The sequence below is a fragment of the Oryzias latipes genome, chromosome 20 (assembly GCF_053564925.1).
Source record: "Oryzias latipes strain Hd-rR chromosome 20, Olatipes_Hd-rR_3.1".
In the NCBI taxonomy this organism is placed as follows: Eukaryota; Metazoa; Chordata; class Actinopteri; order Beloniformes; family Adrianichthyidae; genus Oryzias; species Oryzias latipes.
In genome coordinates this window covers 21,956,699-22,521,172 of record NC_136256.1, presented here as the reverse complement: position 1 = coordinate 22,521,172, position 564,474 = coordinate 21,956,699, and the positions used below count along the sequence as shown (strand labels likewise).

Below are 564,474 nucleotides of genomic sequence, written 5' to 3'. Positions count from 1 at the left end.
CTGTTTAAAATGTCCTCCATTTCATCAAAGTGATTATTGGGGGTACTTAGCAGCTTTCATATTAAAATGATTAAGGTCTCTTTGAAAAACTAAGAGCTGGTGCGGTTTTAGTCAGTGGGAGGCCAGGAATAAAAGGCTTTGGTGGTAAGAAAAGAATGAGGCTTAAAAACCTTGCAGAGCCAACTGCGTGGCACTTTCAGGTAGCTGCTGCTTCTACTTTTCTGAAAGGAGGGGCACATTTAAACATTTTTTTAATATTGTCCCTTTTTTGACTGAAAATGTCTAAAATACTGTTTTTTTTTTGGAAGAACTGGATTTTTGTTTCAACCTCCTTCACGAAAAGTTTTTATTTATTTATTTTGGTAATTCAATCTGTCAGATTTATTGTAATAATATTGTCAACATAAAACACCTAACCACACTGTTTTATAGTTTAATTATGCAGCAGATTCAAGGTGTTAGATTTGAAATAGCTTTTTTAAGATATGTTACATCTCAGATCCAAACCTAGTGAATTTCTTTATAAAACACTCTATTTCTCCATTATGATGATTGGCAAAAGCATCAATCTTCCAATTTGTGTTAGCTTGCAGCTGATTCTTAGTAAAAGTTCTGCGAAGATAAATCATTTTTCAGACAGCGTGTCTGCAGCAAGCCAGCAGACGACAGCTGCATGTTCGGCCCACCCCCTGAGACTTTTATGTACACTTACTGCTGCTCACATTTACATCCTGAAGAACCTGTACTGCGCTTCTGTGGCATTCCAGCCTAACAAGCCCATCCAAAAAAAAAGAAAAAAAAAGGCATCGCTGGATTCTGGTTCACGATTTGGACCTTTCATGACAAACTATGCACAAGAGAAAACCCAGCAGTCAGCCACTTTGTCAACCGTTCAGCTCCGCATGCAGTAAATGCAATAGAGGAGCAAATATTGATCCATTGATTAGCGTCTGAAAGTGACTTTGCTCAGTTGAATGCTAACGGTTGTGTACAGATGCTTGATGAAGCAAACAAGAAAAAGAAAAAAAATCCCACTTTCCAATTTCAGCAGGACAAGCTGTTGGTGTTGTAAATTCACAAGAAGGAAGGGGGAGGTCATGACCTTTGGCGGTCACCAATTGGACACCAGATTTAATTAAAACACCAAAATAAAAATGTGCCTCCTCTAGAAGGATCAGGAAATCCACAGGTGATCACATGGATAATTTAAGCAGTGTAATCTTAAAGTGAATTTATAGTAGACCCTCGTTATGTCAAGATTCACTGTTCACAGATTTTTTCAGTGAAATATTTGTTTTACTATGCTCTGCGTCCTGATTGGCTGTTGACCTCGCCAATAAATCTTTTCAGTACTAAGATGTTTCTTGTACAGAATGTGTTCAGTTTGCCACAATAAAAAAATCTTTGATAACCACAAATCTTGGTTTTCATTCTCCAATACTGAACTTAGTTTTCTACAAAGGTTTGAACTTTGAGGGTTTCGGCAAGAGAGAAAAGTGCATAAATGTTCATTCCTTTCTGAGAAAAGTCTAAGAAAATGAGAAGTGAGGGCTTCTACAGACTTTAAACATCTGTAGTTTGCTTGTAGAACGTAGCCCCATGATAAATGAGGGAACACTGTACATAAGATTATGAGAACCGAAGAGCTTTTATCCCATTTTTATTAAATGATAATACCTCTCCTCCACCTGGAGCAGATGATTAAATGGTATAAAAAATCAACTTTTTAAAAAATGTTCTTTTTAAAAGGGTTCTATTTTTCTTTCTCGTTGGGGGCCGTAGGTCCGTTTTGATTATCTTCATCACTGATACAGTATTGCCTTATCTTTGAAACTTAACTTGCTTTTTATTCAATTAAGGTTGTAATTTTCTTGGTAAAAGAATTGGATTAACATTTGACATAGTAAGTTAACTTTTACACATAATGTATTTCCAACAAATCATAATTTGTTTCTCCTCTCATCTTCTGACCACTGTGGAAAATGTGGGAGGCAGGAAACATTTCAACTAAATGAAGCTTGTTGCTCTACAAATGCCTCTTTTTTAAATCCGTTTTTTTTTTTTTTTTTTTTTTTTTGCAAAGGTCTTGTTTTTAATTTGGTTACAGACTTAACACATTATTGAATATTTGAACATGACATAACAAACACAAAGGACAAATTTGTAACATTTTACCTTTTTGAAAACATTAGTTGTTTTGCGTACATTCCCAGAACTTGGTTTGTTTTAAGAGATTGCAGCACGTATCCAGATAAAGTAAATCTAACTATACACCTATTAAAACACGTTAACAAACAGCTAAGTCAACAAAATAGAAATTTAATGCAAAATTGTGTTTTGGGAGTTTTTAAAATGTTCTAGCAACATTTACCATGATGATGGAGTTCAAAATTGCCTTTCTGAGTATTTCTTTATCCAAATTATTGTGAATCAGGAGCATATGGAAAATGGCATTTAATAAGATAAGCTAGCAGGAGTGCACATAAGCTCAGTTATGGGTGACAGGAAAGGGGGGTGGGGCTGGTCCACGCTAAGAGTCTTTAAAATACTGTTTTTATTTGTTGGGTTTAATCTCTTTCTGGTTTCAGTTTTCTGGTGTCCTTTGCAAAGTAAGTGTATTAAAAAAAAAAATGACTTTCTAAGATTTTTTTCTTCTAAATGAAGATCCTTTAGATTACAATTTCTCACCACTGTCCAATTTGTGAGCATATTCTCTGGTTTAGAATCACTCATTCCTAATTTTTTTTGTTTTAAAGGTGTGTTTTTTCCACTTAAAAAAACTCTGCTCTTGTCTTAAAGTAATCTTTTATCTCAAATCTGTTCCGCTCTTGTTCAGAATTGAAAATTCCCAACTAGATTTACTCACCTATAGGCATTGTTTTATACAAAGTGCTATCAACGGAGATTATGGGTATTTTTATTTTTTGTAGCTGCTGCTTAATGGACATTATATGTGCTGCAGCACACAGGAGGCTTGTAAAGTGACAACCCTTGAGCAGGACTCCTTGTCCAAATGGGGGTGGAGGGGGGGGGGGGGGGGTCAGGGAGTCCAACATTTACGGTACCTCCAGATCAGAGGAAGTGGGGCTGCAGATGCTTTACCTGCAGGGCTGATATATGCAGGTTTTGCAAAAGCTCTGGGAATCAGAGGACCGCATGTTACCCCCACTTCACACACACATATACTCTCCCGGGAAACAGTGAGACAATCAATCACTCCTGGCAACTAAGGCATCTCACCCTGGCTCTCCCTCTCTGGTTATGCGCTGTTGTCTGGTTTAGTTTCACAGCAGTGTCAATACTGGGAGAGGTGCTGTCCTCAAATGACACAATATGAAGGCAGATTCATAGCTGCTGATGATGATTTTTTCTCTCTCTTTTGTCATATTTTTTGCTCATTTTTTGGCAATATCTGAAAAATTACTTCAAACTTTCCAGCTGTTCATGTTTGTAAAACAGGCTATGATTTAACTCAATTCCAAATTCTGCTCTGTTACTCCTTTTATCATAATATGACCCCCGCTACTCAACTCCCAAGCCCCACCAATTAATCCAACCTTCAGAATTTCAAAACATTTCCGCATGCATTTCCAAATTTAAAGGGATCCATTACAATTTAGATGTTCACATCATTTTTTAGACATTCAGTCTGAAAAAAAAAAAGAAAGAATTAAAATGGGGGGAAAAAAGTCTCTTGACGTCTCATCTCTGTAGCTTTTCCACAGAGAGCATCAGCATTGTCTGGAGACGGTGCCGAGATCTTCTACCAAGGCTTATTAATTCACAACTCTCATCTCCCCGAGCTGGCTATCATTACAGCACTATATATAGAGTCGCGCAGGGAATAGTGAGGGATGCACACACGCATTAACATTAATGACTTTAGGCTCTGCTCATGAGAAGTGTGTGCTCAGACACACATGTAACTGCAAGGAGAGAAAAATCTGCACACGACCCGTGAAATAAAAATTCCTTTGTTTCTAAACAAAAGAGCGACTGGTTTTCTTCTGACTTCTGCCTCATTGTTATCACCATATCTCAAAATGCACCAAGATTTTGTGTTTTTAACCAAGAGTAGAGCTGAGGATCATTTACAGTTTAGTTGCTTCTTCTGAATTTTGCTAATAAGCGATCACAGAAACACCCACTGTGGCTGTGGAGACCACTAAAGGCAGGATTACACTGCCGGCCTCTCAGCAGGAACTCGATACTGGACTCAGCAGGTGTCTGGGCGGACCATTTCATTTTCCACACAATCAGGATCTGGATTCTGGATTGAAACACAGATCTGAACTCGTCGAACAGGAAAGCCTGCATGGGGGCTTCTTCTTCTTCCTCCCCTGCAGCACCCCCAGCTGCCCTTCCTCAGGCCCCATCCTGGGTGGCTCAGTAGTGGGATAGCAGATGGTGCTTATGAGATTGAGGGGGGTTGCACATATACTCGTGTCCCCCTGTGCGAGCCTTGGGGCTGATTGCAGCGCGAGGATCCAGCAGCAGCAGAATGTGACCTCACTCTGTCCTGCGCCGCCCTCAGGCCTGAGCCCCAGCAGCCGTGTGCAAACCAAAGACAACGCCAATGCCATTCTGCCCCCCTCCCCGCTGGAACACAAGGGGTGTAAGGATGGGTCGATTCCTTCCACCCACCCTTATCGAAGATCCATTTGGTGTCTTGTGCATGCGTGTCACTCACACGCTACATCAAGGTGCATGATTTATTAAAAGGGGCTTTTATAATTTGTCAGAGATGGATGGCATCAATGGGGGCTTCTTCCTTGCAGACTAATTCTGGACTTAAACAAATCTATCCTCGTGCCGTTAGGCAAGCAAGGAAGGGAGACGCAGGTCTGATCGGCCAGGGGGGGGCACACGGAGCCCAACTGTATCTCCTAGTGAAACCGCCAACAATGGAATTTATGGGCGACGACATGTTTAAATTATCCAGCCATTAATAATTGAATTGTTTTACGATTGTCGTCAATACATAAAACAAGCATATGGATCCTCTGGGATTAGCTGACTAATTTGCCTAGAAGCATTAAACAAATTTGAATAAGCAACCACTTAGATTATTTAGCAATGGGAATATGCAAATAAACACACAATTGCAAACATCTAATGAGGAGATAATGCACTGTTTAATCAAAATGAATGAAGGAGGTGGAAAATGCCAATGTACTAATATCACTTAGGCATGCAGGTTTTGATTTAATCTACATCATCCTGCAGTGAGCTGGTCCCACATTAGACAGTAGGTTATTACAGTGGGGAATGAGTGCTGTGAAATGGATGCAATGGGCTGAGCTTGTGTTTTCCTGGAGGCGCACTGCCTGCTCTCGTGTCAGTCTCGCTCACTGCCGGCAATGACCAAATCCGTCATGACATGTGGACAACAAAGAGCCACGAGAATGCCTGTCTTACAGCGCGCACGAGCGCACCACACTGCGTCTGGGCGCACTATATCTCTCCAGAACACAAGCCCACCCTCGTGCACGGGGAGCATTACATGTCACAGAGAACGGGGAAATCTTTAAGCACCAAATCCAAATGAAAAAAGCCTCCCGTCAAAATACTGCAGCTCTGCCCGACATCAAATGCAGCCGAGGCGTTGATGGTGTCGGAGCGGAACTAGTCGGCTAGTGCAGGAAATTTTTCAGATGCAGCTTTTTGCTGGAAAATTGTGAGTTCACTCATCAGTGGCTTTTTTTTTTCAGGCAATTTTTTAAAATTAGCCCGAGATTAGGGAGTGCACTGTGATTAAGCTCATTGGAAGTATTGAAGATCCGTCTGGGCATTGGCAAAAGCCACAGTTTAATTAATCTAGTAATGGATGAGAAAAATAAGCACACTTACGTACATATCAGCATTTTGCTTTACAGGAGGAAGTGGAGAAGATGGAGGGGGCTGAGGGGTGTGTAAAGGGTGGGGTAGCATTTTTTTAAAGGCAGACACAGAGAGTGAAATGGAGCATGTTGCCAACAGGGAAATTAGCACTGAGTGGAGTGTGGTGAATGCAGTATTTTGTTGTGATAGGAAAAAAAGACTTGTTTGTTTTTAGTGTCTTATCCCTCTTTTCCCTCTCCAAAAAGAGGTGTACACATTTTTTTATGTACACAGAAAGGCTAAGTGGCAGCTTGACTTGAAACTTGCACCAACAGAGTAAAATAATGGCTGTTTTCATAAAGATGACCTGACCTTCAGATACAATCTGTCATTTAACATCCTCTTCCCAGTCTGACAAATATCTGAGCTCACTCATTCAGTCATTTATTTTATGAAGCTTGACAAAATAGCTGCGTGTGCATAAGCAGGCACCACACAGGACTGCAACAAAAGCAACATTTGGTCCCACAGTCCCTAAACTAAGATGGTGCTTGTTAAATAATTGAGCCCTGGGAAAAAATAAAAAATAAAAAAAGAGGTTAGGAGAGACTGCAAGAGCCCTGACATTCATGCATGGTAGTTGGGAATCCACCAGCATGGAGCCTTCTCACCCAGGACTGCCCCAGGAGTGGACTTCATTTCCTAATTAGGCTTATGTCCCTTTAACATTTAATGATGACCAGCTGGATCTTCACTTGAATGGTTAATCTAAGTTGATACTGAAGGATTTCAAAAAGATTATCAGGATTATGAGACAAAAGAGTGTCCTTTCCTGTTTGCAACTCCCTCCGACATTTTTTCCCTGATACATGAATTCACCTGCACAGTCCCTACAGCACCACAGCTGTGGTACAAGGAGCACATATTACATGCATATTCTGCTGTTTCTTTGTTACGCCACGGAAGCTCAGACATCAGCGAAGAGCAGATGCATGCACTGCGTCATGCAGCCGGACGAATCTGTGCCAGCGCGCATGACACAGAGCCACCGACGGTATAATGGATGAGAGATTTTCGGAGAGGCTGTCCTAAAAAGCCTAATCACATATGGGGAGGTCAGTGGACCATCTGCTGACTGATTGTTATCTTGGACAGCTCTCACCATACCTGAAGATCAGCGCCCTGAACACACTTCCCATCTGCACTCATTTAAAAATAAATCCAGTAATTAAAAAATATATATATAAAAAAAGAAGAATTAGCGATGAAGTGCTGATTAGTACACTTGAGCGTAACCTCAAAAGAATTGATAAAAGTGCTGGCTGCACAAAAGCATTTTGTTCTGAGTTTACATGAAGTCTGTTTACCCCCTTCTGGCAAGCCCCTCTGGACCCTGAGCCCTTTTTGCTCCAACTTCACAGCTTGAAAAACAGATAATGTTGGAGTGGCCTACTTCTTCCCCCTTTGCCTTTCCCATGTGTGCAATAAGGAGTGATGGCATGTCTTCTTAAGGGAAATTAAATCTAAATGTGAGGAGGTCTTGAAGAGGAAGGGTCAGTGCAAGAGGGGAGAGGAGAACTGTAAAATCAGCTCATCCACTGCTGCTCTTTGGACCAAGAAAATCCACCTTAAATAGAATGAACTTACAAGCACCTGAATGCTGCTTGTCAATCTACTTAAAGTTAAAATAAATGTACATGTCCTATGGTTATTGGGTTAGGCTTTTCCACTAAAGAAGGAAATCCTCACTACATTTTCAGCTGTTTTGGCACAGTTCTCATGTGTAAAAAGTCTGTCATCATGACAGAAGAACATTCAACTTTTCTTTCAAATTGTCCAACTTGTGCTTTAAAACAAAAGTGTCTCAGCAAAATCTTCCATGAAAGCAGTTATGCAAAACTTTCCCAGCCTGCAATTACCAGGCGATCAGGACATTCAACAGGCTGCATGAATAAGTAATATATCTGAGATTCTACATATTAGTATTGTATAACGTTTCAGTTGCATAAAAAGGAGCGGTTACACATTTCTGCTAATGCCAGACAGTATTAATATACATAAATGAAATTAATTAATACTTCATCAATTTCTTAAGGATTCAATCTGTATTTCCAGCTACTAACTCGTATTTTCTAGCCCTACATTTGCAAATTTTTAGAAAAAAATTGAATTTTTGCAATGTTACCAAGGTGGAAGCCTTGAAGAAGCCCCCATGCAGCCAAGGCGGTAATTGGCTTAATAGCTGGTTTTGGACGGTTCTGATAGTCAAGTACTTCATGTGACCACAAGGATCGTCCGTCTTTCTATATAGGCTCTAACTGATGTAGACATTGGCTGTGTCCAAATTCGAGGGCTGCGTTCTTCCTGGGCTGCATTTGTAGAATGCTCACGTCTCAGCGCTGCGACAAGTGCTGTTTAAATTCAATGAAGCCTTCAAATGCGGCCAAGAAATATGGTCTTCTTTTTCCCGATTTGAAGGATTATTCTGGTATTCTTCTACGCTGTCCATATCCCAAGATGCATTGTGTCTGAACCAGGAGATTTTCTGACAACAATGGCGGACTGTGAAGCAGGACCCAGAGTTGGAAATAATTACACCTTTTTATATTTACACATCCAAGAGTAAAAGTTAGATCAAATAAGCCAGATGTCCCCTGTGACATATATAATGTCACAGGGGAAAATGGAGCGGGATGATTAGGTTAACAGAAGTTTACTTTTCCCACTTCAACATTGGCCACGAGTGGATACATGGGCAATTGAAGTGAGAGTTTTGAGTCAACCTAATGCACTGACTTGAGTTAAAAAAAGAAACTAACCCCTCATTGTTGTCATAAACAGGATATAAAGCAATTTCATCCATAAAAAAGTCTGAGGCCAGGCTGTAAATGAGTGTTTTTGGTGTAAAATCTGACTTCTATAACATTGGGAGTCAACAGGAAGTTTATCCTTTCTGCCACCAGCCTTAAGTGGTCTTTTGAGGAACTGCAGTTTATGGTAAACGTGGGTTTGCAGGTATTAGTGAATAGAAGATGGGTGCTTACTGTCGATCTATCCAAGGTTCACTTCAACTCTGACCTGATAATGTCTGATCACTTTCCTCTGAAGCATGTGCTCAAGATAGAACATTAATCAATAAAATCTGGCGAGGAATTAACAAGTAAAAGTAACAATCATGTGTTGCAGACTTGGGTAAGCTCATATGAAGGAAAGTAAGTCCAGCCTGAGCTACTTTATAGGTCACCTCAGCAAATGACGAGTGTTAAGACAATCAAATGGCTCTGGATAAGACAGCCTCTCTCTACACACAGGATTAGTTCTACTGACCCACACTGCCGAAGCTCGGGCCGCTTGCATTAGGAAGCAATAACAAGCCTGTTGTGTAAAAGGCACACATGATCGACTGTATAACCCACTTGTTTTTTTTTACCATGTCTATCTAAGCTCCCTCCAGAATGACCCTGAAGATTGTGAGCCTGATAAATAGATGCACGTCTCAACGACCGGATTTAGCAGCCACTCTTCTCCTGCTGGGACCATCTTAATTCAGGATGGGCATCTCAGTCAGCAGGTGAGTCCCGGCATAATCAGCCAACCGTATGTCCTCCCAACCCCTGGCTGATTAAACTTCCCTCTCCCTTTTTACTGATTGCTGCACAGGTTGATAAATCATTCACATGCTAATTTTATGGTAATGCAGCTTTCAAACTGCCCGAGCCAATAAAATCTTTCAAACATGTCAAACTGTCACAGCGGTCTAAAAAGCACCAGAAAAAGAGGTTTTATTACATCCTGAAAACATATACTTGTAATTTTCAGAAATCTGCTGTCCTCCCACATGGCCCATCTGTACAGCCAGGTTGGTAACAAGAGCTGCTCCTGTCTTTTTCTGGGTCACAGGAGCAACTCTACCTAACATGTCTGCAGCAACTGCCAGTTGGACACCAGATCTCGGTCAAATCACAGACGCATCACACAATCCAAACCTAATACCCATCCTACACACAGATACCCAGTATCAGAATTCCTCCCATATGATACACGCAATCCTCTATTGCTGCAGAATCAGGCACAGAATTTAGGTCACGCCTGTTTACCTTGTTATCATGTGAGTTCAATATAGAAACAAGTGAATAAAGAGCATTGATGCTTTAATGCAGCTAAAGCCGCAGCAAAAGCAGCCACCAAGTGGGAACAGTACGTCTTGTTTCAGCAGCTGATGAACATCTGTTCAGCATTAGCGGTTACAGCTTTGTGGTTGACGGTTCTATGGGTTCAGTGCCAAACTGGTAAAGCTGAGGTACAGCCAGAGTGGAGAGCAACGATAACAGTTTTAATAAAACTGAGATAAAAGATAAACATAAAAGATAAAAATTTTACAGGAAAGAACAAAAATCACTAGATGATACTTGGGATTTATTTTTTCTTTTAGATTTTGACCAATTCTTGAAGTTTGGATCTCCGGAATAGCCTTTCTTTACACCATTATTTATAAAGACTGTATTTTTGAACTGATTGAATTTAACAATTCAATTCATATCATAATTTGTAGTTGGCGATACAAATCATAGTCAATTTTGGTTCATTTTGAACAACCCAATTCATTGACCTAAAATCAATCCAGGACAGCTTTAGCCAACCAGTGTGACTCAGAGATGAAAACCTGGGTACTGAACAGGGCAGCTGAAGTTTCCCAGATTCCTTTTAAGATAATCAAGTGTAAATTAAACATGTGTACAAACAAACAAGTAAACAAAAATTATTTGTAAATCCATTCACATTTTAGCTTCATAAGATTCCACATAAAACTAGTACGGAACATTATTAGAACATTCTACGCATGGTCACGTCTTTGAAAATTTCAAAGTGTTTCCACACATTGGACTGATCATTTTTTGCTGTCATCACATGAGTGTTGGTCATTTTTATGTTACAGTAGAATAAACCCTACTGATCATGATAATTGATCTATGTCATTTTAAAATGTTTTTTAATGGTATAGATCGATTTGATTAGCAGCCTTCCTCAGACAGATCAATCAGGTTGAATTGTGGGAATATAAATCGATCAGTCAATCGATTTACCCCTATTAGCGATGTAAAGGATGCAGATATGTTGCAAAAGATCAGTAAAAAATTGTTTTTTGGCAAACTTTGTCAGTGTCTATTCCTGTTGTGTCTATACTATCCTTGCCTTTTTATGTATGTGTGATGCAAACAAAAGGACGTCCAATCACAAGTTTGCTTCTACCAAGTGGAAGCAATTACAAAAGGCTGAAGGGTTTGGGGTGGGCCCTAAACATATTATAACCCTTTTTTTTTTAAATAATGCTGGATAAATGAACATGACACATCTTTTTGACCTCAGAGAGCAAAGCAGTCTAAAAGAACCAAAATCGCAGGTTTTATTGTTTGTTTATTAGTTTTTGTTGCTTAAAATAAAAAGTGCCAGTAAGAAAAAGTCAAGAGTTTCTTTGTTTAAAGGCATTTTCATGCAAAGTTTAAAGGCCAAATGAATAATATATATCCAGATTGTATCCATTTAGGTTAAAGAACTGAACAGTGTCATACCGCAACAAAATTAGAGAAATCTTATGTTTGGATCTCATGTATGAGATGAGTATCGAATTATGTAAGAGGGAAATATACACACCCCCTGTATTAATAAATAGATGGACAGCAGGTGTGTGACATCATCTGGTGGTTTTCTTGGGCTTACTTGAAGCCAGTTTTGCAATTGTCACCATGACAACCGGAAATTGCGTGACAAGTTTTCTAAAATGGTGAAACGTGAGAAACCTGACAGTTGTTGGAACACACCTAGTATGACTGTCCCAGAGGATTTGATGGTCACATGTCAGTTAAACGCCACACCCCCATTGAGTGCCATTGAAATCCCATTTAAATTATTAATCGTATTAATCATACTTTTATGCCTAGAATCCTAACAGGACATGGAAAAGTGTGTGTCTTGTACAACTTTATCGTTGTTTTTACATTTTTACTAACCAGAATGTGCAGAAAAATGTTGAAAACTTAAACCTTAAACAAACACTTAGATAAACACTGTTTTTGGCTCTTTTTTTTTATTTCTCCTGAATTTACCCTTGTTTGAAAAACAAAAGAAACCTTTTCAGAAATGCTTTACATATTGAATAAATATGCAAAAGTTCTCATTAATCCTTTAGGTCTAGCTTCATTTTTCAGAACAGGTTAGGTCTTCTGAGTGCTTCACTCCAGCAAACACTTGCTAAATTTCGAAGTGAACCAGCTTCTTTCCACTTGAAACCCACATTGAACCTCAGGCTGCTTCACTAAGCCACTGATCCTTATTTCACAGCACCGGACCCAGGAGGGAGGACATTCCTGCGTGTGTGTGATTCACACATTCCTCAGGTTTTAGCAGAGGTCATGATGAGCATATTTCTGCACTGGTGTGGTACCTTTTTGTTTACATACCAGACATGCTCCAGGGAGGCAAAGCAACAAAAGGTCTAAACGAGATGTTTTGAGCCTCAAGCAAAATCAAAATCTGAACACAATGAGGCTCTGAAGATGGAAGTTAGTATCTGGAGTGGAGTAAAGCTCAACTTTAGAGATGGAACAAAACAGTTTCTGTTACAGGTTTTGAAAAATTCCCACTCCAACTTTTGTGGTAAGCTCAAATCTGCTGGACTCTTTCCCTGGAGCGTGACCCCTGACCTGCCGATCTGATCAGCTAATTAGGATATTCAAAGGAGCGTAAGCAGAAATCCGAATGCTGGGATCAGGACAAACTCACTGGGAAAATACCAGCTTCCACTTGAGTGGAAAAAGACAGAATAATCCCTTGTTACAAATTCATAAAGTAAGACATAGGAACGTCCCAATCATCTGAGGTGTCACAGTCTCAATTAAAACAGGAGCAGACGGTCAGCGTGGATTTATGAACCACAAGATTGCAGTACCTTTCACAAGCAGTGATCTTATGAATAATACATGTCGGCCATATATGATGAGCCCATCTACAAGCATCCATAAAGGTGTTTTATTTGCAAGGCAGGGGCTGGCCTGTTAGGGGCTCCTCTCCATAAAAATTGGGTCTTCACTTCTCCGGCCTCACTGAAGTAACAGCACTATTTGGATAATGGTGCACTAATATTGCACATCAGCTCAGGGAGGTGTGATTTACTGCAGCAGCGCTGGGAGAAATCTTATGCAATCAAAGCGTTGCCTCACCCCCCTGCAGTGTTATTTGAAAGGTGTTTATGAAATAAAAAAAGAAAAACACCTCATAGCTTCAAGTTTATTAAATTGAAAAACAGCATTACTCATACTCTCAACTTTTGTTGAGAGATTTGTTTTCATTTCTATGATTTTTTTTCCCAGTCAAATGTCACTCAAATTAGATTTATTTGAAAACTCCAAGGTGTGAGAGTGTTTTAAGGCAGATCATTTCTGTTGTTTTTGCCAAAACTTTAAAGATGTCTTTAATTTAAACTTTTACTTATTAAACCCAATAATCTCCATCTTCAAGAGTGATTTAAAACTGGACCACCTAAGGAAAAATTGATCTGACTTTAGAAAAAATAAAATACTTCAAAACTTCAAGCAGTACTTTCTTCCTGCTGTTTCATGACTACAAGTGACTGTCATTCATTTTATTGCTCTCCATTTCTATGAGGGCAATGAAATGTGAAACCAATAACTGGTGAACATTATTTTTTTTAATACTGATTATTACTATTTTTATTTTTATTTTTTTCTGCTTTTGTGTTTGTCATATTGAAGCTCCAAATATAGTTTTCCTTTGTAAATTTGCGCCTCTATATTATAAAAAAAAATGCAGCGAAAAAAACTTGTATTTACATTATGGAACAGTGAAACTGGGAATGTTGATTAGTCCCACTATTCTGGATTATACTGGTTTAAATGTACATTGTTTTTTTACAAATCAATTTGTTTCTCAATTTTTGATTTTAAAACCAATTTTGCTGATTTAGGAATTCTTTTTATTTATTTTTTTTTTACAAGGGGTTTCGAAAACTAAACTCAGATTTCTTTAATTTTAAATTTTAAGACGAGCACATTAAGTACTGAAAGCAAAAACATTTTCTGCTGCAGAAATGCAAAAAAAAAGGGCACGGCGACTTAATTTGAAAAAAAGGGGCGTATAAAAATGAGTTACATTATTTTTGTCCGTCCTGCAGAGCAGCATGCTTCAGAAAACTGTGCCGCATCAAAATTTGTTTGTACTTTACAGTTTTACAATATTCATCTGAAATTACAACTTGAGCTTTTACTCTGATCCATTCGGAAAACAGAAGAAAGTTTGAATAAATTTTACAGAGTTTACACACAGAAAGTTTAGCAAACTTTGTCAGACAACAGAAAAATTATGAAACCATCAGAAAATACTTTATAATGTTTGTTTTTATGCCTCTTAAACTGCATTACTATTGTCTATAAAATGTTTTTATTTGTGTATTTTCCAGCTTGAACTATAAATGTGGCCTTCACTTAAACAAAGCAGAAATGTATGATGCTGTTAGCTGATTTTTGTCCTCATCATCACATTTACTTATGGTTTTCTCATGAACATGGGCATGCAAGCCTTGACAGGATGAACAAACTCCTACAAACACACAAACTGTCACAGATCAATTGTATGTTTAAGATAAAAAGTCCCAAAGGCTGTGAATCAACAAAAATCGTAACCCCAGCTGCTGCAGACCAGCTTTTGACATTCATTAACCAGAAGACCCTGATTGGAGAAGATGTCGCGGACACATGCGTCGCTGCGTGTGTGAGCGTGGTGACGTCACGCCCAGCAGCAGCCTGATCGCACCGGTCCAACAGTGACCTTTGGGCTCCCACTGCCAAATAATCTGCTCCACCTGCTGCCTGCAGGCAGCGGAAACACGCACTCGCTTCTTCAAACAATGTTTTGCAACTCTGCTCTGAAAAGTTTCGCCTCCCCCTGTGTCATCTGTTTATTTAAACACCCAACAGAACAGTAGACAGAGGATAAGGCCATGCAGTTGGTTGCTATTCCTATGAAAACAAGTTTGAAAATGATCTTTGGAAAATTTGACTCAAACATGCAACACCCACTGGAAAAAAAAACATGCACGTCGATTGGTGGAATAACTGGTTAAAGGGAAAAGTTTTTCTTTTTGTTTTGTTTTTTATTTCCATTCAAGCAAATACAAAACCATAGAAACAGAGGAGATACAGGAACTTCAAAACTAAGAGGATGCATCCAAAGGTCTGTCAGTTATTACTAAAAGCAGCCTATAAAACAATAAAGACTGTAACACAGAGTTAGTATTTTTGGGAGATGCATGGATAGTAAATTCACATCAAGCTAAATTCTGGGATCAAATATCTGGAGGTGTTTTGACACTAAAATTACTTATCTTGTAAGATACTCAAAAATGTGGCTATTGAGTAACATTTAACTATTTTTATTTTTTAATAAAAATAATCTTGACATTTGGCTTGCTTCTCAAACCCAAATCCTATCATATAATCAACAGAGAAAAAATTGTATTTATGTTATAGTTTTTTAAAATCCCACTCCAATTATGCTTTGATCTAATTTAACCCTTGTGCTATCCTAGGCACTTTAACATTTGGAGTTGGGTCATGTAGACCCACTAGAAAGTGCGCTGAACCTTTTTTCTTCAATGATTTGTGATCTTCACTGGTGTCCATTGATTACATGAAATCTTTCCACCTTTATCCACCTTTGTCATGGTAAGGAGAACACATCAATGTAAGGGGGGGGGGGGGGGGGGTGTCATAGGATAGCACAAGGGTTAAAAGTGTTCCCAATGGTCTTATAATTATAATTATGCAATTTTTTAGCCAAAATAAAAAAGCTGTAAGTTTATCCAGAGCAGCAGGAGTTCATTAGAAGTTAACCTCGCCCCCTTCCCATCATTCATTTGTCTATGTGCTCTCCCTCTCGCTTACAGCCCCTCACAAACCCCAGCCTAACATTAGCGATGCAAGAAAAAATGGCAAACAATATCGGAGTCATCCAGCCGTACATTTTTAAGCCAGATACCAGCTCAGATGAGGAAAACAAAGACGTACTTTGATTTAGTCGTCTACAGGCGGATGCATCAGAATGGAGCGGAGCATGGAACTTGTGGCTTGTATGTCACACTTAAAAGCTTTCCCAAATGCATTTTTTGTCTGTTCCTGATTCTTGAATAAAAAAAACACTCAGAAATGCTATTTCAAGATTCTTTTTAATTATATGTGTCTTCTATCATGACAAAAATCCCACAAGAACATTATATTGTAGTGGGCCTTTAAAACAAAGTTGTATCAGTATTGCAGAGCAATACTCAAGCACACCAAGGACAAAAGCTGAGAGGTGGCCAGCACTTGCTGAGCCCACACCGCTATGGAGGAGGCGTCCGCTCAGCCTGACTCACAGCTTCGCCAGAAATCATCAAGTCATGAATCCGTCTGTGTTTGGGCGTACAGAGGCACATATGACTCATGGCAAAGAGAGGGAGGCTTGGAGAGATCCCAAAAGCAGCAGAGACTGAAGACAGCAGTCTTGGGTCATGCTTTGAATTAACTCCACAATCAAAGTGACGTGCAGCTGGTCAGCAACTAAGAAGTCTGTTTGGAAAAAGCCCTGGACTGAGTTTTGCTCTTTCTGTGTCTTTTTCTCAAACCACTGAGAGATCCTGCAGGTGGTCTGGTGTGATCCAGAACTTTTACCCCATCAGCCTGTTCGGTGTACTTTGCTCTTTGTTCTGCATGTGGACAGACATGGAGGGTCTCATGGTCAAACTGTGTCAAGGCTGCAATACTGCCAGAGTCCAAAACACTTGTGCAATCCAACCCCCTACAATATTTGTCCGTGCATACTCCATCGCCATGGTGACTGGCACAGCAGGCGATGTTGTGCAACTCAGATGCTACTGGGGTGGAGGGGGGGGGTGCTACTGTATGTGAGGGAAAAAGGGGCTGCAACAATCAGTCAGAAGCAGCTGAGCCTTTTGTGCCTTATTATAAGCTGAAGCCCTCCACCTTATGCTTCCACCTGGTGCCTTTGAGAAGGAAATTACCTTTTTATTTATCTGAGTCTTCTGTCATCAAGGCAAGGAGAGCATTTCTTTAGCTCAAAATTGGCTGTTTATTGAATTCAACTATGAGTTTTAATAATCTATTTAGAAAATGTATTGTGATGTTTTTCTTCAGGGAGTCTTTTTCCACGCTGTCATGGAAACCAGTATTGAGGGGGCACTTGGCAGGATGGTAGTTGGGGCGACACGCTGTTTGTTCTGCAGATGCAGCCCTCTGTTCCCAAGAAGTCCCTGAGGTACCGAGGAGTGAGTGAAGCTTCCCAAGAGACCAATCTGATTTGTTCTGTTAATAAGGAGAAAAATAGTAGAAGCCGCCTTATTTGGAACCATGCTAAAGTCTGCCACTGAGACTGATTTGGTTCGGAGTTGTTTCAGCCACATCAAAAAGTATTGACTTGCTGCCCCTTACTTTGAAAGATGAAAGCCCACTGTTGCTGGCAATGATATAAAAGGCAACAGCTCCTATAAATAGGTCACCCTGAGGCCAAACGGATGACTTGAGTACCTCAGTCTGCCACTGTGGCATGGCTTGTTTCTTCTTTTAACTTCCATTCATTTATATTAGAAAAGGCCTGTGTTGCTATTTGCTAACCTTATCCCACTACACACAACCTGGACCCTTAAGTTTGAAATGTTTTTAAAGAGTGGTGCAGTCATGACATAGAAGAAAACCTTTTCAAACAATTATTTTGAATCTGGTTTGTGTATACTAATATGGCATATTCTTGATTGTGATGACAAATAATGATAGTCCAGAAGCACCATTAAATCTTTGAACGTATGCACAATTCACCACACTAATTAGGCCGATAAAAATGAGGTTTTTCTGACAGCCTTCAGTCACACAGGCACACATTTCCTGTGGAGCATGACTCATGTGCTTTAGTGGAGAAAGACCCAGAACAGAGCACCTCTTCACCAATATTCAATTAGAGCTGTTGAGTCATAAGGTCTGAGCCTTCACATGCTAAAGCTCATGTATACGCCATTCATCTCATCCCACTCAACCTCTGTGCTGAGTAAACGCGTTGTATCTGAAAAAAAGTGAATTTCTGTGTCGTCACAGTTTAAATTGGTTTGTTTTTGGAACATAGTTTATATTTTTCTGTTCAAAAATAGAAGTATTTCATCACTTTGTAAACTATTACAGACAGTAGGCGTAACTTAAATATAAATTTAACCCTTTTACACCAGAACTTTTGCTCCAGTGTTTGCATTCTTTTGACTACCGTAACTCTTCAACCGTTGACGACACAATTAACAAAATTTACACGGATTCTGACGCAGAGAAAAGCCGCCCTGTGCTGAAATGCATCACTGCACAGCAGTGAAGTGCATATGCAAAGTTAATCAGTTGATTGATGTTGATCGCGTGAACAGTGGAAGTTACGGTACGCCAAAGAGTGTGTGTTATTAAGTATCGCAAAAGACTTCTTTGGTGTTAAGAGACATATACAGTGGGCCAAAAGAGTCTTTGGCAATTACTTAAGGTAAAAATGTGAGCGGTCTGTTATGTTCATCATAGATATATAACAACTGTTAAAGACAATTTAAAAAAATCTATGAAATAAAACTATTTACCTCCTTAAACAAGAATTCTGCCCACTTTAGATATTTTGCTTCTACTTTAAGATTTTCATCTGTCCTCCAATTGTTACCAGCAATAATGGCTCCTGTTTGAAGTGGTTATCTGTCTAAAAGACATCTGTCCACACCTTTAAACAGTCAGACTGCAACCTCTTCACCAAGATCAAAGAGCTGTCAAAGGACACCAGTGACCCTATTGTTTACCTGAACAGAACTGGGATGAACCAATCTAGGATAGGAATGCAGCTTGGTGAGAAGAAAACAAAATTGTTGGAGCAATTATTAGAAAATGAAAAAAAAGACAAAAGCCTAGAATTACATGATCAATACAGTTGAAGAAAGCGAGGTCACAGATGGCTCGGTGAACCCGTAGAGCAAACATGTTGATTCACAGTTTTTCAACGGGCATGCTGCAACCAATAGGTCGTAGCACACACTTATACAACACATTAGGGCAAGTGGGGATGAAGTAGCTGAGAAGCGTGTGTGTTGTACAGATTTTTCGTTTTTTTCCAAACCCCTTCCGAATCCTGCACAGTGTATAAGGGGCTGTTCAAGTAAGATTCAGAGAACCTTATACCCACTGTGGAGCATGGGGGTGGAAACATCATACTTTGTGGCATCTCTTCTGCAAAAGAGACAGGGTGACTTGAGGAAAGGATGAATAGGACCATTAATGGTTAGTGGTAGCATGGCTGTTGACTAATAATCAGTATTGGTGCTGACACGTAAAATAGTATAATGGTCAATCACTATTTAGACCCTGTTTAGGGGTTTTACTACTTAAAATGAATCGCATATTTATGTTCCCCAAGCAAAAATAAACAGTAAGGAAGATCTTAAAAAAGCCACCAAAACAAAGATAAAAGTTGAATCAGATAAAAGTTCCACAGCCTGCATCACTATCTCACCTCCAATGTTTGTGTGCTTTCATGTGTTTAGAAGACAACATGTACTGTCAGTGTGAAGTTTCGCAAAAGGCCACAATGAAATGGAACAGAACACATTGTCAACCTTTTAGGCTATTTCAAGTAGCAGAGCTGACATTTTGACCCAGTGTGGTATTTTTTTCAGAGTCTTGGGAATCTAAACACACAAAGAAAGAACTCCTGAGGTGGATTACATGCTTTGATTTGTTTAAGGTACTTTAGAAATTATCTTTGTTATAGTTTTAAAGAGTTCTTTATCAATGAGCTGTGAAAGCAGGAGTGTAAATTTGTTACTTCTGTTTTTTTTAAAACTTCCACATCAGGCAAGTTGATGAAGATTTTCATCATTAAGAAATCATTTGTAGAGCTTGATGAAAAATGAGTCGCTTATATCTAAAGAGATATAAGATAATAGCTATATATATATATATATATATATATATATATATATATATATATATATATATATATATATATATATATATATATATATATATATATACTGTATTTGCAGGGACCTTTCAAAACCTTTGAGATCACCTTACAAAAGCAAAGAGCAATAAAAGCAAATTAAAATACGATTAAAATACAAATACAAAAACCCTAGAACGATTGAGGAGGGGGGTAACTTGTTGAACAGTTGAAAAGATCAACAAAATTTAAGAGAAGATGCAAAGTTAATGTATTGTATAATCAAAAGATCGTTTTTCTAAAGAAACCTATTGGGCTTTTAAAACATTTGGCAGAATTTTAATTTTAATCAAGATGTTTTTTTCTTTTTCTTCTAAAGTTTAGTGGACTGATAAACTGTTTCCCAATCAACTGGTCAGGGGTTCAACCGCTGGCTTTATTGTGTTCTTGGGCAAGACGCTTCCATCCATCTAAAAACAGTTCTGGTAAAATAAGAGGTATTACATCACATATATATTTATCATCTCCCTTCCATGATGGAACAAGGATTAGCAGACTGGTACAGAATGAACACTGGGTGATCACCAAGTGTGCCTAAGTGCTATTCTCCGTAGGTTTGACATCAATGACATAACACCCTGACAGATGCATTAAATAGCTCAGCATGAATCCAGAATGTAATCAAAATGCAAACAAGGCTCTACAGAATAAATAAGGGTGGAAAATCCAAAAACAGATTTTAGCTTTAAAAGACTTTTTGGTTTTTGTGGACTACCATCCTGCAAAGAAAGATTAGCATTCTGTCTCTATGTGCATCTGAGGTTACTGACACACCGGGCATGTGATGCACATTCAAGAAGCGCATTTAGCTCCTACTGTTCACACTGGACAAGCAGGGAGGGCTTCTCCTTTTCCTACTGTTTACTAGTAATGACAGCCTCCTACAGTTGTAGGAGTCTTGGTACGAAATGTCAAAGCCGTGCTAATCATACAAATCTTGCTCCAGGCTTTTTCTTACACAGCTATATTCAGATATATAAAAGACTTGGTGTTGTATAATTCCAGCCAGGCACAAGCCACAATTATTAATTTCTTCTCCACAATCATTTTTTAAACAGTTGGCACTTGTGTATATTAAAAAGGTTGCCATCGCCACGTCACTACCATATCCGAGTCCTGATAGATCAAAGTTCAACATGGTTTAACTCACAACATACGTTCAATTCCTGCGCGTTTTGTACATAGAATCCGGAAAAAACTTAAACATGTAGGTAGGTATGCGTGAATGCAAGAGTTTTGAACATGGATGCCTGAAATGCGTGTTCACGTGCATTTATAAATATTTGAAGTGACTGCTGTAACGTGAGTTGCTGAGGGCACGGTGTAGGCAGCTTTTTCCGTTTTAGTTGACATTCCCATGAATCCTTTGGCTGTAAATACATTGTTACAGTAATATTCACTGTAACCCTGACCCCCTCTACCGTCTCCAGGTTTAGCCCCACCACATAGCCGGCCCCCTTGATCAGGCGATTCCGTTTTTTTATGTCCTTTCTGTTCGCACAGCCCCCCCCCCCAACACACCAGTGGTGCATAAAATAGGGCAGTGAAAAAAACAGACTGACAAAACACAACAAAAAAACAAACAGAACAGATGAACTGCTTGATTACCTGAGCAGACGGGCAGAGGAAGGGCGGCTATGTTTCCACAAATCATCCTCTTTCCAAAAAGCACAAACTAAAGCCTGGAAGAAATCGATCATGAGAGGTTTATTGCAGTGAAAGTCTGCAGACGAGTAATGTACAAGGTAAAAACAGTGTAGAGGAAGAGATTTTTTTGTTTTTTTTAAGAACAATGATTGTAAGTTAATGCAAATCTGAAATGGAAACCCCAAAACTACATTTTGATCTGGGTTTGCTTTCAGTTTTAGTTTTACTGAAAACATTCTGTCTTTATTTACTTCCTGGTTTATTTTTATTAAAATTCCACATTTCATACCTTGTTGAATTAGGTATTCCTATTTTCTGTCCTATTTAGAAGAGATGATATTGCTGCACTTCCATTTCCATTCTAACCTTAAGTTTGATTCGTTTTGGTGACATTTTAATAAATATGAACAGACTGATAGTGACTTCCATCTCTGACTTCACTGAAACATAATTGATACTAATTGATTGGCAGCAACAACTGCACAGTGGAATAGTGATTGGGACTCTAGTGTCATAGCGAGAATGCGCTGGATCAAATCCCGCCTGGGACCTTTCTGGGTGGAGTTATCTTGTTCTCCCTGTCCATACGTGGCTTTTCTCCGGGCACTCCAGCTCCCTCCCACATTCCAAAAAGATGCTTCATGGGTTAATTTGTGGTTCCTTGTTGTCCCTAGATGTGAATTTGAGTGTTTGTAGTTTTGTGGTCCTGCAACAGACCGGCAACCTGGGTGTACCCCGCCTTTACCTAACAATAGCTGGGATAGGCTCCAGCAGCCAGTTAACAATGAAACAATGAAACAATGAAATAATGTAGACATTCTGATAACAGTGACACAATAAACCTCTCAGTTATGCAAAAATTATATACTCAAGACTTTCAAAAACCAAAAAAGGCAAAGTACAGAATTGTGTCATCTGTGCCTAAATTTTACCTTTAAATTAAATTGTGTTTTTGGTGTTGGTTTCTTATGGATGAAACTGCATCATGTTACTATTGTGTCTTAAATTGAAAACAAAGTCGAATGCAATTTTCTATTTTTTAATGTGTTTAGAGAAAGAACTTTTAAATTTGAATTTTCAAAATAAAAATTCAAAAGTGCAAATAAATTTCCCCTCTTGAGAAACAATTGTCTAAGATTGGGAGCCCCTAAATGAGTCCTCCTGTTGCATCAAATGCAGTTCTGCTCTTTTTCTTCATCATTAGCTAATAACTAAAGGAAAGTGGTGACAAATAGTAGCTCATCTCTGAGGTCAACTTTGAGGAATGACTGGATTCATTCGATAACTAGAAATAAATTACAGTGACCTTATGTGAGCCCAAGAAGATCTATTGTTCAGAAAAAAACCCAAGAAATGCAAAGTCAAGAAATTGCTCTCCAATAGCTACCCTGCATTAAAAGATGACACCGAAGTCTTTGCTTTTTTGTAGGAGCCGGGCATCGCTCACATTATGGGAGTAAATGCTAAGACAATCATATTTCAGGCGGTGTGGAAAGTGCAAGTTTCAGCAGGACTTTCATTATGAGATGAGGCTTCTTTAGATTAACATCTGAGCACCGCTCGTCACAATCAAAGGGAGAAGAGAAATAAATCCCGCTGTTCGTCTGCCCAGCCCCACTTCACAAGACTTTGGCCGCCCGCCCCATGACTTCCCTGACTCCTGGTCGCCTGGCAACCAACACCGCCACCATGGTTTTCGTGCATCACTATGTCTGCAACGATACAACGGTTGCCACAGCGACCATATAACTGAGACACCTTAGCACGGCTAGCAATCTAAAAACCGGTTATTGACCCACGTGCAACAGGGCATGAAGGATCACTTCCATTGCTCTTAAAAACTGATCTGAACTCTCTGAAGCACGAGAGTCTGAGCCTGACTAACAAACAGATTGCATGTTGGCAGTAAAGTTGAGAGTGTTTGCCAGTGATTTCTTTAAAAGGGCTTGTCTGAGCAGCCGCAGAGCAGCTTTTACAGTAGATTCTCTCTAAATGGCAACAATCCAAAGATAATCCACCTCTGAAAAAGCAAATGATTAATGTCGGGGACATTAATCTACAGCAGACTGAAACTGCCAAACCCCAGGAACTGTAGTAATCTCAGCCACGTCATTGGCTCTGACAAATCCACCCCAAAGTGTTTTTTTTTCTTCGTTTTTTTTGGATTGGGTCAAAGTTAATTCCAGCTCCTTTCCAAGTGGTGTCCTTTATTCCATGACAGAACATAATCCATAGTTCTGTGAATTCTATAATCATTCATTTCACTGCAATTACCATTAAAGGGCCAAAAACAAAGAGTTGTTTATAATGTGAAAAACCTAAGTTCATAAAAAAAATGTACCTGACCACAGTTACAACCCAATTACTTTCAATCCCTGGTAAAGTCCCCATTAGTGAAGAAAGACATCAACTAAGAAAACTGCTGACCTAACACTTTTTTTTTGTCACACAATCTTAATCCTTTTTTAATTCTTTCAATAACGTTTCCGTTTAACGCTTCTCTAACTACCAGATATTAGATTATCAGGGTGATAATCTGGAGTTTGTCAGACAATTCTTTTGTGTGGAACATCTAAAAAAGAAGGATGCGTGAAGTAAATCCTTTTGTCAAAGCTGCTTTCTGACGGCCTAACTACTGCTGATAACAATCTGTTTAAGTGAGATTTTTTTTATTGAGTTCCCTGGAGGGAGTGAAATACTGATGGAGAACACTGTTATGCGATAATCTGTCTCGATCTCTTCCCTCGACGCAGATAATCTGTCTAGTTCAGTGTGCACTGTGACTGTTTGCCCGGGAGCCTCGGCGCTGTGGCCGGTGGTGGCACACTGGAGTAAGGCTGCAGGGGAGCAGATAAAGGACAGGGAGGCTTCAGCGCTCACCATGTCTCTCATTGCCAGGAGCAATTCTGTCTGGGACGCAAGCCCAGAATATGTGAACTCATAGATAACAATCGGAGAGCTCTGTTCTGCGCTCAGCTGCGCATAAGAGGGGTGTCTTTGCAGGTGACTGCAGCCGCTTTTTGCCCAAAACAGAGGATTAATCTGGTTTGGATTTCAATTGCAATTAATTCTGCAAGTGGGGAATCAAGATGAAGGCTGCCAAATCATGGCACAGTGGGAGCCAACGTCCTTCCAAGAACAGCTTCTTGGTTTTGCAAAATCAAACCATGAAAAAAAAAACGTCAGGCTGTATAAAATAGGATTTTCACAAAACATGCTCAAACCAGACCATGTTATCTATTTTTGCACGACTGCATTTGTGTTTACTTTATGTATAACTGAAACATCTGTATCACAAAGAGGTGATTTGGCAGATGAGTCTAACAGTTCTCAAACCCAGTTTGAATTAGAAATAAGCATTTAAAAGCCAGGTACCTGCAAAGTATTCATTTGGGAGCTTAAAAAATGCTAATGGCCTTTATCTTTCAATTCATCTAATAATTATTAATTAGAATATTAAATTGTTTAAACAGAAAAGAACAAAGCCATGAAAAATTGGAAAACATTTTGAGATTGCAATCAGAAAAATCATCTCAGAACCCAGATTTTTTTTTCTTAACATGTAGGTCAATTTGATGAACCAAAAAATGGAACTCCAAACTTTGAGAACAAAGGTGGAATTCTGATTCAATGTTATGTTTCTGAGATTAAAGCCCATAAAAACAAAGACAGGAATCATGGGGCCCAAAAAGCAGGAGAAAGAGCTTGATGGCAGCAATTTAAGCCTTATTTACCCAGCTACGTAAATAAAACTCACATAGGTTTTGGCTTTCATAGAAACTGAAATTAAGGTAATTTTGGAGCTAAAGTGGTTTGATGCATAGAGGAGTTAAAACTTCAATAAACTCAAAGTGTGACAAGACCATGAACGAGAGGGACAATAAAACTGTGACAAAATACTGCTGGAAATACCAGCCCTTTAAATACACTGACGATGATTAACATTAATTAAAACAGTAGATAATTTGCAAATGAAACACCGTGAAAAGGGGGAAACACCGAACCAAAATCAAGAAAACTGATCAAGAAAACTGGCCTCAAAGTTATAACAACAGAATTGTTAGATTAAAGATGTGTTGTCTTTAATAAAAGTATATTTATATTTTTAATATAATGGGTTAGAAACCAACCATAATGGGTGAGAGGGGAGGAGCGTTTATATATGTATATATATATATATATATATATATATATATATATATATATATATATATATATATATATATATATATATATATATATATATGTGTGTGTGTGTGTGTGTATAATTATTAATGACCTGAAAAAAGAAAGAATAGAAAGAAAAAAATATATATATATACATATATATATATATATATATATATATATATATATATATATATATATATATGTGTGTGTGTGTATAATTATTAATGACCTGAAAAAAGAAAGAATAGAAAGAAAAAGAATAAACTTTTGACTTCTTGAAACAACTTGACAGATCACTTAATCTCTACTTTGTCCTCCCTGTAAACCCAGACTTATGTAACGCTTCATAATTGTTTTCTGAAGACTTTTGCACGCAGCACAGAGCTTTGCTGCATCACAGTTATGGCTTGCTTCCACGCAGTCACTGTTGCTATGAATGTTTACATGAATTTGCGTCGCTCACACAGGGAGCGGTATGGGAGACAATGCTGTGATCTGAGCCATGATCTGGAACTGTGACGTCATGTGGGTGGCCGCTCTGAAGCATTTTTCCACTCCCTCCTTTGCCCTACAGCTGCACATCACACACTGACCTCTGGGGCATCCTCCATGAGGCCCGCAGGGGGAAGGGGCACCACCAGGACCCCCCATACTCAAAGTCAGGGGACAAAAGCAAAAAAGGCTGCAAAAGTCTGTGTTAACACGCTGGTCAGAGAACGCCAGGACACCGCTTGGTGTCAGTGCGGACATCTGCGACGATGCGACAGACAAAGAATAAAAAACTGGCAGAAACATGGATCTCATGTCTCACATGCTCCCCCATGTGAAAAAGAACCCAGCCAGAATGGGAGCTGCTTTATGTAAGTGTCTGCCAGCACTCTGTGGGCCTCACACGCCCCTGTTGTGGCCATCCTGCATGAGTGAACTGGACGGGGGCTGAACTGGACCGGGCCACAGGGCGTCTGGACTCTGAACCCCCTCTCCCTGTCCTTGTGTCTGAGCATTTGTTCGATTTGCTTGATTATCCATTTGCCGCCTGCCGCTCTGTTCATCTGTTTTTCTTTCCCATTCATGCCGCCGCTGCTGCTGCTCGCCCCCCCGGCTGTGAAGGCTCACAGCTGGAGCAGGGGGAAAGAGGCTGGAAGCAAGGAGGGGAGGGCTGAGGAAAGGTGGGAAAGGACAGATCATAGATCCTAACTCTTCTCCCCTGCAGAGATTAAAGATTAGAACAACAAAAACGAAAAATAAATGATCTAAATCGCACATAAAATCAAATCACGTATAGCACCAAGCATATTTATATAGTCCCACTCCCATCATCCTTTGTAAAAGCGTTCCTAGTGATCTTTTAGTTATGATTATGCAGTTTTTGGGCAAAAACAAAAAGCATGTCGTTTTCTATATAACATTATTTGTGCAGAGCGGGAGTAGATCATCAGAAATTCGCCTCTGAGTTGTGGGCGGGACTGTTGGCGGTTGAACAAAAATGGCGTGCAATATTGCAGCTAACCAGCCTTATAGTTTTGAGCCAGATTCCATCCCAGACAAGGCAAATGAAGACGTTAATGAATATTTATCTCTGAGTTGATGCATTGCAATAAACCGGAGCAAGGACTTGTCTACTGTAATTTGTACGTGACATCTAAAAGCTTTTTCTGACAGCAGTTTTTCGTTTTTCGTCTGCTCCAGATTCACTAGGATTTAAATAAAGAAATATTTATAAACACAAGTTTAATCTCAATTTTCTTAATATTTGTTCTCCATCGTGAAAAAATACTACAAAAACATGTTAAAAACACAGTTTTCATTGGATGGGGTATTTAAATAATGAACTTCTATCGCTAGGAAACACAAAACTTGACACAAAACATCCACCACATGTTCACACAAACATGCCACACACGTTCAGCTTGCTTCACCTCCTCTCCTCCCCCCTTTCTGCTCTCAGGGCAGCTGGCAAAACACAAAGGAGAGAAGTGTGCAACTGGTGCGATAAAGCTGGGAACATCTTGCTATTCAAGCGTCAGCATAATAATCTGGAGGCACGGTTAGGGAAAAAAAAATCCCCTAAACCACAAAAAAAAAAAAACAAGTGCTGAGTGTTTGACTCAGTTTCTCAGTCCAGCTGCGGGTTGTCTTTAACACGCAGGAAAACATGGACAACAGCGCTTTTCTGTTCTCCTGGTTGGGAATGCATATGGTCTGGCAGCGACATAGCCAGTCAGGCACTACAAAGAATGTGTGTTTTAGCATCAGATGGGCTGCCATGATACTATATGGAGGCCTGATAAATCAGAGTGCGCAAACATTACTCCCTTTGTCCTAAATTCCCAAAAGCTTACATTCTTCAGCAGCAACATGGCACAGTGGGGGAGACATAAAAAATCAGTTAAAGCGTTTTTTTTAAACTTTACAACTCAGCTAAATAGGAAAAAGAAAGGCCTTTATTAAAACCTTGACGTAAAACAAGTTTGAAAAATCAGGTTTAAATTAGTGTAAAGTTTGTGCTTGCAGTAATTTTTTTTTTTTTTTTTTTATGAAGAAATTGAGATATTCCTTCCCCAACAACCTCCCTTCTGCTTTCACAATCCCCTTGAGGAGGATGGTGCAAAGTCTGCCGCTGTCTGACTGTTCCCATGGCAACCACCAGGTGAGCAGACAGGCTTGGAGAGCGCGGCGGAGAGCATGTGACTCCCTCCACATGCTCAGGCAGCACACGCTCAGATAACAGGAGGTGAACTCCCTCCTTCATTCAAACTTACAAGTACACAGAGTAAGTCACAAGACGACGAGCAGACGACCAGTCTGCCGGTCTGTCTGCTTCCCGCTCTCCGTCTATCTCGCCGTGTGGTGCGACACATGCACACGCACGCTCAAGTGAATAACCACACTGGAAGGTGGAGGTCAGATGAAGAGGAGGAGGACGGCCTTAACAGGAGGGGGGCTGAGATGTGTCATAACTGCTGAACATCAAGAGGATGGGGTGAAGGAAGGAGTTTGGAGGAAGCTGCACGTCTTACTGGAAGAGGACGGTTAAAAGTGCATGAACTCATGAGACAACACAGTTTGGACAGAACTAAAAAGTACCATACAATACCAAGTTTATTAATAGAGCACTTAAAGGCCCACCGCTAATGGAAACTGCGTTTTTGACATGTTCTTGTAACTTTTTTTTTTTTATGTTGGAGGACATATATTAAAACGATTAGGCTCAAAATTGCATTTCTGAATATTTCTTTATTCAAATCATTGTGAATCAGGAACAAATGAAAAACTGCGATTTGCAAAAGCATGTAGTTGTGACATACAAACTACAATGGCAAGCTACCTGCTTCGCTCCACTGCAATCTATCCACAAATAGATTCCTGTACGTCTTAGTTTTCCTCGTCCGATCTGGCATCTGGCTCAAAACAGTACGGCCGGATAGCTCCAATACTGTTTTTCCATTTTGTTGCACGGGTAATGTTAAGTTGAAGGTGTGAGGGGCCAGCAGGATGGATGACAGGAAGTAAGGGTGGGTTTACTTTGTCTTTAAAGTCCCGCCCACAACCCAGAGGCAAATTTCTAATGAACTACTGTTACTTAGATACTATGTCCCATAAAACGACACGGGGTTTTGATTTAGGATAAAACTAATTACTGTATTTAAAAGACCACTGGAAAAGCTTTTGAAATACAACAAAAGGTGATTGGAGTGAGGCTTAACTCTCTTTGCAGACCCAAAGTGCTGCAAAAATAAAAAATAAAGAATATGAACGCAATACATAAAATCCACTATCATGTACATATAATGGTTTAAAAAATGATCTTATTACATGTTAATGTAATGCATGGTGGCAGAGTGGTTAGTGCTTTTGCCTCACAGCGAGAGGGATCTGCAGCTTCCTCCCACAGTCTAAAAACATGTTTCATAGGTTAATTGATGATTCTAAATCGCCTCTATGTATGTGTGTGAGTGTGTGGCCCTGTGACAGACTGGCAACCTGTTTGAGATGTACCCCGCCTCACCAAACAGTGGCTGGGTTGGCTTCAGCAGCCTCTGACCCTTAGAGGGATTCAATGGGATCGGTAGATGGTAGATGGACATCAATCATGTCAAAGGAGACACATTTCATGATTAAAAAATTATGTTAATTAAAAAAAATGTATCCTTTCTAGATGTAATGATGCCAATTGACATCATCAGAGGAAAATAAACAAGTCAACATCCCAATATTTACTTTTGTAAGATACAGATACAGACACAGGGCGTAGGGGATGGACAGCAAACACATCTGGAGCCACAGGAACATTTGATCATAAAAAATAAAAATAAAAACCCTGGTTGTTTTTTATTAAATTAATTTTGGTCATAATGGTTGAAATGATTGCAGCTATTTTTGCATAAATGCATGTTTTATTATGCATCACATGATGCAATAAAAATGAAAAAGGAATTTAAATAGATGCCAACACTCAGCCTCTTTTTCTTCTTCATCTAAAAATTGGTTAAAGCGACTTCCTGAACTGATTAATTAGAGGAAGAAAAAAACATAACACTCTGCTTCTACACATATTTTCTGGTAAAAAAAACACGGAACAAATGACATATATTTGTTTGGCTGAAGGGGGGATTTAGGGCCCCTACAACCTTTCATTGAATAAATCTCTCTGAGTCAGGTGTGAAAGCTCAACTTAACTCTGCCACCGACAACAAGGCACTTAGTTTGCAAGTGAACCCTGGTGGGACTGAGTAAGATTGTAAATGCTATATATATATATATATATATATATATATATATATATATATATATATATATATATATGGAATTTACATCACCAATTTAACAGCTTTCTTCTTTTTGTCATAGCATTTTTGCAACATTTATTTGCAAAAATTGCTAAAATGTTGTTACAATGTGGCTATTGTCATGCACAACCAAATTAAATTTTTCAAGAATATTTGTTCAGCCATGTGAAGATTTGTTTAATGTTGTTTCAAAGTTTTAGGTTTACATAGATTTAATGATTTGGTCATAAATAACAATCATAGTTTCATCATTAAATAAACCTTTCTGATATTATTTTTAAATATATTTTCATTCCATTTTTGTTTGAGTGGAACAATTTCTGTTCAGATGTTGCCAAGGTAGGCCAATCTAGTGAAACCTGCTGCTGGAACACAAGAGAAGCTTTTATTGTGAAAGCACTCAAGTCAGTTAAATTAAAACATCCATGAAAACGTCTTAATGATTCCAGCAGACTCTCAAAGCTGAAGGGAGAGATCACCTGTTCTCCACTGCTGTGATCCTTCAAGCCATGGCTCATAAAAATAGCGTAAACAGTAATTAAAGTCAATGTTGTGCCCTTACCTCCCCATGATTATGGTGATTTACCATAACTGGCATGTCAGAATGACTGAGCTGCAAGAGAAAAACTGATCATAAAGGAAAGAGACAGATCCATCAGAATCTCTGGCTTAAATGACAGGGTTGTATGAACACAAATTGCGTGTTTGTATAAGTGATCATGTTTACTATTGACACGTTTTATCACCTAGATACGGCCTGTGAGTGTGCTCTTGGCACGTGTTTTGTTCAGTGGTGAGCTTGGACAGAGCTTCAGCCGTTAATTCAAACTCCACAGTGCAACGTGTCATCAGGCTGTAAATCCACAAACAACAACAATAAATTAGACACGACAACTGGCAGCCTTGTGTCATAAACATGACGATGCTTTAGAATGGCAAGTATTTCCCAATTAGCCAAATCACATTGTTATGATGTGGCACAACAGAGCCTCCCTGATTAAAAGGCCAGGGGTGATGAATGAGGCAGGTATTCTCTGAGGAAGGAGGAAGATGCTCTCCTAAGCCTCAGATTGATCAGCTAGCAGGCAGCGTTCAACAAAGCACCCAAGCTACTTTTTCACCTTTTTTGTGCTGCAGTTCTCAGATGGACGCAGGAAGCCAGCAGGCAAAATGAAAGGAGGTTTACCACCAAGCTGGTTCTGTTACTTAATCTATTGTAAAAGTGTTCCCAGTGGTCTTTTAATTATAACTATGCCATTTTTTGCATAAATTCAAAAAAGTTGTGTCATTTTCTATGACATAGTTTCTGCAAAGCGGCAGTAGTTCACCAGAAATTTGCCTACGAGTTGTTGGTGGGAGTAAGCCTGCCCCCATTTCCCTTTGTTTACACTTTCTCCTGCTAGCTGCCCTCACGAGCCCAACCTAACATTAGCACTGCAACAGAAAGGGCGAGCAATATTGGAGCTGTCCAGTCGTACAGTTTGGAGCCAGATACCAGTTCAGACGAGGAAAACGAAGACGTACATGGATCTAGTCGTCTACAAATGGATGCATCCGAATGGAGAGAAGCAGGGAGCTTGTTGCCTGTCGATTGTAGCACCTACATCCTACAAAACACAACTTTCATCAGAGTGGGTCATGCAACAGACATCAACAGGAGCACCTAAAGATATTTCATCTCTGCCTTAACATGAACCTACAGTGTGGAAATCCACACTCAGGTTGTGCATCTGAAATGCACACAAGAATAACTCAGACACCTGCGTGAATATTACATGTGTTTTCACTTTAGCAGTCACATGTGGCTCTTTCATCTCCACAGCATCAACGCCCCCAAGTGCCACCAGCCTCATAAAAAGAAAAAACAAACTTTTCCCCGCCTCAGCTGACTTGCTCCATGCGGTCCCTTATTTTGCAGAGGTGGTTTCTGTGGAGCTGGACTCCAGAGCATGGAGTGATGGAGATGCTGTGGATTCCGCCTGCAGGGTCTATAAATAGCCTCTGTCAGATATTTTCACTCCTGTGCTGAGCACAGTGTAGCTCAGCAGTGTATTAATACCCACAGTGACCAGAGTAGTGCAGGAAGGAAAAGCATGTTGCAAAAAGGGAGGGACGTCCAGCCTAACTCAGCAGGAGTGCATCCTTCCTTCATTCCCCCCTGAAAGATTCAACTTCCAACAACGATGGTTCCTTTTTTTTTTTTTTATTAGCACCAATGAGGATGTAAGTTTTAGCCCTGAATGTAGTTTGCCGTAACAGACACGGCTACTTTTATGTAATCCACCCTGTGTCAGGAAGGGGGTAATAGTAAACAAGGGAGGGGGTCATAGACTCAAGGGGGATTTAGCACAAGATACTTTTGAAAATGGCTAACATCAGGAAACCCAAATGGAAAACAAAAAAAAGGGCTTTGGCAAAGCCCACCAAAGATGCAAAAAGTCCCAGGCAGAGAGCTACATCAGATATCAGTTTGACCACTATCTGCACACCACAACTTTGATCTCCATTTCAAGCTGCATCAAATGAACAGTTTGCGTAGCAATCATGTGCTTCCTCAGCCCTCACAAACACATGCACATATCCAGTGATTGCCTTGTGTAACCAGGCAGGCTTCGGCATGTGCCGTTGCAAAGCATCACATGTGCAACCTGAGGTCATGATACAATATTCATACAGAGATAGATTATGCCGCTCAACTTTCAAAAACCTGCATTTTTCATTGATTTAGTTGGCCTAGGAGACACATTTTATGGCATGATTGTGTGGGGTTTATGATAATTATTTTATGCATTAAGCATTTTACATCGATAGTTTTAGGTGATTCATCTTGTGTAGCAACAGTGGTTTCTGCTAAAGGATGCCATAAAAGAACAAAAGCATCCACCACAGTATCATTCATTGACAATACATGTAACCTCAGTGACATCAATAAAGTGATAGCTTACAAAATATCTCCCTCAAGTTTTTTGATCGCTGACTTCATCCAGATCTTTACCATCTGTGAGCTTTCTCTTTTAGCCCTTCTCCAATTTAAAAACATAGATAAAACCCACGCAGAAATCCAAAACTCTCAAACACGGAAGGTGTCACGGAGATCCAAAATGTCAATATTTTGCATGTTGTCCCCAAGATAAGCGGCGCAGATATGTGCTTATTTGACATTATTGCAGAGCAAAGTGTCAGCATCAGAGATAAGAGATAAGTGCTGGCCTCTGTTTGAGTTTGTTCTGTCTACGCAGGACATTCCAGGAGCTGCGTTGTGTGACGTCCCCCCCAGAAGATCATGTTACAAAAGGCAGCACTTCCCTAGCCCACAGTCAAACCGCACAGCTCTTTCCTGGTGCACCGAATTACTTGTAAACATTTACACAGTTACTTCATTAACGGGTATCTGATAAAAAAGAAAAGCATGTACATATTTATGAGCAATTGATTTCTGTGAAATTATATGGAAACAAAATGGAAACACCCTGTTTTCTTTTCCTGGCATTGACCGTTCTGACGTGATGTGTCATTTTTTTTCCGCCTCATATTAACCTTTTATGTACAAGAACCCTTCTCCCTCCCCCTGGGTAGGCCAGCCTCGCCTGGCGCCACTGTGGGGTCATCTGGTGTTCCACAGCTGAGGGGAATGCACAGAAACAACAATCCTTCATTTTTACTATGAAACCATGAATGAACGACACAATAGGCACTCAGCAAGACCGACTCGTTAAAAGCTATCAGGATTTATTGTTTCTGTTGTGTTACAGATGATCAAAACAAAGACAAAAAGCTTTCTTTAGCTTCCTGCAATGTGTTCTCGTGGCGGTTCAAGCTCCACTGGTAACTGTGGTGGTGCTGGTGTGTCTTGAGATAGCAGCCGAGAGCAGCCTGGTGCAGCGCTGCTGCCGCTGCTGCTGCTGCTGACAGCAGGGGAACAAAGGTGAAGCTGCGAGTACAAACTGTGCATGCAGACTGGAAACCTGATATTCCTGCTCTCGACTCACACTGATCCTACAGGGAGGGAGAGTGCGTGCTTGTGTGTGATATCGAAAGCAGTGAACATTAAGTCTCTAAAGACACAGTCTGCTCCGAATGGGTACAGTGAGTGAGCGCCTGCATGCGTGTGTGTGTGTGTACAGCACAACAATTAATCATCATGGACTAAAGGGTGTCGGTGCAGAGCTTCTTTTGGCTGCAGCTCTGACAGATATGAGCACCACATTAAAGACAAAATTTAGATGCAAACGATTAGCTTACAAAGATGTGCGTGAGATCATAAAGGGAGAGATAAACGCTTCCTTTTTGCAAGTGACTCATGCAGGAGCTGGATTTCAGCTCAGTGCAATGTCTTTTTGTGCTGCCACTGACCCAGCACTGTCATGTGAAGCTCAGGGCACCAAGCTCCAGTGCTCAGATATGCAGCCACCCCTCCGGGCAGGAGGCCAGCTTCACCCCTCGGAGTCGCCATCAAGCGACTGCCCTCCTAAGCACTACAGCTTAGAAGCTCTGCCTCCTCCGTGGTGGTCACGCGTGTGAGGCGCATACTCTCACTTGCACACAAACACATGTGCACGCTGCCCGTGTATGGCCATGCTTAGGTGGGCGGGGTTAGCTAAGACTGTCAGGGACGGGGAATGGGACGGATTAGCCGGTAGTCCCTCCCACTCAGCTGGACCAAAGCACGTTTTCTCTGGAGCCAAACACACAGCTCACACACCTGCAGAGGAGGGACACAGGGTAAACCCACAATGCACTAGTCATGCTCTCTGTCGGAGAGGGCGGGGGCCACTGTTGGGACAAATCATTGCCATGTGTCGGGGGAAGCTGACAACACGTTTCTGAACTTTCAAAATAACTAAATAAATAAAAACAATCCTGCATTATTCATAAATGAGTTGAAAAATGAAAACACAATTTCTATCAGAAAATGTCAGAAGGAAACCAGTGCATTCAAGCAAGACAACAATACTGATGTGCAAATCCTAACAACATAGTATTTAAATGAACATTTAGCAATCTAAGTTCTTCATCCTCATAGCCTGCTTGAAGATGTGAGGGATTTATCCGCTGTGGAGGTTTTTAAGAAAACATTCATGTCTTTAGCTCAGTTGCATGTCAGCATGTTTTATGGTATGTATGTTTTTTTTTTTTTATTAGAACTATTTTTACTACTGTTTTAACTATTTTTGTTAGCATTTTGAGGTGTCCTGTTACAAGAAAAATGCTTCATATATAAAGTTGATTTTGAATTTTGAAACAGAGTTAGCACTTTTATGCATGAAGTAAGATTTCTGATTTCAAATATTTGGCTTCCCTCCTGCTCTGGCTTTGATTTATCACTCAGGAATTAATATATTTGCAATTTCTCAAGCTCTTTACCTTTTCTTTTCTTTTTTAAGATTTTGCCGAGATTTAAACATCTCTAAAACGTATCAATCTTGATTTTCAAGATCATTGCTCTCATTGTTTTTTTCCTGGTTTTGCAAGATTCATCAAAACCCAGAGAGGCAGCAAATGTGCAAACTGTGACAAGTTTCAGAATCAGTTGAGACACAAAACATAACCAAGACTGAAACTAAACTGCCTTGGATACACAGATCAACCACAATATCCTTTAAAACTGTCACATAAACCTGCTTCAGACTGTTTCACTTGGGTGTTTACTGAAACTAGAAAGATTAAACAAAAAAAACAAAAAAAAAAATAGATTTAAAATGTGAATATTGTTGTCAAGAGAGGATTTCTTAACAATAAGACAAAAGGTCAAAATATTGTTCATGTGTTCACCATGTTAACGCCTTTTTTGAAGTCGGAAACAACAAAGCGCTTTTTCAACGATGAAGCTCACATTTCAGCCTCTGTGGAAACGCTGCGTTGATGAATTCTATTTAAAATTTTGAAATCTGTTGAGTCACTCTGGCGAAAACGTGTGCGACAGAAATGTGACAGACTGCGGGAAGTGAGGGAACTGCTGTCGCCCTAAATAATGCAGAAATAATGAAAGCACTGCTATTGAATGAAAAAAAGACAAAAAAGGAAATGATCAAAGCAAAACAAATGAAAATGTTCTTGCTTTTTGTTTTGTTTTTTAACATAACTGATCCTCCAAGTAAGTCTGGGATCTGAACTACAGATGGGGCTCTTTTAACTAATTGGGCGCCCTCCTGGCATCGATGTGAGCTGGCCAAGAAATGACTAATAAATAAATGAGAAATTCCTAGATGTGCCAAAGACGATTTGAGCAAATCAGCTAAGCTGTGTGGTTTCGCAGAGCAAAAGCCTGTTGTTAACAATATTTCATAACTATTGTGTTCAATTATTTACAGGGAAACACGTTTTGCTCCCACATTCATGAATGCCAAGCAAGTTTTGTGTTGTTTTTATCATTTTTTTGCTCCAAAAGCCTGAATGAGCAACAGCTACATTACCTCAATTGCATGTTGGGGAGTCTCACAGATATAACCAGCACTGTGAATCATGGGTGAACACACACCACTGCTGAGTCACATGCACACACACACACACAGTGCAAGAGGCAGTGTTTGTCATATCATCCACCTCAAAGAAGCTCATGACTTCTGAGGACGTGACTTACAAGTCTGTCACTCCCTCCCACAACCTGCCTCACATGTTCTCCAAATACCAGAATTATTGCCCTGCACATGCCGAAAAGCTCAAATCAGAACAGCTCTCTGAAGATTTTAAACCAGGGGTGGAGGTAATGGGGGACAACAAAAAGCCTTGCCCCCCCGCACATTGCATTGCACATATAAAAGTTGATCATCCGTAAATATACGTAAAAAGTGAAAAAAGTTATGGTCTTTACTTGAAATCTTCATAAATGTATCATGGATGAACCACGTTAAAACCGTGAAAGAAGTACGAATAAACCACGCAAAGAACACGTAAATCAACCTAAAAGCCAAATCTGGTCCAAAATTCGTGTGTCAGTAACATCATTTTAACGTGATATGGGCGCCGTTTGGTGGAACTTCCTTGAGAAGTCTGTAAGTGTAAACTACAGAAAATACGCATAAACTGCGTAATTCTCCACCGTCCCCAAAATTTTGAACGGCTCAAAACCAAATTCACCTAAAGACCCGTCGACGGAAACCCTCGGCTGACATCTGCGCACATCAACAAACACAAGAAACACGTATGGATTATGTATATCAGCATATATCACCAAAGACACAAATTTTATGCTTGAAAAATGTGCAAAATGAACGCAGCGGCTGTGTGACACGGCCTGAAGCATTCCAAAAATAACAAAAGCAATAGTTTGAAATGAAATAAAGAGAACAACAACAATAAAACTGTTAAAAGTTGCAGTTTTTGATCCTTTCATTTATAATGGCCTTCCACTCTGGTGTTTTGCCACCCTTCCATAGTCCCCCCACAATCATATAAAATGCTCTAGCTCTGCCCCGTTTTAAACTCTTTATGGATGTGAAGCTGATAATTCAAATTATTTTTTCACCATGACATAAACAAATATTTTTAGGAATCACTGGTCAAATTTCATTCAAATTTCCGCTCTTTCTTCTGGCAGATCCATGTAGTTTAGTAATCAAAGCACTTTTTTTATTCTATTATTTGGCTTGGAGTAGCAATGCTCTAATTCAACCCCATTGTGGTCTTGAAAATGAAAGTTGTCGATTGCAATGGTCTTTAGCGCCCCCTAGTGGTAATAAGCCTGTGCTATTCAGAAACAATGCAAGCTTTCCTCCTCCACAGTCATTTACTGAAAAGAATAATTGTCAAACAAAATCAGACAAAACTTTGGTGTCTTTTGCCGTTTTTTTTTCTGCAGTGGAGCCAAATGTGTGGATGTTTGATCCTTCATCAAGCCCCACTTCTCTCCTATGGATGGTTGGTGTTTTCAACACAGGCAAGGCCACTAAACTTCCCCTCAACAACTCAGCTCAGTACTGGGTCTTAGGGCGGCACATTGCGTATTCCCTTTCATCTCTGCAGTGCCTCCGAGACGGAGACAGGAGTTGGTTTAAAAGGATGAGGGTTGCAAGTCAGACGGAGGGGGTGTTGAATGTCTCATTTTTGCCCCTGGGGTGTGTGCTGCCGCTATTGCTCCTTCTTTGTTTGAACACTGATTAACAGAGAAAAAGACCAAAGGAAGGGAACGTTGTGTGCACAAAAGCAGGGAGGCTCCTTCCAGTGCTCCTTTGCTATTTGTGTTTAGTTGTTTAGTGTGGAAGCAGCTCCCTCCAAAACAGAAAAATTCACATTTTTCTGAAGTTTTTCTTTATGACAAATCTCCTGGGAATGTGGCCAATAAAAAAAAAACCTGCTGGTGAGTTTCACTGCCTCCACGTGGCAAAACAATTAAAAAGCGTCGTTAAACCCTAATTTTTTTTAGACTAATGAGCAAAATAGAATAATGAATAAAATAATACTTCTATGGATTACCATTGGTGTTACAAGAAAAAAACACCCTTGAAGACACGCTGGAATATCTGCAGAGCTAAACTTCTTCAAAAATAGTCTTATTTTTAGAAACCCTCAGAGAAATAGAAAGAAGAAGTGTGATGCAAAGGGAAGCTCCTTTAACCTTTCTTTCTGTTTCCCGTAATGTGTTCCAGATTGTTATTATAAGTGACAACAGCTCACTTTGTAGCCAAAAATACTATTTTGAGCACAAAAATTTCTAAAAGTGCTGATGCTGCTGCTATGCCTCACGGCCGCTGTTTTCCTATCTTAGCTGGCGAGTATAAATGTCATTTTTCAGATTAAACTTTGGCTCCTGAAAACTCTGAGAGCATAAAAATAACACATACAAGTGTCCTGGCAGTTAAGCCAGACTTCTTAACTAAAATTTGACTCTACATTTACGGTTAATTAGCGTTTGTCTTTTTAGAAAAGATCCAAAATAACTGAATCCAATCATTTTCGAAGGTTAGTCATTAACTAAAGAGGTTTCTAACAAAATTTTAAAAATCAGCATGTTTTTGTAGGCAATTTAGACACAGTTTAACGAAGATACTACAGTGCAAACTTTGAACATCTACACTAAAAATGAGCTTCTGTCAACCGTTTTATATGAAATTGTAAATCTGTAACTGGCATGCCTGTTAATCAGTATCAAGCTAAAACTGAGCGTGCAAAAACCCTCTCCAAGCACTGAAGTGGCATGCTATTGAACTCATTACACACTTTGACTGTGCTTTACTCTTTGCTCCAGTGTCTATATTGAACCAAAGTGCTACAGTGACCAGCCTGCACTCAGGATCAATGAATTTAATCTCATTTTGTCTTAATGGATGGTTATCTCCTGCACAAAGATTGAGTAATTACCTTTGAGGTTTGACCTCAAATCAAATGATTCTCTTTCAAACTGAACAACCACAAAACACAATAATCATTGCAGACATATTACAATCAAAAGTCTGGACTCTGCTGCATAGAAATCTTTTGATTTGTCCCCTTTTAGATCCATTAATAATGCAAGATGTCTTACGAACCAGAATGTAGGATTTATGGGCTCTCCTGTTGTTTGGCACCTATAAAAGCCTTTGAAACAATGGGCTGTAATGAGGAAGAAGAGGGACTTTGCTCACCCAGTGCGCAGACCTTGTGATGCTGCGGAAGTACCTTTGCTTATCACAGCAACCAGACACTGACCAGGTAACTTCTCTATGCAAAATCTGCTTTAATTCTAACAGAATCTCGCGCTATGCAGCCTAACAGCATGATATCATGTTTAGTTAGTGGTGTTTATAATGTAGATTGGCGAAAATTAAGATTACATTTTGCTAAAGGTTGTAAAATGAAAGAAAAAGACGCAGGAATCATACGAAACTGAACGCTGGCCAAATGTTTCTTTTGTCTGTTATCATGTTTGGTGATTGTTATTTCCTATAAACTCTTGTTTTGTTTTGTTTTTTTTTAACTTGTCCTGTCCAACAGCTAGGCAGACAGATGAGAGCTGAGGGCCTCTTGGGTTGGACATATTTTACTTTAACAAGAGGGGTTATTAATCTTCAGACAAACCAAAGGTATGTCTGAATAAACCCCTTTTGTAATTGAGGCCAAACTTTATTAATTTCAAACATGTCTGAAAATCTTTGGTGTTGGACCGGACGGAAAAGGAAAGAGGGGAAGAAGAAAGAGGGACGTTAGAGAGAGGGGGGGTAGGGGGTGATAATAGGAGGGGAAGGGGGATAAGACCATGAAGCAGCATAAAGCAACAAGTTTACTGGTTGTTAATCATTATGGTAAGGTTCAAATGTAAAAAAAAAACAAAAAAAAAAGGGCGGAGCCTGTCCACACACACACTCAAATGTTATAAACACACCTGTTAGTTGCAAAAATGTCCACCTGTCGACATGTACACAAAACAGATAGTGTTCACACGCATACTTATGCCTTAAAACCAACTAGTGTGAAATATTTCAGTCATTCAGTCTGTTGAGCTGACACCTGTGCTCAGGTGAGTGTTTATGTTCTTCTAAAATGGATGGTGGAACGTGAAAAGAAGGAGGGAGAGTGCCCAGCCATCCCCACCCCAAGACCCCCACCGCACCAGCAGCGGCAGCCGGATTCCCCCCAACACCACACGGGAACCGGCAGGGAACAACCGCCGCCCGGGCGACCAAGCCCGCCACCCAGGCCAGGGCCAGCAGGGCCGCCGCAAGGCCCCCAGAGCCAGAGAGCAGGGAGGCACGGAGGGAAAGAGGGCGCCGCCCCAGCCCAACCAGGAGAGCAGCCCCCCCGCCGCGCCGGGAGAACCCAACGCAGGGCCCCACCGGAGAAGGACGCCCACAGCCCCAGACGAGCACCCCACCACCACCCAGGAGTTCCGGGCATCCCCCCGCCCCAACCCCAGGTACGGGCCAGGACCCCCCAAGGGAGACCCACTCCGCACTCCAGGCAGCCATCCGCCCGGCCAACGGTTGGTCCAGGGAGGAGCGAGGCAGGGGCCCGCCGCCCCCGCCCAGGAGGGGGGAACCCCGGGGAAAAAAGAGGGCCCACAAGGGGTGTTGTAAATATGGCCCGACCAGGCTCGGCCACAGTTGGAAATTTGGCGGGGCCCAGCACTCAGGAGCAAGGACCAGAACCCACCCCCCAGGGACACGAACACCCCCGGCTCAGATGTAATGTGAACCCCCCCACCGCGCGGAGAGAGCACCGCCGGGCCCAGGAAGCCAGCACCCCGGGGACACAGCCGCCGTTGCAAAGGGGCCCGTACCCCCCACCAGGGAAGAGGCAGGGGACAGATGGTCCTAGGTCCCACCTTCCTTGCAAAATGTGTGTGCGTGTATGTGTGTTTGAGAGAGTGTGTGTGTGCATGTGTGTGTGTTTATGTTGGGATGTATATATTGAGGGGGGAGGGGTGTGTGTACTAAGGGGGGTGCGGTTAAAATTGGCGGGTAGGGCACTAAGGGGACGTCTCCTGATTACTCACACTCTTGTTTTATGCTGTAATCTCAGCATGGATTGGAAGAATGACCTGAGACGAACCCAATCTATGAGGAGCATCCCCTCCTCCAGTGATAAACCCACCAGGACTGACACAGGACTGCGGGACAAGCTGGCGTCTGTGTCTGAGCTGGTGGCCAGGTAGGTCAACCTGCGACACAAAAACAAAAATCCAACATTTATTCAGTGTGAGCAAATGTTTCACACAGGTATCAAACCTCAGTGAGGGCAAGTTCAGGAATCAAAGCAACTTCAAGACACAGCACCCCAGGAGCGACAAAGCCGAAAGTAAGAGAGGCGACCACACCTTCAAGGTGTTTATAGATGGGACCAAATCCCCTTCATTCATGCATGCACCGTCTTCCCATTTTGTTTTTATTTGTTTTTAGGGGATACCATCTCCACAACTAAGCAGAGAAACCAGCTTGGAGTTTCTGCTGAGGAGAAACGAGGAGAGAAAACCAAGTGGAGCCCAGCCCAGTTTGACCCGCAGTAAATCCGTGGGAAGCCTTCAAAACAGCAGCGGCTCCATTGAGGCCCTGAAGGCTGTGTTTGAACCCAAGGGAGCTGCAAAAACCAGAGCAAGGAGCAGTTTCCCTCCTGCAAGCGCCACGCCAAATGGCATGGCGGAGACGCCAGTGATGAATGGAGAGGCCGAGGACATGGTGAGCCCTACAGAGGGGAAGAAACTACTCACTGAAAACCACCTCAAATATGATGCAAAAGAACATCATGAGACCGAGAAGGTAAAAAAATATATATTTCATTAGCTCTGAAGTACATTTTGTCTATACACCTTTTGAGGAGAAATCTGAGGTTTAGCATGTTTTTAGACAGATATTTGTAGTTTTAAGAATGTTTCAAAGTTTTCACAAACCTATTAGTGGCATATTTTCACTTACATTCATTCAAATCCATGAGATACACATGTTTAAGGTTACTTGAACCACACTTGTGGTATAAGTTTTGACTAGATTTTAGACAAAGTCAAAACATTTTGCCGCTTTTTTGGGATCAGCCCCAGTCTGGGATGTTTCTGTCTGACCTCCACAGCTCAGTTATTTAGGTCAGAGCCACCTTATGCTTAAGGCCTAACATTCAAAAAAATGAGCTCAGCCTTTTTGATCAAAGTCAAAGAAAGCACATTACTTTTGCTCTTTAATTAACTCAGTTTATCTAATTTATTTAGTCCTTTGTAATTTTTATTTTTCATCTAAAAATGATCAATTTATAGTTTTCTTTGTGATCTAGCTAAGAGTCTTTTTCTTGTACAAATGTGGCTGTCTGTCTAAAATCAAAAGTTTGACAAAGCTCCCAAAAGATTGTATCATGAATTCCATTTCTACTGAAACACTGAGCCCCGAAATACAGCATCACATGGAAAGACAGTCGGCAGCTGTTTGTCATCTTTCTGCTCAGGTGGGGAGTCAGACCCAGGCAGAGAAGAGGAGGACCATAGGGGGGATTGATTTTGAAAAAATGGCAGTTTCTCAAGCTGGTGAGTTTGACACAACAGCAGATCAGTGGCATTCACCAAAGGCTGCTTTATAGTGAAGCTCCATCTCCAGCACAGAAAAGCTGGGAAATGAACTAAAGGAGCATGGGGTAGTTTTTTTTTTTTTTTTTCTGATGTTGAAAGTGCACATTTATATTGATTTAAAAGATAAATGTTTTAAATTTTGTTGAATAATCAACACTTCAGTGATAAAGTGATAAAATACAAAGTGAAAAAGGCACAGAGGGATTTCTCCCATTCCCAAATTTAGGTCACAATCCGGTTAGCAAAGCAAACAAATGCTGCACAGAAGGCCCAAAAGGAGGAAGTAATGCGTGTAAATATCCTCAAACATCAGTGTCTTTAACTATTCAGCACTGTATTCCTTAAAACCATGAAAAGAAGATGGATCCGCGCAGGTTCTGTTCCTCATGAATGAAAGCGGAAGACAGGACATAAGAGCTTGGTGACTGTGCACAGAGCTGTGATTGACTCAGCCTGGTGTGGGCACTGAAAGCCACTTCAGAGTGGGACAGAAATAGCAGCCATGCTACAATCCCTGCAAAAGAGGAGCAGGCGGGGGGGGGGTTAAAGGGTCAACTGTCTCTGGGGCACCGATGAGGCAGAAAGACGGAGTAGCCAAGACGCTCAGAGGGAACCAAACAAACTGAAAATTGGACTTATTTCACAAGAACGTGAGGATACTAGAAATGCAGGGGGTAAGAGATCGGGAATAATTCATCATCGGTGAGTAGAGATTTGCATTTTGAATGAGACTGTGTGTAAGAAACTGCATTTATTCATGAAAGCCTGCATACTCTCTGAAACCTACAGTGTTTTGTACAAAATGTAGTGTAAATGTTTAATTTACAATGACTGATAGTTTCTACAGACGTGTAAAAACGGAGAAATATTTCTTGAAAGTTTTAAAACATTTTTCTCTGATGGTGTCAGAATTAGATTCAGATGTGCCTTCTTCAAATTGCTGCATTTTTTTCTCATTTACAACAGTTTCATGGCTTTAATTATGCAAATAATTTTAAGATCCTCGTCTATTTACCTTGGCTGTTCTTTGCTTAGTCAACTGTAGCTGTAGGGACTTGTGTGCTCTTTAATTGTCAGTATGTGTCAGTGGACTCGGGTATCTTTCCTGCTGCTTCACAAGCACACATTTATAACTCAACCACATGACAACTGTTAAAAGCACCTCAGGACGTGCTATTACTAGAAATGCAAATTGATACCTTTGCACAAAAGGTTTAGTGACGAGGATCTAAGACTTTAACAAAAACGCTCTTTAAAGACTGATGGCTTTTTCACTAGATTTCAGTGTTTATTAAAACAATTCCTCAGCTTGTAAAGAGACTAACATAAGGAATATATATCATTAAAGGTGTTTTAAAATGTTGAAAGTGATGCAGTGCACATGCAGAAACAGTGAATTTGTGGCCTGAGATTGAAAGGATTGAAATATACAGTTTTATTTTACTAAACTCCAATTAACACACATAGAACTATCAGATTTAAAGTGTGTAGTTTATCGATTTGTTGTCTTTGCAGAGGAAAAGAGGAAACTATTTGCAGAGCAGAGAGATAACACCGTTATCCATACCAAGGACATCGTGTCAGTCTCAGTCAGAGCCATTTCTGCACTTTATATGTCTAAAGTGGCAACTCAGGACTCGGCACGCAAACTTTCCAAACTGGTAACCACGAAACCTACTCATTTTTATATTTTTTACTTTTTTCATTTTACAACGATTAATAATTTAAGTTAGGTTTTGGTTTTTACAGCTAAAAAGTGTGATTACAATTCTAAGAAATGTATATATATATATAAATATATATATATATATATTCCACTCAGTAAAATGTAAAATATATATATATAAATATTCAATATGAATTTAATTTAGCCACCTTAAAGTGCAGACCACACAACACTTTTTAGTAAACCTAATGCAATGATCCATAATTCGTCTTCAATGAGCCAAAAATGACTCACCATAAATCAAACTTAACAATGACAAGGAAAAATGCCATCTCATTTAGGATCATGCATCATGTAAATATTACAAAAATGATAAAGACGGGAAATGTATGAGATCTAATGGAGCGTCTTTCTGGTAATGAGTTTAATGTGGATTTAATTGGACGTGGTGATCAAAAAAGATATCCAGATAGGCTCACAGAAGTGCATCACAGGATTGAGCTATTCTAGTAGGACTTAATTGTATTTTTGTCAGATGTAACTGTAAGAAATTTGCAAAAGTGGGTTAAAAATTTGAATGAATCTCTAGATTTTCCACAGGCATTCAACATTTACAACAGCATTTCAAAACGGCATGCTGCTGTGCAATGCTGTGAAGCTAAAACCCCCTGTTTTTCATGCAGGAACAGCAGCAGACATTTTCCTCTGAAAAAAGAGCCAAACTAACCAAGGTAAGGCAGAATGCTCCTGGATTTTTGCATGAAGATGTTATTGTTGGAACTCTTCCATGCTATTTTGGTCTGCATTGTTACATCACGCCTAACAAAAACCAAAATAAGTGCAACAAAAGTGCTTTTGTAAAACAGGTATTAATTTGCATTTGTGGAATAAAATCTCCATAAAAGGCCTACATAACTAAAAGAGGTTGTAGTTGCTGCTCAGCTTCAGCTTCAGCTTCAGGAGTTCAGCTAACCCATTCACACCTGGATTGTGGAAGTCTTCAGGCATGTTTTGGCTCTTGTAAGTGTGTCCACTCTGGAGCATGGTTTTTATTGAACGGTCAGAAGAGAAGAAAACATTAAAAGCAATGCTTTGTTCTTCTAAGATGGAAGAAGACTCCCAAAAAAGCCAAGATGACTACCACCAAGCAGAGGCGGAGGACCTTACTGAAGCATCCTCTGAGCATTTACAGCACTCCCAACTTTCCAGGGAAATGTTGTACAAACAACGGCAGAAATGTGAGCTGAGAAGGCTCCTGAAGCACACTCACCCAGAGCTGAAGATGCTTGATAATATTGTGGATGAGGAGTTTGCTGAGGTTTTGAGCTCAGAGAAGGTGGCAGCTGGTGAAACTGGATATGAGGGAGAGGTCCTTTCAAGACGCCTGATATTTGAGAACCGTGCACTCAGTGACAAAGCATTTCCTTCCACCCCCAAGATCCAGATGGCTCAGGGAGGGGTGGAAAGATGTGATTTTAACAAAGCAATGGCCGTTTTAAAGGAACCAAAGGAGCTACAAATTGAGAGAGTAGAAGAGGCCCTGGAAGACGATAAATCATCTAATGCAAATCTAAGCCGAAAAACAGACAGTGAGGAAGAGCTGAAAAGGAAAGATGTTCAAGCCTCTAGAAGGATATTTGAGAATCAGTCCAAAAGTATATCTAGGTCAAACCAAGATCGGCCTCAGGGGAAAGTTTCTATGTTTAGAGACGAGGGAAGTATACTTGAGAAGCAAAACAAGCAGTCTGAACGCAAAGAGAGGGAACACAGCAGTGACAAAAGTAGCAGCAAAAACATAGAAGTACAGCTTCAGGTGTCGAGTAATGATGCAGTCTCTCAAAGAACAGGCCTCTCTAGTAGTGAAGTGGTGTGTAGTGGTGCAACACTCAGTGAGCAAGAGAGTATTTCTGATCCTGGAAACCACGGGAAGATGATAAAAACAAGTGCTGTTCTTTTTTCAAACAACCCATTCATCTCAGGAAACATTGAAAAGGAGAAATCCTTTGAGCGAGAACCAGAAAGTCTGAATCACGAGAGCGTAGCAGCAGACGACAGGCTGATCGTCAATGTCAAGAACAGAACCAATCTGTTTGAATCAATGCCGTTTGACAAGATCAGACACCAAAACAAGGAGGATGCTGAGACTCTGGTGGAGAACATTAAAGAAACTCTGAGTTTCCTTTACCATATAAAAGCCATACACTCATCTGGCGCCATTATTGAGGTGAACGAAACAATGAAGGCCAAAAGAGCTAAATTCCTATTATTAGATAGTGGACCTCAGATCAACTACAATGACGTGACGGAAGGTGGTGCCCAAAACCTCATCCTTCAACTGCTACCACGAACTAACCTGAAGCCTCAGATTACTTACCTAAAGGAGGATAGCGAGGGATGCATGCAGACCATGGCGGTGGATGTTCCTCACCATCAGCATCAGTTCTGTGCTAACAAAGACACAGAGTTCAAAACTGCCAACGTGGTTCAGCTTGTTGAGGACATCCTCAATCAAGACAACTCTCTGAGGAAAGGATTAATCATTCAGGAAAATGTAAGCAACTTTACAGAAGTTATTCTTTACTCCCTCTACAAATACTTTGACGAGCAAGATGTGAAGAGTTACAGCCCTCCACAAGCGGTAGGGTCAGACAAAGAGAGCATGGAAACCATTGATGCCCCCCAAGAAACATTTAGAGATGCTGAGTTAGACAGGTATGGAGTAAAGGGGAATGTAAAACTGTTCAAGGATTGCATCGAAAAGGGTGACTTTGAGTATTTGAAAACTCTTCAGGCTGAGTCTGCTGGTCAGCAAGAAGAATGTTCTGAAAACCAGAAGCTAGCAGGAGATGATAGAGATCAGACTGGACCAGGAGGAGAACAGGCTGTTGAAAGTAACACAGAATGGGTCCCAGTGGATATTAAGAGACTAAAAAGCATTTTTTCTAAAGACAAAACCAATATTCAGGACACTAATTTTCAATCTTCCTATGTTTCTAATTTATCATTTGCAAAAATTCAATCTTGTACAGAATCCAACACTGAAGACGATGGAAACCTTGCACAAGAGGAACCATGTCACTCAGTTGTGCCACAGTTTATAGAGCAGGTTGATGACAATGTCCATCCAGCTAAAGAGGTAGAGACCACTTACCAGGTTTCCACTCTCCAGGCTGCCATGTATGACCTCCAACAGGCCACACATGAAGCCAAATTGTTATATCAATCTCTGCAAGAAACACAAAAAATCCCATTTATCTCCAATAAAGCAGATGTGGAGCCTTTAGGCAGAGAAGCTAATTTACCTCGAGATGTAGGGCAAAAAGTGGAGTCGTGTACTGAAGCAGGCTCCCCTGAATGCTTACCAGCATCAAACATTATCACAGGACAAGATGAAATGACAGAGACAGGACACGAAGACAAAAAGTTGGAAAATGTGCAAATCTGTGAGGCTAGAAATGAAAAGGATCACGACAACGATGTGATCCTAAAACAAGATTTTCAAGCTGGCATGGCCTTAGCAAGCAGTTCACGGGTGTCACCTGCACTGGACGAGGAACAGGAAGGTGGTCTTCAGGGAAAAATGCAAGCAGCGTTGGAATCCTTGGAAAGGTCCAACATTAATGTCACGAGAGGAGATTTTAGGGCAGCCATGATTTACAGAAGCTCTTACAAACCTAGTCAAGGAAAACCGCAAAAACTGTCCAATCAAAAGCCAGAAAATGAAAAAGTAAGTAATGTGACTGATTCTAAATTAGCTCAACCACCACTAAGTCAAGAAGGGTTAGTAGACAACTCCCCACATGGCACTGAATACAAAATTAAAGGACAAACAAATGCTGCCTCAAGAAAATCTGAAAGATCCACTGGTCCAAAACCAACCATCCCGCCCAAACCTGAACACTTTAAGGTCAAGCAGGATCAGTCAATTGCCTTAAAGAAGCCTGAAGAAACCCAAACTAAAAATGTAAGAAGCAAAGAACCAATGTTTCAATCTCCTCAACCACCAGAGATGTTAGTTTTAGATCAAAATAAACAATGTAAACCAAATGAAAGATCAACGGAACATCAAAGCCATGAGGATAATAATAAATCTGTGGAGATGTTACTACAAACCAAAGGAGATCATGTTCAAAGTTCAGCTATCACTTTAGAAAGCAACCAAACAGATAATTCTAGTACAACTGGACAACCAGAGGTGAGTGCAGCAGTGGAAAGGCATGGTTCCAAGAATGCAACAGGAAGAGATAACAGGAATAAAACTGATAAAAACCAGGCAGATTTAAAGGAGTCAATTCAAGATTTAGGTGAGAAAAAGGACCTTTCCATGAGGACTGCTCCACCAAAACCCATAAGACTCAAAATATTACAGAATGAGGATAAAACAAGAAAACACAAAGTTAGCAATGCAGATGACAACTCAAAGCCAGTGCAAAGTTATGTGGACCCACCCTCTGACACTTGTAGACTGACAGAAATAAGGAAAGACAAGCAGGAGAAGGAGATGAAGCAAGAAGACAACATTGAAACTAGAGAAAAGACAGAAGAAATCCAAATGGAGGAGGACTGCCATGAAAGGCTCTCCATCCACATGGATAAGATCGTCAGAGAGAACATAACAGCTGCCATGGAAATTTGTGACAACTTGCAAAAGCAAGAGCAGCTGCAGAGCATCCTCAGCCGGGTTGAAGAAATAGAAAAGGACACAAGCGAGGTCGATGTCAAGATCCTGAGGAGAGCATTCGAGAATGTCCCTGACTGGGCTGTGAGGTCTGACAAAAGAACAGAAAAAAACAGAGACACCGAGAACAAAGGCAAAAAGTCGCCCATACCGCAGGAGAAAACTGACAGCACTTCCCCAATGGCACATGTTTATGGCGATCTTGAGCGAGCTAGTGCAGAAATCATTCATCTAAAAGAGCAGACGATTGCAAGACTTTTGGACATAGAAGACGCCATCAGGAAGGCACTTTACTCAGTGTCCACCCTAAAATCTGACTCAGACATTGCAAGTTTGTCGTATCTTTTAAAGGAATCTTTTGGGCAAAAAGCATCTCCTGCTGGTAATATCACTCAAATTACCATTCACCCAGGCAGCATGGAGCCACAGGGAGCACAAGAAAGTTGCATCACCAGAGAAATCCCAGCTGCCACAGAAACCGCCTCTGCATCCCAACAACCAAGTCTTCCATCTACACCTTCACACATCGCTATTCAGTCAGAAGCTACAAAGTCGGAGCCACAGAAAACCAGAATGTGCCCCACCTGTCAGCAGAATGCAAAAGAGGAGAAATTTCAAACAACAAAGACGCTAATGTGCAACAGCCCCACACAGGGCAAAAGAATGAACAGCATTCAAAGTGGGCAAAAACCTGAAATGCTAATCTCTGATCGAGAGGTCAGTGTGCTGGAAGTGCAAACTGATAGTGACGGGAATGGCATCACTGGAAGACCAAAAGAAAATCAGGAAAAAATGGATGGCTCAGGAAACCGCTGTTACTCCTCCAAAATTGTCATGGCTACTGAGCCAGAAACCATAAAAGCCACAAGTAAGGCAGTTTTCAGTCCATCCAAGCAAGAAGTTTCCACCTATCCTGAATTTCAGCTGCCAGTCAGCCAGATCACTACCTTTAAACCCAAGTAACAACTTCTATCTGCAGTGTTTTGCATATTTATACAGTACTCAAGTGTTTAATAAACTGGTGTTTTATTCATGTATTATTATTCATGTTATGTAACATCTCCCAGATTTATTGGCAGAATCTTACTTAATTGTATTCTTTAAATATGACTTAAATCTATTTATTTTAAAAATGATTTTATTGTTTCCAATGTCTTTGATTTGTGTGTTTTTGGAGTAAAAAAAAAGATCTCCCCCCCCCCATTTCATCTCATCTTATTCATTGTCTTGTTCTTTTCCTTATCAGTTCCAATTGGCCTCTCATGAGATGTGCTCTGCCTGTCAGAAACCCGTTTATCAGATGGAAAAAATCACTGCGGACAAATATATTTTCCACAAAACCTGCTTCTGCTGTAAAAAGTGCAAGAAAAAACTAAGGTGGGATAAAACTAGATTCAGGAAATCTTTACACAAATCAGTGAAATTCTGATTTTGCAAATGTGTATGATTTAGGGTTAATCATTTGTTAATTAAGGCCTTTATTATCTGTTTTTTGCAAAACAATATTGCAATCTATAAAAATGAATTACAACTTTTTCAAAAAAAATTGCTGGACACAATAATCACCAAATCTGAAATACATTTACAATTTACAATTTTTTTTAAACTATATGAATATAGTGATGACTTGATTTTTTTTTAAACAGCTCACATATTATGTTGTTCTACTCATATCCCCCAAACCATTTCATGGTTTGAATAGAGTGTGCTATTCTATGAAACACCTCAAATGATTTATGAAATAAATCTGTGTTTATAATCTTCTTTTAAGAGAAGGTCAGCAACTTTATTAAAATAAAATAAAAGATTTTATAGGATTTTATTACTTACACTTCAACACAGAAAGTAATATACAAGAGGAAAGGACTTTAAATTAAATAAAGAATAAAAACTTAGCTTTGACATATCATCCGTGGTTAAACTCAGTTTTGGTGATTTGAAATTATTAAGGTTAGATGTGTTTTTGTTAAGCTGTAAAAGTCTCTTCAAAAGCAACCAACCAGCTGTTAAGTGTAAACAGATATTTTCGAAATTGATTTTAAATCAAGAAAGTAGCAATTTTCAATATTAATGGCAAAGTTACCAAAAAGAGTTTTCAGACACATTTCATGTTTTTACAGATAAGAAATTCTGCTTCCTTCAACTACAAACTTACTTTTCACTTTCATTTACTTAAAGAATGGGAATCCTCCTATATAAATAGGAATATATTACGGAATCACGCAAACGTTTCTTTTAAGAACAAAGTTACCCTTTAACGATACCTTTCATTAAGCTAAAATGTTCCCTGCTGAGCTTGCAGGTTCACATTGTTAATAGACAGCTCACATATTTAAGATGGATCCTCTGATTTGCAACTTTAAGGAACAGAACGGTGTATTATTAGCATGTCCTCCTGGTATTTTCTTACAGACACCTTTGATTTTTACTCATAATATAATAAATGGATCAAAAAGAATGATCTAACATACATTTGCACTATCTCCAATCAATGTATTGATTTCAACAGAAGCTATTCTATCTGAGAAATGTGAAGCATCAAATCGACCTGAAAGTTGTGGTTCTTTCCAAATAAAGTGTTTCTGACATCCTCGTTTGTAGCATGTACAGTTTCGCTCCCTTAAATGGAGAATTCTACTGCATTTTTCACTACCAACAACTGTTCAAAGAAAAGGGGAATTACGATGAAGGCTTTGGACACACTCAGCACAAAACCCGCTGGACTTTGAGGAACGGAGCCATCGGAGTCCCGGATGAATCTGAGGCATAGAAACGTGAGTAAAGGCAATAATATTGTAACCTTTACCTTCACATTTGTGACTGCATGCTGAGTTTCATTGTTGTCCTCAGCAGATGAGGCGATTGGGATCAGGAAGACACTCGCATCGTCCTGTCCAATTTCTGCTTTTGTCTTTTCATAATTAATGCTCAACTATTTCATTACAGCTAAGTCCCAGGAACTTTTAAGAACTGTAAAGCTTACACATTTAATCTTCACATTTTGTGCGTTTAAACAAATAAGGTGTACTTCTGTTGGTTTCAATTTCATATGACTCCAACACCCAAAATATTTTTTTTAGGTTTATTTTAACCAGTATGAAAAAAATATGAATCTGAATATAAATGTTTTTTATTGGGAATTTTAGGAAATGTTTTTTTTTTTTGATGTTATATCTTAAATTCAATGAAAAATAAAAATGCATGCAAAGCTTTATTTGTCCCAAATCCAGGAAATCTGTGGAGGGATGAGGCAACACTGTGAAATTTGACTGAGGACTATAAGAAAATAAAATAAAAAGCAAGTTTGACCAAATAACGTTTTTCGTTTTTTTTGTCCAAATTGTATTAAAGTCGGTCAGAAGAAGAATTCTACATGTTTCACAGTTTTAAACTAACAAAGTTAAAGGAATGAGTTAAGTAAACAAGTTCCACTTCACTTCTTTTTTTTTTTTTACACAACTGTAATGATCTTTTGTGGAGACATCTTATGCTTCAGTCACAACTGCCTTTATGAATAGATACAGGCTGTCTGCGAGTGAAAAATGAGCAAACCTGTACAAAAAAGAGTCGTGGAGCCTGTAGAGAGAAAGTGTTCATTTTTTCTACAGGCATGCTGTGGACGACAGGTCGTAGTGAATGCCTAACAGTAAAGGTGAGACGTAGGTACAAATTATTCATTGTTTCAACCCCCGCAAACCCTTGCACAGAGAGTCGGTTAATGCTGTTCAAGTGCTAAGTGTGCACTCCTTGTGCGCAGGATGACTGTTAGAAATGAGGATATTAGACAATCAGAGCACAGTTTGCGTGGTCATCTCACAGGTGTCCCAAGGGCACTAACGGATCTCCTGTGCATTAAAGGGTTATGATAAGCAGCTACTACTTGCACCTTATGAACGACTACACTGTGGGGTAAGAACAGTGTACAACAGCATCCCCTGTACGTCATGAGTGCATGTAACTTCCATTGTCCTTACAAATACTTCCAGATAAAATTACCACGCAGATGACTAAGGCACGTTCCATTTTCCCTTATGGTGAGCGCACGAGCCAGAAAGGGAACCATAAAACACACCTGCTCTCCTCTTAGGATGCGGCTGCTCCTCTTCAATCCTAGAACAGCTACACACGTCACTTTCGCTGGGTGGTTTTTACCCGAAATAATACACCCAACAAAAAGTATTCATTTTTCATTCATCTTCTTGACCGTTTATTCCCTTTCGGGGTCACGGGGTTGCCGGAGCCTATCCCGGCCACTTGGGCGTAGGCAAGGGATACCCTGGACTGGTTGCGAGTCTGTCACAGGGTAGAATATCCTCAATCACACATCCATTCACTCTCACACTCACACCTATGGACAATTTAGAGTTGCCAATCAACCTATGTAGCATGTTTTTGGACAGCGGGAGGAAGCCGGAGATCCCGGAGAAAACCCACGCATGCACGGGGAGAACATGCAAACTCCACACAGAAAGGTCCCCCATTGATGTAGTTTTTCATGTCCCCCAGCCGGGACTTGAACTGGGGGCCTTCTTGCTGTGAGGCAAGAGCGCTAACCACTGCGCCACCGTGCAGCCCAATCCCCGATCAAAACATGAAAACACATGATAAAATAGAGTGGTTTTCTTTCCAACTGGGACATGTGTAACAAAATGAAAAAGAAAAACTTAGGAATTTCAAAAAAATCCTAAAAAATTATCAAAGGATACTGGAAACCTGGTCTTTGATCCACCCATTCCTGGGCCATGTGAGACTTCCTGGTGAAGCCACAGACTTCTTGACACCCGACATACTGAAATTCATGAAAAGGGTGACAACCATCCGGTGATAGTGCACTAGGGGTTAAGATCCTCGACGGGCCAGGACAACCCAAAAACCTGCAGCATGAGTTAACCCCCACATAATAGTGAATGTGACTAAGGCCTTACTTTTGGTTGCAAACTTGGACGACTACATCGATCTCCATAGCTCATTTACATGTTTTTTACAATACTTTTGTTTAACATATGAATTGTTTGTCTTTAGGTTACAAATAGAAAAGAATAAAATAAAACTTTGTTAAACCCACAAAAGGGAAATCACCTTGTCACGATAGCTCTAATAAAAACTGCAGATAGATAACAAACAATAACAGTAAAAACACACTTAAAAATTAATAACAACCTTGGTTATTCTCCAGTGTCTATGAGGAGTTGAAGAGCTGACAGAAAGATTTGTGAAAGCACTGCTTCCTGCAGCGAGGTGTTAAAGTCTCTGACTGACAGGCTCCTCAGTGCACCGTTGGTCTCATGCAGAGGATGATAATGAGGAGGATTGTCCATGATAGATTCCAGTTTCTGTAACATCCTCCTCTCACCCACCACAGCCACAGACTCTAGGGGACATCCCAGAACAGAGCCGCATCTTTGCAGCATTTTGCTGTTGCCAAGCGACAACATCTGATCATGTCAACGATGCACCCGTAGACCCAGAAAACGTGGAAATCTGTCCAACGCAGTAGCAGCCATGCCACTGTACTCATTACAAGATAAAAAAAAGTCTTTAAGTCTAAGTCGTTAGTCAAAAACCGGTTAATAATAAGAGAACAAAAGCAAATAGGCCAATATGGAGCTATGGTAACCGGCAGCCTAGTGCAGTGTTTTTCAACCAGTGTGCCGCGGCACACTAGTGTGCCGTGGGAGATGGTCAAGTGTGCCGTGGGAAATTGCCCTCATTAATCATTCACTGATCTAAAAACATTTCCCTTCTCCAGGATATCAGCTCTTTGTTCATCTAAACAGGCCCTGATAAAACACTGAGTAGTTAGGAATATGAAAGATCTTAAAATTACTTTTTCTTTGTGTTTATTTAATTCTATTAAAGAAATTTTGATAAGAATGACGCTACCGCGATTTCCCTGCAGCTATGACAGTTTGCGGAAAAGTCCCGTCCCTTTAACTGTCTCCACCAATCATTCTTGAAGGCTTAATCACATGTCATCAGTCTGACCAATCAGAAGTGCTTAAAGTCTTCACTTCCTTGTTCTTAATTCTGCTGATAAAGTCGCTCAGTTCTAACAAAAATGCCAGCTAAAGCTCTTCTTTAGCGGTGTAGCTTTCCACAGAGTCCGGTGTCAGACCGTGAAACAAGTGGACAATACAATGAAGCTCAGAGACGCGAGTCTTTCTGCAAGTTTTCGGCAGTTTTCACACTACATCTCCCATGATGCATTGGCTTAAAGGTGTCCCAGCGCAGTGTCCCAGCGCACAATGAGTTGTCCTTGCGAAACGCCTTGAAACCACAACAAACAAACAGTTTCTAAATTTTCTAATTTAACTTTCATTTCATCTCTTAGAAAAAACAGCCGCAACTTCCTGCTTTTCCGGCCACAATTATCACAAAAATGCACGTGAGATTGCGGGGGGGGGGGCTGTCGATCAATACAGACCATGAATCTCTGTTTTTTTTTTGGATGCTGGTGTGCCGCGGGATTTTTGTCAAGGTTAAAGTGTGCCGTGGCTCAAAAAAGGTTGAAAAACACTGGCCTAGTGGCACTGTTTGAGAAAAAAACAGACACCTTTTTTTGTTTTTTCTCAAAACAAAAAGCTTAATAACACTATTAAGCTTTAGCGTAATAGCTGCTGCTTAGAAAACTGCAAAAAAAAAGTATAATGGCTGATAGAGACAAAAAAAAAAAACTCTACCGAGGACGTAAAGATGTAAAGTTAAAGTTATTAAGAAATTATTGAGTTGGTAAAATGTTTGGTTCTTCTCTGACTAAAGTCTATCCAGACTGTCAGGCTCTCATTCATGTTTTCTTTCTGGCTTCAATTCTCTCAAATAAATATTTGTGTTGTAAAAAGGTTCTGCTAATCTAATTTAGCAGTTTGTTTTTTTAATTAAGAAGGAGCACTAACCTTTAGTGCATGATTGTACCTTGGTAGTCTGTTTACACTTTGACAAGTCATAAAAGCGCAGTGATTGCTTGTTTAAACATTAACTTAGTAGGATGAGAGTTAAATGCAGTGTCAGTGATCAAACTTCAGTTGAAATCAAATCTTCAACGTAGCTCCATGAAGAAAATCCGCTGCTCAACATGAGCAAATTTGAGCAGATCCTAAAGGAGATCGGAGCGTTTGGTTTGTTTCAGAAGCGTCTGGTGGCTGCACTATGCATCCCCAGCATATTTGTAGCGTTTGATATCATCTGCCAGGTGTTCACTGGCATGAACTTTCCTCACCGCTGTAACACCGACTGGATCTTGGAGCGTGGACCCAACCTGACAGATGAGAGACAAAAAAATCTTACAGTCCCTGTCAACAATGAGGGGAAATTTGAAAGGTGTACCATGTTCACACCTGTGAACCTGTCTCTAGAAATCATTGAGAAGTATGGACTTAACAGCACTACAAGCTGCACTCATGGAACAGATTTTGAGGCACCAGAAGGCAGCTCCAGTATTGTGACAGAGGTAAGAGTAACTTGTTTGCGTATCCGTTAACAAGGATAATGATATTAGTAAAGCTCACTTATTGAAACCTTTAAAACGCAGCCAGTTTTTTATTGTCACTTTTGAAATTATTAGAGATTATTTCTGTAATAGTGACCAGCATGGTTTTAACAGATCCCCAGAGAACTTACTTTTGCCTTTATAAAGTGTTAACCCACCAAAACTATCAAGACTGCACTTTCGTTCAACTTTTGTGAATAAATTATAAAGTAGTCATTAAGCTAAGAGATGCAAAAATAGTTGTTGTAATTGTTCTTTCATTTTCCATAGAAATACATTTTTCCTCGCATACTAGCAGACAAGCTAAATGGACAAAGAGCTCCCAAAAAGCTTTTTTAATGCCAGGCTTATAGATGATAACATGTGAAGAATTCTTTTGTTTTTTTTTCTACTGCTGTCAGTTTAATCTAGTGTGTGAAAGGAGCAGCTTTATTGAAGCTTCACAGTCCATCTACATGGCTGGTCTTCTAGTTGGGGCATTTATCCTGGGGCAGATGGCTGACAGGTACAAAAGCATCTTTTTGACACAGTAAAATAAGGTGCCTTTTAGAAATATGTTTAAGTAAAAATATATATTCTTTTTGTCACTGTGTAGGTTTGGCCGGCGCTTTGTGGTGCTGCTTTCCCTCCTTTTGCTGCTGGTGTTTGGTGTAGGCTGTGGTTTTGCACCCAATATTTATGTATACATCGTTCTCAAGTTTTTTTGTGGCGTTGCCATTTCTGGGATTGTGGTCAATGCTTTTGTCATAGGTGAGCACAAGAGTCACAACTCTACAGTTAGTAATAGATCTATCAGCAATGCTTTAACCATCACACCCTGTTTTAGGCCCAAGTCTTATACAGCTTCACACCAGCATACTTTTGAGTATTTTACAAACACTCACACTTGGAGTTAAATTTTTTCACTTCACCTACCTGAAACAAGATGTTTTGTGCTGAAATCATATTTCTGGTCGGTTGATTCCCCAGAGAATGATGTGCTGTCTTTTTTTTCATGGACTTGCTGTCTAAAGGTCGGATCCACTCTGCTAAGCAGGCACTAAAACAGAAACATCAAATTCAACTTTATTTATATAGCACTTTTCCTTGAAAACATAACACAAGGTGCTTTGCATTAAAACTAAACAAAATAAATAATATTAAAACAAGCAGGAATTTTAAAATAGAAGCCCCTCCCCAGACCTTTCACACCACTCTGTGAATAGCTGCATAGACAGCCAAATGCCACATCACAGAGGGAAGCGGCTATGCAGGTCTCCATCTGGAGCTGCAGCTGACCCAGAGGGAGAGGACCTAACTGAGGAAGCACCGGAAATTAAAATTAAAATATAAATGAGAATGAAAAAGTAAACATACTGATAAAAGCAATAAACAAATAAACAATCAAAACAATAAAATGAGGATTATTAAAATAAATTATAAGTACTGTAAATTCATAAAACAAGATAAAGTAGCTAAATAAATACAAATGAAAATAAACAAATATAATAAAAGTAGTAACAATGAGCTAAAAGCCAGGTTAAAAAGATGGGTCTTGAGCCTTTTCATAAATGCAGCTATGCTCTCTGCGGCTCTCAGGTCCTCTGGCAGACTATTCCATAAAGGAGGACGCTAATGCTGAAAAGATGCTTCTCCGTAGGTTTTGGTTTTTACAGTCAGAATGGGGAGAAGACCAGTGTCAGAGGATCTCAGGGTCTGCAAAACTTCATACTTAACCAAAAGATCGGATAATTAAAAAGGCGCAAGACTGTTAAGACATTTAAAAACTGTTAAAAGCATCTTAAAATCAATCCTGAAGTATATGTGGAGCCAATCCAGGGATTTTAAAATAGAAGATACTTTGTTAGTCTTTGGAAGACCAACAAGCAAAGCATTATAATAATCAATTTTACTGATGATAAAGGCATGCATTAGCGTCTCCATAATAGCAAGAGAGAGTTGTGGGCGGACGCTAGCCAGATTTCTAAGATGATCAAAAAAGTTTTAACCACATGTTTTATTTGACGGATAAACGTTAGCTTAGATTTGAAAATAATGCCCAGGTTTTTGAATGCTTATGAATGGCTTAATGAAAGTTTTTTTTTAGCTTCAGAATCTATTTTTCTCTCTTTGCTTCAGGACCGATATCTAAAATCTCAGTTTTTCCTGGTTGAGCTGCAGAAAATTATTTGCCATCCATGATTTCACAACTTAAACACAGTTAAAAAGTGCTTCTATTGGCCTTGCATCATCAGGAGAAATGGCTATGTACAGCTGGGTATCATCAGCATAGCTATGAAAGTTAATGTTGTGGCTTCGGATGACATTCCCCAGAGGAAGCATGTAAATGTTAAAAAACAACCTTATGGCACACCACATTTAATTTGGTGGACCTTAGAAAAGTGCGTCCAACCATACAGTTTCTCTCCTTGAGATAGGAACAGAACCATATGAGAACAGTCCCTGAAAGGCCAAGGTTTTTTTTGCCTGTTTACAAGGATCAGGTGATCGACAGTATCAAAAGCTGCACTTAGATCTAATAGAAGTAATACTGAAATCTGACCTGAATCCAAGGCACACCTAACATCATCAGAAACATATACGACAACTGCTGTAAAAAAATCATACCCCAAAATGCAATAATACCACTGCTGCATTCAGTCAATTATTAATATTGATAAATAAAGTAAAATATTTGACCTGGACGCCTGATCTTGTCTGATCTCTAACCAGAATGGGGCCTGGTTAGTCCTTGGGTGTGAGACTGCAGGTGCTGAATGTTACTGCAACCATGTAAAGACTTTAAAGTCCCACTCTGATTATCTTTTTTATCAATTTTTAAAGCGTTCCCAGTGGTCTTTTTGTCATAAATGTGCCATAATTGGGCAAAATCAAAAAACCTGTCGCTTTCTAGGACATAGTTTCTGCAGAATGGCAGCAGATCATTAGAAATCCACCTTTGAGTTGTGGGTGGGACTCTTAGCTTGGAATAACCCTGCCTTCATTTCCCATCATCCCTTTGTTTTCACCCCCTCACGCAAGCATACACCCCCATTCCAACACTACTAGTGTAACAAAAACGGAAAGCAATATTTTATTGATCCTGATGTCAGCTCAGACAAGGAAAACAAACACGTACATGAATCTATTTGTCTGCAAGTGGATGCATCAAATGGAGTAGAGCAGGAAGCCTATAGCTGATTGTAGATTTTTATGTAACAGCTACAAGCTTTTTCCAATAGCATGTTTTCGTCTGCTCCTGATTCACAACTATTTGAATGAAATACTCGAAAATGCAGTTTTAAGCTTAATTTTCTTAACATTTGTCCTCCATCATGAGAAAAAGACAACAAAAATAAAATTTTTATTGGAGTAGGTCTTTAAACAATGTTTTGTTGTTTTACTAGGTGGAGAATGGAGTGATTCATCAAAGTTTGCCCTCTGCACCATCATCTGCCATTCTTTTACTCCTGTTGGACTGATTATGTTATCGGGCCTTGCCTATTTGATTCACAACTGGAGAATCATGCAGATTGTGCTCTTCAGCCCTCTGGTCCTAGTCCTAGGAGTCTTCTATTGGTCAGCAGCCACTCCAATCACATAAAACATGTGTTTCTAAGATCCCAGCAACTTTCTAAATAATATGAAATGTGCCTCAGAGTTTTTGATTAGGGTTCTCTGTCAACCAGGGTTCTTCCAGAGTCAGCTCGCTGGCTCATCACTCAAGGAAAGAAGGAGGAGGCCATAAAAGCAGTGAGGAGAGCTGCCAAAGTGAACAAAAGGAAAGTACCTGAAGATCTGTTAGACAAAGTGAGCTGCATCCTACAAACTCTGGTTTCTGCCAAACTCAAAGACAATGAAACTCTTTTGATGTCTAAAAACACTTGACTTATTCAGCTGGAGGATGAAGTGACTGCCAAAAAAGGAGCCATGCTGGACATCTTCAGAATATCATACCTGAGGAAACGAGCCGTCATAATGAGCACCGTCTGGTAGGCTTGTTCCACGAACCACATTTCCTGCATCACTTCTTTGTTTTTTTTTTAAACATGTCCCCCAAAATTCAACAGGTTTGCAACTAGCCTCATGTACTATGGACTGAGCCTCAACGTAGGAAACTTTGGCTTGGATATTTACCTCACACAATTTATTTTCGGTCTGGTGGAATTTCCTGCACGCATAGGCATTTTGCCCCTTCTCCAGCGCTTTGGGAGAAAAATCTGTCAAGGGGGTGTGCTGCTCTTTGGAGGTTTAGCTTGTCTTGGGATTCTCCTTGTACCAAAAGGTATTTCTACTAATCTAAATTACTTTGTTAAATCCAAAACAAAATTCCCTTATTTTTGTCCATCAGATCTTCCTGTCGTGGCAACAGTCATTGCTGTCTTGGGGAAATTTGCCGCCACGGCCAGTTTCGCCACTGTCTATGTTTATACTGCAGAGTTGTACCCCACCATTTTAAGGTAACCCAAGACATTTATTTATTACCTATAATTTGATTTTTAATTGCTTTTTATGATCATTTCTGAGGTTGTAATTGTTTTTATTCTTAGGCAGAATGGCGTTGGTCTAAATTCTGTGTGTGCTCGCGTGGCGGGAATCCTCGCTCCACTCATCCGGCTGCTGGATGTCTACCATTTTACAATCCCCATGCTGATATACGGCACCATCCCTATTGTTGCCGGGGGTCTTTGCGCAATGTTACCTGAAACTTGCAATGCTGAACTGCAGGACCTTGCTGAAGTTAGGTGAGATTCTACATCATTTCACAACACTCACTTGACATTTTCCTAAATTAAGAAAGAAAAAAATAAATAAATGTTTTGCTTTTACAGAAAACCTAATGCTGAAACTGCAGAAAAAAGTGACAAAGAAAAGAGCACCAAAATGTGATTTGTTTTTTCAAAATAGCATTTTGTTACAATTTTTTTATATGTCTTTTTCTCCTGTAGTGATGTTTAAAAAAAGCCAATAAAACCATACCGGGTGTGTCATTTTTTTCCAGTTTTGTTGGGATTTTTTCTTTTAATTACTATTTATCTAATGTTTTTTCTTAGTTATAATGTAGTAAATATAGATCTGTCAGCAGAAAAAAATACATATCTGTCAATAGTTTGTAAATAGACATGTTCTGATCTTTTTTATCATGTAGATTGAGAATTCAGAAAGTGCATTATGGCTTCAGAAAACATTAAAATAGCAGTTCATCCATTTTGTATAGATGTAAATTCTCTGGAGCTTTGACCATGTCTACATGCAGAAGATCATATAATGAATTAAGTGTTTTTAATTTTTTTCCCCATTCTTGTCTGTTTTCATATACAAAACAAACACATGGACATTTTTTCCCTACAAGCAGAACAAAAACAGATGAGAATAGCAGAATCTGCAAACAGCATAAGAGCATGTTTGATAAAAATGTTCACATGGGCTGAACTTTACTAACAAGAGAAAAGCCCAAAAAAAGAAAAGTCCTAGAAAACATTAAATTGATCCAATAAATTATTTTTTGTTCAAGAAAACTTTGACTTTAATCTTGGAAATAAAGGAGCACTTAAATTTGTAGGCTGCACCCATTTCCCCACATAACACACTTTTCTTTTTTTTACATTTGACAACATGAACCAGTATTTAAAGTGAAGGTATGAAGGAGAAATGGGGTAGGAACTGATTGTGTGAAGTTTCTTTCATTAACCTACAGATATAATATAAGACTTTGCAGCATCTTGGAATGTATTGGTCATGTCAATATTAAATAAGTGGAGCTGAGCATGGAGCCTTGGGGAACACCACAGCAAACCGTTATAGGGTCAGGTAGACCTTCCACCACCATGTCTGAGTGTGTCTAGTTTTGCAGCCATCACACACAGTTAGTTAAAAGACCAACGCGAATCAATCTTTTCAATTAGGCTAAATGATTGACAGAATTACATTCATTGCTAATAATAAAGCTGCAGAATAGTCTTAATTTTAATAGCATTTATGGTCTGATTTATAACTGCCAGTATAGCAGAGCTGCAGATGTGACCTGATCTGACCTGAAGCCAGATTGTGTAGAATTAGAAAGTCGTAGGTCTCAAATTATTTTACTAGCTGCAAGTTTATCAACGTGGAATATGTTCTTTAGACTTTCAGACACATATTTTAAGAAATTTAAAGCCAAACAGAATGAAAAACAATTTAAGCAGTACTCCAAATGTGTCACCGTTTAAGATTATGGCTCTAGTTTGTCTAGAAATCCTGTTTTGAAATTTTAAGAAATTGTTTCTACTACATTTCCATCTTTCAGCTACTTTCCAGAACTGACAGACAAAATCTTTTCCTTTTTTTGTGGTATTTTTGGTGAATTTTTAAGTCTCATAACAGAAAAAAAATATGCATTTTCCTTCACTTCTATCATTATTTTGCTATTCTTTTTGTGTACGTTTCTGTGACTGTCCATAAAGACTATTTTACAAATAAAACTACAGTCTCATTCATAAAACTCTGGGTCTTTTTTGCCATTTAAATAAGCTGTTTTATGCCACACCACTAAGGAGAAAATGTGTGTACATGGATTCTTACTAAAACAGTTTTGGACTTGTTCATAGACATTTATTCACCTGATTGATTATCTCGAATGCATCCTCTTGGATTAGGTGAATCCTGGCACATTGACTGTTATTTACTCACCTTAACAGCAGTCTGAATATTTGAGCAGGACAAAGAAAAGTTTAAGGCTCTGTTGGGTTCACCTCCCTGCCAATCAAAAAAGTAAGTAAATATGCACAAAACTGAGTTAAATCAAAAGGACTGCTCACACAATGTTTTCACAATAAAAATCCTTGAAATCAGAATGTAAATACGGATAAAACCTTATTTTTTAACGTGGGAGCTTGGTCCAGATTCGGTTAAAGCCAGTCACAAGGTGGCGCAGGCCGTCCTCACCTTTGGAATTCAGGAACTGGACTTAGCCGACCATCATGCTCAGTCTTGGCCAAGGCTCAGTATCGGCCTGCCTGCATTCCTGTCAGAAATGCGACTCTCCACTCAAAAAATTATTCCAATTGCAAATGTTGTGGTGTTTTCATTGGCACTGGAACAACACAAAAAACACAAAGAATTCTAACAAAAATGGACAAGAGAAGAAGATTCCTCCAAAGTGCTCCTGTAATTTGTGATTAGACACACCTGTGGAAAATAACAGGTATGGGCCATAAGGAAATCACACTTGCAGCCAGTTTGCAGTGTGTTGTGTGTCACACTGAACACCGAGAAAATAAAAGTGTGAAAAAAGGTGTGACAAGTCCTTCTCCAGATATCTTAATGTTGCCATGTCCACTGTGCAAAACATCAGCAAGAGGTTTAAAGCCATGTAGGCACTGAAACCTCTCTATATCTGGAGGGGATTAATGGCAGGTATTACAATGAAGGATTGGTCAAATAGTGGTTTAAGATTAACTTCTACACAGAGTCAAGTTGATTTGCAGATACATTAGTGTTAACTTACAATAAATAAAAAGAGATGGTAAGAGCCTCAGGAGGACACTGCAGCTAACACAAAGGCAGAAAAAAGCTTATGTGACTAAACCACAATCCCTCTGGGAGAACACCTTGGTACCAGTCTGCACCAATTTGTGGCCTGGAGTTTAAAACTCCTGCCACAGACTTCCTGCAGTGAGATCTCATAGCTGAAAGTTGGGAAAAAAATTCCTTCAAATTTGAATGAACTGGAGCAGTTTGCAAACCAAGAGTGTTCTAAAAAAGTCTATGAGCGGTGAAAATAAACTAAATCTTGGTTACAGGAAGAAATGGGAGTTAATTCCACCCAGAAGTCAAATTGATACCCAATTCTAATTGGACAATTCAATTTGCAATTTGAAACTGCCTTTTACATTCGACAACTCAATGTTAATTTAAAATCCATTTTGAAATTTAGAATTTAACAAGGAAACAATATATTACAGCTCCGAAATCCCCTCACAGGTAAAACAATATCTTACTTTTATCAAAATAAAGTTTTATATAAAAGCAATTTCAAATTCTGATGGTTTTTGGGACAATAATACAAATGACATTGTAAATTACATTTTACAATTTATTATGCAATTCAGCCCTGCATTTTGCAAATGTGGAATTTGGTCATGAATTTAAAAAAAAACACACTATGAAAAAAAAAGTTAAAAAAGGCATTTTAGTTCCTTGTCTCTTTCATCTTTATCTTAAAATGTGTTCCATTTTAAGTATTCCATTGGGTTTTTGTGTCAAAATGTAGAATAAATTGCAAAAACAGAGCCCTCCATCTTAATTTTCATTGTTAATCCTTTCGGTACATCCTGTCAGGGGTTGCCGCATTGAATTGGCTTGAATTGATTTGCAGATGACATCGTGTTATAATATGACATCACATGACATCATATTATAATATGACATCACGTGACAGAAAAATATAATTTGACGTCATATGATGTCATATTGCATCATGTGATGTTTTTTACATGATTTCATATTGCATCATATGACATCACATGAGGTCATGTTGCATTATTACTCATGTACACCATGTCATTTTACATCAGTGGTGTAATATAAAAGTTCAATAAATATAACTGACTGGGAGATGAGTATCATCAAATTAGCAAGTGGAGACAGGAAATAGACGGAACTCGTGTGAAGTGTAAAATCTAAGACGTACGACTTTTTTTAGAAAGAGATTTACTAAAACCATAATGGCGCCTCCAGAAAATATAATCAACGAAAAAATAACTGCTTTTATAAACACACTTACGTTGAAAGAAACATCCGACTTCGCCCAATGTGTATTAACCGAGGATGTGGCAGAGCAACTGGCCCTCCTGCGGATAGATTTGAAGCCGATGCCCATGGAGGAATTTCTCAACAGAGTTTTACAGCAAATCTATGCGCGTCTAATGTTGACGACAGATACCAGCGAAAGCCGAGCACCTCAAGGGGAAGCAGCATGTTCCTCCGGGAAGGACCATGCGACTGACATGAGGGACGGCGCGGGGGCAGACTCCGCCCTCCCCCTGCAAGAGCGTGAGGAGCTCCAAAATCCCCTCACAGGTGAAATTTACCAGAGTTTTTACATCGATGCCACCACAGCTAAGCTACTCTACCTGAGAGACATCTTTCAAATACTTCTCAAATCTGAATCGTCTGCTGTTAACAAAGGAAAGAGAAAAAAGAAGAAACCTAAAGGAAAAGCAAACACGAAAGATGCATTAGGGATTAAAGGAAAAACATCAGGTAAAGGAACAAGCTGTAAGACACAGACTAAGGTGCCACCATGTAAAGAAAGAGCCTCTGTTACGCAGAAAAAGACAAAACAAGTAAAAACAAGGGTTCCTTCTGCGAAAACAGATCTGCCAAATCCAGAGAAGAAACCTGCCAAATTACAACCCAGGCTGAAAAAACCAGAACCTTCAGCTGCTAAACCTGAACGTGCAGCAAAAATGCATTTGGAGGCAGCAAAACCCAAACCAGCTGTCACGCAGAAAAAGACAAAATGTGTAAAAACAAAAGTGCTTTCTGAAAAAACACAAGTGCCAAGTGCAGAGAAGAAACCTGCCAAATTACAATCCAGGCCGAAAAAATCAAAACCTTCAGCTGTTAAACCTGAACATCCAGCAAAACTCAAACCAGCGGTCACGCAGAAAAAGACAAAATGTGTAAAAACACTAGTGCATTCTGCAAAAACACAAGTGCCAAATGCAGAGAAGAAACACCAACCTGCCAAATTACAACCCAGGCCAACAAAACCAGAACCCTCAGCTGCTAAACCTGAACATCCAGCAAAAATGCAACTGGAGGCAGCAAAACTCAAACCAACAACTGAAAAGTTGCCATCGTGTGCTAAAAAGAAGACTGGAGAGGCCAACAGACTTAGAGTTGGTCGTACAGAAATAGAGAAGCCTGCGGAAACACCAATCAATATGGCCGATTTGATACCAATCGATCTAAATAGAAAACCATGGATTCCGGCAATGAAATCAGGAATCGAAATAATCAAACCAGTGAAGGAAAAGGTAAAAATATCCGTTCCAAAAGTAAAACCGAGGACTAAAGCACTAACATCCAAGACAAAAGGAGCAAAACAGTTAGATGTTAAAAAGTCTAACTTGTGTGCTGAAGAGATGACAACTGAAGCTGAAACTGCAAAGTTAGACGCAGAAGGAAAAATGGAAGAAAAACGACTTCTGCCTGGAGAATTAACACCGATGATTGAAGAACAAAAGTCTCTGGATACAAAAATGACAGATGAGACTACAGACACACAGTTAGATGTTGAAAAGTCAAAACTGTCTGATGAATCCACACAACTCCAAGGAGAAGATGCACAAATCCAGGATGAAGAAATGCAAGTTGAGGATGAAGAACCACAGATTCAGAGCGAAGAAACTCAACTCAAGGTTGCAAAAACACAAGTTGAGGATGAAAAAACTAGTCTTGGTTCTGAAGAAACTCAACTTGAAGATGCTGAACGTCAACTCGGGGATGCTACTGTAAAACCAAAATGTGAAAAACAAAAATTTTGCATTCCCATCATAAGATCAGGAATTAAAAAAATCAAACGGGGGACAAAAAAGCTCAAATCGTTCGCTGCAACCCACGTGAAAAAGACAGGAAAACTGCATTTGTTGGGTGGAAAAAAGGAGACAAAGGTCATAGAAATAAAGCATGAGGCTACTGAAAGTGAGGTTCATGCAAAACCTAAATCTAAGACCCTAAAGTCCCAAATTCCCATCTTAAGATCAGGATTTAAGAAATTCAAACGGGGTTCAAAAAGGCTCAAGTCCTTCGCTGCAACCCAAATAAAAAAGACAGGAAAGCTACATTTGTTGGGTGGAAAAAAGGAGACAAAGGTCATTGAAATAAAGCAAGAAAAGGACAAAATTGAGCAGGAGGCGGAAGAACCAGAAGTATGCGCTGAAAGAGTAAATGCAGGTGATTCAGTCAAGCCACCTTCTCGAGGTCAGGTCATCACTAAAGCCTCTACAAGTTGTAAGCAGGAAGAATCCGGACAATCTTTAACTGTTGAGAGAAAAGAAGAAACTCCAATGGTTAGTAATGATCAAGAGGTTAGAACAGCCGTAGAAACGTCCGTTTTTGAAATGGTTTCACGTGTAGTTTCAAAGTCAAAGTCCGACTTAAGTAGGACAAACATCAACACGGCGCAACTCGTTGAAAAAATATGGAGCATAATCGAATGTGAAAACGTTAAGCTAGATAGTGAAGATATTTTGACAAATCTTCACAAGCTTGTTTATAAGGATCTGATCAAACAATGGAAGACGCCTGAATTTGTATTGGTAATTATGGAAATAAATCCCAACGGTGCCAATAACATAATTGCTGGACTCTTTAAAAAGCATCTGACCAGACCACGGAAGCCTAATGCTTTGAAAAGGTTCTTTAACTTTTTGTTTCGTCGCCCCTAAGGCGCTTCTTAATTTTGTCTTTAAAATAAATCTTATTTTCCTTATTTTAGTACATTTTCTAGTAGGATTTTCTTTATAATCTAAAAATTAGATATAAAAGTCTTTTGAACTCATTAGATTATTTGGGTGGTGGTGTTGCGGTGTGTTCATTTGGCTATCTGTCAACAACTTTAATATTTTTGTTATAAATGTTGGGCAAATGAGTGCAAAGGGTAAGCTGGGTAGAATGGATTTTAAATGTCCATCCCCATCATCTTTCTACTTCTGTCATCTTTCTTTCTTTAATTCTATTGTATTCTTATTTTCTTGTTTTCCTCAACCTTAGTTTTGTGAAATCTTAAGTTTAGGGTTTTCTCCAGGGGCTCTGGTTTTTCCTTCTTTATGAAAAAAAAATATAGTTTCTTTAAATGTCTAACAATAATTATGAAAACATTCTATGATGCTCAATTCTTGTTCGTTACAATTAAGATGGGTTTAATGTCTGCATGCACAACGGCTGCGGCACCTGGAGGGCTGTGATAGGCCCTTGTTATGTTATTTTTATGTTATGCGGTCGATCTACCAGTCCATTATGGATGAAGATAGAACTGAGCCAGAAAGCAAAGCTCTCAATTTACCATAGTACTCACCTATGGTCATGACCTCTGGGTCATGAGTGAAAAATGGGGTCCCAACTACAAGCGGCTGAAATGAGCTTCCTCTGTAGGGTTGCTTGGCGCTCCCTTAGAGATAGTAGGAGGAGCTCGGAATAGAGCCGCCGCACCTCCACATGGAGACGAGCCAATTGAGGCATCTGGACCGGATGCATCCTGGACGCCTCCCTAGGGAGGTGTTCCCGGCATGTCCAACTTGTTTGTTAGCTGGCCTGGGAATGTCTCGGGCCCCTCTCAGAATTGCTGGAGGAAGTGGCCAGGGGGAGGGAAGTCTGGGCATCTTTGCTTAGACTCCTGCCCCCGCGACCTGGTCCCAGATGAGTGGAAGAAAATGGATGGACGGATGGATAATTAATTGTCTGGAAGTGTTGTTTTAGTGTATCTTTGTCCGTTAGTGGGTTCTCTCCGGGTGCTCCGGCTTTCCCTAGGTTCTAAAAAAGACTATTTGAAAGTGAATTTGAGGTTAACAGGCGCTACCTGCCCCAGCCCTCGCCTCTCTTTCTATGAATCTGTCTAAGCTGCATGTGATGGCATGTGGCTAAAAGTGCTATCAGCATCATTAACTGTCTTAGAAAAACAAAAATTTTTGCTCAAAGGTGCAAACATTTTTCCAACTGTGAAAACAATATGGTCCTTGCAGTCAGTGACTCCCCAAAGTAATTGTTAGTGATTGGCGAGTGACTGATAAAGATCCCCTCCCTGAAACGCCACCTTATCGTGGTGGAGGGGTTTGCGTGCTCGAATGATCCCAGCAGCCAGTCGCCGGGCTGGAGGGTGGAGGAAGTGGCCAGGGGGAGGGAGGTCTGGGCATCTTTGCTTGGACTGCTGTCCCCACGACCTGGTTCCAGATGAGTGGAAGAAGATGGATGGATGGCTAGTAGTTGTGAGTGTCGTTTTTGTATACCTTTGTCCATTAGTGGGTTCTCTCCGGGTGCTCCGGCTTTCCCTAGATTCTAAAAAAGACTTTTTAAAAGTGAATTAGAGGTTTTAATAATAATTGAAAATAGATAATCAATATACAGATTGATTATTTAATAATACATTCATGATAATACATGATGATAATACATAATACATAATAATATAGTACATACATACATACATATAGACAGACAGACAGACAGACAGACAGACAGACAGACAGACAGACAGACAGACAGACAGACAGACAGACAGACAGACAGACAGACAGACAGACGCACGCACGCACGCACGCACGCACGCACGCACGCACACACACACACACACACACACACACACACACACACACACACACACACACATAAATAAATAAATAAATAAATAAATAGGAGACGGGCCAGACTAAGAGCGATTCAAACAAAAACCTTTCCATTACTAGATCCACTTACTCCCCCCAATAAGAGTTACTAGTGCCCCACCCTGGAGACAGACTAGTTATTTCTTGTCTGGTGTCTTTTAATTGCTCTGGGGCAGTGGAAAGTGGGGCAGTGGACAGCAAGTATGCTGTCCTGAAGGCCCCCCAAAGCAATGTAAAATGTAAAAGGAATAGAATTAATAAAAATTAAAACAGATAAATAACACATACATACACATCACACACACAAACACACTCATATAATAAATTAGTAAAAAGAGAACATAAAAAAATTCAAATATCAAATAAATTCCTAAATTTCAGACATCTTAATGTTGCCATGTCCACTGTGCAAAACATCAGCAAGAGGTTTAAAGCCATGTAGGCACTGAAACCTCTCTATATCTGGAGGGGATTAATGGCAGGTATTACAATGAATGATTGGTCAAATAGTGGTTTAAGATTAACTTCTACACAGAGTCAAGCTGATTTGCAGATACATTAGTGTTAGCTTACAATAAATAAAAAGAGATGGTAAGAGCCTCAGGAGGACACTGCAGATCTCATAGCTGAAAGTTGGGAGAAAATAATTCCTTCAAATTTGAATGAACTGGAGCAGCTGCAAACCAAGAGTGTTCTAAAAAAAATCTATGAGCTGTGCAAATAAACTAAATCTTGGTTATAGGAAGAAATGTGTCATGGTTTGAGTTCGTTTTGTCTCTGTTTTTGTTTTAGTTCTTGTTCTGTCTTGTTTGGTTCTGTTTCCTGTTTTATTTTGAAAGGGTTCCTGTCTTGTCATGTCTTGAGTTGTACTTCCTTTGGTCCCCATCTGCCCTGATGGTGTTCACCTGTGTCTTGTCTGCCCTGCCTGTATATAAGTCTTGTCTCTGCCTTCCTCTTGGGCTGGTCCATTAACTTCTGGTCATGTGTTTCACGTCCTCTGGTCTTAGCGTCCTTGTTCCATGTTTCTCATCACGTCACAGTAAGTTTTCGTTTTTGTTTGGTCATCCTGCTCTGCACCGCTTTTTGTTCGTTTAATAAACCCTCTAGTCCTGAACCCGTTGGCCTCCCGTCTCTGCGTCTGGGTCCTACCGGCTCTCAAGCCTCCCCCCTCGTGACAAAATGGGAGTTAATCCCTCCCAGAAGTCAAATTGATACCCAATTCTAATTGGACAATTCAATTTGCAATTTGAAACTGCATTTTACATTATACAACTCAATGTTGATTTGGAATTCAAAACTCCATTTTGAAATTTAGAATTTATCAAGGAAACAATATGTAACAGCTCCGAAATCCCCTCACAGGTGAAACAATATCTTACTTTTATCAAAATAAAGTGTTATGTAAAAGCAATTTTAAATTCTGATGGTTTTTGGGACAATAATAAAAATGACATTGTAATTTACATTTTACAATTTCATATGTAATTCAGCCCTGCATTTTGCAAATGTGGAATTTGGTCATGAATTTATAAAAAACACACTATGCAAATAAAAACTGTTTAAAAAAGACATTTTAGTTCCTTGTCTCTTTTATTTTTATCTTAAAATGTGTTCCATTTTAAGTATTCCATTGGGTTTTTGTGTCAAAATGTAGAAAAAATTGCAAAAACAGAGCCCTCCATCTTAATTTTCATTGTTAATCCTTTCGGTACATCCTGTCAGGGGTTGCCGCATTGAATTGGCTTGAATTGATTTGCGTGGGAGCACGTGATGCTGTAGTATCGCGAGAGCCGACGAGAGGAGTGTGGTGAGTTTACTTGGCGGCGCGTAAGTTGTGAACAAACATTTTTGATTTATTTAATTACACCGCCATATTTAAATAATCCAGAAAGTTTAAAAAATAAAAATCTGAAAAAGTTTGTCAAGCATTTGCCAGCCTGGATGACCTGGAGGACCTGGAGGATCTGGAGAATTACATCGACGAGTGTTTCAATACCTGCCTCATGAAGAAATCCAACACCGCCACTCCGTCCACCAAACGCAACCGTCCCGAAGACTCCCCGGGGGCTGCCTCCTCCCCAGGCAGCAACATGAGTGATATCCTGGATTCAATTGATAAAAGGCTCTCCAGCCTTGATTGCCGTTTAAATCTGCTGGAGATCCTCCATAAGGAATTCCAAGGTCTGCGAGAGTCTCTGGAGTTCAGCCAACAGCAGGTGCAGGAGCTCGCAGCGGAGAACCAGGCCCTCAGAGAGACCGTGAAGATCTTGGGCCACGACACCGCCCGTCTCTCTGAGGAAAACCGATCCATCAAGGAAACCCTCCTGGATCTTCAGGCGAGGAGCATGAGGGACAATCTAGTGTTCGCAGGGATTCCAGAAGAGGCAGGGGAAGTCCCGGAGAACATTGTTAAGTCCTTTATAGAGGTCCACCTGAAACTCCCCAAGGAAGAAGTCCAGAAGATCTCCTTCCACAGGGTTCACCGGCTCGGAGGAAAAAGGCCGGACAATCAGCGTCCCCGTCCTATTGTTGCTAAATTTGAACATTATAAACAAAAGATGCAGGTAAAAAGCAGAGGGCGCGAGCTGAAAGACACACATTATAGCGTGAATGATCAGTTTCCAGGCGAGATCCTCCGCCGTCGGAAAATCCTCTTCCCGCTGAGGAGGAAGCACCTGTCTGCTGGAGCACGCGCGGTGGTTGCTGTTGATAAACTTTTTGTGAATGGCAAGCTGTTCCGGGACCCAGAGGTAACACCCTGGCTGTGCTGAAGGCTTTCAGAGGCGCACTGACATCTGCGCTGCCCAGAAGAAACCCGCAAACTTATTTAACTAGGAAATAATCGGATCATCAATAATCCACACCTCTCAGGAAAAGTGTTTTTTCTTTCTCTCACATTCATGTTTCTGTTGTTGTTTCGTTGTTTTTGTTTTTTGTTCTTTCTCTTTCCCTCTCTCTTTTCTCTTGCCCCCCCCCCCCTTCCCATGTCCTCATATGTGAATCAGGTAAAGTCAACGCAACCATGGTGAGTATTTATTTATGCACGGAACGGGCGCGCGCGCATACTAGCGCGCATAAGAGCATGCACACGCGATCCCGCACACACACGTTGATAAACTGCAAAAACCTCACTTAGGCTCACACAGGACGCACGTAACATGCAGCTCATAGCCAAGACACGTTCACCCACAACGCATAGCGCTTGTCAGTGTAGCAGGTACGCACAGCGGGCACGCGCACACGGACGGGCACACGCACTATTTAGCCTTGCACTCTCCCGGTTAGAACAGCTATGAGCAGTCTTAACATCGTTAGCTGGAATGTGCGTGGACTTGGTTCTGGGCCAAAGAGATTGAAAGTGTTAAATCACCTGAATGATCTTAAAGCAGATATAGCTCTGCTGCAGGAGACCCATTTATCTTTATCAGCTGGTCAACTCCTGTGCTGTTCCCAGTATCCAGCTATGTATTCTGCCAGTTTCAACTCCAAACAAAGAGGGGTTGCAGTTTTGATTAATAAAAATGTTACATTTACTCATAAGGATACAGTTACTGACCCAGAAGGCAGATTTGTAATCATTAATATATCCATTCAGAATAAAGACTTTTGCATCGCCAGCATCTATGGCCCGAATGTTGACGACTCTTCCTTCTTTCACAGATTCTTCACCTCACTCTCAGTTCACTCTGACTCCACAATCATTATAGGAGGAGACGTCAACCTTGTTTTGGACCCTGAACTTGACAGACTCAGCACAGCAGCAAACCAGCGTACATGGCAGTCTGCAAGTATTCTAAAGCAGTACATGAATGATCTGGGTCTCTGCGACGCTTGGCGCTCATGTCATCCAAGCACTAAGGGGTTCACCTTTTTTTCTCCAGTTCACCATTCACAATCTCGTTTAGATTATTTATTAGTCAGTAACTCCCTTTTGAAAGAAATTAAAAGTTCCAACATTCATCCAATTATTATCAGTGACCATGCACCAGTTTCTGTTACTATTTCAAGGGAAGTACCCAGACCCTCGGGTTCAACCTGGAGGTTTAATACGTCTCTGTTAAAAGACCAGGAATTTATTGAATTCTTTAAAAAAGAGTGGGCAACCTTCTTAGAATTCAACGATACTTCTGAAATATCACCAAGTATTCTTTGGGAAGCAGCAAAAGCAGTCATGAGAGGGAAAATCATCTCTTATTCAACGCATAAAAAACGCAAGGAGAAAGCAGATTTATTAGAATTAGGAAATAAAATAAAAACTCTGGAGACTGCTTATGCTGCTTCTGCACAGGAACACATACTGGGCGACCTGAAAAATTTAAAACTGCAGTTAAATGACATCATCAATAAACAAACACAATTCCAGATACAAAGGCTTCGACTGGAAAGATATGAAAACTCAAATAAATCTGGCAAATTTCTAGCTAATCAGCTTAAAATTAATAAAGAAAAATCAACAATCACTTCGATTATGGACCAAACAGGGAATGTCACCCATGACCCGGTAAAAATTAATAATGCGTTTAAAGACTTTTATCAAAACTTATACACTCCACAGATCAATCCATCAGAACAAAGCATCAACTCATTTCTCAACAATATAAACCTGCCCAAGTTAAACGAAGATCAAATCACAAATTTAGACTCTCCGCTCTCGTTGTCTGAGCTTCATGAAGCTCTGTTACTTATGCCTAATGGTAAAGCACCAGGGCCTGACGGCTTTCCTGCAGAGTTTTATAAGGAATTCTGGGAACAACTGGCACCAACGTTTTATAAAACGGTAAAATTTATCAATGAAAGCCAATCTCTACCACCTAACATGAACTCTGCCAACATTATCCTTCTTCTAAAACCAGACAAAGACCCCACGAGTCCTTCAAGCTATCGCCCCATTTCTTTAATTAATGCAGATGTAAAAATTATCTGCAAAGCACTAGCACAGAGAATAGAAAAAGTCACTCCTCACATAATTGACTTTGATCAAACTGGATTCATCAAAGGCAGACACTCGGATGACAATGTCCGCAGACTCGTTAACATAATAGACTTTGCCACCATCAAAAACCAGGAAATGACTATACTATCACTGGATGCTGAAAAAGCCTTTGATAGAGTAAATTGGAAGTTCCTCATTGCTGCCCTCCATAAGTTTGGGTTTGGAGAATCATTCATCAATTGGATCAAAATATTATATCACAACCCCAATGCATCAGTTAGAACTAATAAACAGACTTCCAACAGGTTTTTTCTTGGAAGAGGAACTAGACAGGGTTGCCCACTCTCCCCCTCGCTTTTTGCAATATTTATCGAGCCTCTAGCTGCAGCAATAAGACAGAATGAGAGTATTAAAGGAATTAAAACCAAACACAGCCATCATAAAATTAGTCTCTATGCAGATGACATATTACTGTTTTTAAGTAATATACATTCTGTAAATGAAACGGCAACAATCATTAATGAATTCTCTTCTATATCAGACTATTCCATTAATTGGAATAAATCTGTTTTATTACCACTGAACAGTAATGCGGAGCAAGGACTCACAATACCAGTTAAATCAGGCAATATAAAATATCTAGGTATTTATTTTTCCCCCAAAATATCAGAACTGGTGCTGCTAAACTACACCCCATTACTGAAAAACATACAGGACGACCTAACACGCTGGACCAACCTGCCTTTGTCCCTTATGGGCAAGGTAGCCACGGTTAAAATGAAAATCTTACCCAAAGTTAATTATCTCTTCTCAATGATTCCCACACAACCGCCATTAAAATGGTTCAAAACATTAGACTCATCCATATCAAGCTTTCTATGGAACAATAAACCTGCAAGAATTAGTCTAAAAACTTTAAAATCTGCAAAAAGCTGTGGAGGATTAGAATTACCTAACTTCCACAATTATTTTCTTGCAAATAGATTACAATACATCTTAAAATGGTTAAAAAATAATCCAGAAACCAACTCATGGTTAGACTTGGAACAGGCGTTATGTGGAAAGATCAACCTGTCAGATCTTCCATTTATTAGTCAAATAGTTAAAAAACAGGATTGTTTCAAAAGTATTAATATAAATGCCACTTTAACAGCCTGGTGGGAATTTCTCAAAATATCAAAATCATCAATTCAACCGTGCAAAATGACACCCATCTGGAACAACCCAGACATCCTCATAAACAAAAAAATTATCCACTTCCCAGCTTGGCAAGCAGGGGGCATAAAACAACTAGAGCACATAATTATTGATAGAAGATTCATAACTCCCCAGGAACTTCAAGACAAACATGGAATATATAACTTCTTGGAATATCAGCAACTTAAATCAATTATTACTAAAAAGTTTAAATACAGAGACAACGATTTAAAGCTACCAGATGTAGTTACCACTCTGATCAATTTCTCAATGAATAAAACTCTCTCCAAAATATACAAACTTTTATGTAATTTAGATAACAATATTTCACTTCCGACAACAAAATGGGATGCGGATTTGAGCATCAGCACAGATGAAAGTTTTTGGTCAGAACTTTGTCTAAACACCTTTAAAATGACAAAAAATCCAAATCTGCAGCTAATCCATTTCAAAACTCTTCACAGAATTTACTACACTGGACAGAGGATGTTCAAGATGGGTCTCAGTAACTCAGACATTTGTCAGCACTGTGACAGTAATCTACCCGACAATTACATGCATGCACTATGGTTCTGCACGCCTGTCCAGGCTCTCTGGCAGCAGGTATGTGCCGATCTATCAGTCTGGCTTAAGGTTTCAATCACAGCTTCACCGTCACTTTGTGTGCTTGGTGACATGAGTGCCATCGATGTAGAAGGAGGATTAGGCTCTATCATTTTCATAACTCTTTGCATTGCTAAAAAAACTATTTTAATAAATTGGAAAAGCAAAAAAAATATAAATATAAGTCAACACAGAAATCTGCTGCTTGATCATATCAGCTTGGAAAAAATGTCAGCCCAAAGTTCAAGTAACTTTGAAAGAATTCGGTCTCTCTGGTCTCCCATAGCTAACTCCGTGACTTAGGGGGTGGGGGGGGCATGGTCGTCGCTGCTCCTTGCCCTTCTGCCGTGGGCCGGGGTGGGGGTCGGGGCCTCCGGTGCCTGGCCGGGGGTGGTGGGGGCTCCGTTGGTCGGGGGGTCGGGTCCGGCGCCTGGGTGGGGCGGCCTGGGGCGCTGCGTGGTCCTCTGGGCTTGGGTGTGGGGGTGCGTGGTGGGGGGGGGTGGGGTGGTGGTCTGGCTTGGCTTGGGGGGGTGGTCCCTTTGCCTGTGCTGGGGGGGGTTGGCGGGGGGCGCTGCTCGGGGGGGGGGGGCCCAGCGGCGCTGGATGGGCTTCCCGTCTACGCCTGGGGCTGGGATCGGCCCTTCCCTGGCTCTGGGGCGGGACGGGACAACCCTCTTGGGGCCCCCGGTCGCTCTGGGTGTCATCCGCTTCGGCTGCGGGGTCTGGGGGTGGGGTGGGGTGGGGGTCTTGTCGGCCCTGTCCTGTGGGGGGGCATTCTGGGGGAGGGGGGGGGCCACTATTGGTACGGGGCAGGGGGGGTTGACGGGTCGGGGTCTCCGCTGAGGCCATCGGCGGTTTCCCCGGCCGGTTGGCTGCCTCGGTCCCGTCGAGGCCTGACCAGAGCTCTTCTAGGGCCGGCGTTTGGGGGTGGGGGCCTGGGCTTGCTCCGGGGGGGGGCCGGCGCTTTCTGGCTCCCCTCTCTCTGTGTGGGGGTGGTGGTGCTGGGCCTGGGGTGTCTGCGCCTCCGGGGGTGGGGCCCCGGGGCTGGGTGGGCCTGGCCCCCTTGCTGGGGGGGGGGGGGGGGCGGGGGACGGCTGTTTGACCACCGGGGGACAGTCTATCATCTGTCCCCAACTTACCCCCTTCCTCATATAACCTCATAATAGGGTGAGAGGGTGGGGGGCTTAGCCTGCGATGAGCCTTGGGGGGGGGGGTTTACTAGGCAGTGACCCCCCTCCTGTGGTTGCCGTATGGAGTGGGCCCCCCCTCTTTCGGTTTTATTTGCACCTTAGACATGTAGGGCCCTTGGTAGGGGGGGTGCTTGGACATCACTGCCAGCAAGCAGCGGATGTCCTCCTAGCACCCTACCCGCCAATTTTAACCGCACCTTAGACATTTAGGGCCCCTTGGTGGGGAGGGTGAGGGGACGTCACTGTGAGTAATCAGGAGACGTCCCCTTAGTGCCCTACCCGCCAATTTTAACCGCACCCCCCTTAGTACACACACCCCTCCCCCCTCAATATATACATCCCAACATAAACACACACACATGCACACACACACTCTCTCAAACACACATACACGCACACACATTTTGCAAGGAAGGTGGGACCTAGGACCATCTGTCCCCTGCCTCTTCCCTGGTGGGGGGTACGGGCCCCTTTGCAACGGCGGCTGTGTCCCCGGGGTGCTGGCTTCCTGGGCCCGGCGGTGCTCTCTCCGCGCGGTGGGGGGGTTCACATTACATCTGAGCCGGGGGTGTTCGTGTCCCTGGGGGGTGGGTTCTGGTCCTTGCTCCTGAGTGCTGGGCCCCGCCAAATTTCCAACTGTGGCCGAGCCTGGTCGGGCCATATTTACAACACCCCTTGTGGGCCCTCTTTTTTCCCCGGGGTTCCCCCCTCCTGGGCGGGGGCGGCGGGCCCCTGCCTCGCTCCTCCCTGGACCAACCGTTGGCCGGGCGGATGGCTGCCTGGAGTGCGGAGTGGGTCTCCCTTGGGGGGTCCTGGCCCGTACCTGGGGTTGGGGCGGGGGGATGCCCGGAACTCCTGGGTGGTGGTGGGGTGCTCGTCTGGGGCTGTGGGCGTCCTTCTCCGGTGGGGCCCTGCGTTGGGTTCTCCCGGCGCGGCGGGGGGGCTGCTCTCCTGGTTGGGCTGGGGCGGCGCCCTCTTTCCCTCCGTGCCTCCCTGCTCTCTGGCTCTGGGGGCCTTGCGGCGGCCCTGCTGGCCCTGGCCTGGGTGGCGGGCTTGGTCGCCCGGGCGGCGGTTGTTCCCTGCCGGTTCCCGTGTGGTGTTGGGGGGAATCCGGCTGCCGCTGCTGGTGCGGTGGGGGTCTTGGGGTGGGGATGGCTGGGCACTCTCCCTCCTTCTTTTCACGTTCCACCATCCATTTTAGAAGAACATAAACACTCACCTGAGCACAGGTGTCAGCTCAACAGACTGAATGACTGAAATATTTCACACTAGTTGGTTTTAAGGCATAAGTATGCGTGTGAACACTATCTGTTTTGTGTACATGTCGACAGGTGGACATTTTTGCAACTAACAGGTGTGTTTATAACATTTGAGTGTGTGTGTGGACAGGCTCCGCCCTTTTTTTTTGTTTTTTTTTACATTTGAACCTTACCATAATGATTAACAACCAGTAAACTTGTTGCTTTATGCTGCTTCATGGTCTTATCCCCCTTCCCCTCCTATTATCACCCCCTACCCCCCCTCTCTCTAACGTCCCTCTTTCTTCTTCCCCTCTTTCCTTTTCCGTCCGGTCCAACACCAAAGATTTTCAGACATGTTTGAAATTAATAAAGTTTGGCCTCAATTACAAAAGGGGTTTATTCAGACATACCTTTGGTTTGTCTGAAGATTAATAACCCCTCTTGTTAAAGTAAAATATGTCCAACCCAAGAGGCCCTCAGCTCTCATCTGTCTGCCTAGCTGTTGGACAGGACAAGTTAAGAAGAAAAAAAAAAAAAAAAAAAAAAATGAATTGATTTGCAGATGACATCATGTTATAATATGACATCACATGACATCATATTATAATATGACATCACGTGACAGAAAAATATAATTTGACGTCATATGATGTCATATTGCATCATGTGATGTTTTTTACATGATTTCATATTGCATCATATGACATCACATGAGGTCATGTTGCATTATTACTCATGTACACCATGTCATTTTACATCAGTGGTGTAATATAAAAGTTCAATAAATATAACTGACTGGGAGATGAGTATCATCAAATTAGCAAGTGGAGACAGGAAATAGACGGAACTCGTGTGAAGTGTAAAATCTAAGACGTACGACTTTTTTTAGAAAGAGATTTACTAAAACCATAATGGCGCCTCCAGAAAATATAATCAACGAAAAAATAACTGCTTTTATAAACACACTTACGTTGAAAGAAACATCCGACTTCGCCCAATGTGTATTAACCGAGGATGTGGCAGAGCAACTGGCCCTCCTGCGGATAGATTTGAAGCCGATGCCCATGGAGGAATTTCTCAACAGAGTTTTACAGCAAATCTATGCGCGTCTAATGTTGACGACAGATACCAGCGAAAGCCGAGCACCTCAAGGGGAAGCAGCATGTTCCTACGGGAAGGACCATGCGACTGACATGAGGGACGGCGCGGGGGCAGACTCCGCCCTCCCCCTGCAAGAGCGTGAGGAGCTCCAAAATCCCCTCACAGGTGAAATTTACCAGAGTTTTTACATCGATGCCACCACAGCTAAGCTACTCTACCTGAGAGACATCTTTCAAATACTTCTCAAATCTGAATCGTCTGCTGTTAACAAAAGAAAGAGAAAAAAGAAGAAACCTAAAGGAAAAGCAAACACGAAAGATGCATTAGGGATTAAAGGAAAAACATCAGGTAAAGGAACAAGCTGTAAGACACAGACTAAGGTGCCACCATGTAAAGAAAGAGCCTCTGTTACGCAGAAAAAGACAAAACAAGTAAAAACAAGGGTTCCTTCTGCGAAAACAGATCTGCCAAATCCAGAGAAGAAACCTGCCAAATTACAACCCAGGCTGAAAAAACCAGAACCTTCAGCTGCTAAACCTGAACGTGCAGCAAAAATGCATTTGGAGGCAGCAAAACCCAAACCAGCTGTCACGCAGAAAAAGACAAAATGTGTAAAAACAAAAGTGCTTTCTGAAAAAACACAAGTGCCAAGTGCAGAGAAGAAACCTGCCAAATTACAATCCAGGCCGAAAAAATCAAAACCTTCAGCTGTTAAACCTGAACATCCAGCAAAACTCAAACCAGCGGTCACGCAGAAAAAGACAAAATGTGTAAAAACACTAGTGCATTCTGCAAAAACACAAGTGCCAAATGCAGAGAAGAAACACCAACCTGCCAAATTACAACCCAGGCCAACAAAACCAGAACCCTCAGCTGCTAAACCTGAACATCCAGCAAAACTCAAACCACTGGTCACGCAGAAAAAGACAAAATGTGTAAAAACAAAAGTGCTTTCTGAAAAAACACAAGTGCCAAGTGCAGAGAAGAAACCTGCCAAATTACAATTCAGGCCGAAAAAATCAAAACCTTCAGCTGTTAAACCTGAACATCCAGCAAAACTCAAACCAGCGGTCACGCAGAAAAAGACAAAATGTGTAAAAACACTAGTGCATTCTGCAAAAACACAAGTGCCAAATGCAGAGAAGAAACACCAACCTGCCAAATTACAACCCAGGCCAACAAAACCAGAACCCTCAGCTGCTAAACCTGAACATCCAGCAAAAATGCAACTGGAGGCAGCAAAACTCAAACCAACAACTGAAAAGTTGCCATCGTGTGCTAAAAAGAAGACTGGAGAGGCCAACAGACTTAGAGTTGGTCGTACAGAAATAGAGAAGCCTGCGGAAACACCAATCAATATGGCCGATTTGATACCAATCGATCTAAATAGAAAACCATGGATTCCGGCAATGAAATCAGGAATCGAAATAATCAAACCAGTGAAGGAAAAGGTAAAAATATCCGTTCCAAAAGTAAAACCGAGGACTAAAGCACTAACATCCAAGACAAAAGGAGCAAAACAGTTAGATGTTAAAAAGTCTAACTTGTGTGCTGAAGAGATGACAACTGAAGCTGAAACTGCAAAGTTAGACGCAGAAGGAAAAATGGAAGAAAAACGACTTCTGCCTGGAGAATTAACACCGATGATTGAAGAACAAAAGTCTCTGGATACAAAAATGACAGATGAGACTACAGACACACAGTTAGATGTTGAAAAGTCAAAACTGTCTGATGAATCCACACAACTCCAAGGAGAAGATGCACAAATCCAGGATGAAGAAATGCAAGTTGAGGATGAAGAACCACAGATTCAGAGCGAAGAAACTCAACTCAAGGTTGCAAAAACACAAGTTGAGGATGAAAAAACTAGTCTTGGTTCTGAAGAAACTCAACTTGAAGATGCTGAACGTCAACTCGGGGATGCTACTGTAAAACCAAAATGTGAAAAACAAAAATTTTGCATTCCCATCATAAGATCAGGAATTAAAAAAATCAAACGGGGGACAAAAAAGCTCAAATCGTTCGCTGCAACCCACGTGAAAAAGACAGGAAAACTGCATTTGTTGGGTGGAAAAAAGGAGACAAAGGTCATAGAAATAAAGCATGAGGCTACTGAAAGTGAGGTTCATGCAAAACCTAAATCTAAGACCCTAAAGTCCCAAATTCCCATCTTAAGATCAGGATTTAAGAAATTCAAACGGGGTTCAAAAAGGCTCAAGTCCTTCGCTGCAACCCAAATAAAAAAGACAGGAAAGCTACATTTGTTGGGTGGAAAAAAGGAGACAAAGGTCATTGAAATAAAGCAAGAAAAGGACAAAATTGAGCAGGAGGCGGAAGAACCAGAAGTATGCGCTGAAAGAGTAAATGCAGGTGATTCAGTCAAGCCACCTTCTCGAGGTCAGGTCATCACTAAAGCCTCTACAAGTTGTAAGCAGGAAGAATCCGGACAATCTTTAACTGTTGAGAGAAAAGAAGAAACTCCAATGGTTAGTAATGATCAAGAGGTTAGAACAGCCGTAGAAACGTCCGTTTTTGAAATGGTTTCACGTGTAGTTTCAAAGTCAAAGTCCGACTTAAGTAGGACAAACATCAACACGGCGCAACTCGTTGAAAAAATATGGAGCATAATCGAATGTGAAAACGTTAAGCTAGATAGTGAAGATATTTTGACAAATCTTCACAAGCTTGTTTATAAGGATCTGATCAAACAATGGAAGACGCCTGAATTTGTATTGGTAATTATGGAAATAAATCCCAACGGTGCCAATAACATAATTGCTGGACTCTTTAAAAAGCATCTGACCAGACCACGGAAGCCTAATGCTTTGAAAAGGTTCTTTAACTTTTTGTTTCGTCGCCCCTAAGGCGCTTCTTAATTTTGTCTTTAAAATAAATCTTATTTTCCTTATTTTAGTACATTTTCTAGTAGGATTTTCTTTATAATCTAAAAATTAGATATAAAAGTCTTTTGAACTCATTAGATTATTTGGGTGGTGGTGTTGCGGTGTGTTCATTTGGCTATCTGTCAACAACTTTAATATTTTTGTTATAAATGTTGGGCAAATGAGTGCAAAGGGTAAGCTGGGTAGAATGGATTTTAAATGTCCATCCCCATCATCTTTCTACTTCTGTCTTCTTTCTTTCTTTAATTCTATTGTATTCTTATTTTCTTGTTTTCCTCAACCTTAGTTTTGTGAAATCTTAAGTTTAGGGTTTTCTCCAGGGGCTCTGGTTTTTCCTTCTTTATGAAAAAAAAAAATAGTTTCTTTAAATGTCTAACAATAATTATGAAAACATTCTATGATGCTCAATTCTTGTTCGTTACAATTAAGATGGGTTTAATGTCTGCATGCACAACGGCTGCGGCACCTGGAGGGCTGTGATAGGCCCTTGTTATGTTATTTTTATGTTATGCGGTCGATCTACCAGTCCATTATGGATGAAGATAGAACTGAGCCAGAAAGCAAAGCTCTCAATTTACCATAGTACTCACCTATGGTCATGACCTCTGGGTCATGAGTGAAAAATGGGGTCCCAACTACAAGCGGCTGAAATGAGCTTCCTCTGTAGGGTTGCTTGGCGCTCCCTTAGAGATAGTAGGAGGAGCTCGGAATAGAGCCGCCGCACCTCCACATGGAGACGAGCCAATTGAGGCATCTGGACCGGATGCATCCTGGACGCCTCCCTAGGGAGGTGTTCCCGGCATGTCCAACTTGTTTGTTAGCTGGCCTGGGAATGTCTCGGGCCCCTCTCAGAATTGCTGGAGGAAGTGGCCAGGGGGAGGGAAGTCTGGGCATCTTTGCTTAGACTCCTGCCCCCGCGACCTGGTCCCAGATGAGTGGAAGAAAATGGATGGACGGATGGATAATTAATTGTCTGGAAGTGTTGTTTTAGTGTATCTTTGTCCGTTAGTGGGTTCTCTCCGGGTGCTCCGGCTTTCCCTAGGTTCTAAAAAAGACGATTTGAAAGTGAATTTGAGGTCAACAGCCGCTATCTGCCCCAGCCCTCGCCTCTCTTTCTATAAGGCTGTCTAAAGGCCCGTTCACACCGGGACGAATTTCGTCGGCGATTTTCGCCGACGTTTAACGCCTCGTGACTAAACAAAGGGCCCCAATGAGAGTGTGCACACCGACGCGAAAAAACGCCACGCGACAAAGCGTCAGAAAAAAAAAACGCCTCGGGTTCGTTTTTTTTTTTCGACGCGTTGCGTCGAAATCTACTCGACCAGTGAGAATGGCGCTTTTGCTCACGTGTCTGGAGCTTCTGAAGTTACAGTAAAACACAACTTGGGGGCGCTCAAACACAAAACTGCCTTGCTGAGCACACATACCAGCGAAGAAGATAGACGCCAAGTAGCGTCTACACAGCCGCGAAGCAATAATGACGGACATTCTAAAACATCCCCGAACCAAGCACCAGTTGGAGCTACTGGTGCTTGAAATATTCATGTTTTCTTTGTTTGATTCTGACAAGCGTGTAAATACTTGCTCTCTTCTTCTGAGTGAAAAGCGACTTTAAGAAGCGTAAAGTTGCGCAGCGCCACCTTGTGTACAGGAGTATTTCTGTTTTACATTAAGCGCCATCTAATGTCAGGGAATGAAATTGCATGTTCACTCCACTCATCGTCAGCGAAAATCGCCTGGGTGTGAACACAAAAAACGTGGCGAAAAACGCTGGCGAATAACGCCTGGCGAATATTCGTCCCGGTGTGTACGGGCCTTAAGCTGCATGTGATGGCATGTGGCTAAAAGTGCTATCAGCATCATTAACTGTCTTAGAAAAACAAAAATTTTCGCTCAAAGGTGCAAACATTTTTCCAACTGTGAAAACAATATGGTCCTTGCAGTCAGTGACTCCCCAAAGTAATTGTTAGTGATTGGCAAGTGACTGATAAAGATCCCCTCCCTGAAACGCCACCTTATCGTGGTGGAGGGTTTGCGTGCTGATGATCCCAGCAGCCAGTCGCCGGGCTGGAGGTGGAGGAAGTGGCCAGGGGGAGGGAGGTCTGGGCATCTTTGCTTGGACTGCTGTCCCCACAACCTGGTTCCAGATGAGTGGAAGAAGATGGATGGATGGCTAGTTAGTTGTGAGTGTCGTTTTTGTATACCTTTGTCCATTAGTGGGTTCTCTCCGGGTGCTCCGGCTTTCCCTAGATTCTAAAAAAGACTTTTTAAAAGTGAATTAGAGGTTAACAGGCGCCATGATTATAATAATAATTAAAAAATAGATAATCAATATACAGATTGATTACATAATAATACATTCATGATAATACATAATAATATAGTACGTACATACATACGTACATACATACGTACGTACATACATACGTACGTACATACATACGTACGTACATACATACGTACGTACGTACGTACATACATACGTACATACATACATACGTACATACATACGTACATACATACAAACGTACATACATACATACATACATACATACGTACATACATACGTACATACATACATACATACATACATACGTACATACATACGTACATACATACATACATACATAAAAAATACATACATAAAAAATACATACATACATACATACATACATACATACATACATACATACATAAAAAATACATACATAAAAAATACATACATACATACATACATACATAAAAAATACATACATACATACATACATAAAAAAAAATACATACATACATAAAAAAAAATACATACATACATATATAAAAAAATACATACATACATACATACATACATACACACACATACATACATACACACACACACACACACACACACACACACACACACACACACACACACACACACACACACACACACACACACACACACACACACACACACACACACACACACATACAGACATACAGACATACATACATACATACATACATAGCAGTTACCAAAATGTACAGATAATGAACCAAATTAAAGCCGGGCAGTCCTGTGGGTTTTCTAAGAGTACTTTGGTTTCCCCACAGTTATTGTTAGTGACTGATAAATATCCCCTCCCTGAATCGCCACCTTATCGTGGTGGAGGGGTTTGCGTGCCCGAATGATTCCAGGAGCCGGTAGCTGGGTGGTGTTCCACCTCAAACCGGTTCTGGGAGACGGGCCAGACTAAGAGCGATTCAAACAAAAACCTTTCCATTACTAGATCCACTTACTCCGCCCAATAAGAGTTACTAGTGCCCCACCCTGGAGACAGGCTAGTTACTTCTTGTCTGGTGTCTTTTAATTGCTCTGGGGCAGTGGAAAGTGGGGCAGTGGACAGCAAGTATGCTGTCCTGAAGGCCCCCCAAAGCAATGTAAAATGTAAAAGGAATAGAATTAATAAAAATTAAAACAGATAAATAACACAACACACACACAAACACACTCATATAATAAATTAGTAAAAAGAGAACATAAAAAAATCCAAATATCATATCAATTCCTAAATTTTAACTAAAAGCTAGATTTACAGGTAGGTCTTGAGCCTTCCTTTAAAAACACGAACAGTCTCTGAGGCCCTGAGGCTCTCTTGGAGGCTGTTCCATAGGCGAAGTCCAGAAAAGCTCAATAAGGCCTCGCCGTATGTTTTAGTTCTTACTTTTGGGAAAACCAGAAGGCCTGTATCAGAGGACCTCAGGGTCCGCGAGGGCTCATACTTTAAAATCATATTAGAAATCAATATAAAGGCCCAAGACCATAAAAACATTTATAAACCAATAAAATAAGGTTAAAATCAATTCTACATTGCACGGGGAGCCAATGCAGCCATTCTAAAATCGGTGTAATGTGTTCTCGCCCTCTGGTCCTCATCAACACGCGTGTGGCTGAATTCTGCAGCAGTTGAAGGTTCGATATCCTCCTGGGAAGACCAGAGAGGAGGACATTACAATAATCTGATCTGCTGGAAATAAAAGCATGCATTAGCACCTCTGTGCTGGCAAGAGAGAAATGGGCGACTCCGGCATCTTTAAGCTGATAAAATCCTGTTTTAACCCTTTTTCTCAGACTCAAAAATAATGCCCAGGTTTCTCACACACTGAGAAGTTTTACAATTTTTTAGTTTAGATAACCAATCTCTCTCGTGTCTTCAGAACCGATCACTAAAACCTGTTTTGTCCTGGTTTAGCTGTAAGAAGCTCTGCCATCCATAACTCACTGTCTAAAATGCATTTTATGAGTATGTTCTGTGGCAGTCATCTATAGAAGTGTGAATCTCAACCATGTCAGTGCTGGCAGGCCAAAACTCTCTTAATCTGCTTTTTTCCTCTCCTTGGTAGGAAACCTGGACTCTGTAACTTTGTGGACTCTTTTAGGAAGCCGTCAACTGTTTTTTTTTTTTTTTTTTTTATTAATGCGAAAACAAAAAAATGCAAACTTTTAGTCTCTTAAATCTGCACATAATCTCACTTTAAGTCACATCAGATGGATTTAAATAAGACTTCTTTCCCCACCCCCATAGTTTCCAGGGGTTAAAATATATTCCTTGAAGGTTTTGGACCATTTTACTACCGTAAAATAAAGATTTGGTTTCTTAAATGGTTCTGATATGTTCATCCTTTGTTCTGATTAAAAGTTAAAGAAACATTCTTTGAACTTCAAAACAGTAAAGAAAAGCTTGAAAAACAACAACAGGTGAGAAAATAACTATGTTACAGCCGTGACGACTTGTCGCTCGGACAAATGTGTTTTTGTGGTGTCGGTTACTAAATTTAGCTTCACCGTAAGCAAAAACAAAACCAACATCATTAGAATAATAGACGGAAAAGCCAGGAGTGAAACACAAGATCAATCTGTAGATCTTTATTCCAGTAAATCTTTACATGTGACAGGCAGACAATAAAGGTCTGAAACAAAACTTCAAAATAAACCAAATAAAAAGGTTGGGGTGTGTGTGTGTGGGGGGGGGGGGGGGGGGGGGGGGCTTCATTATCTGTTTAAGGCTTTTAACATCTTCATAATCAAAATACAACATTTCCCCTCCTAAACATTTCATCTGCAAGACAATTTTTTTTTTATTACATTTCATTTAATATGGCAACTGCAGAGTTATGACACTATCATTAAAACCAACCGAATATTAAAACCTTGCTGGGATCTGAGATCTTCACATTTCAGTGGAACAATAAATGAATCTCCTGCTGTGGTTTTGTTTCCAGCCAAACTGCAAGACACATTTACTTTCACAATAAAAGGCAGTCACATGTGCAACATCTGTGCTCTTAACTGCCCTTTTTTCCATCACAATTCAAAGCTAATCATTCATATGGTTTACAATCATGGCTGGGCTTTTGCTTAATGAAATAAAAAAATAAAAAAGGGCAGAACAGGTGTTTGAAGTTGTATAATAGCTCAAAGAAACCAGGAGAGGTTCGCTTAAACTGCAGGGAGGTGTTTCAGGACAGCTTTGGCACCACAGTAGAATTTTCTTTTTAAAGGCAAAAGGATAAAAAATGCGACACTTTTTAATTTGTGTGAGGCTGCGCCAGCGTCAGCTTGTGACCACAGCAGAGGGCTGAAACTCTAGGCCAAAAAAAAAAAAAAGAAACTTTGGCGACTTAATCAGACCAAAAAAGAAGCTTAATGTTTTATTTACACACTAGAAATCAGACCTTTTCATTCACAAAAACGAATTTGCACTCAAATCTTTTTCTCGTTAAGATTATGTGAAACTGTTTCCTCAAAGACGCAAAGTTTCAGCTGCTGCACAACATTTTACCTTAATTTTTAGTATTCAGGAGCCACTTTTGACCAAACAGAACCTTTCATCTGACAGAATTGCGTAAGCAACAGACATACCAATTAAATGTTTCAAAAAACACAAGGCTTCCTGTTTGTGATGTGTCTGCCCACTTTTGTAGTTTTTGCTAAGCTAAAATCCTGCCTTTTTAATGTGAAAATCTACCAAAATGATTCATTTTTACTTTTCTAACAATTTTTTTTTTAGATGTCACTGTTAATATTAATAGAAAGAAAATCCTAATTTTTAAGTTAAAATCGTAAAGATGGGGCATCCTGGCATTTTTCATTCTCACGGATCACATCCTGTAAAACGATTGTGACCTTTCAAAATAAAGTGAAATGTTTGGCAGCAGCACCCGCATGTGGACATGTGGACACTTCAGACAACAGATAACGGGGAATATTCCCACTTCGTGCATTTAGTAGTTCTGATGAACCTAAGGCATTGTTACATTTATTAGGATTCAAGGGCTTTAGTTCGGATTGTGCAAATGCATCACGTTAGAAAGAAAATATCAGAGTGAGGAAAGCCAGAATGATTAAATAGTTACGTGTAGATGCTTTCACTCTTCTACAAGTACACTGTAAACTTTTCCTGTGTGATTCTCACAACAAACGAAACATCTGCTGACCACCCGACTCCAACCAGGCGCTGTTCTGTACTGGTCTGGTTTTTCTTTGGCAGTAGTGGTTTCTTTACAGCCATGGAAAGGAAAGGAAATGCATGAAACAAATTTTGTCTTTTCTTTTTTTTTTTTTTTTTTTTTTATTTTCACATTTTTTTAGGCAAGTCACGGTTCCAAGTAGAGCAACAGTTTAACTAATGCTGAGCTGAGCAAAGCCCATCAGCTTGATGTCATCTGGAACCTCCTCAGTTCCGGAGGCCTGGAAGAAGAGAAGGAAGGGATTATTTGGATTCAGCTCAACATCTCCAAACTCCATTTCAGCTCATCTGTTTTCTCTTTTTGAATGTTACTTTAATAACTTGAAAAATATCAATTCAGAAAAGTTCTTTTGAAATTCCATCCAAATATTAATATGAAAGGATAATCCTGAAGATGTGTTTGACTCACCAGTTTGAAAGTGACACTTTTATTGCTTTGAGGCTCATCAACTATTTTCTGCAAATTTGCAGCAACTGAAACAAAAAAAATGTCTTTTAGTCCAAAAGAATAAAACATTTTTATCAATAAACTAGCAATAGACCTCATGTACGAGCCGGTTAACACAGACTTGAGTTCTTTTTCAGCATTCGTTTTGGTATCTCACTATGGGAACACGCCAGACTAAAGTGAAGATTTTTCCACTTTAGTCTGGCAGACAGAAGGTGACGTCTACCGGTACTCTAGAAGGACGTCACCTTCTCCTCCTTCAGTCCAATACCTTTTCTTGTTCCCAGAAACAACCCAAATGGCTGGTGGTTTGTCTGACAGTACGGGAGTCACTGCATCCCCCAGTGAGACACCGAAACAAATGTAAAAATAGAACTCTAGGTCAAGAGATGAACCCTGGTTCCTTGACACATGTGTGAACTATCTCACCAGACCACCCTCCTTCCCTAAAAGCAAAAAGAGGTGCTTTTACTCAGACTGAGGAGGAGGAGGCAACATCCGACTCTAACGCTGGATTTACATTGGTCCGTCTGCAATGCGTCTCCCTTGGGTTCCATGGGGAGTCTGTTAGTTTACTTAGTCTCTGTTGCGCCTCTGGTCCATCCCCCCTGTCGCCTCTCCCTCCTTGACTCAGGAGGAATAGTTTGTCCTTCCACAACTGTGTCACATAGTTCATCCAAAACTTTGGCAATCGGCCCAGCGCCCTTCGCCTTCCTATGTTTTGTGTCATAAATTATGTTGTGTTTTTCTACTTCCAAACCTAAACTTTTGTCGTCCAGTGGGAAGATGAACGATGGGGTTTTCTGCAGTGTTGCGTGCGTTTTCGCAAGGGCACATCTCCTTAAATATAAAACAACTTACATGATTTTTTAATTTTGAAAGTACAACAGCAGTTTTTATTTTGAAACCCGGACCTGTTTTTTGCCCAAAAATCATATCAACAAACTGGAAATTAAACTTATGTTAAACTTGCGTTGCGGCAGGACAGACGTCAGACGCAGAAATGACCGAGACGATGCAAACGGTCCGACTGATGAATGAACGTTATATTTTTTGGGTCAACGCAACAGAGTCGCACCAGTGTGATTTAGGGTTTAAACCAGAAGGAAGTCCCTCCCTCCTGTCTGCCAGTCAGGACTGGCGTGATGTGAGAAAAGCTTCTGCGAACAGCACACAGGACCTGTTCTAAACGGGAGATATCTTACTCATCCTTCAGAGACCCAGGGTGATTTTCTTAAATGAGACCCCATCACCTTGTGTGCATGTCAGCTGCAGCTTTAAAACCATCATCCCGTTTGTTAAAAACAAAAAGTGAAGCTAACGAGCATCATTTATCTATTTATGTAATATTTAGCTTGAAGCTGTTGATTGTAAGTTGAGATCTTATGGTAAATTCTCTTTCAGAAACATGATTTCTGACAGAGGTTTAGCTAATTTGCTTTCTAATATGAGTTATAAAAACTAGAAATGAAGCATTTGCACCACTGACCTATAACTACATCCCTCCCATCCACCAGACCTGCAGACACCAGCTCCTGTGAGACGCCATCTGCTGTGTCTGAAGGTCCACAATGAGACAACAACCATTAAAAAAACAGTTAAACTTATTCAGAGCAGCAAAAATTACAGAGTAGAATTGTTTTTTTTTTGTTGCTTCACTTACCTCTCCCTGGCATAAACTCAAAGCGGATGTCGTTTAGTTCTTTTTTTAAGTTTCTGAGCAAACAAGAGAAAGAATTCAAACAAAGTCCAACAGGTTCTGCTGTGGTATAAAATAATGGCGCCCACCTTAACCTCAGGACTAAACTGATGGGAGACTGAACATTGCCCGAGGACGAGGAAATCTGTTGAGCGACAGATTTGAATCAAATTATGAAACCAAAAAAAGAATTTGGTGTTTGGAAGGTTAAGGAGGCTGACCTGAGTGGGAGGAACGCAGAGCAAAGCCTCACCGGGGGGTTGAGTGTTGACAGGTGGGGGCTGAGGTAGTTCAGTCTGACCTGCATCCACCAACTGCAGTTGACTGGTGAAAGACTCTGGAGTCTGGAACATCTGGAAAACACACAAACTCTTTGACTCTCACCAACTAGATCTCAGTATATTTTTAAATATGAAAATATCTCTAAGACATAAGCTTCCCAAACTTTGGTTTAAAAAAACTCAGATATGGATTTAGCCCAAACGAGGAGAGTCTCTGACCTCTGAGTTCTCGGGTCCCTCCTTCACTCTTGGCGACTGTAGGTGACAGACGGACACATTTTCAGAGAGGGTCTCCACCCAGAAGACTTCCGCAAAACAAAAACAGAGCGCTTCCAAGCAAACGCGCAAACAGGAAAGCAAGGAATCACACAAAAGGGCCCACCTGTTTACTTCTGTTCGTGTGACCATCAGGGAAATATCAAATATTACCAGATTTGGTTTGACCCTTGTACAACGCACAACAGCTTCAATGCAGGTAAGATCATGGATTGGCCAAGTGTTTCATTTACCAAAAAATTACCTTTAAAACTGTGATTCCAAACCAAAAACACTGTAATAAACTCTAGTAGAGCTGTAAACAAGTGAGAAAAAGGAGAAGGAACATGAATCAATAGAGAATCAGGAGTAAGCCACATAGTTATGCAGTCAAACTGACCACTTGGAGGGAAAAAGAAGAAGAAATGATCTCCATGAAATGCAGGAAAAGACAGAAAAGAATCGCTGTGGGCAAACTGAGCTGAAAAACTATGATATGATTGGGTCAATCGATGAGTTTGTGGCTGTAGCTCCACACAATAAACAGGATAAACTCCTGCTTCATGTGTGTGATTCTGTTCTGCATGGTTCTTTATTTCAGGATAGTCGGATTTTGAAACATCCTGATAGACCCACTCCAATGATCTGTGGATCTGTAGTAAAAGCTTTTCAAGTGGTGTTTGAATTGTGATTATGCCGTTTTTAGCTAAAATTAAAAAAACTTTCTGGGACATCGTTTCTGCAGAATGGCAGTAGTTTATTAGAAATTTGCCCCTTTCCCCTCCCCGTGAATGCCTGGAGCGGGGAGCTTGTGGCCCGCCCAGCGTATTTTCTACCTAACAAACAAGCTCATTTTCAAAACGGCATTTATTTCCTCTGCTCCTGATTTACAATGATTTGTACGAAAAAATACTCAGAAAGGTAATTTTTGCTTATTTTACTTCATATATTCTTCAATTCAGTTTGCCAACATGCAGGCCGTTACAAAGAAAGAGAAGTGATTTCAAGTCCTTGATGGTCATTAGGTGTCATTTTTACAAAGCCGCTAAAGCAAACTGCTTTGTCCTCAGTGTGTATGATTAGGTCAGTACTTATGAAAGAAATGGAAATACAGATGGCTTCCAGGAATGGGATCTCCCACTTTCTCTGTGTTTTCCCTTTGCTATTTTTGTTTTGGTAATAATTAAATTCTTGAATTCTTTTTTTTCTTTTTTTTGAATTCTTTTTTTCCCCTAACTATAAATTAATTGATAATGTTTAACAGTTTCTTAGGCATAAATTTGTTAACCAAACTAAGCAAAATTAAATCAGAGCTAACAAAGTTACCCTTTTTGATTATTAAAAAAAAACAAAAAAAAAACGGACAGGCCACCATATAATTCAGTGCACCTTATGTATGAATTATCGTTTTGCTTGGCATTCTGTCAAATATGACTCTGATCAACTTTGATGCTTGGTGGAGTGATGCCAAACTTAAATGTTCCTTATTAAAATTATTATTATTTTTCTTATTTTTCTTCAGCCATAATAGAGGGGGTAAAGTGTGGCTCCAGAGGTTGCAGAAGCCTGACCTATAAACAATAAATCTTAACATTTATATAAATGTCTACCGGCCGTTTAATGCATTTCTAACTGCCTTTCTCTGCTCTCCCACATTCTGCGGTCCTCTGGGAGTCCTTCCTTGTTAGGGGAATGCCATCTGTATCATGGTGGCAAGTGAACAACCCTGGATGCAGGCAGCTCGAGTGGGTAGGAGAAGCGCACTTGTCGCCTGGGGGCACTAACAGGCTTCACCTGCTGCTCCTTGGCCGTCAGGACACACACACAAACACACAGAGATGAGACTGGTGGGAGAGACGCACAACAAACATGCTACCGCACAGACACGAGAACGACAACTTCAGCAGGAGAACAGGGAGGAAGACGCGTGGGGGTAATAACGATCCATAAGTGCAGGAGACGGGCAAACGGAGGGTCGGGTCTCACCCTCAAAGCTGCAACAGCTGCTCTGCCTTCTTCACTTTCTTCATCGAGCTCGTCATCACTCCACTCCCACTCGCCATCCTCCGTTTTATGGAGACGCCCGCTGGAACCTGGCACCCGGCGCACCTGACCGCCATAGGTGCAAACAGCTGAGTTCATGATCTTCAGCAACAGAGCACAAGATTGGATCCCTCCTTACCCTTTTTGACCTCTCCGTTATTGTGGGTGCCTTTTGCAGTAGTCTGTCATGTAAGAATTCATGGTTCTGTGGTGGGGAAAAAAGAAACCAGCGTCAAACCTGGATCTGCTCATTCTGAAATGTTCAAACCCTGGTGAGGGTCCTGTCATCAGATCAGGATAATAAACCAGGAACTAAACGAAGATTTTATTTTTGTTTTCTGTTGAGCCATGACTGCCTCGCTTGAAAAGACCTCATTTCACTCCAGTCAAGGTCATTGAGGGGCGCCATTCAGGTCTTTAGAAGAAGACCTCTTCCTCATCAAAAGTTCAAAGTGCTCACAACTCAGAGTCCCAAAGAAAATTCATCTTTACCTGAGCTTGAAGAAAAATATTCTCACAATGCGAGCAGGCTTTTCTTGTAACAACAGAAATAAAATAAATATGGATTTTTAAAAAAAACATGTTTGTTTCCCTAATTTCTGTAAAACTGTGATAACATCTGCCATCTGCTGTTCATTCAAAGCATTGCAGTTAGTGATCCAGACTTGCTGAGCCTGCTCTCTGGTTGCTATGGCGCTGGGCAGCCGGAGGCCGGCCACAGTCTGTTTATCCCTGCCTTTGTTAGTGTGGCAAAGAACAGTGCAAAGACACAAACACAAACACACATACGCAAACTGGATCACAGAAACCTCCCAGGAACTAAAATACTTAGTTTGATTCACAATAAATCTGTGGCGTTCTTTGATTAAATCAAAGTTTTTACAGCTGAAAGGGTAGAAATAACCAAAGGAAATTAAAGGGGGCAGATTTTTTTTCCTACCTTAGCTTTCTGGAAGAATTTATGCTTCAACAACTCCAATGACGTTGGCCTGAAAACGAACAGAATTGCACTTAAGTGAGAATCCAGAAAAAATGATGTTTTTCTGCTCATTTTAATTATTAAAATCTGCAAATAAAGGAAAGTAAAAACACTGTCTGACAGAAAAACGAACGAAGTCATAGTAAAGCATGGTTAACTCTTTGGAGAGTGAGAAATCTGTTTTTTCTGAAACTAGTTGTACCTTTTCTCTGGGTCTTTCTGTAGACACGAAGAGATCATCTTCCTGAAGGATTTGCCATATTTCTTTACCATTTCCTTGTCCGTGATGCCGGTCTCCAAAGTTGGTGGGTCGTTCTGCAGGGTCAGCATTAAGACCTAAAGGCACAACAGCACAGTGACTAAAAACCCAAATCTGGGCTTTTTTTGGTTCAACTTTGCCACAAAGTTTTCACCTTCATGGGTGGGTATTTGTGATAAGGTGCGGCGCCTGTGGCAAGCTCGATTGCGGTGATCCCAAAACTCCAGATATCTGCTTTGAAGTCGTAGCCCCTCACCTGCGGGGAGGGAAAAATGCTGCGTTGCCGCAAAAGCAGACAGGTTCAGCAGACCCAGCGTGAATCCTCCTGACCTGCTCCATGACCTCTGGGGCCATCCAGCACGGGGTTCCCACAAACGTCTTCCGCACTTTGTTTCTAGTCATGTCTCCACCAGCAGCTAGAAAGGCACTGACGCCGAAGTCTGAGGAGAAAAAAAACACGGAATGTACTTTTTGTATTTGTTGCATTTTCTTTTCTTTCTATATCAGAGTGGGACTTTGTTGTGTTTGTGGATCTTTGTGTGTCTGATTATTTTCAGGAGTGGTGCTGGAAAGGCTGTGGCATCCATTGGACCTAAGCTGATGGAGGCAGCCTTAAAAGCACCATGTGGCCCTCCAGCCTGAAGAAAGGGAGCTTCGCTGCAACCTGCCTCCACTGCAGCTGGGCGCTCTTCATCACCTGTTCTTTCATTTGTGTTGCACTTTGTAGTTTTGTGTTTAGGCCCACTCTGTGTTTTCTTTTGTTTGTAGTCATGTTTAAGTGAAGCTGTAGGGGTGAACTCCTGCTTATGTTAGCCTAGGGAGGTTAGTGTTTCGTCATTAATTTCCCTTTTCTTTCATTCACAGGTAAGATTGCAGATTTCAGTTAGGTGGGGTTTTGTTTGTTGTATTGGCCTTGGTTCATCCTGAAGCCTTTTTGCTTCCCCTTTTTAAGTTATTGTTGTTTTGGTATTTATTAATTTGTAAATAATTGTGTTAATTTTGTATGGAGACAAACTTTTGGTGTTTTAGTTATTAATTTAAAGGGGCAAAAACGTTAATGTTATGCTCCTCTAGGTACCCCTAGACATCAAATAGGGCAACACTTTGATAACATGTTTTATCTCCAGATTAATCCATCTTCCAGGTCAGTAGTGTTATATTTGAAAAAATTACCTGCTATCTGCACCGAACCATCGTCTCCAAGCAGAATGTTCCCGGCTTTAAGATCCCTGGAATGACAAAATGATTCCAAAACCTCAGTTTCTTGCAAAGCTTTCACGCGCCAGTTAAAACTGTGAATGGAAATAAAAAGCAGACTGCATTTTGTGCTTGTTTTTGAAAAATCGAGTTTTAATTAGCAGTTTCGTTTCCCTGTTAAACAGGAGATAATTACCAGTTGCCCCCAGCTCAGCCTCCGCTGGTGCTGATGAGAGCATTCAGCTGGGACAGACTGCCGGTCTGTCACAGAGTGCATGCAGCAATTTTACCAGCCAGACAGCGTTGTCATGGCAACAGACTTTTGGTGCCACAGATAAAGGGTCAAGCAATGGGCAAGGACATAAAAGGACGGTGGCAGAGGAGGTTTTCCCCGGTGCGCTACCGTTTGAAACAGAAATCCCTCCTTTAAAAGGGATGAAGCTGAAGCCTCAGAACATCCACAGACAGGTTTCCCTCTTGAACATCAACCAGGATGTTTGGCTGATTTTAAATAACATAAGAAAAGTCTTTAAATTTCCATCTATACGTACACATACACACAAAAATCAGTTAGTAGAAGAGCAGTTAATGATGCTGAACAGAGGAGGGCGCTAAAGGACAAAGCAGAGGGTTCTCACATCAGATAACTGGTTTTAAACTTTTTTTTTTAAATACATTAAATGGAATACTAAATAAAATTAAATGACTATAAATACATGCCAACTTTCAGAAATGTGAGGGAACAAGTGCTGCAGAGTAGGATGTGGTTCTTGACATTTGTTCCACTTTTCTCTTAAAATGTATTACTTTTATTCTGAGCTTCTAAAACATGTCAGAAATCTTCCATAGAAGCCCACGTGTGACATAAAATACAAAGACAAGCGTTTATAGACACAGGAAGAGGCGTTTTTTTCAGAGAAGAATTTCAGTAGATGACTACATAACCAGCAGATTCCATAGCAACGGGGAAAACTAGCGTTACACACTGAATCCCAGATGAATGAAGGCAGCATGTGGGATACATCAGGAGTATGATCTGACAGGAAAAGATGGGGAGTCCCTGTGCAGCAACGGTGCAACCTTGAGAAGTCCGACTGGAATGGTAACAAAAGACAGCATGTTGGCAGACTCCAAACCACATGCTTTTATTAATGAGCTCGGACAGAAACAGCTGTTTGGGACCTATATGCGGTGAAACTTAGTTGCGTACTAGAATCTATTTATAATCAGTTGCTACTATTGTGAGGACGCCATAATATTCCATTGCGAGGGGCTCTGGAAAAACCACACAGCTGTGTGACGGACAGATGAGCTTTTTGTTACATCAAATGGAAAGAGTTTTAAAAGAGATTTAAAAGCTTTTTCTACATTTAGTGTCTTTATTTTTGTTGTTTGTTTGACCAATATTTCCTTTTCTTTTAGTTTCCTCCAAGAACATACAATATATTTATTGACTCGGGCCAGGTGGTTCAAAATTCCCGACAAAAAGTTGCAGAAAGGTGAAGAAACTTTTAGTTTCTTGAAGAAAAGTTACCTCCAAAACACTGATGATGACAGAAAAATGCAGAGAAGCCAACAGCGCGGGTCACTTTTGCTTTTTAAATGGACTGTTTGTGGAAGAATCTGTAAAATAAATCTAGTTACATTTTGTTGCAACAAACAATATAATTATAAGCTTGTATTGTTAACATGTGAAGCCTTTTAGAACCATGTTTCTATGGAATAAAGTGTGGGTGCAGGTTTATTTAAAATAAATGTTAAAACTACATTATTTCTTTTGCATCCAAATCAGACACAAAGGGTCAGGCACGCTTTCATACAGCGGCAGAGCTGCCATGTTGGCCAGGCCAACCGGAGCAATGTGGGGTTCAGTGTCTCGCCAAGGACACTTGGACACCCCAGTGGTCAGGGGGAATTTTTCTACAAGAAGTCGACGACTTAACCTCGTGCCACAGTCACCACATAAAGGTTTTAAGTGTCACCCACACGATTGTTAAGAATAAAAGATAAAGCAACAAACATGGATAGTTTTTAAACAAGTCTTCAGGCAAGTTTTTCGGGACTTTATGAAGCCAGCCTCCAGTGGTCATTTGCGGAACTGCGACATTCAGTTCTAATAGGTTCGAAGAAAATCTTTGTTCAAAACCAAACAAATAAAATAATAGTTAAATAAAAAAAAACTATTAATGAACCCACACTGTGTTTGAGTTCCAACCTTTGGAGCCACAACATCTTGAAGTCTTCTGGGAAGAACGCGAGCTTATGGGAATGTTTGCCGATTCTTCCAGAAGCACATCTGTGAACTCACACACTCATGCTGGAGCAGAGGACCTGGCCTGCCCCCTTAGTGCTCGAAATGATCCTAAAAGCGCTCCGTCTGTATAAAACCAGGAGTCAGTTCCTCGACACCAAACCTGCTCGTCCATGTCTTTCCAATGTAAACCAGCTCTGAAACAATGGCTTGTAGCCTTAGGACTTCCACCATCTCCTCTAACTTCTCAGTATGACCTGCTCGCATGCATTTGTAGATGTCATCACCCCTGCAACAATCCAAATTTGCACTTTGAGAAGAAAGTGGAAAAAAATCTCTGGCAGATTTTCCTCAACACGAACAGGTGAGGCTGCATCCTTCAAGAGGAGTGACGAATGCTGTCCAAGTGCCCCCCCGCACTCCTTCAGACTATGGCGTCTGAGCATCACTGCAGCAGCATGTAATGTGCTGAGATGAGGTTGCACAGTGCAGCCCCTCATCAACATTCACAAAAAAAATAATAATAATAAAAGTGGAGGAGGTGGCACAATGCAACACAAATGTTCAAAGGCAAACCGAAGCGGATGGAAGGGACAAAAACAAATCAGCCCGAGTTGCTTTTCATTGTGAATTCACTGCCGGCACCAGAAAAGCGGGTCTTCAGACTGTTGAAGTTGGGAGACTCGTGGCAGCTCTGAGGCGTGACTTTCTGAGCTGCTGTGAAAGATGAAGTAGAACAGTTCGCCGTCTTGTGACAAGTGTCTCCCACTGACCCCTCAGATCCCACCAGAAGACTCTAATTGCTTTTCTGCCATCTTGTGTCGGATTAAATACCTCATATGACACCTTCACACTTTTTTCCCCTTCGGTGAGCCTCAACTCCAGCTCAAATTTACCAGTAAACAAGTGAGCTTCACTTTGTTAATCAGCTTTTGTTCCTTTTTATTCTCATATCTCCAACTCAGAGGAAGGGAATGGAGCCATCAGGTGGAGTAATGACTTATTGACGTTTTACTAATGGCTCCTTGCAGGCTGCATGGTGTTAAAGGCTGGTTTTAGTCCAAGAAAACATCTCTCTTTTCCTTGGATCAATAATGCAGCCACATTTTGCTGAAACCTGCATCCTGAGGCTCTCACTGTATCACACTCGCCGAGTTAACGCCTTGTGTTTATCTGCAGCTGGGCTTCCATTCGTTTTTATTAAACATCAATTTGAAATTCAGATTTGTAGTCGATAATGCATCCATCACTTTCTGAAGCTGCCATTAAAATCTGCCACTAATCTTGTCGACATCTCAGCCTGAAGCACGAGAATAAAAAAAAATAAAAAAAACATCATCAGGCTGAAGATGTCTGGTCCACTTGAAGTGGTTTCAGTTACATAAAAGTCTAAAATATGAGCATTTGTGGCAGAAGTGCGTCATTTCAATGACAGGGAAATGTCGCCTCATTTCTTTCCACTCTTGTGAAGTCCTGCCGAAGAAGACCACTTGCCGCAGCCTCACTGCTTAAATCCCCCGTAAATCTGAATGGTGCTGCTGACCTTTAGATGGAAAAGGAGGTGATCTGGAAAACAGTTCTTCAGGGCTGCCATCCGTGTTCTGCTAAACCACATGAGGGGCATCTACTGATATAACTGGGAAACAGAATGGTGCATTATGTCTAAAACCACAACATAAACCAACTCACATGCTCCCACAGGAAACCTACAGACATTTCTAGCAGCTCTCAAACAGTACAACGTTCATTCATCTTCTAATCCGTTTTTCCCTTTCGGGGTCACGGGGGAGCCTATCCCAGCCAGGCAGGAGAAGCCTTGGACTGTCGCCAGTGTGTCGCAGAGCCACAATCACACACCCATGCACCTATGGACAATTTAGAGTAACCAAATAACCTATGAAGCATAATTTTGGACGGTGGGAGGAAGCCGGAGAACAAGCAAACATTGATGTTCTGTTTCGGGTCCCCCAGCCAGGACTTGAAGCAAGGGCCTTCTTGCTGTGATGCAAAGGCCCTAACCACTGCGCCACCGTGCAGCGCTTCATTTAAACATGATATATGATAATGTGATCATTTGTATTTGTATTTGTATTTATTTATTTAAGGGACAATGCATACAACAAACAGTGTAGAATACTCTAAAGGTAATGAGACACTGTAAATATGCAGGATTGTAGCCTAGGCTAATTTCCATCCTCTGTCCCGTTCTGACCATGGCCAGCCACCTAGAGACTTAAAATAAAATGAGTAAAACAGAGTAAAAATGTACATATTAGAAAAATATGTACATTTTATGTAGAAAAATGACATAAAATTAACATAACTCGGATAACATTTAAATCACTTCATGTCTGAAGCTGTAACAGGCGTCTATCTGTGAAATTCTTCTTCATGGCAGCATTGAAAGTTGGTAAAAAAAACAAAATAAAACCAGGATATAACAAGGGAGCTGTTGTTGGAGTCAGCATGTTCAAAGAGGAAAGTAATTATGTAATTCTGTCTCCCCCAAAGATGGTCTGGTGGACTGTAGGCAGATGTTTGAAGAGCTGCTGGGTTTTGGCCAGTGTCTGGCAGGTGCCAGTGTGCAGCTTTTACATGCAAAACCACGTCGCGTCTAGAGTGTTTAGAGGCTTAAAGATTTCAAAATCAAACTGGTATCTCAAGTTAAATTCATTTGTGTGTTCTGCATCCACTTTTTACTGTCATTGTTCCAGTTGGGAGCGGCGGCGTGTAAACGAACGGGAACGGGAGGCGGCGTGCCGTCAGTGGGCCACACAGACAGAAACAAACACGGTCATGTAAACCCACACATCAGTTTGGGAACAAAAACAAATACAAGAGGTTTTATCATGTGGGAAACAAAATGGAGCGATGAGAAGCTACACCGAAACACAGAAATTGAAACATAAAGCTATTGCTATGAGGAGAGAATCATTGAGAAAAAGCAGAAAAAGTGGATTCTTGGGTGTGTTGAATGGAAGCCAACCTGTGAATCTGTCCGTTTTTGTGCAGGTACTCCAGACCGTCCAGTACGTCCTTCAACACGGTGGCGATGCTGGCTTCATCGAGGACGCCCGACTTGTGTTCCCCACGTGAGATGATGTGCTTGATCACATCCAGCATAGAACCTGGATGGCAAACACACAGATTACACCGATTACATTTAGAATCCATTACTTCAACTTTTCATCCTAGAAGTTAGGCATGAGACCATCAGCAGAAGAGACTAAAACATATCTACTAAAGGAGAAAAACACAAGGAAGCTCAGAAATACAAAGTCACCTAAAAATAGTCTGTATCATCACTTAAACCTAGTTTAAACCACTGATAACTGTACATGAAGCTGCATATTTTAGATATATGTGCAGAAATTCAGTTCAAAAAGATATGTAGCTTAGTTTCTAAGCTCAATTTTTTACAAGCATTTTTTTTCAACTGCAATTTCTACGGAAAATGATTAGGGCCATAGAGAAAGAAAAAAAAAGGTCATAGAAAATTCTCACTTTAAACCTCAGAATTCTGACTTTTTTCTCAGAATTCGGGGAGATTAAAGTCAGAATTCTGACTTTTCAACTTTTCTCTCAGAACTTTGACTTTAATCTCAGAATTTTGAGGGGGGGGGGAATCAGAATTCTGAGATTAAAGTCAGAATTCTGTGAAAAAAAGTCAGAATTTTCTATGCCCTTTTTTTTTTTTTTTTAATTTCTTTCTCCGTGGCCCTATTCCTTTTCTGTAAATTTCTCTGTAGATCAACATTTAGATGATATTTGCATTCAGAATACACTGTGGTTACTGGCAGTCTTCTGCTTTGAAAGTCCTGTGGAGCAGTGGTCCTCACCTTTGTAGACCAGACAAAACATTCTCACCGATTTAACCCCTTTTTAGGATACCAGTTTCCCCTAAATTTTGAGGGTGAGGTTAAGAAAAAAAGGCATTTATTTTTTCACTGCTACTTGGAACCTAGTGACCCACGGACTGCTTCAAAACCTAGGGGCTGGAGACCACTGTTGTAGTGTGACATTATCACTGTGATCCTCATCTTCACTCATTTAAGCATTCACTATAAGACTTTTCTTAGAAATGCTGCAGCAGAAAACCCGTGACCATGCAGAAGATTGCATTAAAAAGGGCGTGCTGGTTCTGGTAAACCGCCGCCATTGAACGGAGAGCCAGTGTGTTAAGTGACCTGACCTGTTCAGGGCCAAAAAGACGGGTCAACCCGCGTCCCAAAGCCTGACTGCATTTGCATACAGCAGTGTTCTGGCTGAAAAGTCACATGGCCGTCAGAAAAAACTTCCTTTGTGCAACCTTTACAAAGAAAAGAGCATGTCTATGAAAAAAAAAGGTTCTGTATTTGCAAGGCTGAAAATGGTGCAATACTGGTGAATGGGAACAAAGCAGAGAAGTAAAAAGGTCACTTCCCTTACATCTTCACAATCAGAACACTGCTATGCTGAAGGACTCAAACAAAAACTGGAAATAACCGCTGCAGTGTTTTACTGTCTGGCTACACTTTTTTTTATCATAATTTCAGAACCACGGCCTATTAAAGCGAAGAACGATGATGACTGCATTGTTGCAGGGATTGTGAACAGAGGCAGACAGAGAAAGAGAAGCTTGTGTGTAGCGTCCACCGACGGTAGAAAATGAGATCCTGCACCGAGGGGTGAAAAGAAAGAAAGAGCTGTCAGGGAGCCAATGAGTGAAGATGGAATAAGGCCTCTCGAGTGTGGATCTGATTGCGTGAAAGAGCAGGTCAAGAAATCAAAGCCTGAGTGTGAGAACTGCAGTGGAGCGAACGGACAGACGGCAGCATAAAGAGACAGCAGAGTAAAGTCCAGGAGGAATTGTGGCCTTAATGACTGTACAAATGTCAGGGAATGAAATGATGTGGAATAAAGCGGGTTACCAGAAAAAAGACAAGCCTCAACTGAAGAAAACTTTTTAAATAATGCATTGATTTGGATTTTGTCAATATCTAGAATCCAGTGATTTATAGAGCTTATGCAAGAGCTAAGTATTGAAGTCTCATTCCAATCACCAATCGTTTTCTAGGACAAAGTTTCTGCAGAGCAGCAGGAGTTCCTTTGGCCCGGAACTGTCGCCGCAGAGTAAGCCCGCCCTGATTCCCCATCATCCATCTGTTTACACTCTCTCCGGCTAGCTTACATCCCCTCACAACCCTAACCTAACAGTATGGGTGTAACAAAAAAGGCGAGCAATATTAGAGCTATGATTTGAATAAAGAAATAGTCAGAAATACAATTTTAAGATGATTTTTTTTAAGATATGTTTTCTTTCATGAGAAAAACAAAAAAAACAAAAATATAGTTTTCATCGGACTGGGTCTTTACTTCACACATGTGCAACTTTTTCTTTAAGACTAAAGTCTTAAAAGTGTTGGAAAAAGATGCATACTGATCTTAGCCTCATCATTCCCTCTCAAAATGACCATTTCCTCTCATTTCTTTGCTTTAGCAAACTGACACTGGCAGGTTGACTGCGTACAGTGCACCATAGTCCTTTGTTTTCATTTGAATGGCGCCGGAGCGGAGTATCTTATTCAAATCCCAGAGTGTTAAGTCAGTCTTGACAGCAGAGAACACCGCAGATTATCCAAACCGCTCAGAAGGAAGGCAGATCAATCCCCACCAAGTTAAAGGATGGATTCAGCAAGTGTCTTCACTTCTTCACATTTGGACATGATTGTGTGACAGTTTGAAAGCCAGAGGTTCAACACTTCATCCAGGAACATCCTCTGCTCTTCAAGGCAGAGCAGAGCTCGGAGATCAAGGGAGACACTGAGGAAAGCCAAAGGCGGGGGAGGAGGATAAGGAAGTGGATGAAGGACATGAGAGCTGTGTGCCAACTGTGCTAAAGGCCTGTGTGGAATGCCAATACGGTGGTGGAGGAAGCAGAGCGGGAGGCATGGGAGGGGCTGCAGCCAGGCTTTGAAGCTTTGCTGATCCTGTTCTTTTAAAAGTCATTCAACTTCTGTAATCTTCAACATGTAACGGCAAATAGGGTTTGGTTTGACAAACAAATATACTCAAACTTTGGGAATACAAACGTAGTAACTATTTAGTGAGTCAGAAGTCAAAACCACACCTTCTCGTGAGCGCCGTTGGCGTGGCATACGAGTCCAAACTTGACTTAGCCGTTTCGTGTCCTGTTTTTAACAATTGATCATTTAAGGCTCCGCATTGATTTTATCTCACACTAAAATTCTACTCTCATTTTTATCATTTTATCGTTGTGAATTTACTCTGGTGTCCATTGCAATAATGAAAAGTTTGTTTAATGGTTTGGTTTTAATCATTTTGTCAGTCTCCACCATTGACCGTATATGAGAACTGGACTGAGTGACCCCTCCCCCCTCGTGTTCTAAATAGGAAAGACCTGTTAGTTTCAAGTAGCCAAAATCCCATAAACTTCTATTGAAAAATAAAACGCTTCGCATTCTTGTTCTGCTTTTTTATTTTCTATAGTGCAAGTTATGTAAAGGTTAATGGCCAACGAAGTGTGGATTATCAGAAATTAACGCACGTAGAAGCCTGAGCCATCCGGCGCGAAGTGCCATTAACCCGCTTTTACCATGGTCACTTACAAAACAAATAAATATTCAATCTGTTTTTAGTCCTTTATTTTTGTTATTTTTTTGGTTTGGATCACTTTTTTCACAAAAAGCGGACTATTTGTTACATGGTGCGGCTGTTCCAAACTCCAATCTCGACTACAGCAGCAAAGGAAAACTATATCTATGCTGGTCGTCACAATGGGTTAAATAAGGCATCAGTTCAGAGAGACAGTTCACCTCTTACTGCTTGTTTTCTTCCAGAGGATGAAACTAAAGTTTGTTTTAAAGAAGCTAGCGCAGTGATACAGAACATTTAAGCGATGTGACCAGAACTTCTTTTTAGGCGTGCGTTACCACTGTGCGTTATCACTTTTTAATACACACCCAGCAGCCAATTAGAATCGAGAATTCACCCGGACCATGGTATAATCGAGGTATAAACTGACAGCCTCAATAAAAGTAGGTGGTCTGACGTCGAAAGGTTCACAGATTTTCCTGAGCCTGCTTTCAAGTGGTAGAGGTGTGGCCCTCCAACAAACTCCCTTCTGTCTGGCAAGAGTGGTTCCCATAGAAACAATGACTCAGACCGATTAGGATCAATCCCTGTTTATTGACGTCATCTGGCTCCAACATGGCAGCATCTGTATGGCTAAAAAAAATGGCAGCGGACTTCATTTTGTTGGTGCCAGAAGTAAACCATTTTCCCCACTCAATTGGTCCAGTTCTCGTATACAGGCAATGGTCTCCACTTCAAATGAAAGCCAATCAAATCTGCTTGAAAAGCATATGATGTAAATTATTTAACAGGCCTTGTAGGGCTTGTAGAAAATGTATCGTCTAATTGGAATGGCCACAAGTCACCACAAAGAATAACTTTAAAGTCTCGACATGAAGTTTGTGCCTTTATCCTAGAAATTCTGATTGATCTAAAAAAAAAAACAAGTAGAACAAAGACGTACACTTTAGTAAAAAAAAAAAAAAAAGCCTCAATTGTTCTTGAAAAACAAGAATACAGTTATTAAATTATGTAGTTATGCAACACCCAAACAATAAGGTTTGCCACTAAAATATGCTGGGGTAGTTGGTAATGACAGGTTTTGTTTTCTTCCCTGCTTAAAAAAAAACCCACCATGGCTTTGTTTGTTCAATTATGAGTTTCTCAAAAGAAAAAGAAAGACGGCAGAATGGGGGTCAGAGGGCGGGGCTTCTCCTGCGTCCTGAAGCCAGACAGCCAGGCAAAAGCTCTGCTTCCTCCAGCCTGGCCTGCTGCTCTGCCCTGTGGAGAGCCTGTCTGTAGCCTCAACCTCATTGGAGTCCGTTTCCACGGCAGACGCTGCTGTGGCCGTCACTTAATTGCTCCACATCATAAAACTCAATGGCCGCCGCGCAACGACGACGCAGGGAAGCAGGCGGGCGGCATTCGGGTACGGCCGCTCCTGCTGAGAGGATGGCCGTCTGCCCAAGCAGGGCTCAGCACGAATGGGGCCCCAAGAGCTCAACTGCAAGGGGACGGCCAGGGGGGGACCCCTTTGGATAGGACCTAAGTGAAGAAGACATGCCGCTTGGGCACCATCTATTACAGCGGGGAGTTGTTTACACAGAGGAGCGTGGAAGCAGTTTCTGTTCTTTTAAACTGGCATCAATGGGGGTCTGAGATGGGAAAAAAAATACCACAAAAATACTTTAACAATTTGTTTCTACAAGCAATAACCAATTAAAGCACTTGATGGAAAAATACAGTTTAATTCACAGCTGTAATGTACTAACTGAGCCAAAAACCCACAATCCTGTTTTGTTTCTGACGGTTTCACTTTGAGGAGGGCTTCCTCTTCATGTTCCTCCTCCTCCTCGTTAATTGCAGTGCTGCCAAACGGTTGCCATGTGGGCTGTTATTACCTCTGCTTTGTCATTAGCTATAGCACCGTGCACGCTTAAAGCCCAGAGAGAGCGGCAGCGGGGAACACAATGACAAAATCCCCTATAATAACCGCTCAGATCACATGCAGCAAACTGGCCAGCTCTTCCTGTTTAAGCTGGTTTATCATCAGAGGTCCTGGCAAAGACTTATAAACATTCATACTACGATAAAAAATAAAAAAGAAATAACCTTATGGTTCCCTTTACAGCTATTCGGGTAAGTTTAATTAAGAAATGATGAAAGTTATCCATTTGTGTGTCCATGCAATAAAAGATCTGACAGATCGTGAATACAGAAAAATCCCACTTACCGCCACTGAGCAGCTTCATAACCAGCCACAGCTCATCCTTTACAACGAAGGAGGTGTAATAAGTCACTATATTTGGGTGGTGGCACTGGCTCATGGCCTGGATCTCTTTCTGTTGAAGGAAAGCAAAGCAAAAAATAAAAAATAAAAAAAAGAGAAAAATTCAGTCATCTAACAAGTACAGTTACATTTTTATTAGGCCTGCACAATAAATCGCAAATTTATCGTTATCGTGATATCAAGCTGTCCAATACACATATTGCAAAAAGACAGCGAAAATTGGGATAACTGGTTACCTTAAATGTGGAAAACAATCTTAGGGCAGCCTGAAGTATTTAACGAATCAAATAAATGCATTTATGCATTTGACCGATCGAATGGAGCCCTTTTATATTAGATGCTCAAATCCTATGTAGACGAAGGTTATTTGGAGTATAATTTAAGTTATGTTGACTCTTATTTAAACTAAGCTGTTGCAATGAAATGGAAATTGTGCTTTTAGTTGTTTTGATATTTGTTCATGTATCACGTCATGAACAAATAGCAAAACAACTAAGTACACAATTTCATTGCAACAGTTCAAGTTAAATAAGAGTCAACATACTTAAACTCCAAATGACCCTCGTTTACATAGGAGGCAAGGATCTAACATTTCAGGGGTCCATCCGATTGGTCAAAAGCATGAATGGATTTCTTTGATCTGTTAAATACTTCAAGCTGCCAAAAGTTTGTTTCGGCAAATTTAAGGTTATCATTTCTCCCAATTTTCACCCACATTTGCGATTTGGATATTGCACACCTTGATATCACGATAACAATAAATTTGTGATGCATTGTGCAGGTCTAATAGAAACTCGGTAATGCAGGAGTGTTTGACGCAACAGTGGGAGTCCAATGTACAGCCAGGAAGAATCAAAAAACAGCCAAAGCTCTTCAGTGGGATCCTCTGCAAACATGTTTGCATCTTCCTTTTTGTGTGTGTGTTTTTTAATTTACTGCCAAGACCAAAGCCAAAACATAATGGATTGTTTTTGTTTATGGCTTATGAGGAAAAAGTCCCCCCGCACTTTCACCTTCCCACAAATTTCTGATTTTTTTTTTTCATTAGCAGAATCCTCCTATCCCCCAAAGGCAGTTTTTTTTTCTTCATGTGTGGGTGCAGCATGCTTTTTTCTAGCAACACATTCCAGTGAAAGGGTAAACCTCTCGACTTGAATCATTTTAGTTGATGCCTTTGAGTCAACTCTGTGCGTCATTCAAGGTTTGTTCATTAACACACAAACTCTGGGATGACTCAACTCCGTCAGGTTACTCCTAAATAGTTTTGATGACAGGATTTCATTAACTGAGTGAATATAGAGGGAACTACAAAGTATCTGTACCGTTGTCTGGAGGACTGTGACACTCATCAGTACAACAGCTGGCGTTTGCACCTTTTCCAGCAGAAAACCATCTAGTAACCCGGGTGTTGCAGTGACTTTTGAATCTGTCTTCTTTTTCTCATCAGCGTACATCGAACGCACCTCTGATCCAATCCAAACAAAGTCTTTGAACTCAGATTAATATTACTATTGTTAGATTAAATTACAGAGTTATAGCCATTAAAGAATAACCGGCCATTTGTCTACAAATCATTCTCAGGCTGTTTAAAGATCAATTCTGATGAAAATGGTATTCTTGGTATTTTAACATGCTTTCGAGGCATTTTTTTGATGATGGAGGAAACTTAAAATCTCATTTCTGTTTATTTCTTTTTTGAAATGGTTGTGAATCAGGAGCACAACAATTTGACAAAACGATTATTTGTTACGTAGTGAATACGCTGTGTGGGGCACGAGCTCCTTGCTCCGCAACAGAGAGGGGAAAGGGGGACGGGGTTGCTCTACGCCAATGGTCCCACCCATAACTCAGAGGCATACTTCGAATAAACTACTGCTGCTCTGCAGAATATATCCTTGAAAACTGCTATTTTGATTTGAAATAATCTTAGTTAAAATACCACTGGGAACGCTTTAAAAATAGCTCAAAAGATGATCGCAGTGGGTCTTCAACTGATTCTCATTTTTAAGGACTCAAAACTCAAGTACATGAGAAGTTCACTCTGTTTATGTAAAAACAAAACAATAACATATGACTGTTCTGCAGAAAAAGCAACAAAGGATAATTAAAGCAGAAATGGAAGATCAATTGAAATATTGCTGTGTCATCAGGAAAAGACAATTGAGCATTTCTGTTTTAAAAAAAGAAAAGAAATCTGCTATTCTGAATGACCTGCTGAAGCTTCCACCCTTTAACCCAGGGAAAAAGTGAAGATCAGTCGCTTCAGTAGTGTATTTTTTTATATATATTAGCCCAGATCTTTTCAGCATGTGTGATGTCAGAAGATTATGATTGTGAGCAAAAAGATGAATAACTATTGTAAAAGCTCAACAGAGCTGTGGGTCACACACTGGTGCCACCCATCCTTGGGGATGGCAGACACACAGAGCCCTCTGTAGAGGAAATGTTATGTCACTTTCGGTTACTCCGGCCTCACACGTTCAGAGCGACAGTTCAAGTCAAGTGTGCACACACATATTGGCAAAATACAAAGAACAAGCACAAAAAAAAGATGCTGACTTGCTGTTATAGTAACATTAATAGTATTCTTGCACAATATTTCATAAATAGTCACAAATACAGCCTATATGCACTTTCTTTGGTTTATTAAAGATTCACTCCAATGAAATTAGTGTTTTTTCGTGTTTAACATGTTCTTGAGGCATTTTTCTGATGATAGCAGACATGTATAAAAATAATTTAACCAAATATTGCATTTCTGAGTATTTCTTTATTCAAATTGTTGTGTTTTTGCAAAGCTCCCTGCTTTGAGTGGAAACAAATGGATGATGGGAAGTGGAGGCACTGGGAATACTTTCATATTGATCAAACGATTATCGTAGTAGGACTTGATCATAAAAATGTATTAATTTAAGCTGCTTTATTATTTAAATGTATATATTAAATGACAGTCAGAGGTCCACTAAACTGCATTTAGACTATAAACAAGTAATTTAAACATCTGATCTGGTCCAAAAACGTAATTAAAAAAAATGATTCAAGAGATTCATCGTAACGTCCAGAGACTCAAATGCCAGAAAAGCAATTAATTGTTGTATTTAAATTATTTTCAACTAATGCATCCTGTTCTTAAACCTCTCCTAAAAAGCAATCTGGCTTCAATTTAATGCTTCCTTAAAGTTGAAGTGGGCCCACAGCAGGCTGTGGAAATGTGGAGGGAAAAACCGCAGGCAGGAAATCCGATAGCGCTCTTTTTCATGTGACTGCCTCCTCCAAGAATCTGGGAGCAACATTCCCCTATTTCATCCAGCAGAATTCATGGAGCTGCTGAAGGAGCTCTTCTTGGTATAGCAAAGCCAATCAGTCTTTGGACGGCACTCATCACTTACAGACACTTGACGATATTTGATGCCCGTCTTACACAGACATCACTTGAGTTAAGCGATAAGAACATGCCGAGTTCATTTAAGCATCAATAGCTGGAGTGGTGAGGAGTTTCTGTATTAAATCTATCGATGTGCAGCTAAAATCCCAGTGATGTAAGGACTGTACTGACAGGATGAAGACAGTACAGTCAGTGTTCAGGAAGACATCCCATAGTGCTCTAATAGTTTCCTGGCGCCCTGGTGGAGGGCCAGTGGAGCCCTCCTTCAGAGAACAACTGGAATAGTGTTTCAATCGACAGGAATGATTGGATGAAGGCTCAGAGTAATGAAAAGCAGAGGTAGCTCTAATTTCCTCCACATGTGCAACACACTCGATAAGTCGTCTACTATAAACGGAGGGACGGGTTTTCGGCCAAATTGGCTCTGCTGTGTTTTGTGACTTACCAGGAGTTCGTCCATGCTGGTCTGGCATTTCTCTAAGTTGATCCGTTTGATGGCCACCTTCTCTTTTCGGGGAATACAGTAGGCCGCTTGAACCACAGCGGTGGCCCCACTTCCTGCAACAGAGAGCGACACCTCACCATGGTAATCCTCCATAGTACCCCCTTTCCCATGATGCTTTAATAGGTTTTCTGGGGTCCAGAACACTGGGTTCTCTTTAGGTCAGGCAAACATAACGTCTTATAAATGTTTCATCACTCAACCTGAAACCAAGCGGCCTTCCTGTGGCTTCTGGATTGAAGCTCATTTGAAATAATGCGGAACTGAAGCCTAGTGTAGTTCACTGAATAACCACTAGGGGCTTATGCTGCAATTCTTATTATTCCAATTAGGCCTGCACAAGAAATCCCAATATCAGCCTGTGTATGCATGCATACCATAAAGGATGGGATAAACTGTGAGAAATGGTAAATTTAAATATTTACACACATTCTAATGGCAGCTTGAAGCCTTTTAAGCATTTGACCAATCGGATAGACCCCTTTCATGTTAGATAACCGCCTCCCATACAGACGAACGTCATTTGGACTACATTTCAAGTTATGTCGACTTTTATTTGAATAAAACTTTTGCAATGAAATGGAAATAATGCTTTAGTTGTTTTTTGTTTTGGAATTTCTTCATATGTCGCGAGTCATATTGTCAGAAATCAGAAAGCCTTTATTGTCATTGTAACACAAGAAACTTGTGACAACGAAATTTCTGGTGCTCTCCAGCTGCTTAAACAATAAAATAGATAATCTTCTAAAGAACAATAAAATTGAGTTTAACTGAAAATATACATATGTACAAAGCTACATAACTATTCTAAATTGCATTATATTGCACTGGGAATTGTTAATATTGCACATTGGCTTCAGATATTGCACGAGTTACAGTTTTTGTGGGATTCACATTTATTTAGGAGGTTGACTGCTCTGGGAAAAAAACTGTTCTTTAGTCTATTTGTGCGAGCCTTGTGGGATCTGTACCGTCGGCCTGACGGTAGCAGTTGGAACAGGTGGTGGTTTGGATGGTGGGAGTCCTTGATGATTTGCCTGGCTCTGCTCGTGTAGCGAGAGCTAGCAATTTCCTCTAGGCTGGGCAGGGGGGAGCCGGTGATTTTCTGGGCCGTGTTGATCACCCTCTGCAGCGCCTTCCTGTCTGCGGCCGAGCATCCTGCATACCAGGCTGTGATGCAGTACGTGAGGATGCTCTCGATGGTGGCTCTGTAGAAGGTCACCAGCAGCTTCTTGTCCAGGTTGTTCCTCCTGAGTATTCTCAGAAAGTGGAGACGCTGCTGGGCCTTCCCTACTGCCGCAGTGGTGTTTGCAGTCCAGGAGAGGTCCTCTGTGATCAGCACACCTAGGTAGCGGATGGAGTGAACCCTGTCCACGCTGACCCCATTTATATAAAGTGGGGGCGGGTCCACTTTCCCCTTTCTGAAGTCCAGGATTATTTCTTTCGTTTTGGTGGTGTTCAGGTGGAGGTTGTTTCCTGAACACCACTTTTCCAGTCTGCTGACTTCATCCCTGTAGAGAGTCTCATCTTCCCCTGAGATGAGCCCGACCACAGCGGTGTCATCAGCAAATTTGATGATTGTGTTGCAGGGGTGGGTTGGCGTGCAGTCCGATGTGTAGAGCGTGAAGAGGAGAGGGCTCAGTACACATCCTTGTGGTGATCCTGTGCTGATTGTGGTCGTTCTGACAGAAAGTCTTTAATCCATGAGCAGATGGGGGAAGAAAGGCCCAGGTGAAGCAGTTTCTCTGTCAGGATGTCTGGGATGATGTTGTTAAAGGCTGAGCTGAAGTCCAGAAAGAGCAGCCTAACGTAGTTCCCTGGGTGGTCCAGGTGGCTCAGGGCAGAGTGAAGAGTGGTGGAAATAGCATCATCTGTTGAGCGATTTGGTTTGTAGGCAAACTGAAGCGGGTCGAGGGTGGGTGGGAGATTATCTTTGATGTGTTTTGCTATCAGTCTTTCAAAACACTTCATGATTACAGGCGTGAGGGCGACTGGCCTGTAGTCGTTGAGGCTGTCTGCTGCTGGCTTTTTGAGAACCGGAATTATGGTGGAGGTTTTGAGGCAGGCTGGGATACTGCACTGTTGTAGGGACTGATTAAAGATACTGGTGAAGACGTCCGCTAATTGGTCGGCGCATGCGCTGAGTACTTTGCCTGGTACTCCATCTGGTCCCGTTGCCTTCCTGGGGTTGGCTGATTTAAGCACCCGTCGTACTTCCTGCTCCTGGAGTACTAGGGTGCTGTTGATGTGGGGTGGTGATGATTGTGGCGTGTCTGCTGGGGGCCTCTGCGTGTCAAACCTGGCAAAGAAATGGTTTAGCTCCCTTGCCAAGGAGGCATCCGCTCCAGTGGACACTGTGTTGCTGCTCCTTTGATTTGTGATGTGTTTTATCCCCTGCCACATCTTCCTGGGGTTGTTGTCAGTGAAGTGCTCTTCAATCTCCTTTTTGTAGGCCATTTTGGCCTTCTTTATGCCTTTTTTTAGGGCAGATCTGGCTGCGCTGTATTGGAGCCAGTCACTGTCCCTTGACCTGAAGGCGGTGTCTCGTTTTTTAAGGAGAGATTTTACTTCGCTGGTCATCCATGGTTTCTGATTTGGGAAAGTTCTGATCCTTTTGTTCACAGTCACATTGCCTATGCAGTGGTTTATATAGGAAAGGACTGTGTCCGTGTGTTCTTGTAGATTTTGGCTGTAGAAAGTGTCCCAGAGTGTGTTTGAGAAGCAGTCTTGCAGTTGTGTGAGGGCAGCTTCGGGCCAGATCCTGATGGTCTTTGTTTCTGGCTTTGTTTTCCTTCTTAGGGGGGTGTAGGTGGGGGTGAGGGACAAGCAGAGGTGGTCTGAGCCTGCTATGTCATGGCGATATTGATCACCAATATCGTACACTGAGAGTTTTCCTCATATCGTGAAACAATGAGACGCAAAAACATTTTCACCTCTGCAGCTGAATTTTACATTACAGACATGTACATATCTGACCAAAAAGGAAACAATCGAGACAGCTACAATCTCTATTAAATGATTAAAAGTAAAGGGGAGTTGTTTTACTTTAAAAAGAGAGTGTGAAAAATTCATCAATTTAATGATATCCTTTATTATTAAACGATAACCGCCTATGTCTTGGAGAATTTGGAGAATTCCCTTTCAACTGAGTTTAAGGGAAGAAAAAAATAAAATAAAATAAAAAAAGAGTTGTGTTTTTCTCCTTTGTTTGCATTGATATGTGTTTATCACTAGACTTTCCTAATCCTGTCTGAAGAAGTAGCTCTAACAGCAAACAAAGCACAAACTCAGCAGCACATCATCACTAAAAGGTTGACTTTGTCAGTAAAAGACTGAAAATAAAAACAAACGGTCATCTAAGCTATGGTAGGCATGTGTGATGAGTTTGCAGATTGTTGAAGATGTGAATGACCAGAAGAGATTAGAACTTATAACAGCGTTAAAACATAAAATGACAAGCTAGTGGAAGCACCCAGCTGACGTCAGAGCGCCACACAGACTCGTAAAATCCTCTCCACTCCACGCGGTGTGAGGTCATTTCACGGCTCCCTCGCTGCTCGTACTCTCAGCGCAGAAGCCGATTCCCCAACAACCACTGTGGTCCTGATCCTGCGCCACGGTCTCGGCACAATCATGTGGAAACGGGCTGGAAGGCTGAGCGTTGCTCTGGTTGACCCTTCAGTCGGCGTTTCATAACATCTCCTTAACTGATAAAAGCATCAGCCGGACATGAACAAACTCTTCATTGTTTACATTGTTTCAACGGGTCTGGGAAGCAAAGACATTTAAAAAATGTTCTAAGAATAATATATGAGAAAAAAAGTACTCTCTTGTTTTATTAAAAAGTAAAATCATCCATTTTTTCCAGCCGTTTTCTCCAAGATTATTACTCCTTCAGGCAAAAAAAAACTATTCAAAATGCACACAAACATGGTTTCTTCTAATAATTGAATAATGTAGTAATTTCCTCTGACAAACAGTGAAGAGTAAATCTAACAAATGAATGCAAAGTATGTGAAACATATTTCCCAACATGAGTAACAGCTATGATCAGATTTCTTCCAGTGACATTGCGGTTGCTCAACTCCCCAGGGTTGTAATGATCCTCCCTCCTCTGTGGCAGAGGCCTGACAAGGAGGTTGTCGGTTCCCCTCCCGCTCTTCCTGCTATCCCAGACCCTTCAGTGAGCTCGATCCGGACCAGTCAGTCAGTCAGGACCAGATCCACCACAGCACAAAATTCTCCACATAAACAGTTTTAAAAGCGGCCAGCAGGGGGCTTAAGACGCAGGTTAAAGTCCCACTCTGTTTCCAGTGGTTTTTTAATTAAGATTACACCTTTTTTAGCCAAATCTAAAAACCTGTGTCGCTCTCTAGAACATAGTTTCAGCAGAGCAGAAGTAGCTCGTTGTGGGTGAGACGTTGGAGCACGGAGCTTGTGGCCAGCGTATTTTCTACGCCATAAAAAAGGTATTTTTTGTCCTCCTGACATTCAACGATTCGAAAAAAAGAAACACTCAGAACTGCAATTTTCAGCTTAATTTTCTATATAATTGACCTCCATCATCAGAAAAACAAAAACACCACAAGTTGATGTTTAAAACAGGATTTCCGTCAGAATGGGGTCTTTTTACGCATATCAGGGAACTACTGACCATCTGCCAGCAGGAACCTGGACTTATGACTGGAGTGATGCTTTGTAAAGTTTTTCAGTTCTGCACAACATAAGAAAAAGTCAATGTAACCCAAACCAAGGGTTTCAAATAATAAATGTACAAAAGACCTCGAAAGGGCAGCTTCAGTAAGCAGTTGGAATAAGAGTTAAAAAAAAAAGTTTTTTTCAAAAAAGCATTAAGAATAGGCAGAAAATTCACTAAGAAAAAGCTCCATGCAATGCCTAATCTGCCCATCTGCCCCTCACACAAATACATGCACTGCAGAGCTGTCAGCTAAAGCCTTGACAAACCTAAACTAAAGTTGCATTTAAAAGTAAGTACGTAAAATTGGTTTTTAATAAATGACTGCACCTATATCCATCAGACGAAATCAAAGTTTTATTTTAATATGTTGCATTTCTAGACAAACGACAAGATTTCACTTGTTTTGAAAGTGAATAAGAGAATTTCATTTCTTTAAGTGAGTTACTTCATTAGTCAAAATCGAATGAAGACGGTTCAGCTGAAAATATGGCGTGTTTACATGTCATGGCGAGGTTTCCTGTTTGACTTTTTTCTTCTCTCATGTCCAAAACTGTGTGTTATTTTGGAATAGCTGTTAAACAAACAGTCCAAAGAGGGTTTTTTTTTTTCATCTTTTGTTTAAAACTGGTGCCATAAATATCCAAATACATCCGAGATAAGGCTGGAAAATGTTCTAAAGCTTATGTGGAGAATTCCTCTACCTTCTACAATCTAAGTGGGCTATGAGCTCATTCTATTAAACAGGATCCTCATGTTCTTATTGTTTAGAATGAAGAATTTAAAATAACTTGTGAAAATAATTTGTTGCTGACTGTCTGAAACAACTCTGCAGAAGAAACATGGACAAAAACGGCCGTGATCTTTTGAAAAGGCATCTTGTGTTTTCTGTAAGCATGTTTCCTCCAAACAAATCTGTCTCTGAGCGTAACGTGGCGTGGAAATGAGCTCTGAAAGAATGTCGATTTCTCCTCTCAGCCTAAATGAACTCCAGTGAGGGCCTAATCCTTAGATTAACATGTTTGCTTTTTTTGGGAGTCGACAGTTGACACAAAGAAACTCAAAGAACACAAGAGGCTCTTCGAGTCCCTCTACATTTTTTGACTGATTCTATCTCTAGTTTGTGGCTATAAAGTTTGTCGTTTAGCTTAATAATAATAATTACTAGTGTTATGGTTGAATAAAATGTATGAAATTATCTATCTATTCATCTTAGGCTCTAAAAGCTCACTGTTCTGGATCATCTAATGGAATTTTAATTAATCTTGCATCAAATTTGTGTTCTTTTTATGCTAGAAGACATTATTTGATGCAGGCCTCACTCATGAGGCAAAAACAACAGCAGAGCGAACCTCGGTTAGCCCTTCCTGCCCTCACCAGGCTAGTTTGAGGTCTGACGTCTTGTATCTTTTACTACATTTCCTCTGCGCACTGTGCCAGCATTCCACACATTATCCAGATGAACAAAAAAAGAAATGTCAAACAACTAACAACCACACCTTCACTCACAGAAATCATGTGGCTTAACGATGAAACGTAGAGTTTCTCTTGGTGTCGTGGATTAGAAAACAGTGACCCGCACAGTTTCCAGGCCAGATTTACCAGCGATCCACCATCACTATTTCCCTGGTCTCTGCCCGGTGCAATCGCAGCGCGTCGGGGTGAAAACGACTGGGTGTGAGCCGTGAAATAACAACTCTTCCTTCCCTGGGGAAACTACCAAAACAAAAGCCTCAGAGGGCATGCTGGGAATGCAGAGGCATCCTCCACGCTCACATAAAGTCGAACAACATCTGCCTGCAATGAAACAGTTTATAGAGCGTTTAGCCAACAGTGTCGGAGTGTGGAAGAGAAGTGGCTTTTAAATAATTTTTGATAAAGTCTTGGAACTAAAGCAGAAATATTAACAGATTTTATGATCTTTTTTTTTTTTAATCAAATGATTTTGCTTTATTGGATCATATAAAAGGTCCACTACATGATTTTATTTTCCTGCCAGTGGAATTAAACCAACCATCAAGCGAACACCTTGGAGCAGGTTTCCTCATTTCTCTCCTGATTTTTTTCCTTTCCTCACGAGTATTTTAGAAATAAAAGGAAAAAAAACTATTAAGAATTAAAAAAAAACACCAAAGAAAAAAGGAAATCTATATACATTCTATAAGTATTAGGCCACACAGACAGGTAAAGTCCCTCCCACAGATGGTTGCGCTTACTTCCCATGTGAAGGACGTCTTTCTAAGTTTAGGAACGACCTTTTAATCAGTTCTGGTACATTTGTGGAGTCGACTAAGCTAAATGTGCAACTATTTCCCAAAACAAAGTTGATCAAGTCAATTTCCCTCTAAACCCTAGCAGGCGGCATGCGGTCCAGCTCAGTAAGAACCGTGGCGGTTTCAAACCTACATAGACACTTTGTACTGAATGTAGCAGCTCAGTGAAATGCGACAGAACTGGTTTCTGCACAAGAGGGGCTTTATCTCTGCATGCAAGCTAAATTGAAGGGTGTTATCTCGAGGGGGTGCCCCAGTCCAAATTTTTCCAAGAAACTAAATTGGAGGGGGTGGAGGGGGGGGTCTAAAGTAAGTAGGTTTTAGCACTGAACAAGCTCAGATATGAAGCCAGCTCCTTCCAGGAAAACAGGTTTGTCAAAGAAGAAGTGCTACACCCCAAAAAACTATTGATTCATGCAAACCAAAGTGTTAATGTTAAAACGATTTTACTCGCTTTACAGATAAATACGTCAGAAATTCTTTAAACTTCACAAGAGAACCTCTTCAGACTGGCCAACATGCCCTCATCCATGCTTTAAACACGCCTAATAAACTACAGGTTTTACAATGTCCTAATTATAAAAAAGCGCCCTGTACAAACTTCTCTTTTCCTTATCAGATCCACAATTTGTCAGAGAATTGTTCCAGCTTTCCGTGGGGGTTAGAAGCTTCATAACATCCAGTAATCCTCTCAAAAGAGCTCACACATAACTGGATTCATTCAGGCAGTAAATACCTCCAAATGCAACAACCAGCCGCAGGAAGTTCACTCTCCGGACCCTGCACTGGCATCAGAACCAGCTTGCTAAAAGCCTCTTGCAGCGGTGAAAAGTAAGCGCACCCCTTTTGCATTTCCATGATGAATTCTCATCTCCTGGTATTTGACAATCAGCCCTGAAAGTGTTTACATGTACCAAGGTGTTTACTACTATTTGATTAGGATCCCATGTATGTATTTACATTTGAATAACATTTAGAGGGGGAAATATACTATTTTTAATTGAAATTGATATTGCATACTCAGAGAAAAATAAGTACAATATTTTATATCGTTTACTTTAGCCAATATTTATGCCGCTTAGTCTATATAGTAAAATTGATTAAAATAGTGAATTTTGCAGGTTTTCTTGTGTAAATAGTCTAAAAACATTACTATTTAGCATATTTTTGTTTGAGCTATTCTTACGAACCAGGTTCTTACCAGAACATGTCTTCCCATTAAATAACATATTAAATTTATTAAAATAAGTCTTCTGACTGAAGCTGTGGCTCATACGATTACAATTGGGTTTTAGATCAGTATAAGAAACTATTTTCCCCCCAGTCTCTCGCCAGCAATTAGTCAGAGCCTGTAGCGTTTGAGCCCTAGCAAAACGCCGGTAGGTTGCTCTCTCACCGGAGCCTTTTTACCGTTACCGAGTCCAAACACAAACCGGTCGGACTAGTCAACTCGTCGCCTGCCTTTAACTTGACCCAGTTCGGTGGAAAGAACTGCTTCCTGTCCGCTTTTTAGCTTAGCTCGCGCTGGGAGGCAGCAGAAAGCAGGAAATTCACTAACTACCGGTTAAGCTAACAGGCTAATGATCACATACCAATCACCTCGTGTAGCTCATAATCATCTCTGTTGATGGACCAGGGTTGGGAGCTCGGGTCCTCCGACATGGTGGTTCAAGAGTCTACTGAGACCGTAGTGTCTCTCCGTTTTGGTTGTGAACCCAGACACGGTGCGAGAAAAAAAGAAGTTATCCAAACACAGCCAACAAAGGCGACACTTCCCTTTCTTAGCAGATCCTGCAGCACTCCTGTCATTCCCAAAGTTTGACACTAGCTTGGCAGCCCCGCCTACTGCATTCCTGCCGAGCAAATGTGGACCTTAACGGCGGACATATCGGGCGAAGTGCACCGCACGAGCGCCACAGACCTGCTGTGGTCGGTTGGGGAAATTCATTTCCGCTCGTGGACGGTGAACACTGCCCCCAAATCAATAGTTCTTTTTCTTTTTCTTTAAAGTAAAAAAAATCAACGCTCTTTGTACATTGAAGCTCAGGCTAAAGGTTAGCCCAAATATTTCACCACAGCTGCGTAAGCGTTTTACCCAGCAGCCAAATTTTTGCCTCATTCCTATACACCATTACATATTTTTTATTCATACTTCTTTACGAAACAATACACTAGCAAACAGCACATTTTATCATCACTGACAAAACCAAACTCGAGGACAATGATAGGTATATTTTTAAGGGGGCGTACTGCTCCGAAAGAACCCAGTCCTCTGATTGGATGAGTTTTACTTCCTTGGGGTTTAGTTTTATGAGTAAATAATGTTCTCCCTCTGCGAAAAAGAGACATCTGCTGGTGGTGGCGGGTACTACAGGAAAACACGACGGGACGTTTTTAGTTTGGAAAGTGGAAAAAAGATGCGTTCTAAAATGTTTTGACCAATCTAAAAACTTTATATGAATATATATATCCATACACTTAACAAGGAATTGAAATCTTTTATTTAAAAAAAAAAATCACATTTATAGCTTACAAAAGTATTTTCAAAAGATTGAAAAAAACAAAATTGGTCATGAACATGTCGAATTATCAGTCACAACGCCTTATCATCCTCTTGCCCCCCTTGTGCAGCTTGATTATAAAATATATAATTATTTCAAGTGAAAACAAATAGATATGTTTTGCTTCAATGTCAGCAAGATATGTAATACAAGATGCAGCTGAAGATGTAAGAGCTTGATATTTTACAACAAAAGCTATTGAAAGATCTATTTTTAAAAATAATAAGGCACTTTTAAACATGGTTGACAGTCTGGTCCACATTCATGGCAAGGATAAAGCTTTGGCGAGTCGTATCCAGAACCACGCCTGAGTGCAGGGCTTGGTGTAGTCGCATACAGTGAGGAACCGCAAGATGGTCGGAAATGGCTTTTTCATCGTCTTATAGATGACTGGAATGAGACGTTTATTCCGAGCCCCTATAATGGAACAGTGAAGAAGTTACATGTCAAAAGACGTTCTTAGAGTAGTTTACTATGATCAAAGTATTTTACCGGGAATGACCGTATTACCAGGGCAGAGGCTGAGGGCAAACTTGGTCTGAAAGTCACAGGCATCACTTTCCAGATATTCATCAGATATCACAACCACCATTCTCTTACACCTGCACACATGGACACATAAACATCAATTATTTGCTCAATTAGAAGGTAGAATGGCAACGTCAGCTGATATCCCACCTCTTCTCGATGAGTTCACTTGTGATGGTCCAAACGCAGGAACCTGGGAGGACATCTCTGTCAAACACACACAGCTTCAGCTTGTGATCCGTCTGCTCCAGCTCTCGGATCATCTCACAGACAAAGTGGAAGTCGTCTTGGCAGTAGCAGATGAAGGCGTCAAACATCTCAGGTGACCCTGAATTCAACACAAATGCACCAGTTTTATGAAAAAATAGATAAAAAATAAATAAATAAAAGAACAATCCAGGAGTCAAACATGAAATAAAACTGTTCATCACTGGAAACAGGACACCAGAGTGCTGTGCAGAGCAGTGACACAAAGATGTGTAGCAAAGATCTGATTAAAGTTTACGATTAACAGCCAAATAAAGAATTAATGCAATCCTTATTTAGAGTTAAAAATCCATACAGGTTAACTGTCTCAAGATAAAAAACAGAAACAATAAACTGCATTAAAAAAAAACTGAAAAAAGCTCTTTTTATATTTTCAGATTTAGCTAACATTTAAAAGGCCATGCAATATATTTCTCACCCTTCTGTTTAAATTAGCTTAGTTTGATCTGCTTAAATGCATCTGCAGTGACACAAAGTTGTAAAACTGCATGTACTCCAGCTCATTGTGCAGAGGAAAGTATTCTTCCTGTTTCCAGATTTGAACTTAATACACTTTTCAAACGTTTTTATTGAATGTGAAGCGTATTAAGAAAACTTTGCACGACGGAAAATATATTTAAAGCTGCAACAGAAAAATCCAGCATAGAAATCGTTCCTATTTGAGGAGTGTGGGACAATTCTTTAAAAAAAAAAACACTGAAAAAATGTGCAGGGAGAGTCATAAATGTGAATAAATAAATATAAATTTACAAAAAATCCTTACCATCTGGGTCATCTTCCACAGTGATGCCAAACCTTTCTGGGGTGCGAGGAACGCAGCTGTCAACCTCAGCCACCTGCAGCGGAGGCTCAGATTTTCTCTGCAAACTCTCCAAGTACTTCCTGACGTCCTCATCTGAGGAAAATAATAATAATAACAGTTAAAAGAGGCAGAGGAAAACCTGTTGGGAACATTTTATTAGATTGTAATTACAAGAGAAAATGTTCCAAGCGTGCATGTGATAAATGATCTTGTTCTTTTGGTGGTATAACTTGAGTGTAATATCTCAGGATTTACACAAAGCTGGCTTTAAAAGTAGCCAAATGGTCTGTTATAATCCTCATTCATTACCAATAAAGCCAATTAAATCAATCTTTATATAAAAATTGCAACTTTGACTTTTTAAGTCTATGAAATTATCTATGTTAAGAGTCTGTGTTCACAATGTAAGCCTCCCATGATGTACGTGGTTGCTATTTCGTTATTTTGCACAACCACAAACGAAAACAACAGCTAGAAATTCTGCATTTAGGTAAGATCTGCTGCGCAGGAAGTGAAGCCCAAATTATTTTAATGGCTGTAAATGTTGCACCTATTTGAGGGCGAAGATCCTCCACCACGTCCTTCCTCTCCACCTCCGTCAAGATGGACAGCAGCTTCCCCACAGAAGCATCTTTGCTCCGGGCCTGCCAGTCCTCCAGCACAGTTTTGGTCGGGTTCTTCGACGCCTCGTAGTTCTTGATTTCCAGGTAGGTGAAGCCCATCTCCTCGGCAACCGTCATCCAGTCGGCGGCCACCGTGTTTTTGGGGTTCAGATAAAGTCCCAGCTTTCTCCTCACGGTGACGTTCAGCGCCACCAGAGGGACCGTCCACAGATCCACGTCCGAAGAGCAACCGGCCATGTTTACGGGAAAGCTCCGGAACTAAGACGATCTGAAGAAAAACATCGCGACGGCTGGTGGAAGTTGCGAAAGTCCGGAGACATAAGACGGAAGTGACGTACGGGTCCGTCTGCACGTGGGAGGAAGTGACGTCTGTTCTACAAAATTTCTTTTACACGCTTTACATTTCACCAGTTCCTTAAAAAGCAAAACAACTATTTATCAGGTTCAAATGAATTATTGACTAGTTTAAAACTTTCTTAGAAAAAAAAGTTATGGGAAAACGTTTTATGGGAGCCTGATCAAAAAACAACAACTTTGTATTCAAGAACAAAAAAAGTTTATAAAAATAGAAACAAATCAGTAGTTTCAATTCCTCTTTATGCAGTGTACCATAAAACAATCTCAATTCCTTCTTCCCTCAGAGAATAAAATATATAAAAAAAAACAGTTTGGAGCATAAAACAGAAGTTACCAGATAACAAGATTTTATAACACACATCTTTGGAAAAAAACAACAACCTTGTAACCATCAAAAACAGAGCAAGAACAAACATTCAAATAGATCTCTTATGGAGAAAACATGTTGATAAAAAAATAACTTTGCTGCAAAAAAGAAATTAAAAAAGATCAGACCGACTTTCACTGACAATTCTGTATGTTCTGAAAAGCTGCAGAGTCTATGAAAGGTGAATCAGGAGGCACTTTTATTTATTTTTTCACAGCCAAGAAACACAGTTCCCAAAACGTCCAACAACTTCCCTATTAAATAAAAAGCCATACCATATATCTGTTTAAAACTCAGCTTAGCGTTTTCTTTTCACAGGTTTTTACTTTTAGAGAAATAGAAGTCGATGCCCCGGTCCCGGTGCTGTTTGGGGGTGTGAGAAGGCCCTTTCTTTCCTTTTTGTGACGGTCCTGGTCCACTCTAAGAAAAGAATGCAACACATTTGTCCATGCTATTAAAATTTTGTTTTTTACGTCCAGTTAACCAAAAAAAATGTTTAATGCTACTGAATGTTAAATAAATGCTCTAATCTAATCATCTAAACTGATTTATTTATCAGCATGAAAGAGTTCATGAAGTTGAAATATACCTTTTTTGACTGCTAGCTTTAGATGTAGCCTAATATTTGTGGAAAAAAAGTGTCAAGCATAATGTTGAATTATTGTTTAATATAAAACAGGGGGGAAAAAAATCCCCTCAATAAGTCAAAACTTGCATATCTTTTCAGATAAAAAATGCCTTTTTAAGTCAGTACTCTAAATACTCTAAAAACAAACAAATTTAGTAGCCTCTTTCAGTCACATCATTCACTTCCTTTTTCCTCAAACACCTACCGGTTTCTTGTTAAAGTGCCTGCCCCACTCTGGCGCTGTCACTATAGGGGTGGGGTAGGTCTCGCCAAGCGACACACGAGCACGTGACAGAGCGGCGGAGCTGAGGTTCCAGGGAGTGTGCACATCTCCTCCTCTGACAGCCGTCAGCTCTGGGATCCACTGGCGCACATAGTCCCCCTGCAGCACAAGTGCATGTCGCAATTCAGAGTTTTAATATTGTGCACATGATCCAATTCTAAAAAAACTGCCAAAGGGAAATATAACTAGCGTACATTGCTGTCATAGTCGAGAGCTTGTTTGATCATGTTGAACTTCCTGTTCTCTCTGGGGTCGTTTCCTATACCGGCACTGTAAAGCCAGTTCCCATAGTTGCTGCAGACGTCATGATCAATCTTTAAAGATAAAAACAAAAATTACAATGCTGTTTAATAAAACATTTGAGAAAAAATGTGTGTCTGTAGTTTATTTCAAACTTGGTCCACACTACATACCAGCAGATACTCGAACCACTCAGCCCCCATCCTCCAGTCCAGGCCCAGATCTTTGGTGAGGAAGCTTGCAACATTTTGTCTCCCCCTGTTGGACATGAAGCCCGTCATGGCCAACTCTCTCATGTTGGCGTCTACAAAAGGCACCCCTGTTCGTCCCTCTGTGAGGGCAAATGTCACAGGCACAAACCACATTTATGTCTATTTCACTTCCAGATAGAAAAATACATTATACCATAAAGCATTCCTGATACTTTCCAGGATTTTCAACTAATTTCTAATTCTTTACATTTCTAAAATAAGATTGGGATTGTGTTTGTAGTTGGCAGTGACTTAATACAGCAAAATAATTTATCTTGAGCACAAAAACAGTTTTTTACACGACAATAAGTCCTGAATAATATTTAAAATGTGTCAATACAAACCTTTCCATGCATCAAACAGCTTTGTGTCTCTTTTCCATGGCAACGATTTGTCTTGAAGCCCTAACCAGAAATTAAGCATAAACATCAGAATTTATTTTGACCTTAAAAGCAAATTATTAATTAACATTAATTAAAGAAAATGTACCTTTGATAAAAAACATTTTGTTTCCATACTTTACTCCTACAAACTTGAAGTAGTCCCTCCATAAAAGCTCAAAGATAACCCTGTGTAAGAAAATCACATGAAAATAATGGAACCGTGAACACAGTGTTCGCACTTTTTGACATTAAAATGGGTGTTTGTGAGTGATGGGACCCTTACCAGTAGGTGCTCTGATTTGCCGTCCGCTCCTGCTCATACTTTTTGATCTGATGGTAAATATATCTGGGAGAAATGCATCCCATTGCCAGCCTGCAGTACAACAACATCACATCATTAGTTATAGGAAATCTATGAATCATGACAAGCAAACATGTTGCTGTAACCTCCTTTTATGATTCTACTTATTTTAATAATTGAATGATTTTAATTATTTTCATGATTGTCTGTGTTGTTGCTGTTTAATCCTGATTCTTTCTGGTGTCTCCAGTAGCTCATTTTATGTCTCTTTCTCAAAAGGTCTCAAAAGTTAAAAATAAGATTTTTATCTTAATCTGTCTTGCCTGGATAAATAAAGGTTAAAAAAAAATGTCCAGACTCTTGAGAATAAAAAAGTGACTCTCACCAAGGTGAGAATTTGGTGGAATAATCAACCCCGATTAATCCATTACGAGTCTCTTTATATGTGGCAACTGCATCCTAAAATAGATGGAACAGAAATAGATTCAGGTTTTTTTTTTAATCCACAGCATCTAATTGTAATTTGTTCCGCGCTTACAGTATCCCAGAAGTAGTGTTTGAGTCTGGCCAGAGCTTGACTTTCTCCACCACTGCAGGGGAAAGCTGAGCGAGGATCAGTCTCAGGCTCTGAAGATTAAAGAGGGGAAACAGTTTAAACAGTAGGCTACTTCATACTCCCCTTATTTAAATCGATTAAAGACCCACTCCAAGTAAAAAGCTAAAAACAGATGAAGATCAACTTCATCTGTGCGTTCTCACTGCCAGCAGTTTATTAAGAACGTGGGATAAAATTTCAGGCGAAACTCTGCAAACATTAAGTATTCAACTCATTTGATCATTTACCAGTTTGCTCCAGATCCTCTGCTGTAGGGATAGCTCCACCTTCTAGCCCTGGGGGGAGAGAATTCAGCCTGTCTGGGGTCGGGAACACGGGTCTCACCCTGCTCTTGCTCTCCACGGCCTTTCTGAACTCGGTGTACACGTCAGGAAGTCTAGAAGAACGGCAGGAAATATTACACAGCACTTTTTCAAACTCGCCTTAACAGACACCATGTCTTCAGCTAAAATACTACTTCCTTCCCTAAAGTCTTGTTCTGTGGATGCAAGACAATTTCCTCTCACACCTGGCCATGTGCGGGAATGGCAGATCATCTCTGTGGAACAGTGTGGAGCCCCAGCAGGTGTGAACTTTCACTTCCATCTGAGCGCAGACTTCCTTCACCTTTTTCTCCACATTCAGCTCCTCTGAAGCCACCTGAAAGTGTCAAACGTTGATATAAAAGTGGAATAGATTTAACCAAAAGCCAGATTTATGGTTAAGAGGAAAAAAATAAAAGACTACCTCTTCATGGAAAGCTACACTGCTGACAGAGCCAAGTTGCTTGATCAGGTCAGCGACTACTTCTTCTGGCTTCCCACGTCTCACCACCAAATTGCTGTCACACACAAGTAAACACACCCTAGTCACAGTTCAAACCATGCCAGCCAAGCTGCATCCTGAATTTGAGCGGAAAGAGAGATGGGGACAATTTGTGCAGCAGCGGTGTTAATGTAAACACAACCTCTGTGAGTCCAGGTGCATCCTGATCCTGTTACATGTGTATTAAATCAATCCTGGAAAGCTAGGAGAAGTGATGAGGCAGAGCATGATTGGGAGTAAAAAATATTGTTTTTACTGGAAAAATAAAAGAACACTCTTCAAAATCAAAATAAAAAGTAGATGAGGGACAGGTAGCATGAACATTACAAGGCAGAGGGATTACCTGCCCTTGCTGAGGAGTGTGTTTCTGAGGTCTCTGACGCTGTCCAGTAAAAAGCGTAGACGAAAAGGCCCAGTCTTTGGAAAGTTGAAGTTGTAGGTTCCCACATAATGCCTGGGGTCGAAGCAATAAAGCGGGACTATGTGGTCTGCATTTTTCTGAGCCCAGAAGAAAAGCTGCACAAAAAAAGCACAAAGTCGAGTTGGTATTAAAGAGAGTGAGGCCGCAAATATGCAATATTTTTTAATTAGTTAGTTAGTTAGTTAGCAACACTGATCTCCTGTGGGACCCTTGACCTCGATTCCCCCAGTAGCCACGGGTAAATAATTATATGGGTCAAAATTAACCTTTCTGTTGGTCAGTCCTAACAATACAGGTCAGCTTTGAATATAAAACTAAAATGAACTTATCATTTGGAGCAAACCTTAACTTGTGGGGAATTTGAAGGTTTAAGAAACGTAAAAAACAGACAAACTTCTGCTAAGACTGTAAAGCAGCAGTGATGCAAAGAGTTGGAGACAGCATTTATCTCCTAAAATTATTTATGAATATGCGAAACATCCGAATTTGCACTTCGATTGTTGCTTTTTGTTTGCTTGATTCCATTTATTTTAGCCCATAAATAAGACATGTTCAAACCTTTGGTCAATACTTTCATAGTTTTCCATCTGTTATTATTGTTTTGCACTAAAACAAAATCATTTGGGTGACTATACTTCTACTTGAGTAATATTTAGAATTAAGGCTGGTAGTACTTGAGTAGGATGCTTTGCCCCAAAGATTCGCTTTGGGCCTTGAAGAAGCTAGAAAAGCGCTATATAAGTACACGCCATTTACCATTTACCATTGCCACTTCTATGCAGTGGTGTCTGTTTGCCATAAATTTATAAATGTTCTGTTGACATTGATTTTTTATACTTTTTTTAATTTAAACATTGCATCTGGGTTTAATATGTTGTTATACAAATAGACAAAAATGGACAACTTTTTCCTAATCGACCTGCATCTGGAAATCAATTTTCAAATAAATCTTGTCCAGTTGAATTTTGGTAAGATTTCCTTTGCTTACTCCAAAATAAGAAAACAAATGTTGTTCTTTCATGTTAAAATTATCTTTTACCTTTCATTTTTAGATCTAAACAAAAATTCATCAAAAATCTGAAAACTAGGTTTATAAGGGTTAACACACAAGTGTCCATTTTAAAGTAACCTTCAGACTTTGTGTTTTTTTTTGTAATAAATCAAAAATAATCAAACAAGTTATAAAGCAAAATTGAATGTGTAAATTAACTTATTTGATTACATTTCTTCTACCTATAATAGAAGAAGATGCTGCTTGAAAATAAGTCTCATGTTACCGGATGTTGTTTATTGCTGTTTCACAATAAAACCAAACAAAAAAGCTCGTTGGCTTTGAAAATGTGGTTTTTATTCTGAAAAAAGTCAACCGGAAGTATATTTATATGCGTTAAATGTGTTCAACTGAGTAATTCGATGTAAAAACGTTGTCGTATTATTTATTAGAAGAGAAAATGTCATATTTTAGACTCTTAAATGCCACCCAAACACGGTAGCAAAATCGAAACTAGCATGTAATTTTAAGCTACACTGGGTTTAGCATGAAACGTCATAACATTCAGTGATTCACGTTCTTACCTCGTTGTCGTGAAGGCGTAAGTCATTTCTTAGTAAACATATTACAATACGAGAGCTAGCCATAATGATTAACCCGCGCTGTAAACACAACAACAGTCTTCCACGGAGACAGAAGTGCCTCGTTCTCCCGGCGTCTGGCTGCACGAGCGTCACGTTTCCACGCACGTTACCAAACGCTGCTTTTGTAACTCCAGTTCGTAACAGCTGTGAGGTAGATTAAAAAAAGCAGGGTAAACATCTTAAGGAAACGTCTACTATTGATTCCTCATACATTTTAAATAAAGTGTCTTCCTAAAATAAATGCGTTTTTCTTCCCTTTCAATGCTTTATTTAAATTATAGAAAATTTCACTCCTCTGTCTCAGCACCACCAAGTTTGTGCCATCAAGTATAACGCATAGGTTTCTTTATTTTATTTTTTTAATGAAACACTATGTATCCTAAACACTTTGATTTAAGAGTTTTGAAAATTGGGGGCTAGTTTAAAAATGCTTTTTATTCCAAATAGTGATTTTGTCAGGTGTGGTGCAGAGCTGCTTTAGTTTTTTTATTATTAGAAATATATATATATATATATATATATATATATATATATATATATATATATATATATATATATATATATATATATATATATATTATGACAAAATATCCCTTTTTATCCATTAGCAACTCAAATAGGTTTTGGAATAAAAATTTCAACGCATCAAGAATATTCAGATTGCTTCAAAATGTAAATGAAGTTGCAAATAAATCAAAATCCAACTGATTCAGTTTTTTGACAGTGCTAAGTTCTCGCGGTAACGCAGTGCTAAGGCAAGGCTATGATAAAAATATGGTTGATCCACACTAATAAGTAAATGCCTTGAAATAAGTTTTCACTTTAAAATCCACAATGACAATTTTACTCAAAGAAAATGCTCAGAAACCATTAAAACTCCCCAACTATTCAAGTTATTTTTTTAATTATAAGGTGGCAAATTTAATGAATAACCTAAAATTGTACAAAAGTGAAATGTAACTGAGAGGAATTGAAGAAAAACAAAGGTAAGTTTAATTAAAACTAAAAAATAAGGTATAGTTCCTCCTTACTACTGGGTAGGCCTGCACAATATACCGCAAATTTATCGTTATCGCAATATCAAGTAGTGCAATATCCATATCGCAAAATAGGCAAAAATCGCAATAAATGGTTACCTTAAATGTGCTAAAACAATCCTATAGCAGCTTGAAGCATTTAATGGATCAAATAAATCCATTTATGCATTTGACCAATTCGATGGACCTTTTCCGATGTTGACCAATCAGATGAGCCCTTTTATGTTAGATTTTTGCCTCCTACGTCAACGAGGGTCATTTGGAGTATAATTTTTTAAACCGTTGCAATGAAATAGTAATGATGTTTTTGATTGTTTTGGTATTTGTTCATATACCGCAAATTATAACGTTATCGCAATATTGATCACTATTATCGCATATCGCAAGTTTTGCTCATATCGTGCAGCCCTACTACTGGGGTGTCAAAATTCTTTAAACCCAACCTCCTCTGCATAAAAGCAACTCTGTGGGACTAAACCCATATGAGCTTCAGCTCATCAATGTTGTACAGCTGAAAGTAGTGAGTTGCTTTCTAAATGACAAGAAAGAACTGATTAATGAAAAAGAGATAGACCATCCAAACACTCAATGATATAGGTTTCGTACATGGAAACGTAAAGAAATCCATTCATCCATCTATAGAACCTGGTGAAACCTATCCAATAGTAGCTGGTGCCAAACCAGCTACTGTTGTGCAAAGGTGAACAGGTTGCCAGCGTGAAATAAGAATAAATAATTAAGAATAAGAATAAATACTTTTAAATAAAAAGCTGGAAGCATCAAAACGATCTAAAACTTTATTTACAATAAACTGATCATTTTCACCAATATCTCTAGAGTTATTGAATAAAAACTTGAACAAAAACAGTCTTAGACCGTTGATTTATTAAGTTAAATGTACAAAAGATCAACAACTTGATACATTTCATGTTTCAAGGCTTTGTCATTACGACAAAATAAGCTCTGTCCCAATCGAAAGCCTCTTAGTCCTCTGCCAGCTCTCAAAGGGACAATTATACAGACTTCTCACAGTAATGTCTACTGTATAATGTAGTTATTTCAATTGTATATAATGTAAAAAGAATCTCATACAAAAGTGCAGAACATTATGTATTTACAAAATCTTTTTTCCATATAAAAACTTCAGCAAGTCCTGCGTGTGCTCAGTGCTGAACAGCTGCTGGCCAAAACCAGGAAGCTCTCCGCTTTGGCAGTCTATGTTTACAAGCAGATTTAGATAAGGCACTGACAAGGGCTAAAAAGATTTGATCGTTCCTTAAATGCTGCTGCGTTACAGCGAGCCACCACCCCGCCAACATCAATACATCGCCATAAGTTCCTTTCATCTCCACATCAAAGATTACAGCATTTAGTTCCGTCCTGATGATTTCAGAGGAGTTGGAAAGCGAAGCCTCGGCTCTGTTGGCGTAACACAGAGCAAAAAAGTGCTGCCAAGTCAGAGAGTGGGAAGAGAGTGGCGTGCTAAACCGAAGGCATCTTTGATTCACACTGAAGATAGGAGAAAAACAAAACAAAACATGATGCTTCCCTCAATTTGGTGCATCTGAATTGTGCAGAAAACAGTGTACAAAGCTGCCATAACACAGAAATCTTCAAGGCTCTGAGGTGACAAAATGACTAATACTGCACATTTTCTGAGTCTTCTGTCGGCAGTTTTCTTTGGCTACCTAAAAATTGGAACGAGACTCCTCACGAGTCGACATAATGAATGCTCAAACAGCAGTATTTGTATTGCTTCAGAGACATTGCACACATTTGCAAAAAAACAAAAAAAAAGTTTGGTTTCTTTACACTGGAAAACAATTATTTGTATAAAAATGCATCAATTAAAAAAATATCTCCTGGTCTGCTTTAGTTTGCGTGTGTAAAATGCTTCAAATGCATGATATCACAAGTGCAACACGGAAAATCCTTTAAACGGTGGTGAACACAGTGACAGTAGAAGCAGGGCAACCCTCTAAAATGTTTAGAAAAAAAGACATTCTGACTTACAAAGTCGTATTGTAAGGCGTTGATGAGCATAGGTTGCATTTGCTCAAAGGTGTCATAGAAATCTCATCTGCTTGGATGACTGTCCTATAAAAATACTTTTTTTTTTTAAATCTCAGTTCCACGTAGCTGCTCTAGGCTGTCTGATATACGGCTCGGCCAGATGTTAATGATGCGCAGCCACAGCGCCCTTTTCATCCATAGATGCTGCTCAGCCGCCACTTTTCCTCGTTTGAGGTCAGAAGTCTGGAGCTTGAGCACCTTCTCGTCAGTCCTCCCCCAAAATTTTGAGGGTTCTGGAAGTCAAAGTGTGCTCAACCTGGCCTCTCCAGGAAAGGCTGGAGATAGCTGGTGAGAGAGGCAGGGATCCTAACAAAGCAGACACTGGTTATCAGGCTGGGAGCTGGAGTGCTGCTTGATCCTGAAACCAGGCAACAAGAGTAGGGGGCCCTCAAGCGAGTTGGGTTGGTGAGTTTCAGAGGCACGGAGACCTTGGTTGCCTTGAAGGAAGGCAGCGAGGCGGCAGGACCTCCACGGACCTCAGAAGCTGCCTTGGACAAATGGATGATTGAGCAAAATGTCTGCAGTTGGCCTCCATTTCTCCTCCACAAACACTTGGCGAAGGAAGTCCCTGGACGCGTCGGACACGCCCTCCGGGAGCGTGGGCTTCGTAGGCTGAGTGGCAATCTTAAATATGGCCGCCATGGCCTCGTACTCCGCCCAGGGAGGTTTCTGAGTCAACATCTCGACCACGGTGCAGGCCACACTCCTGAAGAGGAGCAGCACAACAGTTAGGATCAGCTTGTGTACACACACACTTTTAAAATCAAATCGCATTACAATGCAACTAAACGGAAGGAGAATTATTGTATGCATCATTTCTTTAATCAGTTCATCTCAATCCGATCACATTTTGATCCGTTTTAAAAGTCTTCCCAATGATTTGAATACAGAAATTCTCAGAAATAAGATTTTAAGCTCAATTCTCTTTATATGTGTCGTCCATTAATAGAAAAATGCAACAAGTATGTGTAAAAAAAACACAATTTTATCAGAATCATTAAATAATTATTACTTCCACCATAACTGGAAAAACATTACTTAAATTGGAGCTCTCCTTACCATACATCCGCTTTCCGGCCATATCCTTCCCCATTGATGACCTCAGGACTCATCCAGTAGGGGGTGCCAGTGACAGACTTGATTCCTGTACCAGACATGCAGATGGTCTGGATGCGTTTGCTGGCTCCGAAGTCTCCAAGCTTCACGTTCCCGGAGGAGTCCCTCAGGATGTTAGCACCTGGTGGAGCCAAACACCATGATGTCAGAGTTATTCAGGAGTCTCCAGAGAGGCTGTCCGATCGTTTGAAGGAGCAGAGGGAGTTTGGAAGTTCAGTTTCTGTGACAGAAATTTGGGATAAAAGGTAAACTTTTCCTAGGCTTTGACAGGTTGGGTTAGGTTTGGAGAGGTGGAGTTATTTTTGAAAAAAAGAGGATTCCTTGAACCTGCAGTGCCAGCTGCCTATTTTACGTTTTCCTGATTCCAGGATAAAAAAAATCTTGGTTTTGCCTGAGACCAATCAGAAAATAATGAATACAAGTGGTTTTCCTTTTATAGTAGTTCTTTGACATGCCCTCATCTTGCTCGATTGGTGACTAATGCACACTCCACACCCACAAAGGTCTGAAAGAAATGATAGATGGAGTCAAATCTCTCCAGGCTGGGGTTCACTGTCAGCACATGTGTGCACATACAGCATGTACAAGCGCTAAAATAAATCGCTGGGTGCTAACGTGCACTTCAGAACCTCAGAGTCAAGGCTGCCAAGTTCAAACCGCATGAGCTGACATCTCTTTTTTTTCTTTTTCTTGCTAAAAGACAAGCCCTTGTGTGGAGGGGTGAGCTCACAGGGTATATTAAAACAGTGTTTTCAAAGTGGAAAATCTCACCCACCCACACTCACGGAGCCTGGCTGTGTCCCACGTGACCCACCATCAATCTCTCCCATTGGACGGCACATTTCCTTCTTTCTGGTTATGCCTTAAAGACCCACTCTGATTAAAAAAGTGTTTCTAACCAACAATACCACCCACACTTAAGAGGCTAATTTCTAATAAATTACCACCACTCTGCAGAAACTGTATCCTAGTGTTTTTTTAAAATTATAACTAAAAACGTCATAATCATAATAAAAAAAACAGCTAAGAATGCTTTGAAAATAAGTCAAGAGATGATCGGAGTGGATATTTATTGACACTGCAACTTCCAGAGCTGCTAGGGGGCAAAGTTAAAGCTTTTTTTATTTGCTGTTAAGGATTCTTTGCTCTTGCCAGTTCCAGAGAATCCCAATTCCTCTCCAAGGGCCGATAATTTTCCTCACTCTGAGCAGTCAAACGAAGGAAAAACTTGAGAAAATGTGCAATTTTTGTAGCACAGGTCTCATGCTTGGAGGCTATCTTTTATGTTTGGGTTTTATGGCTTTTAAATCCAATTAATAACCCAAGTCGACCTGTGCATTTCAGTTACCTTTGATGTCCCTGTGTACAATCATGTTGCTGTGCAGGTAGGAGACCCCCTGGAGGATCTGCCTGGTGTATCTTCTTGTCACCTTCTCTGTCAGAGCGCCATAAGCTTTCAACTGGTCCTTTATTGAGCCCTGGAGGATGAGCAACAGAAAGGAAAAAAAAAAGGGTATTAGGGAAAGAGTACCACGCTTAAATGGAGTTATTTTAGTGTCTGGAAAAGTCGCTTCCCAGCCAACGTTAAAACACAAAAACCATGAGTGTAAACAAACAACTTTGGGCCGAACTCTCAATCTGCAGCACTTCCTTTCGTTTCCCGCTTTCAGTTCCTGGAGAGGAAACCTCGGGAGCAACGACCTGGCCCAGTAACACCTGTGACGTACTTTAAGGGAAAACAAAACATCTCCCTCTACACTTGAAGAGACACCTTGGCAGTGCCCCCCTCCCACTGGGCCACTGTAGCGTTATCGGTCCTCGGCAGGAGGGCCGCCTTTTACCCAAACCTTGGCTCTGTCCCCCTCCGCCAACTCAGCAGAAGCAAACAATTCCAGTTTCCAGACATTGTGTGACTAAGACACTTGATGGTTTGAAAGCATCAAAAGGAAATATTGGAAACAGGCTCAAGGACGGAGTCCGCTGGCGACAGTCGCTCATTAAGCGGGTGAGAAAATGACCTCATAAAACGAGCTGTTCTGCACACAAGCCTGCTAACGTTTTCAAGAAAATGCTGAAGTCCAACAGCTAGAAGAACAAAAAACCTTGAAGGATCCAACGTTTTATGCATACGCACCCCAGGCATGAACTCCACAAAGATGGTGAGTTTCCTCTGATCCAGGTCCCGAAGACACCCGTAGTACTGAACAATCCTGTCGTGTCGCAGATTCTTCAGCAGCTGGATCTCACACTCCAAGGCGTTCACTTCCTACAAAGGAAATCTATGAATCAGAGATGCATTCGTACCAGATCGTAAGGGTTTCTTGATGCACACCTCTCACCTTGCTTGTCTCTTGACAGTCGGGGTCAAAGGGAACCTGCTTGGCGGCCAGCTCGCGGCCTGTGTCTGCGTCATAGCAGAGGTAGACCTCCCCGAACGCCCCTCGCCCCAGCAGCTTTCCCTGTCGCCAGTTGACTGGCGCCCGCGGTGCTGCAGAAAACGCAACGCCAGACGATGAAAACCCAACCAATAAATAACTGAGTTAACAAGCCCCGAAGACAGTCAGCAACACTGATACACCGATTTGAAGGGAGCACAAACGCTCCAGCAATAAACTACAATAAACTCCTGCAGTAAACCTCACAAGACAAGACGTCAAATCCACCGCAGTCGGAAAAATACCTCACCGCAGACCCTGTCAGATCACGGGGAAACCCCAAATATCAGTCAGACAGAGGGACTGTTATCCACTCACACAAAGTTGTCAAAACCTAGAAAGATCATCTCAGCAGCTCCTTCTTTCAGACCCAGACTTTGAGACTTTGTTTTGGATTTAGCAGCCTTCTTTGCGGTTGTGTTAGGCTGTTAAGTTTTGTGTGGGTGAGACGTCAGCCACAGACTGCTGAGCCAAGCTGACAACAGGAACGAGACAGATCTTTTTTAGGGGGGGGGGGGACGCTCGTACAGACCGAAGGAAGACAGACGCCATCAAGGAGTCTGAGACCCAAACTGATCAACATGGTGGGCGGGGCATTATGTTGCTTTAATTTCACCGCTTTACTGCACATCACTTCTACTTATATTTCTGACTTTTTATACACTTGGAAGTGTTCTGTGGAACATAACCTCACTTCAACAGTTGTGTGTTATTTTGGTGTGTAGACAGCAAAGAATCCACAACAATTATTCTCAGATTTGAATTTAAATCAACTAAACGATCAAAAATATCACACAATTTATGCATTTTAAACAATGTGTAGTACATGGACCTTAACACTATATAGTAGGCTATACTGTCATATATTTGATTAAAACGTCTTTTCATACTCAATCACCTAACTTGTACTATTTATTAATTTTTATACTTCCTGCTTCTCGGTCTGAACTCTGTTGGATAGTGGTAGTTGCTAGTCTTTAGGAAAATCATTGATGTCTTTGAACTTTCTTGGTGCCGCTGCACAAAACCCAGGCCTTTCACAGAAAATTACATTTCAGATAAAAAAACAAATCAAGACAGAACTTCACTCAAATCATTGAAGTTTTTGGTGATCAACTTATCATATTTCAGGGGGAAAACAATTGAATTTTACAGTTATTGATATGTGGTTAAATTATTGTTCAAAGCTTACATTTGGCTGTTCCTCGCTGGCAGCTTTTGTCAGCAGAGCGTCCCAGAGAGCGCAGCTCGGTGAACTGCAGCGTGCTTTCGCCGTTATAACTGCGAGTGCGACTGGAAGGAACCAGCTGAAAAAGGTTCTCCTGCGGCATGAAGCTCCGTGGAAGAGTCCTACGACCTGAAGACACGAATACACACAGACAGACATTTGATTCGCTTTGCTTTCACCGCACAATAGCTTCACAGGTGCTGCGCATAGAGCAGCTCAGATTGCAGGCAGGCAACAGCCTCTCACTACTCTGCCCTGTTTCCCTTCTGGCAGGAAGTAAAGCGCAGTGTTTTCATTCGAGTTCGAGTTCACTGCAGGGGAACATAAATCAATGCTAGCCAAGGTTAGCCTCTGAGTGAATAGTTAATAGCAGCTGCATGGAAGCCTGAACATCATGTACATAAAAAGCGCCAAAACTGGTGATGTAAAGTTCTGAACATTTCATAAAAATATGTTATCTGACAGGGGTGTGACGATTACTGCATCAACGCACGTTTTTTTTTAACGTTTTTTTTTTTTTTTTAAGTTCTGCATATGGTCCGTGATTGGAACTATAATTAACACATTAAACACATTCATCTTTGCTGATAATTTACTTTTTCTGCTAGTCCTGTGTTCAGACTTCAAGGGTTTCTGGGAGAAACCTGTTCTCCTTCACTCCCTGTGCAGCGCCTCTCACACCCTCTTGCGCTGCACGCGCTCCCTCTTCTTACACACACACGCCGGTTTCAGCAGCACATACAGATCCTCATTCTACAACAGAAGTTTCCGTCTCGCGTGGAAATACAACAAATTTACTGCGTTCTAATTATTCATTACCATTGTATTCATTTCCATTAGAAGCTGCAAGCGTTCTTGAGTGCGCAACACGACCGCCCGCCGGAAGATTTTGTGTTTTGTGTGTGTGTGGGGGGGGGGTGTATTACTGTTCTCCTTCACTCCGTAACACCAAACATGAACGCCACTACATGTTTTGTTTGGGAACTATTTTGTGTAGCGCAATGTTACGTGTCTGTATAAACAAAGGCGGAGCCTCCTGCCCCGCGTTCTTCATGGGTGTCAGGCTCCATGGCTACCGGAAAGGTGACAAAGTGTCTGCAGTCTCGTTTATTACTGGGCAATATATAATATTCTGAGAAGATGTCTGTTCCAGAGAGCACAGGTGAAGCCTCGCGTACAGCTACAGAGCGGTCCACTGCAGAAGAATCAACATGCACCACCAACACACTTGTGTGCGCTTCTTCCTCCTACACACGCAGCGCGCTGACACACATACGCATAGAGACATTCTACAACACCTATATAGTTAGTTCATTAGTTAGATAGGTAGTAGTTAGTTGGTACTGTTATTTTTTATTATACCATTGTCCGGGTGAATACTCGATTCTGATTGGCTGCTGGGTGTGCATTAAAACCTGATAACCGCACGGTGAAAAAAGAAGTTCCGGTCACCTAGCTTAACTGTTTTGTATCACTGCTCTGGCTTCTTTAAAACAACCTTTTGCTTCATCATCTGGATAAAAACCAGCGATAAGAGGTGAACTTTCTCCCTGAACTGATGCTTTATTCAACCCATCGGAAAGATTAGCATATATATATTGCCGAATCTTGACTGCAGCGGTGGCGCGACGCGACGCGGACTATTTGTTAGAAAAGCGATTCTGTCTTTCTTCCCAAACCCTGACAGTAAGAAGTGTTTTTTTTTAACCCACATTGTTCATCTTTTTGTTTCTCTTCATAGTTGCACAATTATGTGCTCAATATAGGGTGAATTACAATAAAAACTGTTGGATATGATCTGTTAGAAACTTATGTAAACTATTAATAACATGCAAACTAGATCTTTTGGCTTTATTGGAATGGTTTGGACTAAATTAATAATAATTTTGCTTGGTTTGATGTTTTAATATGTTCTTTGTGGCGACTTTAGTTGTTAACCGGCTTTTTGTAAACAATGTTTTCTCTTGTTATCATATGTGTGTGATAATATTCTGCTTTAGGAAGGCGGGGTTGCTTACGGTCTCCATAATCCTTGCTGCGATTGGGCAACTGGAACTGGCGTGGGAAAGTCCCTCCTTTCCCATGGCGACCTAAAAAAAAGGGAGTAATTAGGCAAAAATGTGGGTGTCAAGAAAGAAATGATTTAGCCTGAACAGTTATTCTGTCATGAATTGCACACACAACACACTTCTTAAAAACAGCTGTAATTGAGCACAGATGTTTCGATGCCTGATAATGATCAGAGGTTAAATCCATTGAATCTGGCTTTTCTCCTCTGCATGTCACACACGGAGGGGAGCAGCGGCAGTGAAATCGCGTGCAGGTCCCCCCAAACTGCATCAGCGACAGAAAGCCCGGCCTCCTCTGAGCGCAGTACAGCAGTAACTAAAGGCATGTGGCGAGTGCTGCTGACGCACAAGAGCGCCGACACTCAGAGCGCACGCACCGCACGGAGAAGGCCAGAGCCTCCTGCAATTGAAAGCAGCTGTTCTGTCAGAGGACTGCCGGCGCTCGCTGGTGTTTCTGCGGCCGTATCCCGGGGAGACGGCAGTTATTTTCTGTGTTTGGCAGCGCGGGATGGAGAGGAAAAATCTACTCACGGGGAATGATAAACAAACACTGTAGCTCTCGGCAGGAAAGGCCACACAGTTTTACATCTGAGGAGGGGAGCGCACGTGTGCATGCCCAAGTGAGTCTTTAAGCACTGCTGCTTTATATGAGCCTGTTAAACATACGCAGCATTCCCCCTTTTTTAATGCACACAAGAGGGATGCAGAACGGAAAGAAACGGGCTGATTGAGACACCTGCTCTTTTTATGAGTTCTTGTATGGTGTTCTGCAATTCGTCTCCATTTTACCCATTTTCTTAGAAAAAAAATTAATTTATATTTTCTAAAAATATGTGCAGATTTACGTAGAAATTAGAAAGTGTGGACAGCAAAACATCTAGCTTTCCAAAAACCTACAAATTGACAACCAAGACATAAACTACCATTACAGTATCCCATTTTCAAGAGTTTTTTTAAAAATTCACAGGCTTTCTACACCATTTTCTCTGTAGAAACTAAATGTGTAGGTTTAATTATGACGCTTTCAAGCATGGAAAAGGTTTTTGCACCTCTCTTTTTATCTTTTCTGTGTTGTTCCAGCAGAGAACTACCTTGGCAGCGAAGCAGGGTTTGTAAAGGAAGTGCAGTGAGTGCTGCAGATTAGACCCCTCCTACCTTTGTATTCATAGTTGAGATTCAGGTAATTATTGTCGCGGTTGTTCTGTGAAAAAGGAGGGCTGCAATGACAAAGAGAAAAAGAAGGGGGAGATATGTTAAATCACTTGGAATTTCAGTCAGGGATTCCTCTCATCTTCAAAAGGGAACTCGTCTCCCACTGGTTGCCTCTAAAAAACTGCCGAAAAAATGGCTTTGGCATTCACAGTCATTCTGTCAGTCAGCTTCTATATGCAACAACTGTTGCCTTAAATAAGAATGATAAGATGGAAAAGGCTTTCTCTGCAGCCACGAGGACTTGAAACATGTGGCGGTGCATGAAAGAACTGGCAGTGAAGCTAATGTCCCTGCATACGATTAAACGCGCGTGCGACCGCCCCCTCAAAGCCTCTCTGTCACCAGACTCGTCCCGCCGACCCAGCACGGAGTGACGTCTCTGCTGACCGCAGGGCAGCGTGGGGCCACGAGACCCTGGATAAGGGGCACACATGCCTGCTCGCAGGGAAAAGTTCCATGCATTCGTTTCCTGCCATTGTTCTGCAGCCCGGAGCCCTGATAAGCCTCGTGCAGGTAGAACGGTTTCCGTCCTGCTCTCTAACCCTCGCTCTGGCTTACAGCCTCCCCCCTCTTTGATTCAAATTGAGCCTTTTCTCTGCTCACTCCTCTCAGATTTTCCTCTTGTGCAGTGTGCACACATCTCCCACTCAGTCACTGTTTCGCCCGCTCTTATGATAACAGGAATCCAGGCGTCCAGATAAGAGTATGGTCACTATGGCAACAACAGAATGACCTGATTCCTTTTCCTCCCAGTGAGGCCAGGAGAAGGGTCAAACGCCTCTCCTCCTTACTAAGTTTTATGAAAACCTCTGCTCGGCTCAGTCATACAACGGAACCAACAGCATCAATCTGCACAGAGCCGAGCCACAAATCACTCACCTGTCCAGTGCCTGATCTATGGATTGACAGCTGCTCGACAGCGAGTTGCCAGCACTCCCGAATGGATCCAGCATCTGACACGCATAAAACAGAGAGAGAGACCGAGGGTCAAGGAGCCGGCAATCATTAGAATATCACAAGCTGCGGGAAACACCATCTCCATGACACTCACAGCCCTGCACCGGGGTAAAATTTGGAGTGTTATCATATAAGTTTAGCAGCTGTTTAGTTTTTTTTTTAGGACAAACTTTTAAAAACAAATACTAAAGTTCATTTACCGGCTGAAAAAACATATCCTGAAATATTAGAACAATTGAAGCAGGATTCTGAATAGTTAGCCAAATCTACATTCCACAATAAAAGAGAAAGACTTTTTTGAGTGAGCTGAAAAAGTCAATTTCATAAGTAGGAGCAAGGGCTGTAATGATTAATCGAGCTAATTGATTTATAGTCCTACGATTGATCTGTCTGAGACAAGTTGTTAATTATGAACTTTATGAAACTAAAATGGGAATTTGTGGTTGACGATGTGGTTTAACTATAAAGCGTAATCGTCAACCACAAATTATGATATGAATCCAATTGTTTTCGAAATGAATCGTTACAGCCCAACTAGGAGCCATATTTTTTTTAATCCATTTCATCAGGAGGCTTGACAAAAGTTATCTTAAATTGACTGAAAAAAAAAACTAAATGGAAATGTAAGATCTTCTTTTAATCACTCTACAGTACAGATCCTGAAGTCAAAGTATTGTCTTAATTGAATTCATTTGTAGTATTGTAGAATTTGAAGTGAAACTGACATGTTTTTTAGATGACATTAGCAGTTTTGTCTGAGTAGAAAGTTAAGGTGAAAGATCTTAAAATATGTCAAAAAATGACTAGACTCAGAATTCCTTTTTGTTTTTTGTTGATCGTGAGCTCTTACATTCTGGTCCGGGTTTTCTGGGATGAACTCCCCCTCGCTGTGAATGCTGGTGTAGGAGCCCTGCCGGGCGATCTGCTGCTGCTCTTCAGGGACGCTGCCCGGAGGAGGCGACGTGCGGCCGGTGTGCATGGAACCTGGGACAGAAACCGCAATGGAAAGATGAAAAGAAATGAGTCATTGGTGGGTACGAGTCCACTGCCACTTCTCACCTCAATTACTGTGACAAAACGCTTTGGCTGAGCTGAGGCAGCCAACGAGCGCTTGCCCTTGTCATGAGAAAAAAGGCTGAGCAAGAGGGAACCTCAGAAAAAGGGCAGAGAGGCCACCATGTATAAGAACTCCCAATAACAGCAAAAAGGTAAAGTTAAATCTTTATTTCCTTCACGGTTTAGTTTATTTCCCCCTTCAGTCATTTATGTGACCTGCCTTCTGCCATGCAAAACAACTTTCAAACTCCTAAATACCAAACAAGACGATAAAACGTCCCCAACTTCTCTGACCGTGATGGAAAGAAACAACAAAGTTTCTTGGAATTTCAGAGGTTCCTGCTCGTTTGTTGGTGTAGAGACTTGAGATGCGAACGTGTTTGATGCAGCAGAGGTGGCGAGCCGGCTCACCTGTCGAGTGTTTGCGGACCCTCTCCGAGCTCTTGAGCAAAGAGCCCTTCAAATCTCCTAATGACCGCGATGACTTCATCTCGCTCTGTTTGTCCCTGCTGTTCACCTGTAGATACTGCAATGAAAACATTCAAGAATGAGAACGGCGTTGTGTTGACTCAGCCCTGTTAGAGGAGAAAGTACTCTTGTTGATTTTAGCAGAACAGACTCAAGTAAAACAGGACTTTTGCCAACGTTACCAGGGTTACAGGCATCACTGGAACTCACATGATTGTTTTGCGGGGTTTTAAGCAGTATCCTGAGGAGCCCGTTGGTCACAGAACTGCTACCCGCCAGAACCGCCTGGTCCAGGTCCTCCTGCGTCTTTAAAGGTAATACCAACTAAAGAGGCAAGAACACCGAAACAAGATCTTTCAAAAGTCAATTAATAATCATGTTTAAATGCCTTAAAGGGGCGGTGAAGGTCATTTCTGGGATAAAAACAAAAAATTCTTTAGATTTTCCTCATGCTTTTATTGTTTCATCACAGCAATGCTTGTGAAACTGGCTAGGAAAACTGCAAAAGGCCACAACATTTCTTACTCTACAGTTTGCTTTTGTTTTAAAAGTGATGCTTGTTAAACAGGATTTTTCTTTTTTATAGTGGGCGGGAAAAACTGCAAAAAGGCCACACTGTAGAAGTTAACAGCAGGTCAATGCTTGGAATGTATCAGTGTTTATTAAATCAATAGTTAATTTTTAGCTCGGTTTTAAAAGCTTAAATGGAAATGCTGTTAAGACTCAGTACAATTAATCTTTTTTTTTTTTCTTTCTCCAAAGAATTTACATCTTTGTGCACCAAAAGGGTCAATAAATGTACTCAAAAATACAACTTTTCAAAAGTTTCAAAAATATTCCAGCTCAATTTATGCTTTTTAAGAAACCATTTTAATCCAAGATTGTTGTTTTTTTTAATTTCTTTTGCTATCAAAAATGTAAATATGGCTGGACGATAACTCAATGGTTGCATTTTGTCAGCGGTCTGGTAAATAAAAGGCACCAAAACCAGAAGGTTGGAAAAATACTTTATTTCTGCAATATTTAATACAATAGTTTTGGAAGAATCTCTAAATACATACCTCTTTTTCCAAAAAAAACATGTCCATCTGCTGGCCAAAGGCCTCAGTGACTTTCTGCAGCAGCTCCTTGATCTTCAACGGCCTCTGAAAAGGGATGATTCTAGAAAAAGTGAAGAAAGACCGGAGGGTGAGAGATCAAAGAACCATGTTTACTTTGTGGCCGTCGGCTGCTCTCTTAGTCACAGATATGAAAAGAGGCTTTGTTTTCCCCATCATACTGGTTTTCTCACATTTGCTTGGATTGCATAACCAGAATGTGATGCATTTCTCTGTTACTTTATGGCTTTGTTTCCGTGGCAACGAGAGGAAAAATACTCGGGTCAGCTGGGTCAAGGAGCAGTTAAGAGAGGAATAATCGAAAAGAAACTCATGGATGCAAATGGCGAGTTTTTATCTACTGTGGAGAAAGCTGCTCTGTGCACATTTGATCCGTCTGAGTCTGAGCTTATCGGTCGGGGCTTGAGGGACTATATGTGGACTTGTATGTTTGTAAAACTTTACATGCATGAGTGTGCTTCCCAATCGCTGTGTGCATCAGCCTCTGTTTCAACACTGGGCCTCTCCACTAAGCCAGCACAAAGGCAGATGGGAAACTTCCTGAGAGGAAAGAGGGGGGGGAAGAAAAATCTGGAGCGGCAGCAAAAGAGGCAGGATGTGTGTCTTTCCCTCCTCTTTTAAAGAATGACAAAGTGAGAGATACAGGGACATGGAGATATTTACAAATCGGCACAGAGAAAATAAAGGAGACAGCCTGAGAAAATAAAGGCAGAGATTCCCTCCAGTGTTTCCCTGCCTCTTCTCTTCGAATAAGCCCGCCCCACTTGCTGCTTTTGAAGAATCTGCTCTCTCATTATAGTATTCTGATAACCGATGGGGTTTGTTTTTATCCCATCGCTTCCTCATCAAGAGGCCGAAGCTGGGCCCATCTTAATGACTCTTCAATGCCCCCCCCCCCCCCCCCCCTCGTTTAAGGAGAGGATTCTGGGAAAAGAGACTTCTGCAGATCAGAGGCGAGCAGCGACGCGGCTAAATGCTCTTCGTCTCTGTTTAGATTCAGTGATCATGAGAGCGATAAAGAGCTGGAGGGATGTGGAGGAGGGGTAGGAAAAAAAAATAAGAGGATGCTGCTCCAACAGACATGACTTTCCTTCCTCTACATGTAAGCAAGCATGAGGACACAAACCCAGACAGAAAAAAAAAGCTTAGTCTCCTTCATTTTCCTGCTCAGCTTTGGACCAAAAAATGATATCCTGAAGAGGCAGTTTCCTTTTCTATCATGCAAAACATCTCTTTTTGGGAGATAAATGCTTTTGTGCGTGGTCCTCTGGGAGTAAACTAAAACTATGTGGCTTAAAAGAAGTTAAATGTTTCTAATTCTCAGCGTTGGAATGCACCTGCTGTGTGGAGAGGAAGTCATGTCTCCTCATTAGGAACAGAAGAAGCTCCAAAATTTTGTATAAGTCTCTGAATTGCACCAAAATACATTTTTCTATTTGATATCAGAACAAAAATCAAATTTTTTCCAATTAATTTTAATTAAATTTCCCATTTATAACTTTTCAGACTTAAGGTTCATTTTTCTGAAGATCTATTCATGAGTAGAAGAAACTGAAAAAAGTAGAAAACAGAACACATTTTCACATTTTTTAGATGTTGTATTAAATGCCCAGGTTCTTTGACGTGTAATTTAGCTCTGTGCATTCTTTCATGTTCCACAGGTTTCTTCTCCTGTTTTTCTTTAACCTAAAAACAAGGAAATACATCCTCATTATGCCAAATTCTCCTTTTAAACTTGGAACAGCTCTGAGTGAGAATATCTGACCGTTACTCCAGACCCGGTGAAGTGGCCTGCTAGGCGACATTTGCTGTGACAAATTCATATTATTGTAATAATTTGATTAAGTATTTTCTTTTTTTTGCACAACTCTCCAAGCTGTCCGTGCACACAGCTGCTTTCTCTGCCCTGACCTAAACCATCACTGCTCGCCAATGACTCAAGCGAGGCTTTACAGTTTGACTCTATTCCAAAGAGACAAGCCAATTATCCTGACTCGGGGATTCCCTATTTGTTCATAACTTGGAAGCACCTTAGATATACAGTAACAGAAAACCAATTATTATATTGGCTTGAAGGAAAACGAACAGGTACTTGTGCTAAGGTTTCAAGAATAAATGCAAATAATTAAAGTATAACTTTATTTAATTCTTAAATATCAACAAAGGTTTATTCTGCAACTTCAGGGTGCATTTTGTTAAATTTAAGGGATTATTCTGTTTCATATATAGTTTGTGCAATATTTAAATTCATTCAATCACAATCACATAAACTGTCCAACTGGAATTACTGCTTCTGCATTTTTTCATTTTTTATTTTTTTATCTTTTTGTCTTGTTATTTCAATCTATTTCCTTATTCAGTTATGTTTATTTATTCATACAGCTACCTTACACTTACCTTCTTTCATATTATTTATCCCTTTATTATTTATCCTTCTACCTTGCTAGTTTGCACGAGAGCACAAGTAACCGAAGTCAAATTCCCTGTACATGCGCTGTACTTGGCAAATAAAGTGATTCTGATTCTGATTCTGATTCAAACCAATTTTTTTTAAAGCTTTAATAAATGGATGTTAAAAGCACCTAAGTGCTGTTCAAATCTGTAACATCAGCTCCAAAGAATTTATTTTTTCAAAGTCGACACAAACCTCTTAGATAAAAACTGGCCTCACGCTGCTAATACAATGTGCTACTCATAGTTTACCCAGAGAGCCGAGCATAATCTGAGAATGTGAACCACAAAAGATAAGAATGAGTGTGAACTGATAGTAAAGAGACAAGAGAAAGAAAACTGTCAGATGGAAAAAAGTGGGAGCAGACAGAAACGCAGACAGGAACACGAAAAACGTGTCTCTTCCGCAGGAGAAGCAGCCAATTAGGAGCCTGAAAAGCTGGAGAGACTCCATGTGAAGCTGAAACTCGCCGTTTTCCTCCTTTTCCTCGCTCCTGTCCGCCTGTGGCTTTCTAATCACTCAGCCAATGCCTGCTCCTCTGCTCTATAGTTTGGCAAATGAAAGCAATTACTCGCAGGTTCTGGTTTCTTTTTAGCCCCAGTGTTTCTCCGCTGTAACAGACCACACTGCATTTCTCATTTTCCCCGCTGAGAGCTTGTTTGGAGTGGAAAATAAGAGCTTCTCCTCCTCTGCTCCCACATGATTCTTAGAAAATTAAATTCAATAAATAGTGTTTTATTTTCCAGATTGAAGCAAATCATATATTTATAAGTTGTTTTGCAAGAAAATGGAGGGGAGGCTGAACATTGCAGGCAAGGTTACACAAAACTGTTGTGTCCTTTGAAGCGATAGCACACCTGCTGCTCAATCTCAGGCTTTTTGTTGCATTTCAGATGAAAAAATTAACTTTTTGAAGACCAGAGAAGACTGCAGATCACTCGGAGAAAGATCAGGGCAGGTAAGGAAGTCATAAAGAAGCACAAAACCAAAAAGAAAAAGAGGAGACAAACTACAAACAAACAACATCTGAAGGCATGTGTCACCACTTTGCCTACAGTAAAGCGCTAAAATGATAGCAAACTAAAAATAGAAATGGCAGGGCAAGATTGGAAAATGTATTTGCTTAAACAAACAAATTTAACATACCCTAAACAGAAATGAATGGAAACAAGTAGAAGAGGAGAATACACAGTGGTGTTCAAACGCTTTTGCCCCCTTCATAATTTCTCCTTTCTTTACCTGATTAATTGACTTAATTGATTTACATTCATAGGACCCAACCAGATCCCATTAGAAAATTGTTTCAAAATGACAAACAGATTATATCAATACTGGAAAATTCGGAGTACCATCATTACAAACAACAAACATGATGTCAGTAAAAAAAATGTTCCGCTGATATGGAAAAACAACAGTTGGCTGAACTTAAGGAAACAATAAGAGAATGGATTTGCCATTAATTCTTGTTTACTTGTACACATATTTAATTTACACTTGACTATCTTGGAATGTAGGAAACCTCAGCTGCGCTGATCAGTGCCCAGGTATTTTTAGTCACACTGGTTGAATTTTTGGCTAAAGCTGTCCTGGATCGATTTTAGGTCAGTCAATCGGATCGTTCAAAATGAACCAAAAACGTAGGAATCATATCGCCAACCACAAATAATGATATGAATCGAATTGTTGTTGAAATGAATCGTTAAGACCCAAGATAAAAGTGTTTATTAGTCTTGGGAGAAAAATAATGGAGAATGGATGGAGAAAAACCATCTTTCCAAGATGGTGTAGCATGATCTCAAAAAGGCGGCTTCATGCTTTTAAAACATCAACAATTTTGCAAAGAAAGGGCCAAAATTCATAGCTAGCTATGACACATTTCTGCATGTAAAAAATAAGAAAAAAAACTTTCACACCACTGATTATTCTTCTCTCTAAATTCTCACTTAAAAGGACTTTGTTTTAGTACATCAACTATGCTTCTAAAGTAAGAATAAATGACCTTTTAGGGAACCCAAACACAAAACAATGACCCCCAGGAGCAGCATGAACAAAATGTTCCCTCCATTCTTAATTATGTTCTATTTACACTCTGTTTCTGCCTTTTTTTAAAAAAAAGCTCCTATAGCCACAACAAGTTTTTAAGTTTCTTAGAAGATTGTCTCCATGCTTTTCCTCTATCAACCCAGCATGCACAGACACATCTATTAGATATCTAAATCATGGCTATGTTGATGTTTACAGCTATAGATATGCATTATGCATCCTATAGACATCGATTCATAGAGTCATCGTATTTGAGCTCTCTATCAGACGACTTTCTTACAGCTAATTGCGTCCCATCATGCTTTGTGCGCTGTAAACAAGTCACCATTTTTCTCAAGGAGGGTTAAAGTTTATTAAACGGGGTTGATTAAATGTGATAAAGTACATCTAAAATATTAATGGTCGTATTGTGTGCTTTAGAGGCCATCTTTCAAACTTTTGATAAAAATGTTAATGTAGGTAAATGTTTTAGATTGTAGTCTAGTCAAAAAACATCCCAAGATACAAGTCAAGTAGGTGTGTGGGAGACCTCTATATGCAATTGTCTTTCAGAACACTATTGGTAGACCTCTAATAGAGTAAAAAATAAATAGAACTCTATTAGAATAACAAATACCGCAGGTCCTTCATCCCAGCTGCCATCAGGCTGTTCAACCTCAGCCTAAGCAAATAGTTTTTATAGTTTACTTTTAGTTTTTTTATTCCACTGTACAAAAAATGCAAATACAGATGACTCTATATTCCTGCACATCTCTTTCCCTGTTTATTATTTCAGAACACTGTTATTTTTGTAAATATTCTTTCTAAAATGTATATTTTGTTAATTACTGTCTGTACATACTTGTGCCAAACCCCAATTCTACTGTGACAAGGAAATGTCCCATTCGTGGCATTAATAAACAAATCTAATTAAAATCTAATTAAATAGAGTTGTCTGAAAACCAGAACATTAATTTACGATCTCTGTAGTCTCAGTTTTTCCTCCCCAGGAAACCCAACTTCCCATAATCCCACTAAAACCCACACTGGAAAAAGCCAGGATGTCCTTATTTAGGCAGGCCAGGTCTACTTCTAATTAGTCAAATAACATAATCCAAAAACAACTGTCCCTTAAAGAGGACGTGGATGATGGTTCTGAGGAGGGTATATGTCTATTAGCTATCAAATAGACATCTTGTGCCCAGTTGGGATTCTCTTTTTAAAGATGGCAGCGAGGTTACAGATGTAACGTGGAGAGAAAACAAAAAAAATAAAACAAATATATACAAAGAGTTAAAGAGCCACTCCAATGAAAATAGTGTTTTCAACATGTTCTTGTAGCACTTTTATTATGATGGAGGACATGTATAAATAAAATTAATACTAAACCTGTGTTTCTGAATATTTTTTTATTCAAATTGGGGTCAAATCATGAGCAGACGAAAAAATACAGATTAAAAAAGCTTGTACGGTAGTTGTTACGTACAAACAATAATCGGCGAGCCACTGGCTCCCTGCTCTGCTCCATTCTGACGCATCCAGTTGTAGACAACTAGATCCATGTACGTTTGTTTTCAGCATTATCATAACTTAAAGACCACTTGAAAAGCTTTTAAAATAGATCAAAAGACGATGGGAGAGGGACTGTAAAGCTACATTTGACCAATTTGTTCTCCAGCTCATTGCTTTTTTCAGTCCCCACTCCCCTTAAAGCAAGTCTAAAACTTAAGGCTTCAGCTCAATGCAAAAGCTGAATTTTCCCTCTCTTTATGCCACTCTGGCATGTAACTGATTTCCTACCAAAGACACAAAATCCCAGGGATGGCAAATCAAAACAAAGAAGATCCGAACGACACAGTTACGGCTTGGACACAGGAGTTGAAAAAACAACGCAGAGGTTCCAACGTACCGTTTTTCTCTCTCATGCTCCAGCTTGACTCTTAAATCCTGTTGAGAGAAACAAGAACAACAGAGGGGAGTTATGGAAATGGAAAGTTGAAATGATTCATGTTCAGGCCTGGGATTTGATGAGCTCAAGCATAAGCGACAGAAACCAATATAAAACTACTCATTTCATTTTGATGTTTCTTCATTTTGAAGCTCAAAAACAACTTTATCCTACAAATTCACTCCAGGGATGACATGACACAACTTATGTCTTCTGTTCTAAGTCATTACCGAAGCGAGCAGGAATCTAGAGGAGCCTGTAAGTCTGCATGAGGTCACTGTGATAAACTGTCATCATATCAGTGATAGAGATTGGATGAAAAGTGGGGGGTTCAAGCCCAGCTCACAGAGGAAGGAGGCCATCCGAGCGGAAACTCTCTCTGCTCCTCTGTGTTTGTTTATGCCTCATCATAAACACTGCTGCTTTAAGAGGATTTGCCAATTATCATTCCACGGACAGGGAACAACTTCTGAGAGCGAACGGAGATGACTGAGGGGAATAAACGATCGGAGAACTAATATCAAACAAGAAAGATACGCTTTTTAAAAAATTAGTCGCTTTTAAACCGATCAAAGTCGGCACCAATACTGGAGTGTGGTTTCCAAACACCCTCATTTGACGATTGTGTTAGGATGAAAACAGCCTCTGCTAGTATTAGGTAAACTGCAGTTAGAATAAGCTGCTTTGTGTCTCATCAGAAGCAAAACCTTTCCCTGACTTTGACAGCACGAGTCCAAGAGGATTTTTATAAAGGAGCTGAGATGATCTGTGCAAACTGCAAAGGACATTAACAGTAAAAGGAGGCCGCTGTGAAAGCCTAAAATGAAGTTATTAACAATGAGGGTGATCGTAAAACTTTGGCATTTTCCTAAATCTGTGGACACTTTTTGACCTGTTTCAATGGTGCAGTTCAATTAAACCGCGCGGTTTTGAAACATATTTTTACAGTGGATAAATGGTCCAAATCTGATTGTTTTGGCACATTTTTTGATTTTCGCAAAATTAACGACAACATTTGTTTTTTTAAAGATAATTGTTTTTATTCCTTATAGAACTGTGCGTGAGACGACCCAAGGTTTTCTACAGCAGACGTAAAAACATTTGAGGGTAAAAACTAAATATCTCAGACACGACTCACAAAACATGAGTGATGATGAGCGAGTGAAAAGCAATTGTGCATTCAAACATGCATGATAACATGACACACAACCAAACTAGATGGCATTGAGGAGTTTCTCACTCTGTGGTAACTGTTTCCAGAGCAAAAGGGTCTAAAAATTGTCAAAATAATTGCAGCGAAGACGCAAAAACTTGCAAGGTGAGCAGAGATTTAGTTCTTAAATGTCTAAGCCAAGGCCTAAAAAACATTTCTGGATTTCCAACCTCGTAGGACGCAAACATTGCGTTAGTTTTTTTTTTTCCCACCATCTCTGCAAAAACCTCCCTTATGTTTACATTTTGCATGAAAGCATTGCGCCTCACACTGAAGAAATATGAACGTTTTCTTGTGACTTTACATTTTTAGATTTGCCCAAACACCATGACCCACACAGTACGGTGAGGTGGAGTTAAGACACTGAAGAACACTGACTAAAACACAAATATATCACTGTCTTTGTTTGAGCTTGAACTCAGCTGAGGGTATACTATAACATTATTTGGGTGTAGGATCTGCAGTAAACTGTACTGTTTAACTAATATTTACATTTCAACCAGATTATTTCATAAAAAAAGAGGTCTAATTGTCAGAATTTGGCTGCACCCGCACAAAAAAAGTTTGTTGAAAGGCTTTAGAAAAGAAGATTATTGATATCATTTACCATCAGGCAAACTAATAGGTTAGCACAACCTATTAGTTAGCTTGAGTCTTAAGTCAAATCTGCAGAGAAACAAGGCAAACGTAGTGCATTCTCTATTTATCTTGTAGTTTCTCCAAATCACTGGTGAGAAATGGTTAACCCACTTAAACTGCAGCACAGATGACTCATTTGGAATTTTCCTGTTTGCCAGTCTGGACGTCTTATTATGGCAAATTACAAAGCAGACATGTCACACGAACTTAAAATGGATCCAGCATTCTTTGAGTTTACCAATGAGCCATTTCTGCAAATCAACACTTGAATCCTTTAAGAAGTATGTTTTAGTCACACATTGATTTCATTGACAGTTGGTGGAAAAGCAGTCTCAGGGTGGATCAAGCTGTTTGTACCTGCTTGTAGAGCAAACTCCTGATCTTGGGCTTGTGGCTGTTGTGCTGACTGTAGCAGCGGCCCAGAGCGGCCAGGTCCTTCATGATGGAGTTCAGCGCTTCCTCGTCATCTAAAAAAAAAAAAAAAAGATTGCACACATACTTGTTAAAAAGGGATTCCATTAAAATAAAATAAAAAATCTCAACCTGGGATTCATCTGTTTCCACAAAGACTTGAATTTCATCAGTTGGATGAATCACATTAGACAGTAGATTTGATGATGGTCCAATTGTATTTATTTTAATTATAAAAGTAAACAGTAATATTGAAAAGAATTATGGAAAAGATGTTTAACAGTGTGACAGTAAAACTGCTGAAAGTTTGCGTTCTGCATGCTAAATCTAAGGAACAGTTAGAGGAGGTGGAGGAGGTGCGTCTACTGCTTGGAGCTTGGTCATTAGGAATATCAATATTTAAGCTCACATTTCTGCAGAAAAACTTTAGGAATAAAGTTCAGAAGGGATAGCCTGCTTTTTTTTAAATAGAAATGTAAATAAAAGTGCCTGAAAGTGGCACTGACTTTTTAAATTTTTTTTTCAGATTGTCAGGTGTTCGTTTCAGGATTTCTTTAGTACACGGAGGAAGAGGAGATTCCAGAGCAGCATCCGTTTCCATTTTCACTCCTCTCCTGCCGCATTTGAACTCTCGCATGTAAAACAGCCAACGTGCATGACGCGCGTGTCCAAAATTATCATATCAAAAGGCCTTAATGGGCTCAATTATCTAAGTGCTTTGCTTACAATAAAAAGAAGAGGTCGTTGACCTCAGTCTGTGACGGGTTGATGGGAACATTTCCACGGACGTACTCTCAGAGTCCAGGCGAGGAGCGTGCAACACAAACAGCAGTCGCAGGAAAAACCGCATTCTTTAAATCAAACTTGATCCGTCTGAGTGAAAGACCACTGGGAATGTCTGGTTTGCTGCTGGAATGACCAGCAATGCACGGAAGAGAAAAAGGCTGTGTGAAGCCATTTGATCTTCTTCCTTCTGTTAGCTGGCAGCAGACCGGGTCACCGGGTTCTTCTCTGGGTGGCAGGGTACCCCATTTACAGGCACAAGTTTGCAGATGTGTCCTCATAACTGACATTCACAGGAAGTAAATGATGCTTTGAGACAGTCCAATAACAGTCTGATCCTCCTATTTCCAATATTTTCCAGTTTGCTTTACAAAGTAAAAAAAAAAAAAAACAAGGTTGCTCTAAAGTAGTCCGTTTCTGTTTCTACAGCCCCGGGGGAATGAAGAGGCTTTAAGGAATAACACCCCGACATGTGCAATAAATTGCAAACAGCAATGACTAATTCATGGTGCAAATCTTTCCTGTTGATTCTAAATGCTGGACATGCTGCAGAGACATTCCAGAGTCTCACTTACTTGGACCGCCTGCTTGTTTAAAGTGAGTCTAAGTTCATCTCGTTTAACACAGAAGATTCATGAGGGACACGCCGCACTGAGAAGTTGTTACCTACATCCCTGCCATGCGGTTTTTCCAGACAGACGCCCCTCTTTTCACACGTTTGTGGGAGGTCCTGAGAGTGAGAGGTGAGAATAGAGCCCGCTTCCTGTGGATTCTCCCCACTAATATTAATGTTAACAGTAAGACTAATACCATAGACTAATATTTTCTAAAAATTCAGATCATTAGATGGTTGAACTTCAATCTAAAGCCAAAAATAAAGAGATATTTACACAAGTAAACCAGTCACATCTGACCAGGTAAATATACCAACTAATCAGCTTTTTTTTTTACTTCCACTAACAATGCACCACCAAAATTACTTGTTCAACCTTTGCTAAACTCTTTGATTCTGCCTCTTTAAGAAGATATGAAATAAAGTATTGAAAAACACAAAGGGAACGTCAAAGAGATGGATGAGTTAAGCAAATGGCTTACTTTTGGCTCCAACGAAATGAAGTGAATTCAGTTGTCTTTTTTTTGTTGCTGTTGCGATATAGACGTTGCCATGATGGAGCCAGATGACATCAGTGGCCAGTGATTAGTAAGTAACACAATTATTTAAAATAAACTGACTTTTTCGTTTTGATATACCCAAATTGAATGTTAAAGTATGAAAATGTAAGTATTGAGTTTTTTTGATGAAAGCCTCCCATATAAATCATTCCAGAAAATTTGAGCCAAATTGACATCATGAAACAGATGCTTCTGGTTTCAATATCTTTTGTACATATTGTGCATAAATTACCCTGTATATCAAATCTCACATATAAAAATTCCTTACACGGATAAATTTGATGTTTTGGTTTCTTGGAGCCAGCAGGTCCTGCTTGGAATGCAAGGGGGAGGAGTCACTCAGTTCAGTTCTCATATATAGTCAATGGTTTGTACTGAACCCCCTTAAAGTCTGTTTTTTTTTTTTGGCTTCTTAACCATCATTTCTGCCTTAAATCAGTTTGAACCCTACAGTTACTGGAACATGCTAAATTGGGACAATCCAGGGGTGAGGATTATATTAGATTAAGGTTTTTCTCAAATTCAGTGATGTAAGAAAATAACGATAGTAAAGTTTATGATCTAGCTGAAACTGTTACCCAGTTTAATAATGTTTACAAACTTGTACCTGGACAGTCAAAAGCAGACTAATCCAATCAGTCATTGTTTAACATAATCCTTCTCAGCATTTATCAACACTCTAGTTTTCTGTAATTTACTTTTTTTTAACCCCCTGCATTTATTCCCAGCTATGAATCACTTGTGTTTTTGCTTTCGTGTAGATGCTAAATTTTTGGAGCCAAAGTGGTTTGATGCATGTTTGCATCAATAGGCACCAAGGGGTCAAAAGACGTGTCCAAGACAACTGCAAACTGAAACTTCATGTCTTTGCAAGAACATGAAAGTGGGATCACATATAAATTACATGGTCAGTTAGGTGAGAAAGAAACAAACCACTCTTTGCGTTTGTAAATTGTTTACATTCCGCAAACGTGACTGTATCGTCTTCTATTAAATTTCATTTGCCAACCTAATTCAAGAAAATATGTTTAAATTGGAAGAATACAGTTTATAACCCAATTTTCAAACATTTGACAGCCAACAGACATCATGATGCGACAGTTAAAACCGGACAACTATGACGCACATTTTTGCCCATTTTGAATACAAATCCAACAGTTCCTCCCAGACGAGTGTTCCTAAAACACGGTTGTCCTCTACGTCAGGCGTTTACCTTGACATGAAGCACATGAGCCGATCCATGAGCAGAATTCTGATTTGGATGAGCTAGATGCTCTGTCATCCTGCCTTCACTCACAAAGATACTAAACCACGTAAAGTGATAAGAAAAGTCCCAGCTGCATGTCTTCAAACACAATTATATCTAAAAACTGCAGAATTATTATCAAATTTTGGAACCATCACTACAATTATGTGACATCACTAGAAAAATGCATCACTTTGATCTTTACTGGTATTTTATTTTATATTTATTTTTTAATTATGACAATAATGTATTTGGTCAATCTGCATATTTACATAAGAGTGGAAGTCAAACCCCTTTGCTGTTGTTTTTTTTCTAAAACTACTTATTGAGTAGAGAAAACAGGAGACTGTTGCTATGAATGTTTTTATTTAACTTCAACTATGACTTTTGTGTGTTTTTTTGTGTTGTGTTACAGTTTGTTTAACATGTGGTGGGACTAAGGCAATAATGTGCGATTCAATAGAAAAATACGATCATCCAAATGGGTTTAATGCTAATCTAACGATTATGTCGTGGATGCTTTTTTTATTTTAAACTTAAACTTTGGAATAGAAATTATTTAAATTTAAGGGAGTTTGTATTGTGGAGCTGCTGAAATAATAATAATAATAAAAAATTGGAGTTTCTACCTACAAATTTCAATTAAATAAAAAAATATTAAATTTTTTAAGACATTATTTTTGTAATAATGAACCACATCATTATTGATGTAACTTAAAGGTGGAACTTTTATATTTAAAAGTTTGAATTTAGAAAAGAAATTGACCCAAAAAGCTGCTTCTTTTCCTGACAAAGACAGTTAAAAAAATTTGTGTTAGATGTTTTAGTTTTGCACTTTCAAATGAACTTGAACACATCCAGCCTTGGTAAACTGAGGAGCTGTTTTTAAATCACAAACATCACGTCACTGAAAGGTGGCATCATGTTACGTCTTTGCTGCGCAGCTTTTTCATCAAATAGTTGTCATGTTTCCATTTATGAATTTTTATACAAGTTGGGCCACTTCCTTATTTTTTTTTTTTACATGCAAAACGACACAGTGTGTTTTGTGTGAAAGTTACACACTGTGAAGTGACACTGGGTTGAGTTTTAATACTTGTTGTCAGCAGAGGTGGATGTGTAACTGTCCTTAGAAGGGAGTCTTTATAAAAGTAAAAATAAAAAACAAGAAGAAAAAAAGAAGGAAGGAAGTGAATCACTGTCACCATTCTGAACGCAGAGCCGGAGAAACCACTTTATTTCTGCAAATCGAGAAACGTAAAGGATTTTTGATTCGTTTAAGATCCAGACTCTCTTTTTCCAACAATGACATTGTGGTTAGATCATAAAATACAAGTGGACATTGATTCTTTTAAACATATTTTTAAAGGAAGGGTGCAACTACTTATGGTCTTCCTTCATTTCATAAACCTGCATCAACCTAAATATTTTTATTTTTTGTCTGTGACTCATTTCTGGTATAAAAAGCAAATGAAATCATAATTGTATCCAAACGGGACATCCCCAAAGTTCAACAGCTAAGAAATGTCTTAATTGGAACTAGAAAAAATCTATTTATTCCGCATCAAAACCCCCAAACGTCCTTGATGATCGTCACCTTGTGTGTTTCCTGTCTAGAGGATGTGTTTCAGCCACGCTACGAGCTCAGAACACTCACATTCAAGGATACAAAACAAACAGAAGCTCCACATCAAGTGGCTGCACTGTAGTCTATGGCAGACGGAGGTGTGTGTGGGGGGGGGGGGGGTTGCTGGTGAAAGGGGCAGTGTGGGAATCGCGTGGTGCTGCACAGAGCAGGTCTCCAAAATAAGATATTACATCACTTAAGGTCTGTGCTGCCCAGCTGAGGCTTCGCCACCCACGCGGTGGCGAACGGCCAGCGCTGGTGTGCCACCGCCAGACGCAACCGAGCAGAAGGACCTCTAAAAGATCAGGGTTTCCACATCTATAGGATCAACACTTTGTGTTATTGCAACAAGTTCTAAGACCTGTAACTAGTTTAGCCTTGTGGAGAATATGGAGAAATGTGACAGCAAAAAAAAAAGAAAGAAAAAAAAGGAGGGGGGGATTCCAGGAAGCTCACAGAAAAGCATGATTGCAAGTCGTTGCATCATGGGTCTGCTGCTTGCCCCCCCCTTTCTTGCTTTAAACTATTGCTCACTTTGTTGGCCGGTAGTTGAGAGCAAAAGCCAGAGGATACATTGAACCATTCCAGGATAAATGACTTTGGCTGCAGCTTTCAAGCCTTTCGAGGCGAGTGAGAGCGAGCGAGCGAGGCAGGCTGAACGAAGACATTGAGGGGATTTCCTGACGCTGAGAGGGACACATCATGCCAAAGGCATCCAGCAGAAGGAGCAGCTAGAGCCAAACGTGCCGTTCAGCAGGAACGGGCCCCGGTCTGTGACACATGCAAACACAGCAGGCGACACAAACCCTAAATGCAGGCTCCTGCAAGGGCCGGTGTTTGCTGAAAGGGGGACACACCTCGTTCTGCTTGTAATGGAAGCATAATACTAAAACCATTCATGTGAATCTTTCACTGTGCCTGTGGTGAAATGCGAGGCAGATGTGAGCCGAGTTGTGCAATTAATGTTTGCATATGGGTTGTGCTCAAAGCCTCGTCAGTCAGTGTTTCCATTTAATATCTGAATGCTGGGACATTCCTTCTCCTGGCACTGAACTACACGACTCACATGGGAAAGTTTGCAGATTTATGGAAAAGCTGAACAGAATTGCTTTGGTTATATAAAAAAGAAAAGTGTCTTATAGCTTGTTTCTGTCACAAATTTTGCATAAGCTAACCTTAAGGTCCCATACTCATAAGCTATTTTCAAAGCAATCACAGTGGTTATTTTTAGCCACTTGGACATAGTTTCTGCAGAGCGCCAATAGTAAATCCGCCTCAGAGTTCTGGGTGGGACCGTTGGCACTAAGCAATCCTGCCCCCCTTTCCCTCTCTGTTACTGAAAGCTTTCTGTTTGCACACGCTACCTTACAGCCCCTCACACCCCCAACCAAACATTACAGGTGCAACAAAACGACAAGCAACATTTATTTATCTGCTCCACTCGAATAAATGAATACTTAGGAATACAATTTAAAGGTCCTATATCATGCAAAATCATTTTTTTATATTGTTAATTCCTAACAAAAAGAAGAAACACCATCTCTGACTATTCCTCTAAAAACCTGCGCTCTGAACACCATCCCCTACCAATACATGAAAACAAGCAGATCCTCAAGAGCTGATGTAGACCAGGGAGAACAGCCCCTTCCAGGAAGAGTCTGCACTGTCAGCAACACCGCCCCCTGGCTAACACACACACCCACTTTCTCCACGGAGCTGGCGGTAATCGGTTAAATGCTTTCCCTTTATATGCATACAATGTATATCCATTTTTGTTAAAGTTCAGGTGTTGTTTGTTTTTTCGGCCTCGTGCAGACATTCTGCCGAGGCCAACTCTGGGTTCAGAGATCCAGTCGTCTTACTTCTGGGTAGGAAAATAACTCATACTTAATTAAAAAAATTGTTTGTTTTTTATGTGTCAAAGCTAATATATTATCATACACATAGCTATTGTTAACAATAAAAGTCTTAAGAACAACATGGTATAGGGCCTTTAAAGCTTAATTTTCTGCATATATGTTCTCTACACAACGAGAAAAATACCACCTTAAAAACACCAAAAACATACTTTTCACCGGATCTTTAAAGCACTGGCTCATGCTTTGCCAGTTTTTCTTTTTAAATCAACACATTTTGGTCAGCAGAAGTTTTTCTACCTTGTGTGTTTCTGTGCTGTCCGGGTCCATTTTGGAGACCGTCATCTGCGGTTGGAATAAAGAGAAACAGAGTTCTGGATCAGCACTTTGTTCTATTTGCAAAGCATGTCAAAAGATCCGGATCTGAAACCTTCAGGTCCGTCCACATGTGCATGTAGTGTGGAGGAAAATATAATTTGACAGCTTGTGCATGGAGAACAAACTGTGTATGCGTCTGTGGCTTTTCTGACTGTTAAACTTGTTCACAGGAAATAACATGGAAAAAAAAAAGTTTTAAAGCGTCTAATTCATCATAACAAGGGAAATCTGATGCACGCTTGAAAAATATTTATTTTCACCAACAACACACCACATTTAACGTTTTGTTCTATGGTTTAGTGCAAGAGGAAGTGTGACATGTTTTGCTAAAGAGCACCCTGCTTTCTAATGCTACTCACCCATGTTTACTGTCATCATCAGGAAGTGGGCCTGCTGAACTCGAGCACAAAGCTCAACTTCTCTCTGAACAGCAAAGCTTCACCCTGAGAGCAAAGAAGAAGAAGAAAAAAAACAGGTTTTCAACATCCCAGATTGTGCCATTTTCCTTTAGCGAATACACAAAAACACGGAAAAACAGGACACAGGTGGCTGCGTTAACACAAAGCGCTTTATACACCCCCCCCCCATTTGTGTTGCAAGTTTAATTTTTTTTTTTCCGTAACTTGTTCTGTCTTGAGATTGACGTGTCCTTTCTCTGAAACATAAGCGACTGCTTGGAAAGCATTTTGAAGCCGGGAAAACATCGGTGAGGGAATTTCTCGCATTTGTTGACGGATAGACGCCACAAGTCTGCAGGATGGGAGTTTAAATTGTCTTTTTCACAAGAAAAGTTGTCTAAAGGTCTAACAAAAAGGATCAGAAAAGCCTCAAAACAAATTACTTACAACTATTAATTCATTTTAAACTATTCAATTGTTTTAAATAAAGCTAAAAAATTTTAAAGTACTGCTTATGGCAAATGTTAAGCTTCTCAAAATCCATGCCTGAGGTTGTCAAGTAGTTTGCATACTATAGGGAAGGGATTGCTGTACAGTAAATGCAAAAAGAAAAAGAAAGATCTCTTCATACTTCTAAAATGTCCTATTTGTTTGCTTCAATGACATAATTTCCCACCCAAATACTGGGGGAAAGATTTGTATTTGGGTAGAGTAATGAAAAAGTAAAGAAGAGGAACTGCAGAAACAGAGGCAGCACTGTGTTGCAATGCAGCCGCAACGACTCATTTTACTCCCAGCATTCTCCGCTTCAATTAAAGGCCCTTATATGTCTCTATGCGTGTCGATGAAACACCATACAAAGGTTTGATCTGAAGATATGAAGTCACAGATAAAAGGGGCAAAAATCGGACGGATTGAAAGCTGCAGTGGATCCTTTCGGCAATGCAACCACTGCGTGTCCTGCAGAAAAGCATTGGGGAGATTTCACAGATAATAAATTCAAATGTGTAACTTGCAGTACAAAGTTATTTAGTTGTTATAGATTGGTGGTCTTTCAATTATGTATTATGTTTTTAACCAAAACAAAAAGGTTTCTGGTTTATAAGAAATTCTCCGCCATTGGCATGGAGCAAGTCCACCCCCACTTCCTATCACCCATCTGTTTACACTCTCTCCAGCGTCTTTTCTATGTCACAACTATCTTTTTCAAACCTTTTTCATGACAATTTGAATAAATAAAAATCCAGAAATGCTATTTAAATCTCTATTTTCTTTATACATGTCCTTCATCAGGAGAAAAAGGCCACAAGAACACATTAAAAAAACACCAAACACCTGATCTTCACACTTTCAGCTGTGTTGTTGCTTTCATGAATTATTACTAAACAAGAGCGACACAGCTTCTGCAGTGACATCCATGTCAGCTCTGCAGCGAAAGGCTTCAGTTCTGCAGCTATGACAGTATTTCATGTTTCACTTTGCGGTGAAGAAAACCACGCGGAACCCTGATGAATTGCGTCGTCTCATTCAAAGTCAAAGCAGAGCAGAGACAAAGAGAAATGACACAAAGTAAAGCCTTATCTGCAAAAGATCTATTAAAGAGACAGAAGAAATGAGCAAAAAAAAAGCTAATATAATAATAAAAAAAACACCAACAATCTAGAAAATTAAAACATTTTACAACAAGAGCAACATTTTATAGATTAGAACAAAAAACTGAAAGTAAAACTTAATCTAAGAAGGAATCGAGATTTTCTTTAAAAATCATGACAAACTAAAAACTTTACTAAAAAAGCTAACTACATTACAAAAACACAACACACACAAACAACCACATTTTTAAAATACAAATATAAGTCGGTTTTGCCTCTGTGAAATGCTTTTTATCAAAATGAATCTTGCATTTTTGAAATGTATGTAAAAAAACAAACAAGTCATAACAAAAACAGAAAAGTAAATATATACCCCATTTAACTGTTAAGGACAGAAAGAAGCCATATTTCTTCTAGTTTCCAAAAAGTCCACATCAATATTTTCCCTGAACCTTTTATGGTTCAATCCGTTTCCAGACACTCAAACACTTCCTGTCTTTGGCTCAACCTGAAATCATTTCATGAAAGCAATAAAAGATGGCTGCTTATGCAATTTACAGCCTGAGGGGCAGAGTCGAAAGGTACCAAAGGAGCTGCAAACGCAAACATCCCACGCACGCCAATCCCAAGGGATGGTCATTTAGAGAGGGAAAAAAAGGCAAAAATAAATCAAAACGATTGAAAATCTGATGAAGGGCAGCATCCTCAGACTGAAGGGATCTGCAACACCGCAGCTCTGCCTCCATGATGCTGCTGACCACACATGAGGGACATGGCGAACTGCGACAAGACAGGTGGTTTCCAACGCCACGCTGTCCGGTCTGTTGCCGCACATGCGCGCACCAACAGGGGGGAGTCTGCAGCGTGCCAGAGAATCACCAGATGGCCCGTGTGGTTCAGCCGCGTGATACCAGCCTCCCTGATGGCCAGCCTGACTCTCCACGCACGTCTTGGCAGGAGGACAACATGGCAGCCCCGTTTGTTGAAGATCAAATGCTAAAGCGCCAGCCGCTCTTGTTGATCAGCAGCCACACGTTCTCAGTAGGAAGAGCGCTTTATAAAAAAAGAAAAAAAAAGGCCATAAACCTGACGCACGTCCAGAAGGGCTTCAAAAATTGTGGAGCACCTTTTTGTCTGCTGAATAAAAGAGTCAACCTAGCTAATGTTTAACCAGCAGAGCCATCTTCACCTGTCACATTGTGAATTACAGGGCAAAAGTTGATTGGAAAAAAACCCCATTTCTATGGGATAAGCTTTCAAAAGTACTGACAAAACAACACGTTTTTTTCTGGCTTAAAGAGAATTGCAGTTCTGTTTCTGCTCTGCAGCTGCCGGAGCAGCATGATCTCATTCCTGACGTCACTCGAGGACTCCCAGAGAAGTCATAGTTTCAGAGGTTAAATATGTTGTTGGGGTTCGTGGGGTTTAAACTGCCTGCACACAAAAAAACAGTCAAAACTGAAGACTCACAGAGGAGCGGCCCCACATGGAGCGTGGGCAATGGAAGATGAGGGGAGGATCAGATAAAGCTGCTTCCCTGTTTGCCTGATTTTCATCAAAGCCCAGGGTGAAATTGGTCCTGACAGACTTTTTGTCCGGCTGCATTAGCAGGAGAACCTGCTTATTATCTATTAGAAAAATGGCTCAAACTGCACGAGTGGCTTCAGCCAGTGACGGAAGAGGTTTGGCATTTTGAAACATTATTTTCGCTCAGTTTTTTGTTAAGTAAAAGGTTGAAAAAAAGGAGACTATCCTCAATTCTTTACAGGATATTTAAATAATATAAAATATCCTGAAATCCATTAACTTTATGACAGTTTTTTTTACTTTTATAGACTTAATCTGATGAGTTTTCACTCAAAACAAAGACGTAGCTAATGTAGGTCATCGTTACAGGAAGTGGCAAAAGGTCTGAAATATAACGTTTTCTTTGAAGAGTCTGCTGAGTTCAGGCAGATACTATGCTGAACTCAACCAAAAAAAAAAACTAGGGAAAACTAATTGTTCTCGTGTCATTCTGATGTAAATGAAGATGGACTGAACTAAATGGGAGGAAGTACTGCAATAAGAGGACATGATGTAAGCATCATGAAATAGAAAAACAAAGCATCAATTAAAGTAATCAAGAAAAAGTAAAAAGAAAAAAAAGCCAAAATTTCAATTGTATATTGATATTTCTAGACTAGAGGACATAATGGATTGGCAATACTGCTCCAAATATGTATGTATGTATATACAGATAAAAACTAGATGAAAGATGAAACTTTTTTACTTTTTGCTAAAAAGTGTTGATTTCCTTGAGATCAATACTAGTGCCGCATCTTTAGGAAGAAGGTCAGCTGATATTTGATTCTCATTTTCAGTCAACATTCTTTTGTCCCTCTATTAAACATGGTTGTTCATGCCATTTGAGTTCTTTAAAGTATTAGCGTAACTAACTTTCATTAAGCCCAGAAGGATAGATCATTCTTCTGCAAGAACTGAGCTCTACTTAAAGATGCTCCTTCCTCCTGAAGAACCAATTACGTCCAGAGTTTAGAAATGAAATGTGCCAAAAGGGAAATCAGCCAATCTTACATTAAGATAACCATAAAGAAGCACATAGAAGTGATTAAAGATACTGAAGTCTTGAAAGACCCACTCCTAAAATGGTGTTACTAATGGGTTCTTGTGTTGTTTTCTGATGATGAAGGACATATATAAAGAAAATTAAGCTTAAAATTGTATTTCTGAGTATCCCTTCGGTCAAATGGTTGTGAAAATGGAGCAGACAAACAAAATGTGCCATTTAAAAAGTACTTTTTTGTGAGGTGAAAAATAGTCTGGTTGAGTCAAGCTCCAATCTCTTGTCAATAGGGAAGGAAGGAGGGGCGGGGCTCTGCAGAACTCTGAAAGGCCACTCTGCAGAAACTATGTCCTAGAAAACAACACAGTTTTTTAACATTTTGGCTGAAAACAGCATAATTAATTAAAAGACCACTTGGAACGCTCTTACAATAGATCAAGAGATGATTGGGATGTGGGACTTTAAGGTAACAAAATGTAAACATCTAAAGAAGAAATGTTTTCTGTTGGTCGGCGTTAAGTCAACCTTGGTGTCATAAGATAAGGTAGCCCGTCTGTGTCGCACCTCAGACAGGAATTAGAGGCCAAAGAGTGAGCCGTGGCTATTTAGGTGACTTAGTCTTTTTAAAAAGGTCATTGTTGGTGGGGTGTCCTGTCCGCTGAACGTTTGCCAAGTGTGTGCTGTGACCGCTCCATGTGAGTCAGAGGAGTTATGCGGACGGATTCCGGGAAGCAGGACAATGTGACAGGTCCTATTGCTCACAGACCAGCCTGCAGAACACGTTGGTTCTATGGAAGCAGAACCACCAGTGGACCGTGGTGGAACACAGGACAGGCATTTCTCATGTAGAACGACGACAACAGAGGTCATCAGCCTGTCATCAGGCAGGTTCTGGAGATGATGGCAACTTTTTTAGAAGACAAATTTGGCCAACGAAGTTTGAATTGTTCATTTTATAGCATGAACAATAAACCTAAGTTGTTCTAAAATGGGCTGCACGATGTGAGGAAAACACGCAATGTGCGATATTAGCGATCAATATTTGCAATGATGATCTAACTTGCGAGACATGAACAAATAGCAAAACAACCAAATCCATTATTTCCATTTCACTGCAACAGTTTAATTTAAACGTCAACATAACTTAAATTAAACTCCAAATGACCCTCGTTTACATAGGAGGCAAGCATCTGACATAAAAGAGATCCTAAATAAAAAAAATAAAAGACCTCCATCCGATTGGTCAACAACGCGTCCGTCCGATTGGTCAAATGCATAAATGGATTTGTTTGATTCTTTAAAGACTTCAAGCTGTTTTACCACATTTAAGGTAACGATGTATTGCAATTTTCACATTTTTGCGATATGGGTATTGCACAGCTTGATATTTCGATAACGATACATTTGCGATTTATTATGCAGGCTTGTCCTGCAGGGCTTTAACGTTTTGTTTCATAGATCTGTTTTGTAAGTCTTGATGAAAAACACATGCCATCTTAGATGACTCCACCCTTACATTGACGTGTTCTCCCTACCATGACAAAGGTGGATAAAAGTAGAAAGATTTCATGTAATCCATGGACACCAGTGAAGATCACAAATCATTGAAGAAAAAAGGTTCAGCGCACTGTCTAGTGGGTCTAGATGACCCAACCCCAATGTTAGAGTGCCTAGGATAGCACAAGGGTTAAACGTGTCCTTGTAGCATTTTTTTCCCCATGATGGAGGACATACATCATTTTACAACTACATTACTGAGTATTCCTTATGGAAATCAGACTTTGATGACAAAATACCATTTTAAAAAAAGCCTGTAGTTTTTACCCGAAGTCTACAACAGACAGGGCACAAGCCTTTCGCTCCACTACATTCTGATGCATCTACTTGCAGACAAATAGATCCAGTTATGCACAGTTCATAGTGAAACAAGTGAACGATGTAAAAAGAAAAGACGCACAGAGGTACGTGACGTATTCAGAGGACATCACATCTGCAATAAATACTTTTGCTACAAAAAATTGGAAAAGTCAACACAATAGAAAGTCGTCACCTGACCTGTTCCTTAAGTGAGCCACAGAATAATTTACCCTCAGCAAATAATGTCTGACGTCACCCATTTTTTAGGTAAAAAAAAGTGTAAAGTTGGACGTGTATGTAGATCTATACAGTTTTTAATAATGTGCATTACTATACAGATGTTTAAGCTCTAACCAAATTTTTAAAAATCATATGTAAACAAAACACCTCCACATTGTCTTGGGGGGAAAAACCTTTTAGAAACCAGGCTGTATTTATTTTTAGTATAAAATTGTCTGAAACCTTCCTCTAGTGGTCTGTTAAGGTAACTGCAACTGTTACTTCCTGATGTGTGTCATATTTTGGTAAGAAATGCGTGGCTTTAAAAGCTAACCAGAAAGGAGAAATCTCATCTCTTACTGGTTTGAAATGTGGCTTCTAGACTAGAGCAATTGCTTAACGAAGCGTGTTCTTTTTTAACTTTTAGCTGCTCTGGTATCACAAACATCAGCCGTGTTGGAGGAGATCCGGTTTCACCCGAGCTCCTAAAAGTTGGCATTAAGAGAGTCTCGTGAATTATTCAGGATTCAACCAACATGTTTTGAAAACAATGATGTTCCAGAGCAGAAAATAAAGGAGTCGATGGATCTGGATGGATATACATATTTCTTTTTTTTAGTGTTAGCTCGAACAAATTCACCCATCTGAGACCATCAAAAATGCAACATCAGATACAAATAATCACGTTGAAAAGGATTATATGAATATATTTGTAGTAATAAGTCTCGTTAGTTGCTATTTTTAATCAAAATATTTTATAATAGCTATTGTTATGAAGTGATTAGTCGTTCCAAGTGTGTTTTATTAGCCAAAGGCAGCTGAAACGCAGTCAATGTACTTCAATGGGCTCTACAGAACCACTGTGGTTTTCCAGAGTCTGAAGCTTTTAAAGTAAAGACTCTGGATGAGTGATTGAAGCTTCATTTAGATTCCGTTGCAAAATGAAATCCTGTAGATATGGATGAAAATCTGCCCGGTGACAGATCCCACACGCCTGCCTGCATGTTTTGCTTCCGGCCGTCCTTGCAGCTCCCAGCGCCGCTGATGGCATTGTCCTTTGGGTCAGACAGAGCATGCAGACAAAGCTCAATCGGGACAACTTCCTCTGGGTTTCTGGAGCGGTCAGGGGCTGGACCTTGCTGCACATTCAAAGATAAAGGAAGGTGACCCAGACAGACTTCAGGGAGCCCCTCAGCCCTTTCATTCTTGTTGTGTGTTTTTTAAATGCATTTATTGTGTTAACAGGACATGAACAATGCTAAGTATCTAAAGAACCATTAAAGGTTCAAACAAGGATTTTTACCAAACTAACAAATCCTCTCATTAATAGATGCTGCAGGACAACCAGACACACATTAAGGAACAAGAACCAGAAACTATTAAAGAGCCACTACAATGAAAAAGAAGTTTCTAACATGTTCTTGTAACCTTTTTCTTACAATGAAAGACATATTTAAAGAAAATGAACATTAAAACTGCGTTTCTGAATATTTCTTTTTAATAACATTGTGAATCAGAAGCAGATGAGAAAAATGCAGTTGGAAAAGCTCAATTTCATAATTTTCATGCATCCAATTGCAGTCAAATAGAACCATGTGCATCTTTTTTTTTCCTAATTCAAGTTTTTATCTGTCTCAAAACTTTACGGCTGGATAGCTGCAATATTGCTCGCCATCATTGCTGCACCGTTAATGTTAGACTGGGGTTGTGAAGGGGCTGTAAACTAGTGGGAGAGAGTGTGTAGACAAAGGGATGATGGGAAATGAGCGCAGGCTTACTCCCTGCTAAAAGTCCCGCCCACAACTCCGAGGCAAATTTCTAATGAACTCCTGCGTCTCTGCAGAAACTATGTCCTAAAAGACGACACAGTTTTTTCATGATTTTGGCTAAAACCACATAATACTAATTAAAAAAGCAGTAAAAAAACTATTCTAAAATAGATGACTGGAGTGGGACATTTTAAGGAACCAGAAGCAGGTGATTCAAACGGGTTTATTAGAAATGTGGCTAGGCTCCGCCCATTTCTCTCTCTTTAGCTAATATGGGGACGCTCTTATGATCAGTCAAATTGATTATTGTAACGCCCTGCTTGCTGGTCTTCAAACAAATAAAATCAAGAACCTTCAGATCAGGAGATTCACATCACCCCGATTTTAAGACCCCATGCATTGCTTCCCGTCTGCTTCAGGATTGAGTTTTGGATTCTCTTTTGTCGTTAATGTAAAATATGAAGCCTCGCAGACCCTGAGACCCTCCGGCACTGGTTTACTAACTATTCCAACTGTGAAAACTTACAGAGAGGCATCTTTGTGGAACAGTCTGCCAGACGATCAGGGAGCTTTAAAGAAAAAAAGGCTCAAGACTCATCTTTTTAACCTTGCTTTTATCTAATTTTAGTATTTTTATTCTGTCTTTATCTGTTTTGCCATGTCTTCTGATTTTTATTAGGCCTGCACAATAAATCGCAAATGTATCGTTATCGCGATATCAAGATGTGCAATATGCATATCGCAAAAGACAGCGAAAATTGCAATAAATGGTTACATTAAATGTGCTAAAACAATCTTATGGCAGCTTGATGTATTTAACGTATCAAATAAATCCATTTATGCATTTGACCAATCAGACGGAAGCCTTCACGTTGTTGACCAATCGGATGGAGGTCTCTTATGTTAGATGATCGCCTCCTATGTAGAAGAAGGTTAACTCTTATTTAAATTCATCTGTAGCAGTGAAATGGAAATGATGTTTTGCTATTTTTTCATGTATCGCAACTTATATCGCCATCGAAATAGTGATCACTGACATCGCAAATTGTGAGTTTCCCTCATATTGTGCAGCCCTAATTATTAATAATTCATTTTAATCTTCTCTCTCTGCTGTTCAGTTGCAGCGGCTGTAGCTGGAGACCGTCATCGCCGCCTGGCTGCGGTGTCGCCGGGGTCCCGCCTATGATGCTGCACCTGGCTGACTATACAGCTGCCCCCCATGAGGAGGTGGTCCCGACTATTAGCTTTTCCACCAACCAACATTTTCCGAGCTCAGCCTATTTCCCCAATGTTTATCTTCTCCACCAGTGAAGGGGGTGTGTGGCTCTACTTTGACACTTTTGTGCTTAGCTTTATAATGTTTGTTTTAGAGCACAGCACTTTGTTACATTACAGTATAAAGAACGACTGTTTTGAAATAACTTACATAAAAATATCATCTCAGGACTTCTTTTGGACGTTCTCTTAGAAATCTAAGGCTACAGTCGCCCAATTTAAAACTCATAAAACACTATTTAGAAAGCTATTAAGCAATTAGTTGGACTATAAATAACCATAAAACCACTTATATTATAGCACAGCATAGATTAACACAAACTTTTCTGCTTTCTTTGAATCTATAGATTAAAAAAAAGAACTGTAAGAATTATAGAAAGTTTGCTTTCTTTTCCCCCCCTTACTATGATAAAAACCAAACAGACATGATCCTCATTCCTGTTATCAGCTCAGTCTTTGTTCGGCCCAGGAACACTTTCCACTCGACTCTGTGGGAGTTTCTGAGCCTGAAAGCTCAACACGCTCATGCACCAGCTGACTCCTCTATGTTCCCACATTCACTTCTTCAAATGATCATGTGTGGAACACATCTGTGGACACGTCCTTCACATGTTTCAGCGCCTCGTGACACGAAAAGACCTAAACAATCAGGGTGGTGACATTTCAAATCACTTTGCATGGTCAGTTCTACAGATCTCTTCTGGGTTTTATTATGAAAAGCATGTGAAAAAACACATCACTTGATTGATTTCTCAGAGAGGATTCCCAGCATATTTTTTCACCTCTTGACTGAAGCAGAACAGAAATGTTGATTTCTGGCTTGTCCACTTTCTACTTCACCATGGAAACAGTTGCAGTAAAATCTGGAAGCTGTCCAAGTAAGTTTCCAGCCTCAAGAAGGCCTGGGCAACAACAAGGCTGCTGTCAAAACACACTTTTCTGACTAATTAAATAAAGGAGGAAATGAAGTCAAATGTGAGTGACATCATCAATAATCTGACTGCAGGGCAGAGGAGAGCCTTACCTTGGTGTCTCACTGAGTCCATATTCCTCCAAGATCTGACAAGTTCAGGTGGATTGTGGCTTTAATTTACAGCAGATGAGCGGTGGAAAAATCTCAGAACAACATGCAGAGCAAATCCTTCCAAAAAAGAGTGAGTTGCAATCCGGAAACTGCGCTCAGGAAACATGAAGACGCTGGACTTTGGCGGAGGGAGGGTCCCTGCTGTTAAAGCTGCATATTCCGCGGCTGGAGGTCGAGAAAAAAACAAAAACAAAATCAAGGCGATGAGGAGCGGAGGAAAGTTTGTCCAGCCCACGCTGCGCTCCGTCTCAACACACTGAGGAACCGAGGAGGTGAGTTGTCCTCGGAGCTGCGCCTCTGACGTCACAGGCAACGTGAGCTTCAGGAAGTGATGACGCGAAACCTAGGCAGCGAGGGTCGAACTGCGGGAAATGCTGCCCTCTTGTGGACATATAAGGAACATACAGGTGACAAAACGGGGGGTTTTGTGACAAATTGTAAATCTTATTGGAATTATACACTTAAACATCAACAAGTCAATATTTCTTTAAGAGTTTGCATGTATTTTAATACTTCTTTGGATTTTTTTTGTTTCGTATTATTTATTTATTTCATTGTCTTGGTTATGACTTTTGGCAATCTTGTAGCGTACAAGAAACACTTTTCTATATTGATTAAAAGACTAAATGTTTTGTAATTGTATTTTTTAGAGAAATGTCTATTTATTTATTCACTTAATAAAACCTTTCAGAAGCTTTTTTTAGCCATTTTGAATTGAACTTTATTGGTTTTACAGAGAAGAAAGTCACCCATCATGGCAGTTTAAAAGAAAACAACAATGCAAACTCACAGAACACCAAATAGTCACAAAAAACTGTAAATAAACAAATAGATAAATAAAAGACTATTTTTTGATGACCTGGTCATACAGATGAGTTGTAAAGTCTGATGGCGGTGGGAATAAAATGCAGGGGAAAGATTCCTAACTAAATAAATAGGATAAATAAATGATGCCTCATGTATCTTATATATTTTTAAACATAACAGGATTGATAATACAGATGATAAAATTAGATATATTTTTTTAATTGTGTTTTTTCACCCTTTCAGAATAAAAAAACAAACATTTTAGAAAATAATAGAATAAAACTTGATTGATCCCAGAAAGTGAAAATTACCAAGGAATTGGACCTTTTTCCCCCCCCAAAAAATTTTGTTTTACACTTTCTGTGACAAACCCCAAATGTCAGTCTGAATTTTACACAACCAGCACTGACAGGTATTCCAAGAGCACTTGAGTAAATATTTATTTTTGATATTTATTTATCTTTATCAAGAATTTTTTAAATACTATTTTTTTCTTTTGTTTGAGCATACAATTCAAAAACAAATTAAAACGAATAACCCTATAAATATCATCAACCACACATGAACTAGAGTCTTGGTGTTTGGGGTCGCGGGGTTGCTGGAGCTAACCCAGCTGCTGTTGGGCAAAGGCAGGGTACAGCCTGAACAGCCAGTCTCATAAACATATAATTTGATGTTTGTCTGCTCATTTCAATGAACACCAATGTTTTTTGTTTCACAAGGATAAGGTCAGAATTCAGGATCAAGGTCGCTCCATATTTAGTTTTAATAAGCGACCACAGTTCCAACTGATTTATCTCAAATGTTTGAGATAAAATCAAAGATTTAAGGTGGTATTTTTTGCCCCTTATTTTTCTGCAGTAACTAGTGGGAAACCACTGTAGGTAAAACACTGAAAACATGATGGTATTGCCACTTCTTGTGCATTATTCTGTTCTGTTTCTATGTTGGCTGACCTCAATGACAACTGTCATTGTTTTAAAATTAAAAAACATTTTTTTTGGTATTCATTCTAAGAAGCTGCAACCTCCACTTCCTGACTCTCTTACAAATGACGACGTGACCAGTGAAGCGCTCAAAAACAAGTCCCTTTAAGTCCGATTACAGACACTGTCAGTGTTGATCTCCCAGGCTCTAAACACGTCAGCAGGTCATTCCTGCTGGGTGGCTTTCTTGTGGGTTTGCCTCGTCAAGAGTGAGAGTATCGGCTTGCAGGTGATGTTTACGCAACAGGTAATGTAGTCTCGATGATGCAAGCTCAAATGTGATGAAAGGTGACAGTCACTGGGGCTCATATTTGTTACGTTGACACAGATAAAAATGTTTTCACTGATTTTAACAACAAAAAAGCAGCCTAATCCTGAAGACGGAGATGTCCAGAAGCAGCTTTTTACCCCTTCACGAGTGTCCCAGCATTTCCATGCAGAGCTGTTTTGGTCAGAAATGCCTTTTTCTGTGTGAGACTGAGTGCAGTGAATAGCAATTGGATATTTGCATCTCTCTGAGGACTCTCTCAGTATTGCTTGCAGATGTCTGCACTGCTAAACTGTGCTGAGGATGAGAGCTTTGAGGTCTCTGGAGAAAAAGTCCAATCTCTTCTCCAGCTGATGTTTTGTTTTTACTTCATAAAGTCGATAGATTATCTAACACGTACCTGCAGAAATGTAAGATTTATTATTATTATTATGATCTAAGGTATTTAGGTGTTGGAGCAGCTTTTTTCTCTATATTACTGCACAAGTTATGAATATAAATACACGAGGACATACTGTTCCCTTCCTTATGTTTTAAAAAATATTGTTGACTTAAAAATCAATAAAGCTACAGCAAAAACATTCTCTTTTAAGGTCAAAAGCCTTTCTGGTACATTATTCCTAATGGAGAAACCCAGCTTAAGGCTTTTTTTTTTCTTCTTATCCAGCCTTTGTGTCTGTTTTCATTTTGCTTATTTTACTGCAGCAGACTTTGTAAAAATGTCACAGCAGCACAGTGTGTTTATCAAAGACTCGTGTGGTAAAACTGTTCAATGATAAACAGAGAATTACGCGAAGAAGGAAACCTTTTATCTGGAGGTCTAGTGAGTTTAAGCAGAATCCGGCCTGTCAAAAAAACATCCTTTATTTATTCTGCAATAAAATCAGAGGACTATTGAGGATTTAAAGATTTAAAAACCTCAGCATTAGACTGTTTTGACACCAGACAAGTTATTAAATGCACAATAGTGTTTGTGTACATCATAATCTGACTCTTGATGCTTTTATCTGTTTTGATTTATGAGTCAGCAGTCTGCAGTAAGGGATCATTGCCTGATGTTGTTGCTCTGTGTTTCTTTCTTTATTTTTTTAATTCAATCAGATAAGTAACTCTACTCTGCTTGTAGTCTTGGCTTTACTCTCTTTTAGAGCTTTTAAAATATTAGGCTATTTTGTGCCCAATGATCGTTTTAAACTGACCATAAAATCAACTTTCAGAATTTTTTCATCAAAAATATTGTTCAAATCTTTATTAGACAAGCAAAAGTCGACATTGTTTCCAATTGTATTCAGCTTTTAAAAGCTGTTTTCAAAAGTTGCTGTCCATTGAAGCACATTGTGCGCACATTTAAAAAACGTATTTTCTTTTATAAACATTGCTCATTTTATGCCTTTTAGTCAAAAATCCACAATGATATTATAATCTTTCACTTTTTACATTTTAACTTTGCATCTTTACAAGACATCTTTATTGTTTTAGAACCTTGTTCGTTTGATTTTACCTCTACTATTAACTTTATTGAATGATTGGTCACTTTAGCAGTGATCAGTTTCAGACGTCAGCTTTCAACAAATGGCTATTTGCAAAAAGAAAAGAATATTTTTAAAAGAACATTTTTTTTTTTACTCTCAAAATTCTCCAAGAAGATTGCTTTAAGATAAGATTAGTTGTCAGACAGTAAAGAAATCTGTCAACTTTCAGCAAATTTTTAAACTCAATTTAAAACCTTAAAGATTTTGTTTGAAAAGTTTGAAGAATTCTGTGTTTTGGACCCACATTCCCATCTTCACTGAATTCTGAGGCAAATTTCTTTAACATACTGTTTTATTTATCAAATCCTTATATTAGTTTGACTCACAAACAAACTTCTATCTGCTGTAAGTCTGAAACATTTCAAAAAGGTTTTAGATTCCCAAACTAAATGCTAACAGGAGATAACTCTGACACACATCTCGACATCTCGTCAAACGTTCCCGTTCCTTGGAGCTCCAGAGTGAGAGGAGTTTTGACCAGAGGCGCCTGAATCAGCACCACAGCCCTGAACTCCCTGTCCTCACTGAAACACACGACATTCCCGCCCGTGAGTCTGACGTCCTTACTGTTATCTTTCTATTTTGGTTTGTTTACCTGGGAGTGAAGCTGATCTGAAGATGCTGTTTGACGCTGCAGGTCCCATGGGGCTCCTTCGGCCGGAGCAGCCCAAAGTTTGGTGTAACTTTAAAAACGTGAGATTCCCGACTATCTGCCTGTAGAAACAGGAACAGACTCACTTCAGGATCACTGCACAAACTGAGTCTTAAACAAACTAGAAGGAGCTGAATTTCCAGAAGAAAATGCAAGGGTAAAAATTGGCAAAAACAAAAAAATAAAATAAAGAAATGATCAAAGTTGACCATTAATAAAGTGAAAACAGCACAATAACAAAAAAGATGTTTTTGTGAAAAATGCTGGGTCTCGAACCAGCGAGCTTCTGCTACAAGGATTCTCCATGTATTTCAATGGAGGCAAAACTCCTGGAAAGGTTCAAGGATTTGAAGGACCAAAAGTCATAGCTGAAAGGAATGAGCTGAATGAACTGAACATTTGAATAGTTGAATGGTTAAAATAGCGGAAAAATTGTAGTAGGAGTTAAGCGGCAAAAAATGGCAGAAAATACTTTAAAAAAGAAAGAAAGAGAATTAGAAAAACAATGGAATAAAGACAAGAAAAATAGTCTTATTCTCTGTCTTGCAAGAAAAATAATCTCATCAGGAAAGATTTTCAAAAGCAAAATTGTCTTAGTTTGAGAAAATGTGTAACAGTGACTAAAATTTCTTTCTTGTTTTTTCTTACCCCATTGGCCTTTTTTCTTGCCTACTGTTATTTAAAAGAAAATTAGCCAGGATTTTTGACTTATTTCTAAGGGATCTGTTTTTGTAGTGAAGGTGAGAAATATAAATTTAGTAAATAACCAAAAGAAAGCCTTCTCTGATGGTTATGTGTCAACGGATGAGTGGTTACTTGCAGTTGATTTCCAGTAGGTGTGGGATCCTCTGCAAGAAAGAGTTATTTCTCTGCTTTTTGTTTGCCCAACGTAACAAACTCCAAAGCTGAGACGGTCAGTGGAGAGGCTCAGCGTGGACAGGAGTAAATGAGCACAGAGAGGCACAATCTGCAGAGAAAGAAGATCCATTTGCTCACAGAGAAACACAAATCAGAGTAAATTGCCTTGATGTCTCTAACCTGCAGAGAGTTGTTGCTATAGTGAATCAGGAGGTTTTGCTCAAACTTCAATTTCTTCAGACCCTTTTCAGTGTTGACCAGTGTCACCCCTGGTGGGACTTTCTCTTCTGTCTGGTCTGCTGTGTCCACAAGATGCATGGTAGGGTGAAAAGCCACTTTCACCTGTAGCGTTCGTGAGGAGAGGCGTGATTTTTGCACCTAAATCATCTAAATTTGCCTCCCTCACATCTTTTCACCTGCATGGTGTCCCTTGGCTGAAGCACCAGAGCCTGTCTGCTCCCTGCAGAAGGGCGGCTGGAGGTGCTGAACACTTTCTGCTTAGCCTTTAACACTGAAAATGGAGGCTGAGTCTCCATTCTGAAGTGCAAAGCCACCTCTGAAGTATTCCTCAGCTGAAATGTCTGTGAAACGTCAAATTCGCAAACCACCAGCTAGGGGAACGAAACAACAAACGCCCCGCTGATTTCTCCAAATGTTATGCACAATTTGAAACAGTTATTCATGCACCGGTGATAACTGCCGTCAACCCACCTCCTTGTGTGAATCCACTTTCAGTAAATCACCAGCAGAGGCCTTAAACTCCAGCGCCTCGCCCACCTCCTCCATTTGCACTAACAGCCTGCATCAGCAGGAATCCAGGGGAAGAAAAGCGGCTCAATCAGACCACCTCTGTGCCCGCTCGCCTAACCTCAGCTCATTTTAATTTAGGAAACATAAATTGAGTTGGATGCACGGTGGGTCTGGGAGACATAAATAGTATGAATGTAATTGCTTACGCTGCAGGCTTCACGGCTGCTTGTAGATCCACTCTGACAGGCTGTAATTCCAAACCCTGTGCCCTTCTGACTTTACCTGGAACACACGCAGCCATCTGTAAAACACACAGTATCCCAAAATCATTTAACTTAATTTTTTTCTTTTCTGGGTCCAAATATTAAAGAATGTGCACCTCAAAGTCGAGGCTCATGAAACCCAGAGCGAGGCCCGAACATCTGCTCTCGGAAACACACTCAGACGGAGTCAAGGGCGTGAAAGAAACGTGGATGGTCGCTCCACTCTTCGCTGGAATCACCTTGATATTTAAACAGAAATGAAAACTGTTCGTAACCAGAGGAACAGTGTTCAAACTTTAAAATGAGTATGGCTAAAATCTCTAACTATTTGTTGTGGATTGATGCAGAAGGGATAATCGGAGAGTTTCCCCACGTGAGGCCGGATGTGGACGGAGACAAGTTTTTTCTTTGCATGAGATGTTAAAGCACAACCTTCCTCTCCTTCTGCATCTCCTTGGTCCTCCTCTCCCTGAAACTAATAGAGTTTGGTTTGAGGAAGGGTTGGCATAAAACGTGCAGGTTCCTCCCTGAATGCACCTGTGCAGCAGTGCTGCAGGAAGTTCCATCAGATCCAAGTGTGGGGGTCTTCTCCCCCCGTATCTCAGAAAGCCTCCTCATCTTTTCACTGCCGTCAGCATCTTTGGGAGGAAACGGCTCTCCAAATGCCAGCACCACATCCAGCAGTTTGCTGTCGTCCTTCTCGATGTTGTAGGTCTCCCAGTCCATGCGGATGTCTGTCGTACAGAAAACAGCAGCTCCTCTGAACTTTCTTTAATTCAGAAAGATGCCAAACAGCAGAAATGTTCAAGTCAAACAAACAGCTTCCAGTTAAAAGACTCGCCAAATGTGGAGGGGTTGTTAATGCGTAGAGGATGAGAAACGGTGTCACCTCCGGGTATGCAGGTGCCAAAACTAACAACACAAGCAGGATAATCTAGTTAAAGTACACAACATTATAACTAACATGTAAAAAAGAGACATGCTGAGTGCAACAGACCGTATGATTGGCCCCTGGAACTGGTTATCTGTTCTTGGACCAGTCATCTGGAAGTAGAGCGGGCAGCCTCTGACAGCCATCCGCAGTGGAATAATCACTGCTTCCAGATCGCCAACCTTCCGTGGGAAAGCAAACGCCATTTCCATTTATTCCATGAAATAATGAATAATAAAACATAATCCTGGAGAAGCTCTCAGATCACATTAAAAACACACTTTGCATATGAGGTTGTCGCTGTATTCCCCCCACATGTCGGTGACGGCGGTCACAGCCACAGTTTGCGTTTCAAATGGCCCCAGCAGCCCCGAGTCTGGAACCACACGGAACGCTGCGCCTCTCCCATCAGCAAGGAGCTGACTGACAAACTCTGATGAGAAAAACAATCAAAACAAGTCAAACCACAGATGCTTTCTGCTTTTTTGAACAAATACAAAGATTTGAAGCTCACCTTCCTGCGTTTTAGCTTCTAACTTCTCTGCTTTTATAGTTTGGAGCTTGGTCCTGACTTTTGGGCATCTGTGAGTAAGATACAACCATGTCTGTTTGTGACGGTAAAGGTATTCTGTGACTGACAGCACCCTTACCCTTGTTCTGGTTCTGGTTTTAAAACCTTGCAGGTGAAGTATTCAACCTCTATGGCAAAAGGAGCTGCGATTGCAGTTTGATTGGTGATCAGCAGCTGTCTGGTGACAGGGTTCTTCAAAATGACATCATCTCCAAAGTCAAGCTCCACTGGTGAAGTGCAACGACCATTCAGCGGGAAACTGCAAAGTATGGAAAACACAAGGACTGAATATTTTATCGCCTGGCTTGCGCTCTGCGCGGTTTTCAAATGCAAAACCGGGTTTGTTACCCGTCACTGGGCAGCGAATAGGACACACTGAGTTTCTTGGGTTTAGAAGCAGCAATTCCAAGAATCAGAGGCAAGTTCATACCCTCCACCTCACAGAGCGCAGCCACTTCAGTTAGCTCCAGCTAAGAACATAAAAACACTAAGTCAATAAAACATGTTCTCTGAGAGCAAAAAGAAACCAGCATTTTAGCAACATTGTGTACTTGATTGAACACACACCTGTGCTCAAAGTCCAATCATCTTTTGATCAACTCTAAAAGCATTCCCAGTGGTAATTATGGTTATGCCGCTCTGTCGTTTCTTCAGAGCGGCAGTAGTTCAGTAGAAATTCGCCTCTGCGTTGTCCTCCCTTCTTACCCTCCCTGTTGCTGAGAGCTCTCTGTTTTCACACGTTCTCCCGCTAGCTTACAGTCCCTCACACCCCCAACCTAACATTACCGGTACAACAAAAATGATGAGCAATATCAGAGCTATCCAGCTGCACGGTTTTGAGCCAGATGTCCGCTCAGATAAAGAAAACAAAGACGTCTACAAGTGGATGCATCAGAATGGAGCAGAGCACGGAGCTTCTGGCTCGCCCAGTGTGGTTCATACGTCATAACTTCACTCTTTTTCGAACAGCAATCATTTCTATTCAGAAATAGAAATTTGTGCTTAATTGTCTTAAGATGTGTCCCCTATCATGCCACAAGAAAATGTTCCGCTTTCCAGGTCTTCAAAGTGGGACTTACATCAGCGTGAGAGGTGAACTCTACTGTCACCTCCAGGCTTTCATTTGGTCCAAGGACACCGGAAGAAGGAAAAAAACTGGCGCTACAAAATGAGCACTGTTTACCATGGAGCTGACTCTGCAGGGGGAAAAACACACACACAGGGATGCATGAGTCATCCCCCTAACAATATGAACAGATAAGATGCAGATTAGAGTCTTTCTGCTGGATGTGTTGTCACCGCTCAGTGAGTTCTTTGAAGCAGAGGAGCATACCACCCAGCTGAACTTTGCTGGCAGCGCAGTCTGGTTGAAAAGCGTTACAGAGGCGGATTTTGGAACTCCAAGGTAAATTTCAGTAAAGGCGAGCTTGCAGTTAAGGAGACACACTTGAGGAGACTGCACATCTGCTTGAATCCAAACGTGGCTGTTAGGACATACAAGTTTGTGATGGGGAGCAGAATTTCTTTATTTAGCTGCTATTGACTTAACAGAAGAAAGTTTTGTAAGGATTTTGCTGCATGATTTTACTCACCATCCGCGTCCGTTCTCAACTTCTAGCTCCAGTTCTGCTTTAAACTGCTGGCAGAACTGTGGCGTGAAGATCACCTCTACACTGCAGGAACCCAGCGGTGGCAGCATTCCACTGCATGGCTTCACTGAGATCTAGGTTTAGACACAGATTACTAACAGAAATGAAAAAAGAAAAAGAAAACCTGCTTGTATCTGTCATGGGTTCCTTCTCTGAGTCCAAACCTGTGTGACTTGGCTCTCCTCCAGCTCAGCCTTCTCCATCAGTGTCCAGAAAGCTTCGAGCTGGGTGGTGTTTGTGAGTTCCAGGCTCCTGTGAGTCTGTTCTCCAAGCCTCACAAGCCCAAAGTCCACACTGGGAACACTCAGAGTCACCATGGGACCCTATTTAAGAATACATGTGTGAGAATATCAAAGGGACAAAGCACTGTTAGAAATGTATCACCAGTTAGCTCTTACTTTAAAAGAGACTTCTATTGGTAGAGTGATGGGTTGAAGGTGGTGCTCTATGTTGCAAATTAAGTTTGTCTTCAGCTTCTCCGGTTTCCTTCCAGACAAAATGAGGTCAAAATCAAAGCATTCGTTCTCCTCTGGACAAAAAAAAATGAAAGAAATAAGTTTAAATAAAAAAAAATAGATGAAAAGAGGAGGGAAATCCACTTTTTCATGTGAATAAATATTAAAGAGCAATGCACCTATTCTTCCAGTAGGGGGCTCTACAACCATCGTGTGGTAACTGCTCTTCAGCTTCTCCCATTGAAATAATATGAAGGTTTTACTATGATTCCACATCTGGAATATAAACAGAATTTTAAAGTAAGTAAAACTATTTATTCATATTTATTTTAGCCAAAAGGAAAAAAAAAAGTGTAACCTTAAACTGCCTGTGAGTGGTGGTGCAAACAAAAATCTCTCCTGGGATTATAATGGCATAGGGCTCCAGAAGGATCTGAAAGGGCTCTGTTGACCCCTTGACCTCTATTTCCATGGCAATGACAGTCTCCACGGGCTGAAAGATGCTGATGATCATGCAGGCACACCATGTCAGAAAATCTTTTGTGATTCATTCTTCTTTGCATGCAATGCCCTCTGGTTTTAGTCCTACTGACACACACAGATACAGAGAATCGTACTTGCTGTCTCTGGGTTCTGATGGGGGATCAGGAGCATCTCTCAGGACCAAGCGGCAGACACTATGGTAATCCTTTAGCTAAAAGCACATAAACAGTTTGACTGAAAAAAAGAGGATAGATCCTATTTTCTTCTCATTCATTCTTCCCTTGCCTCTTTTGGACAGAAGGTTAGCAAGAACTCTTGATCCTGATATGGAGGAAGTAGACCTGCCACAGGGCTGATCCGAAACGCATCATCTGTGGCTGGGTGAAAATGGATCTGAGAGGGTTCGGGGACTTCTCCTGGGGGTAGGGGATACAGATTGGGCTGCCTGATTTGCCACTGAAAAGGCAGGTCCAAGTGGCTTCAAAAGGAGAAAAAAGAACCAGGTTTGTGAAGAGGATTAAAAAAAAAAAGGAAGGAAGGATTTCTCTCTGTTTACTTCTGTAAAAGCAAAACTCACAGGAGTTTTATTTTGGAAAACTTTTTCTTTTTTTTTTTTTGCAGAAACAAGGTTTGCATTATAGTGATTTTATAAAATAAAAAAAAGGAAGTGTTGTCAACCTTCCAGCTGTATGCAAGTTAGTTTAACTGTCATTAAACCAAGCTACCTACTTCATTGTGTGTCTAGAGTTCCAGATGATTCCTTTAAAGATAGATAGATAGATAGATAGATAGATAGATAGATAGATAGATAGATAGATAGATAGATAGATAGATAGATAGATAGATAGATAGATAGATAGATAGATAGATAGATAGATAGATAGATAGATAGATAGATAGATAGATAGATAGATAGATAGATAGATAGATAGATAGATAGATAGATAGATAGATAGATAGATAGATAGATAGATAGATAGATAGATAGATAGATAGATAGATAGATAGATAGATAGATAGATAGATAGATAGATAGATAGATAGAAAGCTCAACGAAATAGAATTGTGGTGGTGTTTAAAACGAAACGTGTGAGGCTCACACATTGTTCCGGATGACGAGCCTTTTATGTTGCACAGAATGAGGGTTGCACACGTCAAATCTGACATAATGCTCTGCAGTGACGTCGTGAATTTCCCCAGCTTCAGGAGTTTCCTTCTCTTCTGATACGAGCTGCAGGGCAACCAGCTGGCCTTCACCTGGGAAACCCAATGCACGTCATTCCAATTTAAGGGAGATTCAAATGGAATTGGGACTTGATGGAATATCTTTTGGTGTCCAAATTTTACCTTCGATTGAAAAGTCTTTAACCTGACAGTTGTCGCAGACAAATGTGTAAGTCTGTCGGCTCTTCTGTGCAGTAGTTGGAGAGAAAACCACCTACAAACATGCAAAATATTCACTCAATAGAGCTAAATTGTAGTTCAAAACATATTTTTAGATAAGGTCTGAACACTTTGACTACTTCTTTACGACTTTGATTCTTTGTAAGAATAAAAAGTCTTATAGATTGACAAACTTACCTCTATAACAGTGGTGTCTCCGGGCTCCAGCTGAAACAGAGAGGGTCCCACTGCAAAGGGAGGCTGCTCAGAGAAGTACGTCCTTGACAGAGACTAACCACACAAAACCAAAGATTACATTTCAAAACTCAGAGTTTTCAAACAGATACAATTATTTTTGTTGATACCATTTGTTTTACCGCTTTTGGTTTTAAAAGGCAGCAAAGAGATGTTTTACCCTTAGGTTGGAGAAAGGCCACTGGCTTTTGGGAATGATGCAAAAAGTCCCGGAGCTCTGTCCAACATTTTGGCACAAGAACTCAACGTACTTCAGTCCTCCAACCAGACAATAACCACAGTCCAGAACCTTCGGCACTACGGAGGATTTTACAGAACCACAACTAATGAATCAATTGTAAAACCATTCAATTCCTCACATTGACAAAGCTGTTAAAGACCCCCTCTGATGAAAATTGAGCTTTTGGTGGCATTTTTCTGATGATGCAGGAAGTATGAAGAAAAGCTCATGGGAAATCAGCACAGTCTTACTCCCCTTCGAACACTCAGAGGCAAATTTCTAATGAACTATGGCTGCTCTGCAGAAAATGACTAGAAAATTACTGAGTTTTTTTTTTAATCTTACGGCTAAAAACTGCACAATAATAATTTAAAGATGACTGCGGACCCTTTTACAATAGATCAATAGATGACCGGGGCGGGACTTTAAGAGCAGCCATACTTACAGGTGAGTATAGGAGGAGGTCGTTGAGCTTCAATCGGCACAAGGAGCACCTGTTCAGCTTGGGTCTCGACCACTAGAAAATCCTTGTAGTCTTCAAGGGAGTCTGGAATGAAGCGCAGCGAGTATTTGCAGCTCATCCCGGGGGCAATGGTGCCCTCTTCACTGGGAAATCTCCCTGTTAAAACACATTTCATCTCTTATGAGTGTGGTTTACAATGCAGGTATTTGCTGCTGGTGAAAAGAGCACAGCTTCTTCTGTCGTCGTGTCACAGACTTTAGTCACTCTTTTAGTTTTCCACACCACACTGCATGCAGTGATGATGCTCAACGCCACGCAAGGTGAAAGAGCTCACCCAATCCAATGGAGAAGTGAGGGGAGTTGGGAGGCAAAACTCTGATGTGACGGCTTGAAGAAGTGACATTTCTTAGCTCCAGTGTGGTCTGTAACAAAAGAAGGAGCGTCACTGTGTCTATTCATGTGCAACAATTTTTCTATGCTTTATAAAGCTGGAATTGCTTGGAAGAAATCACAGAAACTAACCTCATAGATATGCCCCACTTTGTAGCCAGTAAAAGTCACCACTGATGGCTTTGCAATAAATATGGGAGGAGGATCACCTGACAAGCTGTCCCCGGTTTGTAATGGAAAAAAAAGCATGATAAGTCTTGCATAGCTAAAATAACAAGGCCTTTATTTAAAAAAAAAAAACCCGTTTGGTGCCTGTTTTACATTCCAGTGTTTCCTTGTCAGCTTTTTTAAGCATGGAGAGATGCAGAAACACAGCACCGTTTGTATACAATGAGTCACAGTCTGCTAATCAATGGATGAAAAAAAAAAATCATGGAAAAGTTGCAGTGAGTATCAAAGGGAATCCTGTTACTCATCTACTGGACTCAACCCATGGAAAGTTGTTTCCACTGAGGTAAAGGGCTTGCCCCCTTTCATGTAAAGTATATCCCAAACTGATGACCTACTGCATCAGCACCGGATAAATATTTACCATACAGTAAAAATGGAAGTCTTTACACACACGTCACTATAGTACCTTTGCTCTTCAGCGGTTTTACTCTGATGCTTTGTTTTTGATGGGCCCCTGCGCTGAATGAGAGACACGCCACCCTGCTCTGCTGTCGGTGAGAGGAAACGGGGATTGCGCAGGAAGTTTTGGCGATCCTTCAGCTTCTGAATTTCTCTCATCCCTTCTACTTGATCTGTTGCGCTCAGCTCATCCTTCCACTTTGGTCTTGGTTTGGTTTGGGCGACATTCTAAAACACAGGTTTTAATATAATTTTTGGCCTTATGACACGAAAGTACCAAAATCTTAATGTCATCATCATTCGGCATCCTGAGCTCCCAGCACCAATCAAGTCCAAGATATTTAGAAAGAATATTTGAAACAAAAGAAACCTCCTAAATCACAGCATAATTTGGAAATTTGTAAAAAAAAAAATCATTATTTAAATAGAAAATGTAAGTAGTACAGTACACAGGCTATGAAATAGATATAGGAAAAAAGTAAAATAAGGGGGGAAAAAACATTTTTAATAACTGTTCTGACTACATTTACATTTTCATTTGTTGACATAATGATATTCAATTTATTTTTTTTATAAAAAACTCTGTCTTTAGCTTTTTTTTATTTCTTCCTGTTGCTTAACTTGTACAATTGGATTTAATATAATAATAAAAAATGTTTTTAAACACTTCTATGCGTTGGCATATCATAAAAACAGAAAATGAGATTATTGTAGAGCTAAAAGCAGTTCTCTTTGAATTTTTTGTTACCTTCTTGAGGTCATTTTTCCCTCTTTGGCCATCTGAGTTGGAGTCCAAGGTCAGGCTGTGATCTAAAACACTCATTGCTAGCTTTGTCTTTTCTTTAGTGGGTGTAAAACCATAACCTCGAGGCTCTTTTTTCATAGACATGGTGTCCGAATTGGTAAGCTTAGCCACATTGTATTTATCTGAGAAGAAAAGAAATGGAACAAAGAAATGTTCAATCAATGAAACTCTGGTTTAATGAAATTAAGTCCTTAAAAGGGTCAAGTACCTGCAGCTCTGGCGGGTGGCTCTTGTGTTGGTAAGTAGTCTTGAGGAGAAATTAAGTCATTTGCTTTAAGAAGATTTTCATCCACACACCATGGAAAGGCAGACTTGACTGGAAATCACGCATAAGTATCAATTAAATAAAATGTTGAACTTCCTCTCATTTCCAGTAAAAAGCCTTTTTGTCTAAATCAGGGGTCTGCAACCTTTAATACAGTATAGGAGCCATTTGTAACAGTTTTTTAATTGACCAAAAACCCAGCAAAAGCTGCAAAATTCCACTTTACAATTTAGACAAATACACTTTATGTTTTTTTGGCCATTAAAGTATTAATTTACAACATCTGGCCTTTAAATATTTTTTTTAAAAAAAGGTAGTATTTTCTTATAATATAACAACTACAACTACTTTTGAGTTTTTATAGAAGCACATTCAAGTTTTTTTCAAAATAAAATACATACTATGTTAAATAAAATAAGGTTATGAGATAAGAATATGTGCATAAAGGTTAATCTAATAGTTAACCACTCTGAATAAACTTGTTTTTACTTGTCCTGTCCAACAGCTGGGCAAACAGATGACAGCTGAAGGCCTCTTGTGTTGGACATATTTTTACTTTAACAACAGGGGTTATGAATTTTCTGACAAACCAGAGGTATGTCTGAATAAACCCCTTTTGTAATCAAGGCCAAACTTTATTCTGAGTAACCCTTTTGCCATCATTTTGCTCGATTATCTGACATGACAAAAGTCTAAACAGAGATGACAAAACTTTATTAGGTAAAGCAATGTGACCATTACTACATAACAATTCTTTTTATTCATGACACTTTTCATCAAAGCTAAAGAGCCACAAGAGAGGAATAAAGGAGCCACAAATGGCTCCAGAGCCTAAGGTTGCAGCCCCATGTTCCATATTGATCAAACAATAATTTAGAATTAAATGGCAAAAATAAAAATAAATAAAACCTATGAAAAGGTCCTGGTACTCTGAAATGTCTCCAAGATTCTCTGTCATCCTCTCAAAGGCATGCTTTTCCTTGGCTGCAGCCTGAGCTCTGGCCTGGATCAAATGACTCTTCAGTTTTTCTGTTTCCTTCATGCTCTGGTTATATTCAAAGAAGGCCTGGGTTTGTGAACACAAACAGTGTGTGACTGAATCATCATAATAGGTTTAGTCCAAGCAGATGTGAACAATCAAGGGTCTAGGTCTCCAAACCTGCTGAAGCTCTTCAACATATCTGCAGTGAAAGCCGTCTCTTCCATTTTTTGTCTTGACCAGATTAGACAAAAGGTTCTCCCCGATAATTTCATTTGAATAAATGTCCGGAAAAACACTTTTTAAAACATGGAAATTGGAAATGTCCTGAAAGTCAAAAACAGTTTCTAAATTATAGCTTTAAATGATAGTTTGAAATGGTTGAAACGTGATATTTATCATGGTTGATTTTACCTGAGTTTTTCCAGAAGCAGGTCTGTGGGCACTCGTGGAAGGATCAACATACATCCTCCTCTTTTATTTTTTAGCTTAACAAAGAAACAAGAAGAAAATTCGTCGATTCAAGCTAGCTTACCTGTAAGTAAAACAAAAAGTGGTTAGATCAAATGTGCATTTAAACCCAAAGTCTGCGGAAAAAGTCAAAATAGAACCTTCAAAATGAATAAGTTTGTCACCAAGTTGTGTCAGAGACAGTTGACGTGTTGTCGTGCTGTTGCCTAGCAACGGGGATCACTTCCTACACAACCGGAAATCGGTTTCATTCGGGTAAATTGTTTCAAAATTGAAGACACGAAAATAAACATCGGAAATATTTTATGCCAAAAACAAGTATTCAAGAAATAAATAAATATGTTGAGCTCCCATTTGTTGTGATTATAATACAAACTATTTTGAATAATTATTTTTTAAACTCCTACTTAAAATCATACCTTAGTTATTTCTATAAATATCTTTATATTTTAGGTTAATAATACTGAAATGGGATTCGATATCTTAAATAGGATTTCAAAAATATTATTTATCAATATAACTATCAAGTTTCTGAACTTACATAATACTGAAATAAAATGTCTGTTAGAAACATGATCTTTTTTTTCGTATGTTTTTGTTTTGTTTTTGTCTTGTAGCATTTTTAAAACTGGTTTCACTGAAATTTCAATAGGAATTATGATTGTTTTTGATTTTTATTAATTATTTTCATTATATTCATTTCATTTGAAAAAGTATTATTTTGAAATGTGTTGTTTAGTCTTACTTGCAAGTCTCACTAGTTTTACTGTGTATTTTGTCATTGTCTTATGGTTTATACTTAATATTGCAATTAAAAGAAAATCTCCTACAAACCTGAACTATTTGTATTAATTGAAGACTTGTTACCGCTGACTAAACCTGTTCAACTTCCTATTTAAGACATAGCACAGTAACAAGAATTTATGGCTAAATAGCTAAAATAGTAAAATATTGTGTCTCACACTAAATATTTACTATGAACACACTTTGAATAGCACTGTGAGCTGCGGTCCAGCAAGTCCAGAGCACACAGCATGCCCCACAGACTTTGCATGGCAAACAGGTGAGGTCACGTTTTTGCATATTTTCATACTCTTCACTAATTTTCCTTTCTAACTTTTAAAAATGAAAATTAGTGAAGGGTATGAAATCATTTTTCCGCATTTACAACTGTGAACATTTATGGTGCATTATGGTAATATGAGCATCTTACCTTTGTTTTTTGTTGTAATCAGTTACAATAAAGTTATTAAAACTTTCAAAATCACTAATAAAAGGACTTTGATCAGCAACCATGACAGCTGTAAACACATCCATCTATTCAATTTGAATCGAGTAAATCCATTCCAGGGCCGCACAGACACACACACAGACACACGTTCACACCAAATGGCAAGTTAGAGTACCTGTCAGCAGATTTTAGAAGTGTAGGATGTGTGCCTGGGGAAAGCCCATTCCTGTAAGGGGGAAAACAGGGAATCCCTACATGGAAAGAATTACAACGGTTGTAGTGTCATCACGATGCGAGACAACAGTGCTTACTAGTACACCGCCTCCGTGCAGGCCCCTGTATAAACCATTTTCTAAAGAACAATTTCACCCCAAAAAAAACATTTTAATTTGATTTTAATTTTTGGATTGTTCTTATTTCCTGGTAAGATTCATGTAAAAAAAATTGTTTTTTTCTGCTTGTTTGTATATTAAAACAATTTTCTGGAAAGAAAACGTCCGACGTTTCCAGTAGTTCTATGCAAAATGATTTTCAAAGCATGTGGTATTTTTTACTTTCATCGAAAAGGTGCCCTTAAGACAAATGTACAGTACAAAATTCTACAGGTGTACCAAAGTACCAAGAAATTCAAAGTAACAATTTTCTTTGCTGCTTTACTCAAGTAACGTTTAGGGAAATAAGTCCTTGTTAAGGTGTAGGAGTTCACAGAAAGAAAGGTATTAATAACACAAACAAGACAAGAGCTGTCAAAACTTCCACAGGTTCCATAAACATTCACTGACTGTGTTTTTATTAAATGCTTTATATAAAAAACGATTGCTTCATTGAGCCATTTTGTTTTATTAAATCAATCCACATTCATTTGTAAAACCTGTTTTCACCACAACTGTTCCTGTTCAAACGTTGTTCTAAAAAGTTCCACCCTTTTTCAACTTAATGGTCCAAATTCCTCAGTTAATGTCTGAGAACAACCACAGACATGTTTCTGTGCTTTTCTTTATTACTTTATTTTGCTTATTTTGCAAAATATGGTGGAAAATTCACATACAAAAACAACATTTTATTCAGCGCATGTGAACATCTCCATCAACAAATCATGTTGCTGTGCTTTCTACAAAAACACCAAGTGTTGCAAGTCTGGATCAGACTGCAGCCACGCCCCAAAGGAATATGCTCTTTTCTGTCACTACGTTTGTACCAAAACTCTTGAAGCAACATGTGAATAAAAAGCCTAAATGCAAAACTGAATTGAACTTTGTTCCAGGATAAGATCATCTTCCCCTGTGTTGGTGAAAATTATTTTGAGAGGTGTAGCCTCCATCCGCAGGAGTACTTGACAAACCAGATTTCAGTGGGTGTGGACTCCAAGCACATATAAGCCTCGATCAGGGCTGGCTGGTGTGAGTGCTAAATTGAGAATAATCGGTTCTTTGGTGCTGACAGAAGTAGGAAAAAAAGGACCAAACTTTGCATCAGGATTTCAATGATCAGAGTTTTCCCCTCGACTTAGATCAGAATGGAATTAAACGGCACAAATCTGAGAAACGGTAAGTGATTGGCACAGATTTACAGACTCGTTGCTTTTAAGAAGCATTGCTCGGCCGTGGATTTGTTCTTTTCCCGTATGTGTTTCTATTTGATATAAGATAATAAACATCATGATAAAAAAAACTTGAAATAACTACACTATATGTAGATTAAAACAGAAGAGTCTGGAGTTATGCATTTGGAATTGCATAAGGTATTCTACAAGCAGCATGACAGGTTTAGCTTATGAGTCAACTTCAAAACAAATCAGAGGAAGCTAAGTGTTTAAAGGAGTAGAGAAGGGCCACTGAGATGAAGTCTCACCTTTAGAAAAACACAAAAGGTTGCATGAATGTAAAAAAAAAGAACACAATAAAAGCAATGCATCTCATGAGAGGAAATATTAGTCATCTTTAGATACATTTCTTGTAAAAATTTCAGAAAATGTTTTGATGTTTTGCTTTATAATGTGAGCCACAACAAGGCAAGTCAGCGTAAAAAACAACACTAACAACCAAAAATAACTAAATTACCAACTCATCCATCTGTTATTATTTTCTTTGTATAAAATCCGGTGGAAGTTTTGAACAAAAAGCTGTTCAGTTTTAGTTAGGTAAGATTAAAAAAATAGAATATTACAAACAATATGAAGGATAGAAACATCTCTGAAGGATCTGTGTGTTAAAACTCTAAAATGAGTTGATTTCTCTTGTGAATAGTGGTGTCACTTTAAGGAAATGATGGTGCTTTTTCATGCATGTAGAGATAAAATCACTAGGCTGTGTCACTTCCAATGCTCATTCATTACCGTTTTGTAATATTCCTCAAAGCTTGTAAAAATGTGTAGTACTATTACAAGAAAAAAAAACAACAACAGGCGAATACAATAAAACAGAACTGCATTTTCTGAAGAACATTATAGAAAATAGAACAGAAGAAGTGAAAATAAAGAAATTACAGCTTACATTCTTTTGACATTCATGATAACTTCTACAACTTCTAAGGGGAGTGGGAGGAAGTTTACACATGTCAAGTCTTACAGCCCACCAGATGGTAGACTATAGATAGTCCTACATGTTGTATTCCAATTAACTTTTAGGTTTTTGTTATTTTATTTTTGACACCCACCCACCTAGATTTACAAGTTACACTGTTACCCTATTTTTTTGTCAAAATAAGAGCTTATTCGGATTCATGTTTAAACTGTTTTATGCTTAAAATTTCTCTACAATGTGTTCGACCTTAAGTTAACTGACTCATTGATTTTAAGTGACTCTTTGAATTTAAATTTAATCTGGTAACAAGTTTTCTAACTTTATCTACAAACAGCTGATATACAATCCACCAAATCACTAAAATCAACACTGGATGACTTTTTGGTTTACGGTTTTTGAACAATTCTTATTTGGAGTATGGATATGTGTTGCAGATCAGCAGAATTGTTTATCTTGAAACAATTTTAAGAAACAATGCAGTGATTCTGGATGGGCCTGTGACTTTAGCCTCATTCTAAATCATGACTGATAAAACCTAAATTCCTGGATTTTAACCACAAACGAAAATCCTCTTCATTCATAAACGTCACATTACAGGTGGGAAAACAAGCCCTCCAAATGAAAAATAAAATAATGTTTTTCACTTAGTTTTCAACAGAACTGATCAAGAATGGTAAAGAAAACTGCAAATAAGCAGGTGAAAAATGATTTTTTTTTTTTAATTAAACTTAGTACCAAAAAGTAAAACCAAAGAAAAACAAATAAAATAAAAATTAGGGGGATGTTGAGGTATTGATCGTAAAAAATTAGAATCAGCATAAAAAGCTTAGTGTTAAAGACACCCGCTGGATGATCACGAATAATTAACAGCATCAGGTTTTCAAGGTTTCTGTTCTGACTTTTTGAACCACCACATGATGGCGCTGTTTGACAGTTTGTAAGATTATTTTTTTTAACAGTTGCTTTTTGTTGTCGTTTTCTTAAGACAAACATAGAGGCTGAAAGAGTGCACAAAAGAGGAAACAGCACTCTGATTCAGAAACATATGGATTTGCTTTCGAGTGAAACGCTCTTAAACCACAGACTGCCGCTGTTTCCAGGAGTCTACCTGTGCAAACACACATTAGATCAAGTTACAGGTTAGACTAAGTCTCCGCAAAGACCCATCCTCCTCGGTGCCTCAGGTCTTTTCACCAATACCTGGAATATTATTTGATGAAAGAGACGGCATTTCATGTGTTTGGACCCGCCCCGCGTGGGGAAAACTGTCCGTCTTTCCAACAAAACTCCGATCATCAGGGAGGGTTGATGATCGAGGAAAATAATGTCTTGTTTTAAATGGTCTCCAAAAAGGACGGCGTCCGAGGAGATCGTTTATCAGGAGAACAAGAAGAGGGTGGCGCAGGAGAGTGGAAAGCGTCTCGGTGAGTCCGAGTCCGAGGGTCCGGTTACGCGGCGCAAGCGGCGGTGCGTAAATCATGAAAAGCAGTGAATTAGACGAGCACGACGACGTGATTTAAAAACCAGCTTTTGTTACCAAAACCTTACACTTGTCGCTTCAGCGCTGTTTGAAGTAATAATATGTTTGGATTGTGCGCAATTACAACGTCTGGATGGATCACAAAGTCCCACACTGCCGTGTGGGGGCGACGCGCTAAAACAGATAAATAGCATTTTATTTTTTTTGTATTGTGAGATACTTTCCCGGAAGTATCAGCCACCCAGCTGTTGGAACTCAGATGTTCTGGGGTCCATGCGTTTATAAAATCGCGCATCTGTAATGCGTAGCGTCCCCAAAAACACTCATGAGAAGATGAGCCCATAAATTCCAGCGCGCGGCTAAGATTCCAGCTGTGCCACCAGCTGTAAACGTTCAACAAAACATTCCCAGATTTTTTTTCTTTTTACTTTTGTGTTAAGGGACAAACATTAAAAAAAAATCTAAAAGCTGTGTTACTAATGTCATAGTATCACATTTTGCTCAATTTAAACTAAAGTATCCATCTCCATCTCAGCCTTTAGTATTTGGCACCGTTTGGAGTAAGAGTGAACCTTCAAGCAACAAAACATTCCCAGTCAGCTGTAAACGACAATAAAACAAAGCGGAGGAGATTGGAATAACAGCAGCTCAGATAGAAAGGTGTAACCAGCGTGAAGGGAGTGGAGGCTGAGGCCAAGGTGCGCAGAGGTCAAGTAACTTTCTATGGACCTCCAGCCTTAATGTTAACTCGAGAACAGAGTGGAAAGCTTCATGGAGGGCATTTCTGCGTTAGAGCATTCAAGTCAAACATACCAGTGTTGGATGCAGTGGTGGAAAACACCCACATCTGGAAATCAAATGCTCTGACTGATGTCTGCGTGCATTTCAGCAGGTGTGGAGTTTGGTGGAGCAGATGATGTGGGGTTGTTTTTTATAAGCGTTGGGTCCTCGTGGTTCCAGTGAAAGGAACTCCAAAAGATTTTGACAGTTCCCTGATCCCAACTTTGTGAGAGGAGTTCAGTTGCTTCCAGTTTCAACATGACTCCACAGATTGGTGAAAAAGAATTTGGCTGGCTTTCAAACAGACCCAGTTTTAACCTGATAAAACACGTTATGCACAAATTAAGAGTAAAAACTAAGCCAAAATGACATTGCATTAAACCCCATTAGTTTCATATAGGACATCATAAACATTAATATGCACGTGAAGGCAGATGAGCAAATTGACACATTCGCACACACGAGAGACAAACCTTCTAATCTCTAGTAAAAGTTTAAAAATCGGCAAGCAATGTGTCCTGTTGTAATGTAGAAAAAAAGAAAAATTTCTGACAACCTTGTGTTCTTTCACATTTAGTCCAGATGACAGAACAGATTTTAACATGCTTCACCTGTTTGCAGGTAACAGCTTTGTTCATATTGAAAGCGACACAAACTGGCATTACAGGGAGCCATCTCTAGCTTTTACAAAAGAAAATGTTTAATTGAATTCAAGTATTTATTTATTTTTACCTAAATTGGGGTTTGAGCTCATAAAACTCACCAAAACAGGATATCAGAAAAAGAAAATAGTGTGGAGAAAACACCATTTACTTTTTTAGTTTTCTCAAAACGCTAAAGACTGAGATTATGATCACATCAAAGCAATCATGATAAAGTATTTTTTTTTAAAAAGATAGGACTATCTTCAATACTTCAATAGTGTGGGCAGGGGTCCAGGTGAGGAAGATAAAATCTGCATCTCCGTCCAGGTCATCAGCAGAAGGAATCATGAAGTCCTCTAGAACATTCTGCTGGACTGTTGCAGGAATTCTAGATTGAAGAAAGCAGAGTTTAGCAACACCAGTGCTGGACACTGCTGGCCAAATCATGACTGACTGTGGGCTTTTTAGCTTGGGTTCTGCTCCTCACCATCCTCCTTAATAATTCCATGGCTGATCCATACCATGGAGGGGATCAATGATGGTCTTCTGGGTAGTTGTCAAGTCTGAAGTCTTCCTCATATTAAACTGAACTGAGACAATTTAACCAAACTAAACCAAGTTATTGACATCTGGGGGATATATCCAGGTGCTTTGAGTTTAGTAGATGATGAGCTGGTCAAACTCAGTTTAAAGCATTCATGTCCTGCAAAAATTTGGCAGATTTTTTTCACAGTATTCTAATGTATTAAAATCCTGTTTTGTGGATTTTATGATCTGGAACCACAGTTTATGTAAAATAAACAAATACAATAAACAAATAAACCGTGGACCCTAAATCAATATTTGATAAAAGTAAACTCTTTTGAATGGAAACATGGTAATGAATATTCAAATTTTTTGGATAGGGTGTAATTATATTCCTATTCATGCTGTGCATTAAATTGTATTAGTAGCTGTAGCATTTTTTGTGGAACTTTTACTATTTCTAATGCAACCTAAACATCTTCTGGAGTTTGGATTTTTTCATTTTTTTAGTCAGTTTTCAAATGTTCTGTCTGACACCTATTTTGTAAGTATTAAACTGTCTTATGAAACGGCTTATCAGAACATAGATTAAAGAATTCAGGGCCACAAAGAATTCTAGAATTCTGTCTTGTCTAACAGGAATTTATAATTTACAGCAAAAGCTGATATTTCAGCCCACCTTTGTTGTCATACAAAGAAAATCTCTTTTAGTCAGTTTGAATAGGGTAGAAAAGAAATGCTTGCGAATCATAAAGGAAGTCTGTCAGCTTGTGGTTCAATCTTTGGAAAAAATGTTTGCAATGTGATGCTCCAGCCTACTGGCTTCAAATTCTCACAATAGTTTTAGTCATTTTACACGCCCTCAGCCAGATGCTTGATATAAAAAAATATGTTTTTACTTCTGAGTGACGGAAGAAACATAGAAAAGCTAAAAGGTGTCTCACAAAGTATCATATTTTTGACACTGTCTGGATTAAGAAAATGTTGATGGTTTCTTTTAGTCCCAGTAAGTTTGAAATTGAGGCTGTTAACCTTTGCAAATGTCCTTTTTTGTCACTTCAGGTTTGGATGGAGATCCAGATCTGCAGTTCCTGCTGGTTGGCGGAGAGCTGATCAAGGTCCGATCGAACTCTTGGCAGAAGAACCGTTTCTACAAGCTGCAGGAAGACTGCAGGACCTTGTGGCATGAATCTAGCAAAGTGCACAAGAAAAAGCAGACCTGTGAGTATAATTTCCTCACAGTGTTTTGCCTCCATGTTTAGGTTTGGGTCCACATAAAAAGGAGAACTCGAGAACATGTGATTTGTGAAGTGGGGGCGGGAGGAAACGGGTCCCACAGACACTGTGGTGTGGCAGGAAAACTCGGCTGGTTATCCCTGCTGTGTTTATCCACGTTTGAGATTATTCTCCTTTGATTTGTGCCTCAGTAAACTGGTGTCAGGGGTCTCTGGAACCTCAGATTATTGGGCCTTATCAGCTTCCACTGCCGATAAACCTCCGCTCTGGGCCTCAGTTCAAAACACAAACAAGCTGTTAGTGTTCACGTAAAAAATGGCTCAAGTTCTGAGGAATTTTGCTTGTGACAGCAAGCAACAATGACTAGTCATGCTGTGGTTAAGGGAGGGGAGCGGAGCAAATCCCTGTTTGTTACCAGAGTTTTTGTCTTCTTTAAGTTTCACTTTACATTATGACTAAATTTGAATGAAAAACAAAACACTTTTTCCTTTTTCTTTTTAGATGATCACATTCTTACTCAGTTGTTCTTCACCCTCAATGGGATAATAAACGTTAGATTAAATTGTTAATCTACCCACAAATATTGTAAATGTAGATTTATGTAGTCACACTTGTCTTGTTTTGGCTTGTCTGTTGAGGCAAGCCAGACTGCAAACAACACAATTTTCCGTGTTTGTTCCACCAAAACAGAAAGACACAAACTGTGTTGGACTTCACAATATTTCTTCTAATATTTCAAACATTTCTGGAGGTGTGGGAGGGCCGATTGTGGTCTCCAGAGTGACTCAAAAGCTGGTCCAGTTTCACAGCCTCCTGTTTTTGTAGGAGCTGATGTGCACGTAAACCTGATACTTTCAAGGAATTCTGTCAGCTGATGCAAGGATACAAAGGCGTGTTTCCCTACGCCGCACCCTTCAGAGCTTTTGTTGTCTGCCATACAGGTTAAGCCCGACCCAATTTCTGTGAATCAGGCGCTGCTTTTATTTAGCCTCATAAGACAGACTGAGCAAAAGAAGCCAGGCAAGGATGACGTTTGGCCTCAGAGTTGATCCTGTGTTTTTTTGTTGTTTTTTTTGCAAGAGGGCTCACTTTCCATTTAGTGTGAACACATCATGCGTGGTTGTGTATGCCCTTCTGTACATTAAGCTGCCTAACAAAAGAGCTGGCCCCCAATGGTAGCGCTCAAAAGGACTGCATATGCAGAGGCTTTTAGATGTGTTTGTAAGGGCGATAACATACTTTTTGACCCATCAGCAGCGGCACCAAAGAGTTGCAGCACACTGTAGGAAATCAGCGAAGAAAATGACTCAGGAATTTGTTGTTAGGAATGATACAAACCGCTGTGGGGCGTAACAGACCAGCCCTCTATGACCTGCATAACCTCAGCAATGTTTTGGAAAAGTTGCAAAATCTGCTCTGTAATAAACAGCTTCCTGCAGTTTAACCACTGAACAGTCAGAGAAGGATCATAAACGTCTTTCAAATACTTTAAAAGGACCTTTACACCATTTTTAATTTACTTTTGATGGTCTACCCTTAATGATGATGATTTTCCTTTTAAATACACATTTCCTGCATTTTATCACTTGTCTCTTTAAGCCACAATGTTTGTCTTAGAGGATCCTTAAACTATGATAACTATTTCCTTTGTGGATTTGGATGATTGTGCATTACTGATCTTTTGTTTCTTCTCTGTTCTCTGTGTGATGAATTCTTATTTCCATTCGCCAACACAATTTTTGAATCTGCATCATTTATGTCAAGAGAAGAAAAAAATCTTATAGTATTTATATTCCCAAAGCAAAGGGCAAAAAGTTGAGGATAGATGGAAGGTAGCAGTCACTCTTATTTTGAAAAGCCATGGATTTCCTTTGTCAAAGAGTATCAGAACAAATGTAGATAAATTACATTTTTTTTTCGACATAAAAAAAGACAAAAAAGCGCTTTAAAAGCCTGAACCAGAATTTCTATCCCAAAACATATTTATTAATTTGTTTGTTTATTTTTAGTTTATTTGAGAGACACCAAGTAGAGAAGCATTAATCAAAGAAAAGGTGCTATGTGCTAGACAATTATCTCAGAGCTAATTCCCATCCGCAGTCACCAAGACGTACAAATACGAGAATTAACAAGTAGCATAAAACAATGCAATGCAATTACATAAAAGGTTAAATGATTTCACAGTAAAAAACAAACGTCTTTTATTTTGAAAAGTTTTGCAACAGATCCCCATTCAGATGGACAGATAGATCTCTATCTGTCAATGTCATTCATAAATACAATAATTTACAGTGCTAAGATTTAATACTAATACTAAAAAGTTCAAATAAGAAGTGCATCAGTCATTAAAAACAAGAACAAACAATTAATAAGAGTGTTAAAATAGTTAAAACCAAAAGAAAGAGTCATAAACATACAAAAAATACATCAAATGAACATAATACAACAAATTTTAAAAATCCTGTTTTTAGCATTCAGTACAATTTTCTGCCACTTTTTCATTGTATAGATGTTTTCTCCTATGAATTTCAGATATCTCTTTTTCATTTCTAAGACAGAATAAAACACAAAACCAGTTTGACAACCTGAGCAGAACTTAAACGCATTTAAAGTAAAAACTCCAACGGCTTCAAAACAATGTTTGGTGTCTTTTGGCTGAAAGCTCCAAAGCAAAAGCCGCCATGCCAACAAAAACAATAGCCTTCCTGTTGATAAGATGTCGAAAGAGCTTCTCTTGTAACCACTGTGATAAAAGTTGACTTCCCCACTACAGTAACGTGTTTGAGGAAAGATTGTGTCTCCTGGGAAACTTTGACAGCTCAGCTCCAATTGGTTGCAAAAAAAAGCCCAAACAGAAAAGCAAAATAAACTACTGAAAAATTTGAAAAATTGGGTTAAAATGCTATTTTTATTCCATTGGAAGCAAACAGGTTGTTTTTCGTCTCCAAACAGACTCCATTGACGACATCGACTCAATACGTAAAGGCCGTCAGTCTGAGGGGCTCAAGAAGCACACCAATCCCAACGATGAGGAGAAGTGCTTCTCCATCATCTTCAAGGGCAGCAAGAAGAACCTGGACTTGATGGCTTCTTCTGCAGAGGAGGCCGACAGATGGATCAACAGTCTGGAGAAGATCATCAGCACCATGCACAACCTGGACTACCAACAGAAGAGTGAACAGTATCCTTGTTTAAAGAAAAGCTTTGTTTGTGCTCTGTTGCAAAAGTCAAACCCTTACATCTTACTGTCAGCTGGATTATTAGCTGCATGAAAAAAGTGGACAAGAACAACGACAACATGATGAGCTTGAAGGAAGTGAAGGACTTTATGAGACAAATCAATGTTGAGGTTGACGACGACTACGCAGCAGACCTCTTTAAAGTGAGTTTTTCTGGAACAGTTCAGTAGCGAAAACGCCTGTCAAATAAATCAAGTGGCCCTTGTTGCAGACTTGTGTTTGATTCATGTTGTGCAGAAATGTGACACGTCGAATTCGGGGACCCTGGAAGGCTCGGAGATCAAAGAATTCTACAACTTGTTGACACAACGGGAAGAAATCAATGTGATTTATGAGAAATGTGCTCAAACGGAGGGCCTGATGAGTGCCAGAGACCTACTGAACTTCCTGCTGAACGAGCAAAGGGAGCAGGTGACCATCGAGCACGCTCAGAAGCTGATTGAGAATTATGAGGTGGACGCAGCCGGTAAGACTAAGGAGAAGGAATCATCTGAGAAGGTGTTTGACTTCTGTTCAGCTTTGATTTTATGTGTTTTTGCTCCTCTTTGTCCTCACAGCGAAACAGAGGAAATGCATGACCAAAGATGGCTTCTTGATGTACCTCCAGCAGGAGGAGTCGTCCATCTTTAACCCAGCTCACAAAAAGGTCTACCAGGACATGAGCCAGCCCCTCAACCATTACTTCATCTCGTCTTCTCACAACACCTACCTGATGGAGGACCAGCTCAAAGGGCCCAGCAGCACAGAGGCCTACATAAAGTAATGGAGATTTTAACCAAAAAAATCTCTTTTCATTTGTTTTTTGTTTCTTTTTTCACCAAGAATACTTGGATACTGGAAACATTTGTGTATGTAAATAGTCACTAAGCAATTAGTGCTAAAATAAAGACTAAAATACTTCTTTATCGCCCAATCATGACAATGCAATTGGTAAAGAAGTTTGAATCCTTGCTTAGGGGCACTGCAGCAGAGTGAGTTGCAGTGTTACTTTCTACCCTCAAATCTCAGTCTTTCTTATCTGATGTCAACATAACAAATCAAATGCCTCCTTGAAATATCTTCCAACTAGCAACCCAAGACAACCAGAGTCTCAGTTCTTAGCTCCTGAGTTATTGGGAGACAGGAACATCATCTACTTCTTTAAATGTTGTGAAGTGTGTTTGGTGTCGTGTTAAAATCCACTCTCTAATATTGGATTTTTAGGAGCTCCCATTGGGATTTTTGCTCCTGTTTGGGATCTGTTTGCTCACACGTTTTTAAACAACTTTGGACAGAGGGAGAGAATGAAAAGAACTGGTTGTTTGACACAGTTTGCTTACATTTTGTTGGAACTTCTGTTTGGTTTATTTTCTTGTTATTGGACATCTGGGAGGGCAGCGATCGTGGACAAAAACTGACAGAGGTTTTTTTTTTTCCTTCTGGCAGAGCGCTTATGAAGAGCTGCCGCTGCGTGGAGCTCGACTGCTGGGATGGATCCGACGGGGAACCTGTTATCTATCATGGCCACACGCTCACATCCAAAGTGCTCTTCAAAGACGTCATCAGAGCCATTAAGGATTTCGCCTTCAAAGTGCGTAAAACATGATTGATAAAAAAAATTGTTGTTTAGAGTTGATAAGCTCTAAATTTGTGATTTTTGGCTATTAGTAGTCATGAACTATTTGCTGCTTTTCCCAGAAATCCCAGTATCCAGTGATTTTATCCCTGGAGAACCACTGCACCTTGGAACAACAGAAGACCATGACGCGTCACTTGACTTCCATCCTGGGGGACGCTCTGCTCACTAAGCCTCTGGGCGACACCATGCCCACTAACTTCCCCTCACCTGAGGTGGGTTATCCTTTCTGCAATCTGACTGAAGCATGAAAAGATTTTATGTCGCCCTATTGATAGAAATAGAAACCTATTGTGAAAATCTACCAGCATCCTCACAGCATGCCTAACGTTTTTGAAGTAAATTGTCAAAAGGTTTACTTTCCAGTGCCCATGACAGGGAAGTAGGAGAAGGATCCATTGAAGTAAAACCCAGTAACGTTTTTTTTTAATGTAAATATTATTTGTAAAACAAAGAGTTCTTTTTGCAAGGAATGCAAAAAAAAAACTGAATTTTCTGCCACAACATAGTTGATGTTTTAAGGAGTCACACACATCTCTTCCTCTCTTGAAATTCATTTAAAGTAATTAACCGTGTTCTTTGAAGTTGATGCTGTAAAGTTTTTATTGTAAAGTAGTAAAACAAAAACTGCGTTGTCTGCCTTTATAAAACTGGGTGGAGAGGTGAAGGCATGCTTTTTATACACAAAAAACAGCCAACGGATTTGACTTAAAAGAAGTCCTTCATTTAAGCAACCTCGGAAATGTCAGCAAAAACATACCACTCCTCGTCACTCCTCACACCACCCTTGGCTGACTTCATCACTCAGGTTTCTCTTAAAGCTGCAGTGACTCGAATAACTGTTCAGAAAAAAACCTCAGGCTTTTCTGCACGTTGGAAAACAACATGCCAACATGATCATCTTGTCAAAATATTGTTAATTCTTACAAAATTGGTACAGTTAAAAAGACCAGAAATTACAGTGCATTATCTCACATTTATCCTTTAATCTCTTAAAGACCCCCTCAAATGATACTTTCATCTATTTTTAAAGTGTTACCAGTGGTCTTTTAATTATAATTATGCTGTTTTTAGCCAAAAGAAAAAAAAAAAAAGAAAAGTGTCATTGTTTCTACGTCACAAATGATCTATTTTGTCGAGTGACATTTTTTCATCTGCTCCTGCTTCACAATGATTTGAACAAGGAAATACGTCCTCCAATATCTTAAAGATGTTTTTATTCACCTTAAAGGACATCCAAAGGATGTCTTGCACATTGGAGTTGAAACCCTCTAGCTATTAACTCTAAAATACTTTGTTATCCAATGCAAACACTACTGGTATATGATGCATTTATGCATGTTGTTGTGCTGTCCTAATATGTCACAGTCGTGTTTGTGCAGTCATGTGAAGCATGTTTCGCATTCTTCCATGCAGGAACTCAAGGGGAAGTTTATTATTAAAGGGAAACGACTGAACAAACTGGATGCATTCTTCTCCAAAAGCAACACCATAGTGGAAGAGACTGTGTCTGAGGAGGATGAGGCAGCAGAATCCAAGGAGAATGGTCAGAAAGCAAAATCAAAGGTGTGGCAAAGCTTTTGTAATCGTGCAAGATTTTCTTTGTAATTTATTTGATTTTCTGAGTTCTTATGTTTGCCTGACTTCTCCTTTAAGAAAACAAACATGAAACTTGCCAAAGAGCTCTCTGACATCGTCATCTACTGCAAGAGTGTCCACTTTAACAGCTTTGAAGATGCCAGAGACAAGCAGGCCTTCTATGAAATGTCATCCTTCAAAGAGACTAAAGCCCTGCAGCTGGCTGAGACCTCACGTAAGCAGTGCACCTGAACCGCTGTCAGTTCTACCCAAAAACTATGCAGATGAAGAGATGCTCTGATGTTTTCCCACAGCCTCAGCCTTCATCCATCACAACATGGATAAACTGAGTAGGATCTATCCTGCTGGCTCCAGGACGGACTCCTCCAACTACAACCCGGTTCCCTTGTGGAATGTGGGTTGCCAGATTGGTACGCCCTCCTACACTTTAATTATATACATCATCCGAGGAAAGTATGGAGAAACTCACACTTCTGTCTGCCTTGGTTTTCAGTGGCGCTGAATTTCCAGACTCCTAGCAAGGAGATGCACATAAACCAGGGCAGGTTCCTGCCGAATGGGTTTTGCGGCTACATTTTGAAACCTGAATTCCTGAGGAGCCCGTCGTCTCAGTTCAATCCCAACAACAAGACCTGGCCAAATAAGAAGATCTTCCATGTCATGGTGAGGAAAAAAATATGCCCCACAATGGTGTTTGAGTGAATAAATCATCACAGTAAATAGTTAAACTACAGGAAATCCAGACATGGCTAAGGGAATTACATCTTGTTTTGGCCTCAAGTTAAAACAGATTTTGAACACTTCTACTAGATATAGTTGAGACAATCCTATTTCTTTTTCTGAGTTTCCCTGTTGAACCATCAAAACCAAACACAATCCTCGCGCAAGCTCATTTCACCTCTAAGCCACCCTTATTTAAAATGGTCATTTTGTTGTCAACAGTTTGTTCTTTTAGAAAATCTTTTACATTTTAACAATCATTAAAAAAATATGTTTGTGGATGTAGATTGAGCACAATAAGGTCACAAAATTACATGTTGATTTTAGATTAGTTTCAAGTTTTCAGTTTATTGGCAAAACAATTGTTTGCTCAAAGAGAATTTTTAAGATTTTAAAAATAAGTCAGAGCACAAAATGTTATTTTTTATCCTTTTTTTTGTCTAACATAAACCATTTAATATTGTCCTGTCATACATTTTATTTGAAACATCCATTCAAATGTTATATGCTATATTTTGGCCGTCATCAAAAATGTTTATTCTATCTACTATGAGTTTGTTTACTGTTTCTAAATGTCTTGGAGTGTCATACTTGTCCCTTATGTTGGTCAAAAGCCTTTCAGCAGACAAATTAAAAATGTTTGTGTGCATATTTGTGTTTTTGCTTGCAGGTGATTTCAGCTCAGCAGCTACCCAAAATCAATAAGGATAAAGCCAAGTCCATCGTTGACCCTCTGGTGAGAATTGAGATAAGCGGAGTCCCAGCAGATAACGCCAGCAAGGAAACGAAGTATATTACAAACAACGGTCAGTGAATTGATGCACAGGGGGACGTGTCTTTGTAAAGACACACATAAAATGACACGCCCAACCCATCTCTGCAGGCTTCAACCCTATGTGGAACGAGAGGTTCCAGTTTACCATCAATGTTCCAGAGCTGGCCATGGTGCGGTTTGTGGTGGAGGACTATGACACAGCATCCTATAATGATCTGGTCGGACATTACTGTTTGCCCCTCACAAGCATTCAGACTGGTAAGAAAAATTGGAATAAAAATAAGCAGATGTAAAAAAAACAGAACAAAAGAAGCCTTCTGAACATCAGCCATGTCAGCAGTAACCTGTTTTTTTGCTGACTGGGCTTGAACCTTCTTCCTATTTTCCAGGATATCGCCATGTCCCTCTGCTCACCAAGAGAAGTGACGTCATCTCCTCAGCTGGACTGTTTGTGCATCTCATGCTGATTGATGCGTAATTGTGTCATCGATGGAAGATCTGTTTTTAAGATCCTCATTTTTGCAAACGATTATTAATCGATGCTGTCATCTTTTGAAGCGAGCTAACCTTTAGTGGTCAAACAACAGTTTTTTCTTAGTAAATGCCCAGTCTAAGAGCTTCTGCTACATTAAAGTCCTACTCCGATCATGTTTGATCTCTTGTTACAGCATTCCCACTGGTCTTTGATTATGATTACAATATTTTAGGGTATTATAATATTATAGGATATAGTTTTCGTGGAATTCATCAGAAATTCGCCTGTGCTCACCTCCCATTATCCCATTGTTTGCACTCTCCCGCTAGCTTATGGGCCCTCAAACCCTCAACCTAACATTACACCTCTGGAATTCCCTCCCTCCTGATCTCCGTAACACAGATTCTCTTCCAACTTTCAGATCAAAACTCATCTGTTTATTTCTGCCTTCCCATCCTGATTCACTTTTGATTTTTGTCTTTTATATTTATTGTGCTTTAATGTCTATTTTTAATCTTTGTATTGTAAAGTGTCCTTGGGTTTCATGAAAGGCGCTTTAAATAAAATGGATTATTATTATTATTATTATTATTATTACAGGTGCAAGAAACGGCCTGCAATATTGGAGCTTTGCATCAGAATGGGGCTTTACAGTTTGCCATTTTTTTCGTCAAAATTTTGAATGAATACTCAAAAAATAATTTTAAGTTTAATTTTCTTTATACAATTCCTCCATTATCAGAAAAATCCCATCAGAACATGTTAAAAACAGCAAAAGCATAATTTTCATTGGAGTGGGTCTTTAAAATTGTTTTTAGTTTTAGCTCATTACCTGGGAGAACATTGATAACTAATGAGCGATAAAAGACAAAGATATCCTAGTTGTGTTTTTTGTAGTGTATTTAATATTTTCGGACCCTTTGATTTTAAATGTACTGTAAACCTTTCTCTAAAAAGAAAAGTGTTATGTTAGTTTTTTATTGAACAAGCCTTGATTGAAATTTTCTCTGCATAATGCCATATCTATGTCGCCCTCAGGAGACACTAGTAAATATTTGTCTCAAGGGAAAATGTGTCAAACGTTGAGGGGGTTGAGCATTTTTGTTTGTGCTGTTTTAAATGTATTATCTAAAGCTTTTTAACAGACTACAATTATTCATTGTTTCTTGTTGACATGGGGAACAAATATTAGAGCCAAGTTAAAGGAAAATCCTTCTGTTTATTCACCATCGTCGGCTGTTTGACCACACCTTACATCTTTGTATTGACAACTCGCAGCTGCATTTGCACTGGTTCTTGAATAAAGAATATCTTCAAATTGTCGTCTTTATTCATTGTATAAGAGTCATTGGATAACGAACAAGCAGATATTGAGCATGAAAACATTGGCAAACATTGGTAAACACAAAGAAAGATGATACATTAATGCTGTTTTGCCTTAAAAACAGCTATTTCTAGAAAAATCTTATGAATAATCTAATTTGTCTGCAAAAATGAATCACTGTACCCTCTTTCATAACAAAAAATGTCATAGTAAATAAAACATTCTGCTTAGGCACTCCTTTATTCTCAGTAATGTGGGCTATTCTTGTGCTTCAAAGATGATTCTCAGAATAGGTCTCAGACAGGTTTGGCGACTCTTCTGTGTAGCGAATCAGTGAAAATCTTCTCAGAAAAGCCCTGCTTTTTTCTTCAAGTCATTCTGACGCCACTTTGGAAGGCGCTGGAAGTCTGCGCGGTTGGTGCCAAGCAGGCTCTCAAAGTCCATGTCAGAGAGGTATTCCTGCAGAGAGCAGAGGGGGGACAGTTAGGCTGACCTCTGCTGTGCACAGAGCGTCACTGCATAAGACAAGAGCCCACTGTTTTCTAGTCACATGCAAACTGTGGCAGAAGTTTCCAAATTACAGTTTGATCATTTTACTTAATAGGTCAAGTCCTCTACTATTATATAAAAGGCAAAAATCTTCTAAATGACTCCAATCAGAACCTTTTTCTATATGTAATCTCAGTTTTACTGCCTCAATGTCGTGACCACATCTACTTTTGTAGCTTCATGTTTCCTAAGGCTTTTTGCATTTGAGCCAGAAAAAAAAAAGACACAAAGAGAGACTCATAAATATTTCCAAATGTTTGGTGTTGTTGATTTGGTGTGGAGATAAAATAAGAACATACATTTGTAAATATCGCAAATCTTGTTAGTGAATTTTTATCTCCAAAGTGTGAAGACGGTGACATGACAAATATTGGTCCGGAGATTTAAAAAGAATGAGAAAAAAAACACGGGCATATTTATATAATCTACCTAAAGATGGTTTTGAACGTGCTATTTACATAATTTGTAATGCCTTTTGCTTTAATTTGAATCCTCTTAGCACCCAAATCATGAATTTTACAAATTCTAACAAACTAGACAAAGAGCTGGAGTATAAAATCAGGATAAACGAGACTGTTTGACTCATTCCATTTACTTAAGCTTGATTTATCCAATCATAAATCATCAACAAAACATTTTTTTTTTTTTTATCGAATAAGGTCTCTTTTGTTTTGGTGTGCGATTAAAAAAAAGGTCTTCAATTCTAGTTTTTCAACTTTTGGTCTGTTTTAATTCTCTTATTTTCTTAATTCTAAGCCTACTTCTAATTGTTTTGTTTGTATGGATGCATCAAAGAATGAAGTCAAGTTGCAATAAAATCAATTTGCATGTACATAGAAATAGTAAATATTTGTAAAGTAAATATTTGCATAAGCTGTAGTTATTCAAAAATCAATGAACTAGAGAGAGGAAAGCATTGTAAAATGGAGCAATTACAGCGTGTTTCTACAAAAAGCCCAAAATGAGCTTAACTAATGGAAATGGCAGAGAAACAGAAATGCTTCAATTACTAATTTTCATTAATTAAGACAATTTTTAAATTATGTGAGTTCTGTTGTGATGCACTGGATCTACCAAAATCCTCATTTAGCACTATTTTTTATGTTTCTTTAGCAGAAATCTAAAAATTCCCACATTTATCCTTTATCCATCCATGATGTGCGTCTGTTAACCATAAAGAGTGAATACCCACCTCCCGCTGGCTGGGGTCCACACCTTCTGGAAGCTCACTGGCTTCCTTGTTGACGAGAAGCTTAGGGTCCAAGTACTTCCCGCTTTCAACAGATGTGAAAAACGGAGGGATTTTGGCTTTTGGGATGGTTGGGGATTTGGGGGAAATATCAAACCCGTGGGTCCTGTAGGGTGGAGGTGAACTAATGGGTCCACCTGGAGCCCGGTAGCCATCCCCTCCTATCCCAGCGTTGCTCAGGTCCTATATATATGAAAGATCCATACTCACTTGGTTAGATAAACTCTTTTACCCCTTCAACAATGTTAGTACTTTGGATGGGTTAACTAGTGACTTACTGCAGTGATATGTGCCATATAATCTACTTGATCACTCATCTTGTTTTTCATCCCCTCATAGGCGTTTTCTCCCTGTTAAAAGGATCAGGTGAAGTGGATTGAGAATTACTTTGCACGCAAATAGTTAATAAAATCAGGGTAAAGTGACTCTGTATTTCCTCAAATGAAAATCTTTCACCAGGGTGAATTAGAAAGATCAGCTTTTAAACTCACTTTCCACTTCAGGGGGTCCCATGCATCGAACCAGCCAGTGAAGGTAGGGGGCTCGTTTCCCTGCTTGATGGAAATAATGGGCGTATCCGGGTCCCGGCCTGCCGGGTGAGACCTCAGGTACTCCTGTGCGCTCTTCCATGCATCTGTTGTTTCAGACTTGTTGGCGTGTTTTCCAATCCACAAGAAGAGCTGAACACAATCAGAAGTAAAGAAAGAGATCAGCTCCGTACAGGAGATTTTTCACCCGTTTGCTTGCAGCAACAGAAACAAAAGACTCTCACCTCCTCCCAGGTGTCCAGCAGCATCACATCATCTTCATCCAGGTCGCTTTGGGCAAAGTCGTATACCTCCGTCATCCTAAAGCGACCGGTTTGATTGGAGCACTCAAACAGTCTAGGACTGTGAATCAGTTCCTCCTTTTGCAGCCTGCAGGGGAAGAAACCTTCACTTACACCACAGCAACACCAATAATCTGCTGTTGTTTAACCCAAATCAGTTTTTATGTTGTGCAGAGCAACACAAAAACTTTGACTCTTCTGATAATTTGGCTTTATTTGTGTGTGTCTTGGAATGGCTTGAAATCGATGGTTCAATTAGATTTTTAACTCAACGTGATTCAGTCAAATATCCATTTATGTCAGATTTTCCCTCTAAAACAAAAAAATGATTTGACATTATTGGTAATTTTACTAGCCAGAGGTGGAAATTTGTTAATTAGAATGATGAATTCTTACATTTTAAAACTAACAGAAAAACAGTTTTCTGCAGACAAATACAAGCAATGCTTTAGAAAAATTATTAATGGATTTGATAAAACATTTTCTGTTTTCTATTATTAAAGTCCTGCCCATTTATTTACAAATCACCTCAGATATTTGACTCAAAGACCCACTCTGATCATCAAAAGTATTCCCAGTTTTCTTTCAATTATTATTACATAATTTCTTTTCAAAATTAAAAAGCCTGTGACATTTCAGTTTCTGCAGAGCGGTAGGAGTTCATTGGAAATTTGCCCCTGAATTGCAGGACTGTTGGCGAAGGGCAACCCCGCCCCTCTTTCCCCCTCCGGAGTGGAGCAGGGAGCTTGTGGTCCTCAAATAGACTCCTATGAACAACATTCTTTGTTCTGCTCTTGATTCACAATGATTTCAAGAAATACTCAGAATTTTTGTCCTTCAACATCAGAAAAATGAAAGTTAAAAACACCACAAACATGATTTTTATCAGAGTGGGTCTTTAAAAGTTGCTGTTTGACTTTACCGTTTGTCGCTCGCATAAGAGCTCTTTCCACCCAACGCAACCCAGAAGTTAGCTGGCTCCTGGCCCTCCATCACCACTTGCTTGTCCTGCCTGAAAAGCACATCACTCGTTGTTTTCGCCATCACCCTCTCATCGCCGCTGCAGCCCTGGAAGAAAGCGCCCATGAAAAAAAAGTTAGATAGTGAACATTTCTTGCATTTTAAATTGTTTTTTTGTCAGGTTTGTGTAGTCTGACTGCTGCGTACACACCTTTCCGTACCACAAGTAGCAAACTCGGTCAGTCTTCAGAAGAAACACATCGTTGCTGTTCAGAGACGAAGCCCTCGCCGGAACTTCAGTGGCTTTGGTGTTCATCTCATTGGTTCCTCTGACCTGGAAGAGCCTGGTGCTGCTTTCAGGGTTTGCTGCACCAGCCCGACCTGTTCCTCCCTGCAAACAAGCAAATACAGCAGAAACATACAAAAACCCACTTTTAATAATCCATTTAAAAGGTAAATTTTCTACAGTTTGTATCTAAAAACACCAATTATACCCTGAGGATTTGATAACCTTAGTTTATGTCAGTAGGTGAGCACATGTAATCAATTTTTCATGGATTCAGAAAAAAATAACTCCTCTGTACCTCAAAGATGATGAATTTGCCTTTGAAAATAGCCAGGAAGTGGCGTGGCTCCTTCCCCATGACCACTCTGACCTGGACAGGAGCTCCATTGTACTTGGAATCTACAGTCACAGCCTGGTAGGCGCACGCTGCGATCTCATCCTGAGTAGCATGACGTCCCTGAAGAAAAGACGACAAAAAACTAAAGTAAATTGGGTTTTCTTGATCTTTTTTTTCTAGCAAAATTGTAAAACAAAAAAAATTATGAGCACACTTGCCTGCCACATGTACAGTATATATTGCTTCTGGTTGGATCTCAAGTATGTGTACAGCACCAGGTAGCAGTCACCTCCATAGAACTGTCCGTGCGTTTTTGGGTCCACCTCTACCAGCTCCAAATTTTCAATGCGCCACACCTTCAAATCATGTTTTTTTCAGTCATATGCAGAAATAATGTTAATCAATCTTCATTTAAACTAAGGGTGTAACGATTCATTTAAACAACGATTCGATACATATTTGTGGCTGACGATACGATTCATAGTCGTTCATTTTTAACGCTCCAATTCACTGACCTAAAATCCAGGACATCTTTAGCCAAAACTTCAACCAGTGTGACTCAGAGAAACCTGGGTGCTGAACAGTAAAGGGGAAGTTTTCCAGCCTATCTTGCCACAGACAGATCGATCTGGATGGATCGTAGGAATTTAAATTGATTTATTGATTAAGTCAATGAATCGTCACACCCCTAATTTAAACCACTGACACTGATGTTGTGAGGTTTTATTTTTTCATTTTTTGTATTTTTTTGGTTTTGTGTACCGTCACGTCACCAGAAGCGTCATCCACCATGCGTTGCTGAGCTGCCAGTTCAGGGTGAGCATGAAGCTCCATCACATCAAATTTGACCTGATCGACCTTAGCTGTATAAGGAGACAAGAAAAAGAAGTTAAAACACAAAGATTAGTTTAAACATTTTAAAAAATAAATCAACAATAAAATATTTCTGAATTTCTGGCTTGAGTGACAATTTTTTAAAATTGCACCTATTTTTCCAACTGTATGTGTGTTTCCGAGACCCTTGGTTTGTCCTTTTTCTGTCCAGGATTTGAACAAATGCTTGAACATAGCAGACTCTCCTCCCTCACTCATCACCTCCACTCCTGTGCTGGGTGGATAGTTTTTAGCTTTAATGTAGCCCTGGAAGGGGAAAAGAGGGTGATGAAACAGACCTGAAACCATCTTTTTTGACCTTCACAAAGTTAAAGCCATAAAGAATAAAAGAGAGATTTGGATTCAGATCATTACACTCACCAAAGCTCTGTTCATGGCTTCTTGTCGCTCTACCTTTGAGGCCCGTTTGCCCTTCCAGACCATCACACTGGACCCTTTATGGTCCACAATGAAACAGTCCTGAAATCCAGTAAAACAGACACAGTGAACAATGAACAATGTTTTCTTGAAACTGTGCAAGGACTAAAGCTAGTTACCGAGGAGAGCAGCAGGTCTTGAGTCAGAGGCTGTGTGGCCACCTCTTGAACCACCAGATTCCCACCGTTTTCAAAAACGCTGTGAAGTGAGAAGAGGAAACACAGAATTTGGTCTTGTCTTGTGTTTTTTCCAGCTCTGAGGGAACCGTTAGTGTTCTCCTTACTGGTAGAGTCTGACACTGTTAGTTTGCATCTGGTCGTGCTTCTCATCAGGAATGGCGTCCCTCAGCTTGTTGGGCTTTTCTCCGAGCACCGTCGTCATGATCTTCATCAGCTCTGGTGATTCCCGCTCATTTGATCCCTCCACCACCCCAATCTGAGCACGGCCTCCTCGCTCCCTGTCCCGGATGTCCTGAGCCAACAAAACTGCCTGAAAAAGAAGAAGAACAACAGATCCAAGATTTACATGTAATCCAGATTATCTCTCTCTGGCACTTCAAATGGAAACTGGATGAAAGCTTTTAAAACCCAATATTAACTGCTATATAAAAAACACCCTAAAGTAGTTTGCTTGTAAATCTTATTCAAATACACAGATATTAACTCATCAATGCAGCACTTTGTTTTTACACTTATGTCTTAAACACACAGATATTGTTAGCATATTAGCTTTTTCTATTTTAAAAACTTGGTGGTAAAATGAAATTTTAGAATTATAAGAGCAGTCTGTTATTTTATTCTAATTCAACAGCACAAACATTTGATTTGCTGTTGGTTGATCCCAAACATAAAAATATGAAGAAAAATATATATATATATCAATCTATAAACTGTCATTTCCATTTTAAAGCTGTTAAGTGGACTTTTTCTTTGCAGTCCCTACATTTTTAAACACACTAATTCTCTTCAAAAGTTAATTATTTAGTTATGATCAGTTTTTTTGTTTAATGAGCCAAAAAGTTAAACTAATTTGACCTAAAACTAAAAACAAAAACTGTTTCATATTTTAAAAAATGTGTATTTTAGAACTTCCAAAGCCTTTTTATTTTCCTTTAAACATTTTTTGTGTTTTTTATTAATAGTTATAGACTACAGATAAAGATGAGCTTTAAAAAGTACTTGCAACAAACATCTGTTTTCTGGTTTTCTCATTAGTGAATTTGACCTGTATACTGACATACATTTAGTACTTTAACAGACATGAATCTCTTTTCAAGAATACGCAATTGTTTCCTTTAAAAAAAAAAATCAAGAATGCGGGCCTTGCATGGATGTCAGACTGTTGTATTTTACTGACAGGATATTTTAAAGTCGGGGAGTACCTTAAGTTTTTCTGTCCTGTTGCTCTGGGGTCCATTCCACTGCACTATCAGTTTTCCCGTGTCCAGGAGAAAAATGTCTCCATTGTTGAAGCTGTTCCATGACACTTCCACCTGCAGAAAATCGAACAAACTCAGCATGAAGCGTTCCCTTCTTTGCATGGGTTTGAAAAAATGCCATGAGGCATTTAATAATTAAATATGCATGCAGTTAACACCTGCTGTGACAGCTATGGCAACAAACGCGCCCTAATTTGTTGACGAGTGCCTCGGCAGTGTGACTGTGTGAAGCCTGTGATAGCAGCAGGGAGGCTCTGAGGGAGGAAGTGCGATGCAGCAAATATTTTCTACTCTGCAAACCTCTTTTGCTGTGACGTGTTTCTTCCCCTTCACGTGCATCAGGCGCAGGATATTGTAGGAGTTTGTGTCAACGTGGGTAAAACCTGAAGACACCCCCCCTGTCTTGTAACTGTGGAGGGAAGATAGTACATTACCAAAGGTTAATGGCAATAAAACACTAAGGCAATGGATTTTAGGAGTGTCTTATGCAATCACATTCTAATCAAGTATGCAGGTTAGCAAAATCTTTAAAAAAAATAGTAGTTTTTCTATCAGTATAATTTCAGACAAAAGACATTCTCTTGGGAAGATTTTAACATCAGTTAGTGGGTGTTTAACTCACATTATGCCACTTTTAAAATAGCTCCTGAACTGTGGGGACTCATAGCCTTGAACCTCCCTGTACTGCACCGGACTCCCGCCCAGGTACTCATCCAGCTGGGTGACGTAAATGGCGGCAGCACCCTGCTCATCCTGGGAGGAGGAGTTTCCGATCCAGTAGTGGACATCAATGGACTGGGCTGCTCCTTTATTCTCCCGAATCTGATGTCAGTCACGATTAGCAGCATTAAAATCTGAACCGAACCTGTCGAGTCCCAATGTACAGACTGTTTTGTACCTACGTTCAGAACTATGTAACAGTCTCCCTCGAAGAAGTTACCAAAAGCCTTGGTTGGAACAGAAACCATTTTCATGTTCTGCAAAGAAAACATGACAGTAAACTCTAAAGCTGTTGCTGCCAAATAGTAGTTTATTTAGAGTAGAAATGATGGGTTAACCAAGGATTTTGACTCAGATGACTCACATTGATGGTCCATATCTGCAGGCCGGCTTTTCGACTGATGTTCCTGAATGTGTCTGGAAAGTCATCCTTCATCATTTTGTTGGCCTAAAAATGAGTAATGGATCGTATTAATGTTAACATAAAGCTTTACAGATTAAAGCAGAGATCTGAAAAAACATGATTCCCAAATACAATGTATTTTCCTTTTACTGTAACGTATATTTAACTTTAATCTTTTCAAAGTATTATGCGTGAAACGTTCAAGGATCTTTCAAAATAAAATGAATTGTTCTTTATTTTTTTCAACTTAGTGTCATTGTTAGATTACCTTTAATACAGCACAGCGAGACATAAAAGGAGCTTGGAAATGAAAATATTTACAACCAGTCATATCTATCACAACAGATGTCATAAAAATCTATCGCAGGAAACCGATTTCAAATTAAAACCCAATCATTTTCAAGTTCTCATAAAATTTTACTTGAATTTGAACACATTTAAAGAACAATAAACAAAATCTTTTGACTACACATAAACGTATATAACGTTTTCGAGTGATTTGTTAATGTAATAGAAACGTTATTATTAATTATGACTACACAATGGGAAATACCACATTGTTAATTAATTTTTTTAACGTCAAATGGGGATAATGACCCTATTTTCCAAATGTTTGAATGTAGTCTATCATAGATATTATATGAATTCAACACAGTTGTACATATATCACGGTTCCAAAGTTATTTGGTTTGTATTTTGATGTTGCGCACTAAAATATTTGGAGTTCTTGTTAGTTTTGTTGAAGTATCCTCTATATTTAGTTTTAGAAAATGTTATGAGTTTTTCAAAACTCTGACTTTGTTATCAGAATTGTAACATTAATGTCAGAGTGTTGAGAAAAATGGGTCAAAATCTACATATATGTACATATATATACACGCACATATGAATTTTACACGCTTTTACTGCTTTTTATTACTTTAACAACTACAATAAAAGAAATTGAAAAAATGTAAGCATGAATTCATTCAAGAAAAATGTGGTTTGAAAAAGATTTAAAAATATTTACTAAATAAGAAAATTGTGTGAGGTCATTCATCCTAAGACAATCCCAGCCCAATTAAAAATGCATATCTTTGGCAGTACACATGGACCTTTTGAAATGATTGCACATCTGATTGTGAAACAGTTTTGCAATCAGTGTTTGTTAATCCCTGTAGGGCTCATAATTCAGAAACAACAGCTCTGATAACCAAACAGAGACTCAACAGTTCACGCAAACACAGTGCATTCACTCAGGCGTGATTTCAAAGCTGTATGCAACACTGATGCAAATACTGTTGACCATTATTTGGATCAACTGTGGTGATTCTCAGAAGAAAAAGTCCTGCTCCTGATTTACAATCCCTGGTTATTGATCATTGCAGGCTATGATTAGTGGAGTTAGATAGGTGATGCCCTCAGGAAATGTAATTACAGTCGTGTTGATAACAGATCTGATAAAAAAAAAAAAAAAGACTCGCCTTTGGCTGAGACGGGTTTGGAAAATGTGGATTTGGATTCTCATTTGCAAGACAAAAGAATGAAGGGCCAAGACTGAGTCATCGTGGAAAAAATAAGCCATATCTTTTATGTAATATGATACTGGACTGGAGACCACACCGATATTTGTCTTGTTGGTTTAGGACAGCAGATCTATGAGGACACTGTAGGTGTGGCTGACAGAAAATCTAACACATTTCATAAAAAATAGTTTATGGTTTAATTTGATACACTTTCTTTGCTGCCGATTTTAGCAAACATAATTTTAGGTCTATCATTGATGTAATTTTTAGTTAAAACTGTTGTAATACAGTAAATATCTAACATCTAAGACATTTTTTTCACATTTTATTTGACATCTTTTTCCTGTTTTTGTTGTTTTGTGTGTGTAACCAACTGCTTCTGAAGCTGTTGAAATGGCCTTCTGTCACTACTCCGTGCAGCAGTCTGCCATCTGATCCTAAATGAAATCACAGAAAACTTGAACAGATAATTGGTGAAGCGGCAAAAGTGCAGAGCGCCGCAGTAGCCATTACAAAGACAGGTACAACTGGTTCCCTGCCAATTAAGCTGCAGTGTCCTTTCATTCATACACAATGACCTTTTTCCCTCTCACGCACGGCTTGCATGCTGATGTTTAGTTTATTCATGCCATATGAAATGAAGCTAGTTGTCTCACTCCACAACACCACATTTTATTTGAAAATGTAAAAAAAATATTCTCATAAAAGGCATTTTAAGGGGTTTATTTCCCCCACATAGCAACAGCTATGTACAATAAATGTTATTTTTTATTTTTATTTTTTATGTTAACAAGATAAAAGATTGAGTCTTACCTTATGTTTTGCGCGATGTCACAAAAACTGTGAGGGCAGATTTCTGAAATTACTTCTGAGAACTGAAAGTGCACCTTAGGCCTCTCCGACTTTGAGTAAAAGGGATTGTGTGAGGCAGAGAGAGTATGCTGAGTGTATTTGTCTCCACACCCAGGTAGGAACACACCTGCAATTTCCTGTATTTATATATTTACGCCTGCCTCCCATACACAGATTTCATGAGAAAATTTTCGAGAGCTGACCTCTCTTTAGGGAATCTACTTCACCTGCATTAACTTTAACTTTAAACCTTAACTCAAATTTTATTTTTTAATGAGTGAATACTCTCAGGAGAATTAAAGTTGTGCAGAAAAATCCTAATTAGGCTTCAGCCATTGATATTTTTAGGCTGAGACACAAACGGATGACATTTTTAAAGGTTTAGAGGGTTTCTACGGTAATGTCTGCCTGCTAGATGTAAATAAATATAAGCACGTCATGGCTAAAGTTACTTAATCTTTAACAAAACAGTAAGAAGTCTTTGCAGAAAGCTTAAACTAATCCTCCACCAAACATCATGAAAAAGAGTACAGAAAAGACCTGCTGGTGTTTAGAAGTTTAAGAACAATTCCTTATTCTTCTGCTGTCCTTTTAGTGCCTGACTCATGGTTGCAGCTCAATGTTGATGTTTTCAGATGAAGGACGTAGCGATTAAATCTGTCATTGTTTCTGTGGTTTGAGTTAGATCACTTTGTGAAAAAAAACCCGCAGCACTAGTTTTTCTGTTGTCCTGCAGCTTCAAATCCATGACTGAAAATGTTCTTACCTTCGACCAAGGTCCTTCGTTTTTCCATTCATTCTTGTACTCCATTGTGATAACAGTAAACAAAACAGCAACCTACAGCTTCCACATATCTTAAAACAAGAAAAAAAGGGAGAAAACTTCTTTCTGCTTGATCAGAAGTCTCTATAATGTCTGATCCAGCGCTCAAGTCGAAGCGAACGCAATGACAGAGCTTTAAGTCCACGTCAATGTACTACATGAAGCTCCTTTTTGTTACACATTAACCAGTTTAGAGTCATAAAATTAATGCCTCTGCAGGTCACTTGACTGCCAACAACAGAGCTCAGCAAAAAGCTCTTTTAGCGTTTGGTTCAGGATTAGGACTTTGTATAATGAATAATAACGTTGTTCTGCTGCTTTCCTGCTTTCTGAATTCAATGAAAATTGGTCAAAAAAAGAGCAGTAAGTATAATGGGAGAAAGTCACAGTAAATCCATGGGGAGCTGAGGCCTAACATGACATTGTCCAAATGGAAATAATCTCTGTTGGACACCTTCATCTGATATGAGCTGTGTGGCTCTGCTGGGTAATTGAGTCCCATAAATGGGTTGTTCAGAAGTTTCCTTCCTTAACTTTGGTTCAGGTGAGAGTTCAAAACCAGATACAGCGATGATTACAGCCATATCAGTACGCCCACTTGTTGTAAATGCTCCAGAGAATGATACGACGCTCAAACCAGGCATTTTATTATGAGTTATGGGATCTAAAGGACTGACCTGCTGTTGTGACATCAACAATGATCCTATCGGATCTTATTTTATGCTTTAAAAGGCAGTACTGCAAAACCAGGACACTTAAAAAGTGCATAAAGTATGGAGCACCTCAGTGGGAGGCCTTATCTAACATTTGCATGTTCACACACAGCTCATAAAATAAATATCTTCCTCGATTTTTTTTTTTATCAGTAGTTAACCGAGGTGTACTTATGAAAATATTTATGGATGCTCAGTCTGCATTCATGACCCAAACTTTAGTTCTGAGTGGCTTTTTTTGAATTTATTTGACATCCTAAAGTGCGCATATGCATTGAAGTGAATCATTTCTAGATGGAGTATACAGACATAAATCTGTATCTGGGCATGCCCCAAGCAACTGTTTACAAATATTGGCATTTAATGTTTCTAACTGATCAGAAATAAGACTAAAAGGTAGTGAAACATAAGCAATATATCACCTATTTTGGTCCTTTATCTTTTATATGCTAAAAACGGATAAAATTGGGGGGGTAATTCTCGCTAAAATATAAAAAATTTTATGTGTACACCTTGCAGGCTCTAGCCATTTTCATATTTGCACCAAATCTTAAATCAGAGAGTGGCGTTTTGTGAAATGTATCAACTATGACAGCATGCCGACAGTGTGCAAACTTGCAGCTTTAATAATGTCATACAGTACAATTTGAACAGCATTCTTTACATTACACCCAACACCCATTTTCCCAATAAATATAGCCTGATATAATCTAACCTAATGCTTTTCATATTGATTCTCTAACTTGACAGTCATTACTAATCTTCTTTCTTTGTTAAAAAATAAAGTTCATGTCTCGTATTTTCTGAGGATCCTTCATATACTCTATAGGTTTAGACAGAAATCACACTGAACTGCTAACATCTTTAGCAATATTAATTCTTTTACTGCAAATCCCAAAATATTCAAGTCTAATGTGTTCCTAGGATTTTCTTTTGTATATATTCCGACTTAACTTCAAATGTTTACATTTTAGGAGTTTAGAGTAAATACACTGCATAAAAATCTGCACCCATTGACCCAACACCAAACAAAATCGACACAGCAATGAAGGCACTTCATTCCGTAGGAGAAGGTAACTCACAGTTGCTTGAACAAAAACATCAGACCGGAAACAGCAGCCTGTACGGCACTGTTGAACACCAAACAATAAAAGTCATTCATTTATGAGAAACAGCTTTGTTTTGTTTCCTCCATCTTGTTTTTGGTAACTAAAATATTACTTGATAGAATATTAAAACTGCTTCTCTTTGATAGAAAAACTAATTTATGTGTGTTTTATTTTTAGAAACATTTAGTATTTACATACAGTAATATAATCTTTCTTCAGTAGGAGTCCTGTACAAAGAAATCCAAAGATCCAGCCAGGTCAGTGTTTAGTCTTCCTGCTGACCAGGTCGTCGGTCTGAAACCAGGGGACGAGGCCGGACTGCGGGGCCCAGAGGGGAGGGACCTGCTGGAGGTGCCATCTGCTACCTGTTCCTCAAGCTCTGCAAGGGGCAATAAACGTCCTCCTCTTTACTAAGACCCTCGAACAGAGGGATCAGGTCCAGCAGCTCTGTGTCTGTCATGTCATCAAACCAGGACTGCACTGGGACCTGTGAAGGTCAGAGAGCCACAAAAAAAAAAAAAAAAAAAAAAGATAACATTTACATTTGATGTTTGCATAGGAGATGAAAGAAAAACCAGCTGTCAAAGAATTTTATTAATCTCCATAAAAATTGAGACATACTGTAAATATTTAATGAGATATTAATGTTTAAAAAAGGGTTAGATGTGGATAATTCTACTAAAAACATAGTTTTTTTGGGCTGCAAAGCACCATTGTGACTTTGAGCGGATGTAAGTAATTTCCCATCATCACTTTGTTCACATTCTCTCCTGCTGGCTTACAGCCTCTCACAACCCAATCCTAACACTACCGGTGCAGCAAAAATGGCCGCATAATCTGAGTTATCCAGCTATACAGAGGATCTAGTTGTTCATCAGAATGGATGTATAACAACAAGCTTTTTTAAACCTCATTTTTCCTCTGTTCCTGATCAAAAACACAATTTTAAGCTTAATTTTCTCTATATTCTGTATGTCCTCCTTCGTAAGTATAATGCTCCAGGAACATGTTGAAAGCACCAAAACCAAAATATCTTTAAATGCATTTTAAATTAAATAAAATCACGAGTCATTCTTTCTCATTAACGCTCAAGTAAAAGTCTTAAAAAGGCTCTTATAATCATCAATGAACAAAGATTTTAAAAAAAATGCAGGAAATGGAGGCAAAAGAATGACTTACTGCATTCTCGGGGTGAAAAATGTAGGAGGCAGGTGAGTTGTCCACTATGATGACTTTACTCAGCTTACGGCCCAGCCGGCTGAGGTCCTTCACGTAGTTCCCTCTGTGGAAAACACAAGATTCCCTGAAGAGTCGAGCACGGAACACCCCCCACTGGTCGAGAAGGTCTGCCACCGGATCGGCATACTGAACAAATAATTAAAGAATAAAATAAATCAGAACCAAACGATGGTTTTGCAAAGCAACGTATGCAGGAAAGTGACCTTGGCTAAACTGGCTGTGAAGAGGACACACTCAAATAACTCCCCCATCTTCTGGAGAAATTCGTCCACATGAGGCCTCTTCAGCACGTACACCTGAAAACAACACAAAGATTTGTTTAATGATTTCTGCCGGACACAGAATGATGACAGATTCATCGAATTGCAATTGGGATTTCAGTATCTGCTCCAGAAAACATTTTTTGTTGCAGGAAAGGACACGCCTGTCTGCTGATGTCCAACTCTGCCTCAAACAGTAGGAATCTGTGATTGATTTTAGAAGAGATGTAGAATTGTAGATGTAAAAGTCATTTTTAAATATGTTTAGTGTCCACTTACATATTTAAGGCTGAGTGATAAATTCGATGGGCGCAAATGAGAAAATACATGAAGAGAATGGGGCTTAAATTCTCTTCAAAGGCGGCAGTGGCTCAGGCGGTTCAGCAGGTTGTCCAATGATCAAAGGGTCAGCGGTTCGATCCCCGCTCCCCCAGCCAACTGTCGTTGTGTCCTTGGGCAAGACACTTCACCCTCCTTGCCTCCAGTGTGGCTCCACTGGCGTGTGCATGTGCATGAATGATCCCGGTGATGGTCAGAGGGGCCGTAGGTGCGAACTGGCAGCCACGCCTCTGTCAGTCTGCCCCAGGGCAGCTACATCAGTAGCTTCCCATCACCAAGTATGAATGAGGAGTGAATGAATAATGGACACACTGTAAGCACTTTGAGTGTCTGGAAAAGTGCAGATAAATCTAATCTATTATTATTATTGAAAAAAAAAAAAAAAACTTACCATGAATGTTTTTTTGTGACTTCTACAATTTATTTCATGACTTTGTTCTTAGTACGTAAGGGTAAAAGAGTGGTTTTGAAATTCAGAGGCAAACATCTTAAAACACTTGGATAAGGAAATGCGTAGGAACTCTGATGACAACATTTATATACCAATACTTGTAACATACAATTGAATTAGACATCGTTTGTCGTTTGACAATAAAAACTACAACACAACAAATTAGGAGCACATCTCATGATTTTGCAAGAGTATTATGTTCATTTCCGGTCGAGAGAATTAAACATGATTTAAATATTTAGCTGCTTATTTAATTAGATTCTGGTCCATTTGTGTCATTTTTCATAGCAGCTTTGGGTCAACATATGACGCAAATATAATAGTAAATGCACTTGATCTGAGAAGGCCCAGATCAGGGAAACTATGTAAATCTATTTAAAGAAATAACACAATACGTGTGGGATCAAACAAGTTTGCTTCTTCCCACTCCCCTTCAAGCAACAAATCAAACTCTATTTGGCTTTATTTAATAATCATATTCAATCTAATGAGACATGTGTGTAAGCATTACTGCAGAAATAGATGGCATCAACTTTGTTCATTTTTCTTTATTTTCTGATCTATGTATTACTCAATCTGAAATGGTTTTGATATATCTGTGTTTTTTTGTAGTTCTCAAAATCAAATCCTTAATAATATTAGATATAAATATTTCATTCACAACTATGTTCAAGTAAAAAATACATAGTACAATATTTTTTTGATGATAAACACACACACAAAAAAAAACGGTAACCTGATGAACTATAGTAAGACCCGGACTCTGTGATTTCTTTTAAAATTCAACTGAAAACTTTATTTTGCAAAGCATTTTAACTGATTTTGCAAAGCATTTTAACTGAATCCGTTTTAATTTGGGCTTGGGATGATTGTTTTACATTGTACATGTTTTTTGTCTTTTATGTTTTTAGATATATACAGTACAGACTAGGCCTGCACAATATACTGCAAATTTATCGTTATCGCAAGATCAAGCTGTGCAATATGCATATCGCAAAACGCAGCAAAATATGCAATAAATGGTTACCTTAAATGTGCTAAAACAATCTTATGGCAGCTTAAATTATTTAACGAATCAAATAAATCCCTTTATGCATTTGACCAATCGGATAGAGCCTTTAACGTTGTTGAACAATCAGATGGAGCCCTTTTATGTTAGATGTTCCCTCCTATGTCAACGAGGGTCATTTGGAGTACAATTCTTAAACTGTTGCAATAAAATGGGAGTGATGTTTTTGGTTGTTTCGCTATTTGTTTATATACCGCAAATGATATCGTTATCGCAATATTAATCCCTCATATCGCATATCGCAAGTTTTCCTCATACCGTGCAGCCCTAGTACAGACTAAATGTTTGGACACACCTTCTCATTCTCGTTCATTTGAATGAGAAGATTCTATATAAATAAAATGTACTTATCTGTAAATTGTTTATAGGAAATTCAGCCAAGATAGAACTTAACTAAAAAGTTCTCATTCAAACGCACAATAAACAAATATTTTCGGACTCCTAGCAGGCCAAGATTTAGCCAGCCCCACAATGGGGTGCAGATAAAATATCAGGGTGCTTAGAGTTTTGCGGTGTAATATCCCTCTAAGCATCCCTCTCATCATATAAGCACATCTTTTTGATATGTCTTCGAACTTTTGTGTTCAATGCTCTTCCTGACACTAACCTCTGCATTTACCCGCTTGGGACAAGCACAAGCAGGACAGTGCTTTTTTTCTTGTAGAGGCTGCATTTATATTTTGTTTCTTTTTATGTATATCCGAATCTATCTATTTATTTTTTGTTTGTTTTTGTGTAATTTTAGTTGATTGTGGATTTTTGCTGGCTATCACACTTGAGGGTAGCAGTCACTGCATATATCCGGCTCCCAAAATGAATCCAAACTTTCTTGTGAGAAAACCCTTTCTTAGCGTCAGGTCGTAGATCACTAAACACATCATTTTACATGATTTATTTCACGTCTGCTGCCGTTCATCTTCCTCGGTAGGTCTCTGTGGGTCAGGAACTGGTTCCAAGTGCAAGTAATCAAGTATAGGCCAAATCAGATGCAGAAAGCCTATCCTGGATTACTTGAACCTGGTTCCAGCAACAACGCAGCATCTTTTTCATCAGTCAGGACAAAACTAGAGGCTTCCATTGTAAACAAACAAACACTGCTCATCTTCTGAGTGTGCAAATGAGTCTCGCATTAATCCTCTATATCCAGCTCACACTCTCTGAAACACTTTTTTTTCTCAAGGGATATTCATTTCTTCTGCACAGCTTCTTCAATATGCTTGGGAGCATCTGTGGTGACACACACACAAGCCATTTATCTTTATGGGCAGCAAGGACACAGAGGATAAAAGACAAACCACTCAGTCTTCTAATCCCTCCTTGACATGTAATAGCTGTGAGGTAACACAGAATTATAGAAACTGAGGCTACGAAAATCGAGTCAAGAACTCTCATGGGGTATCCAACATAAATTAAAACATTATGATATTGAAGAGTGCTTGTAGCAGCCCTCCATGTTCATTTACCTGATGAACAGTGCCATCAATTTCCACTGGAACGATAAAATCTGCATTGCTGATGGGCTGCAAAAAAAAGCAAGGAACAGTTAAAAGTGGAGTCTTTTTTGCTGCTCAAAACGGCAATCTGCAAGGAAATGACACAACCACACACCCACGATTCATCCCCAAAAAAAGGAAAGAAAAAGTATAACAGTCCTGCAAAGTGCCCCAGGCTAAGGATGAAGGCTCACAGTATCGTCTCCCTCTGCTCAAGCACTCTCAGTGTTAAATAAAACCCAGACGAGGGGCTCGGGGGAGAAACCTGGAAGCTGAGGAGAATGACACACTAGGAGGCCGACAGGAGGAGGCGGCCTTTTTTTCTGTGCAACTTGTGTCAGTTTGGAAAACAAGAAAGAGGAGAGGAGAAGTTGTGAGAGGAAGAGGAAGCGAGATGCTGGAGACGAGGATGAAAGGATTAGGTGGGAGGCACAGCGCTGTCATTTTGTAGTGCAACAAAGAGATTCCATTGAAGAGCCCACCTGTTTGGATTTGTTACTTTATAAGAAAATAAAAAGCAAATGTTTAGTAGAAAGCATTTGTCAGGATGTAATGAGATTAAGTCTGTCTTCTTTCAACGTTTTACTATCATCTTCTTAAAAACTTGATGTTTGAATAAAGTAAATGTCATCAAGCTTGGCCAAAAAGTCAAAATTATGTTATTTTTTAAACTGCACTGGTGATTTTGTTGAGTTTTTATACTTTTTTTTTTCTCAAGCATCTTCCTCTTACGTAACATATAAATTGTTTAAATGTCAAGGCTTCATCGTTTTAATCCCAAACCCCAAAAAACCCCAGAGACCTAGTGTAACCTCTAACTAAACCAGGGATTATTGATTTTACAGGGGTGTTTAAATATTATTAAAGATAAAATCAAATAAATAAAAAATCAGCAGGAATTGGATTGAACAAAACTGAAAAAAAATTAGAACTTGAAAAAATTTGAAAAATAGTGACTGATTACCTAGAAATAACACTTATTAAAATTGGAGCATTTAGAAACATAAAATTTATTACAATCTTATTACCGACACGCAATTTTTTAATTTGTCAAAATTATTTTATTATTACAGAGAAAATATTTCTGGCAGACTCCATTTAAGGCCCTTCTGTCCTTATTTGACATCATAATTCTTCTTAGTAGGATCCCACTGTGTGCTCTTGCTCTCATCTGCACCATAGAGAACAGAAATCTTTATTCAGAAGGTCAAGTTCAATCCCATCCAGCAGAGGGGGTGTTTGCTGTATTACAGTTTTTCTCCATTGGTTTGGCTCATTCCTTAAAACAGAAATTACATTCTCAAAACAACATGGACAAACCTCCAAACCACTTGGCAATTGTTCACAACAGAATGGCATTTCTCATTAATTTCATCAAATTGCAAATGTCTTAGTACATGTCTCAAATGATTAAGTACAGGTAGCCTTCATTTAGCACAATTTCCAAGTGAATAGATCTAAACTGATTGTTGATTCTCAGTCTAATGGTTGTTCGCTCCAAAATGAGTCAGCATCATTTCATTGTGTAAGTTATCACATGCACAATAGTCTGTTCAATTGTCAAAATTAGTCAAGAACATAATACCATGAATGCGATATATTAATCCCTTGGTACATTTGATTAATGTATTACAGCAATTCACAGGTGAAACTAGAACTTGACTAACGAAGGAGGAGTTTCACACATCTCAGATGACCAATCAAACAGTATGTTTAGTTACCTGACAGGTGCTGTTCATGACTGTGAATGCTGCCAAAAATGTATGTAAAAAGCTTGACCATGGAGGACCAGTACAATGTCTGAACATGTGAGGCACCTGGCCAGGTAAATGAACAAGGGCAACTGTCTGCTCGAGGAGGAGGAGGAGGATGAGGAGAAGGAAGAAGAGGAAGAGGAAGAGGAAGAGGAGGAGGAGGAGGAAGAGGAAGAGTACTTGTTGTCCATCATTACAACCGTTTTACAATTAAGCAGTGATTCCCAAACATTTGGCTTCAGTACCCACTTTACCTGATTTGTGTATCCAGGTAATACAGGTATAAAAGTATTTGATTTATCTGACTTCAACATTTCGCCTAAAAACTGCAGCTTACTGTATGATGCAATTATCATTGTAATCCTTATTTTGAAGAACACAACATACAATATGAAAAAAGGTGAACTAGCTGCAATTAGTGCCTCTCATGTAATTCTATCTAATACTGTGGGTTTTACCATAACATTTCATTAGTCATTGAGGATTTTCCCCCCTCTCCTTTCTGTCAAATACCCCCTGTAGTACCTCTGCATAGGAGTACATGTACCCCAGGTTTGGAACTGGCCAGTAGTATATTGAACTTGCAGAGAACATAGAACATTCCTATGTAATTGTTTGTAACTGTAGTATTTGACTCTTCTATATGACTTATTTGATGTTTTCTTTTTTTACGCCATTGTGGAGAATAATGGCATTGGAAGGAAATGAGACCCCTCACATCCTCGTGTTTGTGGATGAAGCTGGCTTCAACCTGGCCAAGGGCCGAAGACGTGGCCGTAACATTATTGGTCCCTGAAAATGAGAGGTCTTTTAGGGCCTCATCTACCAATATATGTTATTATATGGGACAATGTGAATTTCCACCGTGGCCTCCTCATCAGGGCCTGGTTCACTACTCATCCAAGGATGGTCATAGTGTTCATACCCCCTTACTCTCCTTTCCTCAATCCTATTGAGGAGTTTTTCTCCGCTTGGAGGTCAGATCAGAAGCCCCTGCTCCATGCAATGGATGCTGCTTGTGAGGATAGTACAGGAGATCAGTGTAGGGCAGTGCTTCTCAAATAGTGGGGCGCGCCCCCAGGGGGGGGCACGAAGCGATGCCAGGGGGGGCGCGCGGTGGTGGCGGTTTTAGGCACAGGTTTGTCCGGTGCGCAAATTTAACGTGGGGGCAGCGGTGACAGCGGCTCAGTGCTTGGAAAATAATCTGGTCCACTATTCGGTTCCTATTGTCTGTTCTGTCTGTCCGCGGCTGCGCGAGTGAGAACGAAAGGGGAGGGGTGGTGTGGGCCCTGTCTGCCAGGGGAATCGGGGCACGCGGACCACTGCTACCGCTGCCTGTTGCCCAAGATCACCGCTGCCCTTAGATTCCTAAGCTCATGCTAACAATGTCATTCTTTATGAACTATTGTAGACATTTTGATGACGTGTCTTTATTTTCCATCCATGTTTTCTTTGTCTGCCTGTGGTTTAGTTGGTGTCAGACAGACATAAAGACAGCATGTAATGCAGGAAAACAGCTGCACTTTTATGAGATCAGAAATAAACAATCCGTCATTTAGAAAAAAAAAAATCAGCACGTTTTTACCTATTTCTTCAGACTAAAAACGTTAAATATATTGGTGCTGCTGTGTTAATGTTTCAGATCAATTTAGATTTAATATTATTTATTGATTGAATTATTTTTTTCAGCATCAAATGGTTCAGTTGGTCAAAATGTTTCTAGTTTAAATAAGGAATGACAGATTTTTTTTATTTCAGGTACTTTCAGCTTCTTTTCTGTTTTAGACTAGAACAGGGTTTCTGTGGCTAAATAAAGTTAATATTTGTTGAAAGTGGATTTATTTTGCTTTTTTCTTTTGTTAGTGTTAAAAGATACAATTTTAGGTATACAAATTTTATAGATACTGACCTGATGTATTGTCACCGCGCGAGTGTGTCTGTGTGTGTGTGTGGGGGGGGGGGGGGGGTTAGGGGGGGCGCGAAACATTTTCTTTTCCTAGGGGGGGCCTGGCAAAAAATAATTGAGAAGCACTGGTGTAGGGGATGGTTGCGACATGCACGCTGTTTTTTCCCTTGTTGCATCGCAAGGGAGAAAATACGCTGTGATGTGGACAAGAATCTGTGGCCAGAAAAAAAGCAGAGTGTGGATGGCCAGCAGGGTGAGGACGATGGCCAGGAGAGGGAGGGTGAGGACAGCAACCAGTGAAGAACTGTTGTGAAACTCAAGCATTATTTACAGCACTGTAGGCTGCAGATCATTTTCATTTTTTTGTGCTCATATTATAAAGTATATTATGCTTTGAGCATAATATAAGTTCTTTTTACTCTGATGTATGAAAGTTACTTTATGTGTGTGAATGACAATGGTTACAATTTCCTTGGCAGTATGAGTGCAATGTGTGCTGTTACATAAACCTAAGAGGCTACTCTTACCCTAAAATTATTTTTCTTTTTTTCAGTTTTATACAAAATTGTATTCTGTTAGCTATACAAAAACAGTACAGTTAACATTGTCAATAAAGGACTGAGCTAAAACTGAAAGGTGGACATGAGGGATATTTCAACGGTCCTCTGCTATAGTGACAAAACATCTAATCATTTTGACTTGCAGTGCTTACTCAATGCCAAAGGGAGAAAGTATTTTGGGGGCACTGACTGTTTAAATGAGAAGGAAACTTAGTTTTGACACAAGTGAATTGTTTTGGGAGAGATATGAGCTTTTGCAGGTGAACCATGGTGTTGTGCCGAACCATCCACATTATTTTGGCAAAAGCACCAAGAGTGTTGAGAACGTCCGGTCTGCTTCAAGAAATGAGCCAAAGCAATTGAGACGGATCTTTGCTGTTTTGGTGATACTGACTCTTTACATGGAAAAGGAATTTAGTTTTGAAGCATGAGTGAACAGTTTTGGGAGATATATTAGATTTTCCAAGTGAGCTATAGTGTTGTGCTGAACAGTTAAACTGTTTTGTCAAATGATCTTAGAAATTTCAGAATGTAATTTCTGCGTCAAGAAGTGAGCTAAACCAATGGAGAAAAACTGTAATTAGGTGCAGTGCAGCAGTAAATCTCCTTGTTATTGTTGTTTTTTTAAAATAATAGTTCCATCTAAGCTATGCATACTCTTTGACTGATTTAAACTATTTTAAAGGGCTAGAATGTGTCCTTAGAGAGTAGAAAATTAGGATTGAAGTTGTTTCAAACCATAAACAGCCTGTAAGGCATTAGACAAGAGGAATAACTCGTTTCTGTTGCTAAATGCTGTTTTCAATGTAAACAGGAAATGTAAATGTCTTAGCTTGGAGTAAATTTCGAGAAGGTCAAGTTTATTCCCCAAAATTCTTGGCCAAGAAGACAATATGAGCTGCTTTCCATGCACATTTCACTAAGCTTATTGTTTCCTTTATTCAAAACTTTTGTCCTCCGCTTCATTAAAAGGCTCTGGTCAGCACACGTGTGAAATGTGTGGTATCAAGACAGACAACCAACATTTGAGGGAATAAAACTCTGACAATGACGTTAAGAGGAGAAACAAATAAGAAAAAAACTCTTTTTTAAATATAAATATTTTATAGCATTAAGGTTTAATTATTTATAACTACTTTTGGGGCTTTTTAAATGTAATTTTTACGTCTGTTTAAAGCAAGAAAGGTGTGCAATTTAGGTTTTCTAAGCAGAGTCATTTAAAACTTAAAAATTGCCTGGTTAAATCATAGAAGTAAGCTGTTAAAAGAGGAAAGTCTGGGATTTATTTATAGTTTAAGTAGGAATAAGCTAAAACGCCAGAAGCAGACCCAACAACATTAGAAGAAATATCTAAGAAAACATTTTTAAGCACACTTTTGCAGCTTTGTGGTGATGTTTTCTGAGATGCAACACTTGCAGCATCTGTGATGCAACAATCTGTTAAGCATTCACTTAAAGAAGCACTTCAGAAGATATTTTTCAATGCAATCAAACAAAGTGAAACTTAGGTAAGACACAGAAAATATGTTCTTAATCAAGGAGAACGTGATGTTTGCATCATCCAATCCCCTCAAGGCAAACTAGCAAACTACATAAACCTTTTTAGCAAAACATCAGTTTTACAAATTGCAGTGTTGAGAGCAATTCCCGAAATACTGAAAAAATTGTTTTTCCTCATTATTTGTGAGCAAATTTCTGTTTTGTTCCTTTTTCATGAAAAGAAATGGCGTTTTTAAAGCACAGAATACAGTTATTTCAGGTACTTTGTCATATCAGACACATAACACATTTAATTCCAGGGCAGCTTATAGGAATTATCTACTCATCCGTAACATGCAGGATAAAGCACAGCGTATGGGATGTGTTACGTAACGTTTCTTTTTTAGGCTATGCCCATCTGTGCTTCATCTGCGTCCTCTTTCTGTTGTTTATGCTTCCTTTATAGTCCAGTTCCTGCGTTTTGGAAAATAACATGCTTTTATTATGCTTTACCAATTTCATTTTTGTGCTGGAAATCAACAGGAAATCCTGCCAGGGCTTAATAAAACGAATGAAAATGCTGCATATGAGTTGCTTTATTTTGCTGCGTCTTTCTCTCCCAACAGATTTTCATTAATTGCGTTGAATAAAATCATTCTGCTCTCTATGCTAATCTCTAAAAGGAGAGGATTTTGAAGGAATGAGTGCTTGGCGTGCTCTGGCTTCATCAAAAGAGAGAGAGAGAAAAAAACACGCTGCTGGGAATGTTTTGACTTGTTTTGACAGAGGAGGAAAAAAATTCTTAGACTATTTGAGCAGATTCTGAGAAATTCAGCCCACAGCATTTCATGGAAACTGTAAACTGTACCAGACACACCCCAAATGTGACCATGTTACTTGATCAAGACTGACATTCAAACAAAAAAAGTCTGTGCATTTTCATGCAGCTAGAAATGAGATCAAATACTTTGATGTGGAAAAAGGATAAATATGGTTTGCATGAAAATGCACTAAAAATAATCATTATTAAATTCCATTTATTAGAATTTGAAGTATTTTCAGTCTGCAGGAGACTGGAAAATGCGTTTTAACCCTTTATAGTCTGGTGCCTTGTTGGGCTTTTATTTAATTTTACTTATTTTACAATTTCCTCTAATAATTTGTCTTTAAAACAGTTTTTTGTGGTAGTGCTTGATATCCATCCATCAGGTCCTTTATTTTTACAGATATTTTCATTACATTACACAATAATTTCACAACGAAGCTGAATCTGTCCAACACAATCAATATTTAAGAGTAAATTTTGAAATTTTTTTAAACTGTAAAAAAAAAAAAAAAAAAAACAATTCACAAAAATTCAGATCGAGCAGTTTGTATGTTTTATATCATGGATCAAATGAGGACAGACGTAAAAAAAATGTATAAATGCTAAAAAAAAAAAAAAAGATAAGGTAAAAAATGTATTAAAAACCAAGCAGGTGAAGCTCCACTAAATCATAACTCTTATTACTTTTTTCAACCCAAAATTTCAAAGCTATAAACCTTTTTGAAAATTTAAATTAAAACTATATTATTGGAGGGTGGATCTGTGTCAATGCGACAGCCAATGTGATTGGCAAATGGACCAGACTGCTGAGGCTTGAATAGTTTTTCTACAAAGATGCATCACACATCAGCTTAATATCAGTGTGGTTTTAGGCAGAGCACAAGTGGGTCACTAGGAGCGCCAGGGGTGTCAGCAGGGAGAAGGAGAGTATTTATCATGATGGCCAATGAAATTCCTTCTGCTCATCAGCTGTTGCCTTTTATACAGTGTATACAAGGTAAATAAATAATAATAAATCAATGGACTAAAAAATGTATAAACATCTGAATATCATATTTAGGAATACAAAAGAACAGGGATAGGACTTAAATTGATCCCACAACAGGGAAATTGATTAGTTACTAAAAATCAAACTGATAATGCATTTAGGGTTTTTTTAAATGTAATATCAAGGATTTATCACTCTAGGTTGCATTTAGTCATCTTACAATTTGGTGGGAATTACTACAATCTTGATGCAACTGAAATCAGATAACTTCAATCACAGTAAACCGTAAACATCACTTTCCGGTGTTGTCAATTCACGACTCAACCATTAAAGAATAGAATATCAGAAAACTGGGACAAAAATAAAACACTAGAAGTTTAGGTGGAGTTTGAAAAAGACTGATAACATTTTATTTTTCTTCAATTTTGTATCTCACGCTTTTGTCTGAAGATTATCTAAAAAAAAAATTGTTTTTAGGATATTTTTTGTCATGTTTAAAAACTTAGTTTTCTGTAAAATTTGTACAGAATTTTACAGAAAACAAAAAAATCATTACTGATTGAAACTAAAGTTTGTTTTATAAAATCTACGTCTAAACAGCTTTAAAAGACTAATTCATTAATTTTTAAAGTAAAACAGAAGACACATGGATAGGTGAATTACCGTACCTTAAAGGAACTGTGTACGAGGGTTTCATCCAAGTCGATCACCACGCAGTTCTTGTCATAGTCTGCTATACTAACCTCTGGCAGCAGGAACTTGTCTGGAGGCTGCAGAAAAAAAAACATTTACAATGTAGATGCAGTCGCTGCTGTAACATTTATTCCAACTCTGTCATCCTGAGGGGGTTGTGTTAGCGGTTAGTGGACACAAAGGCCTTATAATGAGCTAATAAAGAATAATTGTCCTTTTTAAGTGATGTAATGTCATATTAAAGCTTAAAAAAACTGAAAGGCGGAGGTGCAGGGAAAGAATCTGGCTTTTAACTCAAATATGATGTGTTGAGTATATAAATTCCTGAAGCAGTCCAATGTTTTGTTTAAGATCCATTTTTTATTTGTTAGATCCATGTCTGCTGATGATGTTTTCCGGATTATCTCATGTTGGTGAAGTTCAGGGTTTAGGGAAAGGAAAAAAATGCTCATGTTGATTGGCAAGCAGGATACGGGTTTCAAACAGGCACTGAGCAGATGGTCTGGCCATAGGGGGCACTCACACTTCATTCACATCAACATGTTAACACACACACACACACACACACACATATGTACAAAGGTGAACACAAGGACTCTGTCAATCAACCTGCACGCCTTCGAGAGCTGCTTCCAAGTGTGCCATGCATTTCCTGCATGTCTCTGCATGTTTTCCCCGGCCTGACTGTGTTTACCAGAAATGCAGGAGTGAGGATGCTACGGATCATGCAGGTTAGGCATATAGAGTGCTCACTTTTTGCAGCCATTTTAGTTAAAAAAATACTTTTCAGAAAACTCTGAAATCAGATATACAGTGTATGAAGAATCCTCCTCCTTACAGCGCAAAAGTGAAAATAAAACATGCTGTCAAGCCTCTGACATGAGAGTCTCCACATAACACCATGAAACCGTATTATAAATACAAAAAAAATTAAATAAAAAATAATAAATCCCACAGAGGAAACCAGACATCTAAAAAATTGACATTAAAAATAAAGTTTTAATAACTTACAATAAAACACTTTTCAACATCCATACAAAATAAAATGATTCAAATGTACAATTACAAAGTTGCTTACTTTTCTGTTACTAACACTAAACCAGCCAAACATTTCAAGAATCTACTGAAATTAAAATGTTTTTGTGTTTATTTTGTTTATTTTCATTTTGTGCCTAAACAATCACTATAATTCACGTGGTTTTTATTTTTGATGGCAATTAAGCATTTTTACAAACACATACAAATATATGGTTCATTATATATGACTATTACTCAGTTTTTCTTATTATTATGACTCCTTGTTTTGAAATATGGAAAAGGCAAAGTAAAAAAAGGTAACCAAAAAACAGATTGAATCGATATAAAAAGTGTTTCAAATAATTTTGATAAATTTAGAGGAATATCATCACAAAATGAACAGAAATCACTAATAATCCTGACTGAAATTTGATTCAAAATGTAGTAGTTTTCAGGCTGTATCTTTGTGCACCGTTTTCTAGGAGATTTTTTTTTCCCTGTATGTGTGATACCATTTGAAGCAAAATTATAAAAATTTCAATAATTATTGATTGCAAAAGTTTTCATCAAATATTTGAACATTTTAATGAATATTTCTAGTAAAAGAAATTGTCTTATGAGCATTTTTAAAATCAATTTCTTTCTTGTGATGCTTTAATAACTGGTTAAAAAAGACAATTTTTTTCCTTTTAAAAGAGAAAAAATAATAATAATTTGAGTCATTAATAAAATGTGTTTTTACACAGTTCTTTGACTGAACTGTGACATTTTAAGACAGTTTTACAGAGACGACTGAATCAATGCAAGTCTCTCCACTTGGCTCAGGTCCCTCTGCAAACACAGGGAGCAGGCCTCGGAGCCGGACTCGTTTCCTGACACTGCAGGGAAGTGTCTGCTGGGCGGTGTGGTTCGAAACTTGGCCGCCGTGTGGCATGCTGCGAGTGTGAATATTTTAAATTACAGAAAACCACAGGAACCACACCAAATCCAAAATAGCTTCTTTTTTTTAAGTTTCGGCACAAATACCGCAGGGATCACATAAATCCTTCGTACTGGTCACCACCCCATGATGGGTGAACTGGTGTTACAAACTAAGTGCAGTTAATTGACCACCAATTATAAAATGCAATTCAATTAGTCTCAGTACAGACAAAATAATGACTTAATTAAGGACTCTAGGGCAAAGACTGCAGAAGAAAAGGTCTAAAAATGAGAAAACAAAAAAAACCCAAACAAATAATCTGATGATAAATGGATTAGCATAATCAGCTGCATCAGTAGAGAAAGAGGCACAAAGCAAAGCAATGTGATTAAAAACAAAAAATCCTCTTCAAGACAAATAACCACATGCAGCTAGAATGATGAAGCACAGCAAGAGGAGGAGGAGGCAAAGACCAGCAGAAGGAGGCTGTACATACGCAGGTTATAGGGATGGTCTGGATGTGATCACACTGAAGAAAACAGAGACAGAAAGAGAAGCAATAAAAAACGAACAACACTGTAGTCAACAAATCTACAGGAAAAGATGAAGAAAAGGTGCATGCACTGTTTTCCCCCACTGTGGGATAAAGTGAACCAAACTCGGTGAAAAACAAACAGAGCTGCCATGGTAACAAATACGGCTGGCCACAAATCCAGCAACATTACACGGCGGGGCGGGACTGCGGGCGCAGTCCCATCTCAAAAATCAACCTCGCACTATAACAAGGCTTTTGAAGGCAAGGTTCCCCGGGTTCACTGTAAAAAAAAAAAAAGTTGGTAGCTGATTTATTAGGGAAAGGTCTGCAGCAAGTCAGCACCGACCACATGTGTGGTGTAGTTTAAGGGCCATAAATTCCTCTCCTGAATGAGAGACATTTACAGGTAAACAGGAGTAGAGATGTGAAATAATTCTGCTCCATTTTTAGCCGGGTAGAGGTTGAGTATGTCTCCAGAGGAGCGCTGGGGTTTCGGGCTTTCTCAACCGCCAGAGACTTTTTTTCGCATTTCACTAACTTCATTGGTTAACATGTGTATGAGAAGAGGGGGAGGCGTGGGTGCCAGGCAATCCATCATACCAGACAAACACAGGGCCCACTTTATGGAGATTACAGTAGCCGCAGTTGGAATGCATGTTTGTGTCCTTGCATGTGTTGTCGTGGCGAGATTGGTGCACTTTTTTTTCCCCCCCAGAAGGAGCTAGAACACCCTGGGAGCTGCAGAGTGTGTCGTGTTGTGCACGTCTGTGCGCATGGGTAGATATCGAAGAATGTAGAATGGGAAGCAAGCCCATATTTTCAAGCAGCGGATGGTAAACAACCTCTGGGTTCAATGGGTTTGAGGCAGCTGGAAAAAGTTGAGGCTTCAGCGAAGCAGCACAGCGCCTCAGCTCGCTGCAGGAGAAGGCAAATTGAAAAAACAAAACAAAAAAAACTCTGCACCAAAACCAAACATTTCTCCTGGAGTTCTTAACTACCGCTTATAAAATATCCCCTAATATGTGCACGTTGTGTTATACTGGACTGAAAACCAACAGTGAGTTTTACCTTGGGAGGGCTGCCATTCTCTTCTGGCGGTGGGGGCAAAGAAAGTGTCTTGTTGTTGGTGGATGGTGGCTCCACATGGCAGTCATTGTAGTTGCGGAAGCAGCAGAAGAAAGGGCTGAAAATGCTTCGACTCCGGTGCTTCTTTAAGCTGCTGTTGGACTGCGAGACTGAAAGAAAGAAAACAGAAAGAATTGATTAAAGTGTGTGTGCCACATAGTTCCTTTTTAATTAAATTGATTGATTTTTTTTTGTTTTCAAACACGAAATAAAAAAACAAGATGAACGGAATGTGATAAACTGCTTGAAAAGGAGTGGGTAGTAGAATTGTTTCATTTCTTCTGGATTAAAAAAAAAGGCAGAGCTGAGAATCAACCCTCTTTTCAAAAATTGAAAAAAACAACACGTTTTTACCAAAACTGGGGGGGGGGGGGGGGGGGCTAATGTAAAGCATACTCATCTATGTGCTAAATTAAAAAGTTAAAGTAAAATCTATTCCAAGACACTGGTTAATTTGTGGCTAGCTTTGGGGTAATCACCATTTACTTCCTGGGTAAGTTAATTCACACTTAAATGAAGCTCAAATTTATCAGATTTCGATTTGCATAGTGAAAATGATTAACTTTCCATTTCTGCTAACTTGTTTAAACAGTAAAACTGTCCTCAAAAGTAGTTTATTAGACAACTAGGATATTTAATTGTAAATACACATAAAATAAAGTTGCTTTTCTAATAAACACTCGTTTTTGAGGCAGGAGTACAAAGACTTCTGATGCTTAGGGTTGCAGAAAGACTGTATTTTCTATGCATCATCACATCGTTGTGACAAGAGCAGATGAGATTTATGTTGTGTCATGCAGTGAGGCATCATGTCATGAGAAACAGAGAACATCAGTCTGCCCTCTACAACATGGCATAATGAATAGACATAAAAAAAGGAGGAGAGGTTAATATATGCTAAATATAACTACATCAGGTGCCTTTGGACCAAACCTTAAAAGGACTATTAAGGGATTAGTAAAACCGAAAATACAGTACTTATTCTTTGTTTGCATTTTCTTTCATATAAAAAAATGCATTCTTTTAACTGGATATTATAATTAGGTTGAAATAATCAAAGATCATAAACAGTTGGTATAAAAGTATTTGTCTATTTAAAAGAAAATTAATGAAATGGAGGAGCAGTGCGTGAAAGACCACAGAGCTAATACGGAGGTTGTCTTACTGAAACTGCTTGTACACCTTTACTCTTAAGCTACATTCACACTGCCCTCAGTCCACTTCCAGTGAAAAATCGATGTAAACGCGCGTAAATGTGCGTTTCATTCACCATTTTTGGGCTGTGCACGTTCAAAATGTGCGTTTATGAATGAGCATTGAAAGCTAAACCAGATTAAAATTTGACCAATCAGGGACTTGGGGTTGGTAGTGACGTATGGATGGCGCCCCTTTCAATTTACTGAAGTACCAACCATTTGAAAATTGATCACAAAGAATAAATTAACTATTGCGGTTTGAGCCTGGCCGAAATTATGACACCAAGTCTTTCATTTATGTATCAGAATAGAGTTGTGAATGAAAACGCCTGGAGTGAGATTCACGAGATTTGCACCTCTTCAACATTTCGCACCAAGCCTCTGCCAACTGTAGGTGGCAGACATGTTCTAGTAAACAGTAGAAAAAGCCCGCTTGTCCAGTGTGAACACCATCGTCTAAATGTGCATGCAAGAACCTCCGTTTAGCGTGCCCTTACAAACGTCCCCTGCCCAGTGTGTCCGTACCTTTACGTCACTCCTTACAAATGGACAGCACTTAAAAAAAATCTGTATTTCTGACCTCACAAGCCTTAATTAGCCTTTAACATGATGGTGGGATTTGAAAAAAGACTATTTCTTCTCAGCAAACAGCAAGAGAGAGAGAGAGAAAGGTGTTTTTATCTTGATTAATTTTCTCCAACGTTTTTATCAGACCAAAGGAAAGACTCAACTGATAAAAGAGTCAACACTTTAGACCTTGTTCAGACAGCTGAGCATGAATTGACTGCAAACCAGGATGAACTGCAAAAATAATGATACAGTGAAAATCTTCAGGATGGATGTTATGTGTAAAACAACGCAATCCAGATAGATTAAAAGATGTTGAAAATGGTGCTACTCACCTTTTTCTGCATTTAAATTCAACTTTTATTTTACAAACCAAGGCTTGGATGCAGAGCTTTGGTAATGACCTGACACTGTCAAACTATAAATCACCAGCCGAAATAGGGTAATCAACACAAACAGAAACAGCTGAGCAATAGAAATGTTGCACTAGCTGAGCAGTGACAGAAATATGACAAAAGAAAATTCAACCCAAAAGGCTCCAGTCCTCACATCTTCTGTCTTGGTTTTCCACTAGTCGCTTTATATGATCAGCATTTCGGTTCTTTTCCCTCCTTGCAATTTCAAATTTATTCTGAAATATGTTAGTCTGTTTTATCGTCTTGTTTCATGTGCAGTTCTTTGCTGCCTTTCAGTATTTCACACCTGCATTCTTTTTCCCTTGAATGATGAATCTGTTTTCCTGCCCATTACCTGTTGATGTTCAGTTGTTGAATTCCTGCATTTTCAAACATTTCCAGCTTGATAATTAAGGATTTATGGAACACAAATCTAGGTATTGTTACTCATTAAAGTGATTTCAACCCCTGCCCCTCTTTTGTTTTTGCATCTTTTGGACGTTTTGATGTTTTCTGTTGAGGTTTCCAGTCTGTTTCTTCTTCGTTATTTTTAGAGCAAATGTTAAAAAATGTTGTACTCACACCACAGATTGCCCTCTAATGCTATAAAAAAAACTTTCTCTGATGTAGAAGCAATAAAAGATGTTGGAAAACAGCCCCATATGATCCACAACAATCCTACATTTAAAGCAGTTGTCAGAGTAAAGAAAAGGGATCTTCCTTCAGAAGTTGTAAGGACAAAATAACAGGTCCCGCACAGAAGAATTGTTAAAATAGATCGGTAAACATATTGCCTGCCAAAATGAGTTAAGCAGCAAATGAGCCTATGAAAGAAAACATACACATGTAGATTCCTCATTACATCATCCCTCCTTAACTTTCTCCAGAGGCTGTGGCCTACTTTCCCTCCGACAGCGCAGAAACAGACTGTCTGTACGCCTTTATATATTCACCTACTGAATTATTCAAATGAGTTATTTTTGTTGGTGAAGACGATATGATAAATTAGAAATAAAGACAACTATGTGAAACAAAAGTCCTGCTAAATTTTTTTTTTTTTCATTCACAGGCCGACTCCAGCTGGCGTTAACATATTTTGGGGAACTGTTGCTGTCATCCTAACACAGAGCTGTGTGTCACAGGCAGCACAGTCTGCCACAGCCTTTACAGGCTGCCTTGAGAGATTTAGACTGATGCCAGTAATGATCCTCAGGTTACTCATCTAACCGACTGCAGGCATTTCATCTTCTTTGTTCTCGTTCTGCAAAGTCCAAACTCCCATCCGTCATTATCGGTGTTCCAGAGCAGCTTCTCCGAGAAAAAAAAACTATGTTATGCAAGATACTTCCAAGCTGAAACACAATACATACTTGAAACTGTAAAAGTAATCCCCAACCCTACAATATACCTGTTCAGAATTTTAATGTCACAGGAGTCATTTAGGTTACTTTGATCAGAACATGCACAGAAGCAAATCCAATAGTAATTTAAAATAACAAAAGGATTGCGGACGTATCCATTACTGTGACTTTAACCTCTTAAGACCTGAGCTATTTGAGCTAACTAGTACATATAAATGCAGGTCTCAATATAGCAGAATTAACTACTATGGTAATATTACCCAAAATGTGATCTCCACGCAAGTGGACACCAGGTCTTAAGAGATTAAATAAGTAAATAAAAACTAGAGAAATGCATGGAGATTTACTCCATGAATTATTGTAACAGATATTAAAACTCACCCTAGGTGTCTTTAACAGCATTAGGAACCAAACTAAATCAGCTGCTTCATTTTACATAAGAGTGTTAGCGGCCATCTATTGGTCATCTAGGAAACTGACTTTGCTCCAGCTGAATTCATTTTAAACTTGACTTAATCAGGAAATTAGGTGTGTCCTTTATCTGAGACAGGAAAAAATTACCCGAAAGTCCCACTCTGGTGATCTTCTGAGCTATTGTAAAAGCATTTCCAGTGGTCTTTTAGTCGTTGCCTAAAGTTTTGAGAATAACATAAATGTTGGAAATTGGAGAAGTTACTGTTTAAGTGTTTATTATGACAGAGTTTTAAGGCCACCAAAAAAAAAAAAAAAAACTAAAATTACGAGATTTTATCTCGTAAATTTACGAGATAAAAACTCGTAAATTTATGAGTTTTTATCTCCTAAATCTACGAGAAAAAAAGTTGTAGATTAAGGAGAAAACACCGAAGTTATCCGTTTATCGGAGCCTAGCTTGAAGATGAGATATGTGGAGCCTTTTGTGAAGCTTTATTTCCGGATTATAGGTTTAAAACAAAGAGATTCTGAACCTTTTGGCGACTCAAACTCAGATTATTTTCCGTGTAGCAGTCTTTCCGGGGTTCAGTGTCAGTAAAGCGGAGTTTCATCTGTAAAATAAGGAACTCAGAGACACGTTTGGGTGTAGAGGACCATGGCAGCCTTTATTTTCCTTTTCATTCACATAACCTGAAGTTCATTTGTCTCATTATATCATGAACCTGTCATACCAACACCAATGCGGAAGTAAACAGTGTTCACGCCCCCTCCTGCAGATGAAATGTGCCGTTTCAGCATAAAACAATAAAGAGGAATGAAAATAGTCTTTTTTATTAGCCTTAGAACGTTGAAAATGCCAAAAAAGTGCTCCTCCTTCTCAGACGGAAGCATCACACAGACGTAGAGATCTTGTTTTAGGTGGAGGAAGAAAGGATTCAAGCGGACAGCTGCAGGGATACCGACGATGGCTTCATCGGGCTGCAGAGATCCTGCAAACCAACCATCAATAAATAAAACTTTAATGACTCGTAAATCAAACAAATGAGCTTCCAGACATTTGGAACGTTATCAATAAACAGCTCACCTGTTCAACTAAGTTTAGTTGGTCTGCTCTGTGGCTGCACGGCTTTCACCTGCTGCTCTGCATGCTCACTTCAACTTTAATCTCGTAAATTTACGAGTTTTTTTTCTCCTAAATTTACGAGTTTTTATCTCCTAAATTTACGAGATAAAATCTCGTATTTTTACTTTTTTTTTTTTTTTTTGGTGGACCCTAAAACTCCGTCGTAGTTTATAATAGCAATTTGCATATATTAAAATTTGTGTCATTCTCAAAACTTTGGCCATGACTACAATTATGCAGTTTTTTAGCCAAAATCAAATAACCTATGTCATTTTCTAGGACATAGTTTCTGGAGACCAGCAGTAGTTCATTAGAAATTCACTTCGGAGTTGTGCGATTGACCGTTACAAGGGAGCAACCCCACCACCACTTCCCATCATCCATTTATTTACAATCTACTGCTAGTTGACAGCCCCTCATCGCCCACCCTAACATTACCGATGCAACAAAAATAGCAACCAACATCTAAGCTGTCCAGCCATACAGTTTTGAGCCAAGTGCCAGCTTGGATGAGTAAAATGAATACGCACATTGATCTATTTGTCTACAAGTGGATGGATCGAAATGCAGCAGAGCAGAGAGCGTGTTACCCGTCCAGTGGATTTTCCGTGTCACAAATAGGAACTTCTTCAAACGATTTTTTTGCATCTGCTCCTATTTCACAACTATTTGAATGAAGAAATACTCTGAAATGCTATTTTAAACCTAATTTTCTGTCCTGTCCTCCATCATCAGAAAAATGTTAAAAACACCAAAAACACAATTTTTATCGGAGTGGGTTTCTAAATAGTGCTTCTCTGTGATGAGTTTGATTCATTACTGAAAGAGGAACTCCTCTAGGTCAATTGAAAGGGATTGGAATCAAAATGTTCTCAAAATAATATTGTCCAACTTGTCTTGTGACGTCAGCTCCCAAATGTTCTAAATGTCAGCCTTCGCTCCATTTCCAGACGTTTTTACCGCCCCGGTCTGCTGCCCGCATGAAGCAGGTGGAAGTGCGTGAGACAGCGAGGAAGGGGAAGAGAGGTGAAGATGAGGGCGTAGAATGGGTGGGGAGAGTCAGTGTGGTGAGACAGCCTATACTTGGGTCTGATTCCTACTCCACCCCCTCCTACACCACCACCCAACACAAACAAGGCTTTCCTTTCTCGGTTTGACACAAACAACATAGCTGAGGGGTGACGGCTGCAGGAGCATGTTCATATAAAAAAGCACACACGTGTGGTTTAATGATCAACTGGTGAAGCAATTAGGCAAGATTTCTGCAATTAACAGACTGCATCATTATTTTACACTTCATTTTTTTTAATAATGTTAACATAAGTTATTGTCATTAAAAAAATATTGGTTGAAAGAAAGTTGATTCTATTTTGAGGGCTTGCTGCTAACATATTTAACACGGTGACATCAGTGTAACAGAAAAAAAATCAGAAATGGATTCTGTGGTCCACTTGGTTTTTGGTAAAATACACACATTTTAATTTTTGAAGAAAAAATGGGTCTGGGTTCTTATGGGTTAAAACATGAAATGGGCTTTTTCCGAAAATTCTCCAAGCAGGAGTTTATGAGGAAACTGCAGCAGTTTCATCTGATACAGGAGCAGTGTGGCTGCTGAGCACTGACCAAAGAGCCAGCCAGTCAATCAAAGGCAGCCCAGCCTGAGATTCGTGTCACATGTTCAGGCACAAGAGCTAACAAGGCCGGAAGAGGGAGAGTACGGAGGAAATTCTCAGCATTCCTGACAGGAAGAGATAATCACCATCTGACCCACAGCTTGGAATAACGCCTGGTTCTAAGACTGAATATGATCTACAGATTAGATTAAGACTAAGAGGTGGCCTCCTTTACGGTTTTTCATTTTTGCTTGTCAGCTGCTCCCCTTAGGGGTCGCTCCATCTAACCTTATCCTCGCTCATGCCAACCGCCTTAATGTCCTCCTTCACCACAACCATGGTCTTCCTCCTTTCTAGTAACTTATCCCTTAACTGTGCATCTAATCTAAAGTAACTAAAAAAACACAAGTTGGCAAAAGACAGCGAATTTAGAATGTCACTAGTTTAGGCTTAATCTGAGAATTTTATAACTCGAGAACTGAGGTTTAATCTAGATTGTTTCGTTTCTCTCATTTTTTTCTCTCGTTAAAATCCAATGTTGAAGATTCGGATGTCCCACCTTCCAAAGCATCAAAGACATCAGAAAGAAACTTTTTCTGATGTCTTTATTTTTAAAGACTAGACCAATAAAGAGAATAAATAAATAAATTGGACCACAACATTAGAAAGCACAGCACTCATGTATCAGTTTATTATTGCTTTAGCTACAAAAAGAATTTTTAAACTACACCAGCTATAAAAATATACCTGCGCAAAAAATAACTTTTTGCAGAATCATCACAAGAAACCTGGCTAAAGTTAATTAAGTAAATAAAGTATTTTTATTGGTATTTAAACTTTCATTCATGACACAAATGCGGTGAAACACTACAGTGGTCCTTAGTTGACCAGTCAGGCAAGTAAAGTGTACAGTTCCTGGGGGGGGGGCATTAAGGAAAATGTGAGAACAGTCAATGCCAATGTGGATCCTTAATAATTTAGATGGAAAACAGTCTGGTTTTAAATGAGGCTGCCAGGTGCTTTACAGAAAGATAAAACAAGTCAGAGAGATTTCTGTGCTTTGCAGCTTTGTAACTGAGTCAAAATGAGAGGAAACCTTCATTTAGTGACCATCTCATATGAAGGAAGTAAAGACTAGCATAAGAAAAATAATAACCTTCAGAAACCCTGCTGTCCCCTCAGGCAGTGGGCACAATTTCACAGAATTTTTAGTCGCCTCCTTTTTCTCAGAATTCATGATTGAGGTGCTTGTGTTAAAAGTGAAGCCAGCTGTCTCGGGCATATGTAACTCCACGAGAGATAAAATTCCTCTTTGCCAGTAGCTGAAATGAAGAACAGACTTTTTCTGTCACACACACGCCTGCAGACTACAATCCCATGTCAACATTCAGAGGCGAAATGGGCACCTGGAGATGCTTGTGTTGCTGGATAACACTAACAGAAACAGACAGCGGCATGGGGGAACCCCTCTCTAAACCGTGTCAGCAGAAAGATCTGGAGGAAGGAATCCCAGGAGAACAAAACTGTCTCCAGACAGGATGGGAAGACAAATAATTATTTTTTTTCCGCAATATTTAAAGCATCCGATGAATATAAAAATAAATTTTTAAAATACATTCTTGGTTGTGAAATCCCCCAAAAATCATTTAGTTTAACCTACATACATTTGCTTGTTTTAACCATCAAATATTACTAAATACGCAGTTCATTTATATCTGGGGAAAATCACAGCAAGATTACTGTTAGTGCACATCTTCGTCATGCAGGAGTGGCTCCAGAAAGCATCTGCCCCACATCTGCACAAAAACAAACACACAGTCCAAACAGCTGAGTCGGATGCTGTCAAATGAGCTGAGACTGACAGCTGCTGGTGTCCCTCTGTGTGAGTTTGCTGTCATCGCACCCATGGTGGGCTGAATGTGACAAGGTAAAAATAGGGCCAAAAGTGACAAAAACTAAACCTCCATCTCTTCTGATATTACAGTCAGTTTGGTTTAAACGCCTCCTCATGCACAGGCTAACCCTCAGCTGCTCCTCTGGCTTTACTTCCCTCCTCATCTGGCAGGATTTGCAAACACGCATCCAACATAACCTTATGTAAGTGCCATTACTCAACAGCCCATTAAAATAATATGGTTTGCAGCGATTTGAATATAAACGGTTTGGTTGGGACTTGGGCCACACAACGTACAAATTCTCCCAGCTGCTGCTGTGAACCGACACCCAGATGTGGGCGCGCCCACTCTGCCTTCCTGTGTTAGCACCACAGCAGAGTCGGAGCCGCGATGGCGGAGCGGGGTGGCTTGAAGGCCCCCTCCAACAAAGGATGAGGGCTGTTTTCTCTCCAGCAAACTGCAAAATGAAGGAGACATCCCACTGAGATCTCAGGGAGGAATAATGAGAGAGATGTGACGGCTCTGAGAGTTGTGCAACTTGCTTCATTGCAGCTCATTTTGTTGGAGGCTGCAACTTAATATTTAAACATGATAAGTGCATGTTCTTTATAATGTAGAAATAATTTGAGACAAAAAGGGTGTCGGGGTTGTAATAGTTGCTTACTTTGAGGGTTTTAGGTGAGAAGTCAGATCATTTCTTTAACTGATAACCCTTATATTTTATAAATCCAATGTGACGTGTCTGTATTATATGCACAACTGCAAAAACGATTATGGTTATGAGTAATTACGCCATTAATAAGATGGCATCAAATTTGTTAAGTTTATCTAATCATTGTATTACTTTATATCTAAACCGATGTATAGGTGTTTTGTCATTTTTTTATAGTCTTGTTCAATTATGTGTAATGCTCGATACCAATCAAATCCAGTCAAATCAAAAATTTGAAAAAAAGCTCAAAATTCACAACATACAAATGCATTTTTAAAAGCAATTTCAAGAATTCTTAAAAGAAGACAATAATAAAATAATTTATTCCTTTTTCCATTAAATACTTTTTTTTTCTTTTTTTATAGGTGAGGATTAGCTGAGTTTAATGGACGGAAATAACTTTTTCAATGACAAAACAAGACGAAAAGTGTTTTTGTTTATTTTATATCACCGAACAGCATTAAAAATTGAAATAATCAATATATAAAAGCACTGCGCGATTCTTTTTTGTCAATACTGCAACTTTATAGGTTGATTTTTGATTCATTGTCATGCTCATCACTTAAGGAGCATGACAATGAGCTCTCCATCAAATAGAATAATCTATAATTAAGACACTTCTGAATCAATTAATAAACTAGCATTATGTCTAATCTCAGTGAAATAAGGTGGCTTTTCTTGCAGACAGTTGGAATGAAAGGCTGTTTTTTATAAATGAGAGAAAAACAACAAATAGGTCATCTATTTGTGTTTGTTGGTGTGAGGGCGTGTGCGTGCCGCTTCAGTTTCCGATGCCTCCGCTCTCTTAGAGGCATTCATCTCTTCACTTACACAAACAGTGTGTCCTACTTAAAGCCCCTGGAGGTTTAAGGAAAACACACCTTTACCTCTGGACCATGAGAAGACTTGTTGTCTCTCACAGCCCCCCAGGTGTGTATTTCCTCATTCCCCACTCACCCGTTTAAATATGTATAAAGCTGCTCATGCCCTTCAGACGGTTTACAGGAGCCCTGAATAAATCAGTTGGCGGCAATAGAAAACCTCTTTGAACAAAACATGATTTCAGTCAATTGCTGATGATAAACACAAAAAGAAGTCCTCTTCTAAAAGGGAAGGATGCACCCTAGCCCACAACTGAAATGTTTTTATTCTCTCCTAACACACATGGTTTCCTCTACACTCCTGCTTTCTTTCGACCTTCGCTTCTCTCCGAAGGCATTGATCTGTTTTGGATACGTTCATATGGATGAATAAATCCTGAACTTCAGGACTTCAGAAACAGCAGAAGTCGGGCTGGCGCCGCTGAGCAGAGGGACTGTGACGCAACTCCGCAACAATTCAGGACATAAAAAACTCACCAGAGGAATACAAGTGCCATTTGAGGAAGTCCATAGCTTTTTATAAACTTATAACATGTGCATTTTGTTAGGAGTTGAAATGAAATTCATGTGCGGTGGGCTCTCCTAAGCCCATGCAAGACATTCAGGAACTGCACTTGGTCCCAAAAGAAGCCGATACGGCACAAGAGCGCCGTTTCAAATCCACATTCAAACATAAAACCTCCTCTCAGTCGTGTCAAAAGTGCCATCCAGAGCAGACAGATGTAAAAGGCTCCCAACGTTTGCTCTACAAAGAAGAACAGGGTGAACTCTACACACAGATAGGGAAGATGCTATGATATTTGAGCCTGAAATCAAACAAATCGTGTGACATTTTGGACATTCAAATCCTAAAAATAAAAAAATATTAAATGCAGATTACCGTCGGTGTAGCCAGAAATAGGAAAAATAAGTCCAGCCTGAAAAATCCTTTTAAGCCTTTTTAAGGCCTATTTACAATTCTTTCCATCTGCTTTCTACCATTATATAATGTTTTTCCAAATTCATGTTTTAATTCTGAATGCAAATAGATGGTATTATTTTACAATGCCTTTTAGAACTATGCCAAAATAAAAATGAACTAACTAAACAACAAATAAATAAATTTGCTCTTTGTTTTCCAGAGCAGAATAAAACCCAGATTAGCCTCTCCAAGTGACTTTATTTCTCCAGCAAATTAGCTGTTTTATGTTAGTTTTGTAAAATGACACTTTAAAATTTCGAACCAATATTTTTTTTTAAATGTGGCTTATAAAGATTTTAGCACAAACCCTGCCTGTTTGCTATTTTTCCTAAAAAAACCAAACAAACAAATTATTTTATTTTGAAGTACAAAAAAATACTTCCTTTTTTTAAACTGAAGCTTTAAACAAAATGTGCATAAAACTCATGCAACGACGTAATAAAATGTTTTAATTTGTGCTGTACCTGCTGTGGAAACGTTAGATTTGACAGACAGCGGGGTTAATCAAAGAGTAACCTGCATTGTTTTATAATAAAAAAGCTGCCATGCCTCATTTGTATGTTTTTATTGGTTTAGACATTATCAAAGCCTTAAGTCATATAAGAAAAGGCTCCATTAGTGGGATTTCTTTACATTCTTATCTTTGGGAAAACACATTTGTTGTATTTGTAGTGTCTATGTTGTAGTGAAAACACATTTTAGCCACACTGGCACAACAGCAGGAGCATCCTCCTCCCCTCCACTCCACTGATTTCTCAGTAAAGGCTTTAAATTGTTTACAGTCATCAATTGCAGGAGTGGGAAACTGTCTGCTCACACGATCGTTCACCCACTGCCTTACAGAGGATTCCTTTTATTGGAATTTTATGACCAAAGCCGCACTGGAGAATATATAAAAGTGAAGACAGCTTCACAATTATTTGTTGAAGTTGGATGTTTACTGTGAGCAGATGTGAAAGTCTGACATAAATCCCCCTAATGTCGTTTTTGTCCCTCTAATTGACTGGTAAAAAAAATGTGGTTTCTGTCAGTCATCAAAAATTAAAAGGTGTTTTTTAATATTTTTCATCAGAATCTAATTCACTCAAAAGAAAAATGAACAAGAGACGATTAGAATGTAATGTTTTCATGTAAAATGTCGGGCTATTTGAAGAGAATTTACATTTATGCTACATTTAGTGGCTGGAATTTGAGTAATGAGTATGAGGTTATCTAAGAGGAACGTAAAGAATGGATGTTTAGAGTCAACCTGGGGCTCACTGTGTTTTTACACAGTTAAACAAAGTTAGAGCCTGGACCACACAAGGGTCAAAAGGGTCAGAGGGGAGAGCTTTGGTCTAAAACAGACTCTTCATGGAATGTTAACAGCTGAAGAAGATGAACGGCAGACATAAAATGACCACACATGGACATGTAAACGGAAAACAACAGAGACAACATGAAAAAATTCAGAAATCAAAATGAAATGATAAAAAATGAAACTAATATGGAAACTGCAATAGTATTATGGGACATTACTGATCGGATGATGACTTTTGAAGAAGAGGAAAAGCAGAGGCATGTTTTGCCAGAACTGTGGTAAAAACGTGATTGAGCTTTGCAGTGGCTAAAGCGAGAAACTTAAAGAAATAAAAATGAAAAAGTAAACAAAGGTCATCATCCGATTAGTGAAGTCCATATAACTTGACTTTATTGGTTTCTTATTTTGTGTCATTGTTTTTTTAATTACGTTTTGGTTTCTGGAATTTTTTTTTCTTCTAAAATGTAATGCTGCTTTTTGATGTGATTTGTTGAGTTGACTTGCACCTTAGGGCCACCGTAGAAATGAGACATAAAAAGACAAAAATTGGTAGACACGGACAGAAAGGGATGACAAAAGTAAAAAATAGAAAAATATATAGAGGTAAAAACTAAAAAGCAAAAGTAAACAAAATTAGTACTTTTTCTTTGATGTAGCTGCAAATATGAATGTACTTTTTCATAGTTAGCCATCTTAAAAAAGACAACTATACAAAATTTAGTAAACAAAAACATAAGAAAAAACTCCTTTAAACCCCCAGAGTCATCAAAAGTCCAAGCAGCATGTTTTTGCACAACTTTAGGTCTAATCAAGCACATTTTCTTGGCTTGTCGCAGTCCATTTAGCAGGACCTACTGCAGGAACCATACAAGGCGTTTTATTTTGAAAATCAAGCATTTTCTCTTTGTCTTTTTGACTTCTTTTCCTCTCGATTTAATGACTGGAAAGCTATATTATTGCAGCACCAAAAGGTCTCTGAACCATCGCTGAATACATCTTACATCTCAGCTTATTGATGTCACCTATTCAGATGAAATCTCTTGGGCTGTCCAATAAAAAAACACATGCCAAAGCTTCCACGTGCCTTTTATAGCCGTGCAAACACAACATCCCTGAATCGATACAAAAACTGAGATTAGCACCGAGTGTTCTGCATCATCCACTCGCTGAGTGAGGGCCCAAACTCACATAAGATGCAAACAAGCACATCAGTCATGGGGCTTAGCTTTTGAAAAACATTTAACTTTCTCCAGTAAGCTCCGGGAATGACATCGACTAACGAAATGAAGATGTGTTGGAAAACATCTAACACCTCCCCGGAGGTGCAGATAATCAGCTTTTCTGAGCGGCTCTGGCTGAAACGGGCTAATAAATCTGTAATAAGGACTCCAGTTTTTCTATCTTCTCACACGTAGTCAAAAATACTGCACTAAATGTTGACTTGTAAACACACAGCAGTCCAGTGTAATTCCCACGGGAAGGCGAATGCTTCGAACTGAGCCAAAGCTATCCAACATTTGAGCTAAGTCCCAACAGCAGAGAGCAGCGCGTTAGGCCAGGATCTGAAGGACAGCCAGAGCTCACAGTGCTTCCCCTCACTTGCCTTTCTGCAGGTGTGGTCCTCACATCATAAACACTTCACTAATGTGTGGCAGCAAGTTCCAGGGCTAACCTCAAATGCAAAGTGTGCATGAAATAACAGGCATTTCCAGATTAATACATAATTACAGCTTTGGTGTTTTTATTTCTTGTTCCTTTTGGGAATTTGGAGAAATTTTCAAACCACAAAAACTTGGACAGACTGACATGGAAACACACCAATTACTGAGTGCAAATCCCAGTGTTTTCCACTGCTGTCTTTCTTAAATAACAGCCTTCCTTTTTATTCACATGTGACAGCACATAAGGAGCGTTGAGCCCCAGTGGGTTTGTAAAGGGTGAAGGTTAATGGGCTCTGTAACGCTCGACGATTTGGTCTCTAAAGTGTTATAGGTTTGAGTTACAACTGTGGTGAGGACAGGCTCAGAATCCCACTGTTTACTCTGGCTCAGAAGAAAAAAACACACACACTAGCAATGATGAAAGTGGACGTGTGTAATGTTGTTTTCCACCTATATTTTTCAAGCATCTAAAAGTAAAGTCAACAACAGAGCACAGGCCATTTTTGATGCTCTTCTTAAACAGAACGATTAAACATCGACTCCAAAGAAAATTGTGTTTATATTGTTTTTAAAATGTCCTTGTAGCATTCTTCTCATGATGGAGGACCTTTTTCAAGAAAATTATGATTAAAACTACATTTTCTGAGTGTTTCTTTTTAAATTGTGGTGCATTAAGAGCAGACAAAAAAGAGCCATTTGAAAAAACTTGTAGTCGTTACATAAAAAACTACAGTCAGCGGGCCACAAGTTCCCTGTTCTGCTCTATTCCGATGCCTCCACTTGCAGACAAATAGATCCATCTACATCTTTGTTTAACTCATCTAGCTCCACACTGTACGGCTGGATAGCTCTAATATTGCTCGCTAATTTTGTCGCACCGGTAATGTTGGGTTGGGGTTGTGAGGGGCTGTAAGTTCTTGGGAGAGAGTGCAAACAAAGGGATGATGGGAAATGAAGATAGAGTTACTTTGCGTCAGTGGTTCCACCCACAACTCAGAGGAAAATTTCGGATTAACTGTTGCTATGATTCAAAGATGATTGGAATGGGCGGGACCACCCCCCTTACCCATCACCCATAACTGAGCAATCTGTTTACTAACATTTACTAATTGTTGATTTTTTTCTGTCTGCTCCCGATTCACAACAATTTGAATAAATAAAAACTCAGAATTGCAAATTTATGCTAAATTTTATTTATATATGTTCTCTCGCATCAGAAAAATGCCACAAGAACGTAAAAAACAAACAATAAAAATATGATTTTCATCGGAGAGTATCTTTAAAGCCAATTCCGAACGATCTTCCTCTAAGATTACTTCATTGCCTTTAAATTTGAGGCCATGTCTGTCATCCCTGACGCTGTGAGACTGATCCAGTCTGATGAAGGAGAAGGGTGCATTTATTGTGAAACCGTATTAGCAAAGCTTGTGTGATTTACAAAGCGAAGCAGCGGCTGGCCGACCTACAACTTCCCTCTGCTGTTGTCAGTCCAGTAATTACATCTCATTGCATCAGACCAGAAAAAAAGAAGCTGCTGCCAAATGCAAAGAGTAATTTGGCTTTTGACTTAAGGAGCTCCTTTGAAATGTCATTCCTTAAGCAAGTGTAACATTTCTGTTTTTACGGGGGGAAAAAATCTGCTTTAGGAAACATAAAACAAATGACAGCTCAAGTGTCTGTCCGCTTTGTGCTTTATGCAATCACAAACACACAACTCTGCACGGCTTCTTCAGTTGCCCCAGTCTGATGGCCGAAACCACCTCTTCGTGAATGCAGCCACAGCATTATTTAGCATATAAAAATTGATTTCTACCTGACCGACGACCGTCTGAAGAAACGTGGCTCTAATGAGCTTCTCTGCTTGGACAGAAACGGATGGGAGTCTAAAAATAACCTCCCTTCTCCCTGAACTATTCAACATGTGAATGTGTGAACGCTCGAGTGCGTGTGAGTGCGTGCACATTTGAGGCTACACGGTACAAGCAGGTCACGTAGTAACTCTGCAGGCCAGCTGCTTTGTGGAGTGAAGGGCAGTCGGTTCATTCAGAAAGATCCTCAAAACGATGTGTGCTTGTGTCGAGCAGACATCTGAGGAGCTGTGTCATCTCTGATTGGAGGCCGACCCTGGGCTTTAGCCTGCCAGATTAATTGTCAGATACCACATGCCATCTGGGATTTACTGTTTCAAGACAAGCAGGCGGGAAGGTGTGGGAATTCTGAGTAGGAGATTAAAATGTGGTCAAAGAAAAGACATGTTTCTTCAAACTACCTTGAATGCTCTGCAGCTATAGAGCCAATGGATGCTTGTTTTTCACCAGGACCCAAGGCAATGCATTAAGCAGATCAATCATGGTTTAAAGCATAAAAACCTGTTGTTTTTTTTAATAAGTAGTCAAATTGTCAAAAGGCAGCACACTCCAATAAAAGGGGCCGAATATGCGGTTGTGCAAAAAATGTTTTTTTATTAATATGGGATCTTAAAAAATAACATCTGGAAGGTCTGTTTTTTGTTGTTGTCTTTCCTTTTCTTTTTCAGCCTTTCACATCTCAATTTTCCACAAAAAAAGGGCTTTGAATGAGAAGTTGATGGAAATTCCTGTCTCTAGGTAAATCTCACAGAACAGCAGAGCGAAAGATGTGTTTTCCCTGCAGCTTTTCTAATCTGTGAAGCAGCTGTGGAGCAGCTGTTTTCATGCCCTTTTATTTGTTTTGTTTTTTACAGTTTAAGGCACAAATCCCACTACAAGATATCCACTTGATGCTCAGATATTTCTGCAAAATCTGTGGATTGTTTGCAGTTCGAAAACAAAAATCTGCTGACTATCAGGAGATTCCCATCAACCCAAATGTGCTGATTCCACATGTGAGGAGGACGTGTGGTGGCATGTGTTGGTGATCATGTTGTACAATCAGGCCTCCCCTCCCCGTGAGATCAAAACGCTGCTCACACTGCACAGCTGAGACCTACAACCATATGATGCAGATCTGTTCACATTCAGAATAAATGAAGTTTTTGCTCGGCTTTTGCCTGAAAGATGCGGCTGATCTGAATGGAGTTCTGCTTCAGCTGAACAATGGAGATTTCACGTCGACACTGTTTTGCTGGAGCCCGTGTCCTCTGTGCACAGAGGGGCTGCACGTTCCACAAACATACATGCATTCCCGCATGCAAACATGAGAAATGCGCACGGTGTTGCATGCTGTGCACCTTACCTTTATCCGGACAAGAAGAAATGCTCTCCTCCTCTTTCGGATTTGCAACCTGTGTTATTATGGACGTGTTGTCCATGGAAACGAGATGTTGTGCACTTTCGGCGACACCGTTTTATTCCTTACATTACCGACCGCGCTGCAGTCCCCCGGCTGTGCGCAGGCTGCTGCTGGAGGCTCCGCTTCCACCATTAAAATCCCCTTTTCCTTCGAGGCGATGAGTCTCAGAACCCAGAGAGAAACGTCAGAGAGACGGGGCTCCGCGGAGGCAGCGCACAAGTGACAGTCCAGGATGCAAACCGAGCGTAGGTCCTGCGCTGAAGCCAGTGCGTCTGCTGTGGCTGCAGGCGGCGGCGCAGCCCCCGCCTTCTGCTGCTGCTGCTGCTGATGCGCGCGCGCTCCGGATTCCCTCCACACACGCCGCGTGATTCGGTTACAGTGTTTACCCAGAGATGGCGACCATCCTCCTGCCACAGGCATGCGGGCACACTGCAACAACTTGCCTTCAAACATCGCTATTATGCTTATCAGGCCATGCTGAAAAACGGCCGCTTTAGTCCGCCCACCGATGCTCGGCGCTGGCCTTTTCACAAATCCCCCTGAAAACACTCCCGCTTCCAGGCTCAGGACATAATGACGGCTTTGGATGGACGGGGGCATTTTGACTCTCCATTCTTTAAATTGTAAATGCATTAAAATTATTAGTATTTCTTTTGATTTAAAGGTCCAACCGTGTCATGTAAAATATTTTTTTTCAAGGAAATTATATTAATCTTATTGTGAAATGATAATTTATCATCACCTTTCTGTCGGAAATAGAACGAAAAAACACATTTTTGTATGAAATGCATCTTGGGTGTGATGAGAGTTTTTGGATGTCATATCTGTCCAAGCCCCAACTATGCTGTCATCAAATAACTTCATCTATCTATCTATCTATCTATCTATCTATCTATCTATCTATCTATCTATCTATCTATCTATCTATCTATCTATCTATCTATCTATCTATCTATCTATCTATCTATCTATCTATCTATCTATCTATCTATCTATCTATCTATCTATCTATCTATCTATCTATCTATCTATCTATCTATCTTTTTACCCAATTTTCATGCAAAATAAAAAAAAATGTTTTTTTTGTTTAAAATGTACAAACAGGTCATGTCAAGTCAATTCAGCATTGTAGATGAAAAAATTCATTTTATCTTTTACTGTAACTTATTGGTAAAATGTAATATAGTTTAAACACAACACCAGCTTGTGCATAATTTGAAGTAAACTGTGGTGACAACATTTATTTTTTTCTCCCGTGTTATTAAAATTCTTCACAGGAAGGTCTCCTTCAGATTGCAAAATCTGAAATTTGCGTGTTTCCTCTCATGTCGTGTCCATCAGAGATTTTTACCCTGCACATGCATTCAAAACAAACACAGTTAGAATGACCATGAGGGTTGAGTATAAAGTGTTTTTCTGGTCAACTGCCAGCAGTGAGGTGGTGAGCATCCCTGCCTCCTTTAGATTAGCTGTATTTGTTTTTGGAGCATGGCTCTCCTAAACGACCCCACACGAGAGACAAGGACTGATGGCCCACTGTTGTGAGGGAAAGAGCAGGCTGTCATTCACTGATGTGCACCATAATCAGTATGTAATCTCTTTGCTGACATGATGCTCTCAGTGTGGGTCAGCGCACAACTTCTCATGCTTAAAGCAACGCATGTGTACAACTGACACCACTACACAGGTCTCCCGGCAACTTTGCACAATCGCAGTCTTGTCTCCAGTTACTGTGTTTGTTCAGGTGGATGCTTGAAATCTGATGAGCGAATCACCACATTGTGGTATCAAATGAAACAAAGACAGAAAAAAGGATAAACAGAAGCGAAATAAAGATTCAATAAATGATGATGAATGATGATGATGAAATAAATGATTCAATTGAGTCAGCTTGAAACAAATAAGCATTTTTTAAATTATAATTAGACTATGATGTTAAAATTACACAATTATGTATTGTATTTGCCTTGCTGCCTGTCATGACTTCTACAACGTTGAAAAAATCACTTTTGCTTAATATTGTGAATTTAAAAATTATCTTTTTTACAGGAATTTTATAACATGTCTGCCTGCTTTGTGATTGTCTGCTTAAAGTGGGATTCACTGACAGTAAAAAAAGAACAGGTGAAAGAAATTGCAGTGAACAATGGACCTGCAAAGACCAGCAGCAACACACACAGCACTGTTAGTAGTAAATCTAATACTTAGCTCAATTGCCCAATAATAAATGAATATACAGTACTCCTAAAAATACTGTAAACACTGAACGAGCACTTTGAGGTCATTGCTTGTTTCTAGAGCCCCCTAACGGCTTAAAATGTCTATTGCAAATTCAAAAATAACCTAGAAAAACAATTACAAGAATTACATTTGCAACAGATTTTAACACTTTATGATAATACTCTAAAAAATCAAAATATTCATTTTAGAAATACAGTTTTAAAAAAAAGCAGTTTAAAAAACTAAGTAGATTAAACATTAGTGTCATTTCCAATAAATTTGTGTTGCGCATAATTGTCCTCATCTGCGTTTCAGCAGACAAAAATACCTCTCTGCCTCTTTCTGACTTTTTTCTACATTGGAGGATCTGTGAGCGACACAACCCCTGAGCTGCACACTCCTATGATGAATAATTAAAGTGAATATGGTCTTGATATTAACTTTGATGGAACACGGATGATCTTTCACACTGAGCTGCAGTTTGACTGCAGGCTCCCTGAATGTTTAATGAATGTGGGTGTGCTTCAGAAAGGAGTTGGATTCACATTCATTTCAGCAGGAGGATAATGAGGACCTGTGTTAGACATAATGCTGCACTAGCATTACATTTTCTCTAATTAATTGTGTTTTAATTTTCCAAGCTTCTTGATATCTCAATATTTAGAGGAGTTATCTTGAACTATATTTGACACTAACAAAAAATATATATTAACTGAAATAAAAAAAATACAATATTGAATAGACATCACTGTTGGTCTACAGAAAATCATTAACTTACAGTAATCATGACTATTGTCAGTGTTCTCTAAGTGGCCTTTAAAACTGAACATCATTCAATTTATTAACTTATTCACTTAATTTTTACATGTTAAATTTTATTGAAATGTTCTTAAATTGTGATTTTAAAAAATAGGCAAAAAAGTCTGAAGTACCTTTCAGAAACTTCACATTGAGGGCTTCACAGACCCCTGTTTGAGAATCCCAGATGTAGGTTAGAGGATTTTCAAGCCATGGTGAGATCCACGGAGAACATTATTTTATTTTATTTTATTTTATTTTATTTTATTTTATTTTATTTTATTTTATTTTATTTTATTTTATTTTATTTTATTTTATTTTATTTTATTTTATTTTATTTTATTTTATTTTATAGACGAATCTGCGGATGCGTTGGATGCGGTGCCCTGAGCCATTGGTTTGTAACGAAAGTGCTTTTCTGGAGCGGAAATGAGGTTTACTTCTTTCGGTGGATTTCATCATTCTCCTGAGCTTCATGCTTCTCCGCAGCGCAGCATCAGCACTGCTGAGGACCACCGCTGTGATTCCCACTTTCTGCCCGGTGTCTACGGTCAGCTCGGTTCGGCATTTGCCCAGTTTCCCGCCCAGAACCAGGCCGTTTTCAAGGTCGGTCTGCTTGCACAAAAAGAAGAAGCTGAGCGCTTGGCTGGAGGTGAAAGGACAAACCATGATGGACGGAAACATAGAAGAGATTCTCGCTCCTTTGAGGCTTGCAGTCAAGGAACAGGTGAACGGACTCTTGTAGTTCATTTAGAAAAAAATTAAATGGCACAATAAATGATTAAATCAACGTTTTGAGGTGCTGTATTTGTCATATTTACGGTAATATTTTGGCTAACCCCACTAAATGAAGGAGAACCGCTCCTTGCTAGCTGTTAGCCTACTGTCATTTCTGTGTGCTCGTTGCCACGTTTCAGAGCGCCGCTTTACTTCTTGGACACAATGTGTGATTACATTTTCGGCCACATTGATGCTGCTTTCTGCTTTTCAAGCAAAGAAGAGTACAAATCTAAAGCAGATCGCTAGCTTTCATTCAAAGCCAGACTGCAAGCTAATGTGTCTCAGTGTGAAAGTCTAAAACAACCGCTTTGGTTTAGGGGGACCTGGTGCGTCAGCTGAAACAGAACGGAGCTCCAGACGTGGATGTTACTAGAGCCGTGGCTGAGTTGAAGGCCAGAAAGAAGGCCCTGGAGACGAAGGTGAGGCATTCAGAAAAACTTTAATTGAATTTGTTGCTCAAATGTCCTGATAAGCTGCAGTTCCCAGCCAGAAGCTCTGATCTTTCTAACTAAGGTCATGGGGTGACACCTAAACCACTTGAATGTAAATTAAACGATGGTTTACATATGTAGTTTATGCATCTTTTGCAGGAACTGTCATTGCAACCCAAAGATGACATTGTAGACAGATCCAAGATGGAAGATACCCTCAAGAGGCGTTTCTTCTACGATCAGGCCTTCGCGATCTATGGAGGTAATATCTCAGCCAGTATTTAAAGATTTTAATTAGTTCTGCACTAGTCCATGTTGCTGTCTTTAAGCTTTCTATTACCGTGCAGTTCTGCTCCTCAGGTGTGAGTGGCCTCTATGACTTCGGTCCTGTGGGCTGTGCCCTGAAGAATAACATCTTGCAGGCCTGGAGGCAGCACTTCATTCAGGAGGAGCAAATTCTGGAAATTGACTGCACCATGCTGACGCCTGAACCCGTCCTCAAGTACGTGCACGTGGTTGTGGGACGATCACATTGACTTTAATGATCTATTAGCTCGAATATTAACACTTGGTTGTTCTTTAACCTCCTTTTGTTTGTTTTGTTTTTTATATAGAATATTGTCATTTCGTTTCATTATTTAATATTTTAGCTATTCACTAAACAGTTGGTATTAGCCAATAAATGTCTTATAAACATTGTTAAATTTACATTTGTTTTGCATTTCCTTCATGTTTTTATCAGACAAGGTGCCTGGTGGTTCCTAGAGTCAGCGTCACAGTGCTGAACTGTAGGTTTTATTGACAGGCGCATATGGACTTCTGCAATGTTATGCATGGAAGCTGCCACTATAGCAGCTCTCCATAGCCCGGTTGCAGATACAAAAAGAGCATTTTTGTCTTTTTTTCTTTTACTCAACGTACCTGGATCTTAATTTGCTTAATTTGGCTCCTGCAGGACCTCAGGGCATGTGGAAAAATTTGCAGACTACATGGTTAAAGACGTAAAGAATGGCGAATGCTTCAGAGCTGACCATCTCCTTAAAGGTACGAAGAATTATTGCTGCAGTCCAGGAACAGTGAGGGTGTTTGCAGACTCTCAGTCTGCATTGATTTACATTGGAGACTGCAGGGTTGGTTTGTAACCTTACTGTGAGGCGCTGCTACTGCTGGTTTGTGGGAGTTTCATTGTCATTTGCATTTATTTATGGTTATTCATTCTTTATGTCTTCATGTTACCTTCTGATATCCAAGGTTGGTTACTCTGTCTCTTCTGAGACAGACGGCTTGGCAGCTCTGGAGAAAAAGAAAAAGAAAAACAGAAATTCAATGAACATAACATTTCATCATTTTGATTATGTTTTGTCTTCCAGCTTTTCTCCAAAAGTTGATGTCAGATAAAAAGTGCTCAGCGGATAAGAAAGCAGAGATGGAGAGCGTCATTGTTCAGGTCAGTTTGAAAAGATCCATGCGCTCTGTCGGCGTTCACATTATGAGGCTAATTTCAATCAATCTTTTCCAGTTGGACAATTACTCCCAACAAGAACTTGCTGACCTCTTTGTAAAATACAACGTCAAGTCACCCACCACAGGAAATGACCTCACAGCTCCCATCTCCTTTAACCTGATGTTTCAGACGTCCATTGGTCCAGGGGGGAATATGCCAGGGTATGAGGAGAGAAACCTGTAGGAATGTTTCTGTGTTGTTCTCAGACCAGTGATCGATTTTCTTTTTTAAAAATTTGGATTTGTAGCTATTTGAGGCCTGAAACTGCTCAGGGAATATTCCTCAACTTCAAGCGTCTCCTGGAGTTCAACCAGGGAAAACTGCCGTTTGCTGCTGCTCAAATAGGAAACTCTTTCAGGAATGAAATCTCACCTCGTGCCGGACTCATTCGTGTTCGGTGAGCCGCCTTAAGGCCCAGTTGTCGTCATGTGTCTTTGCTTGAAACTGAAACTAAAGTGTAAATGCAACTCATCCTGCAGAGAGTTCACCATGGCTGAGATCGAGCACTTTGTTGACCCCAGTGAAAAGGTCCATCCGAAGTTCTCTAATGTAGCTGACCTGGAAATCACCTTGTACTCCTCCAAAGCTCAGACTAGTGGTCAGTCTGCACAGATGATGAGGCTGGGGGATGCGGTGGAGCAGGTAAGGGACATCTAGTGGATCGATGAAGTGCAGAATGTTTCTGTTGCGTTTGAATAGAAACTGGATTTTCCTGTCTGATTCAGGGAGTGATCAATAATTCAGTCTTGGGATATTTTATTGGGAGGATCTACCTCTACCTGACTAAAGTCGGCGTTGCCAAAGACAAGTTGCGTTTCAGACAGCACATGGACAATGAGATGGCTCACTACGCCTGCGACTGCTGGGACGCTGAAACCAAAACCTCATATGTAAGTCTGGTTCCTCTCTGCTTCTGGGTTTGTGTTCATAATGATCCTCAAAGGGATGTTTGTCGCCCACAGGGCTGGATTGAAATCGTGGGCTGTGCTGACCGCTCATGTTATGATTTGAAGTGTCACGCGCGAGCCACAAAGGTCCCTCTGGTTGCTGAGAAGCTTCTTAAAGAACCCATATCCTTGAGCTAAAGCAGCAAATAACAAAGCAAAACCAAAATCTGGTTTCATTTTGTGGCTTTAGTTGCTCCTTAACGCTTCTACACAAAACTGTAAATGTTGTTCAGTTTGAGCCTAACAAAGGAGCCATCGGGAAGATGTACAAGAAGGACGCCAAGCTGGTTATGGAGTATCTCGCTGTGTGTGACGAATGCTTCATCACTGAGCAGGAGCAGCTGCTGAATGAAACCGGGTAAATCTCTGTCTGTTCAGCTTTTCATAGAACTCTTTATTCTGGTAGATTATTGAAATGATTTTAATAAAATGCATTTATAGATGACTAATGTGAATCATTGTAAAATAAAGCAGTGATCCCAAACCCCTTGGGCGGTGGACCTGCACAAGTCCATTAGACAGTTGGTACCGGACTGAAGAGAGAAGAAAATACATGACCTACATTTTTTTAGCTTTATTTATAATCTGATTCTGAATGAAGTTTTATTTTGGAAAACAGATGGGTTTTCTTCACCACATCCGTCTCATTCTTAAAGCATGTAAAGTCGCTCTCGTGTCAACAATTCATCTGCTATCGACCGTTAAATTGTTCCCCCAAGCTAGCAAAGTTGACAAAAACAAACGTATATGGTGAGTCTCTTCTCGCAGACAAGAGCCAGTTAGAAAACAGAGAAAGGCAAAAACCAGGAATCTTTACTTCACATATGGATGTCTTATGACAGTTGTTCCCACACACCACAATAAACATGCATAATATTCAGCAACCAGCTGTCTAACTTTAGGAGTATTCTACTAATAAAGTTTCTTCATGTTCATTATTATATTTAGAAAATACCAGTTTTGGGAAACTTATTTTCTTTTTGTATTTGTCTGTCGCTTCTAAAAGAGGTTGGTGTCTGTTTTTTGTTTTTTTTTTGTTTCCACACAGTTATAGGTTAATGGAAAATCTATATCACATTTTAATTGGTTTCTATACAAAATCTAGTTTACAAATACCGGTAGATGCAGATATTTTACAACAAAATGAAGACAAACTTTAATCTCAAAAGTTGAGGGGAAACTGGGAGCTTAAGAAAAAAGAGACTCTAACTTCAGCCTCGTACAGAGCGGTCCGTAAAAAAATCTTGGTGTATTTTAGCTGTTATTTGTTCCTAAATTTAAACCATTTTTGACGCAGAGAGTTCAACATTGAGACGGAAGGAAAGACGTTCAAACTCACAAAGGACATGGTGAGCGTGAGGCGGCAGCAGAAGACTCTGCATGGTGAGGAAGACTCCACAGAAAGCGTAGAGTCCACAATGCTTCTGCCACTTTTTTTTTTAACCGCCGTGCTGCATTTCTGTTTTTGTGCAGTGGAGGAAGTTGTTCCCAACGTCATCGAGCCGTCCTTCGGCATCGGCAGGATCATGTACACCATCTTTGAGCATACATTCCACATCAGAGAAGGAGATGAGCAGAGAACGGTAAGTTTAGACGTTGTGACTAAATGTAACATCAAAGGTTGATTGCTATTGTCGGGTTTCCATTTTCTCTGTTGCAGTACTTTAGCTTTCCTGCTACTGTAGCTCCGTACAAATGTTCGGTTCTACCTCTCAGCCCAAATCCGGAATTTATGCCCTTTGTGAGGGAATTATGTAAGTTTCCACAACTAAAGTCCCCTTTTTTTTATCTTTAGTGCTTTTGCAGTGATCCTGTTTTATTTTTTTTAAATCTATAGCCGAGGCAATGACCAAAAATGGGGTGTCCCATAAGGTGGATGACTCATCTGGCTCCATTGGAAGGCGCTACGCCAGGACAGATGAGATTGGCGTGGCTTTTGGTATCACCATCGACTTTGACACCGTGAACAAGACCCCCCACACGGCCACTCTGAGGGACCGGGATTCGATGAGGCAAATACGAGCTGAGGTACCGTTAAGATTTAGCTTCATGAAACACACAAGACTGCATTGATACTAATTATCTTAAGCCTTTTTGTTGTTCAATTGAACCCCCCACCTTATCAACACTTCCATCTTCTTCCTCAGGTCAGCGAGCTTCCTGTAATAGTTCGAGATTTGGCCAGCGGCACGATGACCTGGGCAGAAGTGGAGAGCAAGTTTCCCATCTTTGAGGGGCAAGAGACCAGCAAGAAGGAGGCATCTGAAGAGTAGAGTTCACTTTGTGCGAACATCCACAGACTCGATGCCTCATGTCAACACAGAGCACTGCAGCCGTGTTGTGATCAGCTGTGTTTTACGTCACAACGTCGCATATTCATCTAATCTGAGAAACGAGGCGAAGCTTAGACTTCTGTCGTCGGCACTGCATCCACTCTGTTGTAAAAGGGACAAAATCAAATCAGGTTGATGAGAACTTCCACTTGTTCCAGTTTTAAAGTGAAATGAAGCTTCAATAAAAGCAGTTGGTGCTTAGTGGACGTGTCTCTGGTTTGTGTTTGGACCCTTCTGACTGAAACCGTTAAATACTCTCTGTGACGATCACAAACACGGAAACTGCATTCAAACTGTGGGATTCAAATAAAAGTATTTCTAAAGTTTTAACACTTAATGTTGATCTAATGAAACCATTGGCTCCGTTTTCCACACCATTTAAATGACAAGACCAAAAATTTTCCAACTAAGAGGTCTTCAGGATACCTTTGAAGGATCAGTCAATAGTAAATACCTGATTAAACGGACTTATATTGTAGGGGTGGCGATGAAACGAAGGTGTTTCAGTTCAAGTTTGCTGCCATGCAGCTGTATCGTCTCAAGTTCTGTGAAAGGAAGAAATGATATAAAACATTTTTTAAACTCAATTTGACTTCAGATTTTTCTCTGTAAATATGTTTTAAAAAACAATGAGACAACAAATATTCCCCAAAAGTAATGGAATTTTTTTTTTTTTATTTAGGCTAAAAATCACATTCAATGACAGAAGAAAAAATACTGAAAGCACAAAGAAAAGGGAAATACAAAACAGTAAGAAAAGCCCCCAGACAGCAGCTGAAATGAGTTAGTAATGTCCAAGTTAAATCATTCTCAGTTCATCCTGATGATTTTCTAAAGACATTTTACTCTAAATGTTTAATTTATGAAAATCAGGAAAACTTTTTGAAAATTCCTGAGTTAAGTCGAATTAAAATATCTTATTAAGGAACCACATGCCCCAAATTTCCTTAAGAGAGAGTCAACATTTATTGCAGTTTTTCTCCATTGGTTTGGCTAATTTCTTAAAACAGAAATTACATTCTCAAAACAACATGGACAAACCTCAAAACCACTCTGCAATTGTTCACAACAGAATGGCATTTCTCATTAATTTCATCAAATTTCAAATGTCTTAGTACATCTTTGCAAATGATTAAGTACAGGTAGCCTTCATTGAGCACAATTTCAAGTGAATAGATCTAAACTGATTGTTGATTCTCAGTCTAATGGTTGTTCGCTTTCATTTAAATTTGTGCAAGTGTTTATACCGACATTTGATTAATCTTTATCTTTATGTACTCAGCCCCTTTAAGAGCATTGAATAAACCTTTACTGCATTGTTGGATAAATATGATCAATTGCTGGACAATCAAATCAATAGACGGCTTGTATCATGTGGCCCACAGTCTATTATACTCCTGTGGCCGCCCTCCTGTTCCGGCCCCTCTGTGTTACTGGTCAAAGTATAAATACATCAAGTCACCTTTACCCAGCAGCAGCTCCCTCTCAGGGAGTCAGAGGGTCCCGTGGAATCACAGCACATGAACATTTACATTTAAAAAAGGAAAACAATTTTTTTTTTTTACTCTTGATTTTTAGCCTTCTTTTTAAGCAAACTAAAACTATTCCATAAATAACTTTTTCTGGCTCTCCGTTGCTGCTGTCAAGGTCAGTATCACAACAGGTGGTGGGGACGAACCGAATGACATGGCTGTGGCATTTAAACAACTGTGTACTGAGAAAACAAGCAGATATTTGATTTGCTATTTATTTTATCTAACATGACGACGGAAAACGTTTAAAACTTTTCAAATTCTTTGCAACAAAAGAGTCTTTTATGTTTTTACCTTAAGTGTTTGAGCAAATACTTACTGATAAATTGGTTGTTTGATTAAAAAAAAAAACATTGAGCAGCTTTGATATCATTGATTCTCTGCATGGTATTGAGCCTGTCAGTAAAGCTCACCTGTCCTTGATGAATGACAGCCTGTGATGATTTTACATGTAAAAGTAATGTGTTTTTGTGATTTTGGTGCAGCAAATGAACTAGATGTTAAAATTCGATACAACAAAAGGTAGCAGTAAATTTGTCGACAGCTTTACCTGCAACAGAACAGGTCAGTCTTAAACAATCAAAATCCAAAAGTTTTTTTTTTTCTTTTGTCAAAGATTGAATTTCTTTCTCACTTCTTAAAAGACATTGTGTTTTTGTGCTTCACAAGGGTTTCTTAAAGTCATTATTGTTTATTTGCTTCAGAAATGGCTGATAAACTTCTAAATTATACTGATTTATCTCCGATTTACTTTAAACATGGAATCTCTGCTCTAAACAGGCTCAAAAATTAACATTTTTTAAACAAACTGCTTGATTTTTAGCTTCAGTTATGTTCAGCTTTGCAGGGATAAAGGAGTATCAAATTTAAATTTGTTTTTTTTGTAGACCGGTCATGTTTGGGGTTTTAAATCTCCTGAAGGTCTTTTTGAAATAATGATATTAAGCTTTTATTCTATTGAATGTATAGCGAAGGGCCAAAGAAAATCACCCTCTAACTCAAACCTAGATAAAGAAAGACTGACAAGTTGGAGAGTCTATTTCAGTTAGGTTATTACAAGGAAGTGGAAGAGATGGCTCTCATTGTTGCTGCTTTATTTTTAGGCTCACAGCTGCTTGCACAGGACTGTATTAGTTGGAATCAGATCCTTGAAGTAAAACATCTTAAAACTTACCTTTTTCATTGTGCATTCAGTACATGACATTTAAACTGCTGTTTTAACTGTTGACTTATTTGTGTTATTGAGTTAATGTTGTGTTTTCATGGTTTTATTTATCTTATGTACTGTGAGGTGACCTTGACTGTCAAGAAAGGCGGCAAAATAATAAAATGTGTTATTATTATTATTAAAACATGGCACTAACGGAGAGAATGAATACTGTAAGGTGTTCTTTGCAAGAGGGGACTCTGCTGTGTCTTTTAGTGTCCCTTCTTTTTAGAAAAGAGTTTGACTTGAGCAATAATGAAATGAAACCGTTTGTGATCAGCAACTGCCTCTGCGCTTTGGTTTCCTGCCTGCATCACCATGGGAATCAAAGCGGCTCTTCCCAAGTACGAGATCTACAGCTACTATGTCGTGCCGTGCCTCGCCATGTTCTGGGCCGCCAGCTGGATCTTTGAAGTGTCCAATTGTGAGTCCCATGAAACGCATCTGTAGGTAACATTAGAAATAACGCCCAAAAGGATTACTATTACATATCTATGGCTTAAACTTTGTTTGGCATAACTTTAAAACTTGAATCTCTTAAGTGTAGTCCTGGTTTTTTTGTAACTTAGGGACCAAAAATATTTTCTCCAACATCTAATGCACAGAATGCATCACATTGTGAGGGAAGTTAAAGGTGTTAGACCACACAGAGGAGATCAAGAGTCAGTTTTTAGAGCTCAAGAAGAGAAAATGCCATTCAAAGAGCAGCACGAGAATATTTGCCTAAACAGTTGATGTCGGCACCATAAGTAATGTTAACATTTCTGTTTGTTCCATTTTAAGCCAACACAAACAGGAAGGCATTCAAAGCCAGTGTCAAACCAAGTTATTTTGGAAGGAAAATGGTGAGAAATCATTAAAACATGCGGCTGTTTCACCAAAATGTCGGTTATAGTTATTGTGTTTCTCTTCTGTTTCAAAGGATACGTCTGATTTTGAGTGGATGATGTGGTTTTCCACCTTCAGAGCTCACATCCTGTTTGCTCTCTCTGGTCATGTGCTATTTGGAAAGATCTGCTCCATGCTGGCTCCGCAGGTGCTCCGCTCAATGATCTTCATCATAATTAGGCATTTAACCCAAAAAGTATTTGAGAATTAATTGTTCTTCAATGACTATTATTCATTGGTTTGTTTTAGATGACAGTGCAAAGTATTACAGATGAGTATAATTATGTGTACTTTAAAAATGGCCACATTTCTTATAGACCCTCTCGTTTTTTGTGGCATTTTTGTCATGATGGACATGTATATAGAAAATGAAACTTAAAATGTCATCTCTGAGTATTTCTTTATTCAAATCAATGTGAAACAGGAGCAGATGAAAAAATGAAGCTTAAATAAAAAATATAAAAAATGAGCGTTTTGTGATGTAAAAAATACGCAGCACCTTGTTCTGAGGTCTCAGCATCGAGGAGGGGAAGGGAGCAGGGTTGTTCTGCACCAAAAACCCCGCCCACAATTTGCTAACTCAAAGGCAAATTTCTAACGAACTACTGCTGCTCTATGGAAACTGACAAAAAAAGAATGACACTAAAAACGGCATAATCATAAATAAAAGACCACTGGGAAGGCATTTACAACAGACCAAAAGATGATTGGAGGGATCTTTAAATGAACAGCACTTGTTTCCTTTCTACAGTACAGGTCGTTGGTGTACATGGTTTATGGTCTCCTAGCTGTGTGGACCAGCATGGGCTGGACCTACGTCACCCTCATCTTGTCCCACTGCATCCTGCTGTACAGCATTTCCTTGGTGAAGATCCGCTGGCTCTGCTTTGTCACTGGTCTTTGCACGCTTGCGACGTTCAAGTGTGAACCCTTTTTGTCCTGGGAGGTAAAAGCTCTTCAGAAAAAGTATAGAAGCCCTTGAAATTCTAATAGAACAAATGGCATTTCTCCTTTCTGAAGCTCGTTTCTCCCTCATGCAGGCTGGTTTTGTGAAGGGGGACTTTGAACTTCGCCACATTCTCTTTTATGGAGGCTGTGGGTTTACAATCATGCGATGCATGAGCTTTGCTCTGGAAAACTGTGAAAAAACAGATGGGAATTACAACATCCTTGAGCTACTCAAGTACAACTTCTACCTCCCTTTCTTCTATTTTGGGCCTATCATGACCTTTGACAAATTTTATATTCAAGTAAGTTTTTAGATTATTTAATTACAGTAACACTTATTGTTTGATGAAAATCTAATTTTCTTTTAATCAAATGAAGGAAGAAAAAATTTGTACACAGTTTACTTGAAGTTTTGTTTTTAAATAATTTAAAGCAATCTGATTGGTCTGAATTCCTTGTGTTGTCTCTAGCAATTTATTTTTGTTTGTAGGATAAGCAAGCCCCTAAAGATGTGTCATCTCATTTTCAAGGGGGTCCTCAACATACAACAAAACAAGCAAATACCGACAGATACAGTTGAGCAAATTTTCCACATATCAAAACCATAATAAAGAATATAAAATATACAAGACAACGAACACACGCACACACACACACACACACACACACATACACACAGACATTCATTACACCTCTTAGCAGTTAGTTTAAAGGGAAGGGAATAAAAAGGCAGGAAAGATTCAAATTCAATCAAAACAGCTACACGAGTGTTGAAAATGTTCTAAATAGGCATTTTTAAATGCCAAGAATGAGGTTAAAGGGTGAATGGATCGAGGACGATTGTTTCAGTCATTTTGCAATAAAATGAATACTTTCCAATTTCTTTTTTGACTCTTGGAACAACAAAAAAGATTTGATCTGCATGGCGTTAAATAAGAAGACTGAAAAAGAATTAGATATTGTTTAGATATTCTGCAATGTCATGATCTGCTTCTTCAGGAAAAAAATTACCGTAGGTTAAAAAAATGTTTGAAATGCAATACAGTAACTGCTACATGTGGAGCTTTTGTTGCTCAAAACCAGCCCATATTACTGAACATCCACCGCTGTGCTTGACAGTAATGTGGGTTTTTCATGTTTTTCAGTTTGTTTTTTCCAATGGGACTTTGTATTTTGATAAAGACCCATAGAAAGGCCTCAAAACACACAAACCTTTCAGGTTTGGCCCAACTATAAGGGTAACAATAAACATAAATTTCATTCCAACTTTATGGTATTTCATTAACTCTACAGGGAGGCATATAAATGACATTCCTTTGCATTGACTTTAATTACTGCAAATAAAGAAAAAGAATAATATTTTTTTAGTACTTTGAAGCTACCGTAAGTATAAAAAAACAAAAGACAGAAAAAACTTTGACTAGGTAATTAATTGATACCTCTTTAGGTCAACAGGCCGGGCCTGACAAGAAAAGATGGGGAATTATGGAACATCAGTCTACATGGACTCATTCACCTGGGTGTCGTCATTGTAGTGGACGTCCTCTTCCACTTCATGTACATCCTGACCATACCTACTGACATGAAACTGCTCAAGCACCTCTCTGACTGGGCTCTAAGTATGTGCTAAATAAGGATTTCCCAAAACAATATTTTATTGTGTGCACACACCAACTACTCCAAAAGGTTTCCTAAAAATAATTCCCAGTAAGCCTCATCCATTTTCCCTGTACTGTTTCCAGTTGGCCTGACTTATTTCAACCTGGTGTACGACTGGGTCAAAGCAGCTGTGATGTTTGGAGTCATCAACACAGTGGCCAGACTGGATCACCTGGACCCACCAAAACCACCAAAGTGCATCACCATGCTCTATATGTTTGCTGAAACGTGAGTCCATTTTTTTTCCATGAGAAAGATTCTAATCCATCAATAATATTTCATAAAAATGCTTCTGTTCATGTATTTTCAGACATTTTGACAGAGGAATTCATGAATGGCTTTGCAAGTGAGTGTATTAAAAACATGTTTAGGCCACAATGATGGTGGTAAGTACTAAAGATCGTATACTTTCTTTGCACACAGGTATGTTTATGATTATTTAGGAGGAAAGCATGATAATGTGCTGGAAGAGCTGGTGGCTACACTTTGCACCTATGGCATCACCATTCTGTGGCTGGGTCCCTGCGAGGTGGTGCTCTTCTGGGCTTTCTTCAACTGTTTTGGGCTTAACTTTGAGCTGTGGACTGCCAAATTCTTCTCCATGGAGCCTTTTATCTCCTTTGAGGTGCATTAGCAAAGCATGGCTTTTTAAATCTACGAGGAACGTGAATGCATAAATTGCGTTGTCAACGTTTTGTTTACAGATGGCAATGTCTGAAGCAACGTCCCGCCGTATCAGAGCCATCTTCAACACGTTTAACTTCTGGTGCATCGTGCTGTACAACATTGTGGCCTTGAACGGTTTGGACTTTTCCAAGTTGGTTGCCAAACGTCTGCTTCTTAAAGGTGATCTTGAGAATTTCCAAATTTTGTTTTTCCTTCCTTACCAGTTTGTTTATTCTTTTGCACTGTTTTTTTTCCTTCCAGGTTTTCCCATAACTACAACCCTTGTCATGTTTGTGACCTACTGTCTAATTCAAGTAATCAAGGAGCGAGAGAGAAAACAAGCCCTAATCGATGACCCGGACCCACTTCCTCCTGCACCCCCTCTGAATGCTGCTGCAAGTCCTCCTGCCTCTGCAACAACAGCCTCTGCTGCTCAACCAGTGGCTGATCCCAGCAAAGAAAAAGCAGAGTAGAGAGCCAATGTGACTCGTTTAAAAAAAGAAAAGTACACCACAGTGCACTATTGGATGCTAGTAACCTTTTTTAACATGGATTTTATTATAGAAACAAAACTCGTAAATGAAGGAAACACTATTTGTAGTCAAATTCCAGTTAGTAACCTTTAAAAAATGTATTCCACTATACCTGATGTCATTTGGAGTATATTAACAACTATAAAAGTTAAAACTCAGTAAGTAAATAACAATTTCTCAAAAGCATTTATTTGTGCTTGGGGTATGGCAGATGTTTTATTTAGGCTTTGTGGAGTTATTATCTCCACATAACTCCACAAACCTTAAATAAAATTAAAAGTGAACTGAAAGGGTGTCTGCTATTCTTTTGGTTTTGCACAATAAATAAAGCTTTTAAAGACATTTTAAGGTATACATTTTCTCCCTTTTTGTTTTAATGAATTCGTATGTCAGGATGAACTATGTGGTGCAAAAACATTTCATTTTAACTGATAATCATAGAACAGATCCATCCAAGTCACAGACCTAAAAGTAGACGACTACAAATGGGCTCCGGTGCTGGTGTCTCAGTGTAGCAAATTAATTTCAACTCTGTTCTGGTTCTCTTCTTTCCAAATCAACCGGACAAAAGTCATTTCTGCTATAACTGATATTTTGTCTATGCTGTCATGGCCTGGAATGAAAATTTCCTCCTTCGGCATCGAAAAACTTAATTTTTTTTACCTTAATAGTTTGAGTAATTTGACTATTATTTTTTAGCTGTGTTTCAAGTAACCTGATAACAAAACGTGTCATATGATAACAGTCAGTGAAATCTTATTACATTTCAAGTTACTCTGTGTGATCGTTTCTCAGTTATTGTATTTTAATTGCATTTTAAATAACTGGATTATAATTTACAAATTCTAATTAACGATTAAAAAAAATCTTAGTACAGTTCAAGTAATCCAATCTCTGTTCTTCTAATATCTATATAGTTTAAGTATGGAGGCCCTGAAGTGCAAATAACACTAGCAAATTCTTCTTTTTTTTGCGGTTTTTGTAAAACAAGACTAGAATTTTTTTTTTAAAACAAGTAATTTCCAGGGATTAAAAAAAATTACAAAATGAGACAAAAGAAGAAACTAGAAAAGGTAAGTACTATAGGCTATTGATGATTGGAAGCAGAATTTGTCCTTTATTTCAACCAAAGGTTATTTGGTATGAAGGGATTCTGGATACACTCCGTACTAATCATAATTCAGATTATCTGATAACAGCTCAAGTAATCTAATTTTTGTTCTCAAAAATGTGCTCCAGAAAACAACTCCATGTGTCAGACATTCTCTCACTCTTTAGGATCCTCTTAAACAGCCCAGTCAGTTACTCTACTGCCACCTATTCTAAACACTTCTATACTTCCACGTGTATTCAGTCAGGACCAACTGCCTTCATCTTCATTAATGTTGATTTTTGTAACTACCAGCTCCACTACAGCCACCTCTTGTTTCCCTCCTTATGATCCTAGTCCTTGCCACCTCCATCTTTGTTTGTGCTGCATCTCAAATGTACTTCTTCTTCTGTTATCTTATTGTTCCACTTTTTATTACGGTAGTTATTTTTAATTTCTTACACACTCCTGAACTTCTCCATTGCACCACACACCCCAGTCTCTCTGGTCCCTTTAACTGTAGCTGTCCAGTCATCTAAAAGAACCTTCAAAAGCCTATTTTTACTACCTAAATCCCCACAGCACCCATCTTTTTGAAATCCCTCAAGTTAGCCCTCTGCTTTGCCCTTATCCATTTCATCTTCCTTGTGTCTTATGCTTAGGATGGTGTCCCAAGCATTGGACTTGGGACACCCAAGATGCTATACCCTACCACACCCTGCCACTCTGGAGTCACTGATCTCTTTAAGGTTATCAGAATGAAATCAACTTGTGTGCTTCTCCCTCCTATGTATTGCCTGATGCTTCTCCCTTTTCTGAGAAAATGTCTTCACCATCATTCTTCACACCTTCATGCTATGTTGTCACAGAAGCACCCTGTGGTTCAACATCACCGGAGGCAGTTATTGTTAATCCAGGCCATGACAGATCAGATAAATTCCCTTTATTGTTTCCATTTGTAATTTGGCCTTAGTTTTACAGTCAAAACCATTCACATTTTACCCGGACCTGGGGTGGGCACATGGAAGCACTAAATTGTTCCTCCTAGTGGCTGTTTTAAATTAATAACCATAAAAGGTTGATGTAAACGAAATGCGTAAAGATGACCATGTGGCCAAACTTAATCTGTGACAGGAGCCTCTAAAATCTTTTGCAAAGCCTCGTCTGACTCATGCTGAACATTTTTCCAGTGAAGTGAGCAGTCAGCTGTCTGAGTGACGGGGCTGGAGGATTGTCCTGGGGTTGGAGGTGGAATAGACAACCAGAGATTGAGGGGATATTGCGTTTCATGTAGCAGAATGAAGCCCATAGCTCTCCAACAAGCACACACTCTAAAAATAACCTTCCTGCTGTAGCTCATTTGAAGGGTCCGGACAGCTGAGGAAGTGGGCTGTCCTGATATTCAGCTCCCCACACTGACTGTGCATCTAACTTTACTCTCCAGGCCAGAAAGAGACTACTGTTCTGTGAGGACGATTCACCTCTGTTAGGTCTGCAGCCCCATAAAGACTCTTAAACTTCTTCGGAGAGGAACAATGGCGCTGCCTGTGAATCCTATGGATGAGCCCAGGTTGTACCAACAGACTCTGCTGCAGGACGGTTTGTTTGACTTGTTGGAGAATGATAAGTTGGTGGACTGCGTGCTGAAGATCAAAGACAAGGAGTTCCCCTGCCACCGCCTGGTACTCTGTGCTTGCAGCTCATACTTCCGTTCCATCTTCCTGTCGGACTTGGAAGAGAGTAAAAAGAGAGAAATTGTCCTGGAGGATGTAGAGCCTGGTGTCATGGGACTGATTCTGAAGTACCTCTACACCTCCAAAATCAACGTGACGGAGCAGAATGTCCAGGACATCTTTGCGGTTGCCAACATATATCAGATTCCCTCGATTTTCACTGTATGTGTGTCATTTTTACAAAAGCGCCTGAGCCTCAGCAACTGTCTGGCTGTCTTCAGACTTGGTTTAATGTTAGACTGCCCCAGGTTGGCTGTCTCTGCACGAAACTACGCCTGTGAGCGCTTTCAGCTCATCTCCAGAGATGAGGACTTTCTCCAGCTGTTCTCCAGTGAGCTGGCAGCTATTTTAACAAACGACAATCTGAACGTTGAGACGGAGGAGGCGGTGTTTGAGGCTTTGATGAATTGGGTGTCTAAGGACATTGAAAACAGAGAGAAAGAGCTTCCAGGTTTGCTGGACTGCGTCCGTCTGCGTCTCGTCACGGACGATTATCTGAAGGAAAAAGTGGAGAAACACAAGCTGATCTCAGCCAACCCAGAGCTGCGGCAGAAAATCCAACTGGTCAAAGATGCTCGCGCTGGAATCATGCCAGAGGTTAAGAAGGGAAAGACCAAGGAGGAGGCAAGTGGAGCAGAAAACGATGGAGAGAGTAAAGAAACAGAGGAAGGTCTTCTACCAGGGATTTTGAATGACAACCTACGGTTTGGGATGTTCAGCAGATACCTGATCCTGATGGTGAATGACACAGGAGCCATGGGCTATGATCCCTTAGGAAATGACTGCTATGTGGCGTCACTCTCCAAACAGATTCCTAAGAACCACGCCAGTCTGGTTACCAAGGAAAACCAGATCTTTGTGATTGGAGGATTGTTCTTTGATGAAGAGAACAAGGACAGTCCTGTGTGCTCCTACTTCCTGCAGGTACAGTACTTTTTCTTGTTTTAACCCTTTTGCTATCCTATGACCCCACCCTTACATTGACGTGTTCTCCCTACCAAAACAAAGGTGGATAACTCCCAATGTTAAAGTGCCTAGGATAGCACAAGGGTTACAAAGAGAAGCTGGAGCGAACCACAACCGTTGTATTAGCCCACGGTTTACTACAGGCGGTGTCAACATAACCCACTCATGAATGTTTGACTCCTGTGACCTCAGTATGACCCGCTGAGCACTGACTGGCTCGGGATGCCCCCCCTCCCATCGTCGCGCTACCTGTTTGGAATGACGGAGGCCAACGGCTCCATCTATGTGTTGGGAGGACGAGAGCTCCAGGAGCAGGAGCGAACGCTGGACTCGGTTCTGGTCTATGACAGACAGTGAGTAAAGCTCAGACTTTAATTATCCAGTCACTATAATTCAATTTGGGATTAAATAGTTAAATCATGCAATCTTACTGGTTTGATCCACCTCTGCTTATTTTTAATATCTTCCATATGGGATGGAAGAGATTATAGCAGTTTAACTCTCCTGTCATGCTTCTCTCTAAGGGTTTGATGTTTGTTTCTATTTGAATTACAGTAACTGAACAATTTTTATTTTACATTTTGATTACGGTAAATAAGCAAGCAGAAAAAGTTTCAAAGTGGAAAAATACTTTTAAGGTTTATTTTATTATTATTAGTAAATTTCAAAACTGATCCATTTTTTTTAAATTACATGAGGAACTGACTTATGCTATTTGTTGATTTTCTTTTGTTTAAGAATTAAAAATACTTAACAAATTCAAATTTGATGTAATTCTAATGTTATAATTTTTACTTTTGACCGTAAACTCCGGCTGGGGGACCTGAAACACAGCACCAAGGGGGGACCTTTCTGTGTCTGCATGCGTGGGTTTTCTCCAGGGACTCCGGCTTCCTCCCACCATCCAAAAACATGCTTCATAAGTTATTTGGTTACTCTAAATTGTCCCTAGGTGTGAATGCCAGTGTGTGTGTGATTGTGGCCCTGCGTCAGACTGGCAACTTGTCCAAGATGTCCCCTACCTTCGCCCACGAGTGGCGGGGATAGGCTCCGGCCGCCCTGTGACGCCAAAATGGACAAAAACGGGTTTAGAAGATGAATGAATCAAAAATAAGAGTTGGGGTGCGTGGGGACTTCTCCTCCAAACTTGTTCATCATTCTATAAAACAACTGATAGAATCAGAATGAAAACAAGTCTCTTATAAAATCTGTTGTTAAGTGGGTTTGTCTGATGATTGACAGCAAAATCAAAAAGTCTTTCGTGAAGGAATTGAGAGATGTTTATTTGTGCTGAAGAGTGCTTCTGGTGGCTTATCTTAAATTTAAGGCTCAGGTCAATCGACCTCTGGAGGATCGCAGGTTCGGTTCCTGTCTTGCCTGACCATGTGTTGAAGTATTCTTGGGCAATACACCGTACCCCACATTGCTGCTGGTGGTTGAGGTGGCGACAGTGTAAGGCAGTGGAGCCTTTAAACCTACATACACCATTTACCACTTACCAAGGGGTTCTTTGTGATCATTTTCTACTAATTATGTGTTGAGTTACACTTTTTGATAGTATGGGATCTTTTGCACCAGATGAAAACACATTCGTTTTAAAATAAGCAATCAAATCAAATCAAAATTATAAGCAGCTGAACACTTCCTTCAACCTATTGACTAAAAAGAAGTGTAGAAAAACGTTTGGTTAGATCCCAGCTGCTTTTTGTACATTAAAGGTTAAAGCGCCCCTCTTATTTGGAGTATTCAATGCTTTCATTTACTATTAATTTAGGCGAAAGGAGTCAAAAACTCTTTCTCAACATTTTTTAATCAGTCTTGAGGTTTTGTCCATGTGCTTGTTTTTGCAGCAAAACCACAATGTGTTGATTTAAAAAATACAAAAATCAAATGGCTTATGTTAGTTTCTCATTCACAGATCCTTTATATGGGGGGAATCTGAATCTATTCCTTACCCAGTTTATGGTCACGCAACAGTGTCGCACAATGACATTGTGTATGTGATTGGAGGAAAGGGAGAAGGCAAGTAAGTGTAAAAGACCACACACGATGTTTTTTTTCTTCAACATAACTTTATTTAATTTTTTTAATTAAAAGTAATATAGAGTTACAGCAAAGATGACATAATGGTGTTTTTACTTTTGTTTAAAAGGAGCTGCATGAAAAAGATGCTTGCATATGACACCAGGAGGTTTGAATGGAAGGAGCTTGCTTCCATGAAGAATGCTCGCTCCTTATTTGGAGCCACGATCCACAATGACAAAATATATGTGGCGGCGGGAGTGACTGATGACGGGCTGACAGACTCTGTGGAGGTGTACGACATCGCAGCTAACAAGTATGTCCATCTGAATGAAAATGTAACCAGGAGTTTGCAGATATTAAAGCAGGCGTGAACTTTTCAGGATATGTTAAAAACGGTCTTGATCCTACCCGCCCAACACCAAAAAAAAAAATTAAATAAAATTTTTTTTTCCTGCTGCCCGTTGTAAATACAAAATGTTTTTAATGATTTGTGCTTTAGCATTTGGTTGAGGAGGCAGGCAAAGGGTTAAATAAAGTTCTATTGTAAAAGCATTGCAAATTATTTGGGTACTTTTGCTAATCTTTAATTTTTAATTTGTAAAAACAAAGTTTTAGCAATTCTTCCTTGATCATTCTTTTTGCAATCTTAATATTTATAAATTAAGCTTAAAAATAGCATATTGCATTTCTGGGCTTTTAGGTTCAAAAGTTATTTTGTGTTTTTTAGACAAAATCTCAGCTGAGCAGCTCGGAAGCCTTATCATTGGCGGGCTCCTGTACATGTATTCCAGTCAAAACACATCAAGCTGCACATTCATCTGTGTTTACCGGCTGCAGGTGGTCAGACTCTGTGGCGTTTCCTCAAGAGCGAAGCTCACTGAATCTGGTGTCCTTGGCCGGTTCCCTTTACGCAATAGGAGGCTTTGCCATGATTCCTTTGGAGGACAGCGACGACTTTGCTCCCAAAGAGATGAACGACATTTGGAGGTGTGTCACTTTAAACTGCATTATATGTAGTTATCCTTTTAATAAATAGTTTGTGTTGCCAATATTTTGGTCTTTTATGTAAATTATTTTTATCATATCATTTTATTTAGTCACAAGTCTAATCTGAAGATTGAAATCAGCACAAGAAATTATACATATATATTTTTTTAACTATAAATTATATTTGAAAAGACAATTAATATTACCTAACCTTTTAAACTGAATGCATGTTAACTTCCTCAGATTTTATGAGTCAGAGGAGAAATGGACGGGGGTCCTCAGAGAGATCCAGTATGCCTCTGGGGCCACCGTTTTGGGGGTCCGATTGAACACCCTGCGTCTCACCAAGATGTGAACATCAGCCATACTAACAGAACATCAGCACCTCATCCTTCCATTCAGGATGGAAGATAATCAAGATTCTGGATGAACTACCACTTTATGTCTATTTTATTTGTCGCTTTGCTGGATGGTGAGCTCAGTTACCTTTGTATATGTTTTATTGCAACGATTAGACTCAGATTATGCATTTCAACCGCTATTATACTAACATTTTTATACAAAACGCTTTGAGTAACTACAGTAACTATTTGAGTCACTTGTGGTAAAATGAAAATGCGAGATGTTTCCAGCAGGGGGCAGCAAAATTATTTTATCTGCATTATGTTTGTGCCCTGGAAGAATCCCAAAAAATAAAATAAAATAAAAAGCAAACGGGAAAAAAAAAAACACACAGTCGTGTCTGGAATAGTTTATCTTTACAGTTTAATATTGACATTATCTTGTTATGCCTAACTGGGTTACAGGCGGTAAACACCAGTCATTAGTACAATTAAGGACAGAGATACAGTCTGTCGTTAGCACCTACAGTCTTTGCTTCCATTTTTTTCTACAGTTCCACAACTACTGCACATGGGTTTGTACATCGGAGGACATACTGTAGCGTTTACATTGTATCAGCAGATAACAGTACACATGGCATCGATAACATAGAGAAAATGAACAGCTATGGGCTCTGTGAAGGGAATTTGAATGACTTATAACTGCTGTCAAGTGAACCCAAACTTTTACTGGCAAAACTATCAACATTTCCTTAAAATTTTTCCAAATAAAGTTACCAAATCTGCCAAAAACTCAATTTTTATGTCAGTTATTTAGTGTAAATCAAATTTATTTTTTAATGTGTTGTTTTTTCTAAGGACCCAAAACCTCTTTATTAACCTTAACAGATTTGTAAAGATGACTGAGGCAGAATGGAAGCTTCTGCAACGTCTTAAAGCAGCTAAAGGGAGGTTTGAGGAAAACACAAACAATGAGGACCACAGTGTGTTTAAATAATTCAAATGTGACAAAAAAAAACTACAATTTGATTATTAAAGGTTATTAAATCCCCTAATTATATTGTATTAGCCTGTGGGAACATTTGTAAAACAGTTTTATTATTTATTAGAATTTCCTATGTTTTGTTGGCCCATGTTTTAATATTTATTATATTATCAATATAAAAAGGTAGATTGTTGCTTAAAATCTGCAACAGAACAGGTTAAAACTATTTTTTGTTTAGAAGTGGATAAATTTTCTCAAACTGACCAAATTTACATTTATAAAGAAGACATTTCTTAAGCTGCTATGATAACAAGTGATTTATGTTATCCAGAATTTTTGAGGGTTTTCTAAGCAGAAATAAATATTTTAAAAACAGACAACAAAATGGACAAAAGAAAAACCTCTAAAATGTTTAAAAATAATTTGACCCTCTTTTTTTCTGTTTTCCTCCTTTTTTTCTTGCTGAGATTCTCAAATAAATGACAGGAAATTGAATTTCAATTTCAATTTAGTTAGAGGAAAAACAACAACAATAGAAACAATTGTAAAATTATAAATCAGAATAACCCAGCGGATTGGTTACAAAATTATTTTTTGGAATTCATTTGGAGACTGAAATATTAATCCCACATTATAAATTCTGGTAAATTGAAAACACCAAACATCTTTAAAGCTTTTCTAACAGCAATGAAACAAATTTAAGATAATTTTTCTGTGCCAAGCATCATATTTAAAATTGAGTTAAGGAAACTGTTACAAGGTTTGATAAATGCCTCTTCATTAGAGGGACAAACGCACAAAAAAGTCAAGATGGATTAAAGATTTACAAAGATGGAAAATTGTTAATAAATACTATTATTGCCCTTTATTGCAACATAAAAGCTAATTTACCAGAGAGTCACAGTCATTAAAAAGAAGATGATAATAACGCACAAGGACAAGTACAATTCATCAAACCTGACAGATTATGGGTTACAGCTCTAAAAAAAGAATTTGGTGAATCCAAAGAAAAGCTGACTCAGATGAGAGATCCAAGTTTCCCCTTTTATCTTAAACTGGACTTGCCTGACAAAAATAAAATATTTAATAAAATCCCTTCAAAAGCCATTTGTCCATATCCCCAAAATTCCTTTGCAGAATTTGGCAAAAACTTAAATGTCTATGTATGTTTTTTTGGAAGGTGCTGTCAAATTTAAATTTACAGTTTAAGACCACTCTGTCCTTCATTATATGCAAAGTCTAAAGACAAATAGAAATAACCCCCAGTTTTGTTGTTATTGGTTTTAACAAATTCTCTTGTAGCTATTGATTTTAACTGATAAGTTAAAATAATTATAGTTTATTTTATTTTATATTATTTCAAGTTTTAACCCTTGTGCTATCCTAGGCACTTTAACATTGGGAGTGGGGTCATATAGACCCCACTAGACAGTGCACTGAACCTTTTTTCTTCAATGGTTTTTGATCTTCACAGGTGTCCATGGATTACATGAAATCCTCTCCATCTTTATCCACCTTTGTCATGGTAGGAATACCAAGTCAATGGTCATCTTGACCCCATAGGAAAGCACAAGGGTTAAAAAGACATAAAAACTACAGTTTGGTGATTTTCTGATGAATTTCTTCCCTAAATCTGTATAATCTTCCATAAATCTCATTTTAAAATGTAATACTAACAGGTTTACTGAAAATAATCATTACCTCAGCCTTTCAAAAAACTCCTCTTGTATTAGTTGTAATTGGTAATTTATTAATTTTTCAACCCACAGTAACTCATTTTAGTTTCTTCTGGCTCATTTGATTTCTTTAACTTTAAGAATCTTTAAAAACATTGAACTAATTCTCCTTGTTCAGAGCAGATTTGAACAAATAACCAATACAACATTTTCCGCATTAATCTTTTTTTAAATATAATTCCTGTGTCTATATATTTAAAGTGCATTTAAAAACAAAATTGATGACAAATTTTCCCATAAATTGTGAAGGAAATGCTCCCGTCACTCTACTACCTTCAGTTTTTCCACCTTATTTAAACCTTATGGTCGCATTACCTGTGACAGACACATTCAAAGTACATACAATTTTGCAAAATTACCTTCCACCTCTCCTCTGTAGCTTTCAGCTACTGTCACAATTCATCACAAACATAACAAACACATTTGGATTCCTCCCTTTATAAGGCCAATACATAAAATAAAACCACAGTAGATCTATATCAGTTTAGTTTTTGGGATATTGCTTTTAAAAAAACAACAGAGAAATAAAACATTAAAACGGTCAATTTCCCCCTTAACTTTCCAAATCACTCCTTTACTGCAAAATTACATGTTAATGCAAACAATTATGCATAAACATACAGTGATATGAAAGTAACAACACTGAACATTAAAAGCTGAATTTGTGAGTTTATGAGGAGATATATATTATCTCTTAAAAAACTTTAATTTTGAAATTGAAAGAGTTAGTCTATTATCTGAGCACAATGCTTTGTTTGATTTTCTGAATAAAGGTTTTCACCTTTTCTGGTGAGTTTAAATGTTTACATTTTAGTCGGTTTTCTAATTCTTTAGTGTACTGGCATCTGAAAATAATTCTGGATTATATTATAATAACTTACTAATTATTTTAAATCTATCTGCACCAAACTTAAATTTAAAAGGCAGCCTCACACTGGGCCCTGAAGCAGCAAATAAAAAATAGAGTACCACAGTACCGTTAAACATTATCTTTTGTGACTCTTTACAGTTTAGCTTTTTAGGAAAAGCATTCAGCATCAGGAGTCACAGTAAGTCTTTAAAACAAAACAATATTTTTTTACATTTCCTAAAGCAAAAACAAACTTTCCAAAAGTACCAACAAAAAAAAAAAAGTGGGAAATTCAACTGCATTTGTGTAAATATGTAAAACAAAAAGAAACCCATAAGGAATGAACACATTGGAGGATTACACACAGGATAATGCTAGACTATAGAAATAAAGTGAGCAGGAGTGCGTTAATAGTGCTCTGAGACTGTTATTACACATCAAACTGATTCAAATGTCTGGGAAAAGTGAACTTTTATGCTGCTTTCTATTTAGTCTCACTGTAAAGTTTTAGAAGGATGCTATTAGCTTTACCTAAGTTTGCTGAGGGAATGGAAAATGGAGGACATAGCTCCCCAAACTCCAACCAGAGCCACCATTGATTTGTTTAACGTTCACCAAAAACAGACTATTGTGTAGAGTTTGTGATTTTACTGGTATCTGCAGCAGAATATGGAGCAACTTGGAAATTTCCGGAGTTACGTTACTGACTTTAAATGTAAAGAAAGTATTGCAGCATCCTAACCAGGAATGCTTTTAATAAAATGTTGAGGCTCTCTTATTGAACCGTAATTTAATAATTTTGAAGAGCTGAAACATAAAGGCCACTATAGATCTTGTGGGATCGATAAAGTTGTATTTTTATTGAATTCTATATGGTGCATATAAAACTCTAATTGGTGTAAACTAAATGTAAACTCTGCCCGTTAACATTTTCATGTAAAGATTTTCCCCAAAAATGTTAAAAATAATAACTTTGGAAACTTAATTGCATTAAAAAAAAGTGTTTGTGCTATTTTTCCTGCTTGTCCTGTTATGTTAAACACCGGACGTAATCAGTGAACTAAAAAATGGAAGCTACTTCAGATGCAAAAGCCCTGAAACGTGACTGAATTAAGTTGACTGCCTGGTATAACTGTTAAATATTTGAACATTTTTAACAAAGATTGCTGTGGACCTAATCAACATTGCTTTTTGTAATAGTTTTTTTGCTCACTGAATATTAATCTTTTCTGTGTTTCCACAAAAAAATGTACCATTTAGAAGTTTCTTTCAGCAATAAAAACACATTTGTAAAATCAAAATAATCGCAAAACTAGCAAAAATAAAGAGATGAAAGGCAAATGACTGAACTACAGGTTTGCTTTTAGCTATAATTTTAGGGTGAGCACCCTAATTATAGGATTTTATTTTGGACTTTTGATTAAAAACCAAATAAAAATGGAGCAGAGTTCCTTTTTTAAAGGGTTACAGAGACTTTAAGAGGGGAGTAGAGGTGAATCCGAATGTCCCCTGTGATTACAGGTAAATCCACCTGTGTTAATTCAGGAAATGCTCATGAGTGAAGGTGACTTTGGTTGATACCAGTCCAGCTGTTTCCAGTCGAGCCTCTCGTTTAATCATCTTTCAGGGACTTTGACTTCTCCTCTAAATGTCAAATTCTCCTTTTTGAAATATCTTCTGAAGAGTCTGTTATAAGGTTTAAGTCACTGAAGATCACAGTTTTCATTTAAAAAAAGCTTTAAAAAATCAACTTCCATTAAAAAAATATGACCAATTTTTTTTTACAAATGTTCTCAATCCATTAGTTTTTACTCATTAGTTGAAGACACAGATTTTGATTTCAAATCTTGCTTTAAAGACAGAAACATGGGCCAGATTAGCTTTATATATTCATTTGATAGGATTTATTTATTGGCTAAAATAGCAAAAGATGAGATGCAACAAAGTCATTCATCTCCTGTGTCATGAAAAGTTCCTTTTTGGACGCAGGGAGTTTCCCAACAAACACCTCAGGTCTCCCAAACTCTCTGAAGTACTCGGATATAAACATAAAGGGTCACAAATTACAGACGATCACGACCAGAAAAATGAAGACAGTTAGGAGTACATCTGAAACAGAACCGGAGTTAAATGTAGGGTGCGGGTTCAATTCTAAACACTTGTATTAGGATATCTAAATATAGCAGGTAAGCTAAAAGGGTTTGGTTATTGGTGATGCCATACAGGATTATGTTCAAAGACAGATCGGCGTTTGGTTATTGCAGCGTCAGAGACACTCCTGATCCGATCATGATTGATAAACAAGGAAGCTATGGCTGAATCAGAGCTGCTTCCCTACCCATACGGCTCCTCCCTATTGGCCTATTGCTCTAATTGTAGGGGCATTTAAAGCTGTAGTGGTGTCTGACACCAACTTAGGGCTGGCTATCCCTCCCCCAGTAGGGCGCTTGTGGCGCCAAAGATAAACGCATGTCTTCACGTGGGTGTGCTCTGAAGCACAGAGGTGTACATTTACATGTAACTTGTGACTTTTTAAAGTTATAAAACCAATGTTGTATATTTTCCAAGCGCTGGCAGCTCCGTGCTAACGTAGCTCATTAGTGACTATTGGTGACATCATCAAGCGGTATAAAAGAGTGAATTTAAAGACACTATTTTTTCCATAACTTTCCGCTTGGAGGGATAAATGTAGGGGCAGGGAGAAGCCGACGGGGGTAGGGAAGCAATTCAGAGTCAGCCGCCAAAACGATGCGAATTGTGTTGGAAAATCTCAAATGAAAACAGGATGATGACAAACTGCTGGACTCTGAGGTTACAGTATCTAATGTGAATAATAATAAGAATTTCCCTATAGAGTGAAAGTGTTTGTTTGCTTTGAGGCCTTCAGAGCAGCAGTTCTGAGTTCTCCATCTGTGCAAATCTCTTTCCCGCTGTGAGTCCCCCTAAAAGCTCACAGAAGAACAAGGAGACAAAAGTGCTTTCAACGCTACAGACTTATGTTAGTTGCTGGAGTTTATCCTACCTGATGAGAACAATGGAGGTGGCGGGGGTAAGTGTGAGGTTGGCGGTAAGCCTCTGATGGAGTGCAGCAGGGGGAAAGACATCTGGGTGCTGTGGAGGGGTTGTGGGCTTTGGCCGGCAGTGGTTGGGGTTGTTGCTGTCCCCAAATGACAGGAATTGTCCACGGCAGGGGAGGCCAGAGTCCGGTCCAGCCCAAGAGGGTCGTTGCAGTCGGTGACCATGGGGCTGCTGACATGGAAGCATTTCTCCCTGTGGGCCTTCAGCATGTTTGAGAAGCGGAAGCGCTGGCCGCACACCTCACAGGGATACGGCTTCTCTCCAGTGTGGGTGCGCCGGTGACGCTTCATGTTGGGCCGGCTCGTGAAGCTCTTCCCACAGATCTCACAGATGTACGGCTTCTCTCCTGAAAAAGGATGCTCGCTTAAAAACTCAAGTCTTTATGCAATTAAGAAACTTCTACAATAGTTTTGAATTGTCTAGTAATTAAACAAGTATTTCTTATCTGAAAACGAGTTGAATTTCTACGAGAAGAAGAAATAAAAATTCAAAAATAGTAGAATTGTGATGATTTTACTATTCTTAAATTTAGGCTGACTTTTTGCAGAACAACACAAAGATTAAAGTTTAATGTCTGTACAAAAAATCTAAATCCTAAAATAAAATGTATTACTATAAATTAAAGGCAAAATTCTGAATATTTAATAAATCATACTTTGATCTATTGTATAAGCATTCCCAGTGGTCTTTTCATTATAATTATGTCATTTTGAACCGAAATTTGTCGTTTTCTGAGAAATTTTAAGCTTTATTTTCTTTATATATGTCCTTAATTATCAAAAAATGCAACAAAAACATGTTAAAAAATACCAAGAACATAATTTTCTCTAGAGTGGGTCTTTAAAGAATCATGCAGAGTCCCCAAAAAGTGGAAATCTCAAGAAACATTTGGATTTAATCTAAAATTTTAATTAAAAAATTATAACTAGAGGAATATTAAATTCTAATCCACAAAATTCTAACCAAAATTTCAAGAGTAAATCTTTTTTTAAATATATATATTTTTCTTATATAAGGTTAAAGTCAGAATTTTAAAAGAAAAAAAACAAAAATTGGAATGGTTAATTTTATTGACCACTGCTTACTTATAGCAGCAGATTAGCTCTCCTGTTATGTTTTGGGTCAAATTGACCCATTTTAAGTTTTTTTTTTTTTTTTTGAAACTTTTCCTACTTGGTTTATTTAGTGTGATCAAAGTATAAAACAAAAATGGATCAGTTCCTTTATTTGTAATTCAGTTAGAAACAAACATCAGTGCCTTTCTTTAGAGATGTACATAACAGGAGGGAGAGCATGGAAATCGCCAGAAAGTGACTCACCAGTGTGTGTCTTCATGTGTTCATCGAAGTACTGCTTCATGTTGAAATCCTTTCCACACCACTGGCACATGAACTGCTTGTGTCCGATGTGGATGCTCATGTGGGAGCGCAGCTGGTATTTGTACTGGAAACGCTCGCTGCAGTTCTGAGAAGGCAAAGCAGGTTTCTTTCTACAGCACAAACACGGACTCATAAAAAGTGCCTAAAGTCATGAAAAAATAAAAGCACTCAAACTAAACATGAGCCTCCGCTCCTTTCCCCATCAACCCTTTGTTTCAACCCTCTCCCACTAGCTTACAGCCCCTTACAACTCCAACCTAACATTAGCAGTGCAACAAAAAAAGGTGAGCAATATCGAAGCTATCCAGCCAGACAGTTTTAAGCCAGTTGTCAGCTCAGATGAGGAAATTGAAGAAGTAGTTAATGGATTTTTTTTGTCTACAAGGGGCTTCATCAGAATAGAGCAGAGCAGAGAGCTTGTGGCCTGATGATTAACACAAGCCTTTTCAAAAGGCATTTTTAATGTTCTTTATACAAGTTCTTCGTCATGAGAAAAATGCTACAAAAACAGTGTCAGAATTGACAAAGCCTTTTGGATAAGAAGTGAAATGTCTTCAACTTTAAAAACTAAGTCCAGATGACAACCTTTGAACCTACTACTATGCTACAAAACACATTCTTTATTGGAGTGGGTCTTTAAAGGATACATTGTGAATCTTTATAAATCTATTTGCAGAGATACAGCCAAACAGGTTTTAAACCCTTTTATTTGCTCTCGTTTAAAGGTCCATGACTTGTGAAGGAAAGTAACGTGTACTGAAGATAAAACAGGAACCAAGAATTCCTCATTTTTCACATATAAGCTACATAAAAATGGCTAATTCAAAAAACGCTGTTCTGAGTCTGTTTAAATTGGCATTTGATCCGGATGTCTTGACCTTGACGCGAACGTTTCTGAAACTGTTCATGCGAGTGACATGCAGAGGAGCAGCAGCAGCGTGTGGAAGGAGCCCAAACCTCACACTTGAAGGGTTTCTCTCCAGAGTGCTGCAGTGAGTGAACCTTCAGGGACATGCTTCGCTTGAACGACTTCCCACACGTCTCACAGGTGAATGGCATGTCCTTCGTATGTGCTATACACACATGCACACACAAACAGACACACAGACATATACATATTAGTGCGGTGTAGTGATGTGGCTGTAAACAACTGCAGGTTCTTTTTAACGGCTGCCTGGGTTAAAAATATTTACACTGATTACACTGATTTGAATGAAGTCATGTCATTCCATCTCAACTAAAATATGAAGCAGATGTTGCATTTAATTTTTTGGTCTGACATACAGTACAGTTTGGACCTTCCCATTCATTTGAATGAGAAGGTGTGTCCAAACTTTTGGTCTGGACTGCATATTTTTTAGAGAAAAAACAAGCAAGTTCTATATGTCCTAAGCGTGATTCAACTATTTTTTTATACTGATTATTGGAATCAGGAAATCGGTCAAAACTAAAAAGATTTGGCTGCAAAGAGCACAATATTCACACTAAATGTGTTATAAATAATCTAGTATTCCAAAAGTGTTTTTGTTTACATTGTTTGTCTAATTTGTCAAAAGTAATTCCTGCTAAGTTGTTCAAAAAGCCCAACAGAACAGGCAACAAACAAATTTTGTCTATTGCAGAAAGAAAAATGCAGAGTTTCTGTCTACAAATAAAGAACATAAAAAGTTTTCATAGCAAAGACAAACAGGATATTGCATTATAATCTATGTTTCGTCAACAATTTAGAACCTCATTTTAAAGCAGTGCAAATGCTTTTATAAATACAAATACAGCTTAATCTCTGTGAGCAAATTTAACTAAAGTTTACTTAGCAAACCAACAAAATTGCATGTGATGTGATCAGTTCAATAAAACAGCTGTTATGAAATCAAATTATCAATTGGGTGTGCATCAGTGGTTATTATTATTAGTACGAATAATATTAGCATGCATGTTGGTTTGTAGAATTTTTCCTCCATGAATCCTCTTAAACACCCCTGAATGCTTTTTATATGCTGCTGAAAAGATTGTTGATCAATTCTCATCAGATTTCTTACTTTGTGGTATTTAGACACATTTATTGTTAAAGTGTTGTCATATTTTCTGTTTTTTTTACGTTTTTAGTGTCTAATTAGACACCTAATTGCTGTTGTTTTCTGTTTTTTGTCTATTTTATTTAAATGTAAGAGGTACCTCCTATATCATGGCCCTCATCTACTGCATGCATTCTACAACCACTATTTCCTGACATTTACGTTTTTTAATCAAGTTTTTATAAAGTTTATATTCGATTTTTTATTGTCTTAAACCTAAGTGTAAATCATGAAGATGTGCTTTTACTTTTATAAATGTTCAAACAATCATATGAAAATGCAGATCTTCACACTGTGCTGCTTTAATCTACTTCTTGCTGCGGTGGTTATTCTTCCAAAGGGAGTTCTTTGAAATTAAAATGCATGATCTGCAGAGAGGATATGCTAGTAAGAACTATATTTACCCTCTGAAACAATAAAAAAAAAAAAAAAATCAAAAGTGTATTTAAATATTTTCAAGTTAACTCCATGCAGAAAATATATTTGACAGCGCGCAGAGTGAGGAACAGAATGGTCATTTATATGTAAAAGATATATCTGTGGAGATTGTGAGATTTTCTTTTTTCCCCATGAGCCTCTAATCTTACCCCACAGTTTGTGGGAGGTGTGGTAAAGACTATGGAGGCCTGCATGCCCTCTATATAGCGGGACTCACACCCACACTCACACAAAGGAGAGAATGTCAACTTATGAATACCACAGCGGGAGGACTTTAGCTTCCATGGATACAGATATGATCACACTGTTAAATTTTCAAATTAAAAGCAGAACTGTGCTGTTGAATTAAAATATCAAAACTGTACTTTTTGCTTATCATTTACTTTGTTTAAAGTAATGAAAGGTTACAAAATAAGCACTAAAATGTGCATAAAATGTTAGTCTTGAGTAGACCTGATGAGATATAGAAACAGGATCGTGTTTTTAAAATTTAGCCATTGAATTTAAATGAAATCCAGGACTCCACCTAATATAGCTTCACCAAAATTCAATGTTTTTTTCATAGACTTCACACATAAAGGGGTTAAATTAAAATGTTGTGTAATATTGCTTAGCTTTTAAAGCGTGATACATTTTAGAAACAAAAAGAATCTTTTTTTTTTACTGCAAATGGAAAATGTATACATAGCAAATACAACTAGTTCATTTATAATAACAACATGACAATACAAATATTAAAGCTATATAATTGAGCTTTTAATTTGTAAAACTACAGATTTTTTCTAAAAACAAAACCAGTAAAAAAAAGAAAACACTGTTTAAAAATGCACTGGGTAACGGGATTGTTACAGGGCAAGTGAGTTTTCCCGTCACTCACCAACCATGTGCTTCCTGACATGAGCCATAGTGTAAAATTTCTTCTCACAGATCTCGCATGAGAACTTCTTTTCTGCATATCCGTGGACGATCTTGTTGTGCTCGTGCAACGACCACAGCTTCTTGAATGCCTTTCCACACGTGACACACTAGAAAGAAAAACATTCGCAGAAGAAAGACGGGTCATCGCAGTTGTTCAGAATTGAACTCTTCACTTTCACACACTTCATGTGTTCATGCAGTTTTCTGAGTGTGGCAAGAAAAAAGGCAATTAGATTCAGTAGATTAAAGCAGCAAATGATCTTCAAACACACAGCAGGGGGCTTGCAGCTCAGTAGAGGGGGGTATAAGAGAACATAGTGAGACAGATCGGAATTAATTGCTAATTAATTACTATTGACCGCCAGTTAACTGATTTAAACAGTTGTTGGAGATTGGGGTTATATTCTGAAATTTATTGGCGGAATGATACCTGGATGCTCTTCTCGCAGTCGGTCTGTTGGTGCAGCAGCAGCTCACTCTCTAAAAGAAAGCGCTTCCCGCAGTTGTTGCAGATCTGCATGCGGTTGTGGGTGACGTTCATGTGTTTTTCCAGGTACCAGCGATTATTGAAGATGCGAGGGCATTTCTTACATGGGAAGTGCTGCTTCTCCTCCAGCCTCACCTTCTGGCCAGGGCCCTCTGCCTCCAGCATCCTCCTCCCGCCATGCCGCTGGTTGGCCATCGAGGCCTCTGCGAGCGTCTGCCGCATAGCCGCAGTGGAGCCCGCCATACCTACTGCTCTGCTGCCTCGGCGAGGCCGATCAAGCATGGCTGGATGCTCCAAACCTGGAATGTTCAAAGTGTTCTCCTCCTCTTCTTCATCCTCCTCCTCCTCCTCGTCTTCCTCCTCACAGCTTTGCCTTGCTATGTCACCCTTCTTTAGATCCTCCTCGTCTTCTTCACCAACTTCACTCCCTCCTTCATTCTCCTCATCAGCCTCTGAGTCAGGCTTGCTGGCACGTCGATGGCGGAACATCCCCTCTGCAGCTGGGTTCGATTTGCCCTCTGACCCCTTTGACACATTAAGCGTTTGGTTGTTGAGGTTGACTTCCACGATGATCTGGTCTCTGTTGAAGGATGTGTGGCCATCAGCTGTCTTTGAATCGTCCCCGTTGCCCTCCACTTTACACAAAGTGACCACGCCCGAGCTGGCTCCGCCTCCTGCACACTCCTCTTCCTGGTAGTATTGCTTTATCTGAGGAGTTGTCTTGGCTGCATCCTCCACTCTGACTGTCAACGGCGTGCTGCCTTCTCTTTTGTACACTCTACCAACCTCTGATTCTTGTTTGATCTCCCTGTACAGCTGGCTGGGGGGCATCATCAGAGCAGTAGGGTCACTGCTGCCAACCTCTTCCTGACTGACCATATCTGTGCAAGGGGTTCTAAGCGAGTGGCTGCTGATGAGGTCCCGGCAGGAGGCTGCAATGTCAGTCATCTGGAGCAGGGTGGCGGCATTGAGCACATCGCGGACGGTGCAGCTGCTGACCAGAAGCTTGGAGGTGTAAATGAAGTTGAGGATCTGCTGCAGGCCCTGGGATGTCAGGGCGTCCAGAGACAGGTCCACGCGCTGCAGCTGTTTGCTTTGGGCAAAAAGAGAGTGGAAGAAAGGGCTGTAGGCTGCCAGAACGCCCTTGTGAGCCGGAAAGGTGCTGTGCTGGCGCACCAGAACAATGTCGACATCACACAGGTCAGGTTGGAAGAGGCGCTGCTCATTCAGCCTGTCCATCAAACAGGTAAAGTGCAGAGCTACATCCTCCACCAGAGAGAACTCAGCAGAGGGGAAATCTGTGGTCTTCTCCACTATGAGCTGCAAGAAAAAAACACACAAGAGTAGGTTGGAGCATGAAATTTCTCATGGAAATAAAAGTTACAAGCAACAACATTGTTAGAACTAACATTTTAAGTTATTTTGTTTGGTAAAAAAAAAAGGAATCTTACAAAGAAACGGTGAACAAGACGGTAAACAAAAAATATTTTAAAAATACTCTACAGTCAATTTAAAATGACCTTTTCTTGTTTTCGGCTGTTCCCTTTAGGGGACACAATCCTATCTTCCTCTCAAAGTATCCTAGTCATCTCAATCTGCTACCTAGCATTCATCTCCAAGACATCTAACATGAGCTTTTCCTTTCATAGATTAATTCCCGATCCTCTCCATCTTCATCACTCCCAAAAAGAACCTCAGCATCTTCCTCCAGCTCTGCCTCCTTTCTCATAGTCAACATGGTTACTTTCACCACAGTTTTCTACAACGTTCCTTTTATTCTTGTTGACACCCTTTAGTCACACATCACACCAGAAATCTTCCTCCACCCGTTCCAACCTGCTTGTAAACGCCTCTTCACCTCTTTCTCACACTCTGTGTTGTTCTAGACCATAGGCCTGCAACCTGAGCCACAAATATCTTTTATCCCTACCTTGTGGCTCTTTCCTTAAAAATCGAAAATACAAACAATTTGAATAAATATAAAGTCAGTTAAGGGAATATTCTAATCTATGCTGCACAACAGTGTTTTGTTGTTGCTCAGGGGCAAAATTCTTTGAGTATATATTTGCATTTACATGTGCAGATAAACAAGAAAAATCTGGATTGTACATCAATGTTGTCATGTTTATGTTCGATAGCAAAACAAGAAAAAGAATGAAACCGCTGCAAAGTCCTATTGATAAAAAAATTCAGTTTGATTGTCTTGCATTTTTCATCCATCTGCTGCAGCCAGAGGATCTCATTAGCACTTTATTTTGAAAGGAACTTGTATGTGCTGCTGTCAAAAGTAAAAGTACCGTATAAAAGTCATTATTTATGGAAAAATTTAACACTTTTATAATTCAATCAATGTAAATATTTAAAAGCTAGATGAATTGCTTGATGACCACAAAAACATAAATAGAGTTAATATTCTAAATGATGAAGTGGGAGGTAAGAAATTGCTTTTTTAGCATTGAAGGTTACAAACCCATGTTTTAGCCCCAAGTCTGTAACCCTTGTGCCATCCTAGGCACTTTAACGTTGGGAGTTGGGTCATCTAGACCCACTAGACAGTGCGCTGAACCTTTTTTCTTCAATGATTTGTGATCTTCACTGGTGTCCATGGATTACATGAAATCTTTCCACCTTTATCCACCTTTGTCATGGTAGGGAGAACACGTCAATGCAAGGGTGGGGTCATCTAAGATAGCACAAGGGCTAAAGTCCTCCACCTTCATTACCTCTACAATGGTGGAGTCATCTAAGATAGCACAAGGGTTAAAGTCCTCCACCTTCTTTACCTCTACTCTATATAACGTCAGTGTTCCACACAGATATTTTGTCTTGCTGCTGCTGACCTTCATTCTTCTCCTTTCAAAAGCAAACCTCCACCTGCTCTCTCTGCTCTCACTAGACCAGTGTCATCTGCAAACACCAGTTTAAAAAGCTCAAGTTTGTAATATGATTAAAAAATATCTATCAATTGGTTTAAACAATTGATTTTAATGATTCGGTGATTCAAGTAACCCTTGTGCTATCTTAGGCACTTTAACATTTGGAATTGGGTCATCTAGACCCACTAGTGAGCTGAACCTTTTTTCTTCAATGATTTGTGATCTTCACTGGTGTCCATGGATTACATGAAATCTTTCCACCTTTATCCACCTTTGTCATGGTAGGGAGAACACGTCAATGCAAGGGTGGGGTCATCTAAGATAGCACAAGGGTTAACCCTTGAACAAATCAAACACTGACTGTCTATACTTGCGTGACTTCTTTATCGTGTTCAGATACCACTGATTTGTGTTTTTTCAGTTAAAGAAGAAACATGGAGGCACATGTGATAAAATAACAAGAACGGTCTGCTCTCATACATTTCTATTTCTTACCTAAATATACTTTTTAATGTGGAATAACCCATCAAATAGAAAATTGTCCATAACTTGGCCCCAAACATGGTTATTAGTTTCAACAACTTTAGCTATGAGAGCCTTATTGCAGTTTATTTTCTTGTTTTTTTCCACTCTAACCCTTGTGCTATCTCAGATGACCCCACCCTTGCACTGACGTGTTCTCCCTACCATGACAAAGGTGGATAAAGGTGGAAAGATTTCATGTAATCCATGGACACCAGTGAAGATCACAAATCATTGAAGAAAAAAGGTTCAGACCACTGTCTAGTGGGTCTAGATGACCCAACTCCCAACGTTAAAGTGCCTAGGATAGCACAAGGGTTAAATTCAATAATTACTGTTGTGTTAAGAAAACAAACCTACCACCAACATTCTTCAGCTAACATAAAAGGGGTTTTTCTGTCACAACAATAAGCTTTATTAAATGGTCTTTTCCTACTAATTCCCTGCAAAATGTAAACCCAACATTTCTAAAGAACGCAGCTTTTCTCTAATTAAACTCTGACTGAAATAAATGAGGCTGTTGCAGTTCTCAAGAAACATTGTGGGATTCTTATAACTCTGAATGTCCCATTTGGGATTGTAATTCCAGCATAAACACACAAAAAGACACTTTGAACAAATATTTTAATGTTTAGTGAATCCCTATGTGCAGGTCAGAATTAACAATCAATCAATAAATGGATTGTAAATGACCAAAAAAGTGTTTTAAAGGAAGATAAAGGAGGAAACTTTGTCCTATTATTTATTTTATTTAGGTATTTTGGGTACAAATGTGAAAAAATAAGACTTTCAAGGATGCAGATGCTGCAGAAAATCAGACCTAAGGTGTTTAACTTTTGCTTTTAGACTTTTGATATGTCAATGTTACATATTAATGTTGAACTAAACTCTTACACATTGTTTTTGAAATTAAGCAGAACACTAAAGTCTGTGGATGATGCAGTATGTGATGCAAGCCAGGGTAAAAAACAAAAGGTGCAACAATCAGCGCTCTGTGCAAGGTCCTCAACTTCCCAAGGTGGGTTTATTTTAGCACAGGAAGGGCAGGGTTTCGATCCAGACGGGATGTGAGGCAGGAGAGAGCAGCAAACAAGGCACACGTACAGAACCACCAACAACACACACATATGACACAAACTCATGCACAACTCACAACGGTGTTTGGTCTCTGCAAGGTCTGAGTGGCCTGTGCATTGGTATTCAGTGCATTTTCCCTCCTATTAGCTGGCTCTCGCAGCACACCCACTCACTTCACCCTCCCCGAGGGACAGCAGAGGATGCACATCACAAAACACAAATTACACAAATGAAAGAAAATATCTATATTAATACTTATATCAATATTAAAAAGTTTCCCATTTATTTATAGGTTCTAAAATCTTTGAATATTTGTTTGGTACATTTTGGAGCTGTAAAGCTTTAACCTCCAATTTTTCCTTTTGTTTGCATATTTTCATCATAACAAGTGGGTGGACCTACAAAGAAACAAATGAAAGATTATGCAGATTTGTGTTTTGGCATTTTAGAGATAAAACACATTTTACTTTTAGGAGGAATGGATCTTTAGAGTTTAACTACTGGTTATTCTTAGAGTTAAAATATCCACATATTTAGGATTTTTCCATTTTGCCTCTGAAGAAAAATACCAGCACACTGTCGCTGTTCCAGCTGTATTTGCATTTGGGGCTAACCTTGAGAATCTGCTGTTTGAAGAATTCAATTACGTGTCAGATTTATTCATAGTTCTATAGAGCTAAATTGGACTCTGTGCGAGAGGAACAGAGATCAGGTAATCTCTCCCTATGTGAGGCTACAGACACTGCCCAAGGGCAAAACACGGCAATTCTAATCAGATCGAGTGTAAGATGTGAGCTGGAAGTTCTGCTCACACATCAGGGATGATCCGCTTTTTCTTCTGGGATTCACAAGGAACAAAAAAAAGCTCAAGTCAACAATGAAAGACAGCAAATAGGAGGCATCTACCTCTGAGAATGGGTTGGAAATCATTACTATATATTTAAATGTGAATTATTATCTCATTTAACAATCCGGTGATACAGGTTTGAAATAAATTAATACCAGCCATTGTGAAAAACAGCAACATGAAATAAAAACAAAGCTACTTTGGAAAATATTGATTCTGAAATACGAGCTTCTGAAAAAGACAGAATTATAATAATATTCAACAAGATTAAAATGAATATTTTAAAATGCTGTTTTAAAATAATGAACAGGTTTTTAAAGCAAAATTAAATATATTGAATAATATAATGGCTAATTTAAAATCTGTGTGCAGGTTTTTCACAATTTCATGATCTTTTTATATATTTATGAGAGATTTATTGGTTTATTGTGTATTTGCATGAGGTCATATTTATTTATTTAATTAAATATTTATTTATTTAATTATGAACAGTATAGGACTCCATAAATGAGGCGGTTGTAAGTTAGTATATAACGTAAAACTAAATCAAGTTATTTGTGAAAAAAAAAAAAACAAAAGCTTAAGCAAAGCAAACCAGCTGAATTTGAATGTTAATTTATCCATATTTGCTCATCTATCTTTATATCTTCAGAACCCACCGAATGACCCTTTGCCAAAAGGTTATGAAGGGCGCCTGGCTTGACGGACCCTTGATGACATGAGAATAGATGCAAAATTCAAATGTGGACATCATTTTACAGCTACAAAGGTTTGCTATAAAGAACAATAACTATATAGTAAATAATCATAGATGTCAGAATTTGCAACAAAGACCACAAGCTTTCCATGCCGTCATATTTTAACCGGACAAACAGGGAGAATACTTTGTGCTGACAGATGAACTTGACTCCTCAGATGTGTCACTACCTCCCTGATCTCTGCTTCATCTCCCCACCTCCCTCCATGACTCTGTAAATGCCAGGCAGAGAGCTTGTTTGCTGTCATTAGAGGAGCAGTGCCTCTGCCCAGCTTCTCATTTGGATGTCTTCATATACATTATTCATATGTTGGCCTGACCTGCGACAAACGCACCACGGGGAGGATTACTGATGCACCCAACCGGGGGCATCATTTAAACTGACATCAATCAAAGCTTTGCTCATCCTTAGAAAACAGATCATCCATCATCGGCCAAGGACAGCAATGAAACGGGACGGTTCTGTTGTGGAGGTCTTGATGGGTGTTTTCACAGTACAGCATTCAGGGTTGGAACATTTTAGGGCAATAAAAAAAAAAACCATCTCACTTTCTTGCAGAACATAAAAGGCTGATGCAGATAACAGTACAGTGTTGGATTGAAAACAAGAAAAATTAGATCACATGAGTAAATCATGGCTGACAGGACACCTCTAAAAAAATCATTTTTTTACATCTATATATAGTTATTTAGCAGTCACTTTTATCCAAAATGACTAACAATTGAGGAACAAAACAGGCAAAAAAAAAACAGGTCAGGGTCACACAGTGCAGTCAAACAAGACAGAAAGAGCTCTTTTATGTGTAATGGGCCCAGAAAGTTGTAAAATAATTCAATTTTTGTCTTTTTCTTGTAGTTTGCAGAAACCAGCAGATGTTGCTCATTTGCCGAGTGTAGTGTGAATGAAGGGGTTTAGACAGGGACCTGAGTGTTAACGTACAGAGGAGCTCTGGAGTTTGTTACTCTGTAGGTGGAAGACAGAGCTTTCAATCTGACAGCTAATGGAAGCCAGTGGAAAGAATTAAAGAGAGGAGTGACAAGTTCCTATTGGTTGGTTAAAACGAGGCATTTTGGATCGTCAGCAGAAACTTGTGTGTGCAGCCTGGGAGCCCTTATTACACATGGATTACAATAAACAATCTGCGAGAAAAACAAGTGTTTCCACATTAAGTTGAGTGGCATTAACCCTAAAATTAGGTCTGATCTTCTGAATGTTGCACAGAAAAACTGCTGACAATGAAAATGGCAGAAATGTTTTCTTTAAAGCTCAGATGGTCCTAAATTTAATTTTGTAGGGACGATTATTGAGCTCAAGTTGTGCTTAATGGAGGGAGTGTCAGGAAAGACTACAAGGAGAGGTTCAGCTGAAGATGTTTTTCTTCCATCCAAGTGGAGGTCTTAGACAGGGGTGGGCACTAAGGGCAATCCTGCTGGTTTTCCAGCATAGCCTTCTTACACCTGATCCATGTATATGCCATGAGTGCACCAAGGCTTTAATAAACCATATAAGGATATCCGGAAAACCTGCACACACTGGCCCTTGAGGCCTGGACTTGTGAGGGAGAGACACCAGCTGACACAATGATGTCAACCTGAGGAAAAGAAAGGAAGAGCTGACTGTCATCAGCATAGAAGTGGTAAGAGAACCCATGTGAGCAAATCATGCTGCACAGAGACTTGGTGTAGATAGAGAACAGAAGAGGGCCAAGACCAGAACCCTGAGGAACACCTGTGCAAATTGGTGAGATCTGTACCTCCCCCTGCTGGGATATTATACTTTTGTTCAGATCATTTTAGCATGTCGGTACAAGAGAAGTGCTAATGAACTACTCAATCAGATGTTTCCAGATCACAGTGCAGACATTATTTTTTATCCAAACTCTCCTGGAGATTTTTTAAATAAATGTCAGACCATCAAACATAATAAATTCACTTTTTGGTGAATTATGAAAAAAAATTATGGCCACAAATGATGCACAGCATTACAGCATCATCTGGCGCTGTCGAGGGATTACTCTGAATATCTTCCCTCTTGCTGCGGCACAAACTGTGTAAATGTGTCATTCTATTACAATATTACATAATCCACAATTTGGTGTTTATTCAAAATGTGGTGTGAATATAAACAGCGTCTGTGAGCTTTTGGGCCTGTCTAAATCACTCCCTTTGTGTAAACAAAACTTTATAAAAGAAACGTCTGAATATATACATACTTATACAACATTTTTTTTTTTGCCAACTAAGCTTTATGTAAACCTTTTGATTAAGAAAACATATTTTACTTAAAATGCTTCTAGAAGAAACAAAATAAGAATCATGAAAATTTTAATAATTATCTTTAAAATGTGTACAAAATATTTCATCCAGATGGTTTTGATTAAAAATGTGTTATTTACAGAAGTAAATTTGTATTTTAATTGACACAAACTGTCCTGATAATGAAAAACCTGATATTTTACCCACCACCCAAAACAACTACAGTCTAACTTTTAAAATCTCACTAAAGACTCATTAAAATAATTACAAACAACAAGCAACTCACTCCCAGCCAAATGTCAAACTGCCCACATCTCCCACATGGAACAACAGCAGATCCCAGAGGTTATGACAGCGAGGAGCTTGTGGCACCGCCCCCTTCTTCAGCCACCGGACTCGTTTGCATGTCACCGGGAGTGGAAAGCCGCGTCCAACCACGGAGCACTTCAACCAACAGTAAAGAGCAGACTCAGCAGGCCTCCTCACAGGGATGCGGCCCGCTGAGGCGCCGACACCGAGCTCCACATGACTGACACCCAGAGGGAGAAGAGTGGGCAGCGTGTCAGGCCTCATCTCACTCACTGGCAGAACCGCACCGAACCCTACATGCTCATCCATTTCCCTGAGTCATCATCAAAGAGTGGAGCGTGGTGGGCCTGATCAAACAGTTAAAGCTGCAAGTTTGGTCTCACAATCAAGAAGTCTCTGTCAAACGTATTCACTCATGTGCAGACACACCCAAAGCAAATGGGAAGGGGATGGAATTCCTGAAAGGCAGCTATTAAAAAGCATTGCGGTAAAAACATTGTGTCCTCTGCATTTTGTCCCCTCCTGCCCTAGCTGATAAACAGGTGGGGTCCAGGAGAGTCAGGGATGTAGATCTAATTCAAAATGGATGAAGGCTAATCTGACAAACTATTTCTCTGCATCCTGCAGGAGTTTTGCTTTTGTTTTCTGACTGTGGAAAAGCAGGCAGAAGCCCAGCCTCCTTCTGCTGCAAAAAGTGCTTCAATAACATCCATTTATAAAATAAAATGACAATGAAATGGAAAAAAGGGTCAAACAAGCCAAAAGTACATCAAACATATACAAACTACAACATTATCACAACGAGGACAAAAATGGAAAGACGTTTAGAAGCAAAGATCAATAAAAAACAAAAGAGACAACAAAAACAAAAGAATAGGGATGTAAAGAATATAGAATGGCATCAGAATCCAACTCTTTTAAAACAATGAAAAATCAGAGAAATAAAGGTATTAGAGAGAACAACAGAATCATCAAAAAAAAGGGCAGAAAAACAACACAAATGGGGTCAATGGGGTCAGATCGACTGGAATGAACATTTTATAGCAGAAATACAAAAACCCACAGAGGAGTTTAATGCACATCTGATCAGCTGTGTTTGTCAGATTTGTATGGTATTAAAACGCCATACATTCATAGCTTATGATATTAATGCAAAGGACCACTTTATCTATATAATGCATGAAAATAAATCACGCAAGAATTTTTTCAAAAAAAGGAAAATACTGAAAATGCCATGGCTAAATTGGATTTCCCTCTCAAGATTTATGAACAAATATGTTCTGAAAAAAATGGTTTTTAGAACAAAATTCCATAACACAATCAGAGAGCCAAAAAAATCCAGCTCTACTTGTGTTGTTTCAAAAAGAGACATGAGGTAAAATATGAACCAGAAAGACTTTAGCATAGTCATAATGAAATCCTAAATTGTCTTTAACAGTGGTTGTTCCACCAATTTAGCTAATCATTTCCTTCAGCCAATTAAATGTTTGACTTATTAAACCACATCATTCACCGCTGGCTGCAATTTCTAAAGACAATATTATCAGCCCAAGGGCTAATCCCAGACATCCCATCTCCCTTCTCCGCTGTGGGCTTTTCCCCGTCCTAATCTAGCAGTTGGGATTTGGCCCGTACGTGGTGGAGCTCTAAAAGCTCCCACTATTGGATTTAAATACATTTTCATCTATATGTTAATGCAACCACAGGTGACGAGCCAATCTACAACTGATATGCCTCTACCCGAGCATGAAATTGGGAAGCACAAACAAAAATAGGGATAAGAACTCAGCGTGAGGAACATCTCGGTCACATGGAGTGCATTAGAATTTGACAGCATGTGTTGGACTGAATCCGCTGAAGAGCCTTTTCAGCGGGGCTGTGTGTGTCATCCCAAGCTGAGGAGAACAGTGCATGTTGGTCAGAGGCATTGCTGGAAGAAGGCCGGCAGTCGTCTGGAGCCGGGATGACAAGCAGTTGGATAATCAAACGAGCCGCCTGGAGGTAGGGAGAGGTGGGGCTGAGGTTAGAGCGTCCGCCAGGAAGGTTGCGACTGGGCCAATGAGCTGGGAGAGGAAGTGCTGAGTCAGGAAGGCAGGCCAAGAGAGGGCCCCGCGGCGCTGGCATCTCCTCCTCAAACACACACAATGCTGCACACAACACCGCTCTGCTGGAGTCATCACACTCTGTTCCCTAGCTGGCACCATGTGTACCATACAGCAGACGGATGATGAGTATGCATTCATCAGTAAGCACCAGACACAATGCCAAATACCTGTGGCACAAAGAATTCCACAAAGACACACTTTTATCGACAGACAGCACAAAAGTAAATGCAGCAGCAGTCAGAGAAAGGGTGAAATGGGGATATCTCCCCCGCCCCTATTAGTGCGTGACACAAAGAGCCCAGAGACCAACGTTAAAGCGAGGAGCTCCTTATCAGCGGGATCTTTCTGCTGTGGCAGCGCCGTGTTTGTGTGGAGGGTGTTGATATGAGCGATGAGAAGGTCATAGAGGACAGAGAGGAAACACTGCTGGAGAAGGGAGGCATCGGCTTTCCGAGGGAAGGACAGATTACTGAAAGCTTAAAGTCAGAATTCATGCTAAAAGGTTGAAGATTTAAGATTAAAAGTGTCTTGAATGTGCTCGTGCCCATCAGGATAAAAACATCCCTGATTTCCAACGACAGGTTTCTTCCAGTTCAGATCTCTTGTCAGGAAAGGGCGAGGAGATCGTTAATTTTGACATTTGTTCATGCACTTCTGTTCTCCAAAGAGTCCTCAGCATCCCTCTGGTAAGAGCCGCCAAACTCCACCCAGAGCTGATGTCGCTCTGGATTGAAATCCCAGGCCAGAGTACCAGGATTGGAAAGCAAAAAGTCGAATCTGGCTTTTTTCTGGATACATTGAAACAAATCAGTCCAAATATAATCTTTTTATGTTTATTTCTACAATCAATTTTATTTACAAAAAAATCAAACGTAAACATTGGTATATTTTTTGCTCCAACTTAATTTACTGACCCCACAGTTGGTATTTCAACAAACAGCAGGGGAAATCAAGAAGGAGTGCAGCTCCCTTTGTTGGATTAATCTGAAAAGCAGATCATATCAAATATTGTGCGTTAATCTGTTCACATAACTGTATGCAAGTCAGATTATGGTGTACAGAAGAGGGAGGCTGTAACCATGACATCATTCAATGTGAACCATCTTCCTGGCTTTCACTCTTTAATCCTCGCCATCTCTCCACCTGACGTGACGATCCATTTATGTCTGCTGTAAAGATGACCATCAAGAAACTCCACTTTGTGATTTTCCTTTATTTTTGTTCAACTTTCATCTTCAATTATTAACATTTTGCATCAAATATTTGCTGAAAATCACACTTTTTCCTTTCAGCTGGGTCCCATCAACGAAAAAAAAAAAAAACTGCTACCAAGATCTTCACAGAAATGTCCCATAGTGCCCGTTCAGCCATGAAGCTGATGGATTCATGAACAGAAAGCCATTTTTGTCTCCTCACAGCCTCAGTGCACAGGGCTGCTTCACAGGAGGAGGGGGGGGGGGGGGGGGGGGTCACTATCAGTTTCTTTATTCTTGGCTGTGGTTTGTAAATAGAAAGACTTTTAATGTGAGACCAAATGATTTTCATGTATAATAGTTGTAAATCAAAACAGCAACAAGAGAATTTGTGAATGCCTGTAGTTTGGAGGCTATGCAAAAAAACACAGTAAATAATTTAGGATGCATTGTTCCACTTTAAGAGTCATGGGGTAAATAAATTAAGTTTATAAATAGAGGACATGTGTTTTAATCTAAAAACAAACTCTGCATTTCCCCTAATGCTTTATCTTTTATTGTGTTCATTTGCATGGAAAGGGTTTCTTTAGAATAAATACAGATCAGAAAATTAATTACTTATATATCAAGCTGCAAGAAATAATCCCAGACAAACCTTAACAAGACTGCATTGGCTGTGCATTAAAAATTATATATTGCACATTTTTTATGGACAAATTACAATGTCTTCTTTTAAAATCCCCCTCCAATCATCGTTTGATGTATTTTCAAATGATTATGCCATTTTTTTTTAGAAAAAATCCCCACTTCTGTGTTATTTTCTAGGACATAGTCTCTGCAGAGTTCATTAGAAATTTGACTCTGAGTTGTGGGCAGGACTGTTGGCACCTCTGCCCCCCTTCCCGTCACCCACCTGTTTTTACACAGTCTCCCACTAGCTCAAAGCCCTTCAAACCCCCAACCTTACTGGTGCAACAAAAATGGAGAGCAATATCGGAACTACAGCTGTGCAGTTTTGAGTCAGACGAGGAAAACGAAGAGGTACACGGATCTACTTGTCTGCAAAAGGATGCATCAGAATAGAGTGGAGAAGGGAGATTGCGGCCCGCCCATCATATTTTCTACATCCCAAAAAGATTTTTTTCCAATGGCATTTTTTCGTCTGCTTCTGATTCACAACAATCTGAATAAAGAAATATTCAGAAATGCAGTTTTAATCCTTAATTTCTTCATCTATGTCCTCCATTGTCCACAAAATGCTGCAGGAACATGCTAAAAACAGAATTTTCATCAGAGTGGGTTAAAAGAAAAATCTATGGCAAAATTAGCATTTTAAAACCTATAATGTCATCTATGGACAACAATTAATCCTGATGATGTCATAACTTGATACTAGAGATATTCTTATGCTTGTTAACAGAAATTGAAGAACTGTTTGTGCTTTAGGAGAAACATTCATTATCTTGAGGGATCTGAGTCTAGGGTTGTGGCAGAATTTATTCACAAAAACATGTAAGCAGTCCTGATTTCTAAATGTCTGACCATGAAAAGCTACAAAATCCCTTTAAAGCTGTAAAAAAAAAAAAAAAAAACTAAAAAAGGAGTATAGCAGGGTTGGAGAGAAAGTTCTTCTCATGTAACAGCAGAGGACAAACAATCTGACTTTGCTTCAAACGAGCTCAGCTGTTTGAAGCAACCAGAAGAAAAGAAACCTTACATAAGCCCAGACAGTTTGACCTTGCTGTCTGCAGGGACTTGTCCACCGCTCTTAATCTCAGGGCCATAAATTAGCAGCACCTCCAGTGCCCCCCCTGAGCTTCAGAGGAAAGCAGCCCCCCACACACTAGCAGACGCCTGAGATGCGTGCAGGCGTTTGGTTGCCGGGTCTAAAGAATGGCTGCACTTGTCAACCAGGATGAGGACGGATCCCCGCCACCAACCAAACAACCCAGAAACTCTGGAGCCTCAAAGTCAAGGGTGGTTAGTGCTGCCCTGAATGAGCAGTTACGTAAAAACTCCCAGCACCCTGAGAGGAAGAACAGAGCTGCTGGAACCGGACCGCGCTGACCAACATTTTAAGCATGTGTGTGACTTACAGCTTGAGGTGGAGATCTTTCCATTTTCATTTAAAAAATAAAATAAAAAACAGGTTAGATACAACATAATTCCATTGTATAGATAGCCCATCATTATTATGCTAATATGATTATGGTAACTTTTGGGTGATTTTGTTTTCCTCAGTAGCCTTCTCTACCTTAATTTTAAATTCTTTTTAGGTTTGTTTTATAATTTAGTTTTTTCAAAACTTCCCCTTAGTTTAAGTATCTCTTGTTGTTGGGCACCAATGTCCTTATTTTTGGCTTTTATTTAATTATTAGGAATTTTCTCTTTAATTTAAATTTCTAGATTTTGTTTTTATGCATCATGTCCCTTTACTTTAAAGACCCACTCCAATAAAATTACATTTTAACATTTTCTTGAAGCATTTTCCTCACGATGGAGGACATATAAAAGGAAAATTAAGTTTATAGTTGCATTTCTGAGTATTTCGTTATTCAAATCGTAAATTAGGAGCAGATGAAAAAGTGCTGTTGGAAAAAGCCTGCAGCAGTAACGTAGCTGCTACAGTCAGCGGGCCACAAGCTCCCTTCTCCGCTCCATTCTGATGCATCCACTTGCAGATAAATAGATCCATCTGGCTCAAAACTGTACGGCTGGATGGCTTCGATATGGCTCTCCATTTTTGTTTCACTGGAAATGTAAAGTTGGGGGCATGAGGGGCTGTAAGCTATAGCAGGAGTGCATGTAAAAAGATCGATGATGGGAAATGGGGGCGGGCTTACTCTGTGGCAACAGGCGGCAGACACTATGCCCTAGAAAACGACGCAGGTTTTTTAATTTTACCTAAAAACGGCATCATAATTAATAGACAAACTACGCTTTAGAAGATGGTTGGAGTGGGACTTTAATAGTTCTGCAAACATGTTTTTTGATGCCAGATGTTTTAGCTATCAATTCCTTAGAACTGAAATTATTATTATTTACATTTTTTTTTCTGAAAGGTAATTTCTGACTCTTCTGTGTCCCTAATTTTTTAATTAATATTCTCATTGAGCATGTTTTCCGCTCACCTGAAATCAACGGATGCTCTGCTTCCATGTCTCAGGTATTTCCAGGAAAAGCTACGGAAAGGTTTCTTTACATTTCAGTATAAAAAACAAAGATGAACCAAAACCTTACACAAATATAAACTCACTCTGCAAACTTTGCAAGTTAACACTCATGGATCTCCAATAAAAAACAACCACAAGGAGGAAAAGCACCAACCAAACCTCTCCTTCCACCCATTGAACACCACCATGGCCAACCCTGCTGACCTGACCCACATTTTAACCCAAGCCTCCAGATGTGAGTGCATGCTGGGATTACGCCACCACTGCATCCAGCTCCACATGCTTTCCTAATGAGGTATCCCAAAATGACCCCAGAGATTGAGCACTACTTTGCTCCTATCCAATAAAGAGTGGAACTTTTTTTTTTTTCATTTTGGAACCTGAGATGGACCACTTGACCCCCCCCCCCCCCCCCAACCTGAGTCTCTGATGGATGTCTGCTCCTGACACACTTGACCTGCACCTGCTGGCAGATAAAAGGTTCACTGTGACTCTTCCTGTCCACATCTGCAGCGGTCACGACCCGCTCCTGAAGCCCCAGCGCCCCGATATCAAGGAATTTAACTCCTTCTCTGCATCCACAGCTGCTGTGGCCCCCGCGTCCCCTTCTGGGGGCTTCAACCACTAAACTTGCGCCGCGTCGGCAAGTTCCAAACTTCACAGCGACCGACAAAAAAAACCGAGACGATGCACACGCGAGAGCAAAGCGCTGCCGGATCGGCAGGAGGCAGAAGTTTGATCGGCCTGCTAAGTAGCTCCAATTTGCAGGAGATCAAGAAGAATAAAGAAAAAATGCAGCGCTGCCCTGCAGCCTACCATTTTGATCCAGCGTCTCGATGCTCGAAGGAGTCCAAGAATAACTCCTTTCGATCCCGTTTCTCCCTCGCCATGAAAATGCTCGTGGGATTGTCACATTTCTCCAGTGGTTGCCTCCTCCTCAGACCTTTTTCCCCCCGTGCTGCTGTGGCGATCAGACAGACAAAAATGCAGGAGCAGCTTTTGCAGAAGGAATTGGTGATTGGAGCTCGGGGATCATATGGGCTTTTTTTGTCAGACGTTTTTAAAGGGACACGGTTCTGTTTGGAAGGTGGAGTTGTAAGGACAACAGCATGTCTTCGCCCTCTTTGGTGGAGGCTTTTTTTTTTTCAATTAGATTTTGCTTTCACGTGTCGGCGACAGGAACGAAAAAAGGCGCAAACGAACGCCGCGTGCGCTTGAGCGCGCGGTGCGCTCCTCCGGCAACACAGTGACGTCAGGCGGCGGGCAGACAGATGCGGGGTCACAGAGTTCATTCCCTACAACTTCATAAGTTTCACGCAGAAAAACACTATTGATTAATCACATAAATGATTTTTATAAATCACATTGTCTTTTAATTTTTAATGGTATTTTTTATTTAGTTAATTTATTTTGTTACGTTTAAATCACTATAGTTTTAATTTATAATTTAATCAAGATGTGTGAAATGAAATCATATTTTTAACATGTAGAATGCACAAATTTAAAATACGTTTTTGTATGACTTAATATAAAATACATTTTATACTATTAAAAAAGCTTGTTATCCATGAAAAAATAACTTCTGTGAACTTCCTATAGCCCACCTGAACCTTAACAAACTTAGATATAAGAACATATAAATAAATAAAAATATTATGAAGATTCATTGATTTTTGGCTCAGTAATTACAAAAGTCCCAAAACCTGTGATCTTAAATAAAATGGTCTTTGAAAATACTTGGGAAATAAAAAAAGATGTATGTTTTCCCAACTTTACATTTCCCAGATTTATTTTACTTGTTAAAAATTTTGTTAAACCTGTTTTGCATAAAAATAAAGAAAAGTAGGCTTTGTATTTTATATATACATTATTTCTCATAAGGTATTTTCTTTTTTCTTACTAAATATTAACAAACTCATAAATGCAGTTTATAACAAATGTGCTTTTATCGTGGAATTTTTATAAATTCTGTTGAAAAAATAAAAGGTATTTTTCCACCTGTCTGGTTAAGACGCCACCTACAGATAAAAAAAAGTAAGACATGATCTGCATGAATGCTTGTGACATGCAGGTCAGTTGAATGAAAAATGGCTAAGAAAGACTTGCAACTATTTTCTATTATTTGAACTACATTATGGGAAAGTCAAAAATTTTAAATGATTAAAATCTCAGATACTTTGTCAAACAAACCATTAACCTAACCGAATTCAAAAACTAGAACAGCAGCATAACATTTCATGGTTTTTATTAAAGGTAAACATTCATAATAATATGGTATAAAACCAGAGAGACGAAACTTTGTACAGTTTTAAACATTCATGGCTCATCGTAAACGTAAAGGAGAAACTGTTACGTAACGGTTTATTTTCATTCAGTTATGCTTTCTCTCAAAAACGAATAACTTCTACTTAAAAATTCATACATAACACAACACTCTTCAAGACACATCAAAGCTTACAGAGAAAGAAAGCCCATCATTGTAAAGTTAGCTTATAAAGAAAAACAATACAACACATTCCTTATTATGTTCCCCTCATTTTATGTACCAGTGGTCAGTATTAAAACAGGAGGGTGGGACAGAACTTTTTGTCTTGGAGTTTTAGTTGCTGATCTTTGAGTTTCAGCTGTTGTGTGGGCCCAATATGCAGACTTTGTGGTTTTGCTCCCTCTGAGCAGATGGCTGAGGGCAGCTCAGCTGTACCGACTGTGACTCCTGCGCCTGGAAGAGCTGCGACTGGATGAGTGATAAGATCTGCAAGAGAACAAGATGATTGTAAATATTTGATGCCTAATTCACAAAGAGGATTATGTCCAAGACATGATCTGGTAGGTCTGAATATTCAAATATTCAAAGCCTCAGCGCAGTTTTTTTCTGAAACTTCAATGTTGAACATCCAGTGAAATGCCAGCAGGAGGCGAGTTACAGACCCAGGCCAGTCCAGTTTCACTACAGAGCAGAGTTTTACCGGGATCGGCGCCCAGAGCTCCGGTAGCTGTCACTTCTTCTACGTCGCCTGCTCCCACTCCGACTGCGACTGGTGTAGCTGTCATAGGAATCTGACCTGAATTCATTTGAGGTGGCACGACAGTGGAGGCATTATTCTTTAGAAATATACAGAAAACTGGGATTTTTATACAATCAGTGTAACAGAAAGAATATTGGAGTAAAGAGAGCTGAAAATCAATTCAACAATAATTTTATATATGAAAATAGTACGATAACATATCTAAAATAAACAAAGTGAGCTTATTATCCCAATACAGGGATGGGATTTATGATAAAAAGCTTACCTGACAGGTGTGCACTCATAGTAATTACAATAATAAAACATTTGACTTAATTTGACTCGTGTTTGGTTTATTCCTAAATACTCTGATACAAAATGTGATTTTTTTTTCTTTAGACAATGTTTTTCAAAAACCAGAGCTTGACAAACCTGGGACTCCTGTGACGATGATAAGAGCGACTCCTGGAAAGACTTCTGCTGTAACTCCGGCTGACAGAGGATGGAAAAAGGTCAAAGATCAGAGGAGAAGAAAGATGGATAAAATTATTTCTTTAAATCTTAGAATAGGTGGTGCATTGCATGGTTATAAAATAGTTTGTTGCTTAAGCATGTTTTCATTCTTACAGTTACTAGGATTTCATTTATGTCATTAAAGTAAAGTGTTTCCAGTTACGGTTTCACTTTTTGGATCAGTGCCTCTGTACCTGTGACCCCGGTGACTCCTGTAACTCCGGTAAGTGCTGCTGCGGGAACGAGATCGTCCTCTTCGATGTCTCCTTCTGCTCCTGCTCCGGCTCCTTCAACAATAATTTAGGAGCTAAATCTCAGTATCTGACTCGTGCACCAAAACAAATTCTGCGTAACAAGAAAAGCTTTAAGGGTCTAATTTTTCCCCGAGCGTTCATTAACGACCCATTCAGATGAAAATGGTGTTTTCTGTGTTTTTAACATGTTCTTGTGACATTTCCTCACAATGGAAGACTGTGCAGTTGGAAAAAACTTATAAGTGTGACGTACAAGTTACTACGGCAAGCCGAGAGCTCTCTGCTCTGCTCTATTATGATGCGTCCACTTGTGGACAAATAGATCCACGTGCGCTTTGTTTTCCTCGTCTGAGCTGACATCTGCTTCAAAACTGTACGGCTGGATAACTCCAATATTGCTCGCCAATTTTATTGCACCGGTGATGTCAGGTTGGGGTATGAGGGGCTGTAAGCTAGCATGGAAACAGGGAGCTCTCAGTTAAAGGTGATGAGAAAGGGAGGCAGAGTTGCTCCACACCAACTCAGCTGTGAATTTCTAATTAAATCCTGTTGCTCTGCAGAGACTACATTCTAGAAAACGACAGGTTTTTTTAGTTTGGCTAAAAACGGCATAATCATAATTAAGGCCATTGGGAACACTTTCAAATAGCTCAAAAGATGACTGGAGTGGGACTTTAAAGCTTTACGAGCATTTTTATTTGAAGAATGCGTGTTCATCTCACCTAGAGGAGTAGCTTGAGCTGCGGGATCGACTCCTGGACCTGCTGTACGAGCGCGACCAGCCTCTGGAGCCGGAGCGCTGACTGGAAGCCGAGCGAGAATTTCTAGATTGGGACCTTGCCTTCTGCAGTGAGCGTGCCGTCTCCCTCGTCTTTCCCACAACTGGTGAACTTTCCTCGCTCGAGCTCTCCTGGTTCCTGGGTCGCTGGTTGAGCCGTGCCGTCTTCCGTACCTCGTCAAACAAAGAGCCCGGTCGAACCCGACTTTTGCTCTTAATCTCCATCTTCACTCCTTGTACGTTACGGTTCTGGCTTTCTTGATTGTGTTTCACGGTGACCGGCGTTGCGCTCACGTCCTGTAGAGCCGTCGAGACTTTTATTGGCCTCCATTTAAAATTGATTGAAGGTTTGGCTGCAGTAGCTCCACCCGGAGGGCTTTCATCTGTTGCCGTGGAAGAAGCAGTCGGCTGTTGGTTGCTCTGCACTGAAGAACCCTCGTTGCTCGTCACGTTAGAGGACTTTGAGGTGGCTCTCGGATTCGGTTCAGAGATAGCGGAATCATTTGAAGGCAGAGGTTCCAATATGTCGATGTTGTGCTCTGGAGTACAGATGTCCATATCGTCTAGAGTCTGTGGCTCTTTGGTGCCAGAACAATGAGAACTTGTGCTGTTTTTGTCAGACGGTTGATGATGAGGTTCCGGATTTTTGCTGTTTCTAGTAGTTTCTTTTGATCTCGGTTGACCCTTTTCAACTTCGTTGTTGGGATTTATTTTCAGACTGGTTAAATGTTGGTCATTTACATTCATGGGTTCACTAGAATCTTCCAGGGAAACGTTTGGAGGACTGCTTTTCTCCCTTTTGGATTCATCCTCTTCGTCCTCTTCTCCAAACTCCAGAGGTGGCTGCCAGTGAAAACTCTCTTTAAGCTTCAGTTTTTTCCTCTTTGAATTCTTCCCTTTGTCCTTGCTGTGATGGGAGGTCTTGCCGTCGCCTCTCCTCTTGTGTTTGTGCTTCCGTTTGGCTTTCTTTTTACTTTTGTGCTTCTCTGGAGCTGCACAGTTTCCACAACTTTCCTCTGACCGACCAGAAGAAGGAGCTGCAACCTTGTGGGTAAAAGTCTTTTTTGAAGCGTCGCAGTCAGACTCTGAACTCGCCTCCCCTTCCTCTTTTTCCGACACGGCTGATTTTCTTCCTGCTACATTCTCCGAATCGCTGTCTGAATTCCATCCCGCGAGAGCAGACTTCCCACGGGGAAGCAGGTCATCTTCTTTTTGCAGTTTTGTTCTACCAAAAGACTCACTCTGGCTGACTTTATCCCCATCACTATCCCATTCAGACCTACCAGCTGGCAGTGAGTGATTTGTCTCAAAATGCTGGGCATTTTCTGTCTCCTTTATTTTTTCCATAAAGTCCACATTGTCACGACTGTGCTCACTGCCTGTTCCTTTGTCAGACCCAGAGAGACCACCTCTACCCCCACTGAGGGAAACCACGTTTTTTATCCTGTTTACGGAGCTGCAGTACTTTTCCCATTCCTTGTCTAATGAATTTGCCTTTCTGCTGCTCGTTCTTGGAGAGTTTTCCAACTCGGATCCGTTGAAGGAGGACGACCTGCTTCTGTAACGACTGGAACTTCTGCTGCGAGATCGGTTGAGAGACCGGCTCCTGGACAACCTGCGTGTAGCTTTGTGTGCGCCGTGACCGTCGTTTGCTATAGATTTAGGAGTTCCTGAACTCTGAGCTTTTTCTGTAAGCCTGTCCATGGCTTGTCTGCCGGATGAAGTCATGTTAGAGGCTACTTTGGCTTTAATTTCTTGGATGTGGATGTACGACGGCTTCCAGGGTTTTTGACCTGGTTTCCAGCGTGAGGGAGGAGGGCTGTCGCTCAGTGGCATCACTGGCACACTTTCAGGTGTTGGAACTGTTGGCAGTCTGTTCCCAGCAGTGACTTTGACTTCTGGGATCTTTTCTGTCTCACGGCTTTTACCATCGGAATTGGGAGCCCTCGTTTTCCTTTTTTTGGATGAACTCCTCTTTTTAGACAGCGTCCTGGATCTGTGCCTGGACCTGGAATCTGACCTGGATTGAGAAATTGACCTGGATCTGGATCTAGACAAACATCTACTTCTTGACCTAGAGATGCTCCTGGACCGGGAATGAGATCTGGACCTTCCTCGAGATGTGGATCGACTTCGTGTGTAAGATCTAGAGTAGGACTGAGAAAAGGACCGTGTGGACCGCCGTCTTCTCTTTGGCAAATGATGCTGGCTTGACAGAGAGCGTGATAATGAATGTGACCTTCTGGAGCTTCTCTCTGAAGACACTGCCTTATCATTGTCTGACACGTAGGTTTTAGGGGGTTTGCTCTTGAAGCTTTTCTTCTTGGCATGCTTGCGTTTCTTGGCTTTTTTCTTATGTTTGGCCGCCTTCTTTTCTCTTTTCAGATGCTGATGCGGGCTGGACCTCTCGGAGCTGTGGTCTGTAGAGTGTTCCGCTGAGTGGGACCATGCCGAGTCACTTCTGTCATCCCATCTGCTCGAGGAATGGTCATTCAATCTGTTAATTCAAGAGACTAATGAAGCAAAGCAAAAACAGACATATAAGTCGAGGTTAGAAGTAAATGAGTCATACTTGTCTCCTTTGTTCCATCTTTCTACGCTTGGTCGTTGATAACATTTGGTTCTTTTCATCTCTTCTTTCCAGTGTGGCGGCGTTTCACTACTTCCATGCTCCTCCACGGATGCAGAGCGGGATTTGGACCTTGTAGGAGTGTGATACCTCTGAAAAAAAAAACAATAAAAAAAAAAGACAAAATTATAATTACTTTCAAACAACTAGGCAATAATGAAGAAAAGCAATAATCTTTACATCTGACGTTGCAACATGATTTCTGTGTCCACATTGTAAAGAAAAACCCGTTCTTCCTATAATAAATGTCAGAGTTCTTTAAGCTGAGTACATACAATAGTTCCTCTGCCTCTGATCGTCCTGCCAGACTTTGACACGGCTGGTTTCTGCTCAGCTGAAACTGTCGTTTCCTTTTTCTCAACACTGAAAATAAAGCAATGCAATTAGAAAATAAATCTCTTTTTAAAATGTTAAGTCCTTTTAGTGTCAATTCTTCATTTACGGGTTAGGATCCCTACAAAACTAACATTTCGGTTTTGACTTGTTGGGATGGCATGTCCCGTCGTAACAGGAAGCGGTTCTCTGGCACAGGTGGGATCTCTTCCGGCCGAACTACAGGTTTCTCCCTCTTTCCACCAGACTCCTTCTCTTCTTCAGGTTCTCCCGGGACGGTCTCCTGCTCCACAGGCCTGTGAAATGGGAAACCACGTAAAAAATGTGAGTGTTTTTACAAAAGCAACAAAAAAAATGATTATCCACAAGATAAACAGACCTTTTCTTTAAAATGTCCTTATTCAAGCTTTTTGCCTTTTTTGCCTCTCTTTTTTTCTTTTTAGGTGGTTTACTTTTTCCAGGCCTCCTGAGCTTTTGCCGTTTGCGCTTCTGTTCTGTTGGACTTTCAGACTCCTCTGACGAGAAGTTAGAGGAGCCGTTGTCTGAGTTGAGTGAGGAATGAGGAGATGTGGATCCTCTGGTCCTCATGTCTTCAAGTACTGTTAAAAATGACAGCAGATCACGTAGTTTACGTTTAAAATGACTTAATTTTCTATAATTTTACTTTAATATTTTTAGAAAACATCAAGACAGACGGGGCAGCTCAAAGGTTGGATTTTTCAAATAAAAGAAAAGCTCAAACACGACAAATTTAGATCAAATTGAATAATATATAAAAAACTCAAATTTCTGTCTGTAAGATTTCCTATGATCAATTCCCATAGAGAAGGACAGAAATACATATTTAAATAAATATTCTGCAAGTCTTGTGTTGAATTTCTAAAAAAACAAGAATGGCGTTAAATAATTAAATTTAAAGATTTTACATCATTATAACACAGTTTGGTTTCTTTTAAATCTCATTTTATAAATCTCTAAGTAAGTACAGAAAAAAAAGGACTTAATAGACACCAGTAAAGGAAAAAAGCAGGTTAGAGGTCCTGGGGCTCAGATGCAGAAATTGTGTAGGAGTGACGGGTCTGTCATCAAAAGGATCTATGAGCAAAACTACAGCTCCTGTGCAGATTTCACAAAGGTGTGAAATTTTAAATCAAAAGGAAATTATTCACTGAATGTGGCATGAAGTGGACACGGTAATTATACCGTCCACCATATAAGTGTGTTCTGCAGGAGGTTTAAGCAAACTTTCAAAATAAAAGCATCATCCTGCAGCATGAGCAGAACAAGAAATGTCATCAAACGAACCATCATTTGCAGATTTAGTTATCAGCTGTCCACAGTCCACCACTCTCACATCTGCGTACGGTCTGCTAGCTGAATCAGTCTTCAGTCCTTCAATCTTCTTTATGATTTCAAAGCCAGAGATGACGAGACCAAAGACAACGTGGACTCTGCACAAAAACAAAGACTTAGAAACTAAATGGCTTTGCTGAAACTTAAAATGCCAAATTTAAACTAGTCCTTCAGTACTTTGGGAATTTACTTCCTCAAAACTCCTTTTATTTTACTTCTGTAAGACCGTTGTGATGGTTTTATTCAACCAAACGTACCCATCAAGATGAGGCGCAGTCTTAGTTGTGCTGTTGGTGTAAAATCCAGCAATATGAGGGTGGGCGGTCAGCGAGTGGCAGGGGAGGGGGTCATGTAAGAGGAAAGACATTAGGAAAATGAAGAAAGAAAAAAAAAACATTCCTGACATGTGGGAAAAACTCAAAAAGGCACAGGAGATGTCTATGTCCATCCTATGATTTTACATATTTAACTTTAAATCATTTTTTTAATTATAAATATAAAATAACAGATCACAAAAGTTTTACGATTAAATTAGGAAATACCATGATGATTTTAATGCTTCCATTTTGCCCATAACCAGTGTTTTTTTTATATTAAAACTTTTAAAAAAGGGTCTACGCAGCCAAATAGCATAATACATTTAATTTAAGGCACCTTTTCTGACACTCATGGTCACACCACAAAAAGAACACAAGTCAACCCTTAATGAGAAGATTAGATACAAAAAAAGGACTTTTTTAAAAAAAATATCTAGTTCATAAAAAGTACAGTTGGGAGAGAAACACAGCCTTTGAGACACATTACCTTGGTAGAGCAGGATGTTAGAGTTTCTGAAAATTTTACACAGAAACGGCAAGAGAAAGAAGTAACACATCTTTAGGTAAAAAAGAATGAATCCAATGTTTCTCTGAGGAACTTTTGATAGTCACTTAATGAAAAAAAAGCATGTTCACAACAGGAAGGAATAAAAGCAAAAAAATACAAGAGCAAAAGTTAGAAATGAGCCGATTATAAAGATACTCACATAAAAAACTGTGAGCCGTTAGTGTCTTTCCCCCGATTGGCCATTGATAGCAGGAATGCTCTGTCATGTTTAAGAATGAAATTTTCATCTGTCAGGAACAGAAAACAAGGAATCTAAGCGTTAATAAACAAACATTTAAGGGAAAATATGTCACATCAGTGCATCAGCCTTTTTTAGTGTTCACCAACCTGTCCTTCCATTAAGTCAGCAGCTTTGATTGAGCCAATTATGACTAAACTCATGTTTTTAAGGCACTTAACCAGCTGTGTTGAAATGGAAACTAGTTAAGATCATTTTAAACATATTCCAAGGACTGAATTTTCTCACTTTTAGATTGGAAGAGACCATATTACATCTGATTTTTGTTCAATTCTGTGTCAAATATTGCAGGAAAACCCAGAATAGATTCTTGTGCTGAAACCATTTCACTAAATTCCAAACAAAATCAAACGTTTTCATTCACAAATGACGAACCTTTAGCCAATAAAGTTTTTTCTCTCCAAAATTGGCAGACACTGAACTCAAAAGGTCACAGAAAAACATGGCTGTTTTGTTAGTTTTATTGCACAAAAAGAGACAAACTGCAGTGTTTATCTCATAAAAAAACTCAAAACTCAAAATTCAAGTTCGGTTTAGATGACAAGTGGAACTTGTTTACAGATCAGGAGGCCAGACATTGTGCAAAAATAGAAAAAGCCATTAGAAAAGCCCAATTTTTCTTTTAAGCCTAGTAAACATACAGTGTCTCTGAAAACCTGTAATGGAGGTGATCTTTTTAAGGCTCCAGCTATAAATAACATTTTCCAGAGCGAGTCATTTCAGCTGCCAAGCGCTCTGCTAACACAGAGGCCGATTGTACGGGAAAGCATCTGAGACATTTGTGGACTTTTGGAAGCGTTTGCACTGTTTACTGACTGAGGAAGGCAGTGGGACTATGTTGTCATGGTGTTACTGGACTGTGTACATCTCTTACCTTTTCATTTTGCAAAAGACCACTCTATAAATAAGAGAATATGTTGAAAGTTTTAGGCAGGAAGATTGTAGTTTTCAGTAAAGAGAATGGCTACTTGCCATGCTGCTTTGATAAAGTTCACTACTAACAGCTCTATACAGTAAAAAAGGGAAGGTCAACTGAATTATATAGGAAGATTTCACTGGTGATCAATAAATATTACAACAATCTCATGCAAAACTATATTTAGTTTGAAAAATGAATTTAGAAAGTGATGACTGCTTATTTGTAAATGGAAATGTCTAATACCTTTAAAGTAGCCACCATATATGGACTCCCCTCCTCTCCCCGTTCCTGCACAGATTGATTATAAATAAACATAATTTTCCCTGAAAGACAGCAGCAATGTCTATAAACAGTTATAATTATTCCTTGAGGTATTTATTAAATGTTTCTATTTCTTTAACCACAATCTTTTTGCTAAAAAACAAAGGAAAAAAAGCTTTTTGCATTCTTTTTTAGAAGAAAAGGTTATGAATCCACACCAAGATCCCTGTTTTTTATATGTGCATCATACAATGTAATTTTATTTATTTGGTGAACATTACAGACCCTTTCTAAACAAATAATAATAATTTGCAGAATGTGTGACTGAAATACTTTTTATCCCACTAAATGCAAATCCACTTTTCCTTTTTTCATTTAATTCTGACACCAAAAACTCAGATTTTATATATGTATATATGCAGTCAAAGCAAACTTATATGCTGTTACCTTCTGTGAAGTCGCCTCCCTGAATCATAAAGTTTTTCACAACTCTGTGAAACGTGGATCCTTTGTAGCAAAGCTTTTTCCCTGTGACTTTCCCACTTCCCCTCTCTCCTGAAATTAAAATAAAATTAAGGAGACTCTCATCAAAATTAACATTCATCGCAGGGAAAATACTGCAGATAATTTCATTTCATTCATTAAATCAAGCAGCAATGTGGCAAAAGAAAAACAGGCAGATAGACTTAATATCTTCTTGTATATATACAGTTATCTGTAAGTAAGCAGATTATCACAGCTAGTAAATAAACGAAACCACTTGGACCACCTTAAAAAAACACTTCCTTTGCATTTCACTTTCTGATTTATCCCCTCAATGTCATTAGTGTAAGAAGAACTAAAGGACCGTCATAACTGATCCATGTTAAATAAAATTGTTTTTTTTCTTCATCAACAAACTATAAGATTACTGTTTAATTATACTTCACAAATATCCAAAAAACAAGTTTCTTCAGGCATGAACAAGTCATGGAAATGCATTGAATGGGTCATAATACTCAACTCACCAGTGCACAGACAGAGAAAGTTTTTACTCGTCTTGGGACAAATGTCAGAATAAAGTTGAAATACTATACGCCCCACTGCAGAGAACGAAAAAAGGTTAATAAACAATAACAAAAAAAATTGTTATTACTAAATTAATGTCGAAAGAAAAATACACAAAATATACACCACAATTTCAAAAGGAAAGCAAATATCAGAAAAATTCCTGAACGACAAAACAGGATAAATTTATGACTGAGATTTAAATTTTATATTCAATTTTGCCTTGTAGTGACTTTTTTTTTAAATATTGCAAATCATTGTAATCGTACAGAAAATTCATTTTACATATAAGAAAAGCACCCCAATTTTTTTTTTTTTTTTTTTTAATGGACAACTGACATTTCCTATCACATTTGAACACATCATTGAAACTGGGATAACTAGTCTAAAGGTCTAAATGTCTTAAAAACCAGGGGACTCAAACGTAGCCAGCACCTGGTGCAAAATTCGCCGCCTAAGTGAGGTAGTCGCTGGCTACTTTTTGATGACAAACCAAAGTTTCATTTAGTACACTACGGAAAATACTCTGTGGAAGCCTCCTACTCTGAAAACTATAAAGAATTTGATTACCTGGGTCCCGGTTGAGCTCCACATCAAAGTAACACTGAGGACGATCTTTCACCCTCATTTTTATAAACTTCAAAAGACCCTGAGGCGTAAGAAAAACAAAGAAAGTGCAACATCAGGCAAGAAGAAGTAATGCATGTCTTCTGTAGGAGTTTACAACTTCATTTGTCACAAGATATGGAAGCTTGAATTGTGAAGTTAGTGCAAAAAACAACAACAAAAAGACCAACATGGAAAAGAGAAAGAAATGTATGGATGATGCAAACAACTCACTATATTTATAACTCCATATCTTTAATGCCAATGTTCCAAGGCAACAACTGACAGACACATAAATGTCAGGGCTGTAATGTGTTACTGGAAAAATAAAGAATCCACGCAGTGTAATACGTATATAAATATGCGACATAACTTATTTTTCATTAACTTTTCAAACAAGAGAACACTTTAAACATGACTATTTTAAAGGACAACCTTTGAAAACACAACAACTGTTCACAATGTTTTTGAGTGACACATAGTGATGTAATGAGTGTTGCATAAATCAAAATAAATGGGGTTTTGCGGTACCTTGGGCTATGAATGAGCATGCATTAAACAAACGTGTAATTTGAATGAAATTTTGGGTTGAAAATGGTTCCGTGAAACCAAAACTTAAAACATTCACCAAATTTTCACACGAGGAATTGTCATGACGTGTGTGGACGTAATCATATGAAAGCAATATATAAACTTTCAGAACAACGCACCTTTTTATTTTTATTTAGTAGTATTACATTCAGACAAGTTACAAAAAATTATCGGCTTTTTGTAAACTGTTCACTTCACAACAACGGACATAATGTTGTGTATACTTACAAAATGGTTGGGCTTTTTTCAGCTAGGACTAGGAGCTAGCGTACCGTAATAGACAATTCTTTCCACAAAATTAAAGGAACGAATTGAGCTAAAAAAAAAAGAAATGTGTATCAAATACTATCAAACAATAGATATTGTAATAAAAAATGCGTTTAATAAATAGACAGGTGCGAAATTACTCACAGATTTTCGACGACTAGCTTGTGCTAACTTCCTTCTTGTTAGGAGAGAGCGAGAGACCTTGATCCTTTTTGTCCTTTCTGTGTTACCGTACAAGAGATTTGTTGTTGTTGAAGGCTGTGTCTGGTAGCAAAATTCAAATTAGCTCGCCAGACACATTTGAACTGGCGTTTTTTCTGCGTTTTATTTTAATCGATGTAGTCTCACCATATTAAACAACAATTGGGTTAATAACTCGCTAATATCAGTGTGCTTCTTCCTGTCGCTAATGCAGTGCTTTAGTATGACGCGGTGATCAGCTAACTAAAGTAGCTTTGAAGGTGCAGCAGCATGATGATCCCCCAAACAATGAGGTAAGGTGCTTTAACGTGTAACCTAAATAACGTAAAAAAATAAGGACAATGAGAGCAGATAATATTTAAAGCTTTAGAGCTGGCTTATACGATACCCACCCAATAGTGATGTGTGATCTAGTTTCCCATTTAAAATTATTTCTACATATTTTGCCTTCTGCATATGGTTGTCATTGTCAATGGATTTCATTTATAGACTTTTTTTTTTCCAATACTAAGTATATGTTTGAAAAAAAAAAACAATATGAGCACTACTTGGGTAGCATATATTTTTATTTAAATGTGCTACACATTATGTAAATGTGTACTTTTGGGTATTACTGTATTATGTTTAAATTTACAATCATATCTTCAACAAAACAAAGGGGCACAAGTTAGAATATAGTATCTTTTAAATTCACACCTCAGTTTTTGGGTCATGATTTGTTTCAGTTCAATATGTGATTTGTGTTGTAAGAAACCACAACAAAAAACAAAGAATTCACTCAAATCGTCTTTTTTTAAGTAATTATTATTTCCTAATAAGCAAGTAAAGATAAAGAAATATCCTTTAGTTAACTTATACTGAGCCAGATGTAATGTAATTGAAATTCGTCTTAAGCAATTCTTTTTTACACTTCTTGAATGTTTTATGTTTTTTTTTTTTTTTTAGTTTTCTAACTCTATGTCGCTTCACCAGGAACAACTGTAATCTCCGAGTACTAATAGCCTGAATTGACTGTGATTGTATTAGGGTGGGTTTATTCGTGATTCCCCATTTTTTCTTCTCTTTGCAGGCGGTTTGTTCTCAATGGAGCCAGAAGATCATGTCTCTGATTCTGTTTGCCTTTTTGGTGCGGGTCAGGGATGGACTTCCCCTGTCAGCCTCCACTGACTTTGAACACAATCGAGAGCTTCAGGAGAGAAAGCAGCAGCTCAGGACAATCAGCAAGTCTTTGGTGCACTTCCCTGACTGTGGCATTATTAAGGGCCACCAGCTCAACATATAGTAAGGACTAAGAAAGAAAGAAGAAAATATTAAATTGGTTTTCTGTCATTTCATTATAAAGTTTGTGTATACCTTTCTAATGCAGAAGGCAGAGATGGTAATATGAGTGCCAAGGTTTCATTGTCCCACTGTGTCAGGCTGTTTGTTTATGAAACCCTCTTTCTCCTCTCACCTGCTCAGTTTCGTCTCTTCAGAGGATGTATCGTACATGAGTGTGTGCCACTGCAGCCTGCCTGTTGTTAAAGCCTTCTGCTTCTTGGAAGATTTGCGCTGGGAGTTCACAGCGTGCATCAGTAGCAGTGACGTCGCCTTGGCTGCCAGGCCATATCCATTTTTGGAATTTGGTGAGGAGATGTACTTTGGAGTTAGATGGTTTTGTTTTTACAAGAAAAACCTACTGATTTTTTAATTTTTTTTTGGGGGGGGGCTAAATCTTGCTTCTGCTGAACAGACAGCACTATTCAAAAACTGAAGCAGCAGTACAACCGCAGTGGGGGTCCAGCTCTGGAGGTGACTTTTGCAGAAGTTGAGGAGAATCTAAGAATCCATCCTCCAAAAGAAATTAGCTTGGATGACGTGGAGTTTAATAACGGGTTAGCCAATGGACACACAGAGCACAGCACTGCATCAGGTAAGGTTGTTTAGAAACAAAAAATGTAGATTATTTCTGACTCAAACAGTCCAGAAAGAGATTTTATCTTTTTTTTAACTTTATTTTCATCTTCTTTTTCTTGGTTTATCAGGACATAATCAGAGGCTCAAACCGGTGTCGGCTCCAGGCATCCTCTCACTCGTTCTTAACATCTTATGTGCGTCTTTGAATGTGATCCGCGGAGCGCACCTCATAGAGAACACGTTCCAGGTAGTGTCAGTCCAAATAAAACTTCTCCTAATAGTTTATTAATCAAGGGGTTTGGGGAGTTATTACACAAAGGATAAAAGTATTACTTTCTAATTTACCATGGCACTGAAGTGAAATCACAGCAACGCATCGATAAACACAAAAATGTATTAAAGATCACATCGACTATTTAAAAAGAAAAACACATTTAAAAACAATAGCATTGCATTTTAGGAATTAAAACAAAATTCCCAAAGCCAAAAAATAAAAGTACTTTCCAGAAATCAAAATGAAATGTTAAAAAACAAAATGAAATTATAAAACTGAAAAGGTAGGTATTGTAGAACATCTCTGATTGGATGGTCACGTTAGAGTTTTGAAGAAGAGGGAAACTGTGGTAAAGAGTTGATTGAGCAATCATCGAAATTTTGCAGTGACTGTGGCCAGAAGCTTAAAGAAATGTTCTCTTTCTGAAGATGTATCCATCCAAAATATTTTCTGGCTGAAAGAGTAAACAAACGTCATCATCCAATCATTGATGTCCCATAGTACCTACATTTTCCAGTTCTTTTATTTTGTTTTATTTTTTAACATTTCATTTTGATTTCTGGAAGTTACTATTGCTTTTTGAAACTTTTTCTTTTGTTTCAATTTTGTTGGAATTGTATTTTATTCTTTTAAAGTTATGTTTTGGTTTTTGTAATTTTGATTTGATTTTTTTAAAAATGTTTTGCATTGAGTGATTTGCACTTCATAGAAATGATAGAATGATAATGATGATTTTTTTTTTTTATAACGATTTTTAGGATTCCAATAAAATAGCAATCAGATTTCCCCTAATAACACACAGCAATTTAAAGTCTATGTATTTATTTCACTTTTGGCAGGATGACAATGAAGGCATTTGGAATGTCGTGGCATTTTTGCTGGCATTTCTCTGCTGTGCTTTGCAGGTAAGAAGTTGGTGCTGGGTGTGAGCAGGACTTGCGTAGATCTCTGTCTGACACCTCTCTCCCCTCTTTTGATCGCCCCCGCAGTGCCACATCTACCTTTTTCACTCACCTCTGAAGAAGTTGAAGTCCTTTGCTCTGCTGAGTGTGATCATCCTATGCAACTTGTACCTGCTGGGCATGAGGAACATGTGGCAGCTCATCTTCCACGTTTCCGTGGCTTCCTTCTCCACTCTCCTCACTCTGACGCGCAAACTTCAAGACAGAACTGACGACTGTGGGGTGTGAGGACTTTGGAATATGGTTGTTAGGAAAATCAGGGAATTTAAAGGCTAATTCTACACACCAAAACAGTTTAAATCACATGGATTAAAATAAAAAAAGAGCAACAGTTGTACTTGTATTGTCACCACAGACATTTCTTGTTATTAAGTGTTTCCTCCCGTTTTCTTGTTAGAGGGATGACTATTTATTTCAGGATTATTATTTGGGTAAACTCAGCTCTGTAAATACAACAAAACTTTTTGACAAAGATGAAGGAGTTCGTCAAGCTTGCAGACCAAAGTTTTTCACTTCTGTTGGTGTCTTAATGGTACAATCTCACTTAGGGCTGCACGATATGAGGAAAACTTGCGATATGCGATATTAGAGATTAATATTGTGATAACGATATAATTTGCGATATATAAAAAAATAGAAAAATGCCAAAAACATCATTCCCATTTCATTGCAACAGTTTAAAATTACACTCCAAATGACCCTCATTGACATAGGTGACAAACATCTAACATAATAGGCCTCCATCTGATTGGTCAAAAATGGGAAGGCGTCCATCTGATTGGTCAAAGCATAAAGGGATTTATTTGATTTGTTAAATGCGTCAAGCTGCCATAAGATTGTTTTAACACATTTTGGGTTTACGATTTATTGCGATATTCGCAGTCTTTTGCGATATGCCTATTAGAGAGCTGGATATTGTGATAACGATAAATTTGCGGTATATTGTGCAGGCCTAATCTCACTTCACTTTCATGCTTTTCTCTCTAACAGATCTTTAATGTTGGCCGTCTATGCTCTTTTTTTACAATGCTAAAAAAAAAAAACACGTTGTGATTGTCCAAAAGTTATTTAAATGTTAGGAATAAGGACATTTTTATAGATAGTAGAGAATGACATGTGTAGTAGAAATGTGAGACAGGTGGAATGATTTTTTAGAACAAATGAAGGATGGTGGGAAATGCTGCTTCTCTTTTGTATTTTTCCAGATAAACTCCTGTTTATACAACCATAGAAATTTGGAAGGGATTTGTGAATGTGTGCACGAATGAAATTTAATCAATATTTTTCATTGACTCCGTTAATGTTTCAGTGATTATATGGCAAAGGCTTAGCTGCTCTATAAATTTAAAGCATTTTTATGTACTAAGGCCTCACCGACAAATGGAGATATAAATTCGTTTGTCTTTTGGCAATTTAAATAATATTTCTTAAGTCTTGATTTTAAATATAAACAGAGGAAAGAGGGAGATAAATGCACTGATTCATAGTTAAATATAATCTGCACTGATATTCGTTTTTTTATTTTTATTGGGGGGATTTGATCTGTGGTTTTTGCTCAATTCATCACGTGGGAAAGGTATACTTTATTTTTTTTCCTTTCTTTTTTGTTTGTTTTCCTTTAAGCTTTTAAACCTTGGGATCCTTATCTGTTTGCATACTGCTCTAAGCTGTAGTGCTGCTTCAGAAACATGAAAGTTTTTCTGTTTTAATAAAATTCTTATGTAATCTGTTTTTAATAAAGAACAAAGTTGTTCATTAAACACAAAATGTCCAAAATCTATTTTTTTTCTTCTGAACACTAGTAATGTCACTGGCTCCATAGAATCTATATTGTTTTCATGTATTATTCTTAATTCTAGTAAAACTCAAGTGGATTTTCTTTCCTTTTCCTTGGTTTTATTTATTTAATTTTTTTGGTTTTTGCCAATGCAATGGCTATTTCTGTATTTACTAGTACTTTGCTTAAGTTTCATGGCAGGGTTCTGATCCAAACATTTAAACACTTTCCTTATTTATTACTTTTAGTCTTAATTTATTTTTGATAAACAGTTTATTTATCAGCAATTTACTTTACCACATGTTAAATTAAGTTTTACAAAGACGTGGTTTGATTTTTAAAAACATGGAGGAGTTTGCATGTATTGTTTCCACTTTTACAGCAGATGGAGTCCTCTCACTTGTTCATTATTGGGAGATGGAAGGAGGGATCTCTGGGATTTCTCCATTTGCTGAGGAGCTTTTGCCAGAAGTGAACCAGTTCATCACCCAGGCTGAAGTCACAGAGGAAGTCAAACAGCTCCAGAGGTGGATGAGCTTCATTCTTACTACCTCAAGTCTCTGGAAGTTGTGGGGCTGTCTTGGTTGACACTCCTTTGCCACATTGTGTGGTGGTCGAGAATGGTAACTGAGGACAGAATGGTGGACCCTTTTTTCAAAAAGGGGGCAAGAGGTTGTCCTCCAACTTTAGCCTTCCTGGAAAAGTCTACTCCAAGAGAATTTGGCTGATATTTGAACCTCCGATTCAGGAGGACCAGAGCATTTATGTCCCGGTCAAGGAATCAACTCTAGACCTTACACCACGTGCTTGAGATTTCATGGAAGTCCAATATGCATGTGGTTTTTGAATTTGGACAAAGAGTTTCATTTTGTCGTCATAGTGTATAACAGTGTTGTGTGGGTGGTGCTCTGGAAATAGGGGGAAATCCAGAGCCCCCTAATAAAGCTTTTTTCGCAGGAATCTGGTTTGTATTGCAGGGAGAAAGTCAAACCTGTTCTCAGTAGTTAAATTTGGTAGGAATGCCCTTTGTCATGTGTTCTGTTCAAAAATTTTATGGACAGAATCTTTAAGCACACAAGGGCTAGAAAGAATTGGGATTGCAGATGATGTTATTCTGTTGGTTCAATCGAACTATAACCTTCAATATGCAATGATGTAGTTCACAGTTGAGTGTGTACTTCACCTCTAGAAAAAGTATCAACCCTGTGTCAGAGGCCATGGATTTCCCTCTCTGAGTGGGTGGAGAGCTCCAACTCCAAATGGAGGACTTGGAGTTTGTTCAGGTGTGGTTCAAGTGAGAGAAGGGTGGAGTGGGAGATTTACAGGGGGATCATGATTTACAGGTGAAAGCCAATAATTTACAGGTCATGACTGAAATGATCAAATCCCAGATACAAGCAGCTGAAATGTGGTTCCTATGCAGGGTGGCTTGGCTCTCCCTCACTGAGTTTTGGGGGTGGAGCTTGATCACCTAGGAAAAGCTCAAAGTAGAGTTGTTTCTCTCCTCAGCATCAACAGAGGCCAGTTGATGTTGTTCTGTCATCTGGGTGCTTCCTGGATGCCTCCTCGGGGAGGCGTTCTGGGTCTGCTCCTTTAGGGAGAGGTTGCAGTGAAAATTAGGATGCAATAGAAGGACAATGTCTTTTGGCTGGAAGCGCCTAGGGGTCCCCCCACCAGAAGTGATGAAAGTTTTAGTAGAGAAGAGGTCTGCTCAGACTGATGTTCACGTGAGCCGGGTTTATGTGAGCAGTAATAGATGAATGTGTGGTTTCTTGAAAAGAAGAGTTTTTTTTAAAATCTTATCTGATCATTCATGATCAGTGCAGTTATTAGGGGTGTGTATTTGCAAGAGTCTCATATACGAGACGTTTCAGGATACATCGCATATTAAGTACCACAAAATGTTTTTATATGGTACTGGCAACAACGTGGCACAGAGTTTCGGTTAGGTGTCCACCTCAGGCAAAAACTAGGTCGTACATGTCGTATGACAACAAAGACCTCGTGGAACACTGAACATTTAGAATTGAACACAAGCTGATTCTCACGAGCTGTTGTTGTTTTGGTCCGGTGTAGTGCTGCTCAAAGAGGCTCAGTGTGCTCTGCTGCCAACTAGAGGTTTAAGTGAAAAAAAAACCAAGAGTCAGACGCTACAGGACGCTCATAAATAATTCAATAAATATCGTCTTGACAGCATTTTATATCAATGTAAGTATCGCCAAATGAAATATCGCGATATATCAAATCGAATTTCCCTACACCCCTAGCGGTCATGCTAAATATATAAAGCGGGTAAAAGTGCAAAAGAATCCTGAGTAACCCTTGTGCTATCCTCGACACTTTAACATTAGGAGTGGGGTCATCTAGACCCACTAGACAGAGTGCTGAACCTTTTTTCTCCAATGATTTTTGATCTTCACTGGTGTCCATGGATTACGTGAAATCCTCTTCACCTTTATCCACCTTTGTCATGGTAGGGACAAAACGTCAATGTAAGGGTGGGGTCATAGTATAGTACAAGGGTTAAGATTTATCTCTGTGTTAAATGACTTAAGTAAACTATTGGCAAGAAGATGTCCAATTTAAACAAACCAGGAGGAGTCGTTCAGAAAAACATGAATAAAACAGCATTTTATATCTGTTCTTTTTTTCCTGCTGTGTAACCTGTGACATTCACTCTTTCCAATGATTTCACTGACATTTAAATAGGCTGTTTTATTCCAAGAATTCATTTGATAATATTGTTATTCTTGGATTGACTGTTGTAGGTAAAGCCATTCTAAGCTTCACAAATTGATGCTGCACACTTTTTTAATTCTCTTTGTTATCACTTGTTTGAAATGCCCAGTTTTGCTACTGTATTTATATTTTTGTTTGCTTCAAAGCCAGATAAGGAAAATCTGTGGTAGGAACTGTCTTTTTTTTCTGTTTGGACTGCTAGAACTTCAAATGAGAAAAAGGACAGAAAGACAGAATACTAGTTATTGTGGATTCAAAATGAGGATGCCTGATTCAATTAATGTTTATAAAGTGGACATTTATTGTTCTGTGGCCCTTTTTATTGTTGCAAATCTTTGTGGGAATCTAATCACAGTCTCCATCAAAGTCAAATTAGGCTCATAAAGGCTTACTAAAACCCCTTCCATCACTCCAACCACATCTAAATTAAACAATCAGCTTGTCATTAAAAGAGTTTGCTCTCTTTATTATAACTGACAGACTCTCTTACTATTGAAGGTCTTGGTCAAATGTTTCTTTTGCACATTTCTTAAGCTTTAACAAACAGAATTGCAGAACTTCCAGTTAGCCTTTTGTTTTCTAGACACATTTAATGTATTTGAGTCCAGCAGGACTAAACCTTCTGTCAGCGGTTACATCTGACAGAAGGTTCAGCTTGGATTAAATTAGCAAATTACCCATTTCCTGTTGGCTAATTGAGCTTATAAAACACCTTTATTTTATTAGAAGATTCAATCCCCCATATATAAATCAGCTGCAAAGGTGACATGACTGTCACACAGGCAGTCAGGAGCTGCGAAGTAAAGATCAAGATATAAAATGACAATTTATGCTTAAAAGAAAGCAAGGAGTGTGAGTATTTAAGTATTGTAACTATTTAAGTACAGTTAAGTAATTAAATAATACACGCTGCTGAACTTTACTTTTTCCAAACCAGTAATGAATTGCAGCTGAAAAAATGCCAGAGGACAATCACTCATTTGACATATGACTGCCAGCATGTCTGTCATGTGAACGGCGGCTGTTGTAGTGCCAACTGGAATGTTCCTTGAGCTTGAGGTACGTGTAGTCAAAGAAAAATAAATTACATTTTATGATTTATTTATTTTCTTTAGAATATAAAAAGTAAAACACTCCTCAATCTCTCACCTTTTCCTTTTCCCTCATGTGATCAGATCAAGGTTGTGTGGTTTCTTTCTGTGACATGTAAGATGAGCAACCAAAGCTGGGATTCTTCATTTAAAAGTTGTTTCAGTCACTGGTTAGAGTAGTGGTGGGCAAACCACGCCCACCACTACCAACAATCTATTTAATCTGGCCCGCCAAACTGGAAAAAAATATACTGATAATCCTTATCAATGTTTAATTTTCTGGTGTGTCTCCATAGATGGTGCACCACAAATAAATTGACCGTGTTTAAGTGCAGAAAGTTATTTTGCATTCATGTGATGTTAGAAGTGGTTTTTTTTTTTTTTGTACTTTTAATGTGTGTTTTCCAAGTTGGACAGTCATTTTTTCGATCATTTTAGCAAGACGTGAATGCAGCATTTCTCCAACCTTGCGTTTTTCCCTGATGGACATCAACCTATCGGTGCAATTGGCACCAAAATCAAAAACGAAAGCTACAATTTTTAAATTAAAACTTCCAAAATGTTCTGTTTTTAAATGTATACATTTATTTTCAATCATAATTAATGCATGTTTTCTTCCAGATTCCATGGTATTTCTTTCTCTGATCTACTTTCTGTCCCTTCTGTCAAACTTGAGTGAAAAAGTTTCCCCATCGCTGGTTTAGAGTATTTCTTGGTTTGGATAAAATGCCAGGATCTTAGGACAGATTTGCATCATTATTCTGTGAAAACTTGTGTGAAATCAATTATTACTGTAAAGGACAAAGACAACATTCCTACGTAATGCTATTTACTTCTTGTATTTTGTAGAAAATATTTTTTATCATGAAACACTTTTTGACTCTTCAGTGATAGATAACTTTTATCCTATCTTTTAATGAAAATCATTACAGGGTAGCTCATCTTGAGAATTTATTTATTGTTAGTGTTAGAGAAAATAGTTGGTATGTTTTCTTTAACATATGTTTGTAGTTTCATCAAAGCAACTTGTCAAACTTATGTTAGGAGGTTTAGAGCATACCAAAAGCCAAAATGCAAAATCTTGTATAGACGTTTTCAGATTTTGAGTTTTTACATTAAATGGTGAGAACAATGATTGCTCCAGACTTTGAGTAGTGAATCTGTAAGAAAATCCTGCCCTCTTTGATGATATAAAGGTCACAAGACAGAAACCTTCATATTGACTGTAACATCTGATACATTTTTCTTCCTAAAAAAAAAGGGATTTTTTTCCAGATCGGATGTTTTGTACTTTGGCCTGTTTTATCAGGTTTTATCAGCTGTGTTAAAGACAACCAAATTATTTTTCATTAACCTAAGTATAAAAAAAATGATTCATTTAAGGGCTCAAGTTGATGGCTGAGGTTGTCTTTCATTGCTGTGCTTGCATACATTTGCTGTTTATCTTTGTGATTTAATCAAAGTGAGTCACCCCGGCAATCTCTTTTTAATTTTTGTCTTTCATTTTCAGCCCAGCAGACAGCCTCCACTTAATCCTTCTCTTTTAATTTCAGCTGCATCATTCATCCGTCATATCGCTTGCCTTGAGTCTTGCAGGCTCTTTGAGAAGGTCCTAGGTAATTGTTCTCACCTTTATAGTCACTGCCATTGAAAAGAAGCTCGCTTCGCCTACAGTTTACCATTAGTCCTTGTCTACATTAGTTTTTTTCTTCATTGGAAAAAGTGAAATCTGTTGGACAGCTCCATCTAACATGAAAGCTACAAATTATAAAGCCACTGATCCCTAAATGAAACATAATGCATGCTTTCAGAAAAGCAGCATTCATCCCATTTCATGAAAGAATGTGAAATAAATATGTTTATTAATGTCAAAATTTCAACCAATGTTCAGTACTATTTGGCTTTCAGATGATGGTTTGCAATAATTTTGCTTTAATATTTCTGAGACTTCAGAATCCAAACTAAAATATATTTTTCATTATCATTTTTTTCGGGTTGTCTGAATCTACAAATCCAAAATCCAGTGCCCTATAAATTACCCAGCAGTCTCTGATTCAAACAGTGTGCGTCCATTCTCACTGGATTAGCGAATAAAGACCACAATGCATTGCGATTTGTCACTAAAAAACGATTATTTAAATGTATTTTTCTAAATCATTCAAGTTTTCATCATCAGAACACAGTGGATTCATAAAAATAATTAGTGCAAATAAACAGATGATTGTGGTTGTGCAATACAGAGGGTGTTGTATGAACTAAAATATGTATACAGATAAGAAGTTGTGTAAAAAAGTGCAGTGAATTATTTGTATGCAATGAGGATGTTGCACTCTAAGATAAATATTTTTGTATTGTGTAAACTGCACACAGAAAGGGTTGTATACAGAAATAGTTATAACACAGTAATGTGATTGGTCAGTGTGTGGAGTAAAGAAACAGCTGTGGGGAAAAAGCTGTTCCTACACCTGCTTGTCAAGGTCCAAAGGCTCCTGTAGCTCCTCCTAGATGGTAAGAGGGTAAAGAGTCTGTGGGTGGGGTATGGGGGGTCCTTTGTGTCTCCTGCAGAGACATCACTTCCTGTATATGTCCTCAATCCAAGGAAGTGGAACTCCACAAAGATGCAGTTTTCACTGCACTCTGCAGTGCTTCCTAAGCTGACAGTGCAGTTCCCATACCAGACAGTGATTCAGACAGTCATATGCTTTCAATGGTGCCTCTGTGGATGTTCACCAGGATGTCGCAGGAGAGATGGCTCTTCTTCGAAGCCTTCAGGAGTTTTTTTGTTTTGTGTAGACTGGAGCTGTTGGTGGTGCAGGAGAAGTCCCCTGATCCACCACTTAATGCCAAGTAATATGCTCCATGGGCTTTACATTGATGTTTGACTCGATAGCTTAGTAGAGAGGTGTGGTCCAGAAGCGCCCCTTTTTGAGCTAAACTTTAAAACTGACAGGTGCTAATTTAAAAAAAACCCTGTAAATTAAATTTTTCTGAATAAAAATTCTACATGAAAGATTTCATTCTTTAATTGGATGAACAGTAATAACAAGGCTGGACGTGAGAGTGTGTGTGTGGATTTGTGTGGCCCTGCGAAAGATTAGCAACCATACCCCGCCTTTACCCAAATCTGAGATGGGCTCCAGCAACCCCTTGACCCCAAAATGATTAATCAGGGTTTGGAAAATGGATAGATGGATGGATGGAATAAAGGTTCAGATTTTACACATTTTCAGGTCTGAATTTGATCCAGAAGCAGACGACTTAATCTGTGCGTGTTCCTCTGTTTTTCTACCATCAACCTTTAAATGCAAAGAAAATGCTGCTAACACTAAAGACAATCAGAGCTTGTGTGAAACTTTGTGTTTTTTTTTCGAAACTGCACCAATTTCTTTAGGAGTCACATTTCAGCTTGGTGCCGGTTTTATGCTCGTCAGTTAGAGAAGATGAGCCAAAACATGGATGCTGCCACCTGTGATAATAGAGGGAAATTTGTCCCGTCTCAACAATACCACTTGTCCTGGCTGTAAAAGGGCACAAAATTTGTATTTCTTTTTTAGGTGAACCTAGGCTTAAATTATTTGTTTTCGTTACTTTTTATTGTAAACTGCAGCTGAAATCACTGCTTTCAGCCAAAATGTTTTAATTGTCACTAAGAAGTTTGGGGTGTGAGGAGAAACACTGCTGATTTATTTTGATTTTATATTGTCTTGAAAGTTTTCACTTATGCTCATGCATAAAATAAAATAATGTTTTGATTCTTTACTTTGACAAAAAAAGGTAGATGCTACAAAATTAAAGCTCCTGGAAACAAAAAAAAACTGAATCTTGATTTTAATCAAGCTGAAATGTTTAGTCAAATTATAATCATGGAAAAATTATAATTTAAGGTTCAATTTGGAAGCAAAAGTCCCTATTAAACAAAAACATTAAACCATAACCAAATTCAAACAGAAAAAATCTGTTTTTTCTTCAATATTGAAATCAGTGCAAGCCAAGAGTAAACGATCCAATAAAAAAAGTTAAAAGTTTCTGTCTTTTCCACATAAATCAAGCTAAATTTGCTCAAATTGTTCCATTTATCACCCATCAGCTCATAAGAGTTGATCTGAATGCAGCAGCAACATTGAGTAAAATGTCCTCAGGTGTTTGTGTCATAGTGACGATGACAAGGCAGACCCAGATGCTGGAAACCCGGAAGTAAACTCAGGCTAGGAGATCAAGTGAAAGAGTTTAATGGATTCACAATCCCAGAGTTCCGGAAAACAGCGTGGACCTGAGGTGAGTATATGTGGCGTGGAAACCAGAGCTTCGCGCCAGAATGTCTTGGGACTTCGTGGCCTGAGCGGAGGAGACGTGGAGAGAACAGGATACCAGCTGCACCCGTGGTGAGGAGAACCTGAAGGAGCACAAAAGAGGTAAGTTCAAGGCTTAGACTTGAATAGGCGTAACTTAACCTTGAGCCAGACGTAAGCACCGGAGAGTGTATAACGGACTGGCGTCGAATGGTGGGATGGATCTCCTTAAGAAGGACAGCAGGTGATGAGATGATGAGAGGCAGCTGGTTCCAATGAGCAGAGTAGGGAGGGGGAAGGCAACCGACCGAGGCACCGTGACAGTTTGGAAAGAGTTGGCTATTTTCCTCAGTCACTCGCCTTTCCAAACTTTTACTTCTACAAATGAATATTTAACCTGTGTAATGCATATTAAAGCATGCTCAGAGGCAGGACACCTGCTCTGCTGTTCTAGGATTCATGGGAAATCTGAGAATAACTTCACGCATCTCCTGTCTTGCATGCTGATGGTTCTGTGGGAACAAATTTGACAGCAGTCACCTAAAAAGACTCAAGCAGTCTGTTTTTAAGATAAGATAAATTATCTAAAGCTTTTTACTTAATTGTTGTAGTTTATGCATCTGACAGGTTGTAATTTGCAGAATTAGACAAAATACGATCCTATAATTGCAATTTTAAATAATAGCAATTTAATAAGTTCATGCAAAAATGTTCCAGTCACAAAAAACAATTACAATTAAATAAATGTCTAAGAATAACTGTTGAATTCATACAAATTTCCAGTTACTCAGTTGACACAGCCGAGCATTGGACTTCATAGAAGCCGAATTTTGGTGTGTTAATCTTTGTGTGCCAGTGTCACCTCAGCAGCGGTAGTGTTTCCTCATAGTGTGAAGCACTGATGGAGGTTCACTGGGCACAAAAATAAAATGAACACCAATAAATCAATGGGACAACACAAGGATTAGCTGAGATGTCGGAGATTTTATTTAAACACCAAAGCAGACTCAGTGGGGAAGTCAGACCTGTCAAATACCACACAGAGTAACTGGGGGTGGAGGCAGAGCTGTTTCTTCATCTGTGCTGACCAGATCACGTGGAAAATAATGTCTCGTGCTCCCTGAACCTTCATGTCAGAAGCTGAGCCTGATGAATCCTGGCAGTCATCTTTGAAAATGCTTGTGCAATCAGGATAGAAGAAAAAAAACAACTCCCACTGATGTTAGAACCTGCTCATTCAGTATGTCCTGGAAGTCAGCTGACCGAATTTCCTGAGCACACAACCCTTCTGACCCACTGAGGTGCACCTCAGAATAAAGCTTTTCTCAAAGGCTCCCATTGGAAGTACCAGGAATAATGCATGAATGTAGAGAAAACTGCTTTATTACTTCTTTTTTTCCCAATATTTTGCATTATTTTGATCATTTTACCAACATAAAAGGGGAACGTTTGCATTAATTAAACTTTTGAGTAAATCTACCTTTTTTTAACTTATTTTGCACTTAACGTAGCATTAGAAAGTCAGAAATGGCTCTGCTGCAGTAAAAAATAAAACTATTAAAGAGGTGTGTTTGGAATTTTTTGTTTCTGAAGTCACCATGACCCTGAACGGCAAACAATGTAGGTGAGAAATGACAGACTAAGCAGATAAAATTCCTTTTGAGAGGGCTTCAGAGTGCTCTCAACACTCTTATCTGTTTGCGACAAATTCATTGTCTCTTTCTTTTTGACTTTTAAAAAACATCCATCATGTGAAAGTGTTTGGATGATGACAGTTGAGGCAATTTACAAACCATTTTACTTACCCATAAGGAGGAAATGACAGATGAAATGTGTTTAATCAAAAAGGAAAATTCATGTTTTGGTTGAAAACCAGAAAGGAGTCTTGATAGAAGCAAACATACAAAAAGGGAAAAGCTAAAAATGAAAAGTGAGGGAAAAAAATAGTAAGGGAAAAAAAAAGCTGCAGTGTTGATAGCTCAACAAGAAAATAGAATGCTCGCTTCCTTGTTTCCTTTTAAAACAATTTATTTACACAATACAAATGGAGCTATGTCAAAAATGGCTGAATAGATTCTCTGCCAATAAACGTGTTTTACAATCTACAGAATAAGCTGGAAAAACAAAACCAAATTCTGACACCAAAAAGTTGCTTGAGTAAAAAAATGGTGAATTCTGGCAATAAATAAATATGTACAGTACACCTGTATTGCACTCGTAATACACGTATTGTGAAACCATTACAAGACATTAACAAATCCTGAACACGATTCAGTACTGAATACTTACTTTAGATGTGTCACCATTGGTTTATTCATGGTTACGACCATAATTTGTTACACATTCAACTTTTTAGGAGGTATTTTTGCAGATTCTCTCAACTACAATAAGCATTGTTATTAATAAAAAATAAAAAAAAGAGCAACACGAAACATGAATAGCTGTTAGTTAAAAATTACACTTTTATTTTCTGATAACTGAAACAACTAGAGCTTCTTTTCCTTTTTCAACTCAGAAATAAAGGTGAATATTGCAACAAACTCTTCAAAGCCCCACTCCAATCGTCTTTTGATCTATTGTAAAACTGTTTACAGTGGTCTTTTAATTGTGATCACTCTGTTTTTAGGCAAAATCTAAAAAAAAACGTTGTTTTCTAGGACATAGTTTCTGCAGAGCGGCAGTACTTCAATAGAAATTCGCCTCTGCGTTGTGGGCAGGACTCATTTCCCATCATCCATTTGTTTGCTATCAGGTTACAGGTAGCTTACAGCAAGCTCACAGCACCTCACAACCTAACATTACTTGTGCAGCAAAAATGACGAGCAATATTGATGGTATCCAGCCGTACAGTTTTGAGCCAGATAACAGCTCAAATGAGGAGAATGAAGACATTATTGGATCTATTTTTCAGCGTGAAAGCAGGGAGCTTGTAGCCCGCCGATTATAGCACCTGGTTCAAGCTTTTTCACAACATTTTGAATAAAGAAATACTCAGAAACACAATTTTAAGCCTAATTTTCCTTGTAGAATATTCTTCATCAACACAAAAATGCCATAAGAACAAGTAAAAAAAAAAACAAAACGTGATTTTCATTGGAGTGGGGCTTTAAAGCTACCAAATAAAATCTACAATGGATGATGACAGCTAAAAACGCACTAAAGCTCTTTAACTCTAGTCTTTGTGTCAAAGCAGAGTCAGACCATTAAGAGTCTTTTATAGATCTTTTTAAAATCCGATTTTCTTTTCATGTAATTGTACAAAAAAAAGGGGCTTTCATATTTAAAAACCAACAAACGGCTGGATTTGGTTCCGATGGTCTAACTTCTATCATTAACAAACGGTTTCACATAAGGAGACTGTTTTTCTTTTTCTTTTTTACTTCACATCATGGTTATTTTTGGTTATGCTGAATTTATCTTTTCAGTGTTTAATTTATTTATGTATTTTATCATCAGAGGAGAGCTGAAGCTCCTGGATGTTTTCTCTTGAGTGAACGTGTGGGTGACTTTCAGGTCCACTCAAAGAGAGCTGTAAAGCACATTAGAAAGCCCCGATGTGACAGGGCCAGTCATCCTTGTCACCTTGCCTTGCCTTACAATCAGGCTCCTGCACTCTCGGCTGACTTGTCACTTTCCAAGTTCTCCATGAGAAAAGTGTAAACCTGACAAGTTGGTGGAGGTTTCAGGAATTATTATTCATAATGGAGGTTCAAGCTCGTTTCTGTCCGCTGTGCGTATTACTCCTCTGTATAATAAAGCAGAGTTACACTTGACAAACCACATAGACAAGCTTTAACACAATAATTTTGAATTTTAAATTCAACATGCTCCAATAACAAACAACATAGTGACAACATTACTGGTTTTACAGACATAATTGGCAAACACAGCACAAAAAGAATCATATAGGCAACACTTTTCTATACACTGTACAACTATCTCTACATTATTTTTTCCCCTTTTGAGTAAATGTAAACATTCAAGGACAAGGGTGAAGGCCTTTCCTCCCTAAACATGTCACAACAAATGAGGCACTCACCAGTGATAAGCACAGAGTTTTCACATTGCAAGAAATAATGAAAAACATTACCCCAATCACAGATTTTCCAAAAAAAGAGAGGGTTAGGCAGTGTTGATATAAGGAAGGCAAAGAGCAATCAGTCTCTTGAGAACGATACTGCAGAGCAGGGCAGTTGTGCTCCAAACCCGTCACTGTGAATCAGTTTCACTCTGGTTATCTGGTGTGAAGCCTCAACTCTTCAGCATTTATGCAAATTCTGCCTGTGCCAGCTTTTCTCTCTCTGACTTCCTTTTGCAGTCAGTAAAGCGGAGCATTGCACACTGCTTTGTTTCTGTTCATCCATGCAGTTTAAAGCAAAGTTTCATCTCTGCTCACTTCTCAAACACACCTGCACTCCTTGCCTGTTCTTGGCCACCGCTCTGTCACAACATCAATTATGTAATTTCCTGTTCAGAAACATCAGTGTTTTTTCCTTCAATGGTTCTGCGCTAATGCAAGCCTGGTTTGTTTGGAGCAGCAGAAACTCCTCTGCATGATTTTTAATCAGTTCATATTTACATCAAATCATGAGGCTGCTTGTGGAGTTCCCATTTGGAATGCTCACTTAAGCACACTGTTTGCTCTGAGTCGCAGCACTCTGGAAGGTAATAATCATTTGGAAAATGATCTGTAAGGATAACTCACTAATTCGCTCATTAACCTGCCCTGGATTGTGAAACAGAAGCTAATAAGGTGGGTGGCTGTGACTTCAATGAGTAGGATGTGTTTGTGGCAATTTATCTTTGTCACTTGATTAAATCTGCTCCGGAGCTCATTTGTTTCCCTTTTCACTGCAAACAAAAAGTGTGCAAATCATTCAAAGGCTTCACATGCGGTGTGTGATATGTTCAATGATTCATCTCAGCTTGTATGTGTTTATTTTTCAAGTCATACGCAAGACAGGTCATCTTGACAGGAGGATGAGCCGCGGTGCGTTTTGGGGCTGCACCTTGTCAGCATGGTGATTTGGGTGCTGAAGTTGTTGCTGCTGCCGATTGATGGATGCTGGTATTTGGTGTCTGAGCCCATGTACCTCTGCAAATGCCACCTCCGCCACTTCCTTTTGATCTCTCCTTGGACCTGTAGTGGATCGCAGCAACAGATTGTTATTTTTAAAGTGCCGAGGAAGTTTGTCATGAAAAACCAACATTTTGATATTAATTTTTTCAATTTTCAACTACTCACTGGGTACTTTATTAGGCACACCTGTCCAACTGCTGGTTATGAAATAGGAGGTTTGAAACAACCATTTCTAATCAGCCAATCACAAGGCAGAAACTCACTGCATTTAGGGACATAGACATGGTCAAGACGATCTGCTGCAATTCCAACTGAGCGTCAGAATGGGGAAGAAAGGTGGCCTTAAGGCAGATGGGCTATAGCAGCAGAAGACCACACTCCTGTCAGATAACAGCAGGAAACTGAGGCTACAATTTACACAGGCTCACCAAAATTGGACAATAGAAGATTGAAAAAATGTTGCCTTGTCTGATGAGTCTCCATTTCTGCTGCAACATTCGGATGGTGGGGTCAGAATTTGGCGTCAACAACATGAAAGCATGGATCCATCCTGCCTAGTATTAACCACGCTGGTGGCTATGGTGTCATGGTGTGGGGGATATTTTCCTGGCACACTTTGGGTTCTTTAGTCCCAACTGAGCGTGGTTCCAATGGCACAGCCTACCTGAGTATTATTGCTTACCATGTCCATCCCTATCTGACCACAGTGTACGAATCTTCCGGTGCCTACTTCCAGCAGGATGAGGCACCATGTCATAAAGCTGGAATCATCTCAGACTGGTTTCTTGAACATGACTATGTGTTCACTGGACTCAAATGACCTCCACAGTCACCAGATCTCAACCCAATACAGAACCTGGGGATGTGCTGGAACGGGAGATTGGCTTCATGGATGTACAGGTGACAAATATGCAGCAACTGTGTGATGCTGTCATGTCAATATGGATCAAACTCTCTGAGGAATGTTTCTAGTACCTTGTTGAATCTATGCAACCAAGGATTCAGTCCTGCTTGTTCCGGGTCCAGCCCGGTGTACCTAAAAAAGTGGCCAGTGAGTGTAGTGTATTGAAATAAATACTCCAACTTCTGGGTAAAACTTTGATTACAAGTCAAACAAAAGAAAATGACCAGGACAGATTTTTCTTATTTGGGAAGCTTTATTACATGACACCAGAGGATTTAAACACCAGCTAAGTTGTGGTTCAAATGTCATCAATTATCTTTGGTAATCATCTTTGGGTTCAAGGATGTATGGCAACCCTCTATGCAATATGGAGCTGCAGAATTTAATTTTTAGCAGAGCGCTTTTTTAAATGGGAGGTTAGTAAGGTTGTCGAAGATGTTGCCTTCAAAAGTGTCACCTAACATTCAAGACATCCATCTATTTGCATTACAATTTCTCAAACACGTATTTAATTCCACTGTTTTTGTCAGTGTATTTTGACAAAAGTTGAACAGCTTTATCATGTGTTTCTATAGATAAATACATCAGTGTCTCTTAGTAGAATAAAATAAAAACATTTAGTGAATAAAAAAATGAAGTAAAATTAGGTAGCAAACTTTTAACCATTATTTTCAATTTTAAAATATAAAAAAAAAATCAAGATTTTCATTATCATTGACATAATTAAGCAACCAGATATTTGTATATTTAGGTGGGAAAAAAATCTAAATCAGATTTTCGGGGTGACCGCATTCATTTCAGCAAAAGAATAGATTGTTCTTTGACAAGAGGTCAGGTGTTAACCAGTTTTGTCTCCTGATCTGTAACCTATTTAGGGGAGTATGTCACTGTCTCCGAGCGAAATCTTTCAATCCTAGAAGGGAATGACTTTCCCCGTGGTCAGATTGTATACAAAAATCCCCTGCCTGTGTGCAGAATAATGTTCGACTAAAGGTCAAGGCTTTCTGCATTCAGATACAAATCCTCTGTTGCCAAGGTTCTGCTCTACGATGGCATGAACACTTGCATTATTCAGGGAATGGAAAATATTGTTAAGAAATGCCGAAAGATACAGCAGAAACATCAACATTTTTGTATGTACATTTGAAACAGATCCTACAATTGCTTTAATTAAATTGTTTTTCCTCTAAATTTACACAAACAGGTTGGTAGATTAAATTAAGGTTGAATAAAAAAAAATGCTTAGTGGCCAAATTGTACCCTTAACATTATTACATTTGTGATTTTTCAAACTCTTCTTATTTATTTGATGCCTTCCTTTTATTTTTTTGAGCAATCATGAAGGGAAATGAGAACAAACGACCTTTTATTACAGAAATATTCGTCCTCAAAGCTGTAAAATATTCTACATATAATTCTAACCTGAAGCAAACTCATCCACAGCAATATAAATATTATGTTTCATTATATAAAAGGTCTTGAACGAGGTTTCTTTATCAAGAAGGATTTTGTCTTGAAGCTCATCATTTACCACTTAAACCTTATTGCTTATTTCTGCTTTGGTCAAACTTTCATTTCATTCTTTCTAATGTAACAATTCATCACTCCAGCGTCATTCTTTGAGCATCAACTCTGGGAAAATGTAATAACATCACACCACCGCCAGGTTTCAAGCTTAACAAGCCACAGCTGAAAATTGCAGCTGATTGAAATTCAGGAGGCATCCAGTCAAGCCTCTTGCCATCACATCACAGTGATTTAATCTGGCCCGGTTCTGAGAACATAACTAATCTGCCCACGGTGAGTCTCTGCAGACATTACAGTCCCAAAAAAAAGCGGCACTTTTTCCCAGTACATCCTCCCCGTCAGGCAGAAAGCTGGCAGGACTGCATGAATGCCTTTTAGCGGGCTCAGGTAACAGTGAAACCTCAACTGCAGGTGACCTTTCCATGGAAAGGGAACCCTTTAAAGAAAGTTTACATACCTCACCGTTGAGAAAACAGTAAAGGACTGCAACCACAAAGCCCTGAAGAGAAAAAAAAAGTTGGGTATTTGAATGCACGTAAAATGAAACACAATTTCATCTGAGTCCTTAATTAAAACATGGGTGTGCTGGGGAGTTCTTTTGGTTTCCGAGTAATGCATGCTCTACTGTTGCTCAATAAATGAAGTGATATAACACTGGGGGGTTAAACAGTAACAATGTCAATAAAGCGTTAGGAGACCCACAATAGACAAACCAAAGCATTTGCAGTTTCAGATCCAAAGGGAAGCAGAATTTACTTTCATACCGTGGCCCTGAAGTGCAAATCAAAGCAACAACAAACTCTAAGCAACAACAACATTAAAGGGCCTGTACTGTAACATGCAAAATCAATTTTGGAGCTTTTAAGTGTATTATAATGTTCATTACTCACAAAAAGAAACCCCAAAGTGGTATCTTGATCAACATGAAGGTAATATATTATTATAAACATGGATAATGTTTATTATAAAAGGCTTAAGAATAGCATGGTATGGACCCTTTAAAGATCGCCATACCAATTAAAGAAGCAAAACAAATAAAAAATATATTATAAATATATAATATATTATAAAATATATTACTTAATTATTTCATAATCAAGACACCATTCCTGAAACCAAAACACAACTACAATAAAAGGAAATGAAATGAAATAAAACATTTCGGAAACAAAATGTTCTTTTGTTTAATTTTTTTTATTTTGTTTTACTTTCATGAATTTTGTTTTGATTTTTTAAATGTAACGTTGTTTTTTATTAATTTTTTTGCTTTTTTTTAATTGTTATTGTGATCTTTGTTATGTTTTTGCATTTATTGATTTTTTGATTTGAACTTCAGGGCTACCATACATTCATCGCATTTCAATGGTAAATTGAAATACATTTTGAACTTTTTAAAATAGTTAAAAATAAAGAAAAATACGGGGGTGGGGGCTGTTTTACTCAAAAAGAGTTGGTTTCATACCTGAAAAGATCCCAGAATAAGGTCAAAGACTAGCCGAAGCTCGGTCTTCATTTGCTCTGGGATGAATGCAAACACTATAAAATTTATCCCAAACAGGGGGATCAAAAGCAGCGTTGATTTTGCCAATCTCCTAAAAGAACAAAGCAAAAGCAGAATCAAAACGTTCTTTGCTGGAAAAAAAAAAGCAATTTCCATCACTTTTCTGTCAAATAATGAAATGCATTCCTGAAGTACATTTCCTTTTGCATTTCATCTCAGCACACTAGAGAGAGGAGAGGAGGAAAAAACACACCATAAAAATTTTCAGTGGGAAAATAGCTCATGCATTTGGCTGCTGTATGAGATGCTCTACATCACAAAAAAAAGAAAAAAAATCGCTTAAACACACTGAGTGCTGCGTCGCTGTTAAAGCAGCTCCCAGAAGAGGCTACATTTGCAGTGCGTTTTCTGAATTCCAAAAGGTTTGGTAATCTTCTCCTCATCCTGACTGTTCAAAGGCACAATTAAATAAATAAATAAAATAAGAACAAAAATAAAACTCTTTGCAGCCATGCTCATATGGACCACACAAATCCATTCTGTATGAGTTTATTCAGCGTAATCTTTGTTTGGCTTTGCAAATCAGCCAATGTTTGCCGAATGTAAAACTGTCCTCTCAAAAAACAACAGAAAAATCTGCAGGCCTTTTCAGACATCCTCATAAATAACACCTTCTATTTACTCAGGATCAACACAAAATAAACAGAGTCGCACACACAAGTATTGGTTGGACTCGTTTCTTCCGATGTCTGGACAGTTGATCTTCTGGCGAAGTATCCGGATGATACAGATGAAGAGAATAAAGTTCACCTGGTGGGAGAGGAGAAATCTGATTTGTAAACACATGTAAAAGATTATAACCCCATCTCAAACAGAGTCAACATGTATTATGAGTTTTATAAATATGGGAGAAAGCTAGAATGGAGATCCAAAAGTGAGTTTCTTCTGATGGAATGGCCCTACAGGAAAAAAGCAATTCTGAACTCTTCATTTCAACTGAACAAGCCGGGTGTCACAGCCTCTGTGACACTTCTCGCAATTGGATAAGTATAGATAATGGGTTGATGGATCATTTGGACTGTACATCTGAAATTGCAGAACACAATTCTACGTGACACCTTGTTTGTGGACCGAAAAAGAGATAACTGAGAAAAAAATGGATTTGAAATTTTATTTTTCACAAACAGAAATGCAATTTCAGTTTATGAAGAATCAAAGAATACAGAGTTACTTATAGGAAGAACACAGATAGGACTTAAAGTCTTTTGATCTATTTTAAAAGAATTTCCAGTGCTCTTTTAATTATGATTATGCAATTTTAAGCCAAAACAAAAAAAATGTCATCAACTAGGACATAATTTGTGCAAAGTTGATCAGAAATTCACCTCTGAGTAGTGGGTGAGACTGTTGGTGTGGAGTAAGCCTGCCCCTTTCTTCTCATCTGTCTGTTTGACACGTTCTCCTGCTATATTACAGCCCCTCACACCCCCAATTTGGATAAAGAAATACTCACAAACGCAATTTTAAGCTTAATTTTCTGTCCTCCATGATGGGAAAAATGGCACAAGAACATGCTGAAAACCCCAAAACGTGATTTTCACTGGAGTGTGTCCTCTTGACTTTTAGCTTTCTGGACATGGGGTGAATGTCAAACCCTCAGCTGATTATTCTCGGATTTTGTCCTTTATGTTTTTTAAGTCACTTTTTGTTTATTTAGGTATTCCAATTGATTTTTTTCTCTAATTTTAGTTCCGTTCTTTGGTTTTTCATGTATTTCCAGTCTCCAGCCCTCAGGATCTCCATAATTCCTTGTTTCTATAAGACTAAAATTTGACACATCTTTGAGACAAAAAAAATGGGGGGGAAAAACAGAAAAAAATGCATTAATGACACCAAGAAAGATGCCATTGATTTGCTAAAAGGGATATTTCACACCCTACAGTTTATTTTTAACTCTGCTGCTTTTGAACCTGCCTTTGACTTAATTTTCACGCCTTTCATTTTATTTTTATACAAACACACAATCTTTCTGCCTGAGGAGGAGTTTCCGATTCCTCAACACTCAATCCTGACCTATCATCAAAGTAAAAGTCTAACTTCTCAAAGTGAACTGAGATCAAGTTGACTTTCTGTTCTGTCAGCTAAAAGTGCAGAATAGAACAAAATGATGGAAAGATCATTTAAGCTGCCACAGATGCGTTTCCTCTCATGACACTTAAAAAAATGGATGTGATATTTTAGGTTGCACAACGTCAGTGAGTAAACTCACCAAGATCGATGCCAAAATTGGAGTTTTTATGATCCACCAGGACATGTCAGTGGGCTCAATTATGTCCCAGCACCTGGTGAGACAGGAAATAATGCTTGATATGTGGAAGATGGGATAAATCTATACAAAGCTCCAGCTCCTTCCTGTGGTTTCTCCTACCCGACATCATAATAGTAAGCTTTAGCGATGCTCCAAGCTGTGATGAAAACTGAAGGGCCTCCTGAAGACAAAACACAGACATCCAGGCATGTATGCTTACAAAATATTACTAAAACTTGAGGTGCAAAAATATTTTGACCAGGAAAGTTTTATAACTTAAAGAATTAATCTCACCCCAGCCGATCAGAATGTAGGCGCCGAAGTACTTCCTCTCGGAGAAAAAGGAGACGGCCAGCAGAGCGTGAAGATAAAGACCCTCGACCAAAAGCCAGAAGAAGCTGGCCATAATGCAGTACTGGAAGAACATTATCACCGCTTTGCAGCCGAGCTGGCCAAAGCAGAAAGGAGTAAATGACACAAAGTCGTTATCGACATTAATCACTGCCCACTTTTCTCTCTACTTTTAGCTCTATGCAGTTATCTCACTTTTTAGATAAGATTAAACAGTTTTTTCAAATAAGTTCAGGTCAAACCAAACTGTTGACTTTATGTAAGACAAATTCCAAAGCTGTATTTCTTTAACCCCTTGACAACTATTGATACAAATGTGCATTGGGCTGTAAGACAGTGGTGATGTGCTGTATGGATGACAAAGGAGTTCAAGGTGGAGGTGGGATTGCAACAGGGATCAGCTCTGAGCGCCTTCTTGATTGATGATGGACAGGCTGACAGATGAGGTTAGACAGGAATTACCATGGACTATGATGTTTGCAGATGATATTGTGATTTGTAGCGAAAGCTGGGAACAGGTGGAAGAGAAGCTAGAGATTTGGAGGTTTGCCCTGGAAGGGCGAGGAATGAAGGGTAGCTGCAGTTTAGGGCTGCACGATATGAGGAAAACTTGCGATATGTGATATTGGTAATTAAAATTGCGATAACGATATAAATTGCGGTATATAGACAAATAGCAAAAAAAACAAAAACATCATTTCCATTTCACTGCAACAGTTTAAAAATTATACTCCAAATGACCCTTGTCGACGTAGGAGGCAAACTTCAAACATAAAAGGGCTCATCTGATTGATCAAAAACGTAAACGGGTCCTTCCGATTGGTTAAATGCATAAAGGGATTTATTTCATTTGTTCAATATTTCAAGCTGCCATGAGTTTATTTTAGCACATTTAAGGTAATCATTTATTGCGATTTTTGCCGTCTTTTGCGGTATGCATATTGCACAGCTTGATTTCGCGATAACGATAAATTTGCGGTATATTGTGCAGGCCTACTGCAGTTAGACTAAATATTTCAGTTTTACTGCAGCTACCCTTGTGAATGAGAGGGACCCAAGTGGAAGAGTGAGATTACAGGGAGAAGAGGTAAAGAAGGTGGAGGATTTGAAGTATCTTAGAAGATGAGTAGTAGTGAAGAAGTGAGTGCAGGCATCTTGGAATGGCTGGAGAAAAGTCTCAGGTGTGACGTCTGATAGAAGAGTTTCAGCTCAAATGAAAGGAAAGGAAAGGTTTAGAAAACTGTGGTGAAAGGAGCCATGTTATTTTGGCTTAGAGACAGGAAGCAGAGCTGGAGATAGCAGAGATGAAGATGCTGAGGTTCTTTTTGGGACTGACCAGGATGGATAGGAACAGGAATGAATACATGAGAGGGACAGCACATGTTAGAGGCTTTGGAGATGAAGTCAGAGAGGCCAGACGGAGATGGTTCCGACTAGTCCAGAGGAGAGACAGGGAATGTTTTGGTAGAAGGATGCTGAGTCTGGAGCTGCCAGGCAATAGGTCTAGAGGAATACCAAAGAGGAGGTTTATGGTTTTTTTTATGATTCTTTGTGTATGTTTTGTTTAGTGACAAACAGTAATAATACATATTTATTATTCTTCTGAATTGAATAGGTTTTTGTCTAATAATTAGTAATAAGTAAACTGTTACACAGTATTTGGATATTTTTAACCATGTATTACCTTTACTTAAATAATTAAATGACTACTTTTTATTTCTTGCTGAGAAATTTTGAATTAAACTCATTCGAGAAAAAATGCTTGTGTCTTTTTTAAAAAGTGAAAGGTTTGAATTTTAGATGTAATACATTCCTTTCGTCATCCAATACCTATATTTATGATAAGTAACAACATTAGTAGTAATACATTCTGTCTACATTTGTCTTTCTTGCAAAAGAGCCTGATATTGTTGTGTTTTAAGGACCAAAATGTGTAATTCTGTCTATTATCAGACAGAATATGAAGGCAGGAAGTTGATAATTGAGCCAGAGGAGCAACAGATAAGAGCTCCATCATTCACCTCCATTACAAAAGTGAAAAATCCCAAACTTGAATTTGTTCTGCTGAATTTTATATTAAGCAGAATATATGAATTTTATACCACTTTAAGTTTACAGTGTTCATAAAAAGTCCCCTGGCTCACACAGTGTGCTCTATGAATGCATATGAGTTGTATATGTGTAACATCACATACATTAAACATGTATTTGACACTTTTAAATAAATGCAAAAACAAAGAACAAAGCGACCAAACAAATGTAAAATCCAGAGTAGTGTGGAAACAGTGCGGAAAAATCGATCAGACACACGTTAGGGTGAAAGCAAACAAGCTTTCAAGAAGGAGGAATTCTGAGATTTGTGTCTTTCAGAGATTCAGCTGCGCTTACAGAGATTAGACCAGTTCCAAGGACAATTAAGTCAGCAGACACCTGAGAATGATGTACAAGTGCAAAATTATCATAACAAATCTGCATGTCAGAACCTATAGGAACAATTAATCATCACTGAAGATGTTTGAAGAAGGCATCAATCTTTAGTTCTGAATCTACCCTTTCTTAACATGGCTCTTTATATTCCCTTGATGCAACCTGAGATGGACAGCACCATATAATATATTAAATTTTTGTCATTATTCATGAGCCAAAAGCAAAAGTAGTGCGTAAAATTATCGAATCGTGATCCAATAACTTGGAAAGCCTTAGAGACATAACTGTAATATTTTTTTTTTTTTTTGCTTTAAATATAATCACATTGTTTTCATGAGTTTCTCTGTCACCTACAGAGAGATCTTTCTGCATAGCTGCATTCAGACTACTGCAGTGCAGTTAAGTGAAGTTTCAGGCTATGACTGGAGCATGGCGGTCCATTTCTCATTGTGCGCATGGGATTATTGTTGTTTTGCATGAACCAATTTAAGTTGTACATGATCAAAATAGGTCGAGTGACAAACAAAGAATTTTACTTTTGACTCAGATGCAGCAGTGAAGCATAAGGAAACAAATCAAGTTTATATCACCTAAAAGTATGCTTGATTATTAAAATATGAAGTGTTTTCTAGACAAATCTGGTTTTGCTGTCAAGAAATCATCATTAAACAAGAAATGCAAACAATGCTGTAAGTTCTCTGTTAGAGAGAATAGGTTTTATTTTCCTAAAAAAAATAATGTTTGGTGAGGCTTGTGGAGTCTAAAGTGTCCTGGTTTTCATTAGATTTTTTTCTGTTTGTAGTAAACCTTGCAGTAAACTTGCAGAGGCAGCCTCTTCATCCACTTGACAAGAATCTTTCAGTCTATGGCATGATGTACGCCGGCTCCTTTGGAAATTGACTTCCAACACTCCACAGATTGATGGGCAACAGCAATAGTAGTCCATTTCATTGCCGATGTCCTCAATCCTTTCAAATGTATTCACAGACTTAAACGTCTGAAGCCAGAAAAACTCACAAGTACGTCTGCAGTAATCGAGTAGTGTAGGGACTGCATTTGATTAGCATTTCTTTAAGGTTTGTTTTTTAGACACATTAATGTCTGCTTTTGTAATAATGGATCATGTTGTTAAATAAAAAAAGTGTTTTTGTAAAAATTCTGAAAACTGGGAATTTATTTTAAAGTCTCTTTAAAAACTAAAATGATTTCAAAAGAAATTCATGAAAGAGATGTTGAACGCAGACTAAAATACACCTGTGCATATTTTCATCTAGTTTTGCAGTCTCTACATCCTTTTCTGGTCAGAAATTAAATCATAATGTATGCATTTTAATGGATAAAAACAACAACAACATGTGGGACAAAGGCATCACAGCAGATCTATACAATAACCAAGCATTAACAGAACCGAGTGATGAGAAAAATGATGTCGTGATCATGGTAAATATTGCACCGCTAAATCTGTGTCTGTGAGTCTGGCTGCTTTTAGTTTTATTGACACACCAGAGATTACCCCAAGACTACACATTAAAGTCCAATGCCCACTGGATGAAGTCAAATCAAACAATTCACAGTTAACCTCAAAGGGATTAAAAAGAAACTAAATCCCATCACAGATTGAAAACTGAGAAAAAGCTGCATTTATCCTGATTTTAGTTTGTTGTGAGCCAATAACTTTAGATGCAGCTGGCGATGGGTATCAAGAAAATATAAGTGATTTTTAAATAATTAATTAATGCACACATCCTTTGTCCATTTTTTGTATTCTTAGAAAAAAGATAAACTAATTCCAGGATCACAATATAAGATAATAAATGCACATCCCTGAAGGTGGAGGCAGAAATAATTGAGTTAAAAATAGTTTTTGCTGTTTTTGGAAAAGCTGTAATCTTGCTCTGAGTTTATTAAGCTATGATTTCATTTTCTCACAAAGTAAACAGTTTATTCTCCAATGAGTTTTAATCAAACATGTTTATCCTGGGATTTCAGATCTTTTTCCAAGATCTGGCATCTTAAAGAATTCAGCCATTTCTTCCCTATAAGTTTACTTGCAATGACCAGATTTACAACAAATCCCATTTTTAAAACATCAAGATTTCAAAAAGAAATGTCAAGAAGATGAAAAAAATATATAAATCCATTCATAAAAACTCAAACGATGTGACCTGGTTTTGTGGTCATGTCATGTATCACACACATCAGGGAGGTTTTACTGTTATGTGATTTGAGGTAGTTGCACTGCAGAAAGGCGAGATTGAAAACACTGTGGACTGACAATTACACAACTAAATTCAGCCAGAAATCCTGTCTTTCAAACGGAACCCTGTTTGGATGCTATTTTAAAGGTTGTACAAAATAAAATGCAAAATAAAATGCAATGTAAGCGTGTGGTTTTCAGTATATTTCATTTTCTTGTCAAACAGGCTACCACCGATAAACAAGAGAAAACAAAATCTTCAAATGTAGCCAATAATTTGTCCAGTGTTTTATGTAAAAATGCAGTGTGCAGGAACAACTATATCTGTCACCAGAACCTTTGATTTATGGGTGTAATATTCTAACAAAGAAGCAAAAAACACTTGAAAAAAGTCATTTTTGTTGATTAATTACAAATCTGTTGGAAATATAAACCTTTAGTATCAGTTTATTCTACACTATTGATCCAAGTAATGTCTGTAAACTGCAATTTTTTAGTAATTGTGAGTAAAATGCTATAAAAATATAAATCATTTATTTTGTTTGGATCCTTAAATGTGGCTTTTAGTGGATTTAAAAGCCTTTTTTAACCAAAAAGAATAAACTTTACTATACAAACTAAACCTCTTGCAGACTTCATGTCACCCACTTGTGATTATGGATTTCAATTATTCACACACACCACAGTTTCCAACCATAGAAAAATTAAAGATTAGTGTCTTTGAAAGTAAACTCACTGAGCCAGATGAACAGTTATCCACCTCCCCGACCTCGTACAGAACAACGTCCTTGATGAACACGGCAATGGCCTTCAGGATAAATGACACAAACAAGTGGATGTGGATGTAGTTCCTGGTGCAGTGAAGCTTCCTGGAACAAACAGAAAGACGATTAATGAAATACACCAAACCAAATAAATGTAAGAATAGTTTGTTAATGAAAATCCTCGAGTTATTTGTGTAAAAGGACATCAAATCCTGTCCTGAATTAAATTTTAATCAAAAATCCTGTTTTTCTTCCACAGTACCTTAGACTACTTTAGAATTAACTTATTTTGTTTAACTTACCTTGACGAAATAAAAAGTAAGACAAGTTTCTAATTGGATAAGCATTTTTATTTTTTATTTTGTCATTTAATCCTTAAGATGGTTAAATCAAACAGGAAATGTTTCTTCATTTATTTATTGTTTTAGTGGCCCCAAAAACTTAAAAAGACTAGCACAAAGACTTTATGTCTTTTGTTTTTACACGTCTGCTACAATAAAATTCACAGTTTTTGACCAGCTGGAAATTTATGTTCCATGTTTATTTATCAGAGGTCATCAACAAAGACAAAACTTCAGGGATCCTTCAGCATCTCAGATTATTTATTGATGCATCACAGGTTGTCCTTTCCCGGTGGTCTTTTAATTATGATTATGCCGTTTTTTATGGAGTGCTATACTGTTCATAATTAAATAAATAAATAGTTTTTAGCCCATGAACAAATGAATAAATACAATTTTCAAAAAGCCTGTGTTGTTTTCTAGGACATACAGTAGTTTCTGCATAGCGGCAGTATTTCAGTGGATTTTTTTACTTTCCTTTTGTTTAACCCAAGCCCCTTCCAGATTTTTTTTGCACACACAAGTTTTAAGGTTTTTTTTAGGCATGAAGGATATTTAAATTATATAAAATACTATAATGTGAATTTAATGTCTTATCCCTTGTGCTATCTTAGATGACCCCACCCTTGCATTGACGTGTTCTCCCTACCATGACAAAGGTGGATAAAGGTAGAAAGACTTCATGTAATCCATGGACACCAGTGAAGATCACAAATCATTGAAGAAAAAATGTTCAGAGCACTGTCTAGTGGGGTCTAGATGACCCAACTCCAAATGGTAAAGTGCCTAGGATAGCACAAGGGTTACAGATGTGAGAGAAAAATAGCTATAACCTGGTTTTCAAGAGTTCTGGCTCATTACTGAACAGATGTGATTTCCCCAGTTCCGTGTTTCGCACTGATGACCTTCGCTAAGTTTGCATCAGCACTAGCCTGTCACAACTCTTTCTAGTGCCTGAAGTCTGTGGACTGTCTTGATTTAATTTATTTTACCTGTTTACTTAATGTCTCTGACTTTGTCCTACTTTTGCTTTTGGATCTCTGTTAAACAAACATATGAAACGGAAAATTCCCACAGGCTTTTCGTCCATATGGAAACATTGAGAAGTATCTGCACACTGGTGGGAACTGCGGCGCTAAAAGCAGAAACATGTTAAACTATGAGAAAACAAGTATTTTCTGGAGAAAAAAAAGGGAAATTGTGTATTCAACGGTATTCCATCCATATAAGCCTAAAGAGGAATTAGTGTGCATATTGAGGGAGTGCTTGCAGATGTATAATACGAGTCTATTTAACATAATGGCAGACACAGACATGGACAGGAATCACCTGTATTGAATTTTAAATGCAAAGCAGTAGTGAAATACATGTTAAAATAGTGATTCCATTCAAGCAGCTTAAAGTCCCAAAGCAAACGTCAATCTTTCTCTCCCCACAGCTTTGGATGTGTGCCATGAAAAAACCAAGAGGCAGTTCTGAGTGACACTGTTGCATTTGGAAACCATTTTTTATTCTTCATCCTGCCTGTCACATTTGAAATGAATTCTTCTTTTTTTGTGCACAGCTGTACTGACCCAAGATAAGTTAAATCCTACTGAAATGTGTTTGATGTTGATGTGTGACCCACAATTGTCTAATTTGCCAAGTTGCTAAGTTAAATCTTCCGGCAGAAATGATTGCCAAAGCTCCACAAGTTAAAGCTCTGCGTGGAATCCATAAGAAGAGAAAGGATTTCCCTCTTTTGGTTCTTTGATCATTTTCTCAAATAGCTGAATGAATGGATCATCTATGTGGAACTAAAAGTCTTTTCTGAGAAAGCAGATATTTATTAAAGTTAGTTCCACATTTTGCAGTAAAAAAAAAAAAACAAGACGTTCTGATTTTTTCCTTCTTAGCTGATGTGGATTACAGACAGTGTGATTTTCAACACGTTATGTGTTTTGCATTTAAAGGCAGAATGCAAGACTAAACTAAACCAAAAGAGTTCAAATGTTTTCTACGTGAAAACTAAAATAGAAGTTGCTGTAAACGTCTAAAGCTGCGTTCACACGTGTGATGTGCATTGTTGAACGCACGTTAGCACGTTTCAGAACACACATTTAGTCCATGGTGTTCACACACAACAAGGAGGGAAGGGTTTCTTACTATTTTTCTTTATCCTTTGATGCTGTTTACTAGTGCATGTCCACCACCTACAGTCCGAAATGTCAAAGCGATGCAAATCTCACAAATCTTGCTCCGGGTTTTTTTTAACAGCTCTATTACAATATATGAAGAACTTCTAAAAAAACTCTAATTATTAATTTCTCCTCTTTGACCAATTTTCGGCACATCGGCTGGCACCTTAGTGAATGTAAAGGGACGCCATTTATACAGTATGCCACTACCAGAGTCGAGTTCATAATGGGTCAAAGTTCAACCTGGTTTAAATTTCAAGGTGTGTTCTATGGCCAGGTGTTTTAAACGTAGAGCCTGAAAAAGGCTTGAAAATGAACATGGCGACACATGAACGCGAGAGTTTTGAAAGCAGAAGCCCGAAACGCACGTTAGCACAGACATTTGGTTGAAAGTGGCCGCTTAAATGAGCATTGCAGCGGTGTAAGCGTAGCGTGAGAGTCAAACAAAAACATAAAAAATAACATTTTTGAATTTCATCTGGGAGAACGGTCCAAAGCTCCTTAGTTAATTGATACATATGTCATTGTGTAAAAAATAAAACAAATTCCCATTAACTAAAGATTTTTGGTTTTACATACCTGAAGATACACAGGATCACAGTAGCTGTCGTGAGAGAGATGAGCGAAACGCTGTGACCAATGGTATAGCCCATTTTGACTTGCCAGAAAAATGTTCCCTAAAAGAAATATTGAGAAGAAAAACATCCCATTAAACAAAAAAAGGAACAACTTCAATTTGCACCATTTATAGGTGTGAATGTGAGAGTTCATGGGTGTGTGATTGTGACCCTGTGACAGACTGGCAACAGTCCAGGGTGTCCCCTGCCCTCGCCCGCAAGTGAAGATGAACAAATGAATGAACGAATGAAGGTTTAGATTAAACAGAATTCCAGGTACAGTATTCTAAAATGTGTTTGATCTTAACAAATCTTCAAGACTAACATGAAAAAAAACTCACAGCTGAGCACCAACAATCAATACAGCTATTTTCCTGAAGAAAAAAAAATAGATTCCTGTAGATAGACGCAAAATTGACAGAAAAGCAAATTGGGGGTCAATTTAAGGGGGGTTTCAATTTCAGTCATCACACATCTGTCTGACCTGACATTGTTTCAAAAAGCCATTTGAGTTTTGCACTTGGTTTAAGTACGATAAATCACTTTTCCTTTCGGGACACACTTAGAAAAAAACTGTTTCCATAGTATAAAAATGTTCATATTTAAAATTCTTTGATAGAATATAAACTGACTGTTTATACATATAGTCTGCTCAAACGAAAAACACTCTTTGCGACTTTGTCACATTAACCTTTATTTCTTGAGAAAATAAAAGCTACTTCACTGCCATGTAGTGATTGAGATGCTTAGATTTTTAAAACAGAACTAAAAATTATGCATTTTGGAATTTGCAAGTCTTTGAACATGGTGAACTCACGGGGTTAAATTTGGACACTTTTTTAATTGAAATATACTTTTTTCTGTTTAAAAAAAAGAAGTTATTTGTTATTTATTTGTTTCTGCTTCCCCAAATGAACATAAAAAAGCTAAGAATTGTTCTTGGGTTTTTCTCATATTAACACGCTCTCTTCAATGACAACCTCCAACAAAAGAAGGTCTTTTTCTAGGTGTAATCCTGTGACTTTCTGTGGGAGTCCAAAGATCTTTAGAAAAATCCCACTCGATGCTTTTCAGCTGCATTTATCCGATTATTCTCAGCCTGGGAAGACTGATGCTGACAAGTGAAACAACAATTGATCCCACCTCAAGAAACAAATCTTCTAAAACTTTTCCTGTTTCATTGCAAACACCTGCCACTGTTTGTTGCAGCCTAACAAAACTTATTTGGTTATTTTTCTACATTTATCTTTAAAGGACTGTCTTTCAGGTGTAATCTAAATAAGATTTTGTGAAAATAATAAAATGTTCTTTATACTGTGCCAAGATTTGACCAACCGCAGAACTCTCATTAACTAATAGGAGCTACTCTAGTGCATTTCCTGGTGGAATGCAATCTAACACTCATTCTGTGTATTGACTTGTTTTGAGAATGTTTTACCTTTAGCCCTCCGGTGTTAGTGCCATGGCACCGCCTACTTTGTGCTCAGGGAAAATTAAATTAAGAGCTTCGTCTCCCGTGGCATTACAGAGATATCAAGTATGCAGAGAGACGGACATCAAATTCCTTTTAGGGAGCCTCACCCACTCGGTCCCCCATGACTTCCTATGTGGCATACTAATGAGGACGCCTCTGCGACTCACACAGCAGCCCACCAAGAAAGCTTTTACTGTTGAGCAGCACTCATCCACTCCTCACCCTGCCCCACCTTCAAAGGCATAGACAAGATTAGCTCTCTCTGCGGTAAAACAAGTGGAACTTGCATCTGATGTATTCCCATCCCAACCCTGGAGGGCATTATAACTAACCATGTAAAATATTGAATGATAATGGAGGGAATTAAAAAACCAGCTCACTTTTTTAATGAAAGTCAAATGTGTTGTCCAGCAAACATCTGCCTGTTTTAACTAACTGGGCCCGGAAACAAGAGATCAAGCGGCCACTTCCATTGAAAAGTCTATATAAACACTTTTAAACACATTTTTCAGGCGTCACTGTTTAAAACCTGTGCGTTAATGTGTAGCTACGCACATTTTTAAGACCATATTCATGCTCTATATTTTAAAACGCCCGGCCATTGAATACAAATTGAAAGTTAAACCAGGTTGAACTTTGACCAATCAGGGACTGTGATTTGGTAGTGACGTATGGAGGGGGTTCCTTTTCATTCATTGAAGTGCCAACCGTTAGAAGATTGATCATGGAGGAGAAATCAATAATTGCAGTTTGTGCCTGGCCAGAATGATATGACACAAAGTCTTTGATAAATCGAGATAGAGCTGCGAAATAAAACACCTGGAGCAAAATTCACGAGATTTGCACTACTTTGACATTTCGCACCAAGCCTCTTCCAACTGTGAGTCCATACATTAGTATTGGACGGCAACAGTCCAGGGGGAATACCGAGTGCTAACTGCATGCTAAACCAGGTTTCCTGAGCGTGCATTCAGCTCGTGCTGTAACCAAGAGTAGATAGTTACAGAAAGATGCATTGGAGACCTTTATATGCAGAACACTAATAGAGTAGATATCTAAAAGAGTTACAAAATAGAGTTCTCTGAGATGTCCAGACATCTACAGTTGATGTACATTAGTTATCTAAAAGTCATCTTGTGCCTGGTGGGAAGACACTACCCAAATGGCTTGTTTACAATGTGCAAGGCATTACACCGACATACATAATTAGCTGTCTATTGGAGATCAAATCAGTGATGTTCAATAAAACTCTATGAAGATGTCTATCAGATGCATAATGTATATCAATCACTGTAAACATTAAAATAGCCATGACTTAGATAACTAATTGATGTGTCTGAAGGCCCCGGGGAAGACCCAGGACATGCTGGAGAGACTACGACTCTCGGCTGGCCTGGGATCGTCTCGGGGTCTCCCCAGAGGAGCTTGAGAAGAACGGCAGCCATGGCTTAAATCATATCTTTCTCAAACATGTTTTCAGTTGGCGTGGTGGTTAACTATTGACAGAGTTTAGTAATTTAAATTTTAGTTAGATGTGAGCAGAAGGAAGTCTCTAATTTCCTCAGACTTCCTCTAAAACAACCATATACATCATGTCATTCTTCCTACAACTCTTTATGGGGAATAATGGGAATGCAATGGCACTTGTGATTCTGTGAGTCCCAGTGTAATAGAGACATCAAAATTGCTCTTCCCACACCATAGGACAATATTCTAACGAGTCTAACAATTTATTTCTACTTGTTGGGCCACAAACATCTCCAGGACAGGCATCAGAACAAACCCTGAAGAGATGGTTGGATGGATGAGACAAGAAGATTCAGGGGATGAAGTCAATATTAAAAGGGTTCATGAGCTAAAACTGAAGACATGAAAGAATGCTATTAAATATTTAGTCATGACCAAACTTTAATGTTTATGTACAGTAAATTGCTGTGTTATTGCGTAAATAATTAACAAGTGTTAAAACCTGTATCTTCAAAGTAGTAAAACTACCCACACTCTCACAGGATGAGAACAAATAGGACCCCGATCTTGGAATCATGGAACCAACAATCAATACAGGCATTTTCCTGAAGTACACCCACCCACAGAGAAAAGCAAAGATGCTCTCAGTCAATTCTTCCTGCTCACTGACTCTGGACACGTTTCCCACTGCACCGTCGCATTCATCCACGTTTAGAGCAGCTCAGAAACGGTGGGCGTTCACTTACATCATCGCTGGTACTGTTAAGATTATAGCCGCAGTTCAAAGCAATGTCGACAGGATGCATCTCAGTCCAGCCATCTGCTGTGCAGGTTTTGGAGAGGTTCCCTGGTGGGGAAGCATAAAAAAACAGAGGTCAGAGTCACCCGAGCACTGAGTTTCTTTTCCTTTTTGTCAACTATTTTAAAATTGGTTGAATATGGGCTGTGTGAAATCCAATATGACGCAGACGCTTTTAGTTCCCTGCAAACAACAAAACACTGAATTCGAAAAGTGCTGAGTGACTTTCTGCCGCAGACGTCTGCCTCCATCGACTCATGCATTATCAGAGTCTGCAAAGGCACTCAGCTGATATGATATTGAAAAAAATGACAAAGAAGCAACAAGCTCCCGGTAAGAAAAGGCAGGCACATATTTTGAGGGGGTGCTAAAACAGTCACTGCTATTATTTTTAGATGTTCAGAAATCTAAAGGTGAAGGTGAACATTTAAAGTGTGCACTGCGTTGTATTTAAAGGCAGGTGCGGGTGCAGAAGTTTCCACATCTTCATACAGAAACCAAACCAAAAGAATAATGTGGTTAATTAGCTGTGAACTGCGAAATTCTTCTGTTTCATGCCATCAGTAATGAGCTAAATTAATACTGTTAGTGAAAACATATTTTGTGGTTTGAGGGAAGTCAGCGCAGACTCTTTTTGTTGAGGAGACTGAGGTCTTTGGGGGCCTAGGGACCACTTCTAAAGACATTTTATGACTCTGTGGTGGCATCAGCCATCTTTTATGGAGTGGTTTGCTGGTGCAGCAGCATCTCAGCGGCAGACAGAAGGAAACTCCAGCTCTGTTCCGGGGTTGCCGATTGACGCAGTGGTGGATGTGGGAGAAAAGTGGATGTACCCAATCTATTTTTGGGAGAAAAACACCCAACCCCTGTATGACACGGTGTTAGCACTAAGCAGCTCCTTCAGTGACAGACTGCTACATGCTAAGTGTGTGAAGGAACAACATCGTAGGTCGTTGTGAGACTTTACAATCAGAGCTGTTCCCAGTGAATCCAGTTATTACTACATCTAATCCTCATCCTATACTGTAGTCACTTTAAATACCTTTTTGTGCATTTTTTAAAATCTGTGCAATATGGCCCATGGTGCAATTGCCTAATAACCTATTATCTCTATATCTCAATACATACTTTATCCTGCTCTTTGTCTCGTAACCCTTGTGCCATCTTAGATGACCCCACCCTACCATGACAAAGATGGATAAAGGTGGAAAGATTTCATGTAATCCATGGACGCCAGTGAAGATCACAAATCATTGAAGAAAAAAGGTTCAGAGCACTGTCTGGTGGGTCTAGATGACCCAATTCCCAATGGTAAAGTGCCCAGGATAGCACAAGGGTTAACTGTATGGTTGCAAAATGGAAAGTTTGTCAAATAAAGTGTTATCTTATCTCATTGTGTCCTGTTTAATCACGAACCACATTTCTTTTATATATTTGACAACTAAAGCTATGAAATAAATATTGTTAGAATACTTTGTATTTAGTTTTTTTAATATGCTAGTGCTCAATTTGTTCCATTTTTAAGATCTATTTGGATTGTCCTCCCACTGTTATTGTTTCCCATTTAAATTCCAACAGTAGGTAACAAAATTATTAATATTTATCGTACAAAATCTGTGTCAAAATGTAATATTTACCTGTTATTTGGGTTTATTTTTTACCGTATTAAAAAACATAGGATCAAGATGATGTTAAAAAGTCAACAGTTTGTACAAAGCAATTTGTGGGATTCATTCATATCTAAGGTTGTTTCAGACTTTAGCAAATGTTCTCTGAAGCTGAGTGTTATTGACCGTTAGGGTGCTCTGTGGGTGTCGACATATCCAGTTACAAACAACTGTTTTCCAGTGCTGGCCGTGAGGTCAGGAGGAAAAAATGTGCAGCAGGAGGATGATGTTTTTAAAAAATGCTGCTCAGTCAGGAAGAGGTCAACATGTGACTGAGGATTCAGGTCGTCTGCTTCTCCTTCGGTGTCAGGTCGAAAGAATGCTTGCTTCCTCTTTCATGAATGAGCAGATTTCCATTAGCAAATTACCCTTTAACAGATGCACAAATAAACATCTCATTAAGCCAACACCTTTATCTCCTGGTAGCAAAGAAGTGCTCACAGCATATTTGAAGAGTCAAGAGTCTATTTGCAGTCAGGGAGAGATGCTGGGTTTCCTTTCTGCATATTTATTGCTTAGCAGCAGAATAACAAAAAAAAGAAAAAAAATCCAACCTCAGTTTCAGGCAATGATGAATTCCTGCACCTGGAATCTAAACCATTTTCTGACAAAACATCAACTAAAGAAAAGCTTCTTAAGGAGATATGCCTTTCTGATACAGCAGTTAAGCTCTGCATTAAACTAATATGCACCCAATAGTCAGCAAGAGGAGGAAGAAAAAACATTTTAAATGTTCTTAAAATACACTTTGTACATCAGTTGATTTTTCAGTTGAGAAATATTTTCTGCTGCTCAAAAAGAGTCTTGAAAATTAATTAAGTTTTTTGTGGATGTAGTTGCTGTTTTTCCTTGAGGGCTGAACACAGCATTAAACTTTTGTTAGGTCAAACATTATTATGACATCAGTCCTGCAAAAGATTTAGGAAATGTACAGATTAGGGACAAGATATCTAATCAGAAATGAATTATTTTCCCCTCACCCTCATGATTATTCTTGTCTTGGATTATTCATTATTCCATTAAAATCCCAACGTTGATAGTGCTGACATAATTGCAATTTCTGGATGAAAACTCTACAAAACTTGAGAGTTCGGGAGAATATGGGATGGTAGAATCCTGATTAGGTTAAAAAAAATAAAACAGAATTCTGCATCTTTAACAAAAAACGCACTATGATTATTCTGGAGAAATTCTTAGATAAACAATTACCAATTGAAGGAAGGGTAAACTATATGATACCTAAGTTTTAAACATCCTTGTTTCAAGACATGGCGGCTAACTTTAGAAACATGCAGATTAAAATCCGACAAATAATAAGTTAACTGTCTCTTTTTCAGCAATTTTAAAATACCAAACAAATAATTTACAAAAACCTGGAGAATATCCTTTAAAATGCAGTCAATAGCATTATTGATAAGTTTTAACTGAATTGGCAACTGTTGGATTACAAAGAATCCAAAAGCTATCTGACATATTTAGTGGTCTTTTTTTTATTGAATAAAAAAAACAAAAACAAAGAGTGAACAACTTCAAAATATGCAACAAGTTAGCAATGTGCTACTATTAGGATTTCATTGATTATCCAGATTGCTGAAGTTCATCAATGTCTTCACTCAGTCTACAATAATTTTGACGATTCTTTAAAGTAAGTCTCTTGTAAACTATTTATAACCCTGTGACTTTAGCAGCAACGATGCACAAGAATCTTTGTAAATGTATGCAAGACAACATAAGATGTTGACAGAACAGTGGATGGTAAATTAAGTCAGCAGTGGGATACAGACTTCCCAAGAGGCAGCAATAATCACGCTGAGCAGAAAGCTTCGACTTGCATGAGACAAACAAGTTCAGCAAATTCGTTTTGTCTGCTGCTGTGAAATGTCAACAAAAAACGCTTGAAAACATAATTTAATTAGATTTAGGGTAAAAAAAACAACAACCTCAAGATAAGTCGAAGAGGGGTGAAAGCTTAACTTTTATAAAAACGTTTCAATTAAATTTACATAAAAGAGGGGGAGGAGACTAAAATGACAAACTTTGAGTAAAATACAAACTATAGAATAAAAGAAAACGTCATTAACAATGGTTTAATAATTTCCGTACTTTCATAATCTGTATCTCCAACTGAAAATATGTTGAAATCCTGATTGTAAAAATGAAAAAAACTTTTTTATTTATTTATTTAATTTATTTTTCAAGAGTTCCCCTTCGATCTAAAACCGTTTTATTTTAGTGTCCAAAAATGAATTGGCAGAAGAGGGTCAAAAAACAGATCACATTCTCTATTTTTTAGGAGAATGTGTTTGTTTTTTTACCATATCTTGTAGCATTTACAAAGAAATATAAAATAATAAAATAATGATAGCTAAATTTGAACAAAAATCATTTCCCCTTACTTGCTTTCAATTTGCTTTATATCAAGAATGCATTTTTATCACAAGTGAAGGCTGTTAGAAAATACCAAGATATTATTTGGCATAATTTCTCTTGACATTATGGGAAAACAAGGAAATTGGCTTCCAAGTTGTTTGTCACAGACATTTGGGGGAATAAAAGAGTTCAGCATAAATTGTGTTTTTGTTGATAGGGGAGAAACAAGAAAACAACCCTTTTAAGAATAATAAAAATTGTAATTTAGAACTGGGAGGAAAATAGAACTGTCAAAGCTTCAAGTTTCATCAAAATGCTTTAAACACTGAACTACTGAAGTATTAAATATACGAAATTCTAAAAAAGAATAAATGAATGGCATGATCTTGCTAATTTAAACATAGACAAAAATTGTATTCATAAGGAGCAGAAACAGCAAGAAGATAAATAAAAAATAAAAATACTTACAATAAAAGGGCATCAAAAACAAATAAAACTTTATACAGAGAAAAGTATAGTGAGTTAAAGAATCTGTCCCAAAGACAGACATTTTAATGTTATCCTGAAAGCACAAAAAGCCTTTGAAGGGGCTTTTAACGGGGTGTAATTGAAGAGCCATAATCAGTTTCTCATGTCAGTTCTTAGAATCATGCAAGTTTCGTCCTTGAGGCTGAAAACTGGAGTTGTTAGAAAAAGCAAGCTTTTCAAGATAAATTAAAGCTAAGGCCAGCATTGCATTTTAAGAAGGATTTAAATTTCATTTAAAGTTTTACAGAGAGCCAAGAAAGCCTGCAACATTTTCAAAATGTCACTCTTAAGAGTCGATAATCCACTATAAATGGAGTTGAATAAGCTCAAGGGGAAATTGTCCAGCTAAAATGGCTCTTTATAGCTCCTGTCAGGATTAGATAAATACACGAGCGTCATTCTTTTAAAGGATTCAATTTGCTGATATTGCCTAAATGAAAGACATTCATTTTAACAGTCATATTGAAGGAGTAGTTTACCTTAATTTAACCAAGTCGTTCAATTTGTAAGAGTATAGGGTGAAAGATACACTTCTTTTCAAGGTAAGTTCAAAAGTTCACTGGGAGGAGTCAATGGCCACTGAAACCTACATATACTTTACATTAAGCAGACTGTGATGAATGTAGAAAACAGAAAAAATATATATCAAGACATTCAAAAGTAAACAAATTCCTTCACAGGTTCCATTTCAGGACCCTGTGGAACACCATAATTATAGAGACCTAATTTACACAAATTAACTAACATTTAAAGATATTAACTATTTTTTAAGCATTGCTAGTTTGAAATAGTTTTTGGATTGGCAACAAATCCAGAATGTAGGTATGTTAGGATCCCTGTCTGTCTATGGGGTTAGATAACTGTCACTAAAAAGCATATCCATAAATACAAAATTGTACAAAATTAATACTTTGCATACAACTCAATATAAAAAATATGTAGACAACATTTAGTTTTACGTATGGCATGCCTGTTTTGAAAACAATTTGTCTTTGTTTATGAATGTACATGAATTGCTTGTCTTGAACACAAAGTTTCCCCAGTTAACAAACTGTAAAAAATACGTCACAGGGTCACGGGCATACACATCGAGTCCCGAAACATATGCGCCATTTACACCTTTTAAATTGATGGCTGTTGGTCTTAGTGTGCCAAACTGTTAAAAACCAATAGATTTATAAATAAATGCCATTTAAACTTGATGTAACAACAAACTAGAAAGAATCTTCAGTAAGTCAGCTGAACACAAATGCATTAAAAAATGAAATCTACCCCACTTCAGTAGATGCTGTGGGGTTCCAGAGTAAATCAAAGTTGTTGAGGTCCCTCTGATATCAATGCCTCGAGTCAATGATACCAACAAAAAAAAAAAAGTTGCAGACTTATCTTTGGTTTGGCTTTTCGCCAGACTGGCGATTACACCTACAGGGCTGGTCAACCCTGTTCCTCAAGAGCCACATTCCCTTCTGCTGTTCCAGCTCTCCCTAGACTGCTCGATGTTGACTACCTAAATCAGATGTGTTCAGTCAATCAGGATGTGGAATCACTAAAGAATTCTAATCAGCAGCAAGCTGGCCAGGGAGAACTGGAAAACAGGCAGGGTTGTGGCTCTTCAGGACCACTAAAGTGGTCACTACTAGTAAAAAAAAAAAAAAACACTATGATTTCCTAGACTATCCTGCATTTATCAGGTGTGATTGTAATGCAAACTTAAATCAATTAAAGATGGGGATGAGAGGTGCTGTGAGCTAGAGAAAGAGCATGTAAACAAAAGAATGCATGGAAGCAGAGGCAGATTTCCTTTGCATCAACATTCCTGCCCTCAGCTCAGAGGTGAATTTCTAATAAACTACTGCCGCTCTGCAGAAACTATGTCCTAGAAAACGACAGTTTGTTATTTATTTTTTGGCAAAAACAGCACAATCAAAATTGAACTGGGAACATTTTTACAAAATTTTAAAAGTTGATCGGAGTGGAGCTTTAAATCTGAATAGAAGTAACAAACAAATGAAGTCCATGACAAGTTATGAGCTTTCTCTGTGCATTTATTTGTCAAAAGATTAATTCTTAGAGGCTTTTTCTCTATCTTCTCTCTATTTAACGTTCCAATCTAAGGCTTTCTAAAAGAGTTAATTGGAATTCTCTGCGTCCAGCATCTTCTGTGAAGTGGTTCTGATAATGTTCAAAGTGATGAAGTTATTATGAAATAGTAATCATAAAGGCTAAGTGTCTGAGATAAATACAAGAGCTCAAAGCTCAGTGGTGAAGATGTGAATCATCTGATCAACACATCACCTGAAGGTTTTGACAGGATCCCCTGCTTTCTGTTATCTCCCTTGATCATTACAAGACCTTGAACCTAAATTATCCAGAAGATCTAGTCTATTTTTTAAATAAGGCTCTTTTGGAGCAGCCTAAAAGTGTGCAAATTTTTATAGAACTTACTCAAATCTTAGCTTAATTGTCCTCCTCTGTCTTTGACATTTGGCTTGTCTTTTGCTCCTCTGTGCACTTCTTTTCCCCAGATTCGAAGCAGCGTTTACTGCTTGGAGTCTAGCATGTCGCTCTCCTTTTATCATCCCAAGGTTTCTGGTTAGCCCACGAAGCGATGTTCCTGATGAAAGTTGACAACCTCTGAGTACTACGAGATCCACGCTGCCACAGACATGCCGCACTCATCTATAATGATGAGCTGGCTGTGGGCAGCCACTACCGTCACCGTGTACCAGGCAGAGTGCTCGAAGCTGTCCTGTAATCCTTTAAAGCTGAAATTGCACAGTCTGTCCCAGCACTTGACTGCTTTTTTTGGTTTATTAATTCATTCATTTATTGATAGGCTGCTTTTTGCATGCCTTGTGAAAGAGTATTGTCTGAATAGCTGACTTGGTGGGTTGGCAATTACCTTAAATACATTCTATAAGTTTGTGCTCTATGCTAAATCCACATCTGAATGAAAAAAAGAAGAAAAAAACATATTTGATGACGTCTAGATAAATATCCATTTAAATTAGGAAATTACTGTTATGTACATTTTATTTCAACATTTTTTTCCAAGTGGCAAGTTTACATACATTTTTATGTTTTCAATTAAGTGTTTTCATTAGTTTTTCTAAATGGTAAAAACAGCAGATAAAGCAGAAACCAATTAGACGCTCATCGAACCCACAAACATGCAAAGTTTATCAGTCTTCTTCATGGCTCTCTACACATTCTCAGAGAAATCTGGCAATCTGTCTCGATGAAAGCAGGAATTGTCTGAGAATTTTAATTCTAGATGTCTCAAAACGCACTTGAATGCCCATTTCTACAGTCTGCTGTGTTTTATCTCAGACTGGAAAACATGTATGAAAAAACTATATAATTTATTTACCGGTAAATGAAAAATTAAAGGAAATTTAGATTTTTCTTTGACAAAATGCAGAATATAGTATAGTTTAAACAGATTTTAAACATAAACCTTGGCATTCTAGATATTTTAATGGAAAAAACAAATGATTTTCACAGGGGTTTCAATGTAAGGGTCTATAAACGTAAGGTTGCTTCAATATCCTTTGAAAAATGCGGTTTGCACTTTTCTGACAGAACTATACATATATAAAAGAGGCACCTTGGGATCTAAGAGTGCAATACAAGAAGCCCTAAATGTCTTTTCTAAGGACATCCATATGTTTTTCAGAAAGAGCGCACGCTGTGCATATCAAAGGGTGAAGGACTTACCCGCCTACAGTCCTGAACTTTAAAAAAAACACTTTTTCCTGCTGTAAACATTACGTTTTTCCTATAAAACAGCTGTCAAATATAAAAGCAGAGCCCCTTTTTGTGTATAAGAAAAAAAACCTCTGGTTTAGGATTTAGTTACTCCATTCTTTTTAGGTTATAACCTTTAAGTTACAGGTTGCACTTGTGGAGAAAAGCATATTGTTTGGGTTTATAGTGTATAAAAAGTGATTTACAATTTAATTTGCTTACTTTATTGTAATAATTGAGAATGAAAAATAATAATAAAATACTAGAGTTTGAAACTTATAGAGATGTGTTACCTTTGTCAATGAAAACCTTTATAGGTAAAAATCGGATCACAGTAAAAGGTTGAACTAAGTTGTTATCAAGGCTTTTCCCTAAGAAGGCTGATATGTCATCTATTTTGTTTTTCTTAGTGTTGCATAACAGTAAAAGCTCTGTCCTTTTGCCCACAGCATGCTGTCAATAGCTTGGTTGTCGCAAATCTTCCAGCCAGAGATCAAGGGCGATTCAAGAGACAGAATTATAATCAGAACATAGAAAAGTCACTGCGTTGAACTGATATCCCACACTTTTCAGAAAATGACTCCAAATGAGGAATGAAAGAGGCTTAAAGGACAGTGCGTGGATCATTTAAACAAATACGATGAATGTGATAATCCCACATTCAGTCTCAATTGCTAAAACAATATTGACACACTGCACAAATCTACAGTATTTGACTTCATAACTAAAAAGCTTAGAGTTCCTGTTCCAGGGTCATGCATGGTTAGAGGCACGGTCCCCTCTAAAATTGAAAAATAAATGAGAACAGGCAGGCGTGAAATGACAGGAGTGAAAGGTCTGCAGTTCGAAGGAACAGGTTGAATATTTAAAGATGAAACCACGCATGAGGTTTGTTCACAAACTGTAGGAGGAGCCAGTCAGTGGAAAAAGAGCAGCTTCATAACAATCTTTGTTCTACTCAATAGAAACTAATACAGTGAAAATGATTTGTGTGCAAGATTAGTTATGTGTACAAAGGTGTTCAAGATTTATTCTTGCATTAAAGGCCTGTTCACACCGGGACGAATTTCGCCGGCGATTTTCGCCGACGTTTAACGCCTCGTGACTAAACAAAGGGCACCAATGAGAGTGTGCACACCGACGCGAAAAAACGCCACGCGTTAAAGCGTCAAAAAAAAAAAACGCCTCGGGTTCGTTTTTTTTTTCGACGCGTCGCGTCGAAATCTACTCGACCAATGAGAATGGCGCTTTTGCTCACGTGTCTGGAGCTTCTGAAGTTACAGTAAAACACAACTTGGGGGCGCTCAAACACAAAACTGCCTTGCTGAGCACACATACCAGCGAAGAAGATAGACGCCAAGTAGCGTCTACACAGCCGCGAAGCAATAATGACGGACATTCTAAAACATCCCCGAACCAAGCACCAGTTGGAGCTACTGGAGCTTGAAATATTCATGTTTTCTTTGTTTGATTCTGACAAGCGTGTAAATACTTGATCTCTTCTTCTGAGTGAAAAGCGACTTTAAGAAGCGTAAAGTTGCGCAGCGCCACCTTGTGTACAGGAGTATTTCTGTTTTACATTAAGCGCCATCTAATGTCAGGGAATGAAATTGCATGTTCACTCCACTCATCGTCAGCGAAAATCGCCTGGGTGTGAACACAAAAAACGTGGCGAAAAACGCTGGCGAATAACGCCTGGCGAATATTCGTCCCGGTGTGTACGGGCCTTAGTCTGATAAACTGGTCAGATTACGATCAACTGTCAAATGTGTTCTGATATTGCCACCAAATATCCTTCATTAAGCCCCTAGAGAGGTGCTGTGGTCTCTGAAACCAATGTGTTTGCTCTAAATCATTTCAGATCTGTAAGCTGTGAGGTAAAGTTTCTATAAATCAGGCCAGTTTGTGGTTCAGTTCAGTTTGATTCTAAAGTGCTACTTGACAACTGAGATTGTCTTAGATAGTCTTTTGAATTGTGATTTGGGTCATTTTAAGGCCAAGTCAAGTCCCTGAACCTTTAACACTGGAGATGTCACAGGGGACATATAAATAACACACTCTCTTTGAGATGTCGAGACTCTTCAACCGTTTGTGCGTTCAACATAAATGAATGGATTCTGATGTGCAGAAAAATGACTTTTCATATCGGCTTTGCACCAATATGCAACACATTACTAAGTCAAAGTATTTCATAACGGCACAAAGCCACTTTTGACAGAATCAGCTGATTTACGTTGATTACTTAAACACAACTGTTAAGTGTTGAATATCAGCACACAGCTGCTTTCTTTTGGATTGGAATTTGTTTCAAGCAAAACAAAAAATACTATAAAAAACAAACAAAAGACATACACATCTATATATTCAGTATACCAAACTTAGGAAAATAAAAATACAAATAAAATTTAAAGAAGATACACATGGAAACGGTGCCATCATAATTACTCTGAATCATAAATAGACATATTTGTACTTGTAAATATAATACACGACACTTTGAATCCATTTAATGTGAAGTTTGTCAAAAAATGTTTAACTTATTGCTTGAAAAGGAGTGGGAGGAACAGAATTAAATAATCCCACACCTGCTATGCTTAATTTAATAAATGTACGTATTTTTTTCAAATATTTCTTAAAGTTCGTTTACTTCTATTTAAAGCCATTACATTATACCTTTTTTCACCACTTCAGAGGGTTGAAGAGTTATGGAAGTAAAAGAATGTAAACGCTGGAGCTGGCTCCTTTGTTGAAGGGCATAATTGGTTTCATGGTCCTCAAACATTTCCTGAACTATTTTATCTTTACAGCAGGGATCATCCTACTGGAAAAGGCCGCAGACACATTTATAAAACCAAAGTACAGTTCCCTATCCATTTGAGCCACAAAAGCTTTTCTATTCATCTTCAAAAGAGCCTTTTACAAAATAAAATCTAAAGATCACTGTTATGGTTAATGAATATTCACATAAAGTGTATACTAGATATCAGATGCAAATTTTAAAAATAGTTTCTTTCTATATTTGGTTAAAAAAAATGCTCTTTTATAGAGCATACTGTAAATTTCCTTCTTGTCAAATAAAAAGTTAAAAAATTAAAGTTGGAAATACTTTAGATCTATCATTTATTTTTAAAGCACATTTTCATTTTACTTTAGTAAAAAAAAATTCCTTATACAGTACCCTATAATTTTGATTCATCTGAGGCAGAAAGAAATGATTACAGACATGAACAAAGTGGTGAAATGTTTTCAGGGAGAGCATTGATCTGTGTGGCGATTAACTGCATTGAGAAAAGAATTCCATTTGAGTGACAGTTCAAATGATGTATTCCTAATGACAGTTATACAGCACCCACAGAGGTCAGACCCCCTTAAAATACATTAGTGCACTCTGAGCTCAATACTTTCTCATCTCTTTCTGCAAGAGCCCCTATAGTCCAAATATCTAAATGCCAAATCGTGGTTACTTTTAAAAACACAACCTAATGGCCTTTTTAAAAACACAGCTTGAGTGGTGGAACGAATAAATTGAGAGTTTTTAAGAAAGAGTATAAAAGTTATTTACAGAAAAGTTTAGAGCTCAATCTCCAATTTTCAGTTCGAATTAAAATTGGGCCTTAGTGTGAGTCTTTAAATTGTCTCCCTAGTTATTACTTTTGTTTTTTGTTCAGATCTTTTGTCTGTTCCTGCTTTGCAGTTTGTCATGATCAGACCACATTTAAATTCCAAAGTTCATGTCAGATTGTTGCTTATCACCACTTGTTTTTTCTCATATGTACATGAGAACTGGACTGAGTGACTCCTCCCCCTTGTGTTCCAAACAGGAAGTACCCTCTGGTCCTGGAAGCCGAACTCCCATAGACTCTTATAGAGAAATAAACTGGTATTACTTAGTCATTCTATTTGTCAGAATTGCCATTCTTGCTCTGTTACCTTTTATTAACATGTTCTTGATAATCCCTTTTTTTCATTATATATTTTCTGTAGTCCAAGTTATTCAAGTTATAAACTGACCAGTCAGATGCCTCAATAAAAGTATGTGGTTACATGCTGAATTGTTTGACAGAATCCCCAAAGCCTGCTGTCAAGTGGTTGGGGCGTGGCCTTCCAACAAGATCACTTCTTATTGGCAACAATGGTTGCCATGGAACCTATGAATTAAACCAATATGGATCAACCACTGCTGATGACTACCTGCTCCAACAGTTCTCATATTCAGTCAATGGTTATTAAGGGTAATTATTTACATGTTTTTGTTTTGATTGTAAGTTTTCCCTTTAGATAATGCTTCTTTGATTTACAGGTTTCATGTTTTTTTCAGCTGGCACAGCCAAAATGGAACTTTTTTTGTTCAATTCTTTAATGATCTCCCACAACACTGACTTTGTACGTGCCTTTTGCGCTAAAATGCCGGTCTGTCTTTGCTTTTTTTTCTCTTGATTTACAGATTAAAATTCAGAACTCTTCATTAAAGAATCCAATCATGAATGTAAAATGTTCTGAAATGACATGGATTCATCAACAACAAAAGAAGTCAGCAGCTTCATCTGTGTGACTCATGTGAGCATCTCTTCCATAGAGGATGCTGTCTGACTGTAGTCAGGGCTGTCAAACATTAATCTCAGGGGTTTTGATGCTTTATTGATAAGCCTGAACAGAGATTTCCTCTTTGAAACGTGTTTATCCAATCACCAGAATACACGCTAAATATTGCATTTGACTTTTGATGCCCAGCACAGAGGAGCAGTTCTGTGTTCTCTGGGTAACTTTAGTGAAAACGTTTGCAGTCATTTATCAAAGAGTTGCACTAATTTCCACCTGCTGCTTTGGGACAAAGTATCAAAAGTTTCCTAATCAACGATTATTGTTTGGGCTAATTAAAGTTATTGTGTTTGTAAATCTGGAGTAAAACTGCAAGAATGTTGCCACAAAACAAATTTTACTGAGTGTTTTGATGAGTGTTTTGATTGGAAAACATAAAAATCTCCATAGAGAAAATTGTTGAAATAAAACTGGAGTAGGGCCAAGCTGTCAAATTAATAAACCTTGAATAATAACTTTCTTTGTCTAGAATTGATTCAAAAATTGATTTGAAAAAATACAGTTTTCCCAAGATTTTTAAAGACTGAACAAAATTAAATTCTCCAACTTTACTTTTTCTGCCATGAAAAGATAAGAAGTGTTACCTCTCTGTTGGTCACTGAAATAGCTGAAGTAGGTGGGGCAGCTTATGGTAACCACCTCTCCGACTCTGGAGTAAGGCCAGCACGCCACAATGTCCCACATGCTTGGACAACCTGCGAGAAAAAAACACAACATAAACATGGAGAAAACAACACAACATAAAGTCCCCTCTATAATCCACTAATTTATTACTGTGCAGTTAAACCGTGACGTTTATGAGCACTCAGTTTTACAGGCTAATGAGCAGATTTTTGCATGAAACCAGACCAACAAATAAAATGTTTTGACTTTGTGTGAGGCTTTGTAATGTTTAAAGCTCAGTTTATCGTAATGCTTTGCGTTCAGTTGTCTATTCAAGCACATCAGGTTGTGTTTCCAATCTTTTTCAACCATTTATTGTGCATTGGGACACTTGAGTCCATGTTTCTTAGTGGTCCACTGACAAATCGTTGCTTGTATTCTGCCCTATTGTCATGTATTTAGGGATGGGTATCCTCAAGGTTTTAACGGTACTACTACTCTTATTGATACTGCTTATTGATCCGGTATTTTAACGATACTCTTATCGATACTTTTTGAGGACGATAAATAAATAAATAAATAACAAATTAAGAACATAAAGTGTTTTATTTCCTCATTATGCAACAACATTGTTTTTTAAACAAAACATTCTACTTTATACATTTTTCCAACTTGAAAAGTAAAATACACACTCAAAGAAATGAAACATTAGATTTAAATAAAACAGGTTGCAGGGTGGGGTTAACCGCGACTGCTGCTGCTTCATCACAGCGGTGATCAAAAATCCCACACCGTCACAGCTCTAGTTTATATCTTGTGGGACACAAATAAAATGCGACTTCTCCAGTACCGATAGCAGAACCGTTGAGGTCAGATCTTATGGATACTGCGGTCTTGAAGAATGTTTCCCCGGGGCTCGTTCAATACCGGGGCTCGGTAGGTACCCATCCCTACATGTAATGCTTCAGATTATCTTCTGTTCTTCACATTTTGGTTCACGTTTTACTGTTGTATTCGATAATTGCATTTCTGTCCTCCATCCTTAAACCTTTAGCATTTTTTAATATTTAAATATGTTTTTTTTTAAATAAATATTTATGTTTACTTGCTTGTCTAGTCTCTCAAAACAGGAAGGAAAAACTTTCCTTAAGTTTTAAAACACTTTCACAACTCCTAAAAAATGTTCTTTAAGAAACTTTGTTGTTAACATTTCCATCATTGTTGCTTTTTTTAAACTGAAAATCTTTGTGATCATTATTTTGGTTTTCTAAACAGCATACATTTTTACCCCTTGATGCATGTATTTATTTTCAGCCATTTCAAAAGAGAAAAAAAGCACTAATGTTTTTGATTTCAAGTAGGAGCTAATTTAAGGTAATTTTGAAGCCGAAGAGGTTTGGAGCATATTTGCATCAATAGGCATCAAGGGGTTTTAAGGAAATCCATTTTTTGTCATGTATTCATCCATTCATCCATCCATCCATCCATCCATCTATCCATTCATCCATCCATCTTCAGAACCTGCTGTATCCATTTTAGCGTCAATGGGGTTCCTGGGGCCTTTCATGCAATTAAAAAATAATAATAAATAATATTTTTTCTTCTTTAATTTTTTTTCAAACAGTTTATACCTGAATATCCTGAGTAGGTTTGATTAACATAAATATGTTAATATGTAAATATGTACATAAATATGTAACATAAACATGTACAGTATATGTAGATTTTTGCAGTATGTATGTGTTTATGTATGCACTTTTTATGTATATGTGAATTTTTTTTATGTCTTCTTTGATTTTTGTTTTGATTGCTTCAAACAAACCTATTCCAATTCCAAAAGAAGCTAAGATAGGCTAAATAATTTACTAAAACAAAAAGATTATTTTAAATTATCACAACTCTGATTTGAATCATTTCAATGAGAACAGTTTGTTTTAACCAACAGATAACAATATTTTTTTTGGTGTAACACTCACACTGAGGGTGTCTGAATACAACAACTTTTTTTTAGAACGAAACCTCCTGCAGAACAGCAGAGTAAAACTGCTGTGAGAATTTTTTGGTCAGAGATGACAGACACAAAAACATTTACGACTTGAATACCCTCTCTGCAGCCGTTTTAGTCTGCATAAGCCGTCACATCTCACATTTATCCTTTTCTTTCCTCATATGTTGTGTCTGTCGCACAAAACTCTACACGTGTGAATCTCAGGAAAGTGTGAAATGACAACAACAACAAAAAACCTGAACTATCACTACTGCAAACAGATTCCTGAAGGTCAGAAAGAGGAAATAACAGTTTTCAGACAGATTCTTCACGGCTTTTTAAACTCTGAGGTCATCTCAAGAGATTTCTTGTGACCTTTTGAACTCTAAGTTCGTTCCAAAAGTCTGTTCATTTTTAACCATAAAGGAAACCAAAATGAAATTACATTTTCAAGACTCTGTTAAAAGTTTGAAATAGACTGTTTCAGTCAGTTCTTGTTCTGGATGTGACCTCAGTGTAACTTCCGCTACATTCCTGCCGAGGAAGCAGATTAGAGAAGGAGAAGAAGGAGCTTTTTCTGCAGTGATAAGGAGAGCTGCGCCCACACCAGCCACACGGGTGTATGTCCATTTAATGTAATCTGCTGTTCAACCACTGTGAGCAAATGGTCTTCACATTTATGGATTTTGAAATTTATGAGTAATGTAATTCATAGGAATGAGAGAAGACCCAGAGGCAGTTGGGGAACAAAGTACGAATCATTATTAGAATCAATTTTAATCTCATTTTGTGCACTATTGAAGCCACAGATTAATTTTTTCAACCATTCTTATTGGGTGGAAGCGTATTATTAAAAAAAAAAGGTTTTATTAGAGGGGAGGACAAGCATTGACACATGACATTATCAAAAACTCATAGAAATAATTATTATCTCCCTACGCTGTGTAATTTCTAAGATTTGTTGGGTAGCTTTGAGTAAAAATGTCTCAATTTTTATTAGATTATTGATTAGCAGTGTCCATACAGGGATTTTTGATTAAATATGTTTATCAAGTAAGTCAAATTACAGTCTATTATATGGTGTGTATATTTGATCATCAAATCCACAAATTGTTTATTTTAAGATTGCATCATCTTGGTGTACATTAGCAGTTTTAATCTGTAATTGTTTTAGGTTTGGGCTTTTTATATATAATTTCTGACAGATATTTCTTGCAGTCTTGATTTATTGTGCTCATAAATTGACATTGTCATTAAACTTTAACTCAGATTTGATATTTTGAGTTGCTACATTCACCCTAAGTACTTTTAGTCTCAGGACAGTCTGTCTTTGTTTCCTTAATAATAGCTTTATACCTGCAAAGTCACTCACTCTACAATCTTACCTGAACCATTTGTTCACTCTTTCTGCTACCCATTTCCTCTGAATAGCTTCCTGCATACCCTACACAGCCAGAAAAAACGAAAATACGCTTTCAACAATGACCTGAAGTGATGTTCCCAGAAGTACTGTTCTCACAGCGCTCCTTCTCCAGCTCAATCTCGTTCATTACGTCACACATCTGCACCGATAACACCTGGGAAGAGAAGGGAAATGCACTTAAGTGTCAAAGATCTTTCTGAAACACTGCAAAATGTTGCTAAAAGTATGTGACTTATGTAAGTAAAGTGGTTGCATGACAAGTAATTGCTCACAAGAACCCTTTTTAATACGTTTTTTTTTCCTTAAAGACCCACTCCGATCGTATTTTAAAATATTGTGTAGGCTTTTCCAGTGGTCTTTTAATACAGATTTTGCTGCTGTCAGGCAAAATAAAAAAACTGTAATGTCTTTAAGGACATAGTTTCTGCAGACCGAGCAGGACTGCCTTCATTTCACAATATCCCTTTGGTTACAGCCCCTTACAACCAGTGCGATGTACAGTGTTGAGACAGATTCTAGCTCAGACTAGCAAAACAAAAACGTACATGGAGCTATTTGTCTATGCATTGGAATGGAGCGGAGCAGGAAGCTGGTGATATATGTACAGTGCAGTACAGACCAAAAGTTTGGAAACACCGTCACATTCATTTGAATGAGAAGGTGTGTCCAAACCTTTGGTCTGTACTGCACGTGTCAACCACAAGCTTTTTCAAACAGCATTATATCGCCTGCTCCTCATTCACCACAATTTGAATAAAGAAATACTTAGAATCTTAATTTTCTTTATATATGTCCTCCATCATGAGAAAAATACTAAAAGACAGTGTTAAAAACACCAAAATCACTATTTTCATTGAAATGGGTCTTAAAGAACACGCTGGGAAAAAAACAGAAAACACATTAAAATGTTCTTTATCTGTAACAAAAATGACAGGAATCCATTTAAAAAAAGGAAGAAGCTGCCATCATGCAAATGGATTGGGAGGTGGAAGGAGAGCCAGTGAGTAATCTGCTGCAATTGTTCATCTGTGTCAACAATGGCTGAAAAATGCAGGCTGACGGCCGCTGGCAGAGAGCCAGTGGGCCAATGAAAACATGTAAGGCAAACAGCAAAAGCTGGAGAAGGTCAGAGGAGATGAGCAGAAGAAGGAAACGGAGAAGTCAGCATGAGGCAGAGTGATTTCATGAACTCCCCAAGAGGATCTGCCCCCTGTTACCCATACCGCAATTCTTACAGCACTCGAAGCAGTAAAGGTCACGGTGAGTGGAAAGCACACAGGGTTGCGACATTTGTACAGCTCATGTTCTCTAATTGTTTTATATAGCAGTCTTTAAAGTCTTTGTCATGAACTCCAGTCAACGTGGAGCTGACACGGTTCACTTCTGAGGAGACAGAGCATGAGCTTCACCGTAATATATGTGAGGCAGAATAAAGACGGAAAATCTGCATTTAAACCTTATACACTCCATTAAACCTGCAGAAAGCATCAAACGTATTTGAAATGCAATGACATTTAAATGAGTATAGTCAAAGAAACATTTTTGTTTTACATTTTTGCTTAGGTAATTCACATAAGTCTTCAAATTTCATGGTATATTAGTATTCTAAAAAGACATCTTTTATTATTTTTCTAACTAGAAATACATTTTTTTAACAAATAGTGCAAAGTTAGGCATCTAGTTAGGCAAAGTTAGGCACAACATCCCTTATTTTTGAAAGGACTCACAAAGAAAATGTCCAAAAAGATCCAAAACATTAACTATTTGTGTAAAAATGACCATGTCTTTGGTTAAAAAAAATAATATTTGAAACAAAATGGCTTGCTATTTGTTTGCATAAAGTGGCAAGATCACTAAAAATGTAATTGGGATCTAATTTAGTAATCAGAATTGGTGGTTGTGCAGACAATTTCTATTCAAAAACAGATCAAGCACATCCTGTTTAAGTAACTCAAAGGCTCCAGCATGTATTCCATAACAATAAAATATTTGTCTTTGACTGGAAACCGGCTCAAAATCTGGCTGATTTCTATTAGTTATTATTAAGACAATCTTATCCATCTACTGAAAAATAATTTTGACCACTAGAATAAGAGGAAGTCTCTGTTTAAATTCTTTAAATCCATTTGACTGGTTAAGAATGCACAGAGCTGGAAACCTGGTGGTTTATGAGCAGCAGTGTAGCATGTACTTCTACTTCTTTGCACCTTTTCCCTCAGTTTAACTCACTGATGCACTCACATTCACCCTGCATGCTTGAGGTCATCCCGACTTTGCCACAACATTTTCCACAGCCGGATTTGCTTGGGGGCTGATCACAGCAGAAAATGCAGTGCAGCTGCAGAGAGGTGGAAGTTAAATCTGCAAAATACCTCCTTGAAGTGAGAGGTAAATCTTGGAGTCATCTCTTTTAAAACTCTCATTTTTTGATCAAATACAGCAATAACTGATCAGCAACACCTTTATAACATATTGTCCTTATTGAATTTCAATTGTTGAACTTTTATTTCAATATTTTAGCCAGACAAGTAAAACTCCAATCATCTTTTGATTTATTGTGAAAGTCTTCCCAGTGGTCTTTAAATTATGCTCATGTCATTTTTAGCCACAATCAAAAACCCTGTGTTGTTTTCTAGGACATTGTTTCTGCAGAGCATTAGGAGTTCATCAAAAATTCGCCTCTGAATTGTGGACGCAGAGTACGCCAGAGCTGTATAATTCGCCATTTTTGTTGCTCCGGTAATGTTAAGTTGGGGTTGTGAGTGGCTGTAAGCTAGTTGGACAGAGAATAAACAAAGGGATGATGAAAAATGAGAAAAATGTACAAATAACTTGCTAAATACACCAAAAATAGGATTATTTTTTTTGTATATGATTGGAATGGGTCTTTAAATAAATGGCTAACAGACCTATTACTTTCATTTTTGCTTTTTCAAAGCAACTAATGCTTTATTAATGAAAATAAAAACAGTGTATTGTGTTTTTGAGAATGAACAACATTCACTTACTAATTAAAAATGGCTGTCAGATAGTGATTAGATCTCAGAATTTAGAATACACAACTACATTTTACTAACTTTTCCCGCAAACCTTAAATTTTGTGAAAAACAAGAAATACTTGAAGCAAGTTTTTCATCTGGGTGGGAAAATAAATGTTGTTTGTTTCTAGTTTTAGGCTTCAGGCTGCAAGGATCAGGAGTTTTTCTTTGGAGTAGAGATTCATTACTTCACATAAGCTTGTATTTTTTTAAATAAAGCCAGAATCACAGAAAACAATCAGTTCTAAAAAATCCTGGAACTGAATAATAGAGATGGCCAAAACCCTGAATGTTTGAAGAATCAAGATAAGAGAGATTTTTGCCCAAGACAAAAACAACGGTCAGCTTCCCCATGCTGGAAAAATCCATAAATTGGACGATAAATCAAACTGTCAGCTCCAAACTATGCAGATGATGAGCATACTTCTGTGAATCCTCAGAGATTGAAACGTACAGAATCTGAGTGAGCAGAAAAATCTCATAAATACCTGTCAGCTCTGATATTTTGTTGGCAGCTCATCACAAAGGCTGACAGGATGCCGCGTCTGTTTTTTGTACTTGTTTTCATTTTAAAATCACTGCCAGCTCTGCTGAATTTGAACACAAGATAATGATCAAATAGAAATTGAAAGAAGGTTTTGAGGATCATAAAAAGAATGGCCCCAGCCTGTGGGTGGTCATGTGTTACATTCATCTTGATGGATGCATCAAGTATGCACCTCTGCATTCATGTTGTGATTTATCAACCAGTGAGCTATAGAGAAAACACGGCGAACAAAAACAAACCGAGGAAATGTGGGTTTCTTTAAAGCACTGATGAAATCTGGTGAGGTGTTCGGTAAGTGTGGATTTAATCACATGAAAGGTTGTACCTTGTATAACAATTGACGTCTTCTGGCTTTTAGTTAGACCCTACATTTTTTGTGCAACCAGTTGAGGAGATAAGGTGACACCCACAATCCCAACTCCATTTGTTCCTAGCCAGGCAGAGATAATCAATTGTTTTTCACAACTAAGCAGAGACAAAATGGCTGAGAGCAAAATTTCTTAGAGGTGTTAGCACCCAAAAAACATCCAAACTTCTGTTATGGCAGCTTTCATCTATTTGTTGGGAGAGATAAACATACAAATAGAAAACATGATTTAAGAGTTTTGCATTTAAAGACCCACTCCAATGGTGCTTTTAACATTTTATTTTTTTGTAATTTACTGATGATGGAGGACATAACGAAAAAAATTACGGTAAGCATAAAACAACATTTCTGGGTGTTTATTTTTTCAAATTGTTGTGAATCAGGAGCACACGCCAAAATCCAGTTCAAAAGAGAGTGTATTTGTGACATAAAAGATATGCTGCTCCTCTCCATTCTGATGCATCCACTTGTAAATATATAGATCAATGTACGTTTTCATTTTCTCTTCCAAACTGGTACCTGGCTCAAAACTGTACGACTTGATAGCTCCAATATTGCTCCCCATTTCTGTTGCATCGGTAATGTTAGGTTTGGGGTGTGAAGCTACAGACACACCGGGTATGAGACGCAAATTTAAGGATGTCCTAAACTGGGGTACTTTTATACACATTTAGCTGACAGTGTTCACACTAGACATGCAAGGAGGACCTTCGTCTTTTTCTTTTGCTATTGTTTATAGCGCATGTCCGCCACCTACAGTCGGGAGAGGCTTGGTGTGAAAAGCTGTATTGGTGCAAATCTCACAATGCATTATATGAAATACTTGGTGTCATATAATTCTGGCTGTGCACAAACCGCAATTATTAATTTCTCCTCCATTATCAATTTTCAAGAAGTTTTGTGAATCAAAACGAGGAAGCGTCCATAAGTCACTACCAAATCTGAGCCCTAATTGGTCAAAGTTTAAACTGGTTTGACTTGCAAAGCATGTTCAATGGCTGGCATTTTGAACACGGAACCCAAAAACAGTCATAGAAACTTGCGTACCTGCAGCTGAGTTTTAAATGTACATTTACATATGTTTACATAGATTTTTCATTGGATGAGCTCCTTATTGGCTAAACACAACTGATCCATGTAATCGCAGGGTTTCTAGAAAACCAGCAGGAGGCTGGCGAGGACTGGAGTTGACACCCCTGATGTAAACAGAGAGCTCTCTAATCCTTCTAATGAACTACTGGCACTCTGCTGAAACTACATCCTAGAAAACAGCAAAGGTTTTTTTGTTGTTTTTTATGGCTAAAAACAGCATCATCATAATTAGAAGACCATGGGAATGCTTCTAAGATATATTTAAAAAAAAAAGATCAGAGTGGGACTTAAAGGAAACACGACTGCTGCTAATTGTTGAATTTCAATTCAAACAATCCTATAATTTAAGTTTAGTAGTTTCACCAGTTGTTTGTTGACTGCAAAACCTCAGTGGAAAACAAAGATATCAGAGTTTGAAATGCAGCCTGACTGGCATTAACAGTTATGAAAATGCATGACATTTCTCCAATAAATGAGGAGAATTGATGTTCATATCAGTGAGAAGCATCCAGCTGAACCTTTTTTTTTTTAATCAATCCCAACCACATAAAAACTGAACATATGATGGAGAAAATCTGTCTTACAGAGAATTTACTCAACAGATAAATACTGAAGGATCGCCCCGATTAAGATTCATGGTGTGATGCTTCACTCTGCATGTTATGCATCAGACTGATGTCCAAACCGCCTTTATCGTCTGTTGCTCTGTGGATTCCCTTGTCTTCTGTATGAAAAGTTTGAATTTATCTGCACAAACCTTGCCGATTGTTTGTTTCAACGTGCATGCAGGTGCCCAGCAACAAAAAACATGAAAGGATGAGCTGATTCAGCATGAAGCAAAAACGTTACTGCATTAATTCTGGAAACTGTGAGTAAAATTGGTGTAAAGAATATGCTGATTTAGGGAAGTGAAGACAGCCAGGTCCGGCATGGTAATCTTTCAAATGAGACACCCTAAAGCTAAAACAGGAAGTAAAAATGTTTAGATTAAGATGAGCTTTATTTATTCAAAAAGTTCCTTCTGGTTTTTATGGTTTCATGTATAGAAAGGTTGCCACTGGATGCCCTTCCAGCCCTCCGGCTCTGCAGCTTCGAGGTAAATCAATACCAGTGACATCCAGCCACTATTTAAGCACTCATGGGGTTTTCTGGGCAGCCGTCAACACCACGTTTACCTCTCCATTATATTGATGAAACATGTCAGGGTGTGTTATTGCAAAGCATCCAGCCAGGCCTTTAGAAGGGAAAACCGTGTAAGAGCCACTACAGATACTGTATGTTAACAGAGGATGGTTCTGGTTTATCTAAAACACCATGGTGGCCCAGATATCTGAGAGCTGTCAGAGGTGAGGAAAGACTTCTTTCCTCCCTGTTCTGCCAGGAAAAAAGATCTGTGATGGACGAAGAGGAACCACACTGAGAGCTAAGTGACTGAAAGTAACACTATATAGATATATATATATTGAAGTGAGGAATGCAAAGAACAGCCAATGAACATAATTCACATTTTTATGTGCCTCAACTTGTAAAAAAAGAAACATTCATAGCAGGACAGCTCTTGTTTTAGGCACAACGGGGCTTTCCAGTATCCCAAGAACTGAAGTTTGTATAGAAAAAAAAACTGTAAAGCTTTAGTGAACATGTTGCTGTTACTCCAATTTTCCTGCACTGCCACACAAACACGCTAACATAAACAGAAAAACAAGCAATAACATTAAAAATATTTGAAGAAATATTGGAAATGAACTTATTTAGGGCACAACCTAAAATAGCAATGTAAAATTGCCAAAAATGGGTTACAATATTCCTAAAACATGTCAAAACAGAGAAAAAAGTGTGTTTATCTTTACCACAGATTCCAGCAGCAATATATTTATTGCATGTTTGATATGTTTGGTCTCTGCATTAAATTCATTGTGGAATAACTTAAACACTGGAAAAACAGTCAACCAGCAGAAACATTTTCAGTTGTAATGATTACGCATATATTGTGTACTTTTAAACAAAGTGGCTTTGATTTGAGCCGTCTGTTTGAACTTGTTTAACAAAATTACTAAGCATAATTTTATTGGAGTTGAAAGAATTCACTTCAGATGTGGTGACTCAACAGAGATGAGTTTGGCTATAATAGTCATTTTTTCTTTGAAGGACTTGTGAACAGACAAGACCCTTGAGTAAGTCAACAGCAAAAAAAAAAAAAAAAACTTTTTTCTTTTACTTGTACAAGGCTTGAATGAGTTTGCTCATGCATATGAATGAAAACAAGTACATGCAAGTATTACCTTTACGGAAATAAAACTGATGTGATTGCTTCACATTTTTTGTGGAAAAAAACACTCACTTTTGGCAGAGATCCGTACAAGACCAGCAGATAAAGTAGCTGTAAAGAATCCATCTTTTTGCCGTGTTAGTCTTCAGATTGACTTTAGATGACGCCAGGTTTTCTTATTGCAGAATACTCCTGGTAAATCCCCCTGCGGATGCGCTCAGATGTGTGGGTAAAACCCGGCTTCGTGCGCTCAGAAGCCGCTGCTGCCGCTCCATCGGACCGCGCTCCTGTCTGTGCGCGCGCTCCTCCAGCTGGAGAGCTGCGTCAGCTCCACTCCAGCCGCTCCTCGCTCATTCACAACTCCACAAGCCGTTTGTCTCAAACGACTGTTAACAAGCCTGTCAGCCTGGTGCTTGTAGGAGGGCGTGTCTCTCCGGGAAACACGCATGAGTTCTTGTTTAATTGCGTTTTGCGCGCACAATCCACCCACAGAATTAAAAGTGAGACTAAAAGGAATCTAGTTTTTGGAGCAGGCAACCTGATGAATTTGATTTGACAGGTGGAAGAAACTTGTTAGTCTGACCTTGAATATCTAGAAGAAAATTGCAGAAGCCAATAAGCCATTCAATGATGACCAGTGAATGATTCACTCCCACCAAAACATTTTTGATTATTGTGGGTTTCCCTTCTTGGCTATTACATTTAGGTGAAAGACAAACAAAAAAATAAAATTATCTTATATGAGTAGATACAGATAAAACGTAATAAACGTACGTATAAAACGAAAAATACAAAATGTTGTCAGTGTCAAACACACTGTTTGTGATGCAACTTGACACTTAAATAGCCATTTCTTCTTTTTTTTCTTAGACGTTTGTGCTGAATGTTTTTCTCTGGATATTTTTAATGTAACAAATTGTTTTTCTCTCGATCGTGTAGGTTTTGTAAATACTAATATTGTTAATACTTTTATATATATATATATATACGTCTCAAATCAAACTTTATTTTTCCCCTATACGCATTCTTGCCCTCATACGACTCCACTGTCTTTAAGATTTATTTCAATTAAGACAAAACACAGAGCTTGTTGATTTAAAAAAATACTGCAGGCTTTTGAAATCCATTTTTTAAAACATTAATAAGAAAACTTAAAGAAAGAGAATAAAGGCAAACCTGTGCGGAAATTCACAATATAGCAGGTTTTTCTTTATTTAAGTGGTAATATCTTGGCTTTGTTTACATTAAAAATAAAATGTAAATAAAGCTTCACACAAATGCTGGATATTATGAGGCATAATGTGCTCATTTGAAAAGATGATGGAAACTGTTGTCCTTGAAAAAAGTGGAGTTTAAAGTAACATTTGTTCTTTACAAGGAACTGCTTTGTTGCTGCGTACTGTGAATCAGCCGTAGCTCCAACACAAAACTCGTATTTGCACAGGAAATTTCAGTTAAAAAAAGAAAAAAAGGTCATCTGATTACTCAAAATAATAGTAAATCATTAAACAAGGTGTTTAGGTTTTAGTTTAGGTTTTATTAAAACAGTTTTTCTTGCATTTGCCCTTGTGTGGTGTTAGGCGTAATTATTAAACCATAAAAACAGAACATCAAAGTAGAAAAAACGATCTCCATTGGTGGCCAGTGAAATTAAACACGAGGTTGTTTACCACATGTGTCCTGCAGCGTTTTGACCCCCAATGGTGCATAAAGCAGATCTCAGTAAATACTGTCAGCCAATTCCAGATATTTACGAAGAAATAACAGTAAGAAGATAAAACAATCATAGTTAATATGAAACTAAGTGCTGAGTGATCAATAAGGTATTTTACATAGTTTTTCACTTAATTTATCAATCTTTAACAAAGAGGCAAAAACAACTGAGAGGAAAAGCTTGTAGATCCAGTACTTTGAGTTTTATTTTGTGAGACAACTGCTCAAAGAAAGACAGAAACAGGCAGAAACTGCAAGAACACATCAAAATGAAGGCTACAAATGTGCCTGTAGACTCATGCATCACCTTTCCTCCCCCCAGTCTGCTGCACTCTTCCTCTGAAGTCACACAAATGCACTTTTCCACCCACAACTGTCCATCTTCTTGCGTCGCAGGCAGACGTTCATGCCCCTGTCACAGCTGATTGACCACCACTCACCACTGACTGGACCCCACAGCTTCCTCTTCGGTCTCTGTGGGGGGTTCTTCAGCATGATCTTATAAACAAGCTGGACTCTAGTTTAAGAGAAATGAATCAACACAGGTGGGGGATGGACATAATCTTTCAAACTGCAAAATTCCAGGCTGGATCTAATCTGTTGAGCCTCTTTTTGCTCGAAACGTAACAAATGTGCAGCAACACTTTGAATTTAAGGTCTGTCGTGGTAAAAGTAGCAAACATATTTTAGTGAGATCATTACGAAGTTATGAGATAAGATTTACTGACTTGGTTACAGTGTTTTGGAGTCTATGTTCAAACTGCTGTTCATGCATTAGATATGAATGAGAGTAAAGTTATTGGACATGCTCTCTTGTTTACGTAACTTTGTTGAACTAAAATAAAATCTATATTTATGTTTCTGTCTGAAACAGAACATACTTCAAACATAAAAGTTTTTTATAATTTTAAAGTATAAACAGGGTTTTTTAAACTTTGGTCTTCAAAGCCCCCTAGAATGACGGATTTCCACATTTCTCTGATCAAACAATCCTAGCATTTCATGAGGAAAAGATAAACCTTTGAGTCTTCTGGGAATATATAAGTTCACTTCTTCCACCTTCCCTTCAAGGAATTATTCTAACTTTATTTGACAATTATTATATTTAATGGAAGTGTGTGTGTTTCATGTATAAGTGCAAATACGTCTAATTATAATTATAGGAGCCATTATAGTGACAAGAACATAATAATTTAAATGTATTTTTGATCAATTTATGAGTTCACATCTCAAATAAATTTGCTATACCTATGTATTTCTATTTTTTGAAATTTTTCCCTTGTTTTTTGAAATTGTTTGAAATAAACCAATTTGTCAATCACCCATGAAAACAGTTAGTCACACCAGTTGTGACAGCTTCACTCTCTGTGCCACACTTTCCATCTTTTGAAAGTCAGTTGGTCCAGATCAAGCTCTGTACCTTGCGTTTGGTCTGTACTCAGACTGTCTTCAACCAGACATTTCTGTTTTGAACCAAAGCTTGTAAACAAAACCATGTGACCAAAGATCTCCTCTTAATTCAGCCATGAATTAAGAGGGCGGGGTAAAGCAGCGAGAAAAGGAATAATGGAAGTATTTGCAATCTCTGCCTTTGCAATCCTTGTAGGAAAAGTTCAGTTAGTCAAACTTTATATTTCCCTGACCAATTTTGATTTTGTCTCACCGTAAGGTACGACTCTTTTTACTTGCTACTTTGGTACGACAGAGGCATGCTCCAAGGTGGTTAGTGGGGAGATGACAGCTAAGAAGGTACTCTGATAAGTGTTTGTGACATATAGATTGACAGGAAAACAGCGTGAGAAGCAATGTGCATCACGTTAAAAGTTGTTTTCATGAGCCTGCATTCATCCAACAACATTTCAATGAGTTGCTGTGTCTCATCGTTGCTTCACGTTTCTCTGCGGCTCATCGGTTGCTTCCGTTCTACTCTGGTTGCATCCCGTAATGCCCGGCTACGGGTGGCTGTTTTGGTCCGCTACAAGAACAGGCCTATTCAGACTGAGGAAACTCAGAGTGAACCGGAGTTCAGTTTAATTGGAGATGAATCGAGACCACCTTGAAAGATGAGCCTGAAAGTGGTTCAGAGGAAACCATCTCTGATTCATTTTAAGGTAACTTACTGTGTCCAGTCTGAATACCCCCTAAATTTATAAACACAAATTTGAAACATCTCCAAATGCAACGATGGTTTTGCTCTTAAAGCAGATCCACTTTCCATTAGTTTGAATTTGTAACAGCAGCCGCCACAATAACAAGTAAAAGTACGGCTGTCATTATGATCTCTTGCTGTTGTGTCCACACAATACGTTTCCATTAATCCTCCTACTGCCGGGAATGTGATCATCAATGCAGCAAGCGTTCTCTCTATTAAAAAAAGAACTTCACCCCTACCCCATCCCCCAAAAAAGGTGAAGGTGAGCTTGTGCATGCCTGTGTGTAAGAGCACCATTGTCAGCTTTCGATTCAAACACGTTTCATCCAGCTGAGCCTGGTCAAAGTGGACAAAGCACAAAAAAAAATACTGGGAGCTATTTCTACACCAGAAATATTTCACACCTGGACTCATTCCTTTTGTTATCTCTAAACTACTAAAAAAATAAAGAGCATGGCCTTGTTGATTCAGATAAAGTGTATTTATTTTCTAAACCTGAATTTAGAGCAAATTAGTTTGAACAAAGTAAAAGTTTAGAGGAAAAGTTTTTCAATTAGCTGCATGGAAGAGCTTCCAGATACCATCAAACATCACCTGAGTTCAGACTCAAAATATCTCAAACTAACTGCAACATTTTTCGTGCACTTAGCCTGATGTTTCCTAAGATTGTAGCACAGCACACAGAAAATACACTGAAGATACAAGAGATGTGTGAAACAAGGAAGTGCAGAGGACCACAATTTCACTTCTTTTCTGATTATTTGTTCTCTCAGCAGGGATTTTTCATCAACAACCCACCTTAAACAATTTAAACAATTACTTTCACACACTGTTTAGCCAAGAAGTCATAAATAATGACATGACTTAATGACTTAAAAATTAAAGTATTTACAGAGGCAAAAAAACACAATGAAGCTTCTTCTGACATATATTTCAGATTCAGTTTCCAAATATACTGTCTTCTGTAATGTGTCAGCATGCATTTACATCCTGCTTATGCTCCCTTGGTTTTCCTCGTTAAAGGTGTCAAACACGCTTTCACAGCGTCAATGTAGTTCAAAGCTGCTGGAAGAAGTGAAATGCAAAACAGGGGGAACAAGATAAAAGGGGCGCACCATGATGACAGCAATCATATTGACAGCCAACTTGATGTGCTCTCTGCTGAGGTGAAGCAGAGCAGCGTGGCAGCTGTTGTGTGCAGCCACTCAGCTGACATCTCTCTGTGACTGCACCTTCTCGTTCTTGTCTGTCCACAGGTGCGGTTCATACAGATGCAATTACTTTGTAATTTTTAACTTAACAGGAATGGGTTCTTTTTAATTTTCAGACTCGGCTTACCGGTTCTTTGAAAATAGTCGAATTTGTTAACATCTTTTTGGGTTGCAAGCATTGAAAGCCTCAAAAAGATCCCCCTAGAGCTTTTTCTCAGAGCCGCATTCAACACATTAAACACTCAATTGTCATGGTGCCTCTGTCAGCTTTCCTCCCCCTCCCCCCTCTGGGTGGCTCCTAATGATTCCCAGCTGTGTCCACTCACCTCAACACCGACCAGACCTACTTAAGGAGATCCAGAACCAGCATTCATTGCCAGTTCATTGCCCCTGATGGTGCATAACCTGGTCTCTCGTCTAGTTTAGGCCAAGTCTTCGAGTTCACGTCTACCTTTTGTATTGCCTCGCCTTCAGGACAGTCTGACCCCGAGTGGACACCTGAGTCACCGGATTACCTGAGCCACAGAACCTCTCGGAACACCAAGAACCTCCAGCCTCGCCTCGAACCATCACTGACCTCCAGCCTCGCCTCAAGCCATAACTACCTCAAGCTACTTCCAGCAACTTCACCTGCTGCTCTCCAGCCTCCAGCCACATCAAGATCTCAAGCCATATACAGTCTCACAAAATGCACAAGTTGTCTGAAAAATCAACCTAAACAGCTTTGTTAATAGTCTGTGTGCATTTGAGGTTATAAAGATTCCTATAAACTGAAACCTTTGTGGAAGTTGGGAAATATTCCTTTTTAACCAAAAGAGAACAGTGTTTTTTAGGAGACAATTGCCAATTTAATTCATTAGCGAAATAGTCCTTTTATAAAAAAGAAGTTTTGGGTGTAGACTCAGTGATCTTTCTTGCAAGGTCCGACCATTTCATGCGACACTACAGAATCATGTTGAACAGCTGAGAAGGACGTGTAAAATGCAGGTACTTGTGCATTAGCATCCCACAAACACCATTCCATCCATCTATTGATTCTCTAAACCCACTTAATCCCTTTTGGGGTCATGGAGTTGCTGGAGCCTATCACAGCTACTGTTGGGCAAAGGTGGGGTCACCCTTGCCACACACACACACACGCATATATAGGGTCAACTTCAAGTGACCAACTGACCCACAGCGAATATTTGGTGCTTTATGATGAGGGTGCCATCTTTTTCTACTCCTCTGTTCTGCGTTTGCTTGAAAACAAGCTCAGAGGTAATCCTTTTGTTTGACAGGTCAGTGTGACAAAACTCACAAGCACAAACAGCTGCAACTTGTGAAAACCTCTTACCCTAAAATAAAATAAAAGTGACATTACTGCAGCATCTGTTTAGGAGGATGAATACAAATTCCTTTCTAGCCCTTGAATGAGCTTTTAAGAAGTGCACTAAGCAGTCATAAAACCATTTTAATAAACCATGTACTGATGCCACAGAGTGCTGGGAGCGATGTGACTTGTAAAAGTCAGTGTCACTGTATCCTCCTCCACAGATACTCATCAGAGCCTCCGGTTATTCTGCACGTGCATCAATGTCAGGGAACCGCGGAGAAAAGCTGCATCCATCAGTGACAAAGAGCTGCTCTTCAGTCACTCCTTCCAAGAGAGAAATCAACCCACCAAAGTCTTTTGTCAATGCGAATATCACCTCTCAACTTCCTGAAATATTCCTTTCAGAGTTCTGTTATTACAGCCGTCAAGGACGTGTAATTTAGAGAACTTAACTGTGCGACAGAGAAAAATTCTGAAACTTTCACTTGTATATCTCAAAAAGAAACCTGAAATGGTTCCTTATAATTACTTTCAACCTCGTTTTAATGCTTGAGTTGTTAAACATAAATGAAAATGAGTGAACACAGAACAGTCCAGCAGTGATGCAGCGACAGGTCTGTGGATGCTAAAGTGTTAAACTGCCACAATTAGTGTCAGTTTATCCAACCATGTATCTGTCTGTTTCCCATCACTTCCTCTTTGGCAGCTGTAAACGTCATTCTCTGAGTTCTTTCTGAGCCATTTGGGACTCAGATTCCCCAGTATGTTTTGCTATGATTCATTGTGCTCACAAATCACAGCAAAACCTCAAGAAGTTTTCCAGAAGACGCTCGGACTGGAGCTACCCTGAAAAAAGGTGGTTTTAAAAATGTGACACATAACCTAATTTCAGCTCTTTTTTTTTACTCTTATTAAGAAAAACAGGAAAGGTAGAAAAAACAAGTTTAGATCCTAAAATCCTGTTTTAAATTTAAAGAAGAAAGCCAGCAGGGCTTTTCTACTGTACCGAGCAGAAACCCTGCACTTGATATCTCAATTTTTCAATTCCTTTGCCTTCCTTCTACATTTAATAATCTGCCAATTTATTATTCAGAGGCTGTTCAATGTGTCCTAAAGCCAGCAGAAGGCTCTGTAAATTTAGGGCTCACCAAGGACACTTGAAGAACTGCAGTGAAAAAGAATGAAATCCACCCATTTTTCCAGTGCAGCACTGATGAGTCATTTTGCTCAGAGCCTGTTCTCTGTCACAGCGATGACGGCTGAAAAAGATAACATTGCTTTGCACTGTTTCAAAAAAAAGAGAGTCTCCCTGTTCATGAAGGTGACTGTGAATCAGTTTGGAGGCTTTGGTATAAATCTACCAATCACATTAATGGGAAAATTTATTTTTCCTCCATTGTGTCTCATTATTTTTGAAAACATTTGTTACTAGCTTCACAATTCCCAGCTCAACTCTAAAATTAAATTACATTATTGAGGGGCAAAGTCAAGTAAATGATCGCTTCTTTTAGTTTTGTGTCACGATACAGAATCACCTTTTTAATTGAGCAGCTCAAAGCCCTTTATTTTGAAGTAACCTAGACTTGACCTAGACTCAAATTTAGATGATTCTGAACAAAAAATTCTGAAAGACAGATGGTCTAAAGCTTCACTCTGGAATAATTTAACCTTACTAAAAAGTCAACTTTGGAACATTTAAAACAGGAAAATGCACAGCTTTTTCCTAGTTTTTGCCAAGTAAACCCAAACCACTGTCCTTACACTACCATGCTGCAGGCAGTCATTGATGGGGCAGGTAAACAAACTCACAGGATTTGAATTAGAATTAAATCCATAGGATCTGTAATGTTTGTTTACCTGCCCCATCATCCAAATTAATGTTGGGTTAAAACAACCTCTAACAGTTATTATGGTATGTGTGTGTTCCTGTGTGTTTTCACTGTATTCTTAAATTTCTTTTTGTGACAATTCAGTGCTACTAAGTCTGGGACTACTTGATTTAAAGGCATCCCCAAGGCCAACTTAGTGGCCTTGTGGAAGAGTGTCCACCATGAGATTGGAAAGTCATGCGTTCAAATCCACAGTTAAGTCTAAGTCTCAAAAAATGGCTTCCTGCTTGGCATTCAGCATGAAGGGGCTGGATTAGGGTGTTACATGGTTCCTGAGTATGGCTGTATCTGCAGCTCCCTGTTCGCCCTGGGAATGGATCAAATGAGCAAAACAAATCCCGAAACTATGGTACCATTAAACTTGACTTTTAATGGTAAGGTAGTGTCATTTTTTATTTCTCCTCAATTGCAGTTCGTATAGAGCTGAGTTGTGACAGGAGAACTTGTTCTTCTGGCTCGTCATAAACACCAGAAGACAGTGCTAAGAGTTTGCATTTAGCCCCAATTTGCTAGAACCCAGAGTAAATGCCGATGTTTTCTTGGTTCTTATGATTTGATTTTGATTTTGTGCCCCTCCAGTCACAACCACACCAGGTTCAAGTTTCCAACTATCCACATCTGTCTTCATTTAACTCAGGGGTGTCAAACTCATTTTCACTGAGGGCCACATCAGCATAGTGGTTGTTCTCAAAGGGCCAGATATAACTTATACATGTAACTAAATGTAATGAAAAACTAAATGTAACTACTCCTATGTGTTAACTAACTCATTATGTATTTACTATAACGTTTTAAAGTGACAATTACAGTTGCATAGAAAACATGAGTTTTCTATGCAACTGTTTGCATACTGCACTTTTTGCAACTGTTTGCAACTGTTTCTATGCAACTGTATGCAACTGTTTTCATTGAGTTTGACACATGTAATTTAACTTGATCATTTTCTGTGTGTTTAGGTGTCTGTTGTTATGTCAGCTTCCGTCAGGGCCCCTGCTTCCTCACCTTTTTTTGTTTCTTCCTTCTTTCCCAGTTTGTTCACGTTTACTGGTAAGTTAATTTATTAAAATTTCCAAGCTCTGCCCACCAATCTCAGACTCCTGGATTCCTGACAAACGGAGGTGGTAGTCTAATGTAATAGAAAAAGGTCAAGTAGAAACATTAAAATGTAAATTTAGCTTGATATCTTCATTAAAAAATATGTTTTCTACTGGAATATGGTCCATCTTGAATCTTTTTTTAAGAGAGAATAATTCCTGACTTCCCAATACAAATCTAACACAAGCAAAACTTGTGTATTCTTTTTCTAACTGAATTGTCAGGGGCTCTAACATTTATTTAAGTAGGACATGTCGGCCACAATGTGACTCTTGGGTCCTGTTTCTTTGTGTAGCCTGGCCTTTGGTTGAACTTGCTTGGACAGCAACTCCTGAGAAGGTTGGAAATTGTGTCCCTCTTTTCAACTGATAAATAATCACTGTAAAATCAAAAACTACCTCTTGCAAAAAAAAAGAATGTTTGTTAGCAAAGAAAAGGTTTTTTTCTTCTTAAACATTTGTGATTTGGAGCACTAATTCAAGTCTTTCCATAAATTTACTGTTTTCTTTCTTTTACTCTTAACAGTGTTGAGACAATATGCCTTTGGCCTTGTCTGGTGTAATTACATCACTGCTGGGCGAAGTCGACCAGTCTGGAGAAACGAGCTCTTCTGACTGGAGGCGTGTTGAGCCCCCGCCACTGGTACAACCCAAAAGCTTGACTAGATTTACTCTGAGACCTTTTGTGGTTTCTGAACTGCAGATGAACTTTGTCTGCATTTGCCAATAGCTTTCATAAAATTAGTCACAGTTTTGAATCTGACAGTCAGCGATGTTCAGAAACAGCTGCTGGAGAATTGAAATTGCTGGTTTACAGAGGACTCAAAAATTGCTGCATATGCTTCACAACAACTGGTTCATATTAGGTTTATATATTGAGGTTTTCTTTTTACACTTTTTGACAAAAGAATCTAAAGTAAGCAGAAAAATCCATTCCATGTTTTTAAATCACAGGAATAGATGAAACACTTCCCATTTTTGGGTTACATCAGTAATCAGAGCTGTCAAACAAAAAAAGATACAGGAAAAATATTTATACATGGATTTATCCAACTTTGCTTGTATAATTTGTCATGAATTGATTTGAAAATTACTGAAAGTTAAAAAAAATAAGACTTTGGCAGGGAAGTAAAACACAAGAATTGCAGATTTTGCTGGGTAGCTCGGTTGGTAAGGTGAGAAGCTACCTTATGGGGATGGGTCAAATGAAGAGAAGAATTTCCCCATTGAGGGATAAATACAGTATCAGAAAAAAAATGAAAAAAGAATGGAAGGCCATTAAAAATGAAAAGATTAAAAAAATACATGTTTCTAACTGTTTTCATTACTGATTTTTTTTCATAAAAAATATTACTTTTGTCTGCGACATATTGATTTCCTGTCCAGGGTGTCCCCTGCCTTCGCCGGTAAGTGGCCGGGAAAGGCTCCGGCAGCCCGTGACCCCGTAAGGGACAAACCGGAAGAAGATGAAAGAATATTGCTTTTGTTATTTTTGCAGTGCTTAACCCTTGTGCTATCCTAGGCACTTTAACATTGGGAGTTGGGTCATCTAGACCCACTAGACAGTGCTCTGAACCTTTTTTCTTCAATGATTTGTGAACCTCACTGGTGTCCATGAATTACATGAAATCTTTCCACCTTTATCCACCTTTGTCATGGTAGGGAGAACACGTCAATGCAAGGGTGGGGTCATCTAAGATAGCACAAGGGTTACAAAGGCTGGTATTGAGGATGTCTTAATCTTTGTCAATAATCATGCTAATATTGACTGAAAAATTGGAGAAACAAGTGCTTTTTACTGGGGGGGCAAGTATCCCCCCCCCCCCCCCCCCCCCATTAGTAGTTCCGCTCCTGAACTACTTGTATATTACCAGCAATTTTTCACATGCTTTGGTTTTTCAACTGTTGAGAAAAAGTTTGTAAAGACTTTTTATGGTGGTGCGGCCTCATTTCTCCCACATGCTGGTCTTTTGTCTTCACAGAAAGACAAAATTGATCTGATAACATCTCAGATCAATGTGTGCCAGTGCTGGAGAGTAGACTCAAAACAAAGCAGGTTGCTGGAAGATTTTAACATCCTGCTTGACTTTGTCCAGACAAACATTGAGCTGCTCTCAAAGCTGTTCTTCCCAGCATGCACACAGTCTGCGTCCATTATCCTCAGGTAACTTTTCTAGTCATTTCACTAAGTGTAAAAGCTTTGAAAAACAATCAGCTGGATTCCCCTCAATACGTAAAATAAAGCAGGCATGATTTTGTTTGAGTATAAATACAGTGTGGGCCTTCCCTGCTGAGCATGAGTTTATTTACTGACGTTGCAGCTAAAATAAGCATGCAAGTGGCACTCTTGACCCATCACCATCAGCCATTTCACACACAGAAAGGCCTTCATCAAAAAGCTTCCACACACTCACCTCTGTGTGAGTTACCTGTCACTTCAATTGTTGTCACACAGTCAGATCTGCACTTACTGAGCTGAGAGCTCCCTGTTTCTGGATGGCTGTATTTTCTGGCATCTTCTCTTTTACAAGGTGTAAATGGTGATTCCATTCCATATTCAATTTTAGAGCTTCTTTAACCTGAAAGAGATTAGCATCAATATGTATTGATGTCACATAATTGTGATACATTAAATCATTAAATAGTAACCTGCTGGGATGTGAAAGTTCAAGTTAACAACTTTATCTTAATCACAGAAATGTTGGTGGTCTGAACCCAAAGCTCCACCTTTAAGTTAAAGACCCACTGTGATTTAAATCATATTTTTTGTGTTTTTAATATGTTCTTGTGGCGTTTTTCTGATAACGGAGGACATCATTTAAAACAATACAGCTTAAAATTGCATTTCTGTGGGGTTTTTTTTCTATTCAAATCGTTGTGAATCAGGAGCAGACGAAAAAAATGCTAGATCAACTTTAGGGTTACATAATACCCAAAACTCTTTAAAAATGGGGACCCAAGCCTCCCTGCCTGGCACTCAGTAAGCAGGGAGGCTTGGGTCCCCATTATATTACATTACAATCCATGTCAAAGAGACCAAATCTACCTTTTATACTGACAGTAATGTGGGTGTTTGTTTGAAAAGCCGTGGTTTTTGGAAACGTGTCATCTCTGTCTTTGTCTGAAGCCCTCCCACCATTCACACTTGTTTCCAGGCTTTGCTCCAGGTGTTTTCTAATAAAGTGATATCTTTTGGAAGTTTCCAAGGAAGGATTAGACTTTAAACTTTGTTCCAGCTGCCTTTGGATTGCCGAAGGCTGACTTAGGAGATGCAAGGAAGAGGAAAACAAGGGTTTTATTGTGTTTGTGGGCAGCTGCGAGCAGGGCTGGGATGAAGGCTTGGAGAAGTGGCCTTAACCCTTGTGCTATCTTAGGCACTTTAACATTGGGAGTTGGGTCATCTAGACCCACTAGACAGTGCTCTGAACCTTTTTTCTTCAATGATTTGTGAACCTCACTGGTGTCCATGAATTACATGAAACCTTTCCATCTTTATCCACCTTTGTCATGGGAGGGAGAACACATCAATGTAAGGCTGGGGTCATCTAAGATAGCACAAGGGTTAAGGACTGTATGAAGGCTTCATATCAAGTAGCAAAAGATTACTTGCTGGACAAATTTACTGTTGAGGCACAAAAAGAAAAACAGTAGGATTTCATTTCCTAAATGTGAAACAACAGTTTTGTTGTGAGTGTGAGCACTCATGACAACTGGGGTCCCTGCTTCTTCTGGAAGAAATTAAGAAAATCAGAAAGATGTCAAACCAGAATAGGGATGGAGGACAAACGGTGGCAAAGTCCTTTATAGAAAAGCAGTTTATTTGGATTTTTTAACACTCAAACCACATTTATTGTCCCCATTTAACATTTTGTAACCTATTTATTTCGAAAGTTATTAAAGTTGGTATTCTACAATTAAAAGAGATGTCAGAAACTTCCTTTGGGCAGAATGGGGAGAAACAAGTTCAGCATTTTTAGGTGACTCATTTTATTCTTTATACTATAGCAGATTTTAAAAAAAGAGAATAAAAAAAACGTCATTTAAAGACGTGTGGGCAGTTTTGAGTCCTTTTTAGCCACCACAGATAATCTTGTGTAATTCAGACGGACGTTTTTTCTCCCCGTAATTCAAAGATATATTAAATTCCCAATTGACAGTTCAATTTGTAATTTGATCATGCAATTTTAAGATTAAGGCTTTCAATCTGAAAATACCCTCTTTAATTTAGAATTCAACATCAAAAATTACGATTCAATCTAACATTGGAAATAAATGTTGAATAAAAGCTAAATTAATTGCATTTTAAATAGTTTTCTGTACCATAAATGAAATGAAACTGCACTTGGCCATTTATTTTTGATTTCATTTAATTTAATATAAAAAATGTGATTTCAATTGCTTGTTTGCTTTTAATTCAATTTAAAATAACCTAAATGTCTTGCATTTTAATTTGACGTGCTGTTTGATGTTTGTGATGCCCTTAAGCATTTTGACATAAAAGGATTGTGAATTGTCGTGTTGCATGCTGAATTCTTAACTGCAAAATCCATTTGAATTTGCTAAATTAAATGGTCAATTGAAAGTTAACTCACTTTAATTTATGGGTGAAAATAACCTCCACACGTTCATCTAAAAGGCCTTTGGAAACGTTAATTAACACAGATGTAAAGAGTTGCAAAAAATCCCCCTTTACTTTCCTTTCTTGAATGTTTTTTCCAAATGAAACACTTGAGGAAATACAAACAGATTAAACCAGTAACTAAGGACTTTTAAACTTTAATTGTCAAAAAGCAGAACTCCATGTCTGCTTTGTGATGCCTCACATGATTAATTGAATCTTAAAGTTTAGGTCAAGCGGCTCTGTCAGTCTCCTAGAATTAAAAGCAAAGATTAATGACTTTACTTTTCCAGACGCAGCTCAATGAGCCAGAGGACATTCAAGAGGAACCATCAGGGAGAAAGGACAATTCTGCTCACTTACTGTGTTAGACCCAAGACAAACAGCCAAGAACATAAGCGTGCACTCTTTGGTGGAGTTGTCAAAGATCTTTTATTTTTTTCCAAAAATAAATCACTACCTGAAAAGCAGGAGAATAACAGACTAGAGGGGAAATTGCCAGACGACACAATAAAGACAAGAGCGTACCCATATATATTGATGATGTGGTACAGTGAGTGGCCGGTGTGTTGTTTTCCTTTAAACGCTCTTCTCCTGCACCATTATCAAACACTGAAAGGGGTTTCTGCTGTGTGATCTGGAGCTTTGGCAAATGCATGTTTATAAAAAATTCATCGCTCTTGAGTCATAATGTGCAAGGTACCTCTGAGGGTTGACTCACAGCCAGATGCAGATGAATTTACTCCTGCGATGACGGATGGATTTCCGAGATAACTGGCTGCTTTTCAACACCCTCGTATCTGGCTCCAAATGCCACATTTGCAAGGTGAAAGAGTGAAGATTCTCAAAGCTTTTACTCTAATTGGTAGCTGCATGAGGACGGCAAAGAGTGAGCGGACACTCCCACCCTAACAGCCCCTGATGATTCCTCCAACGCAGCATCCCATCACAGGGCGCCAGCTGTCCAAGTTTGATTGTAGCCAAAAATAAACCTTGATCGTGTCCATCGTCTCCTCTGTTTCCTGCTGTGAACATCCTGTCTAAGGAACACATGTGAGGTCAGGGGCTGGAGATCTAAAAGTCACAAACCAAATATACATATCAGGTTAAAGTTTTCTGTGCGGAAAAGGTTAAATACCAGAGTTTTTTGTCTCCTTTCCGAGCTGACTTCATAGATTTTAACGATTAATGCCAGGTACTACTTTTGCCGTCTTCAAAGACTGACATTTACACCCCAACCCTCGTCCCAAATGTCAGCCTAAGAGACTTTTAGTTGCACATCAGTGCATATCTTATGCACCAAGGAGAATTTCATTTGTGTTTAATGAACTCATCTTGTTCTATATGTAAACATAAGTCATTTTGGAATATTTATCAATACAAGGTACATACTATATATTTAGGTATATATTGTGTCATCTAAATAATTTGACATGTGAATCAGCAAGTACAAAACAGCATCTGAGGAGGAAGCCAACACACCTGTAATCCTAGTTCATGCAGCCATTTAAGGTTATTTTCTACTCGTCCAGACTCTTTCACATTTTAAGCCGCGTTTAAACCGATATTTAAGGTATTTCTTATCATCCAACCACCTGCTTAAAAATCCATATTTCATACAGTTTAATGCACAGCAATAATACGCTGCTTTGTATTCAAATGTACATGAATCTACACTACAAAGAGATTTCCTTTTCTCAGTTTTAGTGAAATCCGGTTTCAGTGTGTGTACATTCGGGTGAAGGATCTTGTAGTCCTGGATATGGAAACAGAAGAAACAAAGGAATTAAGTTAGCAAAAACTGTTTTAAAATGACACTTTGAAGTTTTTACATTAAAATGATTTGTTTGTTCTTAATTTAGTCACATCCAGAATCCTGCTGTGCGTGTGAATGTAAGTTCAGAGAATAATCAAGTCTGCTCGGTCCCTCATGAGCCCTCCTCATGCATTCCTGCTGTTTATCTTCCTCTGAAATGTCAGTAAACTCGCAACAGGGAGTGGGCTGAGGGATAATGACAGAAAGTAGATCCCAGCAGAGAGGGAATGCTTAATGCTTCGCCATAAATCCAGAGATACAATCTTTTCTGCTCTATATAGCTCAACTGTTGCAAAATGTCCAATTTGAGCTGCCCGTTGGTTCTCTCAGTGAAAAATACTTCTGAGGAGGAAACGGTCCTGACAATCGTAACTAAGCTGTGGAAGTCCCTCACAGATAAAAACAAATGAAATTGTTTATACTTCTGTATTTGACGGCTTTGGAGAGCAAAACTTATTATCCTCATGAGTAAAGGTAAACTTGAAAACACTACAGAGAAAAACAATGAAAAGTTGTTACTTTAATCAGTGTGGAATAAAATATTGGAGGCATTCACATATATGTGAGCCCTGCAACCAGAAATATATGAAATAAAGCCATTGCTATCCTCCTACACCTCTCAATATCTCCTCAATATACATGGAAAATCCACAAAAGGAAACATCAGAGGAGAGCCGTCTGCCTCGGCAGCACGGACTCCCCCCCTCAGCCAGAACCAGCATCACTGATGCAGACAGCACCGACTGAAAATGAGTTTGTGTCATCAATCCATCAGCTGTTCATCTTTTTCAGCTGTTGGGGGGAAAATGTTTGAGTCTGAAAAAAAATGTGGTTATTGAAGAACACAGAGAGCAAACACGCAGCAGCTAGGATTCAAACTGGCAACCTTAATGGTGCGTGGTTACAATACTAAACCACCACATGACATAACCTACTAATTTAACTACAAAGTCTTTTAAATTTTATTAAGTGTGAAGATATCAAGTGTTTTTTCCACAGTGTTTCTGAGCTGATGCTCAAAACTTTGCTTTATCACAAGATTTACAGGCAGCTGAGGAAAAACACAATACATCAATAAAAATCATTTTTGAGAGTTTGGACTTACTAATAAATCTAAAGGAAGTTTGAAAGGGACATATTTAAACATTTTTTAAAAGGTAAATCAGTTTCACATAATCTGTGAAAAAATCTGGATTTTTTTTCTTATCTTGTATCAAACTTAGCTCAGTTTGGATGCAGCATTTTTTGCTACACACCTGATGGGATGAAAATCATTTCTTCACTAGTATGATTTAAAAAATACTTTTTAGAAAGCTAGACAGCATCCCGCTAATCAGACATAATTTGGAGAAAAAAGTCTGTTATTCCTTCAACCTCATCATTGTTTGCTGGATGATCACTGTGCCTTCCCTCCTGATGTTTAAAAATGCATCAAACTTTTATTTTAAGGATTTTATTTTATGACAATTTTTTTTCATGTTGACCTACTTTTGTACTTCTACAATAATGGAAGCCAACTTAATTTTTAATCCAGTTCCTTTCCAAAAGGGGATATTTTACTCCACAAAATGCACTTTAAAAAATAAAATGCTGTGATGTCAGTTCCTGGCTCAGGCATTAATAATAACTTTCTGGAATCTAACTTCAATTATTGCTACCACCTTGTTCTAAACATGAAAATCCACTGTTTTGGGGGGGTTTTAAATTCTAAACTCCAGTTATATTTGGGTCCCTCTAGAATTGGAGGACATCTTGGCTTCAATATTCATGAAACATAAAGATTCACTTTTCTGATTTGCTGCTACACATCCATCAATTATGGGTAATAAATGATCAAATCCTTTATTAGCTCAACTTACGGAACAATTGTGAAATTTTCATCACATTATATTCTTGATGAATACAAACTATTGTGCAACCCTGAAACCAATTTTTGCCACAAAAGAATAAAGAAATAAAAGGACAAACTTACTTATGTAAATAAATACAGAAAATAATAATAAATAATAATAATAATAATACAGTTGAAATACATTTTAAAAGACAGAGTGTGTTTGGATCAGGAGTAAGCTTTTGCAAAGAGATAAGTTTTGAGTTTTACTGTAAAGCTTGAAAGTGAGTGCTGGATGTCAGTGGAGAGAGTTTCAAAGCTGGGGGGTAGAGTGACTGAAGGCTCTGCCTCCCATGGTGACTAGACGAGTGGTAGGAACAGCCAGCAGGGGAGCAGATGAGGATCGTAGGCAGTGGGAGGGAATAGAAACTTGTAGGAGATCCAAAAGGTATGGAGGGGCGAGGTTGTGTAGGGCTTAAAAGTTAGAAGGAGTAAGTTGTTGTGGGGGGATTTGGTGCAGGACAGGAGTGATGTGATGGGTTGAAGGGGTCTGAGAGATGATTCTGGCAGCTGAGTTTTGAATTACCGGCAGTTGAAGTTTACTGAGGTTTTTTTTGTGTGAGTCCAAGCAAAATAGAATTGCAATAATCAAGACGCAAGGTTACCAGGCTTTGTACACGAACGGCGGGGGAGTGGGGGTGTGAGGGAAGGACGGAGACGGTGGATGTTACGGAGATGGAAGGAGGTGGATCGGGTGATGTTATTGATTTGGACACTGAAGGAGTGTTGTCAAGGATGACACCCAGACTCTTTACCTGAGGGGGGGGGGGGTTGAGGAATTGTCAAAGGGGATGGAGAAGTTAAGGACTTTGTTGAGAGATGGACCTGGCAACATTTGGAGGAAGTTCTGTTTTATCAGTGTTAATCAAGTTTGAGGAAGTTGAACTAGGATTTTGTTGCTAGGAGACAATTGGTAAGGGACGTAGGTGGGAGAGTGGAGTCAGGTGTGGAGGAGATGTAGCTGAATGTCAATTAATTGTTAACTGTCTTGTAAAAATATAACAAATAGAAGAGAGGAGATCCCTTTGCTCTACCCATTATTTTGGAAAACTGATAATGTCAAGTCGAGCGTGTCATTTGATTCTCTGCTAGATTCTTCTTCTACCATGCTAAAAATGTTAGGATAACAGGGTTGTGTACATGTTGTGGGACACACGTTCCAAGTACATTGGGGGGGGGGGGGGTATTTTAGGGGATAATCCAGACCTATTGGTTATTTTTAAAACTATTTTTAAGCTTAATTTTTTGCAGATTTCGTCTCAAGACAATACTTTTATTTTGTATTTGGATTATTTGAAATATGATGGGTTGGACATAAAATGTCTTCTGATTCTGGAATGACCCTTTTGATGAAAGGTTTATGTTAAGTTAATTCATCCTTAAGATGTCTATATCGGTCAGAGCACCAACCGGCTGGGTAGCTCGGTTGGTAAGGTGAGAGGCTACCACGCAGGAATCCAGGGTTCAATTCCTGGCGGGTTATGAACAATAGTACTGGGTACCATATCAATAGCGAGCAATTAACATCACCCAGTGAGGGTCCTTAGGCAAGACCCTTAACGCTACTGCCTTCAGAGCGCAGTTAGGCTGCAGCTCACTGCTCTCCCAGGGGATGGGTCAAATGCAGAGAGGAATTTCCCCATTGTGGGATCAACAAAGTATCAATTATTATGTGTGAATGTTGTTCCATTGTAATGTTTAATAGCTGTACGCTAACATTAGGATGTGACTGGGAGCTACTTCTGCAGAGCTTTGAGGGTATTTCTGCACTAACCATGACATCAAGGAAGATAGAATGTACTGGAAGTGAGCACAACTGTGACATTTGGGTTGAATCGTGGGAAATGTGGAATTCTCTCCACAATAAAGACACTTTTATTAATTTGTTGTATAAAACAGAGACATTACTTGCAAACTGTTAGACCCCCAATATATAATACCAGTTTTTATATCTTTAGCAATATCAATGTAAAGTACTTTTAGGGGACTTTAAAGCAGCAGTAAGACAAGATGAACTGTACATCTAAAAGGTAAAGTTCTGCTACAGTTAACAGAGACTAAAAATCAGTTTTCAGCAAAATAAGAAGTGTTTGCTGTCAGATTTAGATCCATCATGATGGAAATGAACTCAGTTTCTGAGTTAGTTTCAGTCACAACTGAATTTTTTTCGTCCATGTCAACTTGATGCAACAGACTTCTAGTTCAAATCAATGTAGCCTTGTGGTGGACCGAGCAGTAAAAGACAAGGACAGCAAAATAGTTTTATCAAAACTTTTCTAATTTATTTTACAAAGGTGTAGATGGGCAAAAATGGGCCCTTAAAAGAGGTCAAAGTAACAAAATTAACTCAAGCTTTTAAATGTAACAGAGGACAACTGAACAAACAAACTTAATCAAACTGACCTCCCTAATTGGAAACACAAGGGAACATATATAGTGGCTGATCAAACCAACTAGACACACAAGGGGGAACTTAAAGAGACTAAGACAAACCACAGAGAACAAACTAAACTAATGCCCAACATGTGATAAATTAACATACACAATGAATGAAACTAAGGACCATCAAAATGGAAACTAAAGTAAAGAAACACAAAAGAGTTCCTTGTCCACTGGGTGATGGTTCAGTCCAATTAGCTGCCTGCTGAATATAAGGCCTCTGCTGACTGGCATGCATTCTTGTGTCAGGCCTGACTTGATTGTTCCAGCAGCAGATGGCAGCAGCAGCAGCAATGGTTCCCTTTAGCACTGGTGACTCAAAGCATAACATCAAATTAATAAAGCAAATTATAATAAAGTAAACTGAAACATGTTGATAAACTTTATGATCAAATGTGTGTTATTTTTGAAAAAGAAATCTAAAAGTATATGCAAACAAATAAAGCGAACAGATATATGTAGGGTGTGGTGCAGGAGGTTACTGCCCTGATGGTGTGGCAGCGTAGGCAGCCATCACAAGCCTATTCAGCAGAATATTAAAGAATATTTGAGGTTTTCTTTTGGCATTTACTAAAAAAGACAAGAAGATGGATGTTGTTTAAGAGGTAAATTATCCTAATGGTGGCTGTTTTGTTGATTGATCCTTGGACCCAAAGTTGCCCCTGTGTTCTAAAGACCAATGGAATTTTTCCAAGTCAATTTGGATAAGCGGACTCTGAATGACTAAAGAAAAAACCCATTTCATTGCTTTTTTTGCCTGAAAGGGAGATGAATGGGAATGAAAATTTCCTGTTGAAGAAGAATTGTCTTTACATTCAATTACATTTAAGTTGAGCAATGACAAAAAGCAAATTCACTTCAACCGGATAAAACACAACTTCAAAAATGTGTCTAGTATTGCATCAAATCTAAACCTTGGAACCATTTTTCATCCACGACGTGCTGGTGTTAACGGACACAGATAAAAATATTTTTATTGTTCGGTATTTAAGAAACACCAACAGCTGGTTGGTCAGAATAGCTTTCTTCCCTTATCAGAGCATATTTAAGGTGCCACAGGTCTCTGCAGGCAGAGAGGAGCACCTGGATGGAGCAGCTGCTGCTGCCATCAGTGCAGCTTGGAAAGTATTCAATAGTAGCAGATTGAAATCAAGGTTGGAGATCACTGAATGGACCCTCTACAGAGGATTACTGAACAGTCTGTAACATCAGCTGACTCTTGACTAGTGATTTTCACCCCTTCATGGGGAGAAAAAGGGATTTTGTTCATGTTTTTTATGATCATTATTGTTTTATTTCCCATATGAACTGCTATTGTAAATTCAAAGGCTGTTTTACAATAATTCAGTTATTCGTTTCCCATTCATTCTGGATGTTTGAATGATCTTTGTGTCTCAGCTTGTTTCATTTTCAAATACATTTTTACGGTGGCCGTATTTTCATCCCAGCATTCAGAATGCCAGAAAGCCTCACTGAGTAAGAAAAAGCTTCGCTATCGGGGGAATTTGTGGGTAAATGTGAGTTAAAATCGCACATGCTATAAATAGTCACAAAAGAAATCGAATAGTTGAAATGCATTCACCAAAGAAGCAAAAACAGAGAGGAAAGAGTCAAAGATTGAGGCAGGAGGTCATGCATTGAGTATTTAATAAGTCCCTTTTACTGACACCAAATTGGGTCATTATAAAAGGTTAAAACAAAGGTCAGAACTGACCTTCGTCTGCTTCTGGTCTTAATTAGGACTCCAATCAAGATTTTTCTACAGTTTTAAAAATAAATTGTACCATGTGTAGAAGCAAATTAGAAAACATTGCACACGTGCGCACATTTCTTTCATTATAAGACAAAAATTGCTTAGAAAAACGTAACTAAGATCCATAACCCCATAAACGTTAAAAAGTTTCTTGGCCAAAGCACAAATTCTGTCCGTTTACATTTTTCTAACAACCATTATATCATGCTTGCATTAAAGTTTACATTCTCCAAGTAATAATTCAATAACTGCCTTTCAGTTTCATATTTATTTACATAGAAATGGTTTCCTTTTTGCAGCTTTCTGAAGGTCAAGTGAATTATGCTGCTTTCCTTTTTTTCCCCATCACAACTGAGTTATAATGTAATAACCACATTTTTCTATTTGTTTTTCTTCCATTCTGTTCATTTAGCAAAAATGTGCAGTTAGGAATCTAACCACTCCATCTTGAACTTATATTTTCCTGGTCTTGGTTATAAATTAATTTGTCAGAAACAACTAGGCAGAGACGTGAACATATCAATAGGAAAAAAAAGAGATTCTACACGAAAAAACTGTTTATATACATTTTTGTTGCCTAAATAAGTTTTGATGAGGTCACATTAGTAATTTCAAAACAATAACAACATTTTTTAACTGAAAAAATCATTATTTTGTGTCAACCAGATCTTGTAGAAAAAATTATTCTGTATCTGTATCGTTGCTCTATGACTTTTTTTTTTCCACCCTTCTTTAAAAAAAGTTGAATATCCAAAAGATTTCTGCTTCAATGTGGCACTAAGAAACTATTTGACCTGTAAAACCCATGAATCCAAAGTGGATGCTTGCTTGAAAAAGGATTCCTGCTATGTGCAAATCCTCACCAAACATTTTCCACCTAATTAAATGTATTTAAAGGCTCTCGCAGACAGTGATCATCAGAGCAACTATTACTTTCATGAGATGGAGGGTCTCATTGAGAGCAAAACTCGGGTTAGATTAGAGTACAAATTCTGTTTGTTTGCTCAGTTTTTTGACACTGGAAAATTTTTGTTTTTAAAAAATTGCCAAAAGTGCAACAGTTTTTTTTATAGCCTTGGGTCTTTTTTATCCATTTTATCCAGAGTTGAACAAAGATGCACCAAAATTCTCTGAAATAAATCTGTTGCTAATTTTGAATTTTTTTATAAATCAGAAAAACACATTTGATAAAATATATATATATATATTTTTACAGTTATCAAATGCAATGCAATTTGAGATTGTTTTCTTTGTATATGTCCTCCATCGTCAGAAAAATGCCATTAGAAGTTAATGTAGTGAGTCTTTAAATACATAGAAAACTTTTACATCATTCGTTCTTTTATTGTGTTTTTTAGTAAATAATGTGATTTTCTATTTATTTATAGTGCCATATACAAGTAGTCAGAGTTGACCACTGATTATCTATTAACCGTGTTTACATTTTGCACACATTGCAAGTAAGTTCTGTCATGAAGCTTTCAATAACACATTTACAAAATCGTAAACTAGTCTCCATGATTGTCTGGAAAACTAGATAGTGGTAGAATCTGCCTCCACATGCTGTGGATGTTTGGAGAACTCCACCCTGAACAGATGCATCCCATAATCAGAAAGATGTCAAGTGCTCTGAAAAAGCTCCAGATTTAAGCAATTTTCAAAGGTAAACATCAATACAACAGTGAAAAATGAGTTTCAGCCTCTGGTGTTCTGAACTAAAGTGTGAGTGGACACAGATGGTGTCTCTCCACTTCATTTGCTGATCATTTGCTGTGTTGTGATCTAAACAGCATTTGAGTTTCAGAGGAACTCCTGTGGATAATGAGTCAAAGGTACTCAAAGTCCCTCTTTGTGTCAGCGTGTCTAAAAGGAAGTTAGCACGACATCAAACAACACAAAGGAGGTGCAGCTGCTCAGTAGGAGCAGGAGGAGGTGGGCTGTTTGTCGTTTGATTTAAGATGCAGGTTTTAGGTACATCCGGTTTAGAAAACTTAGAAATGTGTCTTCCGAGTTTATAAAAGCCTTTGTGCAACAGATGCAAATAAACATTAAAAGTCTACTTCCTGTCATTTGCATGAACCCCAAAAGAATAACAAGGAAGGCTCCTGGAGCAGAGCAACCATTTTTTACACTCGCTGAAAGCCAACGTGCAGCCAGCACATGATCAGAGCCCCAACAAAGGCAGGAAGTCATGCTTCATGTGTGAAATCTGCTCCAAGAGCAGGATTTTTGACTGAAAACCCGCTCAGCCTTTGCTTGACCAAATGAAACTTCTCCTTTTAAAGCTGAAAGCTGACAAATACAGTGTGATTTATGAAACCCTGAGTGCTTGATCACTAGGAAAGTAGTTTGTCCCTGACAAGTCTTTTTTCTGCTTCCATGCTGGGCAACAACACAACATGATACATTCAAAGAAAAGAAAGTCAAACAAGACTTGAATATCCTTTATAGAGTGTACACATAAGAAATTCACACGCATTTCTTTGTTTCTAACGCATATGCTCACATCTGATACATTATATTTGATTTTTATAGAGTGTTCACTATTTAAGAAATGAGTTAAAACGTCATCTTCATTTTTAAAACCTTCAAAAAACTGACTTTGGTGTGATATGCTGTGGTTTCATTACTCTTTTAAGAGCAGTTTAAGTAACTGCATTTGGTTTGTGGGGTTTTTAATTAAGATCAGTGTTGGGCAAACTCTCAGGAGTAAACATCTGAATGTTTCACTTTCCTATTTAAATTAAATAAAAACAACGGAAGGCAGAAGACACAGAAAAAAAGACCTTTTTCTGTTTGCCCCCCATCCTTAAAAACACTCAGATTGCAGCTCGCTGCTCTGTCTCCCTGGCTGGAGAATAGATGTAAATGTCAGCTGGTGGAGTTTAGAACATAGATCTTCGTCCCTATTTACACGTCTGAGGGGGAAGACTAATAAATGACTGTTCATGTGAAGCAAGATTTAAGCAGCATGACAAATATTTGAAATGTGGACGAGCACAAACTTAATATCCTCTTTAGGTAAAACCATGGTTTATATTTTACAGTACTGTTACCATAAATACTTATTAATTTGGAAAAAGATTGTATAAATTGATCTTAAGGTCTTAATGTGCTATTACAGCTTATCAAGACCTTTGCAGCTCATTTAATTAGTCCAAAAGTTCTTAAGGCAAATATGCAAAATTAATTTACTAATTTAAAAGATATAATCTTTTGGGAAAAAATACTGGTTGTCTAATCTTACAACCTCTGGCAGCAAGACTTGGTATATTGTGATAAGATCTAGCAGTTCTTCTAAACAACATTTTGTGGATTTTTCTTTGAATGACTCGCACATCCAGCACAGACGCTTTTATTGCAGATTTTTATCAAAAGGCTAAACACAATGACCTGTTGAATGTTTTCATGCTCGGGGAAGGCTCCATCCACTGTCCTTTTCGCAGTCAAAACACTGGGAAGTGCTGCATCGCTTGGCTTTCGGGGATCCCCACAATCCACCAGAGTTCTAGATACGCCCTAATCCACAGCCTCTCAACTGAAATGAAAACAAAATCCTTCACAAGCAGTTCATCCAGGCATCCTGTGGACATGACTCACAGATGTTGTGTTACAGGCGGCAGATTCCGTCATAGACATGGTAAATAATTAAATTCACTTAGGGGGGGCTTCCTCCTGGGTATACTCTGGTGGTCCAAGCATCATCTCTCAAGGAGACCCTGCCTTGAGGCAGGTCAAACTGCTGCAGAACCACAACACTACACTCCTAAATGATTAATGATCACATATCTAATGAGGAGACACTTCACTGTTCTCCTGTTCACAGTTCGAGTCTGTTCGTTACCACCGGCAACAAGTCAGCTGCACTGCAAAAACCAGAATTAATTTTGTGTTCATTGACTTTTTAGAGCTGATGACACCTGAATGTTTGGGTGCAAAGTCTTTAATCTCAGAGTAGCTCAACTTTTGGCTTAGAAATATTTAAAATAAATATATCTGGAAACTCTTTTCCACTGTTTAATTCAGTTAAAACAAGACATTTACTCCATAATGACATTTAAAAGCTGAACATTTGCTCCCATGATCTAATCAGGAGTGAGATAAAAGCTTTAATGTGTTGCTAAACCACAAAGCTGAGTCTAAATTTTATAAAGGTAGCTTTAACGTGTTTTATTGAGAGCAAAAAATAAAATAAAAACATTTATAAAAACTTTATTTCACTAGCTATTAACTGAAAAAGTTAAAAGATCCTGACTCTGAGGGGGATATAATGAGACGTTCAGGTGCGTATGGAGATGAGGTGATGGAAAAACTGAAACTGGTCATATGATGAGAAAAAGACTGAACTCAAGACTTAAACAAAAAAATCAAAATATTTTTAAAATATGATTTTTTTTTAACATAAAATGGCAATGTTTATCACACAAGAACCCAGACCCGTTTCTTCTTAAAGGAAAATGATGTGGGCTATACCGGAGCGGACATCAGAACACATTTCTGATGGAGTTTTTTCTGTTACATTGATGTCAACATGGGTTAATACAACAGATGGAAGTTCAACACTGAATTACTCCCCAGCCCCATTTGTGTCACAACTGAATTTTGTTCGTCCGTGTCAATTTTATACAAAAGATGTCTATCACTATATAATATATCGATCTCTACTTCAGAGAGGAAAAATCATCTTACGGTTGCCGTTTTCAATCCTACGATTGGCATATTTCTAGTCTTGACTGGTTAAATAAGGTTTTCTCCCCATAGAGTTGTGGTAAATTGTAAATATTATTCTTTAAAACTACCCACAGATTTATTCAAATTCCATTGGACTAATTATAGAACTCAACGAGATGAAAAGAAATAACAAATAAACTTCTTAGATGCCTGCTCTAAATTAACCAATTTTAACTTTAAATCCCCAGTTAACTGGTTAAAGAAAACTTTGAAAACGTTAAGGCTGCCACAAATGATTATTAAAGCAATGACTAATCTGAAGTTATTTGCCCCATTAGCATCTTATGGCAGCAGCAGCATGCTCACAGCTCATTCCACATTGAATTACCAATGATTAGACAGCTCTTTGGTCCTGGCCATAGTGGAGTTTGGAGTGTGACTGTTTGAGGCTGTGGACAGGTGTCTTTTATATAGATAACCAGTTCAAACAGGTGCCATTAATACAGGTAAGCAGTGGAGGATAGATAATAATAATAATGCAACTAAAACCATCAGAAGAACAAAAATGTAAATATAGATTCATTAATAAAGAAACATTTATTTTACAACTTTTTCAGCCCTTTTTTTACATTTTGGTATGGCTGCTAAAATGTTTGTACTTTTACTTTATCCAAAACTTAATTTATGCTGGCGAAACAATTTCTCCCACAAATTTTAACATCCAACCAAAAAAAAACAAATAGCAATGATAAAAATATTGTTGTTCTAACCAAATTAAATCTGGTTTAACTGCAGACCAGATTGTGTTTTTTTCCAACTTAAAATGTTAAAAATGGACAAATAAATACAAAAAAAAGTTCTTCAAAAGCAGAAACTTATTTACAAGTTTTTTTCTTCACTTTTTTTTTTTTACAGAATTGCATAAATTGAAGCACAAGACAGATTTACTAAGCTGGATAAAAATTACAAATACTAAAGTATTCACAATTCATATTTGAAATAAAAACTAGTGAAATTATGCATTGAGGTTTTCTGGGCTTTTATACAAAAATCTAGTTTACAGTTTCAGTCCGAACTTTCTGCTACGATCCGGGTAAAGTACAGAACAGCTGGCTCTGAGTTCAGGTTCTGGAGGCTGTAGGCTTGCCCTGCAGAAATATGAAAAGAAGAAGAATTCAGAAGATGACAAAACATTTATGCCTGAATAATAAATGCTGCTTTTTGTTTGCTAAAACACATAAAAGACCAATCTTCTTACCACACTCGACAATGAAGCTTTGTCCGGGTCTGAGGCGGAACACGGTGGAGTTGACGTTAACCCTCACTGTACTCGTTAATACGTTGAAAACCTGTTAAAAGTTTAAAAAAAAAACATTTTTATTAAGCAAACGAAGAAGTGACATCACAATATTATAAAGGAGATGTAGTTCACTGACGGTGGTCGCACTGTGATCCACCCAGAGGGGCTTCTTCATGTGAGAGCCCAGCAGGATCTTTCCAGAACAGATGGAGCCGTTGTTGAGATCCACCTGGAAGCCAAGCGCTCGGTCCTGGTAGGAAAACCACTCAAAGTGCTCCGCAGTGACTGCAGCAACATCTGCAATGAAATGACGGGCAAATAAGTCCAGCCATAACTCTGGTCAGAAAATATTCAACTACACAATCAGCCAGGAGGATTCCAAAAGCACTTTGGCTTAGAGGAAAATGTTGTTATGTTCAGAATACAAAGAACATAACAACTAATGCCAAACAGTGATGGTTAGAACACCGGCCTTCATTCAAATGAATGAGAAGGCAGGTCCAAACTTTTGGTCTGTGCTGTATATTTAGATATAAATGCTGTCAAGCATTGACTGACTATATAATTAATAAATCAATCAATAAAGGTTTGGTTACTGTCAGACGTGGTGGACCAGAGCGCCTGGAGCCATTCATTGAGGTTGGCCTTATCCTTTGGATGTAAGGCGAGCGGTCTGAGAGGAGGAGCACAAAGATCCGACACACAGAGCGCCGGCCGCAGATGGGATGACTTCAAACCTGAGACACCAACAGGAGAACACCGCATGTAAACACAGAGATACCAACAGCTGTTTGACTCTGATGTCAACTAGATTTCCAGTCAAAAGGCCAAAATGCTGCATTACCACAAAAGAGAGCATTCACACTTAAAGCTGCCAGTGATAATCATGTTAGTTATTAATCTGGGTTTTCATAACCACAATGTTCATTTTTCCAACTTAGACTAAGTATTTGGGATTTGTCCACTGATTAATTCCCTTGTTTTAAATGAAATGTTTGCCCACATTCAATCCCTTCATTGTATTTTCCTTTTGTTTGGATTCTGAATGATTCCTGCACTGAATTTAATTTCAGTCCATTTCTGTTTGTTGAATGTAGAGAACACAGACGGGCCAAAAGAAATCCAATTTGAAAACATTTTAGGTCTGCCTATTTATAGTCCATCAGACATAAATCAGACATATCCCTGGTATTAGGATAAATGGAAAAGTTTAGCTAGTTTATTGGCTAAACTGGAAGCAACAAAGAAAAAGAAGTTCTGTTTTAGAGAAGGAGAATCAGAGCCACTCCTCAGTGAAGAGGGAAAACAAATATTACATCGGTTTGGTGGATCCATTTTATAATCACAGAGGGGGAAAATCCAGCAGTCGTGTTTTCTGTGCAGCCTTCGTAAAGGATCCTCAGACATGATGGACCAGATGGATCACGTTACACGGATTTGCTTAGAGGAACCCAAAGCATTTCATGGTTCCCACAGGAGGACCTCCTAATGCTCAATGACTTTTGAAAGTCGGACACATGACCACTGCATGTGAAAAACTCATCAACTAGTACACAAGCCACAAGCTCCCTGCTCCACTTCATTCTGATGCATCCACTAGCAGACAAATAGATCCATGATCGTCTTTGTTTTCCTGGACTGAGCTGACATCTGACTCAAAACTGTGCGGATGGTAGCTCCTATATTTCTCACCATTTTTGTTGCACCAGTAATATTAGATTTGGGGTGTGGGGGGTTTAAACAGGGAGAGGAAAGAGGGGCAACGTCGCTCCGGGCCGATGGTCCTGCCCACAACTCCGGGGCTTATTGCGGAACTACTGCAGAAACCATCTTAAAAATTGAGAAGTTCTTAGATTTTGGCTAAAAAAACGGCATAGTTGTAGTTAAAACACCACTTGGAACACATTAAAAATAGAGCAAAAGATGGTGGGAGTGGGTCTTTAAAAGCTACAGTGAATACAGAAATAATTAATTTGGTCTAAATAAACAAATAGTTTTCAGTTAAATATTTGAAAAAAAAAATCACTTAGTCTTAGACCTGCACAATATACCGCAATTTATCGTTATCGCAACATCAAGCTGTGCAATATGCATACCGCAAAAGATGTCAAAAATCGCAATAAATGATTACCTTAAGTGTACTAAAACAAACTCACGGCAGCTTGAAATATTGAACAAATGAAATAAATCCCTTTATGCATTTAACCAATCGGAAGGACCCGTTTACGTTGTTGATCAATCAGATGAGCCTTTTTATGTTAGATGTTTGCCTCCCACGTCGACAAGGGTCATTTGGAGTATAATTTTTAAACTGTTGCAGTGAAATGGAAATTATGTTTTTGGTTGTTTTGCTATTTGTTTATATACCGCAAATTATATCGTTATCGCAATATTAATCGCCAATATCGCATATCGCGAGTTTTCCTCATATCGTGCAGCCCTACTTAGTCTAGATTCCTATTTCTTTTTTCTGCAATTTCTTCGACATTTAAAAACGTGAGAGCAGCAAATCCACATTTTAGTGAACAAATCATTTCAAAATTTTACTCCAAAACACTTTTAATTGGGAATTTGCATATTTCCTCTCTGAGCTATAACGTCTCCTAGCCACGAGTCTGATAACCACCATGTCCAAAGTCTCAAACAAAAGCTATAAATAAAAACAGGTCTTTTACCAGACAAAACTCTAAAACTCCAGAACTCACGCAGTGCGTGTCTTTTCTTTAACTGCAAAAATCCCTGCAGCTATTTTGCTTTCAGAACAACGACTGAGCTTCTTAATAGTTATTGATCGCACTGCCTTTCGACTGGCATCTAAAATAATTTATGTGGCCCCAGCCTGTGCGGGAATATAGTCAGACCTCCAGAAGTAAGATGGTTAAAGCACATACTCATGTTGTCATTATCCTCGTACTGCTCCATCGCAATCATGGAGGAGGGTCCACTTTGTAAAGCTTTTAACCTGTCAAAAGTGATCAAGTTTTAGAAACGAACTGTCATGTTTGCACAAATGGAGATCTACTGAGTAATTCCTACTTTGACTTACGTGTCTGACTGGCGTTTCGGGTTTGGTTGAGGTTTGTGGTTGGACCTCGTGGCTGTGCTTTTACCCACCTCTTCGCTCATTACGTCTTTATCAAATGTGTTGCCTGCTGTGAAGTCAGAAGGAAAGCATTCCTCAGCAGAATGTGAGGAGACATCGTGTCGAGGCTCTGCAGCTGCAGGGAAGGCGTCCTTTAGAGAGCGTCTGACACTCTTTGGAGGGGACAGAAATGACCGCAGAGGCTCCAGAGCTCCCCCTGCTGCTTTTACCGGGGTTGCCACATTTCCGTTTTGGAGAACAGCAGGTTCAGCAGGCTTGCTACGCTTAGATTGTTTATTTGCCTTACAAGGTTTTGGCTCTTTGGGACAAAGCGGATGAGGCTTAGAGGAGATCCTTTCCAGATCATCGTCAGACTTGGAAACTGCCCACCAGTCCCCCGGTGCCTTCCTCCTCCGTTTTCCTGTTTCCGGTTCACAGAGCGGATCGTTGGACGCCGCTGATGGGGTCGACGTTTTAGCACTGCACACATTATAGACCTTCTGAAATATTCGAACTCCTTCAAGAAAAAAAAAAGAAAAAAACATTAGTTTCTTTTATATATGACATAATCATAGAATTTAGACCAGAGGGCCCTAAACCCAGGCCTTGAGGGCCGGTGTCCTGCTGGTTTTCCCAGAAGCCCTGCCTTATTTGCTGCCGATTATCTGGATCAGGTGTGTTTAGCCAATTAGGAGCTTCACAGGCAGATTGGTCGGAAAACATGTAGGACACCGGCCCTCGAGGCCTGGATTTGGGGACCCCTGATTTAGACTTTTAAAACGTTGTCAGAATTACCTGCTTTGCGACTGGGTGTGCACATCAAGGGACTCGACTGCACCTGATCCAGGTTTTGCTCTGCGATCTCCTGCTGCTCCATGCCTGTTGCTTTACTTGTGGCATATTCCACCTCTTCTGCATTTTGTGTCTTTTTGGTTCGTTTTGGTTTTTTCTCTTTTTTTTGTTTACTGAAATGTCCCACAGGGTGTTTCTGGGCCTCCGCGGGGGAACATAACGCTGTACTTGGCTTTTTAATATCCTTTAACTTTTTCAGTTTCGGCTGCTGGTTTGGGTTTTCCTCGGATCTCTCTGATCCTAACCACCACTGTCCAACCGGCTTTCTTTTCCTTCTTTCAGTCCTCTGAGTGTCTTCAGATGAACTTCCTCCAGACTCAACTGGGAGCTGCATTTTTTTGTTTTTCTTATTTTCCTTTGATTCTACAATTTCTTTATCTGCAAGAGAGAAAAATATATAAATCATATAATGTTTACCGCTTGGTCCAACAGATGGTCAGAGATTCATTTTATTCATCACATAAACCTCTTTCAAAAACAATCCAAGGGGTCTCACAGTTATGGGTTATAATTCTTGTTATGTTTGTTTGAAACCAAAAATCTCAAAGCTAAAAACCTTGTGTAACTTTTACGTTACCGGTAATTCTTTTCTAATGGGGGCTTGTGCCTTTCGTGTCATTGTAAACAGCCAATGTGACCTGAAACTCACCCGTGAGTTCAGAGGCTACTGAAAATAAAGTAAAGTATTGGATGTCGTAAAGTTGCCAGAGGAATTAACTTAAAAAAGGAATTAAGTTTTACTGTCATTTCTCCAAGTCTTCCTAATGGTTTCATGAGCTGAGGTCAGAGCTGTTGCTGCAGATCCAATGGCAAAAACTGAAGCTTAAAAAGACATTTCTAGAGGTTTTTCTATTATTATTATTATTTAAACCAAAGACTAAAAATATGTCGTATAGTTTTACAGAACAAATTAGCAGCCAATCATTTTAAGAAGCTTAAAGAGGCAAAACAAAACAACCTCTAGATGAAAAATTTGAAGTTAATGTGTTTAATAAAATCAGTTATGGTTGCAGCAAAAAATAATTTTTGACAGAAAAAGAATTATCAATTTAACAGAAAGTACTTACCTGTAAGTAAATTGAGGTCTTCTGTGGGTTCCTTGCTGCTTTCCTTCTGCATTTTATTCGTTCTGGAACCAACATCTGCTACATCCTTCTCAAGCAAACCTCCCTGGGTTTGCTTACTGGCCTCCTTTGCCGTTTTTTCAATGCTTTTCTTGGTGGTTTTTTTACCATCTTTCGCGCTCTTTTTGTCAGAGGACTTTTTTCCTGTGGTTTGCATTTTCTCTGAGGGTTTTTCATTGTCCGATTCCTCATTGGCTTTGTCTTTAGACTGAACTTCAGTGTTGAGACGCTTTTTTGATGCAACTCTTTGCAGATTTTTCTCTTTTTCTTGTTGTTCCAAGTCATCTGCAGGAAAATCCTGATAATTGGCCAAATCATCGTTTATTTTTCCGTTCTTAGTCAATTTCTGTGTCTTCTCTTTTCCTTTCTTCTTCTTGTTTTTTTGATCAACAGCCAGGCTTTCCAGTTGGTCGCTCTTCTTCTCCAGCTCCCGTTTTTCTTGTGGAATCTCTGATGGGATTTCCACCGTCCCCTTGTCTGTTGAGCTTAAATTAGCAGAACTGGTCGTCAAGCTTTGCCTTTGTTTTCTTTTTGAGACACTTCTACTTGGGATGGAAAACCAACAAGGAGCATCCTCTTCCAGAATCAGAAAGTCGTCCTCTGGATCAGGAGGAGGCGGAGCTACCACCTGAGCTTTTTTCACACTGCAAAGACCCAAAACCTCTTAGTAATGTTATACAAAAAAAGAAAAGAAAAAAAGTTTTTTTTTAAACGTTTTCAGCTTGGAGTCACAGAGAAAAGTTAGTTCGTATTGACTCACCTTTTTTTACTTGACTGTGTATCGACTTTAAACTTTTCCAGAAAAGCAGTCTTGTCCCTCGCAACCTGTGAGGGTATCTCACCAGCTCGCTGTGTGTTCACAGAAACACCCGATGCAGACCTTTGACTCACTGCTGGATCACGCAGCTGAGTATTTCCCTGCCCCCTGTTGAACCAAAAAATGTCATAATATAAAAAAAAACAATAAAAACAACAGTAACAACTGAAAAGGTTTTAAGAATTGGCTTAAAACACGTAAACGTTACAATTCAAAATCTCTCTTAAAAGGAAACAAATTTACTCTGACATTTTTGTCTCTTCTTTAATATCATATGCAGTAGTCAGAGCAATCTGGTTTTGAAAATAATCCAGATCAACTTCAGTACTTCGAATGACAAGGAAAATAGTGTCAAAAGCGTAGAATTCATCATTTCAGACTAATTACTGATTAAAGAAGTACAATTTCAGAATATTGTCCGTACTTTTTCATTCCCATTTCCTTTTTCTTGGGCATCTCTTGTGGGGGTACTTTGTGAGGTTCCTCTGCCACCTCATCTTCACAGTTAAAGAGAACTGGGGATGCAGTTATCTCTTCATCTTTGTCATCCTTTTCTACACCCATATCTCGTTCAATGGGGCTGGAGGTCTTTATTGGCCCATGCGTTTCAGACTGAAAGTTCAAATCTGCAATAAAACAAAAGAAAATTCCCATGAAAACTTGAAATTAAATCTCATAGTGGCACAAATCATTTTGACAAAACAACTTTTGAAATAATAGAAAAACGGTTTAAACATTTTACCAATGTCCAGTTTAGAACTTGCTGGTCTTGGGGAAAGACTTTTGTCGTCTTCTTTGGAGCTCTGGAGAATTTGAAAACACATGTTCAGCAATTGAACATTAAATAGTAACATATTTAAGAAAGCTATAAAAAGAATAGAACATCTACAGTAACTTAACTTGAGAAGATAGAAAAACATAAATTATTTGATCACCTTGCTAAAGAAAATGGTCATAAAATTGAATTTTTAAGACCTTTATAATTATAAATAAACAAATTTACATTTATTTCAAACATTGTTCATTGTTTATTGCAATTGTCGTTATAAACGGAACATACATGTGCTTCGCTCTGATTTGCCTCAGTATCAGAACTCTCGAGCAAGGCAGCCGGAGGCTGAAGATCAGTCCAGCATGAATCTGAACATAAAGGTTTATCAACAATTTGAATTTTTCAAAATGATAAAATACAGTTTATAGTAGTTGGGTTTTACTTACCAATGTCATCAAATAGCTTGTCAACATCCACCACTGTCAAAGGCATTTCCCATTGCTTTGATTCTCTTAAAAAAAAAACAGTGAAAGTGTCTTTTTTTATAAAACCTGGAATATCAACAATAGAATTTACAAACTGACCTTTTGATATTGTTCAATTAATAATTACTTATTTTACAAGAAGATTTTTACATTAAGTACTAAGGTAGAATACAAATAAAATGTGTATTTTACCAGCAGAAGTCACAAAAACCATCTGTCGATTTCCATGTACAGAATACTTCACCCTTGTGCAATCCTATGGGGTCCAGTTGACCCAACCCTTACATTGACATGTTATCTCTAGCATGAAAAAGGTGGATAAAAGTGGAAAGATTTCATGTAATCCATGGACACCAGTGAAGATTACAAATCATTGAAGAAAAAAGGTTCAGCGCACTGTCTAGTGGGTCTACATGACCCAACTCCCAATGTTAAAGTGCCTAGGATAGCACAAGGGTTAATAAAACCAGATGGTTTTGCGGTAAAAAAAAAAACATTAAATGGTTACTAGGAAAACATCTAAACTAAATGTGTGTACGTACTTTTCCTTGTCTGTAATATAGCAGAGTTTCCTCTTGGGCCTTCTCTGAAAAACAACAAATAGACAACTCATGTCAAAATCTGCTTATTTAGTTTGATCAATCCAAAAAGAGGCAGTGAAAGATGCCCATACATCACTAGAAAGGAATACCATGGGAAGAATTGCAAACATAAATGTCTGTCCATATTATAATGCAGCTCTTATAATGGAAAGAAACACACACAAAAAGAGAACACTTGAGTGCTCAGAAAGACTAGTCTCAAAACCAAATCTTTGCATTAATGAATAGTTTTTTTATGCCATTTACAGGAAAACTAACATTCAATATTAGCTTTTCTTTAGGCTTGAACAGAAAATTGATTATTATTCTTAATAAATTCATTTCAGCGGGTGGACCTCTGAAAAGATGGACGTTTGGACTGAGTCACAACAAAAGGAAATAGATTTTTGCTTTAGGACTAAAGAAAGAAAGAAAAAAGCCATTATTATAATCTAAACACGGGTTAGCTTGTTGAAGAAAACCAATAAGGACTTGTACTGATGAGCAACAACGTACATTTTTATGTTATTGTGTGGATGTCCGGAATGATATTATTTGTTATAACTTACACACCAGCCACTTAACGCAGGGGTTTAAAATGAAGGAAATAACTTGAAGACGATTTCGGGAAAAATACCAAAGTTAACAGCAGTTGACAACTACTAAATTAAATTTGCTATAATGAATTTCATCGTGTGGATGGGAAACTTCTAAAAAAAAGTTAGCATTTTATCAATCCCAAACCTCGCATTCATTGCCCATCTACACTCGCACATAAAACAGATATGAAAATGTAACCTACCATGGTGGGATACTTTGTCTCCATTTCGTATTTTAAAAAAAGGTCGTACCGTAACACCCGCGTCTCTCAGTCTGTAGCTACCTTAAAGTCCGGGTAACATTAGTTTTCAAACCGATCTACGTAGTTTCTGTGTCTATCCAACGTATTTTGGCTTACAACGCAAAAGCCAAGTTTGGCAATAAATACAGGAAAGCGTGAAAAAGTGTGGCCTTTTCCATGCTACTTAAATTTGGACAACGGCTAACGTTAGCAAAACAATGGCGATTGTGGCCATTTGTAAATAACCCGCGCATTCCTGACGTCTGTCCAAGGTTTACCCTGTGCTTAGTCTTACAGGCACACTCGTTGCAATCCTACTGTGTAATAAATGACCTATTTTTCATAAATATAAAATATGAAAGTGTTAATGAAATCAATGAATAAATTAGTTAATTTTAATAGCTGTTAAAAGCCAAAAAAACGATATATGCAACAGACTTGACGCCTGGAAGATATTGCACAGGGACAAAGCACTATATTTTCGAGTTCAGATTTTTCTTCTGCTTTTCTTGTCAAGAGCAACTATGCGATTTACCGCCACCTACAGTTTTAGAGGACAAACTGCCAAAAACACACTTAAATGGTCATAATTTTTTGGCGCTTTGGATTAGATTAAAAAAACTACATCCGTTTTAAATGTGCACGATTTTTTTTATTTAAATAATCATTTAAACGACTTTAAACAACTTATTTATGTCCAGACTAGCCCTGACTGGCACTTTTAGTGCACTTTTGAGCACCACCTTTAAATTTAAATAAAAAAAATAAAAAACTTATAACAGTTCCCTAACAGTGCTTTTAATAGCTCTCCATTACCATTTCTAATAGTTGCTTTTTGCCAGTCTGGTTTTACAACTTATTAATGGCTCAAAAGAAATCTGCACACATGTGGTGCACCTGTGGATCTTTGGGTGTTACTGTGCAGAATTTAATGAAAACACAACATTAGTGAAATATTTTCTGATTTGTACGCACTGGTATTAATTGCTTCAATTCTCTCTCTGTCCAGTCTTGAGTGTTAGCTACTTGTGATATTTATTTTTCATTCATTCATTCATTTTCTATACCGTTTTATCCCTTTCGGGGTCACGGGGCTGCCGGAGCCTATCCCGGCCACTTGTGGTCGAATATTTATTTTTGAAATGAAAAATACTTTTTTTTTCACATATCAAATGACATGAAAACAGAAAAATTAAAAGAAAGTACTGCATCTGTTTGACCAAATAGAAAATTTATTTGTGAGAAAATAAAAATTTGAATTTCATTTTAAAACAGACTGTAATATTATATTTTTACATAATAACAAAAAATTATTCATTTAAATATTTTCTATAGGAACATGTGTAGGAACAACTGCATTTTAGCTAGACTGTATATCTTTATCTTGGTTGAACATCTATGTAAAATGAAAAAGTTAACATTAATATTTACATTACAATATTTTGCTTTCTTTTGTGGTTTTTAATATTCTAAAATATAAACGAAAGATCCACTTTTTAGAAACCAAAATAATAACATTGTGAAATATATTTACTTTTTTTTTACTATTTCATAATCTAAATGTCATTTAATTTATTTTCTTTGTTATAAACTCATCATATGATACAAGTCAGTGCTATGCAGTTTCCGTCTGCTGTGATCCAATAAACCTGCAATACAAAAATGTAAAATGGATATTTCATAATTTACAAAATATTGGAGATGTCTGCAATTGGCTTTAGAGTGTAAGATTGTTTAAAAATCTGATTAGCAGCTGACCTCATTGTCAACCCCAACACAGACGTTTGATTAAAAAAGCCTAACGAAATATTTTTTTGTCCTTCTTTGAAATTTCCTTCACTTCCATGGCTTCAGGACTGGCGTCTTCGTAAAGTGGATGTTTGAAGTGTCTCCAAACCACCAGAATAATCCGGACGACGAACAGTACACATGAAACCGCCAGCAGTACAGCTGTGGGAGGAAATGGAGTTGTTAATTTTAGAAGAGTTTTTTTTTATTTGAGTGTTATGGCAGTATATGTGTGATGGCTGTGCCATACTTGATCAATTTAGGGGGAAAAAAGTCAGAGATTTCTCTCTTACCAATGAAGATGCCAATTCGACCAGGAGAGTTGGCATCGTAATTTTTGTCCATGTTTCCCGCCAACGCCCAGATCACAACAACATAGGTGATGAGGACGTACCGCATGTGCTTATCAAAGATGGAGTTTTCCAAAGCAAACCTATGATTGTATCTTTAATCATTATCTCCACATCATTTAAAAATATATAAATATTTTTTTCATTGAGAGCAAACTCACCACACAACCAGCAACACAGACAGGAGAGAGTAGGAAATAGTGGCAGCATCAATTGGAGACATGTTTGCATCATAAACCAGGACAATGGTCAGGTTGAGGAGGGTTGCTATGGTTGTCCATGTGGTGTAGACCATCACACCATTCTGAACCTAAATTTTAGATGGAAGGAATTATAGATGTTTTTTTCACCCATGCACATTTTACTTCATCTTAGTCGCACGCACCAACACACGAAGGAGCCAAAGATCTCTCTTGCAATATTTCTTGAGCCAGGCTCCATAAACACAGAGTCCGTGACAGCAGAAGAATATCATGGAGTAGTTTGTGGCAACGATCAGAATGAGAAAAACCAGGGCAGGGATCATCATTCTGTTTGAAATTGAAACTGGAAATGTTAGTTTTTTTAATTTATTTTTTTTGCAGTAAATCTTTTTGCTTCACTTCACAGTAGAAGACACTCTCACCCTCTGTCCCAAACAAGAAGCCAAGCAATGTTGAAACACTGGTTGAGACACCAGCAAACAAAGAATCCATACGGCAGCACGGGAGGACTGCAGTACATATAGCCGGATTCATTTCTGAAAGACAAAGTATTGATCAATTCTTCAAACTGTTATGTTTGAATTCTACTTGTGTCAGTAATGACATGAAAGTTTCATGATTTTACTAATATTTCCAAGAATTAAAACATTAAAAGTGCTCCAGACTTTCTAAAGAGTCCTGCAACGATGTAGACATTCATTGCTGCTAGCCAGATGTAAATGAGCCCCCAGATGGCAAAGGTCCATCCTGATGGTGTGAGCTGCGTGTCAAACACTGCAGATACGTTGGACGTTGTGGTCAAGTAGGGACCTTTGAGGAAAAAACAAAAATTAATTTTCGCGATGCTTCTTATTTGTAAAAGATTTATAAAAAAGGTGATTAAATTTACCAGCTCCAAAGACAGACAGCACGTTGAACACCAGGCTTATGACAAAAAAAGCAAAGGAGATGGCAACAGCACCAAGGCGGAAAAAGTTATGCTTTCCCATCGCTGTTTGCTGCAAACAATCACAATTTATATAGAAACAAAGAGGCTGTTTAGCTGGAATGCAGGCTGTTTTTCACAGAAAAAGATGATTTAATCTGACTGTTCTCAACTGTTTTTGGCTGTCTTTATTTCAATTTATTTGTTTAGAGGATAAGCCCCTTGAGATGTATCATCTCGTTTTCAAGGGGGTCCTCAATCATTTAATCCTTTATGAATCATTTTATGTACAAAAATCATCAAATCACATTACACAAAAAACTCAATCTATCGTTCAATTTAATTTAGATTAGTTAAACTGAATAAAAACAGAGTTTACATGGTTAAGGCAGAGAGAGATGTCATACCTTGTGTGAATCCCCCTTTGTATGAGCAAAGTCAGCTGTGTGACGGGGCGAGGTAAGTGGGCAGGGGATGGAGGACGCTGTTATATACTGCAGAGTAGCTGTTGCTGAGCACGAGGAGGAAGCCACGTGTTTTTTATCTCGTCTATACATTCAGCCTAAGTACACAGAGCCATAAACACCAACAATGTTTCCCTTAGGTAGAAAATAGCGCCTGTTAACCTTACATTGGACTGACTTCAGTATTGCTTTTTGTAGCAATGTCCCTGTTGTTTCAATACATGTAGAAATAACAAATTATGGAGAGAAAATAGTCAACCCACAAATATTTATTCATTTAAATCCGTTTTTTTGTAAATGTTGCTGTTTTGAGATATTGAGAACTGTTATTGCCCCTCATTTTTATAATAAGAAATGTTTGCAACTCACAGTACAATTATGTAAATTTTCTGTTTTTTGTCAATTTAAGAAAACACATCTCTGTCTATCTTAGGTAACCTCGCCCATTCTTCACCTCAGTCTTCATTATGGTATCATTCAAACTCAATGTTGTCAACTCAATGACAACATATCTCTCTTATCTTTGAGATTATTTCAGACAAGATTATTTTTTTAATACCAGGCAGGTCAGAGGAAACCTGCGAATAGTTCAATAAACGGCTGTTTCCAATCTATATTGATCATTTAAGTCTTTGATAAAGTGTGGGAATGTATAAGTTCATTTTCATTCCTTCCACTTCATTTCAATCAAAAAAAAAACTCTTTTTGACCCACATAACATTTAATGAATGTCATGCGTTGTATGTAAATGTACAAATATGTCTATATGTATGCGGATGTATATTGATGTAAACGTATTTCTCTTAATTTTAGAAATTTTCAATCATGTCATGATTAAGCAATTATCTGAAGTTTAAAATATCTATGTATAGATATACATCTCTTTTGTCTGACTTCTTTAGTATTTTTAGCTTGAAATAAACTTATTCCTTTTCCAACAGTTAAATAATTTTATTTTGAAATACTGTCATGACATCAAACACATTTGAGTGGGTCGTTTAGTCCGTAGGATATTGTACAATCTCATGAATTTCAACGTTTTTAATATTCTGTATGGGCTGTTCAGGCTAGGCAGATGAACATAAATGTATTGATTATGTCATTAATATATATCTTAAAATCTCAGCAGTTGGAACATGACTTTTAATAAAGAGCAATTTTCCAAAAATGTTGAAATTATGAATACATTTTTACTATGAATAATTGACAATTAATTTTGCCTTTTTATAGAAAAACAAAAACCATACACTCATAATTCACAAATGGATTGAATAGCAGTAAAATACCAGTCAAATTGTTGAGCTAAATATTTTAATTTAAAGAAATATAGCAAATACAGAAATATGAACAGACAGACAAAAACAAAAAGTATCTATGAGAGGAAGAATGGGATTTTGCTATTGTGTTTTATAATTAACTGAGTTTTGAAGTGGATGTCACAATCAAAATATTATATATTGTTGTTGTTTTTTGACAGCTGTATTTCTATGGACAAGATCTTAGCTTACAACTCCATTTATCACAACACTTACAAACATATATTAAATAGAAACTTTTGACTTCTGCAGCAAAACAAGTGAAAAACATTATCAGAAACACAATAAATGAATTTATGTTTTTTTTTTTTACCAAACATCTCAAATGAAAAACGTCTTCTGCTTTTCTGCTATTTCCATTGGAGTCATGACGTCTGGGTCTACATCCCTGTACAGCGGCTTTTTGACTTGTCTCCAGGCGACCAGCAGCAGACGTACAGCAAACAAAAGGCAGGAGATTCCCAGCAAGGAAACTGTGGTGGAGATAAAATAAAAGTTAAAAAATAAGAAATATTGCGGAGTTTTAAATAAAAAGATTTGTTCTCCTCACCAACAAAGATGTTATTGCGAGTGGGAGCAGCAGGATTGTAGGTCTTTGTGTACACGCCTGTCAGCGCCCAAATCACAACAGGGTAAATGGAGAGAATAAACCTCACGTGTTTGTCGAGGACAGAGTTTTCCAGGATGAACCTGAGAGAAAAAGGGACACATTGTCTCTGCTTGTTCCTTTTGAAACCAGTATTTTATTCGTCCATCGTTTCCACTCACCATACAACCAACACCACAGTCAAAATGGAAAGGGAAGTAGTGGAGGCGTCGGAACTGGACACACCGCTGTCATACGCTAACACAATATTTAGGTTGATTAAGGAAGCTATGGTTGTCCATGTGGCGTATATGGCGACACCATTTTGAATCTGTGAAACAGAAAAGACTTAGATGTGTTGTAAAAGTAGGGAATAAAAACCTGCTGCTCATTCATCAACTAACCAGCAATCGATGGAGCCACAGGTCCACTTTGTGGTATTTGTTGAGCCATGCTCCATACTTGCTAAGCCCCCAGCAGGAGAAGAATATAACAGCATAATTTGTGAGGGCAATGAGGATGAGGAAGGCCAGGGCAGCAGGCATGATCCTGTAAAAAAATAAGGTTAAAACAATACACAACAAAACTGTTATTATCCCTTATGTGTATCTAAGTTTCAGTTAAGCGCATTAAATAATATGTTTCTGGATCGTTTGACTTAAATAGTTCCAAGGGGCAAGGATAATCTGGGATTTGGAAATTCTCTGTCAATAATTTAAAGTAATAAATGTTGTCTTGATGTTTAATGTAACTTACCGTCTATCCCACAGAAACAGCCATCCCGTATTGATCGCCAGATTTAGGCACCAAGCCCCGAAAAATCCATGCGGCAGCACAGCGGGGCTGCAGTACACGTAACCATAGGTGTTCCTGCACATCACACATGAGACGAACTGAAATGTAGACTTTGTCAAACATTTTTATAGGCTGCTTTTTATGTTCTCGTGGCTTCTTCTTACTTTCTGAAGAGACCAGAGAGGATGTACAGCAAATCTAATGCCAGAAACATATAAATGACACCCCAAATGCTGAAGGTCCAACCGGAGGGTGTGATCTGGGTCACAAACTCATTTGACACGTTACTGGTGCTGTACAAGAATGGATCTGTGGCACAGAATCAGATATGACAGAGCATACAGTCAAACAATCTAAAGTTTACATCTGGCAACTTTAGTCCTACTTGTTTGAAATCAAATAGTGAAACATGACAACAAAAGTTAGACTTACAGATCCCAGGTCCAGCGAGAACAGAAAACACCATTGTGATGATGTAGACGATCAGTGACAGCACAATGGCAACCAGAAGGCTGATGTTGTGCTCCCCCATTGCTTCCAGTTCAGCCTTTCAGAGAGGAAGTCAGCAGAAAAGTGAAGAGAAATGTCTAAAATCTGCCTTTATTTACTAGATGAACCTAAGAGGCTTGGTGCCAAGGAGGGACTTGCTCTCATTTAAAAGGAATTGGTTTTGTAACAGCAGCGCTTTTATTACACAATCGCACGTGTACATGAGTGAAACTTACATCACCATAGATAGGAGGTGCATTATGTAGCTATATCTATTGTTCAAAAGTGATGGAAAAAAAGAGAATGACTAACTTCTTCTTTACAACTGTGTTCTATAATTATAAAGATGTTATATAGGAAGACTTTGCCCCAGTAGCCTGTTTGGTAACATGGTCTTTATCACCCATCCCTGCCTGACCCTGCCCCACCAGGTGAGAGCAGAGTTTGCGCTTGAATAATGAATAATCTCATCTTTACATTATGAAATATTAATTCAGTGCCATGTTTTTGTTGGTTTTCATAGACATGGCTGGCTCTTATAGCAGACAACTGTCTCTATAAGTTGTCAAGACGAACAGGACAAACTTGTTTTACAGGTAATCTGTAAAAGGAAACTGCCTTGCATTCTGCCCTGAAGCGTTTATCCATTTGCAGCATTGTATTTAAACCATTTTTATCTATTTTCTTTAGAGAATTTATACATTTTCACACGTTTTCATGCTAAATATCCCATTTTTAATTGTTGCAGCTGCATATCTTTTATTTTTTTATAGGGCTGTACTGTTTTAACCAACCATATTGCTTTTAAAATGCATGATTAAAACAAAAATATTCCAATCAATATTTTTAAAACAACAAATCAACACTTTTATAATAGATACTGGTATAAATGTTATCGTCTTTTGTAATGTATTTTGTAATGACTCATAGGTCTTTGGATCAAAATTCCTTAAAATGCTTTCATGTCAAGTCTGCGAACCAAATAACTACATTATTATTACATGACATTATTTACTCATTTGTTTGTTTAATCTGATATCTCGTGAGCTGTAATTGTAGCACTTGTCTCTTTTCTTTGAGTTACCACGATGAGTAAATTTTTCCCTGTGAGATAAATAAGGTTTAAAGACCAAAAAGACAGAGCCTTAAGGATTTGGTTAATAACAAAGCTTGATATAAGCTTTTTTCATCATCTAAAACCCCAAAATCAAGCTTAAACAAATTAGGAGACCTTTTAAACTATATTTGGTTAATAAAAAGCTTGCCACACAACATTCCAGTTTTTATTTTATTTGATTTGTATTTGTCAAAGGCATCAAAACTGATTTCACAGCAGTTTCGGTTTGGTCTCAAACACGAGCTTTTAAGTTATGAAATGGTGAGTTAATCTTCACACGAGTCTATAAATATTGTTTACATATATCTCCACACCTCAACTTAGGTCCAACCAAACATGCAGGAAAATATGACGTCATCGTGGCTGAAAACTTTAAAAAGACAACTTCTCAAAAAAGTTTTGAAACGATTTATTGTTGCTTCAAAACCTTTTTTCAAAAAATATAACATTTTGTATCTAAAACACAACAGACTTGTTTTTAAAAAAATTATGAAAGGTTATTTAAAAAACGGAAAATGTTTTCAAAGTAAGAAATCACCTTCTTTAGCTGCAGATTGACAATCAAGCAGATTTTTAAAGTCAAACATGAACCAGCTCTGAAACTGCTATAGACTCTAAAAACTTGTAACGATGATTTCGGTTTTTCCTTTGGTGTTTAACTGAAAACATTGTCTCAACGGTGGATAACTGGTCTCTTCAGTGGGATCATCATCATCATCAGTTACCAGAACTTGTTGGCGGGCAGCATCCTCGCAGCATCCTCTCTCTGCGCTTGCGGGCAATACTTGCGCGTGTGAGCGCGGTCTCCGGTGGCCCCGCAGATGGGACAGGTGTAGTTTCGGAGGATGGGGCAGGTGACCTTCCTGTCGTCCGACCTGAGCGCGTGCGAGCGGTAGACCTGCCGAGTCTCGCCGTTCTGCTTGCAGAAGCGGCAGTAATCTGCGGGGCTCCCGCCGCAACTGGTGTCCGAGAGGCTGCTGACGGAGCTCGTCTCTGCGGAGCTCTGCGTCTGGATGATGCGCCACGGCGCCGCGGGTTCCTGCTTCGGCTTCTCGGGGTCGACCTGCCGCCGGTTGCACAGCCTTTGCAGGAGTGCGCCCAGGTTCATGTAGTCGTGCCACATGTCAAAGCAGTCCTCGCTGAGGACGTGCGCGCTCTGGACATCCACAGTTGTTTGCACCGAGGCCATTTTTGGAACACAAATTTCGATCAGTTCCAAGTTAGTCTGGAGAGTTTTAAATTTAAATACTTTCAAAATAAAACCTGAAACAATGATTGCAGATGTTTGGGCACTCAAAGGCTTTGTTCTTCAGATTATTTTACAGGTGTATCAATTCGTACTTTTAGGAATAAAAAGGAGGTTAAATTAGGCTAAAAAAACTAATTTAAGAGCTATTTTTGGGATGCAGATTTGAATGTATGCGCCAATTAGGCCATTGTGTTGGTTCTGTCTATTGCTTAGCTTAATTTTTTTATGTCATGATCCTAATTTCTTTTTCCTTTGTTGAGAAGTATCACTTTTAACATCTGTTAATCTTTTGCAGCCCAAACATTTAAGGCCACTTCATCATTTGGATGGACACGGTGTCCACCTCGGGTCATTTAAAGACCACAGGCGCCGGATCGTCTAGTCAGGGCCACTTCAAAAACATTTAAAAACACACCTGCACGCGGGCAGGTGTTGCACACACGACCCCTCCTTGAAGTTTGAAAGCACGATTTCAGCCATTGATTGAACTGCGATACCCACATACCGACTGTGCTTCAAAAAGAAACTCCATCATTAGAGTTTGTGTCCATTTTTTTTGAAAACCGCACAACTATTCACTTGTTTACCAGGGCCAGCTCCTTGTGTGGGTGGAGCCAAAGGAGCGTCACTGAATACGTTTATTTGACGCATGCGTAGTGGCATACCGGCGACGGCAGCAGAAGCAGTGGCTTAGCGATTTAGGGGATTATAAAACCTAAACTGACAGGTATGTATAATGTATCTACACATTGTTGTTCTATACTTTTACCGCTTTTAGATTACGAATAAATGATTTTAGTATGTGTGTTTAAAAGTTTGGTGACAAATAAGCTGTTAAAAGGCATGTGTTACTCGGGGTTTTCAGCTAAGCTAACGTCAAGCTAGCTCGTTAGCAGCAGAGGCTAGCAAGAGCTGTGACATCAACAAGCTAATCATGTGGGAAATTAAGTAAATAAGCATTTTTTACTATAGACTGTTTGATGTCTTGATTTCTAATGAGAACCCATATCTCTCTATAAATAGAAAGAAAAGTCATTTGTTCCACAGTAATGATTTTGGTATTGGGCAAACATGCCGAAAGCTAGCAAACTATAAAGCTAACTGCTACAAGCCCTTCTGACAATCTTGAGTAATATGTTCGAGACGTCTGAAAACGACCTGCATTCTTGGTTTTGCTATACATTGCGGTGATTGTCATGAAAACCTGAAGAAATACACAGAAGAATGTAAAAGAAAATACAGACATTACAATACATCTACAACATGTGGGTTTTCCAGGATCTGTAACACTAAAGTTCTGCACCACCGGGACTACTAACGAGACTAAAATTCTTCATTTTCTCAGGCTACAAAATGAGTCAGGGGAAGGATAATGCACGACTGAAGAGCTACAAGAACAAGTCTCTCAACACAGATGAGATGAGAAGAAGGAGGGAAGAGGAAGGCCTGCAGCTCAGAAAACAGAAGAAGGACGAACAAGTAAGTAAAGTGTAAACTTTATATTCATCCATCAAACACAATAATTTAGTGTGTTTTCCTAGCTTTTTTCCCCCCTCATAAATTGCTTAGGTTTTTACAATATGGAATTGTGTTACTTCCATATAAGACAAGTAGAAGATATACAAACTGGTAACAGCAGTTATTTTTGTTATGCTGCTTCTTACCTAGTCAAAGTACATATAATAATAAAACCAAAAGATGCTGTACTATTTCTTTGTACAACTTTAAGGACTGTGTCTTTGCAGCTATTTAAAAGAAGAAATGTTGCCACTGTGGAGGATGATGGTGCCCTGGAGGATGATGGAATGGCAGATAGTGGTTATCTGGAATCCCAGGCTAACAACATGGACCCATTTGGGGTGAGAATTAGCTCAATAAAACCTTTTTTATGGTGTTGTTTGTTGCATCTTTCACAATAAATTTGACTGATCTGTTATTGTTTTTACTATGTTCTGCAAAGGGTGGGGTCATTTCTGAGGACATGATTCAGATGATTTTCTCCAGCACTCCAGAGCAGCAGCTAATAGGCACACAACGCTTTAGAAAACTCCTTTCTAAAGGTAAAGGTCTAGCTGAATGCCAGCCTGTTCTATATCGCATAGAGCGATGAACAAATGCATCAACACATTCTACTGTTTAACTAGAGCTAAACAGCCTTGTAAGTTATCTAGAACTAGAAACAATCTTGATCATGTTCAAATTCAATTTGCTGCATCATCTTCATTTCTTTCATTTTTTTTTAATATTACAAAAATAACGAAAGACTGTTCTGATTTGATTTATTTTTAATTTTTAATTAAATAAAAATTGTCTCAATTTTTGTCTCCAACAGAGCCCAATCCACCTATTGATGAGGTCATTGCCACTTCAGGGGTGGTGGAGCGTTTTGTTGAGTTCCTAAAAAGAAGAGAAAATTGCACATTGCAGGTAAAGTGGTTTAATGCCTGAACAAATGCAGCTAGTCTAGTAATCATGAGCTATAGTGTTTTAGATGGAGTTTTTTTTGTCTGTCCTGACATAAATTGGTCGTGTTTTTCTTAGTTTGAAGCTGCGTGGGTTTTGACCAACATTGCTTCAGGCACATCCCACCAGACTAGGGTCGTAATCCAGGCAGGAGCTGTTCCCATATTCATAGAGATGCTCGCCTCGGATTTTGAAGATGTGCAAGAACAGGTGAGGGACATTTTTGTTGTCAATATTTATCTCTTTTCATATTCTTATTTTCAAATTATTACATATTTCGTAAATTCGTTTTTTTATGTCTAACTTGAATTATTTCCTCTTCTGTAGGCAGTGTGGGCTTTGGGTAATATAGCAGGTGATAGCACAGAATGCAGAGACTTTGTCATAGACTGCAATATTCTACCATCCCTGATCCAGTAAGTAGCAGATTATTGTTAAACAGCTCTATGGTTCTCGTTTCACGTGAGATAAATATGAACAAGTCCATGTTTGAACATCGAACTCCTTTTTTCAGATTATTGGCTAAACAGAATCGTTTAACAATGATGAGGAATGCAGTTTGGGCACTGTCTAACCTGTGCAGAGGCAAAAATCCTCCTCCTGACTTCTCCAAGGTAATTTCTCAAGATGATACTTAACATGTCTCTCATTCCCAAAGAACAAGTTAAGTTAAAAACCATTGTTGGTAATTATTTACCGACCCTCCAGGACTTTCAGATGTTGGAATTGCACACTTGCAACTTTTTCTTGACATTGCAACTTTACCCAATCTCTGTAACTTGGAAAAAGTTTTACTTGTAAAACCCTTTCTGCCAATCAAGTTTAGAGGCTCAAACATGTACATCATCAGTCTAACCAATCAAAGGTGCCAACATGGCTGGTAAAATCTCTGTTCCCTCCACAAATCCCAGCTAAAGATTGTTTTTAGCGGCGCAGCCAGCTCCCAGCGGGTTTTGGTGTTGGACGGTGTAAAATCTACAGATAATAACGAATCTTGGAGACTCACATTTGTTCAACATAAGTGGCACGTTTTTTATCATAACTCACTACATCTCCCAAAGTTCATTGGGTTAATGCAACAGTATCTCTTTCTGTTCTAATGTAACTATATTGCACAACAAAAGCAAACATTAAACAGTCTTGGATACATTTTTACTTTAGAGCAACTGGAAAAAAAACAGCATTTTAAAATGTGTATGTCCTCTTACAGCCTTGTGTTGGAAATTATTGAAAAATGTCAGAACTTTTAACAAAACTGCTTCAAATTCAGGCTTTTTGTACCGCAACAATAAAAAAAATGCCTGTGAGGTCCTGGAGGGTCTGAACTGAAAAAGGAGCGACATAAGATGCTTAATTTTGTTTATTTCTCACTACTCTTGTTCTCATGTTCTCCATAGGTGTCCCCCTGTTTGAACGTGCTTTCTTGGCTGCTGTTTGTCCATGACACAGACATCCTTGCTGATGCATGCTGGGCACTCTCCTACTTATCTGACGGCCCAAATGACAAAATCCAGGCTGTTATTGACTCAGGAGTTTGTCGCAGACTGGTGGAACTGCTGTTGTAAGTAAAAGATAAAAATACAATAAAGATTTTGACAGAGACTTTAAATGAAGATATTTGGGGTTGAAAAAGCATGTTTTCAGTATTGAGGAATCTCATGCATGTTTTTGCCCTCTTGTATGGATTGAAATGCTAGATTTGGATTTATTGTGAACATTGTTTTGAAATTTATCAATGGTTCCCCTCTAGGCATTCTGATTACAAGGTGGTTTCCCCTGCTCTGAGGGCCGTTGGAAACATCGTCACTGGAGATGATCTGCAGACACAGGTAAGAATAACTTCACAAACTAAGCTAAAGTGCCTTTTGAGTTAGAATTGTTAGATTCATTTTTAAATTGGTGTCTGTCTAGGTGATTCTGAACTGCTCAGCCCTTCAGTCACTACTTCACCTGCTCAGCAGCCCCAAGGAATCTATTAAAAAAGAAGCTTGCTGGACAATCTCTAACATCACAGCAGGGAATCGAGCACAGATACAGGTTTGCTTTTCATGACACAAGCGTGTTGGCTTGGGGGGAGTAATTGCGTAACTTTATTGTACCGTACCTAATAACTGGGTTTATTTGTTCACAGATGGTAATAGATGCAGGTTTGCTGCCACCTCTCATTCACATCCTTCAGGTGGCGGAGTTTCGCACGAGAAAGGAGGCAGCATGGGCCATTACTAATGCCACTTCTGGAGGTTCTGGAGATCAGATTAGGTAAGACGCACAGTTCAACACAATGTATTTAGCTGATTCAGATTTATTTATTTTTAATAAACATATTGTGGCTTAATTTATGCCATTAGAAAAGTAAAAAAACTTGATACTTAATTAAACTGCATCTATCCGACTCTTCTCTTTACAAAGAAATTAAGTCAAAGCTTCTAAATGCTGTTCATACTGAAAGTCCCTCTAGACAGACTTTAGCTCTGAGTAAGCATGTTTGGTTCCTGACTAATGCTGCGCAAACACAGTTGATCCTCAGAGGTTTATTCTGAGTGATATAACACCTGTCCTTGTCTGTGTGCACTGCCCCCTGCAGGACTCTTGTGGAACTCGGTTGTATAAAACCTCTGTGTGATTTGCTCACACTAATGGATTCCAAAATAGTTCAAGTGGCTCTAAATGGTCTTGAAAACATCTTGCGACTGGGAGAAATTGAAGCCAAAAGAGGTGGTGGAATCAACCCTTACTGTGCCCTCCTGGAGGAGGCCTACGGTGAATGTTCACACTTTTGAAAGAATTATATTCTTGGAAAGAAAGTTATTGCTCTGCACAATAAGATATAGATTAGTTTCATTTATTTTTAAAATCTTATTAAAATAGTTTTTTTTCTTGCATTAGATTTAAACATTCAAAGATCTTTATTTTTTGTTATTAAGCAGTCATAATGAACAAAAATAACGGTCAGTTTCATTCAGCCCTTTTCCTATTTCTCTTAGGCCTCGACAAGCTGGAGTTCCTCCAAGGTCACGAGAACCAGGAAATCTACCAGAAAGCATTTGACCTGATTGAGCGCTACTTCAACAGTGAAGATGAAGACCCGTCTCTGGCCCCGGCCGTGGACCTGCAGCAGCAGCAGTTCCTCTTCCAGCAGTGTGAAGCCCCGATGGAGGGCTTCCAGCTATAATGTTAACCCTTCGCTCCTCCTGAGCTCCTCCGTCATTCCCACCTATGTTCACTTCTGTCAATCTCTGCCCGCTGGCAAGATCAAGGGTGGTGTTAGCTTCCAGCAGCCGCTCCTCAACGTGCTGTTAGCGAGGTGGGATTAATCATAATTGCATTTATTTAAAAGAGAAAAAAAAAAAGAATTTAAGACAACAAGAGCACGCGTGTCTGCATACGTCGGACATGGGTCAGTTTCTAAAGAATAATCAGCCAGTTTGTGAAGGTTCTGCTTATTTTTCTGTGTTGTGCCGACTTTCTTAGAATTTGAACCTTTCATGACCCGCTCCGGTTCCTGTATACCCCACTAGCACATTCTAACACCACTCATTTCTCTTTCGATTACTTTCCGTGCTCATCCAAATGGAGGATCCCCTCCACACTTGGCGGGTTTCCTGCTTCGTTTCTGAGTTGGTTGAAGTGTTTGGGCTGCACCACTTGTCTAAAGCATTAATGGACTTGCAAGACATACCTGGACGGGATCTACGCTCTCACTCCAGCTTCACGCGCAGAGAATAATCTAACCTGAACACTGGACTGACCGCACCATGTTGACCACAAGTTTGACTGTGCCCCTGGGGCGGGATCACGGGGCTCGGCGGACCTCCCTGGAAGGCACTAAAGTGACTTCAAAGCGTGAGATTGAATTCCCTTCTCTCTAATTGCGGATGGACAAATTAAAAACTTGACTTTCGCCAAGGAGTTAGAACTTGGCAGTAACAAAGCACACTGCTTGGATTCCCTCCTGGATCTCATATCATTCCTCTAACCAGTATTGGGATACCTTCACCTGCACAGGCTCCATTATCGAGTTTAAACTGCCTCCTGCCTTCTGGTGTGATGTGAATAAACCCATGGAACCATGGGAAATAGGAGTCTTCCCTTGCACTGAAACTATTGGACGGACTTGGACGAGACGAAAACGGACTATATAGAATCCTGGATTCAGTCCAGCAGCAAACCAGCGAGAATTTTTACTAAACCAGTTTCATTTGCAGCACTTTAGTTCTGGCCTGTTGCTTTGCTCATTGACAGGAATTTCCTTTTTCGCTTTTATTTGGATGATAACATTGCTCTTCCCCTCTTCTGGATGCAAGGGATAAAAGGTAGTGTACTGAGGGTGCCCCCCCCTCCCCGCTCTAAACTAGCTTACACTGTTTACGCTTTCTAGTTGGGGAATCAAGGTAACTGTGGACTAAAGCTGTCAGTAGAAAATGTGTCACAATCAGAGCATCATGCTGCCTAAACTAGACAAGATGTAGTTGCTTAGAAAAAAAGTTGACCTGAAAATATTTAACTTTCTGGCACAGGTTGAGGTAGTATTTTCTTTATTAATCTCAGCAAATCAATCTTTTTTTTTGGTACTTGGTGTGATGCGGTCTTTAATCAAAGGCCTTTTATTCTTAAATTGGGGGATTATTTCATGTCACGGTGCCATAATTTGATTAGAACACAAATTCTTCCCATAATCCAAACAAAACAAAATTTAAACTTGAAGAATCTTAGTGGTCCTTAGTTAGCACAACTGAATGTTTGTTTACCAAGTTCTCTTTATCATTTCATTTATCGAAATATCAGAAAGATGTCCAAATTATTTTTCTGTTCATTACTGTTGCATTGAGTTTGTGCATCTGTTGCCTGTTATTCCATTTGCATAAAAGATGTTTCATGAACTCTGAGTGCTAAGTGAGTCAATTTCATCGAAATAATGCACACTTTTCCAATAAATGTGCACAATTTGTGTTCTGTAGCTCAGAGGTCAGTTATTGAGCAACAACACAGAATTTAGGGTGATTCGTCTAAAACACTTTTTATTTAATTCCTTAAAATTCTACAAAAAACAAACACTTGAGTTTTAGCATATGGGTAAAAACCATTGATTGTATTTACAGGGTTCTTTTATCCAGTGAAAAAAAGAAGCATTAGTCCTGTTTTACCCGTCACCCCGCTCCACTCCACACTTCTACACTTGGTGCACAGCTGATTCTGGCACAGTCATTGTGATCGAGCAAACTGAAGGGCACAGGCATGTGAGAACACGCACAGCAGGCCAGCATGGGAAACAGAAAAATGCAACCACAACTAGAACCGAACAAGCCGTCACTGTAGGAAATGACATTTGAAATTCAGCGTTGAGGCATATGAAAAAAAAAAAAACCTTTAAATCCTTTTTGCCCCACTGGGTTTTTTATTCTTCATTGAAATGTCCAAATAATATAATTGGAAACAGACATTGTTCTATTTAAAATTCTGTTTTAACCTAATACATAAATTTCTTAAGATAAAACTTTGTTTTCAAGTTTTTAAATCGCAGCATAAGCAAAGCTGTGTTTTAAGGCTAAACTTATGGTTACAAAATATACAAGGACCGGTTTTGTGATGCATATAAACTACCAGTCAAAAGTTTAGACACAACTGGTTAAATGAACGAGTAGCTGCGTCCAAACGTTTGACTGGCAGCATAGCAGGAAGGATACTCTAGTACCAGGTGACCGTATCACATCTGATGAGTTGAGCCTCATCACTGAGCTTTTTCTGACAGAGCAACAGAATTCTCTTTCCGGAGTTCTTCTCTCCACTTGGCTTTCTTCTCCATGTTATAAGCTGTCAAAGTCTCATTTCTGCCTGAAGCCTGCAAAAAAATAAATACAAGAATTAAGTTTAAACACGTATTTAATAAAAATTGAAAAAAAGGACAACATATAGGAAGAACACAAACAAAAACAGATGAGAGCACTGACTTTGCTGTAAACTATGTCTGCTGGGATGGAAAAATTCAAATGTGTTTGAATGTCTGTGACTTACCCGTTTGCCCAGGAACACCATCACGCCACAGGCTGCTAGTGTGGCCGCAATCATCAAATAAGCAGCTTTCACTCTGAGTTTGTTCCTGGCTGAATCAATCATTTCAAACCTGTAGAGAAGGTGAGGATGAACCCCAATCATCATACCTGTTGGTAGTAACTCATTCAAAAAAATAGTCTACAGCAATGCAAATCATGTTTACAGTAATAATAATGTCAATGGCTTTATTAGTGGATTACAAGGAAAATATGATGAATCTTTCAAATTCATTATGACTTAAATTTCTGAGCTAAATTTCCAATTAAGCTTTTTAGGTCCAAACATTTCATTTTTGGGATCCAAATAAGCTGGTCTATTCAAATGTAATCAGTCATTATCTGCCTGCCTTATTGTTTGTTTGTTTATTTACTTACTTTAGGTGACTCCAGGTATCTTTCCTGTGTTTTCACTTTACCAGAAAGAAAGAAGTAATATATTTAGTTTAAATGTTATTATAGTAGATATTGATATTAAGTCATCTAAGTATTTATTTTTGTACATTCGTCTATATCATGTCTTGCAGATGCTATAAAGAAATTCATTCAAAAGTGACACTGGAGTTATGTAATTATAATTCTGGGACAGTAAAATTGTTTGGTAAGGGATTACAGTCCTTCAAAGCAACAATAACAAGTAATCTGTTCTGCATTAAAGTCATTATTATAATTGTTATTTCAGCAATATGGAAACTGCCCATCTTTTTCATTTATTTTTTGTCCTGTTAACAATGACTTGTATTTTTTGTACAATCAAAGCATCATTACCTGTTATGCTATCTTATTCCAGCGTCATATGTCAATATTTTTAATAGAAATCTAGTCACCCTATCCCACACGTTTGGCTTCATTTTGGTTACTTTACTCTGAAACGGCTGCACCTCCCTGCATGACAAGCAGATCTTTTATCACTGCAGCAGATCAGATGTGAGATCTCCACCCTGATGTCAGGGACTGCAGTAATTACCTGCATTCAAACAGATGCCTTGTGTGAATTATGGCCGTTTCAGAGGACCAGCCGCAAACGGCAAAGACCACTCATCCAGTTAGTCAGCTCTGTTCTTGTGATGCAGGGCCAATCAGACAAGAGTGTGCAGGGAGGTCTGGTATAAACAGGAAAACTCTACTTACGACACAGTCTCTGGGATCTGGTCGACGGACTTGAAGCGCCCTGACCACAAAAAGATCTTCTTGTCCCAATCAGATGGTCTGTAGCCTGGAACTTTGTGTGAAGGACGAGGCTCTGCTGGAAAGAACCCAATTATTAATGCGCAAGCAAATGAAGATCAAGTCTGTTTATTCACATACTTGACACTAATTTGTGATGCTTCTATGGTCCCTCCATTTCCTGTCCCCTCAATCCTTTGAGACTAAGAGCAAACATTTGTACTTTCAACTAAAGAAAGAACTCTGTGAACCCGGAGAAGAATGTACGACGAGCTTTGGTGTTGCTCTGAGGAATAAAGTGCAGTCTAACGGTAGAAAATACCATTTTGTGCGGAGACCGGAGCTGAAGACTCTGGTTTGACCTCCTGTGGTTTATTGCACATCCCTCTATGTCTCTGATCTGTAAAGACATGAAATAATACATAAGAAAATCACTGCTAAAAGAGGAAAAATAGATTTATTACTTTTCAAGGTTGTTAATTGCTGTTGTTTAGTTACTTTTACAGTTAATTTTAAACCTTGCCTGGAAAATAATCAGCTTTTTTTTAACTTATTTTTTAATTGGCTTTTTATTTCCTGTTCTTTAATTAACCCATGCCACCATTTAATTTAAATATTTCAGAAAATTTAAAAACAAAGACCAACAACATTAAACCTTATTTGTACTTTTTATTTACCATTCTTTAACAAACTTGATATAAAGTGACAAAAATGTTACAAAAGAGTTGTCAAAATAAGTATTAAATCATTTGGATGCTGATTTGTATTTCTATACTGAATTATTGTAGTAGATGAACGTTTATCTAATTGGTCAACTGTTAATCATATTATCTATAACCATTTACAATATTTACAACTGAAACATTAATACGCAAATCACAAAGTAGCACCAAAAATGCTAAAATAAGTAAATCAACCGCAAATTTTACACAAATTAAAGCGAAACTAAAGGTGCTAACACAACGAGCTGTTTGCTTCCTGATCAACGATGCAAGATTTTTTAAAGAAAATAAATGTTACAAACCCAAGAGGTTGCCGAAGGAAAGGTGATTTCTGAGGAAATTCATGATGCTTTCCGTTTAAATTTCAAAAATAGCAGCAGGTCTGCGAGATCATAAAAATCAGCGTGAATTAACTGCGCAGACTGCAACCTCCGCCTGCGACTGAAAGTCAATCCAATTACACAAACACAGGCCGAGGAGGCTGCGCGGTCTGCCTGCTCAAAAGTCTAATATAACTCCAAAGTTTGTTTCACAAGTGTTAGTTCAGTACTTCTTTACTTGTTGGTAGAATTTTTTTTCTTTTTTTAAGGTAACCATTTACACGTTTGAGGGACAACAAATACGGCTGTTTTAGCGTGTGAAAAGCCGAGAAAGACCGACTTCGACAACATTTAATTAAATTAAAACATGGAAAAGATTCACATCAAATTGTTTCCTGTGTTCGTCTGCGTTCAAGCGTATGGTTTTGTTTAAATCTACAATATGTATTTGCCAGTTTTTTGGGGTTTTTTTTAGTCTCCAGTCAGGCACTATCTTGAACATTCGCACCGCTCTGGCTTTCTGAAGGACCTTCACAATCCACAATGGCGGCCCCCGTTGCAACGTTAAACTGTGAGGACTTCTCGTTATTTCAGGTAATTTGGACCTATGACTCGCTATTTCTTTTATTCACGTAGGAATATTAGTTCGAACTTTGATTGCGTTGAGAAACACTGTCAAGCACGTTATTTACTATGTCAAGTGTACCAGCTGATCTCTCGATTGTCACATTCTTCTGCAAAGTTCAAGGATCCAGGAGGAACCGAACCTGGTCATAGATGATCGGATCAGCTGCTGACAGCTATACACAGCCGATCAACATCTGGCCTATCACCAGACAATAAATGCACTCCACTTCAAACAAAACCCAAAAGAAATCCAGTTAAATTAAGTTATTTGAAAGTTACAAGTTACATCATACACCACAAGTTACATCACATGGTTAAAAAAACATTATTTTTAAAAGTTGAAATGCAAATATAGCATCTACTTTGTGTTATGTAAGACCAGTACACACACTCAAAAAATGAGTTTTTATTCAAATTTACTTTTTTTTAACCGGTTTTTATTTTTATATTAGTTTAGACTAGAAACTAAAATACATCAGCACTAACCTATGCAATGATTTTTTTTTCCATGCGTTTGCTAAAATACATCTGTAATGTGTTAGAAATGTATATTAGCTCTTATGTTGTTTAAAGCAGTTGAAGCAGGATGCCTTCATTTAGAAAAATGAGGCACATCTACTACTTAGAAAGCTCTTTAAAGCCGATTTGTTTAGACCTATATGGGGTACAAATTGACAAAGTGGCTGTATTGTAGATTCTGGGTGATAATATACACAATAAACCATTAAAAAAGCTTTTAAGCAACGGGTAAGAGACAGAAAAGTAAAAAGAAAAAAAAACTCCTAGATTAAAGTCATTTTCATTTGAAGCTAAGCTCTTGAATTGATTTATTGTTTTCTAGGAAGTCCTAAAGGTGATGCGCACAATCGATGACCGAATCATCCACGCCCTCAACTCTACGGTGCCCACAGTTTCCTTCTCTGGAAAAGTAGATGCCACGCAAACTTGCAAGCAGCTCTATGAGTCTGTGAGTTACTGTGACCATGAAAAAGTCCTAGTTTGCTAGAACCGCAGTGTCTTCTTATAATGTCTCTAAACTGTTTCTGCTTTATCTCTTCTTGTGTGATGCACAGATGATGGAGGTTCATCTGAACAGAGACAAAGCCATTAAGGCCTGCATAGCTCAAACATCTGAGGTGGTGGAAAAGATGCGTGAGCAACGAGCACAAGACAGTGAAAACCTGGGACTAATCAAACAGCTCCGAAAGGAGCAAACCAAAGTAAGTTCCTGTGGTAACTATAGCAACCAAGTGTCTATTTAACATAGATGGATCATTCATTTATAAGGTCTGTTTATCTCGGCTAGTTTATACATCCAATGGTTTTTTGTGAACTTACATCCAAGATGTGTGAACTTGATGTATTGCTTTATTATTTAGTTTTCAGATTTTTGGTTTAATGGAAAGTCCTGCCTAAAAAAAGATGGTTTAAATGTTTTTTTTTTTAAATTAATTTTACCAAAAACTATTAGAACATTATTTGATTATTTCCCTCCTGAATCATTGAAGCTGTCTAACTTATCGGACCGAGGTTTCAGAGGTATCTTGTCTTTTTTTACAGTTAAAGCTAATGAAGTCTGAGCTGAATGTTGAAGAAGTTGTCAACGATAGAAGTCTGAAGGTAACGTCAGTTTTGCTCTTCCAGACCTCCTTGTCTTTAATATCTTTAATTTCTTTGGTTTTGGTTTTCTCTGCAGGTTTTCAATGAAAGGTGCAGGATCCACTATACTCCTCCCAAGGTGAACTGAAGCTGGGACCCATTTTGTTCAAAGTCCAAAAATCTGACCAGAACAGGAACCCTGAGCTGCCAGCGAGTCCGTGCTGCAGGCGGCTAACTGTCCCAGACCCCTTGGACCCCCCCTCCCCCTCAGTCATGTGATCATTGTACTGCATTACCATCTCTGTATGAGTCTTCTGTGTGCTTCCTGGAATAGAAATATTGTACAAAGCAGTTTTTTTAAAAGACAGTGAACTATTTTCAAGTGACTGGACATGTTTTTGTTATACATCATTTTAACAGATTTGGAATAACTTGAAGTTTTCTGAATGCTGTTAAAACAAAAGTTGGACTTTATTACAGTGGAGAGAAAAAGTATTTGGCAGTCATTGATCCTGCTAGATGCCAAATTTAAAATGATGAGGAAAGTCTAAACTTCTTCATAGATACATCTTAACTGTGAGACAGAATAAATAAAAAATAATTAGAGAAATCACATCGGGTGATAGATTTCACATTTTGAAAGAATTTATTTCTATAATGGTGCAAGAATAAGTATTTGGTCAGTAACACAAATTCACCTCAATACTTTGTAATGTAACTCTGGTTGGTAATGACGGAGGTCAAAGGTTTCCTGTGAGTCTTCTGCAGGCTTCTACACATTGTAGCTGCTATTCTGGTCCAGTCTTCCATGCAGATCTTCTCAAGAGCTGTGATGTTTTGGGGCAGTTGTTGGGCAACACAGACTTTCAACTTCCTCCATAGTTTCTCTATTGGAATGAGGTCCAGGGACTGGCTAGAACACTCCAGAACCTTAACCCTGGATAACCCTCAGGGTCAAATTTGGCCCTCTTTGTTTTGTTTTATATGTAATTTTCTTATTTTTATGTTTTAATTAAAAATCAAAAACCAAATTTGTTTAATTAGCTTAAACAATGTTGTTGGGTTCTCCAGGGTTAAAATGCTTTTTTGGACTTACGCTGGCTTAAGCAGGGCGACCTTTGGTCTGCGGGATTTGAACCCATGATGACGTTGTGTTTTACTATTGTTACCTTTGTTACTGTGGTCCCAGCTCTCTTCAGGTCATTGATCAGTTCCCACCAGGTGAGCTCTCAACTAGAGCCCCAGGTGGAGGGAGATCATCAGGGATCTTGTACTTCTTTCATTTTCTAAAAATTCCTCTAACAGTTCCTCTCCTCTCTTCAAGCGTCTTTGCTTATTATAGAATGGCTCAGTCTTGCTTAGGTGAGCAATCTGGTCCCTGGTGTCTTCAGGCAGCTCTTTGGTCTTGGTCATGGTGGAGAAGTTGCAGTCTGACTGTTGGAGAATAGAATAACATCTTAAAGTAAAAGAAACAGAGCTGTGAAAGAACTAAAATACTTATTTTCTACTCCACTATACAAATATATTCTTTAAAAATCAAACAATCTGCCAAATACTTTTAATGTTTGTGTTTGGATTTGCCAGCTTTAAGATAAAAATCTCTGCACTTTCACACATTAATGTATTTCAACAGTTTCAATTCATGACAGTTCATTAGAACAATTTATATACAAGTGTCTCTCAGGGCAACAGAATTTTTTTTCAATCATAATCACCAACTTTAAAAGTAATCAAAAAAAGAATAAATCAATAGTTTTTCCATTAGTATGTTTATTCTTAACACATCTTTGGTTCTATCTCAGGTAATTCATGCATAGCGGGTGTCATTGCATTTGGATCACATGCGTGAAGAGGAATTCCTTGGAATTAAAGAAAAATAATTTAACCTATTGTTAAACATATACCTGTTTTTATTAAAAAAAAACTTTTCAAATTGTGTTAAACAAACAAAAATGTGTGAAAAGCACAAACTTCTCAATGGTGAGACTAATCACCAAATTAGAAACAGTTACATAATTTTTGATATACTGTGAAAACAACCCCACCATAAACATTCAGGTTTGATTGATAACTGGATGCTTAAAAAAATACCTTATAAACGTTTTCATTTTTGAGAGGAAAATATTGCTAAGTCATCTTAAAGTTACAGGAGTTGTTCACCTTTTGACATATAGTATACTATCCCTTCACAGCGAATCATCTTTCACTGATTCGCACAGGTGGTTTGGCAAAGATTTTTCCCCAGATTGCCTTCCTAATACAACCCTTTATTTTACCTGGGCTGGAGACCTTAAATATGTAGCCACAGGTCCTCTGAGGCTACATATTTAAGAAGCACAGATGTAAATCCCCAAAAACAACCCCTAGTTTTATCATGAAACTGCCAACTTACAAAAACAAAAATTTGAAGTTGATTTGAGTGGTGCTTCCTGGTAAACATGCACACACTTTGTTAAATATCATAATACTATTGAGAAAGAAAAGTTAGAGCAAATCAATGACAAATCTTCTTTAGCTTAGAAGACATTACATTCTTTTTGATCATTGTATATTATAAGAGTGGCTCCTGGAGCCCAGTGACCTCAAAGATATTCCTGTGAGGGATTTAATCTATTTGAGCTGAAAAGCCCATTTAATGTTTTTAAACTTTTACATTTTTTTTGCTAATAAATTGTAGTTTCAGTTGATTTGTGCTCAAGTAACTAAAGTGAGCCCAGGCGCCACTTAGTGGACATGATGAAGAACTCATGCTGCAAACTAAGGAATATTTCATTCTAGTAGACAAACAGAGCACAACACTGACCCCTGTTGGACACCACCTGCAATGTTCTAATCTGAAAAAAATGACCCACAGTACCCCTTGTGCTATCCTAGGCACTTTAACATTGGGAGTTGGGTCATCTAGACCCACTAGACAGTGCTCTGAACCTTTTTTCTTCAATGATTTGTGATCTTCACTGGTGTCCATGGATTAAATGAAATCTTTCCACCTTTATCCACCTTTGTCATGTTAAGAATAATACGTCAAAGTAAGGGTGGGGTCATCTAAGATAGCACAAGGGGTATATACCGGTACCTTTATCAGTTGTTTACGTTGTTGCTGTTCAACTTCCCACTCAGTTCTGTCTCTCTACTATAATCTCAAATGTATACAATGTATTGATTAATATTAGGTGACCTAAAATAGATTCTAATGCATAAATTGTTTTGTGCTTTCTAATAACTTTCAACAATTTTTTAAATCAAGGTCACCAGGGTCTTGACATCTCTGTTAACTGCATTTTCTTGTTGCAATGATCAGAACAGCGACTTAGTTACTGATATTTATTGTCAAATGTGAAGAAATTAACTAAAAAGGTTTATCGCTAATATGAGGAATCAGCATCACATTATAGCAATAAAAGTTATAGAAAAGATAAAGTACAATAATCTCCACCCGTTTATGTAATTTAACCTATCGAGAAAAAGATAGGTAATACTTTTAAGGAATTTAATGAACTGTATTATCATTTTTGTGTGGTTAAAAATAATTTTGTTTTTCAGAAATGTTTTTTTTTTAAATATATTTTAAGTGAAATAATGTGCAGCTTTCTTTTCATTACTTCTGTTGTGTGGCCTCTCTTTCAGGTAGGTGCTGACAGTTATCCTAATATTTGTGCCATAACCTCATTTTATAAAGAAGGTCTGTACCATCTGTACAAGTGGCAACCCAAATAGAACAGAATTTTTTAAGATTATGTAAACACTCAATATTGTTCGATATGCTGAAGGAAACTAGTAACAGAGTTTATGAGAGTTTATCTACAAGTTCTCAAATATTGACTAAAATAAAATATTTTACAGGAAAAAAATTCAGTAAATATACTCAACAAATATGGTGCTATTTTAACAATTAAACTGTTTCAATGAATGTACAAAATGTGTTGAAACCCCCCCCCCCCCCTCTATAATCAACCACCCACCCCCACCCCTTTCTAATATCCCTCTCTCTTCCTCCCTTCTTTCCTTTTCCGTCCGGCCCAACACAAAAGATTTTCAAATGTGATTAAAATGAATAAAGTTTGGCCTCGATTAAAAAGGGGTTTATTCAGACATACCTGTGCTTTGTCAGATGATTCACAACCCCTGTTGTTGAAGTAAAATATGTCCAACACAAGAGGCCTTCAACTCTCATCTGTTTGCCCAGATGTTGGAAAGGACAAGTTAAAAAATATAAAAATAAGACAGAATCTGAACAAATCTTTTTATTGTGCACATATCTTGAACTCGTGTCCTTAATGAACAATCAACAGTGCTTATGCAGCTATTACATGGCAGTCATTTTCAAACAATGAAAAGTTAAACTGTTAAGGTTACAGGCACTGAAGCTTTGATAGATGTAGGGTCTCTTTAAAAGGGCTCAATGGGGTCACTGCACTTATGGCCACCTTGAATGTCCTCCAGCTTAGTTCCACTCTCATTTTGGATCACCTTGATGTGAGCATAGTATTCTGTTTTCTCATAGATTCCGAGAATCTAAAACAGAAGAGCAAAACATAGGTTTTCTTTTACCACATTTAAATAAAATTAAATGTATTTACAGAGCAACCTCCTCTGAGTTTGGTGCCAGTTTTTGTGCATTGCCTCGTATAAACTGAGGTTTTAAAAAATGAGAGTGTCAATTCAGCTTAATCAATAAATAGAAATGTTTAGAACAGTAAATGTTGATTCTGTGTGTTGCAATAACAGTTCTTACCTTTATATAGTAAAGACCTCCATGCACGATTTGAATCCTGTAGCTGACTGGTGTGAAAGGATGAAAGTGTTTTCCTAGCTTTTCCTCCACTTTATCTTTTACCCTAAAACCAAATGAGAGAAAAGAAATAATTTTATGCACAAAAAAGGCCATGCGACTTGTACATTTGCTTTAAACTTACTTCCTCTATGTCTACTTACTAGATCGCAGATCTCCTGGATGTCTTTATTGGCGACTTTCATCTCACTGAGTCCTCCACATGACATGGCAGCAGCTTTGTAATGAAACAGCAGTAACAGAAGAAGCAGCAAAAACTGATGAGATTTCTCTCAAAACTCCTCTATTTAAGTCAGGAGATTAGCCCAAAGGCAAGACAACCCAACGATTGGGATGTTTAAGCAGGAAAAAACAAGTCAATCCTGAAAGAAGCAACGCCGGGTTTCTTCAGAACTCTGTCCCCAAACTCTTCCACAGTAAGATGATTCTGCAATAGAACAATTAAAACTGCAAAAACCTTCACCTACTTGGAAAGGTGCAGTTGACTGTTTTGCTAAGTTGATCAAAAACTATTTGAAAAGGACTTCAAATCAGATCGTATTAACAACAGAAAATGAATAGAGAAACAGATGCTTTTTGAATAAGACAGATCAGGAAGAGCAGAGTTCTGGTAACTATCCTAAACACTGGTGAAATTGATGTCAAAGGAAATGTTCTTTAAAGAGCTTTAATGTAAAAATTCCTGTTTCCGTAAATCCTTCCTTGGAGTCGCCCAGGGTTTTTGTTCATCTTCTGCCGTTTTATCCTTTCGGGTCACGGGGCTGCCAGAGCCTATCCCGGCTATTTGTGGGTGAAGGCAGGTGACACCCTGGACAGTTCGTCAGTCTGTCGCAGGGCCACAATCACACACCCATTCACTCTCACACCTAGGGACAATTTTAGAGTAATCAATTAACCTATGTAGCATGTTTTTGGACGGTGGGAGGAAACCGGAGAGCCCAGAGAGAACCCACACATACACGGGCAGAACATGCCCAAGGTTTTCTTTATCAAAAAATACAGTTTTGGATAACAGACCTTTTGGGATATTAGGTCACATTGGGACTTTTTACCATCCAAAGAGGTGCCAGATCCTTTTTGGATCCTCATGCTTTGGCGATCTTAATAAGATCTCCAGAAAGGGGCTTTATGGCCTTGGAAAGTCTGAGTCTTGCCTTTCTTTCTGGAGTTAAGAAAAATACAATTAATCAGCTGCAGCTTGTTCGAAACTCGACTGAATGCCTTTTAACCAGGACCAGAAAGAAGGAGCACGTTACTCCAATTTTGAAATCTTTGCATTGACTCCCAGTCAGTTTTAGGGTTGATTTTAAGATTATTTTATTGGTGTAAAGTCCTAATGGAATTTTTATCAGGCCTGTGAGTGTGAAGACTTCATATACAGAGGTGTTTTTTGAAGAAAAACTTTAAAACCCATGTTAGTTTTTTTTAGCTTTTAAGCAGTTTTTTTCATTTCTTCAAGTTTGATTTTACTTTTATCAACTGTTTCCCCCTGTCTGTTATTGTTGAATGTGTCTGTGTGTTGTGCTTATTTTACAACATGTTTATTATTTATTTATGTATTTATTTTTATATAAATTACTTTGATGTGTTCAGCAGCAGGAAAAGTGCTAGATATATGAAGTTACACTTAAAGTAACATGGTGGAAAATGCATAAAACATAAAACAACAGTTTTTGTCCAATACAACCATTTTTAAAACTTTTTTTCTAAATTGGTCCGAGGTGACTGTGTTCAAAACTGAATACTTGCAGTTACAAAAAACAGTTTGGCCCCAAAACGCATACAGAACTCTCTACATTGGTCACAGCAAAATTGTATCAGATTGGACCCTGACAACCCAAAATCTATAACTTTAAACAGGGAGCCACAAGGGCAACATGGTCTGACTAATTTTTTCCACCTTTTAAGTTTCCAGAAATTATAAACAGAGATAAGACAGAATCTAAACAAATCTGTTTATTGTGCACATATTTTGATCAAATGTGTTGTGCTGAATGAACAACTACATCTACATGATTATGCAGATATCACATGGCAGACATTTTCAGACAATGAAAAGCTGGATAACTGTAAAGGTTAGAGGCACTGAATCTTATGATGTATAGTCTCTTTAAAGGGGCTCAATGGGGTCAGGGTACTTATGACCGTCTTGAATTTTCACCAGCTCAGTATTTCCTTCCAGGTCTTCGAAAACCTCAATGTGAACAAAGTTTTCTTTTCCCTCATGGGGCGCGTAGACCTAAACAGAAGAGCAAAACATAGGTTTTGTTTTCCCATATTTAAATAAAACAAAATTAATTAACAGAGCAACCTCCTCTGAATTTAATACCATTTTTTTAAACATTGTCCCATATAAACTGAGGTTTTAAAATACTGAGAGGGACAATTCAGTTAGATAAATAACTAAAATTTTTTAGCAAAGTAGATGTTTATTCTCCGTGTTGCAATAACAGTCCTTACCTTTATGTAGTACATGATTCCAGCCACGACCTGACTCCTGTAGCTTATTGCCCCGAAAAGATCAAAGCGTTTTCCTGCCATTTCCTCCGCTCGATCTTTTACCTAAAACCAAGTGAGATAAAAGAAATAATTTTATGAACAAAAAAGGCCATGCAACTTGTTAATTTGCTTTAAATTTATTTCCTCTATTTCTACTTACTAGATTGCAGATTTTCTGGATGTCTTCATTGGCGACCCTAGTCTCAGTGAGTCCTCCTGGTGTTGACATGGCAGCAGCTTTGTAATGGAACAGCAGTAACAGAAGAAGCAGCAAAAACTGATGAGATTGCTCTCAAAACCCCTCTATTTAAGTGAGGAGATTAGCCCAAAGGCAAGACAACCCAACGGTTGGGATGTTTAAGCAGGAAAAAATATGATCAATCCTGAAAGAAGCAACGTCTGGTTTCTTCAGAACTCTGTCCCCAAACTCTTCCACAGTAAGAGGATTCTGCAATCAACTATGTGCTCATGCTGTTTAAAGCAGCACCTCAAGCTACACATGATCATTTAAAAAATTCACCTCAATAGAAAAATTATTGCATATTAGAAGTGCATAAATGATAAACAGTAGATTTCCAATAAAGCTAGCATATTTAAAAAAAAAAGATTATTGGAATTAGTCTAATCAAATTTTCAGTTTCAGCAACAGTTTGGCTTCAAAACGGACGGAGCACTACTGAAGGCCCAGGTGTGAAATGCACGGTCCGCCACTGAATTGGCCCAAAGGCAAGACAACCCAATGGTTGAGATGTTTAAGCAGGAACAAATATGGGTGATCCTGAATGAAGCAAACCCTGGTTTCTTCAGAACTCTGTCCCCAAACACTAAGATGATTCTCTCTGACTGTTATGCAATAAACAAGTACTCATGCTGTTTAAAGCAGCTTATCAAAGCTATATTCCTGACTGAAAGTTTGAATGTTAAACTGAAATAAGAAACTTGTCAGAACAATAATGAGTCTAGAACTGCAAAAACCTTCAAATAATTGGAGAGGTGCAGTTGACTGTTTTGCTAAGTTGATCAACAACTTTTTGAATAGGACTTCAAATTATATTAACAACAGAAAATGAATGGAGAAACAGTTGCTTTTTTAAATAAGACACATCATGAAGAGCAGAGTTCTGGTAGCTATCCTAAACATCGGTGAAATTGATGTCAAAGGAAGTGTTCTTTAAAGACCTTTGAGGTAAAAATTCCAGTTTCTGTAAATCCTTTATTGAAGTTGCCCAGGGTTTCCTTCATCAAGAAATACAGTTTGGGGATAACAGACCTTTTGGGGTATTAGGTCACATTGAGACTTTTACCATCCAAAGAGGAGCCAGATCCTAAAATGTTTTAATAAGATCTCGAAAGAGGGGTTCATGACCTTGGAAGGTCTGAGTCTTGGAACTCACAGTTTTTCCTTTATCATTAGCACTAAAAAATACTACAAAAGTATTTTCTGTTCAGTCAAAGGTAGATGCAAAAAACTGACAAGGCTAAAACAATTAAGATATTATAAATATAGAAAGAAATGTTTTTCTTAAAATAAATAATATCAAATAGATCAATGGAAAAAATTAAAAAGTCATAAAAATTCTTGAACAGCGTAATACTAAATCTAACAAACTACTGAGTAGCAAAGTTAAAGTCCCATTAGCTGGCATGCATCTAGATGTGTGTAATTTGTTCTCTGCATGGGAGAGTGGTGAGCTGCAGACACAGACGCACTCAGGAACCATTTAGTGGTTTTAAGACGCAAAGGTGGTAAAGATAAGAAAATGCTCAAGAGTTATGTAAAATGTAAAACCAATGTCAAAAACTTTGCCTATTAACCCAAGATGGATCAGGTGATGCAGATGATCTCTGTGGAGCATGCAAGTCAATTTGATCCGTTTTTGTACGAACCAGAAACCAAGATGATTATCTGACAGTGTTATGATCAAAATTTCTCTGATCAAATCATTCTGAACATTTATGTTTGATTGAGGACTTTCTTGTCTGAAAGAGAAGATCTGTAGATTTACGGTGGCTGAGAGGTGCAAGACACGCTTACATTTAAGATACAGCAACAGCAAATCCCAGTACAAATGAACAAATCACGAAACACAACAGCAAATACTGAAACACAACAGCAAATCATGAAACACAACAGCAAATACTGAAACACAACAGCAAATCACGAAACACAACAGCAAATCACGAAACACAACAGCAAATACTGAAACACAACAGCAAATCACGAAACACAACAGCAAATCATGAAACACAACAGCAAATCATGAAACACAACAGCAAATCATGAAACACAACAGCAAATCATGAAACACAACAGCAAATCACGAAACACAACAGCAAATCATGAAACACAACAGCAAATCACGAAACACAACAGTAAATCATGAAACACAACAGCAAATCATGAAACACAACAGCAAATCATGAAACACAACAGCAAATACGGAAACACAACAGCAAATCATGAAACACAACAGCAAATCATGAAACACAACAGCAAATCACGAAACACAACAGCAAATCATGAAACACAACAGCAAATCATGAAACACAACAGCAAATCACGAAACACAACAGCAAATCATGAAACACATCAGCAAAAACGGAAACACAACAGCAAATCACGAAACACAACAGCAAATACTGAAACACAACAGCAAACCACGGAACAAAACACACAAAAGCAATTTTGGGTTAAAACTAACAAATACTGAATTACAAAAACAATCTCGATACAAATGAACAAATCCAGAAACACAACAAGGAAAGCGGAGAAACGGCCTCTAATTGAAACGGAACGTCCTGAATCCCGGAAGTGACGGAATATAAAACTAATTGTGTATTATTTTTTACATTTCCTTATTACTGTCTTTTTTATGTGGACATTTTCAATACATGAGACAGTCCAAAAGCATTTCTTCAATTGTATTAGTACAATAACACTTCTGCTATCCTAGGCACTTTAACATTGGGAGTTGGGTCATCTAGACCCACTAGACAGTCCTCTGAACCTCTTTTCTTCAATGATTTGTGATCTTCACTGGTGTCCATGGATTACATGAAATCCTTCCACCTTTATCCACCTTTGACATGGTAGGAATAACACATCAATGTAAGGGTGGGGTCATCTAAGATAGCACAAGGGATAAAAATTACAACAACTTTTAAAAAGGTAAAGTTTTTGCTTTTCCGGTATTAAGGGTATTCCCTCTCCGTTAAGACCACTCTAGCAAGAATGCTTCAGGACTGTTTCATGTTTTTAAAATGTCCACATAAAGAATACAGTAATTAATAACATTTAAAAAATCATACACAATTGATTTGCTGTTGTGTTTCAGTATTTGCTGTTGTGTTGCGTGATTTGCTGTTTTGTTTCATGATTTGCTGTTGTGTTTTGTGATTTGCTGTTGTGTTTCAGTTCTTGCTGTTTTGTTTCATGATTTGCTGTTGTGTTTTGTGATTTGCTGTTGTGTTTCAGTTCTTGCTGTTGTGTTTCATGATTTGCTGTTGTGTTTCCGTATTTGCCGTTGTGTTTCCGTATTTGCTGTTGTGTTTCATGATTTGCTGTTGTGTTTCCGTATTTGCTGATGTGTTTCATGATTTGCTGTTGTGTTTCACCTCTCAGCCACCGTACAAGCTCTGACCCAGGCGTACGCACAAAACGGGTGAAATGAGAAACGGCGACACCGTCAGCAGATGGAAGAAACACGTGAAAGTGAAAATGACAATACTGCCTCTCATAAATAACATGAAGACTTCACAAAGCAAGTCTTACAATTAACAGCTACACGAACACCCATTTGATTGATCAGCAGTGAAACAAACAAAGAAAATCAAACGAAAATTACAACAGAAATTCAAATGAACACATATTTGCAAAAAGAAAAGTGAAACATGTTCTGCAATATTGGCATGTAGTGCAAAATAAATAATAAAGTTAACAGAACGAAATAATGTACAAAACTGATATTCTCGTCAGTGTGTCCGTCTGGCGGAGCGGATATAGGTGCGGGCGTGCGGACAGACGGACAGATGTATTAATTGTCCACTGGGGAAAGTTGTTTTCATAGTAAAATATTTCTTCATAAGCTATGGAATTATGGTTTTCATGCATATGCCTTTAGTTTGTTTTATTTTTGATAAAACAATGTATGGCGTATGTCTCAACCATTCAGAAAGCCACAAGAAATTACATTTGCGCTGAACAATTTCCCATTTCCACGTCGATTATTACCGACATCTGTAGCTTGTCAGATGTAATTAAATGGATGGAAATAAAATGCCCCATCACTATGCGTAATGACGCACAATGGCTGATCTTGCGCTCTTAGAAGATGTGGCAAATGGAAGGATTCGGAGTGAACGCATCTTTAGACAGCAACAAGACTTCCTTATGAGCCGGTTCCGACTTCCTCGAGCGTCCTGTTGGACCTCTGCGGGCTTTTGGGCCAGGTGTTACAGAGGAGCACTCGGAGGAACCACGCGTGTCACCCGGTGCATGCATCTGGCGCTCCGGTCCCCCCCCCCCCATGCACTACAGCATTTACGCCGTCTGCCACCGTTTGCCGCTGACGTGCCTTTTTGGCATTAGTAATGCCCACACTGTGCCCTCCAAACAGCACTTTTCTCCTCTTTTCCACCTCGCCAACGATAACTTCTGCTTCACATTGAGTGAAGTTACGTTTTTTTGATTTTCTCTCCGTGTTTGGCATGGTTTCGCAATCAATGAATATTCATTTGTGGGCGTTTCACGGACTATTTATGGGCAACTATGGGCGTGTCATGAGGCCGCAAAAGCTGTGCTGCATTTAGAATTGGTTGTGATTTATTAAGGGAAAGATGCGTAGGATGTGCGTGCGCACGGTTTTATAAATCCGAATATTTCTGTGCGTACGCATGTCCTATGTTTCATCCGTACGCCACTTCTGACGCAAATCCTACGCAAAGTTTTACAAATGAGGCCCCAGACCCGCAGAGGCCATTCAGAAACCTCAATTTCTAACTAAGCTAAAACATAATAAAGCTACAAACAACAAAGGTGACAACACAGATGACCCGACAAAACTAAACAGAATCTCGTTTATACAGAATATAACTGACTTCAGACAAATAGGTAGGAAATTTAACCAGGAAAACATGATATAAAACTCAAAACCTGACTGATGAGCAATAAAAGCATAATTCAACAAACACACTTTTTCAACTATACATTTGACAATAGGAAGGATGTACTTTAAATCTCTTAGTTAGCATCAAGAGTTGCCATATTGATTTATCAGTTAGTGCAAGAAAAACTAAGTAGTTTTATAAATTATTTTCCACATGATTATTAAAAAATTCACCTCAATAGAAAAATTATTGCATATTAGAAGTGCATAAATGATAAACAGTAGATGTCCAATAAGGCTAGCATATTAAAAAAAAAAGATTATTACATTTAGTCTAATCAAATTTGCAGTCTCAGCAACAGTTTGGCTTCAAAACGGATGGAGCACTACTGAAGGCCCAGGTGTGAAATTTACGGTCCGCCACTGGATTGGCCCAAAGGCAAGACAACCCAACGGTTGGGATGTTTAAGCAGGAACAAATATGGGTGATCCTGAATGAAGCAAACCCTGGTTTCTTCAGAACTCTGTCCCAAACTCTTCCACAGTAAGATGATTCTGCAATAAACTATGTGCTCATGCTGTTTAAAGCAGCTTCTCAAGCAATAATCCTGACTGAAAGTTTGATCGTTAAACTGATCTAAGAAACTTGTCCGAACAATTATGACTGTAGAATTGCAAAAACCTTCACCTAATTGGAGAGGAAGTTGACTGTTTTGCTAAGGGGATCAACAACTATTTGAATAGGACTTCAAATTATATTAACAAAAGAAAATGAATGGAGAAACGGTTGCTTTTTAAACAAGACACATCAGGAAGAGCAGAGTTCTGGTTACTATCCTAAACACTGGTAACAGTGGTGAAATTGATGTCAAAGGAAGTGTTCTTTAAAGACCTTTGAGGTAAAAATTCCTGTTTTTGTAAATCCTTCCTTGGAGTCTCCCAAGGTTTTATTTATCAATAAATACAGTTTAGGGATAACAGACCTTTTGGAATATTAGGTCACATTGAGACTTTTTACCATCCAGAGAGGAGCCAGATCCTCAAAGGTCTTAAGATCTCCAAAGAGGGGTTTATGGCCTTGGAAGGTCTGAGTCTTAGAACTCAGTTTTTTCTTAATCATTAGCACTAAAAATTATTACAAAAGTATTTTCTTTTCAGTCAAAGATAGTTGCAAAAAACTGACAAGACTAAAACAATTAAGATATTATAAATATAGAAAGAAAGGATTTTACTCAATATAAATTTTTAAATTTTAATTTATCATCCTGAGTTGGTAAACTATGTTGCTTTTCCAACTGAATCACCAAAAGATCACTTGTTTGAGAAGACTTCTCTGTTATTTCATCCTGTGGGCAAGAATAAAGATCCAAGCTGATCACATTTTGTGATTAGCACAAGATTGGATTCAGAAGCTGCAAAGCTGCAGTGTTGTTTCTAAAAATGATTCACCATAAGTAGTCAAAGGATTCAGAGGTTTATTGTCATATGCACAGTAAGGAAATTGGTTTCCCTGTACAATGAGGTGCACACAGCTGTTCCTGGTGCAGGATGCAGTGGTATTGCGCTACCTTTCCCCCACACTCTGAAACTTTTTGGGAAATGAGAGCAGTGAGGCCAGCTTTTTTCCCAATCATGGCAGGTGCACCATCAGTTGTTATTCCAACCATTTTGTCCCAACTCAAGTTATATTTGTCCAGGACTCTTGAAACCGCCGCAAACAAATCTTCGCCTTTTGTCGTCCCTCGCAGCGTCTCAAGTCCCGCCAACTCCTGTGTTATTTCCATGTCAGCGTTAATTCCCCGAACAAAAACCAAAAGCTGCGCTGAATCAGAAATGTCTGTGCTCTCATCACATGCCAGTGAGAAAGCAACAAAGTCTCTTGACTTTACTGTTAACTGATCTCTAATGTCCCGAGACAAATCTTCAACGCGGCGGGTCACTGTGTTGCGCGAGAGGCTAATTTGGGAAAAAACTCTTTCTTGGGAAGGGCACATTATTGAAGCAGCTGTGGACAGGCACTCTTTAACAAAATCTCCCGTTGAAAACGATCTCCCACTCTTTGCAATTAGCGCCGAAATTTCGTAGCTGGCCCGTGTGGCGCAGTCTTGTGCTGTCGAGGGCCTCGTGAGGGTGGCTTGCTCTGACCGAAGTTTCGATAGCAGCTTGCTCGATATTTTCTTTCGCGCCTCACCTTTGTATCTGGAGAAGACCGCATGTTTAGTTTCGTAGTGGCGACGTATATTGTACTCTTTTAGAACAGCCACAGATTGCTGGCAAATAAGACAAACAGCCTTAGAAGAGATTTCTGCAAAAAAATAATCATCCTCCCACTTTTGTTTAAAATGCCTCTTATCCGTGTGCCACTGCCGTTGTTGTTCCATCTTAACAAACTGAAAAAGTTTTAGAGTCGTAAATCTTCTCCAAAATGTAAGGATTGCCCTATGGTGCGGTGCGCTTTATGTGTTTGTGAGACTTCGGTAAAGAGGACGTGAGAGAGGACAGCACAAGAACGGTATGCAGAGCAGTGAGGACGTAAAAGAAGACACTCAGTGCATGGGGTTGAGAGGGGGTGGCAGCGGTGGGCAGCAAAGGTGCTAACAGCGCCATCTGGAGAACAAAAGTAAATTACAGTCATAGACTTTTCACCATCATAGACAATGGATGTGAGGTTAAGGGGTTTTACAAAAACACGGCGGCTTGCGCAGCCACGACTTGGCGGGCCAGAAGAAAACCTTTGGCGGGCCAAATTTTGCCCGCGGGCCCCACTTTGGGCACCCCTGCTCTAGACCATTTGACCTGTTGCCTCGGGAAGGTGCCACAGGTGCATCAGAGCAAGGACAAACCGCCTTAAGAACATTTTTCCCCAAAGCCATAACCATCCTGAACTCACACATGCACTGACACTGACAGCTCCACACGCACGCACCCACACACCCATGTCTCTCTCTCTCTCTTTCCCCTCTCTCTCACTATGCGCATCTCATCATGTCAACACCATCACATTATGTGCAATATATTAAGTGCAATATATCTCTGCTATTATGGGCATAGCAGTTTTTATTTTTTACCTACCTCTCTGCAGAAAGTAAAAACCCACTCATCAAAAATTTGTATTGTACATTTTGAACTTTTGTAAATTGTACTTCTGTAAATTGTACTTCTCTTTCTTGTGAAATTGTTTTATTATTATATTATTTTGTGAAATTATTATTTTCTCATGCATGTTTGCACTGAACAGTGAGCGGCTCTCATTTCGCTGTTTGCGCATGTGATGCGAATTGTACATATGTATAGTGACAATAAAGGCATTTTATTCTATTCTATTCTATTCTATTCTATTCTATTCTATTCTATTCTATTCTATTCTATTCTGAATGCCAAAAGGTTAAAGGTAAAATAAAACAAAATAAAGATGGGTGTGAAGGAAATTGTTTTATTATTATCATTGTGTAAATGTATTTGGTCAAATGTAAGTTTAAATGTTAACTTAGATTGACCTTTTCTGAAAACAGTTGTGTGTTTGTTCATCTGCTTCTCATCCCCAGCAAGGATGAGGGGGTTTTACAACACACTGTCCTGAGCTGATAAGGGATACTGTTTGAACTTAGAATCCACCCAGATGGGTCATTATACGACACCCCCTAATGAAGTTTTTCTCTTTGTCTTGAAATTGTTACCTCCTTCTTGTGTTCTTAATAAAAGGTGCACTGGGAGAGGCAGACCTTTGAGAAGAGAAGCGTGGTAGATGTTTTCTGTCACTCTTGCTCCTCTCCCTCGTGCATGAGAAACTTGATTCTTGTTGTGGTTTGTTGTTTATAATTGTGTTTTTCTTTAATGTCTAGATGCATTTATCTGACATTCTTTGGTCCATTCGAGCCGGATGACAACATGTCTGCGTCCTTGGGGGAGGACCATGCCGATTGAAGTCTGTGCACAGCCCGTGAGACTAGGTCTCCGGAGGAAAGTCAGTCGTAGTGAATTCTACGCCGGCCAATCGACTGGTCTGATCCCTGGGTCCGGATTGACGTTATCCGTTAACCAGTCAGACCACAACGACAAGGCAAGTAAAGCGCTTATTCAGGGGTTCGAGTCCCCGAAGTGGCCCAGAATTCTGAAAGGGACAGGTTCAAGTCCTGTTGCCTAAAACACGTGTGGGTTTGGAGTCCCAAAAAGGTCCAGAAATCTGAATAAAGGTGTAGGTTCGAATCCTGCAGCCTAAAACGCGTAAGAGGGTTCCAGTCCCTAAAAGGCCTAGAAAAACAACAAAATAAGAGAAAAAAAGTTTTTTTTGGTGTGAATGTGAGTGCATGTGTGAATGGAGTGAACTTGTTCGAAGCAGCGGGCAGCTGGAAACCTTGCAGTGTTAACACAAGGCTGCTTGTTAGAGTAGGACAAGATTTCATCTCATTAGGCTTTAGGTGAAAAGTACCCAGAGTCTAAAACGGGTTTTGCTCCTGGGAGGACCCTAAACGTGTGACCGGTGCAGACAATAGGTCTGACCTAGAAGCTTGTTGCACAGGGAGTGAAATTCGGTCCTGAGAGACATTCTCTGTTGGTTCTGATCACACTCTGTGACTAACGTAAATAAAATTAAAAAGAAAAATGGGGGAATTCAAATAGAAAGGTTGAATTAAAATGAGATTAAAAACATATGTAAAGAGTTCATCCAGATTCAACTACATTCTTGAGAAAATGGGACAAAAACTACGATTTATAGGGGAATGTACTGAATTAGTTGAACGGTTACAAATTAAAAACAGAAAAAATTAACAAAAAATAGTAAAGAAGTAATTTGTGAAAACTGTGGCATTCAGAAAAGTAAAACTAGAGAAGCATGTCTGATTGTAAAACAGAGGATGATGAATCAGTTGTGATAAGACTCAGACCCCTGCAGCACCCTGCAGCTGAGCTGCAGCACCCTGTAGGAGCAGGATGAAAGGGGGGGGGGGGGGGGGGGGGCAGAAACCAGCTGATTTCTCACCTCTTCCCTATGAAGGGCCAACTGCTCCTCTGTTGATGGGTTTTTACCCACCACTGACTGATTTAAACAAACCAGAAAAAGAAAAAATGATGTTAAGAGGAAAAGGGAAAAAATTGAATGGAACAAAACTATGGGGGTTGGTTTGGAAGAAGCTGGAGAGTCATCTAAAGTTGCAGAGACATTTTCAATGATTGAAATGCCCAATCCCAGAGCTGGAGAAGATGACCAGAGGCCTACACTTCTTGTGTTTAGGACCTGGACAGTGGAGGATGTTGAGAAAGCACTAGAGGGAGTTATCTCTCACAGGGAAAATCCACAGGATTTTCATGAGCAAATGATGGAAGTTCAGAGAGCTTATCCTCTGAATGGCATTGAATGTCAGCAAGCATGGATGACTGCTATGAAAGCAGACTGGGCAAAAGTAAAGGAAAATTGGAATCCTATGGATGATGACGATCCACCCAGACCTCTTCCGCATAACAGTCAAGAGTTAATTCAAAGTCTAACACTTTTAGGACAAAGAATTAGAGAAGTCTTTCCAATGAGACCTGATTATGGAAAGATTGGTCAAACTAAGCAAAAAGATGGAGAGTTAGTATCTGATTTTAGAGTCAGATTTGAAGAAGTTTTTAAAGCTAATAGTGGACTCAGAGATGATGATAATGATGATGGTCCATGTAGACGGCAGCTGAAACAAGCTTTACTGCAAGCTATGAGACCAGAGATTGCAGACGGGATAAGGAAACATTACATTGATCTGCCTGCAGGAGCACTGCAACAGTTTATGAATTTTGCTGTTCATGCAGAAAAAGTGATGGTGAATAAAAAGAAATTTAGGAATCAAAGTTTAGATACATTTTGGCAGGAGGAAAGTAGTGATGTGTTTTTTGGAAGGTTTAGAGGAAGTGGCAACAGAGGGTCAGAGCAGGTTGATGATGGATTTTGGATTTGTAGAACAGAGAGATCATTGGTTGAGAGATTGTCCTGAGAGGAAGAAATCAGATTGACTACAGTACTGTGGACCCTGCGCTTGTAGATGCTCTGCAGCGAGGGCAAAGGAGTCCTGGCGATCTTCACCACTCTCTGCAAGCATTTGTGCCACACTGTGATGCAGCTGATCAAGATGGACTCAACAACGCAGATTTAGGAGTTGCTGAGGATGTTTGGGGACATGCCGAACTCCCTCAGCCTCCTCAGGAAGTACAGCCACTGATGAGCTTTCTTCACCAGCAGCGTGGTTTTGAGTGTCCAGGTGAGGTTCTGAGGTGGACTCTGAGATATTTAAAGCTACTCACCATCTTGACCTCCAGACCCCGGATAAGAGTGGCTAATGAGGGTTCCTCTCATTCCTCATGTCCACTCTCATCTCCTTTGTCTTGTTTGTGTTGAAGGTGAGGTTGTTGTCCTCACACCATTTCACCAGAGTGGGCACCTCCCTCCTGTAGGCTGCCTCGTCCCCGCCAGTGATGCATCCTATCACGGCGGTGTTGTCAGTAAACTTTAGGATGATGTGTCCTTATGAGAGGCCACACAGTCGTGGGTGAACAGACTGTTTGGTTGTGTTTTTCCAACTTTGTAAAAACACAACCAAAAAATCAAAAAACCAAGAAGCTGAAATAAAAGCTTTGATATCAACATTCATGCTGGTGCAATATTTTCTGTAAGTCTTTTCTGTGCAGAAAACAACAAAAAGAAAGAATCCAGATTTAAGTGACCAAACAAAATTTAATACTGAAAGTGGTTTCTTCAAGAAATCCGTCTCTCTGTCTAGACTGAGTTATGTAGTTTGTATTTTGTATTTTTTTATATACTTTTTTGTTACAGCAGAATATTATTTTGTCAAAACAACGATCCATCCATTCGTTTTTTTATCCCCCTGTTTTCCTTTCAAGGCCAAGGGGCTGTCGGAGTCTTTACCGCCTAAGAATGGCTGAACGCAGTGTAACCCTGGACAGATCACCAGCCTTGTCGCTGGTCAATATCATCAATTAATTATATTTAACCAACTTATTTTTTTATTGTTCTTTTACAAAATTTGTTTTAGCTACTCATTCATTTCATCCTGTTCTGCTCATCTGTAATGTTTATGTCCAGTCCTCTACATCTGTATGGTGGATATTAGATAATTGCACTTCTAACTTGATATATTTTTTTAAAAAGTTTACTGAAGCGCTGACTATATTTATGATAGTACTAATCGACTGTTATGTCTTGGGGAATGTTCTGGGACTGATTAGTTATGACTTCACCCACCACCAGGGGGAGTCGTGCTGTTCTTCCTCATTGCAATAAACACCTGCATGAGGGACACACGCATAAATCACTCTCGTGATTCTTTCTCCCCTGTTCTCAGGTAATGGCGACCAAATATTGATGTTTTGTTCAGAAAATATTATTGAAATGGGTAATGGTTAGCTTAGAGTTACTTTGGTGTGGAATTTGGAAATGTTTGGCAGTTTTATTTGAGATCGGATTTCATAATGGTTTTTCCCGAGTGAACGCGCAACACCGCCATCTTGTGTCCAGACAGTTTCAATTGAGGTTAGGAACATTTATTTATGTCTTTATTTTGTGATTTTGTGAGCTCTTTTCTCAAAGTAACAGTTGATGGAGCATTTATTATTTATGTATTTATTTTGTGATTTTGTGATCTTTTATCAAAAGTGAAAGATACTCAAGGAATGTGTTTAAATGTTTTCTTATTTTTGTCACTATTGATTGCAATAAACACCTACATGAGGGACACACGCATAAATCACTCTCGTGATTCTTTCTCCCCTGTTCTCAGGGGTATAACATCTGCAGGCTGTGGAAATGTCATTTGTCTACTACACTACAATGTATTTGTCTCCCTGTTGTTGTTGGACTGCTCCCCCTACTGGCACAATTTAATATCACCATCGTCTGTCATCATCAAAGCATGTGACTGAAATTGCACTTCCAATCACCACATGTAGATGTGCCATCAGCATTCAGTGTCATAATGTCCTGAACAGGTGCAATGCTAGTGAGTGTTCTGCATTTCTGTGTATATTTTAAGAATGTTATTTGAGTTGATTGTTCATGCTAGTAATTATTTCTGTTGCAAAATTACTATAGTAAATGGAGAGATTTTAGCTGTTGTTTTATTTGTTTAAGCTCTAAATCATATTTCTGAGGGATAATCCTAATTATTGTATTTATGTTGCTGTTTATACTTTCACGCTTCCCTTTATTAAACGTCCAGTTCGACACACTAGTCTGTCCCAGGAGTTTGATTTTGAGGAAGAGTGTAGCTGGTTGTGAGCACCTGACAAAGAAATGGCAAATTTGTAGTTTCAACAACAGTCTGGCCTTAAAAACAAATATTTTCTGAATTTGGTCACAGAAAAATTGTCTTACATGAGAGCCTGACACCTTAAAATCAGCAGGATCTTCCATTTATTTTCAGCTTTTTGATGTCAGAGGATCTTAACAACAACCTTTAAAGGCATGAAAAATAAAGAGAGACATCACAGAATCACAACAAATCTGCTTTTATTTTATCTTGTACAAAAGTCCTGTTCGAACGATCATCTACAGTCGGTGGGGTTGATGCAGATGGCATGGCAGACATTATAGGACACCAACAGGCCGGAGGATCTTAAAAGCTGAGCCACTAGGGCAGGGGTCCCCAAACTACGGGGACCCAGCACACCCACCCATTTGACCTCTACTGGTCTTCCCCTTCTGTCAAATTTAGAACCCTTTGTGACCCAATAGTTAAAATGTTTGCCCACACCTGGTTTAGTCCTTTCCCAGTCTCAAAACAGGCTCCAGATAGCTTTTTTTTTTTTGCCCAAGTGTACTTTATCATAACTTGCCAACGAAGAATATAAAACTAATTTCTTCATTTATATAAATAACTAAAACAAACAAAGAAACTTTTTTCAGCAACAGTTTGGCTTCAAAACATACTTGGTGCATTAGTCCAGGGGTGTCCAAACTACGGCCTGCCGGCAAACTGCGGCCCGCGGGTCTGTTTTTATTGGCCCGCAGCAAATTTTGAAAATATAATTGAATATGGCTCGCACATTCTCAGTTTCAACATTAGATGGAGTCGGTCACAGAAAGGTGTGTTGGGAAGTGTCTGTGCTGAGCGGGGCGCGTGCCACGAGAGAGAGAGAGAGGGGGAGGAACGCGTGCAGGTGGGCGGTGGCGGCATTTGGCATTACACATAATGTGCAACTTCATCGACTGGGGAGGAGGGAGGAAGGAAGACATCGCCAGGTGATCGAGGCGCCATAGAGATGCTTTCTGGAAGATCACCAAGAACTGCCAGACTTCAGTGACTTTTCAGTGGCGGGTCTACACTAAGGGCCCGTTCACACCGGGACGAATTTCGCCGGCGATTTTCGCCGACGTTTAACGCCTCGTGACTAAACAAAGGGCACCAATGAGAGTGTGCACACCGACGCGAAAAAACGCCACGCGCCAAAGCGTCAAAAAAAACAACGCCTCGGGTTCGTTTTTTTTTTTCGACGCGTCGCGTCGAAATCTATTCGACCAATGAGAATGGCGCCTTTGCACACGTGTCTGGAGCCTCTGAAGTTACAGTAAAACACAACTTGGGGGCGCTCAAACACAAAACTGCCTTGCTGAGCACACATACCAGCGAAGAAGATAGACGCCAAGTAGCGTCTACACTGCTGCAAAGAAATAATGATGGACATTCTAAAATATCCCCGAACCAAGTACCAGTTGGAGCTACTGATGCTTGAAATATTCATGTTTTCTTTGTATGATTCTGACAAGCGGGTAAATACTTGCTCTCTTCTTCTGAGTGAAAAGCGACTTTAAGAATCGTAAAGTTGCGCAGCGCCACCTTGTGTACAGGAGTATTTCTGTTTACATTAAGCGCCATCTAATGTCAGGGAATGAAATTGCATGTTCGCTCGGCTCACCGTCAGCGAAAATCGCCTGGGTGTGAACACAAAAAACGTGGCGAAAAACGCTGGCGAATAACGCCTGGCGAATATTCGTCCCGGTGTGTACGGGCCTTACCTCACTTACTCCCTGGGCGAGTAACCCCACCAGCGCCCCCCCCCCCCCCCCCCGCACACATACAAAATTTGACAACATCCTCTTGTGTTCCCTATCTTCTATTTAGCCATTTTACACAAAAAATGCATGAATTTTCAAGACTCGTATTACAGGGGGGTCAAACTCAGTCACACAGGGGCCTAAGTTAAAAACACTGCTCAATAAACCTGTTCTGAACTGCCTGGTTGGAATGAGGTTTCATTGTCTGAGTGAAAGTTTCATTTTGACGTGCGCTTGTTTTATGTGGCACAGATCAGCATCACTGCTCCCAGCAATGTTGCTCCCAGCAATGAGCAATGTTCTTCACATTATAGGTGAGTTAAAAATACACAGTAATCATGTGTCAATATGTCACCTCTTGTGTGTGGCCCGGACCTTTGCTCATTTTTCCGTATTTGGCCCTCACCAAAAAAACTTTGGACACCCCTGCATTAGTCACTACAAAATATCACATTGGACCCTGACACCCTAAAATCCATAACACAAAACATGGAAGCCATGTCAACAGAATGATCAGACTTTTTTTCACCTTTAAGGCCCCCAGTATTGATAAAGAGAAGAGACAACACAAAATCAGAATAAATCTGCTTTTATTATTCACATATCTTGTACAAACGTGTGAAATGAATGCCTACAGTCTGCTGGGGTTGTGATGATTACATGGCAGATATTAAAGGATTGATGGAGCAGATTACTTTAAAAGTTGTAGGCACTGATATTTTGACGGATGCAGGGTCTCTTTACTGGATGGGATCGTCAAGTCTCTTGGGGTATTGAATGTTAGTCAGCTCAAGTTCTCCACCATTCCAGGGACGTTTGTGCCAAACCTGAACGTGCACATATTTATCTCCTCCCACATGGACCTAAACAGAGGAGCAAGTTGTACATTATATATTTTCAAATACTAATCAGATACAATTATATTATATAGCAATCCCATTAGAGTTTGGTACAATTTAGTATCCATTTAGAGATTTATCTTTAACTGCTACCCAGTAGGTTGATAACAAAGAAAACAGCAAATATAATTTATTTAATATCAATTAAACCCAGAATAAAGAAATTTACATTTATTGAACACATTAAAGCTAATGTGTATTATTATACTTTGCTCTCCATAAAAACATATTCTGTCAAAATTGTACAAATATGAACATTCTGCTGAAGAAAAACAAAGCCTGGAAATATTAATAATAAGGAAAACAAATCAAATAATCCTCTTTTCTTTGCTCTTGTGTATATTTTATTAGATCTGGAGTCCAAGCATCCTTTTTAGCAATAAGTGCATTTCTGCTTAGTGTGTGACGTCCTGTGTGTGTCTTTGTGAAACGTATCAGAGGGATTTTTTTAAAAAAAAACTGCTATTGTGAATTTAATTTTTAGGTCTTATAAAAAATTAAAAACTAAATCATCCAACACATCAGTGGGATTACTCCAAAAATATTTGGCATTTTACAAATTTTGTGCAACAGTAAAAATCCTAAAATAAAAGCTATAAATTTATCAACAACTGATTTATTGTTTATGTCTGATCTCTAAACACCAAACAAACGCCAGGCTAATGTAAAAAAAAATACACTTTATATAGAAAATAAAGACGGGTAATAAAAAAGTCTACAATAGTTGATAAAGAATGACAGTAATAGCATGAGCTGAGTAATCTAAAAGCACGCCATGATCCTGGTGTTGCGCAATCGAGGCTGCGCGCCCTGCGCTCCCATCTGCCTGCGCCCACTACCCCTCCCCTTTTCCTTCACACACATTTGCGGCCTTCTCTAAGACAGGAGCGGCGCTGCTGCGAGGGCGCCATTTTACAGGTTTCAGGATGTTCCAAAATCTGCGAAATAACAGATAATAGAAAAACGATATTGGCGCAATTTGTTTTTCTTCCAAGCACGGACACCAGAAAGGAGGAGCACATTACTCCAATTCTGGAATCTTTGCATTGACTACCAGTCAGCTTTAGGATAGATTTTAAGATTCTTATTTTAGTGTCTTTTATTTAGTTCTAATAGAATTGGACCTTCATTTTTGATCAGGTCAAATTCTTTTCCATTTTGGAAATCCTTAATGTGATCATAGTTTTCTTTTCCCTCATAGGGTAACAGTCCTTACCTTTATAGAATAACTGATTCCAGCCATGACCTGAGTCTTGTAACTTATTGCCACGAAAGAATTAAATTTTTTTCCTGCCATCCCTTCCGCGCGATCTTTTACCTAAATCGAAGTGAGATAAAAGAAATAAATTCACAAACAAAAAAAGGCGATGCGACTTGTAAATTTGCTTTAAATGTATTTTCGCTTTTTCTACTTACTTGATTGCAGATCTTCTGGATCTCTTCATCGGCCTTCCTAGTCTCAGTGAGTCCTCCGCAAAGTGGCATGGCAGCAGCTTTGTAATGAAACGTAGTAACAGAGGAAGAAGCAAAAATGGATGAGATTGCTCTCAAAACCCCTCTATTTAAGTGAGGAGATTAGCCCAAAGGCAAGACAACTCAACGGTTGGAATGTTTAAGCATGAAAAAATATGATCAATCCTGAAAGAAGCAACGTCTGGCTTTTTAAAAACTCTGCGGAATGCACCATGTTATGCAGGTTAGGCAGGCTTGTTCATTGAATGATGAAGTTAAAAACTTACTTTTTCTCCCTGACTTTTAACTCAGTATGAGATGTTGATTTTATTGATTAGCATTACTTTTGTTTTATGTTATTTACTTTAGATTGTTGTTTTGTTTTATCTTTCATTGTTAAGCACTTTGGTCAGCCTCTGTTGATTTTAAAAGCGCTTTATAAATAAAGTTGACTTCAAATCAAATCAAATCAACCTTTATTTATATAGCACTTTTTCAACATATGTCACTCAAAGTGCTGTGCATAAAATACAATAAAATTTAAAAACAAGATGACAAGACAAACAGTGCGACAACCCCCCCCCCCCCCCCCCGCAAACAAACACACACACACACACACACACACCCACACACATCAAAAAAATAATAATAATAAAAAAGCGATAAAATGATAGAATGTAGAGACCAAGCTTTGTCCTGTAGTGGGGAAACGATATTTTGGGGACATGTCCACATCAGCGACCCCCACAACCCAAGTTCACGGAGAAAACTAGCACAGAACCCCCCAGATCCAATCAAAAGTGTCAGACCCAGGAGATCCCACTGCAGCGACCCCGTTTACTGAGAAGGGTCAGTCACCGATATGGAGGATCCCTCAGAGGAAAACACTGGAGTGTAATAAAATGTAAAAGGAATAAAATTAAAATATATATAAAATATAAACAAAAAACAAATAATTACACAAACCCTATTAGGCATATGAAATGGTAAAAGCGACTTAAAAATTAATAGAATAAATAAATAAATAAATGTATTTACATACACATATAAAACTAGTTAAAAGAAAAAAGAAAAAATTAAAATATCAAAAAAAAAATCCTAAAATTCAACTAAAAGCTAAATAAAAAACGTAGGTCTTAAGCCTTCCTTTAAAAACATGAACATTCTGTGCGGCCCTGAGGCTCTCTGGGAGGCTGTTCCACAGGCGAGGTCCGTGAAAACTGAATGAGGCCTCGCCGTATGTTTTTGTTCTAACTTTTGGAATAACCAAAAGGCCGTTTTCAGAGGACCTCAGGGTCCGCGAGGGCTCATACTTTAAAATCATGTCAGATAAATATGAAGGCCCGAGACCATAAAAACATTTGTAAACCAATAAAAGAACTTTAAAATCAATTCTGAATTGAACAGGGAGCCAATGCAGCGGTCTTAAAACTGGTGTAATGTGTTCCCGCCCCCTGGTCCTTGTCAACACGCGTGCCGCTGAATTTTGCAGCAGTTGAAGATTTGCTATTCTTGTTCTGGGAAGACCAGAGAGCAGGGCATTACAGTAATCTAATCTGCTGGTAATAAAAGCATGCATTAGCCCCTCTGTACTGGCAAGAGAGAGAAATGGGCGGACTCTGGCTATATTTTTTAGATGATAAAATCCTGTTTTTGTGATATTTTTAATTTGTGGGATAAAATTCATCTCAGAGTCAAAAATGACACCCAGGTTTCTCAGACTTGACTAACTCTGGCCTTAAACTCTTGCACAGTAAGATGATTCTGCAATAAACCATGTTCCTGGTAACATTACATCAGCACCTCAAGCTACACTTCTGACTGAAAGTTTAAACATTAAAGTGATCTAAGGAACTTGTCGGAACAATCCCATTTATAAGAATAATTTAATACTCCTTCTGGAGTATTAAATGCTGATCAGATGGCGTTCTCCACCAGTAAAAATTTTGAAGAACCTGAGTGAGCATAAAATATTCCTCCCACATGGCCCTAAACAGATAAACAAGTGACTTTTAAATTTGTTTTCAAATATAAAATCAAATTCAACGAACAATCCCCTTTAGATTAGCATAAACGGATCTTTTTACACAGACAACAAAGAGTTAAATGAAGTAAACTGTTCTTGTTACAATAAAAATTCTTTTAAAGTATTTAGTTCCAGCTACAAACTGCGTTTTGTAGATAATCAGAATAGTTTTTACTCTAGCATTTGCCCCGCATGAGCTTTTGTCTAAAACAAACCATAATCAGAGAAACATTTTCATGAAGAAAAAGGCTGTGTTTCTTGTAGTTTTGAAGTCATTTCCTTTCATTTACTTACTTGATGACAGATCTGCTGGATGTTGTCATTAACTAATTTAGCCTTGCTGAGTCCTCCATCTGCATCGCAGCTTTGTAAAGAAACAGTAACGTAGAAATGTGCAAACATGGCTGTGATTGGTTTTACACACTTTCAGTGTAAATGAAAAGAGTTGTTGGCCCAGAAGGGACCCAACAGTTGTAAGCTGTGTAACAGAATAAATATGAATCCACTTGCCAAAGGAGTTATCATTATTTAACCATTATTTTTAATGGGCTCTATCGGTTTGTGTCTGAATTCTATATCCAGCAGCAAAAACGTATTAGTTGTGACACAGACACATCCCAAAGATTGAGAGAATAAAGTATGGAATTGTTACCCTTATTGACAGTAAAATGTGTCCAACACAATAGGCTTTCAGCTCTCATCTGACTGCTGTTGGATAGGACAAGTTTAAAAAAAATTATAAATAAAAAAAGTGAGAGACTAAAACATGGAATTAAAGACAAGTCATTCCAAAACCCTTCCAAAAATGTGGACAAACCTGAAAGAACTTTGGTACAGAGCCAGTGACCTGACATGGGTAAAAAGATAATTAATTTGTTAGAACGAAACAAGTTGTTTCCAAGAAATAATGGTTTGTTTCCAAGAAAAATTTCACTTGAAAAGTCATTCTTAAACACGGATGTAGGAGCCCTATTGAGAAAATGTCCTGTGGGTTTCGCTGTTTTCATTCTTTTACCGTCAATTATGAATTGATTGATTACCTGACCTCAGACAGGTGTGCATGAGCCAGATGGAGAAAAGGCTTTTGACCACTTGTGCAGGAAATGAAGCAAAAGGGAAGTCAAATTCGTTCAGTAATGTAAATAATAAAAGAAACAAATCAATTGCAAAGTTGTTTGGAGTGAAAGACTCATTTTCTTTGTCGTACAGGAAAACGACAGCCCGCTTGGCGCGTCAGTCAAGTCTGGCGTCGCACATCTCAGTGTATCAAAGGAGCTAGAACTTTGTTAAACTGTTTCTAGGCCCTTAGCTCCTACAACTGATGTGAGAAATACTTGGATTTACAGCAGATACCTTCACATTTCTGTCTGTGTATATCTCATTACAATGCGTGGAAGACACAGAGGATGTTTAGAGATCAGATTTAAAAAATAACAAAAGAAGCTCTACAAAAGCATCAGTAATAACGTCTCCATGTCTGGATTCATTCACAGTCTCTAGTAGGCACTCCATCCTGCCACTACACCAGTGTCTCTGTGACTCACATGAATTCAAGAGGGGAAAAAAAACAATAATCAAACTAGGGGATCTATTTATTATTTTCTCAATGAAAATAAGACAAATATCATAGTGAAAGTTTGAACATTAAACTGACCTAAAAAACTTGTCATAACAATTATGACTGTAGAATTGCAAAAACCTTCACATAATTGGAAAGGTGCAGTTGACTGATTTGCAAAGGTGATCAACAACTATTTGAAAAGGACTTCAAATTAGTTCAAATTAACAACAGAAAATGAATGGAGAAACAGTTGCTTTTTAAGTAAGACACACCAGGAAGAGCAAAGTTCTGGTAAATATCCTAAACACTGGTGAAATTGATGTCAAAGGGAGTGTTCTTCAAAGACCGTAGGGCAGTGCTTTTCAAATAGTGGGGCAGTAGTAGAGGTTTTAGGCACAGGTAGAATAAAACCTTGAAGGAATTGGATTGGTGAAAGGTTGAGAGGTGACGTTTCCAACTTTGTAAAAACACAACCAAAAAAACAAAGAGCCAAGAAGCTGAAATAAAAGCTTTGATATCCAACATTCATGCTGGTGCAATTTGTTCTGTAAGTCTTTTCTGTGCAAAAGACAACAAAAAGAAAGAATCCAGATTTAAGTGACCAAACAAAATTTAATACTGAAAGTGGTTTCCTCAAGAAATCCGTCTTTCTGTCTAGACTGAGTTATGTAGTTTGTATTTTGTATTTTCTTTTTTATATACTTTTTTGTCACAGCAGAATATTATTTTGTCAAAACAACGATCCATCCATTCGTTTTCTCATCCTCCTGTTTCCCTTTCAAGGTCAAGGGGCTGTCAGAGTCTTTACCGCCTAGATGGCTGAACGCAGTGTAACCCTAGACAGATTACCAGCCTGTCGCAGGTCAATATGATCAATTAATAATATTTAACCAACTTATTTTTTTATTATTTTTTTACAAAATGTGTTTTAGCTATTCATTCATTTCATCCTGTTCTGCTCATCTGTAATGTTTATGTCCAATCCTCTACATCTGCAGGCTGTGGAAATGTCATTTCTCTACACTACAATGTATTTGTCTCCCTGTTGTTGTTGGACTGCTCCCCCTACTGGCACAATTTAATATCACCATCGTTTGTCATCATCAAAGCATGTGACTGAAATTGCACTTCCAATCACCACATGTAGATGTGCCATCAGCATTCAGTGTCATAATGTCCTGAACAGGGGCAATGCTAGTGAGTGTTTTGCATTTCTGTGTATATTTTAAGAGTGTTATTTGAGTTGATTGTTCATGCTAGTAATTATTTATTTTGCAAAATGACTATAGTGAATGGATAGATTTTAGCTGTTGTTTTATTTGTTTAAGCTCTAAATCATATTTATGAAGGATAATCCTAATTATTGTATTTATGTTTCTGTTTATACTTTCACGCTTCCCTTTATTAAACGTCCAGTTCGACACACTAGTCTGTCGCGGGAGTTTGATTTTGAGGAAGAGTGTAGCTGGTTGTGAGCACCTGACAAAAAAATAGCAAATTTGTAGTTTCAACAACAGTCTGGCCTTAAAAACAAATATTTTCTGAATTTGGTCACAGAAAAATTGCTTTAGATGAGAGCCTGACACCTTAAAATCAGCAGGATCTTCCATTTGTGTTCAGCTTTTTGATGTCAGAGGATCTTAACAACAACCTTTAAAGCAGGGGTGTCAAACATACGGCCCGCAGGCCGGATACGTCCGGCCCACACATGAAGAATAAAAATCATAAGCATGTTTAAAAAAGAAAGCAAGTTTCTAGTCCATTCCTGTGGCGAGTTATGATTTTTTAAAGAAATAACCGAAATGCGCAATTCCGCCACTAGGGGGAGCATGGGAAAGCTTAACAGGTGAAACAACATAACTGCATGTGCCAAAAACGAAACCTAACAGCTTTGTGTCTGGGTAGGCGGTAGTTTGGTTCCCTGTGAGCCTCACCACTGAAGGATGATCAGTAGTGACACCCTAATGACCAAAATGTTGTCAAAAAGAAAAAAAGGTTGAAGTGAAGTCCTGACCTTTCCAGGAAAATGGAAAGTGTTTTATTTGTTCATGGAGCTAAATGCAAACCTGCAAGCTTGGTATGTCATCAACAGGTTCTCCAAGAATATAACATTCAGCACCACTATGAGACTCTCCACAAAGAAAAGTTTCAGCATTTGCAGTTAAGAAAAAAAAGATTTAACAACTATTAGCTGGACAGATAAATAACCATCTGGATTTACTGCAGCCGTGACGTCAGTGATGGAGCACTGAAAGCTAGCTACCTTATTGCAGACAAGTTGGAGCAAACATCCAATTCATTTTCAGATGGTGAACTTATTGAAAAATGCTGAAGGCTGCAGAAGTCTTGTTCCCAAAAAGCAGTCGACCTTAAACATGAGTCTGTCAAGAATTAAGATCAGATCCAACATCTCTGAGGAAACATGGGCAGCCATATGAAGGAATCCAGTCATTTATTGTATTTTCAGTCACTTTTGATGAAAGCACCACCATCACAGATATGTACAGCTGTGCATATTTATTAGAGGTGTTAAAGAGACGTCACAGTGGAGTTTCTTGAATTGATGGACACAACAACAACTGATGACATAGTCAGCTCTCTAGTTACTGTGCTGGACGATGTTGGAGTGAACTGGTCACATGAAGTAATTTTGGTCACCAATGGCGCTCCATCAAAGGTCAGGAAGAAGGCAGGTGTTGCCACAAAATTCAGACAGAAACCAGGAAAAGTTTCTTATAATAATGAATGATAATAATAATGGACACTTCATTGTGTTTTGCACATTTGAATGTCAGTAAATGTGTTTCTGCACAGGATTTGAATCCTGATTTTGACGGTCTTCTGAAGTTTCAGGAGAGAATAAAGGTTAACTCCAAATTATTATGTTCACAAATGTTTGCAAGTTTAATTTAGTGTAATTTTGTGATCGTTTGGACGTTTACATTTTAGGAAGATGTTTCATTTTTTTCTGTAGCCCCTCTTGAATTTATTATCAGGATTGCTTCAGTGTCAGATTTAAAATATTCAGGCTGTATAAAATTGAATAAACCAATATTTTTAAAGTGAAATTAATTTTATTTAAGATCCATTGGCCTCTGTGAAAGAATGTATAATAAGAAATGATTAGGCCACCATGTTAGTTGAGGCATGTTTTCCAATTGGGTAAAAAAACAAAAATAAAGCTGTTGTTTTGCCTTTACGTTACTGGTCCGGCCCACTTGAGATCAGACGGGTTGAATGTGGCCCCTGAACCAAAATGAGTTTGACACCCCTGCCTTACAATTACCGCTATGAAGCCCATTGAGACATCTGTAGTTCGAATTTGCGCTAAATAAAAAAATTATTTAATTGAATTCGAGAATTTATACAGTGATTGCTGTCTTCTTATGCCTTTTACAAGTTTCCATGTGCATGTATTAGGGAGTTAATAAATTTTTTCTGGCCTCACGGACTCAAAAAAATAACTCTTTGTTTGAACTCAATTTAATTGTGGGCAGGATTTCCATCCAATAAATATGAGTAACCCCACCTCAAAGAAAATTCTTCCATGTAACGAAATATAATTGAGTTAGTCGAACTCAATTTTATCAAGAAAGGCAAGGGGAAAAAAACATGCAAATAAAACTTCAGCCAGCCTCAAACCCAGAACCTCTGCATGTTAAACCCACTAACTTATCCACTGAGCCATCCACTTGAGTCTTTTTTTGGGTGAAAAAACATTGCACCATTCAAATTTTCCTCCCCTCTGTTCTCTTTCTTCCTCATACAATTACCAATGACACAAAATGTGCTCCACTGATTCTTCCCCTTTCCTGCAATCACAACTGCACTGACGAAGGTGAATCAAATGCACGGGCTCAACGTGGGCAGGGTTAACTTTCCACAGCTTGTTCACATTCCTCAGCGTTCCAGCATTCCACTATGTTGAGCAGTTCTGCAGGCTGCAGCCAGGGCTTACTCGAGGTGTGGGGGGTCGATATATTGTGTGTTCGGAGGACGGAGCATTTTAATTAATAGCATTCTGAACTGTGAAAAAGTATTTCCTTTATGTAAAAAATAACTTTTTTTTTTTGTTCATAGCTGCATATTTTGTCACAGAGTGTAATTGTAAAATGAAGCTTTTTAAATTGTGTGCGTTTAATGTTAAAATTGTCCTCGTTGGTCACCCATAAGCCTTTTTTTTGGTTCTACTTTTCTGAGAAAACAGGACTTCGAATCTTTATAATCTACAAAATCGTGCACTCTGCCAGTCAACCACACTAACGGCTACGTATGTAAAGATCTGCTGGCTTCAGCTGCTCATAAATCCGTTCTGAACTGCCTGGTTGGAATGAGGTTTCATTGTCTGAGTGAATGTTTCATTTTGACGTGCGCTTCTTTTATGTGGCACAGATCAGCATCACTGCTCCCACTGAGAGCAATGTTCTTTACATTATAGGTGAGTTAAAAATACACAGTAATCATGTGTCAATATGTCACCTCTTGTGTGCGGCCCGGACCTTTGCTCATTTTTCTGTATTTGGCCCTCACCAAAAAAACTTTGGACACCCCTGAGCTAAACAAACCAACCGCAAAGGACACTGGGATATTCTAGATATAAAGTAACAGGGTGGGAAGAAGAGAGTTTGTGTAGTTTCATTGCTGGTTACATTTTTGTATTAATGTTTTTAAACAAAATTGGGAGCTTTATTGCTTTATATACTTGGTTAATAAAATCAGGAGATGTATTAAATACAATTGAGATGAAAATTTATTATCATAATTAACTAAACCAAATAAGATATTTTTCCATGTTAAAATAAAATGTGAATACATTTCAGTTTTTATCATGTTTGTTAATTCGTCCCATATATTTTCAGTGTACTTACATGTCCAAAAAATATGAATCAACGTTTCCTCAAACTGAGAACAGAAAGAACAAATTTTAGTAATATCCTCTTTTAGAATCAGAATCAGAAAAAGCTTTATTGCCAGGTTCAGTAGAGCGCACTTTACAGAACGAGGAATTTGACTTGGTGTATAGTGCAATTAAGAATAAGTTAAAAATTAAGATTATTGCCAGAGTACATTTGCATGTACTGATTTGTTGGATAAAACCTATGAATGATCTTGAATGAAACCTCTTTCACTTTGTTGTTTATAAGATATTTGTTTGGCAGAAGCCAAACCTTTTCCCAACAAATTGGACCATCAAAGCGGAATTCTTTTACTATGACGCAGCAGTGGCCAGTTTTCCTGTAGAATGCTGAACTCGTTTGATCCGGTTTCATGCCTGGTAGAAATATTGCCAACAATATCAGATTAATACTAGACATGATTGATTATAATGAATATATTAAAGATGATCGTTTTATCTTATTTGTTGACTTTTACAAGGCATTTGACACAATTAGTCACAGTTTTATGATTCGAGTTATTAAAGAATTTGGATTTGGTAAAAGATTTTTAAAAGCAACTGAGGTTCTATACAATGGATGCAACAGCTCCATTAAACTGGCACATGGTTCAACTCCCAGATTTGACATTAACAGAGGAATCAGGCAGGGATGTCCTCTCAGCCCTTTTCTCTTTTTACTAGTTGCTCAGGTTATGGCCCTTCATATTAAAAAATGTCCATTTCGTGCTATTACAGCTTTAGGGAGAAAATTGAAACTCTCTCAACTAGCAGATGACACAACAATTTTTTTTGGCCAATAAACATGAAAAACAAATGCAATCAAAGGAATCAGGGACTTTTCCGGAGTCTCTGGATTGGAAATGAACCTTAACAAATCTGTCCTGTTTCCACTTAAAGATTGTGATTCACCAGAAATCAACGGTATTCCAGTTGAAACTTCACTTACATACCTTGGTATAATTATTGATAAAAAGGAAAAAAATCGCAGTGATGTTCATTTTAAGCCAATAACTGAACAAATTATCAAAAGATATAATATGTGGTTAATGAGAGATCTTTCTCTGAACGGTAGAATTCTATTATCTAAAGCTGAGGGAATCTCTAGATCTGTCTATGTGTCTCTGTCTTTAGAAATGCCAAAACACATCTGTAACCTATTAAACAAAACATTATTTGATTTTATTTGGAGGAAAAAATGTCATTACTTAAGGAAAATGTTTTGTGTAACACCAGAAAATATGGGGGCTTGGAAGTATTAACCTTTGAAACTTTATACAACTCTTTTAAAAAAAAGTCGTTAAGTAATTGAAAGGGGAAGACAATATCGGGAACAGATTTCCCAAATATATATTTGACACAATGGGAGGCATTAAATTCTTGCTAAAATGTAATTATAAAATTGAAAAATTACCCACAAAACTTTCAAACTTTTACAAACAAGCCCTGCTGGCCTGGAAACTCGTTTATAAACACAATTTTTCTCCAACAACTTGTTTTATTAGGAATAACAGTAATGTAAAATACAAGAATAAATCACTTTTTTTCCCTAGATGGTGTGATAATGATATTGTTTTAATCAGACAACTTTTCAATTCTCATGGACATCTTCTGACGTATGAAGAATTTCTTTTAAAATTCGGTATTCCTGTTCCACCCAGAGAATATGCCATAGTGTTAGATGCCATTCCAACCAGTCTACTTCAACTGTTTAAAGGGATTTATAACACAAGTCAATTAAGAACCCAGACAATGTTTTTGGACAATGTGGATATTTGTGTTAATTCAGTTTCCAATAAGCAAATAAGAAATCTTTTACAGACCACAACCTTAGCTGCTGGGAAATTCTATTCTGACTCCAAATTAGTGGACATAAACTTGACTTATGCTTTGAATATTAGTAATAAATACTGTCTGAATAACAAAATAAAAGAGGTGTCCTTCAAAATATTGCATTGTATATATCCTACCAAAAAAACTTTGAGTAGATTTGTTGTGGACATGGACCTGTTTAGTTCATTCTGTGGAACTCGGGAGGAAACTATTTATCATCTGTTTGTGGACTGCAGACATACAAATATGTTTTGGATTGAAGTGGGAAACTATATTGGAAATATTACTAAACAAACTGCTACATTTTTGGATAAAGACATTATTCTGGGTTACTTTAATGTCAAAGTAGACAAAGATTGTATCTTCATTACACAATTGTTTTTATTATTGGCAAAATTCCATATTCATAAAGCCGAATGGTCAAACTCCAAACCTAAATTCCAGCAGTTTTTGAGTGAAATCAATCAGTACTGTACCATTATCAAACATCTGCAAAACCAAAAAGCAATTCGAACTGATTTGATTTTATGAAAAATTTAAAATTTATTTAACCTCAGAGGTATTTGAATTAATGATTATTTTTGTCTTATGTTGTATATGTATGTGTATATATTTATATACTTTTGTTGTATTTCTTATATTTCTCTGCAATATGTACACATTTCAATTCCCCCTGAGACATTCACATTGTTATTGTATTATGTTGTTTGTCAATAAAGTATGAAAAAAAAGAATGCAGCTAAAAAAATAAAAATAAATAAAAAGAATGCAGCTATTCTGATGATAAGACTCTTTTTTTGAAAGATAGTGGTCAAATTCGTCGAGCATTAAATCTAATAATTGTAGAGCCTTGATTTTTTGTAAACAATGCATGTTATATGTACGCTCCTCTGGCATATTTGAATTTTATTTTGTAAAACTGTGTGTTTGTACTGTATGTACTTCTATTGTATGCAATAAAGCTGTAAAAAAAAAAGGAATTGCTGAACTCGTTTGTGAGCCTCACCTCAGAATATACGATCTTTGTGGCTGCGGGGGAGAATACATGGTGACGGAAAATAAAATATTAAGTTAATCATTTATCCTTATTAAAAACAAATTTTACAGTTTTAATATATTGTCTTTTTTAACCTGTTAGGAATCATGTTTGTAAAAAAAAATATTCCCCCTGCGGTTACGGTACAGTCCAGACCAAGCGTCACATGACTCTCCTGACTTGAAGGAACGCTTAAACTCACTCCAAACCAGTTTTTGCTTATTTATGTGTTATTATTGTCTCACAACAAATCTGCAGCGATGCCGATGCGTGGAGGACTCACCGACGTCAAAGAAGCTGATGCCAGCGTCCAGCAGATCTGCGATCAAGTCAGTAGAAATACAGGAAATAACTTCCAAATTACAAGTAACGCGGTCTCTTCGTAGTTTTTTGTTCACGAAAAATAAAATGGCTTATCTATCCCTCTCTGTTTTAGGTGAAAGCTCACGTGGAGCAAAAGGCAGGAGCAAATTTTGGCGTTTTTACCGCGAAGAGCTACAAGACGCAAGTTGTGGCCGGAACCAATTATTTTATAAAGGTAAGAACTGCTATTTGCATCAAAGCAAACAAAGTTTCGTTGTGTTACGTGATTTTGATTGTTGGTGACGGGTCCATCTTGAGAGAGTGGATATGAAACTGTGTTTTTTTTTAATTCATATTTATTATATAGTTATTTTTATATTTATGGGCCAGCGTGTAAACTGAGATTTAGGAAAAAGGGATGAGATAGGACCAACAAGAAATCAAATTAAATCAAATCAAAAAGTGATTAATCACAGTTGACAGCTATTTAAACCTGTAAAAGTGTTTAAAAAAGAGAGAGAGAGAGAGGGCAAAAAATATTGTGAAGGCGTGAAAGCTTTGATGTATTTCTTTTTTTCTGGGTATAAATGATATACGCTGTTTTCTTTATGTTGAATCAACTGGGAACCAGTTAAATATTAGAGTAGATGACTTTATTAATCCCACGATGGGGAAATTCATTGATCCGTGGCAGCAACAACGACATTCAGAAATAACAGCAAAAGAAGACATAAAAAATGACATTCATATTAAATAAATAAATACTAAAAATAAAATTATTATAAAATAAAATAAAAGAGATAAAAAAGACTCTAAACTGATAATGGATACAAACTTGCATCAAACTCTAATGGGATTGTTCTATAATAAAATTGTATTTGACAATATACAATGCATTGTAACTTGCTCCTCTGTTTAGGTCCATGTGGGAGGAGATGATTATGTGCACGTTCGGATTTGGCAGAAACTCCCCTGCTATGGTGGAGAACTCGAGCTGGCTAACATTCAACACCCCAAGACCCACAGCGAACCCATCGAGTACTTCTAAAAAGACCCTACATCCATCAAAATATCAGTGCCTAAAACTTTTAAAGTAATCTGCCCCATCAATCCTTTGATATCTGCCATGTAATCATTATAACCCCTGTAGACTGTAGGCGTTCATTTCACACTTTTGTACTAGATATATGAATAATAAAAGCAGATTTATTCTGATTCTGTGTTTACTCTCCTTTTATCATTACTGGGGGCCTTAAAGGCGAAAAAAAGTCCGATCATGCTGTTGACTTGGCTTCCATGTTTCGTGTCATGGATTTTAGGGTGTCAGGGTCCAATGGGATATTATTTTGTAGTGACTAATGAACCAAGTATGATTTGAAGCCAAACTGTTTATCATGTATGCCTTTGTAACATGTAATAATTTTTCTATGGAGGTGGATTTTTTTAATCATCATGCAGAAGATAATTTATAAAACTATTTTGTTTTTCTTACACTAACTGATAAATCAATACGGCAAAACACAACCTAATCTCCAATTTCACAAGTGTCTTGATGCTAACTAATGGATTTAAAGTACAGTGAAGTCAATAAGTATTTGATGACCCTGTGATTTAAAAAATTCTCCCGCTTAGAAAACATGGAGGGGTCTAAAATGTTCATCATAGGTGCATTTCCACAGTGAGAGACAGAATCTGAAGAAACATTCAGAAATCCATGGTACGCTTTTTTTAAAGCAATTTATTTGTATATTACTGTGACAAATAAGTATTTGATCACTTGATTATCAGATAGATTTAAAAGCAGACCTGCTGTTCTGCTTTTAAATAGTCAAACTCCACTCTGCTCATTATTCTAAATTAGTGGCACCTGTTTGAGGTCGTTAGCTTGCATAAAGGCACCTGTGCACCCCACAATCAGTCAGAAGTCTAACTACCAACATGGGCAAAACCAAAGAGCTGTCAAAAGACACAAGAGACAAAATTGTAGACCTTCACAAAGCTGGAAGTGGCTACGGGGCAATTGCCGAGCAGCTTGGTGAGAAAATGTTTGAGTGATAAAACAAATGACAGTAAAGAGAATGTATATCCATTCTGCCTGTAGTTTGCTGAACTTTTGCTGCCATCTATTGATCAGTAAGTGGAACTGCTCTTTCCACAACTTTAAAAGTAATTGATTTTTTTAACTTGACTTTACTGCAGAAAACGTTTTTTTTTTAAATGGAATAAATAAGGTTATCTGAAATGATTAAAAAAGTTAAAACTCACTAAAGGTTGCATAGAGACTAAAATAAACACACTAAGTTTAATTTAACTTTTCAGCTCTAAAGGTTGGAGACTTATTATGCTGTGGCTGATTTTTAAATAATTTATTTTATTACTGGAACAATTAAAGCAAATATATACAAATTCTTCAAACAAATCATCCAGGTCCAAAATGTAATATTTGGATAGTTTTATGATAATATAGCCAAAGGTTTGAACTGACCAATTAAACAGTAATCTTAAGAAAAATTCTAAGAGAAGTTCAGCTAAGTAAGTCTGCACTCATTTCCCATCATCCTTTAGTTTAATGGATTTAACTAGCTTTCAGCCCCTCTGAAGCTAACATTAGCAGTGCAACAAAAGCGCTGAGCCATATTGGAACTATCCAGCCATACAGTTTAGAGCCAGGTGCCAGCTCAGACGAGGAGAATGCAAAGTATGGATTCATTTGTCTGCAGGTGAATGGATTGGACTGGAGTGCTTCAGAGACTCCTCCAGGACTCCCACTGGCGTGCATTAAAAACACAGCTGAAGTTTAAAGGCTGCCAAACATCTCCACACATGTTTCCCCCCCCGTGGTATTAAAGCTTACATGGGAGGTTGACAGCCTGAGGAATGCGCCCTTCCTGGTGTTCATCCGGGTCTCTGACGTCGAAAAGCTGAATGTCACGGTAAGTCAGCATTGTCTTCAGCTGCGAGTGGGTCACCACGAAGGCTTGATCTAGAAAAACATATACAGAAACGTATAGTTTTCATTCAATATTGATGCTATTACATTGATTTACTGTTGATTTTGCAAAGTCCTCCAGTGAACTTTAACCAAACATACTATATTATTCGAGTTCAACAGGAAAGTATTAGAGTGAAAGTACCGCATGACTGACTGAAACTCTTTAAACTTTAAACCAATTCTGTGTTTTTATAACCTTTTTTTAAAAGCCAGAAAGGACACGTTAAAAATGAGTATGTATTGCAAAAATAAGTCACAACTTGTCTATTGACTGCAACACTATTTTTTTTTTTTTTTTTTTTTAAATTGGTCTCTGAAACCAAAGATTTCAAATGTTTAGAACAAGAGGAACAGCTTTGGATTAACAGAGGAACAGAATTAAACAACGGTAATCTGGTGAAAACAGGAAGTAAATAAGGTGTAGCTGTCAGTAACAGGCCCAAAAAAGGCTGAAAAGAAACAAGCACATTTGAATCCACAAGGGAAAAAAACAAATAAACCAAACCAGGAGTTTCACGTTTTTTGAAAAGCTGCAGCCACAAAGCAACTATTTAACTGTTAATATTTTAAAAGACCTGAAAAACAAGTTTTAGAAGTCTTAAAATGAGCTTTTCACATGAATCAAACCATATTTAAACAAGTACAGAGGTTGCTGCTCTGAACCTTTCCTTTTTGGGAGGCTTCGTCTATTATACTACACAAATGACTAAATATGAGTCAAATTCAACAGTGCAAGGAGTGTAAGGATTTATTCCCACCACTGCTTGTTTCTTTTCCTAACTGTGTATGACTCAATATTTCTGAATGATACTATGAGTATGTATTTATTAATCTATTTGTCTGCCTCAAAAAACAACTTGTCGTATAAACTTTCAAAAAATATTATATATTTTTGCAGAATGTTTCACCTCTATTACTTTAAGTCTCAAATTGGAAGGCACATTTCACCAGCCTGCAGGAAGGAGAGCTGTGTTCACACCAATGAAAAGTCCATGTAATAACACGTAAACACATTTTTCAGGCTTCTGGATTTGAAACTCTGGTGTTCAAAGTTTCTATATTCAGGCTCTACTTAATGTGCGCCACTAAACGTGCGTTGCAAGGTCAAACGTCACAAAGTTTGACCAATCAGGGGCTCAGATTTGGTAGTGACATATGCATGACATCCCCTTTAACTCAAGGAAATGCCAACCACTTAAAAAATTGATCATGGAAGAGAAATTGATAACTGCAATTTGTGCCTGGCCGGTATGATATGACAGCAAGTCTTTCAGTTATCGGAGTAGAGCTAGAAAAAGCCTGGAGCAAGATTTGTGAGATTTGCAGAACGTCAACATTTCACACCACGTCTTTTCCAACTGTAGGTAGTGGACATGTGCTGGTAAACAGTAGAAAAATGAGAAAAAGCGCCACTCTGCTTATCCAGTGTGACCACCATGGGCTAAATGTGTGTACAAGAACCAGCGTTCAGCTTTGGACACGCGTCACATGTGTCTGTAGCTTTTGAGGTCTGTGTTCTTTTCTGGTGGTGAGCGTAACAAAAATTTTTGTGCTTTTTTTGAATGTATTTTATGACTCATTTCTGTCTGTATGTTTAATTTTTCCATAGTTTTCATGCTGTCTTACAGTGTCTCATGGTGTAAAACTGTTTTAAAAGCAACAATAAAAGAAAGAAAAGACATTATCAGTATGAATCCTAACTAATGAACTAGTGCAGCCACATGCCTTACAATATTTTTAAGTATTTTTTCATATCCTGTTCATTTTTTGTAGCATCATCTTTAAAGCTTCAACCCAAAAGTCATGTCCTTTCTTAACCCTTCAGAGCCAATGAGTGACATCCTAGTCTGACAGCACAGAGTTAGCTGCTGAGGCGTGCACAACTCCTCTGGAATGAATCCCTGCCTGGATTGAGACACTTCGATGCTTGAGCAGTGCATCATCAGCTCTCTAATTTGGCCTCAACAGACATTTTACCACCCCAAGGACTGCTTTAGTTCTTGGTTCCTCCTTGCTTTCTCTGTGTCACAAAATGGGCAGACGGCTGGTTCTAGAAGCAGCAGATTTTATAAACACAGCTAAAAGTCCACAAAGCTAAATCAGGGTCAGGCAGGCAGGGGTCAATAACGAGCATGAGAGCATCAGAGAAGAAAAGAGAGTAGTCAGGATCCAGGCGAGAGTAGGGGCAGGCAGCCGGAGTCAGAAACAGAACAGGGTCAGGAAGTCAAGAAATCAGAATAGTAGGTCAGGTCAGGATATGACACTCTGTAATGCAGGCAATGAGGCACAAACAATACTTTACACTGAGTGAGGCTTGGTACAGTGCTTAAGTTTACTGTGAGTGAATGCAAATGAAAGTCAGATGTGTGGCATCCAGAAACTGTTTGCCGGGGTTGCTGGGAGATGAAGTTCACTCAGAACTCTGGAGACGGTTCCCACTGGTGACCAGAGGGGGAGACAGAGTTCTGACTTCTGACACTGTTAGCCCGAGGTATATTTGTATCACAAAAATAAGATGCTTACAGAGCTTTTTTTTTCATTTCTTTTCTCACTTTTCTGCTATAATTATCTGAAACAACTGCATTTTTGTTGGCTTTTAAGCTTTATTAGATGCTCATGTAACTATGTTGGAGGTTAATAATGGCAGAACCAAACATCCTCCTCCAAATGACAAAAAGGAAACACATTTTTTTGTTTTTTATTTTGAAATACTTTAAAAATTGACAAATTAGATTTTTTTTTTCATTTTCTATTGACATCATATAATTCACATCATATTTTACAAATAATACATTGAATTTTTGGAAAACAAAATACATTTCATCTTTACGTGACGTGTGAGACCTCAAAATGCCTCACACATTTTGTGAAATAGCACAAAAACCTATTTATAATGCTTTAGTGAATTAAAGATTTGCGTGCAAGGAAGCAATTTACACCGTGGCTATGGTTTATGCCTTCAAACCAGGATTCATATACAGAACTTTCATGAATTCGAACAGCTTTCAGGAAGAGAGGGAAACCTAAAGGGAAACATAAACTTGCCTCCAGGTCTGAAATTTTTTCCACAACTCTTTGAAGCCATATGAGGAGTAAAAAACATGGAAATGTGAGTGACTGAATTGTTTTTACACAACTAGTGCATGTCAGTATATTCAATGAATTATTATGTTCTGCTTTTTTCTGATACAATTTATTCTCCCACATTCAACAGGACTTGTAATGTGTTTATCAAGAACTTTGGCAAAGAATCTCTTGTCCGGTTTGAGTTGAACAGCAGTTCTTCTGTTGTACTAAGAGGACCTGATGCATCATCAAAACCTATTCAAACTAACACAAATCTAGGTCAGGTGACCAGATTACACAAAAAGTCTCTCTATTGAATTGGAACTAGTTCAGGATTAGGCCGTCTGTCACAAAATAGTTTTTCATTCATTCTGAATTTTTTAAAATGCTTTTTAATTGATGCCACTTGCAAATCCAATGCTTATCATCTTTCTAAAGCAATAAAAAAAACTATAACATTTGTAAACACTGGTTTAATGTGTCTTCCAGCTGAGATGCAAGTCAGAATAAGCAATGTGTCAGAGAAAAATATATATTGATAAAATAAATATTGACCCTTTTGATGCCTATAGATATGTCAAATCACCTTAATTTAGCATCTATATGAAAGCAAAAGTACGGTATGAGTGATTTTATTTTTTATGGATGGAAATAAATTTATACATCAAGGGGTTTGCTGTTTGGCTGAAAGTTCTTAATTCAAGTTGTCAGACCTAAAGTCAGTCTAAAAACACTTTTCATGATATTTATATTTTCATCCTATATTCTTGACTTTCTGAAGCATTCCATATTAGAATCCAATTATTCCACCTTCAGCTGTCTGAGTCATTTCAATTTACTTATTTTCTGTATTTCAACTCAACTCAACTTTATTTATATAGCACTTTCAAACAACAGCAGTTGATACAAAGTGCTGAACACGAAAAATAAAGAAAACAAACACTAAAACACGTTATAACACAGGATTAAATATAGAAAGATAAAAACAATAAAAACCAGTACAAAACATGCAAACTTGCCTCAAAGGGTTGTGCAACAAAATAGTAAGTTATGGGTACCGTCATTTTTGTTCAGCCCTATTTCATTTTTTTTTTTTTTTCTTTTTTTTTTTTTTTTTTTTTTAAGTAATTCTGTTAGTCAACAACTTAAAAGTAATGGCTGATTTTGATTGTTTCATTTTTAGTCAATTTTAATTTATTGTTACTTTTGAACGTTTCAAGACATTTCAGTCAGCATTGGGGACTTTCTTTCTTTAACTGAGGGGTACCAACAATTTTGTCCACCACTTTAATTTGCAGAACTCTTTGTGAATTCAGAATACTCTGTAGAAGAGTAGAAGAGGTGAATTTCTTTTAAAGAAGACATTTCACAAGCTCTGATAACCAGTTCTACAAATAGATCTTTATTTTTTAGTATATTTTAAACCGTTAAGTATAAACTTTAATTTAAACATAATGGTCTTTCTAAACTTAAATGTAAGCAGCATTTAAACAAACTGTATTTGGATAAAGCACAGAGCAAAGATATGAATATACTTTTTTTTACTACATCACTTTTAACGTTTTTCATTTTTACTTTTTAAAATTATTTTCCTTTTTATTTTTAAGCTTTTTTTGAATTTTCTGATTGTCAGCATAACACACCAACCGCAAAGGACACTGGGATATTCAGAGGTTTAAAGTAACAGGGTGCTGAGGACAGAGTTTGTGTAGTTTGTGAGTCATCTTTGCTGGTAAAATCTCAAAGCGAAATTCTTTTGCCATGACGTAGCAGTGGCCAGTTTTCCCGAAGCATGCTGAACTCGTTTGTGAGCCTCACCTCAGAATAAACGATCTTTGTGGCTGCGGGAGAGAATATATGGTGACAGATATTAAAATACTAATTTAATAATTTATCCTTATTTAAAAAAAAATACAGTTGTAATTTATTGTTATATATACTTTCCTATAAAATAACAAATCATGTTTTCTTTTTTAACCTGTTAGGAATAATGTTTGTAAAAACCTATCCCCCCTGCAATAATGGTACAGTCCAGACCAAGCATCACATGACTGTCCTGACTTAAATGAACGCCTTTAAGTGCAATACAATCCAGTTTTTGCTTATTTACCTGTTATTATTGTCTCAGAACAAATCAGCCGTGATGCCGATGTGTGGAGGACTCACCGAGGTTAAAGATGCTGATGCCAGCGTCCAGCAGATCTGCGATCAAGTAAGTAGAAGAAATACAGGAAATAACTTCAGAACAAAATTACAATTCACGCGGCACCTTTTTTGTTCATGAAATGTTTCTTTGATCACTTTTTGTAGATAAAAGCTCACGTGGAGCAAAAGGCAGGAGCAAACTTTGGTGTTTTCACCGCGAAGAGCTACAAGACGCAAATTGTGGCCGGAACCAATTATTTTATAAAGGTAAGAACTGCTATTTGCAACAGAAAGCATACAGTTTACTAATAATGTTACCTGATTTTTATTGTTGGTGACGGGTCCAAGAGAGTGGATATAAACCGTATTTTTTTTTAAAGTTAGTATTAATATATGGGCCAGCATGTAAGCTAAGACTTATGAGAAAGGGATGAGATAGGACCAACAAGAAATCAAATCAAATCAAATAGTGATCAATACAGTACTCAGTAAAAAGGTGAAAAAAGGGCAAACACTCATAAAAAGTCGTAAGAGTTTTAATGAATTTCTTTATTCTGGGTTTAATTGACATTAAATAATGACGTTTGCTGTTTACTTGGTGATCAATCTACTGAGTACCAGTTAACGAGAGAGAAAAAACCCTAAACTGATAATAGATACAAAATTGCACCAAACTCTAATAGGATTGCTATATAATAAAATTGTATCTCATTTGTATTTGAAAATATACAATGCATTATAACTTGCTTCTCTGATTAGGTCCATGTGGGAGGAGATGATTATGTGCACATTCGGATTTGGCAGAAACTCCCCTGCTATGGTGGAGAACTGGAGCTGACTAACATTCAACACCCCAAGACCCACAGCGAACCCATCGAGTACTTCTAAAAAGACCCTACATCAGTCAAAATATCAGTGCCTACAACTTTTAAAGTAATCTGCCCCATCAATCCTTTAATATCTGCCATGTAATCATCATAACCCCATGTAGACTGTAGGTGTTCATTTCACACTTTTGTACAAGATATGTGAATAATTAAAGCAGATTTATTCTGATTCTGTGTTGTCTCTCCTTTTTATCAATACTGGGGGCCTTAAAGGTGAAAAAAAGTCTGATCACGCTGTTGACGTGGCTTCCATGTTGCGTGTTATGGATTTTAGGGTGTCAGGGTCCAAAGTGAAATTATTTGTAGTGACTAATGAACCAAGTATGTTTTGAAGCCAAACTGTTGCTGAGACTGCAAATGTGATTAGACTAATTCTTAAAATCTTTTTGTGTGTGGTGGTTTTATTGGACATGACTGTTTATCATGTATGCATTTCTAACATGCAATAATTTTTCTATGGAGGTGAATTTTTTAAATTATCATGGGGAAGATAATTTATAGAACTATTTTGTTTTTCTTACACTAACTGATAAATCAATATGGCAAAACACAACCTAATGTCCAATTTCACAAGTGTCTTGATGCTAACTAATGGATTTAAAGTACATCCATCCTATTGTCAATAGTATAGATGAAAAAGTGTGTTTGTTGAATTATGCTTTCATTTAAATTATGCTCAGTCACGTTTTGGAATTTATATCATGTTTTCCCGGTTAAAATTTGTACCTATTTGTCTGAAGTCAGTTATATTCTGTATAAATGTGATCCTGCTTTTCTGTTGCAGGTTGTCTGTGTTGTCACTATTGTTGTTTGTAGCTTTATTAGGGTAGCTTGTAGCATAAAAAGAATAAGCATTAGAATAAAAAATAATTGTTCACAACACTTAGCAACTGAAAAGAAAAACACAGCAGTGATGACTGTTGCAACCATGTGAACTGGTGAGTCACTTTCTGGTTGGTCTTGAGACTAAAAGTCATCAAGAAAGGTTGATAAATGATGCAGCTTCTGTATTTAAATCAAAAGCTTTGATACTGATTTATCCTATTTGTGTTAGTTAACAGAACTATGATTGTTATCACCGTAAGAATAATCTGTTTATCCATTCATTTAATGTTAAGAATTCACACAAAAAGTTTTTCATCGTCCATAGCAACACGGTTAACCGCACCTCTTCACTGAGATTAAGGGTTATGCAATTCCTGACTCATAATCGTTCTGAAAAGTTTCTTAGTTCAGTTTTTTTTAGTTCTTTATTTAAATGAACAATTTAGTTTGATATTTTTAGTTAGCAAGTTATGATATAGTACACTTAGCCAAAAAAAAAAAAGAAGAGCCTGAGACTGGGAAAGGCCTAAGCCAGGGTGGACATTTTAACTCTGGGTCGCAAAGGGTTCTAAATTTGACAGAAGGGGCAGACCAGGAGCAGATACGTGGAGTGTTTTTTTTTTTGTTTTTTTAATAACTTGCTCTTCTGTTTAGGGCCATGTGGAAGCAAGTGTTTATGCTCACACTTACGTTCTTCAAAATCTTTCCTTTGCTGGTGGAGGACTCCATCTGAGCAGCATTTCATACTTCAAAAGTTCCAATGACTACATTGAGTACTTTTAAAGAACCCCTAGTGCAGGGGTGTCAAACTTATTTTCACTGAGGGCCACATCAGCATAGTGGTTGTCCTCAAAGGGCCAGTTATAACTTATACATGTAACTAAATGTAATGAAAAATAAAAGTAACTATTCCTCTTTATTGTTAAATAACTCATCAATTTATTGTACTTTTTTAAAGTGACAATTCCAGTTGCATAGAAAACATATGTTTGCTTGTTACTGTAGCATACCCGACCATCATTGCCACTATTTACAGACCACCAAAACCAAACAAGGATTTCATGTCAGACTTCTCAACTTTTCTAACATATATCTCTGCTCTTTCACCAAATGTTTTATTACTAGGAGACCTAAATATTCACCTGGATAATGTTAACAATTCACTTACTAATGATTTCCTATCCTGTTTGGACAGTTTTGGTTTTCAACAATTTGTGGATTTTCCCACTCACTCAAAAGGACACATTCTGGACTTACAGTTTTTCTCTGTCGCTTTAGTACAATTCTCAGATCAGAATTGAAGTTTGCAAATACGTGTGTGCATTTCTCAAAACAATTTGTACAAACAGCAAAACTCTATGGATTTCTTGCAAAAGCCTGTAACATGCTCAAAATCTTTAGTTCATCTCTCAAAACTAAGTCTTGATGTCATTGAACATGTCAGTGCCATCAGAATGTCAAGTCCTTGTGTCATTGTCTACGAACAAGACAGTCAAATTACTTAGTCATGTTGTCAATATAACTGTGTACTTTAGAGGGAGGTTCTGATGTAAACTATGGCTAAAGTTTTGATGACAATTATTGTAAAATGTAAGTTACACCTTTTTTGTTTGATTGCAAGAGACTGGACAAGATTCCCATTTACACTTTTATTGTTCATATGGTAATTTGTTGACAGACCATGTCATACCAACATAGAAAAAACCCACTGCAAACAGTAACACAAAGGGAAAAAAAAGATAAGACAATATTCTGTACAACAGTACAGGCAGTGCAGTAGGAATTGGTGTGGTCTTCCTTCACCTCTTGTCGTTCCTGTATGTTAGCCACAAATTCTCATCCACATCACAGCGAATATCCTCTCTTGCAATGCAGTGTGGAAAGAATCTTTTAGAGTGTCTTATCCAGCCTCTGCAGGCGTCTGCTGTGATGTCATCACACGCTACATCCATGGCAGCCAGGAGGGGCATTTGTGTATGTGGCTGGCGATCATAAACTTTCCATCTCCATGCTGAGAAAAATTCCTCAATAGGGTTAAGGAATGGAGAATAGGGTGAAATGGACTGTTGGAGTGATGAAAACTCTCATTGTCCCAAACTATCACATACATTGGCAGGTGATCTCCACTCTGACCCCTCTCTTCTTCAGGGATGAGATCTCTGTAGAGAGTTTCTAGAAAGGTTATAAGATGTTCTGTTGTATGGACCTATTATGGGAATATGAGTAAGCACACCATTGTCACAGATGGCAGCACCCATGGTTATGTTCCCGCCCCGTTGGCCTGGCACATCATCTGTAGCCCTGTGGTCGATATTTCGGCCTCTTCCTCGGTTTTGCCCCCTAACTCCTCCACCAGCCTCACTCCTCTTCCTCTTCTTCTCTCTGGCTGTTGACCCAGTCCAATTCCTCGTCCTTCCATTGTCAGACATAGAACATTGTGTTGTGCTTCAGCCATATACAGTATATACTTGCCCATTGATTGTCAATGAGATGCACCTTTGTTAGAGGAAGTCAAGTCACCTTAGAGCAATTTAACAATTCAGGACAGATTTAGACAAAAAAACATATAATGGAGATGTATAGAAATATGTTTGTCACATTATGACAACATGGTCAACCATTTTGCAGGTAATGACTTATACGATGAACTAATGACTAGGTGTTTTGAGGGGTAAGACTATTGCACAGTGAAATATATAATACATTTTGATCAACATGACATAAACAATTGATAATGTAGCAAAGAGCACAGAATTGTACATAATCATTTGCATGGATGTACCAAAGCAATTGCAACTTGTTCAAAGAAGTGAGAAACTGCTTATATGATGTGCACAAGTGACATCATGATGTGAAGATTGAACAAATTGTTTTGGGAATTTCATTCTGATCTGAGAATTGTACTAAAGCGACTGAGAAAAACTGTAAGCTGCTCAGGTATCATACCCATGGACTGTAAATCAAACTTCATCCCGTTCAACCGACCATATGCTTGTGACATTTAATATCAATTTGTTTCTTTCCAAACACAAGCCTTCACGCAATATTACCTTCCGAAAAGCTAAGGATATCAACCTGGAGATTTTATCTACCCTGATCAGTGAACTCCCAAATACAGACAGTTTTACAGCTCCAGATCAACTTGTTTCATACTGCAACACACACCTGCACCACATCCTCAACACACTTGCTCCACTCAAATCCAGATCTGTCTCATTTACCTATACTGCTCCCTGGTACACCCCCACTCTCAGACAGTTAAAAGCAAAAGGTCGTCAACTTGAAAGACTCTACACCAAAACCGGACTAACTATCCACAAAGACATGTACACACAGCACATTCTCCACTATAAAGAATGCATCTCCAAAACCAAATCTGCCTACTACTCCAATCTAATCAATTCAAATAAAGAAAATTCAAAGATTCTTTTCTCCCTCATCTCTAACATCATCAAACCTCCTGACTCCCTTCCATCATATCTCTATTCAACTGATTTCTGCAACACCTTGGCTTCATTTTTCACCACAAAAATCTGTCTTATCCATCAACAGCTTTCCCCCAACTCTGCTCCATTTCTATCTTCCATTCCGTCTTTTACGTCTGATGATTTGTTTTCTTCATTTACCCTACCCACAGTTAGTCAAACATCTACATTAATTAAAAAATCCAAACCTTCCACACGCCAGCTTGACCCACTGCCCACCATCCTTGTTAAACTACTGCTCCCTCTCTTTGTCCTCTCATCACCAACATAATCCATGCTTCCCTCACCTCTGGAATTGTTCCTCCTGCACTCAAAACTGCTGCTGTCACTCCCATACTTAAAAAATTGGGTGCAGATCCCACAGACCTCAATATTTACCGTCCCATTTCCAACCTTCCATTCTTTTCAAAAATTCTTGAGAAAAAGTATCTGCTTAGCTTCATGCTCATCTGTCCTCCAATAATCTGTAGGAATTTTTCCAATCTGCCTTCCGTCTCCTTCATAGTACTGAAACTGCTCTTCTAAAAATGACTAATGACCTTCTCCTCTCTGCTGACTGTGGTTTATTATCCATCCTCCTTTTGCTTGATCTCAGTTCAGCTTTTGACACCATTTCTCATTCCATCCTCCTGAACAGACTCTCTTCCATTGGCATTTCTGGCACCATCCTCTCCTGGTTTCACTCCTACCTGTCTGACCGTATTCAGTTTATCCAACTGAAATCTTTCACTTCTCATTCTGTCCCCATCACAACTGGTGTCCCTCAGGGTTCTGTCCTTGGTCCACTCCTCTTTATTATCTTCCTTCTTCCGCTTGGTCATATTTTCCCAAAACACCACATCCATTTTCATTGCTATGCGGATGACACCCAGCTCTATCTTTCCAGCCAACCCAACACCACACTGCCCCCATTAGCGCTGATTGACTGCATCAATGAAGTCAAATCCTGGTTCACCTCAAACTTTTTAAAACTCAATAGCAATAAAACTGAACTTCTTCTGATAGGCACCAAATCCACCCTGAGCAAGACCAACCATTTCTCTCTTTCCATTGACGGCTCCATCATCTCTCCCTCCCCTCAGGTAAAGAGTTTGGGTGTCATCCTCGACAGTAGTCTTTCTTTCTCTTCTCACATAAACAGCGTCACCAGATCAGCCTACTTCCATCTACGCAACATCCAACGTCTCCGGCCCTCCCTCACTACTCAGTCCCCTGCTGTACTTGTACATAGTCTTGTTACTTCCCGCCTGGACTATTGTAACTCTCTTCTATTTGGTCTCCCACAAAAAACCCTCCATAAACTTCAAATGGTTCAGAATTCAGCAGTTCGTATCATCACATGCACTTCCTCCATCAACCATGTCACACCTATCCTTCAACAGCTTCACTGGCTCCCCCTCCCATTCCGCATTCAATACAAAATCTTGCTCTACGCATTCAAAGCCTTTCACAACCTTGCACCTCCATATCTCTCTGACCTCCTTCATATCTCCATACCTGCTCGCTCCCTCCGCTCCTCTTCCTCTATCCAGTTTTCTGTCCCTTCTGCCCGTCTTGTCACCATGGGGAGCCGGGCATTCAGTTGCTCTGCTCCCCGGCTTTGGAACTCACTCCCCCCTGACCTCCGCAACACTGACACACTCCCACATTTCAAATCAAAGCTAAAAACTCATCTTTTCCAAATGGCCTATTCACTTTAACATTGACCTTTTCATGTTTTTATATATTGTTTATTTTTTATTTAATTGTGTATTTATTTAAATTGTTGTTGTTGTTTTAACTGTTTATTGTATTTTATACTGTATACATGCTGTGCGGCGACCTTGAGTGCCCAGAAAGGTGCCTTATAAATAAAATTTACTATTATTATTATTATTATTATTATCATAAATCCTTTTACATTTGATTCTGTCAGGTTAGGTTATATTGACAGTGTTTGGGTCCTAATATATAGTTGCCCAATTCGATATTTCAAGTCAAATCCCCCCTAGATATGAATAAATACACACACATTTTTATTTTTTATTCTAAGAAATTAAAAACTCTGTTGCTCTCGCGGGCCACATAAAATGACATGGAGGGCCACATTTGGCCCCTGGGCCTTGAGTTTGACACATGTATTGTAAGGTAAACATACAATGAAAATGGGATCAAGAATACAAAGAATGCATTAGGATAATAGTAAACTTTAACAAAACAGACTAAACTAAACTGATATTCCTGCCCTTAGACCCCCCTTCACGGTAAGGAAAAACTCCTTAAAAACCGGTAGGTGGCAATTTTGCACATGGAAACTTGTAAAACCAAAGAAGAAGACGGGCTCAGCATGGGCGGGGTTAACATTCCACAGCGTTTCAGCATTCCACTATGTTGTGCAGTTCTGCAGGCTGCAGCCAGGGGTAGTTGCACACCTCCGCTACGTGCTCACACACCCATCTCCACCTGCAGGCGCTCCCCCTCTCTCTCGTGGCACGCTCAGCACACACCCACTCCGCAACACACCTTTCTGTGACCGACTCCATCTAGTGTTGAAACTGAGAAGTGCAACAGAGTTGAACTCAAGCACCATGTGCGAGCCATATTCAATTATATTTTCAAAATTTGCTGCGGGCCAATAAAAACAGACCCGCGGGCCGCAGTTTGCCCGCGGGCCGTAGTTTGGACACCCCTGGTTTAGCTCAATGAGTTGTATCGCTAGAGGAGACACGCCCGCTTGGGAAGCCTGGCCGACGGTGGCAGAGCACGACGCCATCTTGGTGAGGTTGACGGCGCCCACATGACAATGATTTCTAGAGTTATAGTTTTATTTTATTGATTTAGAAAGATGATAAACATTGAATTCACAAGTGGCATCAATTAAAAAGCATTTAAAAAAATCAGAATGTATGACAAACTATTTTGTGACAGACGGCTTAATCCTGAACTAATTCCAATTCTATAGAGAGACTTTTTGTTTAATCTGGCCACCTGACCTAGATTTGTGTTAGTTTGAATAGGTTTGATGATGAATCAGGTCCTCTTTGTACAACAGAAGAACTGCTGTTCAATTTAAACCGAACAAGAGATTTTTTGCCAAAGGTCTTGATAAACCACATTACAGGTCCTGTTGAATGTGAGAGAATAAAGTGTATCAGAAAAGGGCAGAACGTAATAATTAATTGAATATACTGACATGCACTAGTTGTGTAAAAACAATTCAGTCACTCAGATTTCCATGTTTTTTCTCCTTATATGGCTTCAAAGAGTTGTGGAAAAAACTTTCAGACCTGCAGGCAAGTTTATGTAGTTGGTTTCCCTCTCTTCCTGAAAGCTGTTCAAATTCATGAAAGTTCTGTATATGAATCCTGGTGTCTCAATCCAGGCAGGGATTCATTCCAGAGGAGTTGTGCACGCCTCAGCAGCTAACTCTGTGCTGTCAGACTAGGATGTCACTCATTGGCTCTGAAGGGTTAAGAAATGACATGACTTTTGGGTTGAAGCTTTAAAGATGATGCTACAAAAAATGAACAGGATATGAAGAAACACTTAAAAATATTGTAAGGCATGTGGCTGCACTAGTTCATTAGTTAGGATTCATACTGATAATGTCTTTTCTTTCTTTTATTGTTGCTTTTAAAACAGTTTTACACCATGAGACACTGTAAGACAGCATGAAAACTATGGAAAAATTAAACATACAGACAGAAATGAGTCATAAAATACATTCAAAAGATGCACAAAAAAAATTTTTTACGATCACCACCAGAAAAGAACACAGACCTCAAAAGCTACAGACACATGTGACGCGTGTCCAAAGCTGAACGCTGGTTCTTGTACACACATTTAGCCCATGGTGGTCACACTGGATAAGCAGAGTGGCGCTTTTTCTCATTTTTCTACTGTTTACCAGAACATGTCCACTACCTACAGTTGGAAAAGACGTGGTGTGAAATGTTGACGTTCTGCAAATCTCACAAATCTTGCTCCAGGCTTTTTCTAGCTCTACTCCGATAACTGAGAGACTTGCTGTCATATCATACCGGCCAGGCAAAAATTGCAGTTATCAATTTCTCTTCCATGATCAATTTTTTAAGTGTTTGGCATTTCCTTGAGTTAAAGGGGATGTCATGCATATGTCACTACCAAATCTGAGCCCCTGATTGGTCACTTTGTGACATTTGAACTTGCAATGCACGTTTAGTGGCGCACATTAAGTAGAGCCTGAATATAGAAACTTTGAACACCAGAGTTTCAAATCCAGAAGCCTGAAAAATGTGTTTACGTGTTATTACATGGACTTTTCATTGGTGTGAACACAGCTCTCCTTCCTGCAGGCTGGTGAAATGTGCCTTCCAATTTGAGACTTAAAGTAATAGAGGTGAAACATTCTGCAAAAATAATGCCTCTGAGACATTTACATGGCTCAAAGAAAGTCATGGAATATTTTTGAAAGTTTATATGACAAGTTGTGACTTAATTTTGCAATACACACTCATTTTTAACTTGTCCTTTCTGGCTTTTAAAAAGGGTTATAAAAACACAGAAAGGGTTACTTTGTAATTTATTTATTTTTTTTGCCCTCCGATTTAAAGTTCTATGTCACACCTACATTTTTTTTCAAACTGCATTTTTTGTCTGACCACTCATGATTCACATCAATTTGAATAAAGAAATACTCAGAAACACAGTTGTGAGCTTTAATTGTGCCATGTATGTCCTCCATTACGAGGGAAAAAATACAAGAATATGTTAAAAGCACTAAAAACATAATTTTCATTGGACTGGGTCATAGAACCACCCAGGCTTGCTATTTTATAAAATGACCAGAAGGGGGCAGCGTTGTGAAGCTAACAGAGCTATATAAAAACATCGAAGAAGAAGTAAGTCTGACGGCGTACGTACACTGACGTCACGGGGAGACGTGCTCGTTGGTACAGTGTAGTGGCACGTCAAGATTGTGTGATGTTTTCATTCCAGAGCGCCGCTCTCGTCGCAGCCATGCTGTTGGCGGTGGTGTCCAGAGTTCTCTGCCAGGCTGTTACGCAAGCTAACCTTCGGTCGTCCCCGACCTTTGCCTCCTCCTTCGCACGGACTTTCACAGCCGCCACTCCATCATCATGCGGCGGAGAAAAAAAGGAGAACGGTGAGTGAAGTTTAAACAGTTTTGAGTCAGTCATGCGGTTACTTTCACTCTAATACTTTCCTGTTGAACTCGAATAATAAGTCTGTTTGGTTAAAGTTCACTAGAGGAATTTGCTAAATCAACAGTAAATCAATGTAATACTTACTAGTATCAATATTATATGAAAAACGCAGCCTATTTATTAGTATTTTGCAGTCAACGCTTCTCTTGAAAATATCAACTATCAAAAATAAATGTTTCTAAATTTTCTGCCCTTTTTTCCCAGATCAAGCCTTCGTGGTGACCCACTCGCAGCTGAAGACGATGCTGACTAACCGTGACATTCAGCTTTTCGATGTCAGAGACCCGGATGAACACCAGGAAGGGCGCATTCCTCAGGCTGTCAACCTCCCATGTAAGCTTTAATACCACAGGGAGGGGGAAACGTGTGGAGATGTTTAGCAGCCTTTAAACTTCAGCTGTGTTTTTAATGCACGCCAGTGGGAGTCCTGGAGGAGTCTCTGAAGCTTCCATCTGATCACTTTGAGCAGAGGTTCAAGGTGAAGGCTCCTGAGAAGGAGGACGCCAACATAGTGTTCCATTGCAGGACAGGCAAAAGGAGCTTCCAGGCTCTGGGGATTGCACACCAGCTGGGATTTCACAAGTATGTCAACTTCAAGCCCCACTGCAATGAAAACCTTTTTTTATTTTGGAAAAGAAAATTAAGATTAAAACAGCATTTCTCCCAAGCTCCCTGCTCCACTCCACTCCACTCCATTCACCTGCAGACAAATGAATCCATACTTTGCTTTCTCCTCATCTGAGCTGGCACCTGGCTCTAAACTGTATGGCTGGATGGCTCCAATATTGCTCACCGCTTTTGTTACACTGCTAATGTTAGCTTCAGAGGGGCTGAAAGCTAGTAGTAGAGCGATTTAAACTAAAGGATGATGGGAAATGAGTGCAGACTTACTTAGCTGGGTTGGTAAGGTGAAAGGCTACCACGCAGGAATCCAGGGTTTTGATTCTCGGAGAGGAATGAACAATGATACTGGGGGTTATTACTATATAAATGGCGAGCAATTAACAACATCCAGTGAGGGTCCTTGGGCAAGACTCTTACCGCTCCCCCAGGGGATGGGTCAAAAGTGGAGAAGATTTCCCAATTGTGGGATAAATAAAGTATTAATTATTTATTTAAATTAGAGGCTAATTTCTAGTAAACAACTGCCACTCTGTTAAAACTATGTCCTAAAATACACAGAATTTTAATTTTGCCTAAAAGGGGCATAATCACATTTAAGAGACCACTGGAAAGACTTTTGAAATGGATCAAATGATGATTGGAGTGAGACTTGAAGATGAGATTTTCTGAACTTAACCTGTAGCTGTTAGTAATCCCTTCTTGATAACTGTTTTTAGATTTATAGTGTACAGCTCCCAGAATCTGTTGGTATTAAAAACATATCTTTACAAACATATCTTTATATCTTCTGTTTTTGTTTTGTTTTTTCCCTACAGGGCTAGACATTACAAAGGAGGCTACGTTGAGTGGGTTAAACAAGAAGGAAAATGAATCCAGACTTGAATGTCTTTCACACTCCTGTCTTTGTTTTTTATTGTTTGGTTTTTGTGTGTGTGGTGTTTTTAAAAAGATATTGACTATACAGAATGTATAGCAAGATTGCACGGACTTAACACTCGATGTTTTATGACATTTAGACTGTTACACGTTTTTAAACTGAGCTGAATGTTTCTGCTTTTATAAATAAATAAAGAAACTACAAACTGCCTATTAAACTGGTCCGTTCTTATCTGGTTAAATCCTTGTATTAGCTACTTTTTTTTTTTAGTTTACATAAATACACACATACAGCAAAAGGAGTTTGTGCTGAAATCAATGGAATTTAATTTAGTGTTAAATTCTTTGCAGATTAGTTCATAAAAATGTAGAGGAAAAGTCGCTAAAGTTATGACAATATCTGTCTTAAATCTTTTTCATTTACCGCCTTAAAATGTTAAACAATTTTTTATTTGGAACTGCAGTTCAATTTGAATTGTCAAAATATTTTTCCAAATCGAAAAAAAAACCTGCTGATAAAAAGATTAATTTCAGAACTTCTCTTAGAATTTTTCTTAAGATTTCTATTTTATTGGTCAGGTCAAACCTTTGGCTATATTATCATAAAACTATTCAAATATTACATTTTGGACCTGGATGATTTGTTTGAAGAATTTGTATACATTTGCTTTCATTGTTCCAGTAATAAAATAACTGATTTAAAAATCAGCCACAGTATAATAAGTATTCTACCTTTAGAGCTGAACAATTAAATTAAAGTTAGTGTGTTTTTTTTCTAGTCTCAATGCCATCTCAGCTTTGGAAAGAGCAGTTCCACTTACTGATCAACAGATGGCAGCAAACGTTCAGCAAACTACAGGCAGAATGGATATACATTCTCTTTACTGTCATTTGTTTTATCACTCAAACCTTTTCTGCCATCATTATTTTTTATTATTATTGCAGCAATGCTTTCAGGGCCTGACCTTGACACTGGTTGTAGTCCAGACATATATGGAGTCAGATGGTGACGGCTCTGTGAGCAGCTGCCATCTGATGAAGGCCGGCTCCTTCATTCAGAGAAAAAGCAGATCCTCCTTTCTGCTCCCTTCCTCTCTCTGTGTGTGCTTGTCTCCTTTATTGTGTCTCAGTGTGAAAGCAATAGTAGGCGGCGGTGGAGGCTATGACCAATGGCACCTGGATTGTGCCTCATGTTCCACTCTGAGTTATAAATTACCAATTCAGTGCAGCAATTGCCAGTCCGGGATAGATCGCACGCTTCTGGTGGATTTCTTCATTGTTCTGTGATTGTCCAGAAATAGGAACACATCAGAAGGGGTCAAAAACTGAAGAACAGTTTTGATGGGGGGGGGGATTCATTTGCAACACTGCATGGGAGTCAAACTTTCACATGTCTTGAGAATGTCAAGCACCACCTCTCATCTGATGATTCAAGTTCTTTCCAACCATTTGGATTCATTCCAAAGTTGAAGAGAGTTGACAACTAAAGAGGAGAAAGACAGGTTAAATATCCGATGAGTACCAAGGACATTTAGACACTTTTGCCCTCCTAAAATCACCGACTGGTGGGTGGTTTGGATTGAAAAATGATCTTTCCGTGGTTGTTTGTCAGCTACTGCGGTTACATAGAGCGCTTCATCAACTCCCTGCTGCTCTCCGTCTTCTAAAAGGCACTTAACTGAAGCCTGACAATGCATCCACTGTTAAATATAGCTCTATATGTGGAAATGTGAACCAAGCGGGTTTTCATTAAAATCAGAACTGACTTGACAAAGAGCAGAATCTACACAGTGATTAAAAATGTGCATGTCAGTTTTACCAAAATAAACATTTTTGTTTTTTGACTCCTTCAACAAAGAAATCACCTTCTATCCTCCTCTCAGCATGGTGTGTACTGAGGGGCCCCTGCATGGCTGACAGCCTTTTCTTATAAAAGGCAAGCAAGGCTGGAAAAATGGCATGTAAGACAAAAGCACCACATATTTAGAAATTCTTTCTGGGTGTATCTTGGGACCACAGAGACACAAAGATGTTACACTTCATACATATTTTCCTTCCAGACTGACCTAATTTACACTCTGTGTCTGATCTGTTTTTTTTTTTTTAATGAGGCCACTTCAGGCTATTTTTGTTTGAACGCCGCTTTCAGCAAAGCGCGACCCAGACAGACACAGGGTCACGACTGCAGACAAGTTGTGGGATTTCCACTTCAAGATAAAAGTTGGGTCTTTAACTTGAATGGAAACCTGAACAGGTTTTCTCTGATCCTAAACGTGATCTTCCTTTCATTTCTACCAACACGCGCATATGGAGACACCTGCTTGCCTGCCGGTGCCGCCGCTTTGCGTGCGCCGCCGCGCTCCTGCTGCTGACATCAAAGATCTGAACGCGTGTTGAAGCGCTCGCCTGAGAGAGAGACGGCGACCTTTTGAAGAGATGAAGTGAGAGAAAAGCTTGGTTGCTCGTCAGCGATCTTCCCACTTTCGCATTCGCCCGTGCGCAATGGCACCGCGCGCTCCTCTCGTTGGCGTTGGATGGAGCAGTGATGGAAGAACTTTAAACTCCGCGTGGATTCGGCTTTTCCTCAATAAATCCTCTTCTGGAAATCGGTAGCAGGTAATTAAGTTTGTTCTCTAAGATGAAGACGCAAACAGAAGCATTAGGCAGGTGTAATATTTATGCGTCTTCCCCTCTTCTGCTGCCTTGTTTTTCTAAAGGGTGATTATTTCATCATAATGTCATAAAGAAATAAATGTATAGTTTTTAAGGTGATACTATTGTGCTTTATCACTGGTCATATTAAAAAAAACAGCATCTTGAGCTTCACTGTGAGTTCTGGAGTCAGAAAATGCAATTGATTAGCTCAATTAAGGGTTTGTTCTGGCAAATTAAGATTGATTGATCGCTGTAATACATTTTACATGAGCAGGAGAAAGAAAAAAATTAAAGGGGGTTTGGTCGAGATGTCTCATTAATTGGTCATGTTGTATTTGGTCTTCATATCTCACCTTTCAAACCAGATTTCCTACTTTGAAAAACTAAATGCTCACTGACAGGAGGTCACTGCAACACAATGGGAGAGCCTTACTAACCAGAGCCAGGGCTGGTCTGATCAAAACACTGAAGTGGACAATCAGCATTAATTGGAACTTGTTTATAAGTATAAACAAACCTTTCACTGAAGCAGGATGTAACCTTGTACTTTATTGTGCCTTCAGATGAATAAATCACGCCTTTGTGTGTGCGTGTTTGAGTGTGCATAGACGTGCTTCTCCCGAAATATTTGTGGTTATCCATCTTTCACGCCTAAAATCTCTCTGCTTTGATGAGAAGCCTGAAAGTGAGCAGTGTCACTGCTGAGGTTTTTTCTCTGCATCCCTCAGCTTATCTGGTGGACAGTAATGTGATATTGGAGCCATTCAGGAACAGAGTGGAAATGTAGACTTTGGAAATCTTTAAAATCCTGGGTGTGAGCCAGGTTTAAAGACACCTTTTTGTTATCTCTGTGTGATCTCTGGGCAATTCTGCCTCTGAAAGCAAAAAAAGGTTGAATGAGATGGATAAGTTGGTTTTTCCTGTAAGGTGTGAGCAGAAACACTGCAGACATTTGGACCAAGACCAAATGGGGAGGTTTGCAGATAAATGAAAGGAAAGATGGAAGGGGCAGGGCATGAGGCTAAGACCAATGGAGCAATTCATAGAGACTGCAGGGCTTGTTACCCTCTTTTTTTTACAATGAGCTAACTTTACTGACTGTGCCCCAAATATACTGCCAACTCCTAATTATTCTAACATCTAGCTTTGTAGTTTCTGCTTTTAAAAGTTTAACACATAAAATATTGTCTGTTTTGGATTTTTAGAAGGACATTCTTGATGCTCCAAAACTAAACTACAGATCAGCATTAGAGTAAAAGAATAATTGCTGGGATGTAATTCAACTTTTATTTTTAAATCTACAAGTTAAGCCAACTACTGTTGCTAAGAGGCAGTGTCCCTGCAGGCTTTCCTGATGACATAATGCTTCTAACACCGGATTATTCTGCACCTTTTTGACAAATTTGATCTTTCTTTTCCTCTCTGTTTTTTTTTAAAGAACAATGGATTGTGATCATTGAAAGAAAAGAAAAAAAACTAAACAATGCTTCTTTCTTCGGGTAGGTTTGCCAAACATCATACTTCCCATGCCACCGGGACATCTCCATGGCGATGTTTAGCAGCACGGAGCAGCTTTGGAATGAGTCGGAGCACCTGGGATGGGATGAGAGGAATGACAGCTCAAACAAAACGGGGAAAGATGAGGGAGAGCGCAACTACTACGCCATGCTGTATTCCCTGCTCATCCTGGCAATCGTTTTTGGGAATGTTTTGGTTTGTCTGGCTGTTCTGAGGGAGCGATCACTCCAGACAACCACTAACTACCTGGTGGTGAGCTTGGCAGTGGCTGATCTACTGGTGGCCTCCCTCGTCATGCCCTGGGCTGTTTACCTGGAGGTGAGTGTCTTTGATTTAAAGCAGGGGTGTCAAACTCCAGTTCACAGTGGGTCAAAATTAAGCAGTGAAGTAAAGTCACGGGCCAAACTCAATATTCTTTCGTTACAGCTCCGCACACAAGACAAACAGGTCTGTCCTTTGTGTTCGTAAACAGCTAATCTGCCTCCCACCTGACTTGAAAGCTCCTGTTGTCCATCTTTCGTTTGGCCATTTTTGTGGAGGGTGAAATTAATTTGTCAGATGTAACGGCAGCATGGCTTTCAATGACTATCAACAGAAAAAAGGAACGCTTGCCGGTTTTGACTGCGTGCCGACATACTAGCAAAGCATTGTGGGATTTGTAGTGTTTGTGGTACAGTATATACCGTGGGCCAGCTCTAATGCACATTTGATATGATCTCGCAGGCCAATTATAAGTACACTGCAGGCCAAATTTTGGCCCTCGGGCCTGAGTTTGACCCGTGATTTAGAGCATAAAGCTAAAACATTACTGCATTTATTTCACTAAGTTTATCATTTTTATGCCATTTTTTGGAATTTAATTTTCTAGTAACCATCACACAAAATATTCTTCAGTTTGTCTTATTTAAGCTTTGAATATTGTAAGCAGGTTAAAACAAGAACATTTTTATGAAAAATAAATCGATGACAATGGTCAAATCTGGTGCAGAAGAAGGAAGACAGTTAAGAGAAGGATAATCATATATTGAGACAAGCTGATTGTGTGAGTTCAAAACCTGTACAAGTCATTGTGGAGAGGAAACCTGTGGTGTACTTAATTACTTTAATTTTCAGATGAATGACAGCAGATTTACAAGATTTTTTCAGCAGATTTTCAGCAGATTCCAATCCAGTATTTTTTCAAGTATTTTGAGGCAATTTGAAATTTTTATCTACTTTGTTCATGATTCTGTTTTATGTGAAAAAACCCAAACAAGTAAAACTTTCACAATCCATTTGAAGCTCAATGGAAAAATTATCTTTTGGGAATAAAATATAATAAAACAATCAAACGTCCTCAACAGACAAAACACTAATTTCAGACAGTAAGCCTTGCTTCAAACAATAAAATATAATATAATAGAATTGAATATAACTTTATTGTGACCCCAATGGGGAAATTGATGCATGCTGTACTCAGTTCAGGATGTCCATTAGAACATATACCAAACAAAAACAAGGTCACTTTGAGGGATGAAGGGAAAGCAACTGTTGTAAAGTCAAATTCTGCTTAACTGAATTCAGCTTTCTTTTTTTTAACTATCATTATAGTATGCCTGTTTCTAAAAAGTGTGGAAAATTATGATGGATCTTTCTTAAAGTAAGAAAGTATGTTGTTTAAAATAGGCAAATATATTCAGCATGTCATACAAGTAGTAAGAATGGACAGATGTATGATTTTATAGCCTCAATGAGTCCATGAAAGTATACAGGATTCAGAATATTCTGCAGAAATCATGGTAAAAATTGGGATGTTGAGTCAGATTTAGAAAAAGTAAATTAAAAAAATGTTCACAAACCAAAAGATGCCCAATTATAAGAAGGAATAGAGAATGTTTGGCTGGAGCTCATTACAGAGTTGCAACAATGATGATTTTAACGATGATGAAAAAGGTTTCAAACTGAACTTAATTGGGGAAGTACATTAAAAATGAAGGAAGGTTCCTCTCAGTTTTAAGTAGTTTGCTTTTTGGTAAACTAAAAAAGCAAGATTAAACCTGTGAATTATCTTTTTTTGTCAAACCTTGAAGCAAACATTTTTACTGTCATTATATAAATTTTTCTCTAATTCAACACAGTTTGTCAGTTTTTCTCCCCCTTCTTTGTGGCGTGTTCACTGTTTAGCAAGAAAATTACGTTTAGGCAGAATCTGTATTCTTCCCCTACCCCTACGGCTTCTCCCTACTCCTACATTTAGCCCTCCAAATGGAGAGATATGGAAAAATAATCTCTTCAGTTTCTGACGTTACTCCCACTCGATGACATCATCGCTAGTCAGCTACGTTTAGTCGAAGCAGCCAGCACACTGAAATACAGAAATACAACAGTTTCATTACTTTAAAAAGGCCATGCTGAAACAAAAAGTCCTTACTTACATGTAACCCTTGTGCTATCCTAGGCACTTTAACATTGGGAGTTGGGTCATCTAGACCCATTAGATAATGCTCTAAACCATTTTTCTTCAATGATTTTTGATCTTTACTGGTGACCATGGATTACATGAAATCTTTCCACCTTTATCCACCTTTGTCATTGTAGGGAGAACACGTCAAAGTAAGGGTGGGGTCATGTAAATGTAAACTTCTGTGCATCATAGCACACCCACATGAAGAAAAGCGCTTTTCCTTCGCGGCACAGCGTGACACGGAACACCCTTGAGACAGAGGGCTTGACATCCCGAGGGTTAACCCTTAAAAAAACTATTTTGGACAACCCTATCCCCCCAAAAATACCCCATACAATTGGAAGAGTAGGAAGAAGCCGTATGGGTAGGGGAAGAATTCAGTTTCGGCCTTAAAGGTGGCCTTAAGGCATTCACATTTCACCAAAATGAAGTGTAAGAGTGTCCCACTTTTATATGCACAGAGTGAGCTAGCTTGGAAAAGCATCCTTGAAGAACAGGTCGCTGGAGGGCAGAAACCCTCACGAGGTCTGAAAAACAGCAGTTAAAATATTTGACTAAACAGAAACCTCAATGGACAAAGTTGCTTCTGCTGTAAAAGCATTTATCTAAAGGGCACACATCAAAAAAATATTAATTGAAAAAGGTTTTGATCAACCTGCCCCCTTGCAAGGAATAGTGACAAAAAAAAAGCGATTATGGTTGGTGGGTCGTTGATTTGATTCTGTATTGAGTTTAAAGGTGACAAATCCCTTCAGCCTGTTCACAGCGGCGATAAATCACGTGTCCTTACTGAAGTCACCTAATAGAGTTGAGCTTTGACCTTCACCTGAAGAAAGTGGCTCTATTGGCAGCAGAGATTGAGCGCTCTCTTTCCACAATTCCTCCTAAATTATTCTTTTCAACCTCTGCAAATATAAGACCTCCCACTTAAAACAGCTCCATTTACAAAGATAGTCAGTCAAGGCAGACAGGGCTTCATTATCAAGACATCCAACAGAAAGAAGGAAAAGCAGACGTATTATTGCTCAAAGGTTTCAGATCTTTGCATTAGCATTAATATCTAAAACTATGGAAACTTCAGCTGATTAAACCTCATCCATTTCACTTCTGTGAAATTCTACATTTGTGAACCTTTTAACAATCTTTACGAGGAACCCCAGGGGTCCACATAACATTTGCACAGGTGCTTCTGTTTGAAAGAAAAAATGAAAACTATGCCTGCTGCTATTATGTTAATCGTTTTTTGCCTGATTGTGCACAACCAGGATTTTGCAACCATAAAGCAGTTTGTCCGTCCCTATCACCAAACCCACTCAAATCCTAAAAATCAAGCTGTATAGTTATTTTTGCCATTCAAATTAATTTTAAACAGAAATTAAACAATGCAAAAATGTGCAAAAAGGAGGTAAAGAAGAAGTGTTTGAGGGTTGCACAGATTTATTTAGGGCCACACAAAAAACAGACTCCTCAAAGAACCGGGTGATGTGGCCTCATAATTACTATGGAATGTCACATTGTCAGCGTGGTGGCGAGAAAAATGTCAGATCCCCACCCACTGAATGTTCTTCAAATGTCATTCAAAGAGAGGAAACTTAAGATCTTGTAAATATTTAAAGCAGCAGCTGCATGTGCAGTTAAAACGCCTCCGTCAGATGCTTTGTTGCCTTTCAGCAGCAGATAACCTCATATCTCTCTTAGTGACGATCATTCCACATTACCTTGATGTTTTTGAGAGCACTCTCGTTGAAGCAGCATATATAAATATGTTGTTTCGTTTTTGGAAACAGCAAGGAATGTAAACCCATATACATTTCATCCTGTTTGCATGTTTAAATGCAAAAAAACATGTTTTCTATATGTTACATATACGTGCTTCACTTTAGTGTTAATAAGTAATGAGTAAATAGTTAAAGTGCAAGTAGGAGACGCTTGCTGCTATTTTCAAAGCATTCCCAGCGGTCTTAAAATTATGATTATGCCGCTTTTAGGTAAAATCAAAAAACAGTGTTGTTTTCAAGGATGCTAATTTCTACAGAGTGGCAGCAGTTCATTAGGAATTTTGCCTCTGAGTTGTGGGCAGAACTGTTGGTGGGGAGAAAGCCTGCCCTCATTTCCCATCATTCCTTTGTTTACTAGCTTGCAGCCCTTCGTAACTTGAACCTAACATAGGCAGTGTAACAAAAATTGCCAAGCAATATTGAAGTCAACCAGCCATGCAATTTTGACCCAGATGAGGAAAACAAATGGATCAAATTTGTCTGCAAGTGGATGCATCAGAGTGAAGGAGAGTTTGTGGCAAGCTGATTGTAGTTTGTACATAACTACTACAAACTTTTTCCAACAGCATTTTTTCATCTGTTCCTGATTCACCATGATTTGAATTAAGAAATACTCAGAAACAGTTTTAATCTAAATTTTCTTTATATATGTGCACCATTATGACAAAAAGGAGTGGGTTTTTAAGTGTCACATTTGCTCTCCTTTGACATTTTAGAAAAGTGTTTTCTGATTAATGCTATTTAAAAAGAAAGCACTTAGATCGCTTGTTCATTATCTTGAATCAACAGCTTTAAATGCTGGCATGAACTTGATTCACTGAGTCCACTCAAACTGGACAAAGCCAGTCTGCCAGCAGAACATATTTCTTTTTATATTTCAAGTACATTTTCAACCATTCAGGTCTGAATTGTGCGAAACACCAAGAATGGAGGTGGAAGCTTCCATTACTGCTTGGATAATTGACTGACTGCTCTAAGTTAGTGAGGGTTAAAGTCTGAATATTCTCACCTGCTGCTTGACTTCTGAACGTAGAGTCATCTCTCCTGAAATGTGCGCATGGAGCTGTTTTTGGGTGTTTTAATGGACAAACAAGAGGCTGCTCGAGAGCAAACAGAAGGCAAATGATTGGAAATATTAAGGACAAGTTAGCATGTGACATGTTTCCTGTAAGACAAAACACACTAAAGATACAAGAGAAAGGTCGTTGTAAGAACAAGCTGAGTGGATTATTCTCCTTGATTTGCAAAAAATGCATAATATCTTCAGACATAGAGCACGCTCTCATTTATAGTCATGGGTTGGGGCGTCAGAGCCATTGACGCGAAGAAACTGAGCAAACTCGGGAAGAAGATTGGCTCTGTGCTTTGGAAAGCTCTGGAGCCTCCCAATATGTGACCATGCAAAAAAATAAAAATAAATAAACATCTTTCACTCTGTAGCAAACAACAGGCCACAACCTCATACAGTTCACATTGATAGGCTAATTAAAAAACAACATTTTTAATAGGTTTAATGCACACAAAAAAAACGCACACAAAAAAAAGGAGTTTAAAATCAGTTTTTTGTGCTGGTCTCCAAAAGTCCTAAAAAGGATGCACAAGTAGCAGCTGCATGTGCAGTTAACCCTTGTGCTATCTTAGATAACCCCACCCTTACTTTGACGTGTTATTCCTACCATGACAAAGGTGGATAACGGTGGAAAGATTTCATGTAATCCATGGACACCAGTGAAGATCACAAATCATTGAAGAAAAAAGGTTCAGAGCACTGTCTAGTGGGTCTAGATGACCCAACTCCCAATGTTAAAGTGCCTAGGATAGCACAAGGATTACAACACCTCCGTCAAATGAAAACCGAGCTGTATGTTACACCAATAAACCAAATTGTGGGGAGAGTGAATCGTTGCATCCCAACTGCACACCAGAGTTTTTACATTGAAAGTGTCAAACAATTGTGCTGAATTTAAGAAGGGTCTAGTATTTACTGTTTTATTACACAACACCAAACTCAGTATGAGTTAACTGAAAGGTTTTTCTTCATTATTACTCGCTTATTAGCAACTTGAAAAAAGTTTTCCCCCCCCCAAATTTTTAGTTTTTTGCTGTCTTGCCAAGCACAAATCCTGTAACAAACCAAAACAAAACAGTGACCCAAAAATTGAGTTTTGCATCCCTAAACCCTTGTCGCTAATTTGCAAAATACTATTTAATCCTGATTTAACTTAAATTAGCATCACTTTGAATGGAAAATAACTTTTTTTTTACATAATTGGAAATGATCTATGGTATGAAGTACAAAGGTGATGTGAAATGCTGACATTTCCATTTTTCTTGTAGTTTACTGAAGATGATTTGAACAAAATCAGAATGCAATAAGCCAGTGCGTTATAAAGGCAAAATTAGGATGTTTGGTTGACATTAAACTTTTCTTAATAAAGAAAAATTTCACCAAATGTTTTCAATTAAACAACTTTCAATGATGATATCCAGTGATAATGATCATTTGTTGAAATGTATTTTTTTACAGAGCTATTTTATCAAATTCACATGGGGAAAAAAAATGGCATCATCTCCAGAACTCGCAATGTTCAATGGCAAACTTTGCGAGATTTTCTTGTACACTGACATTTTTCCCCTCCCAGAGAAGTTCAAACTTAAAATCCAATAATTTCATCCAAACTGTTTTTTTTCCCTCTTTACCCTGACTTTTCATCTGAGCCCCCAGAGCACCAACTGTTTGTACTCCTGCTGTGCCTTTCTACTCAGAGAACAGCCTCCTGCTGGCAGCATAGATCACAAGGGGTTATAGACAGTATGAGTCGACACGTTCACCTTGTGCTCACACTTTTAACATGTACATACAAGTGTCTTCAGTCTTTTTTGGGGTGTATTTTTTTTCTAATCGAAAGATGAACTGCAGCAGTTTTATCATTTTTAACAGTCAGACTCAACATAACAGTGGATGCTTTGCTTATTTCGCGTGTCTCATTGACAGTAGTTCCCACTTGAAAAAAAAAAAAGAAGCAGCCAATAGCTCAAAAAGTTCACTGTTTGTTAGTTAATTGATTGGGTAAAGACTGGCCCAAAGTAAAAGATTTTCACGTGGAGCTCAAACAGCCAAGAGGAAGGGAAATATTAAAAATAAAAATAATAACACAAAGAAGAATTTGGCGAGAACAGCAAAGGCTGGATGTAACTAGAGCGTGAAGAACAGCGTGAACTCCAGCTTGGAAATGGCAGCCGAGCAGCATTTTTAAGGGGTTTGATTGTTGAAAGCCTGCAGCTGGACGCCCAGTTCCACGCAGGTGTTTCCACTCCTGCAATTAAGCACAGACACTGAGGGAAGGACAAAACGTCAGGACAGAAGGAGGAGGAGGAGGAGGCACGCCTACGTTTGCCGCAAATCACATGTGCTGACATAAATATAGACTTAGCATCTTGGAGCCAAAAAAAGCTTTGTTGCACTCCAAACTCACCCCACAATGCTTTGTCATAATTACAAAAATCCCTTTGCTTTGTGTTTCAATCCCCAGGTTGCTTTTAGTAAGCATTTCTGATGTGGAGATTTCTAAACACTTGTGTTTTTTCTGAATCTAAACCTAATAGAGACACTAATAATGAACAATTTACACCAAAGTCAATGGCTATGTGTGAATTTGCTCACTTCTCCTTAACCCCTAAAAGTCTAGATAGTGCAGGATTATCCATAGCCCTGGATCATCAAGACCCACGCCAATGAATTTTTCTTTTTTCAACACATTCTTGTGGCATTTTTCTGATGGCAAATAAAGAGGAAATTCCGCTTAAAACTGCATTTCTGAGTATTTCTTTATTCATATCATTGTGAATCAGGGGCAGACAAAAAATACAATTTGAAAAAGATTGTTTTTGTTACAAAAAAAATAACACTCCCTGCTCCGCTGATCCATCCACTTGTGATTTTATGTTTCACTTTTAATTACCGATACAAAGCCCAGCGAGACGACTGTTGTTGTGAATTTGGGCTATACAAATAACATTGAATTGACATTGGATGCATGCACTTGTGCGTCTTTGTTTCCCTCGTCTAACTGGAATCTGGTTCAAAACTATATGGCTGGAAGCTCCAATATTGTTAGCCATTTTTATTGCACTGCTAGGTTGAGAGTGTGAGGGGGGCATAAGATAGAGGGAGATGATGTAAACAGAGCGCTTTCACTTTTGGGTGGTGGAAAGGGCGGTCAGGGTTGCTCCTTGACAACAGTCCCACTCACAACTTAGAGGTGGACCTAGGACATTTAGTACTGTCATTTTCTTACGCCGGGGTCTAAATATGGCATAATCAAAATTAATCATGAATTATTACCCCGGAATGCTTTTAAAATAGATCAAAAGCAATTTGTCTGTAATTCGAACAACAAACGCTAAATATGACGTCACCCATTTTCCGAAGTAAAAACCTGATGAATATGAACATTTTATAATAATAATGAATGAATGAATGACGTATACTTGTATAGCGCCTTTCTTCCTACAAGGACAAAGCGCTTTACAGTCACAGACCCATTCACCCAGTCACTCACACATTCACTCACACATTCACACACTGGTGGCGGCTCCGCTGCCAAACACAGGCGCCCGCCTACCACCAGAGGCAAGGTGGGGTTCAGTGTCTTGCCCAAGGACACTTCGACTCATGGGTGTGCAAGGCGGGAATCGAACCTGCAATCTTATGATCATGGGTCGACCGCCCTACCGCTGCACCACGGCCGCCCCAAAAATATTATAATAATAATAATAATGGATTGGATTTATCTGTGCTTTTCAAGTCACTCAAAGCGCTTACATTGTGCCCATTATTCATTCACTCCTCATTCATACTTGGTGAGCTACTGTTGTAGCCACAGCTGCCCTGGGGCAGACTGACAGAGGCGTCGCTGCCAGTTCCTGCCTACGGCCCCTCTGACCATCACTGGGATCATTCATACACATTCACACACCAGTGGAGCCACACTGGAGGCAAGGAGGGTGAAATGTCTTGCCCAAGGACACAACGACAGTTGGCTGGGGGGAGTGGCGGGGATTGAACCGCCGATCCCTCGGTCATTGGATGACCCGCTCAACCGCCTGAGCCACTGCCGCCCAAAGACTGTTTATGAATCCACTGTTTTCTAAGGATGAAAATTTGACTAAGTTATAAAAAAATACATTCAATATATTTTTTTAAAATGACAAACTGTTCAAATCTAGTATTGATGAAGACTAGGTTTTCCTGGAGACTTCTGGGAAATTTCCAGGGCACTTGATTTTGGCATTGTAGATTCGAATACCCCTACAAAATGACAAAAGCCCTATATAGTACACTAAATAGTTAGGGAATTTGAACAAAACCAACGTCTGAAAAAAGAACAAAAAGTGTGTTAAAATTGTCTTCTATCTAGCATAGGAATCCAATCAGTCCCCAGGCTTTATTTCTTTTTCCTCTGCCACCACATCTTGATTTCTTTCTTGGTCATTCAAGGGGCAAACTTTCCAAGAAATCATGTTGACTATCTGAGTCAAATATTGCTGGGCAATTGGATGTGTCACCAAAGGAAACATTATTTGTTTTTTCTATGATTTAAAGGCACTCAGATTGCCCTCGTCCCCATTTGTAAAATAATAAAAAGGTAAGGTTTTATTAGCGCCTGCAGGTCAAATGAATTATGGTTCCACTTAAGACACAATACAAAGTGTGTAATTTTTATCCCTGCAATTCCATGATTCGATATTATTTCATTAGCCTTGTGATGAAAAGTAATGTTTCAACCTCCTAGGATGCTGCTCTATTTATGGTTTTGATTGTCTCAAACCCACCACACATATTTTTAATGTAAAATTTTATATACAAAACTGACTGTATATTATTCCAACTTTTATTGAGAAACGTTTTTATAATTCCTGAAGTAATGTCTTTTGGTAATTGTTTACAGCTGGTTAAAGGGAAAATCAAAGTATTTCCATGTACACAAGATATTTTCTAACAACAGGTGGATGTTACTGCATTAATATATTTTGATGATCTCCTGGGATTATGAACATCTTTGTATGCAGGAGATCCTTAAACCATGTGAGGGACAAACAATATTTTAACACCTTTGTGAGCCTTTGTGTACTCCTGAGTTATTATCACTGCTGTGTTCTCATGGTGGATTTAAACAAATCAGGAGTGAAACAAGTTTACTTGGAAACCATTTATCTCTATCAGAGCCTCATAGTATGGCATTATTGAGCCTACAGTCAAATTTTAATGATCTAAGGAGGGTCGAGGCGTGGTATTTTAGTTGGTTTGGCCTTTCAGGGACACTAATACCTGGACAACCAGCAACTGTTTCACATAGTTCTTGTCTCTAGACTGTTTTACCCTTAACTGAGGTAAAAAAAAAAAAAATGTAAAAAAAACAAAAAATCAAATTGCACATACCTTATTGTCCAGAGTATGACTTGCATGACTTGTTCATAAACCAGACACTCACACTGCAATTGGGAGAAGCTACCATCAAGTTTTTAGCCTCATCACTACATGGAGGCATTGACTGCATCATTTACAGTTCATGGAAGACACGGATGAGGCTGAGAGATTAAGTTTATTTATTTTGAAGAGCTCTACAAAGAAATCAGTTAACACGTCCCCATGCCTGGCTTCATGAGGTTATTCAGTCTTTTTTTTTTTTAATGACCTTATCCTGCAGGAGCTGCGTCTTTCAGCGGTACTTCTGTGTATTTGTTGCCCAGTTGGATGGCTTGCTGTCCTGCAATAGTCAGAGGAAGAAAAAAAAATAAAACCACACATAAAAATGTCTCCATGCAAATAAGAAAAATATTATAAAGTTCAGGAGGGCAATGACAAGAATCTCCTCCATATTTGTTTTGGATGGTGCTTTTTCTTCTGCGTTGCTGTTAGTAGCAAATACTGATACACACACCTACAGTGCCCTCTAATGGTTGTTAGGGGAAAACATATGCTATAGGTCAACCAATGTCATTTGGAAATTATAGATATATGAGCCTTTTAATGATTAAGAAAGATCACAAATAAGTCGCTCCTGAGTATTAGTTTCACAGCGACATATACTCTGAAAAATATGGTACATGCACAGTCCACAGCTGCAAGGTTGATCCAAAAAATGCAGAAAAAAGTTGCTTACCGGTGATTTGTTGCAGTACATGAAAACAGGTCAGAAAAACAGGATGTCTTCATCATGTAAGGTTGGTTAAAGTCGCATTAATGAGTTCAGGTTCCTCTCCTTCTTTTTCCCCCTCTGTCACCTGTATATAAAGTGCGTCACACTTGACGGCACGGAAGAGAAGAGTGTTTTTTTCTTGTTTTTTTGTTAATCTGCCTGCCTGTCTTGTGCAGGTGGTCGGCGGTGCCTGGCTTTTCAACCGGCTCTACTGTAACATCTTTGTCACGCTGGATGTGATGATGTGCACTGCCAGTATTCTCAACCTGTGCGCTATCAGCATTGACAGGTGAGTGCGCCGAGTGCCAAGGGTGTCGCCCCCCCTTATCGCATTTATTGTGTATGACATTGGAAGTTTCCATGACATCTATGCTGTAAATGTCAACTATCCTCCCAGGTCCTTTCTTCCTTTCACTTGATTTCAGACACTACACAGCAGGCAGACAGGGTTCTCTCGCCTTATTTTATATAAGCGACTCGTCGCATTTCGGGCAGACACTCGGCAGAATTGCAGTTTACTCCCCTAGGGCGGGTCTGTTAATTAACCCACCTGCTTAGCGTCCTATTTAAGTCAGGTGTACAATTGTTCATTCTCTCTTACCTTCAGCGCTCATTCTTCGCCGGTCTCCGAGCCCGCGGGTCTCCTTCTCTTTCGGCGTCTTGCCATGTTCCCCCGTCCTTGGGATGGATGATCCCCATCTTTCTGATGTGGGGTTTTGGTTTCGCCGCGTCTGCTCTCCTTAATTTCTCCTCCGCTCCGCGGGCGGCTGCCGATCCGCGGGCGGCTGACGGCGCACAGCGCGTTCGTTTCGCCGCGGTCGCGTGCATCTGCAGGGGGTGTGCTTTCCGCAATGTTCGGGATGTCCGTGCCCCCCGATCAGGAGTAGTCGGGTCTTCTCGTCTGCCGTGGTCACCCCAATTATCCACGGTGAGCGTCGTGCGGTACTTTTCCCATGTAGTTTTCTATGGCTGCGTCTCACTTCCTGTTTACTTCGGTGACGTCACGCCCCTAAGGACCCTGGGAATTGTAGTTTTTTTCGGGTCCTTTATGATGCACTTCTGATTCTTTTTCTGCTGCGTAGTTCTGCGTCGTCCGGTTGTTTTATTTTTTTTTTTTTTTTCAGGGGTTGTGGGGTCCTTTCTGTGGTTGTGAAGGCTGGCAGTCCTCGTTTGGACAGGTTTCTCATGCTGGCTGAATTTATCGTGGCTTTTAGCATTTATTTTCTATTGCTGTTTTGTTCTTTGGGAGCTGTGTGTAAATCTTGATTGTCTTTAATTTGATGCTGGCTTTATTATTATGGCGGTTCTTCTGTTTGTTTTCTTCGTTGTTGTAGCTGCTGGTTAGTTGGAATGTGAATCAGTGTCTCTTGGACCCGTCTCTGCGCTATGGACATTTTCCCTTATGATTGGTCTCTCTTATGCAGCGTCTATGGCTCATTTTATTCACTCAGCGATCCTCATTCATTGCCCCGCACGTTCTGCTCCGCCTGTTTTTTCCCTGCTCTGTGTACCCCAGTGGGTCCTGCCCTGTCCTCAGGGACTTGCGTCGGCCGCATTAGTGAGTGTGTCGGTCTCGTCGCGGCCTTGTTTTCTCGGCTGGGGGTAGTTCGATCCTGGGCCGCGTGTTCCTGTTCTGGATTTTCGTGTTTTGCGTTTGATCTTTCCCTCTCTATGCCTGGAGTGGTTTTGTGATGAATGTTGTGTCTTCAGGCTTCCTCCACTTGTTCTCCTGTGTCTGCGCCTTCTGGTTTGGGGGAAAAGGATTTAAGAAGAGTGGTTTGTGTTTGACCGGCCGCCAGAATCTACAGCTCTGATGGTTCTTAAGGGGTCGTCCGGTTATTTCATCCTTGGAGATTATATTAAGGCTGTTTCAATATTGAATGATAGTATTGTGTCATCGGTTGACTTGGTTAATTAACACTTTGAGCAACTTCTACCCTGACCATAGGAAATATATCACTTGCGCTCTCAAGCTTAGTTCAAGAGTTAAATCTTGTGTCCACAAGTCAGTCTTCGGTCTGACTTTTCTAAGCAGATGGCACTCTGCTAGATGCATCCCCATTTGGAGGCTTGTTATACTCCGCCTCTGAATGCTTAAGGTTCAGTCTAGCAAAAATAATATCAAAACCATGATCCCTCATGGCTCTCAAGTTCTCTTTTGCAGTATCCAGTCGCCCTTGGCTAAATAAAAAATTTGAGAACCATTAATATCATATACAAGGCATCAAATCCAGCCGAGCTGTAATCCTCTGCTACGTGGGATGTTGACCTTCCTCATCTACAAATCTCCTTGGCTACTCTTCCCATCTACTACTCCTACTCCTCGATGGCCTCCTGAAGGTGCGTCCCTCTGAAACTGTCAAAGGTTACTTTTATCATTGGAATATATAAAACAAAAAATTGGTGTTAAGATTCCGTGCAGGTCATATATTTCACTATTATTTCACTGTTGGAATTTGTAATTATGGTGGTTTCTAGGGTGCGATAAATCCACAATGGGTCTTTACCTTAACTATCTACTAAATTTCACTTTCTCAGATTTGTTTTTAAAAGCACTGTTATTTAATTTATCTCAATCATTTTGAAACTGATCAGTTTCTGGGTTATTTATATATTCTTGTCAAGACTAATACTGCTTTGTTTTTTATCTATGCATCGCATCCTGAGCCTGCGAACCCTCACGCCCCGATCAGCTTCTCCGTTTCCAGGAAATGATGTCACCCATGCATTCCCTGATCTGGTGCTGCAACGATGACTGCTCAACGTACCTATTGCTGCACTGAAAGTGAAGGGGTGGTGGACCTCCTCTGCGTTCCAAGGACACTTCTGGCTTGAATCAATCTATGTCAGCTGCAGAATGAGTGTGAAATTCTTGGATTATAAATGTTGAAAGAAAATTATTTGTCAGGTGGAAGCCTCAAAATTTAGGTTGCTCTAAGTTGTATCAATTCAATCATTTTAATTGGTATGCCAAATGGGGGAAAACTTTGTGGCCGTTAAGCTCGTTGTGGTATTGTCGTTGGAGTTCGTAATAATGGCAGTTATTAAGCCTGCGTTAGTAGCATGCATGATGTGTATATAATGGCGTCGAGCCCGTCATAGTGTGATGGCAGCTTAGAATAATGGATTTTACTAAGCTTGTGTGAATATTATGCCAGATGAAATGTTTATGGCCGTTAACCCCGTCATAGTATGTGATGGAAGCTTCAAATATGGGGTTATTTCATTCATGGCATAGGATGTCATCGGGAGCATTGTATTGGATGTAAGTTTGTGTCATCCTAGGGTCGTCCATGGCGGCTAGAATTATAGTTCCGCCAGCGTTTTGCGGACGTGGGCTTTACGTTCTAAGATCAGGTAGGAGTACTTCTTATGTCGGCTCCCATTTCATTTCTTTCCCTCTCTCTTTGAGGTAGTATGCTCCCCTGGTGAATGGGAGCGGCCCAACGGTCAATGGTGCCGGGGTAAACACATAGCAGATACACTAGATAGCATGTTCCCTTCGTAGAGTGGTTCTCGAACGGGAGCGGCCCAACGGTCAATGGTGCCGGGGTAAACACATAGCAGATACACTAGATAGCATGTTCCCTTCGTAGAGTGGTTCTCGAAGGGAGCGGCCAAACGGTCAATGGTGCCGGGTAAACACATAGCAGGTACACTAGATAGCATGTTCCCTTCGTAGAGTGGTTCTCGAACGGGAGCGGCCAAACGGTCAATGGTGCCGGGTAAACACATAGCAGATACACTAGATAGCATGTTCCCTTCGTAGAGTGGTTCTCGAAGGGAGCGACCCAAACGGTCAATGGTGCCGGGTAAACACATAGCAGATACACTAGATAGCATGTTCCCTTCGTAGAGTGGTTCTCGAAGGGATCGGCCAAACGGTCAATGGTGCCGGGTAAACACATAGCAGATACACTAGATAGCATGTTCCCTTCGTAGAGTGGTTCTCGAAGGAAGCGGCCCAACGGTCAATGGTACCGGGTAAACACATAGCAGTCATACTGGAAAATGAAATGAAGTGAAGTGAAAATGGAATGCAGCCGAAAACACACCTCATCTTATTTACACACTGATTATACATTCACATTTTCTCTTCTGGATGATCTTGGCGTTGGGGGTTTTTGTTACCCTAAAGCGTAAGGAAAATAATTATCTTAAGAGAAGTCCTCCCTCAAGTAGAAGCCGCGAATGATGAGTATAAAATGCATGGTGTTTAAATTGAATCAGGTTGTGTAATCTTGTTGGCTCCCCTCCAGTCTTCTTTTTCTCTCTCTCTCTTCAGATAGTATGCTCCCCTGGTGAACGGGAGCGGCCCAACGGTCAATGGTGCCGGGTAAACACATAGCAGATACACTAGATAGCATGTTCCCTTCGTAGAGTGGTTCTCGAAGGGAGCGGCCAAACGGTCAATGGTGCCGGGTAAACACATAGCAGATACACTAGATAGCATGTTCCCTTCGTAGAGTGGTTCTCGAAGGGAGCGGCCAAACGGTCAATGGTGCCGGGTAAACACATAGCAGATACACTAGATAGCATGTTCCCTTCGTAGAGTGGTTCTCGAAGGGAGCGGCCAAACGGTCAATGGTGCCGGGTAAACACATAGCAGATACACTAGATAGAATGTTCCCTTCGTAGAGTGGTTCTCGAAGGGAGCGGCCAAACGGTCAATGGTGCCGGGTAAACACATAGCAGATACACTAGATAGCATGTTCCCTTCGTAGAGTGGTTCTCGAAGGGAGCGGCCAAACGGTCAATGGTGCCGGGTAAACACATAGCAGATACACTAGATAGCATGTTCCCTTCGTAGAGTGGTTCTCGAAGGGAGCGGCCAAACGGTTAATGGTGCCGGGTAAACACATAGCAGATACACTAGATAGCATGTTCCCTTCGTAGAGTGGTTCTCGAAGGGAGCGGCCAAACGGTCAATGGTGCCGGGTAAACACATAGCAGTCATACTGGAAAATGAAATGAAATGAAATGAAATGAAGTGAAAATGGAATGCTGCCGAAAACACACCTCATCTTATTTACACACTGATTATACATTATACATTTACATTTTCTTCTTCTTCTGGATGATCTTGGTGTTGGGGGTTGTTACCCGAAAGTGTATGGAAAAATAATTGTCTCAAGGAATTGAACGGAGCCTTATGCCAAAACGAAGTTGTGAATCAAATTGTGAATGTCATCCTAAAGATGTTGTGAAATAAATGTTCTTCTGCAAGAGTTGTCTGACTGAAATAAGCGACTCGTCGCATTTCGGGCAGACACTCGGCAGAATTGCAGTTTACTCCCCTAGGGCGGGTCTGTTAATTAACCCACCTGCTTAGCGTCCTATTTAAGTCAGGTGTACAATTGTTCATTCTCTCTTACCTTCAGCGCTCATTCTTTGCCCCTCCCTCCTCCCCGGCTTCCACCTGTGGGCTCCGTTACGGGGGTTGTTACCCGAAAGTGTATGGAAAAATAATTGTCTCAAGGAATTGAACGGAGCCTTATGCCAAAACGAAGTTGTGAATCAAATTGTGAATGTCATCCTAAAGATGTTGTGAAATAAATGTTCTTCTGCAAGAGTTGTCTGACTGAAATCTTATTAAAGAGCATCTATGTTTAAAGATTTGTGTGACAAGATAAAAGTGGCAAAATTGGGTTGTTTTTGCATATGGGAGCTATGTGAATTATTTTTTTAACCTTTGCTCTAGATGTGCATGGTGTGTTTACATTATTTATTTGCTTATTTTTCTTCTTGTACTTCTGTTAATATTTCATATCTCCCTTTGGTCTTTGAACTTACGAGCAGCAGAGTTCAACTGTGCAGCAGAAGGGATAAAGTTTGACCTCAGAACCGCTGATGCTGTGGGATTTATTTATACAGGTTTAATGGAAAAGGGAGTTAGAGTGCAGCTAAAGATGAGGACTTTATGAGATTGGATGTGAATCAATGTTCCATTGGCACCAGGTTTAATTTCTAGTATAGAAGAACATGCTCATCTGATAGACTGATGAGATAAAGTTTTGAGAAAATTCATTTTTTTTACTTCTGCAGTGCTCTTTGCCTGCTTGCACCATGATTCTCTTGCAGAAAAAGCACAATAATAACAAAAAGTATTATTAATACAAAAGTTGTACTCTTTGTAGACCATCCAGTTTTGTTTTTTCAATTTCAGCAGCTCCAACAACAGCTCTGGTGCCCATGGAAAACATTTCATTTCAAAGACCCTCATCAAATTCATGAGTTGATTTGTCTAAACTTGCAAAATCATAAGAGTCTAATATTTTAGCTTAATGCAAAGTAAGAAAAAATGTCAATTAAAGAAAAAAGTTTATCGTAGCTTTTCCTATTTTCTTCCTTTTAAAATAAAATCCATCAAGTTTATTTTCGTTAGCTTTAACTTTTTGAAAAGTATTTCTTTTGATTTTTCCACAGATCATTCTTGATTTTCGGTTTGTGGTTTTCTACACCAGGCTGAAAAGTTCTCCATTATTGTACATAAAAAAACTTTTAGAATAAAAACAAAAGTGAAATGGGACAAGCTACAATGGTTTAGCTGCAATTTCTTTAACATGTTGAATAATGTTTAAAATTATAAATACATTCAACATTTTGAGGTGTCATAATCAATGTAAACATTTGTGGGGGGGGGTTACAATATATGATAAGATTACTTCAATCAAATGGACATACAAATAGCTAAATCTTCAGTTGGATCAATTCTAAAAACACCTTTTCTATTTGACGAATAGATTAAGGAGTCATTTTCAAGAAACCTTAATTTAGAACTAAAGTTAAAGAGCGATGTGTGTATCAGGTTATGGAAAGATCTTTAACCACAAATCAAAGATTTTAAACCAATAAACATATTACCGTTCTTTTAATTGTTAAAAATGTAACATTTTAAAAATGTGAACAAAAATAATTGTTTTTTGTTTTATGTATTTTGTACAATTATATTTTGCGTTTAAACTAAGTAATCCACATTTGTTGGTGTTCTCTGTGTTTTGTGTTTGTTTCTTTTTGTTTATTGTTGGCTTTATTGATTCTGTAAGGACAGAAAAAAGAAATTTTCTTCTTGCTATTTTCTTTCCATTGTGACAAAAAAGTTGTAGTTTTGTCTTTATATTTTTTTTTGTGGGTAATAAACAACAAATGAATCAATAGCTGTAATAGCTCTCTCTCAAGCCTAAATTATCTTTTGTTGATTTCAAAAAGTTTAGGAAATTGAATTTCTGTTTTTTTCTTTCTATTAAAGAAAAAAATGAGATGACAGCAGGAACCCAAGAATCACCTTCTTTCTTAACCATTTACCACCACTTCCTATCTGACAGCCGCCTCCCCAGTCCTCTTTTTAATCTTAATTCAGTTGAAAAGCTGTTTTCTTTTATGCAAAAACTAATTCACACCTGAATGATGAAATCCTTGTGAACCCTGTGGTTATCTGAGATGGATGGTTACACGAGCCAACAGCACCCCTGCTGCATCATTTGCTTGTGATGTTCAAAATTAATTGAGGCACTAGAGGCATTCCACGTCACTGCCAATGTGTAACATTCCTGCGTTACCTTCTTGATAACCTTGTTTATTCATAATCCCATCACAGCAACTGCTCCGCACAATAATACTCGACACATGTCGTCAGAGTCAAGGTGAATTCTTTGAAAAGCCCTTTTACCAAAGACAGATTTTCTCACTGAGCTGATGAGACTTGCTTTTTATTCTAAAATCAAAGTGTAACTTAGATTTGCACATCATCAGTAATCAATTATTCCAAACCCATCCATTGTTTTTATCTCTGATTTACCCAGAGAGCATTGTGGTAAGAGGGTAAGAGCAGAGTAAAGATGGGAGTATTTTTAGTGAACGCTGGTGTTTCTTCGGCTCCGGGTTCACTCTGCATTTAGCCCAGAGCTGCGCCAGAGTAATTATTCTGATGAGTATAAACAACTTTGGCAGTTATCTGGCTCTAAACAACATAGCATCCCATCCAGTTTGGGTTGAGCTTCAGCATAATTACTCCTTCTTCAGAGCCAATGCTGGACCCTGTTTTCCTGGGCTCATTATGCACTCTTGTCATATAGTGTGCTGATTAACTCTTAAATCAAAACCCTTCTAGGTTTATTTCTGAATAAGCAAATTGTTTCTGCATTAAAAAGCCTGCTGTGCCTCTCCATTGTCGGTCCTCATATCATCTGCGCTCTCAGCGGCGTATTTCTTGGCACCAAAAAGCCTGGTGTTTTTCACAGCTCTTCTCTGTCTCATTACTCTCATTAACTGTCCTGTATCAGCATTTATGTCTTCATTCAAGGTGATTCAAGGTCAACACCTGCATCTCGTGTGTGCACGCACATCCAAGGCCGTCCGGACACTAATCATTAATTACTGCATGTTTGTGTGCAGGTACACAGCAGTGGTAATGCCCGTCTTGTACAACACCACCCATTGCTCCAGAAAGAGAGTCTTCGCCATGATTGCCACGGTGTGGGTCCTGGCCTTTGCTGTCTCCTGTCCTCTGCTGTTTGGCTTCAACACCACAGGTCAGGTCAACAGCCACACTTGCAGTTTAACTCTTTGTCCAGATGTGTCAAAGTGAAACTGTGCAGGCAGCAAAATACAGTGACGCCCAAAACGCAGCATGTCGGGATTACAAGTTTTATGCTTGTCATTTAGGAGACACAAAACTGGGGTTTTGAATATGCTCTCTCTCTGTGAAAACATTGTCTGGATTTAGTGATTTTCTGAGCCTGAGAAAAGAACCCTAAGTGGTGTTATTGGCATGTTAAAGCATGTGATCTTACCTGGCGGGGAGGATTTAACCATTATAGTGTCATATTTTAAGCTGGTAATGATAAACAACCTAGAAAACCTGTACAGCTTATAAACTAAGTCACAATTTTAGATTTTTATGCAAAATAGCTTATTTGAAGAAGAAAACGTATAAAAGGTAATGTTTAGAAAACAGGAGTGATTTAGGAAAAGCTTATTTTAGATGTTTTAGCACATGCCCCCTCATTCTTTAGTTTTAAAACACAATTGTAGATCCCCGCTTTTTGCCAAAACCTTCTGCCCTACATTATGACGGTCACTCTGATCATATGGCTGCTTCTATTGGAAGCAATGGATGCAAAATGTGTTTTTATAACGTGCCCCAGTGTTATATTTTACTTGGAAAGTGAAGGGTGAAGCTTTTTTTTCACACCAGACTTATTAAGTGTTTTACATATTGCAGGAAATAAAGGTCTCTCTTACGAAGAATGCCAGTATATTAAATGAACTCTCCGAAGTTGTTAATGGATTGTCAGATTAGTGACGCATGGCCACATTAACATCATCATATGCCTTTGTGATGACTCTAAAGGCTTGAATTACATCCTCATCCTTCAGAAGTGTTTTGTGTACCGCAGCTTAAGAGTTTGCATCACGAGGCGGTGCTGCGTGTCTCATGACTCACAGAAATGATGGTCAACCATATTCAGATTGAAATTTATACTTTTCTGCCACTGTGGATTTATGTTGACCAAAAAAACTGTTTAGCCTTTGTTTTTGTAATATTGGAGGTTTTTTTTGTGTATGTAGACAAGGACGTGGTGCATGGAGAGTGATGTCCGCGTAAAACCAACATGAAGCCAGGGATCTGGGATTTCCCAGAAGAGCATTGTTTCTTATCTCATTGTTGAATAACCTGGTAATCTGCAGGTGGATGTTGTGGTTTGGCTAATTGGTTCATCCATGACAACTAATCTGCAGGTGATATTATCTCCTCAGTTGGTGTTGCATTAAGCAGCACCAGTTTTAACCAGTTAGCTTTGGGTATCTCATTTAACACGTTGTCAAGTGTGAGATTCTCACACAAATGTGAAAGCAGCAAGGGTATTTTTATTGATAGATAAAAGAAGAATGCATATGACTACATAAAAATGTGTGTTCTCTTTGTCTTGATGTTTTTGTTGCAGGATGTCTCTGGAATTAATACTAGTCTTTAAAAGTAAATGTTTTAAAATATAAAATGTTATATAAAAAATAACAATCAGAAGAAGAAGACAAAACCTGAAATATGACAGGCTTCTATTTTTGAGACAAAGGCTAAACTTAAAGAGGAATTTCTGCATCTACGTAATGATGAGAGTTTACCAAACTCACTGCAAAGCATTCAAAGTTAATCTTTCAATTTTGCTCACAATCAGTCAAAGACAATGACTTCTGATTGCAAAGATTCCTCTTTTAAATGTGTGCAGAGGCAAACAATGGAGAAAGATGGATTCAGGCCAGACCGGAAATATCTTATCTCTCTGTGAATAAAGTAGATTGAAAACAAGAAGACTGGAAGGACAGATGTGACAGAAAAATGACATGAATGAATCAAGAAAGTGATTGCGGTTTGGCGATGAACCACAAACAGACTTTAGTTTCTCTGGGAGTTATGTGGTATTGATCCACAGAGGAGCATACCTGAATTTGTTCATGTTGCTGACATTGATTGTGCTGCTCAGAGCTGAGGTCTGCAGCCTGCCAGCCTTTTTCATTTGCTGTACGAACAGCTTTGCTGGTGTACCTGGGAATTTAACTTGTGAATTTTGATTAAAACATGATTTCATATGGTTTTTAATCTTGAGTTCTAAATGGCTGTACTGTCAATCACAACTTGATTTCACACCTTAAGAACTGGATGATTCTGGATAAAGGTGAACAAATCACAGAATTCATGTTAAGTGATCAGATTTCACTTTCCTGTTAATCCCAAAATGCTATTTTGTCTTTTTCTTCTACCACAGACGACCCCATGGTGTGCTCCATCTCCAACCCCGACTTTGTCATCTACTCCTCTGTGGTGTCTTTTTACTTGCCATTTATTGTCACGCTGCTGGTCTACATCCGTATCTACGTCTTCCTGAGAATGAGGCGGAAGAGGATCGCCTTTGGACAGGCGAGAGGAAAAGTGCAGCCAGGTTCCACCCATCCTTCAGTGGTGAGCTCAAAAGTCTTTTCATCATAGACTCAGCTCCACTGAATTGCATAGTTTTTGCATATGTATTCAGATTTGTCCCTTTTTTTCAATTTTTTCTGAAACCTTTCTACTCCCCTTTTTTTGGTTTACCAAACATTCAGTCAATAAAAAGCCAGTCACCTAAGGCAGTTAAAGACCTCATGAAGGCTCAGGAAAAATAAATACCATATGAGTAAAGATATTAGAAAACCATATGAAAACAAATACATCATTTAAATTTACATTTGTAACAACTTCTTTTCCTAAAATTTTGTCTTTGTTGTTTTTATCCCTTTGATTCTTCAAGAAACTTTTCTTCTGACTTTTGATCTTGATAAAAAGATTTAAAGAGTCTCAAACTATAATTTATCATCAGTTTATAACTTAGCCTTCACTTTTCAAACAGATTTTGATACAGATATTGAACCAGAGATTCAATATTTATTTGAATTCATCTTTAAGGTATTGATATTGATCACTAAGTTTATATCTTTTTTTAAATCTTACTCTGGCTGATTTAATTCATTATTTGAAAAACAAACAGAGTTGGCAGAATAGATTTTTAATAAATAATTGGTTTATTACCAATTCAATCCTTCCAATTCAATTATTAAAACATAGGAATGGACCAGCTCCAAATGAGTACTTTTGGCATCTTATACTTTTCACCTAGTAACGTTTTCCCTAAGAGTAATTTCAGATATCTGTTGTGGCTATTATCTTTTCTCTAACTCTAAATTTTAGTCACACTCTCAGCGTTTGCACGTCTCAAGAGGAAAGCCCCTCCCTTAAAGCCTGATAGCTTAAATGCAGAGTGCATCAAGAGGGACAGACAACAGCGTTGCTGTCAGAAATACAATTAGCAACTTTTTAGAAATCAATTTCAGATAAAAAGGTTCAAAAGCAATGTCAGGAGAATCTTTGGAATATGAAATTAATTGGGCGGCATCAGACAATTTTTAGCAAGACTGCTCTGCAGATTTACTATGGACTGTCTTCAGATAAACACATCCCAGAGATGAAGTATTAATGTGTGACTCTGCTAATGAGCAGTGGACACGCCTGTCTTTATGCATGAATGTCTCTATGATTAAAATAGCTTGTCAAGATAAAAACAGTGGGTTTAATCAATAAGGAGGGGATGCAGCAGGAATTTGTTTTAAAATAAATCATTTCTACTCGGGGGGAAAAAGTAAAACGAAGGGAGGCGGAGGGAGAAACACTGATTAACTTGTTGCTGTTGGAAGTTCACTAGATGTAGAATGAACAGCCATTCATGCTGATGTGTTAGACACAGAAAGATCTGCCAAGCTTGAAGATCTAAGATCATTTGACAAGCACAGAAGTCAAATGCCCTTGTGGGCTTTTCCCAAGGTTAACTGTTTTAGTTATACAGTGGTAAGCTACATAAAAGGTTTCTTCATTCAAAAAAATACCTTTTATTTCTTGATCCATGATTAAACTGTGTTTTTATTTTTTTAACTGATTTAACATGTTCAACTGCAAACTTACTGCTAACATAAAACATATCTATTAAAGGCCCACTGTAAGAAAATGTGTGTGTTTGGTGATTTTTGTTTAAAATGTCAAAATAATCATTAAAATACCACGAGGAACGCTTTTAGAACAGATCAAAAGATGATCGGAGACAAACTTTTTTGTGAAAGGATTCTAAAAAATTAGCAACTGTCAAAAACAGGTTGTAGCGCGATGTAAGCAGTCTGTCAGGATACATTTTAAAGTCATTTGGTTTTCTTTCTCAGCTCAGTGGCAGACTGTTTAAATGTCCACCTCTGAGTCTGAGAGGTCATGGGATCAAATCCAAAGGCAGGCCTTACTAAAAACTAAAAAATGGGACCCAATGCCTCCCTGATTGACACTTATCATAAAAGGGATTTGGGACTCGAATCACCAAATAGTTCCTGAGCACTGCTTCCCTAGGTGATGGGTCAAAAGCAGAGGAAAAAATTTGCACACCCAGGTTTGTAACAATTGTGGGGAATAACCTTTTACTTACATTTTGCATCAAAGTGGATTATCTAAGGATATAAGCTCCAAACAGCCAGATGTGAACATGCTCTTACTTGCAGCTAACAGATAATAGACTGGTGTCAGAACACACCATGGATCTCACTGTGCCTTGTTTGCTTTTCTCATGGTTGTTGTTAAATTGGAATTTTTATTTAGCTTGGTATATGTGTGTTGAAAAAGATCTCAGCAGGATACACACCTGCAGGAAAATGTATATGGAAAGTATAGACTTTAATTTACAGGCTGAATGTAATCATTCATTTTATCATTTTTACTGCCTTTGTCACATCTTATGGCAGGTTTTAGAATGAAAAAATACTTATTTACGAAACTCTGTGTCTTTTTTGCTATAAATGGGATTTGCATTGTCAGAAAATATTAGAACTGACACATACATTTCAAATAAAAGCATATTACATTTTCAAATAAAAACAATTGAAAATGGTTTAAAGCATCAGTCCAAGAACAAGAGTGATGATTTAATCTAGTTCTCTACAACCCAGACTTATTATTCCACAGCATTATCACAATGAACTCAAAATACAAGTACACTCTTTGACAGTTAAACATAATTGATTGTTTTCTAAATCACAAAGATCTTCTGCATATCCATCATCAGAACCCGCTCAACCCCTTTTGGAGTCACTGGGTTGCTGGAGCCTGTCCTGGCTACTGTTGGGCAACAGCGGGATATGCCCTGAACAGGTTGCCAGTGTGTTGCAGGACCATACACTCACAATTCACACCTAGGAGCTATTTAGAATAATAATTTAGAACCTGTGAAGCATATTTTTGGACCATGGGAGGAAACTGGAGTGCCTGGAGAAATCCCATGCGTGCACAAGAAGAACAAGCATACTTCATGCAGAAGGGTCCCAGCTGAGATTTGAAGCAGAGTCATTTTGATGTGAGGCAAGAGCGCTAACCACTACACACCACCTTGCAACTCGTCTCGAAGCGGTTGAGATTAATAGTGAGAAATTAAAACAGGAATAGTAAAACATGATCACAAAAAAATCATTCACTGATGTCAGCATGCTCCCTTCACTAATTGTGATGATAAATACGATAGAGTAAAATCCAGTTAAAAGTGTGAGTGTCATCACAACCTGATAATTCTCGACTGTCACACTATTTTCTGTTTTCTTTATCATGTCTCCATGCAAATATGCTGAAAGTCCTTTCATGTATCAGATATGGCTGACAGCTGATGGAGAAGGCTTTAATGGCTTTTGGTACCGATACGTGACAATTTTGTGGAACTGAGTTTTTACAGTTGATGCAAATTAAAAATTTGTTCTCAACCAACAAGCTCCTTGTTCTTTGATTGTAGCCATCATCTCTCTGGTGATTGTCCCAGTTCCATCTATCATGTAATTGATGGCTTTGTCTGCCTAACCATGGGTGAGGAGACACAAGGTCATCGGCTGCGCATCTGGATCTACACTATTTTTGAAATACAGTGGGTAAAAATACCCTGTTAATTAATTCTATTCAGCAGCCTGATCAGTTTTGGCACGTCCAGACGCTTTCCGTTAAACGCAGCTTCAGTCACTGCAGTTCACTTTTCCTCCCTTGATGGCCATACATATGTCAGGCCTGCTGTTTAACACTGGGTCACAAATGATTGACTGTAATTTTGATGTCAACTCTGAGATCCCAAAGTGCAAAGTGAGAGCAATGATGAATTGTTGTTTTGAATTACCATAATAGAATCGTGACTCTGTGAAGCGAAAGTACGTCTGAAAAGAAGGAGCCCTGTGTTTTTTTGTGCCACAAAAGAAGCCCAATTTCTAATTGAATTGCACATCCTGGGTGATGAGGGTGGCAGCAGACATTACTGACCTGAAAGATAATTTTTTTTGGTTTCATTTTGCCAGAAGCATCCAGCAAAATATTAGATTTTTAATAAAAATTGATGAGTTTTTTGTTTAAAAAAATCTATTTTGCCTGAAGATTGATAATGTCAGAGCTGTCCGGGGTTATCAGGGATTTATTTTGAAAGGGTTTTCCATCTTCAATTTACTTTTTTTGTCCCCTCAGGAAACCTGTTTACAAGAGGAGACACCCAAGGCAAAGCAGGACTTATCTCCTATCAGGATTAAAGTGGTGGGTGCTGCTTTAATCATAAATTGAATGCATACATCCCCATCAAAGATACATTTAAATGTATGCATATATCTCTAGCAATATGTTTATTTTTAATCTTGAGTGCAGGATTGTCTGGAGCCTTTTCATGTTTTCTGTTTTGGTGTCTTTTTGGTTTTTTCATTCCACTGAGTGATCTCAACCCTGTGGTTTGTGTGCAAGCGGGACATCAGGAGGCTGAAGGGCAGGTTTTTGCTTTACATCACCCGGACACTTGAGCAGAGTCTATGGATGACGCACTGCGCCACCTGCATAACCCACAGACCACTTCGAGGCAGAGGAAATAACAATCTGTAATTTACCTCTGAGGAAAATATGTGATGAGTAAGAAAGTATGAATATTCATGTTTGTAGCCACTGTGGAAGCACTTCACAAGACTTACAACTCATTAATGGATGATATTAGTCATGACGGAAACGGCTCATTGAAGCTGCTGAGTTTGGAGGTTAAGAAATCGATTATATGCTGTTATCAGAGCTAAATGAATGAGCTAGCAAAATAAAAAACTACATTCAGTAACACAAATAGTCTTGACTCCCTGAGGTGGGCTGACTGCTCAAGTAAAACTTCCATTTGAAAACAGAATTGAGGCGCTTTTGGTCGATGTTAACAGCACTCTACATGAATCAGAGCATTTCTGCCTGTACACAGTTCTGCCACCAAGACCCTAACAGACCCTAAAAACAGAAATTATAAGTGTTGATTGAAAACATACCCCCATGCTGCTCAGGCACAGAGGAAAAACAGAAAAAAAGAAAAACCAAAATAATGATAAATTACTTTTTGCATCTTTTTATTTGTCCTTGTAACTAATGTTTATGGTGTGGTGTGTATAAGTAATGTTTTTATCTTGGTATTTTATTCTTATTTTTTAAATTAGCTTATTTTTTATTAAATATTGTAATTTTTCGTATACTGCTTCTTAACTTGGGTATTGTTAACACTGCTTTTTTAATGTCGTGGGTCTGTGTACTCCTTTTTTATTGATTGGACTATGAGTCTGTAATAAATTCGATCTATCTTTCTATCTGTCTATCTATCTATCTATCTATCTATCTGTCTGTCTGTCTGTCTGTCTGTCTGTCTGTCTGTCTGTCTGTCTGTCTGTCTGTCTGTCTGTCTGTCTGTCTGTCTGTCTGTCTGTCTGTCTGTCTGTCTGTCTGTCTGTCTGTCTGTCTGTCTGTCTGTCTGTCTATCTGTCTGTCTGTCTGTCTGTCTGTCTGTCTGTCTGTCTGTCTGTCTGTCTGTCTGTCTGTCTGTCTGTCTGTCTGTCTGTCTGTCTGTCTGTCTGTCTAAATCAAATTAAAAAAGCCAAACTCAAAGCACTGATCCTCACAAACTGAGTCAAATAATTAAAAAAAAACACCTAGATCCACATGTTACACACAATAAAACACATAGGTTATTGATAACTGAATATGTTTAAGCCTAAAATAGTAGAATGGAGAAAGTGTAACAAAGAGAAAGAGTTTTTTTTTAATTCAAAACCAGAAAAGCTTATCACTAGAAAACTGTTCAGTCAAAAAGAAAATCTGAGCAAAAATGTCAGACAAAATCTTGAAAAGACTCAAAATATTTTTGACAGCCTGGAATGGTTATTGATTAGCTCATAAAAAATAGTAATATAAAAATGTTCTTTTGTTGAATAGCTTTTTTGTTTTGAGGCAAAACACATCTCACTTTCTCTGACCAACTTCTGCACCTTGGTTTTCTGGGTAGTCCATTTGTGTTCACACTAAAGTACACATCAGCCATCCCGAGACTTGTTATTTGAGATGGACTAGAGTGTGCTTGAGTTCTACCAAAATAACAGAATATTGAAACCTACTCTGGGCTGAACACACACTTCTGGTGTAAGGTCAAGATTCATTAAAGTTGTACAGTGTGTTCCGTGCTCAGGAAGATACGGTACTTTAACACATTATCTGGTTTGTGTTGAAATTTGATTTTACTTGTTGCATCTACAATCTCACAAATTTCTCATAAATGGAACACAAACCTCAAACCCAAGTCTGTTCCAGTTGTAGTCTATTATTAATTAAAGACCCAATTCAATGAAAACTGTGTTTTTAACATTCTCATGGTGGAGGACATGTATTGAGAAATGTAAGTTCAAAACAGCATTTCTGAGTATATCTTTATTCACACCATTGTTAATTTGAAGCAGGTGAAAAAATGCAGCTTTAAAAAGAGCCTGTTTGTGATGGAGAAAATACTTCTGGGCTGGCCACAAGCTCCCTGCTCTGCAACGAGCAGGGGAAGCGAGACGGGGTTGCTACCCTCCAATGGTCCCGCCATAATAAACTACCGCCGCTCTGGAGAAACTGTCATAGATTTTTTTTTAGCTAAAAAAACACTTAAAAAGTAGCTCAAAAGATGATTGGAGTGGGTCCTTAAGCGATCTGATGGTATTCTGTTAGTTTTGTGGACCTGGATGGTCTAACTGTTGGCATCTTGTCCCTTTAGCAGAGTGTAGAATCATCAGGAACTTCAAAGCCAAGTCTGCTCTCAGGCTGCCTGTGGCGCAAACGGCCCAAAACTGGACCGGCACAGAACTCAGGGCTGCCACCCGTGGACATGCAGAACTACTGCAGCATCAGCCATGCCTCCTGTGGCCGGACTGAGTTTGACCTGGAGCAGGGGCAGGTGGAGCAGGACGCATCGGACAGCAACCAACTTGAACTCCCTCCGATCAGGATGAACTGTGAAGTGAAGGAACTGTCAAACGGAAGAACACATACGTCACTGCGGCCGATATCTCACTCTCAGAACAACCCACGATTCAGGAGCATGCACGCGAGGGAGAAAAAAGCTACTCAGATGTTGGCGATTGTGCTCGGTGAGTGGATATTGCCACAAGGGAATTAAGCTGAGGGAGAGTAAATGTCACAGAAACACAACACAGACAAATTTATGGAAGAAAGGCGACAGTAGCTCAATCTGCCTTAAGCCTCTTACAAATAAACATTTCTTCCTCGTACCTGCTTATGGGTTCTTTCATCTTCTATCTGGTCATCACAGCAACTCTGCAGTTTCTTAATCTGTGTGCATTCGCTGCAAATCTGCAGACGATCAGTAAGTATAGCTGAACGGAAAAATTACTTTCTACTGGATTTACAAGTCTATGGTGGATGTCATTAAAACCCTGACAATGCTTCCATATTCTCCAATTACCAGACAGGTCGTATCACACGTAGATCTACAGATAAAAATAGTGATTGAGTGTGTCTTATTGCATTTACATTTGCACGTTCTTTACAGCAATCTTTATTACGATTTTAATACAAATTGAAGCAGTTTCTTGAAGTCTTACTTTGACCATAATTAATAACTTCTTTTTCTCTCCTCCCTGTCTTTTCCCCCCTTTCTTCTTCCCATTTTAAAACCTCAAAACCTGCCCCGATAAAAACTCTCCCCCGCCGTTTTATTTATTTCTATCCCCACTGTCCCCATGCTCACCACTCTGTCCTACCTGCACCCTCTAATCCCTTCTGTCCTTTCTTCTGCTGTCTGCCTGCTTCAGGGGTGTTTCTCATCTGCTGGCTACCTTTTTTTGTGACTCACATTCTGAACACTCACTGCAGGACGTGCCAGATACCTCCCGCCCTCTACGGGGCGTTCACCTGGCTGGGCTACGTGAACAGCGCCCTCAACCCTGTCATCTACACCACCTTCAACATCGAGTTCAGGCGGGCCTTCATCAAGATTCTCAGCTGCTGAGGAGGAAAAAAACGTGACAGCAGATTAAAATGGAAATAAGGTGTCACGCTCTTGCAATAACTCAGGCGTGGTGCCCTTTGTTAACAGTGACCCTGGATGTATGGCGCCAAGCGGCAAGATAATGTGGGCGGACCAAAATTTGAGGTTCATAACACCTGCTTACTTCCTACTTTAGCGAAGAAACTTTTTCTGGCTCCACATCAGGGCTGCTATTCCATTAAAACAGTATTACTCCTCTAACCAGAGTCACATTTTCACATTCAGAAAGTCTTAACAATAGCAGAGGACTTGGGCTTTCTTTTGATTATGTCTTGTAAAGTATGAGTTCAGGTCAATATGAGTTTAAAAAGCTTCTTTGGACGCCAAATGGAGTTTTAAGGCTGATAAATGGATGTGCAGGCCAATTCATTGAAGGGCCTGGACCTCTACAAAGTGTGGATTAACTCATGTTATTCTCCTCAGCCCCCCCCCCCCCCCCCCCCCCCCCCCCCCCAGCCCCACTCTCTTCCAGAATAACATGACCTTCAGCTACACACCAGCACATGCACAGTTCAGAACTCACAGCTGTATGTTTTAGACTCGCTGAAAGGACCGAACCGTCCACCATCAAAGACTTGCACCATTTTTGAGAACACTTATCGATCTGGAAGGCTTTGTTCAAGGCTCAGTGTGTATTCATTGCGATCAAAAACGTGTGGTGTTTAATGTGAAAACACTTTCACTGTTTTTTCAAGCGGACCATCTTTAATGACGATCCTCCCTGCAGTTTGGAGCTGCTTGTTACCGAAGGAGAAAAATCTTTACAAATCAAACAGGGTTGTAAATTGTGTGGCAGGCCGGTCTGTCGTGAGCCAAATATTCACAGCACTGTGTTCGAATAAAGCAAAAAAAGAAAATGGGTTTTTGCACCTGCGCATTTTTATTGGCCTTTATTAAAGGTACCATCCTTTGCATTTTCCCCTAATAGGATGGTTTTCTCAGACGACAACAGAAAAGAAAAATGAACATGATACCAAGAAAATGGATGAATCAGACGCGAAAGCAGAAAATGAGATAAGGGAATGATAGCTGAGCTGAGAAGAACCACGTTAAAGAAAAGCAGAGGGAGCGAGGATTAAACTGGACTGTGGGAGGAAATAAAATTGGAGATGGATTGCGGACAGTTGCAGGAATGAAGAAAATAGGGGTGGTGGGGTGACGTTCGCTCTTAGCCGATATCTCGGGCTCCTTATTTCTGAGAGGGATAAACACCTGCTCCCCAAACCCGTTCTCCCTCTGCTTCAAGCCTGATTCTCCTGAAAAGTGCTTATGCCTGTACATGCTTTTGTTTACGGATGCACAATCTCACATACCGGTTATGATCTTCCTAACGCAAACATCAATGATGCATCCCACTGATTTACGGTTTTCTCTTGTTAAGAACCGTCAGTTGGAATCAATATACATAATTCAGGGCAGGAGCCCAGACGACGGCGTAATTTCAGTGGTGAAGCAAAGCTAGAATGAGATTGCACTTTGAATCTAATTCTATTTAATCAAACTGGATTTATGGAGTAAATGTTTAAAGGAGGAGCTTTACCTGCTCAAAACATGAAATAATGACCTTTCCTTCTTTAAAAACTTCCTTCTGCAGAACAAATGCATCTTCAAATATTACAGCACTGCAAGAACAATCAGTTACATGAGTGTGTACACTTTCAGTCATGCTTAAACTGCTTCATAAAATGTTATTTTAGGATCCTTTATGGGGTCACTAAAAGCTAAGAAAGTTAAGCCCTTTGGGTTCATGTTTTTTGCTCATCCAATTTCATGGCAATCTGTTTTTACATTGAGTGATGTCTTGTATGGTGACATTATGTCCTGAAGGCGGTGCAGGCTTGCAAAGCGTAGAAGAGAAGGGATCCAAATCTGGCTTTCTGATCCTCACACTTCAGAAACTTTTAAAGAAGTATGTGCATTTTATCTTGCTTTAAGGAGTGTCAATGAAATTCAATAAATTCTTCTCCTTAAATATGGACAGGATTAGTGGTAAAACATTTGTTGTTGGGTTTTTTTTGTGGGAGACTGGGGGGAAATTGATAGCTACGATAAAGTGTTTTGGTAAAAATGACAGTTTCCAACAGTTTGTGTCTGATGAACATGCAGGGTCAGTCTTAGGTTCCGGCCGTGTTCAAAGTCCTTGCTGCTGAACTCCTGCCGGGTTTTGTAAAAGCCTTGTGGAGCTGCACGGTGGGGGGCCGTGGATCTGCAGTCTTTAATTTGTACTTCTGTGCACACTCAGCTCTCTGGTGGTGCTTCATGCCATCCAATGAAGCTTTTTTGCTCAGATCTTCCTTTGTAGTTTCTCTGTAAGAACCCCCATGCGCACACACAAAAAGCAGCCAAGATGTGGATGAAGGAGGACTCCAGTTAAGTGAATCTGATAAATTACGTGATAAAACCCCAAAAAATAAAAGCTAGTCTTCATGCAACGTGTCAGTCAGTGTTGGTATAGTATTTCCTATTTAGGTTTGATTTAAAAAAAGTTAAAAGATTTTAGGAGCCAAGAAGGATTGACAGTTTGACCCATTCGGTTTACTAAACATGAAGTAGAAACAGAAATTTTGTCAAAGTTTCGTCAGGGTCAGAGTTTAACACTGTCACAACCTCTTTTGTCGTATCCAGTCACACAATTGAGTAGATTTGACTGTAACTGTAGCAAACTGACTGGAGTCCTTTTTCCAGGAGCTTTAAGGCTGTAGAGCTTAAATAGCCCTGAAGTGCAAATCGCACCAACAAATCACTCAAAGGTTTAAAGATCACAAAAACAATTAAAAAGCAAAACAAATAATAAAAAATCATGAAATGTCAGAAATAAAACAAAACTCCAGAACCCATAAAAAAATAAAAATAAATAGGCATTTTGGAAAACAAAAGTAACTTCCAGATATCAATATGAAACAAAAGAAAAAAATCTAATAAGAAATCTTTTCTGGTTTCTTGTTGAGTTTCTTTTGTAACATTTCATTTTGATTTCTGGAAATTACTTTTGTTTCCTTGTTTTTTTCTTTTCTTTTTCGTTTCTGGAATTTCGTTTTAATTTCTAAAAGGTTTCACAAAATTTGTGAAAAAATGCATTTAAATTTTTTTTTATAAACCATCCACATTTTCTTCCTTAGAACACAGTGAAATCATAAATATTTTTGGGAAAATGTTCCTATTTATTAGATTTTTACTTTGTGAAATTGGTGATGTCTTATTTACCATTAAAAAAGTGGTGAGCATGGTGTCCATATTGCTTTTAAAACCCAGGGCACTAGATGGTCCTGCACTATAATGTCTTAATAGTTAACAATTAGGGAGGAAAGATTTCATTCCAAAATGATAAAAAGCGGTAGATCTCTTTGGGAGGAGGACCAACCATGAAGTTGAAACTGGAGAAATGTAATTCAGCTGTTATGAAATAAACACAAATTCTGTTATATAAATGCATGATGGATTAATTAAACAATCCAAGTAGAAATGTATCCAAAAAAGAGCAACGATCTTTAATCTCTTTCCCCCACACTTTACTTTTTTAAAAGTGCATTGTGTTTTTTTCTTGGCTGTCCCTTTTTTAAGGATAAATTCAAATGTCATGTAACAAAACTTTAATGCTGGAGGATCTGCTCCTCCATAACAGTTTTTCCCAATAAGTACTTCTTCTCCCCTTGTGAGTGCACCATAATATCCAAAGAACACTACACAGCACTTACATTTTGATTAGATGCTCTGTGCTGCACTCATTTAGCAATATAAATACATCCTTGCCATATAGTTTATGAGTACTCAAGTGATAAAACATTTTCCAAAGCATCCTAATCACTAAAGTTTAACAGGAAAGTAGAACTGTCAGCGCATTTGCAAAACTTCCTGATTGCAAAATGATGCAGCTGAAAACTTTCACAAGAGCAAAATCTAAATAATAACTGCAGATATTCATGATGTATTAAAGTTAATATTGAACATTGCTATGTTTGCAAAAAAAAAAAAAGCTTTAAAAACATAGATTTATTCCAATTTGTTTTTTAACTAAAAGATCAATTTCTCTTTGCGCAAGCACATAGAACTGTTCAGGTATTGAGATTTAAAAGCAGATAAATGTCAGAGCATGTATGAAGGGATACACTATAGGTTAAGGGGGTTACTTGCAATGCATTTTGAAAAAATTGGGGGAAAACGTAACTACTTTGTGTGAAAGCCTGCTTTACACATTAAAAATCATTATTTCCTTTTTTGACATCTTTATCCTTCATCTGTGTACCTTTATGCAGCTGTCATACTTTATTAATTGTGGTTGTTAAGGATTAAGTTGCAGAAATGGAAATAAAACATAAAAACAATTTTAAAAGGTCAAAGAAATGAATACAAATGTGAAAAATGAAAACTTCTAGAACATTATAAAAGAAAAAACAATTAAGACAGAAGGATCTGAGATGACAAAAAAACTTGGAGCTCAGTATGCTGAGAAAACTAAAACAAATATGATCATTGTTGGAGAGAGAACAGAAAGGCAGGAGAACACAGGAATGATTGAGTCTTATATTACCCCAAAAATTCAAAAAAGAAGCAAATCGAAATGTAAACACTGGGCCTATAAAAGAGCTCAACATTGCATAACTGTACTTGAAAATAGGAACAACTCAGACCAAAAATTAATTAACCTAACACACAGAGAGATATAACAGAGTTTATATACGGTTTAATCAAACCACCTGAAACACAATGGGGGAAGCAAAGGCAACCAAATGACAACCCAACAACCCTTCTGCCACACTTTTTGCTTCCTGAAGACGAGCACATATGGAAGTAGCATTTGCATATTTTTCTGAATGTTTCAGAAGGAAATGTGTGCTTTTTTGAGGGATGCTCCTTGGTGATTGACTACGTGAACAGTGCTTTAGAAAGCAACAGCACAGGCTGGTGTGTTTCTTTATTCAGGATCCAGCTATGCAGTGTTCTCACCGCTACCCCATCCTTGGGTCCCTTTAGCTGCCCTGGGTCAGGATTTTAGTTGACAGGCAGTTGCAAGATTTCATTATGAAGGCATGATGACAGATGAAGATCATGATTACTGTCACATACCTTGAAAAGCCCCTGTCCCATCCTCCCATCAATGTTTCATGGCAGCATGGTAATAATCATCCACCCCCTTCCTCCCTTGTGAGGCTGTAAGATCATACCACTCTCGTATCTGTACAACGAATATATAATTACCTGTAGTCAGCATTTTATTTTACTTCAGATCAATATATCCCAGAGCATTTATTAAGAGTCACAGCTTTGTTTTTTTATGCACAGAGATACAGATTATTTTAAAACTGCATGGAGTCTGCTAAAATAGCTGCATCATGCATGATAAATTTAAATTATTTTATTGGGAGTTGGAGGATGACCAGAGGAGGGAAAGACAAATGTTGTGATAACCCCATGGTTTCATCATATCTCTGGATTTCCCACATACCCAACTTGTTAGCTTGCTAATGTGTTGGCCTCGGTGAGATGCACCACTGTGCGTAGTGATTAGGGTAGGCTGGGTCAGTTAACAGAGCTGATCCAGCTTGGCACTGTCCAATTATCTCTTAAACTCTAACTCATTTACACAAACTCTCAGGTTCAAGGATCATTTGAAGAAGCACAGATGGAGAAACTCACTAGCACTTCTTCTCCTAGTCTGTTTTCAACCTGTGGAGTCACCAAAACCTTATCAGCACTCATTAAGAATCAGTCGACATGAAAAATACTCTACAAAAAACTCATTTTATAGAAGCTTTTTCTTAGAGTACCACATCCAGAAACAAAACCATCTAAACTCATTAAAACTACTTAGGCATTTTTTTGCAACACAATATTAAACAGTTAGAACAGAAACTTGCTGAACCATTGTGGTCTGGAATATTTAAGAGGAAGATGAGGAAACTGTGGACAGCAGAAAAATCACAACATTGACAGGATTTCTGTAAAGAAATACGTAGCAATTACTATTTACCTGTGAAAAAAACTGAAAAAGATGATAAACCATCAAGTTGATTGTCAAAGAAGTTGTAAAATCTGATCTGTGGGATGGAGTGAAAAAACGAAAAATACAAAAAAATGACCCTCTCACCCTTCCACGGGTGGTTTCTTACCCAAGCTCGGGTCCTCTACCAGAGGCCTGGGGGACCTGAAGCAGAACATCAATGTGGGACCTTTCTGTGTGGAGTTTGCATGTTCTCCCCATGTATGCGTGGGTTTTCTCCGGGGACTCCGGCTTCCTACCACTGTCCAAAAACATGCTACATCGGTTTATTGGTCAACCTAAATTGTCCCTAGGTGTGAATGTGAGAGTGCATGGGTGTGTGATTGCGGACACTCTATATACAGTGATCCCTTGCTATATCACGGTTTACTTTTCACGGTTTCGCTACTTCACGGATTTGCATCCTGCATTGTGTTCTGCATTCTGATTGGCTAAAAGTCACTCAGCGAGTAGCTCAAGAATGGGACCCTTTGATGAGCCGTTCATTACAGTTCTCCAACATAATCGATGGTGGCATGTCGGTGTATAAGGATCTTATAGCAAAGAAGAAAAAAGAGCGACAACAACTGCCTATCAATGTGTTCCTCTCCCGAACAAACACACCTCCAGCTGCACCGCGGGCTTCAGAAGGAAAAAACGCTGCAGAGGATGCAGCGGCTCAGTATGAAGAGCAGTGAAAAAGAAGACCGGAGTCACTATCTGTCCCACTGTACTTTTTTATTTTTTTCATAATCATTTTAAATTTTCTTCCGTTTAATCCACTCGGGTCGCGGTGGGTGGGGCTAATCTCCGCAATTTAAAGCCTTCTGTTCTTATCGATGATTGAAATTATTATTTGACAGCACACTACAGAAGTTATTTGTTGAAAAACGTTTCTAAAGTACTTTTATTTGTTAAAAAAACAATTGATTTAGCCTGTTAAATGGTTTGTTCTTTCTTTTCAATGTATAATAGTGTATTTCATTGTATAATAATTGTAAAAAAAATAAAGGTTTCTACTTCACGGATTTTGCTTATCACGGGTTCTATTTGGAACGTAACCCCCGCGATAATCAAGGGATCACTGTATACTATATATACTATATCTATACTCCATATAGATATAGATATATACTGTATATATACGTATATATATATATATATATATATATATATATATATATATATATATATATATATATATATATATATATAAAAATGCCCCTCTCACCCTCCCCGGGTGGTTTCTCCTCCAAGCTCGGGTCCTCTACCAGAGGCCTGGGAGCTTGAGGGTCCTGCGCAGTATCTTAGCTGTTCCTAGCACTGCGCTTTTCTGGACTGAGAGGTCTGAGGTCTTTCCAGGTATCTGTTGTAGCCACTCCTCCAGCTTGGGGGTTACTGCCCCAAGTGCTCCAATTACCACAGGCACCACTGTCACCTTTACTTTCCATGCTTTCTCCAGTTCTTCTCTGAGTCCCTGGTATTTCTCCAGTTTCTCGTGTTCCTTCTTCCTGATGTTCCCATCGCTTGGCACTGCCACATCCACCACAATGGCTTTCCTCTGTTCTTTATCCACCACTACAATGTCTGGTTGGTTCTCCATTACCATCCTATCAGTCTGGATCTGGAAGTCCCACAGGATCTTTGCCTTCTCATTCTCTACCACCTTCGGAGGTGTTTCCCATTTTGACCTTGGGGTTTCCAGTTCATATTCTGCACACATGTTCCTGTATATTATTCCAGCCACTTGATTGTGGCGCTCCATGTATGCTTTCCCTGCCAGCATCTTACACCCTGCAGTTATGTGCTGGATTGTTTCAGGCGCTTCTTTGCACAGCCTACACCTTGGGTCTTGTCTGGTGTGGTAGATCTGAGCCTCTATTGCTCTGGTGCTCAGGGCTTGTTCCTGGGCTGCCAGGATGAGCGCTTCGGTGCTCTCCTGTAGGCCAGCCCTTTCTAGCCATTGGTAGGACTTCTTGATATCAGCCACTTCAGTTATGGTCCGGTGGTACATCCCATGCAGGGGTTTGTCCTCCCATGAGGATCTGTCCTCCAGCACTGTATCCTCTGCTCTCCATTGCCTGAGACATTCACTGAGAACACTGTCAGTTGGGGCCTTGAGCTTGATGTATTCATGGATCTTGGATGTTTCATCCTGGATAGTGGCTTCTACGCTCACTAGTCCTCGGCCTCCTTCCTTGCGGCTAGCATACAGTCTCAGGGTGCTGGATTTGGGATGGAACCCTCCATGCATGGTGAGGAGCTTTCGTGTTTTAACATCCGTGGTCTGTATCTCTTCCTTTGGCCATCTTATTATTCCTGCAGGGTATCTGATAACGGGCAGTGCGTAGCTGTTTATTGCCCGGGTCTTATTTTTGCCATTGAGCTGGCTTCTCAGGACTTGCCTTACTCGTTGGAGGTATTTAGCTGTTGCAGCTTTCCTTGTTGCCTGCTCCAGGTTGCCATTTGCCTGTGGAATTCCAAGGTACTTGTAACTGTCCTTGATGTCTGCTATTGTTCCTTCTGGGAGTGAGACCCCTCCTGTGTGGACTACCTTGCCTCTCTTTGTCACCATCCGGCTGCATTTCTCGAGCCCGAATGACATCCCAATGTCAGTACTGTAGATCCTGGTGGTGTGGATCAGGGAGTCAATGTCACGCTCGCTCTTAGCATATAGCTTGATGTCATCCATGTAGAGGAGGTGACTGATGTTGGCCCCATTTCTGAGTCGGTATCCATAGCCAGTCTTGGTGATTATTTGACTGAGGGGGTTCAGACCTATGCAGAACAGCAGTGGGGACAGAGCATCACCTAGGTATATCCCACATTTGATGGACACTTGTGCAAGTGGCTTTCCATTGGCTTCAAGGGTGGTTTTGCACAGCTTCATTGAGTTTCCTATGAAGGCTCTTAGAGTCCTGTTGATGTTGTACAGCTCCAAGCATTCAGTGATCCATGTGTGTGGCATTGAGTCATAGGCCTTCTTGTAATCAATCCAGGCTGTGCACAGGTTGGTGTGTCGTGACTTGCAGTCTTGAGCGACTGTTCTGTTGACCAGAAGTTGGTGTTTGGCTCCTCTGGAGTATCTACCAATGCCCTTCTGTGTGTTACTCATGAATTGATCCATGTGCCTATTTATCTTTGTTGCAATGATGCCTGACATGAGCTTCCATGTTGTGGACAGACAGGTTATTGGCCGGTAGTTGGATGGGACTGCACCCTTTGAGGGATCCTTCTGGATCAGGATCGTTCGCCCTTCCGTTAGCCATTCGGGGTGAGTCCCATCTCTTAGCAGCTGGTTCATTTGTGCTGCCAGGCGCTCGTGGAGTGCGGTAAGCTTCTTTAGCCAGTAGGCATGTATCATGTCAGGGCCCGGTGCTGTCCAGTTCTTCATACCTGAGACTCTTTCTTGGATATCTGCCACTGTGATGGTTACTGGATTCTGTTCAGGGAGGTTGCTTTGTTCTTTTCTCAGAGAGACCAGCCACTGGGCATTGCTGGTATGTGCTGTCTGTTTCTCCCATATACTTTTCCAGTACTGTTCAGTTTCTAGCCTTGGTGGGTCTGCTCGGCTGTTTTGACCCTGCCACTGAGCGTACACTTTTGCAGGTTGAGTTGCGAAGAGCCTGTTTATTCGTCTGGCTTCATTGTCTCTTGTGTACCTCTTTAGGCGGCTGCTCAAGGCTAGGAGCCTTTGTTTGGCAGTTTCCAGTGCTTCAGGTATGGGCATCTGGCTGTATCTCTTAGGTACTTACTTTCTCATTGTACCTCTTTGAGCCTCTGTCAGCTTACTCACATCCTTCCGAGTTGCCTTGATTTTGGCCTCTAACCGTTGCTTCCATGGTGGGTACTGTTTTCTTCCATGGTTGCTCTTGTAGCCAAGCATCTCAAGGATCACTGCTGCTGAAGTGTAAACCAGTTCATTGGTTTCTGTAATGTTTGTGGTAGGAATTGCCCTCAGTGCTTCATTCACAGTTTCCAGTAGACTTTCAGGTACGTCACTTAACCGTCGTAGTTGGTGTCGGGGTAGCCTAGTGTTCATTGTAGACATGATCTTGTCTTTCAGGTCATTTGCTGCCTCGCTCAGTGTAATTGTGGTTGTTGGGGCTGTGTACCCAATCTCAGGGTGGAAGTGTGGCATAACCTCCTCTCAGACCTGTTGTTCTGGCTCTCCCGTGGCATTGTATTGTATCGCTTCAATCTCAAGTTGTGATAGAGTTGCCGTTTGTGGATGTTAGAGAACTGAGATACCAGTTGTTTGGCAGTTAGCTTTGATTGTGGGTTTCGAAGCATCCATTCATTCCACATTCTCTGCATGTAACCCCTCTGGGTGGGATTACTTGAGTAGTAGCATTCTAACAGAACCTTGTTCTCACATCTAGTCCATTTCCGTCTTGTTCCAGTAGCCCACTTTCCATCAGGGTGCTCTGGTTCCTCAACACCTGACGCAGACTTTGTTTGGCCGGGCGACGTCTGAGCCGGCATGACATGTGGTTCATTGTCTCTCATGTTGTGAGGTAGGCAATAAAGTTAAGGGTCTTGCCCAAGGACCCTCACTGGGTGATGTAATTGCCCGTCTTTGTTATGGTAATTGCCCAATTTCCATTGTTATGGTAATTGCCCCATTTTCCATTACCATTAGTTGTTCGTTCCGCCCTGGGAATCGAACCCGGGTTTCCTGCATGACAGTCCTGTATCTTACCAACCGAGCTACCCATATATATATATATATATATATATATATATATATATATATATATATATATATATATATATATATATATATATATATATATATATATATATCTGAATTCTGATGTCTGAATAGGAGATAAATTCAAACCTTTTTTAGAATACGGTAATAAAACTATTTTGTTCCCCCCCACCCACATATTCATATATTTTGATTTCATAATAAAAGTGTCACTTATTATTAAGAATAACATTCCAACAATAAAAAAAAATCTTTGTGTGAAAAAAGGGTGAGATCTCAACATATAGGCTTCAACATATAGGCTTCACTCTGTTCTTCTCGGTGGTCTGCTGGGGGGGCAGTATATCTGCTAGGGACAGCAATAGACTGAACAAACTGATCCGAAGAGCGGGCTCTGTAATTGGTTGCAAAATGGACACGTTTGAATCTGTGATGGAGAGGAGGACTTTAAATAAACTGGTATCCATCATGGATAATCCTGAGCATCCTCTCCATCCTGTACTGGATGGTCAGCGGAGCTCCTTCTCCAACAGACTAAGGCAGCTTCGCTGTCACACAAACCGCTTCAGGAGATCTTTCATTCCTCACTCCATTGGACTCTATAACTTGTCATCCATGTGCAATAGATAAAGTCATTTATGGTCCGTCTATTTTCTCTCTCCTGAGGTGGCATGCAATACGACTGTGCTAATTCACTGATGTTTCTTTCCGATTGATTGTTTTGGTTCTCTGTCATCTATTGTGTGTAAGTTTGTATCTTGAGCCTAACGCCGATGCTGCAACAACTGAATTTCCCAAGCTGGGATCAATAAAGTATCTTTATCTTATCTTATCTTATCTTATCAAAGAGGTTAAAGAGAGAAGGACAAATGTTTTCAAAATGAGCAAAGATGAGGATCATCCATTTATTTTTCAATCCAGCTTCATGCCACACAGGTTGACAGAGCTGCTGGAGCCTATCCCAGAAACTGTTCCAGCACTTACAGTTTACCTTGTCTGTTACAGGGTAAGATGTTGATCAGTACCGTTTTCTGCTTGTCTTTAAGTTTTATTAAAGATAAAACTGCGATAAGAAGATATAGAGAAGATATATATAAGATATATATAGAGGATAAAAAGATAAAGGTTTGTAAGGTGGGACGCTGCCACCCAGGAATCCAGGGTTTGATTCCCGGAGGGGAATGAACAATAGTAAAGGGGCAATTACCATATCAATGACGAGCAATTAACATCACCCAGTGAGGGCCCATGGGCAAGACCCTTAACAATGCTGCCTCCTGAGCGCGGCTCGTCTGCAGCTCACCGCTCCCCGCTCCCCCAGGGGATGGGTCAAATACGGAGAACAAATTTCGCACACCTGTGACAGATGGTGGGACTTTTTTTTCTTCTATTTGTTAAAGAGAAAGGTGGGAGAGTTTAAAATATTTATATTGATTGACAGTCTCTTTTTTTTAGAAAATGTTTCTTCTACGTAACAAACTTTTTTGTATTTTTAATATTTCAACCTGTTCAGAAATCTTGTCATGTGAGCAGAATTTTTTTTATTTACTTTGTTTCTTTGTTCATAAAAAGGATTTCACTAACTTTTTAAGTGGTATAAAAGGTGGTTTTGCTTTCCCAGATTTTCAAATTAAAACAATCCATTGTCAGACAAGTGTTTTTTCATTAATTAAACTGTGGCGTGGACCTCCAATGAAACAACGGAGGCAGAAGTGGCTCTGAGTTTTTATTTGAGTTTGAGAACCTAGGCGAAATGCAACTTTAGGAGCAGACCACAAAAAAAAAACGATTGTCTGGCTTCCTGTAACAGTCCAAAGACATCCATGTCAGGATTAATGGTTCCTCTGAGTGAGCGTCCGGTTATTTGTCATGTCACCCCTGTGATCAAAAGGCAAGCTTTCAGAGTACACCCTATCCAGATGATTGCTGGGATATGCTCCCCTCCTAACGCTGAACATCATGGAATGAGTACGGAAAATAAATCGCTGTTGGAATTCAAGATGAACGACTCTGAGGTAACTTGGAGTTGAAAAAGTTTACTTTTTATTTTTGCTTCATTACTGAACCACCTATTTCTTAATGAAACCTTCAGATTAAATTAGTTTGAAATACTCGGCCCCTACAAGTTGCTAGGTAGGTTGCGACTATTTAACCTTCTTTGGTAAATAACTTTTCAAGGTGTGGCCGTGTCCTGAGCTGCCTCACATCTTCACACTTTTCGCATTTGACATTTTATCTCATTCACCTTTAAACGGTTCAGGAGCAACAAAAGAGAAATGGAAACCTCAAGAGCACAGTCTTCATTGTGTACTTTGTGATCAACATTCATTAGTTGCACTGAGATTTTAAGAGAAACCATTAAGTGTGATTAAATATAATTAGTTCTAGATGGTCAGCAGTGCAGAGAATTGCTTTCAAAGGTCTTTTAAAAGTGGTTCACCATACTTGGGTGCAAACTTTTCATACCAGGTGAAAAAGAATTAACCTGTTTGTTCTCTAGCAAAAAAAAATAATTTTAGAATTACTAATTTTTGTTGCAGTACAAAAGTGGCAAAAACAGATGATTTACTGTATGAACTCAACTCAAACACCTGAGAAGCGCTCATATAACCTTCATGCAATGGTTGTGCAACACATGCACTAAAACACATGAATGGAGTTCACCTCTTCAGGACATTGTCTCAGTGTTGCTGCAGGTCCTCTTCTGTGGTGGAGAATAAAGGGCAAACGTTACTGCTTTGCAAATTACCCTCACAATGTAACTGTGTTTTTTTTTTTTTTTTTTATCTTCAAGCCAGGTCTCAACCAGGGAGCTACTCTAAGAGATAATGAGCAGAAGGGGAGTCAGACAGCACAAAGGTCAGAACAATTCTTCCACTTCAATCTGGATTCAACAGAGGAAATATCCCAGGAGAGAAGGAGGGAATCACAGCAATAAATAATCCCACTCTTCTGTAACGACGTAATTTAACTTGAGTTTGCTTTTAATTGCAGATCATTTCCTTGAAAAGGTGGTAGACATTTAGCAATGCATCACGAGGAGACATGTATAAGTAATGCTTTTTATGCATGGTCATACCACTGCACCTCCACTTTTTAGGTCTCTGGAGTAATTAAACCAGGGACTCCCAAACCTCTTTCCAGGATTTAAACATGAGTAAAAATCTAAGATTCATATGAGTCTTTGGGTGGAAACACGGTCATATAATGTCTTCAATGGTTTTTCTTATTCCGAATACATCGTATGCAGTCAGAGTTCATCCATGATCAAATGTGGTGCAATTATAGACCCAAGCTGCCACAGTGACTCACTAATTACATACTGGGTTTTTGTGCTGAACGTCCATCACAAACAGACGTGATGTTTTAAAAAGACATATTGCACCAAAGCTTGGATCGGAAAACGTTTCCCCAAAAAATCTGCCAACTTTTCACATTCATGCATAATTGTACATCTTCCCACACTTGCAGGCTGTGTTTACTTCTCTGTACCACTCTCTAACAAGCACCTGGATGCAATTGGTTACAGTAATCAGCTCAGTCACACACTGCAGCTCCCAGCTTTAATAAGACTCTGCTTTTTTTCTCCGTCTCAGGTTTTAACTCTGCGTTTTCCTACGTTAACGTGCGCAAAAATTATGATTAAAATTAAGATTTTGTGACCTGTTCCTTCGATGAATCTTACCTCCAGCTATCTCCAACTTGTATTTCCCCTGGCTCAGTCTGCCTTACAGTTGGGAGAGCCAGATTCACATCAGTCAATGTGTCTTTTGATTTTTTTTCCCCCCTGATAGCTGCTACATGCTTTCAGTAGAAATAAGGATTTGAATCAAACACATATAGACTTCATATCTAGAGAGAAATGTTAACAAAACTCAAACTTTAAAGCCAAAATCAGGACTGTATTTGATCATGTGTAGATGCAGCTCCTATAGTTTTCATTTCAGCTGCATTTCAAACTGCATCAGAGCATATAGCAGGTGCTTGCTAAATTATGAAGCCTCCTGCATGCTTGAGTCCTGCTCCTTTTCTTGGCACAGAGTTAAAGTCTTTAAATAGATTTTGGCATTTTTACTTTGAAGTGAATACTTTGGATTTGAATGCATGTACCTTCCATCAAAAAATAAAGAATTTGTGTTCAATGAATTGCATCATCTCTTGATACTGGTCACATGTTTCCCTTTTAAAGTTTGACAAACAAATGCACATTAAGAAAGTAAGCTTGCATGAAATCCTTTTTTCTGCACTTTTTTTTATTGCACAACATCAGGCCAGGCAGAACAGTTGCAGAGCACAATAATCAAAAAGACAAAAAACTTCCTAGTATAACCATCATTATGAAGTTTGCATCTTCCTCTTGTATCCGCCAGTTTCCTCAATTTAGGCAGCTTGTAATTGTTCTAATCACAGAATCAAATAAAAGCCTTGATGGCTTTTTGCATCATTTATAAGCATTTGTTAGAGTTAGGAACTGTGTTCTCTGTATTTCACAGTCTACAATGGATAAATTCAACACAGAAAATTAAAATATGAATACGCTCTTTATTAAAAATATGTTTTAGCCCTTTTTTAATAATTGTTATTGTTGTTACAACTTTTATCTTTTTTATTTTATTTATTCTTTGGCCCTTTAATGTTGGTTTTCTTTACCTAACTTCAGGTGTTTCTACCTGGGTTCAGTTATCTATCATATCTTAATCCTATCTGCTATTGATTGTATTATTTTAACTCATTCTAGAGCTAAAATTTCCATTTTGATCATATTTCAGCAATGTAGTTTGTTAAGTTTCCCGAAAATTTAATTCCCACACCTACTGTTATGTTAAACTTCCTTTTAATAAATTACATGACTTTGACTTCCCATCAAAGTCTTGATTTTTAATTCTCCAGCTATACTCTTTCTGGTCATTATCCACAACGGGTCATTTCTAACTTCAGAAACAACAGCAGTTTTTACAGGATATAACGTTTGAGAAAGTGAGAATATTAGCCACCATGAAATAATAGAGACATTTTCTTCACAAAATGCATTATTTGTTAGGACAAAACACACAGTTTAGCTCATTCAAAGATCAAGTTTGTTTTCTTAAAGGCCTTCTTTATTTTTCTTCAGCTCATCTCATTCACAGTCTAATCCATCTGCACCTCAGAGTTAGGGTCCTTTATCTTATTTTTTCTGCTGCCTAATACAATTTCTCCAACCCATTACATTTTTGTCGCTCACACCTTTCCTTTCTTACATATTCTTCATTTCCTCTGTACTAGAATCTTTTGTCACCCTCTCAGCTGCAGGCCCCTGCTGCCTGTTAGTCCTTTGAAACTTGTTAATTAAATCTGCTGATTGAAAGAGCCTGAGGGAGCCATGTTTAATCGATGAGCACAAATAGATGACTTTCATTCTACACAATTCCTCCCTGAACACTTGCCTGATCCTTGGCTCAATCCAGAAAATTGTGCATTTGGCCATTTGGACAGAAACGAAGCGCCCATCTAAACATTGTGAGAGCAATCTAAACCGATTGCTATAAGAATCTCTTTCTCCTTAAAGTCCCAGTGACAGAAAATAAAGGATTTCTTAAGTGCCTGATGTCTCCTTTTTGATAAATGTGTTTAATCTTTTCATTTTTTTTACATTAAGGTTTTTATACAATCTTCCTCAGGCTCTGCTCGCCCTTGCTCTCCACTCCTTATGTCATGTTGAAATGTCAGCCAAACCAGAAAAACTGAGTGTCTCTTGGTTAATAGGTACCTGTGGTGCATAGTGCAAGAGGTTCCCTTTACTCCCCTTCTTCCATCTCATTACTAAAGCCACACTGATGTTGCCTGCAATTCACAAAAAGATCAAGGTTACATGCAAATGTAGTGCCTAACTATTTGAAAAAAGGACATGGCATGAGCACATGTGCACACAGTCGTGAGACAATGGCGGCCCTGGCCTTTTTTCAGCTGCAGGCAGAATCCAGTTTCACCCAGCTGTTCTTCTAACCCTGCAGCTAATACTGTGCCTGACCTCCCCGTCTCCAGCAACAACAGCCTGACCCAGCTGGCACAAACATCAGCAGCAGCCACGACATCGCTGGAATGCAAATTTGTAAGCAAAATATGGGCATGACTAACCCACACCCAACAGCCTCTCAAATAATCCAACTGTCCTGGAGAAGTAGTGCATATATCACTTTCAGGAAAATCAAATCGCTCCCATGTTTTTAATTTGTTTCACAGTAAATTGGAAAGCCTGAGAGGATTAATCTGATTATCAATCTGAATATCAAGCAAGATAGAAACTTTGTTTCAAGAAGGAGCCTCAGTGATGACAACAATAATCCAAGAACTAATAAAAAGAGGCTAAATTTGATTTGATTAATGCCTCTAAAGGAAGGGGTAGGCAAACATTTGACTTGTGGGCCACAAAGCGTTTTAAAATTTTAACAGAAGGGCCGAACCAGGAGCCCTGGAGTGGGGGGTGTTGGGGTAATCCACCATGGAAACTGGACAAAAACATACTTTCATTTTGATTGAAAATGACTTTGTTTATTTTAAAACAGATAATTTGGGAGTTTTAATATCAATCTGTGGCTTTTTTTCTCATTTTAGTAGCAAGTGCACCAGTGGGTGGACTGCAACTTCCGAGAAAACGCAAATTGGTGAAATGATGCATTTATGTGGTGTTTGAATAATTGGACAAATGACTTTCTGACTCAGAAAAACAACAAATCTCTCAACACCACATATACGCAAAGTAACTGTGCACCTAAAAAAAGGTAAATTTATCTGTGCAACATCATCTATGGGGAGACAACAGAATTACAGGAAAATAAAACATTAATAAGGATTATCATTATAATTTATTCCAGTTTGACGGGCCAGATTAAATAGTTTAACAGGTCACATGTGGCCCCTGATGGCGGTGGTGTTCACACAACAGACAAGCAGGAACCGACAGGGACGGGCGTCTTGCTCTTTTGTTTTTTTATTATTAACTGGCGCTTGTCCACCTCCTACAGGGGGATGAATGTTGAAGAGGGGCACATCCCATAATTGTTGCTCCAGGTTTTTTGTTTTTACAGCTCTATTCCAATACATGAAAGACTTGGTGTCATATAATTCAGGCAAATATTAATTTCTCCTTTGTGATCATGTTCACGACGGTTGATACTTGTTGATACATGTTTTGAAAAAGATGCTTCTGACACGTCACTGCCAAATCTGAGTTCATTGGTCACAGTTCAGCATTGTTGCGGTTTTACCGCCAATAGGTTTAACCAGTTAAACCTTCAGTGCAGAATCAATGAACACCCTTTCTGTATGTAGAGCCCGTGACCGGACTTAAAAGCTTGCATAGCGACGCGTGAACGTGAGTGTTGTGGACGCGGAGGCCCAAAATTCCGGTTGACGCAACTTTACATTAATACTTGGAAAAAAGTAAATTTAATTGAAAGTGGCCTCTGAAACCCGAGTCGACGCAGTCGGTCTGAATGTAGCTTTACCGTGTTCTTCAACTCATGCTCGGTGTGTACGTAGATTTACATCAAAATCCAAAGTTGTAAAGAAGTAAAAGAAGTATTTGACTTGTCTTGATCCCTGAGACAGTTAAACCGTTTTCTGTTTAAGTGCTTAAATAGAACTCTGTTGGCAAAGCTTTAATTTATTTATTTACAAGAATAATAAAATAAATAAACATAGATGCCTACAAAGTTGCTCACAAAAACCAGCACAAGTGTAAAGCTTCTGCCTGTCCTCTACCATTTACCTTGATTTTTATCACTTTTCTGCCGTGCATCCATACATATATATATATATATATATATATATATATATATATATATATATATATATATATATATATATATATATATATATACTACGCGATAAGTATGAAACAGGAGGATTAATATTCAGCTTTACTGCTCCTGGGCACGTGAGGCTGAACTCTGCCGCGGCAGAGCCTTCACTAAGGTGCTGATCTTGCTGTGACAAAATGCTGATGTTATTCAGGTGCAATGTGACAATCTTCATTTAGCATGTTAGCACACTAATACATCCTTAATGGAGTCTCATTAGCATTGCAAGTATTTGGGCTTGATCCAAGCAGTAACTAAACGACCAGTCTACACAGCTGTTAAAAGATTTCAAGAAAGCACAAGTGGCAGCCCTAGGGTACAGAAAAACGGAGGGAGAAAATCACAGGAACTTGAACATCGTTAACATTTCTGGCAACAATTAAGGACAGTTTTTAATGTCCCAATGGACTCAACATCAGACAATCACCTTAAATACCATCAAGCTGATCGAAAGGAGTTTTTGAGCATGAAATTATGAGTCGATATACTATTTTTTAATATATTTGTTAGCTAGAGAGAATTGCGTCCTGATATTTGAATGTGTAATTATCTGTCAGCCAAGGTTTTTACTTACTAACATTTTGTACAATGACAGCTTTGCATATTTTTGTTGTTGTAAAATAGGAGGATTAATTGATGTTTTGAAGATCAAATTTAATAGCGGGTCACCTTCTTCATACATAATTGCATAAAAACGTTTCCTCAGCAGACAGAGCTGGAAACTGACAGAGGACACAAAAGCTGGTTTGAAAAGAGGGCGAAAAGCTATTAAACACACACAAAAAAAGGAGACGGACCTGACAGCTTCAGCTGAAGAATCAAATAAATGCATTAGCACAGTGCTTCTATGGAGTAAGGCACTCTTGTTTTTAATATACAGCCTTCTGCAAAGTCATTATTGGCTTTAATAACATGCAGCTGTGTGGTCACCTTTCCTGTTGTCATGCATCAAATCGTCTGTTGCACAGAAAGGCTTTTCCAGTAATTGTTACTCTCAGCCATCCAATGTCCAGAGCATTTTCTAACTCCTTTCAGTGTTTTGGGGATTACATTCTCTCCCTATCCACCTGTATTACAATGCATTGTATGACTGGTCAGTGGGTCCATGCTGGCTATTATGCTACAACAAATGTTTGCAATGATGGAAAGAAGAAAAGAAGAAGAGAGGCTGAGAAGTAAGTAGCGCAACAAGGCTTTGTGATGGGCACAGCTCATTTTGGCTGTTTTGTGTTGAAGGAGCTGCTGACTCGTTATAGTTCTGAGTGGGAAGAATGCTTCTTTGTGCAGTGAAAGCTGTTCAGGTTTGCTTGGACTCTGATTTTACGGCAAAAACATCACTGGAGCGTTGCAGCACCAGATCCTTTAATGCGCGTCTATTAAAAAGCGCCAAAGCGATGCCTCGTTTGGACTTCATTCCTACCTTTGTGGATATCATTTTTAAAGAAAAGTGTGTTTTGTGTCTTATTTTAAATTTCTCAACAAGTAACTTTTAGTCAACATTCACAAAAGTTTTAGTGCGATGCTCAATTTACTGCAAGTTTTTTTTGAAAACTTTTATTTTAAAGGGGTAGTGGAAGGTTTCTTTGACAGTTGGAGCGCGTTTCCTTTGTCTCTTCAGGTGACATCACTGATGGGATCCTTCGAACATTTGACTGATGGGATCCTCCGAACAGAAATATTAAACTTGTCTTGGAAACAGCTATCGATGAAAGCCAGCCTGATTTGAGTTCATTTGCCCCGATAATCCAGAACAAATTTTCAGTCTGAATACACCCAAGCGGACCCTGGTCCGGGACCAGGAATCGTTCTCTCTGACCTATCTTTCGAGGTGGTCCTGGTTCGTTTCCAATCGTACTGAGCTTTAGTTCAGTCTAAGATTCCTCAGTCTGAATATAATCCGTTCCCGGAGCAGAAAAAATGAACCAAACTGCTACTGTAGTCAGTGGTCATGTGATGTTCAAAATTAATGAGAAAAACATAAAGTTTGAATACGTGAACTATTCGAACAAAGACTGCAAAGCGCAGGACTTCCATAAATTCTGCCTCCAGTTGCTTTACCCCGCACTCGTAATTCCTGACCAATGAGTGAAGAGATCTTTAGTCACATGGCTTTGTTCACAAGCTTTGGTGCGAAACAGAAAAGTTCCTTTGACTGCAGTCTGAATTCAGACCAAAACACAAAAGTTCAGGACTCAATCTGGAACAAATTGAGCAGACTAGGTCCGGGCCAACAGATTTCTCCAGTCTGAATTCACCTCAGATTAATTTACATTCATAATAAATAGTGAAAAATTGTTTCTATCACTTGAGAAAACTGGCAAAATACAAAAAACATTTTATGCAGACCTGACTTGGAGATGATTATTCACGCTTTTATTTCTTCTCGTTTAGATTATCGTTATTTCCTTTTACTTGCTTTAACAATATCTCTTTGAAACGTCTGCAATTTGTCCAAACGGCTTTTAACAGCTGTCTTGAAACGAGATAATATATATCTTTTCTTCTGTCCTCTTTAGGTTGGCTCTCAATCAAATTTAGAATAATTTCAAGTTTTTAGAGCCTTGCACAACCAGCAAACATTGTTGACCCTTTAACCCTTACCGCTTTCTTATAAAACCAGCAGAGATCGCGCCTTCCAAGTGGTTGCCCCTCATCTTTGGGACACCCTCCCTTTGACGTTTAAAAAAAATACAGGTCAGACGATTTTATTCAGAAAACCTTTTGATGATTTTAAAGTTTTATTATGACTAAATCTTTGTTTTAGCTAATAATGACAGGACTGCTCCTATTTCTTGTTAGAGTATTCTGTCTGATATTATGCTCCCATTTACTGTTGTGAGGCAGTTAGTGATTTTCTCTGAGAAAGGTGCAATAAAAATTTACATTTACTTACTGTATTTTGAAGGGAAAACCTCAAGGGAAATCTTTCATCTAATATCCATATGTAGACAGCACAACCTGCAAAATAAGTAAAGACATTTACAACTTTTTATGGAGTAAAATAACAAAAATCTGTCACTCTAAACTTTCATGATGAAGATGTTTTGGTTTTTATCTACATTGATGCACTTCCTGATACTTTTAAAATTAACTGGAAATAAAAAGTATTTAAAAATTCACATATCTTTGGAATTTTATTCCATGTTTAACATCTTCAAATTTGGCTGTCTCTAATTTCCTGCTGCTCTGCAATACTAGCATTCCAAAAATCCCACAGAAACTTTCACACTTCCATCAACACCTTCTTTTTGAATAATTTTTAGATTAATAAACAGAGCTTTTCTCCTCAGAGCTGTTTCATTTGAAATAGTTTATAAAAACAGGACCCTATTTTTTGTATAATTGGTTTAGCAATGCAATTATTTTGTTTGTCAATTGCTCGAAGAAGGTGGGCTGTTCTATAGTTACTCATAATTTCTTTTGCAATGAGATGTACTGATAACGCCTGGAGAATTCTCTGTGGTGCTCGATGCTATCCTGCCTGGGCTCTGCGTGTTATCCAGGTGCTCCTACAGTGCTCTTCCCTTATCATTTAATCCTCTTGATGTGTTACAATCTTCTCTTGGTGATGTTTGTTTTTCATCTGGTAAGAATCTGTACCCAAAGATAAGAGCTTTATTTCAGGATGCCCTACTTTCTGTCCCCATTCAACTCAGTTTATTGGTTTGATTTTGTGGCATTAGGTAGAACAAAGTTTAAACTTTATCTATTTTTTATTTGTCTAGAGTGCACTTTTCGTGATCCATGAAGCCAAACATTATAAATGTGATGCAATGTGGTTGTTTTCTTTTTCTTGTTTTTCTTGGAGTCTATTGCAAACAAGGGTGCTTTAAAGCATCCAGCCAATATCTTCTGCATTTTGAAGTGTTACACAAATAATTTCACGTTAGGGCCTCGTCCAGCCGCAACTGTCTCAATCCAGTCAAATTTGTCCTACTTTTGCTAATTGGAATAAAAACTTGTATCAAGAGAGGAGGAAAAAAAAGTCACTGACAAATAAAACACAAGTTTAGGCTCCCTCATGTATTAGAAACAGAACCACCAGCTAGAGCCACCAGAGATAGATGGGTCTTCAATACCAGCAGGGTACAAATATAAATGTGTTAATTTTTTGTTTTTTTTAGCACACAGTGTCTTTCCACAGTTTGTATAGTCACTTAAATCTGAAACCAAAGCTATATTTTTCTTTTTCTGTGGGCTTCACTTTGACAACAAAACAATGCAAATTGTAGATCACAACCTTTAATAAGACCTTAAAAGCCCATAGAGTAAACAATTTAACAAGCAGTAATGAAGGTCTCATGAATTTCTACCACATGGCTGCATGCGGTGAATTAAGTAGTGTCAAAAAAACATCAGGCGACAGCCAGAAAAGCACTTACTCCGTGTGGGTACATGACAAGTTCCTCTTATGCATTTCAAGTCACTGAGTCCACAAGAGAGGCAGATGTTACTGCCCTAGTTTACGTCTGCACACTCAGACCACAGACCTGGAGTTATTATTCAACTAAATGTCCCAAGTGGGGGCAACTGACGGAGACATATAGCAGATTTGTGGAGTGCAGAGGTGGACAACAGGAGAAATTTGTGCGCATGTGGCCGCCTGACAATGTATTTATCAAAACCCTGAACTGATGCCAGAGTTCCAGTGACTTCTGGAGCGAGCACAAGAGGTTTGTAATTCATGGAACGTCAGTCTCCTCCCTGTGGAGCAGAGATGTGACATCCTGCTTACAGCTGAAAAAGAAAACTTCTGGGTTGAAGGAGTCAAAATGCAGACACTCTATCTGCTGAAAACTTTTTCTTTTTTTATCTGAGTCACCAGAACATCCATCTTTGACTCTATCGAGACAAAACGAAATTGCCTTCAATTCAAAGCAAGTCACTGTGTCTATCAGAGAGGCATCATTAGTCACACGGCGTCTTCCTCAAAACAACTTAAGAACTACTTTTCGATAGCTTTTTTCTCAACTGTGCGGCACTACTTCCTTTATTTGTGTGACTTTTTACAGACTGATGTTCTCTGGTGGCTTTTTCTCCCTCTGTTCATGTGCAGCCCTTTCCTCAGAATAAATATTCTTAAAAAAAAAAAAAACGTTGGCTAAAGACTCATATGGCACATGTCAAACACAGTTAAGGCCTTTATTTTCCTTTTCCCTTCTTGAAACCTCACAGATGTTTTCCTACAGTAATAAACCTTGAAAAATGGAAAGCAAAAGCATTTCTGAAACATTTATAATCTGCATCATTTTCTTAATCCATTATTGAAAGAGGGTTTTGACCTCTCCGGCTAAAGGTTCATATCACAGCTGCTGCAAGGTAAAGACGTTTAAGATATAAAATAAATACTAAGCCGTATGCATGGGTTTAGCTATCAAGAGAGAAAAGGAAGTTTGAGGGTTTTAAATCCCAAAAACTGAAAATCTGAGGGAAAAATAAGATAAAGTTACATTGAGAGTCCTGCAAATGCACACATCTCTGACTAAAAGGGAAAGCACTGCCTAAATCGAAACTGACTTTGAATGGCTTTTAACTTAAATCCTTTGAACGCCTTTAACTATTACGATGTGTGAAGCAAGACTAATGAAAAACATGTGCTGGGGATGAGCCCAAGCACATCTTAACCCCTCAGGATGTGCATAAATGGGTATCTTTTTGCAAAAGTCCACCCAACCTTTTCAGCAGTTTGGGTCAAACGGTTAATCTTCAAAAATGAAAAAACACAGTCACATTTCACAGCTTTTTTTTATTACTTCTACCCCATAAACTAAGACAAGTCCGATTGGATTTTATTTGATGGAAATTCAATTTTAAAACCTTAAAATATCTTGTCAGAACCTGAAGCAAGAAGTATAACTCCAAGTCTGTAAGTTTTTATTTTATTAGGCAAACCCTCATGAGAAATTTGCCCCTTTAGTTGACACTTTAATGTTGTTAGCTAACCCCTGGCAGCTGCAATTTGATTGGATCTAAAGGTGTATTCAGTGTTCATGTGCTATGATGGAGGTGGTGAGATTCCTCATGAGAGATGGGGAGGAAAAATGCAGGACCAGCCCTTTCTTGATGTCTGCCACAATTCCAGACACACTAGGACATGTTCAAAGTGTTCAACAATACATTATTAGGTTACAAGCAAAAGGCTCTTCTGAAGTGTGAACAAATGCTACAGCACTCAATCAAAGTTGTAAATCACAGCAGCATGATCTCCATAAAAATTGGAACAAATCCTCAGAGTTCCTGTTATTTCAAAGCAAAAAAGATGTAACATGGAAAGAGAATCAGCTTGACTCCTTTTTAAAGGCATGTCATGTGAAGCTGAGAGTTATGGACTTCACAGCTCCACAGCAGCACGATTGGACCATTAATAGTCCTGCTGGGTGGAGCAGGAGGCCTGAGGCAGCTGGAAAGTTCAATAATAATGGACTTCAGTACTCATTTCAGCTGTAAAGTAGATAATTTTAAAAACCGTTTTTATCAAAGCACGGTGCATTAGCGTTGTTCAAATCACATCTGAACGGGAGCAGAAACTTCAGCTTGAAACTCCTCACTTTTGTAGCTGAATGTTCTCTATGGTGGGAAACCGGCAACAGATTTGTGACATGACTTAAAGCTTGACAAGTGAATGTGCTTTTGAAGTCCCTTCAGATTCAGATGAACTTTAAAGTCCCTGCTATCGGTTGTCTTCACTGCAAGGTTTTTCAATCTCCTCGCTGGAATTTGGCTTCCTGCAGTGGATGTGCTCCCTCAAAAGCTGCTGTCAGCTTTAGTTTCCCTGTCGTCCATTCACTCTTCTAAGTCCCGCTTTTTTTTATATTCTAGCAACTTCAAAAGAAATAGTAAACACCAAACAAAAAACTATTAGGCTTTGTCTCAAAGTTAGAATATCATCAGCAAAGACAGATGCAAACCAAATATTGGCGCCTTTTTGTTAATATAACTTCATCTGAACAATAAAACTGAATTTGATCTCTTTTAAATCAAAAGTGTTTAGTCTTTTAGATTGATTTCTCTCATTGTTTGGTCTCCTGCCATTTGAAAATGGGATAATGGCTCCACACAAAAGACTAGAAGAACATATTGTGTTTTCATCCCCACCTGCAGGCTTTGAGAGCCAAAACAACTTGTTAAAGAGATATCAAATAAAAGACACAGCTGAAGTAGGGATCCTTAAAGACCCACTCGGATGAAAATCATGTTTTTAGGGTTTTCAACGTGTTCTTGTAGCAATTGTTTTGATGATAGAGGACTTTTATAAAGAAAATCAAGTTCAAAATTGCATTGCTGAGCATTTCTTTATTCAGATTGTTGAGAATCAGGGGCAGATGGAAAACATGCTGTTGGGAAAAGCTTGTAGGTGTGACAGAAGCTGCTACAGCAGGTCACAAGCTCCCTGCTCTGCTCCATTCTGATGCATCCGCTTGTAAATGACTAGATCCATCTACGTTTTCGTGTTCCTCATCCGAGCTGGTATCAGGCTCAAAACTGGGTAGCTCGGATATTGCTCAACACTTTTGTTGCACCACTGACATTAGGTTTGGGGTGTGAGGGGCTGTAAGCTAGCGGGAGAGCATGAAAAACAAATGGATGATGGGAAGTGGGGGCAGGCCTACTCAACAGGTGAATTTCTAATTAGCCACTGCTGCTCTGAAGGAACTGTGTAAAGAAAATTACTCAGATTTTGTTTTCACCTCAAAACGGCATAATCAAATTTTTCAAATTAGATAAAAAGATGATCGGAGAGGGATTTAAAAATGTATTCATTTGGATAGCAGAGTTTTGTTCCCATAACAACCTGGTGTACTACTTAAATTTTACAAAGTACTGTAGCCCTTTTAGAAAAGTTTGCCATTACCCCTCTTTTCAGTGTCCTCTCCATCTTTATATAAATTCCAAATGACCTCGAGAAAAGTGGAAGTTTGTGTTCTGTGGAAGGTCTACCAATGAGGCATTGCTCCTTGTTATCTTAGTCCCTGGAGATTTCTTCAAAGTTTTTACTGCAGTTTGCAGCAAAGTGAATGTTTGGCTTGAATTATTGGTCCAGGACAGCAGCACCAGCTGAAACATTTAAAGGGCTTTGTGCTTTTGCTCCAGTGACCATATCAGATGAAGATATGCCAGCTTGGCGTACTCGCCACTGGACATGTTTTTTCTCATAAAACTAGCTGCAGATAAAGTTAAGAAGGTCAATAAATGAATTAAAACATCCATGTAGTGTATTTATATAGAATATTATTAAAGTCACTGCAGTACAGAGAGAGTGGATGGAGCTGCTGATCCAAACACAGTCAGTGTATACTAAAGTCATAAAATGTGCTATTAAAATGGCAATTTCCTTTTTATTTGTCGTTATCAACTCATCGACCTATTATTCCCCAATCATTTTAGTCAATTTAAAGTATGTAGTAGCAGGAGGGGATTTTAGGATACCAGCACCTGTCTGTCTCAGCCTATTAGTTCATGTTCTTCAAACCGTTTTTTATCAGGTGGCAGAGAGCTTACACAGCACTGTCTCCTGAGGAATTCAGTCAGTTCAAACTTTAGGGTGTCAAAGATCTTTAATTACGTTATGATTTTCATAAATCCATTTAAGTTTCTGGCCTACTGCACATCTGGAAATCATGTGAGAACACCACATGAAAGGTCCAAAACCACAAAAGAATGAATGAAACTGACATTAAACCCCGCTCTAAAGCAGATTGCAGGAACAAGCTACACAGCTGTTTTAACTTGTAGCGACCATTAAATGACATTAGCGCCGCACTCTCACATCCTCCTCCAGATTGTTTTTGTACTGCCATGAATATCATTACTATAAAACGGTGACAGACAATATTGCCCAAATATCTGTTTGTGGGAGGCTAATTTATGAGTCGCCAACATTTAAGAATGTGAAAATGAATGCCTTTTCATGATGAGTGAGCCACAGGTTGATAAATTATTAGCAGAGTGGGTTATTTTATTCACCCAAAAATAACTAAATTAATTATCTTTTAGAAAATTACAAAATTGGGTCCATTAAAAAGGTCAACTGAACATAACTATTATGAAGAAACTTAACAGCAAACACAAACTTAAACAGTAAACAAACCAAACTTACAGGGACATAAGCATAGCATTGAATCAATTTAATGCTACTGACTTCCACCAGGCAGTGGCTCCATAGGTAAGGCAGACAGTGAAATGAAAGAAACTAACAAAGCTAAGTATAACAGAACAAGAAAACTAACTGTGCTCACTAAATAAGGTTAATCTTATCCTGTTAAATAAAGAAAATAAAACAAATAGTGTTCATTTGCATTAATGTTTCTGAAGTAATGTGGCTGTAACTGAAATTAATGCATGAAAAGGATGTGGAGAGTGAGTAGACATTGCCTTCACAAGTTAATATGTTTATGAAAGTGTTTGTCATGTTTTTTCGGTCATGTTCTATTAAGCTTTGTGCTTTGCTCAGATACAATGACTTACAGTATTTGTCAACCCTATTTCTGATAATTATTCTATATTTAATGCTATGGTTTTCAGTTTATCAGTTTCATATCCGATCCTTCTGTCTTCAGTCTTAATCACGTCATTTTTTTGTTTTTTCATCTTCTTGTTCAGTTTTTGCTTTTTTAATGTTAGTTTTTTTTTTTTGTTTTTTTGTTTTGTTCTTTTCAAAATGTCATTTTTCGGTTGTTTGCAGTAGTTTTTTTTTTTGCTCCTTGTTTTGTTGTTGATGCAATGGCATTTTGTTGGCCACACAAACTTAAGGTTATCCAACAAGTGGGGTGGCGTGGGGGCGGCCGTGGTGCAGCGGTAGGGCGGTCGACCCATGATCATAAGATTGCAGGCTCGATTCCTGCCTTGCGCGGCCATGAGTCGGTGTGTCTTTGGGCAAGACACTGAACCCCACCTTGCCTCTGGTGGGAGGTTGGCGCCAGTGTTCGTCAGCGGAGCCGACACCAGTGTGTGAATGTGTGTGTGACTGGGCGAATGGGACTGTGACTGTAAAGCACTTTGGGCCTTGTAGGTAGAAAAGTGCTATGTAAGTATAAGCCAAGTTCCCATCCTGACATTATATGTATTAACCCATAAGAACCCATGGTGACATCAGTGTAACAGAAAAATATGAGAAATGAATTCTGTCCACTTGGTTAGTGGTAAAATACACTCACCTTTTAAGAAAAAATGTGTCTGGGTTCTTATAGGTTAAAACGTGACTGATTTGACATCATTTTTAGAAAGAAATTTGCCACAGTATTTATCATTGTCAAGCTTTTAAATCACTTCACTTCCAAAAACCTAGTCAGGATCAACATAAAGAGAAATCCCCAAAGTAGAGCAAATACCCTCCTGAATTATTTTGCTCTCATTAATACTCTTTTGGGTAATGCTCTATTCACCAATTTCTGCAAACAGTGTTCAGTTTATGCTGAATGAGACTTTTCCTCCCCATTTTCCTGCATTCATCAGTAAAGGTCAAAGTCTTTGTGGCCTTTTCATCTATCCACTTTCCTACCACACTGAACATACTGACCTTTCCCTCAGCTCCCTCTCACCTCTGAGGCAGCAGAGCAATAAATATGAAAATCCCACTTTAAAAAAAAAGCTAAAATCACAGAAGGGCAACCAGTGCTCTATAACATGCCGTAATTTGTTAAGACTTTGTAATAAAATGATTTAAATAGTTTTATTATGAACTGTTATAAGGCATCACAGTGACGGAGAGATAACTTTATTAACAGATACCCAGAGATCTAAAAAAAAAGGTCTTGTTTCTTCTGAGCAACAACATGGCTGGAAACATTTTGGTACTACTTTCTGTCTGTTTTTATTTGCAGATTTCATTTATTCTGGTTGGAATTAAAGTAAAAAGTTCCTCCAAACATTGTGTAGGGCTAATTCATTCAAGCTGTCCTGTCAGTATCTTCTACATCAAAAGAATTTGGGTTTTTGTGAAAGAATGGCAGGCTTCATGGTGGAGTAGTGGTTGGCGCTCTGGCCTCACTGCGAAAAGGCCTCGGTTTGAATCCCAGTGGGACCTTTCTGTGTGGAGTTTGCATGTCCTCCCCATGTATGTGTTGGTTTACTCCAAAAACCTGCTTCGTGGGTTAAACAAATTGCGTGTGACTGTTTGAGGGGCTGCAATGGACTCGTGACATGTTAAGGGTGCACCCCGCCCCACCCAACAGTAACTGGGTTGGCTTACGCAACCATGTAACCCCAAAAGGGATCAAAGAAAGCAGGAAGCAAAACCCACATGGTTAGTTAAAAAAATCTAACATCTTAATAAAAAATAATTTCAGTGCTAAGATAAAACTAGCATCATTGTTACTTTTTATTATTAAACCTTAAGACACCCTGTGAGCTCTTTTGTTTAGGACTCACACCAGCAGTCACTAATAAATAGCTCACATTTTGTGTTTTTTTATTCTATTAAAAAAAGATAATTTTGAGATTTTCAAAGCATGTGTTACATAATTTAATAATTATGAGCCATAGAGACTCTCCAGCTTCTGTTTGTGTATAATTGTGCATACTGTGCTACAGTTTGCATTTTAGAGGTCTTTGTCTCCCTGAAATACTTTTTGTTCTCCGCTTTGTCTAATTTTTTTGAATCGCAAACATCTAATTTAAGTTTTCTTCCTTCTGCTCCCTTTCATTTCCCTTAAGAACTTGTGTGAAATCTTTATTTTTCGTTGTTTTATAGAAATACAAAGAAATTGAAAAAAAATTAAAATCAGAAATCTTGTTGTTGTAATCCTGACTTTTATAGCAGTGCAAACACTTGCTGCTGAACTGATTTGGTGCATTTAATTATTAACATCTGACTGCTATTCAGGCCATTAATTTATTTTAAAACTTTAAAGGTTTACTTGATATTTTCACATATTATTTCTTCAGTTTGCCTTTTTTTCCTGTGTGGTGTTATGGCACATTTTGTTCCAAATGTCAATAAATTTACCTGACTGTAAAGATGTATTTTTAACTCTCATCCTCACATGTGAAACTCCATATAAAAAGCTGACATGGTTTGTAATAATATATTCAATCAGAGCTTTTGTGGGAAGTAAAATGTCTGTCCTAGTTTGGAACACTGTAACGTGATGCCACATCTTATATAAATGAATCTTGAAACACATCACAGAGATAATAAGGCTTTTGGCTTTCTGCTTTGTGAGCAATCAGTTATAGTTGGAAGAGAGGGAAGAATCACGGGTACTGCTTGATGGTGGTCAGGGGTTACCATGGGGACAGTGCAGCAGGTCAGCATCTAGTCGGGGAGTCGTATCCGTCTCGGTTCATGGTGTCCTGATTGTTTTTGATTGGGTGAAATTGAGGCAAGCCTAATAAATGAGCAGCCTCTGTGTCGATGCGTTTTACCTGTGAGCAGTTAATGATCAGAATTTCTATACTGTAAGTCTACCAGTTTGTTGTTTTTTTGTAAAATAAAATAAACAGTGTAAGAAAATGATGAAATGAATGAAAAGATGTTACTTTGACCTCTCCAAAATGATTGACGTTTTTTTTTTTTGGGTGTTTGCTAAAATTGTAAAGAAAAGACAAGAAAGTAGAACAGAAGTAAAAAAAATTATTTGTCTAAAACAGTAAAAATTTTAATTAGTGTAGGTTTTTTATGATCTATGATCTATGATAGGACACAAACTTGGAATACTTGGTTAGCATGCACAGATTTAACTTTATGGCTCAGACAGAGATCTGCTGTGCAAAGAAAAGCTGCAAAATCAGACTAAACGTACAAGAAATGATTAAATTGGAATTAATATTGTATAAGAGATTTCTTGTACAGAAAATTGCACAGAGCTTGTATTCAAATACAAATGAAATCTAATTTAAAAAAACGTTTCACTGTGTTTAATGCAAAACAATAAGACTCCATCATCTGCAAATGAATTGCATTAACCTCAAAGAACTAATTTTTCTAGAAAAAAAGTGATTTCTTTGGCGTCAAACATTAACAACCAGAGCACAAGTATAAACATTGAGTTCTACTAAAAACCCAATTTAACCAGTAACTGCAATTAACTTAAAATTTTTTTTTACCAAGTTGGTTTCTTGTAGAGCCTTCATGAAATGATGTTTGATCAAATATTTAAGCTTCATGCACGGAGATACCTCATAAACTGGCACACGCTAACTCTAGCTCGTGTCTACAGGTTCCATTACAACACAAGACAAACCCTTTTACTGACCATTGTTTCCTCCTGCCTCACACCACTAGTTTTATGAAACACTGTCATGTATCCATGCTATTTTTGAGGGAGCAGCTGGCCTCATTCTTTTTTCATGGCACACCATCACCACGGCAGATAACCATCCGGCTGCCATGTGAAGTGTGAGATAAATGTGAAGTTTGGCTCACACCGCTGACTTGTCCAGAAGAGCAGAGGGGAAGAAAGAGACTTGCAGCGATGTAGTCTGAATAGTTCACTGCAGCTGTATAATTGGCTGAAATGAGGGATGAGGGCCACCTGCTGACTGTTTCATTTAGAGCTGCTTTACATGGAAATGTTCAGTGTTGCTTGAGAAGCACAGAAAGAGGCAAAGAAGAAGTGTGAGCAACACAATTAGCAATACCCTCACCTCTGACTGATTTACAAGATAACTTTCTCACTGCCTACACTCTTATCACCATTAATACATTTAAATGAAAGGTTTAAGATAGTAACTCATGTGAGGATTATTATGCCTCTATGGACCTCTTCCAAAAAAATAGTATATCATGGAAAAGTGTTTTCAATTCTATAATTTCATTTTTAAGTTAAAGTGTGGGTGACATGGCCTATTTTAATAAGCCAAAATATAGTAAATAGTTTCTATTTCATGTTGCGATTGTTTTTAATATTTTTCGAAAAAGAATAAATAGCGAAAAACGCAATATAAACAACGAGGACGGCCGCCGGCTTCACGCATTCCGCCGAATTCGCGCCGCCCTGTTTGTGACGTAACGAAAGGAAGACAAGGCAGACAACATGGCTAGCACCGATAGCGAAGCACAGAGTGATGCTACCGTCTCTATTAGCGATTTATCATCAGATGAACAGAAAGATGAAGAGGAAAGTTGCGGAGATTATCATGATGATGAGTCACTTTTGCAACCGTATCGATTCGAACCCTTTTGCGAAAGTGAGGAGGATATAGCAGAAAGTAGTAGGTCTAGTGATCATGCCGATCATGACGATAGCCAGCATGAAGATTCGGCTAGACTCCAGTAAGTCTAAAAAATGTATAAAATTAAATTACTCCACTTACCCTAAAATATACTCAAAATGTCCCCTTTTGGCCTAATCTAAACAAAGGTAAACACTGGTTTTCAACCCAATTTACAAAATAAATGTCACAAAATAAAAGTTTCCCAGATGGTACTACTCTTTAGTTAACAAAGTCACTGTATACCATTAACAACTGTGGAACATTAACAGTTTTACCCGTTTGAACCCGTTTGAAACCTTTTCTCGTGCGCGCGCGCGCGCTCACACACACACAGTTCAGTTTACTCGCGGTACCGGCACCTCAAAAGCAAAAGAAAAAAAACGTTGCAGGCCTGTTGCTTCTCTTGCAAAACATTGAGTGCGTTGAAATACTCCAGTTGGATCCAAGGACAACAGAAAACACGACTACTTCGCCTCAATGTGATCCATCGTGATGCACACTAGCTTAGCAGCCTCCGCTCCCGACTCCAGCGCCGTCCTCTCCGACCCAGAAAACGGCTCGCTCGCTTCCAGCTCACCCGCCTTTCCTCGACTCAGAAGCCAAGATCCTCCTCCCAACTCTCCGTTCAAAATTCTTCGTTTGTGTCCCGGTTTTTGTCCCTTCGAAAACGCAGACTTCTCTCCTGCAGATCTGGAGGGAAAAATCCTTCGCCGTCCACCTTCTTGAACTTTCCCCTTTTCAGCAGCGTTTCTTGTTTGGGAATTTTATACACAGATACACTTTCAGTAGATGTATTGCTACATCCAGCTGCCACACAAAGACTTGGCATGTTGATGATTAACAGATTTAAACACGAGAGAAACGAAGACTACCGGTTTTGTTTACATGCTGTCCGAAGCGGAACTGCGAAAATCAACGCCTTTCATGACGTCACAGGTCATATCGGGTTCACTTCCAGCCTGCGCTCTAGCGGCAGATCCAAATCTCTGATTCCTTCGAAAGATGTCTATTATTCATATGCTTCGGATTTTTTTCGACGCGAACTATTGGTATCAATAGAATCAGCGTTTAAAGGGCTTTTTTATTTGACAAAGTTGTTCAAAGCATGGCATCCACACTTTAAGCTTTCATAGAATTTAGTTCCGGGGCCAACTACTTCATTGATTTCACATGTTTGTTTACTTTTACATAAATTGGGAACATAAAACAGGACTTTAGCAAATTAGAATACTGTGGAGAAATCACCATTTACTTATGAGTTCTTGTAAAAAAAAAAAAAAAAAAGACAGAGATTCTGATAACATCAATCCAAATAAAGTATTTTCTAAAATGATGTCTTCAATACTTCAATAGTCTGGGAAGGGGTCCAGGTCCTGCTGGAAGATAAAATCTGCATCTCCATCCAGATCCTCAGCAGAAGGAATCATGAAGTCCTCTAGAATACTTTGCCAGACTGTTGTAGTGATTTTGGATTGAAGAAAAGCAGAGTTTACTAACACCAGAGCAGCCATTTCAACCCAAATCATGACTGACTCGCCAGTCTTTCTCCAAATCCTTGGACCTTTATTCCCAAATGAAAGGCAGACTTTACTTTCATGAGGACTTCTGATCAGCAGTCCAGTCCTTCTTCTCCTTGGCCCAGTTGAGACGTTTCCTCCGTTGGTCCAGGCTCAGAAGTGATTTGACCCAAGGAACCCAGCAGTCGTAGCCCACCACTTGAATGTGTCTGAATGTGGTGGTTTTTGAAGCTGTTCCTCCAACTCATTCTGCATGTCTCCTGGTTCTTGAATCTTTTGATTTATCCGCTGAAGCCCACGGCTGTCTCCTTTACTGCTACATCTTCTCCTAACACATTTTCCCTTCCATTAGACTGTCTGTTGATCTGCTTGGACACAGCCAACCCTGCTTAGCTAGGAACTTTTGTGGCTTATCAAGACTATGGAAGGGATCGAAGTCGATGACATCTGGAACTGAAGAACTGAAAAATTTGGTCAGATTTCTTCTCTCTGAAACCCTGTTTTTATGAGTTTTATGAGCTGGAACAAAAAAGTACTCGAAATCAATTTAACAGTGGGTCCTGAATCTATATTCTATAAAAGTTCATTTTTTTAATGAGATTATGGAAATAAACACAGTTTCCATGATATTCTAATTTTTTGGGGGAATGGTCTGTACATAAAATAAGATTCTTAACACTGCATCATTAAAAAGTATTTGTTTAAATCCATTTTGTGCTTTTGCTCACTTTGCTTTACTGCCAAAGCTTATATACTACAACACGTCCTGGATGAAAAGTGACAACCCTATCAACACCGGTATAAATTTAGCTCTTACAAAATCCAATTTTGAAGATTCACCAGTTTATTGTCTGACTGGCTTTTAAAGTAATTTAAAGCCACAACTGTACCGGGGGAGACCAGGTTTAGACAGCTTTGCTCCGAAGAGATGAGGATTCAAGGTTTGCTACAAAGAAAGAGCAGAGTCCCCTAAAGAAGCTTTTGACTGTTTTTCATTTTAATCTAATGTGGGGGAAAAACAAGGTCCCTGATATTTTGCAAATATTTTATACTTTTTTCTTGAAGAAATATTTGTTAAAGAAAAATAAACAGCATTTTATCAACATTAATCAGGAGGAGCCTTGGTGTTCAGACCCTCTCTCCTCTGAAGGGAATCTTAAATGCATGTCAATGCTACAGTCAAAAGTTTTATGATGCATATTAACTGTATAGAGGGGAACAGAATGAAGGAATTTTGTTGACAATGCAGAAATAGCGGTAACGTTTCTGAAGTTAAGGTCAAATATAAGCAGGAATGGCAGAGCAGAAAGTTTTCGTCTCTAAATCTCCCTGAAAGTCTTTTTTTTTTGTCTAACCTGGTTTTGATTTGCTTTTCTATAAATCCTACTGGCACTTTTTTGCAGACCTGCAACAGTTTCTCGGTTTAAACTGTCTGAAAGCTCAAACCTCTTGGGGCGCCTTCGCTTCGGCATGATGCTCACTTTCTTCCAGTTTTTCTCTTTTTAAGATGTTCAAAAGAACATTTTGATGTTTGGAGGTCGTGTCAGGTTAGGCAAAAAAAAACTATGACTTTGACAAAACTCCTGTATTATATTTTATGAATAGTTATTATTTCAAACACCTCCTCAAGGACACCATTCAAAACTTGCAGCTACACTTAAGTATACTTTTTGTCAGATAATTGCTACTTTTATTTCAGAGTCAAGCCTGATAAACAAGTGCAAATGAATTCAGACTCATTTTAGTCTGA

General features: G+C 38.8%; 30 protein-coding genes, 3 long non-coding RNA genes and 2 other non-coding genes across 73 annotated transcripts; 16 read left to right on the top strand and 19 right to left on the bottom strand.

The window, feature by feature from the left end:
• Nucleotides 1-39,989: 39,989 nt before the first annotated feature.
• Nucleotides 39,990-53,124, top strand: LOC110014564 (xin actin-binding repeat-containing protein 1). 9 transcript variants are annotated; one of them, XM_078938253.1, is made up of 11 exons: nt 40,049-40,130; nt 40,413-40,501; nt 41,937-42,065; nt 42,134-42,212; nt 42,314-42,670; nt 43,344-43,422; nt 44,980-45,125; nt 45,814-45,861; nt 51,055-51,185; nt 52,410-52,582; nt 52,659-53,124. In XM_078938253.1, the coding sequence occupies exons 1-10, from the start codon at nt 40,083-40,085 to the stop codon at nt 52,576-52,578; spliced, it is 1,275 nt and encodes a 424-aa protein (XP_078794379.1). In that variant the 5' UTR covers nt 40,049-40,082; the 3' UTR covers nt 52,579-52,582; nt 52,659-53,124. The 9 variants fall into 9 exon arrangements, with proteins under 9 accessions (XP_023805962.1, XP_023805963.1, XP_023805958.1 ...); XM_078938252.1 differs by having other exon boundaries at nt 40,050-40,130; nt 52,662-53,124; XM_023950194.2 differs by lacking the exon at nt 40,413-40,501 and having other exon boundaries at nt 39,990-40,130; nt 52,662-53,124.
• Nucleotides 53,125-56,768: 3,644 nt separating this feature from the next.
• On the top strand, nt 56,769-63,754 carry slc22a13b (solute carrier family 22 member 13b). Its single transcript, XM_078938254.1, has 10 exons — nt 56,769-57,255; nt 57,696-57,799; nt 57,890-58,044; nt 60,681-60,852; nt 60,963-61,083; nt 61,171-61,265; nt 61,344-61,558; nt 61,625-61,733; nt 61,824-62,018; nt 62,106-63,754. Exons 1-10 carry the CDS (start codon nt 56,881-56,883, stop codon nt 62,161-62,163), a joined length of 1,599 nt encoding a protein of 532 aa, XP_078794380.1. The 5' UTR covers nt 56,769-56,880; the 3' UTR covers nt 62,164-63,754.
• A 24,933-nt stretch (nt 63,755-88,687) lies between these two features.
• Nucleotides 88,688-121,372, bottom strand: oxsr1b (oxidative stress responsive kinase 1b). Of its 4 annotated transcripts, none has more exons than XM_078938248.1 (19): nt 121,041-121,372; nt 112,423-112,535; nt 108,536-108,644; nt 102,716-102,857; nt 97,455-97,510; nt 96,612-96,721; nt 96,436-96,537; nt 96,225-96,358; nt 95,984-96,032; nt 95,183-95,248; nt 94,987-95,109; nt 94,726-94,803; nt 92,965-93,000; nt 92,686-92,817; nt 92,554-92,609; nt 92,429-92,481; nt 92,255-92,323; nt 90,727-90,791; nt 88,688-90,538 (listed from the first exon to the last, which is right to left on the bottom strand). In XM_078938248.1, exons 1-19 carry the CDS (start codon nt 121,108-121,110, stop codon nt 90,470-90,472), a joined length of 1,632 nt encoding a protein of 543 aa, XP_078794374.1. In that variant the 5' UTR covers nt 121,111-121,372; the 3' UTR covers nt 88,688-90,469. The 4 variants fall into 4 exon arrangements, with proteins under 4 accessions (XP_078794374.1, XP_078794375.1, XP_078794376.1 ...); XM_078938249.1 differs by having other exon boundaries at nt 94,726-94,797; XM_078938250.1 differs by having other exon boundaries at nt 121,048-121,251.
• Nucleotides 121,373-121,926: 554 nt separating this feature from the next.
• Nucleotides 121,927-124,578, bottom strand: myd88 (MYD88 innate immune signal transduction adaptor). 2 transcript variants are annotated; one of them, XM_004081086.5, is made up of 5 exons: nt 124,157-124,578; nt 123,568-123,699; nt 122,688-122,865; nt 122,520-122,611; nt 121,927-122,426 (listed from the first exon to the last, which is right to left on the bottom strand). In XM_004081086.5, the coding sequence occupies exons 1-5, from the start codon at nt 124,464-124,466 to the stop codon at nt 122,272-122,274; spliced, it is 867 nt and encodes a 288-aa protein (XP_004081134.3). In that variant the 5' UTR covers nt 124,467-124,578; the 3' UTR covers nt 121,927-122,271. The 2 variants fall into 2 exon arrangements, with proteins under 2 accessions (XP_004081134.3, XP_020568386.2); XM_020712727.3 differs by having other exon boundaries at nt 122,502-122,611; nt 124,157-124,574.
• Nucleotides 124,579-124,809: 231 nt separating this feature from the next.
• On the bottom strand, nt 124,810-130,680 carry cry-dash (cryptochrome DASH). The gene is made up of 14 exons (XM_004081085.5): nt 130,456-130,680; nt 128,803-128,975; nt 128,382-128,475; nt 128,164-128,294; nt 127,883-128,031; nt 127,578-127,666; nt 127,425-127,498; nt 127,022-127,111; nt 126,845-126,924; nt 126,700-126,759; nt 126,278-126,435; nt 126,059-126,178; nt 125,787-125,963; nt 124,810-125,373 (listed from the first exon to the last, which is right to left on the bottom strand). Exons 1-14 carry the CDS (start codon nt 130,516-130,518, stop codon nt 125,266-125,268), a joined length of 1,566 nt encoding a protein of 521 aa, XP_004081133.1. The 5' UTR covers nt 130,519-130,680; the 3' UTR covers nt 124,810-125,265.
• A 1,737-nt stretch (nt 130,681-132,417) lies between these two features.
• Nucleotides 132,418-172,108, bottom strand: map3k22 (mitogen-activated protein kinase kinase kinase 22). Of its 2 annotated transcripts, XM_078938764.1 has the most exons (19): nt 171,733-172,042; nt 171,491-171,610; nt 161,392-161,475; nt 160,955-160,999; nt 153,916-154,025; nt 151,668-151,705; nt 145,228-145,327; nt 144,377-144,490; nt 144,110-144,224; nt 143,493-143,626; nt 142,565-142,638; nt 141,629-141,690; nt 140,423-140,494; nt 138,369-138,533; nt 137,081-137,229; nt 136,876-137,007; nt 136,090-136,219; nt 134,685-134,862; nt 132,418-134,331 (listed from the first exon to the last, which is right to left on the bottom strand). In XM_078938764.1, the coding sequence occupies exons 3-19, from the start codon at nt 161,408-161,410 to the stop codon at nt 134,103-134,105; spliced, it is 1,866 nt and encodes a 621-aa protein (XP_078794890.1). In that variant the 5' UTR covers nt 161,411-161,475; nt 171,491-171,610; nt 171,733-172,042; the 3' UTR covers nt 132,418-134,102. The 2 variants fall into 2 exon arrangements, with proteins under 2 accessions (XP_078794890.1, XP_004081330.2); XM_004081282.5 differs by lacking the exon at nt 171,491-171,610 and having other exon boundaries at nt 171,733-172,108.
• Nucleotides 172,109-175,659: 3,551 nt separating this feature from the next.
• On the bottom strand, nt 175,660-188,086 carry dlec1 (DLEC1 cilia and flagella associated protein). Of its 7 annotated transcripts, none has more exons than XM_078938759.1 (39): nt 187,999-188,086; nt 187,802-187,922; nt 187,568-187,714; nt 187,318-187,474; nt 186,352-186,459; nt 186,087-186,265; nt 185,346-185,566; nt 184,841-184,925; nt 184,653-184,740; nt 184,301-184,474; nt 183,796-183,932; nt 183,579-183,671; nt 183,345-183,435; nt 183,098-183,254; nt 182,283-182,475; nt 182,132-182,208; nt 181,873-182,017; nt 181,694-181,790; nt 181,458-181,588; nt 181,224-181,382; nt 181,003-181,133; nt 180,744-180,894; nt 180,490-180,606; nt 179,759-179,880; nt 179,490-179,669; nt 179,354-179,421; nt 179,121-179,272; nt 178,906-179,021; nt 178,750-178,820; nt 178,446-178,642; nt 178,234-178,383; nt 178,025-178,147; nt 177,852-177,946; nt 177,607-177,694; nt 177,312-177,506; nt 177,076-177,237; nt 176,854-177,004; nt 175,981-176,095; nt 175,660-175,909 (listed from the first exon to the last, which is right to left on the bottom strand). In XM_078938759.1, the coding sequence occupies exons 2-39, from the start codon at nt 187,853-187,855 to the stop codon at nt 175,771-175,773; spliced, it is 5,016 nt and encodes a 1,671-aa protein (XP_078794885.1). In that variant the 5' UTR covers nt 187,856-187,922; nt 187,999-188,086; the 3' UTR covers nt 175,660-175,770. The 7 variants fall into 7 exon arrangements, 5 of the variants coding, with proteins under 5 accessions (XP_078794885.1, XP_078794888.1, XP_078794887.1 ...); XM_078938762.1 differs by having other exon boundaries at nt 177,312-177,476; XM_078938761.1 differs by having other exon boundaries at nt 178,234-178,377.
• A 2,362-nt stretch (nt 188,087-190,448) lies between these two features.
• On the top strand, nt 190,449-206,017 carry plcd1a (phospholipase C, delta 1a). Of its 2 annotated transcripts, none has more exons than XM_004081083.5 (15): nt 190,449-190,636; nt 196,103-196,261; nt 199,229-199,457; nt 199,529-199,658; nt 199,753-199,981; nt 200,073-200,274; nt 200,941-201,085; nt 201,193-201,345; nt 202,547-202,696; nt 202,787-202,943; nt 203,023-203,139; nt 203,223-203,392; nt 204,120-204,255; nt 204,333-204,482; nt 204,614-206,017. In XM_004081083.5, the coding sequence occupies exons 1-15, from the start codon at nt 190,606-190,608 to the stop codon at nt 204,700-204,702; spliced, it is 2,247 nt and encodes a 748-aa protein (XP_004081131.1). In that variant the 5' UTR covers nt 190,449-190,605; the 3' UTR covers nt 204,703-206,017. The 2 variants fall into 2 exon arrangements, with proteins under 2 accessions (XP_004081131.1, XP_004081132.1); XM_004081084.5 differs by lacking the exon at nt 190,449-190,636 and adding an exon at nt 192,594-193,035.
• On the bottom strand, nt 206,012-217,717 carry vill (villin-like). 2 transcript variants are annotated; one of them, XM_078938246.1, is made up of 21 exons: nt 217,229-217,408; nt 216,424-216,450; nt 214,067-214,150; nt 213,885-213,959; nt 213,605-213,804; nt 213,283-213,391; nt 212,926-213,036; nt 211,828-212,033; nt 211,664-211,742; nt 211,488-211,586; nt 211,220-211,373; nt 210,996-211,096; nt 210,452-210,589; nt 210,195-210,353; nt 209,822-210,001; nt 209,573-209,718; nt 208,594-208,738; nt 208,313-208,501; nt 208,100-208,171; nt 207,765-208,004; nt 206,012-206,482 (listed from the first exon to the last, which is right to left on the bottom strand). In XM_078938246.1, the coding sequence occupies exons 3-21, from the start codon at nt 214,139-214,141 to the stop codon at nt 206,369-206,371; spliced, it is 2,592 nt and encodes an 863-aa protein (XP_078794372.1). In that variant the 5' UTR covers nt 214,142-214,150; nt 216,424-216,450; nt 217,229-217,408; the 3' UTR covers nt 206,012-206,368. The 2 variants fall into 2 exon arrangements, with proteins under 2 accessions (XP_078794372.1, XP_011487264.1); XM_011488962.4 differs by lacking the exon at nt 216,424-216,450 and having other exon boundaries at nt 217,229-217,717.
• An 882-nt stretch (nt 217,718-218,599) lies between these two features.
• On the bottom strand, nt 218,600-253,545 carry ctdspla (CTD (carboxy-terminal domain, RNA polymerase II, polypeptide A) small phosphatase-like a). 3 transcript variants are annotated; one of them, XM_004081082.5, is made up of 8 exons: nt 253,056-253,539; nt 235,707-235,873; nt 234,600-234,632; nt 232,140-232,241; nt 223,929-223,985; nt 220,550-220,642; nt 220,287-220,472; nt 218,600-219,594 (listed from the first exon to the last, which is right to left on the bottom strand). In XM_004081082.5, the coding sequence occupies exons 1-8, from the start codon at nt 253,129-253,131 to the stop codon at nt 219,469-219,471; spliced, it is 840 nt and encodes a 279-aa protein (XP_004081130.1). In that variant the 5' UTR covers nt 253,132-253,539; the 3' UTR covers nt 218,600-219,468. The 3 variants fall into 3 exon arrangements, with proteins under 3 accessions (XP_004081130.1, XP_078794373.1, XP_004081129.1); XM_078938247.1 differs by lacking the exon at nt 253,056-253,539 and adding an exon at nt 239,149-239,224; XM_004081081.5 differs by lacking the exon at nt 234,600-234,632 and having other exon boundaries at nt 253,056-253,545.
• On the bottom strand, nt 223,401-223,502 carry mir26-3 (microRNA mir-26-3). The gene has a single exon (NR_107196.1). It is a non-coding gene; the product is annotated as a microRNA mir-26-3 (primary transcript).
• Nucleotides 253,546-256,561: 3,016 nt separating the features above from the next.
• gars1 (glycyl-tRNA synthetase 1) lies at nt 256,562-262,326 on the top strand. 2 transcript variants are annotated; one of them, XM_078938244.1, is made up of 17 exons: nt 256,562-256,857; nt 257,228-257,329; nt 257,501-257,603; nt 257,702-257,843; nt 258,297-258,385; nt 258,712-258,788; nt 258,861-259,006; nt 259,093-259,242; nt 259,325-259,487; nt 259,571-259,735; nt 259,808-259,916; nt 260,006-260,150; nt 261,090-261,175; nt 261,266-261,375; nt 261,453-261,546; nt 261,630-261,820; nt 261,940-262,326. In XM_078938244.1, exons 1-17 carry the CDS (start codon nt 256,606-256,608, stop codon nt 262,063-262,065), a joined length of 2,250 nt encoding a protein of 749 aa, XP_078794370.1. In that variant the 5' UTR covers nt 256,562-256,605; the 3' UTR covers nt 262,066-262,326. The 2 variants fall into 2 exon arrangements, with proteins under 2 accessions (XP_078794370.1, XP_078794371.1); XM_078938245.1 differs by having other exon boundaries at nt 259,808-259,920; nt 260,010-260,150.
• Nucleotides 258,091-258,225, top strand: LOC111946703 (small nucleolar RNA SNORA84). Its single transcript, XR_002872432.1, has one exon. It is a non-coding gene; the product is annotated as a small nucleolar RNA SNORA84 (small nucleolar RNA).
• Nucleotides 262,327-263,590: 1,264 nt separating the features above from the next.
• On the top strand, nt 263,591-269,900 carry hhatlb (hedgehog acyltransferase like, b). Its single transcript, XM_004081078.5, has 12 exons — nt 263,591-263,772; nt 265,145-265,288; nt 265,648-265,709; nt 265,787-265,900; nt 266,504-266,698; nt 266,793-267,002; nt 268,148-268,319; nt 268,443-268,587; nt 268,670-268,705; nt 268,783-268,984; nt 269,064-269,205; nt 269,287-269,900. The coding sequence occupies exons 2-12, from the start codon at nt 265,183-265,185 to the stop codon at nt 269,496-269,498; spliced, it is 1,596 nt and encodes a 531-aa protein (XP_004081126.1). The 5' UTR covers nt 263,591-263,772; nt 265,145-265,182; the 3' UTR covers nt 269,499-269,900.
• A 2,140-nt stretch (nt 269,901-272,040) lies between these two features.
• On the top strand, nt 272,041-277,492 carry klhl40b (kelch-like family member 40b). The gene is made up of 6 exons (XM_004081077.4): nt 272,041-273,305; nt 273,540-273,700; nt 275,266-275,373; nt 275,500-275,685; nt 276,210-276,359; nt 276,603-277,492. Exons 1-6 carry the CDS (start codon nt 272,184-272,186, stop codon nt 276,712-276,714), a joined length of 1,839 nt encoding a protein of 612 aa, XP_004081125.1. The 5' UTR covers nt 272,041-272,183; the 3' UTR covers nt 276,715-277,492.
• Nucleotides 277,493-278,524: 1,032 nt separating this feature from the next.
• Nucleotides 278,525-304,829, bottom strand: zbtb47b (zinc finger and BTB domain containing 47b). Of its 2 annotated transcripts, none has more exons than XM_078938242.1 (6): nt 304,578-304,829; nt 288,590-289,966; nt 288,119-288,266; nt 285,686-285,801; nt 284,669-284,813; nt 278,525-283,695 (listed from the first exon to the last, which is right to left on the bottom strand). In XM_078938242.1, exons 1-6 carry the CDS (start codon nt 304,578-304,580, stop codon nt 283,271-283,273), a joined length of 2,214 nt encoding a protein of 737 aa, XP_078794368.1. In that variant the 5' UTR covers nt 304,581-304,829; the 3' UTR covers nt 278,525-283,270. The 2 variants fall into 2 exon arrangements, with proteins under 2 accessions (XP_078794368.1, XP_078794369.1); XM_078938243.1 differs by having other exon boundaries at nt 288,167-288,266.
• A 1,160-nt stretch (nt 304,830-305,989) lies between these two features.
• nktr (natural killer cell triggering receptor) lies at nt 305,990-317,772 on the bottom strand. 7 transcript variants are annotated; one of them, XR_013651943.1, is made up of 18 exons: nt 317,585-317,772; nt 317,402-317,489; nt 316,547-316,625; nt 315,937-316,011; nt 315,377-315,484; nt 314,912-314,956; nt 313,651-313,738; nt 312,884-312,913; nt 312,579-312,724; nt 311,653-311,872; nt 311,408-311,569; nt 311,216-311,303; nt 310,884-311,032; nt 308,256-310,808; nt 307,474-307,566; nt 307,199-307,258; nt 306,728-306,863; nt 305,990-306,513 (listed from the first exon to the last, which is right to left on the bottom strand). XR_013651943.1 is itself a non-coding variant. In XM_004081279.4 (18 exons), exons 3-18 carry the CDS (start codon nt 316,602-316,604, stop codon nt 306,453-306,455), a joined length of 4,032 nt encoding a protein of 1,343 aa, XP_004081327.1. In that variant the 5' UTR covers nt 316,605-316,625; nt 317,402-317,489; nt 317,585-317,772; the 3' UTR covers nt 305,990-306,452. The 7 variants fall into 7 exon arrangements, 6 of the variants coding, with proteins under 6 accessions (XP_004081327.1, XP_020568300.1, XP_011487260.1 ...); XM_004081279.4 differs by having other exon boundaries at nt 306,728-306,823; XM_020712641.2 differs by having other exon boundaries at nt 306,728-306,823; nt 308,256-310,784.
• Nucleotides 317,655-322,540, top strand: sec22c (SEC22 homolog C, vesicle trafficking protein). Its single transcript, XM_004081075.5, has 7 exons — nt 317,655-317,934; nt 318,711-318,922; nt 319,103-319,266; nt 319,374-319,553; nt 319,666-319,784; nt 320,651-320,716; nt 320,801-322,540. Exons 2-7 carry the CDS (start codon nt 318,741-318,743, stop codon nt 320,999-321,001), a joined length of 912 nt encoding a protein of 303 aa, XP_004081123.1. The 5' UTR covers nt 317,655-317,934; nt 318,711-318,740; the 3' UTR covers nt 321,002-322,540.
• Nucleotides 322,541-330,593: 8,053 nt separating this feature from the next.
• On the bottom strand, nt 330,594-379,220 carry vipr1b (vasoactive intestinal peptide receptor 1b). Of its 3 annotated transcripts, none has more exons than XM_078938238.1 (14): nt 378,913-379,220; nt 371,591-371,681; nt 368,099-368,209; nt 354,551-354,651; nt 350,826-350,923; nt 347,701-347,833; nt 342,284-342,437; nt 342,110-342,170; nt 341,951-342,023; nt 340,400-340,491; nt 339,643-339,772; nt 338,638-338,679; nt 335,679-335,809; nt 330,594-330,773 (listed from the first exon to the last, which is right to left on the bottom strand). In XM_078938238.1, the coding sequence occupies exons 1-14, from the start codon at nt 378,964-378,966 to the stop codon at nt 330,617-330,619; spliced, it is 1,428 nt and encodes a 475-aa protein (XP_078794364.1). In that variant the 5' UTR covers nt 378,967-379,220; the 3' UTR covers nt 330,594-330,616. The 3 variants fall into 3 exon arrangements, with proteins under 3 accessions (XP_078794364.1, XP_023805948.1, XP_023805949.1); XM_023950181.2 differs by lacking the exon at nt 330,594-330,773 and adding an exon at nt 335,351-335,520; XM_023950180.2 differs by lacking the exon at nt 330,594-330,773 and having other exon boundaries at nt 332,677-335,809.
• An 8,611-nt stretch (nt 379,221-387,831) lies between these two features.
• On the top strand, nt 387,832-393,754 carry LOC144988351 (uncharacterized). The gene is made up of 3 exons (XR_013652221.1): nt 387,832-388,167; nt 390,197-390,378; nt 393,126-393,754. It is a non-coding gene; the product is annotated as an uncharacterized LOC144988351 (long non-coding RNA).
• A 12,226-nt stretch (nt 393,755-405,980) lies between these two features.
• On the bottom strand, nt 405,981-415,745 carry si:ch211-161h7.4 (uncharacterized). The gene is made up of 15 exons (XM_004081277.5): nt 415,218-415,745; nt 414,377-414,420; nt 413,796-413,860; nt 413,638-413,717; nt 413,320-413,380; nt 413,002-413,203; nt 412,521-412,685; nt 411,704-412,404; nt 410,580-411,014; nt 409,749-410,301; nt 409,594-409,664; nt 407,299-407,439; nt 406,839-406,999; nt 406,661-406,751; nt 405,981-406,550 (listed from the first exon to the last, which is right to left on the bottom strand). The coding sequence occupies exons 1-15, from the start codon at nt 415,239-415,241 to the stop codon at nt 406,468-406,470; spliced, it is 2,877 nt and encodes a 958-aa protein (XP_004081325.2). The 5' UTR covers nt 415,242-415,745; the 3' UTR covers nt 405,981-406,467.
• Nucleotides 415,746-416,468: 723 nt separating this feature from the next.
• LOC101165850 (uncharacterized) lies at nt 416,469-419,094 on the bottom strand. 2 transcript variants are annotated; one of them, XM_011488955.4, is made up of 9 exons: nt 418,930-419,094; nt 418,487-418,595; nt 418,263-418,407; nt 418,020-418,133; nt 417,780-417,924; nt 417,556-417,704; nt 417,338-417,477; nt 417,015-417,206; nt 416,768-416,905 (listed from the first exon to the last, which is right to left on the bottom strand). In XM_011488955.4, the coding sequence occupies exons 1-8, from the start codon at nt 419,077-419,079 to the stop codon at nt 417,055-417,057; spliced, it is 1,104 nt and encodes a 367-aa protein (XP_011487257.1). In that variant the 5' UTR covers nt 419,080-419,094; the 3' UTR covers nt 416,768-416,905; nt 417,015-417,054. The 2 variants fall into 2 exon arrangements, with proteins under 2 accessions (XP_078794792.1, XP_011487257.1); XM_078938666.1 differs by having other exon boundaries at nt 416,469-417,206.
• Nucleotides 419,095-420,280: 1,186 nt separating this feature from the next.
• On the bottom strand, nt 420,281-424,142 carry LOC101165601 (uncharacterized). The gene is made up of 8 exons (XM_004081073.5): nt 424,015-424,142; nt 422,116-422,230; nt 421,848-421,992; nt 421,645-421,758; nt 421,293-421,437; nt 421,071-421,219; nt 420,853-420,992; nt 420,281-420,775 (listed from the first exon to the last, which is right to left on the bottom strand). Exons 2-8 carry the CDS (start codon nt 422,213-422,215, stop codon nt 420,624-420,626), a joined length of 945 nt encoding a protein of 314 aa, XP_004081121.1. The 5' UTR covers nt 422,216-422,230; nt 424,015-424,142; the 3' UTR covers nt 420,281-420,623.
• nanos2 (nanos homolog 2) lies at nt 423,686-424,503 on the bottom strand. The gene is given in 1 exon segment (NM_001160447.1): nt 423,686-424,503. A coding segment is annotated over 1 exon segment (468 nt). The 5' UTR covers nt 424,479-424,503; the 3' UTR covers nt 423,686-424,010.
• A 623-nt stretch (nt 424,504-425,126) lies between these two features.
• Nucleotides 425,127-431,881, top strand: kpna1 (karyopherin alpha 1 (importin alpha 5)). Its single transcript, XM_004081072.5, has 14 exons — nt 425,127-425,265; nt 425,884-426,017; nt 426,284-426,397; nt 426,499-426,598; nt 426,871-426,965; nt 427,080-427,211; nt 427,329-427,417; nt 427,516-427,615; nt 428,399-428,562; nt 428,752-428,830; nt 428,913-429,038; nt 429,133-429,260; nt 429,586-429,761; nt 429,986-431,881. Exons 2-14 carry the CDS (start codon nt 425,892-425,894, stop codon nt 430,171-430,173), a joined length of 1,617 nt encoding a protein of 538 aa, XP_004081120.1. The 5' UTR covers nt 425,127-425,265; nt 425,884-425,891; the 3' UTR covers nt 430,174-431,881.
• A 111-nt stretch (nt 431,882-431,992) lies between these two features.
• Nucleotides 431,993-435,496, bottom strand: fam162a (family with sequence similarity 162 member A). 2 transcript variants are annotated; one of them, XM_004081070.5, is made up of 5 exons: nt 435,240-435,496; nt 434,538-434,615; nt 434,180-434,291; nt 433,014-433,122; nt 431,993-432,840 (listed from the first exon to the last, which is right to left on the bottom strand). In XM_004081070.5, exons 1-5 carry the CDS (start codon nt 435,280-435,282, stop codon nt 432,730-432,732), a joined length of 453 nt encoding a protein of 150 aa, XP_004081118.1. In that variant the 5' UTR covers nt 435,283-435,496; the 3' UTR covers nt 431,993-432,729. The 2 variants fall into 2 exon arrangements, with proteins under 2 accessions (XP_004081118.1, XP_011487254.1); XM_011488952.4 differs by having other exon boundaries at nt 434,180-434,294; nt 435,240-435,411.
• Nucleotides 435,497-435,711: 215 nt separating this feature from the next.
• mix23 (mitochondrial matrix import factor 23) lies at nt 435,712-437,860 on the top strand. The gene is made up of 5 exons (XM_004081069.5): nt 435,712-435,851; nt 436,726-436,851; nt 436,958-437,104; nt 437,445-437,504; nt 437,581-437,860. Exons 1-5 carry the CDS (start codon nt 435,801-435,803, stop codon nt 437,629-437,631), a joined length of 435 nt encoding a protein of 144 aa, XP_004081117.1. The 5' UTR covers nt 435,712-435,800; the 3' UTR covers nt 437,632-437,860.
• A 6,356-nt stretch (nt 437,861-444,216) lies between these two features.
• LOC101164440 (leukocyte cysteine proteinase inhibitor 1-like) lies at nt 444,217-445,126 on the bottom strand. The gene is made up of 3 exons (XM_004081068.5): nt 444,935-445,126; nt 444,736-444,837; nt 444,217-444,514 (listed from the first exon to the last, which is right to left on the bottom strand). Exons 1-3 carry the CDS (start codon nt 445,001-445,003, stop codon nt 444,386-444,388), a joined length of 300 nt encoding a protein of 99 aa, XP_004081116.1. The 5' UTR covers nt 445,004-445,126; the 3' UTR covers nt 444,217-444,385.
• Nucleotides 445,127-460,494: 15,368 nt separating this feature from the next.
• LOC101164190 (cystatin-B) lies at nt 460,495-481,820 on the bottom strand. The gene is made up of 5 exons (XM_020712505.3): nt 481,802-481,820; nt 476,780-476,908; nt 462,237-462,313; nt 462,037-462,138; nt 460,495-460,784 (listed from the first exon to the last, which is right to left on the bottom strand). The coding sequence occupies exons 2-5, from the start codon at nt 476,868-476,870 to the stop codon at nt 460,662-460,664; spliced, it is 393 nt and encodes a 130-aa protein (XP_020568164.1). The 5' UTR covers nt 476,871-476,908; nt 481,802-481,820; the 3' UTR covers nt 460,495-460,661.
• On the top strand, nt 473,589-475,140 carry LOC101163934 (cystatin-B-like). Its single transcript, XM_004081066.4, has 3 exons — nt 473,589-473,951; nt 474,059-474,160; nt 474,845-475,140. The coding sequence occupies exons 1-3, from the start codon at nt 473,883-473,885 to the stop codon at nt 474,971-474,973; spliced, it is 300 nt and encodes a 99-aa protein (XP_004081114.1). The 5' UTR covers nt 473,589-473,882; the 3' UTR covers nt 474,974-475,140.
• Nucleotides 476,718-483,184, top strand: LOC101163695 (cystatin-B). Of its 2 annotated transcripts, XM_078938237.1 has the most exons (4): nt 476,718-476,858; nt 482,112-482,195; nt 482,294-482,395; nt 482,888-483,184. In XM_078938237.1, the coding sequence occupies exons 2-4, from the start codon at nt 482,127-482,129 to the stop codon at nt 483,014-483,016; spliced, it is 300 nt and encodes a 99-aa protein (XP_078794363.1). In that variant the 5' UTR covers nt 476,718-476,858; nt 482,112-482,126; the 3' UTR covers nt 483,017-483,184. The 2 variants fall into 2 exon arrangements, with proteins under 2 accessions (XP_078794363.1, XP_011487250.1); XM_011488948.4 differs by lacking the exon at nt 476,718-476,858 and having other exon boundaries at nt 482,006-482,195.
• Nucleotides 483,185-492,182: 8,998 nt separating this feature from the next.
• Nucleotides 492,183-494,221, top strand: si:ch211-161h7.8 (thiosulfate:glutathione sulfurtransferase). Its single transcript, XM_004081064.5, has 4 exons — nt 492,183-492,447; nt 492,713-492,841; nt 492,928-493,090; nt 493,948-494,221. The coding sequence occupies exons 1-4, from the start codon at nt 492,267-492,269 to the stop codon at nt 494,000-494,002; spliced, it is 528 nt and encodes a 175-aa protein (XP_004081112.1). The 5' UTR covers nt 492,183-492,266; the 3' UTR covers nt 494,003-494,221.
• Nucleotides 494,222-495,995: 1,774 nt separating this feature from the next.
• Nucleotides 495,996-535,526, top strand: drd3 (dopamine receptor D3). Of its 3 annotated transcripts, none has more exons than XM_011488947.4 (8): nt 495,996-496,624; nt 498,167-498,499; nt 509,781-509,893; nt 517,999-518,135; nt 520,371-520,564; nt 524,657-524,722; nt 527,229-527,601; nt 528,347-535,526. In XM_011488947.4, the coding sequence occupies exons 2-8, from the start codon at nt 498,209-498,211 to the stop codon at nt 528,400-528,402; spliced, it is 1,230 nt and encodes a 409-aa protein (XP_011487249.1). In that variant the 5' UTR covers nt 495,996-496,624; nt 498,167-498,208; the 3' UTR covers nt 528,403-535,526. The 3 variants fall into 3 exon arrangements, with proteins under 3 accessions (XP_011487249.1, XP_011487248.1, XP_004081111.1); XM_011488946.4 differs by having other exon boundaries at nt 495,998-496,624; nt 527,232-527,601; nt 528,286-535,526; XM_004081063.5 differs by having other exon boundaries at nt 495,998-496,624; nt 528,286-535,526.
• Nucleotides 508,998-509,787, bottom strand: LOC144988132 (uncharacterized). The gene is made up of 2 exons (XR_013651942.1): nt 509,569-509,787; nt 508,998-509,172 (listed from the first exon to the last, which is right to left on the bottom strand). It is a non-coding gene; the product is annotated as an uncharacterized LOC144988132 (long non-coding RNA).
• Nucleotides 535,527-547,984: 12,458 nt separating the features above from the next.
• Nucleotides 547,985-548,753, top strand: LOC144988411 (uncharacterized). The gene is made up of 2 exons (XR_013652327.1): nt 547,985-548,228; nt 548,672-548,753. It is a non-coding gene; the product is annotated as an uncharacterized LOC144988411 (long non-coding RNA).
• Nucleotides 548,754-564,474: the final 15,721 nt, after the last annotated feature.

Excerpts from the sequence above, each read along its gene's own strand:
- LOC101164440 (XM_004081068.5), bottom strand. The coding sequence starts at position 445,003 with ATGTCAACACCAGGAGGACTCACTGAGACTAGGGTCGCCAATGAAGAC. Across the intron at positions 444,838-444,934 it reads TCCAGAAAATCTGCAATCTA|GTAAAAGATCGAGCGGAGGA; the intron begins GTAAGTAGAAAT and ends ACTTGGTTTTAG. Across the intron at positions 444,515-444,735 it reads GAATCATGTACTACATAAAG|GTCTACGCGCCCCATGAGGG; the intron begins GTAAGGACTGTT and ends TCTTCTGTTTAG.
- dlec1 (XM_078938759.1), bottom strand. The coding sequence starts at position 187,855 with ATGTATGTTGATCCTTCCACGAGTGCCCACAGACCTGCTTCTGGAAAA. Across the intron at positions 180,607-180,743 it reads CAGCAAAGTTCAGCTGGGTG|AGTCAGCTCCATGGTAAACA; the intron begins GTATGCTCCTCT and ends TTCCCCCTGCAG. Across the intron at positions 177,005-177,075 it reads ATAGCAACAACTCTCTGCAG|ATTGTGCCTCTCTGTGCTCA; the intron begins GTTAGAGACATC and ends CTTTCTCTGCAG.
- klhl40b (XM_004081077.4), top strand. The coding sequence starts at position 272,184 with ATGGCGCTGCCTGTGAATCCTATGGATGAGCCCAGGTTGTACCAACAG. Across the intron at positions 273,701-275,265 it reads GTTCTGGTCTATGACAGACA|ATCCTTTATATGGGGGGAAT; the intron begins GTGAGTAAAGCT and ends TCTCATTCACAG. Across the intron at positions 275,374-275,499 it reads GGAGGAAAGGGAGAAGGCAA|GAGCTGCATGAAAAAGATGC; the intron begins GTAAGTGTAAAA and ends TTTGTTTAAAAG.
- si:ch211-161h7.4 (XM_004081277.5), bottom strand. The coding sequence starts at position 415,241 with ATGGAGACAAAGTATCCCACCATG. Across the intron at positions 412,686-413,001 it reads AAGGAAATGGGAATGAAAAA|GGGGCAGGGAAATACTCAGC; the intron begins GTACGGACAATA and ends TTGGTTCAACAG. Across the intron at positions 407,000-407,298 it reads CTGGTCCACCACGTCTGACA|ATGTTGCTGCAGTCACTGCG; the intron begins GTAACCAAACCT and ends ATTTCATTGCAG.
- slc22a13b (XM_078938254.1), top strand. The coding sequence starts at position 56,881 with ATGAGCAAATTTGAGCAGATCCTAAAGGAGATCGGAGCGTTTGGTTTG. Across the intron at positions 58,045-60,680 it reads GGTCAATGCTTTTGTCATAG|GTGGAGAATGGAGTGATTCA; the intron begins GTGAGCACAAGA and ends TTGTTTTACTAG. Across the intron at positions 60,853-60,962 it reads GTCCTAGGAGTCTTCTATTG|GGTTCTTCCAGAGTCAGCTC; the intron begins GTCAGCAGCCAC and ends TCTGTCAACCAG.
- nktr (XM_004081279.4), bottom strand. The coding sequence starts at position 316,604 with ATGAGGGTGAAAGATCGTCCTCAGTGTTACTTTGATGTGGAGCTCAAC. Across the intron at positions 311,033-311,215 it reads TCAGAGGCAGAGGAACTATT|AGGTATCACACTCCTACAAG; the intron begins GTATGTACTCAG and ends TTTTTTTTTCAG. Across the intron at positions 307,567-308,255 it reads AGCTCAAGCTACTCCTCTAG|GAGCCGGAGCAGGAGCAGAA; the intron begins GTGAGATGAACA and ends TTATTGTTGAAG.
- fam162a (XM_011488952.4), bottom strand. The coding sequence starts at position 435,282 with ATGAATTTCCTCAGAAATCACCTTTCCTTCGGCAACCTCTTGG. Across the intron at positions 433,123-434,179 it reads CAGATCCCAGAGACTGTGTC|GTTTGAAATGATTGATTCAG; the intron begins GTAAGTAGAGTT and ends CCTTCTCTACAG. Across the intron at positions 432,841-433,013 it reads TGGTGTTCCTGGGCAAACGG|GCTTCAGGCAGAAATGAGAC; the intron begins GTAAGTCACAGA and ends ATTTTTTTGCAG.
- sec22c (XM_004081075.5), top strand. The coding sequence starts at position 318,741 with ATGTCTCTGATTCTGTTTGCCTTTTTGGTGCGGGTCAGGGATGGACTT. Across the intron at positions 319,554-319,665 it reads AGAGCACAGCACTGCATCAG|GACATAATCAGAGGCTCAAA; the intron begins GTAAGGTTGTTT and ends TTGGTTTATCAG. Across the intron at positions 319,785-320,650 it reads TCATAGAGAACACGTTCCAG|GATGACAATGAAGGCATTTG; the intron begins GTAGTGTCAGTC and ends CACTTTTGGCAG.
- LOC101165850 (XM_078938666.1), bottom strand. The coding sequence starts at position 419,079 with ATGTATAGACGAGATAAAAAACACGTGGCTTCCTCCTCGTGCTCAGCA. Across the intron at positions 418,408-418,486 it reads GCTGTCTGTCTTTGGAGCTG|GTCCCTACTTGACCACAACG; the intron begins GTAAATTTAATC and ends TTTTCCTCAAAG. Across the intron at positions 417,478-417,555 it reads TCTGTGTTGCTGGTTGTGTG|GTTTGCTTTGGAAAACTCCA; the intron begins GTGAGTTTGCTC and ends ATACAATCATAG.
- gars1 (XM_078938244.1), top strand. The coding sequence starts at position 256,606 with ATGCTTCTCCGCAGCGCAGCATCAGCACTGCTGAGGACCACCGCTGTG. Across the intron at positions 258,386-258,711 it reads AGCTGACCATCTCCTTAAAG|CTTTTCTCCAAAAGTTGATG; the intron begins GTACGAAGAATT and ends TTTGTCTTCCAG. Across the intron at positions 260,151-261,089 it reads CAGCTGCTGAATGAAACCGG|AGAGTTCAACATTGAGACGG; the intron begins GTAAATCTCTGT and ends TTTTTGACGCAG.
- vipr1b (XM_078938238.1), bottom strand. The coding sequence starts at position 378,966 with ATGGATTCTTTACAGCTACTTTATCTGCTGGTCTTGTACGGATCTCTG. Across the intron at positions 342,438-347,700 it reads ATAACTGTTCATCTGGCTCA|CTCGGCTGCAAAGCGGTGAT; the intron begins GTGAGTTTACTT and ends TGCTTTGGCCAG. Across the intron at positions 335,810-338,637 it reads ACTGTTTTCTCAACGGTGAG|GTCCAAGGAGAGATCAAAAG; the intron begins GTATGTAAACTT and ends GATCCACTACAG.
- LOC101165601 (XM_004081073.5), bottom strand. The coding sequence starts at position 422,215 with ATGGGGGAGCACAACATCAGCCTTCTGGTTGCCATTGTGCTGTCACTG. Across the intron at positions 421,759-421,847 it reads CTCTCTGGTCTCTTCAGAAA|GAACACCTATGGTTACGTGT; the intron begins GTAAGAAGAAGC and ends TGTGATGTGCAG. Across the intron at positions 420,993-421,070 it reads ACTGTGGTGTTGGTTGTATG|GTTCATCCTGGAAAACTCTG; the intron begins GTGAGTGGAAAC and ends TTTTTCTCTCAG.
- myd88 (XM_020712727.3), bottom strand. The coding sequence starts at position 124,466 with ATGGCCGGTTGCTCTTCGGACGTGGATCTGTGGACGGTCCCTCTGGTG. Across the intron at positions 123,700-124,156 it reads GGATCTTCGCCCTCAAATAG|ATGAGGACGTCAGGAAGTAC; the intron begins GTGCAACATTTA and ends TATTTTCCTCAG. Across the intron at positions 122,612-122,687 it reads AGTGAACTCATCGAGAAGAG|GTGTAAGAGAATGGTGGTTG; the intron begins GTGGGATATCAG and ends CCATGTGTGCAG.
- ctdspla (XM_004081082.5), bottom strand. The coding sequence starts at position 253,131 with ATGGACAACACGTCCATAATAACACAGGTTGCAAATCCGAAAGAGGAG. Across the intron at positions 232,242-234,599 it reads AGACCATCCCTATAACCTGC|CCTCCAGACAAGTTCCTGCT; the intron begins GTATGTACAGCC and ends TTTTTTCTGCAG. Across the intron at positions 223,986-232,139 it reads TCGTACACAGTTCCTTTAAG|CCCATCAGCAATGCAGATTT; the intron begins GTACGGTAATTC and ends TTTTTTTTGCAG.
- LOC101163695 (XM_011488948.4), top strand. The coding sequence starts at position 482,049 with ATGAACGCCTTTAAGTGCAATACAATCCAGTTTTTGCTTATTTACCTG. Across the intron at positions 482,196-482,293 it reads TCCAGCAGATCTGCGATCAA|ATAAAAGCTCACGTGGAGCA; the intron begins GTAAGTAGAAGA and ends CACTTTTTGTAG. Across the intron at positions 482,396-482,887 it reads GAACCAATTATTTTATAAAG|GTCCATGTGGGAGGAGATGA; the intron begins GTAAGAACTGCT and ends TTCTCTGATTAG.
- LOC110014564 (XM_078938251.1), top strand. The coding sequence starts at position 40,083 with ATGCTGCGGAAGTACCTTTGCTTATCACAGCAACCAGACACTGACCAG. Across the intron at positions 43,423-44,979 it reads AATGGCAGTTTCTCAAGCTG|AGGAAAAGAGGAAACTATTT; the intron begins GTGAGTTTGACA and ends TTGTCTTTGCAG. Across the intron at positions 45,126-45,813 it reads CACGCAAACTTTCCAAACTG|GAACAGCAGCAGACATTTTC; the intron begins GTAACCACGAAA and ends TTTTTCATGCAG.
- LOC101163934 (XM_004081066.4), top strand. The coding sequence starts at position 473,883 with ATGCCGATGCGTGGAGGACTCACCGACGTCAAAGAAGCTGATGCCAGC. Across the intron at positions 473,952-474,058 it reads TCCAGCAGATCTGCGATCAA|GTGAAAGCTCACGTGGAGCA; the intron begins GTCAGTAGAAAT and ends TCTCTGTTTTAG. Across the intron at positions 474,161-474,844 it reads GAACCAATTATTTTATAAAG|GTCCATGTGGGAGGAGATGA; the intron begins GTAAGAACTGCT and ends TCCTCTGTTTAG.
- drd3 (XM_004081063.5), top strand. The coding sequence starts at position 498,209 with ATGGCGATGTTTAGCAGCACGGAGCAGCTTTGGAATGAGTCGGAGCAC. Across the intron at positions 498,500-509,780 it reads CCTGGGCTGTTTACCTGGAG|GTGGTCGGCGGTGCCTGGCT; the intron begins GTGAGTGTCTTT and ends TGTCTTGTGCAG. Across the intron at positions 509,894-517,998 it reads TGCGCTATCAGCATTGACAG|GTACACAGCAGTGGTAATGC; the intron begins GTGAGTGCGCCG and ends GTTTGTGTGCAG.
- oxsr1b (XM_078938248.1), bottom strand. The coding sequence starts at position 121,110 with ATGTCGGAGGACCCGAGCTCCCAACCCTGGTCCATCAACAGAGATGAT. Across the intron at positions 93,001-94,725 it reads TCGAGCTGCCTGCATCCAGG|TCGCCAAGAGTGAAGGAGGG; the intron begins GTTGTTCACTTG and ends TGTCACCTACAG. Across the intron at positions 92,610-92,685 it reads TCTGCGTTCCTCCCACTCAG|ATTTCCTCGTCCTCGGGCAA; the intron begins GTCAGCCTCCTT and ends GTCGCTCAACAG.
- LOC101164190 (XM_020712505.3), bottom strand. The coding sequence starts at position 476,870 with ATGCTGACTTACCGTGACATTCAGCTTTTCGACGTCAGAGACCCGGAT. Across the intron at positions 462,314-476,779 it reads TCAGGCTGTCAACCTCCCAT|CTGCTGCCATGCCACTTTGC; the intron begins GTAAGCTTTAAT and ends TTCATTACAAAG. Across the intron at positions 462,139-462,236 it reads TCCAGAAGATCTGCAATCAA|GTAAAAGATCGCGCGGAAGG; the intron begins GTAAGTAGAAAA and ends ACTTCGATTTAG.
- zbtb47b (XM_078938242.1), bottom strand. Across the intron at positions 285,802-288,118 it reads TGTCAGGAAGCACATGGTTG|CACATACGAAGGACATGCCA; the intron begins GTGAGTGACGGG and ends ATGTGTGTATAG. Across the intron at positions 283,696-284,668 it reads ACACATGAAGACACACACTG|GAGAGAAGCCGTACATCTGT; the intron begins GTGAGTCACTTT and ends ATCCTTTTTCAG.
- hhatlb (XM_004081078.5), top strand. The coding sequence starts at position 265,183 with ATGGGAATCAAAGCGGCTCTTCCCAAGTACGAGATCTACAGCTACTAT. Across the intron at positions 265,710-265,786 it reads GTTATTTTGGAAGGAAAATG|GATACGTCTGATTTTGAGTG; the intron begins GTGAGAAATCAT and ends TCTGTTTCAAAG. Across the intron at positions 267,003-268,147 it reads TTGACAAATTTTATATTCAA|GTCAACAGGCCGGGCCTGAC; the intron begins GTAAGTTTTTAG and ends ATACCTCTTTAG.
- map3k22 (XM_004081282.5), bottom strand. Across the intron at positions 143,627-144,109 it reads GGTCCGCAAACACTCGACAG|GTTCCATGCACACCGGCCGC; the intron begins GTGAGCCGGCTC and ends TTTCTGTCCCAG. Across the intron at positions 142,639-143,492 it reads CAGAAAACCCGGACCAGAAT|ATGCTGGATCCATTCGGGAG; the intron begins GTAAGAGCTCAC and ends TATGCGTGTCAG.
- plcd1a (XM_004081084.5), top strand. The coding sequence starts at position 192,936 with ATGTCTTGTTTTAAATGGTCTCCAAAAAGGACGGCGTCCGAGGAGATC. Across the intron at positions 199,659-199,752 it reads ACGCAGCAGACCTCTTTAAA|AAATGTGACACGTCGAATTC; the intron begins GTGAGTTTTTCT and ends CATGTTGTGCAG. Across the intron at positions 200,275-200,940 it reads AGCACAGAGGCCTACATAAA|AGCGCTTATGAAGAGCTGCC; the intron begins GTAATGGAGATT and ends TCCTTCTGGCAG.
- si:ch211-161h7.8 (XM_004081064.5), top strand. The coding sequence starts at position 492,267 with ATGTTTTCATTCCAGAGCGCCGCTCTCGTCGCAGCCATGCTGTTGGCG. Across the intron at positions 492,842-492,927 it reads TCAGGCTGTCAACCTCCCAT|TGGGAGTCCTGGAGGAGTCT; the intron begins GTAAGCTTTAAT and ends AATGCACGCCAG. Across the intron at positions 493,091-493,947 it reads CACCAGCTGGGATTTCACAA|GGCTAGACATTACAAAGGAG; the intron begins GTATGTCAACTT and ends TTTTCCCTACAG.
- cry-dash (XM_004081085.5), bottom strand. The coding sequence starts at position 130,518 with ATGGCTAGCTCTCGTATTGTAATATGTTTACTAAGAAATGACTTACGC. Across the intron at positions 127,112-127,424 it reads TCCACCAAATTCTCACCTTG|GCTGGCAATGGGATGCATTT; the intron begins GTGAGAGTCACT and ends GTTGTACTGCAG. Across the intron at positions 126,925-127,021 it reads GCAAATCAGAGCACCTACTG|GGTTATCTTTGAGCTTTTAT; the intron begins GTAAGGGTCCCA and ends TTTCTTACACAG.
- mix23 (XM_004081069.5), top strand. The coding sequence starts at position 435,801 with ATGGCGGCCCCCGTTGCAACGTTAAACTGTGAGGACTTCTCGTTATTT. Across the intron at positions 436,852-436,957 it reads GCAAGCAGCTCTATGAGTCT|ATGATGGAGGTTCATCTGAA; the intron begins GTGAGTTACTGT and ends TGTGATGCACAG. Across the intron at positions 437,505-437,580 it reads TCAACGATAGAAGTCTGAAG|GTTTTCAATGAAAGGTGCAG; the intron begins GTAACGTCAGTT and ends TTTTCTCTGCAG.
- vill (XM_011488962.4), bottom strand. The coding sequence starts at position 217,273 with ATGGAGTACAAGAATGAATGGAAAAACGAAGGACCTTGGTCGAAG. Across the intron at positions 213,037-213,282 it reads AACACGTCACAGCAAAAGAG|GTGGAAGTGTCATGGAACAG; the intron begins GTTTGCAGAGTA and ends GATTTTCTGCAG. Across the intron at positions 211,097-211,219 it reads ACATACAGTTGGAAAAATAG|CTAAGGTCGATCAGGTCAAA; the intron begins GTGCAATTTTAA and ends CTCCTTATACAG.
- kpna1 (XM_004081072.5), top strand. The coding sequence starts at position 425,892 with ATGAGTCAGGGGAAGGATAATGCACGACTGAAGAGCTACAAGAACAAG. Across the intron at positions 426,018-426,283 it reads AACAGAAGAAGGACGAACAA|CTATTTAAAAGAAGAAATGT; the intron begins GTAAGTAAAGTG and ends GTGTCTTTGCAG. Across the intron at positions 426,398-426,498 it reads ACAACATGGACCCATTTGGG|GGTGGGGTCATTTCTGAGGA; the intron begins GTGAGAATTAGC and ends TGTTCTGCAAAG.